The following is a 576,716-nucleotide window of genomic DNA, read 5'->3' on the forward strand; positions in this document are numbered from 1 at the left end:
GGAGGCTGCAGCAGGGGAATCGCTTGAACCCAGGAGGCAGAGGTTGCAGTGAGCTGAGATAGCACCACTACACTCCAGCCTGGCGACAGAGCAAGACTCCGTCTCAAAAAAAGAAAAAAAAAAACAGTCACAGAGCCTTGCTAATGGGGAAAATATCCTTTTCCAGGTATGAATTTGGATCATATAGTCTCTAGGAAATACCTAATGTTTGTCTCGGAGATTTGTTCTTATTTAACAAGTCAGCCAGTAAAGGAATCAGCCGTAACAATTCTAACTGTTGGGAAGATTGGAAAGAAATTGGCTCCCAACATTCCCAATCAGCCATAACACCCAAGCTCATCCTCTCTGCGAAATATGCAATGCAGACAGACTCCCTGCTCATCTGGCAGAAGTCCAGAGTGACACAGAGATTGCAGGACTAAGGAAAGAGCCAAGGAGTGAGACTCCCTTCTCTGGAATGGACTGGGCTTTCCCTAATGGATCTTAGAACAGCGCCATTAAAGTCCCACACACATTAGCTGGTTCTAATCCTGGGCACAATGACAGATCACAGCACCAGAATTCATAAGGGCTCCAAACAAAATATCAATATTTGTTTTCTAAACTCAATAACGGCTGGGTGGGGTGGCTCACCCCTGTAATCCTAGCATTTTGGGAGGCTGAGGCAGGTGGATCATTTGAGGTCAGGAGTTTGAGACCAGCCTGGCCAACATGGTGAACTCGTCTCTACTAAAAATACATAAATTAGCCGGGTGGTGATGGCAGGCACCTGTAATCCCAACTACTGGGGAGACAGAGGCAGGAGAATCGCTTGAACCCAGGAGGCAGATGTTGTGGTGAGTTGAGATCATGCCACTGCACTCCAGCCTGAGCGACAGAGCTAGACCCTGTCTCAAACAATTAAAAAGTAATTAAAATAAAAACACAACAAAGGGCCAAAAAGAAAAATCAGGGCCCAATAAAACACTTCTAACTTTTTCTGCATCACTTAGCACAGTCCTTTGAATATAATAGATAGGCAATAAATAATTGCTATCAATTTCAACTAAATAGCTTCCACTATCACTGAACGTTAGTTTATCTGGTTTCATCCTTACAGCAGACTTCCCCAGTTAAAAGTCATAAAAAGCTATTTAAAAACGTAAGCATCATTAAAATTTCACCCCATGGCTTTCAACTCCCTGAGGTCAACAGTGCCAGTATTTTTCACCTGCTCAAGTACAAATCAGCTCTTAGATCAGATGGTTGCTGCAGGCCCGGACTCTTCTGTTCCAAAATAGTTGTTTCACTGTGGTTGGAATAAGCACAGTGGCTGCTGTTGGAAGGGGAGGGATGCAGGGAAAAGCTGTGAGGAGGCTTTGTGGGTTGGCAGATGCTACGACTTTCCTCTCGGTGCAGCAGTTGTGTTGAGCTATATGTTTTTGCATAGACACATTCCTTTGGCAAACAGACTGTTCTTTTTTATTTCTGCTTCCAACAGACTGGTGGCATCCTGTGCGGTAAGAGGGAGGCATGCTCCTCCTCCAGGAGGGGGAACCCAAGGCTGGCTACTCTCATCGGAGCCAGCCCTAGGGATGGATGCAGGCCCCAGGGAAAGCCACAAGGGGTCGCTTCTGTGCACGAGTGAAATCTGGTTTGAGAGACAAAATACCATTGTCAGTGGATGGGCGAGAAGGAAGCTGGAGATGGCGACTGGAGTTGTGAAAAGGAGGAATTACTTGTAAATCGACTGAGCCAGTTCAGCAACACACAACTCCTGAGTCTTTTTCAACAGGTGAAAATTATCTGCTCTCTTGCAACCTTGTGACCGGATTGAAATGAAAATAAGCCCCAAGTCAGATATGTACAAAAAGTTATTAAACAAGCCCTTCTTTGCAAACTGGTAAAGAACAGTTCATACAACCAGTTCTTTCTTTCTTTGTTTGTTTTTTGTTTTTGATTTTGTTTCGAGACCGAGTCTCACTCTATTGCCCAGGCTGGAGTTCAGTGGCGCAATCTGGGCTCACAGCAACCTCTGCCTCCCAGATTGAAGCAATTCTCCTGCCTCATCCTTCTGAGTAGCTGGGATTACAGGCATATGCCACCATGCCGGGCTAATTTTTGTATTTTTAGTAGAGATGGGGTTTCACCATGTTGGCCAGACTGGTCTCGAACTCCTGGCTTCAGGTGATCCACTCACCTCGGCCTCCTAAAGTGCTGGGATTACAGGCGTGAGCCACCATGTCTGGCCTTTTTTTGTTTTGTTTTTTTTTCTTTTTTCTTTTTTTTTTTTTTGAGATGGAGTCTCGCTCTATCGCCCAGGCTGGAGTGCAGTGGCTGGATCTCAGCTCACTGCAAGCTCCGCCTCTCGGGTTTACGCCATTCTCCTGCCTCAGCCTCCGGAGTAGCTGGGACTACAGGCGCCCGCCACCTCGCCCGGCTAGTTTTTTGTATTTTTTAGTAGAGACGGGGTTTCACGGTGTTAGCCAGGATGGTCTCGATCTCCTGACCTCGTGATCCACCCGTCTCGGTCTCCCAAAGTGCTGGGATTACAGGCGTGAGCCACCATGTCTGGCCTTTTTTTGTTTTTTTTTTTTCTTTTTTCTTTTTTTTTTTTTTTGAGATGGAGTCTCGCTCTATCGCCCAGGCTGGAGTGCAGTGGCTGGATCTCAGCTCACTGCAAGCTCCGCCTCTCGGGTTTACGCCATTCTCCTGCCTCAGCCTCCGGAGTAGCTGGGACTACAGGCGCCCGCCACCTCGCCCGGCTAGTTTTTTGTATTTTTTAGTAGAGACGGGGTTTCACGGTGTTAGCCAGGATGGTCTCGATCTCCTGACCTCGTGATCCACCCGTCTCGGTCTCCCAAAGTGCTGGGATTACAGGCTTGAGCCACCGCGCCCGGCCGTTTTTTTTTTTTTTTTCTTTTTGAGACAGGGCAGGCGGTGATAACAACAGGATCATATCTAAGAACTGTGGGAATCACCACTATTTGGTCACCCAGTTGGTGCTGCTAACACACAGTCTCCCAAGGAGACTGGCAGTGGGAAAGGCGCACTTTCTGGTGTGAGCCAGCCCCCAAGGGAAGGATGTTTTGTATAAATCCTGTTCTCACATAGCCCACTCCCAAAACACACACACGCAGACACACACCACTCCCTCGATGCTACCTGAACACCTTCATCTGCACTGTGATGAAGAGCAGTGACCTCAATCCTCAGTCCCCCACTGAGATGACAGTTTCCACACATGTGGACCCAGGAGCAGACAGAAAGGTTGGAAGGCAATGCCAGGAATCCTAAGCTTTGGACTTTGCTGCATGATGCTGAATCTGTCACCTTTTATTCTTTCGTGTGGTATAAACTTAGAATGAAGGTTGGTTTGTTTTTTCATGAACTGGTCAGACAATTGACAATGTGATGTAGCATTTAGATTTCCCAATACCCAACTGCCCACCAGCAGAAGGTCACTGTGTCTACTCCAGGCTTTTTGAAATAATGTTTGTATTGAGGGCATCAGAAGCACCTGAAACTTGAGATGTTAAAATCATTGTCTGTAGGCAGGTTTTAAGGTATTGTGGTGGTTTGTACTGTGTCTGCTTAGCACAGCTGGAACTATGTTTCCTGGAATCTCCTCTCTATATGGTCCTGGATTAGGGTCAGCCTCTAGGGAGATGTACAGGAAATGTGTAAGGTGAAAGAGGCACAGCAGGAATTACCTAGGAGGGTTCGGTGAGACTTTGGGTGACGCCCCAGTTGGTAGGTCATTGCTCGTGGGGCTGGGAGGGTCATCTCTTTAGCACAGGGCCGTCTCAGGACAGGATCATGTTTTCAGTTCCTCCAAGTCCTGCTGGATCTCCCACTTCAAGTTCTGCGAGTCCTCAGCCAGACATGTCTGCAGTTTTATGGCAAAGAGCACCAGCCTTTTCCCATGTCATTGGGATTAGTGGCAGTGGGAGGTGGATGAGGATTCTATGTTGTCCTTAAGAGCAGCCTCCAAGGCCGGGCGCAGTGGCTTACGCCTATAATCCCAGCATTCTGAGAGGCCGAGGCAGGTGGATCACCTGAGGTCAGGAGTTCGAGATCAGCCTGGCCAACTTACTGAAACCCCTTCTCTACTAAAAATACAAAAATTAGCCAGGCGTCATGGCGCGCACCTGTAGTCCTCCTGCTTGGGAGGCTGAGGCAGGAGAATCGCTTGAAGCCAGGAGGCAGAGGTTGCAGTGAGTCGAGATCGCACCACTGCACTCCAGCCTGGGAGACAGAGCAAGACTCCATCTCAAAAAAGAAACAAAGAATAGGCTCCAATTTCTCCTCAAGGGTTCCAGTTTAATCCTGTGGATTCCTGTGCATCCTCACTTTTCCCTGCTTTCTACTCAGCTTTTCTTCCTGACTCCTTACCAACTGAGCTTCACTACCAAAGGCAGGGCCTTCCACAGACATCTTCACCTACTGCGTAAGGTCCAACCCCTGTAATCAATCTCTTATTCCATATCATTCATAGTGGTTCTTCTTGCCTGATGGGACCTCAACTGTTAAGACTTATGTCAATATTTTTCTGCCTCAAAAATGTGGTTCTGTGGGTGAACAAATAAACAAACGTGGTCTTTCCATACAATGGAATATGATTCAGCCTTTCAAAGAAATAAATTCTGGCACATGCACAACATGGAAGGAACTTGCAGACTTCTCTTAAGTGAAATAAGCCAGACACAAAAGCAAATATTGTATGATTTCACTTACATGAGGTACCCAGAGTAGTCAGGTTCACAGAGATAGAGTTATGGTTAGCCATAGTGAGGAAGTGGGGAGTTATTCTTTAATGTTAATGTGTACAAAGGTTCAGTTTGGGAAGATGAAAAAGTTCGGGAGATGAACGGTGGTGACGGTTGCACAACAATGGGAATGTACTTAATGCTACAGAACTGCACACTTAGAAATGGTTAAAATGGGACCAGGTGTGGTGGCTCATGCCTATAATCCAGCACTTTGGGAAGCTGAGGCGGGCAGATCACCTGAGCTCAAGAGTTTGAGACCAGCCTGGTCAAAAGGGCAAAACCCAGTGTCTATTAAAAACATAAAAGTTGGCCGGCCACCATGGCTCATGCCTGTAATCCCAGCACTTTGGGAGGCCGAGGCAGGAGGATTACCTGAGGTTAGGAGTTTGAGACCAACATGGCAAAACCCCCTGTCTACTAAAAATGCAAAAATTAGCTCGGTGTGGTGGTGTGCACCCGTAGCCCCAGCTACTCAGGAGGCTGAGACAGGATAATTGCTTGAATCCAGGAGGCAGAGGTTGCAGTGAGCCAAGCTCATGCCACTCCACTCCAGCCTGCACAACAGAGTGAGAATCCGTCTCAATAAAAAAAAAGTTATATCATGTAGGCTGGTGCAGTGGCTAAGCCTGTAATCCCAGAACTTTGAGAGGCCGAGGCAAGTAGATCACCTGTGGTCAGGAGTTCGAGACCAGCCTGATCAACAGGGCAAAATCCCATCTCTACTATATACAAAAATTTAGTAGTGGCACATGCCTGTAAGCCCAGCTACTCAAGAGGCTGAGGCAGGAGAATTATTTGAACCTGGGAGGCGGAGGTTGCAGTGAGCCAAGACCATACCTTTGCACTCCAGCCTGGGCAAGAAGAGAGAAACTCTGTCTCAAAAAAAAAAAAAATTATATCATGTAGTGTACTGAAATTTTTATCACAGAAAAATTAGATTCAAAAGTTTTTCTTTTTTTTTTTTTTTTGATATGTAGTCTCACAGTGTTACCCAGCCTGTAGTGTAGTGGCTATTCACAAGCATGATCATAGCTCACTCCAGCCTCAAACCCCTGTGCTCAAGCAATCCCCTTGGTTTAGCCTCCCAAGTAGCTGGGAACATAGGCACATGTCACCATGTCTGGTTCAAGAGCTATCTTGAATCTACAAAGAGCTTGAATATGTGATGGGCTGTCGTGTAGAAAGCAGGTTTAAAAGAGTTTTCAATTCCTCCAATGTATAGGTTTTAGATCTAAAGGGACAAAACCTGTAACCCCATATAAAGATTTCTGGACCAGGCACAGTGGCTCATGCCTGTAATCCCAGCACTTTGGGAGACCAAGGTGGGAGGATCACTTGAGGCCAGGAGTTTGAAACTAGCCTGGGCAACATACTGAGACCCTGTCTCTATTCACAAACACACACACACACACACACACACATACACACACAAATTAAGATTTCTGTCTGAAATAGCTGCCTTGATAAGTGATGCATTCCCAGAACTACAGTTGCTCTGGCAAACGGGGAATGACCTTTGGCAGGGTTGTTGTCCGCGAGTTCAGTCCTGGACTGGATGCTTGCAAATTAATATTCTAGTCGGCTTTGTTGTATTGCTTACTTTGAATATTATCAAAGATTTACCGATCTTCTCAAGAGCATCAAGGTGGGTTAAAAAGAGGAAAAAGGGAGTACAAAGAAGTAGAGACCAAATTTATTTCTTTGAAATATTTCCAGTATCCTCAGGCAAACAAGATACACAATTCAACTTAATACAATAAATATTTACTAAAGCTGACTTTGTGGTCAAGCCTAGGCTTGTTGGTAAAAATTCAAAGAGGAATTGAGATAACCCCAAGAATCCTGGAGAGGTATATATTAGAACAAGTAGTGTAAACAACAAGATGGTATATGCTAAGGGTTCAGTGAATTTTTGCACTGTATGTCCTATATGAATTCAGAGGAAGGAGAAATCCTTTATTCTGAGCAGAAGCATAATTATGTATAGTCAGTAGTGCCTTAGCAAATACTTTGTACACACAACTTGCCCTACTAATTGCAATAAAATATGTTTATATCTTGACCTGAGGACTTGCTACAAGCAGGGTCATAGTGAGAGGTGACAACATGCTAGCAGCCCTCGCTCTTAGAGCCTCCTCTGCCTCAGCGTCCACTCTGGTGGCGCTTGAGGAGCCCTTCAGCCCGACATGGCACTTGGGAACCCCTCTCTGGGCTGGCTGAGGCCGGAGCCGGCTCCCTCTGCTTGCAGGGAGGTGTGGAGGGAGAGGCACAGGCGGGAACCTGGGCTGCGCGCGGCGCTCTAGGGCCAGCGGGAGATTCAGGTGGATGTGGGCTCAGCAGGCCCCGCACTCGGAGCGGCCCGCTGGCGCCACCGGCCCTGGGCAATGAGGGGCTTAGCACCCAGGCCAGCAGCTGCAGAGGGTGCGCTGGGTCCCCCAGCAGTGCCGGGTGTGGGCGCTGTGCTCGAATTCTCACTGGGCCTCAGCTGCCTACCCACGGGGAGGGCTCGGGACCTGCAGCCCCCCATGCCAAGCCTCCCTGCACCGTGAGCTCCTGCGCTGCCGGGCTTGCCCAGCTAGCACCACCTCCTGCGCCGCTGCATCCCGTCCCATCGACCACCCAAGGGCTGAGGAGTGCAGGCGCGGGGCGTGACTGGCGGACAGCTCCACCCACGGCCGCAGCACAGGATCCACTGGGTGAGGCCTGCTGGACTCCTGAGTTGGGTGGGGACTTGGAGAACTTTTATGTCTAGCACTCTGTGTCTAGCTAAAGGATTGTAAATGCACCAATCAGCACTCTGTGTCTAACTCAAGGTTTGTAAATACACCAATCAATATTCTGTATCTAGCTAACCTAGTGGGGACGTGGAGAACTTTTCTGTCTAGCACTCTGTGTCTAGCTCAGGGATTGTAAACGCACCAATCAGCACTCTGTCTAGCTCAGGGTTTGTAAATACACCAATCAGTACTCTGTATCTAGCTAATCTAGTGGGGACTTGGAGAATTCTTCTGTCTAGCACTCTGTGTCTAGCTCAGGGATTGTAAAAGCACCAATCAGCACTCTGTCAAAACGGACCAATTAGCTGTCTGTAAAATGGACCAATCAGCAGGAGGTGGGTGGGGTCAGATAAGGGAATAAAAGCAGGCTGCCCAAACCAGCTAGTGGCAACCCACTCCTGTCCCCTTCCCCACGGTGGAAGCCTTGTTCTTTGGCTCCTTGCAATAAGTTCTGCTGCTGCTCACCCTTTGGGTCCACGCTGCCTTTAAGAGTTGTAACACTCACCACAAGGTCTGCAGCTTCACTCCTGAAGCCAGCTAGACCACGAACCCACCAGGAAGAATGAACAATTCCAGACGGGCAGCCTTTAAGAACTGTAACACTCACTGCCAGGGTCTGTAGCTTCACTCCTGTCAGCGAGACCATGAACCCACTAGAAGGAAGAAGCTGCAGACACATCTGAATGTCTCAAGGAACAAACTCCAGACACACCATCTTTAAGAACTGTAACGCTCCCCGCAAGGGTCCACGGCTTCATTCTTGAAGTCAGCCAGATCAGAAACCCACCAATTCCGGACACAGTAGGACAGAAGCAGCAAGCATGCACTTGCCAGACTTCAACCACAAGAAGAAAAGTCAAGACCTTCAAGGCCTTCCAGAGTGGGGACAGTAAAGGAAGGAATACAGGGAGACAGAATGTAAGCAAAGGGGTCTACTGGGCATAATGATGGGCCAAAATGTTACTATTGACTAATTCGTCATTTTTAAAAATTTTGCTTTGTCATTATGTAGGAAGCTTAACAATTACTAAATCCTTTGATAAGTTTACAGCACATCCAATTTACCTCAATTATATCTTCACTCATACTTTTCAAGAATTTCTGGGCCAGACTCAGTGGCTCACGCCTGTAATCCCAGCACTTTGGGATGCCGAGGCATGCAGATCACCTGAGGTTAGGAGTTCAAGACCAGCCTGGCCAACATGGCAAAACCTCGTGTCCACTAAAAATACAAAAATTAGTCGGGCATGGTGGCAGGCACTGGTAGTCCTAGCTACTCGGGAAGTTGAGGCAGGAGAATGGCTTGAACCTGGGAGGTGGAGGTTGCGATGAGCTGAAATCTTGTCACTACACTCCAGCCTGGGCAATGGAGCAAGACTCCATGTCTAAAATAAAAATAAAGAATTTATGTATTCCTTTGAGAAAAAAGTGAATAGGAAAGGAAGTACATTTTTTGAGACTCTACATCAGACACCTTATATACATTATCCTATTTTCTCTTGAAAATGAGTATTATTATCACCTCTAGTTAATGTAGAAACTAACACACAAAAGTATAATTTGCCCAAGGTAATATCGCTGAGAAGAAACAATTCAAAATCAGATCCATTTGGCTACAAAGCACGTGGTTTTAAACTACCCTACACTGATTTCCCATTGTCTTCTGTATGTGCACCTAGCTATTGATGGTGATGATGATGGTGAGAATATTGATTGCAGCAATATGGTGATGAACTCAATTACAGAATCAGATTCTCATGGTTCTAGAACAGAAGCAAGACAATGTTAACAACCAACACAAGAGGGACCTGTAACACCAGGCTATGGGGAAATAGCGTTTCTTTTTTTTTTTTTTTTTTTTTTGTTCTGAGACGGAGTCGCACTCTGTCGCCCAGGCTGGAGTGCAGTGGCGTGATCACGGCTCATTGCAAGCTCCGCCTCCCAGGTTTACGCCATTCTCCTGCCTCAGCCTCCCGAGTAACTGGGACTACAGGTGCCTGCCACCACACCCAGCTAATTTTTTTGCTTTTTAGTAGAGATGGGGTTTCACCGTATTAGCCAGGATGGTCTCCATCTCCTGACCTCGTGATCCACCCGCCTCAGCCTCCCAAAGTACTGGGATTACAGGCGTGAGCCACCATGCCCAGCAGGAAATAGAGAGTTTCTAAAGCTGGCCTGCCTACGCCTGAATACCAGGAGAGAAGCAGTCCTGGCAACACTGTTGCTGCTTCCAATACAGAGAGTTTGATATTGCATTTTAATCCTTAACTGATTTAAAAGTCAACAATCATCCTTTGATTAATTTTTAAAAATTTTTTAATTTTAATTTTTTTTTTTTTTAGAGACAGGGACTTGCTGTATCACCCGCGCTGGAATACAGTGGCATGATCACAGTTTATTGCAACCTCAAAATCCTGGACTCGAGCAATCCTCCCGCCTCAGCCTCCTGAGTAGCTGGGACTACAGATGTGTCACCAAGCCTGGCTAATTTTTTAAGTTTTCTGTAGAATCGGGATCTTGCTATATTCCCCAAGCTGACCTCAAACTACTAGCCTCAAGTGATTCTCCCACCTCAGCTGCCTAAAGTGCTGGGATTACAGGTGTGAGAAACCACACCCAGCCATCTAATTAAATTTAAATGAGTCTGTTAATAAGACATTAAGAGGCTGGACGAGTTGGCTCATGCCTGTAATCCCAGCACTTTAGGAGGCTGGGGTGGGGGGGCAGATCACTTGAGGCCAGCGGTTCAAGACCAGCCTGGCCAACATGGAGAAACCCCATTTCTACTAAAAAATAATTAGCCTGGCATGGTGGTGGGCACCTGTAATCCCAGCTACTCAGGAGGCTGAGGCAGGAGAATCGCTTAAACCTGGGAGGTGGAGGTTGCAGTGAGCCGAGATTGTGCCACTGAACTCTAGCCTGGGTGACAGAGTGAGACTTTGTTTCAAAAAAAAAAAAGACATTAAGAAGGAATTTTGCATGGATTTCAACAAAACTACATGTGGCTTCCTCATATGTTACTTTATTTATTTTTATTTCATTTAGATTTATTTATTATCTAGATTAAATACAGAAACAATTTTCATGAAAAAACATTTTTAAGTAAACAATCCAAGGCATCTATTTTGAATGGAAAGAGGAATTTTCTAATTTAATCCCAATAACAAATCTAGCATTCTCAAAGAAAAGATAGTCAAATAAGGCCACTATGCCCCTGGTTGAACTGTGTGTTTTCAGGAGTGGGAGAGAGTGAGAGAGGGAGAGGATCAAATATAAGAAATTCAGAGAAGAGAGGGGAAATAGAATGAGAAACAGATGGTCTCAGATTTCCAAACCGGAACTTTTTTTTTTCTTTTTGGGGTTGGTTATTTACCATTTGTAATCTGAACCAAAAAGAGGAGACAGTTATAATTGCCTTCTAGTGACAACTCACACAGCTGGTGGTGGCTGGAAGTCAGGCCAACAATTTCTTGGAAGCAGGGTAAGGCGAGCTCCGGGCCTTTTGCCCCACCCCACAAGCGGTGCAGGCTACTGTTCCTTCTGCTCATGGTGCCTTCCAGTTTAGGGCTTTGTTCAGGCTGACTGAGAGAATCTCTGGTCCCACAGAGCCAGCCTTGGTTTGGGCCCTGTGTGTTTTGTTGTTGTTGCTGTTGTTTTGGTTTTTGGTTTTTTTTTTGAGACAGAGTCTCCGTCTCTTGCCCAGGTTGGAGTGCAGTGGCACGATCTCAGCTCACTGCAACCTCCACCTACCAGGCTCAAGCGATTCTCCTGCCTCAGCTTCCCGAGTAGCTGGGATTACAGGCACATGCCACCACACCCAGCTAATTTTTGTATTTTTAGTAGAGACAGGGTTTCACCATGTTGGCCAGGCTGGCCTCGAACTCCCAACCTCAAGTGATCCACTCACCTCGGCTTCCCAAAGTACTGGGATTATTACAGGTGTGAGCCACCGCGCCCGGCCCTGTGTGTGGTTTTTATACTCAGCCCTATCCATGGTGTGCTGAGCGCAGAGGCCCCCAGTCCAGAGTGTAGCAGGGTGATCCCTACTGATTCAAAAGAGAAGCATTTATGTCTGTCAAGTCCCACTTTCATATTTCCAGTTTGCTGCCATGACACTTTTTTCAACATATCCGAAATAAATTTAGCAAACCCCTCTCTTCCTGTCCTAAATAAGCTTCTCTTCTTGAATAACCAGTTTCTGAGAATGGCATTACCATTTTCTTTTCTTTTTTTTTTTTTTTATACTTTAAGTTCTAGGGTACATGTGCATAACGTGCAAGTTTGTTACATATGTATACTTGTGCCATGTTGGTGTGCTGCACCCATCAACTCGTCAGCACCCATCAATTCATCATTTATATCAGGTATAACTCCCAGTGCAATCCCTCCCCCCTGCCCCCTCCCCATGATAGGCCTCGATGTGTGATGTTCCCCTTCCCGAGTCCAAGTGATCTCATTGTTCAGTTCCCACCTATGAGTGAGAACATGCGGTGTTTGGTTTTCTGTTCTTGTGATAGTTTGCTAAGAATGATGGTTTCCAGCTGCATCCATGTCCCTACAAAGGACACAAACTCATCCTTTTTTATGGCTGCATAGTATTCCATGGTGTATATGTGGCACATTTTCTTAATCCAGTCTGTCACAGATGGACATTTGGGTTGATTCCAAGTCTTTGCTATTGTGAATAGTGCTGCAATAAACATATGTGTGCATGTGTCTTTATAGCAGCATGATTTATAATCCTCTGGGTATATACCCAGTAGTGGGATGGCTGGGTCATATGGTACATCTAGTTCTAGATCCTTGAGGAATTGCCATGGTGTTTTCCATAATGGTTGAACTAGTTTACAATCCCACCAACAGTGTAAAAGTGTTCCTATTTCTCCACATCCTCTCCAACACCTGTTGTTTCCTGACTTTTTAATGATTGCCATTCTAACTGGTGTGAGATGGTATCTCATTGTGGTTTTGATTTGCATTTCTCTAATGGCGAGTGATGATGAGCATTTTTTCATGTGTCGGTTGGCTGTATGAATGTCTTCTTTTGAGAAATGTCTGTTCATATCCTTTGCCCACTTTTTGATGGGGTTGTTTGTTTTTTTCTTGTATATTTGTTTGAGTTCTTTGTAGATTCTGGATATTAGCCTCGGCCTCCTAAAGTGCTGGGATTACAGGCGTGAGCCACCGCGCCCAGCGGCGTTTTTTTTTTCCCCCCCACTTTAAAATGGTATCCATTTCTTAAGGAAAACAGCATGTTTTGGGGGATAGAGAAGGACTGACTTTTGATGTTGAGAAATTGTTTGAATAGGATGTTGGCAGTGCAGTTAAAAATGAAAAAGTAGGTAAAAGAGATCTTTTCCAAGTAAATCCACCCTTTCTAGAGGATTGAGACCACTTAGATATGGGATATGAAGGAGAAATATTTGAGTCTACAGGACTAAGAAAATGGTAATGCCAAGGAGCGGGTTCTCTCCCTCCTCCCGTACTCTGCCATTTCCCTCCAGAGTATCCGTCGGCCCACGCCATCCCCCACCAGCTGCTGCTCTTCTTATGACCACGAAACACTTCCCACTTCACATCCTTCCACAGATGTACAAGTGCAAAAGCATCAGCACAACAGGAAGCAGTTAAAGGAGCCGATCTCTCTCTCATCTCCATCCTCTTTGTCTTCTCTCCTCTCTCTCACCCTTCCCTTCCTCTGTCCATCCTCCACTCCTGCCTTGGGAATACAGCATGCCTTTTATTTATTATTAATATTGAGACCAAGTCTTATTCTGTTGCGCAGGGTGGACTGCAGTGGCTTGATGTTGGCTCATTGCAACCTCCACCTCCCAGGCTCAAGCAATCCTCCAGCCTCAGCCTCCCAAGTAGTGTGTGCCACCACAACTGGCAAATTTTTTTTTTTTTAGATGGAGTTTTGCTCCTGTTGCCCAGGCTGGAGTGCAATGGCTTGATCTTAGCTTATTGCAACCTCCGCCTCCCAGGTTCAAGTGATTCTCCTGCCTCAGCCTCCCAAGTAGCTGGGATTACAGGCATGCACCATCACACCTGGCTAATTTTGTATTTTTAGTAGAGATGGGGTTTCACCATGTTGGTCAGGCTGGTCTCGAACTCCTGACCTCAAGTGATCTACCAGCCTTGGCCTCCCAAAGTGCTAGGATTACAGGCATGAGCCACTGCATCCGGCCAGCATGCCTCTTAAACTCCTTCAGACTAACAGCAAAGGACAACTATTGGGGATTTCTTGAAGTAGCTTCTGTCCCCTATGATGGGCCCAGGAGATTTGAAGTTGTCAAGAATTTCAAGATATTCACTTATTTTCATTCCTTACAGATCATTTCTATGAAACTAGCTCCAGCTCTCATTGTATAGTTGTTACCCCTGGGATATTAGCAATAGGCAAAGAGCTGTCCTCCCCAGGTTTTAATGAGTAGAAATAAGAAAACTCAGGGATTTGGAGGTAGATGAGCCTGGACTGTATTTTCACCTGTACCTATTTTGTTTTCCCTTTTTCTTTTCCCCCTCCCATTCTAATTCCAGTATTACTGGTAGTTAGCAAGTTAGTTAGACCCAAGCCCATTGTAAGAATGACTTCTCCTTTTAGCAAGCAAGTCCCTGCTAGGGACAGTCCAACTTTAAATATTGCATCTTATTGTCAGGTGACACGAGCTGAGGTTTGCCTCAGAAAATATGGCAGCTTCATTTATAAGTGGCCGCACACTTTCCCCAGGGACCTAGCAAGGCCTGTTTCACACCCGTTGTTTCTTAAGGAAGAACGCCAGCCAGACTGCAGCCATCTTGTCTTCATTTTTTTGTTTTGTTTTTTTGAGACGGAGTCTCGCTCTGCCACCCAGGCTGGAGTGCAGTGGCGTCATCTCAGCTCACTGCAAGCTCTGCCTCCCAGGTTCCCGCCATTCTCCTGCCTCAGCCTCCCGAGTAGCTGGGACTACAGGCACCTGCCACCACGCCCAGCTAAGTTTTTGTATTCTTAGTAGAGACAGGGTCTCACCATGTTAGCCAGAATAGTCTTGATCTCCTGACCTCGTGATGCACCCACCTCAGCCTCCCAAAGTGCTGGGATTACAGGCGTGAGCCACCGCGCCCGGCCTTGTCTTCATTTTTATAGTGTGTGCTTAGCACCCCATGAGAGCTTGTAGGGGCTCCAGCAATGTACAGGCTAAGAAGATGAAATACACCTCAACAAACATCCCCAGTCGGAACCCTGACATCCTTTCCCTCAAGGTGTTCTCACCTGGCAGTGGAGACAGGAAATTGGCTTGAAAATAGATGTTGTCACTTTAGCCATTGTCATTAAAAGCGATTCCCAATTTCTTCATCTATGAAATGGCAACAGTACTGCCACCTGCCCAGGATTATTGATGTTACAACTGTAAAGCCCCACACACAAGAGCTGTTCCAAAGCCAATCCAGTTTCAGCTTCATCAGCCCTGCATAATGAATGAGGAAATAAAGGAATGTATGCATGAGTGGATGATTAAATGAATACAGTGGTTTATTTTCAGTATAAATGGAGGGATGCACTAGCTGAAAGTCTGTAGGACTTTGCAGTCTGCAATGTACTTGTTTTTGTGTGTTTTTTTTTAATTTTTGAAGACTGGGTCAGCCGGGTGTGATGGCTCACACCTTTAATCCCAGCACTCCAGCACTTTGGGAGGCAGAGGCGGGAGGATCACTTGAGCTCAGGAGTTTGAGACTAGCCTGGGCAATATAGCGAGACCATCTCTAAAAAATAAAATTATATTTAAAAGCCAGGTCTTCCTTTGTTGCCCAGGCTGGTCTCTGAACTCCTGGCTTCAAGCAATCCTCCCGCCTCGGCCTCCCGAAGTGCTGGGATTTACAGGCATGCGCCATTACACTCAGCATTTTTGTAGCATTTAAAAAAATCTTTTTGTAGACCAGGAATATGAGATTCAGAATTGCTTAAAGTGAACTAGGTCGGAAGTAGAAGAATCAGAACTTGAACTCAGGTCTTTTCCAGCTAAATCACTGCTATTTTCATCTGGTATGTGTACCTCCTGCTGAACGTTCAGACCTCAGCTTAAATATCACCTCCCTGCTGCCAGCCTTCCCTTCCAGCCCAGCTAAGGTGCCCTCTTCCCCTTCACTCTCTTCTCATTCACCTGCTTTATTTTCTTCATTTATCACTACCATGATTTGACGTCATTTCATTTTTTGAGTTAAAGTCTGCCAGGTATTCTATGTGCCGGTTTCTGTGTTGGACTTGACCTCCATTATTTAATAAAATAATCACACAGCCTTAGGAAGATAGTCTTCTATCTCTATTTTACCTATACAGAAACTGAAGTTTGTAGAGTTAATTTCCAAGTTTAAACAGCAGCTAACAGTGTTACTCTAAGTAGAAAGGCTCTGATATTTAATTGCAATGGCCACACACACTTTTAAATACTGTGCTAGCCTCCTGAAAGTGTTATTTGATTACCTTTCAAGGTACTGTTTTATTTTACTTTATTTTATTTTTTCAGATTTGATGTATAGTGTCTACATCTCTTTTTCTGTTTTGTTTTTGAGACAAGGTCTGGTTCTGTCACCCAGGCTGGAGTGCAGTGGTGTGATCTCACTGCAACCTCTGTCTCCCAGGCTCAAGGGATCCTTCCACCTCTTGATCCTCTCACCTCAGCCTCTTGAGTAGCTGACACTGTAGACACATGCCACCATGCCTGTCTGAATTTTGTATATTTTGGGGGGTAGAGTCAGAGTTTCACCATGTTGTCCAGGCTGGTCTTGAACTCCTGGGCTCAAGCAATCCACCTGCCTTGGCCTCCCCAAGTGCTGGAATTACAGGAGTGAGCTATCGCTCCCAGCCCTACAACATCTGTTAAGAAAACTGGTGATATCAGCCAGGTGTGGTGGCTCACGCCTGTAATCTCAGCACTTTGGGAGGCTGAGGTGGGCGGATCACAAGGTCAGGAGATCGAGACCTTCCCGGGCAACATGGTGAAACCCCGTCTCCACTAAAAAATACAAAAAACTTAGCTGGGCATGGTGGCAGACGCCTGTAGTCCCAGCTACTCTGGAGGCTTAGACAGGAGAATGGCGTGAACCTGGGAGGCGGAGCTTGCAGTGTGCCGAGTTGGTGCCACTGCACTCCAGCCTGGGCAACAGAGCGAGACTCTGTCTCAAAAAAAAAAAAAAAAAAAGGTGATATCCTGTTATCTATTGATTTCAGAATAATTGAGAATGATCTAAATCAGTGACTGATCGCTACAATAAAGGAATTATTCAAGTTTATTTTTCAGACTAAGGGAGACAAGCAGCAGTATGGGCTTCATTAATATCTGGCTTGAAAATAATTGTTCTTACTCTTCTCAACAAATTTCACCGAAAACCATTTCACCGAGATCATGGGCTAACTGGTCAGGAAAAGGAGATAGCCCAGATGTGTGTTTGAGGATGAAAGGACTATTGACCATCACGTATCAAGAAAACAGTAGAGTTGACTACAAATTACTGGAGACGGCAGACAACAGTGGAAAGAGTGTGGATTTCAGGTTCTGGTACTTACTAACTGTGAGTAAATCTCCACTGAGTCTTGCTTTTCTCATCTGTAAAATGAGAAAAATAAAACTTTAGTTACAGGGATGTTAAAAGGATTAAATGGGCCAGGCGCGGTGGCTCAAGCCTGTAATCCCAGCACTTTGGGAGGCCGAGACGGGCGGATCACGAGGTCAGGAGATCGAGACCATCCTGGCGAACACGGTGAAACCCCGTCTGTACTAAAAAAACACAAAAAACTAGCCGGGCAAGGTGGCAGGCGCCTGTAGTCCCAGCTACTCGGGAGGCTGAGGCAGGAGAATGGCATAAACCCGGGAGATGGAGTTTGCAGTGAGCCGAGATCGCGCCACTGCACTCCAGCCTGGGCGACAGAGCGAGACTCTGTCTCAAAAAAAAAAAAAAAGGATTAAATGAAATAATTCATATAAACTACCTGATATGCACTTGGTGATAACTTAACTTTATATTTTTTATCTTATTATTATTTTTTAAGACGGAGTCTCGCTCTGTCGCCCAGGCTGGAGTGCACTGGCGCAATCTCAGCTCACTGCAACCTCCACCTCCTGAGTTCAAGCCATTCTCCAGCCTCAGCCCCCCGAGTAGCTGGGACTACAGGCATGTACCATCATGCCCGGCTAATTGTTTTTATTTTTATTAGAGGCGGGGTTTCTCCATGTTGGCCAGGTTGGTCTCGAACTCCTGACCTCAAGTGATCCGCCCGCCTTGGCCTTCCAAAGTGCTGGGATTACAGGCGTAAGCCACTGTGCCTAGCCGGTGACAAGTTAACTTTAGTCTCTTTCCACTGTCTCTTTTTCATAACAATTTACTAGTCCATATATGAGATGTGATTATGAAATAAAGAACAAGATCGATATTTCATGTAACTGTACTGAAATGAAAACATCTAAATCCATGCCATCCCCAGCATAGCAGCACATCTTGGGAAGCTACCCACTTAGCCTAATTCCACTCACTGTGTTTGCTCAAAACATTTTTGGAATGCTTCTCTCTGCCAGTCAGAGCCCGGTGCAGAAGACATTCACAGGAAATGAGATCAATGATTTACTATTCATCCACCATAGACTGTTACTCATCCTGAACAAGTGAATGAGTGATTATTTTCAAAACAGACGAACAGATAAGAGCAAGCCACAACCCTCACACCACTTCACAGAGTGGCCATTCAGCAGTCAGACCAGTATCCCTCAGCTTCCCAGAACTTTTTCCAGATATGCTCAGAGAAGCACTTGTTGGCAACTTCACCAGGAGCCACTTTCTAAATGGGGAAGTGATTGGCTCTGAGGAACAGCATGGATTAGTCACAGGAGGCGAGGGATGGTGACATTCCTGAAAACAGAGGGGACCAGAAATAGAATTACACATGTCTAGGACACTCTTTTCTCTAGAGAAAGGTTTAAAAACACTGGCTCTAATGAGGGGTGGGTGGTATGTAACAAGGGTAATGTGGGAGAGAGGCAAACCCATTTCAAGGAAAAGCACTTCCCTGGAGATGCTCTCAAGAGCCTTTATTGACAGAAAAAGTTGTGTGACCGTGAGCATCCTGAAGAAGAACCACCTTCCTTAGATTTCAAAGACCAACCATATTGATGCTCTTAGCCAGTGATTACCAGCTGGATCTGTGGATTTGTGAGATGCCTGTGTGGTGATGTGAAAACGGAAAAGTCCAAGAACCGGAAGTCAGGCAGCTTAGATGGCTCTGGGGCCCTTAGGGCCAGTGCTAGGCACTCAGAGTGAGACCATCCTCTGCTCAGGTGAGGCATCTTTCCTGCAAGGCTCTGCCACCACTGGAGGGAAACCCAAGGTCCTCCATCATTTGAAAGGCTTAACTGCAGCCAGGCGCAGTGGCTCACGCCTGTAATCCCAGCACTTTGGGAGGCCGAGGCAGGTGGATCACCTGAGGTCGGGAGTTCAAGACCAGCCTGACCAACGTGGAGAAACCCCGTCTCTACTAAAAATACAAAATTAGCCGGGGTGGTGGCACATGCTTGTAATCCCAGCTACTCGGGAGGCTGAGGCAGGAGAATCGCTTGAATCTGGGAGGCGGAGGTTGCGGTGAGCCAAGATCATGCCATTGCACTCCATCCTGGGCAAAAAGAGCGAAACTCTGTCTCAAAAAAAAAAAAAAGAAAAAAGAAAGAAAGACTTAACTGCAATTTCTTTTTTATTTTACTTTTTGTTTAATTTTTAAAATGGAAACAGGGTCTCACAGGCCAGGCGCGGTGGCTCATGCCTGTAATCTCAGCATTTTGGGAGGCCGAGATGGGTGGATCATTTGAGGTCAGGAGTTCGAGACCAGCCTGACCAACATGGTGAAACCATGTGTCTACTGAAAATACAAAATTAGCTAGGAATCGTACCATGTGCCTGTAATTCCAGCTACTTGGGAGGCCGAGGCAGGAGAATTGCTTGAATCCAGGAGGCGGAGGTTGCAGTGAGCCGAGGTCACGCCACTGCATTCCAGCATGGGCAGCAAGAGCGAAATGCAGTCTCAAAAAAAAAAAAGAAAGAAAGAAAAAGAAAAAAGAAACAGGGTCTCACACTGTTGCCCAGGCTGGAGTGCAGTGTCACGACTTTGGCTCACTGTAACCTCCACCTCCTGGGCTCAAGCAATTCTTCCACCTCAGCCTCTCCAGTAGCTGGGATTACAGACAGACACCACCATGCCCGGCTAATTTTTTACATTTTTTTTAGGAGACAGGGTCTTATCATGTTACCCAGGCTGGTCTCGAACTCTTTGACTCAAGCAGTCCTGCCCACCTCAGACTCCCAAAGTGCTGGGCTTACAGGTATGAGCCACCATGCCCAGTCACAATTTCTTAATTTGTTTTAAAAAATTGAACATTTTCATTTCTTAATTTTTTTTAAATTGAACATTTAAAAAACCCCAGAAAATTGGAAAGAATAATAAAAAAAAAAAAAAAAGGAGAGGATAATACAACAAATCCTCATATGTTTTCTCACCTAGATTCACAGTGGCAGGTTTTTACCACGCCCACCTTAGTTCACTCTTCCTACTCACACACACTTCCCTTTAGCCAAATCATCCAGAAGGCTGCCCATATGATAACACTGCACCCCTAAAACTCCAGCCTGCATTTCCCAAGGGCAAGAACATTCATAATCACAACCTAATCACAACACCAGTATCACATCTAGGAAAATTCACATTCATACAAAAACAGCATCCAACACTGCATCCACATTCAGATTTCCCAAACTGTCCCAAAAACGTCCTTCATAGTTGATTTTTTGGGGATCCAAGAACCAATCAAGGATCTAGCACAAGATATTCTAGGCCAACCTTGTGATTGCCCTGCCTCTGACCTGGAATCAGCATCTCTCCATGAAGCTCTGGCTCCTTTTTAGTAGAAAATGATACTTAGAACTCAAAAGCTAGGTGCCAGGTATGCTGTCTCTGCAAGTTTTCTTTTCTTTTTTATGGAGATGGGGTCTCACTATGTTGGCCGGGCTGGTCTCAAACTCCTGGGCTCAAGCAATCCTCCTGCCTTGGTTTCCCAAAGTGCTGGGATTACAGGCTAAACCACCGCGCCTGACCTTAACACTGCTTTTTTTTTTTTTTCTTTTTTGAGACCGGGTCTCACTCTGTCACCCAGGCTGGAGGGCAGTGGCACCATCACAGTTCACTGAAGCCTTGACCTCCCAGGCTCAAGGGATTCTCCTGCCTCAGGATCCTGAGTAGCTGGGATTACAGGCATGCGCCACCATGTCCAACTAATTTTTTTGTGTATTTTTTGTAGAGACAGGGTTTCACCATGTTGCCCAGGCTGGTCTTGAACTCCTGGGTTCAAGCAATCCAGTCACCTCAGCTGGATTGTGCTGGGACTACAGGCATGAGCCACCACACCTGGCCCACTACAATTTTTATTTTTATTTTATTTTATTTATTTTGTTTGTCTGTCTGTTTGAAACAGCGTCTTGCCCTATCACCCAGTCTGGAGTGCAGTGACTTGAACTCAGCTCGCTGCAACCTCCACCTCCTGGGTTCAAGTGATTCTCCTGCCTCAGTCTCCCAAGTAGCTGGAATTACAGGTACATGCCACCACGTCTGGCTAATTTTTCATACTTTTAGTAGAGATGGAGTTTCACTATGTTGGCCAGGTTGGTCTCAAATTCCTGACCTCAAGTGATCCACCAGCCTTGGCCTCCCAAAGTGCTGGGGTTACAGGTGTGAGCCACCGCACCCGGCCTGTATACATATATATGTGTGTGTGTGTGTGTGTGTATTTTTTTTTTGAGACATGGTTTCACTCTGAGGCCCTGGGTGGAGTGCAGTGGTACGATCTTGGCTCACTGTAACCTCTGTCACCTGGGTTCAAGCGATTCTCCTGCCTCAGCCTCCCAAGTAGCTGGGATTACAGGACCTTGCCACCATGCCCAGCTACGTTTTGTATTTTTGATAGAGACGGGGTTTCACTGTGTTGGCTAGGCTGGTCTCAAATTTCTGACCTCAAGCGATCTGGCTACCTCTGTCTCCCAAAGTGCTGGGATTACAGGCATGAGTGACCATGCCTGGCCCACTGCAATTTTTAACTGCAATTTGCAATCAATAAATTTCCAGGTCACTGTTCCTCATCCCAGGCATTCCTGAGACATGATGAGGGTTACTAGCAATACAGTATGACTCCAGAGGACAGTTCAACCTTCATCCTTAGAGAATTTCTATTTTAGATGCCTTTCAGAGGCTGAGGGAGTGAGTGAAAACTTCACTTGGCCTCACCTGAAACATTCGTCTTCACTGCTTTAAGGAACTTGCCCTTCCCTCCTAAGAGTGCCAAGTCATAAGACATTTCTAGACCCTGTTCAAGAAAGAAAGAAGAACATTAAACGTATAGCTTTGATTTCAGAAAACCTGCATTTCATCACTGATTTACCATCTTTCATCCCTCTATTATCATGGGTTACTCACATAATTTTTCTGAGCCTCAATTTTTTGTTGTTCTTCCAAAGAAAAATGTATTGAAGCAAATTTCCCATGTTTTGTTTTCTTAGGTGAATAACAATTAAACAAGGTATTATGCCTGAAAGTGCTAGGAAATTGTAAAGAGCTATATAAACACTATTACCAAAGAGGAACAAGAGTGTGACATTTTAGGAGGGCTGAAGTGGCACAGACAGTTGAAGGCCAGGAGCAGTCTCAGTCCCCAGCTCTTCAATTAGAGCCTTGAGCTAAGAGGTGGATTGGGGCTTGCTTTCCTTCCCCTCTCTTAGTTACCCTTAACAGGAGCTGCTAATAGAGGAGCAGGCCCTGAGGAAGCTCTTAGGAGGCTCACCTTGGACACTCAGTCCCAGCAGCACTCATACACAGTCTGGTGGGAGGGCAATGACTAATGCAGACATCAGAGCCAAGAAACTGAAAGAAATGTGCCTCTTGTCATCTAGAGACGTGTTTTCCAAACCACACTTTCCACGGAACATTGGAGATTGGCTAAAATATCATTTCTCTTGCTGGTTCAGGCCAGCCCATTCTAAGAGGGTCATTTTCCCTCAACGCCCCCCTCCTCAAACTTCCAGTTGTCCTTGCTCTACTTCCTGTGTGTGCCCCTTCGACGGACCCTTCAGGGACTGCCTTTAAGGAGAATCCCCTTGAGGTTACTCACAGCGCTCTGTGCACCAGAGACATGAGCAAGGGATGAAGGTCTGTCTAATCAACAACAAAACGAAATCAAGGGAGGGAGAAGAAAGATTATGACCAGGGCTCTGAGCCAGTCCGGCCAAGGTGGGTCTGTGGGTTGGAAGAAAATTTGTTGACTTCAGTCTCAAAACCAGGGAAAAGAGAAAATGCAACCGTACTTGTGCTATCAAGATGCCTCTCATCTTAGCTGAAATACAATTCAAGTCAATTCAACAGACTTATTAAGCTCCCACTGAGGGCACAGCTAAAGTAAGATGCATGGAGCCTTATGGAGCTCCCATTCTACCCTGGAGATAAGCGCTTTAGCAAATGAAATGTGCTTCATTGTGCTTGGTGCTATGATAAAGGAGGCACAGAGGACAGGATATCCACTCCCTCATGAAATCAGCCCATTCCCTTTTGAATACGTCTTATAATTAGCAAGTGTCTTTTCTCTGTTCCTTCTCCCTCTACCCTCCTAGCCCTTCCTTCCTCTCCTCCTCCTGTTTTTCTATTTCCCTTTTCTCTTCTTCTTTCTGCCCTTCCCTCTTTTCCTCTTCCCTCCCAGGTCCCACCAGTTCTGAGAACCTGAGGTCCTGCTCCCCACCCTCTCTGCCCCATCTGTGCAATGTGGGCAAAGAAGGGGAGTGAGGCCACGCAAGCCCTCTTAAAGGAGGCCAGAAGAAGGAATAACTCCAGGTAGAGGGAAAAGCACAAATTGAGAAGTGTGGCCTTTCCCAAAAGGCTTGGGGAAGTATGATTTACTTACTCATTTCTTGTCCCTCCCATAATCTATCTCTTCCCCTTAACCTAAGTCATGAGGCTGAAAAATCTTGTCCTGAACCTCGAAGCCCATTCAGCCTCAAAAAATTAGCTGCTCTAAGGAATACTAGTGTGGTAGGTAAAATAATGGCCACCTGGAGATGGCAAGTCCTAACCAGGGTGTTTGGAGATGTAATGAAATTAAGGATCTTAGGCCAGGTGTGGTGGCTCACACTTGTAATCCCAGAACTTTGGGAGGCCGAGGTGGGTAGATCACCTGAGGTCAGAAATTCGAGACCAGCCTAGTCAACGTGACAAACCTGGTCTCTGCTAAAATTAAAAAAAAAAAAAAAAAATTAGCTGGGCGTGGCAGTGGATGCCTGTAATCCCAGCTACCTAGGAGGCTGAGACAGGAGACGTGCTTAAATCCAGGAAGCGAAGGTTGTAGTGAGCCAAGATTGCGCCATTGCATTCCAACCTGGGTGACAAGAGCAAAACACCATCTGAAAAAAAAAAAAAGAAAGAAATTGAGGATCTTGAGATGGCGAGAGTATTCTAGATTATCTAAGTGGCCTTAAATGCAACCACAAGTGTCCTTATAAAGAAAAGGTAAAAAGAGATGTCAGAGAGATGCACACAGAGGAGAAGGTGATGTGAAGACAGAACAGGAAGACTTGAAGATGTTGCCTTAAAGACTGGGAGAGGCCAGGCACGGTGGTTCATGTCTGTAATCCCAGCACTTTGTGAGGCTGAGGCGGGCGGATCACGAGGTCAGGATTTCAAGACCAGCCTGGCCAACGTGGTGAAACCCCATCTCTACTAAAAATACAAAAATTAGCCGGGCATGGTGGTGTGTGCCTGTAATCCCAGCTACTCGGGAGGCTGAGGCGGGAGAATCACCTGAACCTGGGAGGTGGAGGTTACAACGAGCCGAGATCGCACCACTGCACTCCAGCCTGGGCAACACAGCAAGACTCTGTCTCAAAAAAAATATATTAAATTATATTTAAAAAGATTAGGAGGATGTACTGCCAAGCCACAGAACTCTAGCAGGCACCAGAAACTGGAAGAGGAAAGAAATAGATTCCCTTGCAGAGCCTCCAGAGGGAGCACAGCCCTGCTGACACCTGAGGTTAGCCCAGGGATTCTGATTTAGAACTTCTGGCCTCCAGAATTGCGAAATTAACAGTTCTAATGGTTGTAAGCCACCCAGTTTGTGGTCATTGGTTACAGTCACCACAGGAAACGTGTACAATCAGATTCCTCCAGAGATGAAGCATCTCTTTTGCCTAGGAGTCTTTTGGAAGGAAGGAGAGAGGAGAGAAAGAGGGTGACTTGTCCCTTCCTTGCTTAGATGCTGGCCAACACTGGTTGGTGGTCTCTAATCCAGAGAGCCACACTTGTACAAAGACTTGTCCTGGATATTTTTTGTTTGTTTGGGGTTTTTTGTTTGTTTTTCAGACAGAATCTTGCTCTGTTGCCCAGGCTGGAGTGCAGTGGCGTGATCTCGGCTCACTGCAACCTTCACCTCCCAGGTTCAAGCAATTCTCCTGCCTCAGCCTCCTGAGTAGCTGGGACTACAGGCACGTGCCACCAAACCCAGATAGTTTGTGTATTTTTAGTAGACACGGGGTTTTAGCATGTTGGCCAGGCTGGTTTATCTCCTGACGTCATGATCCTCCTGCCTTGGCCTCCCAAAATACTGGGATTACAGGTGTGAGACACCACACCTGGCCTGTTTTTTTAAAAAATTATTTATTTATTAAATTTTTTTGAGACAGAGTCTCCTTCTGTCGCCCGGGCTGGAAAGCAATGGTACGATCTCAGCTCACTGCAACTTCCACCTCCTGGGTCCAAGCACTTCTCCTGCCTCAGTTTCCCAAATAGCTAGGACTACAGGCATGTGCCACCATGACCAGCTAATTTTTGTATTTTAGTAGAGATGAGGTTTCACCAAGTTGGCCAGGCTGGTCTCAAACTCCTGACCTCATGTGATCCGCCCGCCCCAGCCTCCCAAAATGTTGGGATTACAGGCATGAGCCACTGTGTCCGATCTAGTGTGTGTGTGTGTGTGTGTGTGTGTGTGTGTGTGTGACGGAGTTTTGCTCTCATTGCCTAGGCTGGAGTGCAGTGGCGTGATCTCACTTCACAGCAATCTCTGCCTCCTGGGTTCAAGTGATTTCTCCTGCCTCAGCCTCCTGAGTAGCTGAGATTATAGGCATGCCCCACCTTGCCCAGCTAATTTTGTATTTTTTGTAGAGATGAGGTTTCTCCATGTTGGTCAGGCTAGTCTCTAACTTGCGACCTCAGGTGATCTGACCACCTCAGCCTCCCAAAGTGCTGGGATTACAGGTGGGAGCCACCGTGCCTGGCCAGTGCCAGGTCTATTATTATTATTTTTTTAAATAGAGATAGGGTCTCATTATGTTGCCCAGGCTGGTCTCAAACTCCTAGGCTCCAGGGATCCTCCTGCCTTGGTTTCCCAAAGTGATGGGATTAGAGGCCTGAGTCACCACATCTGGCCTAAATTTACATTTTAAAAAGTCTATTCATCTGGGAGTGGTGGCTCACGTGCCTTTAATTCCAGCACCGTGTAAGGTTGAGAGGAAGGCAGAAGGATCACTTAAGGCCAGGAGGTGGAGACCAGCCTGGACAATATAGCAAGATGTTGTCTCTACCAAAAACAAAACAAGTCTATTCAAAATTAGATCTTGAGGCCGAGTGTGGTGGCTCATAGCTATAACTCCAGCACTTTGAAGGCTGAGGCAGGAGAATCAGTTGAGTCCAGGAGTCCAAGACCAGCCTGGCCAATATAGCAAGACCTCATCTCTACAAAAAAAAAAAAAAAAAAAAAGCTGAGCATGGTGGGACACACCTGTAGTCCTAGTTACTCGAGAGGTTGAGATGGGAGGATGGTTTGAGCCCAAGTTGAGATCCCTGCACTCCAGCTTGGGTGACAGAGCGAGACCCTGAAAAAAACACAGGAAAACAAAACAAAACAAAAGGAAAGACACACACACATAAAAAACACTTAAAAAAATTAGATCTCGGCCGGGCGCGGTGGCTCAAGCCTGTAATCCCAGCACTTTGGGAGGCCGAGACGGGCGGATCACGAGGTCAGGAGATCGAGACCATCCTGGCTAACATGGTGAAACCCCGTCTCTACTAAAAAATACAAAAAACTAGCCGGGCGACATGGCGGGCGCCTGTAGTCCCAGCTGCTTGGGAGGCTGAGGCAGGAGAATGGCGTAAACCCAGGAGGCGGAGCTTGCTGTGAGCTGAGACCCGGCCACTGCACTCCAGCCTGGGCGGCAGAGCGAGACTCCGTCTCAAAAAAAAAAAAAAAAAAAAATTAGATCTCAGCCAGGCCCTATGGCTCATGCCTATAATCCCAGCACTTTGGGAGGCTTAGGTGGGCAGATCACTTGAGGTTGGGAGTTCAAGACCAGCCTGGCCAACATGATGAAACCCTGTCTCTACTAAAAATGCAATAATTAGCTGGGCGTGATGGCACATGCCCGTAATCCTAGCTACTCCGGAGGCTGAAGCAGGAGAATCGCTTGAACCCAGGAGGCAGAGATTGCAATGAGCTGAGATTGCGACACTGCACTCGAGACTGGGCAACAGGGAGAGACTCCATTTCAAAACAAAATAAAAAACACACAGAACAACAACAAAAACAAAAAATCTCAACATATAAAGCTGATAGACTTACAATGAAAGAAAAGAGGATACCACACTACCCTCTTAATCCTCAGTTGGGTGACCCCAAACCCCTGTCCCTCAAAGTTCCTGAGGGTCCCTTGACAAAATCCTGGCCATCCCTAGGCTAATCTAACCCCCTCATTTGGCAAGCAAGGAAGTTGAGGCCCAGAGAGGGGCAGCACGTGGTTTCAAAATCTTGTTTCAAAATCTGACCACGAAGGATCCCCTTAAAGTCTAGGGGTGAAAGTCATTCCCAGCAGTTCCAAAGGTACCTTCGTTTGGCAAGGGCAACACCCCAGCCCTCAGGATTGGAAACACTGGGCAGACTTTACTGCCTGTTTTTGTTGTTGTTGTTTGTTTGTTTGTTGTTTTGTTTTGTTTTTGAGACGGAGTCTAGCTCTGTTGCCCAGGATGGAGTGCAGTGGCGGGCGCCATCTAGCTCAGTGCAACCTCCACCACTTCTCAGGTTCAAGCAATTCTCCATCTCAGTCTCCTGAGTAGCTGGGATTACAGGCGCCCGCCACCACGCCTGGCTAATTTGTTTGTATATTTAGTAGAGACAGGGTTTCACCATCTTGGCCAGGTTGGTCTTGAACTCCTGACCTCGTGATGCACCCACCTCAGCCTCCCAAAGTGCTGGGATTACAGGCATGAGTCACCACGCCAGGCCTTGTCTGTTTTTTTAACAGGGTCTCACTTTGTCACTCAGGCTGGAGTGCAATGGTGCCATCTTGGCTCACTGAAACCTCGACCTCCCGAGTTCAAGCAATCCTCCTGCCTCAGCCCCCCAAGCAGCTGGGACTACAGGCATGCACCACCATGCTGGGCTAATTTTTATATTTTTAGTTAAGATGGGGTTCACCATTTTGCCCAGGTTGGTCTCAAACTCCTGAACTCAAGCAATCCACCCACCTACCTTGGCCTCCCGAAGTGCTAGGATTACAGACCTACTGCATGTTCTTATTGTTATTACTTGACCGTTCCTTAAGGACAGAGTGAAGGAGAAGGAGAAGACATACGCCATGCTTCAGAAATTATGAGTGCAGCCAACTGGGCCCATCCTGGGTCTCCCTCTGGCCATCTGAGAGGATGTACCATAGCGAAAATGTGGCAGGGGCCAGTGAGGGAGGGTTAAACATGCTCACATGAACAAAGAGAGCTTTGTGGTCCAGTGTGGATTCTGACCTGACCGCACATGGGGACATGTCAACTTGCTCTCCCTTCTGAGGGAGGAACTTCATGCTGATGTGTCAGCTCTGTCCCTGCGCAAGACCCCTACTCCCATCTCACCTCTCTTGGCCACTGTAAGATATACTGCCAGATGAATAGTCATTTCTCTTCTTTCAATTTATTTATTTATTTATTTATTTTGAGATGCAGTCTTGCTCTGTCGCCAGGCTGGAGTGCAATGGCGTGATCTCAGTTCACTGCAACCTCCACCTTCTGGGTTCAACGATTCTCCTACCTCAGCTTCCCGAGTAGCTGGGACTACAGGTGCGTGCCACCATGCCCAGCTAATTTTTGTATTTTTAGTAGAGATGGGGTTCACCACATTGGCCAGGATGGTCTCGATCTCTTGACCTCGTGATCTGCCCACCTCAGCCTCCCAAAGTGTTGTGATTAAAGGGGTGAGCCACCGTACCCAGCCCCACTCTTTTCTCTTTGTAATAGAACAATGTAGACATTTATGAAGCTTTTCCTAGCTTTTCAATGTCAACACAATTAAAGCACAATGCATCTTAACTGCCAGTCCCACAACCCAGTGCAGAACAAATGGCAGGGGTCCTAAAACGGGTTGGCACTGAGCTGAAGACAAGTGAGGAAGCAAAGCTGGGATTTCTGTAAAAGTGCCCCAGACAAAAACAGTTTGCGTCTAAGGTGGCTAGTTTTCCATAGTGCTCTTTCCAATCTACTTAAAACTATTTTTATATCCATCATTTCCTTTATCTTAGAGTTTGCCTAAAGGCAGGGAGAAAGACAATTCAGTTTTTCTGGAGAGACAGAGATCCAGCATTTCTATGTCAAGGGGCATAGGTGGAGTCAAAAAACTATCTTAAAGGCTGGTGTCCTCTTATCATCATAACAATGGTCGTAAGTAGTTGTTTGGCCAAATGTTAAGAGTTCAAATCTTGGCTTTGCCATTCACTAGCCATGTGACCTTGGACAAGATACTTTACCTCTGTCTCAGCACCTTCATTTGTAAAGTAGTTCCTAGTTCATAGTCTTGTCAAGGAATTGTTTCAGTCACATGTGTAAGAAGCAAAGAACAACACCAGCGTATAGTAAGTACTCAATAAATTTGAGTTATCATTTATGTAGCGGTTTATGGTTTACAAAGTGCTTTCAAGTACATTATTATCTCTTGACTAAGATCCAGATCACTTGACTTTCAAACCAGGCATTTGGAAAAAAAAATTCAGAATACTGGGTAAAATCCAGCATGTTTTACTGAACACATCCAAGGAGGCTAATACTAGGTATGGTGTTTCCAGCCTAGTCTTGTCTTTTTGCTCCATGCCCTGGAAGAGCATTCTGCAAGGTCTCCAGGATATCCCCTTTGCTCTGGAGGAAGCTCCTATCCAGGAAGCATTAATTTTCCCTCATTCTTTAATGCACATTGTTGCTTAAGCTCCAGCTGTCTTATCTCCCTGCTTCCAAACACCACTGGCTATTCTTTAGGAAGCCAACTCCTGGCTCAGGGAGTTACACTGTATCATTTCCCCTGGTAAAACCTTTAGAGGCCTTATAAAGCAACCTCAAAATGCCACTCCGTGGGTGCTGGTCACCATCCCTCCCCCATACTCCAACCAGGGACAGGCCCGGACTGACATTTCTGGAAAACCCAGTGTGTGCAAGATTAGGTTACCACGGTCCATACAAATGAGGAAATTAGGCTGTAGAGAGAAGTAACTTGTCTAAGGCACTGTAGTGGATACAAGTGCTCTAGCTATGCACTTACCAGCTCTATAATCTTCCCCAACCTCTCTGAGCTGAGTTTTCTCATCTATAAAACTGGAATAATGATTAAATACACTCCTAGGGTCAGTGTAAAAATTCAGTGAGTTAATTCATTTATTACGATCAGCACAATAACAGGCACATACAAGAACCCAATAAATGTTAGGTTTTATTATTATTATTATTACCCAAAAAAGACTATCAGTTATGGTTTACCCATTGCCTCTTTCATTATAGCAAGTGGGACCCTTGTCCCTGACTGAAAGCAATGACTTTGTTTCCAAATGAAAGAGCTTTAACATCCCCCAGCCAAATTTACCAGGTGGGGCATAGGGCATCAATATAGTTATGACTTCCATCATCTTTGCAGTGGGAGTAGTTTTGTCCAGCCTACGATACAATTCACTTATTATTGTGCAGTGGTGATTCAGTCCTTCTTTGAATCCTTTTATTGACAGGATATCCACTCCCTCATGAAATAAGCCCATTCCCTCTTATAATTAGGAAGTGTCTTTTCTCTGTTCCTTCTTCCTCTACCCTCCTAGCCCTTCCTTCTACTCCTCCTCCTTCCTCCTTTCTTTTTCCCTTCCCTCTTCTTCTTTCTGCCCTGCCCCTCTTTTCTTGTCCCCTCCCGGGTCCTGCCAGCTCTGAGAACCTGAGGTCCTGCTCCCCACTCCCTCTGCCCCATCCAGAAGGCACTATCCAGTCACTGACCATAACCTTGTAGAGCACAGTAGGTCTTGAGTGCAGCCACTTGGCCGGCTGATTGGGAACTCAGCCTCCGATGGTCCTAACAACCCTTTGGGTTTTGCAGGATCTTTGGGAAGCAAAACCTTTTACCTAGGACTTATGACTTGGCCTTCTGATCCATTAGTGTCATCCATCAGTTCACCCGATTTCCATTAATAACCGCATCTAGAACCACATGAAACTTGAAATGGGTTGATCTGCTGTCTTGAGGCCCAGCTGGGAGGGTATGCCAGCCAAAGAGAGGGCTGGGGCGCCCGGGGTGACGGTCGGGAGGTGAAGCACACAAGCAGCCCATAAGGTTGGGATCCTCCGCCTCCAAGTAGCGCGACTACAGCTCTTGCACGCACCGAGCAGCCTCGGACAGCGCGGCCGCTTTAAGAGAGGGGCGGGGCCCGGGTACAGGCAAGTCAGGGCCAGCCCACAAGGCTCCTTTTCCTTTTTGATCCATTCAAAAATTACTCATTGCAAATTCCCGGACTGCTAGGAGAGGAGAGGGAAGGGGGCGGAGGAGACAGGGCTACTGCAGGCGCAGCGCTGGGGGCAGCCGGGGGCCCGAGTGGCTAAGGCTGGTCCCGCAGCGGCCGCTTGCCGGCGTTCTGGCTCCTGTGGCCTCACCAGGAAGCGTCAGAGTCTCGACACTGGGGAAGCTCGGAGCGCCGCCTCCGCCGCCGCCGCCTCCTGCCTGGCTCTGGGTCCCCGAGCCCCCTCCTCTGGCCCAGCCCGACTCCCTCCTCCTTCCCGGACCATCCGGCTCGGGCTCCTTCCCTGGCAATGGCTGGCCGCTGAGCCGTGGCTCAGTACGGCCATCCCAGTCCGCTCGGCATGGCTGCGAGAGAGGAGCTGTATAGCAAAGTCACCCCCCGGAGGAACCGCCAACAGCGCCCCGGCACCATCAAGCATGGATCGGCGCTGGACGTGCTCCTCTCCATGGGGTTCCCCAGAGCCCGCGCGTAAGTGGCCGGGCTCGCAGCCCTCGGCGACCCCTCCCGCGCGCGCGGCCGGCCCTCGGCTTCGCTCCGGCTCGCCTCCCAGCGCCTGCGGGACAGGCGGCGCGCTCCCCGCTGCCCGAGACCTGTTGGGGGCAGGATGGGCGCGCTGGCAGCCCGGGACTCGGCTCCGGGCGGGGGTGCCGGGGAAGACGCGGCGCGGGGGCATTGGGCCGGGGCCTGCCGTGGGATGCCTAAAGCTGTGGGACGAGGGCGCGGGGTTCGAGTCCCGGGTACTATGCCCAGCCTCCGGGCCCCGCGGGTGGAGCTCAGCGTTTCTCTCGCGCGCTCCCCTAGGTCTCCAGCGCCGAGCGCCTAAGGAGGCGGGGCCCTGCGGAAGACTCGGGCACCCTTTCCGCCTGGAATACTGGGCTGGCCTGGGATCCTCCGGTGTCTGGGAAAGGGCGAGAGACTGCGGGGCAGGGAGGCCGGCGCCCCCGTTGCAGCGACTTCCAGCTCCGGATGTCGCTCTCGGGTTCGGTCTCCCCCTGGAGTAGGAGGAGCGGGAGCGTGGGTGTTGCTGCGTGTTCATTGATGGGGAGGATGGAATGAGAAGGAGAAGCGATCCCTCCAGAGAACCTGGGTTCTCGTCAGTGGTGACGGCAGCTCAGAAATCTGTGGGTGCCTGAGAGTAAGGAGGGGGAGCTGTTCTCCTTCATCCTTGCTCTAGGAGTGTGGGGTAGGGAAGGGCAGGGAGAGAGCAGGTGGCTGCCCCTGGAGCCTGCTGGGGAGAGGCCTCTTTGCCAGCATAGGGCGGCGGCGGCCGGAGTCGTCTTAAGCCGGTCGGCTCAAGTCTCAGGGGCTGGAACTCTGCCTAAGAGGAAGCCAAGGCCCAGCGGCCAGGCCCTTCTCCCCTGGTTAATCCCTGGCGTGCAGATTTCTTAGGTGAGGACACAAGGCCTGGGGTCTGGACTGGGCGCAGCTTCTTTTCATCTTTGAATTACATCACCTGAACAGGAGAGTTAGGCAAACTTTATCAGCAAGGGCCAAGTAAATGAAAGTCCTTTCTATTTTTTCCCTTCTCACATTTTTTTTTTCAGGTGATAACTTTATTTATTTATTTGAGATGGAGTCTCGCTGTGTCGCCAGCCTGGAGTGCAGTGGCGCGACCTCTGTAACCTCCGCCTCCCAGGTTCAAGCGATTCTCCCACCTTAGCCTCCTGAGTGGCTGGGACCACAGGCAGGTGCCACCACGCCTGGCTAATTTTTGTATTTTTAGAAGAGATGGAGATCCGCCATGTTGGCCAGGCTGGTCAGGCTCAAGTGATCCACCCACCTCAGCCTCCCAAAGTGCTGGGATTACAGGCGATAACTTTAGGTCTCCCCTCCCGTGTCCCTGGGCAAACCTTGTTTATTCTTTACTAACTTGGCTGTAATCTCTTAATCAAAGTAGACCCTTGAATTTGTTATTCTCCAGGCTGCTGGGACACGTTGGAGTGGCCTTAGAAGGCCGCAAAATGGACTGATGTTTTCTGCTTTCCGCTGACTTCCTAATACAACTTCCTAATACTAGGGCTCCAGTTCCTGATACCAGAATTACAGGGAGAAAATGTGGGTTCTGCAGGGGTGTGTCAGGTGTGGACGCTTCAGGTGAAGTCATCAGTATGGATGATCAATGTGCATAGCTCTCCTTAAAAACTGGAGGTGGGGCTGGATGTAACCCCAGCACTTTGGGAGGCTGAGGCAGCCAGATCACTTGAGGACAGGAGTTCGAGACCAGCCTGGCAACATGGTGAAACCCTGTCTTTACTAAAAATACAAAAATTCACTTTGGGAGGCCGAGATGGGCGGATCACGAGGTCAGGAGATCGAGACCATCCTGGCTAACACGGTGAAACCCCATCTCTACTAAAAATACAAAAACGAGCCGGGCGAGGTGGCGGGCGCCTGTAGTCCCAGCTACTCGGGAGGCTGAGGCAGGAGAATGGCGTAAACCCGGGAGGCGGAGCTTGCAGTGAGCTGAGATCGGCCACTGCACTCCAGTCCGGGCGACAGAGCGAGACTCTGCCTCAAAAAAAAAAAAAAAAAAAAAACAAAAAAAAAAAAAACAAAAATTAGCTGGGTGGGGTGGTGCATGCATGTAATCCCAGCTTCTTGGGAGGCTGAGATAAGAGAATCACTTGAGCCCGGTAGGTGGAGGTTGTACTGAGCCAAGATCGCGCCACAGCACTCTAGCCTGGGTAACAGAGCGAGACTTCATCTCAAAAAAAAAAAAAAAAACTGGAGGTGGGAGTGGGGAAGTCAGCTGGGGAATGCTGCAGAATTAGCAGAGTCTCAGGCTACTGCCTTTTTAAAAATGAGGCCAGCATTAAAAACCTAAATTGCTTAATTAAGGGAAGAAATACTTAACTGAACTCCTCAGACAGTCATATTTGAGATTCAAATCAGCTTTAAAGGGACATCTTTTCTCCTGCACTGAGTCCAGGAGGTCTTGCCATGTCTTGACAGATTAGCCTAAGGGTCTAATTTTGGCTTGCTCAACCCCTGAGATCTCCTAATAGCTAGCATGTATTCAATACTTATTTTATACTGTTCTAAGTACTTATATCTTTATTACCCATTTTATCCTCCTAGCAACTCAATGAGGAAGGTACCACATGCCCATTTTATGAATTGGGCAACTGAGGTGTAGAAGGGTTGCATAACTTACTCAAGGTCACAACAGTAGGCAGTGAAGCTGGGATTCAAACCCAGGTATTCTATCTGCACAGCCCAGGCCTCACACCATCTAGGGCCAGTAGGGCCAGGATAGAAATGATTTAATGTGGTAAAATGCTTAGAACAGTTCCTGGCACATAGTGAGCAATCATGAAGTATTACTGTGTTAGCTTCCTGGGACTGCTGTAACAAATTGTCACAAACTGAGTGGCTTAGAACAGCAGAAATTTATTCTCTCACAATTGTAGAGACCAGGAGTTGAAAATCAGTATCGCTGGGCTGAAATCAAGGCATCAGCAGGGCTGTTATCCCTCTGGAGGCTCTAGGGGAATCCACTCATTGCCTCTCCTACCTTCTGGTGGGGTGGCTGACATTCTTTGGCTTGTGGCTGCATCAATCTAATCACTGTGTTTGTGGTCAAATTGTCTTTGTTTTCTGTCTGTGTCCAATCTTCCTTGGCATGTCTCTTATAAGGATACATGTGGTTGTACTTAGGGCCCACTTGGATAATCCAGAGTAATCTCCCCATCTCAAGATCATTATCTGCAAAGTCCTTTAAAAAAAAAAAAAAAATAAATAAATATATATATATATATATATATATATATATATATATATATATAAGGTGGCATTCACAGCTTCTAGGGATTAAGATATGGGTGTCTTTTGGGGGATCATTGTTTAGCCTATCACAGCTACTATTATATTACTACTAGCACTGCCCCTCTTTACCAAAGAGGTAACAAGAGTAGGCCTGGAAAGCGGGCGGTTGGGTTTGCTGCTCTTTTTCTTCAATTCTCTGCCCAGAAGGGAGTGAAGCTCTGGGAGGTCACCCGATCTAGTCGGACTCCTTGCTCAGGCTTCCTTCCCTCCTCTGCTTCAACCCAGAAAGGCTGATGCGGTCGGCCTTCCCCCTAATAACTTAGACCAGTATGAAAAGGGGCCATCGGAAGCTTCAGAGAGCAGGCATTTAACTTCATTTTGGAGAGTTGAGAAGAAAGAGCAAGGGCATCAGGCTTAGCTCATGAGAAGCTTCTCTCTTGAGCTTTATGCCTGGAGGGCTGAGCATAATGAAAATCCAAAGCCCCAAAGAGCAGTGATGGTCTCCTGGGTCCAGAAGACTTGGATATGATGCTTTAAGAAGGGGTAAGATGGTTGTCTCAAACCTGGCACTTTTGACAGACTGACACTAGCCAGGACTAACAGCTCTAGGCCCTTTTGACAGAGTGACAGCAGCCAGGGCTGGCAGCTCTAGTTTCCCCTATGGGTGTAACCGAGTCTGGCGGTGTGTGGCAGCAAGAAGGGACACTCGGGCCAGGCTCTTGGTGGGCTGGCAGAGAGGGTTGAGGCCAGCAAGGCTGGATCCCACCCAGCCCATGCTGGGCTGCACTGTGCTGTGATCTTGCAAAAGTCACTTAGTCCCCTCAGGGCCATGCTGGTGCCCTCTGAGGGGAACGCAATTAATGACTGCATGCTTGTTAAGTGCTTGACAGAGCTAAGAGGACCAGAGGGCTGCAGGGCTGGCTCAAGCAGGGTGACCTCAGGGTGTGCTCTCTGCAGCTCATTACTCCCTGGAGCTGGGCTAGGTTTTTTCCATTCCACTGTATGAACTTCAGTCCAGCTTAGAGACTGCTGTAGGAGAACCTGCCACATGGAGAAGGACTGAGAAGTGGCGATTTCACGGTGTGTGTGTGTGTGCTCGTGTGCAAGTCCAAGTTAAGGAGGTGTTACGGAGGCATCAGGAAGGAAACCTTTCAAGGGTCAGAATGGCCAATCACTTCCTTTTTTCTACGCCCACTAGCACTTCCCTGTTTTAAGGGTTCTAAAAATAAGGGTCCAGCTTCCTTGAGGCTAGTGAAGTTGGTTGGAGGGAAAAGAATGTATTGGGGACAAAGACTTGAGGAAAAGGAGGCCTCAGAGGCCAGGAGAGGGTCTGAGCCTAGAGAAGATGGAGCAGAACTCAGATCAGGGCCATCACTTTGCATAGCTGGGCCTGATGTCAGAGCACTAACATCCCCCTGCTGACCTCTGGTTTCTGGGGAGACAGGCTCTCATCTCTTCTGTAGCTTGGGGCTGATGCTGGGCCTTGTAGCAAGTCACTGAATAATGGAATTGGAGGAATCCTTGCTGATACAACCCTGAGCAGTTTTTAAAAATTTTTTTTATTTTTTTTTATTTTTTGAGGCTGCCGGTGGCTGGAACTTTGTCTACAGCAAATGGCTTTCTAATGTTTTCTTTTTTTTTTTTTTTTTTTTTTTGAGACGGAGTCTCGCTCTGCCGCCCAGGCTGGAGTGCTGTGGCCAGATCTCAGCTCACTGCAAGCTCCGCCTCCCGGGTTCACGCCCTTCTCCTGTCTCAGCCTCCCGAGTAGCTGGGATTATAGGCGCCCGCCACCTCGCCCGGCTAATTTTTTTGTATTTTTTAGTAGAGACGGGGTTTCACCGTGTTAGCCAGGATGGTCTCGATCTCCTGACCTCGTGATCCGCCCATCTCGGCCTCCCAAAGTGCTGGGATTACAGGCTTGAGCCACCGTGCCCGGCCTCTAATGTTTTCAATGATGGAGAGAGAATAGTCTTGGGAGGGACACTGTGGCGGGGGTCAAAGGTCCTAAGGTCTGGTCTAGCTCCTGAATGACATCTGCATATTTAGGTCTTCTATTTAACATCTTTTCCTTAATATCTTCACCAACTTCTGTGCAGTGCAAGACCTGTCATGTGTCATGGGCCTTTGCAAAGACAAAATGAGATAACGGACAGAAAAGAACTTGGGAAAGTTAAAAATAGGATCAGGATGCAGGATGTGATTGTGGCATTATTGTGTTGGATTGGAAGAAGGGAGAGGAGGTGAGATGGTGGTTGAGGTGTCTGGCGAGGATTTACATGTATTACTGGACTGTCCTTTTTTTTTCTACTGAGAATATTTGAACAATGTCAGATTCAAGAGCAAGGCAGTGGCAGAAGGAAAGAGCTGGAATGAGCGCCTTTGACTTGGCTTTGGACAGTAAGCTGTGTTAGCTATGCCTCACTGCCCAACGATAAAAGCAGCTCCAAGTTGGCTGCATGAGGAGTCGAGAAGCGGCATGTGGAGCCCATGAATTAAAGTATCTGGTTTCCCTGGCTTTCTCTATCTTACCTGTTGGTTGACATTGGATCCTCTGAGAACACTTGGCCAAAACCCAACATCTCCGAAATGTGGCTGACTCTGGCATGGGGGCTGCAGCTGCTTTCCCATCCTTAGATAGATAGAGGAAAAACTGGAACCCACCGGGAGCTGAAGGGCTCTTAGAGGTGGGCAGGGCAAGGAAGTCTCTAATCTGCCTGCTGTGACTGTGCCCCCACACAACACACCCTTCTATTTGTGCTATTGTACACTGTAAAAATTGCTCTTATGTGCATTAGACACCCCACAGCGGTCTTGTGAGGTAAAGCACACAATATATGCTTTGTTTTAAGACAAGACTAGAGGCTTAGAGCTCAGGATGTGTCTAGAGTCACACAGTTGGTACACAGGGACTGGGTTGCCATAACAGCCCTAGGGTAAACTGCAAGTCTCCTGAACTTTCCAGGCTACACAGAGGTCCTGGTTCAAAAAAAAAAAAAAAAAAAAACTTGATATGCTTTTTAATTGTTTTTGTTTGTGTGGTTTTTTTGTTGTTGTTGAGATGGAGTTTCGCTCTTATTGCCCAAGCTGGAGTGCAATGGCGTGATCTCGGCTCACTGCAACCTCTGCCTCCTAGGTTTCAAGTGATTCTCCTGCCTTAGCCTCCCAAGTAGCTGGGGTTACAGGTGTGTGCCACCATACCCAGCTAATTTTGTATTTTTAGTAGAGACAGAGTTTTATCATGTTGGTCAGGCTGGTCTCGAACTCCTGGCCTCAAGTGATCCACCCACCTCGGCCTCCCAAAGTGCTGGGATTACAGGTGTGAGCCACTGCGCCCGGCCAGCTGATGTGCTTTTTTTAAAAAAAAAAAAACTTTCTTGAGTTATAACTTATGTATAATCAGCTAACCTATGTGATCACCTACTACAGGACACAGCACATTCATTGCCCCTAAAAGTTTCGTTTGTACCCCATTGCCATCAGTCCTCTCTCAACCCCCAACCCTGAGCAGCCACCAGTTGTTTTCTTTTTTTTCTTCTTTTTTGCGATGGAATTTCACTCTTGTTGCCCAGGCAGGAGTGCAATGGCGTGATCTCGGCTTACTGCACGCAATCTCCGCCTCCTGGGTTCAAGTGATTCTCCTGTCTCAGCCTCCTGAGTAGCTGGGATTACAGGCATGCACCACCGTGCCTGGCTAATTTTGTATTTTTAGTAGAGATGGGGTTTCTCCATGTTGGTCAGGCTGGTCTTGAACTCCCGACCTCAGGTGATCTGCCCGCCTCAGCCTCCCAAAGTGCTGGGGTTACAGGCGTGAGCCACCGTACCCGGCCCAGTTGCTTTCTTTCACTGTACATTAGTTTGCATTTTCTAGATTTGCATGTAGGTCATACAGTGCATACCCCTGTACTTACCTTCTTTCCTCCAGCATATTTTTGAGACTCACCCCGCATGTATCAGTAGTTTATCTCTTTTAATTGCTGAGTAGACCTTCAGGTATTTGGATATACTAGTAGGGCATTTGTAACCCCTTGCACACAGCTTCTGTGAAAATTCCCTGTTACGCCCTCATTTCTTTTCTTTTTTTTTTTTTTTTTGAGACGGAGTCTCGCTCTGTCGCCAGCCTGGAGTGCAGCGGCGTGATCTCGGCTCACTGCAACCTCCGCCTCCCGGGTCCAAGCAATTCTCCTGCCTCAGCCTCCTGAGCAACTGGGACTACAGGCACACGCCGCCATGCCCAGCTAATTTTTTGTATTTTAGTAGAAATGGGGTTTCACCGTGTTGCCTAGGCTAGTCTTGAACTGCTGTGCTCAGGCAATCTGCCCGTTTTGGCCTCCCAAAATGCTGGAATTACAGGCGTGAGCCACCGCGTCTGGCCTTACGCCCTAATTTCTAATAATGCCTTAAGTTTTTAGACCACATTCGAGCTTACAAAGCAGAGTCACATATATAATCACTATCACGTCTCAGACATTGATAATTTAATGAGGAAACTGAGGTTTGGAAGATTAAGTGCTACAGAGATTGAAGAGTATCCTGCCTCACTGTTCTATCCTGTGGCTTTGATCACCACCTGCTCGCCACCCTCGACTGCCTCAAACTCCAGCTGCCTTTCAGGAAGTGGACAGTCATTCGCAGAGCTAAAGGCTCTGCTTTCCAGGGAAGCAGTCAGCCTAGGGAATTCTGTGTCTCCCACCAGCTTTGCTCCAGCTGGTGATGATGTGGCGGTACGATCAGTGCCTCCCTGATCCTAGCAGGCATCAGCCTGTGTAAGGGTATCTCCCTTCTTAGCCATTTACAAGTTGAAGAGACCCCGTCATGATTTGCCCCGTCCATCCTGCCCTGATAGACAGAAGTCTGAACTTGTGGCAGCCTGGCCTTGAATTCCAGCTCTGCCCCCTTACCAGCTGAGTGACTGACCTTGGGCAAGTTGCTGAACATGCTAAGCCTCAATTTTCCTGTCTGTACAAGGCAGGCAGTAACAGCACTTACCTCGAAGGACCTTTGTGAGAGAAGGGTGCCAAACCACGCAAACAGCTCAAGAGCACCTGGCACGGGGCACACCCTCAGTAATGAGGTAGATATTAGTGCCACTCAAGTGGCGATGTGATTCCACATGGCTCCCTCTGTGATTTGGTTCCTTGGTCGCCTTCCACTTTTATGGTTCTCTGCTCCTCACTGAGCTCTGGGCATAAGGTGGTAAGGTGGGGCAGAGGCCAGTGGATGCTTTCTCCCTGGTAACTGCATTCTGCTATCCGTGCCTCTCTCTCGAGTGCCCAGAGGGGTGCGGGGCCTGAGAAAAAGCTGACCCAGGGCAGAGCGAGCACCATGCAAGCTGCTGACTATAATAAATGGCAGGGGTTGGGGAGGGGAAGGGGTACCATATGGTTGTCTTCTGATTACTTTCAAATGGAATCAGACTCAAGCCTCAAAGAGAGAGTGGGGAGAAAAAAACCACCATCAAGAATGGATCCTCTCTGCACGGTGACAGACACAGCCAAGCAGGATGCAGAGCCATTGCCAGGAGAATGAGATGCCTATGATTCTCATTGAACTGAACACGTTCGTCATTTTCATGGATGGATTTTCCCAGGGACCGCTTTGTATTTGCCCAAAGGCTTATGGAGAATCTCTGGTTTTTCTCTTTTCCCTGGAGGATGGGTGGGTAGATGTGGCAGTGACCTCAGTCCTGTGGATCCTCTGCCCGGGGCCCTCGGTGTGTAATAGATGGTCCCTTTTCCTGTTTCATCTTGCTCACATCCCTGTTTTCCTGGTGACTTTGCAGTCGTGCTCTGTGCCACCTACTATCTATGACGATGAAGCCTATGGTGAAGTGTCCTAGATGAACATCCAGAAACTGAGCTCTTACTGTGCATACAGCACCCTACTAAATTCTGTGCAGTTCTCCGGAGGAAAACGTAAATGTCAGGTTTTCCCATCTGGCACTCTGAAGTGAGCTGCTCTTTTGAGCTGGCTGCACGTTCTCCACAGTGACCCTCAGAGGGGCAGGCCTGCCTTTTTGAGGCTTGTGTGAACACAGCTCTACAGAGAGTCCAACGGCTGTGGATTCTGTGCACCGCCCACGTGGAGCCTGGTGGTAGCACACTGTGAGGCAAGCTAGGTTTTCCTTTTGTTCAGACCCTGTCTTTGGGATGTCACTCTACTCTCAACTATTGGCTGCTTGGACCCATACACATCCTTTTCCTTCCCAGGCCTCAGTGGTCCCAACTGTAAAAGGAGTTGATGTCAGCCACCTCTGCAATCCCTTGCAATTCTGATGGCTGGATAAGTGTGTGTGTGTGGTTTTTTGTTGTTGTTGTTTTTGAGACAGGGTCTTGTGTGTCACCCAGGCCAGAGTGCAGTTGTGTAATCATGGATCACTATAGCCGCCACCTCACAGGCTCATGTGATCTTGCCACCTCCGCCTCTCGAGTAGCTGAGATTACAGGTGGCATGCCACCATGCCTGGCTAATTTTTGTATTTTTTTGCAGAGATAGGTTTTCGCCTTGTTGCCCAGGCTGGTCTTGAGCTCCTGAGCTCCAGCAATCTGCCAGCCGTGGCCTCCAACAGTGCTGGAATTACGGGTGTGAGCCACTGCACCCAGCTCAAGCGTGTATTTCACTATCTCCCAGGCTACAGTGCAGTAGCATGATCCTAGCTCGTTGCAGCCTTGAACACTTGGGCTCCAGTAATCCTCCTGCCTCAGCCTTCTGAACAGTGAGAACTACAGGTGTGCCCCACCACATCTGGATAATTTTAAAATTTATTTTATTTTTATTTTTGTAGAGATGGGGGTCTCACTGCATTGCCCAGGCTTGTCTCAAACTCCTGGGCTCAAGTGATCCACTCGCCTCAGCCTTGCACAAGTGCTGGGATTACAGGCATGAGCCCCTGCGCCCAGCCTGGACCAGTGTTTTTGCACAGCACGAGGATGCTTTCACTGCTTCATGGGTCATGGGTGTGCTTCTCTGTGCCAGAGCATTTGGCTTTTCTGTTCTTGTTTTTGTTTTGTTTTTCGCAGTGCTTTATGGTCAAATTCTTCTCCTCTCCCTTTAAAGAAAACTCTTCAGGACTGTTGATACTCTAGAGAGTAAATAAATGGAAAGGAAGAAAGATATGAGGCAATTACAGCGGTGGGGAGCCGTTTACTAGTATACAATAGCATAATTCTCAAATTGGTACAAAACAAAAACAAACAATTTGTTTTCTTGCGAAATACAACCAAAGTGCTAGTTAAATAAGAGGAGGGTAGTGCCTAGAGCCCAGCCCCTGAGGTAAATAGATTGCTTAGGGGTGCCTTTTTAATTAAAGGGACATCTTCCCTTCTGTGGAGTCACCAGCTGTTTGTGTGACACTTCCCGTTATGCTCCCAGCCTCTGTGGAAGCGTAAACATTCTTGTACGTAAAGCAACTGTGGCAATGAACTCCACCAGGACCAAGGCTGTTCTTGTGCAGAGTGGGAAGCTGAAAGAACCAGCACTGTAGCCTCTCACGGCTGTCCGGAAAATGCCAGGGGGAAGCCGACAGCACAGATGGCCAGAGGCAGCTGAATGCTTCCTATTTCTTTCAGGTTTTGTTGGATGAACCTTCTCGGTGATTCAGGGAGCAGGATTGTTTAGAATCCTACTTCCACGTTGATGGTGCTCCTTTCAAAAACATTTACCGAGAGCATTCGCTCCCTAAGTGTTTATTCCTTTACCTTGGGAAGAAATCTGCCTCACTGGCCGCTTTTGTGTGCAGTCTATTTAGACACAGGCACATGTGGAACGATGCAGGGTTGCTGGAGTTCTCAACCAGTGGCATCTGCAGTTTCGTTTTGAATCAACTTTTCCTTGAATTGCCTGGTTGCTCATTTTTTTCTCCTCTTTTTCCCTAATCAGATTTTACCCATCCTGGAGAACTAGTTCCACCAAAATGCATCTGGCTCCTCTTCCCTTCTTTTCACTTTCTCTTCCTCTCCTCTCTCACTCTCCTCATCTCTTCTGCCACAAGACTTATTAAGCTTCACACCCTGTGAAGCAAGCCAGGCTAAGGGGATTACCCCAAATCACCTACGAAGATACACAGTGATCTGCCCAGGATCCTCAGCCACTTTCTCCATGACATGTCCCCTGGTAATGCCATTCTTTTTTTTTTTTTTTTTTGAGAGTCTCACTGTGTTGCTCAGGCTGGAGTGCAATGTCACGGTCTCAGCTCACTACAACCTCCACCTCCTGGGTTCAAACGATTCTCCTGCCTCAGCTCCCTGAGTAGCTGGGATTACAGGTGTGCACCACCATACCTGGGTAATTTTTGTATTTGTGGTAGAGATGGGGTTTCGCCATGTTGGCCAGGCTGGTCTCGAACTCCTGACCTCAGGCGATCGCCCGCCTCAGCCTCCCAAAGTGCTGGGATTACAGATGTGAGCCACCGCGCCCGGCCCATTCTTTCTCTCTCTCTCCGTATACGTATGTGTCTACAGACACTTCACACATTTTTGTGCAACTATAATATCCTATTATAACAGGAGTTGAGAATATAAAGACAATTAGCTATAATCTCCACCCTCAGGAAACTGGCAATCTAGGGTGTAAGATAGAGGATTATGATAAAGCGTGGTAAATGCGATGCAAGAGACAGAAGACGGAAGACACATCAGTGTGGGAGGGTGAGGGTCATAAACCAGATGGGGAGCACATGATTACATCTGAAGCACCAGTAAGACAGGAGCAATCCTCTTCAGTTTGAGAGGACAGGAAAAAGTCTGGGAAGGCCAGCAGACAGTTCAAATGATTTAATATTATGCCCCAGGTGTAAGATTCTGCTTGGAAGAAACCTCCAGAGGTAGACGCTCAGAAATCTCTAGCTGGAATTGCTAGTAGAGTTCATCTAGTCTAGTACCCTTTGAAACACTTAAGTAAAATGAGACCAGAAAATGAAGTGATATTTTCAAGATCCCACACGGCTAGTCTGTGATAGAAACCAGAACTTAGGCCTGCTGATCTCAGTCGAGACCATGGTTTCCTTTTTCCACATCAGGCTACCTCTCTGAGTCCAGGCACCTAGAGACAGCTTTCCTTTTTTCTTTCTTTTTGAGATGAGTTTCATTCTTGTTGCCCAGGCTAGAGTGCAGTGGCGCGGTCTCAGCTCACTGCAACCTCTGCCTCCCAGGTTCAAGTGATTCTCCTGCCTCAGCCTCGCAAGTAGCTGGGATTACAGGCACCTGCCAGCACACTGGGCTAATTTTTTTTTTGTATTTTTAGTAGAGACAGGGTTTCATCATGTTGGCCAGGCTGGTCTTGAACTCGTGACCTCAGGTGATCCTCCCACCTCGGCCTCCCAAAGTGCTGGGATTACAGGTGTGAGCCACCACGTGTGGCTGAGACAGCTTTCTAACAAGGTTTTGGCTCTGTTTTCTGGAGGAATGGGAGGATCTGTTATCTGAATTAGCCTTTTCATATGTTTTTCTCTGTCTTTTCCTTTTGCTCCTCTCTTGCTCCTGACCTTTTGTTTGCATGTTAGCCTGTAGAAGACAAAGCTAACCTGTCCGTAGGCCATGGGAGTAGGCCACCTCTCTAGGTGGGTGGGATGCTTGGGTGAGAAAGGGCCACTTGCACCAGTGATAGGATATTGAAGGGATAGACGGTGGTCTCAGTCACCCATCCATGAGGGTAAGAACAAGTGATATTCTGCTACAGCAGAAAGAAAATTGGCTTTAGAGACAAAAGACTTGGCTCAAGTCCTGGATCTGTCACTTTCTGAGGATGTGGTTTTGAACGTTATTTCTATAGGTGGCTGCCTCAAAATGAGGCAATGGATCTAAAAGTAATAAAAAACCACAAAAAGTCATGCATATGCAAAGTGATACTATTATTTGTTACCAACAATTGGGTCCTGGTACTTTGAGGCTCTCAAAGTACTGTGAACTGTTGGTTTTGTGTGGTATTTAGTGGGCTATTCTAGTCTTCTTCCTTGCCAAGCACCACTGTTTCAGAAAGGCTAATTCTGTCAGGGTGAGGAACAGAAGTAGTCACTCGAGAAGCCATCTCCACGAAAGTAAACACATCCTTCTGGAAGCTTAAATTTTCACTTTATCTCTTTTGGGAACTAGAGACATGAGTCATAATGAGTTAGCAAGTGGCTTTTGTGAAATACAAGAGGCTTTGTGAAATGCAGCAAATATAGCCAAAAGCATGTGTAGTAGCTTCCTATGGCTGCTCTCACAAATTACTACAAATTCAGTGGCTTACAACAACACACATGCATTCACATTTATTCAGTTGGGAAGTCAAAAGTCTGAAATGGTATCATGGGCTAATGTCAACGGGTCAGTAGAACTATGTTCTTCCTGGAAAGAATGTGTTTCCTTGACTTTCTTCCAGAGTCCACCTGCATCCCTTGGCTAGTGGCCCCTTCCTCTTCCATCTTCAAGTACATCACTCCAAGCCTTCCTCATCATCATCACCTCCGCCTTCTGTCTCTGACTCTCCTGCCTCACTCTTTTCCTTATAAGGGCCCTAATGATTGTATCTTCCCAGCTCAAGCTCCTCAGCTGAATCACATCGGCAAAGTCTCTTTTGCCATGTAAGGTCACATATTCATAGGGTCTGCAAATTAGGACATGGACAGCTTTGGTGACTATTATTCTGTCAGCCACAGCATGTGTATGTGTAAGCGCTTGGTCTGCCTTTCCCCTGAGTTCATGACATTTCTGTTCCTAACTCATGACCCTCACCATTCCCAACCCAAGCAGCAGGTAGTCATAGCTAACCTTCACTGGGTACCTACTTTGTGCCAGACAATATCTTAAACACCTAACATATGTATTATTTTGTTTTATTCTTCATAACAACCCTATGAGATAGGAACTGTTATTATACCCATTTTACAGACAAGAAAACTGAAGCACAGAGATTTTAACTTGCCCAATATCACACAGCTAGAAAGTGGTAGAAACCAGGTTGCAAACCCCAGGCAGTTGACTCCACACTCAAGAGTTCTTAGCCAGCATCCATGGTATTGGCATGTAGCTAGTGCTCAGTAAGGTTTGATGAATAGCAGAAGGAAGGAAACTTGAGATCCAAATAAATGATGTGAAGTCTCTAGATTACATGGAACTGGGGTCAAGAGGGCAACCCGACTTGCCCATTGGTTTGGTCTTTGACTTGGCCCCAGCTAAATGCAGTGTGATTGGCTGTCTAGTGATGTGGTCTGGAGTTGGAATGATGTTATCACACTTTCTGGAATAGTGTGTGTATATGTTTCTGAGTGTGAATGTTTGTGTGTATATATACACTGCCCATCTCAGCTCCCAACTGTGAGGAGATGGGCACAGGATTGTACTTACGGGTCACAGAGCACCACGTCTCTGCCAACCACCTATCCCAGCCTCCACCTGCTGCTGCCAGATGAACCTCTGTGGTAGAAATAGTAAGCATGTTCCTAATATTGCGGCCTCGAGAAGGGGCTCCTGGGGCAGAATGCATAGTGGTGTGTCTGGTACTTGAGTGTATGATCAAACTGATGTACATTCAACTTCCTACTCCACTTAGGTTACCAAATCCCTCTAAGCTCAGTTTTGTCTTCTGTTAAATGAAGGTAATAGTCTGTGCCTCAAGGAATTGTTACAATAATTAGATGAGATAATACATATAAGAATGGTGAGTGCAGAGCCTGACCTTAAGTGCATGACAAATGGTAGGTACGGTGGTTGGGCTCACAGCGTTGAGTACAGAAGGGGACTCTAGGTATGTTAATAAGCTATTCTAAGTCTTTCGGTAAGAGTGCGTTTCTGTTTCCTCCCCACCCTCTTCAAGACCTGGGTGGAGCCTAGGAATAATTTATTATTTATTTATTCATTTATTTATTTGTCGAGGCCGAGCTCTGTTGCCCAGGCTGGAGTACAGTGGTGCGATGTGGCTCTCTGCAATCTCCGCCTCCCAGGTTCAAGCGATTCTCCTGCCCCAGCCTCCCGAGTAGCTGAGATTACAGACGTGCTCCACCACACCCGGCTAATTTTTGTACTTTTAGTAGAGATGGGGTTTTGCCATGTTGCCAAGGCTGGTTTGGAACTCCTAACCACAGGTGATCCGCCCGCCTCGGCCTCCCAAAGTGCTGGGATTACAAGCGTGAGCCACCGCACCCTGCTAGAAGGAATAATTTCAATAGCATTCAGTTTATGTGATGAGTGTTCTGAGGAGGGGAACAGAGATGCGGGGAGCTGGCTTAGGAGTGTGGAGCAGTGCTCCTCCTCAGCGCGCAGTGGGAGCCACACCACTCCTGCCTTCTGCTTGGCCTTGCAAGTTCAGAGGTGGATTTTTCTTGACAAGACAAATCAAGAAAAATCCATGGGCCAGGCGCAGTGGCTCGCGTCTGTAATCCCAGCATTTTGGGAGGCTGAGGCAGGTGGATTGCTTAAGGCCAGGAGTTCGAGACTAGCCTAAGCAACATGGCGAAACCCCAGCGTGGTGGTGTGCACCTGGTCTTGAAAATCCACTGATCAATCAAGATGTGTCTCCTGGGATCTACAGCAGCTTTTCTACATCAGGATGGAGGAGAACATTTGAAGTTCTTATCTTCCTCCAAACGTAAGACCACAGGCCCACAAATAGAAGGCTGAACAGACAGCTGTGTCCGCTTGCTGTCTGGCTGCCTCAGGCGCCACAGATCTCCCGGTATCACTTTATCCATCAGGCCTTGGCAGGGAGGCCGCAAGTGGGCTGTCCTGTTCCGGCCTGTGGCTGCCAGCCCTGCAGACCAGTGGAGCAGGAGATGGGCCTCGGAGGAAGAGCGGTGGGACACCAGGAAAACCGCCTTCGCGAGATGGCCTGCGTCGTGCGTGACTGGTGAAGACTTACGAATGGGATGACTCCCAGGGGGCGTTGAGTAAACAGACCGTTGCTGTTTGCTGTGCAGCTGGCTCCAAAGGATGTGGAGGATGGAATCTCAGTATTTGAAGTTTTTTTTTGTTTGCTTTTTGTTGTTTGGTTTTTTTAATGTTCGCTTTCCATCTTCTGCATTCTGGGGCACCAGCCGCTGCCCCGGAATGGGTTGTCCTGGGAAACAGGTCGTGCATGGCTACCGATGTTTAGTCTGGAAAAGACATGCAGAGATAAGGAAGATGTTGAGGCAGGACAGAACTGGGCTCCTGTTAGTCCAACAAAAATTTACTGAGCAGTGACTTTGTGCCGGGCACCTGGGAATTGTGCTGCATTCTGAAGGTACAATCATGAATAAGACCCTGACCACAAGGAGCCCCCAACCTCTTGGAGAAGACAGACTCAAGCAAATGACTTCAACATAATGTGATATGATAGAGAGGGAGGGAGGGTATCTCTCCTCCAGTAGTGAAAGGGCTGTCATCTGAAAAACAGATGCCTATTTTGTGAACTTTTTTTTTTTTTTTTTGAGACGAGTCTCCCTGTCACCCAGGCTGGAGTACAGTGGTACGATCTTGGCTTACTGCAACCTTTGCCTCCCAGGTTCAAGCGATTCTCCTGCCTCAACCTCAACCTCCCGTGTAGCTGGGATTACAGATGCGCACCACCACGCCCAGCTAATTTTTGTGTTTTTAGTAGAGATGGGGTTTCACCATGTTGGCCAGACTGATCTCAAATTCCTGACCTCAGGTGATCTGCCTGTTTCGGCCTCCTAAAGTGCTGGGATTACAGGTGTGGGCCACCATGCCCGGCCTATTTTGTGAACTTTAATGAGTGGTTATAATTGCTGGGGACAGGGTCAGATTTTAGTTCACAAGAAAAAACAACTTTTGGAAACCATTGGCCCACGTACAGATGCTCGACCTCCTCAGGGAGAGTGTCCTCTGGTTCTGGGTGAGCACAGCAGAGCTTCCTGGTTAACCTCATCAGAAGGACCCAAGCATTCTGTGTTGGAGTCAGGAGCATACCTAAAGTCCCTGGGGGACCAGGCTGGGCCAGCCTGCAGTGGGGACATGGCCTCTAGGGGTGTCCTTTATGGATTAGCTTCTGGATAGCTGCTTTCATGGGCATGATTCCCCGGTTGGTCAGGGATGGATTATCCGTACCCCAGGGCTGAGGGGATGTGCAGTGATGGACTGATGGAATTGAGCAATGGCCTTAGGAAAGATGAGCCCTCAGCATTCTCTGGCTGGGCAAGCATTCACTGGCCAGCCACTGTCTGGCCTCTGGGCACGTGACAGTGAGTTGCGCTTAGCATTTTGGGAAGGGATTAGTGCTGAGAGAGGCCTCAGCAAAGGAGATGGGAAGCAAGTCCAGTGTAACCAAGCCAGGGCAGAACAGTGGCCACCTTAGGAGGAAGAAAAGGAACTGTTGAGCTGGGAGTGCAGGTGCTTGAGACTCAGGAGGATTTGGATTTGTAACAGTTAGGAGGCTGAAGTTTTCAGCAGTAGGAGGAATAGCTTTAGCCAACCTTTAACTCCTTACCATAGAAAGTTCCAAGGCTGGGCGCAGTGGCTCACGCCTGTAATCCCAGCACTTTGGGAGGCCAAGGCGGGCAGATCACGAGGTCAGGAGATTGAGACCATCCTGGCTAACACAGTGAAACCCCATCTCTACTAAAAATAAAAAAATAAAAAATTAGCCAGGCATGGTGGCGGGCACCTATAGTCTCAGCTACTTGGGAGGCTGAGGCAGGAAAATGGCGTGAACCCGGGAGGCGGAGCTTGCAGTGAGCCGAGATCGTGCCACTGAACTCCAGCCTGGGCGACAGAGCGAGACTCCATCACTTAAAAAGGTTCCAGAAGGCCTGCTGCTTTTTCTATTGTCACTGCAATTTCTGATGATGGAGAGAATGTATATTGCAACCCCTTTTTTTCGCTGAAGAGTCCAAGACTATTTCCTTGTTTGGTCCTCTTTGCTCTGAAATTGCTCTTTCTGCAGAGGTGGTTTTCTACTTTAAAAGAAAAAGAAGATCATGATGAAGAAGGAAGTACTCTCAAATTTCTTCAGCCGTTCTCAGCTTACTGCTGGACTCCTGCCAGAATATTAAAGTATCTTTTTAGAGCTGCACATCTAGGGTTCAGGATGCCTCTTTTTCTTCCTTCCACTAATTTCCTGTTAATAGAGCTGCGTTGTTGTTTTTCCCACACACGTTTATTAAGTGTGTGCTCTGCTAGGATCAAAAGAAACAGATGTGAATAAAGAATGAGCTGCCACCTTGGTGCTCCCAGTCTAGTAGGGAAAACAAAAATTAAAATTAAATTATATTAAAATAAGATAAAAAGAAAACCAAATAAGTATACAGCAGTCTGCTAAGTGCCCACAAACACAGAGATGTAAATGGTGCTATGGAATCATGGAAGAACTAGTGAAAATAACTCCAGTTGGGGCCCCTCATTCCTCTGAAGAGCTGGATTTTGTCAAGTGAATTGATATTAGATGCCCAAAGGTGTTGGAGGTAAATACCATTCAGTCATCTCTTATGTGCCAGTCATAAGCCATGGCACCTTACAAACGTTGTCTTTATTTTGAGACAGAGTCTAGCTCTGTCCCTGAGGCTGGAGTGCAGTGGCACGATCTTGGCTCACTGCAAGCTCCGCCTCCCGGGTTCAAGCCATTCTTCTGCCTCAGACTCCCAGGTAGCTGGGACTACAGGTTCCTGCCACCACATCCTGCTAATTTTTTTGTATTTTTAATAGAGACGGGGTTTCACCGTGTTAGCCAGGATGGTCTTGATCTCCTGACCTCGTGATCTGCCCGCCTCAGCCTGCCAAAGTACTGGGATTACAGGCGCGAGCCACTGCACCCAGCCCAAACACTTTCTTACTCAGGACAGCAAACCTCTGCAGTTAGTTGTTTTTTTTTGTTTTTTTTGTTTTTTCTGGAGACAGAGTCTCACTCTGTGGCCCAGGCTGGAGTGCAGTGGCACAGTCGCAGCTCACTGCAACCTCCGCCTTCTGGATTAAAGTGACTCTCCTGTCTCAGCCTCCTGAGGAACTGGGATTACAGGCATGCACCATCACACTCGGCTAATTTTTGTAGTTTTAGTAGAAACAGGATTTCACCATGTTGGCCAGGCTGGTCTCGAACTCCTCACCCTCGCCTCCCAAAGTGCTGGGATTACAGGCGTAAGCCACTGTGCCTGGCCTGCCGTTAGTATGAATAAACCCATTTTACAGATAAGGAAACTGAGTTTATTAAACATGCACCATGATTAAGTGGCAGAGCTGGGTCCCTAACCCAAGTTTTCCTGGCTCCAAAAACCTTTTATTAGACCCATGTTTACAGTGCCTCAGTTTCTGCTTTGCTGGTTTATTTTTGTTCCTGGATAACAGCTTTAAACTTGCACACAGAGCTCTAGCATCCTGACTGGCAAATAAGCATTACTGGCAATGCAGCCAGCTGCTGTTTCCTGTGTTTAGAGACCACATTGCAGGAAAGTGTTTTAAGAGTTGTTTTGATTGTTGGTTCTGTTCCTCTGTGTGAAAGTGTGGATGCTGTTCTGAGAAAGAGAAAGGTGACACGATGCTCAGTGTTCTGTGGCAGTTCCCATTTGGTGGGGATTTGGAGAGGAATTTATATGTCCTGACAGATCAGAGTCTTTGTTCTGTTTGGTCTGAGACCTTGTGGCGTCATGAAATCAATGGACTGTGAGGTCAAAGTTCTAGAACTAGCTCAGCCGTTGTTCTGTCCTGTGACTTTGGGTAAGATAGTTTATGTCTACTTTGCCCATCTGTGCAATTTAGTTCTTCAAAGCTGCAGGGAGCACCTCTGTTGAGCCAAGCATTTTCGGTCCATAACCCCCAGAGATCAAACAGGATGTAATCCTAGGCCCAGTGAATTTCTGAGATTCGGAGGGAGATAGACGCATAAACAGTAGATAATCACAAAACAAGGAGGCACCTGCTGAAGGCGGAGCCCGTTTTCCTCCACTTTGCAGCGGACCATCTTGGAACTGCAGGGTATTCGGAACTCTATAATTAAATAGAGAGTGAGAGCTTACATTTGTTCTGAACCTGCTAATGTGTAATTTTACTCTTTTCTCAATCCTGAGGAAAGTAGTAAGCAGTACTTCTGGTTTACAAATGAGAGAAGCAAGACAGATACATTAAAGGATTTATCCCACTCAGAAATGACTGTGCCAATGCACTTATATTCATCTGGCTTTAGACCCCTCAGCTCTCCCACCTCATGCTAACAACTCTTGTAAGATTTCATTTTAAAAATTTTTGGCTGGGCGCGGTGGTTCATGCCTGTTATCCCAACACTTTGAGAGGCTGAGTCAAGAGGACTGCTTTGAGCCCAGGAGTTCGAGATGAGCCTGGGCAACAAGGAGAAACCCCGTCTTTACTAAAAAAATACAAAAACTGCCTGGGCGGGATGACTCATGCTTATAATCCCAGCACTTTGGGAGGCCGAGGCAGGTGGTTTATCTGATGTCAGGAGTTCGAGAGCAGCCTGGCCAACATGGTGAAACCTGTCTCTACTAAAAATACAAAAATGAGCTGGGTGTGGTTGCAGGCACCTATATAATCTCAGCTACTCAGGAGGCTGAGGCAGGAGAATCGCTTGAAAACCCAGGAGACAGAAGTTGCAGTGAGCCGAGGTTGCGCCAGTGCACTCCAGCCTGGGCAACAAGAGCAAAACTCCATCTCAAAAAAACAGTATATACAAAAACTAGTTGGTGTGATGGTGCAGGCTTGTAGTCTCAGTTACTCTGGCTGAGGTGGGAGGATCGCTTGAGCCCAGGAGATGGAGGTTGCAGTGAGCAAAGAATGTGCCACTGCACTCTGTACTCCAGCCTGAGTGACAGAGCCAGACCCTGTCTCAAAAATAAATAAATAAAAAAAAATAAAAACCTAAATAGCGACATTCCAGCATTCCTGTATTATTGAATTGTTGTCTCCCTATCTTTCCCTTAGGCTCCCTTCTGTATTTTCTGGCATCACTGTCACCTTCTGGCCCTTCCTGCTCACCTTTGCCTCCCGCCCCCAGGCCCTCCTGTGTGACTCAGCCACCTTTTATGAAAGCTGCCGTTATCACTGTAGCCCTTGCATTTTCAACACCCCTGGGTCTTGCTTATGTTTGTTGGTGAATCCATGGATAACTTCTTCCTGGGTGCATTTTTCTCTTAGATGAAATGTTATACAGTCGGCCCTCCATGTCCATGGGTTTTGAATTTGTGGTTTCAACAAATTGCAAATCAAAAATATTGGGGGAAAAAATTACACATATACTGAACATGAACAGATTTTTTTCCAGCCGTTATTTCGTAAACAATACAGTATAACAACGATTTACATAACTTCTATGTTGTGTTAGGTATTATAAGTAACCTAGAGATGATTTAAAGTACACAGGAGGATGTGCATGGGTTATATGCAAATACTGCACCATTTTATATCAAGGACTTGAGGATTTCGATATCTGAGGGAGGTCCTGGAATCCCCTATGGATACCAAGGCAGTACTGTACATTCTTTTCAAATATTCTCTCCTTTGAGAAAATTTCTCAGGTTATATTATCCATTCCTAACACCTCTACATACTACATTCCCATCTCGAGGCAGAATGTGTTTATGTGCATCTGTGCTGCCCTGGAACATTGTACATACCCGATATCATGCCTCTGGTGGAACACTTACCATTATCACATCATCAAGGTCAGCTTATGGCAGTTTCCCAGACTAGACTGTGACTCCTTGGAGAGATGGTATCTTAGTCTTTTCTCTTTCCCTACCCCTTTGCATGGTACCTGGTACATAATAAGCACTCATTTCATTCATTCATCTCTTTAATAACCTTTTATTAACATTTATTATTTCATATACCCTGTGCTAGCTGAGATTGTGCCATTGTACTCCAGCCTGGGCAATAAGAGCAAAACTCAGTCTCAAAAAAAAAAAAAAAAAGAAGTCTCTTATAATCTTATAAGGGCACTATTCTGTTTTTTTGAGACAGAGTCTTACTCTGTCACCCAGGCTGGAGTGCAGTGGCAGGATCTCAGCTCACCACAACCTCTGCCTCCCAGATTCAAGCAATTCTTCTGCCTCAGCCTCCCAAGTAGCTAGGATTACAGGTGCCCACCACCACATCCAGTTCCCACCACTGTGCCCAGCTAGTTTTTGTATTTTTAGTAGAGACAGGGTTTTGCCATGTTGGCAAGGCTGGTCTCAAACTCCTGACTTCAGGTGATCTGCCTGCCTCGGCTTCCCAAAGTGCTGGGATTATAGGCATGGGCCAAGGGCACTAATCTCATCATTAGAATTCCTCCCACGAACTGGTCTAACCCTAATTACCTCCCAAAGGCCCCATCTTCAGATACCATCATATTAAAGGTTAGGGCTTCAGTATATGAATTTTAAGAGGAAACAGTTCAGTTCAGTTCACATCAGCCATCAGTGACCTGGAGAGAATACCTGTGTGAACTGAATGGTGGGAGTTTGAGGCCAGGTGGGACCCTACTCCATCCTGCCACAACTCTGTCAGCTGGCAGGAGCCACAATGGGGACCATGCTCTCTGCCCTTCTTTCCACTGTGACTGCACTCAGCCTCGATCTGTCTAGCTGACCCATGTTCCTTTGGTTCCAGGTGTCCAATAAGAAAATAGAAACCACAAGAAGTGAAAAGGGAAATGCCTGCAGCCTCTAGGAGTGAAGGTGGTGAAGACTGAATCACTTTCCTAGGCCTCTCACTAACCACTTGGAGTCACTTCCACATGACTCGTTAGTATACATGATGATCCGGCAGCCACTGCCACCATCACCCCAGGACCCACTGCCCAGAGGCTAAAAGGTGTGTTTTCAGGAGCTGATTGACCCCTGTGCTCTACAGAGTAGTGAGTCGCGGGGAGGGGCTGCCATTCCCAAACTCTCTTAAGAGTTTCAGAGCATTCAGAGTTTGGAATGCTATGGAACAAATTCCTCCATCAGTTAGGAGAATGAGTATCCACTTATGAGGCATGGCTTAGGGAAAAGGAACCACACGCCAAGATTTAGAAAGTGTGGACTCTAGTCCCAGCTTTTCGCTTGGTTTGCTGCATAATTCTGGGCAATTCATTTGTTCCATTCCAAATAACACTCATTATACCCCATGATGTACCAAGAACTATGCTTGGCTACTGGATATGCAGGAATAAACAAGGACGCCTCTGCGTTTAAGGGCCGTAGTATCACAACCATGTAATTCAGGCTGTGAAGAGGTCCACTAGGTACTAAGAGACCTCACTAAAAGCCACGTAGCCCAGACAGCATAAGACTCACAGGATCCAGGAAGGTTCCACTCTAAGGAGGTGCCACTGGAGCTGAGGATGCGAAGACAGGAAGTTGGGCAACTGGACATGTTGAGGGTGAAGGGGTGGGGCGAGGAGGGGATAGTGTAGTTGAAGAGGTCAGTGCGTGCATAGACACGATGGATGAGAAATCCTGGTGCACCAAAGGAGTGTGTTTGGGGGCAGTGGAGCTGGAGAAGCTGGCGACAATCACATTGTACCAGGCAGTCTCAGTTTACTTTGAAAGCCCCGGAAAGGCACCAAAGGATGGTGAGTGAGTTCATAATGTAACCAGATTTGTCTGAGAGAGCCTAGCCTTGCCACTCAAAATGTGGTCCTCAGACCAGCCCTTTTGGTACCAACCAGGAGCTTGTTAGAAACATAGAATCTCAGCTCTACCTCAAACCCACTGCATTAGAATCTCCACTTTAATAAGATCCTTAGGTGATTGGTATGTACGCTGAAGTTTGTGACACCTTGATCACAAACTTCAGTGTACATACTGAGTTTGCTGGTAAGGACCAGCAAACTCTGTAAAGGGCCAGAGAGTAAACATTTCAGGCTTTGCTGACCATATGGTCTCCATGGTGGCTACTCAACTCTGCTGTTTTGCAGTGCAAAAGCAGACGCGGATGATACTTAAACAAATAGGCATGGCTGTGTTCCAGTGAAAGTTTATTTGTGGGCACTGAAATTTCAATTTTATATAATTTCTATCGGTCACACCATTGTCATTCTTCTTTTGACTTTTTTCATCTTTTTCTTTTTTTTTTTTTTTGCTTGAGATGGAGTCTCTTGCTGTCACTCAGGCTGGAGTGCAGTGACCCAGTCTCGGCTCACTGCAACCTCCACCTCCCAAGTTCAAGTGATTCTCCCTCCTCAGCCCCCTGAGTAGCTGGGATTACAGGCAGCCACCACCTTGGCTGGCTAATTTTTGTATTTTTTGTAGAGATGGGGTTTCACCATGTTGGCCAGGCTGGTCTCAAACTCCTGACCTCAAGTGATCTACCCTCCTTGGCCTCCCAAAGTGCTGGGATTACAGGCATGAGCCACCACGCCCAACCAATTGTTTTAACCATTTAAAAATGTGAAAACCATTCTTAGCTCACAGGCTGTACAAAAGCAGGAGGTGGGCTGGATTGGCCCCTGGGCTGTAGTTTGCTGGCTTTTGATCTGTAGGATTCTGGATCTTCAGCTTCAGATAAAACCTACTGAACTATAAGCTTCAGAGAGTGATTGTGAAAATCAAAGGCACGGGGAAGGACACCTAAACTAAATCCTTATTTTCAGATCAGGAAATAGAGACTGAGAGTGGGACAGTGACTTGCTGAAAGTAGCACAGCTTGTTACTGGTTAGGACTTCAATGCAGGTCTGCTGCCTTCCTATCAAGTGCTCTTTCTTTATCTTTATTTTTATTTATTTATTGATTTATTTATTTTTCAAGACAAGAGTTTCGCTCTTGTTACCCAGGCTGGAGTGCAATGGTGTGATCTGGGCTCACTACAACCTCTGCCTCCCAGGTTCAAGTGGTTCTCCCACCTCAGTCTCCCCAGTAGCTGGGATTACAGGTGTGTGCCACCACGCCCGGCTAATTTTGTATTTTTAGTAGAGATGAAGTTTTCTCCATATTGGTCAGGCTGGTCTTGAACTCCTGACCTCAGGTGATCCACCCACCTCGGCCTCCCAAAGTGCTGGGATTATAGGCGTGAGCTCTTCCTTTATTCTATGCATAGCTGATTTGAAAGGAGAACCAGAGTCCTATCTTTTCTCCTCCACAACCAAAGCAGAGTAAAGGATGCGTAAAAGGCAAAGTAACCTTTCTGATGTGTTACAAATGGTGGGTAAGGGCGTTTTAATGTCAGAGCTGCTGTGTCAAAGCCAAAATGCTGTGAGCAGCCTGTCCCAGGGCAGTGTGTTGTCCAGAGCTAGACCCCAGGCATTTCAACACCTGAAATAAGATACCAAAACTTTTTTATTTAGCAAAATAAAAGTTAGATTAGGTGCTGTTCCATAAAAAATGAAGTTTAGCTAGAAATTATTTAATATATTCCTATTTGTTTTTGTTGAAACCTTGCTCTTGCATAGTAATTAATGAATCTTTCATTGTAACAGTTACTTAAAAGCATAATAGAATGAATCAAGCATTCCCTTTGTTTTCTTATCCAAAACCGTAGGATGTCAAGTGATTTTTCTTGTGACAAAATCCAAGACACTGTTGATTTTTTTTAAAAATCCAACCAAAATTTCTACATACATAGCCCCAGCTCTGGCCCTATTTCTTCTTGTTCTAGCCAGATTCCTCAGTCAGACAGGAGCAGTGCTGACAGAGGAAACGGAGTTTTGCCTTCTTGTACCTCTGCTGCTTTGGATTTGGGCACAGAAAGGCAATGATGAGATTGAGAATTTAAGTCCTAGACAAGCCACACTGAACAGTCCACTCTGAAGTCACATATGTAGGGAGGTCCTCGGGGAACATGGATAAGCTTCCCTCCAAAGAAAGCTGAGTGCTGGGAAGTAGGGACCTGGTCATCCACTGTTTGAGCGTCTTATTCCTTGTTCTTCCACCATGACACTGGGATAGCACGCTGTCTGCAGGGGTAATAGACACAGGTTCATATGCATCTTCCTGTACACACACACACATACACACACACACACACACACACACACACACACACAGGCACAGGCACATGCATGCAAACCTACATGCTTACCCCTCTGGCTTGCTTGATCCCTTCAGGGTTTGAAAAAAAGATGCTTCTATTTGGAGGCTGATAGAAGCCTGTTAGGTTACTGAGTGCTTTTGGGGAAGGGACACAAAGAGACAAGTCATCTGTTGCCATCACACAACTGCATGGTCAGCGCGTCTGCGATCCACAATGCTCTGCCTGGGCTTGGGAAGCCTTGTGTGCTGAGTGTGGCAGCAGCAAGGCTGACTCATCACTGCCACCCAGGGTGGCCCAGCTGTCAGGACAAGATGGGCCCATTTCCTGTCTATTCTCCCTGCCTTGTCAAAAAAGCACTGGTCATGAATCATCTGCCCATGTACAGCTCGGAGGGATGGCTGCGAGAACAGGAGTGCAAATTCCCCTCCTGCGTAGTACCCTGCCAACACGCTGTGAGGCCTTGGACAGATTGCTTTTTCTTAAATAATTAACTATAATAGTTTTTATTTAGTAGTTGACTGTGTGGATGGTACAGCGGAGCCACCATCAGACGCAAGTCTGACCCACGGCCCCAAGCTGCCTCTCACTGTCCAGTATGAGATCTCATCTCATCCTCATGGCAGTTCTTTGATGTGGACGGTGGTTATATTCCCATTTTATAGATAGGGACACTAAGGCACAAAGAAGTTCACTTGTCCCAGTTGTGGGGCAGGGAGTAACTCTAAATTCAATATTCTTTCCAGTCTGCCTTTCCCGAGATTTTATCTTTCTGTGTAAAAAGTTGAGAAACACTTCTTTCCCCTTCATTTGGTTCCTGGAGCCTGAGATGCACATCTCCTTCTAACCAAGAGCTTCTTTGAGGACGATGGTAATTAGGACACTAGGGGCCAACTCTCCATAACCCAGCTCTGGGCTGCCTCCCCTCCCCTCCAAGAGGGACCTGCACCAAGCCCAGCACCGTCATGGGTAAGCATGCTCTGTAGAATTCACTGGCCACCCTACCGTGATTAGAAATAAAATAAACTACTGATTAAAAAAATTTAATGGAAATTTTCTAACTTATCGTAAGGTAGTAAAGTGAAACAGATGCATCAGGCAGTTCATCCCTGATCCTGTTTTATCAATACCACCCACTTCCCCACCGTCCCCCATATAATTTTGAATGAAATTTTAGGGTGAGGCATGGTGGCTACGCCTGTAATCCCAAAACGCTGGGAGGCCAAGGCAGGAAGATTGCTTGAGCCCAGGAGCTGGTCTTGAGACCAGCCTTGAGACCAGGGCAATATAGTAAGACCGCATCTCTACAAAAAATAAGTTACCCAGGCGTGGTGTTGCGTGCCTGCTGTCACAGCTACTTGGGAGGTTTAGGTGGGAAGATCCCTTGAGCCTTGGAAGTTGAGGCTGCAGTAAGTCGCCACTGCACTCCAGCCTGGAGATAGAGTGAGACTTTGTTTAAAAAAAAAAAAATCTTAGATGTATCATGTAGTCTGTATTTCAGTTTGCATCTTTAAAAGACTATGATTCTGTAAAAAAAGGCCACAGGGCCTGGCACGGTGGCTCACACCTATAATCCCAGCACTGTGGGAGGCTGAGGCGGGCAGATCACTTGAGGTCAGGAGTTGGAGACCAGCCTGGCCCATATGATGAAACCCTGTTTCTACTGAAAATACAAAAATTAGCCGGGCATGGTGGTGCACGCCTGTAATCCCAGCTGCTTGGGAGGCTGAGGCAGGAGAATCGCTTGAACACTGGAGACGCAGGTTGCAGTGAGCTGAGATTGTGCCACTGCACTCCAGCCTGGGGGACAGAGCGAGACTCCGTCTCAAAGAAATAATAATAAAAAATAAATAAATAAAATATGACCAGAGGATCATTATCACACCCGAAAAATAATTACTTAATATCATCAAATATTTAGTCAGTAATCACATATCCTCAATTACCTTATAATTTAAAAGAAATATGTGTGTGTGTGTGTGTGTGTGTGTGAGCCAGATTTCAAATAAGGTCTGTACTTGAGATGGAGGGTTGCATCTCTTAGTGTAATTAGCTTCCTGCCCAGTCTTTTCTTTTTTATTTGTAATTTTCTTGTTGACGACCAGGTCAAATGTCTAAAGTCTCCATAATCTGGATGAGGCTGATCGCAGCCCTGGATGGCAGGGAACATCTATTTATTGTAGTTCCTTTAAGTTGATAGTTAAGTCAAGAGGAAACTATCAGTTTTTAATATAGATCTCATTTGGATCAAAAGCTCACTTGACCAACTCTTGGTAAAACATCAGATACAGCACACATTCTTATAGAAAAAATGAGAAAAAGTCAGCTGAAGAATAGACTGAGATGAGACATTTTGTCCCATTATATGCATTTACAAGGTGTATCCTCAAGTCTGTGTTCACATTCAACCCATCTAACAAATTGGCTGTAGAGACAAGATTGATCAATGAGGAGTGATCTAGTGAGTAAGCATTTATTGAGTTCCTACTCTGTGCCTGCCTGATACTAGGTGCTAAGAAATCAAAATCAAATAAGGAAGGCCTAGCCCTGGCTTGGGGATGCTTATCTTCTAGTGAGGGACAAGCAAAAGTTAGGAATGGTGGTATATTGTGAAAATGCTGTGTGTACTTATTCACAGATAGCAAGAGCTGTGGAAAAGAGTGTGTGTTCACCTCACTAAAGCAGGTGAGGCTTCCTGGAGGGGATGACATATGATGAAGGATGAGGTATGAACAATTTTAGAACAGAAAATATTTGGTTCAGTTTCCTGAATTTGGAAAAGTAAAGAGGAACTCAAAGTGATGCAGGTTTGTGTTTGTTGTTGATGGTTGTGTTTTGAGATAGAGTTTCGCTCTTGTTGCCCAGGCTGGAGTGCAGTGGCGTGATCTTGGCTCACTGCAACCTCTACCTCCTGGGTTCAAATGATTCTCCTGCCTCAGCCTCCTGAGTAGCTGGGATTACAGGCATGCGCCACCATGCCCAGCTAATTGTTATATTTTTAGGAGAGACGGGGTTTCTCCATGTTGGTCAGGCTGGTCTTGAACTCCTGACCTCAGTGATGCACCTGCCTCGGCCTCCCAAAGTGCTGAGATTACAGGCGTGAGCCACCGTGGCCAGCCTGTGTTTATTTTTTAAGAGATTTTCAACAAGGCTTCCAAGCAGAGGCTAGAAATCCTCACATAACTGATAAATCCTTTGTCCAGATGTTTCATTCTTTCATTCTTCTGGCTCATCAACATATCTTCATGGGCCCTGGGTCTGAAACTGCAGTATGTTGCCCCGGCAAGAGGAAAGTACTATCTTTTTTCCATCAATTCTGGGTCTTTTCCTTGGATTATCACTGAGTTTGCAACTAATGTTTCTGCAGCCTCAGAATAGGAAAATAGGGTGAAAGTCCATTGTACCCTCAGTGGAAGGACGACTTGCCTTGTTTTTCTTCTTCTTATTTGCTTATTCTCTGTCCCATATCCCCACCCCCAGGATGTAGCTTTCTGAGAGCAAAGACCTTGACTACCTCATTCACTACTCTGATTCTCTCGCCTGGAAGAGTGCTTGCCACAGAGCAGGTGCTCAAGAAATACTGTAGAGTTAATTAATTTGTTTATCTTTGTCCTTCTTACCTAGGGTAGGGTTTCCCTCTGAAAGTGCCTGCCTGTGAGTTCTCCAATTTACAGGCAGACGTAGAGTTTTCAAAATATAAAATGTTTTCATCCGACACCTCCTCGTGATAATGACAACACTTCTTTATTATTATTATTATTATTATTATTATTATTATTTTGTGTCGCTCTGTCACCTAGGCTGAAGTGCAATGGTGTGATATCTCGGCTCACTGCAACCTCCGCCTCCTGGGTTCCAGCGCTTATCCTGCCTCAGCCTCCTGAGTAGCTAGGATTACAGGCACGCGCCACCATGCCCAGCTAATTTTTTTGTATTTTTAGTAGAGACGGGGTTTCAGCATGTTGGCCAGGCTGGTCTCAAACTCCTGACCTCAGGCGATCCACCCACCTTTGCCTCCCAAAGTTCCAGGCATGAGCTACCACACCCGGCCAGCGCCTCTCATTTTTATAGCTCATTACATTCTACAGAGCATTTTCACCTCGTGGGGTCTTCTTTGAGCTTCATGGCAGCCCTATTTGGATACAGGCTGAACAGATGATGTTATCACCATTTATTGAGGAGAAAACTGAGGCTCTGAGAAGTTGAGTTGCACAAGCCCACACAGCCAGGGAGGAGCAAAGCAGGTACTGAACCCAGGCTTGCCTGGCACTCTTTCTGCCACAACACTCTGCAAGACCACCCGGCCCTTCTCTCTCTGCTCACGGAAAATAAAGACTGAAAAGAGCAGGTTTCTCTCCGGGTCACTTCCTCCCTGAGGAAGTCCAATCCCAACTATGGCCTTAAGTGGTTTGGAGTCCTTTGGGGAACATGATATTTGGGGCTGCTTAAGTGCTTAGCAAAAAGTCTGCCAGACAAAGTCTAAGTGGAGCTGAGAGAAGCAGATTTTTTCTACTATGAGCTGAGTCATGTCGAGGAAGAGACAAATGGCTACCAAGGAGAAATATGTAAGTAGACTGGTCAACACGCGTGGTCGAGCATGAGACAGCGGACTCAGGTACAGTTATTCTGGGAGGAAGCAGAGGGCTTGACTCCAGGGTGTGGATCTGGAAGCAAGCATTCCTCCTAACTGGGACCCAGGAATGCTGTTGACAGTGGACTGGTAGATTTATAGGAAAGGTGGAGATGGTACTGAGATGGCCTTAAATGTTAAGAAAACAACCATAGAACTTGTTTGGGGGCTGGATCTGTGCAGGATGAGTAAGGCTCTTGGCCGTGGTATGCAGGGAAAGAACGTGGCCCTGGAGGAAAAGCCATCCAGGCTTTTAATGGAGCTGTGTGTGCAGGGACTTGGGAAGAGAATGGAGGCTAGAAGGCACTGTCTCTTATTCCTACTGTACCACAAATGCCTTAGTGAAATAACTAGTCCAGGCATTGACTTTCTCCCTTTCCTAATTCCCTTCTTCCCCCGCTGCTATTCCTATGTGCCAACTAATCTCCAACAGATCAACCCATCTCTCTAAGCCCTGTTTTTCGGTAAGTAAAATGACGATATTTCTTTTCTTTTCTTTTCTTTTTCGAGATGGAGTCTAGTTCTGTCGCCCAGGCTGGAGTGCAGTGGCACAGTCTCGACTCACTGCAACCTCCACCTCCCAGATTCAAGCAATTCTCCTGCCTCAGCCTCCGGAGTAGCTGGGATTACAGACGTGCACCACCACGCCCAGCTAATTTTTGTATTTTTAGTGGAGATGGGGTTTCACCATGTTGGCCAGGCTGGTCTTGAACTCCTGACCTCAAGCGATCCACTCGCCTCAGCCTCCCAAAGTGCTGGGATTACAGGTGTGAACCACCGCACCTGGGCAAATGAGGCTACTTCTATTCTGTACCTCCAGTGAGGTGCAACAAATACGAAAGTAGAAAGTCTATCATAAGCCACACAAATGGTAGATGATTTTGATGGCATCATGGTAGACACTTTAGGAGTGTGTAATACATATAAGGTCATGGTATTTCCAAGTATGAAATAAGTTGGCAACTTGCCTTCTGCTTGGGCGCCTGCCTGATTCTTACTTAGCAGTGATGACTGATGAAATGACTTGTCCTTTGATTTAAACCTTCCACTTAATGTGGTCCCTCACAGCACTGGGCCTCCAGTGGGAGGTTTTATGTTACTCTTCTGCAAAAGGGAAAACTTTAGAGTTGGAGGAAGATGGAGAGTAGGTATGTTGTATCGGGGGGTGGCAGATGAGTGAGGAGGGACCGTGAGAAAGATATTAAGCACCTACTGCATGTCCTTTGCTATGCTTCTACTATGTGTTTTGTATGCTGTATTTATTTCTTTCAGCAGCCTCTTTAAACCCATTTTACAGATGAGAAAGTTAAGAATTCACACAGCGTCACTCAGTTAATGGGATCAGCATTTTGACCCATGTGTGCCTGAAGGTCAGCCTCTGTTTTTCCCCCACCACACCTCTAAGTCTTGCTATTTCTCCATGATCATCTTCTTCCTGGTGCTCCCATGTCTCCAAGATGAGAGAATTTGCCAAGTCATGAAGCCAGTTCTGTCCTGTCTTATCTCCCTATCCTGCCTTCAGTGCCTCATTTAAATACCTAATAATAATAACAATCATAATAGTTGAGCAGAGAGATTATACATAAATTTCTTTTATTAAGTGGTTTTTGTTTCTCTGCCCAACTTCTTTAGAACATAGGGGTCTGGGCCAATTGGCATGGTAGGTGCCCCAGCCTTGGAGAAAGAACTGTTCAACTGCCTTGGTTTCCCACTTATTTACTGCATACTTCAGGAACAAAAGGAGAAGCTGAGGGGACTTCTTGGTTTTGATTTGGGAGATGTCAATTGTATAGAATCTGAACCTGTTAAAAGCAGTTCCTCAGGATCCAGACACTGAGAGGGATGGGAGTTTGCTATTGGTTCTTTCTTTCTTTTCTTTTTTTTTTTTTTTTTTTCTGAGAGGGAGTCTTGCTCTGTTGCCCAGGCTGGAGTGCAGTGGCACGATCTCGGCTCACTGCAACCTCCCTGATTCAAGCAGTTCTCCTGTCTCAGCCTCCTGAGTAGCTGGGACTACAGGCACCTGCCACCACACTGGCTAATTTTTATATTTTTAGTAGAGATGGGGTTTCACCATATTGGTCAGGCTGGTCTTGAACTCCTGACCTCAAGTGATCCACTTGTCTCGGCCTCTCAAAGTGCTGGGATTACAGGTGTGAGCCGCTGCACCCGGCCAGCTGTTGGTTATTTCTGATGGGCTTTTAAATAGCCCCACAGTGTAAAAAGTAATGTATGTTTATTGTGTAAATTTTGAAAAATATGGAAAAACCCAAAGAACAAGCAAATACCATATTATTTATAATTATATTTAAATTAAACAAAGTTGAGGTTATTACTTAGCAGTTTGCTGTCAATTATTTCTCTAAACATTTTCCCGTCAATTATTTGTCTAAAATGATTTCTCCTGCATTTCTAGTACATGATTACACTATTTAATCAGTACCCTATTTTTGGAAAACTAGGTCATTTTATTTAGATGAATATTCTTACACATAAATTTTTGTGTCCTGAATAGCAGAGTGGGATTAAAAGCCTTTAGTTTTCTCTTTTGTAAAATGGAGGTTGTTTCCAGAAAACTCTCAAACTGTGTTTTTGCTCTGCCCTTACACCACAACAGCAATCATCAACACCGAGGAAGGCTTCTACGACCACATATGTCTCACGCGTCCGTGTGAAGAGACCACCAAACAGGCTTTGTGTGAGCAACAAGGCTGTTTATTTCTCCTGGGGCAGGCGAGCTGACTCTGAAAAGAGAGTCAGCAAAGGGTGGTGGGATTATCATTAGTTCTTACAGGTTTTGGGATAGGTACATTTAAGTACATTCTCAAGGGTGGGGAGAATTACAAAGAACTATTTTTTTTTTTTGAGACCGAGTCTCGCTCTGTCGCCCAGGCTGGAGTGCAGTGGCCGGATCTCAGCTCACTGCAAGCTCCGCCTCCCGGATTCCCGCCATTCTCCTGTCTCAGCCTCCCCAGTAGCTGGGACTACAGGCGCCCGCCACCTCGCCCGGCTAGTTTTTTGTATTTTTTAGTAGAGACGGGGTTTCACCGTGTTAGCCAGGATGGTCTTGATCTCTGACCTCGTGATCCGCCCGTCTCAGCCTCCCAAAGTGCTGGGATTATAGGCTTGAGCCACCGCGCCCGGCCTTTTTTTTTTTTTTGAGATGGAGTTTTGCTTTGTGGCCCAGGCTGGAGTGCAGTGGCGCCATACCTGCTCACTACAAGCTCCACCTCCTGGGTTCACGCCATTCTCCTGCCTCAGCCTCCGGAGTAGCTGGGACTACAGGTGCCCGCCACCACGCCCCGGCTAATTTTTGTATTTTTAGTAGAGATGGGGTTTCACCATGTTAGCCAGGATGGTCTTGATCTCTTGACCTTGTGATCCGCCCGCCTCGGCCTCCCAAAGTGCTGGGATTACAGGCGTGAGCCACCGTGCCTGGCCTACAAAGATCCTTCTTAAGGGTGGGGGAGATTACAAAGTACTTTGATCAGTTAGGGTGGGGCAGGAACAAATCACAGTGGTGAAAAGTCATCAGTTAAGGCTATTTTCACTTCTTTTGTGGATCTTCAGTTGCTTCAGGCCTTCTGGATGTGCACATGCAGGTCACCGGGGATATGATGGCTTAGCTTGGGCTCAGAGGCCTGACAACATGTGGAGGTTTTCCCCACACAGCAAGCAGCGGACACCAGTTAGTATCCTCCAGGTCAGTTCCAACACTGTCTCCCTGGAGATAGCCTCAGATCCCACAGTGGGAGGGCGCAGGCCCCAGACTGACCCCATCCCCACCAGTTGCAAGTCCAGGCTTCTGGAACTTCTGACTGACTACCTTCAAGTTGGAGTTACCACAACCCCCTCTTTGGGCTCAAGTAATTTGCTGGAGCGGCTCACAGAGCTCAGGGAAACACTGATGTTTACTGATGTACTATAAAGGATATTGCAAAGGATACAGTTGAGGAGATGTGTAAGGTTAGGTATGGGGAAGGGGGCATGGAGCTTCCATGGCCTCCCCTGGCACCACCTTCCAGGACCCTCCATGTGGGCAGCCCACCAAACCCCGCCTTCTTGGGTTTTCATAGAAGCCTCATTCCCTCAGCATTTCTTCCCCCAGGGTGGGACGTTCTCTGGGGAGGGTCTTATGACCCATAGTCGGGGGCCTGCTTTGAAAGATTAAAGTCCTGCCTTAGGGCAGGTGAAAGGAGAGCAGATAAGGTCAGAGAGATTCTGTTTCCTCAGGCCTGCTCCTGAGTCCTACCACACTCAACATGATAACAAAAGGCTAAAGGGCGATGGGAGTCATGAGCCAGGAACCATGGAGGAAAACCTATATATATAAAACCAAACTCAAAGGACACTGTATATATGTATATAGGATTGTATATTGTAATACATGTAGAGTTCTTAGCACATTGCCTTACATAGAGTTAGCTCTTTACCTCTGACTTTTGGTTTTAAGTGAAATGCTAAGTAGAATTATGTTCTCATGGTTTTGAAGGGTGTGTGGTTGCACTGTGTTACCCTCTCTGAGATTCAGGTAGCCTCTGTGACGTCTCAGCTGCCTCAAAAATGGGGTCCTGGCAGTCAAACTGCTGCTGTCCCAAGCATCCCTTGCCAAGATCTTCTGGCCTCCGAATCCACTGCCTGTCACGAGCCCAGCTGCTGCTAAAGTTTAGATACGTATGCACTGAGAGCCAGTGAGAGACACATAGCACTGTGCTCCCTCCAAAACTCACCCTTGTCGCCTTATTTTCCATCTTTGTGCCTTGGTTGTGGGAATGATGGCTGAGGGTGGTGCGCACTGCTCTTGGAAGAGGATGCTCCTTAGGGTACAGCACCTGCGAGAGTTGAGTCAGACTTGTCATCTTGCGCTCTGTAATATGCTACTATACTATCAGTATCTCCGAGCTGAGGAACTTGATCCTTGGGCCCGATCCTCTCACTTCTTCTGTGAAAGGCTGAAGCCCAGAGTGCTTAAATGATTTACCTAAGGCCATGAAGCAAATGAGCGGTAAAGGTAGAACCAAACCCGGGGTCTTCCGGACTCCTCCCCTCGGCAGGATTCTCCCTCTGGGTTGTGCTCATATCCAGCAAATGAAAGGTCATGGTTAACTTGTTGTCCAGATATATCTGCCTGTCTCCAAAACAGAGTGTTTCTCCTGAGAGGTTCATCACTGGAAAAACGAAACCACATGGCTGTGTGTTCTGCTGTGTGCCTCTGCCGGGCCTTTCCTGCAGAGAATTCTGGTAACATCATCAAGAAGCAGGAAGGAGCTTTTACAAGGTGGCTCTGATTCCTTTTCTTTCCTCTCAAATTTTATACAATTATTTGAAGCTGGCTTTTGTAGGTTAAAGTCACTCTTTTCTGGACAAAAACGTCTGCAGCCAAGCAGCATTTCTCTGACTTCCTTGGGTGCAAACCAGAGGAAACTGGCCTTTGTTAGCTCAGATGCTTTCAACACAGGGCTGTGAGTGAAGAAAGAGCAGCTGTAACCCCTTTCCTCTCATGCAGGGAATGCAGTTATAAAAACCGGGTCAATATTTTCTCCCACTGGGGTGCTGCTGGACTCTCACTTAGCTCCTCAGTCAATTTAAGGCTTAAAATCTTTATTGTAAAGTGTTTTTATTCAGCTTTCAAAGATACCAGTTCATCTGTTATTGCTGTAGCCACCCACCACTTGCGGGAAAATCCCAAAATGTGGGTATTTTACAAATGAAAAAGAGACATTTCTGGAATCAATGAAAAGGCTGCCTTGCCTGGCCTTCTGCTGGGTAGGTGTGGAGCTGGTGATTTTGCTGAGTCCCATGGTTTGAGCAAAAGGCTGTGATGGCCATTTGTGACAGGGTTCTGTGTTTTGGGCAGGGTTTGCTTGGTGGCTTAGCTGGGCTCTCACAGGACAGGCCCAGATCCATCTGCCCAGGATGTAGCTTCTGATCGTGAAGGAGGGAGGGAGGTCAGACAGTATAAGCTCAGAGTCCAAGCCAGAGTGATAGTTAAGAACACTGGAGCTTTTCAGGCCTCGTTCCATGTGCTGGCTCTGCCACTTACAGAACCTTGGACAAGTGATTTAATCTCCCTAAGCCCAGATTCCCTCACTTGGAAACTGGCATCAGTAGAAGTACCTACCTCACAAGATGGGGATAATTAAATGAGATAATGTTGACAGAGTGCCTGGCAGATAGTAGGTACTCCATTTAAGTCAGCAATAAATTTAATATTTTTATGGTTATACTGACCTCAACTCCAGGGACTTTTGGGATTGCTGAGAGGAGAAAGATGAATATTTTCTTACTAAACATTAGTAAAATATTTTCTTACTAAACATTCATTCTTTTCTTCAGACAGTATTTAATATCTATTGATTATCCACTATAAGATGCCAGCCACTCTCTAAACCTTAGGGACACAAAAACAAGAAGCTCATAATTTACTGAATTATAGCAGCCTAGAAACAAAGAATCGCACAGATGTGGGATACACCCTACAGTAAAGGTGATATTCAGGGGCTATGGTGGGAACAGAGAGGAAGGAATGCACCCTTGGCTTGGAGAATGGGCCCCGCGAGGCTTCTCAGCAGGAATGTGGAAGAGTTTGCATACTGCGGAGGGCACTCTGGTCAAAGACACAGTATGTGGGCCGGGTGTGGGGGCTCACGCCTGTAATCCCAGCACTTTGGGAGGCCGAGGTGGGCAGATCATGAGGTCAGGAGATTGGGACCATCCTGGCTAAGACGGTGAAACACCATCTCTACTAAAAAAAAAAATACAAAAAATTAGCCGGGCGTGGTGGCAGGCGCCGGTAGAGGCAGGAGAATGGCGTGAACCCAGGAAGGGGAGCTTGCAGTGAGCCGAGATCACGCCACTGCACTCCAGCCTGGGCGACAGAGTGAGATCCTGTCTCAAAACAAACAAACAAACAAAACACAAAGACACACAGTATATGCTAAAACTCAGAGAAGAGAAAGACAGGGTTTGTCTCATACGATCAGAGAATATGGGGAAATAGCCAGAGATGCTTTCATTCCACACGTATCTATGGAGTGTCAACTAATGCCGGGTACTGACAACGGAAATGGAAGACACATCAGTCCTCCCCTCAAGGAGTTTAGAGAGTGGGAGGAAGAGAAAGGACAAGTGCATTTGTGATTATAGTGTGATACGTGTGTGATGGGCACACGGAGAAGAATGTCTCTTCTCCACCCTTGATGGTAAGGAGAAACCATCAAGGGAAGATCACATACCCTAAGGCTTGGAGATTTTAGAGTTGACCAGTTGGAGGAAAAGTAAAGCATGCCCTGAAACGCACAGGATGGACAAAGTCACGGAGGGATGAGTGGGCATGGGTCATGGGAAGAAAAATAAGCCTATAGATGAGGCTGAAATAGAGAAATAGAGAATGATGGCCGAGCATGATGGCTCATGCCTATAATCGCAGCACTTTGGGAGGCTGAGGCGGGCAGATCACTTGAGGTCAGGAGTTCTAGACCAGCCTGCCCAACATGGTGAAACCCGTCTCTACTAAAAATACAGAAATTAGCCAGGCGTGGTGGTGCATGCCTGTAATCCTGACTGCTAAGGAGGCTGAGGCAGGAGAATCACTTGAATCTGGGAGGTGGAGGTTGCAGTGAGCCAAGATCACGCCACTGCACTCCAGCCTGGGCAACAGAGTGAGACTCTGTCTCAGAATAAAATAAAATAAAATAAAAATAAAAAAGAAGGCTGGGTGCAGTGGCTCATGCCTGTAATCCCAACACTTTGGGAGGCCGAGACAGGTGGATCATGAGGTCAGGAGATCGAGACCATCCTGGCTAACCCGGTGAAACCCCATCTCTACTAAAAATACAAAAAACTAGCCGGGCGTGGTGGCGGGCGCCTGTAGTCCCAGCTACTCAGGAGCCTGAGGCAGGAGAATGGCGTGAACCCGGGAGGCGGAGCTTGCAGTGAGCCAAGATCATGCCACTGCACTCCAGCCTGGGTGACAGAGCGAGATTCCATCTCAAAATAATAATAATAATAATAATAAATAAATAAATAAAAAAGAAAGAAAGAATGATGAGGCTAAGCGATGCATCCATTCATTCAGTCATTCACGCAGTTGTGTTGTGTGCCTATAATTTTCCTATGTGACATTCGAAGCTCTGGGGATGCAATGATGGAGGCCCAATCATAAGGTTGGCTAGGGAGCGCAGATGGTATCAGCTGGCCCATGCGGCCTGATTTGGGTGATATGTAGATGTGATATTAAGAAATGATGAATCACATAGTGAACAAATTTTCTTTTTACAATTCTAATTACAAACAGTGAGGGGCTCAGTTCAGAGCCTATTATCTTTAAAACCTCTCTAGTACTTGTTAATCTCTTTTTTATGAGAGCTGTAGGTCTTAGATTCAGAACACTAGCAGGGAGGGGATGTAACGAGAATTTAGTAAGGTTCCTTTGTTTCCTTTTTTGTTTTGTTTTTTAATGGCAAATGGTACTAGTTTTCTGTTTATGGTAGAAATAACATTTTCTTCAAAAGGTATTTGAATAAAAGTAGATGAATTATTTTAATGAAACTTACTTAGGCCAGCATGGTGGCACATGTCTGTAGTCCCAGCTACTCAGGAAGCTGGGGTGGGAGGTTTGCTTGAGCCTGAGAGTTGTAGGCTGCAGTGTGCCATGATTGTACGTGTGAATAGGCACTGCAGTCCAGTCTGGGCAATATAGCAAGACCCTGTCTCTAAAAAAACTTGGAAGGAAAGAAGGAAGGAAGGAAGGGCGGTGGGGGAGGAAGGGGGGGAAGGAGAGAAGGAAGGAAGGAAGGAAGGAAGGAAGCTACTTAAATATAGTACAGTATAGATACTGATATAGAAAAATTAATGAATTGATGATGGAAATGGCTGAAGTCTTGGAAATGCTGTTGCTGATGATGGGAAGCCAGTGGAGGGAGTTTTAAATTTTAAGAGTTCTAAGCACAGGGAAGAGCTCCTAAAACAAGACTTGTTTGGACTGTGGGTTCCTTGAGTGTCAAGATTTAGTATGCCACATTGGATTTGAAAACCCTAGCTCGTCGCATAGAACGTTTAGTCTGTGCTTAATTTGAGGTATGCCAGGGTATGCCATTCACCACTGATCTTTGTTTTTATTTTATTTTATTTCTTCTTTCTTTCTTTCACTCCCTCCCTCCTTCTTTTCTTTTCTTTTCTTTCTTCTTTCTTTCTTTTTATTGAGGTGGAGTCTCCCTCTTTCCCCTAGGCTGGAGTGCAGTGGCACGATATCAGCTCACCACAACCTCTGCCTCCCTGGTTCAAGCGATTCCCCTGTCTCAGCCTCCCTAGTAGCTGGGATTACAGACACCTGCTACCATGCCTAGCTAATTTTTGCATTTTTATTAGACACAGGGTTTTACCATGTTGGTCAGGCTGGTCTTGAACTCCCTACCTCAAGTGATCCACCCGTCTTGGCCTCCCAAAGTGCTGGGGGATTACAGGCATGAGCCACCGCGCCCGGCCCACTGATCTGCTTTAAAATTCAAAACCTTGCATTTATTTCTTCTATCCACTCCTGTCATCACTCAGTCGCATGGGTGCTTGGAAGGAGCTCGAAGCTCTGGCATGATCTGATCAGAGCCTGCGGATGGGTAGGAGTTTCCAGTACTCATGCCAGCAGGCTGGTGAGCATATGCATCCGGCTCCTCCGCTGCAAACATGCTGAGTCCTCCCAACCTTGATAACGCTTCAACCCCTTCTGGGAAGGTCTCCTGGGGTGGTGAATGCTAATAAGTGTCTGATGCTGTTGCCATTTCAGTAGCTCTTAGGAGACTCTGGTTTTCTTTCCTTTTCTTTCTTTTTTTTACTTTTTTCCCATTATCCATTAGCATTTATGCACATCGTGTTTTATGCATTGTGATCCTCTTAGTGCCTTGGCTATGTTGTTTGGACCTTCAGTTACACTGTGCCTCACCCCTGGAGGTTTAATGATACTCAGGAAAGACAGAGAAAAGAACTGCCTTGCAGCATTTTTGCATCAACACATTGATTCCTGCATCCCAGCCATGCCCAGAGTGGTTTTAAAAATGAAGTTTTTATTTCAGGCTCCGAATGGCAGTTTAGAACTGTTGGGAAGTTACTAAATAGACACATTGAGCTTATGTTTCCACTCGGCCTGATAACCAAAGAGTTTTTTTGTTTATTTTTTCTTTATTTTTATTTTTTGAGACAGAGTCTCACTCTCTTGCCCAGGCTGGAGTGTAGTGGTGTGATCTCAGCTCACTGCAGCTTCTGTCTCCCAGGTTCAAGCGAATCTCCTGCCTCAGCCACCTGAGTAGCTGGGATTATGGGTGCCCACCACCATGCCTGGATAATTTTTGTATTTTTAGTACAGATGGGGTTTCATAATGTTGGCCAGGCTGGTCTTGAACTCCTGACCTCAGGTGATTTGCCCACCTTGGCCTCCCAAAGCGCTGGGATTACAGGCATGAGCTACTGCACCCGGCCTCAAATAGTTTTTAGTTTCTCAGTAATAAGCTGGCAGAATTTTAACCTTAATGAGGATTTCTTCAGGGCCCTACGTTTCTTTTTCTTTTTCTTTTTGTTTGTAAGATGAAGACTCGTTCTGTCACCCAGGCTGGAGCGCAATGGCGCGGTCTCAGCTCACTGCAACCTCTGCCTCCCGGGTTCAAGCGATTCTCTTGCCTCAGCCTCCCGAGTAGCTGAGATTATAGGCACACGCCACCATGCCCAGCTAATTTTTGTATTTTTAGTCGAGACAGGGTTTTACCATGTTGGCCCGGATAGTCTCAAATGCCTGACCTCTGGTGATCCATCTGCGTCGGCCTCCCAAAGTGCCAGGATTACAGGAGTGAGCCACCGCACCCAACCAGTAGTACATTTCTAAATCTATATTTTCAAAGACTTTAGCTAAAGACTAGAATGTGTTAGTTGCATGTGTGTCCGAGCTGTGCCCACCCTTTCCTGGGCCGTGTTTAGTACACAGCCACATCAGAGCAGAGTTGCAGGTGGCTAATGGCCCCTGCCTTCCCATCTGTACAGAATACACAGAGAGCAGCCCAGTTCTAGGGTAGGCCAGAGTCTGTTGACAGACATTTCTCCTTATCTTGTTTTCACATCAGCTGCAGCCACGATTTCTGTTCAGAGCAAGCGTGGGTGGGGGTTCCTCCCGCCCTGCCCTGTGCTAGCTGTTAAAATAGGAGGGTGGTTTACCGTGTTGTTTTTCAAGTAAAGATCAGGCCACCAGGATTTGGTGACTCCAGTGGGTCACTAGCATTATTTTTTCATAGCAAAGAAAAGTCAGCCCAGCTCTTTTGGGGATACATGGGTAATCTACATAGCAGCCATTTGATTTTGAAGATTAGGGTTTGGGGGAAGTTTGAAGTTTGTTTGACTGCTAAGAGGAATTAGATAGCTCTTAAAACATTTTTCTTTTTTTTTTTTGAGACGGAGTCTCGCTCTGTGGCCCAGGCTGGAGTGCAGTGACCAGATCTCAGCTCACTGCAAGCTCCGCCTCCCGGGTTCACGCCATTCTCCTGCCTCAGGCTCCTGAGTAGCTGGGACTACAGGTGCCCGCCACCTCGCCTGGCTAGTTTTTTGTATTTTTTAGTAGAGACGGGGTTTCACCGTGTTAGCCAGGATGGTCTCGATCTCCTGACCTCGTGATCCGCCCTTCTCGGCCTCCCAAAGTGCTGGGATTACAGGCGTGAGCCACCGCGCCCGGCCTCAAAACATTTTTCAAGCCCAAGTAATTGAACTCTCCAAACAACAGGAATGGTGGCATAACAGACCCTAACATTTCAATTGCGCTTTCCAGTCAACAAAGTACTTTTACATATGTGATTATTCCCTTTATTACAGAAGAAAAAACTGAAGCTCAGAAATCCAAAGTCATATGTCTTATATCTAGTGACTGAAGATGCTAGAATTCGAATCCAGATCCACTGCCTCCCACTTCTGGATCCTTTTTCCTCCACCATCCTCCCTCATACTTGTTTCCATCTTCTTGTCCAACTTGAATTGTTTATTTGCTGCTTCAGCATACAGCACCTCAGTGCCTTGATAGTCAAGACTTAGGGAGGGCAGGATAGCCACATTAAATAACCGCGGATTGAGTCAGTGCGTTGCACCAGAGACATAGGCTTACAGCAACTTAGAATAAAGAGGAAGCAGCTGCTGTGCTGGGAGCTTCATAGACCTGACACTGTCCAAGGGGGAATATATTTATATACCTCCTCATTTAACTCTCAAACAGCCTCCGGAAACACATTTTCTCATTTTCGCCTGACAGTTAAGAGCACTGGGGCGTGGCAATGTAAGGAAACTTGCCGAAAGTTGCATAACAAGTCATTGGTGGAGCCTGCATTTGAACCTAGATTTGTCTCATTCCAAAGCCAGCCCAGTCCAACCCGCACATTCTCTCAGTGAGGAAACCAGGGTGGTGGAATGACTGCTCTGGCAAATTAAGGGCGGAGCTGGCCTCAGCCATGTAGTCTCGGTGTTCTTGCCAGTATACCTGGCATATCTCTTCTCTTAGAGTTGGAATTGTCCTCTGTCCTATTAGATGAAAAATTGTCAGCATTGCAGATGACTTCCTCTCCCCCTACCCATACCCCCATAGTCATGCCAAATTTTTGTTGCAATTCACACCAGGCATGGATTTCTACCTTCTGTTGCTCCCTACCTTCCAAAATCTTCCATGCCCCTCATCTAGGCTCTGGCAAAAATTGTTCCCAAGTAACACTATGTGACCATGTGAATTTTACATTTTCTCCCTACCTTGCAACAAGGCAGGAGAGAATGGCTTTGGGGCTACAGAAAATAAGGATGGCATAAGGCTGAGGAAGAGCAAGAAGATGGATGCATTATGTAATGAAAACTGCACTCGCAGTATGGGAGAGCCTGGGGCATATGTTTGGTAAGGCAGGTGCCAGCTGTGAGGATACTAGAAACCAGGTGTGGGAGCACCCTTTAATCTGAAGTTGTGCGTATAAATGTGTAGTGTGTGCAGAACATACACTGGGATTTTATTTATTTATTTATTTATTTATTTATTTGTTTGTTATTTGAGACGGAGTTTCGCTCTTGTAGCCCATGCTGGAGTGCAATGGTGAGATCTCAGCTCATCGCAACCTCTGCCTACAAGTTCAAGTGATTATCGTGCCTCAGCCCCCTGAGTAGCTGGGACTGCAGGTGCCCAGCACCACGCCCAGCTAATTTTTGTATTTTTAGTAGAGATGGGGTTTCTCCATGTTGGTCAGCTGGTTTCGAACTCCTGACCTCAGGTGATCCACCTGCCACAGCCTCCCGAAGTGCTGGCTGGGATTCCAGGCATGAGCCACCACACCCGGCCTGGGATTATTTTTTAAATCTCTTGGCCCCTGATGGAGGAGGGGCATGGGAAGGAACTGGTATCTATGAGGTGCCTGCTGTATCTAGGTTATTTTATTTAATCCTCATGGCAACACTCAATGTCTTACAGATGGAAAAATGTGACTTTTCATCTTAGAGAACTCACAACTCAGAGGAGTGTGGCACATGGAGTCACAGAACTGAGTTTGAATCTTAGGAAGCTGCTGTGTGTTCTTGGTATTTCCTGCAACCTCTATGCTATCTCTTGTTCTGTGAAATACCTGTGGATAATATTATCCACCTTCCAAAATTATTGTGAGAAACACATCAGATGACTGATTTTTCTTTTTTTAATCCTTCCTTCCTCCCTTCCTTCCTTCCTTCCTTCCTTCCTTCCTTCCTTCCTTCCTCCCTCCCTTCCTTCCTTCCTTTTTTGAAACGGGGTCTCCCTCTGTCACCCAGGCTGTAGTGCAGTGGTGCAATCTCTGGTCACTGCAACCTCCATCTCCAGGGCTCAAGCAATCCTCCCACCTCAGCCTCCTGAGTAGTTAGGACTACAGGCAAACGCCATGACAGCCAGATAATTTTTGTATTTTTTTGTAGAGACATGATTTCGCCATGTTGCCCCGGCTGCTCTTGAACTCCTGAGCTCAAGTAATCCACCTGCCTTGGCCTCCCAAAGTGCTGGGACTACAGGCATGAGTCACCATGCCCACCCCAGATGACTGATTATTCGATGTCTTGTAGTCTATTAAGCTTTATGTAAATATTATTGTTTAGCTTTGACAATGGTACCCAGAGCTCAGCAGTGAAACCAGAGGCAGTGTTGTTATTGGTGCTTGGCCCAATAACAACATTCACAACAATATTATTCACTTGGCCCCATTCAGTGGGTAGGTGTGCAGCATGAGGCATCATGTGTGGGTACTAGGGGAGACCCGGCGTGCTGCACATCTGAGAGGCCAAGAGAAACTGAGGTAACCATCATTCCCCCGGGAACAGCCTTGCTGCTGGAGTGAGGAAGAGGTCAGTCTCTTATGATTAGGTAGAGATCCAATTCCTCAACACTTTAAACTAGCACAAAGTCACAAAGTCCCCGGTGCTGAATGAGATGAGCTGACATCGTACGCTTTGTCTCCTCCTTTGTTTAGGCCCTGACCAGAGTTACATATGGTGAGTGCAGTTTTTAAATTCGTTTCCCAAGTTTGGGATTTGTTTAGTGGATAAAGTTAACATTTCTTTTCCAAACACCATTACATCTTTTTTCCATATTTTTCAATGTAAATGTTCATATGTTCATCTTACTCACTCTCATAGTTTACTTCTGATCTTTTTTTTTTTTTTTGAGATGGAGTCTTGCACTGTTACCTGGTCTAGAATGCAGTGGTATGATCTTGGCTCACTGCACCCTCCACCTCCCAGGTTCAAACAATTCTCCTGCCTCAGCCTCCCGAGTAGCTGGGATTACAGGTGCCCACCACCACACCCAGCTAACTTTTGTATTTTTACTAGAGACGGGGTTTCACCATGTTGGTCAGGCTGGTCTTGAACTCCTGGCCTCAGGTGATCTACCCTCCTCGGCCTCCCAAAGCACTGGAATTAATAGGCGTGAGCCACTGCACCTGGCCTGCTTCTGCTCTTGATGTTAACAGTAGGGGATGCAATTTGTAGAGGAAGTGTGTTTCTGACAGCTGAGAGACCACTTCACATAGGGTGAACAGTAAACTGTCCCAGACAGGGATGTGCTATGTGGAGGAGCACTGGGAAGCCTGTGTTTTCTCAGAGCTCCTGAAGACACCCTGCTCCACATTAAACCAGAATCATCATGTTTCATCACAAAAAGAACATTAGTGTGGGCCGGGCGCGGTGGCTCAAGCCTGTAATCCCAGCACTTTGGGAGGCCGAGACGGGCGGATCACGAGGTCAGGAGATCGAGACCATGCTGGCTAACATGGTGAAACCCCGTCTCTACTAAAAAATACAAAAAACTAGCCGGGCGACGTGGCGGGCGCCTGTAGTCCCAGCTGCTTGGGAGGCTGAGGCAGGAGAATGGCGTAAACCCAGGAGGCGGAGCTTGCAGTGAGCTGAGACCCGGCCACTGCACTCCAGCCTGGGCGGGGCAGAGCGAGACTCCGTCTCAAAAAAAAAAAAAAAAAAAAAAAAAAGAACATTAGTGTTATGGGATATATTTTCTGTTTCATATTAAAAATTCCCAACCCCTGGCATTCTGACCCTGTCAAGCCCATGGGCTGGTACTAATTTGCATGGTTGTGTGATTTGTGTGATTCTGCTCCATCTGCTTTGAATTTCTTGGCTTCTTTGTCCGAGACGTTAATAAACCTAGTCATTTCTTGTGAGGATTTAAAGACGCTATGGATTGATTTTGGATTACAAAGAAACAAAAAGACAGTGGGAGATGTTCTAATTGGGTCTTCTTATTGTGCACTGTAGCCTGAATCCCCCAGGCTAATTAATATGTAGTGCAAAAAGTTGAATGTTCCAGTCTAAAAGGCAGTGGGAGAAATTACATAGCATGGAAATAATAAAATTATTAATGAGAACGAGGCTCTTGCAGTGGCAGGTTCTGCTGGTCGCCCAGTGGGGATGGGAGCCTTTCAAGCCTTTTTTTTGGGCAATACTCACAGTTTCCAACATCTGTGTACTTTTCAGAATGAGCTTGTTCTTCCTTCTAACACTCATCTCAAAGCTCCACGGTGACGCAGAGGTCTGCTGAAGGTCACAGGATCCTCGCTTGCAATGGCATACGGTCCTGTGGCATCACTTGCTAGTCCACTGCTGCTTGGAAGAACTAAGCGTATTCAGGGATAGAGAGCTGAAAATAGGATTAATTCTTTCCTTTGGACTCTCCCCTCAAGATGTCCTTGCTTTGGTCTGAAAACCTCTCCTGACAGCTTCTTCCCAAAGCAAACCATCTGCCTTTTCTGAACTCTGAGTGAATATATTAGCGTCTTCCCTTCTGAGTCCTTGTACTGCCATGTTTGTTTATTTCTTTCCAATAAACTGTGTCTTGCTCTGTCACCCAGACTGGCATGTGTAGTGGCACAATCATGCTCACCGCAGCCTCAAACTCCTGGGCTTACATGATCCTCCTGCCTCGGCCTCCCAAAATGCTGGGATTACAAGCAGGAACCATCATGCCCAGCTGTAATGCCATGTTTCAACCTTCATTCCCAGTGAACATGACAGTTTCTTTGACAACAGATGCTGTGTTCTTTACTTCTCTGTCTCCCTTAGTTCTAACGTGTGGCTTCCAAGTAATGTAGCATATGCTCAACCAAGAGGGATGGTCAGCAAACAAACAGCCCCTGAGGAAAAGTAGCATTTGTTCCCTAGGAAAACCGAATTATTTGCTTTAGTAATGAATCCAAGTCCAACATAGTTACGTGCAAGGAAACATTTCATCCAGAATACTAATGACATCAGCATGGAGAGAGGAGTCTAAAATAAAGATCTTTTCCAAGTACTTAAAGGAGGGCAGAGAGGACCCTACCCCTACAAAGCATGGAGATCCCTTGCCTTCATCATTCAAGGTCAGATTAGAGATTTCAGAGAACCCTAGGTTGCAAGAAATGTGTTTGGGATTTCGGGGAACAGACAAAATAGTAGGCAGTAGGAAAAAAAAAATCACCAGATTTTCTTTTTTTGTTTTTTGTTTTTTTTTTGAGATGGAGTTTCACTCTTGTCTCCCAGGCTGGAGTGCAATGGCCCGATCTCAGCTCACTGCAACCTTTGCCTCCCAAGTTCAAGCGATTCTCCTGCTTCAGCCTCCCGAGGAGCTGGGATTACAGGAGCATGCTACCACACCTGGCAAATTTTTGTATTTTTAGTAGAGACAGGGTTTCACCATGTTAGCCAGGCTGGTCTCTAACTCCTGACGTCAGGTGATCCACCCGCCTGGGCCTCCCAAAGTGCTGGGATTACAGGCGTGAGCCACCGTGCCTGGCCAGATATTTAACTCAGGAAAAATGTATATTCTCCTCAATCATCTTTGAATTATACTAATACCATTAAATGAAGGAGCGGAATTGCTATAAAACTTACTACTAATCCTGATTCTGCATTCACTCATCATTTGTTTTCTCATATATTCACTCATTCTATAAACAAATCGGACACTCCCTGAAATCAGTGCTGTATCTGGTTCCTTTTGGAGTGTCCTCTTTCCTCTTTCCCCCAAGCCTCGCCCACAGCAGGTACTTAGTAGATGTTTTTTGAACTGGGTTGGTTGCAGACATGCCACATACTTCCTTGAAAAATTTTTTTTTGACCAGGCACAGTGGCTCATGCCTGTAAATCCCAGCACTTTGGGAGGCCGAGGCGGGCGGATCACAAGGTCAAGAGATTGAGACCATCCTGGCTAATACCGTGAAACCCCGTCTCTACTAAAAATACAAAAAATTAGCTGGGCGTGGTGGTAGGCACCTGTAGTCCCAGCTACTCCGGAGGCTGAGGCAGGAGAATGGCGTGAACCCGGGAGGCGGAGTTTGCAGTGAGCCGAGATAGCGCCACTGCACTCCAGCCTGGGCGACAGAGCAAAACTCTGTCTCAAAAAAAAAAGAAAATATTGTTTCTTGTTTCTTCCCCCCGGCCCTTTTCAAAATAAATAGTGTCAAATGATGCTTATTCCCTTGGAAATATGGGGAAACATGCCTGCAAGTCATAGATTAGGTTTAGAAACTTAGGCAGTTTATTGATTTGAAAAAGAAGTTTAGATCACATCTGAAATAGAAACTTTTAGACATGGTGAATAAGTGGGATTGTCTGAGACTCAAGGGTTAAACACAAAGTTCTTGGCATAAATATAATGTATTGTTTTATTGTACTTAAAGCTCCTTGTTTTTTGAAGACAAGCATCTCACGTCCCATGACACAAGAAATGACTGGATTCTAAAAGCAAGAGAACATGGCACCCTGGTGTTAGTTCAGTGGTTAGTGGAAAGAGGCATTTCTCTAGGGTAGAAGAGAGACGAGCATTTTTCTAGGGTAGAAGAGAGACTAGTGATGGCATAAGCCCGGGGATATACACTCAAGGGACCTGGAATTCTTGGAATGGGACCTGCAGGCATTGGACAGGCTGTCCTTCCCTATCTTGGTGGACAAGATCTCTTAACTTGGAGGACACTGTCTCCAATGTGCTAATAGCCAAGGCCTCAAAGATGACTCACTTGGACTCGGAAACCAACCTAACTTACTCAGGGTGCCTGCGGCCGTGGGGCTTTTGTAGACCAAAGCCAAGTGTTGTCACAGGCAGCAAGTGCTTTGTAAGCTGAGTGGGGAACTTACAGGAACGAAAGCTGAGTGACCTTTTATTTATGGGCTGAGTCCTTGGCTTGAAACCTGCCAGTTGAACAGTCTAACTTGGTGTCATATGGAGTGTCTGAATCACAACCTCTTCGGTCTTCCTCTGAGAAGGTGGCTGGAAGAAGTTCACTTTTCTCAGCATTGAAAACACACTCTGCTCTTTCTGTTGAAGATGGCCTTACGAAAGGCTACACGGGTCAGCCGTGAGTAGGAGAATAGTTTCCAGGGGCACCTGAGCGTGGGGGAACCAAAGGGCTTCAATTGCAGATAATTCCCTGAGTGTTGGGTTGGTGGTGTGTTAGAGAGGCCGCTTTCCTCAGAGAGGTTACAGATGGGTGTCTCTGGAAACATTTTTTTTTCTTTTTGTTTTTGAGACTCAGCCTCACTCTGTCGTCTAGGCTGGAGTGTAGTGGCGCGATCTCAGCTCACTGCAACCTCCTCCTCCCAGGTTCAAGCGATTCTCCTGCCTCAGCCTCCCGAGTAGCTGGGACTATAGGCATGCACCACCATGCCTGGCTAATTTTTGTATTTTTAGTAGAGACAGGGTTTCACCACGTTGGCCAGGCCGCTCTCGAACTCCTGACTTCAAGTGATCTGCCTGCCTCGGCCTCCCAAACTGCTGGGATTACAGGCATGACCACCACGCCCCATCAACCATTTTTTTAAATAGGAAACTTTATTGTGGGGTTTCTTTAAGGGTTGCACTTTCTCAAAGTGGCATTGGGTGAAAATAGGCAACTGTCTTATATTTTCTTTATTTGGGGGGTTAGAAGAAAAGAAGGTCACTCTGATAAAAAGACCTGTGGTTAAAGAAGGATTTGTTTTAAGGCTCTAAGCCTAGTTACTGTAACTGTGGGAGGGAGCAGGCAATAACCTGGCCAAAATACTGTGTTTGGGCCTTGGCTCTGCACGGAGAGAAACTATCCCCGTGGACAGTTTGCCCTCCTAGCTGCCAGCAAGACTCATGAGTCCTGGAGGGAAGTGGCTTCGAGGTTGCAGCTAAATCTAAAATCCCTGCTAGGCATGGTGACTCACGCCTGTAATCCCAGCACTTTGGGAGGCTGAGGCAGACGGATCATTTGAGGTGAGGAGTTCAAGACCAGTTTGGCCAACATGGTGAAAACCAACCATCTCTACTAAAAACGCAAAAATTAGCCAGGCGTGGTGGCACATGCCTGTAATCCCAGCTACTCAGGAGGCTGAGGCAGGAGAATCGCTTGAACCTGGGAGGCAGAGGTTGCAGTGAGTCGAGATCGCACCACTGCCCTCCAGCCTGGGCAACAGAGCCAGACTCTGTCTCAAAAAATAAAAATAAAAATGAGGCCGGGCGCGGTGGCTCACTCCTGTAATCCCAGCACTTTGGGAGGCCGAGGCGGGTGGATCACGAGGTCAGGAGATCGAGACCATCCTGGCTAACACAGTGAAACCCCATCTCTATTAAAAATGCAAAAAATTAGCCGGGCGTGGCGGTGGGCACCTGTAGTCCCAGCTACTTGGGAAGCTGAGGCAGGAGAATGGCGTGAACCCAGGAGGCGGAGCTTGCAGTGAGCCGAGATCGCGCCACTGCACTCCAGCCTGGGCGACTCAGCGAGACTCGGTCTCAAAATAAATAAATAAATAAATGAAAAAAATAAAAAGAATCTAAAATCCCTCCATTACTGACAGTCAATCCAAGAGCCCACCACCCATTGCTTGAGGGCCAGCCTTCCCTTTACACACCATGACGGTGTCTCACAGAAATTGTTGAAGCAAGGCCTGGCCCCTAGCCCTAATGAAGGGGAGGACTCTTTCCCCAGGAGCTACCGTCACAAATGTGCTTGTGGCTCCTGGGCTTCCTCACCAGGGACCTTAAAGCTCACCAACTCATGGGGGCATCCATTGCCATCTACCACCTCATGTAGTTAACAGGGAGGCTGGGGGGCTTTGAGAGTAGAAAGAAAATGATTGCCAATGGATTCTTTCTGACCTCCCATCTTCATTCAACTTTATCACAGGACTTCGTTCCACCCTTGCTCTGACTAACTCAATCTGCAGGGCCTGATGCCCTTCTTTTGTGAGGAAAGCCGTTGACCAGGCTCGACTCCTGTGATCACAGGTGTGGCGTCCACTCCACAAGTCACATGGAGGCACTGGGACACACGTGGGGGCTGCCTGGGTCCAGCTGTCAGGCCACCTCATGCCCATTCTGAAGGGGTCAAAATGTTCATGAAGAGAGAAGCCAAAAACATTCCTTCTTTATTTGCCAAAGCTCTAATTGTTTTTTTCTTTTCTTTTTTTGAGACGGAATTTCATTCTTAAGTGCAGTGGCATGATCTCAGCTCACTGCAACCTCCGCCTCCTGGGTTCAAACAATTCTACTGCCTCAACCTCCCAAGTAGCTGGGATTACAGGCATGTGCCACAGAACTCTAATTCTTAATGCCACCCCTGGATTCAGATCTAGGGCTTGGGACTTTAGAAAGTGTGTCTTATATGGAAGAATCCCTCTCCATTGCTATATACTTTTGCTGGCTTCTATAATCCGAGCTCTGAAAGGCCCTCAAAGGTCTTATTTGCACATCTGGCCATCTGTGGGGAAGTTCCTCCCATAAAGGTCTGGAGAAATGGCTTTGTTACTAACAACTTGTGTTATTAAGCTAGAGAGTGTACATTCTGCATTTTACTCCAGTACCCTAGATACGAGATTCTTTTTGGGAGTTGCTGATTTTCTGAGTGTGTCTGTGGAAGGGCTCAAGGATAGCGTTTAGAATGATGAGTTTGAGGCTTGCTGATCTCCTGATGCTGGAATCTAACAAGGAGTGGACTTGTAGGCTTTTAGAGGAACTATGTAGATGGATAGTTATAGAAATCCTTGGCTGGGAGTACCAAGAAGTAACATATATGTATGCAATCACATATGGAAAAGGGAATATAACAGGGAGAATTTCAGCTGCACATTTCTGTAGATTATCATGTTTATATGGCAGAAGATTGCACCATTATAGGTAAAAGAAAATTGTTTGTCTCTAAATCTATCTGGGTTAATGGGCTACATTCTTCTTAGTCCTGACTTTGGACCTAATTTCTGTCAATATTGTCATTAGTCCACAATGAAATGAGTCAAGTCAAAAAGAATGCCAGTGGAAATTGCTGGATGATCTTCCTTAGAAGGAAGTGTCTTTTATTCTGAGAGGGTACCCTTTCTACTTTTTTCGTATTAAAACGTCCTTACTTTTATGAACTGTTGGTGGTAATTGATGATGGGAATTTCAGATGCAGATTTTTTTTTTTTTTTTTTTTTTGAGACGGAGTCTGGCTCTGTCACCCAGGCTGGAGTGCAGTGGCCGGATCTCCACTCACTGCAAGCTCCGCCTCCCGGGTTCACGCCATTCTCCTGCCTCAGCCTCCCCAGTAGCTGGGACTACAGGCGCCCGCCACCTTGCCCGGCTAGTTTTTTGTATTTTTTAGTAGAGACGGGGTTTCACCGTGTTAGCCAGGATGGTCTCCATCTCCTGACCTCGTGATCCACCCGTCTCGGCCTCCCAAAGTGCTGGGATTACAGGCTTGAGCCACCGCGCCCGGCCCAGATGCAGATTTTTGTTGGAGAAAATTGAACATTAAATCCACACGATCCACCCCCACCTACCCCATAGACCCCTGTTTTTCAAAGAACATTGGTCCATAAAATCCAAATATCTGGGACCAGCTGACCTACTTACTTTCTTGGAAGTCATTAGGCAAATGTCACTCTCCTGTCCCAGAAAAACAGGCTACAACCCTACTCTGCAGGCTTTTCCAGTATTTTCCTCTTGCTTCTGACGGGGAGTGGTAACCTTTTCCTAGTGTGTGCCTTCTCCACGTGGTGCCTCTTCTACTCCTTACAAGAAAACGAATTTGCCTCTCCCTCCTCTGGGCTGCCCAGGCACCTTGTTTGTACTTTGCTTAGCACTTGCCATGATAAAAGACAATTATTTGAATGAGGCTTTTTTTCTCACTAAGCTGTGAGGTTTCTGACAACTTATCTTTTTTTATTTTTTGTCATTACTAAGCACAGTGCCTGGTAAATATGTATTTGCTGAATGAATAAGCATCCTAAATGTCAGGTTAAAGGCTACTGTCTCATTTGTCTCTTCCAGTAGCAATAAACAGCCAATCTTATGGTTTTTTTTTTTTTTTTTTTTTGAGACGGAGTCTTGCTCTGTTACCCAGGCTGGAGTGCAGTTGCGCAATCTCGGCTCCCTGCAACCTCTGCCTCCTGGGTTCAAGCGATTCTTCTGCCACAGCCCCCTGAGTAGCCGGGATTACAGGTGCGCGCCACCACACCCGACTAATTTTTGTATTTTTGGTAGAGATGGGGTTTCACCAGATTGGCCAGGCTGGTCTCGAACTCTTGACCTCAGATGACCCATCTGCCTTGGACTCCCAAAGTGCTGGGATTGCAGGCATGAACGCACTGCACCTGGCCTCTAATACATAATTTATGATGCCTGAATACTACGATAGAGTTCTTCTTTGGCCATCTCTTCTCCTGACATCATAATACTAGTAGAAACACACTGAGCCAGAAATCTGAAAACTGGGCTTTAGTTCCAAGCCACTTACTCTTTGAAGACTCAGTGTCCAAAGGAAAGGTTAAGAGCAAGTTCTCACCATCTTGAACATCCTAGAGCAGAGAGGCTAGGAGGAATTGGTCCTCAGAGGTGAGATGCTGACTATTCTCCAAGAAGTTTTGCTAAGTCATTTTGGACTTTGTGGCCCTTTTTTTTTTTTTTTTTTTTTTGAGACAGTTTCACTCTTGTCACCCAGGCTGGAGTGCAATGGTGCAGTCTCGACTCACTGCAACCTCTGCCTCCCGAGTTCAAGCGATTCTCCTGTCTCAGCCTCCCGGGTAGCTAGGATTACAGGTGTGTACCACCACAGTCAGCTAATTTTTTTTTGTATTATTAGTAGAGATGGGGTTTCACCACGTTGGCCAGGCTGGTCTTGAACTCCTGACCTCAAGTGATCCGCCCACCTTGGCCTCCCAAAGTGCTGGGATTACAGGTGTGAGTCACTGTGCCCAGCCTTCTTGTTTGGCTTTTGGTGACTTATTTATTCATTCATTCTTCCAAAAAGTTTTATTGCCAAATAGCACCATTCACTTGTATCCCTCAGAAGGATTCACGCAGGTTTTGGAGTCAGGCATCTCTAAGTTTGATGTTGGCATGAGTCTTGGCTCTGACTTCCAGGAGCCAGGTAATATGGGGCAGGTTTCGATTTTAGGTTTCAATTTTTCTCACCAGCCGAAAGGGTATAGTAATAATCCTCTGTCATAGTTATTGAGAAATGAGAACATGTATATAATGTATCTAGCCAGTGTTCAGTACATGGTCATTTCCCATCACCTCCCCTTAATGTAGAACCCAGTCAACCATGATAAACTCATTCATGGCCAGGTACGGTAGTGCATGCCTGTAGCCCTAGCACTTTGGGAGGCTGAGGCTGGCAGATGGCAGATGGCTTGAGCCCAGGAGTTTGAGACCAGCCTGGGCAACATGGTGAAACACTGTCTCTACAAAAAATACAAAAATTAGCAGGGTGTGGTGGCACATGCCTGTGGTCCCAGCTATGCGGGAGACTGAGATGGGTGAATCACTTGAGCCTGGCAAGGCTGCAGTGAGCCATGATCACACCACTGCACTCCATCCCAGGTGACAGAGCGAGGCGAGACCCTGTCTCAAAACAAACTATGTTATTAGAGACTTAGAAGTCTTCATTTTCCCATCCCCAGCCCCACCTTCATGTCTACGTTGTAAAAGAGGCTGCAGCAAGAGGGCAATACCAATATCTATTCTAGAGGAAGAATTTGGTGATGATGGGCTTTCAGGAATAAAGGTTTGGGGGAAAAGCTGAGATTTCATCACTTACAAGTGAGCCACTGTTGAAACCAGTCAAGTGTATTGCGTGGTAAGCGAGCTTTGACTTTACTAAATCAGAAGGGGATGGGGAACATGTGTAGGTGTTGGAGTGATTAGAGATTCAGCGTGTTTGTGTCCTGCTGCTTTGATTCCCTTATTAAAGAGAATGAAAATAAACCCAGCAGCTGCTGGTTAACTCTTTCTGGGTGTAGGCCTACAATCAGCAGAAATGTTCCAAGTCATCAAGCACTGCTGACATCCTGGGTGGAATTATCTAATCTAAGGCTTTTGCAAGGGAGGAATTTGAGTCCCCACCTAGCCTTTCCTCCTAGAGATCTGGAAGAGATTATCACACAGTCTCAGAAACTAGAGCTCTAACCTGTTTTTAGTTTATGTGTTTGTTCATTTGTTAGTTCATTCATTTGCCTAGATCAAAAGAGCATTCTCGAGGCCAGGGGCTCTGGGTCACGCCTCTAATCCCAGCACTTTGGGAGGCTGAGGCAGGCAGACCACTTGAGGCCAGGGGTTCAAGACTGCCTGGCCAACATGGTGAAACCCGTCTCTACTAAAATTACAAAAATTAACCAGGCATGGTGGCTGGCACCATAATCCTAGCTACTTGGAAGGCTGAGGCAGGAGAATTGCTTGAACCCAGGAGGCAGAGGCTGCAGTGAGCCGAGGTCACACCACTGCACTCCAACCTGGGTGACAGAGTGAGACTTTGTCTCCAAAAAAAAAAAGCATTCTCAGTCATGGATTTAAGATAATCATAATAAACAACATGGTCTGGCTTCCAGGTTCTCACAGCAGAAGAAAGATAAGGCCAACAGAAGTAAAGTTAGAAGACAGAGGTAAATGCAGTTTAGGAAAAGCATTTAGGAGGAGGAGGAAGAGCAAGTCCCAGAGTGGGCTAGTGGTTGGAGAGATGGTGGGGCCACCAGTGTTGTGCACACTTATTACATGCCAGGCATTGTGCTGCCCTTTGCGCACATCATCTCTGTATCATCACAACCACTCTGCAAGGCAGGTCCAGTCTCATCCCATTTTTTGAAAAGAAGGCTCAGGGACATTAAACACCAGACATGATCTCCCCCACCTGAAAAGTGGCAGAGCCAGAAGTCAAACATTCATCCATCTGGTCATGGTATCCTCAGCCTCTGCCTCCAGAAGCATGTGATCTTGTTAAATCATAGCTAATCCCGATATAGCCAAAAATGGGCACATAAAGGCATCAAAGTAGAAGGGTTTAGGGGGTGGAAGCTGCCCCAAAAGAGCCTGCTGGGGAGAATCGGGGAGGGGGACGGGGCATGTAGAATTGGTAGGCAATGGGAACACAGAAAGCCTATGCTGCATTCCACTTCCCTAGAACTTTTGCACTCTCGTTCCATAAGGTGAGGAATTCCAGGTGGGTAGGCTTTGGCCTAGAGACAGGGTGGTGGGGGTGGAGATGGTGGAGCAGTCATGGGAACATCGAGGCATATACCCTGGATTTTCAGGGATAATCATAATTTTCAAATCACCCCTTTCCATTGACAGGCCATAGATGAAACATTGGTCTTGACTCTTATTTCAGAAAATAAGGTCCCAGCAAAGTCAATGGGTGCCCTGTTCTCTGAGGACTGTTGGAAACGAGATTCATGGAAGGAAGCCTGGGCTCTCCTGAGTTTGTGCTTCAGTGTCCAGGCAGATCTCCTCAGTTAATTCCCCAGAAGGGAGCCCCCACCCTTCCTCTTTCTACACTCTGGCAAAGGGAGCTCCCAATCTTGCAGTCCCAGGCTCCCAAAATCTCTGTAACAGATATTTTTGGGGGTCCCCCATCTCTTGTCCAACCCTTGGAATTCGTAGTCATTTTAGTGCTTAGGGAAAGAGAGGAGAGGTAATTAGATCACATCTCTTGCTTTCCACTTTTCTGGCCTCACTCTCCAGCCAGGTGGGTCCCATCACAAGTCATCAAGAACAAGATGGTCACCCCTGAGGCCCAGGGAGGCTCACAAGACTCAGGCAGAGTGAAGCCGAGCACAGGGCAGGATATGATAAGCAGGCCTGAATGGAGCCTAGGAAGGCCGGGCACTGGCAGCCTTTAAGTGCCTTGCAAGGACATGTGCCAGGAGTGCGTGTATGCCTCTATGTCTCCTGAGCATGCCCCCGGGCACTTCAGCCTGGCCTTGGCCTCATTACTGCCTCATGCTGTGTAATGGGCACAGGTGCATGTGGAAGAAGAATCCAGGTTTTCTGATAGAACCAATTTCCTTTGCTGGAGTTTGCAAATAACCTGCTGTCCTTGGGCCTTCGTTTTTCCATCTCTAAAATGGGAATACTAATTCTGCCTTCGATGTCCCACTGACCACATATACCCCTCACAAGGATACTGTGAGGACAAGTGAGTAATAGCAAAGAACCTTAAAGCTAAAAGAACCCCAGGGTTCATTTTTTCTATCCCTTTACCTCCAGCCAAGTTCTCTACACAACAATACCCACACCAAACAAAGGAATGTGCCGGGCATAAAGACCATCTAGAAAGGACAGCCCGCAGCTTCCCCTTGGTTTGAAGCCAAGTTGGAAGTTGTCATGCCAGCTGCATTTTTTTTTTTTTTTAACTGCATTGCTGTTCATCATCAAGTAATTCAGGACACTGGGGGGAAAAAACTTCTCTGAAAATGAGGGAGTGATTTGCAGCATCTGTTATTTCCTTTTTAATTGAATCTGTTCTTCTCAGATACCAGGAGCAAGTGCCAAAGTCAGCAGTAGAATTCAGCTGTGTACATTTTGAACGAGCTGGAAGATAAGTTTATGAGCACTATACGGATGCAGATTATACAGATACCAGATGGCCAGATTGTCCTCAAAGTCCTCTGGAGGGCGGTAGCTGACATGAAGCTCCAGCATGAGGAGGTGGGAGGTCTGCTGACTTTCCTAAGGAGCTGCTTGGGTAGATACATGCCCAGGGTGGACTTGGATGCTTCCTTGGTGGGGGACCCATGTCACATGAGAGGGGCTTTCTCAGCAGCCCAAATGGACCCAGGGGCTCTCATGCTTCCTTCCATCCAGGCCCTGAGTAATAGGCACAAGCCAGGGTCCCACTGGTACTCGCTCTTCTCCCCTCACATTCTGCATCCTTGTTGAGCACCAGGAGGGTCACCAAGGGAAGCTAGGGAATTTCTACCCCAGAAAGTACCTAACAGCCCTGACTAGCTGGGAGGCAAGAGAAGAACTCTATGGGTGTCACAGGTGCCTTCCTACCCATGGTGTTACAAAAACAAAAGGAAACACCCTGAACTATAAAGAAATTCACTACCAAGTGCACTTTCTTAACAGCAGTTACGTTTGCTGGAGAAGTAGGGATTTTGCTCCTGGATGAGTGAGCAATAGTGGTACAGGGATGTACATCTCTGAGCTGAGCCCCAGCAAGCTGACTGGACATTCATCTTTCTTCTCTGGTGTTTTTTCGTCTGTTTGTTTATTTTTGAGATGGATCTCGCTCTGTCGCCCAGACTTCAGTGTAGTGACACAGTCTCGGCTCACTGCAACCTCAGCCCCCTGGGTTCAAGTGATTGTCCTGTCTCAGCCTCCCGAGTAGCTGGGATTATGGGCATGTGCCACCAAGCCTGGCTAGAGATAAGGTTGCACCATGTTGGCCAGGATGGTCTCGAACTCCTGACCTCAGGTCATCCGTCTGCCTCGGCCTCCCAAAGTGCTGGGATTACAGGTATGAGCCACCGCACCCAGCCTCATCTTTCTTCTCTGAAAGGCCTACTTTCTGAGCCTTCAGGACCACAACTTGGAGATTGACACGCCAATCTCTCAGCTTGTGTTTGTCTTTCTTATGTCCCGAGACTAGACAAAGTAACTTGGTGTTAGTGTCCTCATTTTCACATAGAGGAGTTGAGGCTCATCTGGGGTGAAGCTCTCTTTAGGGATCATAGGAGGTGCACTGTAGATCCCAGGAGCAGCTACACAATGAAGAGAGGCCTTGGTTTGGGAGGTAAAAAGCTGTGTGATCAACTGACTCTGCGGCATCAGACAAATGCACGTGAAATCATGGATCTCACCCACCAGAGGAAGGTGGGAAGTTACATCAGTTGTGATAATAGATCTGTAGATACAAAAGCCCTTGGAAGGAATATCCTATGGAAATGGAAGATGTATCATAGCTTTAGCCTCTTAGGAGTGTACGTGATTTGTCCATAAAGATAAGCTTTATGTTAGCAATTATAAAGAAACTATAGGCATCTTGCATTTTTCTGAGAGCTGTGGCCAAATTCTTGGTAAGAGTTTTCTTGAAAATCATAGTATTTTATTTTGGGGGCCCTAAAGTTTATTTATCTCAGCCAGTCCCAAATCTGGCCACATGTTAGTCATCTGAGGAGCTTTAAAAAATATGAATACTCAGGGTCACCCCTGAAAATTCTGATCCAGTAGGTCTTGGGGAACATGAGAATCTGTATTTTTACTGTACTGCCCCAGTAATTCAGATATGCAGCTGGCTTTGTGACCTAATCCAGTCCAGCCTTCCATCAGATGTTTATATCCAGGTTAGAAACCACCTCTGGATAACTTAAGCAGGAAAGGAGTTTAGGTAGCTCACAGAACTGATCAGGCTCCTAGATAGTCAGACTCTGGAAACAGGCAGGAGCCAAGGACACTGCTGCGGACACTTGCCATGACCCCTCCACTCTTGGTCACTTGAGGTTCCAAAGTCTTTCATGGGAGCAGTTGATTGCCTTCGTCTAAGTCATATGCCTGGGCGTCATCTGTCAGGAAGGTGAGAGAACGTCTGCCCCATCACCCTTTTCAGCGGGGCTCCCCCTGAACTCATATTGGGATTTCCCTAAATAAGAAGAGTGCTTAGATACCGGATAACCAAAACAACAATTGCTGTCTACAGTGTTGCCACAGTCATCAAGACTGTGCTTGAATTCCTCCATTCTTAGGGAGCCCACCACCTTATGAGGCCATCCAATTCTCTCTAAATCTGCCTTCCTGAAATTGCTACCTATTGGCCTTTAAGGTCTAAGCTTTCCCAAAATCTCATATTTAGGGGACATTGAATAAGAACACCTTCTGAATTTCCTCTTCTGCCTTCACTTTAAAACCTGAAGCAAGTGAGAGGGAGACCTCTTCTTCCAGGTATTTGGCCCCAAGGCAGCGGGGTAAAATGGAGAGAGTGAAGGATTGAACTCAGTCCTGGCTCTGACTCCTGGTTCTGCTGCTTAACAGTCGTGTGACTTTGGACAGATTGCTTCACAACTTGTGACCCTCAGTTTCCTCATCAGTAAAACTAAAGATACTGATGATGGTGACAATTAAGCCTGAACACTTTACCAATGTGCTTCCTCCTTCTGTCTTCGCACCGAGTGAAGCAATGTCAGCTGACGATGGGAAGGCAGGGTAGGATGGTGCTGAAGAACGGAGGTGTCTGGCAAGCCTGTGTCTGAGCCTGGGACACACTCATTATCTGCATAACCTTGTACAAAGTATTTACTTTCTCCTTTGCTCATCTGTAAAGCGAGTGTAATTATAGTACCTACATCATAGAGTTGTTCTGAAGACTAAATGAAATAAATTTGTTGTTGTTGTTGTTGTTGTTTGAGACGGAGTCTCACTCTGTGGCCCAGGCTAGAGTGCGGTGGCGCAATCTCGGCTCACTGCAAGCTCCGCCTCACAGGTTCACGCCATTCTCCTGGGGAGTAGTTGGGACTATAGGTGCCCACCACTACACCTGGCTAATTTTTTTGTATTTTTAGTAGAGATGGGGTTTCACCGTGTTAGCCAGGATGGTCTCAATTTCCTGACCCTCGTGATCCACCCGTCTGGGCCTCCCAAAGTGCTGGGATTACAGGTGTGAGCCACCACACCCGGCCGAGATAAATGTTAAGTGCTGACACAGTGCTTAGCATTTAAATAACACTTAAGAACTGTCATGTCTTATCATTGATTGGTGGCTGAGGTGGGATTTCATGGTCTGGACAGACCTTGCATTGCTGCCGTCAAAGGAAAATTGCCTTTTTCAAAACAGTTCTAGCGCTGTGTCAGTGTCTGTTAAGAATGAAGTGGTGCATATGCTGCGGCAGAGACCATCCAGAAAGCTTCTGAATCAATAGAACCTCCATGGCTGCTGTAGCTTCACCATAGCTATCATCTTTTAAGGCCATTTACCCGATCTGTCACCAAAGAGACACAGCAGAAACTGCTGGGGAAACACGGACCCGAAAGTCCAGTAATGACGGCTCCTCTCCTCCTCTTTCCATTCTCTCCACCCATCTGTTCCCCTACTTCCTTCAAAGCACACATCGACACACACCCCTCTTTTCTCTCTCAAAACAGGGGATAATTAAACCAAAATCCAAACATCCAGCAGAAGTTTATGCTTGAGTTTCAGAACACAACATATGGCTTCCCAGCCATTGCCAGGTTCTGTAAACCACAAAGAGAGAGGTCTCCAGCCTCCACTGTGGCCCCCTCGCTTTACCCCTATTTGCTAAAGGAGGCAGCACCCCTCCCCCTAGGACTAGAGGGTCATGGTGTTCAACCCCTTGAATTGTAGTCAAAATTATATTTTCCTGTCATTTGAAAATGCTCCAGAAACAGAGGAGATTCAAATGCTTCCTTTCCTTCTTGTCCCCGTTTCAGCCCTCTCTTTCCAGTATTGGAGTAGAGTCTGTGGGGACTGTGGAGAGAGGACGAGGAGGTGGAATTTCCTGATCGTGATGTAGTGTCCCTCTGTGGGGGCAGAAAAACTGCATGGTAGTAGCAGCAAGCTGGGGCTGGTGAGAACCCCGAGAGGAAGGGGGATCTCAGCTGCAGAGGAGAGCTCTGAGACTGGGTCTCACTCTGTTGCCCAGACTGGAGTGCAGTGGCTCATTCATGGCTCACTGCAGCCCCAGCCTCCTGAGCTCACATGGTCTTTCTGCCTCAGCCTCCCAGGTTGCTGGGACTACAGAGATGTAGCACAATGCCCAGCTAATTTTTTGTGTTTTTAGTAGAGACGGTGTTTCACCATGCTGCCCAGGCTGGATTATTTTTTATTTCTATTTCCCAAGTCACATGGAGGAATTGTGTCAGATTGGAGTCGAAAGAGGATGATTCTACCTTATCCCTCCCTCCACAAAACACACACATGGGCCGTGAGTTAGCTTTTCATCTCTGCCCCTCTAATATCCTTTGTGGGGCCTCTTGCGTGGGGAATCGCTGTCCACCCAGAGGCGTGGAACATCAGGATGTCCTTTCACCTCCTGAGGAAAGGTTGCCTGTGGGAGACCTTGCTCAGAGCTTTCAGTCTGCACCGCTCTGTAAGGAGGTTTGGATTGCAGACATGTCCTCTCTCCACCTGAGGGCAGGTAATGCAACCACAATATCACCCACTTCTGTAAAACTCCTGTCTAAGGAGTCCAATTCAGTTTTCTGAATCTTGAACACCAGACCAGGCTAAAGAGTGGAGCCCCAGAAAGCTTTGTTGGAAGGAAGAGAGAGACAAAGTGCCTTCCTTGCCTTTCCTCCCGGTGGAAGCTGTTGGCCATGGCTCTTCTAGCCTCATAATTTGGAGATGGTAGATGGAATCATGGCGATTATAGCCTCATCTCCCCTTCTCCCATCCTGTCCAAGTAGTCACACAGATTGATGCCTTAATTTCCCATAGCACAGCTGAGGCCAAGGTGCAACAAACTGAACAAGACTTTACCAGCAGCTCAGGATCAGGACGAGGTTTAGGATCAGCCCATTCTCAGGGGGTTCCCTCAAAGCTACCACTGTATGACAGAGATCCCTGTCCTCTAGCTTCCAGAAAAGTCCTCAAGTTTTGCCAGACTCCCGGGAGTACTAGCATAAGAAAGCAAGGCCCAGAGACATGGAGATTGTCTCTTCTTATCCCACCTAAGGCCTCCCTTCCGAATCCTCATTGCCTGTCCTATGAACTACCACTTCCTGGACTAATTGATAGCGGAAGGGCCAGGTTCCCTCTCTGTCCCTGGGGAAGTGATCCTACCCCACAGTCCCAGGAGATAATCACATCAGAATATAGCAGACCTGCAGTAGTGTGAGAGATTTCCTGGCAGTAAGAAGGGGTAGGGAGGAAGGAGGGCGTCCTTGCCACACCCAGGCTGCCTGGATCCTGTGGCCTCCACCATATACATTAGGTGTGGCTGTGGCCACAGATCAGCAGAGGAAGAAACACTGCACGCAGCGTGGATACTTGTAAATGTCAGTTGCCCTCAGTGGCTATAATTAGTTTCTCTGGTACCCTGTGTTCAGCAAAAGGGGGAAACAGCCCTTAGAGAGTGTGTGTTTTCCACCGCTGTACCTCGTGTGATACCACCACAGGTACCTTCTGGCGGACGCCAAGTTTCTCATTGTTCTCCAGGAACTGCTGTGACTGTTGGTGGCAGTTCTGCAACTCTGAGAAGTCACAGGGGGCCTGGTCAACCACGAGCAAATGACTTCCTGTTCCCTTCCCCTACTGTCCCCCAGCCCCCACAACACTAGGCCAGCCCTTGCCTGGTGAGAATGAATTCAACTGTATGTGGATTTCTCACCCAAGTTTTCTTTCTTTCTTTCTTTCTTTTTTCTTCCTTCCTTCCTTTCTTTCTCTTTCTTTTTTTCTTTCTTTTCTCTTTCTTTCCATTCTTTCCCCTTCCTTCCTTCCTTCCTTCCTTCCTTCCTTCCTTCCTTCCTTCCTTCCTTCCTTCCCTCCCTCCCTCCCTCCCTCCCCCCCTTCCCCTGCCTCCCTCCCTCTCTCTCTCTCTCTCTTTTGCTCTCTTTCTCTCTTTCTTTCTTTCTTAAGTCTCACTCTGTTACCAGCCTCACTCTGTCACCCAGACTGGAGTGCAGTGGTGCCATCTTGGCTCACTGTAACCTTCGCCTCCTGGGTTCATGCAATTTTCCTGCCTTAGCCTCCCAAGTAGCTGGGATTACAGGCACCCGCTACCACCTCTGGCTAATTTTTGTATTTTTAGTAGTCAGTTTCCTTCTCTAAGCTTCAGTTTCCTCATCAGATGATTGGTTTAGATACCCATGTCCACCAGTGCTCAAAATTTTACATCTGTGCTAAATTTAACCAGGAAATTTGGGGGTTATGTTAGTGATGTTTGCAATGGAAAAGAAATCGTTTAGGAAACTTAACATGGCCTGAAACTCTTTAAAAGTCTTCCTTACAATTTTTCTTGTCCCTTTCTTTTACTATTCTCTCCTTGTCTTTCCCCTTCATCCTCCTTAAAATAAGTCTCTGAGAGGGAAAAACCTGTGGTTCACACCATGAGTTCATCAGAACCAGGCATCCATGTATCCCATCACATAGGTCAATTAACCTCCCAGCAAAGGTAGTAATAATCAGCCTTGGTAGCTGGAAAGATCATTTCATCTATTTCTCTTCTTGCAAAACCTAATGTGTTAAATCAGATTCTTGAACAGTAACACTTCTCAAGTTGTCTATACTGGCTGTTTCCACTTCCTGCCCTCCTTTTTTCTTTTAAACTTATTTCAATCAGACTTTTGTCATGCTGCCCACCAAAGCTGCTGTCATCAAGGTCACTAATGGCCACAGTATTGCCATATATTGTGAGCAACTCCATCCCCCATCAGCAGCATTGGATGCAGGCGATCAGTCCTCTCTCCATGCTTCCTTAAAGACTCCTGGCTTCTAGGAGTTTCTTCTCTCTTGGTCCTCCTACTGCAGTGCCTGCTTCTGCTCCATCTCCTTTGCTGGCTTCCTCATCTCCTCACCTCAGCTGTTGGAGAGCCCTCAGCTGAAAACCACGGACACCTTCTCTTCTTTGTCTAAACTCACTCCCACAGTAGTCTCCAAACTCCTGACTTTATGTACTATCCATGTGCTGACAACTGCACTTACATCCCCCGCCCAGTCTTCTTTCCCATTTTCCAGACTCCGTACTCAACATCTCCTACGGTTGTCAAATAGGCATCTCAAACATGGGTCCTCCCACAGTATTGTCATCTGCAAGCAGGGTAACTCCTGCTTCCAGATGTTCATTCTAACCCCTTGGAGTCACCCTTAGCACCTCACTTTTTCCTTCATCCAGTCCATCAGTGAATCTGTCAGCCTCGCTGCTTCCACAGATCCAAATCCCTGGCATTCTCTCTTGCTTGTATTATTGCAACTGCTTCCAACCTGGTCTCCCTGTTTTGGCTTTTGCTTTCCTATAGTCTCTTCTCATCAGAATAGCTGGAGATCCTTTCAAAGTGTAAGGCAGATGGAATCACTCCACTGCTCAAAATGCCCCCAACGTTCTCTGTATCACAAAGTTAAATCTAAAGCCTTCATGTCTGTAGGTTGTTCCCTTGCTACCTCTCTGAATCTGTTTCCCAGCAGGCTCCTCCTTGCCCATTCAGCTGAAGCCACACGGTCTGTTCTTTGTTCCTTGAATACACTACACACTACACACACCACTGCCTCCGGCCTTTGTGCTTGCTCTTCCAGGAAGGCTCTTAGACAGCGATCCACAGCGCTCTCCCTCCCTGACTCTTTCATTACCTTTATCTCATCTTTCCATGCAAAATAGGAATCCCTTCCCACCCTTCCCTGCCTTATTTTTTCCAAAACACTTACTATAAGGCCCATGTATTTACTTACTGTCTGCCCTCTACCGTAGAATATAAACTGCAGGAGGTCAAAAATCTTTGTATGTTTTTTTCTCTGCTGTCTCCCCAAGGCTAGACAAATGTCTGACACATAGTAGATATTCACTTTATATTTGTTGAAAGAATGAATGACTCAGCCAGGCGCAGTGACTCACACCTGTAATCCCAGCACTTTGGGAGGCTGAGGCGGGCAGATCACGAGGTCAGGAGATCGAGACCATTCTGGCTAACAGAGTGAAACCTCGTCTCTACTAAAAATACAAAAAATTAGTTGGGCGTGGTGGCAGGTGCCTGTAGTCCCAGCTACTCAGAAGGCTGAGCTGGGTGAATCGCTTGAACCTGAGTGGCGGAACTTGCAGTGAGCCGAGATCGCGCCCAGACTCCAGTCTGGGCGACAGAGCAAGACTCTGTCTCAAAAAAAAAAAAGAATGAGTGACTCTAGGTCAGTTTCTACAACAGATTCTGAATGACCAACCAAGCTCCTTATGGAATTCTCTTCACTTAGAGTAAGCAGATCTTCCACAACACTACGGGGGGTGGGAGTGGGAATGTGGTGGCTGGGAGGACCACTAAATCTTTTCTGTTCTATATTGCTTTTCCATATGATGATATTTACCATACCAAGATTTCAGCTCTAGCTCAAAGCTTGCTTAAGGATATTTGTCAGAGTGAGCTTGCCTGAGAGTTCAGTAATTCTCAAGATGGTTTCCCTGAAAGAACCCTTGTTCAAACATCATCCCTTTGAAAGTCCTTAATCCAGACTGCCTGTTCTGCAGACATTCTCAGATGCATTATTTAAAGTTATTTCCAGTGGTGCGTGGGTGGGAGGTGGGAGCTACATTTGTTACTTAGTGGTTTCCAAAAGCCTTCCAGGATCTTTCCTTTTTACCCTAGTGAGGTTGCTCACTTTTAACCCTTCTTTTCCAAGTCTCCTAACATAACCTCTTAGGCTTAGTAGCTCATCGGAAAATCCGTTAATGCATTTCACTGCTATTGGGTGAAATTTAGAAACATGCTACTCTGTTCTTTGGGGATGCCTCTTAGGAGAGTGAGGCTTCTTTTTCTTGAGGAGTCAAAGAAGGACATTCATAGAAGATACTGTTTATTGGATGAACCAGTTGTACGGACTTTTTAATTCTTGGGAGAATGTTCATATCTGTGGTATAATGCATTAGTCATCATACTTTTGTAGAATAAAGACATCACATGGTATTTGCCCTCTCCCAGGGCCCTGCAACCTTTTGCATCTGTTATTTTGTTTGAAGCTCACAAAGCTTCCTGCAGTAGACAAGCTGTATCACATTTTACAGATGAAGACAGAGGCACGGGGAGGGTAGTGACCAACTGAAGGCTGCCCTTGATGGATGGCCCAGTGGGACCTAGAGCTCTGCCCTCACACTCTCTTGCTTCCTTGCTTTGCAAGACTTTCACTTATACATTTTGCCTCTCCTAATTCCCGATAGGTGTCCTGGTTCTCTTCTGTACTCCAGGAGCCCAGGTACTGGTCTCAAACACTTGATGATTGTCTTTTGCTGCAGGGGTCCATTTCTAACTAGCAACATCTTATTTCTGGTTCTCCTGCTTCTTCCAGCTACTGAGAGAGATGGGAAATGTCTGTGTGTCCCTGGATATTTTGAGACTGTTCTTTGTCTAGGAGAATGCTCAGTGGCAGAGGAAACCATCTAGATAATCCAAGGAGAAAACTGCCTTTCTTGAGTTCTTTGGTCTCTAAGCTCCAACTTGGTAGAGAATTGGGCTTCTTTTCTGAATATCCATAGCGAAGTCACATTCCTTAGAAATTCTTCACATACAAGTCTGACAGCTCTAGGGTTACCCTTAGGCATAATATTCAGACCTGGTATTTCTTTTACCACAGGGCTATAATATGGCCAGCCTTTGCACAGAGCTTTAGAGTTGTGATTATGCTTCAGAAACTCCCAGAAAGTTTCAGAAAATACAGATTCCTGGGCTCCTCCTGGCGATTTTAATTCAGTAGGCTTAAGAGGATCAGAAATCTGTAATTAAAAAAAAAAATCCTTTGGTAATTCTGACAATTAACCAGGCTTGGAAACCACTGTTTAGATTACAAAGTCCTTTTGTGTATAATCTTTCATTTGTACATCACAACACATGAGGAAGCCGTTAACCTATTTTTTTGCAGATGTGACTCAAATATGGTAAATAACCTATTCTAAGCCTCTAAGTTAGTGAATGGTAGAGCCAAGTCTCCAGCCTAAAGCCTTTGTCTCCAAACCTGATTTCATTTCCACTGTGATCTCCGTTGGAGACGCATTCTCCCATCTGTCCGTTGCCCCTGGGGTGTTGGTTCCTTCTCATACCCTGTTTTGCTAACCAGCAAAAGTCCAAATTCATCTGTTCTTCCCTGCCAGCAGCTCTAAGCAGATTTGGAGAAGGTGGTGGAAAGGCAGGCCCCAGGCAAGTGTCTCAAAGCATCCATCCTTGTCAGTTATCTGGGCTCATCAGACAACAGTGGCAGGCAGGCCCAAGAGACCTTTCAGCCCAGTTCCAAGAAAGAGTCCCGAAGAGCACAGGGTAGAAACCACAGGCCGCTGGCCTAGAGAGTTAGTGGTAAACCTTTCCTCTTTCCATGTGCATTGTGTTTTGGAGCTAGATCATCATGAAGACACCTCAAAAATCTCAAGTTTCGTTGTAATAGGAAAGAGGCAGGGTGGCCCTGGGGGTGACTATGGGAAACTTTTGAGTGGATTTTCTAGTGCTTCTGGGTGAGACTATGTCAGCGTGTAAAAATAACTTGAGAGCAGGGCTCTTTTGTCCTAGCTGGTTCTGTGTCATTGGGAGCTCCCAGGGTTGAAATGCTCATGTGGACTTTGGTGGGTGGTGCCCTCATCCCAGATTCCCAGTGTGGCAGCTATTCTCAGGATTTTAGAAATTGGAACCTGGAGGACCCTTTGCCTTAGGAATGGGAGTTTGATTTCTGGTTATTTCGTTCATTCATCTATTGATAGACACTATTACATAGGAGTTAAGAGCCTAAGCTCTGGAGGCAGACTTCCTGGATTCCGTATCTGGCTTTGCCACTTACTAGCTTTGTAATTGGTGTCACTGTGCCTCAGTGTACTCGTCGGTAAGATCATGATGACACTGGTACCTCCTTCTGCAGGTTTTGGCGAGGAGCAGATGAATTATTAGGTGTGGAGTGCTTAGAATCAGGGCAGGCACATAGAAGTTGTGGCATAAGTGCTAGCTTCACTGTTGTTTAGCAAACATCACGTTCTGGGTCCACCACTGTGGCACAGAGGCAACCACCAGGGTCCCACTTTGCAGGAGTTCACAGTTTACTGGGAGACAGGCATGGAAACAGACTACTGCCATGTACAGTTGCTGTTGACATGGGAAATGCTGTCATAGAGGAACAATCAGAGGACTGTGGGGACACAGAGGAGAGGCCAGCTGTGTGCCATGGATGGGCTGGGCCAGGCCTGAACTGGCTTCTTAGAGGAGGTAGCATTTGATCTTAAAATGTCATTAGCAATTCACCAGATGGGGGAAAGGGGAATGGCATTCCAGAGAAAGGCAGCAGCACACACAGGGCGGCAGAGGCATGACAACCCCAGCATGTGCAGGAAATGACAGAAAGTAGGGAATGTGCTGCATGAAAAGGAAGTGGGAGGTGAAGTGGAGAGTCCAGTGAGCGCCATCCTGAGACCCTAAGAATCATAAGCACCATGCCAAGGGATGTGGACTTTGCCCGGAGGAAAGGCACTTGAGACTCACTAGGAGTGTTTGAAGAACAGACTCCAATTTCTATTTTATTTTATTTATTTGTTTATTGATGAGACAGAGTCTCGTTCTTTCCCCCAGGCTGGAGTGCGATCTCGGCTCACTGTGACCTCCCACCACCCTCCCACCCCCACCCCCACCCCCACCCCCACCCCCTCGTCCAATTGATTCTCCTGCCTCAGCCGCCCAAGTAGCTAGGATTACAGGCACCTGTCACCACACCCAGCTAATTTTTGTATTTTTAGTAGAGGCAGGGTTTCACCATGTTGGCCAGACTGGTCTCTCTGACCTCAGGTGATCCATCTACCTCAGCCTCCCAAAGTGCTGGGATTACAGGCGTGAGCCACCACACCCAGCCTCAAATTTGGATTTTAATAAAATCACTCTGGTTGCTGTGATGAGCATAGCACCATAAACAAAAAAAAAAAAAAGAAGAAAAGAAACAAACTCAGTGCCTTGAGTACCTCACCCTTGTTAAATGTGAGTGTGAGGTATCTCAGAGAGGGCCCAGCATCAGCCGTGGTCAGGAGGCAAGGGTTTGGAAACTGTGGTGCTGATTCTGCCTACGACGTTCAGGGTACCCTGGAGAAGAGCCCTTCCAGTGTCTGGTCTCCCCATTGTTCTGTAGGTACAGTAGCGATATCATGCTCCCTTGCTATAGCTCATCTTTAGACAGTGTTGGAGGAGCATGGTATACTGGATTCCCTGCAAACATAGCCTGCTCAGGAGGAAAAGTGGGGCTCCATTGCTTGTTTCATTTTTCTTTTTTTTTCTTTTTCTTTTTCTTTTTTCTTTTGAGACAGTGTCTCGCCCTGTCACCCAGGCTGGAGTGCAGTGACTCAGTCTTGGCTCACTGCAACCTCCGCCTCCTGGGTTCAAGCGATTTTCCTGCCTCGGCCTCCTGAGTAGCTGGGATTATAGACGTGTGCCACCACGCCTGGCCAGTTTTTTGTATCTTTAGTAGAGGCAGGGTTTCACTACGTTGGCCAGGCTGGTCGCGAACTCCTGACCTCATGATCCGACCACCTCAGCCTCCCAAAGTGCTGAGGTTACAGGCGTGAGCCACTGCACCCGGCCCCTTGTTTCATTTTTCTATAGAATATATTTGTACTTAATTTTATTATTTAATAGGAAACATGCTCATGGTTCAAATAACAACATGATAGGAAGGTTTACACACAAGTTTACCCTTCCCTCTGCGCTCATCCACCCTGTTGTCCCCACACCTGCCACAAGAAACCACTCTTATTTGTTTCTTGGGTATCCTTCCAGCATTTCTGTTTTTTCTTTTCATGTCAGATGGGTAATATAACGACATCGTAACAAGGTTCGAGGGTGGCACATCTCAACCACGCACGAGAACACCCAGTCATTACGCTTATGAACTATGAAAAGATCACCGTTCAGCATTTCTTTCTTTCCTTTTTTTTTTTTTTTTTTTTTTTTATATTGAGTTATTGCTTTATCGCTCAGGCTAGAGTGCAGTGGCACGATCTTGGCTCACTGCAGCCTCCACCTCCCGGATTCAAGTGATTCTCCTGCTTCAGCCTCCCGAGTAGCTGGGATTACAGGTGTCCGCTACCACGCCCGGCTAATTTTTGTAGAGATGGGGTTTCACATGTTGGCCAGGCTGGTCTCGAACTCCTGACCTCAAGTGATCTGCTCACCTCGTCCTCCGAAACTGCTGGGATTACAGGCGTGAGCCACTGTGCCCGGCACCAGCATTTCTTTATGCATCTGTGAGCAAATGAGATCATAGATTCTTACTGTTTTCCCCTTCACTTTTAGGTTGTATCAACAAGGTCTTTGAAAAATAAAAGTCATACTCGTTGAGGGATTTCTAGCTAGTCCAGTTATTCCTTCCACAGTGAAATAAAGGAAAGCAGAAGCTTTGTTGTGACTTTGTCTCCCTGCTCTGTAAGTGAGGGACAATATTGTCCACCCTGACTCCCATGTGGGAAAGTAATACGTAATTTCACATTTATCAACCGTTTTGAGCTTTCTGGCAGAAGGGATGCTCAGAGTAGTGCTGTTTTGATGATTTCTCAGCAAAATACTTCCCTCTTGTCCAGGGGTCCCAGGACTTATTTTTAAAAAAGGATTCCGATTGCTAATTGTTAACAAGTTGTTGGGTTTTTTCCTCCCCTCCAGCTCTTCCTCTCAAAACTTCTGAGCCTCAGTTGGCAGCCCCAGTCTCCGGCGGGGCCATGTGTGTCTGATTTTAAGCCGCGTCCTGCCGGGGACTCCTGCTGCACACATGTGCCTGCAAGTGCTCCCCCAGTTTCTGTTGCAGTGTTCTTTCATTTTTTTTTTTTTTTTCCACCACATGTGCTGAGCCACACAGAAGCTTTAAGACTCCAAATCACAGCGCAGCAGTGAGCCAGTGTTGGCTGTAATTAGCTAGAATTGCAAACTCCTGGTCATAAAGACATCATGTCTTCGCTTACTGTGGTGAATTTCCTGCGTTCTCTAAGGGTCGCTGGAGAGGCTCAGAGGAAGGAAGTTGTCTATGAATTGAGGGAGGGGTGAGACTAGATGATCCCCAAGATGCCTTCATTTCTAAAATTACACTTTAATGACATCTTCTCCACGGCCCGCCTGTCCCCACGTGGGGAGTGAACCACCAGGCCCAGCAAGGAGGAGACCTCTGAGATGGGCACCAGGAGAGAAGGACAGCGAGGCTATCATCTCGACACCGCGGAACCTGGTTACTGTTTTGAAAGGGATTTGGTTTTGTTTTGCTGGGACGCTTCCTGGAAGTCTTTTCTTGAGGCAGTGTATTTATCTGGTTTCTTAGGTAGAGCATAAGGCTGTTTTCTCTCAGATGTGGACTTGGCAATGCGGAACTCAGTTCTGGGCCGTGATTCAGAGCCTTGCCAGCTTTGTGAATTCAAGAAATCCTTGTTCCCACCCACAGACCCAAAGAGACTTTGAACAGTCATTTCACCCTCCCCGCACAGCTGGACCGGACAGCAACAGGAGCCCAGTCCCTGTCCTGAAGGCTCCTTACCTAGAGGAAACTCACCTCACTGGGGACCTTCTCCTGCCCTGTAGTTTTAGTCCGTCTTATTTTTTTTATTTTTTTATTTTTTTTATTTTTAGAGATGAGGTCTCCTGTGTCGCCCAGGCTGGTCTCAAACTACGGGGCTCAAGCAGTCTTCCTGCCTCAACTTCCCAAGGTGCTGGTATTGCAGACATGAGCTACCACACCCGGCCTTAGCCCATCTTGAGGTGAAACTATTTAGTTGTTCGGGGCGGATCTACATGCCTGTCTTCCATGAGGATGCAGAGTCATTGAGTTTACATGGGGAACATTTAGCCGTCCGCGTCGTTTCTGTGGGCTTCCCTAGGCTGACCCTGGAAAGGGCTCTGGATGCTACTTGGGAGATACTCCTCTTTGCAAATTGGTACAGACATCTTTCTGCCTTTTCTTTGTCCTAGGACCACTCTTTATGGTGTTGCTGTTGAAGCAGGTGGGGGGATTGGGAATTAAGTATAGCTGACAGGGTAAAATTTGAGGAGCAGGAAGCTCATAGATGGGGGCCATCAGCCCAATTTCTTTATCTTAGGTCTGAGCTGTTAAGACCCATAGCTACTTCTCTTATAATTATCAAACTTTTCTTCTCCATTGAACATCTCCCTATTTAAATATTAGGCTCTCCAGGGAGATCTTTGGGATCTCCAATCTAACATGGTGTTTGGCTCACTATAGATGCTCAAGGATTGGTTGTTGGATTGGATGCCCCATTCAGGAACATTTATTGAGTGGCCAGAGTGCGCTTTGTGCCATGCTAGAATCTGGTGATGACAAAATCTGATAGAGCCCCTCCCTTAAGCAGTTTATCATCTAAGAAGAGAGATATCTGTGTACTTCCAACATCTAGCACACGGGCAGAAACAAAGTCATTTGGTGGCTTTTGAGCTTAGAGTCATAAAATGTCAGAGCTAGAGGGTCGTAGGGATTGTTAAGTCCCTCCCTCTCACTTTGGAAGTAAAGAAGCTGATTGGTCAGAGTCTTGCTCAAGGCCACCCGGTCAGACAGGGACAGACAGTGCTCAGCCTGCCGTCCCTGCTTTCGGCTCTTTCTATCACCCCATGCAGCTTGTCTTTGGCCTTTAACTAGAAAGATCAAATCATGAAAAGTAGAGGCAGTACCAGAGAGAGCAGGAACCCACTTTCATTGCAGGTCTACTGTGGCTCAGTGACCTAAATCCTGGGAGGACTGGGAGGCTCTGGACAGTGGCTCTCGGAGTAGGACTGCGGAGTGAGTACTCCAACGCCACAGGGACCAGCTCCCTGCAGTTCCCACTGAGACTTATTTCTCCAGAGGTCAGAAAGCCCAGAAGATGAAGGCTCGCCACTTTTGGTCTTGTGGCCCAGTTCAGCTGAGATGCCATGTGGTTCTTGTTGAGGGGAAGGCGTGTGAGAGGCCCTGGCGCCTGAGCCACACACTGGGGCTTTCCATCCTGCTGAAGTCAGACCTTCATTGGCCCCAATTCAAACAAACTGATTGGAAAAAGACATTTTTGAGACCATCAGGGGAAAATGAATGTGAATTTGATATTAGTGATATTAAAGAATTATTATAAATGTTAGATATGATAAAGGCAACTGATTATGTTAAAGATAAAACAGTCCTTATCAGTTAGAGATGCATGTTAATGTCTAGGTTGTTTTAAAATACTCTAGGGAAAATAAATCTTTGTGAGTATTTTGTAGTAAAATGATATGATATCTGGAATTTGCTTTAAAATGTTCTAGGCTGGGCATGGTGAGTCATGCCTGTAAACCTAACACTTTGGGAGGGCCAGGTGGGAGGATCGCTTGAGCCCAGGAGTTTGAAACCAGCCTGGCAACATAGTAAGACCCTATCTCTACCAAAAAAAAACTTAAGAAGTTACCCAGTCACTTAGCTTCGTACCTGAGGACCCAGCTTCTGGGGAGACTGAACTGGGAGGATTGTTGGGCGTGGGAGTTCGAGGCTGCAGTGAGCCGTGATCATGCCTGCACTCCAGCCTGGGTGACAGAGTGAGACCCTATCTTAAAAAAAAAAAAAAAAAAGGCCAGGTGCGGTGGCTCACACCTATAATCCTAGCGCTTTGGAAGGCCAAGGCAGGTGGATCACTTGAAGTCAGGAGTTCAAGACCAGCCTGGCCAACATGGCAAAACCCCATCTCTACTGAAAATACAAAAATTAGCTGGGCGTGGTGGTGGGCACCTGTAATCCCAGCTACTCGGGAGGCTGAGGTGGAAAAATCGCCTGAACCCAGGAGGCAGAGGTTGCAGTGAGCCGAGATGGCTTGGTGGCTGTGGAAGAAGTGGCTTCCACAGACATGACAGGGTGTGGGTGACATCACACAGGTCCTTGAACAATTGCACTCACATGGGTGGAGGGGTGGTTCCTGCCTTTCCATGCGTCCCCTAAGAGACCCAAGGACTTGACCGGGCACAGTGGCCAAGGTGAACTCCATGCCATCCTTGGTATTTTCCATTCATGTTGCCAGACCATCTCTGTTTCAGGTCAGCCTCCTCAGGCACCCAGAGAGGCCCATCCTAAGCCAAACCCCCTCATAGGGCCCCTCATAGGGCCAACACTGCACATCGCTGCACAACTGAGCTTGCCTTCTCAGCCCACTGTGATGCAAATATTTGGATTCTTATTCACCTTCTGTCCTTGTTTTGCCCTCCTTCCTTTCCCTTCCTGACAGTGGAACCTTCACCACTTCTACCCGCTAAAGGTTCTGCCATGTCTGCAATCCCCATAGTCTCTACAATGCAATTTTCCTATTACAGTGGCCCCTCCTTATACTCGGGTATACTCAAGACCCCCAGTGGATGCCTGAAAGCATGGATAGCACCAGACCCAACTGTGTCAGTCGGATTCTGTTTCAGGTCATGCCTTCCATCCACAAACTTCACACTTTTTCCATCCTAACTAAGCAATTTTATCATGCACCGTGGCTATAACTTTTGCAGTTTGAGGTGTGGCGGGAAAACCAGCACAAATTTCTTCTTCCTTCTTCACAATTTCACAGATGGAAGATGAGTTCTTACTGTAGACCTCAGCGACTTTTTGGGCATGCAATTTTTTTTCCTTTCATTATTAAGTTAAGAACTTTCACCTTTTCACTTAAACAAAGCACTTTACGGCTTCTCTTTTGGGATATCCAAATTGCCAGCATCACTACTCTTGCATTTTTTGGCCACTATAAATTAAAATAATGGTGATGTGAACATAAGCACTGTAATACTGAGACAGTTAGTCTGATAACCTAGACGGCTACTAAGTGACTAACAGGCAGAGAGCAAACAGCGTGGACTCACTGCTGCATCCACAGTCTGTATCCAGACTAGACGAAGGGATGATTCATGTCCCTAGTGGAATGGAGTGGGATGGCTTGAGATTTTATCATGCTACTCAGAACATCGCACAATTTGAAATTTGTGAGTTGTTTATTTCTGCAATTTTTCATAGACCACAGTTGACCACTGGTAACTGAACCCTTGGAAAGTGAAACCATGGATAAGGCAGGACTGCTCTACTAGTTTGATTAAATGTTTACTCTCTTGTCATACTCACTACTGAGGTTTTTGTGCGCAGACCTGTCCTAGCCTAGAACACTCCATTCTGGTCTTCCCATGGCCATGTTCTTTAGTACAGAGTGAAGAGTTCTTAGTTCCAAGGAGATGCGCATACACTGGAGCTTATGTGTCTCCCACCCTGACGACACACACACACACCATGCTCTGGATAGTCAGAACACAAATGACTAGGAACCTGCTTCTGGGGTCTCTCCCCCATCTCCAGTCTCCCAAAGGCAGACACCTCTAGCCCTAAGGATGACAAAGCAGCTTCTGTTTGTGGGGGTGTGGACACAACTTTGACATCTTCTCGGGGTACCCATATGCATACATATGAGGGCCCTCCTGGTACCCACAGAAGCCAGGGTCTGAGCTAAAAGCAGGTGGAAGCAGACCACAGGAGAAGAGATCAGGGCCAGCTGGCTGCTGGCTCTTCCCGAGCTGCCATAGCCTGGCACACAATGACAAGAAATCTGAGCCTCTAACCAGGTTGTTATGAAGGTGTATTGGCCAAGGTAGGAGGCTAAGGCATATTTAGGAGTTGGTGGTCGCTTGATTTATTATTTGTAAACATTTAGACATTGGCGTATGTGGGCCTCTCTTAACACTCTTGCCCAGGCCCTGCACGTTGTAAGTATCTATTTCCTAATGGAGACACAGGAATTTTGCTCTGGGCTGGACTTCATCTTGCCTTAAGGAAGGCTTGTGTTCTTCCATGGTATTTCCTGCAACTTGTAAAATACAACTTGTAAAGTCCTATTGTAGCACTACGTATTTCCTGCATTTATAATGGAGATGAAATCATGGTTTGTCTTTCCACCACCCATCTTTCCACCCCCAACAACCCTCAATTACATAAACTAACAAGCTAATTAAAAATAGCCTTAAAGTAAGGACACTTGTGTAAACCAACAACTTTATCAGAAAAGGTTTTCCCTGGAATTTCCCGTCCTCATTCAAAGGGACAGGCAGTGTTCTGAATTCCAAACAATAGATTCTAATCAATAGCTCCTCCTATTCAAACAGTGGCAGAATCCTACCTGCCTTCCTTCCCTCCGGTGAAATGTTGTTATCTCTCTTAATGAATCATTGAAATTCCTGGCTTGTTAGGATGTACCCATCACTATACCTACATAATATCAAGCAGAAAGGTTTTGAAGGAGTTTTGGGATGGCAGAGCAAAGGTCTCCCCACCCAACTGGTCATATAATTGGCTTTTCTCTCTTTAAAGACTCAAAGACTTTGTGCTAAACAGAAAATGCCAAAGGTCTTTGCATATGGGGAGTCGAGTGTAGAGGTGGGGTGTTGGCTTCATACACAGCAGAAAAGGTTTCCCTCCTTTGCTGTAGAAGACTAACCTTAGCAGCTTCCCATTCACTCCACCTCAAACCCAATTAAATTTTAATTCAGGTCATGACAAATACAAAGTGCTTTCTTCAATCCCCATTATTTCTGGAGTTCCCTGGTGTCCAGTTTAATAAATTCTTCAGGGAAAGATGTCTGGCAGTGATTGGATGAAGGTATTGACTTTGGAAAGAGGAGTCTTAACATCAACAAGTATGTCAACGATAAGTCACTAGAAACAAATCCCAGCCATCTAGTTTGCTTGTTTATGTGGTTCAAGCGCCTCGCGCCAAAATGTGGCCCAGATCCAAGTTTCACATCGGTAATTCCTGCCATTCAACATATTTGGCTTTTGTTTCTTAATGGGTGTTGACAGACAAAATCTACTTCCCATAATCCTCCATTCGCAGCCGCCTTCATTGACGTATTCATTCCACAAATGTGTTGAGTAGCCCTGGAGTCTTTGCCTTACAGACACCCGTGGATATGTCAACAGATTATTTTTGTCATGATAAGAGTATATGATAATAGAGGTATATATAGCACTGCATGAACTCAGAAGAAATAGTGTCTTGTCTTATCAAAGAACTAGAATATCTTAGAGGGTGACAGTTGACTTGTATCTTGAATGATGTACAAGATAATTCACAGGAGATTTGAGCAGTCAAAATTTAATGTCTCCTCTCTTTTTTTGTTTTGTTTTTGAGACAGAGTCTCACTCTGTCGCCCAGGCTAGAGTGCAATTGCATGATCTCAGTTCACCGTAACCTCTGCCTTCTGCGTCCAAATAATTCTCATGCCTCAGCCTTTTTAGTAGCTGAGACTACAGGTGTGCGCCACCACACCTGGATAATTTTTTGTGTTTGAAGTGGAGACGGGGTTTCGCCATGTTGGCCAGGCTGATCTTGAACTCCTGACCTCAGGTGATCTGCCCGCTTCAGCCTCCAAAGTGCTGGGATTACAGGCTTGAGCCACCATGCTCAGCCGAAATCGAATGTCTCCTCTCTTAAGATTTATACTTCAAAAGCTTTTGGTTTTCTTGAGCACAGAAAAGGGGCTGGTAGCCTGGTGATCAGCTGTGGGCCTTATCAACAGCTGCAGTGAAGAGAGAGACATTGAAAAGAGCTTGGCATGGCTGAGCCTGAGGACAGGACTTGGCCTGAGCAGACGGGGATTCCCAAGGAGAAAGGAAGAGGCTCAAGGTCTGAAGCCACTGTGCTCTGACCCCATGTCTTTGCTTGAATGGTGTTCATAGATTTACTAGTTGTTGGTGGCTTCCAGTATGTCACTGGGGTGGGAACTAGCTATCCAGAAAAGCCATCTGGGAGGGACACTTGTGAGCACATTGGCTTAGCTCAACATCCTGAAGATGTGGTGTGCTTCACAAGCAAGCCTCACTCCAACGACCGCCTTGGTTTACATCTTGAAATAAGTCCTCATCACTGGATGAGTATTTTAAGATGCAGCTTTCATCAAGAAGGTTTCATTGAGGCAATTCCAGTAGAGTGAATAATCATTTTCCCCCTCATCAGATGTGCTTATCTTATAGAATTATGATGAGTTTAATCCTCACTTTTTAAGCTGTATCTTAAAAAAAAAAGAAAAAGAAAAAACCCTTAGAGAAATGATCCTGCATCTGTGTCAAACCGTTTCCCTCTGCATTTTCAGATCCGTCTTTTCTAGGTCACCATTGCTCTTTACGGCTTTCCTTATCACAGTTTTTTCTAACTTCCTGTTTCCTAGCAAACTTTATATAAACTCATTTTATTTTTACTTAAGCCATTCAGCAGTGAACTTTTCCCCTTTTTGGAGGCCAGTACTTTTTCTGCACCTTATTATTATTGTACACATGAGGGTCAGAGTTATTTCAAATGTTTTGACAACCTTCAATTATTTGCACTTAAGAGGTTGAGTAGAGAAGAAGAACTGCATAAATTCCGAGCAAAATGACATTAGAACAATCACATGGATAATACCCAATAGCATATATTTCTCGTTGGTTTATTTGCCCTTGGAATGTACTTAAAAGAGTATTTTTAGCACACTAAACTGCTTCATTTGCAATTCTTACACTAGATGGGCAAAGAAATTTACAGTCTCCAACATGTGGGTAACAGAAAGCTAGTGTAACAGAACTCCCTCCTAACAAGAAGAGCTTGTCACAAAGACAGGCTAAATACACACTTTTCTAGTTAAGGAAAGAAATGCAGTGCTAGATGAACAGGAAGGCCTGTTTCACCAACCCGATTCACAAAGACCTAGACCTCATTCTTTTAGTTATTAAACATTTGTTGAGCGCCTAATATGTGATAGAGGCGAGAGATTCAAAGAAGCAAAAGACATTACCCTGTCTTCTTTGGGTTCAGTAAAGGAATACACAGTGTGGGAAATGCGCAGAGAGATCTGAGAGTCCCTAGTAGCAACAGCTAATTCCACCATATTTCACAGAGAAATATTTGGTCTGGACATAGAAAAGTATGTAGAAGACATCTATCTACTTGTCGAAGTGGGGAAACCAAGTTCCAGGCAGAGGGCCCAGCACGTGCAAAGGCAAAGAAGAAAGTGAGGTAGTGAGGGAGGGAGAGTTCAGAGTTGTGGGATATAGGGGGCATGAGAGCAAAGTGACGGCTTGAGCCTAGAGAGATAGATTTGGGAACCATCATGGAGCACTTTGGACACCATCTGAAAAAGATTTTACCTGTAGGTAACAGAGAATCCCTGAAGGTTTAAGCAGAGGTAATATGGTTACATCTGAGCTCCAGAGTAACTAATAGCAATGTGGATGGTGTATAAAATGGGAGAAAAGACAGGAAACCAGAGTAGACTTGCCAGGTAAGAGACAAAGATACTCGCCCAAGACAGTGGAGGTTCAGAAAGGGGAAAGGAAGTGCAGTTCAGCCTCATGTAGGATGCTTTGGTACCTGACAGAGAAAGATGGAGAAGTCAAGAATGCTTCCTAGCTTCTTGTTATTTCAGCTTTATGCCAGTTCTCCAAGTGCACAGATAAAAACATCTACTTCTGGGCCAGGCGCGGTGGCTCAGGCCTCTAATCCCAGCACTTTGGGAGGCTAAGGTGGGTGGATCACAAGGTCAGGAGATGGAGACCATCCTGGCTAACACAGTGAAACCCTGTCTCTACTAAAAATACAAAAAATTAGCTGGGCGAGGTGGCAGGCGCCTGTAGTCCCAGCTGCTCAGGAGGCTGAGGCAGGAGAATGGCGTGAACCGGGGAGGCAGAGCTTGCAGTGAGCCAAGATCGCGCCACTGCACTCCAGCCTGGGCGACAGAGCAAGACTCCGTCTCAAAAAAAAAAAAAAAAAAAAACCCAGAAAACAAACAAACATCCACTGCTAAAGTCCAACTCCCTCTGCTTCTCAGTGTTCTTTCATTTCTTTTCAGATCTGTGTAACTCATCCCTAGAGTTTTTTCAGACACAACCTCATTCTATACTCTGATGCTTTTAGGTCTGAGAACTACAAGTTCTCAGCATGGGCATCATGCTAGAAGTTAAGGCATGCAGAAGGGAGACCTGGTCTTTTTCTCCAAGAAGGTCATAAGCTTATGGAGGAGAGAGATAGATAAAACTCTAAATACTAATCATGCAGAATGAAAACAAAAGGGTTAGGGGACCACAGAGAGAGGGCTGGGAGAATTCAGGAGTTCATGTAGAAGGTGGGGCTTGAGCAAGACTCTTCATTCTTACAGAGCATCTACCTCATGGCCTGTACTACACTTACCACTGAGAACAACAGGCTAACATGCACATATGGTGAGAAGGAAGATACACCTCAAATAAGTAATTAACTACAGGCAGAATGCATGCTGGGAAAGAAATGCAGGGTGTCATGAGAATGTGTAACTGGGAGACTTAAGGATCAGAAAGCCAGGCGTGGTGGTTCACACCTGTAATCCCAGCTACTGGGGAGGCTGAGGAGAGAGGATCGCTTGAGCCCAGGAGTTTCAGTCCAGCCCAGGCAACATAGTGAGACCCTGCCTCAAAATGAAAGGAAATGGAATGAAATGAAATGAAGAAATGAAATAAGTATCAAGGAAAGCAACATAGAAGATTTAAGCTAAGACATGAGAGGTGGGCAGAGATATTAGTGTAGGGAAGGAGAAGACTGTTCCTGAAGAAAGAATGCATGCCCACTGCTCAGCTGTGACAAAATGTGGCACGTTCAAGGAACTGAAAGAAATCTAGTGTTGCTAGAAGAGGGTAGCCTACAGTAAACCAGGGAAGGGCCAGAAAATAGAGCATGCAGGTAGGTGGCTTAGCCATGTTAAGGTTCTGGAAGTTTACCCTAGAGGAAATAGGGAGCTACTGAGATATTTTTGTCACACATCCGTGTGAAGAGACCACCAAACAGGCTTTGTGGGAGCAACAAGGCAGTTTATTTCACCTGGGTGCAGGCAGGCTGAGTCCGAAAAGAGAGTCAGCAAAGGGTGGTGGGATTATCATTGGTTCTTACAGGTTTGGGGATAGGCGGTGGAGTTAGGAGCAATGTTACGGGCAGGGGGTGGATCTCACAAAGTACATTCTCAAGGGTGGGGAGAATTACAAAGAACCTTCTTAAGGGTGGGGGAGATTATAAAGTACATTGATCAGTTAGGGTGGTACAGAAACAAATGGTGGAATGTCATCAGTTAAGGCTATTTTCACTTCTTTTGTGGATCTTCAGTTGCTTCAGACCATCTGGATGTGCACATGCAGGTCACAGGGGCTTAGCTTGGGCTCAGAGGCCTGACAGTTTTAAGCAGAAGAGTGTATGATTATTGTTGTATATTTGGAGAATAAATTGGAAAGGGCAAAACTGGAAGCAGGAGATTTGTTAAAGCTGCTGGAGTACTCAAAGCAAGGGGTGATAAGGGCTTAGCACAGAGAGAAAACAAGGGATCAAAGAGAACCAATGTCTAAGAAATTTAGGAGGCACACATGGACAGGACTTAATGATGAATTAGATAGGAGAGGTGAGAGAAAGAGAGACGTCAAGGACAGATCTTAGGTTTCTAACTCGGGAAATTGCATGGATGCTGTGCCCTGAGCCAGGAGACTCTGGAGAGAAGCAAGACTGGAGGGGAAAAAGGCGAGTTCATTTTTTGAACACATGAGGTTTAGTGCAAGTAAGATATTCAAGTGGAGGTTTCTAGTAAGGAATAGGTCAGGAAGCCAGAGGGCAGAGCAGGAGAAACTGCAGACTGGAGACTAAGGGCATCCTTAGCATGTAAAAGTCGGAGGTATAGCCCAGGGAATAGCTGAGATTACCTGGAGAGAATGAGTAGAATGTATGGAGAAAGACTGGACAGATTCTTGAGGAATACTAGCAATTAAAGTGCCTGTAGAGAAGTCAGAGTTTACAAAGGAAACCGAGAATAAGCCACTAGAGAAAAGGGTAAAAGACAAATCAAAGGGGCATAATCAGGAAAGTAAAAGTAGAGAACAAAGGGAGGGTTCGTAGTGGGAAACACCCCCACTACCGTTGAGAGGCCAAGAGACAAAAATCCCATTGAGTAGAGTGTGGTGACTCAGATTCTCACTGCTACTTACTCAGTGACCTTAGACCTGTTATTAATTTTACACTGAGCCTCATCCATAAGTTGGAACGATTGCATTGTATTTAGATTGGCATCTTAATACATGTTCAGTAAATCTCAGCCATTATTATTCAATGGCATGAATAACTATTAGGGACTTTGTTAGTGGGGAAGTGCCAAATTAGAGTGACTTTTAGCTGAAGGGGACAGTGCAATTGAGCACTTCAGAGAGGTTGTTTAAATGCAAAGAAGCAGTTCCAGGGAGGAAGAGATAGAAGATAGAGGAGAAGACAGGCTTTCAATGGGAATAAAGTAAAGCAACACAGAAGGACAGGCATGGCAAGAAGCCTGAGGCATGGGGCTACACAGCATGACAACAGATGTGGTCAAGTGCAATGGTCAAGAAGAGGCAGGAAGAGCTACTGTGGGAGTTGAGCCTGTAAAGAATGTTACATTCGTCCAGGCACAGTGGCTTACGCCTGTAATCCTAGCACTTTGGGAGGCCGAGGTGGGCGGATCACTTGAGGTCAGGAGTTTGAGACCAGCCTGACCAACATGGAGAAACCCCATCTCTACTAAAAATGCAAAATTAGCCGGGCGTGGTGGTGCATGCCCGTAATCCCAGCTACTTGGGAGGCTGAGGGAGAAGAATCGCTTGAACCCGGGAGGAGGAGGTTGCGGTGAGCCGAGATCGCACTATCGCACTGCAGCCTGGGCAACAAGAGTGAAACTCTGTCAATAAATAAATAAATAAAGCTTACATTTATGAATTTGAATGTTTGAATTTTGCTTTGCGGATATAAGGGAGCCGTGGACAATTTTACAGGAGTGCAAGGGTTTTGCTTTGTTTTTGTTTCATTTTTGAGACAAGGTCCCACTCTGTTGCTCAGGCCGGAGTGCGGTGGCTCACTGCAGCCTCAAATCACAGGGCTCAACGGATCCTCCTGCCTCAGCCTCCTGAGTAGCTGAGACTACAGCACATGTCACCACACCCAGTTAATTTGTACATTTTTTGTAGAGACAGGGTCTCACTACGATGCCCAGACTGAGGAGTGGAAGGTTTAACTCAACCTGTTTTAGAAAAATTATTCCGGCCGGGCACGGTGGCTCAAGCCTGTAATCCCAGCACTTTGGGAGGCCGAGACGGGCGGATCACGAGGTCAGGAGATCGAGACCATCCTGGCTAACACGATGAAACCCCGTCTCTACTAAAAAATACAAAAAACTAGCCGGGCGAGGTGGCGGGCACCTGTAGTCCCAGCTACTCAGGAGGCTGAGGCAGGAGAATGGCGTAAACCCAGGAGGCAGAGCTTGCAATGAGCTGAGATCCGGCCACTGCACTCCAGCCCGGGCGAGAGCGAGACTCCATCTCAAAAAAAAAAAAAAAAGAAAAAAAGAAAAATTATTCCAACAGTAGAGAGAAGTATGGATTATAGAGGAGGAAAACTTAGATAAGAGCTGTCCACAGTGTGTGGCACGTGGAGGAATTTCAACAGAGAGCAAAAAAATCACTTGTAAGCATTTAACCTCGGCTAGGTCACTTAACCGCATCAAGACTCAGTTTCTCCACTAATAAAATGGGAATAATAAGATTTATCTCTGAGGTTCTTTTGGACATTGCATTTTCTGTCAAGTACCTACTATAGAGCTTGGCATACAGTATTATTCTCACGCTCTCTCCTCCTCCTGACGGCTCCATGCTCTCGGTGGGTGTTCATGGTCGGGTATCCGAATGTCTTGCTCTCCTCTGATTTTCAGGAGACATAAATTGGCTTCCTAACTTTGCAATATTGAAGGAAAACAACAGTCTTGTCTTCTGAAAAGTTTCCTTCCAAGTGTAGGTCTACATTTCTATCTCTGCTCACTCTCTGATTTGGCAAATTGACCTAGCTCATTTGCTATGTACCAAATTGTCTTGATGCAAGAGTTTTTGTGTTTGGGGCTGGGCAGTGGTTCAAAAGTATCACTTTCCCATTAAGCTTTACGGGATTTACCTACAAGATGGATAACACATCCTTCGGACAGATGGCACAACCCTGAAGCCATTGCCCTAATTTCTTCTTCAGTGTTCTCCTTTTATCCTGTCTTCTATGATAGCTGATTTCCTCACATTCATGTCCACCCAGAAATAACTAGTTTCTGGAAAAGCTGTAATATGGATTGTATTTCTGTAAAGCCATATGTTCCATACATCCTGACATCCTCACAGATGCCATTTGATTCCATTTTTTCATATTCATTTAATAAATATTGAGTGTCTGCTTGGTGCCTGGCGTCTGCAGTGCAAAGAGGAATAATACTCAGTTCTGCATGCTGAAGGATACCATATTTTGTGGCAAAGCAAGATCTAAAGACATAATTTCAGCAGACTGTGGATAGGTTAATTTGGAGCTACTAACTGGCTATCATGTGGGTGGGGATTGGGAGGTCACAAGAAAGTTTCAGCAAATCTGGCATTTGAACTGCACCTTGAATTGTGAACTGGATCTTTCCAGGTGAAGAAAAGGGGATGGGTTTTCCTGACATGTTTCCTGATGAAAGAGCATGTACTTGAAAGAGAATGGCTGGCTCTGAAAAGGGTGAACTGTGTATTGTCCCAGGATTAGGATGCCAGCAGCTGTTTACTGAAAGCACAATATGTGTTGTGTGCATGGTGCTAAGTACATAATATGTGTTGTGTGCATGGTGCTAAGTACATAATATGTGTTGTGTGCATGGTGCTAAGTACATAATATGTGTTGTGTGCATGGTGCTAAGTACATAATATGTGTTGTGTGCATGGTGCTAAGTACATAATATGTGTTGTGTGCATGGTGCTAAGTACATAATATGTGTTGTGTGCATGGTGCTAAGTACATAATATGTGTTGTGTGCATGGTGCTAAGTACATAATATGTGTTGTGTGCATGGTGCTAAGTACATAATATGTGTTGTGTGCATGGTGCTAAGTACATAATATGTGTTGTGTGCATGGTGCTAAGTACATAATATGTGTTGTGTGCATGGTGCTAAGCACTTGTTTTATTTCACTTGATGCACATAGCAACCACATGAGGCAGGTCCTATTATTATTCCCATTATACATGGGATATCACTGATGCTTAGAGAGGTTGGATAACTTGCCCATAAAAGAATGACAAGGTATAATTTGAATATAAACCATCCTGTACAGTCCTGGGTCTGTACTTGCAAGCCACCCTGACTTACCAGATGTGTGCAGACCATTTGTGTGCATGTGTGTGGGGCGAGGGGCCAGGCTGAAGGCAGAAAGGTCAATGGAAGCCAGTTTTGAGATACTGAACACCAAGACAGAGGTTGTTGTGGACAAACATCTCCGCATGTTCATTTTTTATAAAAATTCACTATATTACTTTTTTTTTTTTTTTTTTTTGAGACGGAGTCTCACTCTGTCCACCAGGCTGGAGTACAGTGGCACGATCTCGGCTCACTGCAAGCTCCGCCTCCTGGGTTCACGCCATTCTCCTGCCTCAGCCTCCCTAGTAGCTGGGACTACAGGTGCCCGCCACCGTGCCCGGCTAATTTTTTTTTTGTATTTTTAGTAGAGACGGGGTTTCACCATGGTCTAGATCTCCTGACCTTGTGATCCGCCTGCCTCGGCCTCCCAAAGTGCTGGGATTACAGGCGTGAGCCACCGCACCCAGCCACACTATATTACTTTTAAAGTGAAACAGAACCCACAATTTAGACCATTTTTTAGCAAAGTCCTGCTTTAGTGGGACATAATGCTGTACATGAAATGGGGATTGAAGTTAGTAATCTAACTAAAAACAAATCGTTCTCAGGGATTTTGATTCCTTCTTACTTCAAAGTGCATATTGACATATAGATGAATTCTGTCCTCAAGGTAAGCCCCAGTTATGTGAAAGTATTTCCAGGTTATTAGCTCTTTTCACCTTAAAAATGACAAAGTTTATTTTTTTATTTAAAAATCGAGGAATTCAGAACTTAACCTCTCAGCTAGCTTGAGGACTAAAGCTGTGATGTGATTCAGATTTTATAAGGTCTTCACAGAATAAAATACTCAGTTTACTCTCAGTTCATAGAATATTTTCATGTTCGGCTCTTTTCCTTCACAATGAATTTTAAAAATTTTCAATTTGATCTTAAATGAGATGTATCCACGTAGTGTTCAGCAGAAACAAACCCAAACCCACGAAGATGTAAATCAACAACAATAGCACTCTTTGTATTGGCTGTTTACCAATAAATGAACATTCAAGTTCATGTTACAATTCAGTGAATGAGCAAAACCAGAGGTTGTGTTTGCTTCATTTCAAGCCCCTCCCTTTAAGATCTAAGTCAGTTCACATAGTGGTCAATGAACATCCCACTCCACAGGAACTGCATGAGTGATCGAATACTCCAAGGCTGAAATCCTCAGGGTCTCCTGGTGGGAAGGCCAAGACATTTGCATTAGGAGGCCCCGTGATGCTTTGCTTGGGAGAGCACAGACTCTTGAGCAGCAAAGCGTCCAGCTGCTCCTCTTCCCTCCCATAAGGCCCTCACGACAGCCAGGCCCCAGAAACGTGAACTTTCTGAACTTGGGTGGCCAGGCTGCTTCAGAGCCTCTTCTGGAGTCAGCAACCCTCCTTTGCTGTTCCCCCCTCCCTCCCACGGGTTCTGTTTCCCGGACCCTTCTGCTGACCAAGGAAACCAGCCTTGAGCAATTCCTTAGTATTTCACTCAACCGAAGCAGTCCAACCCCCCCAAGACGACTCCCCTCCCCTTTTGCCAGATCTCTTCTGGAACCTGGCTCACTCTCACTACTCATGAGATGAGATTTAGCCTCTCTGGTCTGATGGTGGAGCAGAATCCTGAGAACCCCTCCCTACCTCCCCTAGCTCAGCAGCAACGAAATCTGGAGTTGGACACTGTCCAGGATCATCTCAGGGATCCGCTTTCTCCAGGAAGATTCTTCCTCACTTGTCAGTCAGCGAGACTGCGTTGGTCGCAGTCTCTGACCTCAGGGATTATTCAAGCCTGGAAGGGAGAAGCTTTTTAGAAAAGGGTGGGACTTGGAGAAAAAGAGATTTGGACAGTACTGCAGACAGGAGAAGCAAACCGAGCCAAGAAGTGCAAGAAACCCTCCCAAGCACAGGAGTCTCTCGTTTCAGTGTTGAAGATCTCCAGGAAAGGAAATTCCAGGGCTTCCCCTGAGTCTAACCCATCCTTTTTCCTATGACCTCTGATGCTCCATTTTGTGGATCCCGGCTGTTAAATATGTAAAACCTAAAAGGAAGAGGGCCAGGAAAAGGAGGCCATGGTCTGCCACAGAAATGCTAGCCTGGCGGAAAAAGCCGGTCTGGACTTGTTTTGCGGTCCACTCTTGTCTCCTTTCAGCCACACGTGTGAGGTCACTAGGCCTTCTCTTAGGCCAGTTTGGGAGGGCGGCCTGCCGACATCCCCACTCTCCCCGCAAGAACCCCCTTTGTCAGGAATGCAGCACAGGAATCAGCTGCCTGGCATTGAGGCCATTTTCCTCTGCGAGGTCACTACTGTGGGAAAATGTTTTAAATCACTTTTCTCAGAGAAAGGGAAAAAACTGAAGTTCTGGAGATGTCATTCACCCCTAGAAATGTCATACTATGACTTCCCCTTAATCTTTGTCTCTGTATGTTGTGGAAATCAGTTCCAAGCCACTCCAGCAATTCAAGTACGTAAATGGAGTGACCCCACCCCCTGAACACCGCCTGAGCTTGAGCCTGGCCAGCTAGAGTTTATTCGTGAGAGTGTGTGTGTGTGTGTGTGTGTATGTGGTGTGTGCGAGATGGGATAGAGTGAGTGCCTCCATGGCCCACCTGGCCCTGGGTGCCCCCTTCCTGTGGCAGCTCTCTCTTCCTTCTCTCTCTAGTCTTCTCTCCTTTCAGCACCCTTGTTGCCATCAGTTTTTGCTCTGGCTGTTCTGAGGTACCTTAAGAGCCAGAGTGGGAGATAGGAGTTATGACAGTCTTGAAAATGGAAAGTTGGGATCAGAAAGTCTACTTCTGGGACCCTGGAACAAATGACTTCATCTCTCTCTCTCTGTCTCTCTTTGAAGCAGGGTCTTGCTATGTTGCCCAGGCTGGAGTGCAGTGGCATGATCACAGCTCACTTCAACCTCCAACTCCTGGGCTCATGTGATCCTCCCACTCAGCCTCCCGAGTAGCTGGGACTACAGGCATGCACTACCATGCCTAGCTAATTTTTTTATTTCTTGTACAGATGGGGGTCTCGCTATGTTGCTCAAGCTAGTCTCAAACTCCTGGGCTCAAGTGATACTCCTGTTTTGGCTTCCCAAATTTCGGGATTACAAGAATGAACCCATGCCTGGCTGACTTAATCTCTTTGCCTTCAGCTTCCGCGTCTGTAAAATGGGTATACTATTGGCCTCATGAAGCTGCCTTGAGGATTGAAGGAGATGCTAATTATGAAAAAACTGTAAAACATAAAATGCTGCAAGGATGCAAATATTCGAAAGCAGATCCCTGGTCTCTTTTACTTTGGAGTGGGGTTGGGGTAAGGCACAAAGCAGAATGTTTCCATTGCAAAGGAGCATGATGGAGTAAGCAGCAGAAGGCCTGAGGGGCAAGGCAGCATGGCAGGCATGAGTAAGTCTGGAAGGGCTCTTGGAAGAAGCAGTTTCCAAAGGAGAGGGCCCCATATTGGCAGACAGGAAGGTGCAGGGTGCTCCCTTCTTCCTCACAGAAAACCCCTGGTGAGGAAGAGGTGTGATTTGATCAGCGTGGCTGCATCAGACGGGCGTTCAGTGCGTTCCCCGCCAGAGCTGGTGCTGCTCAGGAGCTGAGCCAAGTCAGGGCCTCGGGCAGCCCAGCTCTCCTGCCTGTGAGGGGGACCCAGGCGCCAGTGAGATGTCCCTTTTAAATCCAGCCCATGCACCTGGGCCCCTTTACAGTGGTTCTCACTTCACCAGCACCTCCCCTTCCCACGCAGGCTTCCTGTTTTGAAACCACCAATAGATGGAAAATGTGAGTACTGCCGCTTGAATGGCTCAGGCTGTGTGTGTGTCTGGGTGTGTGAGGTTCTGTGTGAGTTTGTGCTGTGTGAGCCTGTGTGCGCACATAAATGTGTATGTGCAAATGTGAATTTGAGTGTGATAGTGTGAGTGTGTGAGCATGTGTTTGTGCATGTGGGTGAGCATGTGACTGAGTGGTTGAGTACATGGGCATGTGTTGTGTGCATTTGAGCATGTGTGTCTGTGTGTGGCTGTGTGAGTGCCTGTATAAGTATATGATCATGTGTGTGTTACTGTGTGTTGCCTGAGCATGTGTGTCTATCTGTGAGCTCGTGTTGTGACTGTGATCATGTCTGTGTAAGAGTGAGTGCCTGTGTGGGTGTGTGACCATGTGTGACTGTGTGTGAGGGTGTTTGTGTGCATGTGTTGTATAAGTGTGACCATGTGTGTGACAGTGTGAGTGTATGATCAAATGTGTGTCACTGTTAGTGTGTGTTGTGGGTGTGATCACATGTGTAACTGTGTGACCTGATGTGAGTGTTTTGTATGTGGTCGTGTGTGTGATTGTGTCAGTGTGTATTGTGAGTGATCACTTGTGTGCTGCATGAGTGATCATGTGTGTGACTGTGTGATTGTGTGTGATTATATATGTGTGTAACCAGGGGAGAATGTGTGTTGACTGTGATCACATGTGTGACTGTGTGTGTGTGTGCACTCGTGCATGTGAGTGTGCCGCACAGCCCAGGGAAGGGCGACTGAGGCAGGGGACTTTTCCTTGCAGGGGACCAGTCTGGTCTGGGGAGAGGGGAGGGTGTTGAGGAGCAGTGGTCCGCCCAGGGAACCTGTCTGCCTGAGTGGCAAGAGCAAGGAGCAGGGTAACACTGGCATCTGCAAGCACGTCCTGGAAGCTGCCTGAGGCCTTCCATCCACGCTGAAAGACTCACCTCTCAGCTTGTATCTTTTTTTTCCCTCAAGCTTTAAAACAAATAATTTCTTACCACTCCAAAAATGCCTTCCTGAGAAACTGGATCACGTAACAAACAGATCAGACTGTCAGCCTTCCTAGCTGGATGGGCAGGCAACACGTCTAGTCCATTTTCCTATTCCCAGTACCTAGCACAGTTCCTGGTAGCTGGCAGGGCCCGTACATTCATTCAGCAAGGACTTATGGGGTGCTTGTCACCATGTGGGAACACAGATCATAACAAAGTCTCTGATCTCAGGGAGTGTATAGCACTGGGGGGCATGATCACAGTCCCATTCATACATAGGTACATGTGACTTGTGCTGGAAATCTTGGATGAAAGAATGGATTCCGTTTCCAGCTCTTTCCATAGCTTTGTAGAAGAGACTCTTGGCTTTTTCTGGCTATTGGAAGAGGCAAGGCCATAATCAATATGCTTTTCTTCCTTTACAAAGATATTATTGACCCACAGGCTTTGAAAACAAAAATTGTCCCCTAGTGAGAAAATATACATGGATAAGCTTTGTCCCCCCTGCCATGCCCTCTCTCACTCCTGTGACCACCCTGTGGCTTCTTGGATCCCTTCCCCCGTTGCACCCGCTGTTCCGTCGCTCTTGTCTGGATAGCAGAATTCCACTTATGTATCAAGGCCCAGCTCAAATCCTGTCCCTTCTGGGGCAGAGTTTCTTTATCTCCCACTACGTGAGCCACCTGCACGCTTTAAATGACTGGGGGAGCACGTATATCACAGCATTACGATGATTTGCTCCGTGTTTGTTTTTTGTCTCAACTGAGCTCCTTGAGGCCAGAGACTTTGTTTTGTCTATCACTGAAGTTCCCAGAGCCTGGCACGGGACCTCGTCCTTCTTAGATGTTCAACATGTGTGGGATGGATGAATGGATGGGTGCGTGGGCGGACGGATGGTTAGATGAAGGCTCAGTTGCCCGCCCTACAAAGATGGCAGCCCAGCACTGAGCTAAGGCCCAGGAACCATGTAAGGGATAGTGTTTCAACAGTGGCTGGCATTGAGTCAGGGCAGCTTTTACATTTTTATAAATAATCTGAAAAAGGAAGTTCAGACTGAAACTCACATGTCTATGGGTGACACAGAGCTCTTTCGGTAGGGAGGTTCCATGCCAAAAGGGTAGAGGAGGGGAGGATCCCCTAAGATATGAGTGGGCGGACAAGTGGAAGGTTGCTTCAGTGTGAACAAACTCAAACCACTGCATTGACGCGGAAGTTATCTGAGGTATAAGATGGTGCTTCTGGGTGATTAAGTTTGACAAGAAAGAGTCACTTCATTCAATCAATAAATTAAATACCTGCTATGTGCTGGGCTTTGTGCTCAGGCCTGTACCTCCTACCCCTGAAGATCTCCGAGTCTAATGGAGAAGAATCCTTCCAATGTAGTGGGAAAAATAGACATAGAAATAAATAATTAGAGATAAGACTGGAAGGGCTAATAGAAGAGTGATAGAGAGTGCTATGAGACTTCTGAAGAGAGCTGCTTGGCTCTCCGTGGTGGGGAATTCGGGACGGTTTATTGATTCTGTACTTATTTCATGAATATTTCAGGGCGTTTACTATGTCCTGAATTTTGAAGGCACAAAGTTAAGCAGATATGGAGTCTTATCTCCAAAGAGCTTACAGTCCATTGGGAGTGATGGACAGGTAAAGTGTGGGAGGGGCCGTGAGGGGGGGATTTGTGATTCAGAAAGGATTTAGCTGAATGGTGAAATCTTGGCCTAAAGTCATCCTTTAAGAAAAGGGGGAATGTGGACAATCCCAGCAGATAAAGCAAAGTGGGCAAAGGTTCCACAGAGAGAACACCAGGTTGTGTTTTGGAAACTGCCGAGGCTCCCAGCTGAAGCAGAGGCTGTGGGGTGGGGGTGGCCACAGGAGAGGCAGCCGGGCTGACAGGGGCCAGCACAGGCATGGCGGAGGATATGGGGAGCCTCTGCAGGATATTAAGCAGCAGAGGGATCTAGATTAGTATTTAAGAAAGATTATTCTAGTCTTGGTGGAGGTGGACTATAAATTGGAGAATGAAAGGGAGAGTGAAACCAGCAGCCAACAGGACCCCTAAAATCATCCTAGCAAGAGCTTATGCACTGAGAAGAGAATGAATGAATAGACCCAGAACCGGTGGAGTGGAATTGTCCTGATGACACCAGCCAATGAGTTTGGGGAAATGTCATTCTCTCACTGTGCATGTAAGGCACCCGGGGCGGCGGGGGGACAGTGGGGCGGTGGGGGCAGTGGTGAGCTTAGGACCTAGAGGCAGCATCAGATAGGAGGGAAGAAAAATACACCAGAGTCCTGGGAAGTCTGGGCTGGGCCACGGCTCTGTGTCCTTAAGAGAGTTGTCAGACTTGTCTGAGCCCCCGTTGGGACTGCTGCGAGAATGAAGCGGGATAACATATTGTAAACAATAGCACCTGCAGCTGGAGTGATGTTGGGTGGTTTGGGTTCCTGCACATTTGGAGACAGTCAAGGCTGGGGAAGGTCTTTAAGCTTCTGAAAGCTTTCTTTATAGAGCCGCAATGAAAATTTTAGAGCTGTTCAATCTGGAAAGTACAAAGGGAGGATGCCAAAGTTTAGGTAAGCTATGAAGCACAGGCATGGAGAGGAACTCTAGTCAAACTGCCTGGGTTCAAATCCTGCCTCTACGACCTAAGATCCATATATTCCCTTGAGTAAGATATTTAACCTTTCGAAGCCTCTGTTTCCTCATTTGTGTAACAGGGATAATAATGAGCTGACTGTTGTAAGGGTTAAATGATACAATGCAGGTAAAGAGCAGAGTACATACACATGACACGTAATAAGCTCGTAAGTAGCAGCAGCTATGAAATCATTAACTGGGACACTCAGTCCCCCAATCCTGCAAAAGGAGAGCAAGAACACCTCCCTTGTGCTGGAAGAAACACATTGTGGCAAACAAGAAGAGGTGGAGCGACTTCACGTAGTGGTTTAAAACTGATGAAATCCACCATTCCAAAAAAATCAGTGTGGACAACTCCAAACCTTCATTCTGCCCTTCAGCTGTGGGTGGGAGTTGAGTAGCAGCTGCCACCTTTCTTTCATTGTTTTAACTTTGTGGAAATTATCAAACATTCACAAAAGCAGAGAGGATGGTGGAATGAACCCCCATGTATCTTCATCCAGATTCAGTAACGATCAACATACCTCCAGTCTGGTTTCATCCCAGCTGCCCTATAGATGGGTACGCACCATCCCAGCTCCCTGTGCAGTCAGAGAATTCTCTTCCTCACTTACTTTTCCCTCCGTGCAAATGGAAAACAGCCAGTTGTTAAATATCATTTATCTCAATTTAACTTCCTTTACTTTGGGCTAAATAATTTACGTTTATGCAATTTATTATCACAAAACATTTCTTGACATTTTTATCTTCTCCTTGATTCTTTGAATACTTCCATTTCCTCCCTGCCCGCAGTAGACTGTGAAGCCAGAACAAGACACCAGAGCTCTGTGAGGGTCCATCCAAGGGTTGCAGTGACGTGAGGCTAAATGCAAGGCCTGCTTCCCACCCAACTCTAAGTGCCTACCAGCCCCAAACTGTGGCACAGTCCCCGGGTCTTTTGCACACTTTGTGCTTAATACTGATTTGCCACTTAACAAGTTCCTTGGATGTCAGCAAAAGAGTGAATACACAGAAGGAAAGAGAGCCGTTGTTTTTTCTTTCTTTTTTTTTTTTTAATTTTTGTTTTTTAAAGAACACATCACCTCTGCGAGAACCCTCAACTTTGGCTATGCCTACGTGGAGAATGTTTTCATGGCCAAGACAGTCCCCGACGGCTGTATGTTCTCCTGGACCTGGAGAGGTCCCAGTACACTGTGCGCCTCATACTACACATGGCAGTGTGTGCATCATCACTGCGAGAGGAAGAGCCTTCTGCTGACACATCGAAAGTACTCAGATCGGATCCCTTGTGGCTTTAGCTGTCATCAGAAGCCCTCCCCTGAGTTACAGCTGAATCATGTACTGCATGTCTTTAGTTGGTGTCTAATTTGTGGGGCTGGCAGCCTGGAATGTAGTTATTGCAAATGATACTAATCTGTGAGCTGCATTCCAGAGCGAAAGAAACTGCTTCTATGGATGCTATAATTAGCACAGACTTATTATGCATTTACTATATGCAAAGCACTTCATGTATTAGCAACACTTGCCTAAAGCTTAGAAAATAATCACAATTGTTTGCATTTGCATTGTGCTTTGCATCTTACATCTGTAATATGAACAAAGAAGGTTTATTGGGTGCCAACTGTGCACCAGGCATTGAGTCGGTAAAAACCTCCAAACAACCCTCTCTGTATTGTTACCATTCTCTATTGTCAGATGAGAAGCTGAGGATTAGCTCTATTTAGTGAATTGCCCAAGGGCCTCACAACTAGTGAGCAATTCAAATCCAGGACTGTGCATCTCTTAAGTGCATGGGTCTGACCACTGCACCACACTGTCTTCTAACTCTAACAAAGTAATCGCTATTTGAGAGGTAATCATTCTTTAGTTTAGTTTAGTTTAGTTTAGTTTAAAGACGGAGTCTCGCTGTGTCTCCCAGGCTGGAATGCAGTGGTGCTTTCTCGGCTCACTGCAACCTCCGCCTTCTGGGCTCAAGCTATTCTCGTGCCTCAGCTTCCCGAGCAGCTGGGACTACAGGCCCGTGTCACCACGCCTGGCTAATTTTTGTATTTTTAGTAGAGATGGGCTTTTGCCATGTTGACCAGGCTGGTCTCGAACTCCTGGCCTCAAGTGATATGCCGGCTTCGGCCCCCCACAGTGCTGGGATTACAGGTGTGAACCACAGCTCCTGGCCAAGGTAATCATTCTTAAACCACTTTTATAGATGAGATACCAATGCCCAAAGAGATTTTCTTCAAATCCCACTAATAAATAGCAGAACCAAGGCTCAAAGTCAGATCCTGTGACCCCATATTCAGTGTTTCTGAGGGCAACGCCTGTTCCTCAGGCCTATGCTGCTTGGGCCAGGGGAACAGCTCATCACCACTGGCCTCCCACTGTTGAGATGGGGCTCAGTTGCAGGGCCCCCACCTTTCTTCTTTACTTCTGGCATATTGCTCAGGCTGGTTGGGAGAGACAAGTTTAAAGAACACATTGGCGGGGCAGGACCGGGAGGGGCACACTCACAGTTACAATGTACCCTCAGTTACCGCCACAGAATGTTGTGATTTTGACCTAAACCCCCAAAACTACAACAACTTCAGCTTAACTTACTGGCACACTAGTATTATGTGTGTTGAGGGCAAGTGACTAATTACTGTTTTCTCCATGAGGTAAGGAACCAAATCCCATCCATCCTGAAGAGAAAGGGAGAAAAAACTCTTTCCAAAGGATCCTCGTGAAATGAATCTGGAGAAACGAAGAATCCAGATGCTGCCTGCCTTGCATCTGATAGTGATTAATAGCCATTTTGCATCTCCAGAGTCCATTTTTCACAATGCATTGAAGGCTAACCTAGTAAGCTCAGAGTGACAATCCTGATTGCTTGCGTTTTAAGATCCTAGTCCAAGCTCTACTTCTGTCATGATACGGAAGCTGGGGACAAGTCACTTGAACATAGAGCCCCCTCCTTCTCCACCAGGGAGACTCAAATGCTTGTGCCTCTTGTCAACCTCTTAGGAAGGCTGGAGAAACAGGCAACCATGTGAACATGCCTTGAGCTCCTTGACGGAAGGATACAGAAACTCCTTTTACTATCATTATCCCGAGAAAGGTGCATTGAACACTGATAGTGTGATCATGGAGATAGAGTTGAGCGAACATCAGCATTTCAGTGCCTGACAAGAGGGATTTGCACCTGCAGGTAGGCAGAAAGAACCGTACCACGCGCCTGGGTTTTGGGCCATGTTGTTTACAATGCTTCCCGACCTCTCATGGTTTGGGAAAGTGCATAATATATTGCAGTGCTTTGGCCAACAACAAGGAGCTTTTAAGTTACACCTGGCAGCATTTGTCTTATCATAATGGAAAAATTAGATATTGTTTCACTATGTGGATGAGACAGTCGGGTCCCTAAAATGTGAAATTCCAATTCTCTTGCACTGAGGAGTGTCTTCCCAGAAGCCTCCGGAATACTCCTTGGGAGAATACGGTCCACGCCCTAGGAGCTAAAGAAGCAGTGAGGTGTGTCACACTCCTCTGCCCTCCCAACTCTGTTGTCATCTATCCACTGGAGGCTCATTCCAGTCTGAAATTGGATGTGGCTTGTCAGGGAGATGCTGGCAGCCTGGCCAGCAGCTGGCTTCAGGGCCACCAACAGAGCCCACCTCCTGGCTCCAGCCTACCCTATAATTATGTGTTTTAATTGTGTGCTCTGTTTATACTCGGTCAGAACTGTTGTGCTGGCCGAGGCCTCACACAGGCAATGCTGCCTGGCTGCAACCTGTTCTCCCCTGGGAAGATGGTGTTTATTATGAAGGGAATGGAGTCTAGAGCCACACACCCAGGCCTTCTGCAGTGGACTGGGAGCCTGGCTTATTTTCCTGGAGAATCCTGGCTGATCATAGTGCTCCACTATTCATTAGAATGCTGATTTTAGGAAACTGTGCTCCACATCACATCCATCATCGTATCTCATGTTAGCTCCATCAGCCTTCTCCAGTGAGAGAAACCTCTAGATGAGTCATGGAGGTTTGATCTAGGGTGAGACCAATTGCTACAACCAAAAGGAGTCAGATCTCCAAAGAACAGCCACAAATAACTAAAACTCTTTGTCCTTTTGACTGGGCTGGAATTATATAAACCTAAAGTGTAAAAAAAGGGAAAATTAATTATTATAACTTAATAAACACAAGGTATTTGAAACTTTTACACTAAAACAGGGTTTCTATTGAAGGAATAGTATAGTCCACCTGTATAAAACTAAACTATCTTTTCAAACCAAATTTTCTTCCTGTCTTGCCTTGCTGTCCCTATCAATCTGGCCCCATCTAACCCCAGGCCTTCAGGGTCAACCATCTGTCCCCATCCTTCCCCATCCCTTGGTACTCCTGAGATGCCAAGCTCTGCCTAAGCACACTCTCTTTGAGGGTTGTCTAGTGCTACTGAGGAGATAAGACACACAAAACAATCAGAGAAAAAGACCACATGGGAGAACATGTTATAATGTGCAAGGCCCGGTGGGCATTAAGAATGACAGGGTTATAGGGGGTAAGAGTTAGAGATGGTGAACTCAAGGGACCAGGTACAATTTGCAGAGATAGAAGAAATAAAGGCATGGGTGGGGCCTGGGTCACACTTGCAAGAGGAATAAGGCTTCTTGCCTCAGGAAGCTCCTGCAAAATGAAACAGCAGCTTCCTAAGCAAACAGGGCACAATGCAGCAGCAAATACGAGAAGGAGTTTGGTCTTGATCTTACAGGCAGTAGGGAGCCATTTTAGTCTTTGCAGCATTGGCACATGATCCTAGTGGTATTTTAGCAGAATTATTTTCTTGGAGGTATGCATGATGGATTGAAGTATGATCCCAAGGCAGGGAGAGCCGTTGAAAGAGGCCACAAAAATATTCTCAAGGATTATGACAGTGGGACTCGAAAGCGACTTGAGGGCAAGGTCAATAACACAAACATTTGACTCTTGACAGTCTCCAGAGTGTGTTCCGTTATATTTTCATGTGATTCATACAAACAGCCAACCCCTGAGGGTAGTATTATTACTCTCATTTCACTGACCGAAGAGACTGAGACTCAAAGGGGCTGATGGACCTCACCTGCCCTCCTGTTTGGAACCCGTGCTAGAACCTGGGTCTTTTCTTTCCCAATCCTCTGTTCCTCCCAATACATTCAGCTGCCTCTTCTCTTATTGTTGTTGTTTTTCATATTCCTGGTAGCACTCAGCTTAGGAAAATACAAATGAATGCTGAAAAAACATCTTCAAGTATGAACACTAGGGAAAAAAAACGAGTTTCTTGCCAGGCGCTGTGGCTCACGCCTGTAACCCTAGCACTTTGGGAGGCCGAAGCGGGTGGATCATGAGGTCAGGAGATCGAGACCATCCTGGCCAATATGGTGAAACCCCATCTCTACTAAAAATACAAATATTAGATGGGTCTGGTTTCATGTGCTTGTACTCTCAGCTACTCGGGAGGCTGAGGCAGGAGAATGGCTTGAACCCAGGAGGCAGAGGTTGCATTGAGCAGAGACTGCGCCAGTGCACTCCAGCCTGGGCAATGGAGCAAGACTCTGTCTCAACAAGAGAAAAGAAAAAAACCCTGAGTTTCTTTATTCTTTTTTTTTTTTTTTTTTTGAGACGGAGTTTCGCTCTTGTCGCCCAGGCTGGAGTGCAATGGTACGATCTTGGCTCACCGCAACCTCCTCCTCCTGGGTTCAAGTGATTCTCCTGCCTCAGCCTCCCGAGCAGCTGGGATTACAGGCATGCACCACTACACCCGGCTAATTTTGTATTTTTAGTAGAGACGAGATTCCTCCATGTTGGTCAGGCTGGTCTCAAACTCCTGATCTTAGATGATCCGCCTGCCTCGGCCTCCCAAAGTGTCGGGATTACAGGCGTGAGCCGCCGCACCCGGCCAACCCTGGGTTTCTTAAAAGAAACCTGCTGAAAAATTTTGAATGATTAACATGCCTTCACCAGGGAATACTACAGTATTCCCTGCCCTATCTAAACAGACTATCCATGAATTCGATAAATGCATTCAACAAATCAAGTGCCTTCCCTGTGAAACTCCTAGTGCAGCAAAGTCCAGCCAAATGTTCTGTGATGATGGGAAGGTTTCATATCTGCACTGTCCGACATGGCAGCCACTAGCACCTGAAACATGGCCAGTGTGATGCGTGGCTAGTGGTTAGCATTTTGGCCAGTGCACGTCTAATGGAATGGTTTTACAGTCAATAGTGAGAACTCCAGAGGTTACCCTCAATTGCTAACAAAGACAAATTACAGGGGAAACGAGTCTTTTCCTAGGAAAAAGGGAGCCTGCCTTTCTGGCTTATCAATGCCACTCCAGAAGTGAAGACGGATGTTTTGGGCTTCTCTGTCTTCTCCTCAAGGAAACTGTCTTCCTGATAGCTAAAATTGGTACCTCATTTCCTGAAGAATCATTCTTTTGGGGTCTTTACTGGTGAACACAGAATAGTAATTGGAGGATCCCAACCTGTGTTGCATCTGGGAGAACATCTGGATGGTCAGTCCGTGCATGAGTGGCTTGGAGAGTGAGTGTCTGGTATCTTCTAGCTGGGATGAACAGCATTAGGCTTGAAGCTGCCACCTGGAAGGAAGTGCTAGAGTTTAGAATGGCTGCTCTATGTTGCATTGGGTATTGTGAGTGTGATTCCTGCTTTGGTATCTGGCCTTGGTTCCCACTGAGGATTCTCCATGAACCCCTCACTCCCTGAAGCCTGCTCTTCATCATCAGCCCACACCTCAGCCACGCATTATGATCTAAGGTTAAGGAAACAGCCCAACTTCCTCCCTCTGGTGGAGAGAAAAAGAAGAGAACCCGTAGCACACAGAAACTCAAAGGCTATCAGAGCTGGAAGGGGCCCTTGAGATCCATGTAAGCCCCTTTTCATTTTTTATGACTGCTGGAAGATTGGAGGACTTCCCCAAGGTCATACTGCTAGTGACAGAGCAGGACTAGACCCCTGACTGTACCACCAGCTCAGTCCTCCCCCTAGAGCTGCACCATAGTCAGTCAAAAGGGGTGGAAAGAAGGCTCACGTTGGAGTGGTGGAATGGGCACTTGATAAGGACTTACAAATGTAAGCTCTGCACGAAGTCACTATGACCTTAAAGAAGCCGTTGTTCTCTCTCAGCCTTGGTTCCCTCCACCATGCAATGGAGAAGTCAGACTACATGGTTCTCCCTTTTCATGGTTCAATGCTGAATAATCTCTGCGTGGGTTTCAATGACGCCCCAGACCTCTTAAGCATATTTAGTGAAAGCTAATACCCACTGTCATTCTCACATTGCACGTCACCAGGAGTTCAGTTTAATACATGAGCACAAGCACATGCAGCTCCACTCCCATCTCTGAGTCTTGGTTTCCCACCTCGTCCATGCAGAAGGCTCCGGTAACCCACAGAGCAGTTGGCCTTTTGGCTTATAGCCTTCTGGGGAAAGGACTTGAATATTTTCTTTTATTTTTTGGAAAGTGAGGATCAGGTAATTGCTTTGGCAAGCAGAGGGAACAACTGGGGCCGGAGGGTATGGCCACATGGAGTGCTGGTCTGGCACCGAGGAGCTTTGCCTGGCCAGGTTCAAAAAATCCTCCACCATGAATGGAAATGGCTCTGCAGAGAAAAGGCATGCTCTCTGATCCTGTGTTGTACCAAAGTGGCTCTTAGCCCTGAGCTGCTTATCTCCCCCTCCCACTCCGTGAGGGAGGCCATATCAGTAAGGAGGAAGCAAGGCAGGAAGAAGTGACTCATTTAGGATCCTCCTCTGAACTGGGGACAGAAGTCAAATTAGGCTTTGTCAACTCAGGCCTGAGGTCCTATAATTTTAAGATTGGGTATCTATTTAGATAAAAAAGAAGACTTATGGCTAAAGATAACCCTGGTATAAACATAGGTAATTAATTATAATCTGCTTTTTTCCCATACTCACTGATTAATTTGATTGTCTGTTTCCTGGGCTTAGAGCTAATTATAGGAGTCTTTTGTACCTAAACATTGCAGTGTTCCTCTCCCCATTACCACGGAGGGCACTGAACTCAGGAGTTCCTGGGCAATTCATGAGCTGGTTATGGAAGAGCGTCGATTAATTAGGACGGAAGGAATCCATCCCAATTTAGGCATAAGCACTAACACGTGTTGGCCTAACAGGACTCAAAGCTGACTGTATTCAGGGGCAGCATTTGAGTGTGGCAATAAGAATGAACTATGAGGAAAATTCTCAAGAGCTTTTGGCCTTGAACACCGTGGAGACTTACCTAGAGCTGATTCGAGTCCTCTTTGTACTCCAGAAATGTGAAACTGACTAAGTCTCGATAATTAGAGCCAGTAACTAGATTGGATTCTTATGCTTGCACATTTGTAAGCTGAAGCCTAATACTGCCTCTTTCTTTAAGCCTCAGCTTCCTGGTCTTTAAAATTTGCCTTCAAGGCCTGCCTTGAGGATTAAATAAAATATTGCTACATGAGCAAATGTGCCTAGCACAGTGGAAGATACCGTCCTTCTTACACTGCCTTCTTTTCCTGCCTCAGCCCCTCTACACACCATTTATTTCCAGTGTCTGGTTCCTAAATGTCAGGGAAGGGACCATTTCGGCCTCTTTCACATTACTGATGATTCTAGCTTCTATCAAAGGCTGTGGTGCCCCATTGTGGAGGGCTGTGGTAGGGCCTGGGGACAGCCATTGTGGAGGAAGTCAAAGGAGGAAGTTAGACCCCAGGCAAGGAGGGCTAAGCTGTGAACAGGAACAACCCATCTCCCCTGCCGTGACCATACTGCAGAGCCAAAGGCAAGCTGAGGGGTCATCTCTTAGGCTGCTCCCTATGAAGGGGATCCTCAAGCCTCTCAGCAAATTAACACTGGACTAGAGAGGTTGCACTCGATCCAACAGAAATTAAGAAGCACAGTCTAAGCGAAAAAGACAGAGACTCAGCATGGTAACGTGCAAAGAGCACAATTTGGGGAGTTATGAGACCTGGCTTCCTGTCCTCATCAAATCACTTGCCTCTGCGGGTCTTAGTTCCTCATCTGTAACATGAGAGGATTGAGGTGAGTGATCTTAGTCTCCAAGGCCTGAAATTCTGTGAGCAGCTTTTCCTAAATGTCGTATCTTAATATCTTAATATACATACTGTTATTCAATCCTAAAATCATAACCTAAGTATCTTTGCCTACAGGCACATACACTTACTGTCACACCCAGGGGTGCCCCAATGCAGTACTGCGCACGTTACTGTAGATGTTATGGACTTAACATTTGTGTTCCCCCCACAATTGGGTATTTTAAGATAGATACCCAATCTTAAAAGTACAGGACCTCAGGCCTGAGTCGATCTGGGGATTGTAGTTGGGCCAGCAGACACACGGCTGGCTAGAGAGTTTTGGACCCGTCTCACTTCCTGGCATGTTTGATCAAGTCCCATTTATAATATGTAAAGTACTCCCATAAAAGGGGATGCAGTAAATCATTTGAGGAAATTGAGCGTAACCTTTCTTAGAAGCTTAGCAGTGGTGGAGCTCGGGGGGTAGAATTTCCTGGGATTTCAGCTGCAGAGTAAGTCTCCAGAGCATCCACCAAGAACTCCTGCCTCAGATTCCCTCCAGGAGCTTCCCAAACAGGCTTAGCCTGCTTAGAGTCAGGATAGCTGAAAAGGGCAGTCAGTGGTGGGGGCGGAGGGGGCACCCAGTGGCTGTAGAACACCGACCCTGTGCCAAACTCAGAGCTAAGCATGTCACATAGCCCTAACAAGCTGGTGTGAATCTCCTTTTGTTTACATATGTGGGGACTGAGATTAGATGGGTTAGGTCTGTGTGGTGGTTTTTTTTTTTTTTTTTTTTGAGACGGAGTCTCGCTCTGTTGCCCAGGCTGGAGCAGTGGCATGATCTCTGCTCACTGCAAGCTCCGCCTCCCGGGTTCACGCCATTCTCCTGCCTCAGCCTCCCGAGTTGCTGGGACTACAGGCACCCACCACCACGCCTGGCTAATTTTTTGTATTTTTAGTAGAGATGGGGTTTCACCGTGTTAGCCAGGATGGTCTCAATCTCCTGACCTTGTGATCCACCCGCCTCGGCCTCCCAAAGTGCTGGGATTACAGGCGTGAGCTACAGCGCCTGGCCAGGTCTGTGTGTTTCTAAAGTAGATGCACCTGCCACTCCACTCCACTCCACTCCACTCCCTCCCTTAAGTTGCCAAGCTTTAACTCTCAGCCTAGAAGAACTTAAATCAAGTTTTAACTGAGGGCAGGAGTGAAATACAATGAATTCAGATCAGCAGTTTCCACCGGTTATGGGATTGGGATCTTCCATCTCCTGCAGTAAATGCCTAGGTTACCCTTTAGTGCTGTTTAGTGCCGAGTTTGGTCATACCAGCTCATTTCAGCCAATGCTCTCTCTTCCTTTCCTATTTCCCTCTTCCTGAAAAGCTAGGTGTTTTCACTTTTTATGATGCAGCACTCTAACTTTAGTGGCTGAAAACACACATTTTCCCAATTTCTGTAGGTCAGGAGTCCAGGCATGGCTTGACTGGGTTCTCTGCTTAGTCTTACAAGGTTGCCATCAAGGTATTGGCCAGGCCATGTTCTCACCAGAAAGCTTGACTAAGATCCACTTATAAGCTCACCCATATTGTTGACAGAAGTCATTTCCTTTTGGTTGTATGACTGAGGGCCCCAGCTTTTCATTGGATGTTGGCTACAAGCCATTCTCAGGTCCTAATGAGGCTGCGTGCAGTTCTTTGCCACGTGGCTGTCTTTTCATAGGCAGTCCACAACGTGCTGCTTCTCTTTGGCCAGCAGGAAAGCAAATCATTGAAAGCAGCAGTCCCCAATCTTTTTGGCACCAGGAACACGTTTTGTGGAAGACAGTTTTTCCACTGACCAGGGTGGTGGTGTGATGGTCTGGGGATGATTCAAGTACATTACATTTATTGTGCACTTTATTTCTATTATTATTACATTGTAATATATCATGAAATAGTGATACGACCAACTCACCGTAATGTAGAATGAGTGGGAGCCCTGAGCTTGTTTTCCTGCAACTAGATGTCACCGTCTAGTTGGAGACCCCTGACTTAGTTGGGACCATCTGTGGGTGATGGGAAACAATGACAGGTCATCAGGCATTAGATTCTCATAAGGAGCCAGCAACCTAGATCCCTTGCATGTGCAGTTCACAGTAGGGTTCGTGCTCCTGGGAGAATCTGATGCTGCCACTGATCTGACAGGAGGCAGAGCTCAGGCAGTAATGCTCACTCGCCTGCCCACCACTCACCGCCTGCGTGCAGCCTGGTTCCTAACAGGCCACAGACCAGTACCCATCTGTGGCCCAGGGGTTGGAGACCCCTGACTTAGATGTGTCTTATGTGTGTCATAATGGAATTGCAGAAGTGATTCCATCACCTTTGCCATGTAGAGGTAAGTGATAGGTCTCACCTACACTTGAGGGGAGGGAATTATACAGAGGAGTGAACACCAGAATTTAGGATTACTAAGGTGTCACCGAGGGTCTGTCTGCCACACTGATAATATATACCTTTAACATCTTGATGAAGTTCATATTTTAAAAATTCTAACACCTACTATGTGCCAGCTACTAGAGATGCAAAGAAAACAAGAAATGGTCTCTGCTTCAAGTAGCTCATGGTCCGTCGCAAAGACAGATCATTTAAATGTAATTTGGAAGGTGCTATGATACAACCGCCTGGCTGGTAAGGGTGCCCAGGTAGGGGCCACTTCCTGGAGGAAACGAAATGCAAGTGAGTGTTAAAGGATAGGCAGGAGCTAGCCAGGTAACTGAGGGTGGAGTTAGCCTTGTAGGAAAAGGAACCAACAGAGAAAGGTTTTGTTTTTGTTTGTTTTTTTTTTGAGACAGAGTTTTGCTCTGTCGCCCAGGCTGGAGTGCAGTGGCACTATCTCGGCTCACTGCAAGCTCCGCCTCCCGGGTTCACGCCATTCTCCTGCCTCAGCCTCCCGAGTAGCTGGGACTACAGGCGCCCGCCACCTCGCCCGGCTAATTTTTTGTATTTTTAGTAGAGACGGGGTTTCACCGTGTTAGCCAGGATGGCCTCATCTCTATCTCCTGACTTCATGATCCACCCGCCTTGGCCTCCCAAAGTTCTGGGATTACAGACGTGAGCCACTGTGCCTGGCCGAAAGTTTTTTTTGTTATTGTTTTTTGAGAGGAAGTCTTGCTCTGTCGCCCAGGCTGGAGTGCAGTGACTCAGTCTCAGCTCACTGCAGCTCCACCTCCCAGGTTCAAGCAATTCTTCTGCCTCAGCCTCCCAAGTAGCTGGGATTACAGGCATGCACCACCACGCCTGGCTAATTTTTTGTATTTTTAGTAGAGATGGGGTTTCACCAGGTTGGCCAGGCTGGTCATGAACTCTGGACCTTGTGATCCACCTGCCTCAGCCTCCCAAAATGCTGGGATTGCAGGTGTGAGCCACTGCGCCTAGCCCCAGAGAAAGGTTTTAAGTGTGAGAGAAGAACCAGGGAGCAGAATGTTTGAGGATGTTTGAGGGTGAAGCTGAAGAAGGAGACAGGTGTGAGGCCATGGAGGGCTCAGCATGGTAAGGAGTCTACACATGTTTTTGGAGATGAAGAGTTTAAAAAGTAGGATGGGATGCCTTATGTTGAATCCTGGATGGCAGCAGTGTCTAAACTGGAAATCTCTTTTTGTCACACCATGTTCCATACCTAACTATAGTGGTCATCTCTTCATACCATGAACCCCAAGATCATCCAGTTGTTTCTCTACCCTGGATTTCGGTCTCCCTGGATAACTCTTGAAATAATGACCAGCAGGGTGGGTTTGACTATGCAGGAGTTTTTGCCATGACAGTATTTCCTTTGGCAGAATCTGACCTATAGTCTGGTTTGGAGGAGTTTCAAATCTTTCTGACAGTGTCAGTCGACAGGGCTGAGGGGGCAGAGGAGGGTTTCTCTTTAGTGGTATCTCCCCACTCTCCTTGGAGGGTCTTCTCAAGAACCTCATGATACTAACCCACCCTCCTGGTAGAAAGACCTCAGCTTAGTTCTCCAAGTCTGTGATTTCTTTGTGTTTACTCACATATTCTTTACCCTCACCTCTACCAACAACCAAAAAAGAAAAAAAAAAAAAAAAGCCTGGCATGATGGCACACACCTGTAGTCCTAGCTACTCAGGAGGCTGACACAGGGGGATCACTTGAGGCCAGGAGGTCGAGGCTTCAGTGAGCTATGATTATACTGTTGCACTTCAGCCTGGGTGAGAGTGAGACACCAACTCCAAAAAATGAAACATAAATAAATGTTGCTAACAAATTACTCACCAAGAAGAGTTACAGAGAAGTGACAGTGGCTCTGTCTGGTCTGTGTACATTTTCTCTGACCCACCAAACCCGTTAGCCAGAGTCTCCTATGTAGCTTTGGGCTGAAACCATTTCAGAAGGACTAAAAATCACCCAAGGTTAAGTATTTTTAGCTGATTCTAGTGGTTTAGAGAGAAAAGGGTGGAAATAGGAGAAAAAACAGTCTCTGTTGTCATCTGCAACTTGAAATGACTCTTCATTTTCATCTGTTTCTCCCAGATGTTTTTTTTGTTTTGTTTTGAGAGAGAGTCTCACTCTGTCACCCAGGCTGGAGTGCAGTGGCATGATCTCAGCTCACTGCAACCTCCACCTCCCAGGTTCAAGCGATTCTCCTGCCTCAGCTTCCCAAGTAGCTGGGACTACAGGCGCGCGCCACCGCGCCCGGCTAATTTTTTTTTGTATTTTTAATAGAGACAGGGTTTCACTGTGTTGGCCAAGCTGGTCTCGAACTCCTAACCTCAGCTGATTCGCCTGCCTCGGCCTCTCAAAGTGCTGGGATTATAGGCATGAGCCACCACACCCAGCCCAGATCCTTTTTTTTTTTTGGTGGGATGTGGTGGCGGCTGTTTCCTCTGCTTTAAATCCCACCAGCCAATTGCTGCAGCAGAGGTTCACTTCATCCCACCCTCGCCGCCCCTTTGCTCCCTGAGATCCAGTAGTACCTCAGAGTTCTGGACGAGAGAGCAGGAGTCACCCCTCTCCTACATTAATGACTGGGGATGAACAAATCTTTTAACCTGTCTGTTACCTCCTTTTCCTAATCTGTGAAATAAAAGTCATAATGATGTCCTACCCACTTTGTGGGCTATTATGAGGATTCATGAGAGTGATTATATGAGAGTCTTAAGAACAGCTTCAGCACTGCCGTGGCACTGGTGGTACACATCATTTTCATAAATAAGCTCCATTCTTTTCCTCCCTAGTAGCAGTCACTGCCTTTCCAGTTTTCTGTGTCTTTCCCCAGAACCTTTCATACCTTTTACACACCTGGGAGCACTTCCCCATCGTCTGCCAGCCTTGGTAGGAGTTTGGGGGTTCACTGTGGCTCAGTGTTAGCCTCCCAATTCCACAGCACCCCAGAGAGAAATAGCCCCTTTCACTCAATGGACACCATTAGCCCCAAACCAGCTGGGCTTTCCTCTGCAGGGACGCAAAGACTCCTGACACTAACCGGACACTGTCCCTCCCACATGCCTGATTTCCATGGTGCTCTGCAGAACCTGTAACCTAGAAACAGAATCTCCTAGACTGACAGCCAGAGACTGATGCCTTAAACATGAAATGGAACTGAGCGGCTAGAGAACTAACTCACATTCCACTCCACCCTCAGGTATCTCTCAGGGAAAGAATGTGTGGAAGCCTGCAGAAATGGTAAAGTCCTGGAGAGAAGTTAGTCATAAAAATATAACTCCTGGCCATATTTATTGAGCACCTATTATGGGCAGGTGACTGCTAAGTGTTATTAGGTTGGTGCAGAATTAATTGCAGTTTTCACCATTACTTGTTTGTTTGTTTGTTTGTTTTTGAGACAGAGGCTTACTCTGTCGCCCACGCTGGAGTGCAGTAGCACAGTCTTGGCTCACTGCAACCTCCGCCTCCTGGGTTCAAGTGATTCTCCTGCTTCAACCTCCCAAGTACCTGGGATTACAGAGATGCACCACAACGCCCAGCTAATTTTTGTATTTTTATTAGAAACGGAGTTTCACCATGTTGGCCAGGCGGGTCTCAAACTCCGGACCTCAAGTGATCCGCCCACCTCCGCCTCCCAAAGTGTTGGGATTACAGGCGTGAGCCACTGTGCCCGGCCGGGTTTTGCCATTACCTTCAATGGCAAAAACCACAGTTACTTTTGCACCGATCTGGTAACATCTGTGATCTCATTCTGGAATCACCATGCCCCTGGCTTGCTGTTGTCCTTGGGTAAGACAGGCTTCTGATCCTGTTTCTCAGGAAATAATAATAGTTCACCGCATAAGACTGAGCTTTTGAAACTTACTCCCTCCAGAGATATTCAGGTGGGCAGAGTTACTACTCTGCCAACTGGAGAGTAAAGGCTTCAGGGATAGCGCTAATGACTTGATCTGAGGATCTGCAAGGAAGAAGGCAGCCCTGGCTAGCCTCTCCCCAGAGCCTGACTTTGGACACCAGCTCAGGGCTATCACTCTTCTGTTAGGATACCTCTGCTGAGCAGAGACACACACCCTCCACTGACAGCCTAGATGATGACAGACAGTGGGAAATGTTACTTTCTTTTTCTCCACGCCTGCTGAGAGTTCTCAGTGACTCCCCACTTTCTTCCTGATCAAACCTAAACTCCCCTGCCTGGCTTCTAACAATCTGTGTCATGTGTCCTCTTCAGCAGACTCCTGCCACCGTCACCTGTTCCCGGATGGTTTCTACCTCTGCACCTCCCCTTATGTTATCGCCTTACCTGAGGAGCTTTTCTCTCTCCCTGAATCCCATACATGCCTTAAGACCTTCCCAGATGGTTGTGGATTATTTTAGCAGAGAAAGAATCTGGGTCTTCTGGTCCCCGGTCTCGAAATATTTCTATTAGCCTGGAATTTACAGACATTTATTCCAGGAAAACTGCAAAGATTGATTAGATAATATGCACAGGCGTATATGCAAAGGTTATATCTGTTAAATACCTAATATATGCCAAACATTGTGCTGAGCTCTTCAAATACATTATGTGATATTAATCATTATTCTACCCTGTAAGGCAGTTACTATCGCCATTTAAGAGATCGGGAAAGTGAGTTTTAGGATAATTAACTTGTCCACAGTCCCATCGCTAACGAGAGTTTTGTTCCTAAGAATGTGCTCCCACCTATGCCTCTGTGCAAAAACTCATTGATCATGGGGAGCAGAAAGGCATTGTCTAGATGCTAGAGGGACACATAACAGAGGCAAAGAGAAAAATGTGTTTTATTATGTCACCACCCATGGTCTAATGGCTGGTTTCCCAATTACAAACCGCTGCCTCCCTACAGCAGAGGCCAGAGTTCCAGCCCCTTTTTAGCAAGAACAAAACAAGGCCTCCTATATGGGCTGCTGGGCCCTGCCACATAAAAACATTGGGAAACCTAAACAGCATTTTCCCTGCTAACCACCCCCTAAGGAGAGCTGCCTAACAGGCTCTTTATGGGTTGGAAAACAGAGTCTTGTTGATAGGAGAGAAAGGCCTCCCCCACAGGTTGGAGGCCTTCAGCTGGAGGACTTACTTAAGCCCCCAAATAGCTCAGGAAATTTTTTTCCCTTTCTCTGATTAGCTTTACAAAAAAAAAAAAACCCAGAGCCTTTTCCCATTGGCTGGCCTTGGTGGTAATGTCCCCAGCAGGCTTGCTATCCCATTGATTGTGGGATGTACAGCTCTCACACTGGACAACAGCTGAAAGCAGAAGCCATTAACCCCAGCTAACTGAAAGGCTTCACCACCAGGAGACTGATTCTGAAATTGAGTCTTTGTGATCAATATATCTTTCTCCATTAGTTTCATTTCCTCTGAAGGAAATGGGTAGAGACATTATGGTTGATATTTACTGACAGGCTTCTCTACTGCCCTCCCTCAGCCTCATGGGGAGGAGGCTAGGGGAGAGGGGGCAAGACTTCGGAGATGAGATTGTTCAACTGAACTGCCCAGGCTCTCTGCAAGCCTATTGTACTGGCCTTGGTGATAAAAAGTAGCTGGATTTCCTTGTATGAAAGTGATAGAATAAATAATCTTATTATATAGGAGAGTGACCAGCTCTACCGGGTACAGAAAAGGGTGGCATAAGTTTGAGTGTCATTGGAAGGAGTTTGGACACATGGAAAAACTTTCTGAGTGCAAGGGCCATTAAGCAACCAAGAGACATTGCTGGATCTCCTACTCTTAACATCTGTGAGAAGAGGAAAAAGTCCTTCAAAAGTCATGGATGGTCTAAAGTACAGTCTTATCTAGCCATAAGGAGAAAGGGGTAGGATTGTCCTAAGATCCTTTGCAGCCAAGGAATCACTATCACTTACGGTTGCTTCTGAGGACCTCAAAACACTTTATAGACATCACATCTTTCTCAGTCTCCCTGTGGGCTTGTAATCACCTCCTCTTTGAAAACGAAAAAACGAAAGCACAAAGAAATGACTTCCTTTGGGAAAAAGACACCTACCCATGTTCCAGCTCCTGCGAGAACTTGCTAGAGCAGCTGTATGTGGCCAGTCCCTGATTTTGCTTTAGCCTGGAAAGCTTAGCTGAAATACCACTGCTTCCACTCCTTGGCTTGCACAACTCTTGAGCTATTCCCCCAAGGCTTCCCAACACTTACTTGACCTCTGTTGATTGAAGGTGGGACTGAATTGCATGAATCTTATTGGCCACTGGTAGCTGAGTGACCATATCAGAAACTGAAGTCTCAACTAACAGACAGTGGTAGATGAGAGGTGCTGTAGTATGTGAATTCAGGGAATTTGGTTGGTTGCTCTGCCAGCATCTTCCATCCCTGGTCACTGGAGTGCCTGGAATCAGGCTGGCTCTGATTCTGCCCACCCTCATACCCAACTGCTCTGCACATGGAGTAGACTCCATTCCGGAACCAGTGTAAGCCAACAGAAGAGAAAAAGGAAGCACGCTGATTTTTAGTGTGAGGTGGAACTGAACCTTTGCCAAAGCAAAAAGGTAGAATCCAAGAGGAATGGGTATTTAACAAAAGCCTAGAAGCAAGTCAATTCTGCTGCATAGAAAAAAAAAAAATGTAGGGGGAAGCTATCCTTTTTAGATTAACAGGATTTTTTGTTTTGTAGTCATAAAAGCCCTTTTTTTTTTTCATGTCTAGACTTGCACCCACAGAGACTAGGTTCAGTTTTATTCATTTTTGTCTCTGGAAGATAAGAAGGAAAGCCTTTGATGATTTAGCTAAGGTAAATGTCAGGGGCACAGGCCCTAAGACTGATAGGCAGATACGGAAATTCTCAATATCCCCAACTTCCTCTGACGCCAAGAAGCCCCATTCCAGCCTGGAAGGCACCAAGGGTCTGGAGTAGAGCTCCATGATTATGCCTAAGGAGAGGTTTATTGGTCACTTCTCCCTGGGTTTCCAGGGAAGAGCGGGCATGTGTGACCCTTCCCAAGGCCCTGGGCTCAGTGTTTCGACACTGGTAGTGGGACTCTTGCTTTGACCTGAGACTCAAGGATTCCAGCTCATCCAAGTGACTTAGAGGGTGAAGGGGAAGAAAGAATTGCTCTGGCTGCTTGCTCAGACCCCTCCATGACAGGACATAGCAGGTACATCAGAAGAGGGTGACAACTTTTTCATAGGGTTGAGTTCCACCTCAGTGGAGGAAGAAGTTTAGCAGACTAGAAGTGGTTGATCATTAATTAACCACTCTGGCAACCACTGCCTGATGGATCTCTGGCTCTCAGCCTGTTGGGTTACTGGATGCTTTGTGCCTAGCCCCTATCTCCAACATATGAGTCTTTTGGAAGCCTGATGCCTGGGAGCTCACATATGTTTAAGTCCTGGACCTGGTGCCCAGGCTGCTTCTGGGCTACGATTGTGGCTTCAGTGTCTTCACCCTCCCTTTACACAGCTTCATGTAACATAGTCTCACTCCCATGCCATTGCCTGTGGCCACTCTACACATCATTTCCTGCTCAGCCTAAAATTGAAACAGGTTAGGCCTTACCTGAGGTAGGCAGTCTCCTGTATTAGTCACCCAGTGTGGCTGGTGCACGGCAGAAAAGTGATGGCCTTTCACTAGGCTGTGAAAGCTGCCTGTCTTAAGGGAAGAAGCAAAAGGAGAGGAGCAGGACAGCAGCTGTGGATACCCAGGGTCCTTCTCAGTGGAATGAGTTGAGGGAGAAGCATCTCCAAGTGAAATGGAGGCCTCCATGAGTCAAGAGCTATCATGAACTGCCTATCTTATTCTGCCAGGAATATAGACGTAGTTGCCAATTAGGAGAAGCGACATGGTGATATAAAATAGGATATAGTGGCCGGGCGCGGTGACTCACACCTGTAATCCCAGCACTTTGGGAGGCCGAGGCGGGCAGATCATGAGGTCAGGAGATGGAGACCATCCTGGCTAACACGGTGAAACTTTGTCTCTACTAAAAATACACACACACGCAAATCAGCTGGGCATGGTGGCGGGCGCCTGTAGTCCCAGCTACTTGGGAGGCTGGGGCAGGAGAATGGCGTGAACCCGGGAGGCGGAGCTGGCAGTGAGCCAAGATCGTGCCACTGCACTCTAGCCTGGGTGACAGAGCGAGACTCCTTCTCAAAAAAATAAAATTAAAATAAAATAAAATAGGATTTAGTAACAAACATCTTTGTTTGGCTCTGGCATGCGTTTGCATGGGCATATTTTGCCTACCTCTGGACTCAGTTGTGCTTCTAGTCTCCCTCCACCCACCCATGTCTCTAGCCCCTTCCCCGCAGTAGTCCTGCTGACAGAAGTCTGGGGGAGACTCAGCTGTGGGTATAGAAGAGCCCAGACTTCTATTAATAGCAATCTCTGAGCCGGGCATGGTAGCTGACGCCTGTAATCCCAGTACTTTGGGAGGCCGAGGCGAGCAGATCACGAGGTCACGAGATCGAGACCAGCCTGACCAACATGCTGAAACCCTGTCTCTACTAAAAATACAAAAATTGGCTGGGTGTGTGGTGCACACCTGTAATCCCAGCTACTCGGGAGACTGAAACAGGAGAATTGCTTGAACCCGGGAAGCGGAGGTTGCAGTGACCCGAGATTATGCCACTGCACTCCAGCCTGGTGACAGAGCGAGACTCTGTCTCAAAAAAAAAAAAAAAAAGTAATCTCTGATAGTAAAGGTTTCTTTTTGCTTTGTTTTGTTTTGTTTTTTGAGATGGAGTCTTGCTCTGTCGCCCAGGCTGGATGCAGTGGCGTGGTTTCGACTCACTCCAACTTCTGCCTCTCGGGTTCAAGCAATTCCCCTGCCTCAGCCTCCCACGTAGCTGGGACTACAGGCATGTGCCACCATGCCCAGCTAATTTCTGCGTTTTTTAGTAGAGATGAGGTTTCACCATGTTGGCAGGCTAGTCTCCATCTCTTGACCTCCTGATCCACCCGCCTCAGCCTCCCAAAGTGCTGGGATTACAGGCGTGAGCCACTGCACCTGATGTCTTATGCTCTTTTTGTATTTCAAGGGAATGCTATTGGTTAACTAAGGGACAAAACTTTACTACAGAGAGGCAAGCTGACTTTTCCCAAGCCACACAGCACAGAGGACTAAGAATGAGATTTTCAAAGCTCTGACTGCAGTCAGGTCTCATTGGGCAGCCTTCACAGAGGAGGAGAAGCAGCCAGGTGGGACAGGTACTGTGGAGATGGGCAGGGTGGGCAGGAACGTTGCTCTGGAGTCAGAAGCAACTGAGTTGACCTGGAGGCCTTCACATAGTGCACTCCTCAAGAGCAAGGCTAATGTCTTAATGATGTCTCTGTGTTTATTTGGACCTTCAACACGGACATCAGGTGCTGAATAAATGGCTCTTGACTTGTAACGGTTGACTTGCATGACTGTTGTGTGGCCTGAAACCTCAGTTTCCTCATCTATAATAGGATAAAAATGACTGCTAGCCTGGGAGCCCTCCTGAGTAGTTGGCTATATGGGATGATTTTCATGCATCCTTCTTGGGAGAGATTTTTCCCTCCACAAATCTCAAGCCTCCTTCAGTCCTGCTGCCACATTGCTTAACTGAGAAAGTACAGGGAACAGAGAAGTAGATATCCCAGAACTGATTGGCTCCATTTGGTGACTAGATACAGGCACAGTGTACTTCCCAACATCACGGCCAATGACTCTCCTGTCAAGAGGGCACTCTGTGGAGAAGTAGAAATGCTGTGTCCGTGAGGGCTGTCTGGATGGCACAAGGATTCAAATACCGTATTGCGGTCAGGAGTTTTGGGTACTGAATCATGTATTTACTCATATATATATATGAAGTCTGAGTCTCACTTTATTGCCCAGACTGGAGTGCAGTGGCGCAATCACGGCTCGCTGCAACTTCTGCCACCCTGGTTCAAGTGATTCTCATGCCTCAGCCTCCTGAGTAGCTGGAATTACAGGTGCCTGCCACCAGGCCTGGCTAATTTTTGTATTTTTGGTAGATACAGGGTTTCACCATGTTGACCAGACTGGTCTCATCAAACTCCTGACCTCCAATGATCCACCCACCCTGGCTTCCCAAAGTGCTGGGATTACAGGCGTTAGCCACTGCGCCCAGCCTATTTTCTCATATATTTACAAAACAAAGTTAAACATCTGACCTTCTCAAGATTGGCAACTACTCAGTACACTGATTTATGGACTTTTAATCACAACCTCTAGAACCAACCCCTGTTACAGGACAACCAGAGATGACTTGACTGTTGGCCAATCAGGGTAGAGCCACCAGGTGCATGGAGGTTCCTAACAATACCGACTTCCTAAGTTTGTCATGAAGTAGCTTAGTCCATTTTTATTACTATAAAGGAATACCTGAGGCTGGGTATAAAGAAAAGAGGTTTATTTGCCTCACAGTTCTGCAGACTATACGAAAAGCATGACTCCAGCATCTGCTTCTGTCAAGAACCTCAAGAAACTTCCACTCATGACAGAAGGCAAGGGAAGGAGACATTATACGGAGAGAAGAAGGGAGAGAGAGAGGGGAGAAGCTGCCGGGCTCTTTTCAACAACCAGTTCCCGTGGAAACGAAGAGTGAGAACTCACTCCCAGGAGACTGACTCCAAGCCATTCAAGAGGAATCCACCTCCATGATCCAAACGCCCCTCACCAGGCCCCAACTCCAACACTGGGGATCAAATTTCAACATGAAACTTGGCAGGGTCAAGCAAACCATATCCAAACCATGCCCTAAAGGTTTAAAGTCTGAAGTGCCTGGTACATAAAGGCCCACGATCATGATTGACTCCCTTATCCTCATTTTTCTTCTACTAGAGAAACAAGTAGATGGAGAATCACCTGTGTGCCCTCTGCTCTCAAGATGGCCGCCAGCCCCAGGCACTCTGTTGAGCAGCCTCAGAGCATCCTGTGAGGATATTCAGCACTGATTCAGCAATTCATAGAGCACAGCAAAAGGCTCTGGTATTTCTACCTAAAACTACTTTATGAAAAAATGTTGTTTTCCAAATATACCCAAAAAGAATACCTCCATCTTCCTTTGTGGCAACAATGACCACGGTATGGCTGGACTCTTCAACCAGGGAAAAGAGGAGTTGGGTTCTACCTCAGTTTACCCATCCCCCAGTTCATTGCTGACTTTTAAGCTGATTTTGAGGGAGGAGAATGAGGCATCTGATTAATTAGGTCATCTTTTAATTGAATTCAAACTATTAGGTGTGGAAAATTTAACAACTTGTATCCTGGAGGTTGAGAACATTTTTAAAAATATTACAGTTAGTATTAAATGTTTCCAAATTTAAGATCATCTTAGCTACATGAAGGAAAGATATAATTTAATTTTGGTTGCATAGGGAGTTTCCTCCACTTGAAGGATTACATACTTGACCCTGTGCCTTCTCATTTCTTACGTGAACAAGTCCTTGGTGACAGAGAACCAATGCATGGAGCAGGTGTGGTGCCTGCCGCCACGCGTATGAGTCCACCAGCAATGCAAAGCCAAGGACAATACAGCTCCAAGTAACTGGAAAGCCCAACAAATTAGTTTGCTACTTACTTGGATCAAAGTCTTACTATTTTGAGGGAATATATTTCTCATTCCATTAGCGTATATCTTGTCTCTTGCTTTTTACGGCAGGTGTCAGATATTTGAGTTTTATCAAGTGACAGTAAAATAGGGGAACTGTCCTCTGAAGGCATATGCTGAGCATCCCTAGAGAACCTGCTGGTCTGGGCTAATCTATCCCTCTGAGTTGGGGATGTCTTAAGTGTTTTTTTGATCACAGCATTGAGTGATTTGGGAGCCGAAGGTATTCCTTAGACAGGAAATAGGACCTCAATGGGTGGCCCAAAAGAAATGTCTGGATTACAAACAGAAAGAGGCAAGAAAGTGCAGTCAAGCCAACAAAGAAAACGACACCTAACAACAAGGCTGGGTGTGTCTCTTCAATGATACCTGGTTTCACTATTCTCCTGGAACAATACTAACCTCACTGTCACCATCACCCCCAGCCCCAACTTGTTTCTACTCCTGCATTTTCATTCAGGGGGTGTCTCCACCATCCACATAAATATTCAAGCTGCAGTACCAGATCAGTCTCAGCTCTAATAAGTCAACCATCTAAACATCATTGCCAGTATCCTGACTGTCACTACTTCAGTTCAACCTCTCAATGTGTTCTTCCCATCTATTGTCAAGGCCTTCTAGTCTCCCAGCATCCAGCTGTATGTATCCTTCAACGCAAGCAAATCTGATCATGCCTCTCTCTAGCTTAATTTGAGTCAGGTCCAAGCTTTAAAGTGGCGCATAAGGCCTTTGCAAGCGATCTCCTGCCTACGTTTTCAGGTATCTGCAGAGGCCTTTATCTTTACCCTCTTCTAGCTTTACAGTTTTGGCCCTAGCATTACCAAACTCGAATTTTCCTGCACATGCAGTGCTGTCTCTTGCTTTCATCTGTTTGCTGGTGCCGTTCTCTCTACTTCACATGTCCTTCTGCTTTCCTTTCTTTCGCTAGTCAGCTCTCACTTTGCCTTTTTTTTTTTTTTTCCTTCTGAGATGGAATTTTGCTCTTGTTGCCCAGGCTGGAGTGCAGTGGTGCAACCTCGGCTCACTGCAACCTCCGCCTCCCGGGTTCAAGTGATTCTCCTGCCTCAGCCTCCCAAGTAGCTGGGAGGCACCCACCACCACGCCACCACGCCCGGCTAATTTTTGTATTTTTAGTAGAGATGGGTTTTCACCATGTTGGTCAGGGTGGTCTCGATCTCCTCTCCTCAGATGATCCACCCGACTTGGCCTCCCAAAGTACTGGGATTCCAGGCATGAGCCACTGTGTCCAGCCTCTTTTAGCTTTTAAGGTCTAGATCAAGCATCATTTCTTGCAGGAAAGAATCCTAAACTTTCTCAGCCCACAACCCCCTAGTGTCCAATACTTTTTACATAGAGCCTGTGGGCCAACATAAATACCAACAGTTCTGTTTATTTAGTAGTTAGATCTAAACACCTTAATAAGTATTTTTGTCCTGCCAACTTAAGAGCTGTGTCAACACACACAGACACACACACACACACACAAATTGAAAGAAAAATCATATTTGTATTCTTAAGTAACCACAGCTACTTACTAACGGGATGTGTGTGTCTGTGGGGCACTGCACAACTGCCCAAGCCTTAGGATCAGAGGGGGCACTGCCACTCTCATTACCTGTTCCACATTGATTTTCACTGGCTACTTGGTTTTTATTACGACAGTTGCTAAAACTGCAGCTTCACCAAGATGGGACCTCAAGAATGCAGCCCAGTCTGATACTGTGAACTCTAACTACCTCAAGCTAGAAGCTTATGTGGTGTTCAACAGATGAGTGTGCTATGTTTCCCTTATAACATTGAAAACCTCCAGTGGCACCTCTTTGAGTCTGCTGTGGTGTTCTGACCCAGAGTAGCTTGGTGTACAATTTGAGAACCTCAGGCTTGGGAACTCCCCACTGCGGAGCTGGGCCCACTGTGAGCTCTCTTAGCACCATGCTCGTCTCTGTCATGGCGCTTGGCCTATTGCATTGTATGAAGCTGCTTTTGTATCTGACTCTCGAAGGCTGTGAGCTCTGTACCGGTAGGGACCATACTTTCCTTCTCTTTGTACATCCTGTGATAATTCAGGGGTTTTGTTTTTGCTTTTCATTTGGTTTCCTGGTAAGAGTTCCTTAGGAGGAGAAGAAAAAAGAGAGTAGAAGGAAAAGAAATCAGGGAGAGGAGGGAAGGAAAGAAGGAAGGAAGAAAGAGAGAGGAAAGGAAGAAGAGGAGGGAGGGAAGGCAGAAAGAAGGAAAGCTGCTTTGTCTCAGGCAAACTAATAGGAAAGCGATTTTTGCTTGCAAACCTCCTTCAAGGGAATGAGAGGTATTCTCTGTGACCCTGGGGCCAGACCAACCTTGAATTCAAAAATCCTCGGAGCTGACGGCAGAAAGTAGGAAGAATCCTGCCCGAGCGTTGCAAGGCCATTGGCGGGCGCTGCTGGTCCCTCCCCTGCGGGAAGGATCACTACTCACCGGGTTTTTTTTTGTTTGTTTGTTTGTTTGTTTTTTCATTTGCCATTGTGTCTCTTTTCTTTGTGCTCTTCTTCTCCATCCTCAGTAAGCATGAGAGTTTTTACACCATTTCTTTTTCATATTCTGCTACAAATGGGATAATCAGAAAGATTAGGGCAAGGATCAGAAGTCAAATTTAGGTTCACACATGACAAAACTTCAACAATTCACATTTCACCAGTTCTAACCAAGAAGGTTCCATTTAAATCACTGATTGCTGTCATTTGTTGCTGTCATCCAATGGGTGCATTTTAGTTTAAAGGGATATGCCTCCTTTATCTGCTCGAGGTCTCAGACAGTGTCTGAGTAAACTCTCTGCCAAGTCCTCAGTCACCCCGAGGATAGCAGATGCACAGGCTCAGGCTGGGGGTTAGGATCCACCCCGCATACTCCCACTTGGCCGTGGCATTGGCCCCATGGGTGGACCATGGAGGTGGGTGCTCTATGGCAACAGTCTTTCTTCAGCAGAGTGGAGAGGGAGACACATGTTCTGCCGCACCCATGTTCAGTCTGTTCTGTGGGCAGAGTTTTGGGAACACACTTAGCCCAAATCGGTGCCAGCCTGGCAGTGGGTGAAGGGCCAGCAAGGTTTGTCTGTGGCTCATGACCTTAGGGAAAATGAGATTTTACTCCTACAACCTCCTGCCTGGAGAATTACACTGTTTCAGATAGGTAACAGCTTTCTCGAAGCTTTCAAAAATAAAAATAAAAACTTTCACCTACATAGCTGCCAGAAAGTCCTTCCTGGAAGCTAACTTGGGCCCTTTGTGCTTATTTTATTTTGGCCAACCCTCCCCGGAGTGTGTGCACCAGATACGAAAACCTTCCACCAAACCGGGACCTCTCAGATCTCGGCTTTTCAGAACAAAGAATTTGGATTTCCTTAGCCTTTCATCATCATCTTATCACCCAAACCTTTCATTATCTTTTTCAATTTTTTCTTTGAACTCTTTCCAAAACTTGTCTTTTGAGTTACGGAGACCGTAACTTAATTAGATCTTTCCTTTCCAGAGGATACTCCTAGTGCCTTGGAAGAAATAAATTAAATTTCAGTCAGATGTATTTCATTGGGGGAAGGGTGCAGAAAAAAAAAGAAATTGAATTCCTTATATAAATAGCACATTGTCTGGTGCCACAAATGCGTTTTCCTTTTCCCAGTTGTTTTTGGAACAATGGGTCCTTTTTTGGTGACTTTAATTCCTCAGAGATTCTAACCTCTAAAAGGTCATGATTTGTGTTCTTTTGTGCATACACGGCTTCTGTACTGAAAAAAAAGGCGAGATGTGTGGCCTCTGATTGTCTGGTAAGTCGTGAGGAAACAGACAAGGCTGCAGCCCAGCAGCAGTTAAGCACCTTGTCAAAGTGTGGGAATGAGCATGTGTGGGTCTCTGTGCTTCTAGCCTTTTCTGCACCAGATGTTCCAAGGGGAGCAGAGGGGTCTGTCTTGCTTCTCCGTAACTTCATCTCTCTGTAAGTAGGCTTGCGTTTTACAATGCTGTTCTCATGAGCTGTGCAAACTTTCTTATCCTGATCATTTGGTATCTGTGCACAGGCTTTCATGAGGGAAGGGGACAGTCTTTAACTTGTCTTTCTGCTGTGGAGCAGAACAACAGAGGCTGGCCTTTGCTCAGCCGTGACCCCAGCCAGGCTGCTTTAAGCGCATTTCATCACTTGTTTCCACTTGAGTTTTTCCTTGCGTCAAATGAAGAAGTTGTGTTCACAGATGACCTCTGAGGTCCCTTCCAGTCCAACCCTGTGACTCTCACAGCGTTCGTCATTCTTTTTTTTTTTTTTTTTTTTTGAGACGGAGTCTCGCTCTGCCGCCCAGGCTGGAGTGCAGTGGCCGGGTCTCAGCTCACGGCAAGCTCCGCCTCCTGGGTTTACGCCATTCTCCTGCCTCAGCCTCCCAAGCAGCTGGGACTACAGGCGCCCGCCATGTCGCCCGGCTAGTTTTTTTTTGTATTTTTTAGTAGAGACGGGGTTTCACCATGTTAGCCAGGATGGTCTCGATCTCCTGACCTCGTGATCCGCCCGTCTCGGCCTCCCAAAGTGCTGGGATTACAGGCTTGAGCCACCGCGCCCGGCCGGCGCGTTCGTCATTCTAATTGCTCCATAGAAGGGTAGGACAAGGAAGGAGGGGGTGAGTTTAGCAGCCAGCTGGGGAAAGGATGCTTGCAGAGAGTGTCAGTGTAACTCGGATTCCCACTTATATCTTCTCCCTCCCAAGGATCCTGAATCAACGTAGTGTGAAGGGACAGGAAAGAGCACCTATTGATCACCTGTGATGGGTTGGATACTGTCCAACGCTCCTTCTGTACACTGGCTCATTTAATCGCTACCTCTCACTATGGAATAGATGTACCAGGTGTTTTCCACCGCAAAAACCACCACGCGCCCCATCCACCCCACCCAGATGTGTTTACACCCTCAGATTTCACTTGAAATGTTCTCTCCTTAGTGTAGCCTTCCCCAGCCCCTCAGATCAGGTTAGATCTCCCTGTCCTATGTTCTTATGTCCCCTATGCTTTCCCTCCATTGCACTTAATGCCAGTGTAATTAAATCATTATCTGTATAATAATATTTACATGCCTACTCAACAGAAAACTACGTTAGGGCAGGGATCACATAAGTCTTGTTCATTACTGTATTCCTAGAGCCTAGCACAGTGCTGACAAAATAGTTGAAATTCAGTAGATGTTTGCTGAATAAATGTAAGCATGAATGCATGAATGAAAGGATGAATGAATAGCAAGGCTAGATACGAATCCAGAACTATCTGGCTCTTGGAGACCTGTGTATAATTTCAGAAGAGCTCCACTTCTAAGTTTGTACACAGGGCTTCACTGCTATAACTGGCCTATGGATACTTAGCCACAGTTAGTTATGCTCTGAGTCATTTCTCCAGAAGTGGGACTGATAGCTGCACTTCTGTGGCCATTCCTTTTAACCCAGTGATACTCGTCCGCAAAGATGTCTGTAAAATACTTGGAGATGATGGATCCAGCCTGGTGGTGGTTGGAAGTGGGTGGAGGGAGGCAATGAATTAATCCAAACCAATTGTCCTTGTAAGCATTTAGCCCTATGTCTTAATAATAATCAGCACCAGCCTGGGCAACATAATGAGATCCTGTCTCTGCAAAAATAAAACATTAGCCAAATAAGGTGGCATGCACCTGTAGTCCCAGCTACTTGGGAGGCTCAGGCGGGAGGACTGCTTGAGTGCGGGAGGTCGAGGCTGCAGTGAGCCATGATCATCACATCATTGCACTCCAGCCTGGTTGACAGAGTGAGACTCTGTCTCAAAAGATAAAGAAAAAGAAAAAGAAAACCATCAGCACCACTTCTAATACTTTCTACCAAACGGGCTGAAAACAAGAATCTGCTCTTTCGGGGATCTGGGTCAGTAAGAATGAGCTGGTGAAGAGGAAGGAGGAAAAAGCAAGACATGACAACCTTTAGAGAAGCAAAAATAAAACTCTAATGTGGAAACTGCTGAAAATAGACTGCCTGGGCTGTCAGACTGTATGCAAATCTGATGCTAATTACATGGGAATTAATTACAAGTCCTAACTTCCATATGTCTCGATATGACCCTTGGGGAAAAACCTGCTGCAGGTGTCTACTCCCCACCACAGAGTAGTGAGCAGACCACGGGCTATGATGTTGCCTCCTTCACACTCGCTCTTGCCACTGCAGTGAGAAAAGCTGAGAGGAGGCTAAAAATACTAACAATAGAAATTTGATTTCTTCTTTCAGACAAAAAGCCTTGGCATCCACGGGAGGAAGAAGTGTTCAGGCAGCATGTGACTGGTTGGTATGAGATAAATAAATTGAGAAAATAGCATATAATTAACTCTAAGTGCATGTGGATGAGTGGGGAGGTGCAGACTTTCTCTAGTGGACCCTTGCAGAAGAGACAGGAGCCAGAACACTGTGGCAAGGGTATTTATCAAGTCAATTGCCTCCTCTGCCCTGGCCCCAGGGTATATTTCTCCTTGGAGCTGTTTAAAGAAAATTCTAAGTAATTCCCAGATAGAACCCCTCTCATAAGATCTGTCCCTGCTCCAGTCACTTAAAGATTCATTTTAGGGGTATGGATATTGGGCAAATCAATTTAGAGAAGTACCCTACTTACCTTCCAAGGTATCCCTCCCCAGGGTGGATCCCACACGGTTACCTTTCTGGGAGCTTCCCTTGTCTTTGGAGGGACATGGGTTTAATTATAGGCTGACCTGAGGGACAGGCTGGGTTGGTCCTAGTGGATTGGGAAAGGATTTGGAGTTGATCCAAGAATGCTTCCTGGAGAGTGGTTTCAGGACTTTTTTAGGGAGTTGTTGGATGAGGAGGCAATATGACAAGAAGGAAGACAGAAGTTGCTGCATCTGAGAGTTGATTGTGAAGTGTGAGTTTCCAGAAGTAGGTTTTTAAATCATGAATGAAAACCCTTCCCTGCGCGCTATGCCGGGGATTTGGGGCACATAGAGGGTGGATCTGTCTCTCAGTTCTTTTTTTCCTTCCGTTATTCTCAAGCAATACCTCATTGGCTTACTTCTGTCTTACAGGTTATTCTCCCACGTCGGTGACCCCTTCCTGGATGACCCCCTGCCCCGGGAGTACGTCCTCTACCTCCGTCCCACTGGCCCCTTAGCACAGAAGCTTTCCGACTTTTGGCAGCAGTCGAAGCAGATCTGCGGGAAGAACAAGGCACACAACATCTTTCCCCACATCACACTCTGCCAGTTCTTTATGGTGAGCGGCAGCCCCCCCACCCCTGGGAAGCCTGACTCCCAGGATCCCAGCCAACCCTTTGGGACCTGGAACAAAGGGGGAGCCTCGCAGGAAGATGGCAGGAATAGTCACGGGCTCTTAGAGCTGGAGGGACCTTCAAGGGATCAGTGAGGTCCACAATGAGCCCCTCACCGCAACGCTTCCTAGTTTTATCTGCTGAGGCCCAGGAGCACCCCCGGATGGGGTCAGCACCAGATTGTAACCCTCTGTGAGAGACACACTGGTCTGGCTGCTGGAATAGAATCACTGATCTAGCTTCACACTCGTTTGCTCTCTACCCTCTCCACTCTTACAACAAGCAAAGAGGAGAAACTAAGAACAGGGAACAAAAAAGGTAGTCTATAGACAGGGAAAGGCATTTCCTGTCCATGGGTTTTTTTTTCCCACTATATATTTCTAGAGAATGCAAAGATATTTACTTGCCATTGTTACCTAGTCTATAATCCTAGCTGTCAGGAAGCTTATCTACTGACGAATTTTTTTTTTTTTAAGAGACAGAGTCTTGCTCTGTCATACAGGCTGGAGTGCAGTAGCATGATCTCGGCTCACTGCAACCTCCATCCCTCGAGTTCAAGCGATTCTCCTGCCTCAGCCTCCCAAGTAGCTGTGATTACAGGCATGCGCCACCATGCCCGGCTAATTTTTTTTTTTTTTTTTTTTTTTTTGAGACGGAGTCTCGCTCTGTCGCCCAGGCTAGAGTGCAGTGGCCGGATCTCAGCTCACTGCAAGCTCCACCTCCCGGGTTCACGCCATTCTCCTGCCTCAGCCTCCCGAGTAGCTGGGACTACAGGCGCCCACCACCTCGCCCGGCTAGTTTTTTGTATTTTTTAGTAGAGACGGGGTTTCACCATGTTGGCCAGGCTGGTCTTGAACTCTTCACCTCAAGTGATCCGCCCACCTTGGCCTCCCAAAGTACTGGGATTATAGGCGTGAGCCACCGCGCCTGGCCTCTACTGACCCAGTATCATCCCCCTCACTATCACACATGTAAATACATTTTGTGTACTTTAGCTCTCTGTGGTAATACAGAAGAGTTAATTTATCTCCATACATTCAAGACCAAACAAAGTGGTTGCATTTTAAAACATTTTTATAAAAAATATTTTGCTTTTTTCCCCAGATATATTCTCTCTGTTTTTCTCTCTTTCTGGTAATAATATGTTTCTAACACCTCTTTTACCATTCACCGTGAAAATTAAAGTGACTATCATTTCCTCTTAGTCATCCCAGGATCTTTCTGAAAACCCTTCAGAGTTTGAGAGACATTCATTCTTTTTTCCAATGCTCTCAGGAAGGTAGGAGGATGACGTCACAGCTCTCTGGGACTCATTCTTCCCAACTCTCATGAGGGTGGATGTAGAGTCAACTTCTGATCATCTAAGAGGAAAAGAAAAGGTACAGATGATACAAAGTAGTAGAAAACGCGCAGCTTCTCCTGGGATGCTGCACTCTCTCCTGTCACATTCCTTCATTTTTTTTTTTTTTTCACAAGCAAAGAGAACTTTGATTTTTTTTTTTTCTTTTTCTTTTTCTTTTTTTTTTTTTTTTTTAATATATCGTCTCTCTCTGTCACTCAGGCTGGAGTGCAGTGGCGTGATCTTGGCTCACTGCAACCTCCACTTCCCAGATTCAAGTGATTCTCCTGCCTCATCCTCCCACGTAGCTGGGATTATAGGCATCCGCCACCGCGTCTGGCTAATTTTTGTATTTTTAGTAGAGATGGGGTTTCACTATGTTGGTCAGGCTGGTCTCAAACTCCAGTCCTCAAGTGATCCGCCCACCTCGGCCTCCCAAAGTGTTGGGATTACAGGCATGAGCCACTGCGCCCAGCCTGATTTTTTTCTAATTGATAAAAATTGTATACATTTATGGTGTATAACATGATGGTTGAATAAATGTGTGCATTGTGGAGTGCCTAAATCATGCTAATTGTATATGCATTACCTCGCATGCTTATCATGTATTTGTGGTGAGAGCAAAATCTACTCTTCGTAATTTTCAAGCATACAATACGTTATGATTAACTATAGACACTAATAGCATAATAGGAGGTCCCTTGAACTTATTTCTCCTGTCTAAGTGAAGTTTTGTGTCCTTTGACCAACATCTCCCCAGTCTCGCTCCCCTTTCTTGCTTTCTGCTCAACCAGTCCTACAGCATTTTGGCTGGGTTCACAGGGGCCACTTCAGAGCAAGGAAAGGAGGGAAGAGGTTGCGTGTTCCCCAGATTAATCCACCAGTTGGGTAATCTGTGTCTGAATAATTGGAGGTCTGCAGTTCCTCTCTCTCCCCACAGACGGGGGTGGTGGTTAAGTAATTGCATTATCAGCCTCCTCCAGTCTCTGGGGAGAGGATGCCAATGTTAAGTAGCAGCAGACTTCCATCTCCCCTCGTCTCTAAGTGAAGACTGCCTGTTTTCCCTGCCAGTGCGAGGACAGCAAGGTGGATGCCCTGGGGGAAGCTCTGCAGACCACGGTCAGTCGCTGGAAATGTAAGTTCTCGGCCCCGCTGCCCCTGGAGCTCTATACGTCCTCCAACTTCATTGGCCTCTTCGTAAAGGAAGACAGTGCGGAGGTCCTCAAGAAGTTTGCTGCTGACTTTGCTGCAGAGGCTGCATCCAAAACCGGTAAGCAAACAGCTGCCAGGCCAGCCCTGGGCCCTGTCAATCAAAGAGTTGGAAAGGAAAAAGGATAGGAAATGGTGGTAGAGGAGCAGGATGGGGTCAGGAGGTGGAGGGCCCTGCAGGAATGGGCACGTGTGACCAAAAAGCAGCCTTTTCCTGCAGCACCCCATGCCTTTTTGCTCCCTTGTAAAAATGTTCAACTCCTTTTCTGCTAACCTGGAGAGACCATCTAAGGCTTATTCCCTAACCCCCAAGTTGAAGCTTCACAAAATGACTTCCATACGGAACTAGAAATGTATTTCTTTGTAGCACCACCATCTCCTCCTAATTCAGAATTAAGGAAACATCCTTTCTCCCTCCCAAGCTACTGCCCATGTAGGTGTTTATCTGGGTCTCATTGTTTACTCCATGACAATCCAGATCTTTTCTCAGTGGGTAGCAGAGGACAGAGAGAAGAGTGGAAGCACTTCGTATTATATCACAAGAAAATCCACGGAGCCAATACCCTTCCACTTGCTGAAAACCATTAGACAGGACCCCAAGCCCCAAGAGTCTGTCTAAAAATGTAACCCCTTCCAGATGTCTCCTGCTCTTCTCATGGGAGCTTTTAGCTCAGGACACCTGAGATTTCCTGTCAAAGGAATTAGTTTAAAGCTCGAGGCCGGGCGCGGTGGCTCAAGCCTGTAATCCCAGCACTTTGGGAGGCCGAGACAGGCGGATCACGAGGTCAGGAGTTTGAGACCATCCTGGCTAACACGGTGAAACCCCGTCTCTACTAAAAAATACAAAAAGCTAGCCGGGCGAGGTGGCGGGCGCCTGTAGTCCCAGCTACTTGGGAGGCTGAGGCAGGAGAATGGCGTAAACCCGGGAGGCGGAGCTTGAAGTGAGCTGAGATCCGGCCACTGCACTCCAGCCCGGGCGACAGAGCAAGACTCCGTCTCAAAAAAAAAAAAAAGCTCGAGGCAGAAGACACGATGGAGGTGACAAGAGGGAGAAGTTTGCAAAGCTCTTGTGTCTGGCTACAGGTGTGGACAAGCTCCCTTAGCTCAGTGACAGCAGGGAAACAGACAGACAACCTGGTGCGGGGAGAGCCTCTTGGCTCCCTCCAGCATGAAATCACAATTGGCAGTACTTACTGGTCACCTACTATGAGGATTCCTCCTACATGAGGAGTGCAACAGGGAAGAGAACAAGAAGTGGTTTCTCCTGGCCAGGCCCTGTGTGACATCAGCTCTGAAAAGAGAAAAGGGTGCTTCCACCTTCACAGAAGGAAGGAAACTTGCCCTGAGACTATGTTGACCAGGACAATGGAGGAAAGACCGACAGGCAGGCGGGTGGCAGGAGCACAGGCAGGCAGGCATGAGGAGGGTGTGAGCAGAGGACAGTGGGGAGGCTGCCCTGGCCAGAGTGGACGGTGCAGGATGCACAGTGGAAGCCAAGTGCTGAGTGCAAAGCTGGAGGAGACCTGGAACTCCCCTACCCATAATTTTATGGAGTGCCAGAGAGGGGGAAGACCTGAGCAAAGCCCCACAGTTTGCTCCTTAGCCTTTTGGCCTATCCCGCACCTGCCATTGTTCCCTGCTGCTATTTTCATCACCGTCTCAGGCCCTTTGGGGGCCTGAGATTCCTCTTTACCAGAAAAGCCCCACACAGGGCTTGGGACTTATGAGTGTGATCAGGGCTCAGCATCACTGCAGGATCACAGCGCTCTCGGAAGGAACACAAGGACCTTAAGACCCCTCTGTACCTGGGGAGGGGCCTCTTTAGACTCCGCAACCCCCACCCCCACCTCTTGCTCTCCCTCAGCGACGGGACTAGTCTCTGGGTCCTGACTTCAGTGAAGCCTGACATTTCATAGGAGCTTAATATTTCAGAGAAAGAGCATAACAGAGAGGCAAATTATTTCCTGTTCTTATCCCTCAATCTCAAGGAAATGGCTTTCTCTCATCACACAGTAGTTATCATCAGAACCACTAAATCCCCGCAAGGACCAAAACTAATGTCAAAGCCGCAAAACCCAAATCCTTCACAAATGAGAAAAGCAAGCCTCAGCCAGGGCCGCAGCAGATTCTTGGAGTGCATACTGAGCGAGAAGCAGTCGAAGCCCCAGCTTTCCCTGTGGGAGGTGGGAAGAGCCAGTCCCTCTCCAAGATCCTGCCGTCATGAAGAACTTGGCCAGCTTTGTTTCTCTGCTGTTGTGTGGCCCCCTGGTGGGGATGTGGAGAACTGGATGACCCTGCACAGCTTAGCTGGTGCAGCTCCTTATTACCTAGCATGGAAAGCCGGCCACCATGTCTTTGCCCTGGAACTTGGTATTCTCCGGTTGTTGGCAGGCCCAGATATAATCAAGAAGATTTAGTGTCGTCCTCCATTCAAAGTGGTCAAAGGAGATTTCATTCGTGTGCATTTATTCATTCAACAAGTACTGAAAACCTGCATGATATGCTGAGTAAGGACACGGTGTAAGCAAGAGACAAAAACCTTGTCACATGGGACTTACACCAAAGAAAGGCAATGCAGTATAAAAGTACTTAAAACCGAAATGCTCAATTTCTGGTTCTATCTTGGGCCACTAACTTTCTGTGTGACTTGACCAAGCCCCTTAAATTCTCAAATTCCCTAATTTCTTCTAGTTGCAACTTCTTCATTATTCTAGCTTGTACAATAGATGATTCTCCCTCATTGAAAATACAAAAGAAGCCAGGCATGGTGGTTCACACCTGTAATCCCAGCTACTCAGGAAGCTGAGGTGGGAGCATCACCTGAGCCCAGGAGGTTGAGGCTGCAGTGAGCTGTGATCATGCCACTTCACTCTAGCCTGGGCAACAGAGCAAGACCTTGTCTCAAAAAAAAAAAAGTACAAGAGAAAGGAAAAAAAAAAAGCCATTCCCTCATGTAGGTAGGGTTGTTTTGTTTTGTCTCTTGGGGTATCTTAGAATAAGTCTGTATACTTTAAATGAGTACGTCTCAACTAAGGGCGATTTTGCCTCCCAGGGTACATTTGGCAATGTCTGAGGTCATTTTCAGCTGTTACAGCTTGGAGAGTGCTGCTGACTTCTTGTGGGGAGAGGTCAGGGATGCTGTGAAACCCCCTGTCATGCACAGGACAGCCCCCCACAAAAAGTAATCATTCAACCCAAAATGCTGTTGAGAGAAGCCCGCCATTAAACTTTGAAAATATCCATCTTTTTCCCCTCATTTCTCCATCAATCTCACCCAGAAGCTAAGAGACCTGGTTCCAAAATGAAGGGAATATAGCCTTGGGAGTCACGCAGTTACAAAATATGCTTTGTATTTCTACACAAATTATTTCATCACTGTAGGTCATAGTGCCCTCGTCTGAGTGGTGGGGCTGGTGACCAGCCACTGGAATGGTTGTGAGAGGACTTAACTAAAAGGACTGCCCTCAGCCAACCCGTAGCTCCTGGAGGAAAGCCATACGGTGGCTCTTTATCTCTTGAACAGTGGCTCGATTCGGAATCTCTTGCCATCTCCTTACCCCCCCCTTATTCTACTGCTGTGAAGGAGGAAACGTCTTTTGTCTTCTTTATTATGTGGGAAGCAGAACATTTCTCAGGGTACCTTTCTAAGCCTTTCCTTAAGTCTTCACCATTGCTATGATCGCCACCTTTTAATTTCTGACTTTTTTCTTCCTTTTTCCAGAAGTGCATGTGGAACCTCATAAGAAGCAGCTACATGTGACCCTGGCTTACCACTTCCAAGCCAGCCACCTACCCACCCTAGAGAAACTGGCCCAGAACATTGACGTCAAGCTAGGGTGTGACTGGGTGGCTACCATATTTTCTCGGGATATCCGATTTGCTAACCATGAGGTAATGTCTCACTGTGGTTCCAAAAGCTACCAGGTGCAGGGATGCAATCAGAGTCAGCAGCTCGCTGCTGCAGAGAGATGGGTACCTACAGGGGAAAAATGGAGCAAGCACCTAACGGAGAGTCCGTTGGCCCAGGATTGTGTCCAGCCTCTGCCTGGCTCCCTGGGAGGCTTCCAGCATGCCTCCCTCCTTTCTGGGTCACAAGTGGCTCATCTGGGTAACATAGTTCTGTCTCCCCTGCCAATCTTACCCCAGCGAAAAAGAAATGAAATGAGAGAGAATAAATAAAAAATATACTGGAAATTGTTTAATATTATATAAATTTATGGTGTTAATGGAAGACATCATTTTTACCTTAGGTGAGTTGAAGAACACATAAATACAAACAAAAACAAAAACCTTGCAAAGACATAATCAACAGATATTTGCTGTGTATCTGTGTCATGCAAAGTAGCAGGTGGCATACTGGAATTTTTAAATGTGGTCCTGTCCTCCAGGAGCTTTGAGGACAGACACGCATGAAAAGAAAATTCAAGCCACCTGTTATGAGGATTTTTGCACATCCCAGTGGGAGGCCTGGGTGAGAAAACTGAAGAAAGATTGGTACAGCCCTACCATCCTTCCTTTGAGGGAATCAACATTGCCTTCTAGACAAGTATGTGACATCTTGGAAGCATAAATTGCCCTTTTTTTTTGGAAATGGAGTTTCACTCCTTGCTGCCCAGGCTGGAGTGCAATGGTGCGATCTTGGCTCACTGCAATCTCCGCCTCCCGGGTTCAAGCAATTCCCCTGCCTTAGCCTCCCAAGTAGCTGGGATTACAGGTGCCCGCCACCCCACTGGGCTAATTTTTTGTATTTTTAGTAGCACCGGGGTTTCACTGTGTTGGCCAGGCTGGTCTCGAACTCAGGTGATCTGCCCGCCTCGGTCTTCCAAAGTGCTGGGATTACAGGCATGAGCCACCGCACCTGGCCAATATTATCTTTTTCTATCCTGAAGGAGAAGCTGAGACACAAAAACATTAGTGTCTTAGTAACTTAAGGCCAGAGATGAAGCGAGAGCCCAAGTATTTTGACCAATAAAGAAGGGCAACCTGTCTGAAGCAAAACTACCTCATAGCCAGGCATGGTGGCTGTCACCTATAATCCCAGCACTTTGGGAGGCTGAGGCAGAGGTATTGCTTGAGACCAGGAGCTCCATACCAGCCTGGGCAGCATAGTGAGACTGTATCTCTGCCCACCCACAAGAGACCTCATCGTGTGTTAAAAATGTGCCTTCCAACTTAACTACATGTATTAAGCAATACTTAACATTTATTTCCCAATTTTTCAAACAGCCAAAGAAGTGGTATTTCTGTTAGTTTGCATAGCCTTTTAACATCTCTTTTAGGCTTCTTTAAAAAAAAAAAAAAACCATGAGAAAACAGTTAGAACCCCAGGGCTGAGAGCAGCAAGCTCATTGTTTTGGAAGTGGCAGAAGAGCCAACCCACGAATCAGAGGTTCAGGGCTCAGCGTGCGCCTGTGAGTGTCGGGGCGTGCAGCTTTGTCCGACTCTGCTCATGGGAACGTGATGTCCTCCTTTTGAGTCATTTGATGCAGGTTTCTGTAAGATGCCTTGAGCAGACTGGGCCTGATCTTACTTAAGGATTCTGACATCTCAGGCCGGCCTCGGTGGCTCACGCCTGTAATCCCAGCACTTTGGGAGGCCGAGGCAGGCGGATCATGAGGTCAGGAGATTGAGATCATCTTGGCTAACATGGTGAAACCCCGTCTCTACTAAAAATATAAAAGAACTAGCCGGGCGAGGTGGCGGGCGCCTGTAGTCCCAGCTACTTGGGAGGCTGAGGCAGGAGAAAGGCATGAACCCAGGAGGCAGAGCTTGAAATGAGCCGAGATCGCACCACTGCACTCCTGCCTGGGCGACAGAGCGAGACTCTGTCTCAATAAAAAAAAAACAAAAAACAAAAAGAATTCGGACATCTCCTAGAGTCACTTAGAACTAGCCCTGAAGATAACAAAGGAGGTGTGGCTGGTTGGACTCCTTCTGAGGGCAAAGAAAAAAAAAGTCAAGGGTTGCATGCAGATGACCTCTGAGAAGTCACCTTTCTAAGAGAAGGAAGGTGGCAGTGGAATTTTACAAGGAATATCCTCTAATCAACACTGCCCTCCAGTTAACTCAAAGGGTAATTGCTTTTCTGCCTGACCCACATTCTGCTCAACTGGCATGGAAGGAAAAAGGCAGCAAGCGCCCACGTGAATTATTTTCTAAAAATAACTTGGCCTCTTTTATCTCTTATTTGTAAAAGCTCATTTATTACCGTTCGTTCTGATAAAGCTCTCCTCGGCGCCTTTGGACTGGACCTCTCCCGTGAGGTCTTTCGGTCCTACCTGAGCCGTCTGCACATGTAACCCTCTTCTTACCTGCCTTCTGCAACCTGCCCCCAGGAGGCAGTTTTGATTGACTGTTCCAGTGAGGGAACAGATGTCCAGAGAAGGAGAGTGGTTTTAGGCAAGGACACTCTGGCAAGGCACCATGATGCTGAGGAAAACTCCAAGGCCTCATCCCTCTGCTGTTTAGATTCTCACTCGATTTGGACATGCAGATCCTCATTTGTATTTCACATAGGCTCTTTCATGTTAGTGATTACATTGGGCCATGCCAGTTTAATATACCAACCAATAGAAATCCAGAGGAAGTACAGGGTGATCCAAAAAGCATCAGTTTTGGAGTCCAGCACACTTGGCTTCAAATCCTGGCTCCATCACTTTAGCAAGGGTTAAATTCACTTTGACAGCTTGTATAGATCTCCAGTCCTTAGTTTTCTCATCTGTAAAATGGTGACAATGTTTTGCTAGATGGTTATGAAGACTAAATAAAGAAGATGTATGGAAAGGCTCTAATGTAATACCCAGCACAAGGTGGGTGCAACAGCAACAACAAATTGCTGCAGCTATTACTGTGAGTGAGAATAAAAAGCGCTCCAAAGACATTTCAGCTCCTGTATTCACACAGGGCTGTGGCTGCCTTTCATTCAGCAAACTGAGTTTCCTCCCTCTGTAGTAAGGGAGGAAAAATATACCTGAGGTGGATTCAAGAGTTCGTTTTGGTTTTTTTTCAATGGAGTCTTGCTCTATCACCCAGGCCAGAGTGCAGTGGTGCAGTCTCGGCTCACTGCAACCTCCGCCTCCTGGGTTCACACCATTCTCCTGCCTCAGCATCCTGAGTAGCTGAGACTACGCCACCACGCCTGGCTAATTTTTTGTATTTTTAGTAGAGATGGGATTTCACCATGTTAGCCAGGATGGTCTTGATCTCCTGACCTCGTGATCCGCCCGCCTCAGCATTCCAAATGCTGGAATTACAAGCATGAGCCACGGCGCTGGTCCTGGATTCAAGGGTTCTTAGAGTACAGGCCAGGCACAGTGGCTTACACCTGTAATCCCAGCACTTTGGGAGGCCGAGGCGGGCGCATCACCTGAGGTCAGGAGTTGGAAACCAGCCTAGCCAACACAGTAAAACCTTGTCTCTACTAAAAACACAAAAATTAACCAGGTTTGGTTGTACACACCTGTAGTCCCAGCTACTCCGGAGGCTGAGACAGGAGAATCGCTTGAATCCGGGAGGCAGAGGTTGCAGTGAGCCAAGATCATGCCACTGCACTCCAGCTTGGGCAACAGAGCAAGACTCCATCTCACCAAAAAAGAAAAAAAAAAAAAAAAAGAAGAGTTCTTACAAGTAGATGGCAAACATAAAACAAAATAAGTAGAATGTAATATAAATTAGGCTTGTGTTCTCGTATCTCTCAAACTTAGGCTAAGGTTTTGCATCTGCTTTTAGTGAGTGAGAAAGGGCAGTGGGGACATGGGTCCCAGTTATAATTTTAGATTTGCTACAATGCCTTAATTCTTTTATTGTTCATGCAATAAATCAAAGCTACTTATTTTTTTTTTTTTTTTTTTTTTTTTTTGAGACGGAGTCTCACTCTGTCACCCAAGCTGGAGTGCACTGGCCAGATCTCAGCTCACTGCAAGCTCCGCCTCCTGGGTTCACGCCATTCTCCTGCCTCAGCCTCCCGAGTAGCTGGGACTACAGGCGCCCGCCACCTCGCCCGGCTAGTTTTTTGTATTTTTTAGTAGAGACGGGGTTTCACCGTGTTAGCCAGGATGGTCTCGATCTCCTGACTTTGTGATCCACCCGCCTCGGCCTCCCAAAGTGCTGGGATTACAGGCTTGAGCCACCGCGCCCGGCCCAAAGCTACTTATTGTCCAGCTTCCCTATGCCTAGGACATACTGTCTCTACCTTTTGCTGTGCCTCAGTTTTCCTGGGGATAACCTAGAAATAGAATGAATACCCACCTCCCCTGTGTGATGGAACAAGTGAGGACTTCTCTGAAATCGCATTGACTTTCTCAAGGGGAAAGGCACTACTGGGCCAAAGGCATTATTAGCCAAGACCATGCTGTGCTTGAACATTTAAGGAACACGAGTTTAGGCTTGTTTCCCTGTGACTCGGTGCCTTTCTCCACCTTGTCCCAGAAAAAAGAGAATGTTCCTTTTCAAGGGACGTCACGCATTTAGCTTTGCAGTTTATGAGATTTTGTGTGAATTTTTTTTTTCCCTTTAAGCTGATTTAACAATCCCACAGAAAACCTTCCTGGCTTGTTTGGAGAGGTGGTTTAAGTGTGTATGAGGCAGAGGGACAGGAAGAATAAGGAAGGAATCAGAGCAGGAAGATCTAGAACTGAAAGATGCTGGAGTAAGAATTAGAGAAACAAACAGGCGCCCTACATAAAAGGAGAATCAGAAATACAGCAGTACGAACAAGCTCTCTGCACACTCACTCTCATCCTCTGAAAAGAATCACACCTTAAAGACTCCTTTCTTTAGAGATTTCCAGAAGGAAATTCTCCCTTCATAACATGTTCTGGTGTATCACCTTGGCATCAACGAGCCAATTAGTTCACAGGCCTACCCAGCGCAGGGTCCAGGGATCAGGGTCGGCTGGAAGGAAGGATGTGACCTGGGAGATCAGGTGCTCTGGTTCTGTAGAAATAATTATGCCCCGGCTCACGCCTGTAATCCCAGCACTTTGGGAGGCTGAGGCGGGAGGATCACCTGAGGTCAGGAGTTCGAGACCAGCCTGACCAACATAAAGAAACCCTGTCTCTACTGAAAATACAAAATTAGCTGGGCGTAGTGGCTCATGCCTATAATCCCAGCTACTCAGGAGGCTGAGGCAGGAGACTCACTTGAACCTGGGAGGCAGAGGTTGCGGTGAGCTGAGATCACGCCATCGCATTCAAGCCTGGGCAACAAGAGCGAAACTCCATCTCAAAAAATAAATAAATAAATAAATAAAGCCTCTTCGGTGCACAAGGCTCTGTCCTAAGTGTTCTCTTAGATTGTCTCATTTAACTTTTATAGTCTTAAGGATTATTTTATAGATGAGAAAACTGAAGCCAAAGTTAGAAATATGCAAGTGGAGACCAGAATACTTAGCATCCAACTAATGGCTCTGAGACCCTAGGAAACAGTGAAAGCTATTATAGCTGTCTCTGTCTTTGTAACCCGTGTGAAACAAATAAGATAGGAAATATTTTCCTTACTATTGAGGTCTCCCACTATTAGTAACAAAAAATACTAAAATAAATGTTTTCTACAGCACCTTCATGCCTATATCTGTGATGTTAATACATCCCAGGGAAGGAAGGCAAAAAGAAGAATAAATAGCCAACTGGCATGGCCTGTTTTTGGCCTAGGAGCTGTTTTGGAGCCCAAAGTAAGAATGTTTTCTCCATCTGATGAAAGCTGGCTACATGCTGACACAGACACTGATGTCTAGACATTTTTCTTTCAGGATCTTTGTTAAAACTCTAGGTTTAAAGAAATCTCCTTTAAGGCAAGAACCATGTCTGGTTTAAAGAGCTAAGTTGGCCAGGCATGGTGACTCACACCTGTAATCTCAGCAGTTTGGGAGGCCGAGAGAGGGGGATCACCTGAGGTCAGGAGTTCGAGACCAGCCTGTCCAACGTGGTGAAACGCTGTCTCTGCTAAAAATACAAAAATCAGCCAGGTGTGGTGGTGGCTGCCTGAAATCCTTGCTACCAGGAAGGCTGAGGCTTCAAGAGAATCACTTGAACCCAGGAGGCGGAGGCTGCAGTGTGCTGAGATCGTACCATTGCACTCCAGCCTGGGTGACAAGAGTGAAACTCCATGTCAAAATAATAATTCATAAACAAAGAGCTAAGTTACATAGAAAGGGATACTTCCTTCCCTGAGCCTTCCTGTAGGAGAGACACTCCACCTGGCCCATCTGTAACCCCCATGTGGAAGACTGGCTTTCCGTGAGCTGGGTTTCAAGTGTCTATCATGGTGACTATCAGATGAAGCGAGGGAAACTAGGTCCAAGTCCATTTAGATAGCAGTTGGCCAGCGAGCCTTCAGGATTTCAGGTCAGTTTCCAAAAACGATACTTGAATCCTGATGGGAAATCTAGACATGCCTGAAGAAAAGTATGGAACCATTTCTAGCACCAGGCATACACCTGCAGTACTCTGAAGAGAGACGTGCTCTCTGATAGGAATTCACATCTACTCAGGGCACATCGCCCTCTGGAGGTGTGCAGTATTAATGCAGAACACACAGTCCTGCCCTAAAGGCACTCAGGAGAATGGTGAGGCCTGGGGCTGACTCAGCCTCTCTTCCTTTTTCAGACATTACAGGTCATCTACCCCTATACCCCACAAAATGACGACGAGCTGGAGCTGGTCCCCGGGGACTTCATCTTCATGTCTCCAATGGAGCAGACCAGCACCAGCGAGGGTTGGATCTATGGCACGTCCTTAACGACCGGCTGCTCTGGGCTCCTGCCTGAGAATTACATTACCAAGGCTGATGAATGCAGCACCTGGATATTTCATGGGTAAGCAGACACAAAGACCTTTATGCCATTTGAAGAACGTTGCTAAGGCAGACTGGATCCTGGATACACAGGGCAGCAGTAAATGGAGCCCATGGGAAGAAGGCCCTGTGAGTTCCAAACTTCCAGGAAAGGAGCTGACTTGAGGCATGGGAAAAATGCGAAATGAATTGCTCTGCTTCCCTCTGCCTGCCCCATTTGCCATCGTTGTCTGCTTGAGTTCCTGATCGGAGACTAAACTGAGCCTGCATGGGGTCCATCTCTTCTGGCTGAAGGGTGGCATCATCCCAGTGCTGCATCTTCACTGCTTTAGGGTTTCTGTCCACCTTGTCCTGGGTCATGACTCATGGTGGTCTGACTCCCTGAAGCAGCTGGGCAGATTACTACCCTGCCAGCCAGACCAATAGAGAAGGAGGTTTCAAGAGGCAGGAGCCCTAACTGTATCCTTCATTTGCTAAGTGACCCTGAGCAAGTCCCTAGACACAGCCCGTGCATGCCTAGACAACAAAGACCGCGTCTAAGGAAACAGGCAACTGCCAGACTGAAAAGGGATCCATTTCCCCCCTCCCCTCTGCCAGTCTTCTTCAGGGTAATAACTTTCCTCCCATCCCTCATTACTATTTTGCCCCTATTCCATACTGGTCCCGTGTTCAGTGGCCAACTTTGTCCCAATAGAGAAAACAGAAACAAAAGGCATCTTCTCTTTCTTAGTTGGAGCAGCTCAAAGCCAGCGCTTCCCTGGCACACTGGGGCATCTAGCCAGGGCCTGCGTGCTGGTTTGTTTTCCTCCCTCTTGTGTTTGTCATGTGGCAAAATGGCTGAGAGGCAGAAGCCCTGAGCACCAGCTGCTTGGTGGCTAACATTGTTATTGTCACCATAAAGGAGAAGCAGAGAGAAATGATTTCATCAAGTCTTTTGCCTGGAAGGAGAAAATAAAGGTCCCCTACCCTAGTGAGCCACAAACAGACAAACCACAAACCCAAAGATGGGAAATAATATTTTCTTCCTCAATAACCCCACCCAGCAATCCCTTCCCCTCTCTTTCACTCCGCTCCCACCTCAGCCCAGCCTGTGAGCCTGCAGAACTGGATGGCACAAAATTAGAGGTCAAAGTTGTCTCGTGTTCCCCAAACATTTGCTTTTTCAGAAGTGCTTTAGAAGATCGAAATATATAAGCTGGGTTTCCAAAGTCTCCATTTTAACCCCTATAACAACAAGTAAAGCAAAACTGCATGAAGAAACTGAGAACTAAAAGATTATTTGCCTGACAAAGCATAGTTCTCAGATCTATTATTTTTTATTTTACAGTACTTGGAGTTGCTGTTTTATCAGATCTCTTTCTTAAAAGTGGGTGTATGGCCAGGTGCGGTGGTTCACATCTGTAATCCCAGCACTTTAGGAGGCCAAGGTGGGTGGATCACTTGAGGTCAGGAGTTCAAGACCTGCCTGACCAACATGGTGAAACCCCGTCTCTACTAAAAATAAAAATAAAAAAAATCAGCTGGGCGTGGTGGCACATGCCTGTAGTCCCAGCTACTCAGGAGGCTGAGGCAGGAGAATCACTTGAACCTGGGAGGTGGAGGTTGCAGTGAGCCGAGATCACACCACTGTACTCCAGCCTGGGCAACAGAGCAAGACTTCTCAAAAAAAAAAAAGAAAAAGAAAAAGTGGATGTATGTGAGAAGCAGTACTGATCTCTTAGAGTTCACTCCATCCAAGCCCACTCTTCCCTAAATTACAGCTCAGGCCGACATATAGGTGAACCTGAGTGACTTCGGTCAATGCGTCCCAGGGAGGTCTTTGTGTCATCTTTTATTTCAGAGATTACTAATGACGTCATGTCTGTGAGAACAATGTCTGAAATTAAACTAACAGCTTCCACAGCCAACTCTGTTCAAAGCAGGGAAATAAGTTAGGCATTAGTTTATTGTAATTAAGAATTTGAGACTGGATTCCAGTTGTCTTGGATTTAAACGATAACTCTACCACTTACCAGCTGTGTGCCTTGGCCAAGTTGCATTACCTCTCTGAGCCTCTGTTTGCTCATCTAGAAAACGGAACTAATCATTGCACTTACCTCGTAAGGTTGTTGTGAAGACTGCAATGCCGAGCTTAGCTTTACATGGTTCAGAGTCTGGTGTATAGCGGTGACTATAAAATCACCATTTGCATAATGATGACTTTTTTCTATCTTGTGTTTGCCAGTCCTCACTGAGTGCTCATCAAAGGAAATGTGTCTTCCATAAAAGCAATCCTGTAGATGAACTGCACTTTCCTATTTAACCCCAGAGGTTAAATGACTCAAGGAGGCAGAGCCCAGCTTCCCTGTAAGACAGATCTTCTCTCACTCCTAACCCAGGATAGACATCAGGAGGTAGAGCCCCAGGAGAGTGGCAAGCATGGCCTGGCTGGCATGGTGGGAGTTGCCCAGGGGATCCAGGCAACAAGTCATGATTGGGGGTCAATGAGTTTAACAACACTCCCTGCCAAGTGCTTCTCAGTTCTCTGAGTCCCTCCTAAGGAAATATTTTCTCTCCACACTAACTTGAGTGTCTTACTTGGTTCTAAGTAAGGCAAGTTGAAGCCTCCTTGTGTTCTCTGCAGCTGGGTGAGCTGCCTGGCCGCTCGGGCTTAGCACAGGCCTGGCGTGTTGCAGGGAGAAGCCAGCTCTCCTGATGCTTGAGATGTTTTGGATATTAGACCCGGCTTCCTCCCTCCACTGTGCTGAGCAAGAAGCATCTGACTATTGTGTTACTGGAACTGGCAGCTCCACACTGTCTCAGAGTGAGTCAGGTCCTTTGATTATAATGACAGTTAAGAAGGGAAAGAGGCTGGCATTCGTCTTGCCATGGGAGCCGAAGGAGGGAGAGAAGGCATCCTATCAGTATTTTCATAGCTGCAATAGAGTAAAGAAACAGACATGTACACGCAAGATGTCAGCACGATTCTAGGTAGCCAGACGTTTTGCACCCTGAAGCTTTGATGAGTCAGACAATAAAACTGGATTTTCTTTTTTTTTTTCTTTTTTTTTTTTTTTCTGAGATGGAGTCTCACTCTGTCACCCAGGCTGGAGTGCAGTGGTGTGATGTCAGCTCACCGTAACCTCTGCCTCCTAGGTTCCAGTGATTCTCCTGCCTCAGCCTCCTGAGTAGCTGGGACTTCAGGTGTGTGCCACCATGCCCAGATAATTTTTGTATTTTTAATAGAGACGGGGTTTCACCATGTTGACCAGGCTGGTCTTGAACTCCTGACCCCAGGTGATCCAACTGCCTCGGCCTCCCAAAGTGCTGGAATTACAGACGTGAGCCACCGTGCCCAGCCAAACTGGATTTTCTTGAACTGTGTGATGTTTGGAAGGGTCTCAGTTTAAAATAACGTAGAATAGCTGGTCTCTTATACCGTGTGAATGGCACAAGATTTCCTTGGGCTACAGTTACTTAAATTTTACCATAACAGGTTTCACTTGGCAACATATTCAGACGGACTGATGCAGGTTTCCTGGGTCCCACCCTTGACCTACCGAATCACAGCCTATGAGGAGCAGAACCCCAGCATGAGTGTTTTTTTTTAAAGTCCCCTGGTGATTCTGATATGCACAAGTATTCAAAATCAGTTTTTCAGGGCATGAGACTTCTGAGACCTTCGTTTGTAAGTAGATAGAACGAGTCTATCACCTCTAGTGAAAAAGCAGCCACTTCTGAAAGTGAACAGCGTGCTAAGATAGTTAAAATCACATAATTTTTGGAACAAAAATTTACCAAGAACCAGTTAGCTGTATTATATTTGTGAATATAAAAAGTTATTTTCAAAAATAAAATTCTGGGCCAGGTGCGGTGGCTCACGCCTGTAATCTCAGGATGACTTTGGGAGGCCAAGTGGTCAGATCACCTGAGTTCAGGAGTTCGAGACCAGCCTGGCCAACATGGTGAAACCCCATCTCTACTAAAAATACAAAAATTGCTGGGCATGGTGACGCATGCCTGTAATCCCAGCTATTCCAAGGGCTGAGGCAGGAAAATCGCTTGAACCTGCGGGGTGGAGGTTGCAGTGAGCTGACATCGTGTCATTGCACTTCAGCCTGGGTGACAAAAGTGACACTCCATCTCTAAAATAAAATTCTGATAATACAATGTTAAAAGTGAATAATCCAAAACAGGTGGTAGCCCAGACAGGTTGTTAGGTCATCAGATGCAAGCCAGGAGTATTTGGAGCAAACTGGGATAGATAGCTACCCAAATTGTAAAGAAGCAAGAAATCTATAAAATGTAAATGTTTCCCCTGGACTCTGCTCAGTGATTTCCAAAGATGTTCACTGGATTTGCCTAACAACCACATTTAAATTGCAATGTTTACTAGATGAAGCTTTGTGGAAGTCTTATTATTGACAATAATTTAAGCTTGGCAGGTTTTGACTGTCTTCCTTTCAGCAAGACTTCTTTTTAGGCTTCTGTAGCTATAGTGTTACACTCAGAAATGAGAGTTCTTGGCTCACAGCTCTAAACATCTGGTGAGAATGGTCTTCTCTGAAATAATTCTATTTGTAATCATCTTGTTGGAGGTGTGATTGAGGGGAGATAGGGTTTGGAGACTGAAGAGGGTAGAATAGGGGACTTTGGCACAAAGTTTCCTTGACTGTTAGGAGCCACTGGCTAAGTGGTAGAGATGGTGAAAATACCCCCCTATCACTCTTCACTTCAGATGGAAATTACCACGGGAAATATTAAAGGCAACAGGGATCATAGATTGCTTTTGAACCAGAAAAATAGCTGCAAACAAATAATTGATACGTTGTTATTCTTGAACTTGTCTTTGGCATGAACCATGCATGGCACAAAATCACTAGGACCCATCCCTGCCCAAAGGAATGAATATATCTGTCCTCAGTGCAGAAATCCATCTACCTCTAATTTATGTATTTACTTATTTTTATTTTTATTTCTTTTTGAGGTGGAGTTTCACCCTATCGCCCAGGCTGGAGTGCAGTGGTGCGATCTTGGCTCACTGCAACCTCCACCTCCCAGGTTCAAGCAATTCTCATACCTCAGCCTCCCGAGTAGCTGGGACTACAGGCACACATGACCACGCCCAGCTGATTTTTTGTATTTTTAGTAGAGATGGGGTTATGCCATGTTGGCCAGGCTGGTCTCGAACTCCTGACCTCAAGTGATCCACTTGCCTCAGCGTCCCAAAGTGCAGGTGTGAGTCACCACGCCCGGCCTACCTCTAATTTATTAACTGCAAGTCTTCAGTATAAAAGAAGGTATTCTTCCTTTAGGAATGGGACCACTCCTGCTCAGCTTCCCTCATCATTGCGCTACCCACAGAGGGCGCTGAGTTAATTCCCACACTCCTGTTGAGCCCAGGAGGAAGTGCTGATGACTGCTGGCCAGAACGTTAACACCTTCCTTATCTTCCTCTGCAGTTCTTATTCAATCTTAAATACATCATCGTCCAACTCGCTCACATTTGGGGATGGAGTATTGGAGAGGCGGCCGTATGAGGACCAGGGGCTCGGGGAGACGACTCCTCTTACTATCATCTGCCAGCCCATGCAGGTAAGGCCGATTGTTAGGGTCACACCCCCAACTCTAACCAGGATTCACTAAGAACCTATTTATTAAGAATTAGGCATTGCCCTTGCTATCTCCAAAGGTTCCATGATCTCTTGGGAAGAAAATACACCAAATTATAAAAGATATACAAAAATTCAAGGCTAGGAAGAGTCAGATAAACAGTACTGACAGTTACTTCCAACATTTGAACCTAGGCTCATAAGGAAGGTTGTTCCACAGACATAGGAGGAAATTTTCTCTCTAAAGTAGGAATAATGCCCATAATTGTATCTGTTTTGTAGTTTGTTACAAAGATTAAAGAAAATAATAAAATAAGGCTGGCACAATAACTGGCATATAATGAGTGCTCAGTATGTGTTAACTTTTTCAAGAAAGGTTGGAGATGGAAGGAGGCAGGGAGTCGTTGCTGAACAGTACAAATAGAGGCAAGCTGAAAGTTCAAGCATGTTGAGGATCAAGAGAGTAGACCATTGTGGCTGGAGCCCAGGATCTGAATTAAGGAACAACAGGAAAAGAGATGAGAAGGATCATGCCACCATTCCACATATTAGCCTTGTCAGGGCAACTAGAAGCAAATGTGAAGTGCTGGCCAGCACTCAGGAAACGGGAAAAGCTGACTATATCAGAAAGAAGGAATGTAGAAACATCTGTAAGCTTCCATGCAGCAGTTATAGAAGCCAAAGTCATTTGGACAGGCCTTTGACTCAATTTGCCTGTGTCATCACCCAGAGGTAGCAGTTGTCTCATTTTGGGGATCACCAACATATATATAGTCAGACAGCAGAGCCTACATTGTGATTAGAATAGGAAAACAGGGTCTCATTGCTGTAGTGGACCATGGGGACCACGTGGTCTGGCCACACACTTTAGAGAAAAGGTAGACACATTTGTGATCACAGAAGCCCTCACTCCCTGAAGAAGTTGATGAATTGCCCCTTCTTGCGGGGGAAGGTGTCCCACTAGATGGCTGTCTCTACATGAATGGCTAGTTTTACCTCTGAGCTGTAACTGAAAGTGTACGGCATGTTTTAGTAATGGCCAAATGCTACTCCTACAAAGGGCAGCTGTAGCAACAATAATGCCCTTTTCACAACCCTTCTCATTTTATAAAGACATGCAGTTTATCTTATTTGAGCCTCAAAATAACTTATGAGGTCTGTAGGATGAGTCTTACTGTCCTCACCTAGTCATACCTTGGCAGAACTTTGGTAGTAGAGCTCAGCTCACCTGGCACCTGGCTCCAAGACATGTCCACTTTGCCATGTGAGTCTTCACTAATATCCTTTCTTTCTCTGTAGCCGCTGAGGGTCAACAGCCAGCCCGGCCCCCAGAAGCGATGCCTCTTTGTATGTCGGCATGGTGAGAGGATGGATGTTGTGTTTGGGAAGTACTGGCTGTCTCAGTGCTTCGATGCCAAAGGTGAGTTGTTGGTGGGCCTGCTCAGCACTGCCATACCCATAGTGGCCTCTAGGGGGCACAGTCAAGCTACAGTTATCCAGATGGAGTCATTTATAATTTTGTGTACTATAGAAAATGTCTGTTATCTTTAAGCCCCTCCTGATTGTCTTGAGCTTTAGGGAAGAAGTAAGTGTTCTTGTCCCCGTTCTATAAACTTGGATACCAGGACCAAAGAAGACAGATGTCTTGCCCAAGGCCATATGGCAAAGTCAGCAGCAGCAACGTGCCCTAATCCCATGGCCAGAGCTCCTGCCATTAAACCTCCCTAGCTCGCTCGGTTCCATTTTCACTTGAGTGGCGCTTGAAGATACGGAGGCTTGCCTAACCAGGGAATCTCACCTGCCTTAGGGTGCATGGTTATTACCTTCACTGAGAAACTACCTCATGTCACTTTTGTCAGTAGAATGGAAGAGTGAATTCCAAGTCACTTTATGAAACAAGGTATCAGCCTTGATATTTTCTATCAGCTCCAGAGAGCTCAATGTGATCTCTTTGGCCAAGAAGGAATGGGGGTGGAGAGTGTCAGGATCAGTAAGGGAGTCCCAAGTAAACAAGAAATGTATGTATCCTCTGTCTAACCTTTTTATTTTTCAGGCCGCTACATCCGGAGCAACCTGAACATGCCTCATAGTTTACCTCAGCGGAGTGGTGGTTTCAGAGATTATGAGAAAGATGCTCCCATCACTGTGTTTGGATGCATGCAAGCGAGACTAGTGGGTAAGTATCCTGGAGTGACTGTACTCCAGGCATTTCTTGCCTCCTCCTTCAAAACGCTGGTACCATGGATATGCGGGACCCTTCCTGGGGGCTTCTATAACTTTCCTACAAGTAATAAATTTCCTCAATTCAAAAGGAACTTACTACACAACCACTAAGTTTAGGACACTGTGCTCAGCCCTGGGTTGGTTGACCAAAGTGAATGAGGTGTGGTCCTTATTGAGGACCTTGTGATCCAGTAATGGCTTGGGTTACTGTGCTAACTGTTGGATGTAGCAGACAGGTCAGCCTCTAGTTCAAGACAGCAGCATCTGCCAGCATGGCTGTGGAAGAGGACAAGAGTGAAGAAGACGGACCCTGGACTTGCTGAATTTATAAAGGCCAACTGATCCTTTGAAGATGCCCAGCGCTTTGCAAGCCCATTCCATTACTGCCACGGGGAGATAGTACTTTCCTGTTCAGTCACTTAGCAGATATGTAGTGCTCACTTACTTTGTGCAAGGTATTGGACTAGGGGAACCCAAGTGTGAGTCAGGGAAACAAACTTATGTGTGGATAAATATCATACAATATGATATACATAGAGCTATGCGTGGTCACAGAATATTACGGGAACACGAAAAGACATCTAAGAGGTGAAGAGGTGAGCTGGGAGCTGAAGTGGAAGTTAGCTGGGCAAAGAAGGAGCAGGAGTGAGGAAATGGCATTCTCAGTGGGAGGGACCACATAAACTGTCTGAGGCTTGAGAAACAGCCTCAGGAATACAGGGGAAACCAAGTGCCTTGTGTCTAGAGTATAAATTGCAAGGCAAGGCAGAGATGAGGCTGGCAAGATGGATAAAGGCAAGTTCATGGAAGACCTTGATCACCGTATTAAGGTGCTCGGATTTAATCCAGTAGACAAAATAACTGGTTTCCAGGCCCGGCGTGGTGACTCTCACCTACAATCTAGCACTTTGAGAGGCTGAGGCGGGAGGATTGCTTGAGACCTGGAGTTTGAGGCTGCAGAGAGGTATGATCGCACCCCTGCACTCCAGCCTGAGTGACAGAGCAAAACCGTATCTCTGAAAATTAAATTAAGAATGATAATAAATTTTTTTAAAGAAGTGGATTTTATGAGGATAGCATTAAAGTATGAGGTGTTGGGATTTATCTCTGGTGTCTAAGAATATGACATGTTGAGATTTTGGTTAGCACAGAATAAAATTAAAACAAGACCTAATATTCATAAAATAAATCCTCTTTCACAAACTCAAAGCCAAAGTATTGTCCTGTTTCTTAGTATCTCCTAGCTAAAGGCTTTACCACTTGTTAGCACCAGAGGGAAGGGAAAGAAAAGACAAGAAGGGCTCTGTCACTTCCTCTCACAGGACACCGATGAGGGGTTTTGTTAGAAACTAACGAAGGCTGACACTACTGGCTCTATGTGAGCCCCAGTTAGGAAAGAAGGGTTTACAGGGGCTTACTGCTTGGCCCCCTCTCACGCTGCGAATCGAGGTGAGACTGAGTAAATCCATCAGACTGATTCTTCTGTGGTTTTCTTGGCAGGCGAAGCCTTATTAGAGAGCAGTACCATTATCGATCACGTCTACTGCTCCCCGTCCCTTCGCTGCGTTCAGACTGCTCACAATATCTTGAAAGGTAAGACTTGCAGGTTGACCAAAACAAGTAGTCCATCCCTCTGTTTCTAGGCAGCCCCACACATAAATTATCTTAGAGTCATGGGACATTTGCCAGTTGAAAACTTCGAATTTGGAATGAAGCAAGGATTCTTTCAGAAGGCGATCTTTGCCCAAGTCACAAAAACATACTCTGGCAGCCTAAGTGAAATAAAAGGAAATATACTAATCATGTTTTCTTTGAGAATTTAAAGCGCTCTTGGATGAATTATAGGCTTGCAAAATGTTCAGAGCTTATAGAGTGTGATCCTTTCTTTACACTTAATAGTCAAATAACTTTCCTGTTTTGATCTGTTGTTTGCCTCCTGTGGTGCTCCTAGGAGCCTCAAATCTTAATCATCATTTTTTCTTTACTTAATTGGAAAGACTTTAAAAGCACCATTGCTACCAAGATACTCAACTTTTACCCTAAAATCTGTGGAAGCATGAGTTACAGGTATCTCCATTCTCATTTCATGGGAAGGAAAACTAAAAGGAACAGGATTAGACTGTTTACTTCTACCAAAGAAATGAATAAGCCAGAAATAAGCCAACAAAGAACTTGACACTACATCTGAGTCTTCTGTCCTTTAACCCTAAGTAAACCTTTTCACTACCAGAAGGCATTTATGTATTAAATTTGCACAGAACAACTGGACTACATGCAATATGACGATAACTAAGCAGGGACCATTTCTAGGAAGCCAGCTACACTACAGTAAAACAGAGGGCTTCTGCACTGCTGCTAGTAAATGTTCAGCATTCGATTTTCTGATAGAGAAAATGAATAATTTATATGATATTCAAACACGATGTTGGATACTCAGAAACTATCAGAAGTTTCTTGGTAACACCATCATGGAATTTGCTTTAGAAAGAGAAATTATGGGGGCCAGGCGCCTCAGCCACCAAGGTGGGCAGTTCACGAGGTGAGGAGATCGAGACCATCCTAGCTCACACAGTGAAACCCTGTCTCTACTAAAAATACAAAAAAAAAAAAAGAAAGAAAGAGCTGGGCATGGTGACAGGTGCCTGTAATCCCAGCTACTCGGGAGGCTGAGGCCAGAGAATCACTTGAACCCAGGAGGCAGAGATTGCAGTGAGCCAAGATTGGGCCACCGCACTCCAGCCTGGGTGACAGGGCGAGACTCCCTATCAAAAACAAAAAAAAAAACCAAAAAAAAAAAACAGAAAAAAGAAAGAGGAATTATGGTAGTCACAGAATTGAATAAATTTTCTTTTTTTGAGATAGAATCTCACTGTGTCACCAAGCCTGGAGTGCAGTGGCACAATCTTGGCTCACTACAACTTTCGCCTCCAGGGTTCAAGTGATTCTCCTGCCTCAGCCTCCTGAGTGCTGGGACCACAAGTACATGCCACCACACCCTGCTAATTTTTGTGTTTTGGGTAGAGATGGGGTTTCACCATGTTGGCCAGCCTGGTCTCAACTCCTGACCTCAAGTGATCCGCCCTTCTCAGCCTCCCAAAGTGTTGGGATTACAGGTGTGAGCTACCGAACCCAGCCTTGAATAAATTATATGGACAATGACTTGTGGCTTGTTTCCTTAAGTCAGATATGACTTAAAGCCAGCATACATCCTGGGAGTATGGCAGGAGTATTAAACTCATGTGTTAGTAATGCACAAAAATTAAAAACCTTGTCCAAATCCACATGCTTCCACTTCTGTTTACCGATGTATAGCAGCCAGTAGGAAAGAGAATAACTGATTTATCAGAATTTTTATAACAATTTGGCCTGAGAATATAGAGGCACTTCCTTCATCTTCACTGTATTTTACCCCTAAGGTTTACAACAAGAAAATCACTTGAAGATCCGTGTAGAGCCCGGCTTATTTGAGTGGACAAAATGGGTTGCTGGGAGCACGTTACCTGCATGGATACCTCCATCGGAGTTAGCTGCAGCCAACCTGAGTGTTGATACAACCTACAGGTAAGCCTGGGAAACTGCTGCTTACTGAGGCCAGTGTGGAAGTGCTTTCTGCACTAGCACTAGGCCAGGTTCATGAAGGAGACGGGGCTGGACATCACCTACAGGCAGTTGTCCATAGTGGTGGAAATCGAGCTGTGATTTTAGAAATCAAAACTGGAGAAAAGCCAGCATTTTTTTCATATTTGACATTAGTGTGGATTAGATTCTCCAGCCTCACCCCCGTGTTGGATATTTCTGACTTTATTATACCTGCTTCAGTGTAATAAAACCATTTTGCATTCCAGCAATAAGCACCAGCTAATGATGATGCAGTTGAGAAGATTAGAGCAATAAGGGAGATGACGATGTCTTACAGTTTCTACATTTAATTTTTCAAAGCATTTTTAAATCTCTGTATTATCTTTGTTTATTATTGCTATATCCCCAGAATGTAGGTAAACCATTTTTATATATGAGAGAGTTCAAATAACTTGTCTAAAAGTATTTATACATTTAGTGACCACATATAACAATAATAACCTGTATTCATCATTTTCCACATGTCCAGCCCCATGCAATCTTCTGGGCAGTCATCCCATTCCTGTTCCTTTCCTTTTTCCATTAGACCCAACTGTGCTGGGATTTTTAAAAAGTGTTTGTAGATTGCTTACAGCTGAATAATCCGCATGTACACAATTAAGAATTAATAATAGGGCCAGGCGTGGTGACTCACGCCTATAATCCCAGCACTTTGGGAGGCCGGGCTGGGTGGATCACAAGGTCAAGAGATCGAGACCACCCTGGCCAACATGGTGAAACCCCATGTCTACTGAAAATATAAAAATTAGCTGGGTGTGGTGGTGCGCGCCTGTAGTCCCAGCTACTTGGGAGGACTGAGGCAGGAGAATCGCTTGAACCCAGGAGGCGGAGGTTTTGCAGTGAGCCGAGATCGTGCCACTGCACTCCAGCCTGGTGACAGAGTGAGACTCCGTCAAAAAAAAAAGAATGAATAATAACAAGTGGTCAAGATAAGCAGAACTTTCTTATGTGATATCTATTGACCTTTCATTTCAAACACCTCCCCAAACCACAAATAAAGCAATGTGCATTTCTAGCTAAGGTAATAAAGAATATCTTCTTTTTCCATACTCATTTTTTCTGCTCAGCAAATAAGACCTCAGATGACCCCATTAACTAGTTATGTGCTGCTGCTTCTTGTCTGAAAGGAATTGGCATTGCTCAAAAATAAGATTAGATCGATCAACAGGATCCCCTACGAATACACTTCACATTTTGTCCTGTCCCCTTTCTGGCCACCGTTTTTCTGCTCTTTGCAGGCAATTAGCAATACATTGTTGTCCCCGTGCAACAGCCAGCGTCCCTCTGGCCTGGAAAGAGGGGGAGTTGCCACCAACATTGGTTAAGTGACTTTCATCATTCACCACCAGTCCCACCCAGACCAATTTGGGTCAACTGTGTCTTTGATATTTCCTTTAGGTGTGTTCTGCCATTGCCTCCCAAGCTGCCTTACAAAGGTCTGCAGAACCATCCTACCTGAGCCTGTCAATGTACACCCAGATCCCCACCCCACCAGCAGTGTGAGCAGAAGGATGAAGGCCAGGAACTTGGGGATCAGGACACAGTCCTTATCCCAGATTGCCTTTTCCTCTCCGGCAAATCAGAATTCAATTCAACCATTTGCTGTTTGGTGAGGGAATTGGGGGAGGAGATGCAGCCTCTAATTTGAAAAATCAGTTGAGAAAGCCAAAGTGTAAGCATGTGAAAGGGACAGCCCTGGAGTTTAATTCCCTGTGAAATTAATGATGCCAAATGAACAAGCCTTTGGAAGCAAGGAAGTGGTGCCCAAATGATTGAAGACACATGGTGACAGGCAGAAGGGCTAGCCCTGAGAGCCAGGGTAGTGTGAGTCAGGCAGGCTCTGCTGAAAGAGCCCTCTCACCTTGCAACAGGGGTAGGAAGAGAACAGGAGGGAGGTGGGACTGAAAGCCAAGTTAGGGAAGCTAACCAGGCTGGTGACTAATATTGAAGCATCATCCACAGGCAGGAAGACCAGCCTAGGGCCTGGGGCATTGAAAAGCAACCCTAGCCTTGAGGAGCTGGGCCAGAGGAGCAAGGCAGAAAAAACAAACTCCACACCAGCTGGGTGGGGCTTCAGAATGGGGCATGGGACTGGGGCAGGGGACTGGGGGAGGGCATGGATCTGGAGTGTTAGAGGGGAAACAAATCAAACTTTGGTGTGAGGCTCAAAGCACAGGCCTGTGCTTACAACCTGGACCACAGCAAGGTGGGGAGCAGAGAGTATATGGGGGAGGATACTGTTTCGGGGATGCCACCTGACTTCCAGAGCACCGTATTCCAGGTTGAGTGGGTGGTGGGAAGGCCACCTGACTCTGAGGACAGTACAGGGTCTGCAGGTGTGGCTAGCAGCATGACATGACCTGCTGACGGGGTGAGGAAGCTCTGACTCAGGCCAAGCCCATCAGGGCTCCAGACACTGGAGTCATTCACAGGCTCCACTTTAAGGTGCTGGGAGAAGCCATAGGCAAGAACTGATCAGGAGGAACCAGATCCCAGTACGTCTCCCGCTCTTCACCTACATAAATCTCACACATTACATGGTCCCACCCTTGAAATGACTCCCTGGGCCATACAAAGTGGCCTTTTGTCACTGTGGGGAGGGGACAGGCCTGGGAGATCAGGTGACATAAATGGAGATGGAACTGGGTGAGAGGTGGGGATGGGGAGAGAAAAAGAGGAGGAAGAGCTTGCTCCAGAACAATGAGGTGCAGTCCCAACAAGTGGGGATTCAGATCTCTACCTATCCCCCAGGGTGTTGTGAGACTCAGAAGGCTGTTTCCTAGGAGAAACATGCATGCTGAGAGAATGCAAGCTTCCTTCAAGTGGAACGGCATCCTTCCTCTCTGGACAGTAAGCCTATGTGCACAGAAGGGCAGGCTTAACAAGGGCACTGTCAGAAGCTGTGTGTGGAGGATAGGCTCACAGGCCAGACCCCAGACTCAGGTTCAAATCCAGGTTCTAAGAGTCACTAACGGTGTTAGCATAGGCAAGTCAGCTGCAGCCTTTCTGAGCTTCTGTTTTGTCATCCATAAACAGTATTTACAAAAGCATTGCTGGGAGGATTAGATGGAAAGAATGCAAGTAGGATGCTTGCACAGAGCCTGACACATACGGGAACCTCAGTAAATATTTTCAGTGCTAATAGTAGCAGTAATAGTATATTCTGATCCAGAGGCCATGTGAATTCATTTTGAGAACTTACCACACCTCCACCAGGCACTAAACACCCAGCAGTGAAAGACAAAATATGAAAACTGACAAAGTAAGAAAATTGAAATGACATAGTTGTACCCAGAAAACAAGATAAACATCTTGTGGACCAGAAACTCTACATAGTTAAGCAGGGCGGAGGCAAGCAGAGGTGGGCCCCAAGGGCATTGGCGACTGAGTTTGAAGACGCGCGAGGCAGCAGGACAGGAAGCCTAGCTTTGATCATCCTCTTCCATGCTGTGTTAGTTCCTTTCACGCTGCTGACAAAGATATACCTGGGACTGGGCAATTTACAAAAGAAAGAGGTTTAATTGGACTTACACTTACACGTGGCTGGGGAAGCCTCACAATCATGCCGGAAGGCAAGGAGGAGCAAGTCACGTCTTACATGGATTGCAGCAGGCAAAGAGAGAGCTTGTGCAGGGACCTCCCCTTTTTAAAACCATCAGATCAGCAGGGTGCAGTGGCTCACGTCTGTAATCCCAGCACTTTGGGAGGCTGAGGTGAGTGGATCATCTGAGGTCAGGAGTTCAAGACCAGCCTGGCCAACATGGTGAAACCCTGTCTCTACTAAAAAAAATACAAAATGAACTGGGCGTGGTGGTGCATGCCTGTATTCACAACTACTCGGGAGGCTGAGGCAGGGGAATCGCTTGAACCCAGTGGGTGGAAGATGCAATGAGTCGAGATCAAGCACTCCAGCCATTGCACTCCAGCCTGGGCAACAAGAGTGAAACTCCATCTCAAAAATAAAAAACAAACAAAAACAAATAACAAAAAATAAAAAATAAAACCATCAGGTCTCGTGAGACTCATTCACTATCACGAGAACAGCACAGGAAAGACCTGCCCCCATGATTCAGTTATCTCCCACCAAGTCCCTCCCACAACATGTGGAAATTCAAGATGAGATTTGGGTGGGGGACAGCCAGGCCCCCAGGCCGGTAGGGGACACACAGTATCACATGCCTTTGTAGATTGTATAGTAATTATCATTTACATCACTAGCCTCTTCACCCCCAACCACAGACAGAGAACTTCTCCGGCACAGAAATTGGGTTGTCTTCATCTTTATGCTCTGCACTTCTCCTTGTGCCAAGTGTGTGGTCTGTGTTCAAAATAAGAGAGAAATAAAAGGAAAAGGCTGGTGAAGTTTTATAAACTCACCAAGAATCAGATGGACCTAATAACTGCTTTTAAAACCTATCCTTGCAGCTCTTGAAGAGAGGCCTGGGAAATCCCCGCTGATGTAAATAGGTTGAGGGTTCCCATCTCTGCTTTGCTTTGTATTAGCTATGTGACTGGGACCATCAATCAAGGGCTTATATGTTATCCTGTGAGTGAGACTTGCATTGAATGTCTCATTTTTCACCTGGTCACTGTGACGCCATACACGTAGCTGTTATTTCTGTACATTTCCACTCCATGTTCATACAGTGGAAATACCCTTCCCTATACCTTTCTCCTTTCTAGGGAAATGGATAAGCAAACAGATCTATGGGATCTTTAGAAAGCCCTTGAAATAAAAGTTTAGAGCGATATCATCCTTTGTCTCAAGATCAAAATGTTTTCATTTCCTTTGTTCATTTTTCTATTACAGACCTCACATTCCAGTCAGCAAATTAGTTGTTTCAGAATCCTATGATACTTATATCAGTAGAAGTTTCCAAGTAACAAAAGAAATAATAAGTGAATGTAAAAGTAAAGGTAAGTGGTTATTATTCTGAACTCCATCTTTACGTATGTGATTATTTCTCTATAATGGTTAATAGGCTATTCAAGATGTTTCAACTTGCTTTGGCTAACCAAAGAAATATATTTCCAGATTTTCTTCCAGATACTTTTACATTAAATGTGTAATATTCTCTGAGTACCTAAAATGGTAGATATTCCAGGGGTTTATACCAGACTTAATTAGTATTCTTAATAACTTAAATTCTGCATTATAGCTATTCTTCTTGCACCCTGTGAGATTCCCTCTGATAATTTCCAAAAGCTCTAGCATGCCACTGTTTTGCCTATAATTGATCCAGCAGCATGCACACCTACACACAACACACCTACACAGACACACACACCTTCCCTGCTATCACCAAGAGCAGTGTTCTGTAAGGCTCAAGTGTGTTTGCTATTGAATTTTCTAAACATTGAGCTCAAATATTTAATATGTAAGATTGTTCACTATAAATTTTTTAGTGAAAAAGACAGATTGCAAAAAAAGTCTGGACATTCCCTTCATCTCTCTTTTTTTTTTTAAGTTAAAATACTTATATTCAAACAGTAGACAGCCATGAGCAACAGTATTATGGATGATGCCTACCTTCTAGTTTTCATTGATTAGCCACTCACTGGCATAAAGGTACACAACATGTTCTATCAACCAGAAAGTCTCAAGTGCTCACAGTTCTACAGTGGGAACGTTTAAAACTATATTAGAAGGAGTAACCCCTATGGACCTACAGCAGTTCTGTATCTTGATTGTCATGGTGTTACACAAAGCTACACATATGATAGAATTGCATCATCACATACACACAAACTACTGCTTACACGCCTGCTAAAATCTGAATACGCTGTGTGTATTGCACCAGCATCCATTTCCTCGGTCTGATACTGTACCAGAATTATGTAAGATGTTACCATTGGAGGGGGCTGGAAGGAAGGGTTCATGGGACCTTGCTGGTATATATGTATATGTATTGTATGTAACCCTCCCATAAGTCAATAATAATAATTATTATTATTACTGAGACAGGGTCTTGCTCCTGTCACTCAGGCTGGAGTGCAGTGATGCAATCATGACTCACTATAGCCTCAATCTCCTGGGCTCAAGTGATCCCCCCACATCAGCCTCCCAAGTAGCTGGAACTACAGTCATAGGTCACCACACCCAGCTAATTTTCTTTTAATTTTCTGTAGGGACAGGGTCTCACTATGTTTCTCAGGCTGCTCTCAAACTCCTGAGCTCGAGTGATCCTCCCTCCTCGTTCTCTCAAAGTACTGGAATTACAGGGATGAGCCACCACACCTGACCTCATACATCTGTAACTATTTTAAGATAAAATGTTTTCTTTAAAAAAATTAGGCTGCCTTATCAATAACAAAGCACTTACAAAATATTGCTCAGGCAAATTGTCTTCTTCTTGAGTGTGTTTGCTCCCCTCCAGAGCATTTAGTTAGCTTCCAGTATTTGCAGTTTCCATGTCTTTATAGAAACAGTCTTCCCATTCCTTGCCATTTTCCCCCAGGAAATAACATCCTGATTGTGGCCCACGCATCCTCCCTTGAAGCTTGTACCTGCCAACTTCAGGGCCTGTCACCTCAGAACTCCAAGGACTTCGTACAAATGGTCCGAAAGGTAATTCATTCTTGCTCTTTGGGGTCCGTGATGGCTAGTAGTTTGAGGTCAGCACAGTGACTGGCTGATTACTAAGTTCTTTGAAGCATGTGTTTATACTGAACTGGGAATATTCATTTATTGATTCACTCAACCAAGACGTATTGAGTGATACTCTGTGCAGGGCACTTTATGAAGCCTTGTGTTAGAAAAACAATGTATTAGAGCTAGTTCTAGCTTCTAAGAGCTAAAATGTAGGAAGCAGCTAGGAATTATAAGCAAATTGTCTGGATTTCCCTGAGGGACCTTCTTTGAATTTCCCGGAGGGAATTTGGGTTGGATCAATAGAGGTCAGTCCAAAAGACAGCATCTGAAAGCTTAACTCAAACACAGGTCCTTGAAGGTAGGCTGAGGCATGCAGCAATTTAAAATGAGGAGGCTAAGAGGCAAAGCCAGGAACAAGACAGCAAGACAGAAAACCCATGAGGCTGACCCACACATCTGGAGTCTTCCTTTCTGTGGGAGAGGTTTTCTGGTCAGCTGCCTCCCACACACTTCCCTTCAGGCGAATTACATATTTCCTTTCTCTGCCACCAGAGAAACTGGTTCAAACTCATTCGCAATTTTTTTTCGCATTTTTGAAAAGTTTATTTATGCATCTGTCCTCATTTGTAAGTGCTGGAAGACAGAGAATTTGTCTTGTTTGTAAATGCAGCTCTCTGGACACAGACAAAAATAAGTTTTAAAATTGCTGTGACAACTGAAGTGGGGGAGAGCACAGCTTCAGCTTTGAATGTTACAGAGACTGATAAGGAGGAAAAAAAAACGGGTGAAACAAATGTTTTAAAATTGGAGCATCTTTTCCATCGGGTCCAAATATAATTTCAGAAATGTTTGAGCTGCCTTTTTCTTTTCCTTTTTTTTTTTTTTTTTTAAGACAGAGTCTTGCTCTGTCGGCTGCAGCGCAGTGACACAATCTCGGCTCACTGTAACCTCTGCCTCCTGGGTTCAAGCGATTCTCCTGATTCAGCCTCTCAAGTAGCTGGGATTACAGGCACACGCCACCACACCCAGCTGATTTTTTGTATTTTTAGTATACACGAGGTTTGCCATGTTGGCCGGGCTGGTCTTGAACTCTTGACTTCAAGTGATCCGCCTGTCTCAGCCTCCCAAAGTACTGGGACTACAGGCGTGAGCCACTGTGCCTGGCCTTAAGCTGCCTTTTTAACTTGACTTGCAATTAGGAATTAACTCCTGACATTGTAGTCTTATGTATTTTGGTCCTCTCTTTCTGCATTAAACCTATCTTCTAATATCCCCTTCCTTTACGACTCTTCAGATCCCATATCTGGGATTTTGTTCCTGTGAAGAATTAGGAGAAACTGGAATATGGCAGCTGACAGATCCACCAATCCTTCCTCTTACCCATGGACCCACTGGGGGCTTCAACTGGAGAGAGACCTTGCTTCAAGAATAAACCACACCAGTGAACAAGATGGAAAGGCCTTTTGGAAACGTGTCTTTTTGTGTGTTTAAAAATCCACACCACATTCTAAGTGGACAGCTCAGAATAATTTAGCATTTCCTTTCACACTTAAAGTTCTTAAGATGAGACTGTGTAAATGAGAGAAAGACTTGATTCAGAGGGAAAAAAAAAGGTGTTCTCTCTGGACTCTTGCCTAGCTCACAAGGCTTTGGAGAATTGTCTCCCTAACTTGGGGCACCTGCTACAGAAGAGAATGTTTTGTTCCTTCCAGGTATGCACAGCTAAGGGGCCTCATTCCTCCCAGAGGGAGCTGCTGGCCCGCTCTAAGGGGTACAAGAGGAAGGAGTGTGCCCAGACCAGCTGGGGGAGCATTGAAAGGGCAGTTTGGGGATGGAATTTTTTTTTGATCTCCATTTTCCAGTTAGGCAGAGCCAAGCTGAGGAATCCTTTTAAGATTATTAGAAAACATGCCTGAAGAGAGTTGTTCTTAGGTTACACGTGAACTCCTACCCTCATAGCCCCCATACAGCAGTGTTGCTGGCTGAAGACACCTGCTTAAGGATGCTAACATTTACCCTGGTACTGCCACATTCTCTCTACAGCAGCTGGCCCTTCTTGCTACAGCCCTTCCCGCCCCCTTGCTTCTGTGAAATGGGGAGACAAAGCACTTTTGCTCTCCAAAGCACTTTTGGATACTCAGGAGGAAAGATAAGATACGTGTTTGAAGTATTCAATCCTAGGAGCAAAGAACTTGCAAAATATGAAGTGACTTGGAATTACCCGTGTTGTAGCCTCATGTGCTACTGCATTTCTAAATCACCAATATTTGCTTGTCTTTGCCTAGGGGCAAAGCCTAGACTCTAGACTCATAGTCTAGCCTCTAGACTATGTTAACTAGTTAAGGATGTTACATTTTGAAAGGATGTATGTTAGATATATTACTTGCAGCAAGAAGTTCACTCTGTGCAATATGGACGTGTTTGCAAACCATACCAAGGGTCAGGTTGCTGTACACTTACAGTACATGTCAACCATAACAGAACATCCACAAATGCATCAGTTATACCAGGGATGTATAGTAAGTCAGGGAACTAATATAAATGATGACAGTCATGGCTGCACTGCTACTTGTGCTGTCGTTCTGTTTGTTTTTCTATGATAATTTAAAATATATAGGTAGGGCTCCTTGAGGAAATTTGGAGAGCCACATTCTGTGGTTTCTCATTATACTTACTTCCTGCATTTAGAGGGAGTTTATTTAAAAGAAAAATAAATGACAATCAAACCAAATCATCAGTTATCAATATCTGTTTAATTGTGTGACTATCTGACTGTTGATGGCCACAGACGATGGTCTCCTATGGTATAGTTCACTCTGTAGAAGATGTATGCAAAGTGAAAGGCCAGCCCTTTAAAGAAACAGTAGTTAGTGTAAAATGAATGTTTGTATGTTGCAGTAACATTGCCTGTGTTTCAAAACTCAGACACATAAAACGTGAGGTGTATAAAAATAGATCTATGCCTGTATTTGAAACTACAACTTGATAACCCCTAGAAAGAAGAGGACATGAAAGGATACTGGCTATATATGTTAATCAGCAAAAGGATTATAGTTGTTTTGTTCTGTTTTTAGAGACAGGGTCTCACTATACTGCTTAGGCTGGTCTTGAACTCCTGGGCTCAAGCGATCCTCCTGCCTCTGTCTCCCAAAGTGCTAGGATTACAGGTGTGAGACACCACACCTGGCCCATAGTTGTATTTTTTTAGGTCACTTAGAAAAATATGCCATGCATTTTACATTTTGAGAAACAAATCATGGTTTCTTCTAGCATTGCACAAACATTGACCCAGCTTCTGGGTATGGAAATAACCCTGTGGTGACATGTTAATATAAAATGTTGGAGGGGAATATTCCCAGTAAAGGTCTTAAAAGAAAAGTCACATTACAGCTAATGTAATGGCCCTACCATTCATTCTTCTGGTATTTGTGATGAAGTGAATCCACTGTTTAATCAGATCCATAATCTTTAACAGATTCACCACAATTTTTTTGTGGGCGTTGAGTGCTCAGAATAATGCTTGAACGCCTCACCTTGAAACTGTAGCATTGTGTTCTGGGCAGTATCTGTAATGTATGAAATAGAGTCTGGAATAGGTTATCCACTCTATCTCTCTAGGTTATCTTAGTCATATGATGACCTGATAAATCTGTCTGACTGGGCTACAATCCATTGTTCTTAGTCCAATATGGACACTGCCTTAGGCAATGGTCTATATAAACAAAAGGAGATAGAGATCTGAAATAATTTTCTGAATAATTTAGGTGGAAAACAAGAAAGAGTGTATTTCTCTGCTTTCAATTTCATTATTTCAAATTGCTTATCAAAATGGCCCAAAAGATCTGGATTCACATTAAGTTCTCCTTGCACACTTACCTACTTAAAAAACTAAACTTGCACTGCAACTGAGAAATTATTTGGAAATCATGTGGAATCTATGTATAATCAAAGAAACAGACAACTATATTACTCAATTTCATATACATCCAAAAAGTGTAGGCTAATATTGTATATAACCTGAGTTGCAGCTGGTTCTTTTTGAAGCATCTGAAGCTGATGCTTATTAGGACAAATGATGTCTGGGGAGAGGAGAAGGAAGGAAGGGCAAGGAAGGAATTGACAGATAAGAAGCAAATGGTTTCTTGTACAGAAGAAATTTGTTTTAATGTAGAAAGTTATTTGAAATGAACTAGGTGAAATGAAATTAACTGAAGGTTTTAATCTGGGATTGAAAGCCTGAAACCGTTTCCTGCTTCTACAAGTGTGCCACATCAATCCGGTAATGCCCCAGTGGTAGTCACAGATAGAACTTTGTTTCCTGTGATTTTAAAATACCGCATCTGTTCCTCCATGGACTAGAGTAATTGGCACATTTTAATGCATAAGCTGGGGGTTTCATTTTCCCAGGCTCTCTTCACCATCACTGCATTGGTAGCTAGGAGCTTATTGCTTCACCCCAGTATGGAGTTCAGATTACAGTGTTTTCCATGACATTTAGATTCATAGAATCTGAATGGCTGATTAAATGGCCATCTGATGGCTGAAAGAGGTGGGTATTTTTCACTCTGTAGTGAAAGGCTTGGAGGAGTTTCTACTTTTTATTTTAATTATACTTTAACCAAAGAATTATTTTAAAGTAACCTTATATTTGAAAGATGATTTTGCAAAAAATAAAAAATAAAAAATAATGTCTCCTGGAGTGATGTCTGTTTGGTAAATCATTGTTGATAATTTCCTTGTTAGTGGTATTTGGAATGCATATAGATTGTCCTGTCATTGTGTTTAGCATTACCATAAATGTATCTTTTCCACTCAACTAGCTGTATTCGTATTAAAATGAAGTGTGTTATTTCAGTTACCTAGTGTCCTTGGGAACTAATTGAACAGCTACAGTAAGAGAGGTTCCTATCTCATTGCCTTTGTGGAAAGGCTTCCCTATGTGGCAAAAGGAAGGCATTCCTCCGTAACCTAGGCACTCTGCAAGTCCAGTGTTTAATTTCAAAGCAGTGATGAATTGCTCTTTTGAAATTACTCTAAGTAATCCATGTGTTAGAATACAGATGAACCTCCATTTGATTTCACAGGCTTCAGCACAGACAACTGTTACTGAGTCTGCACGAACTTAGATAATGAGGTGCAGGGTTATTTGCATTTAAATTGTAATCCAGCACACGTGTGAGAAAGAAGAGGCGCTAGTCTAAAAGGCTGCCTTGCGGGGAGAGATGAGACAGGCGGAGGAGGGTGGGGTAAGGAGCGTTTTAACATCTATTTAGGTTAATGTTCACTTTACAAAGGTGATGGGGATATTTTGTTAGGTGATAGCAAATGAAAAATGCTTTTCATTTTTAAACATAGGATTAAAATTGGATTTGCTTCTCTTTAATACTTCAACAAATTGAATTTTCCTAGGAAAGTGACTAGCTATAATGAAAATTCAAGGGAAAGGGGAAAAAATTGTCTGTAAATGCAGATGAAATAACTTCATTTTAAAATACAAATAATAGTAGGTTTGGTGTATGTAGGTTTAAAATTATAGTGATGAGTAGTCAAACTTAATATACAATCAGTTCTTACAAATATTTCACACTTAGCTGCCATTACACAACAAATTGGAATTTTGCAGCTGTTCAACTATCATGGACTCTGTACAGGATAGATGTGTATAATGGGAAATATGTACTGCTTCTTTCTTTGATTGCCACTCAAGATGGAAACACCATGCCAAGGCATTTTGGTTATACACAGATCATTCTAAACCTGTTATTTTGGAGAGGTATATTGGTTTCTTTCTCATTTATAAGGCTATTGTATTTTTTTTCTATGTGATTCAGGTGTATTTATTTGAAGAATATTTGTAATTATTGGAAAACCACACCTACCTGTATTGCCAAATTCTTTGTAAACTCTCCGTGGCATTTGTGCTTTCCTGGCTGAGAGCTCTCCCCTGTTGATACAGCTATGGCACCATTGTAATTACAGGTGCACCTTTCAGGTGCATCTCCATTAAATGGTTCATAGATGATTTAATAAAAAGAAACTTCTTAGTCGATCCAGAGCAATGTCATTTTAAATCTGAGTGGTCTCTTCCTATCATGTTTTCAGATGTTACTTTGTTCATTGTTATTCATTAAACGTGCATTCAGAGTGTGACTCTGTTTTCAAAAGATCAGAGGACACTTGCTGCTGATGGAAGGGGAGGATGCTCCAGCAGCACTGTGTGTCTCTGGACCCTTCTGACCAGGCATCAAGCCTCCATGCCATTCAGACTGGGGAGCTGGACACCCACTGTGTGTGAAAAAAGCAAGATTCAAAATGCTTCCCCTGCCCTATGTGCAAACTAGGGAACAAAAAATATCTTTCCTTCTACCTATCCTAGGTTCATGGCTGAGGCCCCTATAACAAAAGATAGATTGACAAAAGAAAAAGCATATAAGTTTTTCATGTCTTGGGGCCAAGGGAAAGCTTCGCCTCTACCCTCTGAAGGTTCACTGAAAATAATTGACAGGAGGCAGATTAATGGAAAAAGCATATAAATGTATTAACTATGTGAGCATGTAGAGTATCACAGAGTGAGTGCCCAATCTCCCTACGGGGTACAGAGGCTTATATACCCCACATCGTAGGGGAAAGAGAATGGGGAAGTGTGGATGATTTTAGGCGGATAGTAAATGATTTTTAAAGAAATTCAGTGGACTTGAAGAACATACGATGGTCTGGGACAAAGTCGGTTGGACCCACAGAGTGGACAGTCATTTGGGACAAAAGTCTGTCCAGGTTTGTTGTCAGACTTTAGTCTTCCTTCCCGTGATGTGAGTTCAGTCAATGAAAACTCCGAGAAGGGACCAGAAGTAATTGTTTCCTTCTTTGGTAGATATGAGAATAACCTCATCCTGTGCTTTGGGACAGGTAGAGGACTGAAAGGGGACAGAGGAAGGAAAAGCAATTCTCCTTGGTGGGTCTGTTCAGTCTTTATGTAGATAGGGGAAAGGTTTCTTCTAGCATCTGTTGATCTCTAAGGGCCTTTAATTCAAAATACTCAGCTAGGTGTTGTGGCTCACACCTGTGATCCCAGTACTCTTGGAGACCAGAGCCGGAGAACTGCTTGAGCCCAGGAGTTCGAGACCACCCTAAGCAACATAGCAAGACCCTGTCACTACAAAAAAAATACAAAAATTAGCCAGGTGTGGTGGTGTGCACTTGTGGTCCCAGCTAATCAGGAGGCTGAGGTGGGAGGATCGCTTGAGCCCAGAATGTGTAGGTGACAGCCATGATCATGTCACTGTACTCCAGCCTGGGCAACAAAGCGAGACTCAAACAGACAAAAACCCGAAATACTCATTATACCAGGGAGCCATATTTGGGGGGGAGGTTCCCTGTGTTCCTTTACATAACACAAAAGCCTTCATAAGGAAATGAAGATTTGAAGAAAACCAGTTAAACCTGAATATTTCAATGCAAAATTTGGTGAAGAGTAGACAGTCATGGAGAAACATGATAGAGCTAAGAGTATGATCTAATGGTAATAAACTGGGAGGACTTGAGGCCTGTGTGTTCAGATTCCCCTGGGTGTCCCTCTGTCTTCAGAGATGAAGGTGCTCGTTTTCTTTGGGTCTAGGGAAGACACCTTTCCTAGCATAACAGCTAGGAAACATAACCTCCTTAGGAAAGGTTAGAGTCCTTCCTAGGTTTTATCACCTGATTCAGGGGAGAAGAGTGGGAAGGGAGGCATGGTCAAAGTGACCTTCCTGCTCCTGTTGTTTTCTCACATTCCTTCATCTTAAACTATTCAAAATGCTGAGATGCAATATTTTCGGGTATTGTTCCCTGAACTCCATGTCACCTTCGTGGCTTACTACTACCCACCATCCACCTCAAGGAGCTGCACCAAGAATGATCCATAGAGTGAGAATTTGGGTAAGAGAGAGGGCACATTCAGCTCAAACTAGGATCTGCACTTCTAAAAGTTATACACCATTTTTGTTTTGTTTTGTTTTGTTTTGTTTTTGTTTGTTTATGTGTTTGTTTGAGATGGAATTTCACTCTTGTTGCCCAGGCTGGAGTACAATGGCGCGATCTCGGCTCACTGCAACCTCTGCCTCCTGGGTTCAAGCGATTCTCCTGCCTCAGCCTCCCAAGTAGTTGGGATTACAGGTGCCCGCCACCATTCCCAGCTACTTTTTTTTGTATTTTTAGTAGAGACGGAGTTTCACTATGTTGGCCAGGCTGGTCTTGAACTCCTGATCTCAGACAATCCACCCACTTTGGCCTCCCAAAGTGCTGGGATTACAGGCATGAGCCACCATACCCGGGTGACCCTATTTTTTGAAGTAATTATGTGTTAGGCTAATAAGATCTTAAAATAAGCCTTGAATGCAAATTTGTACCAAGGACATGAATACAGATTTTCATTACCACAACTATCTACTACCTTGGCAGGGTTTACTTCCTGAGGAAACATAACAGCTAATGTTCATATCTGACAAAAGACCAGGCTATATTTAGCCTTCTGGCTGGCTCTCAGCCGTTCTCTGCTTGACAGATTCCCAAACTCATTCTGCTCTTTTGTGATGTATGTAAAGGCTGCTTGCACATCCAGAGAAAACGAATAATGTACTTGGGATTTGTTTAAGTTAAATCAGCAAAGTGTCTGTTTTTGGTTTTTTGTTTTGGGGGGGCTTATTGGAAAGTTGTTTGAGGACCAAAAACAATCTTCTTCCTGAAGAAAGAAAATACTTCACTGTGCCAGAAATAAGCATGTAAAGCTCAGATGGCTTGGTTCTGGCTATGTAAAGAGGTAGAGGCATGAAGGGGAATGTACCAAGGGAACTGGGTGGAAGATCAAAGGTGGTAAAAGGAAGGAAAGACAGAAATGGTAACTGGTAAAATAAATTTTAGATGAGCCAGTTTGGAAGTTTTCCAAAAAGGCCAATGAAGTTCTAGTTAGCAAAAAGGAAAAAGAAAAAAGAAAATGCCAGACACAGTGGTTCATGACTGCAATCCCAACACTTTGGGAGGCCAAGACAGGTGGATCAGTTGAGGTCAAGAGTTCAAGACCAGTCCGGCCAATATGGCAAACCCTATCTCTACTAAAAATACAAAAATTAGCCAGGTGTGGTGGTGCATGCCTGTAATCCCAGCTACTTGGGAGGCTTAGACAGGAGAATCATTTGAACTGAGGAGGCAGAGGTTGCAGTGAGCTGAGATGGAACCACTGTGCTCCAGCCTGGGTGACAGACCAAGACTCTGCCAAAAAAAAAAAAAAAAAAGTGGGGGTGTGGGATAATTCAGCTGACTAAGAAGTTCTCATGGGAAAAACATCCCACAAGAAGAGAAAAGCCTTAAATATATATATAGTCTGAATATCACCTTTTAATTAAGCTGACTTCTGAGAATAATACTCTTTTAAAATGTCTTTTAAGTATATTATTACCAGTTTTGGGCAAACAGCAAACATTCTCATTTCCTGGCTTTTCTTTCCCTGAAGTTTGCATTTTAAGAGGGATGGTTTCTTAGATAAGACAGGGGAACGAATTGACAGGTACAGAGAAATACTGGAAGTTTTTAGAGGTTCAGGGTAATTAATAATCAAATTTTTTCTTCTGAGTATAAAGTACCTTTTTAGCTCAAATGAGAAGGCAGAAAACAAACCAACAAAACAAAACAAAAATGTTTTTAACATGCTCTGAATATAAACCAAAATTTTAATCCAAAGGTATATTCAACAAGTGACTGAAGACTCAACTAATAAGCCCCTTTATGGCTCTAACCAAGGTGGCCCTTCCAAGATCCAGACCATTCTCACAGGACAGCCAAAGAAAGGAAAGCTTAGCAAGCCACAAATGGATGTAAACCCACATTTTAGTTTGGCCATGTTCTTGAGGCCCTCAACTTTTTGTTTGGCTGCCTGCAGCAAAGAAAGGTGAGATAACCTACATGCCCCTGATAAATGGAGAATCAAAAAGAGAGAACAGTCAGTAAGACAAAACAGGAAAACAAAAGTTGTCTGTGGCAGTGAAACCACTTTTGCAAATATTATGACTGAGAAAATTATTACAGTGAAAGAGATCTGACCTAACCAATTTTGTCTGGCTTCTAACCTCTAAGCTGTCCTTGTTCATTTCTAGGTATAGGCCAAACTAACTTGGGGGAACTTAGTTTAGAGTTTAACTTTGAAACAAAGACAACAACAGCCCTCTCCAAAAAACAAACCCCCTTCTTGTCAGGGGACTATACTGCCTTTGTAGGACTAACAAATTAGCCACAGGATTAGAAATTATGGTTTAGGAGTCATTGCTATAAAATCTGAGATCAGTGTTTGAGATATTTTGAAGACCCTACATTGATTGATACACCAGTTGATGCCACCCAAACTGATAAACTGGCTCATCTGATTTTGTGTCATCCACCCAGGAACTGACAGCACAAGAGGACAGCTTTAAACCCCTGTGATTTCATCTTCGACCTGACCAGTCAACACTCCCTACTTTCTGACTCTCTACACACCAAATTATCCTTTAAAACTCCCATACCAAAATTTTGGGGGAGATTGATTTTAGTAATAACTTTGTCTACTATGTGGCATGGCTGGCCTCACATCAATTAAACTTTTTCTTTACTGCAATGCCATGGTCTTTATTTGTGCAGTGGGCAGGAAGAACACATTGGGAAGTTCCAAATTTGAGGGCTCGTCCAGGATCACCCTTGTGACTCCTACTTGTGGATTGGTAGCCTCCTCTCTGGCGATGGATCTAGAGGCCAGCCCAAGAGGCTGCCTAATTCTCTTGAACTGCAGGCTGTCTCTGGCATAGTTCCTACTGGCAGGGCATTGCCAATCCATGGTGCATGGATTTCATTGCAATGGAGAAAAAGTCCTATAACTGTAACACCATCATTAGGTGTCTGTCTGTGGTCCTATCATGGAGTGTCTGATTTGGTGCATATTGTAGGTGCTTCCAGCACCTCCTTTCTCCTCCTGATTGATTTGGCTTCTTCTGGGGTCTTGGTTCAGCTCCTTTAAGGGGTTTGGCTGGCTCTCCCTAAATAGTAGGAAGAGTCTTGGTTCAGGAGATTTTTCCTTAATCAGGAAGATTTTGGGGAGATTTCTCAGGAAAAGGGTAGGTGGTTAGTTTGGGAAGAATACTTAGGAGTTTTGGTTAGGGATCTTGGTTTAGAAGGTCTTCTGTCTTGTCTTTGTTGTGTGTTTGTTTATATATGTGGAGGTGATCTCTGAAGGAATTGTTTTTTTTTTTTTTTGAGACGGAGTCTGGCTCTGTCGCCCAGGCTGGAGTGCGGTGGCCGGATCTCAGCTCACTGCAAGCTCCGCCTCCCAGGTTTACACCATTCCTGCCTCCGCCTCCCAAGTGGCTGGGACTACAGGAGCCCGCCTCATCGCCCGGCTAGTTTTTTGTATTCTTTAGTAGAGACGGGGTTTCACCGTATTAGCCAGGATGGTCTCGATCTCCTGACCTTGTGATCTGCCCGTCTCGGCCTCCCAAAGTGCTGGGATTACAGGCTTGAGCCACCGTGCTCGGCCTAGGAATTGTTAATGGAAGTCAAGCAGGTCTAAGTTGGAGAACCCTCCTTATTTTTCTGGTCATATTAGGTAACCCCTGAAGCAATTGTTAGCAGAAGCTCCACAGGTCTGACACAGGGTGACCATCTGCTCTTCATCTTGCCCATAGTTCACCCACTGAATTCTGAGTTGAAGGTCATCTCTCCCCACTTTGAGTGGATCAAAGATGACAGGGATGAACAGGGGCAAATTTGAGAATTGCCAGGTCAATATCAGGTGCTGAGTAAGGTGACTAGTGTCTATTTTGTTATATGTAGTTTGCTTTGGCTGGGATGGAAAATGTTCATTTGTTCCACATGCAATCTGTTGGGCAGCATCTTGCAAAATTGAAAGGCTTTTGCCTATGGTTTTATGAAACAAAAAGAGGTGATTTTCCCTTGTGATGCCTCTTGGCTCCCATGGTCATTGGAATAGAGGGGGAAAAAACAAATATTCAGTATTCTCATAGAGAGCTAATATATTCATGAGGTTTGCTAATTCAGTATGAAGCAGAACAGGAGTTAATGCATGGACTGAACTAAGAGAAGACTGAAATTATATCTTATGACTTTTTGTTTAAAACATTTACTGATTCTTTATGTTTTCTTTTAGAGTCAAGAAAACTTTTTTTTTTCTTTTGAGCTATTTACAGCTTTTATCTATTGAGTAAAGTATACTCTGCGAGAAAACCTTGGAACATATTTCTTTCTATCTACCTAATTTCTCCAGAATTTGGAAACTATTTGTGAGTATTCTTAACTTATGGCAGTATAGTTATTTGACTACATGTAATAACAGTGTTTGGTTTTGTAACAGGACATCGCTGGAGACACTGATTATTTTACCAAGGCTTTGACTGCAATGGCATACTTTCATATACAAACAGACTGCTTTAAGGAATCAAAGTTGACTTATAGAGCCAATAAAAGCCCCTGGTAAAAACTGGCCTCAAACCTTTTCTATGCAGTCCCTGTCCAGGGTTCTCAATCTGTGGTAAGTAAAGAATGTCACTTTCTGACAAGCCCAGGAGCCCCCGGTTATCTTGGAACCTCAAGGAGAGGAATTCACCCAATTCATACTGATATTTGCAGGCACAGATAAATCCATGGCTGGGCTCAAGGCTTTGAAAAATCTAAGCTGAGATTCCTTATGGAATAAAGTTCCATTAAAGCCAATTTTCAAAAAGGCCTATATGGCAAATAATTATTCTTGCTGACTTTATGCAAATATTCATGCCAAGTATGATAAGACTAACACTTATTTTGCAAGCAAATTTGTTTTTAGTAAAAACAGGTACTGGAGAGAGACAAACCGTATTTCAGAGAAAGCTATAGTACCTCTGTTGTTAGATTCTAGTCTTGTCCACTGTTTTTGAGTTTTTATTATTTTCTGCAGTTTAGACTGATTCCTGAATTCTTTCTGGGTTACAAGTCTCAAAATGAATGCTTTCAAATCTTTCTTTCATTATTCTGACTTGAACTCAATGAAATTGCTACTACATCTTCTCTGAGGCCCTGAAAGCTGAAGCTTATTCCTTATGGTACAAGCAAGAAAAATATGTCAGATTATCACTGCCTTCCTCCTCTATAACTAAAGATGCTTTGAGTCTAAAGTTTCAATAAATTATGCCCAACATTAACCTTTGTTTTTCTTCTGTTTCCACAGAAATGCCTCTTATTAAAAACTTGTTTGCTGTCATCATATATAAAGGCCTAGCCCATCTGCACTGCCACTTCTTGATATGGTAAACAGCTATTCAACTGAACTGATCTAGTCTCAGGACTAGGAACCCAGCTAAAAATATATGGGTTGGTATATTTAAATTTGTTCTTTCCTGTCTATCCTAATCAGTCTTTCTAATAACCTCTGACCCAAATATCTCTCTACTAGAGACCCCATGTCTGATTGGTTCTCCAAGCTATTCACTTGGATCCCTCAGAGATTCAGATCAGTTCTACAAAGGCTCCTAAAGCTGGGTCTCTCACTCCTTACCCTAGAACTCATTATTTACTTTATAGCTTATTTAAATGCTATGCTAAAACGATAGAGGAGAATACTAATGCTTTTGTCATGCAAGCCTTGAAACCCCAGTTAGGCACCCTGAGTGTGTGCAGACAGCTACAAGGCAGTTCCACTCCTCTTACCTTGGAGTCAACTCCTACTCCCACCATGCCACCTGTCAGCAAGAAAAAGCTAGAGTGATCAGTGCCCTTTTTCCATCTTCATAGCCCACATGTTAAGAATAAGGTGTTATAAAACCCAAAGAGAGAGATTGAAACTGCCTTTGCAAAAATTATTACTGAGAAAAGTATTACAGTGAAAGAGACCTGACCTAACTGAATCCATCTGGCTTCTAATCTCCAGACTTCCGTTGTTCATCCCTGGATGTAGGCTGAACTAACTTTGGGAGGAACTTAGTTTACGGTTTGACTTTGAAGCTAAGATGATGACAGCCTTTCCCAAAACAAACTCCCTTTTTGTCTGGAAACTAGATTGCCTTTGCATGACTAACAAATTAGCCACAGGATTAGAAATTATGGTTTAGGAGTCACTGTTGTAAAACTTGAAATCAGTAGTTGAGGTTTTTTTCTGTTTTTTTGTTTGTTTGTTTGTTTGTTTGTTTGCACTCCCTGTATTCCAGTGCACCAGCTGATGCCACCAAGATTGATAAACTGGCTCATCTGATCTTGTGGCCTCCACCCAGGAGCTGACTCAGCACAAGAAAACAGTTTCAACTCCCTATGATTTCATCTCCAACCCAACCAATCAGCACTGCCTACCTTCTGACTCCCTACTCACCAAATCATTCTTTAAAACCCCAATCTCCAAATTTTGGAGGAGATTGATTTGAGTAGTAACTCCATCTCCCATGCCGGCATGGCTGGCCAGCCTGACATCAATTCAACTATTTCTTTTTTGCAATGCCGTGGTCTTTGTTTGTGGAGCAGGAAGAAGAACCCATCAGGCAGTTACAGCAGGGGGAGGATCATTAAGGAACGTCCAGAGTCATACAAATAGCTTCCAAACCTCTAAACATATTCCTTCTTCAATTGTGACTCAAAATCAGTAAGAATTTTTATGACTTAAAACCAGTAAATGTAAGAACTGAGTTTTATAGAGGATATATGCAATCCCGCTCAAGATCTAAAGTCTCTTTCAAAGATAGCCTAAGACAGCAAAGATTCTCATTATTAATAAAACAACAAAGTTTGAGACAATTAAGACAAATTTTCTTGAGAGCTGGTACATTCAGATAAACAGACATTTTGGACTCTCAGCCAACTGGCTGCTGCCTGGCATAAAGCTGATAATTTATTCCCTTCGAGGTAGCACCTGAAAACAAATTCACTGATTACATAGCCAAGTTTCTCAAGACATAAAAACAGGACAAAAAGATAATCTTATTATGGTTTTCCTCCTTATAACAAACCACACCAAATACAAAAACAAGAATAACAAAGACCATTTATAGGAGTTTGCAGATCAATAATCAATAAGCCTAAAATAAGTCTACAAGAGTCACAGATTCAAAGCACTAGTTTTTTAAAAATCTCCTATTATTTTAAATTTGGAAAAGAAAAAGAGACAAGAGATGACTCTTACTGTCTGCTCAACCGGATCCCATCAGTAAAGATCCACAGGACTGCCTGATAAGAATTTCTTAACCTTTTCCCAGCTTCATCAAGTCCTAGGTTCTCTCATTTGTAGCTTCCAGAGGAGCAGAGCAGTTTTAGTATCCTGCCAGTTATGCCAAATCTGTAAAGCAAAGAGAAATTCCCACCTCCTCTGAAAGTGCAAGTCTGCTAAACAAATGGACAATACACAGATTAACAGGAGGAAAGGCATACAAATTAACTAACCTCAGACACAGGAGTTCCACAAATACACGACTCTAAGAAGGGCCAGATTATTGAGGCTTAAATACTCTCTTTATAGGAAACAGAGAAATCAGTTTAGGCAATTTTGAGGGGTGGTAAGTGATTTTCAGGAGAATTAAATGAGCACAAAGGGCCAACAATAGTTTGTAAGTGATTCTCGTTTGAAACCAAATGGGAACAATAAGTTATGGAAAGGTGAAGGGCAGAATTGCACTGCAAACAAAGGCTGTCTTATTATGCAGATAAAGTCTCCTAGGTGATCTCTCAGAGCTGTCCTTAGAATAATAGATGAAAAGTCTGTCTGGGTGTGATAACAATTTTTAGCCTCTTCTCTGGTGGTTAATCTTGTCTTGTTATTTGATGAGATACTTACAGAGGAGGTCTTTTATTATTATTATTATTTTGAAATGGAGTCTCACTGCAATGCCCAGGCTGGAGTGCAGTGGCACGATCTCAGCTCACTACAACCTCTGCCTTCCAGGTTCAAGCAATTCTCCTGCCTCAGCCTCCTGAGTAGCTAGGATTACAGGCACCTGCCACCACGCCCAGCTAACTTTTGTATTTTTAGTAGAGATGGGGTTTCACCATATTGGCCAGGCTGGTCTCAAAGACATGAGCCACTGTGCCCAGCCCAAAGGAGTCTTAAGACAAATTGCATTTCTTTTGAAGGCAACTTTCAGAGAGAGCCCCTCTCTGGACTTGGGGAAGAAAAGCAAAAGAAGGTTAGAAAACCCTTGGTGCTGAGGCACCTTCTCAGACTTTCCCAGTTTCTTCAATTCAAAAGTGTTCAGCACCATATTTTGGAGTATTATTCTCTGAATAACAATAAGAATAGTAAAAATTGATGTGTTGGCTGAATTCTGTAGCTTGTCTAAGATGTTGCCTTAATGATTTACCACTTTCCTTTGTATAACTCTTTATAATTAAAAAAAAAAAAACACTTTCTCATTTGATCCTCATGACAATTTTACAAAGTAAGGACATCAGGTATTATCAACTCATTGAATGAAACTAAGATACTGAGCTTGTGGCTTCATTCATCATTCTGTAATACTTATTGAACACTATGTTTCCAGCACAGCAGCAGGCTGGAGCTATAGTGGCAAATAAGAGTGCAAGGCCCCTGCTCCCACGAAGTGGGAGAGAGAGAAGAATACATAGATAAACAAGATAATTACAGATTTTGATAAATGCTCTTTAGGAAATAAATTGGGTAATATGATAGAAAGTAACTTTGAAGGGATGTGAGGCAGGGGTTACACTCTTAGATAGGGTATGGTGTCCCTGAACAGGTGATGATGAAACCAACAGTTAAAACTGAGCAGGAGCTGGTTGTGCTGAAGACCTAAATGAGGAGGGTATCAGGAAGCTATACATACAGAAGCCCTCACATGGGAAGAAACTAGCTGGGTTAGAACAGAAGAGGCTGGGGAGCTAAAGTGTAGTAAGCATGATAGAAAGTAGGGGGCACATCCAAAGACATGGGGTCTTATAGACCAGGGGTCAGCAAAGTATTGCTTATTGTGCAGAATCTCACTCATGAGCAGAATCTGGCCCACAACCTGTCTGTACAGCTGCAGGCTAAGAATGATTTTTAGCTTTTCAAATCTTTGGGGGAAAACAAAACAAAACAAAACAAAAAAAAGAATGATATATGAAATTAGAGTTCCAGTATATATAAATAAAGTTTTATTGGAACACAGCCTCATTCATTTATTTATATATTGCCTATGGCTATTCCAGGATACAAGGGCAGAGTTGAGAAGTAAAACTATTTTAAATGTTTATACTTGGCCCCTTGCAGAAAAAGTGTGTTGATCTCATCATAGACCATGGTGAAACATTTGGATTTTATTCTAAATCTGCAGAATCCAGCACAAAAACTATTTTACCTGACATAACAATTCATAGATTGGTGGCATCCAGTGGCTGGCAAAGTAACAGCCAGCATTTGAGTACTTGTATTTTTTAGGCACTTTTCTAAGTACTTCACATGTGTAAGCTTTTTAAATCTTCTCACCAACTCTGTTCGGAAGAAACTATGATTCCCAATTTATGAAAGAGGAGGTTGAGTCTTAGAAAGATTCAATAATTCACACACAATCACACGTCTCATGAGTGTTAGAGCTGAGACCAGGACCATGTCAGCCTGGTTCCAGAGCCTGGACTAATGATGGAAAGTGTTTTTTGAAAGAAATTTCAATGAAAATATTGCAGAAGCCTGAGGCATCTTGGGGATGCTCAGGTTCTTCAGAATACAGTTTGGAAACCACAACTTTCATCTAATCTCATTTACAGATGAAGACACCAGGGCTGGTCACTCATCTGGGCAGAGCTCCATGAGCTGGGGCCTGAAGCTGGCTCTTGCTATCCTGTGGTATATTCTCCAAAACCACAATTGCCTTCTGAAATCACCTCATGTTTGGGTTGTTTTCAGAATGATCTATTTCACTATACTAAATAAAGTTTCTACCCTCAAGAAAGCCCAGGTTCACAATGGCAGATTTTTCAGGCAGAAGCCTTCAGAACAAAAGCTGAATGATCCCTTTCCTCCTCCCAGCACACCTAACCTACCACGGTTCCTGTGGGGGTGAGATGCTGCTCCAGCCAGCTGAGGTCTGCAGATTTATGGAGGATGTTTTTTGTGCCAAGGTGCTAGGTACTCTGGGCATTATTATATATTTAATGTAACCCTCCATGAGTGCCACACAAAGAACGTGTGACCCCAGGTGAGCTGGTTCTCTTCCACTGAGAGCAAGTATAAAAATTTGAAGTCCCTCAAAGGAATCTCATAGACAAAGAAAAAGATATGTGTGTGTGTGTGTCTGTGTGTATCACTGATTCACTGTGTCACTTCAGGCAAACTTCTTAATTCTTCTTTTTGTTTTTTTTTTGAGACAGAATCTCACTCTGTTGCTCAGGCTGGAGTGCAGTGGCGCAATCTCCGCTCACTGCGCCATCCCCCCTCCAAGTTCAAGCAATTCTCCTGCCTCGGCCTCCCAAGTAGCTGGAACTACAGCTACTGTAGTCTGGCTAATTTTTCGTGTTTTAGTAGAGATGGGGTTTCACCGTGTTGCCCAGGATGATCGCGAACTCCTGAGCTCAGGCAATCCACCCATCTCGGCCTCCCAAAGTGCTGAGATTACAGGCATGAGCCACCATGCCTGGGCAATTCTTCATTTTTAAAAATGATACAATCCAACTTTCTCAGCTCCTGCCTTATGATTTCCGGACAGTCATCTCAAGCTATAATTATTCTTCCCATTTTACAGGTGAGGAAACTGATTCCAACAGGCAGGTAATGTGCTTAAGGCTACACAGCTGCTAGTGACAGGGCCTAGGGGCCAAGTCCGGGCCTGTCTGCTACTCACTCCCATGCCCATTCCACTAAGCTCCTACTACTCCTAGGAAACTTTTCTCTGAATCAATAATTAATTTCAAAGGCTGCTGCTCTGGCTTAGAAACCCCACAGTCACTTTGTGCAAGTTTTACAACAGTGCTCAGAAAACCTCAACACTGGGTGTGAATTATCTGAGGCATCTTCTGGGAGATGCAGGCAAGTCCACCTCTTACTCTGACTTGGGAAAGGCCACGACTCTTCACAGGAGCTGTGAAATGTCAAGAAGCAAGTGTAGGCCTCTTTTGTAAATGCAACAAAAAAACCCAGTGGCTTCTAGACATAGAGAAATCCCCTGTTTTCTGACCCCTTAAAACAGTTCATCTTTAGCCTATTTAATAAATGTCTTCTTTTTCATGTTTGCACCCTCCTCACCCCCAAAACTCATGTTGACAAGGATGATGATGAAAAAGAGAGAGGATGTTTGTTTATTTCTCCAAAATATGTCCCCCTCTGCCATCCCACCAAATGTTACTTCCTATTAGTATTGAAACCAAATATGGAGATTTCATAAAACAGAGATCAAAATGACAAACTAGCTATCAGTTGTGAGGTCTCCCACATACAAGGTGGTCAGTAGACTCTTTTCCATTAGAAAAGAGATAGACCACTTATTACCCTCCAACCTCATCTTTTTCTCCCAATTCACTGAGCGGCTATAATCTGCTGCCCTCTCCTGTTGAATACTCCGTGAGCTACAGGCTGAAGTGGGTATAATGAGAACAGGGACCCTGGAAAGCACACATGTATGTCGTCCAACAGTTCACCACGTAGCATTTCCCCCACCAACCATTCTTAATGTCCGAGTCCAGTGGACTACTGTGACATTTGTCAAGGTTTTCAAGCAGTTGAATAAGGCACCCGTGGATGAAAAGGATACACCTACCATTGTCCAAAGTGCAATTTAAAGTAAGCTCTTCTTTAATGCTCTGGGGAAATTGTAAGTCAAACATCTTTTTAGACTTCAGAGCAAAAAGAGTAGCATTTACATCTCACATAAAGAGTCCATTTAGTCTTTCATTCACTCACTCGTTGACAACCTATGTCAAGTGTTGTTTTGGGTCAGGTTTTGGGGAAACAAATGCTGAGACAGAGATCTGTGTGCCGAAGTTTATAGACGAGTACTCTCGGTGACAGGAAGGAAGCAAGTTGGGGAATCAATAGAGGTTGGACTGAGGTGCAGTTACAACAAAGATCTCAGCAGATCCAGATCCCTTGGGGAGCTTCAGAGTTGCTCCACCTCAAGGCAAGGGAAAAGGACCTTGAGACCCCCTCATGGATGCCCTATGGAGGAAGTGTGACCCTGGGTAAACCGTTCTCTTCTACTGAGGACAAGTATAAAAATGAGAAGTTCCTGGGTGGAATGTTATGACAAAGGGGGAAAAATTTTAAAATGAAAAATTTGAAAGACAAAATATTTTGTTTGGAGGTTTTTTCCTTTTTTTTTTTTTTAAGACAGGGTCTCACTTTGTCACCCAGATTGCGGTATGGTGGTATGATCATGTCTCACTGCAGCCTCAACCTCCTGGGTTCAAGCAGCCCTTCCACCTCAGCCTCCCAAGTATCTGGGACTACAGGCATGCACCACCACGCTCAGCTAATTTTTGTATTTTTTGTAGAGATGGGGGTCTCACTATGTGGCCCAGGTTGGTCTTAAACTCCTGGCCTCAGATGATCCTCACACCTCAGCCTTCCAAAATGCTAGGATTACAGGCATGAGCCACTGTGCCCAGCCAACAAAATATTTGAAAGACATTTTTGATGAGTAAGACTTTTCCTACCCAAACTATCATCAAATTTATCAGAATATTAACACTAATTTCAATTAGAACCAGTAAGTAGTGTTTCCTTTAAATTTTCCAAGCATTTCAGACTGATCTCTGTTTTCTAAACATAAACCTACTAATATTTTGCTGTGTGCCCCTGGAAAAACTAAATTACATCTATCTCAATTTGTCCAATTAATGAAAATTAACTACCAAAATTGTTCGTATGTACATTGTCTCCTCCACTAGATTATATTCTCCTAAAAAACAAGGAATTTATGTTTTTTATTTGAGTATGTCTCAAAGTAGTGCATACTAGATGTTGTATAGGTGACAAGATGAATGGGTGGATAGAAAGAAGTTTGGATGGATGGACGGATGGATGGATGGATGGATGGACATATGTACAGATAGATGGGTGGGTGAATGGATGAATGGGTGGGTGGAGAGATGGATGGGTGGTTGGGTGGATGGATGAGTATATGCATGTATAGATAGATGGTTGTCTGAAAGAATAGGTGATGGACGGATGGATGGACGGATGGATAGATGGATGGATGGATGGATGGATGGATGGATGGATAGATGGATGGATAGATGGATGGGTGAATGGATGGATGGGTGGATAAATGGATGGATGGATGGATGGATGGATGGATGGATAAATGGATGGATGGCTGGCTGGCTGGATGGATGGAGAGCTGGATGGATGTATGGGGAATGAGTGGTCAGGTCATACATGAGTGAGTGGGTGGATGGATGGATAAATGGATTGGTGGATGGATGGGAGAATGAATAGATTTGTATTTGTGAGTGGGTGGATGAAAAGATGGGTGGATGGGTGGGTGGACAGATATATATATTTCAAAAATGAGTATATATATGAATGAATGAATTCACTTCCTGACAACAATTATAAATTGATGTCAGCATTAGAAATAAAATATTCCCAAAGGTTGAGCAAAAATTATCTAATTGTATTTATCTAATAAACTAGAAAAGTAAAAATAAGGATGACATCACTACACAGGGACATTTTACAGTATTTCTCTCACCCATCCTCCCTCTAAAAACCTTTGCAACTAGTTGATTTACCAGTACTACCCACTTGTGGTAAAACCATTTTTGTCACCAACACATCACTCACACTTCTCTACCATCAAGATAATACATGTGGTCCCCAAAATGTTCCACCAGGAGGTGTTTTGGGGGCAGTTAACTAAGAGGGGGCTTCCAGACAGATGGAGGAGTTGATATACATGAGGTCACAGATCTACTCCCTCTCCCCCTTCAAAAGAAACTACTCGGCTCCGTTTGTCTCAGAATCTAGAGGAAGTTGACAAAGGTGCCACAGCAGCACAGCACAGTGCAATATGTGGTGGGGAGTTTTCAGCTTGCTGGCTTGGTTCCCCTTACAAGGTAAGGACTTAGAGTCATTATTTTTGTTGTTGCTCAGCTGACCTAATGTTTTGCCAATCTACCTATCAGCCAGTCAACTGCATTTACAGAGGAGCTGCTGTAGAAGACAACCCAGGTAACTGCTCATACTTTCCAAGCCATGCTCAAATCATGCATCTGAGGGATGTTACTGCATTTATTTGATCTCTTGTTCAATGGCTAAAGAGTATAGAAAGGATCACTATAGTGTGTGTCTCTGTGGGTCCTATGTTATGGTAAGATGTAACAAGCTTATTAGGCTCTGTCTTTTAAGGGTATACCAGTTGAGGGAGCATCCACATTGAATTTTAAAATTTCCTTGCTGTATAAATCTTAATCAAATGATTTAATCTCTTTGAAACTCAGTTTCTACATATTAAAATAAAAATGATAAAAACGTTCGATCCACCAAACTCCCTGGATTGTTAGAAGGATCAAATTTCAAACGTGAAAGCACTTTGAAAATGATAAAGCGCTGTACAACACTTATTTAGCTCAGAGGTAATAATGAGAGCAATGAAAACTTCGTGTTTATTTTTAAAGAGTAAGTTATACTTTACATTTTACTATAATTTTCAAATTTGGGTTTTAGTGCTTAATCCTAATGTAGCATTATGAAAATTAAGGATAGAAACAGTTACCTTTTGGAGCAGGTCAAATTATTTTCTACCCCAAAGAGTGGGGGCAGGGGTGTAGGAAGGGACTCCTGTTGTCCTTCAGTCTCTGACTGCAGTTGTATCAGATTCATGCAGAGGACATCACTCACAAATCCACTCAAAAATTTTGCTTTTTGTGTGTTTGTTTCCAAATACTGAATCTGTAGTTCTGTTTCATGAGATGCACCTACCTTCCAAATCAACATTTAATCTGGAAATGCCATCTGAAGGACGCTACTTTAAAAAACTCGATTTCCTATTTTACATGGTACTTCAACTCCCTATTTCATATACTTCAATTAATGCCTTCTTTTTTTGGTCCCTGTACCCTGAGGCACTTAATAAGGATTCAATTTTGGTAATGAATAATATTAGTTTCTTCAATAAGTGGCTTAAAGAATAGCTAATACATTCAGAAAGAGTATATTTAGGCAGCTAAAATTAGGATGATTTCAATTTTTCCAGAGTTTAAAGCCTTTAACTGACCTTAACTTTTTTAGGCTTTGAGTTATTGCCTCATTAAAAAAAAAACTCATAAAAATACATTTTTAAAAAAGTAGCAAAAATTCTGTTTCGAGGTAAACCTTAAATACTTAAATATTATTTATATAGAGAGGAAAAATATTTATTGTTTCACACACAGTGTTGAGTACTCTATGTTAATTACACTTAATCATAGCAGAAGTACTGAAGTAGGTACTAATATCCCTAATTTGAAGATGAGAAGAGAAGTTAAAGTAACCTGCCCAAGTTTTCAAGCTAGAATATGACAGCATAAATATCAGCCTATAAAGCACACAGTAAAAGTATTTATTTCATGAAACTTTTAATTAGTGTGTGTGTGTGTGTGTACTAGGTTGTGACACACCTAGTAATAAATATGTTTATTAATAAATATTAATAATTTTTGGAAGTTTTGACAAAAGTTGTGTAATTTGAGTTGAGTAACTTTAAGTTGAGTCTTGAGTTGGGTCTTAATGTTGAGTCTTGAAGGAGATGAGAAAGGCATTACAGGCCAAGAGAATTTATTTATTAATAAAATGTGTTTATTAATGTGGATCAAAAGTTGGAAAACCACTGACTTTCACAATTTGGAGGATTCAATATTAAAAAGTCCTCATTTGAAAACTCGTTCAACGGGCCACCCGAGGGTATCTAACTCAGTGGCATTTGAGCAGTGGCTGCCACTCTCATTCAACCTTGCTCAAGCCCATCCCAGATGTAATTAGGAGAGGAGTTGACCATATTGCTTTCTTGTCAGCAAAAAAGGCAGCAAATCATCAGTTTTGGCAAATCTATAAACTGTCAGCTGATTTTAGCAAATTAAATTATGGGAAGATCACTGTGACTGCTTCTACAGTGTAACTTCTATGGCTGCCAAAAATTTATGGGAAAAAAAGTCACATAGTTTCAGAGCCTGCCCTCTTTTCAAGGCTACTCCCAGAATACACAGTCTTAGGATTGGTAAAAACACCATAAAAAATGAAGCATTTTTCAAAATTCATCCCATTAACTTACATTGTAGACAATGAAAATGTCAAATCCAAAGAATTTTGAACCCTCTATTTTCATTGTTTTGTGGAGGGTAGGATGCAGAAAACAAAGGAAAATTGCAAATTGAGTAGTTCTTTTCATGTTTTCTTTGCCCAGGAAAAAGTCACATGTTACATGACATGTTGAGACAGCTTCTTTAAAATGTACTAAAAATAATTTGATTGTGACAAGTCTGATTTATTTTTATACCTGCAATTTTCTCTATTGATTCAATCTAAACATAATAAAAATCTTTTTTTGTGATGATCTGAATTAAAACACATTTTTGCTTAACACCTCATGGCAGTCATGTAACTAGGACTCTGATGTGAGAATTAATGCATTGCATGTCTCTAGCTTTAACTTAGCCCTAGTCTTTATTATTTGATATAACAGTTAAAGAGCAAAGTTAGCATCCTATTAAAATATTTATTCCTAATACATACATTTACTCTTTTTTTTTTTTTTTTTTTTGAGACGGAGTCTGAGTCTTGCTCTATCACCCAGGCTGGAGTGCAGTGGTGCGATCTGGGCTCACCGCAAGCTCCGCCTCCTGGGTTCACACCATTCTCCTGCCTCAGTCTCCCGAGTAGCTGGGACTACAGTCACCCGCCACCACTCCCGGCTAATTTTTTGTATTTTTAGTAAAGACAGGGTTTCACCATGTTAGCCAGGATAGTCTCGATCTCCTGATCTCATGATCTGCCTGCCTCAGCTTCCCAAAGTGCTGGGATTACAGGTGTGAGCCACCGAGCCCGGCCTATTTACTCATTTTTATCCACTAATTCAACCAATATCTAAAATTTTACGTTATGCTAAAATGAATGAATGGTAAACATCTTTTCCATGGGGAGTTTGTAATCTATCTACAGAGAAATACCTGTAACCAAATAATTATAAAGTAATGTGCTAAGTGCTATAATAGAAGTATATCTCAAGCCTTTGGGAAACTAGGGGAAAGACATTATGGGGAAAAGGGAGGCTAAGGCCTGTTTTGGAAGTTTTGACAAAAGTTGTGTAATTTGAGTTGAGTAACTTTAAGTTGAGTCTTGAGTTGGGTCTTAATGTTGAGTCTTGAAGGAGATGAGAAAGGCATTACAGGCCAAGAGAATATCATAGACAAAGACAAACTATCTTCTGGAACCTGGAACTTTCTGGAAACAGCAAGTGGCCATATACAAGGACTATCTGAAAAGGAGTATCAGGACATGACAAAGGAGGAGAACACAGGAGTCAAGTCAGCTGGAATTTGGGCCTGATTCCTATAGGCAATGGAAGCCATAGCAAATATGTGAATGAAGGAAGAGACATAATCAAATTCACGGGTTATATGTTTGTTTGTTTGTTGAGTTGGAGTTTCATTCTTGTTGCCCTGGCTGGAGTGCAATGTCGCAATCTCGGCTCCCACAACTTCCACCTCCCAGGTTCAAGCAATTCACCTGCGTCAGCCTCCCAAGTAACTGGGATTACAGGTGCCTGCCACCCTGCCCGGCTAATTTTTTTTTATTTTTAGTAGAGACGGGGTTTCATTATGTTGGCCAGGCTGGTCTCAAACTCCTGACCTCAGGTGATCCACCAGCCTCAACCTCCCAAAGTTCTGGGATTACAGGCGTGAGCCACTGTGCCTGACCTCAAATTCATGTTTTTAAAATGTAATCCTAGAACCAGAAGATGATGATGAATTACAGAGAAGAGAGACTAGAACTAAGTTATTACAATGGTCCAGGAAAGAAATGATGGAGTCCTTAAGTAAGACAACAATAATAGTGACAAAAGAGGAATAAAATGATTTAAGAGATGTTTTGGAGAAAGAAGAGTTTGGAGTATCTCTCAAATATCTGGTGTGCAGTGGTTGGTGATGACATTAATTTGTATAAGCGAACTCTAGAATGGGGCAGGTGGTATATCTGTGTTAGACATGGGTGGAGCATGGGGACAGTAGAGATAATATATCTGTGTTAGACATGGGTGGAGCATAGGGACATGTAGAGTTTGGGGTCTTTGCAGGACAAACTTGCTCTGCTCTGGTTTTAAATTTATGGCGGCCGGGCGCGGTGGCTCAAGCCTGTAATCCCAGCACTTTGGGAGGCCGAGACGGGCGGATCACGAGGTCAGGAGATCGAGACCATCCTGGCTAACACAGTGAAACCCCGTCTCTACTAAAATAATACAAAAATCTAGCCGGGCGAGGTGGCGGGCGCCTGTAGTCCCAGCTACTCGGGAGGCTGAGGCAGGAGAATGGCGTAAACCCGGGAGGCGCAGCTTGCAGTGAGCTGAGATCCGGCCACTGCACTCCAGCCCGGGAGAGCGAGACTCCGTCTCAAAAAAAAAAAAAAAATTTATGGCATGTAAAAACTAGGTTATTAAGGCAAGAAAAGGAAAGAATATTTTATTCTTTTCTCAGTCTACATGATAACCTATAGTAGAGGTAAAGATTACACATGTGAACTTCCAAAATCTTGGGAAAGACCGAAGAATCCTAAGAACTGCACTGGTTTTATCTATGTGTCCTTTGGTAGTTGGCTGTCACTGCTGCTTGTCCTTTTGTTTGAGAGTAGATCACATGTGCTTGGGTGTAAAGTCATCCACTGATGGGACAATTAGTTCATGGGATTTGGGGTGGTGATGATGGTGAAGGTCACAGGTTCCATTTCCATGTATAAACCAGTCACAATCTATAGCCCCAGGATTGGCTAGCAATCTCATAACACATGGCCGTGCATGGATGGATGAATTCAGTCACGGAGATAATGACAAAGCCCAGAAGTCAATAATCCATTCCGTAAACATGACCTACCAGTAGGAAGTGGTGATCTCGCAGGAGAAACACCACAGTTATTCATTGTCAAGCTCTGTATGCTCAGCCTGTGGGGAGCCATGCAGGGCTAATTTGCAGATAACTCTGAAGCTCAGATAGGACTAGGAAGTAGGTGTACAACACTCGGGGTCTAATAAGAAAGTTTAAAGGTGAATGGGGATGTACATGTCTCTAGAGCCTACAGAGGAGGAAGTGGTAAGCAAGGAAGATATCTCACACCCTATCCCTCTGACAACAAAGGTGAAAGTCTGACTCCAAACTTAGGTGAAAGAAAAGTCAAAAAAAGTTCCAATTTAGTTTCCAATGGCAATGGGGAGACCATGGGGAACTTGTCCTTGGAAAATGTGCCACCAAAACTTAGGCACAGCATCCTGCTCATCCTCCTTTAACAAAACTACAAACATTGAAACATATTTTTAAGCAATACAGTCTAAGCAAAGCTGGGTGGGTCTGTGGCTTCTCACTGGGGCTATTCTTCCCTTCTACAGTGATTTCCTGTTTCTAAATCAAACATGGGGTCTACATGATAATACTGCAAGATAAGCAGACCTGTAAAGCCAAAAGTGAGGCTTGATGCAAAGAGTAAAGGAAACAAGTAATATTCTATGCCTCAGACACAGCCCTTTCCATATGAAACTCAGGCATCCATGGTGTGGTCAATCTGGTTAGCAGGCTGATACTGAATTCTCAAGAAGTGCAAACATTAATCTTAAGACATACAGTACTTTAGCATATAATAAAAAGCCAAACTATATTTCATCACAATTTTTAAAATGTTGTAAGAATTAAAGTATACTATTTAATTCATAAGCATGCATCCTATGAAAGAGAAAAATGATACATACAACCTTAAAATGGGAGACATTTATTCCTAAACAGGCTGCAGATAAATCTCACCATTCCCATCTTACCCAACACAGGCTTTCTGTTTAGACCATCATTTTACCAAAGGTAAGAACATTGGCAAAACTTCTGTCAATGTCTAGTCCCCAAGGATGAAATTAGGGCATGTTTCTTAACACTAGTCTTTATTCCATCATTGATTCAATGTGTAACTTTCTTCCAGTAACTTCCTTCCTGTTTCTCAGAATTTTTATTAACAACAGGAGAACAAAGATATCTGTCAATCACCTACGTTATAGTGCCATCATGAAAAGTAGCATTAAGCCAGAACTTTTCAAGCTCACATTGTAATAGTTTCTGTAAAGAATGAATTCTAGAGAAATATAAAACATAGTCATTGTCCTCTAGAAACTTCAGTCTATTTATAGGAATCAAGACAGTGCACAAGAACTAGTGAGTGAATCAGGAAGCATCACAATGCTATGGAAGTTAGACAGTTCTAGATTCAAATCTTGGCTCAAAAGCTGCTTAACCTCTGAGCTTTGATGTCCTCATCTGTGAAATGGGAATAACAACACCTTCTTTACAGAGTTATTGGTTTTGGGCCTGAGTAACTGGGCTATTTGCTGGTGGTGAAGTCTAAAATAACACATTTAGGGGGAAGAGAATCAAGAGTTTGTGTTGTACTTGTTAGGCTTTCAGACTTGTAACTGATCATCAGAAAAATGATGAGGCCAGATGAGATGACCTACAGAGTAAGTATAGAGAGAGTCTATCCAGGATCTGACCTCCGTTGTGTGGAGGGCAGATTGATGAGAAGAACCCAGAAATGGAGCTGAGGAGCAGCAGCAGCCAGTGAGTTAGGAGGGGAGTCAAAGAGACTGACATCTAGGGAACCAAGTAAAGACACTGATTTAAGGAGCAGAGAGTGATCATTTATGGCGAAGGCACACCATAGATTGAATAAGATACGGTCTGAGAATGGAGCATTGGTTTGAGCAATATGAAGGTCTTTGGCAACCTTGACAAAGAGCTATTTCAATGAAGTAGTGGAGTTGAAAACCTGGTCAGAAAACAAAGAGTGAGATAAACAAGTATAGATCGTTCTTTAGAAAAATGTTTCAATAAAAGAGAGGGAAGGCAGGGCATGTGGCTCATGCCTGTAGTGCCAACACTTTGGGAGGCAGAGGCGGGTGGATCACTTTAGGACAGGAGTTCAAGACCAGGACAACATGGTAAAATTCCGTCTCTATACTAAAAATACAAAAATTAGCCAGACGTGCTGGCAGATGCCTATAGTCCCAGGTACTCAGGAGGCTGAGGTAGGGGAATTGCTTGAACCCAGGAGGTGGAGGTTGCAGTGAGCTGAGATCATGTTACTGCACTGCAGCCTGGGTGACAGAACGAGAATCTGTCTCAAAAAAAACCAAACAAACAAACAAAAGAGGGGCATAGGAGAGTATAGGGTAGTAGCTGGAAGGAACTGTGCCATCATTTTATTTATGCATTTTAACATGGGAGAAATAGTACATATTTGATTTGTGTGCTGATGAGAATGACAGGTTTTTTGTTTTCTTTCTTTTTTTCTTTTTCTTTTTTTTTTTTCTTTTGAGACGGAGTCTCGCTCGTCACCCAGGCTGGAGTGCGGTGGCACGATCTCGGCTCACTGCAAGCTCCGCCTCCCGGGTTCCCGCCATTCTCCTGCCTCAGCCTCCCGAGTAGCTGGGACTACAGGAGCCCGCCACCTCGCCTGGCTAGTTTTTTGTATTTTTTAGTAGAGACGAGGTTTCACCGTGTTAGCCAGGATGGTCTCGATCTCCTGACCTCGTGATCTGCCCGTCTCGGCCTCCCAAAGTGCTGGGATTACAGGCGTGAGCCACCGCGCCCGGCCTTTTTTTTTTTTCTTAATGTTTTGTAGAGACAAAGTCTTGTTATGTTTCCCAGGCTGGTCTCAAACTCCTGGCCTCAAGTGATCCTCCCACCTTGGCCTCCCAAAGTGCTGGGATTATAGGCATAAGCCACCACATCCAGCCAGAGAAAAAAAACAATTAGAGAAAAAAAACAATGATGGTAGAATTATTTTTGTACCAAATCATCTTTTGAAAGATGGAACAACACTGAAGGGAATTCCTAGAGTAAATAAATGGATGGAACCTGGTGCCCAAATGGAGATACCAGGTACCCACTCCATTCACAGTGATGGAGGGCAGGCCAAGTATGCAGGATCTAAAAGCAAGTAGATGTGACTTGGGGATGACATTGACAAACACATATGCAAATAAGTTAGTGTTTCAATAGCAAACAATTTATGTGATGAAGAGAGGAGAGAAGTGAGAAAACATGTTATTATTTAATTTAGTTTAATTTAATTTTGAGATGGAGTGCAACGGGCTGGAGTGCAATGGCACGAACTCGGCTCACTGCAACCTCCACCTCCCGGGTTCAAGTGATTCTCTTTCCCCAGCCTCCCGAGTAGCTGGGATTACAGGTGCCCGCCACCACGCCAGGCTAATTTTGCATTTTTAGTAGAGACAGTTTTCACCATGTTGGTCAGACTGGTCTCTAACTCCTGACCTCAGGTGATCTGCTCACTTCAGCCTCCCAAAGTACTGGGATTACAGGCCTGAGCCACCGCACCTAGCCATAATTTTATTATTTCACAGAGTTCTAACGCCTCTGCCTGTCTGTCTGTCTGTCTCTCTCTGTCTTTTCATCAAATAATGATTGTGTACCACGAACTGAGTGGTATGATTAACTACACCCTTGGTTGGAATCTAAGGTCCAAAATAAAAAGACCTCATTATCACCATTTGCTCCTCAAAATCTTTAATCCTCCTGAACTGTTCCCATTTAGGTTTACTGTGACTGGAACTGCTTCTTCCTTAATGTCTATTAGGACCTTAGAATGTTTAATAATAAATAGTCCCATAACACTGGGGAAGGAGATCCCTAGTGAAGAGCTGCAGAGCTACAAGGCTTTGTCTTTTGACACTGACTCTTTCCACTTTTCTTTATAAAGCAAGAGTCAGCTCAGCTCTTCAAATAATTATTAGGCACTCCATACCGAGTAAAAGCAGCATGTCATGCTTACCTTGGACTAAGTACTATACTAGATTCTTTACTTTTTTTTTTTTTTAATTTTCTCAATGACTCTATGAGATGAATACTATTGTTTTTCCTATTTTTATGGTAAGAAAACTCACACACAAAAATTGCCCAAGTTTGTGCTGTTAGTAGTGGAAGAGCCAGGATTCCAACCCAGTCAATTTGGCTCGTGTGTGTGTATTACCATTGCATCCCATGCCACCCAGGTTAGGGACGCAGAGATGATTATAAACAGCTCCTGTCTGCAACAGGTTCAGATGGTACAAAGCCTAAGGGTCTATTGACAGATAAGACAATCAAGAGCAAGAATGTTCTCAGAATACTTGAACCCGCACTCCAAACTTACCAAATAAGACTGATGAGGGAGAATATGAAATCTGAACTTTGGTTCCAAAATGAAATGCATTGGCCGGGCGCGGTGGCTCAAGCCTGTTATCCCAGCACTTTGGGAGGCCGAGACGGGCGGATCACGAGGTCAGGAGTTCGAGACCATCCTGGCTAACACGGTGAAACCCCGTCTCTACTAAAAATATAAAAAAACTAGCCGGGCGAGGTGGCGGGCGCCTGTAGTCCCAGCTACTCGGGAGGCTGAGGCAGGAGAATGGCGTAAACCCGGGAGGCGGAGCTTGCAGTGAGCTGAGATCCGGTCACTGCACTCCAGTCTGGGCGACAGAGCGAGACTCCGTCTCAAAAAAAAAAAAAAAAAAAAATGAAATGCATCATCAACACGGGATAGGGAGACGTGATGTGACACAAATTCTCTGAAGAAGTTCTGGGTGTTTTGGGTGACTGCCTCAACAGGAGCCTAGTGAGATGTTACAGCTCAAGGGTGAAACTCTGGGCTTAATAGAACAAGGAAGTCCAGAGGGTGGGTGACGATGCAAGTGAATGTCCCCCTATGCTCTCACCAGCTCTGATGACACGTGAGTCCCCTGTCCCATGCAAAGAGATATATTTTTGGAGGGACATTGACAAACTACAGTATATTCACATGTGGCTGTTGGGAAGTGGTGAAGAAATGCTAATGAAACTAAAGGCATGGTTTCTTTCATTATTTGACCATGCTATGGAAAAGACATTTATCTTCAGAAGACCCAGTCCGACTAAGGGCATAAGGGCTTGGACACAGTGGTACGGTAGAATGTCTTCTGGAAATCTTTAAAAGTGAGATTGATACTCATCTTCCTGTTCCATGTGGTTTTTCAGCAGCAGAGAGTTGGTCCTAAGTATCTGAGGAGCAGCCACAGAGCTCTGGAATTTTATTCATTACACTGCAAATGTGGGCTCTGGGAACAGGATGCTCTGAACACTTAGGACTGGGGTCAGGAGAACTGATGTGTGGGCCCCACCAAGAATTCCGAGTTAATTAGTAGTGAATGAGGCCAGGACACAAACTCCCTCAGTGAGTCTAATGTACTGCCAAGGTGGAGGACCACTGGCTTTCCTACCTTCTTAATATGGATGTCATGAGGACACAAAATAGGGACTTAATGGCTTCTTAAACCTTTATTATCAGCAAAAATCCCTTAGAAGAAATTCTATTGTCATTCTCTATTAATATCCTTATTACTCAATTATGGATTGATGTCACAGAGGAGAGTATTTCCAAATGGCCAAACCTAAGCAGAATTCTGGCCTTATGCCCCAATGCTTTTTTTGGAAAGCACAGATCTCTTTTTATTGCCTCCTTGTTGTTCATTTTGGTATTGGTGGATGATATGGGTGTTTTTCCATTAGAACTTCAGCAAACAGTTTCCCATGAAAGCTTACAGGAATACAATACAATAATTCTGGGTTATTTCTGCTAGAGGCTAGATTCAAATTAATGACCTAGGAATGGAACAAACAAAAAAGTAGATACCAATTAATTCCCAGAGCTCTCCAAAGTACTTTTCCTAACACTTGAAATTTATCACAAGAAAATAAACTCTCCTGGTTTCTTTTTTGTTGTTGTTGTTAAGGTTTAAGATGATGCAGTAAAACTTGTTGCATTTGCTATTCATAATTTATAGCCCCATGGTATTCTTCTGTTTATACAAGTGTTTTATACCTTCATTGATAAGAATTGCCTTTTCCTCAGGAAAAATAATTTCATTTATAATATGAAGGAATAATGAATGGCAACAAGCATGCCAAATCAGCAGGAAGGCCAGTTTATTTTTCTATCAATTTCTTTTTTGGGGAGATAAATGTGAGCTACTTAGAACCATTTGTTCATCATTCTCTGGGGGTTGTGATTCGGAGAAATTAGACTCATGTTTGTCTGCAGAAAGCTCGGCTGTGGAATACTGAAACGAATGAAATATTAGAACATCCTCCCTCTGGTGTAGAAGCTCTGGGACAGGTGGGGCTTAGCTACTTGCCCTGAACTCTGCAGTTCACAAGAGCACCATGATTACAACATTCTTTCTTAGAATCCTAGACACACAACTTGAAGGTACTAGATGCTCTTTTATAAGCTGAGGCCAGAAAGGTTGCATTTTCTGGGATCTTGTGGCTTAGATAGGCTGACGTAGTTACATAAGCATGGCCTTTGCCATCCACAGCCCTGGGTACAGATCCCAGCTCCATGACCTCTGTGACCTTGAGCCTCTATTCCCTGGTCTGTAAAAGTGAGCACAATTCTTCCTTTCTGGGGTTAGTTTGAAAATTAAATTCCAGCCGGGCGCAGTGGCTCACACCTGTAATCCCAGCATTTTGGGAGGCCGAGGTGGGCAGATCACTTGAGGTCAGGGGTTTGAGACCAGCCTGGCCAACATGGTAAAACCGTGTCTCTACTAAAAACACAAAAACTAGCCAGGTGTGGTGGTACATGTCTGTAATCCCAGCTACTCAGGAGGCTGAGGCACGAGAATCGCTTGAACCCAGGAGGCGGAAGAGGTAGTGAGCCAAGATCACACCACTGTACTCTAGCCTGGGCAACAGAGCAAGACTCTGTCTCAAAAAAAATTAAATTCAATACAGGTAAATGGCGTGGCACAGTTCCTGGCATATGGCAGAGCAAGTGCCCAACACCGGTTGAACTGGAGTTCGACCTTCCCTTTCTTTCGTCAAAATCCTACCCCTTCCTTCAGACCTGGTTCCAGGGTCCCTTTCTTCAAGAAATATCATTACTGCTCCTGCTCTCAGTTCTTCCCTCTCCCCTCCCATCTTGTTTGTATTTGCTTATTTTTTTGGTTTCTAGAAGAAATAGATAATACATGATTGAAAGAATGAACGAGACAAAATCCCTGAGACAGTGTGGCCACCCCGGGCCTGACCATCCCCATTTTTCTTCCTCCACAGAGGCCTCTCTGACTAACCACACAGAAACCATCACCGTGGAGGAAGGCCAGACGCTTACTCTAAAGTGTGTCACTTCTCTGAGGAAGACCTCCTCCCTCCAGTGGCTGACCCCCTCAGGGTTCACCATTTTTTTAAATGAGTATCCTGGTAAGTGAAAGAAAGAAAGAAAAATGCCACCAGACCTCAACCTGAGGGATTTTCCAGCCGGACAGGTTGGTGGGACAGAAAGCCTGCATGAGTCACCCAAGGGGTGAGCTCAGCCCACCTACTGTTACACGTGAATCACGCCTCCAAAGCCTGTTATTATAGACGCGGTGACTTGCTGGGGGCAGGAACTGTGAAATGGAAACCCCACCAGAATGGTTGTTAAAGGGGGTTCAAATTACAAAGCACATTTCCATGTCCTCACTCCACACTCACATCACTTTTTCACTCTCAGTAACCATCCCACAACCACAGTACAATGACAGACAGGCAGCCAACTGACTGGGAGCTTGGTCCTCATGTAGCCACCACCACCACCCCACATAGGAAGCCAGCTGCTTCGTTTTCCATCTGAGCAATCCAAAGGCACATTACAAAGCTCCCTTCCAGATAGCTCTTCTTCTCCTATTGATCTTAACACAAAATCAAGATTTTTAAGCAATAGAAACAGACAGGATGTATTAATGTGGAAATGAGGACAGTCATTTCTCTCTTCACAAACACACATGAAGAAAGTACAAGATGTCTTGAGATGGAAAAAGACTCTTAAAAGTCTCTTGGGTTCATCTCTTTGACATTAGGCAGGGTTTTACTAAAGCCTAGATCATTTTATATCTCCATTTAATATTGCTAACTCCCAAATACTTGGAAAAGTCTAAAACACATTTCAATCTTATTTACAAAGCAGAGCCACTTAAAACATATCATGCTGGCTGGGCGTGGTGGCTCATGCCTGTAATCCCAGCACTTTGGGAGACCGAGGCGGGCAGATCATTTTGAGGTCAGGAGTTCAAGACCAGCCTGGCCAACAAGGTGAAACCCTGTCTCTACCAAAAATACAAAAAAATTAGCTGGACGTGGTGGAGCACTCCTGTAATCCCAGCTACTGGGGGAGGCTGAGGCAGGAGAATCACTTGAACCCAGGAGATGACAGTTGCAGTGAGCCGAGATAGTGCCACTGCACTCCAGCCTGGGCAACAGAGCAGGACTCTGTCTCTACAAAAAAAAAAAATTGTTATGCTTTAAAAGCATTATTAGATACTGATATGTTAACATAAAGAAATATGTTATTTCAAGCTAAATCAACTAGTAATACTAGATTCCAGTAGAAGTAAATACTAATTGTTAAAAGTTCTGAGAGAAAAACATTTTAAATAGAGATAATTCTGTTACATAATGCTTTTTGCTGTTTTGTTTCTGGTTTCGGTAAACTAGGAGAGGAGGGACACTCTCGGATTTCTGCAGCAGAATGGTTTGATCTAGCTCAGTGGTTCCCCACCTGGAATGATCTTGCCTTCCAGTGGACATTGGACAATGTCTGGAGATAGTTTTGATTGTGCCAAATGTAGAAAGTGGGTGGTGCTTCTGGTATCTAGTGGGTAGAGACCAAGGATCTATCAGATACCTTTCCTCATAACAGCTCTATTTCCCTCTTGTACAGCTTTTAAAAATTCCAGATACCAGCTTCTCCATCACTCGGCCAATCAGCTCTCCATCAGCGTGTCTAACGTAACCCTGCGAGATGAAGGCGTGTACAAGTGCTTACATTACAGCGACTCTGTGAGCACAAAGGAAGTGAAAGTGATTGTGCTGGGTAGGTACCTGCAAGTAAACCCAGTAGGGGAGCAATATGGATAGGAACACGATACATCATTTTTAAACTGAACCTTTTAGTTTCAAAATGTTGCCTAGAGCAAGGCATTGCCTGGGACACCTCTGCCATCTTGTATTGAAAGGAAACAGAAGAGAGCATTTTGAGAAGCAAGCCCTAGATTGAACTGTGAACTTGTGAAATTTGTCTTTGACAGCAACTAAATTTTCTCTCCGGGGAACTAAAAGAAAAGAAAATTAATATCTGGTGAGCTGCAACTATGTGCCAGGCACCATGTGAGGCTCTAGGGAACCAAAGATGAATTAGGCATGATCTCTGCCCATAAGGAGTTTGCGCGCCAGCTCGGGAAGCAAAACATGTGTGCAAATGAAGTGGAACCTCGTGACAGCAAATCCTAAGATAGAATGAATTCAGATGTAGCTGCACTGCTTGATCTGCTCAAATCCTCTCTGCCAAACAATTCCTCTTTTCTGTAGGAGGGTCGGATTAGGAGGTGCAGATAAGAAGTGACAGCCTCCTAATTGCCTAGGACTTAGTTCTACAGATGATCAACTGTGTCCAGTATGTGTCTTACTATCCTTACTCGTTTTGTCTTTTGTGGCAGAACAGATTGATTAAAAACATTGCTTTTTATTGATCGCTGAGTAACATCATCCCACGTATCACACAAATGAATGTCTTAGACTTCTCTTGTGGAATGACTGCAGTGTGGTGCCTGCCATTCGGTAAAAGCATGATGGGAGAGTAGCTGGGAAGGAGTGGCTGTCAAGGGGGTTTTGAGAACCACTGTGACTCAGCTCAATGTTGTCTTTTTGTAAGGGAGCACACATCCTGGCTCCGCTGCCTGTGTGCCCTTCTGGGCTCTCATAACACCACATGCATACTCTGTCATTGCCCTCAACACATAATCTTTTCATTAACAATTTAGGGGCTGAAGCTACCACCAGGCTATTAGCTCCTTGAATCATATCTTTTTCATCTTCGTATTGCCAACAAGTAACACATCTAATGTATATTTGGAGCTAAGAAGGGCCTTTACAAGGCCTTGATGGCAGATGGGTGGGTGAGTTAAGTAAACGGGGAAGAGTTCTGTTCTGTACCGAAGTGGAAGTAGAATGGGAAAGAGGAAGAAGCAAGCCTAACTAAAAAGTATTTCCAAGACAGAGGTATAAAGAAAAATGACGAACGTGCCCTTTATAAGATAAACGCATCTTTTTTTTTTTTTTTTTTTTTTTTTGAGATGGAGTCTCTCTCTGTTGCCCGGGCTAGAGTACAGTGGCGCGATCTCAGCTCACTGCAACCTCCCCTTCCCAGGTTCAAGCAATTCTCCTGCCTCAGCCTCCTGAGTAGCTGGGACTATAGGTGTGTGCCACTATGCCCAGCTAATTTTTGTATTTTTAGTAGAGATGGGGTTTCACCATGTTGATTGGCCAGGATGGTCTCGATCTCCTGACCTCGTGATCCGCCTGCCTCGGCCTCCCAAAGTGCTGGGATTACAGGCGTGAGTCAACTCGCCGGGCCTCATATATCACATTTTAAGAATTGTTGCTACATTGCTCGTTTGGGAATTTTCAGAGACTAACAACACACTGAGTAATACACATTCTGGCTTCAGCCAAAGTTGCTTTGCAAGCACATAAAAGCCCTTTAACATGACTGTACTCTGGAACAGATTAAGTTAAAAACATGGGCCGGACACAGTGGCTTACGCTTGTAATCCCAGCACTTTGGGAGGTGGAGGTGGGCAGATCACTTGAGGTCCGGAGCTCGAGACCAGCTCCGCCAACATGGAGAAATCCCGTCTCTACCAAAAATACAAAAATTAGCTGGGTGTGGTGGTAGGCGCCTGTAATCTCAGCTACTCAGGAGGCTGAGGCAGGAGAATTGCGTGAACCTGGAAGGTGGGGGCAGTTGCAGTGAGCTGAGATTGTGCGTGGGGACGTGCGTGGGGACGCACTCCAGCGTGGGCAACAGAGGGAGACTCTGTCTAAAAAAAAAAAAAAAAAAGGCCCATTAATTAGAGTGTACCCTACAACAATCACCTACAGATTATTAGGCTCTGTGCTATGTTGAGATATGCAGACTCATATCTAATTAAACACAGAAAAATCCATTTTCTTCTAGCAACTCCTTTCAAGCCAATCCTGGAAGCTTCAGTTATAAGAAAGCAAAACGGAGAAGAACATGTTGTACTCATGTGCTCCGCCATGAGAAGCAAGCCCCCTCCACAGATAACCTGGCTACTTGGGAATGGCGTGGAGGTCTCCGGTAAGTGGAGAAATGGTTCTCTTCTTTGTCTTCCTTCCTGCTCAAATTTCCAGGGGATTTTTAAATGTTTTGGCACCCTCTAGTGGCAGAAGATGCCAGAAGACCCCCATTTAATATTCTATTAGTTCTTTTCCAGACAAATTATTCTTACAACCAATCAATGTTGTGCCTTAATCTTGAAAGGCTAATCACAGATAATGCAAATGTTTTTGTTTAAGACAGGTAAAAATCTAAAGTGAACTATAATGACTTCTTCAAATTTCACAAAAATTTCTAAAATAAGTAAATACAGAAGTATAGTATCTCAGGCTGGGTGCAGTGGCTCACACCTGTAATCCCAGCACTTTGGGAGGCCGAGGTGGGCGGATCACCTGAGGTCAGGAGTTCGAGACCAGCCTGACCAACATGGAGGAACCTCGTCTCTACTAAAAATACATAATTAGCTGGGTGTGGTGGCGCATGCCTGTACTCAGGAGGCTGAGGCAAGAGAATTGCTTGAACCAAGGAGGCGGAGGTTGTGGGGTGAGCAAAAAATCACACCATTGCACTCCAGCCTGGGCAACAAGAGCAAAATTCCGTCAAAAAAAAGAAAAGAAGAAGAAGAAGTATAATAGCTCTGAGCATGAACTTTTTCCCAGATATAAAATTGAAAATACATTTAACATAATACGTACAATTGAAACAGATATGATCTTCCCTATATTGTATAGTACTATATTGTGTCATACCCACAAGGACAGATTAAAAATATTCTTGTAATAAAGCATCTAAAGGTTGAGCCTTTGAAACAGAATAACTAATTAATCATGATGCCTGGGTACTGTTTATAGTTTGCTTACATTTCAACGGACATTACCTTTGATATCTATGTAATGAACAATTTTTTTTTTTTTTTCTTGAGATGGAGTCTCACTCTGTCTCCCAGGCTGGAGTGCCGTGGCGCGATCTCGGCGCACTGTAACCTCTGCCTCCTGGGTTGAGACGATTCTCCTACCTCAGCTTCTGGAGTAGCTGGGATTACAGGTGCCTGCCACAAAACCCAGCTAATTTTTGTAGTTTTAGTAGAGGCGGGGTTTCACCATGTTGGCCAGGCTGGTCTTGAATCCCTGATCTCAGGTGTTCCACGGCCTCCAAGAGTGCTGGGATTACAGGTGTGAGCCACTACACCCGGCCTATAATCAACATTCTTAGAGTTGCAATGGGCCCTTTACAATTGAGAATACTGAGGGTCAAATGGAGTTCTAGAGAGAAAAGACCTAAACCTAGATCTGATTCCCAGTGCAGTGCCAGTTCTGCTTCGTTCTAAGACTTCCCCTTTAATTCGCTTTATTCGTATAACTGGGATAAGGTCTTGGATCTTTGTGTTTCATAACAACATCAAGCTATCCTTCTTAAGCTTTGAATTTTTTTTATTTCCAGTAGTGACAACTTTGTAGAAAACCGTCATCTACTCTCATTCATCTGTTTGCCTTTGTGACCAGAGCCAAACCTATACAAGGGAACTGGCTGAGGTTAGAATGAGGTTAGAAATCTAATGTTTGCCATGAAGTCAAGGCCATTGGCCTCTAGTAGAACCAACCTCATCCAATAGCATTAAATAGCCATAACCTCTTTAAATTGCTACGCAGGTGGAACCCACCATGAATTTGAAACTGATGGGAAGAAATGTAATACTACCAGCACTCTCATAATCCACACTTATGGCAAAAATTCAACAGTGGACTGCATTATCCGGCACAGAGGCCTGCAAGGGAGAAAACTAGTAGCACCCTTCCGGTTTGAAGATTTGGGTAAGAAGAACCAATGATTCTCTTTAATAATTTTTGATTTACTTTAATATTACACTATCAAACAAAATTAAATGCAGTGGGCAAAGTCCTTCAGAGTGAGATTACTGCCAACAAAGCTCGTCCTAATAGCAAATTCCTGTACTGATTGAAATTTCTCCAGGTGAGTGACGGAATTTCAACTATTTCAATGTTCAAAAGAACCCCAGTTAAGCAGAAAGCCTAGCAGAGCACCATATGCAAATAGTGTTATGCTTGCTTTTTGATAATGACTTTAAATAGTTCTATTGCCGTTGTGTTTTTGGAGCAACCATATGAATCATACTACATCTTTGTACTTGACCCAGAAGGAGATATTAGGTGAAATAAACCGAAATTGTCAATATCATTTTATGTCAATACGAAACACACAGTTACATGAAGACATAATTCCTGTTTAGATTTATTTTATTCTTATAATTGCTTTGAAGATTTTAGTTTAACCATGTTAATATTCTGAGTTGAACACCATTTTAAATATCCAATATTAAATGTGAAGAGGAGTTGCCCCCATTCTCAGAACCTCTATTCTATGATTCTTTCCCCAAAAGTCCAAGAAATAATTTTAAAACTGTCCACAACTCTTTGAGCCAAGAGGTATCCTTTAAGATGCATGAGTCCTGGCCGGGCGCAGTGGCTCAAGCCTGTAATCCCAGCACTTTGGGTAGGCCGAGATGGGCGGATCACGAGGTCAGGAGATCGAGACCATCCTGGCGAACACGGTGAAACCCCATCTCTACTAAAAAATACAAAAAAAACTAGCCGGACGAGGTGGCGGGCGCCTGTAGTCCCAGCTACTTGGGAAACTGAGGCAGGAGAATGGCGTAAACCCTGGAGGCGGAGCTTACAGTGAGCTGAGATCCGGCCACTGCACTCCAGTCTGGGCGACAGAGCGAGACTCCGTCTCAAAAAAAAAAAAAAGAAAAAAACCCAAAAAAGATGCATAAGTCCTGTAAGAAGTTTGCAATTAGTAGGACTCTGAGTTTCATTGTTTTACAAGGTACTTCGTGTAATCAATTCCTGAAGTATAAGGATTTACTCACATTAGTGAAAGAGGAAACTGTTGCATGACAATGCATTTATTGAAAAACTCTTTTATCAAGCTGATGCTGAAAGTCAAGCTTGCTTAGGAGAACCTCGCTGTGGGAAAGCTGCTATACTGCCCTATGGGGGCTGTGGCTGTGGTTAACAGGCCCCCTCTGACTACCACATACTTTCCACGGGTCACTTTCTCACCAAACCAAAAGTCGTCATTGCAGAAGCTGCACTGTAAGAGCCATGGACTCACAGACTGAGCTGCACAGTAACCTTACAAACCACCCCCGCCCCGCTGAGTCATCCCCACCCCACGCCCCCACCTCCAGCAGCAGAACTGAAGCACGGGGCCTGTGGGGGATGAGGCTATATCTAAAAGCTTCCTAAAGACATTCAGATTCTTCAATAGGAGAACCAACAATGTTGGAAAAAAAGGCATTCTTAATTTTCAGCAACTGTTCAAGCCATCTACAAAAATTACTATGAAGGGGGAAATGGCAGTTCTCCTCCCTTATGGCTATAGCTCTACATGACTCAAAATTATAGCTAAAGATGTTTTTAATAATAGGCGAAGGCCAGGCGTGGTGGCTCACGCCTGTAATCCCAGCACTTTGGGAGGCTGAGTCGGGTGGATCACCTGAGGTCAGGAGTTCGAGACCAGCCTGGCCAACATGGCAAAACCCCATCTCTACTAAAAATAAAAAAATTAGCCAGGCATAGTTGTGGGCGCCTGTAATCCCAGCTACTTGGGAGGCTGAGGCACAAGAATCACTTGAACCTGGAAGGCGGAGTTTACAGTGAGCTAAGATCACACCACTGCACTCCAGCCTGGGCAATAGAGCGAGACTCTGTCTCATAATAATAATAATAATAGGCTAAGACTTAATTTTTATTTGTGATCTATCTATTTGCTGTACTCACTGCCAGATCTCCAAATAGTACTTGAAGAGAAACGCCAGCATCAGCTATTGATGGCTTCCATTAGTTCACTGTTTTTTCCATTTGGCTAGCTGCTACTACATTGACATACAGATGCTACAAACATTTTGTTCACCCAATTAGGAAAAAAATATTACTAGCTGAGGATGCTTTAAAACACATTTACACATAAGAGTTCTGACCCCTTTCATTCCTATGCTCTGCACGGAAGGACCTGGGGAAAGTGAGGGTCATGCCAGCACCAGGACTAGAGTGGTCCTGAGGAAAGAAGTGCCTTCCTCTGAAAAAGCCACAGTATGAAGCTTGGAGAAAGAGAGCAGAGCAACAGGAATAGATTTTTGAATAGGCTATCTTTGGTTTTTTGTTTTGTTTTGTTTTTTGAGACAGGGTCTCACTCTATCACTTAAGCTGGAGTGCAGTGGTGTGATGACGGCTCACTGCAGCCTCAACCTTCCTGGTTCACAATCAGCCCTCCCACCTCAGCCCCCCAAGTTGCTAGGACTACAGGCATGCACCACTACATCTGGCTAATTTTTAATTTTTTGTTGAGACAGGGTCTCCCTATGTTGCTCAGGTTGGTCTCAAAACTCCTGGTCTCAAGCATTTCTCCCTCCTTGGCCTCCCAAAGTGCTGGAACTACAGGCATGAGCCACCTCACCCAGATTTCAGAATTATCATTTATTTATTTCTTTTTTGAGACGGTCTCACTCTGTTACCCAGGCTGGAAGGCAGTGACACAATCTTGGCTTGTTGTAAACTCTGCCTCCCAGGCTCAAGTTGATCCTCCTGCCTCAGCCTTCAGAGTGGCTGGGAGCACAGGCATGAGCCAACCACGCCCATGCCCTGCTAATTTGCATATTTTTTGTATATGGGGTTTCGCCATGTTACTCAGGCTGGTCTTGAATTCCTGAGCTCAAGCGATCCCCCAACCTCTGCCTCCTTCCCAAAGTGTTGGGATTACAAGCATGAACCACCACACCTGGCTCTTTTTTCTTTTCTTTTCTTTTTCTATCTTTCTTTCTTTCTTTCTTTCTTTTTTTTTTTTTTGAGACAAGGTCTCCTTCTGTAGCCCAGGCTGTAGTGCAGTGGTGCAATCACAGCTCACTGCAGCCTCTACCTCCCGAGCTTAAGTGATCCTCCCACCTCAGTCTCCTGAGTAGCTGGGACTACAGGTGCACACACCACACCTGGTTAATTTTAAAGTTTTTTATAGAGACAGAATCTCATTATGGTGTCCAGGCTGGTCTGAGCTCCTGGGCTTAAGCTATCCTCCCTCCTCGGCCACCCAAAGCACTGGGATTAGAGGCATGAGCTACTGCATCTGATTTATTTCATCTTGTTAGTATTTAAAATGAGGAATCTTGGTTTTCTATTACTTAACTGGGGATAGGATTTTTTAAATATTTGAAAAACAGTTCTCAAACTTTTGGATTTCAGGACATCTCTACACTCTTAAAAATAATTGAGAACCCCAAAGAACTTTTACTTATGTAGGTGATGTCTGTCAATATTTACCTATTAGAAATTCAAGCTGAGAAATTTAAAAAATATGTATCTGTAAATTTATTTTAAATTAATAAATCCACTACATGTTAACAGAAATGGCATATTTGTTTTATTTTATTTTTTGAGATGGAGTGAACTTATTTTTTGAGATAAGTGCAGTGGCCGGATCTCAGCTCACTGCAACTTTCGCCTCCTGGGTTCCAGTGATTCTCCTGCCTCAGCCTCCTGAGTAGCTGGCATTGCAGTCACCTGCTACCACACCTGGCTAATTTTTCTGTATTTTTAGTAGAGATGGGGTTTGCCATATTGACCAGGCTGATCTTGTACTCCTGACCTCAGGTGATCCACCTGCCTTGGCCTCCCAAAGTGCTGGGATTACAGGCGTGAGCCACTGCACCTGGCCTAGAAATGACATATTTTAATGAAAAAAAAAGGTATATTTTGTAAACTGAAAAGATTAGTGTGAAAAATGTCATTTTTTTTACATTTTGAAAATCTCTTTAATGTCTGGCTTAACGGAAAACAATTAGGTTCTTGTAACTTTTGCATTCAATCTCTTCCAAAATGTTATTTTGCTTTAAATAAAGACATAAAAATTTAATCTCATGTAAATTTATAATTGGAAAAGGGTAGAGTATTTTAATAGCTGGTTCAGATAATTGTGGATGTTCCTCTTTGATGTTACACCAAAACTCAACAAGTAGTAGTTTCTTAAAGATTAGTCGCTGGGCCCATGTCAATGAACTTTTCATACTGTTGTATTAAAATCCACTGAACTGTCTTGCACTTTGAATAGAACTTTTACCCAGGCATGATTTTTCTAACATTATGTGTTAGTCGTTTGGAAAATACTGATTCACTAAGATCTACAGAACTTTCAAATGTTGACATATTTCAGCATCAGAATCACATTCATTAATATCATCATTGATCTCATCAGAAGTCTTTAAGCATTTGGAGGTTGTCAGGCTCACACTGGTGGATACAAGTTGCCCCAAATTCGAACTTTGTGACTATTGCAACTGAGGAAGTAATTTTTTTTTTTTTTTGAGATGGAGTCTTGCTCTTGTCACTCAGACTGGAGTGCAAAGGTGCTATCTCAGCTCACTGCAATCTTCGCTTCCCATCTCAGCTCACTGCATCCTCCACCTCCCAGGTTCAAGCAATATTCCCACCTCAGTCTCCCGAGTAGCTGGGATTATAGGCGCCCACCACCATGCCCAGCTAATTTTTGTGTTTTAGTAGAGTCAGGTTTCACTATATTGGCCACGCTGGTCTCGAACTCCTGGCCTCAGGTGATCTGCCTGCCTTTGCCTCCCAAAGTGCTAGGATTACAGGTGTGAGCCACTGTGCCTGGCCTAAATTTTGAATGTATTTTCATTTTAATTAATTTTAATTTAAATAGTCATTGGAGCTAGTGCATACCATATTGGATAGCAGAGTTCTACAATATTCTGACCAACTAGGAAGGTAGATCATTATGTGCCACTATCCACCTAATCAAAACAACGTTCAGTCTAAACGCAATAGTTTGCTAGCTCGTTAATTAACAGGATAAATCAAAGTAAGTGTAGAACCTAGTTTTAAATACGTGTAGATAAAACTTGTTTTGTACATAAACATAATTTTCTGAATTCACATAGTATATACTATGTTAGAAGATTTAATCACTATTGATAAATTTTATTCTATATGCCCCCAGTGATGTTCTTCTTTTTTAAAATTTTGAGACACGGTCTCACTCTGTCACCCAGGCTGGAGTGCAATGGTGTGATCACGTCTCATTGCAGCCTTGACCTCTCTGGGCTCAGATGATCCTCCTGAGTAGCTGGAACTACAGGGGTGCACCACCATGCCCAGCTAATTTTTTGTAGAGATGGAGTCTTGCCATGTTGCCCAGGTTGGTCTCAAACTCCCGGGCTTAAGCAATCTGCCTGTCTCGGCCTCCCACAGTACTGGGATTGCAGGCATGAGCCACTGTGCCCGGCCCCATATTCTTCTTGTTCCCAGTCCTTCTATTTGACTAGTATTCCAGCTTTTCCCTCTTTTCATTGCCAGCAGCTCTCCTCTTTCTTCAATTTTCTCTGGCACCTGTGTGGTCAGAGTTCATTTTAGCCTTATAGTCTATACTACTAACTCTATAACGTTTCCTTAGTAATTCTTTCTTTCTTTCCTCAGAGCCGTTACACACAATTCAGATATTTTTATATTTTTCATACATTTTAAATGTTTGATCAACCAGATATATTTTCAAAACCATGGAAAATTATTTGATTAAATAAACACCAGGAAGCACTCACAAATTTTATAAAAAAATGAACCACCTGTGACATGAGTGTATATATATATATACACACACACACATACGTATACATGTGTGTGTATGTGTGTGTGTGTATATATATATATTATATATTATTATTATTTTTTTTTTTTTGAGAGGGAGTCTCCTTGCTCTGTCACCCAGGCTGGAGTGCAGTGGTGCGATCTCGGCTCACTGCAACCTCTGCCTCCCAGGTTCAAGCAATTCTCTTGCCTCAGCCTCCCAAGTAGCTGGGATTACAAACACACACACACACACCACCATGCCTGGCTAGTTTTTTGTATTTTTAGTAGAGATGGGGTTTCACCATGTTGACCAGGCTGGTCTTGAACTCCTGATTTCAGGCGATCTACCCGCCTCAGCCTACCAAAGTGCTGAGATTACAGGTGTGAGCCACTGCGCCTGGCCCGACATGTCAGTATTAGTATTTGTAAAATGACAGGCATAGTTGTTACATGCTTCCCGGATGTGGGTCTGTTCAATGACTGGTAAAACCTATACTAAGCTGACCCTCTGGAAACATTCTTAAGCATTGATTAATATTATACAATAACATGTAGCATTGTGCTTAATAAATAGCTAGGCATTGTACTAAACACGTTATATAAATGAACTTACTAATTCTCACGAAACACTCAAAGAGGTAAATGCTATCAGTATCTCCATTTTACAGATAAGAAAAAAAAAAGTGTTAGAGAGATCTGGTATCTTGTCCAGCTCGTTCAGGAGCAAGTAAATAGCAGCACTGGAATTCAGCCCAGTCTGAGGCTGATTCCAAAGCCATCTAACTAATAGATAGATAGATAGGTGGATGGGTAGATAAACAGAGGGATTGATCGATGGATAGAAGGACACAGATAAAAATAGTGAATACCCTTTGCCTAGCACTGCCACCACACAGAGGTCCAGCACGCTGTGCTTTAAACCAGGCAGGTGAGCAGATGGACACTCAGTGGGATACAGATTCAAAAACCAGAGCAGGAGCTGCAGAACACACAGTTCTGGGGTTTCTGCACAACCTCTACAAGCAGGTAGCCGCCAAATATATTCTCCAATCTCTTTTACTGAGCACAATGTGGGTAAAACTGCTCTCCATAGTAGCAGAATTTTGTTTTTCCCCTTTCCTAGTTACTGATGAAGAGACAGCTTCAGATGCTCTGGAGAGAAACTCTGTATCCTCTCAAGACCCACAGCAGCCCACCAGTACTGGTAAGTGTCAAAATCATAAAAACTTGTTTTAAAAAATCATGCCTCCTTGGGAAGGTCATTTTTCTCATTCTAAGTTTTAAGAATACTTTTTATTTTAATTTTTACTAAGACCATACAGGCCCCCTCCAGCTGGCTTCAGCTTTGTAGCATCCTAGAGTAGAACCACATCAGGCATTAGAATACTTAGTGGGATGGGCTTCAGGGTGACATAAAGCCTTGCAAGTTCAGTTCTAGTTTGCTTGAGATAGAGATGTACACATATACACACACACATTCACGACTGTGACATTTGAATTTCCTCTGCAGTAAAGGACAAGGTTGAATTCATTTATATGGAGACTCATTTCTTTGTTTTCCCATCTAAAGCACACCAAACACAAAACACAGACTTGGTATCAACAAAGAGAAAAGAAACAGAAGCTAGAGATTTGGTGTTGTCATTGAATAACAAAATCACCTTTGAAGGCACATCAATTACTTGATTGTCAATAACTCAGGTCATTTTTGATTATGGGATTGAACTACAAATGCAGAATACTTTAGAATGCCTGGATTATAATTCCAGTTTTTTAGACAGTGAACTCACTAGAAGTTAACTCAGAGCAACGATCATATATCTGATTTAACTTTGTAGTTTACCTAGCATAGTATCCAGCAATAGCAGCTGCTCAGAAAATGAATTACAAATGAAAAGGAAGGAAGGAAGGAAGGAAGGAAGGAAGGAAGGAAGGAAGGAAGGAAGGAAGGAAGGAGGGAAGAAAATGGTTATGGTGCTTTGAGCAAGACTATTAGCCTCATCCAGAAAGGCATAAATTCCTACATATTCTCTTTCCATTTCATGTAGTGTGTCAATAAGAATTTCATTTGGTGGAATAAGGGCTTTCAGATCATTATCATGTTCATAGTTCTGAGTATCAGATCACATTTTTTTAAATGTGTATCCTAAATAATATTTAAAAGTAAATGTTTGGGACTTCTAAACACTGATAAATACAACATGTACCATACAATCTTTTGAAGGACAATGGAAATTGAAAATATTATGAAGTGGAACAGCCACATCACTTTCTTTAATAATCCAATATTTGTAAACGTGTTTAGAATCTAGTTACTTTTAATGGCTTGCATCATTACTGAACAATTCAATTTTCTGCTCTCTTTTTCATATATAAGACTTTAAAAATATGGTTTCTAAAATTCCTTTCAGCTTTCCTTTTCTACAATTTTATTACCTTTAATACCCATTTTCAATAGAGTGGGAGGCTTCATTTCCCTCAGGGTCCACATAGTGGCGCTGTGCAATGGACTAAAATGCAAGAAACTGCAGAGGGAAAAAAGGAAATTGGAAACATAAGCAGTAAGATATGAAAAAAACAAAAACAAAAACAAAAACCCCACAGTGTCTTATTTTTTATAATTTATCTTACCTAAAAAAAAGCATAGTACATCTCACTTCTAATGGGGAGGCAAGCAGAGGTTTGAATGATAACTGAAGCTATATTTCAACATAAAAATCATTGCTTTCTGCATTTCAGGCAGTAGGTTTTTTATAATTAAAGCTTGGAATGCCATTCCTCAGTGTTGAGTTGTTATCTTGAAGCATCCTAAAGACCTTCTCCCTGATAGGCCTGATTCAGGATGGAAGTATGAAATAATGGTTTAAATGCTGGGTTCTAGAGTTAGGTAAAACAGAGTTTATGTATTGGCTTTGCCACTTACTTGTTACAGGACTTTAGGTACTTTACATAACTGCTCTAAATCTCTGTTTTCTCAGACCTGTGGTGAGAAATAATATATACCAAGTGCTCAGTTCAAGGCCGGGCACAGAGTAAGTGTTCAAAACATTTACCTTAAAAAAACAAGGCAAAGTGAGCCCAGTCATTTGCAGATATGTTTACAAGAAATCCATAGTTCAAAAATGATCTCAGTGCTGTTTTTTAATTTGACTTTCCAAGCTGCTCTGGGAAGACTTATGTAACTACAGTTGTATATAGTCACATGCATATAATGTATGCATAGCTCATGTTTATTTTCTTTCACTTTAGTGTCGGTAATGGAAGATTCTAGTACATTGGAAATTGATAAAGAAGAGAAAGAACAAACCACTCAAGATCCTGACTTGACCACCGGTAAGTATCACCCACTGCATTTAGAATAAACACTTGACATTTTAACCTCTTAATCAGTAAATTCAATGGCCTTTGTCAGTCCTCCTTTTTCTTGACCTTTCTGCCCTTTAGGACATGACTGGTTAATCACTCCCTTGTCCCTCCTTGATTTAGTTACCTCTCGACTTCTTGAAATACTTTTCCTGGTTTTGTTATCTGTTGCTAACCACTGCTTCCCTGTATCCATCAATTAACTTATCTTCCTCTTCTGACTTCTTAAATGTATATATACTTCTGATTTTACTTCTCCATCTTTTGTTCTTCCTGGTTTTTTTCTTTTTTCTTTCTTTTTTTTTTGAGACTGAGTTTCACTCTTGTTGCCCAAGCTGGAGTGCGGTGGCATGATCTCGGCTCCGGCAACCTCCACCTCCCAGGTTCAAGTGATTCTCCTGCCTTAGCCTCCTGAGTAGCTGGGATTACAGGTGTGCGCCACCACTCCAGCTAATTTTGTATTTTTAGTAGAGATGGGATTTCTCCATGTTGGCCAGGCTGGTCTTGAACTCCCGACCTCAGGTGATCCCCCCGCCTCGGCCTCCCAAAGTGCTGGGATTACAGGTGTGAGCCACCGCTCCTGGTTGTTCTTTACTTATTTCTTAAAAGAGTTTACTCATTCCCAAGATGGTTCCTGTTGCCACTAGGCAAAAGATTTCTCTCTTTTTCTTTTCTGGTTTTGTTTTGTTTTTAGAGACAGGGTCTCTCTCTGTCACCCAGGCCAGGATGCAGGGGCACGATCATGCTCTCTGCAGCCTTGAACTCCTGGGCTCAAGAGATCTCCTACCTTCACCTCCCAAGTAGCTGGGATTACAGGTATGAGCCACTGTGCCCGGCCAGCAAAATATTTCTATACCTACATTTTCAGAACATCCTCCTCAGCGTTAGTCCCAATTTCTTTCCATTTTCTATATATCTGTAGCTGAATTTTCTGCGATTTCCTCAAACTCAACATTGCTAAATACCAAACACCACCTTCTCCCACAAAATCAGCTTGTCCAAAGCATCACACAGGCCCCAAACCTTAGTGTCATCTATCACTCCTGTGCATGTGTACAAATATATATATGTGTATATATTTATGCATATGCATATGCACACACGTGTATAAAATCGGTCAATTTCCAAGAACTTTTGAGTCTTCTCTTTCAGGTATTCTGTCCATTGTCACTGTTAACGTCCCAATCCAGGCTCTCATCATCTCCTGCGTGGAGTATTATAACTTCAGTTTCTCCTCCTCTGGTTCACTTTTAGCACCCTACCATCAAAATATCTCTTTACACTCTGCATACCTGTGTTCTAAAACCCTTTATGGCTTCCTGACGTCTACAACACAGAGCATGAGTCCCAAACAACCTCATTAGGTGTCATCTAGTACCTACTTCTGCAGTCTCATATCTACAGAGTCCCTACGAGATACATATTTTTCTCTGAAAACATCATCCCTTTCCAATCGCCCTGCTCTTGTTTATCCTCCCTGCCCCTGGTGGAAGAGGAGACCTCCTGTCACCTCTCCTTACTCCCCCTTCAAGGTCAATATCTTCACTGAAAACTTTTTTGACCAACTCACTCCTCAGAGACCATTCTTGCCTCTGAACCCCTGAACACACTATGATATAAATACATGTGGATCCAGAATTTGACATATCTTACTTTTGTTTGTTTTTACTAATTTGTTTATGTAGAGAGAAGTAATCCCCAAAGCATATGAACTGTGCCTTCTGCAGGTCCAAGCACAATGTTCTACAGGTAGCTGGCACTCCTTAATTATTTGTTGGTTGAGATAAGGTGACCAGGACATTTAGCAAAGCTATATCCTATAGAATCAGAATTCTAGGTTTAGAAAGCTTTTTTTTTTTTTTAAGAGACAAGTCTCACTCTGTCTCCCAGGTTGGAGTGCAGTTTCACAGTCATAGTTCACTATAACCTTAAACTTCTGGACTCAAGTGATCCTCTGCCTCAGTCTCCCAAGTGGCTAGGACTACAGGTGTGCACCACGGCTCCTGGCAAATTTTTATTATTATTATTATTTTTGTAGAGACTAAGTCTCGCTATGTTGCCCAGGCTGGTCTCAAACTCCTGGCCTCAAGCAACCCTCCCATCTCAGCCTCCCAAAGTGCTGGGATTACAGGCATAAGCCACTGCACCTGGCTAGAAATATTTTTAAGAGCTCATCTGATTTAGCCCAAATGCCTTCCTGTAGGGCCACATTTAACCTAAGGAAGATAAATAAATTTTCATTTTATTTGGATAGTTTTTTAAACTCCTTAACAATCCCTCTTGCTACTTAACTATATTTTGCTAAAAATCATTCCTACAACTAACTTGAATCCTCTGAATATAATTTAAGTTGATTTTCTCATATGCTTTCTCTAGAAATAAAAAATAACTAGCCCAATAGCTATGTAACTTAAAAAATCTTTTCAAATCATCACACATAATTGCCTTGCTTATTGTATGCCTGTTTGCTTGTTCTCAGAGAATGAACAGTGTAAGTCTCTTTACCTTCAGGGGTAAGCTCTTTCTCATCTCTTCATCTGAGCTGTTTATTAGCTTATATCACATTGTAGAAGTATTGTTACGTATTCTCCAGTGACAAAAAAAAAAAAAAAACCAAAGTATATAAACTCCTTTTTCATTTTCCTTATAGACGCAAATCCTCAGTATTTAGGATTGGCAAGGAAGAAGAGTGGCATCCTACTGCTCACGCTGGTGTCCTTCCTCATCTTCATACTCTTCATCATAGTCCAGCTCTTCATCATGAAGCTGCGGAAAGCACATGTCATATGGAAGAAAGGTCAGTGGGCAGGGAACCTGACGGAGGCTGTAAGACACCAGAACAAATGGCTAAAAAAAAGGAAAATTCTGTCTATTAAAGCTTTCTGTCAGACACTACGTAATCTATTTGATAAGTGCTGTCACTCACATAAGCAATTGTTTGTTTTCTAGTAAACGCTGGTGCAAATCTCCAGGGACTGTAGTCTAAGAGTGCATAACCAATAGAAACTAGCATAGCTCCAGAAATTGGCATTCAATGATAGACACTTCTATTCACAGAAGGATACAAATCCCAAGACTGCCTAGCACAGTGCCTACAGGAATCAAAAAAACTATGTGTTGAATTAATGAGGGTATGAGTTATGGGAGGGGCATGGTAAGTTACTATTACCATTACAGTTACTATTACTATTACAATAGTTACTATTACTATTGCAGTTACTATTACTGTGCAAAAGTTACTACTATTGCACAGTAACAGAGGTATTATCTTATTCAAACATACATTTCTACATGTCCGTGGCATCAGAAATTAGTCACTTGATTTTCTTTTCTTGTAGAAAACGAAGTTTCAGAGCACGCACTAGAAAGTTACAGATCAAGGTCAAATAATGAAGAAACATCATCTCAAGAGAAAAATGGCCGATGTAAGTCAACTGTATGACCTGAGATCTGAACAATGAGGTTCATTAATGTATTAGTCAGAGTTCTCCATATATATACATATGTGTGTATATATATATGGGGGGGGATTTATTAGGGGAATTGGCTCATGAGATTATGGAGTCTGACAAGTCCCTGGACAGGAGGTCTGCAAACTGGAGATCCTGAGATGCTGGTAGCCTGGCTCAGTCCAAGTTCAAAGACCCGAGAACTCAGGGGACCGCTGGCGTAAGTCCTAAAATCCAAAGGCCAGGGAGTCTAGAGTTCTGCTGCCAGGAGAGGAGGGAGTGTATTCCAGCTCCAGCAGACAGAGCAACACATTTGCCTTTTTTCTGATTTTGTTCTTTCCGGGCCCCCAGTGGATTGGATGGTGCCCACCCAAATCAATGGCAAATCTCGATGCCCACCTACTCCACTCAGACTCACACACTAATCTCCTCTAGAAACAACCTCATAGACAAACCCAAAAATAATGCTTTACCAGATTTGAGGTATTTCTTAATCCACCCAACTTAACACTTAAAATTAACCATCACCATTAATTAGTCGCCATTAAAAGGGAGAAGAACAAAATTTGACTTTTTTAGCCCCAGAAAGTCTCCTAAATCATCTTATAGAACTTAAGGAAACTCATCTGCAAAAAATAAATAGTAGCAGTCAAGTTCATGTAGCAGAAGGTGACTTCCTTTTGGGAAGCCATCCTTGACTCTGACATCACACACAGGGATACCCCAAGACCGCCAGAGGATCCTATGACACCTTTGTCATAGAAGCACTTCTTCCTCCATATTGTAATTTTTGGTGTTTTTATATAGCTACAATACTCCTTTAGGTGGTAAGTAATCAGATTTACTCTGTATCCTCAGATTCTAGCATAGGGTAGTTGATACATTTGTATTAAATGAGTGACTATAGGCTTAATTAATTCAAGAAGGCATATTTCAGGTCCTTTGGATGACTTCATTGCAATTCCCCAGACAAAATATGTAAAGAAAATGAAGAGAATCGGGATGGGAAGGAGATTGTGTATGGGAAGTGGAGGTTGGGGGTTGTATTCTTGATAAAGATCTGGAAGGCAGAAGCTAGGACAATAGAAAAGCAAGAATATTCCACCTTCCAACCATTTTATTTCCCCCATGCAAACTAACTTATTCTATCTGCCAGGAGCTGCAAGAAAATACAGCGAGCTTTGCCGCTCTATTCTACTGGTTTTACTGAGGTTTTTGTAGGAGGCTTGTCTTTTATAACACCTCTGCCTCTTCAGGTGTTGACCTACTAGAGTGTGAACTGCAAAGACCGAATAATAGACGTACTAGCTGGGGGAGGAACACAAGCGAATTGACTGTGTGAACACTGGGGGTGGGAGGGGAAAATGTGTGTAAACAACATCCAAGTCAATTGTGTTGCGACACCTGTTTCTAAATACCAGTCATCACATACTCACCTGGCGGACAGGAAAATGATGTTAATATCACGTGTGAATTGGCTTGCTCCCTGTGCTGTTTTTCCTAGGCAAGAGGAACCAAAACAGTGGGAGTAGAATTATGTCTATTAGCTGGAAAAATGGAAGCCCTTCCAGTTCAACTTTTAAAATAATTTTTTTGTTTGTTTTTGTTTTTTTGTTTTTTTTTTGAGACGGAGTCTCACTCTGTCGCCCAGGCTGGAGTGCAGTGGCCGGATCTCAGCTCACTGCAAGCTCCGCCTCCCGGGTTCACGCCATTCTCCTGCCTCAGCGTCCCGAGTAGCTGGGACAACAGGCGCCCGCCACTTCGCCCGGCTAGTTTTTTTTTGTATTTTTTAGTAGAGACGGGGTTTCACCGTGTTAGCCAGGATGGTCTCAATCTCCTGACCTCGTGATCCGCCCATCTCGGCCTCCCAAAGTGCTCACTCTGTTGCCCAGGCTGGAGCGCTGTGGTGCCATCATAGGTCACTGCAGCCTTGACCTTTCGGGCTCAATCAGTCCTCCTACCTCAGCCTCCCTAGTAGCTGGACTACAGGCACGCACCACCACGCCCTGTTAATTTTTGCAATTTTAGTAGAGACGGGGTTTCACCATGTTGCCCAGGCTGGTCTTGAACTCCTGGACTCAAGTGATCCACCCACTTTGGCCTCCCAAAGTGCTAGGATTACAGGCATGAGCCACCATGCCCAGCCAACTTTAAGAAAATTGAAAATGAGTACCTGCACTACTCAGGGGCTTCCTCCCCAGAAAAGTACATCTCGGGGGTTTCACTTTCTCCTGAGCGCAAGCCTTCACTTTCATCCTCCTTGCCTTAGCACCCTCAAATCCAGCATTTTAGTTGTGTTGTTTTGCACATGTTAAAAATATTATCTGGGGCTGTCTCTAGTCTGTTTGTACAGAGTTGCATAGGCTTTGAGTGATCTGCCCCGATCCCGTTTTTGCAGTAAACCCTGTTATTTTTAGTGTACAGTTTTGCTAAGGCAATGTGTTGTGTTCAGCAACAGATTATTTTACAGCAGAAATATCTGTATATTTTCTTTCAGTTTTACCAGTATATTGTGTATATAGTAAGACTTCTTAAAAAATTATAGTATAGGCAGGTGCCATGGCTCATGCCTATACTTCCAGGATTTTGGGAGGCTGAGGCGGGTGGATCACTTGAGCCCAGGTGTTTGAGACCAGCCTAGGCAATATAGTGAAACCCTGTCTCTACAAACAATTTAAAAATTAACTGGGCATGGTGACGTGTGCCTGTAGTTCCAACTACTCAAGAGGCTGAGGTTAGAGGATGACTTAAGCCCTGGAGGCTGAGGCTGCAGTGTGCCATGATCACACCACTGCACCAGCCTGGGCAACAAAGTGAGATCCTATCTCCAAAAAAAAGCCAAAAAACAAAAAAGAGTATAATAATGCCTTCAGACCATTTATATGCATCAGTAAGTTTTAGGTTTTTATAAAGCACTTCATGAACCTAAAAATATGATATCCAATCAAAGTGTTTCAAGTAAATGGGTGCAATGTTATTCAAAATAAATATTCACCTTCAACATGTTTTTCTTTCAGCTTCCCACCCTGTGCGTTGCATGAACTACATCACAAAGTTGTACTCAGAAGCAAAAACAAAGAGGAAGGAAAATGTACAGCATTCAAAATTAAACGAAAAGCACACCCAAGTGCCAGAGAGTATCGTGTAGTGCTCTCTGCAACAGAACATGTGATTTCAGGGTTGCCGCAGTGTCACCTCAGTGGACCAGCCTGGGGGAAGGAGCTTAATTGCTGAGACGTTAACAATGACCTCGCAGTGCAATGCAAGTCGGTGTCCTTGGATAATGATCCGCCCCAGAGCTAGGGCAGCAACGTGAGGACCAAACCATGCACATAAAGCTTGTAGTTTAAAAAAGAAAAGAAAAAAAAAATTATGTCTGACACTACTTCAGAGCAGGAGGATTCTACGAAGCCTTGGGGATCAGGGTCAATGTGACCAGCTAACATCTTACCTCAAATGGAACAGGATTTTTCAGATGCTTTGCTCTAATGGAACTGCTTTAAAAAAATTTTTTTTTGTTTAATATTTTCTTCTGGTCACAAAATAAAGAAATTTGGGATGCAAAGTACCTAAAGATCTCTGATCCTAAGAAGTTACTTCTGGCCGAGTGTGGTGGCTCACGCCTGTAATCCCAGCAGTTTGGGAGGCTGAGGTAGGCTGATCACTTGAGGTCAGGAGTTCGAGACCAGACTGGCCAACATGGTGAAACCCCGTCTCTACTAAAAATGCAAAAATTAGCCAGGCGTAGTGGTGTGCACCTGTAGTTTCAGATACTCGGGAGGCTGAGGCTGGGAAATCACTTGAACCTGGGAGGTGGAGATTGCAGTAAGTCGAGATTGCACCACCACACTCCAGCCTGGGCGGCTGAGGGAGATTCTGTCTCAAAAAAAAAAAAAAAAGAAGTTACTTCTAAGACAGACTTTTAAGATGTAACCAGCACAAACCAATGTCAGGGAGGAGCGATGCATGACGATAAATTAGTCAGATGGGCATGAAGGTCCCAGAACCCATGCCCCAAGGCACAAAGAAGAGCTCAAGGTAGGCCCAAAGATTCGAATTTCTTAGATTACTAAACCACCTGAGCTGACCTTGTCTGTCAGACAAGATTTTTACCTGGAGATTCCATGACAAATACATGTGCAAAAGAAAATGATGGGTTTAATTTACTGATTATTGACCTAATGGATGGCTTTTTAAAATTTTTTAATAAAAAGCAGACTATATGTTTTTCTAGTGGCTATACCAAGTTATACTTCCTGTTTTCATATGTGAAAGTAACTGGGACATGCCTTTCTTTTTCAATCAGTTTATTTAAGCTATACAGCAAACTCTGGCATTTATGTGGAGCATTTCTCATTGTTGGAATCTGAATAAACCGATTACAAAATAATACATGTGCACATTCTAAGTCTGTAATTTGTGACAGGAGCCAGATCCAACCATGCTGATTTTTTGTTCTCTTGACAAAAATGTTTTGGACAATCACAACGTTACAGAAAAGTGTAAAGATAGAACAAAGTACTTTTCCCCCTGGAATCATTTGAGAGTAAGTTGGCACAATACCCATCACCCCCCAAATCCTTATGTGTGTGCTTCCTACAAATAAGAACACTCTCCTTTAAAAACACAATGCAACCATCAAAAGTGGGAAATTAGCACTGTTCTGCTTCCACGAACAGTCCTCAGACTCCATTCAGGTTTCTCCAATTGTCCCAAAGGATCCAGTTCATTTTAGTCTCATTCAGTTTGGAACAGTTCTTCAGTCTTGGCTTGACTTTCATGACCAGGAATATTAATAGCAATTTTATTTATAATAGTCAAAGGTGAAAACAACCCAAATTGCCATCAAATGATGAGTAAGTTGTGGTATATTCATAAAGTGAGACGACATGCGGTGGCTCAAGCCTGTAATCCCAGCACTTTGGGAGGCCAAGGCGGGCGGATCACCTGAGGTCAGAGTTCAAGACTAGCCAGACCAACGTGGAGAAACCCTGTCTCTACTAAAAATATGAAATACAAAATTAGCCGGGCGTGGTGGCATATGCCTGTAATCCCATTTACTTGGGAGGCTGAGGCAGGAGAATCGGTTGAACCCAGGAGGCGGAGGTTGTGGTGAGCCTAGATCACGCCATTGCACTCCAGCCTGGGCAACAAGAGCAAAACTCCATCTCAAAAAAAAAAAAAAAAAAAAAAAGTGAAATATTATTTGGCAATAAAAAGAAATAGAGTACTGATACATGCTGTAACATGAACTTTGAAAACATTATGCTAAGTGAGAAAAGCCAGACACACACTCACAAAACAGATATTGTATGATGCTGTTTATATGAAATGTTCAGAATACGCCAATCCAAAGAGACAAAAAAGAGATAAGTGGCTGCCAAGGACTGAGGGAAGTGGGGAATGAGGGGTGACTGCTAATGGATACGGGGGTTCCTTTGGGGAGACAGTCTGGAATTAGCTGGTCGTGATGATTGAGAAAACTCTGAATATTCTAAAAATTATTCAGTTGTGCATTTTAAGAGGATGAATTGTGTGGTATGTGAATTATACCTCAATAAAGCTGTTATTTTCTTTTGAGACTGAGTTTTACTCACTATGTCACCCAGGCTGGAGTGCAGTGGCACAATCTCGGCTCACTGCAACCTCCTCCTCCCAGGGTTCAGGAGATTCTCCTGTCTCAGCCTCCCGAATAGCAGGATTACAGGCACGCGCTACCATGCTCAGCTAATTTTTGTATTTTTAGTAGAGACGGGGTTTTACCATGTTGGCCAGGCTGGTCCTGAACTCTTGGACTCAAATGATCCACCCACCTTGGCCTCCCAAAGTTCTGGGGTTACAGGTGTGAGCCACTGCGCCCAGTCGAGCTGTTAGCTTTTAAAAATCACTTTGTAGAACTTGTTTGGATCCTGATTTAAACCAACCAATTATAAAGACACGTAGGAGACAGTCTGGGAAGTCTGAACGCTGAGGATTAGATGACATTAAGAAGTTATTACTAATTTTGTTTTAGATATGATCATGGTGTCATGGTTATTTAAAAATGATCTCTTAGGACACATCATAAGTACTTACAGATTAAACCATGTGATAGATGAGATTTGCTTCTAAATGAATTAGTCAGGGAGGAGCCCAGTATGTGTAGAAACAAGGTTGGCCACATACTGATCTTTGTTAAAGATGGGTGAGAACAATGTGCCCATTCATTATATTTTTCTCTCTACTGTTGAATATGGTTTCAAATTTTCATAATGAAATGTTTTAAAATTATTTTTAAGAAAGAAAACCAAGGACACAAACAAGGAGAAAAAAGGCTGTTATTAATAATCTGTTCAGGCCGGGCGCAGTGGCTCATGCCTGTAATCCCAGCACTTTGGGAGGCCGAGGCGGATGGATCATGAGGACAGGAGATTGAGACCATCCTGGCTAACATGGTGAAACCCTATCTCTACTAAAAAAAAAAAAAAAAAAATTAGCCGGGTGTGGTGGCGGGCGCCTGTAGTCCCAGCTACTCAGGAGGCTGATGCAGGAGAATGGCATGAACCTGGGAGGCGGAGCTTGCAGTGAGCCTAGATTGCGCCACTGCACTCCAGCCTGGGCAACAGAGCAAGACTCTGTCTCAAAATAATCATCATCATCATCATCATCTGTTCATTTGCATTCCTAAGAGCCATCCTTCCAGATCATCTATTTCCCAAAGCTGATCCCAACCAGGCTGAATTCTCTTCCTCTGGGCTTCGCCAGCACGTGGCTCGTTCTTCTAGAAGGGTGTCAAAGTTACTCATATTTCTGTCTGTTGAGTTTCATTTTCTGTTTAAACATATATTTATTACCATTTCGGTCCTAAAATTCTCAGGGCTGACTCATTCTAAGTAAATTCTTTTCTTTTGGATAACTGAGGTTTATCTCTTGAGATGTTAAATGTTTCAATATTTTGGATGAAAGTCTTTGTAAAATAGGCTACATGACTTTTATCTTTCTAGTCAATATTTATTAAAGTTTCCAAAAGTTAATCATTATGAAAATTAATCTTGCCATAATACTGTGATTCTCACACCGGATATTCAAGGATAAGGCTGTTCCTTACACCAAATGAACCCAGGTTGCTTTGTTTGTTTGTACGTCTCTTGTTTTTGTGACATATCTGTTACTTCTCTTGCTGATACTGTCCCTTCTTTCTGCCATGAGAGTGCCTTCCTCAACCCATTTGCTGCTCCTGATTCATTCTACATGCGAAGAAACCAGACAATTAAACTTATTACAGTTATATGTAGAATGACCCCATTCCCTGGCTACCCAGAACAATTTCAGTGTGTACCTATTGTCTCAGTGTAATTAATGAATAGCATCCTTTTAAAAAATATTGAATGTATCCTAGTTGGCTTTTTTTTTCTTTTTTTCTTTTCTTTTCTTCTTCTTTTTTTTTTTAGTGGCGGAGTCTCACTCTGTTGCCCACACCGCAGTGCAGTGGTACAATTATAGCTCACTACAGCCTTGAACTCGGGTTCAAATGATCCTCCTGTCTCAGCCTTCTGAGTAGCTGGGCCTACAGACATGTGCCACCACACCTGGCTATCCAGTATTTTAATAAAGTATCTGATCATCCTTGTTATATGCCAAATATGAGTATATCCTTGTTACAAAGTTTGACTGGCCACTCTTACCAGTTCTATTAAAGGGACTGACTACTTATCTACTCCCCAATCAGGTGCTAAAGTCTAAGGATATTGTGGGTTTTTTTTCAACATTTACTGAGCATTTATTAGGTGCCATTCACTACGTTTGTCCTTGTTCTCTGATTCTCTGGGAGCTTATAGTTTAATAAAGAGATGACATAAATATGAACATGTAATTCCAATGCAATGTTGTACAAGCATATGTATAAAGCTAGAAGCATGCAGTTGGGTGCTTTGAGACCACAGACCAAGGGCCACTAGCCTAGCACAGAGTTTGTCAACCTCAGCATTATTGACATTTTGGATCACATAATTTTGGCAGGGGGGTGGGGGGACCATCCTGTGCATTTTAGGATGTTTAGTAGCATCCCTGGCCTCTGTTCATTAGACGCCAGTAGTACTCCCTTAAGTCATAACAATAAAAAATGTCTCCAGATATTGTCAACTGTCCCTGAAGGATAAAACTGCTCCAGGTTGAGGAGCACCCTAGTCCAAGAAGCATCAGACAATGTGGGGAACTGTCCCAAAATTCCTGCTGGAGGAGATGCTGCTGAGCTAGGCGTAGGTCTGGTGAACTCAGGAGGTGTAAGACCAAAAAGGGAAATGGAGTAGAGGAAGGATTTCACGAACAGAGCATGAGTGATGTGTAGGAGAGGGAAACAGAAAGAAGGGAGTTGCATGAATGGGTGGCATGGGGTGGAAAAGGAGTAAACTCAGTTCAGTATTACTAACCTATGTATTTAAGTGTTTTTTGACTTGCTTTTCCTATTCTGTGTATTTTGGTTAGTTTGGGGTCACGTTGACAGCTGAATTCTAAAAGATAATATATGCAAAAGCACTTTGCAGACCCTGTGAAGTGCTATTCATATGTAAATTATCGACGTTATTACCGTAACAGCAGATGAAAACAATGCACTTTATGGTTTTATTTTGTTTGTATGCACCCTATAATCCTTAAGAATTCTGAAAAGCAGAGCATTACTGTGCCGCTTGTTAAAACATTGTCTCTCAGCTTCACTCTCATATACTGTGATCATAATGCTGGGGCAACACCTACAAGCCTCATTTTTCTTTGCCAGCCAGCTCCCTGTGGGACTCTGCCAGGAGGGGACAGTAGAGGGAGACCCCAAGCCTGGAGACTGGAAAAGGGACTGCTCCTTCCTTTTCCTCTCAAGCTTGTCACCTTGACGTTGTCACCTTGACAACGTCTCTTCACTCCAGCAGCTCAGTTGGTTTCAGTAGCAGTAGTTGATTCCAGTTTTCCCAGCACTCTCAGAACCAGCTTCATGATTCCTTTTCAAAGACGCCAGCACCTACTAGCTTGGGATTGCACCCTCCTGAGAGGCCTGGGTCCCAGCTCTGAGTGTTAATAATTTCAGTGTTAATCCTTCTAAGTGTAAATAATTCTTTCCTGTGATTCCCCAGCCACAGAGGTGGAAGCTGCTTCCCACACTTCCTACCCCTATGACACTTGTGTTCCCTTTTCAACTTTTCAGTTAATAAATCTTCATATTAAATTATTTCCATTATAGTAACTGGCATGGTTTCTGTCTCCTTACTGACCCTGACTATTACTCGTGTTGATTATTCCATCCTTTAGTCACTCCAAATGCTCAGGACAGCCATTACAAGGGGAGAAGGAGGAAGATCAAGCCCAGAGTGTCCCACGCTCTATGTGTGACTCTGCAAGTAGCTGCTGGATTGACAGACTCCTCAATCACGTAGGGACCACTGATTTTCAGAAAAGCCAGTTAAAATCTCTTCTGGATAGTGCAGAAAACATTGGAAGAGTCTAAAGAACCACAGCATCAAAAGAGGACAAGTGTGAATGACTCAGCATTGATTCTATAACATATTCTGGAAGCCACTATTAGGACTAAATCCCTTTGCTTGAAATTTGCTTTCATGTTTGCAGTTGCTATAATAATACCTTGTATAATATACTGGGCAGAATAACACTAACGGTTTCAGCTACATTGCTTTTATTTCTTCTGCAGACATTGAGGTCCTACTGTGCACTCATAAGACAAGGTTCCTGTTGCCAAAAAAGTTAAAAAAACAAAAAACAAAAAACAAAAAAAAAAACGAACTCAAATAAAAAAACAGAATAAAAAGTGCGAAAGCTGGGTAGTAAGGACATTTTCCAATTTCCTATGTTTCCTATCATTAATGAGGCAACTGGTATTGAAGCATTCTTTTTTTATTTTTATTTTTATTTTTGAAACGGAGTCTCACTCTGTCACCCAGGCTGGAGTGCAGTGGCACATCCTGGCTCACTGCAACCTCTGCCTCCCCGGTTCAAGCAATTCTTCTGTATCAGCCTCCCATATAGCTGGGACTACAGGCGCATGCCACCATGCCCAGCTAATTTTTGTATTTTTAGTAGAGACAGGGTTTCGCCATATTGACCCAGGCCAGTCTCGAACTCCCAACCTCAGGTGATCCACCCGCCTCGGCCTCCCAAAGTGCTGGGATTACAGGCATGAGCCACTGTGCCTGGTCGAAGCATTCTCTTTTTTTTTTTTTTTTTTTTTTTTTTTGAGACAAGGTCTCACTCTCACCCAGGCTGGAGTGCAATGGCACGATATTGGCTGACTTCACCCTCAACCTCCTGGGCCCAGGTGATCCTCCCACCTCAGCCTTCCAAGTAGCTGCGACTACAGGCACGTACCACCACGCTCAACTAACTTTTAACATTTTTTGTAGAGACAGGGTTTTGCCATGTTCCCAGGCTGGTCTTGAACTCTTGGGCTCAAGGAATCCTCCGACTCGGTTTCCCAAAATGCTGGGATTACAGGGTGAGCCACCGCACCTGGCCCCAAACCAATCTTTGAAGATAGTTATTCAAATCTACTTGTTGTTTTAATGTGAGGATAATTCCTAATGCTTCCTTTCTTTATGTTTTTTTGAAACCTTTTTTGATAGTGAAATATTCTACCCATACATAAATGTACAGCTTAAGGAATTTTTACAAGATGAACATCTATATAGCCACCATTAAGGTCAGGAAATACAATCTCAAAAACATTCTTCTCCCTACCTGCCAGAACCGACCACAATCCTCCAAACTTTATGGAAATCACTAAGTGGGTAGTGATTCCCAAACAATTGCTTTTTTGCTTTTTTTCATAGTTTCCTCCACTAAGTATGGAGCCATAATCATTGTAGAGTGTAATTTAGACTGTCTTTATATACAAAAATCATACAGTATGTATTTTTTCTGGGTTTTTGTTGTTCAAAATTGTGTTTTTAGTATGCCACCATATTGTTACATGTAGTTGTATTTCATTCATTTACACTGCTGCGTAGTAGGCCAGTATAGGGAATACCATAATCTAATTAACCATTCTATTGTTGATGGATAGTTCAGTTATTTCCAGTTTGCATGCACAGGAGCACTCACTTCTTAGGGTAAATACCTAAAAGTGAAATTGCTGGATCCCAAGGTATACATATCCTGGCTAATGTCAAACCATTTTCCAAAATGGCTGGTTGCATCGGTGCTCACGTTCGCCCGCAGGTGAGGCTTCTTTGCACTACATCCTCCCTAGCACCTGACGCTGCCAGACGTTTCAGCTTTGGACTTTTCGACTCAACGTACGGTGAGTGTGGTATTATCTGCTGTGGTTTTAATTGGCCATCTTCTGATTATTAATGAATTAAAGCGCCATTTCAATAAACAGATATGTATCGGCCATTTAGATTTCTCGTGTGTTTGTGAAATACCTTTCCACTTAACCATTCTTTAATTGGGTTCCTTTTCTTCTTGATTTGTAGTAGTTCCTCGCGTATCCTAGTAGTTTTACTTGTGGCAAAGATCTCCTCCCCGGGCGGCCTCTGCCCCCCGCCGCTGGAAGTCCGGGCGGCGAGGCAGCCTCTCCCGGGGCGCTAGGGCTCCTCCAGCTCTGCCCCGATGTCGTTATTACGGCCGTTTGCAGCCTCCGTGCCAGGGCCAGGGGTGCGGTTCGGGACGCGGGATCCTAGGTCGGGTCCTGCTCCGCCCAAGTAGAGGCCGGCGTCTGTGTTGTCTGCGGTCTCCAGGGCAGCGCCGGGGCGGGCGGGAGCCCGGGCGGCGGCGGCGGGGGCGCGGGAGGACGCGGGGCCGCCCGGGTCTTGGCCGCGGACGAGCGCCGGGCAGGTGACGGGCGGTGGCCCCCCGGATCCGGGGTGGGCGGCGCGCCCGGGGAGGGAAACGGGAAGGGCTGACTGGGGATAGGGACTGCAGGAAACCACCCGAGCAAGCTGGGGAGGAGCCGGCGCCGGAGCCTTCGGGACGGAGTGGGGAGCGACAAGGGGGCGAGGCCGCACCAAGGGGCTGGGGGGCCGTGATCCGAGGCTTCGGCGCCCGGGCACCCAGAGCAGCCCTGTTCCGGGTCAATTAGGACCGGTCCCGGGCACCAGGCCCGCCGACTCGTCACTTCCTGGACCTCCAAACGCCCGTTATGACGGGTCTTGTTCCTCAGGAACAAGCAAAGGTAAAAAACAAACCGAACGCCTCTACTGGGCAGCTTCCGGCCTGTTTCAAAGCAGAGCTCGTTCCTTTTTCTTTACGATTCATCTTGGTGAGCCCAAGCAGGGTTCCTTTTCCCCTCCAGGAGAAAGTTGGTTTGTCCCATGCTAGTGGACTAGACCCACTGCAGGGATCCCTGGGGAGCTGGCCGCTTCTTAGTCCCTAGGTGCCATGGGATCTATCCCTGTCTTGTTTATTCAGGAGACTGGTCACCTCTCTTGGTAAGAAATTTCAGCGGCACAACCTTTTTTTTTTTCACTGGACGGGAGGAGGGAGCCACATTCATTAAATTGAAACGCCCACTTTCTAACTTATTCAAGCTGTCAGCTGTTCCTTCTTCAACCCCATGTTTCCGTAAGATAAGGCCTCCACAGAAAACCCAGCTTTTGTGGCATTTGGCTTTGCTCTTTGCATACTTTAGCAAACTTCAGGAATCTGCTAACATCAACAAAATTATCTTCTGTGGTTACTGTTTTATTATTTATTCATTCCAAGAAAGCTTAGCGTGTTTCACTTAAGAAGCGAAGTTCAAGGGACTGAATTATTTTAAGAGTAATTCTAAGTTGCACTATAACGCTTAAGCTTGCCTGTCAGGATCTCGAATTCAGTGACCTTAGCTCTTCCAGTAAAACTGATGTGAAACTCTTTTAGTTAAAATGTGTTAGTATTTGATAGATTTGCTGCTTTCGTGGCACATCCTAAAAAAGCAACAATTAAAATAATAAGGCAGAATGCAGTATGTGTTTTAAAAATAAGAGACAAAATAATACAACAAACCAGTCTGTAAAAGGAGAGAATAATATGTTGTTAGTCTACCAACAAGACGGACTCAAGTTCAATAGAAAACTCACTGCATATGTATTTACATATGAATGTTCCCTTTTGCCTGTTGTTTGTTAAGGTGCCTTCCTCCAAGGATTTGATGATGTTCCTTGGAAACATTAGCAACAAGGTCAACATTAGAAGCAATCCTAGGAATAGTAATAAGGTTGTGTCATTTAATTAAAGTTAGGATTTGCCAAAAGAACAAGAGCAAGCCATTAAGACGAATTTTACAGTAATTTCTATTGGTAAAGGTTTCTGTTACCTGACTCAAAAAAAAAAAAAAAAAAAAAAAGAGTATAAAGGCAGTGCGATAGAAAATAGACCAAAATAGAAATGCTAGGTAGAGATGAAAGGAAGCACAATCCAAAAACATCATGTCCGTTCGGTCCTATATGAACTCAAAGCACTCTTTCCATGGGTCTTTATAATGTCCCTTAGAGACAGTGAAGATTCACTTGAAATACTCATAAGTGAGTTGGAAGGGACTCCAGCTAACTCCTAGCTGTAATTCAGGCCAATCTCCCACCCACTCAACTTTCCCCAGGATAGCATCCCATTCCGTAATGTAGACCTCCAGGCTCTACTTTGAATCGCTCAGTGGCAGAATTCACAAGGCCACTAAATCTTTTGTTGAACAGTTTTATTTATTTTTTTCTGATAGGGTCTCCCTCTGTTACCCAGGCTGGAGTGCAGTGGTACAGTCTTGGCTCGCTGCAGCCTCTGCCTGCCTGGCTCAAGTGACCCTCCCACCACAGTCTCCTGAGTAGTTGTGACTACAGGCCCATCCCACCATGCCCATTAATTTTTTGTATTTTTTTTTTTTTTTTGTAGAGACGGGGCTTTACCATGTTGCCTGAGCTGATCTGGAACTCCTGGACTTAAGCGATCTGCCCACCTCAGCCTCCCAAAGTGCTGGTATTACAGGCATGATTGTTGAACAATTTTAATCGTTATTATGGGTTTTAAAAAATACTGGATGAGGTTGATCTCCATTTATGTCCACCTAAATTATATGTTCCTATCTAGTCACAACCTGGCTGTCAGAAAGTCTTTTCCAAATGATGTTGCCAGCCCAGATAAGTCTAGGAACAAAACAACTTCCCTATTTACAGTTCCAACTATGGAAAACCACACTCTTCTTCTTACTTTACTTTCCAAAAGATAGCCCCTGAACCTGGTTTACTCTATCCATGAATAACTATGGACCATATTTATATTGTTGCCCTGGGCATTTGAAATAAGGCTATCCAAGTACTGTCCATAATTAACCATTTGTCTTAGTCAAGGTTTGTCTGTAACAAGCCTTTTCTAACTTTATTGGAAGTTAGAAATAGAATCCACTTCCAAGCAGCCATTTATTTCATCAATAAAACTGCATTCGATTACCCAGGCTGCTTATGAGTGCTACATCAGATGTGTTTCTGTAGAGAGAAAAACAATTGTTTTCTAATAGACCTTTCTTATACACACAAAAGGGTGCATGCAAAAGCCTGCAGATAATAGAACAAGGTTTTCTTACTCATTTAAATATTTGATTAACATTGACATTACTGAGATTTCAGTAGTTGCAGAGTAACATAAATATAATTTTTTTCAGGTAACGCCTTTGTGAACCCAACTTTAAATATCAGCCAGCTGCTCCTATCAACAAGAGTATCCCCTGTTAATTTTTTGCATTTTTCAAGATGAGTAAAAGTAAACTAATTCCCAAGCTCTCTATTCAGTCTCCGGTCCGTCATACCAACTTAAATGTCCAGTCCACACACCCACCTTTGAAGAAAGAAGACTTACATCGGATTTCAAAAGACTCCTTGGAATCTGATTCAGAAAGCCTCACTCAAGAGATTATGTCCCATTCTGAGTTTGATGATCGAATCCAGGACATCGATATGGAGCGCGACAGCTTAGACGAGGAAAGCCCTCGACGGGGAAGCCTGCATGAGACAGAAGAGGAAGCAAGTGGAAAAGCAGCTCAGATGGCTCACGAGCAAAACCACCATACCTGGGACCAGGGTGCCAATAACAGGTAAGGAATTGGCTTGTGTAAGATAATAATGGGCTCTAAAAATGTACTATTAAATAATTACTGGTGTCATTCCAAATGAGAGTAAGGGCACACTGCCCTAATGAGCGCCATGTGTGTGAGACGGGTCACCAAGCAACCAAGGATAGCTGGGCACCATCTTTTTTCCATATTCAGATATTTTTAAATTAAAAAGTGCAATGGGTATTAATCAGGGCATTTGCGTTTCTCATACCATTTATTTCCTGTCCATATTCCAAGTGTCTCCACACTAGGACCTCACCCGGGAGAAATTCCAGAAAGCCTGGTATAGAAAAGGATGTGGAGTCAGGTGGACTCAATTCGGTCCAGGCATTACTGTTTAGTGTATAATCTGGAATAAATCACTTAACTGTTTTTTTGTTTTTTAAAAAATTTTATATAGTATTAAATATTTATAATAGAGATGGGATCTCACTATGTTGGCCAGATTGGTCTTGAACTCCTAGCCTCAAGCAGTCCTTCCACTTCAGCCTCCCAAAGTGCTAGGATTACAGGCATGAGCCACCATGCCTGACCCAATTAATTCTTTTTTTGGCTCACTTTTTCTCATCTGTCAAACAACCTGACTTGCCTATCTCACAGGATTGCTATGAATGTCAGTAAAGTACAGATAATTGGGGATAGAATCTTACTTGGCCCATTCAGAGCTAGTAGAGGTCTACCTCCCAGGGCTTGTATGATCATATAAAGGTTTAATCTAATAACCAGAATTTAAGGGATTTAACCTTGTGCTATGAGCTACCAAAAAAAGTAAGGGGATATAAAATAATGTGGTGATACCACTCTGTTACAACTGAGGCATTGAGGATATGACAGAGTAGAGAAGAAGGTAAAAGCTATTGATTAGGAGGTTTTAGTGTGGTGGTGAAGTGCATGGTGTCTGAGGCAGACCATTTGGGTTCAAATAGTGGCTCTGCCACTTACTAGCTGTATAACCTTGGCCAAGTCCAATTAATGTTTCTGTGTCTCAGTTTCTTCATCAGTAAAAATGGGATAATAATAATAGTTAACCAGTTATCATAAGGCTAAAATAAATATATCTAAATTGTTTAGAATAGTGACTGACTCCTTATAAATTATATTGTGTTAGTTTTTTTTTTTTTTGTGGTAGGGGAGGAGTCTCGCTCTGTCATCAGGCTGGAGTGCAGTGGCGCGATCTCAGCTCACTGCAACCTCTGCCTCCCGGGTTCAAGCGATTCTCCTGCCTCAGCCTCCTGAGTAGCTGGGACTACAGGCTTGTGCCACCACACCCAGCTAATTTTTATATTTTTAGTAGAGACAGGGTTTCATCATGTTGGCCAGGATGGTTTCTATCTCTTGACCTTGTGATCCATCTGCCTCGGCCTCCCAAAGTGCTGGGATTACAGGCGTGAGCCACTGTGCCTGGCCGATTTTTTTTTTTAATTCAGGCTGAAATATATTAAGGAAAATTTATTGGAAGGCCTGGAACTTGGGCAAGGTCTTGAAAACAAGCTAAGATCTGGATAATAGAACAGAATGGGAGTGACACGTTTGTGGCACGTTAGGAGCCCAGCTGGATTGCGGAGGATTTGAGTGTAGGGAAAATGGACTGAGTAGGAGTCTGATTATAAGGGGGTCTTAAAAATGTGCTTATAGTATTGGAAGATAAATTTTCAGGTCATGAAGTGTAACCATCCTACCACAGATGAGGATATTGAGTCTTACAGAACTCACATGACTTTTCCTCAGGATACAGTCACTGCAAGGGCTCGTGTGGGAGCCAGAAGTAGAGCCCAGTCCTGAGTCTTTTCTTTCTTTCTTATCTTTCTTTTTCTTCTTTCCTTTCATCTTCCCCTCCCTTTTTTTCACTGGGGATATCTAGTTGAATCAATCTCTTAAGTGTCTTAGTGATATGTCATAGTAAAAGTGATAAGAGCTGTCACCCAGGTGCTAGAGGCGGAAGAGGCGTCCAGACAGCTTCAGAGAGACAGACACCCTTGATTGGACTGGGCTGGGAAAGCCAGGCAGAGAGAATACAGGTTCTTGGGGAGGGCAGTGAGATGCAGCAGCGTTTAAGGAAGATTATTATGCAAGCTGGTGCATTTTAAATTAGAGACTAAACACACAATGGACAGAGAGACTGTTGGATGGATATGACAACAGTAACAACAACATCACTTTTTAAAAGCCTGTCTTAGTTTCACTCAATTCTCCATCACAATCCTGTAGGGAAGGCCTTGCTTTTCCTATTTTACAGATAACAAAAATGAGGCTAACAGAGATGAAGAAACTTGTCTAAGGTTATCGTGCTTGGAGGATGTCCTTGTTTTGTTACTGGTGCTGTTTTTTTTTTTTAAATCATGCAAAAATTCTAACCTATAAAAAAATACAGAGAAAAATACAGTAGAACCCTTACTGCCATATTTGTTTCAGACATATTTTTAAAATTCATACTATATTACAGATAAAGTTTCCATGTACCCCTTCTCAAACTCATTCCCCTTTCTTCCCCCTCAGAGGTAATCAATATATACTCTTACATGAGTGTGCATCCTTCTCACCAATCTTCCATTCGTTTATTTCATGGGTAATCTATAATTAGTAGATAAATATGTATCTATATACAGATGTATGATGCCCATTTTGCTTAGTCAATATTATGTTTTTGGGATTTTACAATCATGCTTTTGAACTAAGACATGGTCTTGGTTGAATATTGACGCATATTTAGGTTTTTTCCAGTTTTCATTATTTCAGACAATGCCCTGTGCCCGTCCTCGTATGCCTCCTTGGGTATGCATGCAAGAGTTTCCTTAGGGTATAAGTCCCCAGGAGTGGAACTCTGGTTCATGGGCAGATGGACATCTTCAACTTTACCCACAAGTGCCTACAAGTTACCAGTCCTTAGAATTACTGTCTTTTTAACTTCTGCCATTCTGATGGGTTATAAAATCCTGTCCTATTATAGATTTAAATTACTTTTCTCTGATAACTTGTGAGCCTGAGAATCTTTTTACATGGTTTTAACCAAATGAGATCGATTTAGACATCCTCTTTGGCAACTGGTTATTTTCATTTAACAAAATACCTATGTGTATCTTGGGTCTCTTTATGGCCTTCCGTATCCATGGCTTTCACATCTGTGGATCCAACCAACCACAGATCAAAAATATTTGGGGAATAAATGGATGGTTGAATCTGTACCAAACATGTACACAGACCTTTTTTCTTGGCTTTATTCCAGAACAATATAGTATAACAACTATTTACATAGTATTTACATTGTATTAGGTATTATAAATAATCTGGAGATAATTTAAAATATATAGGAGGACATGCATAGGCTATATACAAATACTACTCCAATTTATAAAAGGGACTTGCCCATCTCTGGATTTTAATATCGGCAGGGAGTCCTGGAACCACTTCCTCCCAGATAGCTGAGCAATGATTATATTTATATGTTCATAGTACATATGGACATGGTACATAGTATTCTAGTATCTGGAGGTGCCATGATATATTTATTCAGTCACCCAAGGGTGGACTTTGGGATGTTCCCAGTTTGTTTGTTTGTTTGTTTGTTTTGGAGACAGTCTTACTCTGTCGCCCAGGCTAGGATGAAGTGGCACGATTTTGGCTCACTGCAACCTGCACCTTCCGTGTTCAAACGATTCTCATGCCTCAGCCTCCCGAGTAGTGTGCGCCACAATGCCCAGCTAATTTTTTCCACTTTTAGTGGAGAATGGGTCTTATCATGTTGCCCAGGCTGGCCTTGAACTCCTGAGCTCAGGCAATCCGTGCACTTCAGCCTCCCAAAGTGCTAGCATTACAGGCGTGAGCCACCCCTCCCGGCCCCAGTTTGTTTTTTTGTTTGTTTTTTTTCCAAACAAAACGAACACATTTTATAAATGAAATAATTGATAGGGTTGGGTGACAGATTAGATATGAGGACTGAAGGAATAAGAGAAGCCAAAGATTAAGGGTTCCTATAACAACAGCTAGCATTTATAGAACGCATATCATGAGCCCATTTGTGCTAAACACTTTACATGTATTATCTCATTTAATCTTTATTGCAGCTGTGGTAGATGCTATCATGATCCCATTTTGAAGATTGCAAATGAGGCTTTAAAAGTTTATATTATGCCCATTTGTTGCATCTAGTGAGTAGTGGAGGAGAAAACTCAGGCAGTCTGACTCCACGGCTCCAAACCTTGTTTTTATGCTGGCTCTAAGAGATTTATAGTCTCCTAGGTAATAAATGGGAGTAGTTTTAGTTATAGAAATGGGGCCACTGGAAAGGAAAAATCTTTTGCAATGGATAGGTATTTTTGTCTGTGTTTTTAAGATGAAGAAACCAAGGAAGGATCCATTAAGTGACCTCATTTCCCCAGTTGTTGGGTTTTTCTTCCTTTTGTCCAGTGCTCGGGGACCTGAGTTTAACCCTTGTTCTTACGAAAGTACAGTTTAAATACCATCTAATATAGTTCAAAGTAAGAATAATGCTTATAAAAATCAAAATTATGGTTAGATTCTTGGTTCTGATTCGGAGATCCTCAGATAACGCTGTTTTCCCCAGATTGATCTGCCTTGGACTTTTTTAATGATGAACTATAAACCCTCGGGTTAGAATAGGTTATCGCCCTAGTCATTGTTTGGCTATATAGTGCTTCATACACTGAACATTATAGGATAACCAGTTTTCCAGTAAAAAGGAAAACAGAACGGAAGCATTTAGACAAATAATGCCTCGAAAATATTATTCAGGTGAGCGTTTCATTATTGGTCCCTTTCCCTGCCTCATGTTAGTCTTCGAAGCCCTCCTAGGCATACTCTTGCTTGGATCTGAGTAGTTTATGAGCCATGAAAGAGACAAGGAAATTGATCTCAGACTCTCAATATGAAATTCAAGTAGGCTTTTATTTCTATAAAGTAGATGGCATTCTGGGAATTGTAGTTCAAAAAAAAAACCACACATACACACACAAAGCTTGCCTTAAAACCAAGGAAAATTTCTTTCTTCTTGCTTTTATAATCAATAATTTTAAAAGCTGCCTGACAAATCACTTGAGTCCTGCACTTGTGTTTTGATGTTACTAGAACCTCCTCAAAGCAATTATTCCCTTGTATCTGACCAAAGTCAAGCCATAGTTCAATGTATATGGATGAGAGAAAACCTTTTACTTAATGGAATTTGGAGCCGCATTGACTGTAGCGAATAAATGAAGAGTGGAGAGGGGATCTTCACATGATAATCCTTAAACCCCACTCCAGAACTGGCCTTATGACACTCAGCACTCACGAAGAAAGAGATCTGTGTAATTCCTAGAGCATTAGAAACAACCTCTTCAGTCGTGGGGACTTCTGAAACCTTGTATATTAAAAAAAAATCAGAGAGCAGCCATACAGTATTTTATATGTGTGTTTAATAAGGTCTTATTAACAGGAATATTTATATAATTAGCTACCATTTGTAAAACTCTTTGCTTTATATATACAATCTCATTTATCCTTACAAGAGCCTCTTGGATAGGCATTATTATCCCCATTTTGCAGATAAGGAACTGAGGATCGGAGAGCTGTAGAGGTATATGTAGTTACTAGATAGTAGAAACGGAAATTAAATTGACCTCTCTCCAAACGCCAAAGTCTGAGCCACTAATTACACGTATCTAGATAGGTAATCAAGGATTGAGCTGATAAAGGATTCTATTTCACTATCTTAAAACTATGACAATTTCAATACAGATTAAACTGAGGCCAGAGTAAATATGCATGTAAAATGATAAACTTTAGGAAAGTAATAAACATTTTTAGAGGATATTGTGTCCTTAGAGTAGATAGACATTAATTATATTTTCCTTTGGGCTGGGAGTTCATGGTAGCCATATTCTTCGGCACTTGTCCTGGGAAACATGTTTTCATGCAGTGAGGTCTGCAGTGCTTTCCTCTCTGATCACCTCAGACCATAACCTCCACAAAAGGGCCCATATTCTGTCTAAGAAACCACCTTGTGTTAGAAATTAATAGGAGGGAGATAGGCACATGAGGAATTACTAAACTGAGTATTCAGAATTGTCTGAAAGTGAAAAAAAGGGACTCCTAATAATCTGCATTTTTTTTTTTTTTTTGAGATGGAGTCTTGCACTGTTGCCCAGGCTGAAGCGCAGTGGGGTGATCTTGGCTCACTGCAACCTCCACCTCCCAGGTTCAAGCAATTCTCCTGCCTCAGCCTCCCAAGTAACTGGGGCTACAGGCGCATGCCACCATGCCTGGCTAATTTTTTGTATTTTTAGTAGAGACAGGATTTCACCGTGTTAGCCGGAATGGTCTTGATCTCCTGACCTTGTGATCTGCCCACCTTGGCCACCCAAAGTGCTGGGGTTACAGGCATGAGCCACCGTGCCCAGACAATAATCTGCATTTTTATTGTTGTATATAATTGTTAATCTCAGATGCTTTCATGTGTGTTGTTTCTGATTAATAATACGAAAGTCAGGTGAAATATTGAATGATGACTTCTAGGGCTTGAAGAGTGGCACTGGATAACCAAAAGAGACCACAGGTAGAGAAAGACTTAGGGAAGACCAAAACTCAGGATTTTCATTTCCTCCAAATTTCCCAGGCTGTTTTGTAGAATGCATCGGGAATATTTAGGCTGAGACTAGACTACTGTCTCTCCATAGGTGGTGTAGAGATGTTTTTCATACTGGGTAGGAGATTAAAGAAGCATCTGAAGTTAGGTCTAATATGCTAGGACTATTGAGAACATTCTAGGAGCTTTCAGCAGTCAACTTTCATTCCCATTGATTTCTAGCAACATTCATCCACGTTTTTTTCTGTTGCTTTTTATTAGATTTTCAATTTAAGGCCATTGTTTTGCCAGCCTCTTCCAATACATTACACTACCTGCCATGTTCTAGAAGTTTCCATGCAGTCCTCTGGGAGTAGCTACAACACTTATTTGTTACTGATCACATGGGAATAGTTATATCAGAGGAGTGACTTTTTGTTAGGTATTAGTCATTTCTGTTTTCTGTTCATTCATTTACTCACAAACTATGCTTTAGTTAAACCCCGACACGCTCCTCAGAGCAGGCATGGTGCCATCGTAACAGATGAGCAGATAGAGGGAAGTAAAGGGTGTGCACGGGCATGAATTGTGGCTATTAAAGGCTGAGTCCCCGCCAGAAATGCTAACGCCATAGTGACTCCTGAGGCTTGTTGCCCCAGAGAGAACCACTAGTTCCTTTCTAGGTTATTTCAAAACTAGGATGCATTATTGTGTTAAAATAAGCACATACATAGTGAGTTCAAAACCTCACAGAGTGTGATTTATTCAAATTTAAATGATGTACAATGCTGTGAGTTTATCAAGAGGATCAAGAAGATTGTAACAAAATTACTAAAGGGATGCTTTAATTCATAACCTTTGCCTTTTTGTTTATTTCTACTCCCTGACAAGTTTGAAAATATAGAAAACTTTAATGTAATTTTTTAATATATGGAATTAAAAATAAATGATTTTCCCAACACTTCCATATATTGCTAGGTTTTGCCTGATAGGCCCAATCCAACTAATAAAGTAATGGATTATTAGAATTGTTAGGGCTCATAAAGATCAGCCAATTCCCTTTATTTATTGTACGGAGAAGGAACCCAAGAACTAGAGTGGTGGAAAGACTTGACCACGCTCACATGACGGGTTAGTGGCAAAACTTGGACTAGAACCCAGGTGTCAAGACCACTCCATTGCCTTATGATATCACAGCTGCCTTGCAATTTTAATGCTGCTAAATCTGGCATTTAAAATATAAGAAACTTGGCTGGGCATGGTGGCTTACGTTTATAATCCCAGCACTTTGGGAGGCTGAGGCAGGCAGATCATTTGAGGTCAGGAGTTCGAGACCAGCCTGGCCAATATAGTGAAACCCCGTCTCTACTAAAAATACAAAAATTAGCCGGGCCTGTAATCCCAGCTATTCAGGAGGCTTAGGCACAGGAATCGCTTGAACCCAGGAGGCAGAAGTTGCAGTAAGCCAAGATGGCACCATTGCACTCCAGCCTGGGGACAGAGCAAGACTTCATCTCAAAAAGCCAACAAAAAACAAAACAAAACAAAACAAAACAAAACAAAAACATAAAAAGAAGAAGAAGAAGAAACTCTACCTAAAGAAAGTGTAAGAACCTGCACATTTTATAAATCTAGGTCTCTGTCTCTTAGCTATTATTTTGGAGAATGAAAAAAAACACTCGAGCCTTCCTTAGAAAATGTCTGGCATGAGCACTGTAAACTCTCATTGAATGAGAGGAATTATGTTTCTAAATACTGTGTCATATAGCATTTCCCTTGTGAAGATGCAGCCTTGGTTTCACATGACATAATCTTAATAGAAGTGAGGTACTAGAATTTTACATTGCAATTACAAACATGTCTTCTTTAGATAATTTTCATTTAACTCACAGATTGTTCTTGAATCAAGACTGGTACTATTAAGAACCCAGGAGAAATATCTGGTGTTTTGCAGTCACAAATCTGTTATCAAAGAGAAAAAAAAGGACTTCGGTTGGAATTATCCAAATTGTGTATTTTTATAAATAAAATTCACTAAATAACAATCCAGCCCCTTTAGTGTGTTTCTATAGACAGTATTTGACCTTCATTTCATTAAATCATCCTTTTTTCTATTCAAACGCTTAAATTCTTAGCAAAATAAATGCCTGCATTGAATAAAATTTTCTGGATTGCAAATAACCTTCACAAAGCATTTCAGTATATTTGTGGAACCGTTTTATTTCATATTTACAAAAGTGAATTTTTAATCTTTCGGATTTATTTCATTTTGTTTACTTAAAAGCTGTTGATAAGAAGATTAAGGCGAACATAGAATTCAGAAATCCTTGGAAGCAATGATCAGTTTTATAGTTCCTTAAAGAAGCATTAAAAACTTTACACTTAAACAAAAATTGAATTTGCTGTTTGTATGCATAAAAGATTTAATGGCATATAAATTGGGAATAATTATTCTGTTTAAAAGGATTAAATTAAACCTAAATCAATAATAACGTGCAGTTTCAATTTAACTGCCTACTTAAAATGAAGTGACAAATAAATAACAGCTAAATGATTAATAGCAATGCTTTTATTCACCTCCTCAACAGGCAAAATGGCCAGTTATTGAATATTTTATTGTGAGTGCAAAGGATGTTAATTGTACTAGAAACATGCTCTAATTTTAGTAATTTTTTGATTGAATACAATGTTGAATATGAAGCTCTTCATTAAATGGAGATTTTATTTTATTTTGTTTGAAGTTATCACAGTAAGTACTCAAACATGGTCCATTAAAGCCAGCAAATATCATGGCATATGCATGTGAAACCGTCCCCCACTCCCTTCCTCGCTGCCTCCATTTCTAACCTAGGAATCTGAAGAGCAGACCCTGCATCTGCTGTCTGAACAGTAACAAAAGAGTTGTGTACTCGTTTTCTGTGTAACCTTTCCATCAAATGGGGAGGAAAAGAGGTGCATGTTTTGTGTGCAGATGATTACTGATGAAAGGGCACTTCACACTCATTTTGTCCCAGTGTGTTGACCTGGACCACAAACACAATGGAACTTCCAAGCACACAAGCTCAGTACAATGGGGTTCTTCAGTATCATGTTCTATTTTGACCATTAGATTTGTTTCTGTGAAGTATTACAGCTTTCCAGGTTCATGATTTTGCAAAACATAACCACCTATTTGTCTCCACATATGGTTTCCATCCAGAAAGGGGAGAAAGGGGATGTTGTAAGATAGTCTTTTCAGGTGTAAATGGTGCAACATAATTAAAACTCTTATAAGAGCCACATCTTCAGGCTTTACCCTTATATATACACATTCTTAGAGTTTCTCTGATTCAAAAACACTTTTCTCAGCCAGGCAACTCATTTCCTCTAGTGTGTTTCTAAATCCTTTGTACTTTTCTAGGTTCCACTTAAAACATCCGTCTTTTCTTTAGTGGGTGATATTGCTTCTACAGCCATTTAAGAATGGAAATTTGGCTTGAACCCAAGTGGCTGAGGTTGCAGTGAGCCAAGATCGTACCACTGCACTCCAACCTGGGCAACAGAGTGAGACTCTGTCTCAGAAAAAAGGAAATTTGCTGAGGCTAGAAATTACAGCTTTTTCAGAAGGTCTAAAATAATTTAATTCTCTGAGTTTTACCTTATTCATCATCTTTCAGCAATTGTTCAAATGTTTCATCATGTGAAAGTACTGACGTTTCTTTTTTTTTTTTTTTTTTTTTTTTTTTTTTTTTTTTTTTTTTGAGACGGAGTTTCGCTCTGTCACCCAGGCTGGAGTGCAGTGGCCGGATCTCAGCTCACTGCAAGCTCCGCCTCCCGGGTTCATGCCATTCTCCTGCCTCAGCCTCCCGAGTAGCTGGGACTACAGGCGCCCGCCACGTCGCCCGGCTAGTTTTTTGTATTTTTAGTAGAGACAGGGTTTCACCATGTTAGCCAGGATGGTCTCGATCTCCTGACCTCATGATCCGCCCGTCTCGGCCTCCCAAAGTGCTGGGATTACAGGCTTGAGCCACCGCGCCCGGCCTGACGTTTCTTAATCCCATTCCCTAAACTGTGGTTTGGCCATTCTCCACTGTGCCTAAGTCGTGATTAAACATTTTTAAAAGTGGAGTTTTAAAGAGAAAAATCCCTTGAGATCCATCACCAGAAGCATAATACACAACAACGGTGTTATGTCACAGGGACTGAATGTGATGCACAGCAAGCAAGGCTAGTGCTGGAGCTGTCTGACACGTGCTTCTACAGCCAGTCCTCATGGAGTCCTTACTGTGTGCCAGGGACACAGTTCCATGCATTTAGATTTCTATTTTTTTATTTTTTATTTATTTTTTAGACAGTCTCATTCTGTCGCCCAGGCTGGAGTGCAATGGCACAATCTTGGCACACTGCACCCTCCGCCTCCCGGGTTCAAGCGATTCTTCTGCCTCAGCCTCCTGAGTAGCTGGGATTACAGAAACGCGCCACCATGCCCGGCTAATTTTTGTGTTTTTAGTGGAGACGGGGTTTCACCATGTTAATCAGGCTGATCTCAAACTCCTGACCTTGTGATCCACCCACCTCGGCCTCTCAAAGTGCTGGCATTACAGACATGAGCCACCATGCCTGGCTGCATTTAGATATATTAATTTGCATAATCCTCTCAATAACACTGTGAGGTAGGTACTGTTATTTTTTTTTAATTTATTTATTTTTATTGAGACAGCGTGTCGCTGTGTTGCCTAAGCTGGAGTGCAGTGGCACAGTCATGGCTCACTGAAGGTTCGACCTCCTGGGCTAAACCATCCTCCTGCCCCAGCCCCCCGAGTAGCTGGGACTACAGGCGCATACCACAGTACCTGGCTAATTGGTTTTATTTTATTTTTTTACAGAGACGGGGGTCTCTGTTGCTCAGGCTGGTCTCAAACTCTTGGCCTCAAGTGATCCCTTTGCCTGGACCTCTCAAATTTCTGGGACTACAGACATGAGCCACCACACCTGGCCAGTACTATTATCCCCATTTTATTGATGAGGAAACTGAGGCACAGAAGTTAAATAACTTGCCCACATTCACATAATCTTGTGGCACCAGGAAATGAATGCAGGTAGTCTAGGACCCTTGTTCTTAGCTGCTCTGCTGTACCATTTCTCAGAACCAAAATAATCCATATTATCATACAGAGAAACAAAGCACCACAATATTACATATGATGGAAGGAGGCCTATAGTCATGACTGTGGAAACTATGTCCTTATCAGCTGACACTGGTTAAATACCATGACCAGTAGGAGTGCATAACTGCAGAGATGGAAACCAGGAAATCTATTTCTTTGAACTGAAGACTACCTAATTTTTAAAAACAGTGGGCATTACTCAGTTATTTATTTTTTCATGAGTCTATCACAGGATCATAGAACAATGGAGTTGGAATGGACTTTGCAATATCATCTAGCAACTGAATGTGGAAATAAGAGGCTAAAATACTTTTGTGATAAGTCACATTCTCCTGTTTTAAATACCCATAACGTCCTGTATTTCTTTACGCATCTAATTCATTAGTTGATTTCTGTATTACAGTTGGTGCATAAAGCCTGTCCTCCTCATTGAAGAGTAAGATCCAGCAGCCTGCTTCTGTTTTCCTTGCTGCTGTACCTTCTGTACCTAAGATTCTGCCTGTATGTAGGGAGGTGCTCCGTGCATATCTGTTGACTGGCTGATCCATTCGTTGATTCACATAAGGCAGACACCGCAACCCACTTTCTTCACTGTCACCTATGGGAATAGCAGCAGGATACAATGCAACATGATGTGCAGGAGCCCGATCCAGAGCAGACTGCCAGGCTCTGTGACCTTGGGAGAGGTACATAAGCCCTCTAAGCCTCAGTTTCCTCATCTGTTAAATGGGGGTAATAATAGTACTTCCCTCAACATTGTTCCAAGGAAATAAACCTGAAGACTCACGACAAACATTCCCTAGATCATCAAACAGTAACATGTGCTCTCTTTCCACATCTCACTCCTGGGTGAGTAACAGAACAGTGATCCCCAGTGTTGTCACCTGTGAAAGGTGGTCAGCCCTGCTCTAAACAGTACAAAGTAGAGGATTACCTGTTCTAAGCTTTCCAAAAAGGACTTCATAGCCTCTGTAGATAATCCCTTCCGGAAACTCCTCACTTTGGCTGTCCAAATGTATTTACATCTTACTAAAATCTTTGCTTTCTAATTAACTCTCTGGTTAATTTTGTTAAGCCCGAGGTGCTTCAGGAGTTTGCAACGTCCCTCGAGATCTGACCTTTGCTTACCCTTGAGCTGTGCTCCTCAACCTGCCCTCGTCTCACCCTCCATTTTGTCCACACAGACTTTGTTCTATGAAAGCACCACATTGTCTCTGCCTTCACTCCTTTTTACATGCTGTTCCCTCAGGCTAGCATAGGCTTCCTGCCCTTCTTAGCCTTAGCTCTGAGCTACGCTGGCACTTCCTCCAGAAGGCTTTCCCTGACCTCCCAAGATAGGACTGGATGTCCCTCTGAGTCCTGGTGGCCCGGTGCTCCTCATCAGAGCACACATCACTCCAAAGTGTCAATTACTGTTTCCTGGTCTGTATCCCCTACTAGGCTGTGCGCCCGCCGCTTCACCATCTACCACTATTCCTATAGCTTCATAAGGGCTCAATAAATAAGTACCTGCTGAATCAATGAATGAGCAAATGAATTAAGAAAGTTAAATTCAGTTTTTTTCTTTCAGCACAGCATAAATATGGGAAAATAGCACCTTTCTTTACAAAAAAATCTGTATTTACTTGAAGATAATAATTGAGCTTTCTTCCCCACCTAAACAACCACAGTTGAAACTTATGTTTAATTCAGTACAATTCATATCCCTGCCCTATGATGCTTAAGGGTCAAGTGAAAGGCAGGGACAGGAAACACCGTGAGTTCCTAGGACAGTACATCACTTGGGAGAAACCTGCCCGTCAAAGCCCCAGAGGCAGGTGACCCTGCAGGGCAGGGAGGGGTTGGGCGTCCCATTTTCTAACAAATGTGGACCATTCCCATTTTGCTGAAGGAGAAGAGCATGTCTCTTCTCTTGTTGGAAAAGGAGGAGCCACTTATTTCAAGAAGTTCCTCATCACAATATGTGACCTAAAAAATTCAAAGTGACAATTCAGCAAGGCGTGACAGTTTTGGCTTTTTGCTCCAGTTTTTGCTTTACATCAAATCAAAGAAACCCGGGTCCACATTAAGAAAAGTAAATTAACATTAGGGGGGACCATTAGTTTGTTTACCCAGCATACAATTATGTCCTCTGTAAACGGGAATATCAAATAGCATAAAAAGCCTAGGTGATTTACATTTTCTTTTTGATTAGAGGGTTGCATCTACTGTACTCAAGGATGGAAAATCTCTCCCATTTAGCTTTTTGAAGATCAAAGAGGCCATTAAATATGCCATATTACCAGCTTATTATTTTTTGTTGTTGTTGTTAAGACTGGGGGTGCTGTACAAATTGAGATTGTCATGGGGAAAAGGAAGACTTTATTTTGGGTCACATGAACTGATTATAGGCTCTTTCGTTTTTCTCAGGCAGGACCGTCTGCTTAACCTTTTCTTCAGATAGGCCCCTCCTGCAGTGTCCAGTGCATTCTGACTGTCGACTGAGCTACGTGTGCATAGCTGACAGCCAAGAGGCTATGAACCTTTCAGTGAGCCGTGATCTGGTCTGATTTGAAGCCTCGGGGATCTTTCTGTAGTACATTAGATACACTCTACAAAGGCAAAATGAAGTGAAAAGCAAAATCACTGAAAAGAAGAATGAACCTATATAGGTATTCAGTCAAGATAAAGCCTTGCTTTCCCCCAAAAAGGAGCAGTCCAAAGCAAATGTTGTCTAGGCAACAATTCACAGTTCTCTTTCTAAATAGCCAGATGTCTATACAGTGATGCATTGCCTGATGACAGGGGTACGGTCTGAGAAATTTGTGGTTAGGTGGTTTCAGCATTGTGGGAACATCATAGTGTACTTATACAAACCTAGATAGTACAGCCTACTACACATAATTTGTACAATGTGTTACTGTACTAAACACTGTATGGAATTGTAATACAGTGGTATTTGTGCATCTAAACATAGAAAAGGTACAGTAAATATACAGCATAAAAGTTTTTTAAATGGTACACCTATATAGGCACTCACCATGAATGGAGGTTGTAGGACTGTACGTTTCTCTAGGTGAGGCAGTACGTGAGCGGGCAGCAAATTTCAAGGCCTAGGACATTACTGTAAGCTACTGTGGACTTCAGAAATACTGAACACTTAAACTCCTCTAAATTTATTTAAAAAAATATTTCTTCATTAATAAATTGACCTTAGCTACTGTAACTTTTTTACTTTAGGCACTTTTAATTTTTTTTGACTTTTTCACTCTTTTGTAATAACACAGCTTAAAACACAAATACATTGTACAGCTGTATAAAACTTCTTTATATCCTTATCTGTAAGCTTTTTTTTTTCTTTTTTTTTTTTTTTACTTTTTAAACTTTTTTGTTAAAAACGGAGACACCAACACACGTATTAGTCTAGGCCCACACAGGGTTAGGATCATCAATGTCACTGTCTTGCCTGTCCATACCCTGTCTCACTGGAAAGTCTTCAGGGACAGTAACACACATGGAGCTATCATCTCCTAGGATAACAAGGCCTTCTTCTGCAATCCCTCCTGAAGGACCTGCCTGAGGCTGTTTCACAGTTAACTGTTTAAAAAATAAGTAAGACTGCACTCTAAAATAATGATAAAAAATATAGTGTAGTGACTGGGTACAGTGACTCACGCCTGTAATCCCAAAACTTTGGGAATCTGAGGCGGGTGGATCACAGGAGGCTAGGAGGTCAAGACCAGCCTGGCCAGCATGGCAAAACCCTGTCTCTACTAAAAATTTAAAAAATACAAAAATTAGCCAGGCATGTTAACATACACTTGTAATCCCAGGTACTCTGGAGGCTGAGGCACGAGCATCACTTGAACCCGGGAGGCAGAGGTTGCAGCCAGCCAAGATCACACCACTGCACTCCAGCCTGAGCGACAGAGCAAGACTTGTCTCAAAAAAAAAAGGATACTATAGTGTATTAGCCTGTTCTTGCATTGCTACAAAGAAATACCTGAGTGAGACTGGGTAATTTATTTTAAAAACGAAGTTTAACTGACTCACAGTTCCGCAGGCTCTACAGGAAGTATGATTCTGGCATCCGCTTGGCTTCTAAGGAAACCTCAGGAAACTTACAATCATGGCAAAGGCAAAGGGGGAGCAGGCCTCTTATAGCAGAGCAGGACCGAGAGAGGGTGGGAAGCTGTTATACACTCTTAACCAACCAGATCTCACCATAACTCCCTCACTACTCAGTACCAAGGGTGGATGGTGCTAAGCCATTCATGAGAACTCTGTCCCCATGATCTAATCACCTCCTACCAGGCTCTACCTCCAACATTGGGGATTACAGTTTGACATGAGATTTGAGTGGAGACACAGATCCAAACCATATCATATAGTAAATACAAAAGACAGTAACATAGTTGTTGATTATCATTATCAAGGATTATGTGCTGTATATAATTGTATGTGCTATACTTTTACAGGACTAGCAGTGCAGTAGATTTGTTTGTATCAGCAGCACCACAAACATAATGAGCAACACGTTGTACTATGATATTCCGCGGACTACAGCGTCACTAGATGACAGGAATTTTTCAGCTTTATTACAGTATCATAGGACCTCAGTCATACATGTGGCTTGTCCTTGACCAGAACATTGTTAGTCAGTGTATGAAATGTATTACCAGCCAAAGTGTGAAACACAGTTTTATCTTCACCAGCTAAAATACTGAGTCATTGTTCTTGTACATAAGTAATTGCATTCATTGAACCACAGTGATTATTGGTTTAACATTATAGACATTTGTTTTTCAGTTGTTTTCTGACACTTAAATTATCCCCCATTTTTATTCCGTATTTCAATGAACTTGGACAATTAAGGCCTTGCGCCCTTATGTGTAGTGTGTGGGTCTAATTGGGGCCTGGGATCTGTCTTTATGTTTATTAATTAATTAATTTATTTTAAGAGACAGGGTCTCACGCTGTCTCCCAGGCTGGAGTGCAGTGTCATGATTATAGCTCACTGTAGCCGCTAACTCCTTAGCTCAAGCAATCCTCCCTCCTCAGCCTCCTGAGTAGCTGGGACTACAGGTACTATACCATACCCAGCTAATTTTTTTAAAAAGTTTGTTGCAAAGATGGAGTCTCAGTGTGTTGCCCAGGCTGGCTTTGAACTCCTTGCTTCAAGCGATCCTCCTGCCTCGGCTTCCCAAAGTGTTGGGATTACAGGTATGAGCCACTGCACCCTGCTGTGATTTGTGTTTAACATACAGATAATAAAAGGAAAACTATAGGAGAAAGACTGAGGTTGATTTCAAATAAAATGATCAACTGACTATAAGGAGTGAATTTATTTTAATTAAGGACTTGACATTTCTCTTCTGCCTTGGGCAGGCAACAACCAATAGAAGACAAATATTCAGACCTCCGCTATGACCCGAACTGGAAGAGTAAGAAGGAGGAAGGTCAGCTGCTGTCTGTGGAAGCGTTGCCAGAGTCCCCGGACAGCTCTTTAGAAAATCTGCCTTTGGCTCCCCTCTACCCTTCCCAAGAGACGTCGGTGGAACTCTCCGGGGGAAAAGGCGAGCAGAAAGAGAGTCCACAGAGTGCAGCTTCTTTGCTTGGTAGTGAATTTTTAAGCCCAAACTATGAGCATGGTGGCCTTCGCAGCAAGCCGTTTTCAGAGCTGAGCGACAATGACCTGGAGGAGAAGTCGAGCAGCCTTTCTCAGTACGGGAAGAGCTCAGGTTCACATAACGAGGTTTTCCTGCCGGGATCACATGGCCCTCGGCGAAGGAAGTCCAAACAACATTTTGTGGAAAAAAACAAGCTCACTTTGGGATTACCCACCCCTAAAATGGACTCTTATCTTCAACTTCACAATAAAAAAAGAGGGGAATCTTATCCAGAACAGGTACGTAGTGGCTACTTTAAGATATCTTCTGGAACATTAAACTAGCAGTTGCGTTTGTTTGAAATGTCTACATACCACTTCCTTTAGGATGACGATAGCAGCCACCTAGCTGGGTAAAACAAATGCTTCCACAGCATACCCTGTATGTTTATGTTTATATTTATTCCACAAATTCTTATGACCAAAACAAAAGCCACCAATGGTTTACAGTGTAATTGCTACAAGTCAATTATTGCTATGTCAATTATTATATCCAAAATTGCTATAATTACTATAAGTAATTATAAGTCCATTACTATGTCAGTTATTATATCCAAAATTCTCCATTCAAAGAAATCTAGAACTTCTTAAAACTGCATTTTCCAAATGACAAAATATAGAACTTAAGCATTTGATTCCCTGTGTTGATTACCTTTGTTACCACCGCAGCAGAGGTTTTCAACCCTGTTAAATGCCCCAGCACATTCTGGTTAACGTGGAACGTGCCCCGGCTCACATACAGAAGCGATTCTCAACTCAAATTGTGTATACATATTGGGTGGTCGGGGAGAGGGTAGGGTACAACATAAGGTGGGGTTTTTTTTTTTTTTTTCAATCTTCAGATGTTTCTATAAACCCCATTGAAAATCACATCATTTGTTATTGTCCTGTGTAAATGATATGATATAATTAAACATTAGTCGCTTTATTTATAAAATTGGGACAGTAATAAATGCCTTCTCTTCCTCATCAGGTCATTTTAAGAGTAAATTCTCTCCCACATGATGGATTCAAAACCTTTTGGAGCCAGTAAACTTAGTTCTATTTCACAGGTGTACGTAAAGATCTTATCCGCCCACCCCCTATGGGTATGTCCAGGGATACAGGACAAGAATGGGGTTAGAAAGGTAGAGTCCACCACTCTTACTGGAAAAAGAGCTTGATATTTATCACCTGCTAACGTGAGGTCATTTTTCAAATACAAAGGAGAGGTTATTATGTTAAATGTGGTTGCCCTTAGACCTATTCCAAATCCCAATTGGTTTTTTTTTTTAACATACTCTAACCTGTTCTAACCTCTAAGCATTTTCTAACAGAACAAAGTAGATGAAGTAGATGAACATTTGTGGTTTTTATTCAGAGACTCCCTTTTTTTGTTTTAAAGAATTATGTCTGGTGGCGTGTTGGCTCATGCCTGTAATCCCAGTACTTTGGGAGGTCGAGGTGGGAGGATCACTTGAGGCCAGGAGTTCAAGACCAGCCTGGCCGACATGGTGAAACCCATTTATACCAAAAATACAAAAATTAGCCAGGTGTGGTGATGCATACCTGTAATCCCAGCTACTCGGGAGGCTGAGGCACAAGAATCACTTGAACCGGGGAGGCGGAGCTTGCAGTGAGCTGAGATGGCACCACTGCACTCCAGCCTGGGTCATAGAGTGAGACTCTATCTCAAAATAAATAAATAAATAAAAATAAAGAATGACGTCTGGTGAGATGTGGGCTTAAAAATACTTTAATTAAAAAATAAAAATAAAATTCAAAAAAAGAATTATGTCACATCTTTGCCATTGTACTAATAATTAAATGAAATAGGTGTAGTATATCTAGCTGAAATAGTTTAAAAACTAGGTGAATTCAAGCAATTTTTAGTATTTTTACCCAATTTTAGATGTTAATATACTCTTGTTCCATAACACTTACATGAAATTTTGAATTTTGCTTGATTGCTCATTTAAAAATGTAAATAAATTCAACAGTCCAATATCTTTGAAAAAAAATTTCTATTGAGACAGGGTCTGGCCTTTCACCCAAGCTGGAGTGCAATGGCACGATCATAGCTCACTATAACCTCAACCTCCTGGGCTCAAGCAGTCCTCCTGCCTCAGCCTCGGCAAGTAGCTGGGAACACAGGCATGCACCACCACATCTAGCTAAGTTTGTTTTTAAATGTCTTTATAGAGATGGGGATTTCATCATGTTGCCCAGGCTGACCTCAAACTCCTGGGCTCAAATGATCCTCTTACCTTGGCTCCCAGAGTGTTGGGATTACAGGCATGAGCCACCATGCCTGGCCTGAAAAATGTTTATAGCCAGTAATTTATCTCAAACTAGGACAATATTTTTCATTACTAAAAAGTGTTCTCAAAAGAAGCTGATCTGGAAGGAGAACATTTGGGGTTTTTCTTCATTTAGAAACTCTCTTTTTCGTCTGAGGTCAAAAGAAATAGTTCTATTTCCAATAATAAAAGGGAGAAATATTTATTGTGAACTCTTTAATTGTTGATTTATTAATCGCTAGTTTTGTTAGTAGTTATAAGTTAATTTACTAAACAATATTAGGGAGTATTAATTGTCAGTGATTCCGCAGCTTAATTTTCTTTTCTTTGTGCCGTGGAGGAAAGTTTCTTTAAGTTCTTATATTACTCTCTGAAGGGGCCATTGACTTTTCCCAACACTTTCTCCAAGTTCAAATATCTAAAGGCTAATTGTATTTAAAATTTTCCCTTTACCATTTTCCAACATATATGTACTTCTTGCTCCTATTATTATATATATATATATTTTTTTGAGATGGAGTCTCGCTTTGTCACCCAGGCTGGAGTGCAGTGGCGCAATCTGGCTCACTGCAAGCTCCGCCTCCTGGGTTCATGCCATTCTCCTGCCTCAGCCTCCCCAGTAGCTGGGACTACAGGCACCCGCCACCACACCCAGCTAATTTTTTGTATTTTTGGTAGAGACGGGGTTTCACCGTGTTACCCAGGATGGTCTCAATCTCCTGACCTTGAGATCTGCCTGCCTCGGCCTCCCAATGTGCTGGGATTACAGGTATGAGCCACTGTGTCTGGCCGCTCCTATTTTTTTTTAAGAGATTACTCCTATTATTTTTTTGAGACGGGGTCTTGCTATATTGCTGGAGTGTAGTTGCTATGCAAGATTCGATCCTCACACCCTGCAGCCTTGAACTCCTGGGCTAAAGTGGTCCTCCTGCCTCAGACACCTGAGTGGCTGGGACTATAGGTGTGCATCACTGACCTGGCTTCCTATTATTTTAAAAGAATAGAAATGAATTTGACCTAACAGTGACATAATGATATATGTGATTTAGTGAATTCTAGTCAGTAGCATTAAATGATGGGGTTTTTTTTGTTGTTTTTGAACCATTATTCATATGTAGACGTGTGTGTGTCTCTTCTCCTGATACAGATTATATGTTCCCTATGGGCAGGAGCCAGGGTTTGTGCTCATTTTTAATCTTCATAGTCACCAGCCTAATACACTGAAAAGGCTGAGTAAACATAAGGGAAATTAAAAATGTATCTCTTCCATCACCTCCAAACTGTCTACTCTTTATTATAACTTGAAGTTTATATGGGGGGAATGTCATTTCTAGAGCAGTAGTTTGCAAACCTGGCTGGATATCAGAATCACCTGAGAATTTTTTAAAGTGATTTGTTTTGGCCAGGTGCCGTGGCTCATGCCTGTAATCCCAGCACTTTGGGAGGCCGAGGTGGACAGATCACCTGAAGTCAGGAGTACGAGACCAGCCTGACCAACATGGAGAAATCCCATCTCTACTAAAAATACAAAATTAGCCTGGCTTAGTGGAGCATGCCTGTAATCCCAGCTACTTGGGAGGCTGAGGCAGGAGAATCACTTGAACCCGGGGAGGCGGAGGTTGCAGTGAGCCGAGATCACGCCATTGCACTCTAGACTGGGCAACAAGAGGACCTCCGTCTCAAAAAAAAAAAAAAAAAGTCATTTTTTTTGGCCTCACTCAGACCAATTTAAATCTCTGAGAACCTGAGCATCAGTTTTTCTTTTTTGTTTTTCATAAAGCTCCTTGAGTATTTCTAATGTGAAGCCAGGTTTGAGAAGCATTGTTCCAGACTAGAGCAGTAGTTCTCAGCCTTGGTTTCACACTGGAATCACCTGGAGAATTTAAAAAATATTGATTCCCTGGATGAACCACTGAAATTGCAATTCAGCTCATCTGGGCTGCACTCTATGGGGAGTCCGCCACACTCCCCAGGTGATTCCAATATTTAGCCAAGATTGAGAATCACCGATCTAGAGCAGTGGTTCCCAAACATTAGCGTGCACCACCAGAATCATCTGGAGGGCTTATTTTAAAATCTTGCTGGACCTCATCCCCCACATTTCTGATTCAGCAGGTGTAGGGTGGGACCCAGGGATCTGAAGTTTCTGCATGGTCCCAGGTGATACTGCTGCTGCTATCAGGCCTACACTTTGAGAACCAGTGATCTTTTGCTTCTCACAATTTAAAATGCTTATGAACCACTTTAGCCTCTTGTTAAAATACAGATTGTGATCCAGTAGGTCTGGGGTGAGATGCAGAGTGTGCTTTTCTAACAAGTTCCCTGGAGATGCAAGGCTGCTGGTCCATGGACCACCCTCTGATGAGCAAGGGGCTAGAACAGAGAACACAAAGGTTTTATCAAAATCTAAAAGTCAAAGTTGTGTAAGTCATTATCTACAGAGCATTGATGTTTTCCATGGCTAAGAGGATTATTCAGTTGATTTGTGGGTAGGAGGCGGGAAACTCGGGTACCAAGTGTGGAGGCTCTTGGTTTGTTTTGTTTTGTTTTTTGTTTGAGACAGGGTCTCACTCTGTTGCCCAGGCTGAAGTGCAGTGGCACGATCTCAGCTCACTGCAGGCTCCGCCTCCCAGGTCCAAGCGATTCTCCTGCCTCAGCCTCCAGAGCAGCTGGGATTACAGGCATCTGCCACCACGCCTGGCTAATTTTTGTGTTTTTTGGTAGAGATTTCAGGAAATCCTAGATATCAGTAAGAAAAAGACCAAATTCCAAGGAAAAATACACAAAAAGTATAAATGAACAATCTGTCAATAAGCAAGGATAATAAAGAAAGCTCTGGAAATTAAGAGCAATGAGAGGAACAATCTGTGAATTGTTCATTTATACTTTTTGTGTATTTTTCTTCGTTAATGAAGGTTAACAAAGAAAAGTTAATATATATGGTTATTACACATATAAGAGGTTACCCAGTCTCAGCCTATTAGAGAAATGCAAATTAATACTATAATGGGATTCCATTTTTCAACTGTAATTAAACTATCAAAATTCTGTAAGTTTAATGACCCTGTGGGCAAAAAAGTACAGTCAAGCTGGTGAGAGAATAAATTAGTATAACCAGTATGGAGGACAATTTGTTAATGTCTACTTAAAACACAAATATACTCCTTGAGAAAGTAAAATATAATGACTAAGAGTATGGACTCTGGAGCCAGGTTGGTTGGCACTGCCACCTGCTAGCTGTCTGACCCTCTGCAAGTTACTAAACCTCTCTGTGCCTCAGTTTCCTCACCTTTAAAGTGAGGACAATAATAGGACTTTCCTCATAGGCTTATTAAGAAGATTAAATAAATGAGTTAGGCTGCACACAGTCACTCATGCCTGTAAACCCAGCACTTTGGGAGGCCAAAGCGGGCAGATCATTTGAGGTCGGGAGTTTGTGACCAGCCTGACCAACATCGTGAAACCCGTCTACACTAAAAATACAAAAATTAGCCGAGCATGGTGATGTGTGCCTGTAATCCCAGCTACTTGGGAGGCCGAGGCAGGAGAATCGCTTGAACCCGGAAGGCAGAGGTTGCAGTGAGCCGAGATTGCGCCACTGCACTCCAGACTGGGTGACAGAGCAAGACTCCGTCTCAAATAAATAAATAAATAAATAAAATAAAACAAACAAATAAATAAATGTATAGAGAGTGCTAAGATCAGTGACAGGCCCATAGCAAATATATAGGTATACATGTAAGTATAAAAGTGTTCGAAATTATTATTTTTATTTGACCCAACACATTTTGCTCCAGGAATTTATCCTAGATATTTGTGTGCAATTTTGAAATCACATCTGTACAAAATTGTTCATTTCAGCCTTATTTGTAATAGCAAAAGATTGGAAACCACCCCAATATCTGTCATTTGGGGAGTAAATAAGTTATGGTACATCCATACAGTAGAGTACACAGCAGCTGTTAAAAAAAAAATAAGGACACTCTCCATGAACTATAAGGGATAACTTACCAGGATTTCTTATTAAGAAAGAAATTCAAGGTGCAGTATGTGAAAAGTGGAGAGGGGCCAGGCGTGGTGGCTCATGCCTGTAATCCCAGCACTTTGGGAGGCCGAGGTAGGAGGATCACTTGAGGTCAGCAGTTTGAGACCAGCCTGACCAACATGGTGAAACACTGTCTCTACTAAAACATACAACAATTAGCCAGGTGTCATGGTGGGTGCCTGTAATCCCAGCTACTCAGGAGGCCCATGAGAATTGCCTGAGCTCAGGAAGCAGGGTTGCCCGTGAGCCGAGATGGCAGCACTGCACTGCAGCCTGGGCAACAGAGTGAGACTCTTGTCTCCAAAAAAAACAAAAACAAAAAAATACAGAGGAATAAAAATATATATTACATTTGCATGGCATGCATAAGAAATTGTGGAAGGCTACAAAAGTAGTTAATTGTAAGGGGTGGAGGGGAAATGGGCGGGAGCACAATTTTTTACTGTGTACCTTTTCAAATCTATTCATTTTGAACCATGCTTATGTATTACCTTTTAAAAATTAAAATGGAAAATCGCAACAAAAATAGGAGGAGACATTTATAATATAAATTTTGCAGTAACCCATATAATTTCACACCCCCGATTGCTCACCCTCCTAAATTGCATTTTATGCTTGTAATTAATGCTTAGGGTAGAACTGTTGATTTTTAAAGTCAATTGTTCTGCAATCTTTTGCCATTTTGCATAGATCTGCTGATTGTACATTAAAATACATTGGAAAAATCACCTTTGAATACATGACAAAATCTTCATCACATGATGTGTGAAGCGAGGAACCGATATAAAAACCAACACACACTAGAGGGCACCTAAGTATCACGGTCAGGCAGGAACTTCGCTGGGGAATAATCAGTTCTTACTTTTATTCATGATTTGTTCACTAGCCTAAAGTATTTGTCCGAAACTCATTCCACTTTGAGTCCATTTGTAATCCACGGTGAAAGAAAACTGTGTTTTGAAAAATGAACTACCTTTCTATCTTGATTCTAATGTTACTTTAAAGACTGATGAAGATGAAATTTAGTATGGGTTTAGAAAAGAGTTAGAAATGCTTTATACGTGTTATTCAACTCTTTTCTTGTAATTTCTTGGAAAGAAATTAGACATCATTTACAAATGTGATATGGTTATTGAATGGCCTATAGTCAAGATAATATAAAGTCACAAACAATTCACAGTCCTACCTTCGATGAACACATCTTTGTGGCTATTGCTGAGACAGCAGGTCAGTCAGCCAACAGATATTTATTGAGCACCAAATATGTATTAAATATTAGGTACTCTTCTCAATGCTGGGATATTAACAGAAAACAAGACAGGCAGAGCTCCTATCTTGAAGGACTTTATATTCCAGTCATACGGCAAAGATTAGAACCATGTAACAAAATAATTTCAGATACTGATAATACCTCAAAAGAGATTGAATAAACTGTATTTAAGAAAGTAATGTGGCTCACACCTGTAATCCTAGCACTTTGGGAGGCCGAGGCAGGCAGATCACCTGAGGTCAGGAGTTCAAGACCAGCCTGACCAACATGGAGAAACCCCATCTCTACTAAAAATACAAAATTAGCCAAGCGTGGTGATGCATGGCTGTAATCCCGGTTACTCAGGAGGCTGAGGCAGGAGATTCACTTGAACCCGGGAGGCAGAGGTTGTGGTGAGCCGAGATTTCACCATTGCACTCCAGCCTGGGCAAGAAGAGCAAAACTCCATCTCAAAAAAAAAAAAAAAAGTAACGAAAGGGAATAAAGTCCTTTATTTAATAAAGTGATGACTTTAATAAATAAACTGAGGATCAGGTGCAGTGGCTCACGCCTGTAATCCCAGCACTTTGGGAGGCTGGGGTGGGCAGATCACCTGAGGTCAGGAGTTGGAGACCAGCCTGGCCAACATGGTGAAACCCCGTCTGTACTAAAAATACAAAACTTACCTGGGCCTCATGGTGTGCACCTGTAATCCCACCTACTCAGGAGGCTGAGGCAGGAGAATTGCTTGAACCTGGGAGGTGGAGGTTGCAGTGAGCCGAGGTCTTGCGACTGCACTCCAGCCTGGGTGACAGAGTGAGACTCCATATAAAAAAAAAAAAAAAAGTAAACTGGGATGTCTAGCCAGGTGCTTGGGGAAGGTCTCTCTGAGGACATATCATTCAAGTGGAGGTGTGAATGGATGAGAAGGAGAAAAGTATGCAAGATCTAGAGGAAGAGCTTTGATTGGCCCCATCCTTGGTAGCAGCGTTTTTGCTAGGGAACAACGAAATATTGTGGGAGAAAAACTAAAACCAAAACAAAATACTGATTTAAGAGTCAATCTTGGATTCAATCCTGGCTCTTCAGCATAGCCCATATCAGCTCAACCTCATCTCCACCAAAAAAATGCAAAAGTTAGCTGGCCACAATGGGGTATGCCTGTATTCCCAGCTACTCCAGAGGCTGAGACAGAAGGATCGCTTGAGCTGGGAGGGCAAGGCTGCAGTGAGTGGATCTCACCACTGCACTCCATCCTGGATAACAGAGTAAGACCCTGTCTCAAAAAAAGGAGAAAAGAATTAAAATTAAGAATAAATAAAAATAAATCTCCCCTCACCTTCCTCATCTATATATGGAGGAAGCAAACAAGGAATATATGATATGCTTTGGAGGGCTATTTGAAGAATGTATACCAAGCTACCGACTCGGGGCAGACACTCATTACCACTAGGCACTCCTTACACCACAGGAGAAGATGCCACTCAGGGAAGAGGCCCTTCCGACCAGCTTTCTCCTTTTTTAAGGCTACATTGCCTCAAAATGAAAGAGATATAACTTCAGACAGAGTAAGAACAAAGTGCAGGCAAAACAATAATGTCCACATGCCCTAGGAGGCCATTCGATGGTAAGACTCTCAAAAGACTGCCTACCTAGGCGGCCTATCCAGGCACACCGCACACTCACCATGCTATCTCTTGAGGGTCCCCCGTCAGTCAAACACTGTCCTAGGGATTACAGAACCCTACAATCTTGTATGCAACTAGTTGACAGTATTTAACAGTTGCATGTGGTCTCAGATACTGTTTCAAATATTTACACTTTACAATAAGGAATTTATTAATAACCCTGGATCATATATTTGGTACTTTAGTTTTGAAGGACAATTTCATAGGGCAATTCTTTCAACATTGCTTAATGTGACACCGTGTTACCTTCAAGATAAAATTCAAACTCTCAGAGTGGTACGAAAGGCCCCTCCTGACCTGGCTCCTTTCTGCTCCTGTAGCCTCATCTTGCATCACTCCCTACTTGTGTCTCACGCCTGGCCATACTCCAGGAACTTACGGAGCCCAGACCCAGCATTTCCTTTAGCCCCTTCTTTGTTCATGCTGATGGGCTACTCTTGCCTTGGCTTGTTTGCTTAGGAAAACCTTATTCTCCTTTTGAGATTCAGCTCATATGTCTCTGCCTTTGTAAAGGCTCTTTGAAGATCCTCCTTCCATCACATCCCTCATTCCTGAACATCTCCTGCAGAACCCATAACTCCGCAGTGCTCTGTCTTCATCATGTACAGATGACTGCTTCTTAAGATCATGGGCTTGTTCATCTTTGAATTCCCAGATCCTGGCGTACAGCAAGCACTAGCTAAATATTTGATGAAGAAATGTAAGTTTTAAATAGTTTTTCTTTGGTACAAAATTTCATTGTTTTCCAAATGAAAAAAGAAAAAAAAAAGCAGAGGTGGGGATTAACAAGAACTTGTGCAGTTAAACACCAGAATTTGAAGTCAAAAGACCTGATTTGAGTCCCATTTGGAGCCATGGCAAATCACAAACTCTTATTGAGTCTTATTCTTCCTCATTAAAATTACAAACGTTTGCCTTATACCACAGACTCAGGAGTGTTGAGATAATCAAATGAGATATGCTATGTGAAAGCTTTTTATAATCTTACAGCCCTATATAAATATAAGTTATATTTATTATTGAATGTTTGGTTTAAATTTACAGTCAGTCTCCTAATGTGGAAGGTTACCACCTAAAGGATATATTGCTCTTTCTCATAGTTTTAAATTTAGTGAAACTTTTGGTTGTTTATAAGATTAAGCTTTACCTTTATTTAAGTTATGGTCATCTTTTTGTAATTATATTTGGTTAGAAACATAGAATTCTTTTCTTATAGGATTCTTCCAGGTTGGTGGTATTTTGAGTCCCACCTATCCTATTATACTTATAAAAATTATTCTTCTACAGAATAGGAACTCTACAGATGTTCATCGATTGATAAATTTTCTTATTTTGCCTTCTGCTATTACTACAAGAGCACTTACTTATGACAGCATAATTTCAATTGAACTTTATGATTTTTTTCAATACAAGCCATTTTTAAGGCCTCTTTCTTGTGTGCACTGTTCAGCACTTGGCTGCTTAAACTACCAATTTGTATGATCTATAGAGTGACACTTCATTAATTTGGCATTATTGAAGAGGGATCCATAAGAAAGAAAATTTCCGGCCAGGCGCGGTGGCTCACGCCTGTAATCCCAGCACTTCAGGAGGCCGAGGCGGGTGGATCATGAGGTCAGGAGATCGAGACCATACTGGCTAACGCAGTGAAACCCCGTCTCTACTAAATATACAAAAAATTAGCCGGGCGAGGTGGCGGGCGCTTGTAGTCCCAGCTACTCGGGAGGCTGAGGCAGGAGAATGGCGTGAACCTGGGAGGCGGAGCTTGCAGTGAGCCGAGATCGCGCCAGTGCACTCCAGCCTGGGCGACAGAGTGAGACTCCGTCTCAAAAGGAAAAAATAAAATAAAATTTAAAAATCCACAAAACTAAACCATGCCCCTTTGAAAACCAGAAATTTAACATAAATTTCTATCATTTTCATCATTTTTAAGGATAGTTTTCAAAATGTACCTAGCGTACCTAATAATTCTATGCTTCCTTACACGGGTCATATTGCACCATTCTGTAGCAAAGTAAGAAGCTATGGCAATGTGATCGCTTCTTTGCCTCTTTGTTGAATGACCCAGACTGCTATGAGTCTGCGGTAATTTTCTGCTGCTGTCTGTATCTGCTCTTAAGGAGCTTATGGCCGAATTGGAAGCAGACATGTAAACAGTCAATGCCAAGTGAAAATTGCTGTGTTAGTATCAGATAAGGTCCCAAAGAACCTGGAAGAAAAGGTGCCTGACTGTCCAGGGAAGTCAGAGAGGGCTTCACACAAAAGGCAATCATGGAACTGATTCTTTAAAACGAAGAAGGGTATTGTTTTATTTGTATTTTTGTTTGTGTTTCTTGAGACAGGGTCTCGCTGTGTCACCCAGGCTGGAGTGCAGTGGCACGATCTCGGCTCACTGTTGGCAACCTCTGCCTCCCGGGTTCAAGGGATTCTCCGGCCTCAGCCTCCCAAGTAGCTGGGATTACAGGTTCCTGCCACCACGCCTGGCTCATTTTTGTAGTTTTAGTAGAGCCCGGGGTTTCACCATGTTGGCCTGGCTGGTCTTGAACTCTTGACCTCAAGTGATCCACCCACCTCAGCCTCCCAAGTGCTGGGATTACAGGCATGAGCCAGCCCTAAAAAGTAGAAGTTAACAGGTGGAAGTGGGTAGTAAGGGCACTGCAGGCAAAGGGGGCAGGGTCAATGGCATGAAGTTGTGAAAGAACACTGTTTCAGTAGAAAGCTGTCAGTACAGAAGAAACCTCCATACTGCTGGTCAGGAACTGATAGTTTGTCAATTAAATCAAAGTTTTCACAGAGGTAAAAGGTAGAATGATAGTTACCAGAGGCTGGGAAGGGTCTCAGGGGTAGGGAAGATGAAGAGAGGTTGATGAATTGGTGCAAACATACAATTAGATAGAACAAATAAATTCCAATGTTCCATAACAAAGTTAGGGTGACTGGAGTTAGTAAAAATGTGTTGTATATTTCAAAGTAGCTAGCAGAGAGCATTTGAGATGTTCCCGACACCAAGAAATGGTAAATACTGGAGGTGATGAATACCCCAAATATCTTGTTCATTACACATTCTGTATATGTAACAAAATATCACATATACCCCATAAATATGTACAAACATTATATATTAATAAAATTGTTTTTAAATTGGTTAAAGCAGATATGAAAAATGATAACTATATACCATAAGTACTTGAGTTTCACTTAAACTATATAAATATACACTGATTCACCAGTTTGTTTTTTTTTTTTACCGAGGGGCCAAGGTCTTTTCTACCAGTGCAGATTCTACTAACTGGAGTGTCATTGTTTCTCTTGCATCAGTTTGAGAGCATCTATGATTTGCAGTTTTGATTTCTTGAGAGCAGAGTACAAACTTAAAAAACCTTAAGAAACAATTTAAGAACATAATTTCTAGGGGTGTGTGTGTTTTTTTTTTTTTGCTTTTTGTTTTTTGTTTTTTTTTTTTTGGTTTTTGAGATGTAGTCTCCCTCTGTCAACCAGGCTGGAGTGCAGTAGCACGATCTTGGCTCACTACAGCCTCCGCCTCCCGGGTTCAAGTAATTCTCATGCCTCAGCCACTGAATAGCTGGGATTACAGGCACCTGCCACGATGCCCAGCTAATTTTTGTATTTTTAGTAGTGACAGGGTTTCGCCCAGCTGCTCTCAAACTCCTGGCCTCAAGGGATGCTCCCACCTCAGCCTCCCAAAGAGCTGAGATTACAGGCGTGAGCTACTGCACCTGGCCATAATCGCTAGGTTTTTGTGGTGAATGTTTCCCCTAATTTTTTACAGTTCCCCCCGCCCGCCCCCAACATGTTATTTTGCCATTTGCTTTTATTGGGTCATTCTAAATCATTTAACTAAGTTTTCATGAATATAACGCCTCTCTATTCATGCTCAGATTTCTTCAGATTATCTAATCTTTACATAAATTTCATAATTTTAACAACAGGTACAGTAGGAATAAACAGGTTTGGGAACAAATGGAAAAGACTCTTGGTAAACATACAACTCAACAAGTGGAAGTAGAAGTACCAAGGTGTACTAGAGAGAGCCTAGCAGCCGTAAGCATTTAGCTATGGCCTCAGGATATCTTCAAGACTAGAAAATGTCACTTCATCCAGTGAGTTAGTTAAGGAGAAGGTGGATAGTGCTGTAGTTGTATGTGGCTAGATTGTGAGGATGAGAATATGGATATTTAGATTAGAGAAATTGTCAGACGTCTTTCATGCAGGCCCTATATGTCATTTTAAAGCAGAAGCTCTCATATTGTGTTCCTCGGACCAGGAGCATCAGCATCACTTGGGAACTTAATACAAGTGGAGATTTTTGGGCCCCATCCCAAATCCTGAGTCAGAAACTCTGGGGTGAGGTCCAGCAATCTGTGTTTTAACAAGCCTTCCAAGTGATTTTGATACATGCTGAAATTTTAAAACCACTGTGCTAAAATGTTAGGCCTTTCCTCTCAGTCGTATGAATTCACTGAAGAATTTTAGTAATGGAGCAATGTCAGTGCAATGTGTGAGCTTTGTAAATTTTTTTTTTTTAATCTCTAATGTGTCCATTCAGAGGTCACCCTTACATATTCTCAGTTTGTTAGGGAGAGTTCAGATTGCTGGATAATCAACCTTTCTCTAAGTTATATGAGCTATTCCTAAAAATCTCTTTCACATTCTTGAAAAAGGCCATTATTCATTTAGTATATATTTATTTATTTTATTTTACATATTTACTTATTTTGGAGGCACAGTCTCACTCTGTCACCCAGGTTGGAATACAGTGGCGCCATCTCAGCTCACTGCAACCTCTGCCTCCTGGGTCCAAATGACTCTCATGCCTCTGTCTCCCAAGTAGCTGGGATTACAGGCATGAGACACCTACACCCAGCTAATTTTTGTATTTTTAGTAGAGACAAGGTTTTGCCATATTGGCCAGGCTGATCTCAAACTCCTGGTTTCAAGTGAGCCGCCTGCCTCAGCCTCCCAAAGTGCTGGGATTACAGGTGTGAGCCACTGCGTCCAGCCTAGCATATATTTATTAAGAGATGATTATGTGTCAGACATTGTCATAGGTGCTTGGGATACATCCCTGAACAAAAACAGACAAAAATCCCAGGCCTCCTGAGGTAGGAGATGGACAACAGACAAAACAGATAAATTAGTGCATTGGTGCATGATAAGTTCTATATTTTAAGGAGGTAAAGACAGATATAAAGCTGGGCAGAACTGCTAAGGATGGCTGAGGTGGTGGGAAATCACAACTTTAAATGGACTATGAGGCAGAGTCTCCCTGAGAAAGATATGGAGGAGGTGAGAGGGCCCGCCATACGAATATTTGAAGAAGGTTTCTGGAAGAGGGAGTAGCAAATGCAAATTTCAGGGACTGAAGCTGGGAACAAGGGAGAGTGGAATGGAAGATAAAGTTCTAGTTTCCACCTTATTTTGTCAACAGCTGGCTACCTGACTTTAAAATAAACCACACATCCTACCAGATAAACAAGTAGATTATGTGTATTCTGATATAAATGCAAGTTCAGTGAGCAACCCAGATTGATCTTTTCATGTCGTTGTATTTATTGACCATCTAGATGCCAGGCACATTCAGAGCATAGCACAGATGAGTAGTATCCCTAGAGCCATACAGCAAGACAGCCCTGCACATGGTCCCTCCTTTTTCCTGCCTGACTGGAATTTACAGTGCAGAGGGAGAAAAAAAAAAACAATTACCAGGGTGATACTTGTTACAAAAGAAAAGTACAGAGTACTAAGGCCATCAGCTCAGATGCAACTATTGTAGCTGCCTCTGGGGTGGCAGGGAAGGCTTTCTGGGAAAAGTTACATTTCAGCCAAGGCTGAACAGTGGATGGGATGGGTCAGAATAAGTGAAGTGGGCCGGGCGCAGTGGGTCACGCCTGTAATCCCAGTACTTTGGGAGGCTCAGGTGGTGGATCACTTGAGGTGAGGAGTTCAGGACCAGCGTGGCTAACGTGGTGAAACCCCATCTCTACTAAAATTACAAAAATTAGCCGGCATGGTGGTGCACGCCTGTAATCCCAGCTACTTGGGAGACTGAGGCAGGAGAATCACTTGAACCTGAGAGGCAGAGGTTGTAGTGAGTCAAGATTATGCCACTGCATTCCAGCCTGGGCAACAAAGAAAGACTCTGTCTCAAAAAAAAAAAAAAAAAAGAGTAAGTGAAGTGAAGGGGCAAAGAAATTCCCTAAATAACTGAATTTCCAGGCAAAGAATGGCCTATGCAAAGACCCAGAGACAATAGTGCCCCGGCGCATCAGCAAAGCTGAAAGGTACAGCAGGAAGAGAGCAAGGGGTCACGGCTGAAGAAGTAGACAGGAACCCGAGGCCACAGGGCCTTGTAAGTCTTTGAAGACTGAGGGTAATGGAAAGCTATTGAAGGGTTTTTAAGTAGGCGACTGACCATTAGCTTGGGGCTTTTTAAAGTTCAAGTATCTGATGCTGAAAATGAATGTAGAAAAAAATATATTCAGAGGTTTCATGGCCAGGCATGGTGGCTCACGCCTATAATCCCAGCACTTTGGGAGGCTGAGGTGGGCGGATCACCTGAGGTCAGGAGTTCAAGACCAGTCTGGCTAACATGGTGAAACCCCGTCTATACTAAAAATATGAAAAAAAAAAAAAAAAAAAAAAGGGTTTCAGAGTCATCCAGTTCTCACTGAACATGTGCATGCTAAATACATTATGAGGCAATCTATAGGAATGGAGACTATGGCCAACAGCAGAGCCAAAATATTTCATGTCCTTTGCCTCTAAACAGCTGAATAATACGAACCTTTGGATCATTGAAATGGCTGTGCTAGATATCAGGGTTGCAGCCTCACAATGGCAGACTGGCAGACAATTTCTATCATTGTGTCTCCGCCTCTTTTGCTTGCTGTGTATAAACACAGGTGGCAGCAGTGCTGCCGTGAGCAGGTGTGAATTGACACACAGAAAGGTATATTAGAAATAGGGTAGAGAAATAAATACTTCAGCTCACTCCTTAGCCAAGCTAATCGAGAAATGCTCACTGAATCCAGTATTATGCCTGGAAGCAGGGAATTGAATAATAGGTGTTGGAATGATGGTAAGCTAACACTACTTAAAAAATCAACTCTATTTAATTTGGATATGTGCTAGTTGTCAATACTGTCAAAGAATGAGAGTAACAAAGAACCCAATAAATTAATGTGGGCCCCCCCACAACATCTGAACATAAGGTCAGTGGTAAAAACAATATAAAGGAAAAAAGGCAAAACCTCCAGTGATTGCAGAACTTAATGGTAACGTCCTTATTTAAACATGTTTCAGTGTGTCTTTACGCAGATTCGACTCACATACAGCTCTTGGTAAAGCATCAACTTTTTTTGTAGTGCTGTCTGATTCTCTAAGAACCTGATGAGTTTCTTTGAGCAAGAAGTAGCAGCCCAATCTAGCTCAGCTGTACTCAATCTGAGTTGCTTTCCTACCTACAAACCCTCACTTCAAAGCAAGGAACATAATGTACAATTTTTTAATGGCTCTAGACCCAGGCACTCAGCCGCTCTGCTCTGCGCCTTACCTCAGTGTAAACACCTCATCAAGATTGCCTGCGCTTCAACAATAGCAGCCAAATGCAATTCGAGAACCACAAGCCTTTGAAGTCCTCCCTGCAAAGGCCGGTTTTCTAGTCTGGGATAATGACAAGCCATGATTGCTGTCTTTGTTGTATCTTTTCAGTAGAGAAGCAATTATAGGCCCCAATTTAACAGAATAGACATTACACAGCTTATGATGCTCAAAATGCAATTTCATTTGATCATTTTCTCGATTTGATTGGTATTAATAGAATGGTTCACAAAAAAAAAAAAAAAAATAGCTGGCAGAGGTTGTGTCCCATTCCACTTTGAAAGAGATAATGTAAAAGTATGCTTTACTTGCCCAGGGATCTCACTGGGGTGATTCAGCCGCTGTGTTCTACCAAAACAGCCTGTGGAGGGAAATATTGTTTATCCTACATTTTCTGGAAGAGGAAGCGTGGGACACTGTATTTTTCATTTGTAAACTTTTCACCAGTGCTATATAAGAGATTCCATCATTGTCAATCAAACAGTATCAACAGTAATAACCTGAATTAACTAAACTAAGTCCCCTTATTTCTTAGACACTTAGCTTGGTCAGGGAATCAGCATCCTCATGGCAGATCTATGAAAGAGTTCAACTTCCTTTTTTCCCAGGCTCCAGACGACAGTTTCTCTGAGTCATCCCCACTTTGAGTTTTGAAAAGGATGATTTCCTTGCCTGTTAAGTCAGCTTAGTTAGGTTTTTTACTCTTGACCTTCATTTCTCCTCCAAGATAGAGTCGATTTTTCTTTTAAATGAGTCATGTTTCTGTTGAACATCATGGTCACATGGGATTGAAACCTTTGCCATAACGTTGAGAAAAGTTGTGAAATCTAATACTTTTATAATGATCTAGTGTTTCATCTTGAACTAGCACTGTGAGAGGGACTGAGATAGAAATATGATAAATAGCCGGCTTTGGTGGCTCACACCTATAATCCCAGCACTTTAGGAGGCAGGCCGATCATTTGAGTCCATTAGTCTGAGATCAACTTGGGCAACATGGTGAAACCCTGTCTCTACTAAAAATACAAAAATTAGGTGGGCGTGGTGGCACATGCCTGTAGTCCAAGCAGCTTGGAAGGCTGAGGCAGAGGAATCGCTTGAGCCCAGGAGGCGGAGGTTGTAAGCCAAGATTGTGCCACTGCACTCCAGCCTGGACCACAGAGCAAGATCTGGGGGAAAAAGAAAGAAAGAAAGAGAGAGAGAGAGAAAGAAGAGAAATAGCTCATTTATAGTTCTAAGCTTTTCATTTCAGCACCAGTTTAACTTTTTCATGATGTGAAGTTTTCCATTTGCCATGTAGGTTAATCATTCAAAACCTGGTGATTAGTTCCATTTGTAATCAGAATTCCATGATCAAATAGTCTGTTTTTGTTTCGTGTTTTAGGAATGAAAATTCAAGCACAAAAATGTTAAAAAGTTTTTACATTTTCCCCACTTTCAATTAACCTTAAGTATTCAAACGTTCACACTGTCTATCTGGCCTATCTCTCTCTATATATAAGTACAGTAATTGTGATAGTTACTTTAGCAAAGTTAATAGAGACAGCTCCGGGAGAAGTAAGGTTACACCTGAAATAAAAGAAACAACATGTTGTGTTTTGTACAGGGAAGCCACACTGAGTGGTCAGGAATGAGGGTGTCTTCGTTGTCAAATATTTACTTATCACTTAATATTTAACAAATATTTTACCTCTTTCTGTATTGAATACAAGTCTGAAGTCAAAGTAAACAGCAGACAGAAGATCTGAACACAAACAGGACAGATCCCAAAACCCAAGTTCTTTCTAGTCATACACCTTGCTGCTTCTCCACTACACAGCCCGCCAGAGGAAATGTAACAAAATGCATGTAAAGTCCTAAATCTAAATTTTAAAACTAATTACATCAGTTCTGAGGGGAGAGACTTAACAGCATTTCTAGGCAGTGGAACAGAGAGTGGGCAGAGGAGGCTGACCTGAGTACTGCCACACAGGGGAATGAGACAGTCGGTCCTCTAAATAAGAGCAGGCTCACAGGAGACCAGGGTCAGCTTCTACCCGCGCAGAACTGTTGTCTGAAGAAGGGGTTAGTCTGGTCTGTGTTATTCCAGAGGGCCAGAGGCATAGAAAATACAGAGACATATATCTGCGCATATAAGGAAGAGCTTTGTGGCATTCAGGTTGCGCTCAATTAGGGAGCAATATGTTCATCACGCATGAAACAGATTTCTTTTCTCCTCCTCAACCCATAGAAGATCTTTAAACATACTAATACTGACAAACAGGTAAGTCTTGCCAGGACATGGGGCATGAATTTAGGCAGACAGTGAGTAAACATCTACCAGGGATGGTGTGGATGTACTGGAGAACTGGATTATCTCCGGAATCTTTTCCAGCATTAAGATTGCATAGCTTTGGCCCGGCGCGGTGGCTCAAGCCTGTAATCCCAGCACTTTGGGAGGCCGAGACGGGCGGATCACGAGGTCAGGAGATCGAGACCATCCTGGCCAAAATGATGAAACCCCGTCTCTACTAAAGAAATACAAAACCTAGCCGGGCGAGGTGGCGGGCGCCTATAGTCCCAGCTACTCGGGAGGCTGAGGCAGGAGAATGGCGTGAACCCGGGAGGCGGAGCTTGCAGTGAGCTGAGATCCGGCCACTGCACTCCAGCCTGGGCGACAGAGCGAGACTCCGTCTCAAAAAAAAAAAAAAGATTGCACAGCTTTAAGTTTGCTTCCTGCAGCACATCCTGAGGGCTAGAATGTCACATAGCACAGACACTATTTTCTTGATTTAAAACAGGTAACTAATGGAGGCAATGAAGGGCCCTTAAATAACTTAGGGACCTAATCCTGTGTAGCTGCCTTCATTCATGTTTCCCAAACCTGGATGCAGATTAGACCCACCTGGGGAGCTTTTTAATATTTATTTATTTATTTGTTTGTTTGTTTATTTATTTAGAGACAGAGGCTCACTCTGTCGCCCAGGCTGGAGTGCAGTGGCATGAGCTCAGCTCATAGCAACCTCCACCTCCCAGGTTTAAGCAATTCTCTGCCTCAGCCTCCCGAGTAGCTGGGATTACAGGCACTGGCCCCCACGCCTGGCTAATTTTTGTGTTTTTAGTAGAGATGGAGATTTCACCATCTTGGTCAGGCTGGTCTTGAACTCCTGCCCTCGTGATCCACCTGCCTCAGCCTCCCAAAGTGCTTTGATTATAGACATGAGCCACCGCGTCTGGACTTTAAAATTTTTTTTAAATAGTAGATAGGGAACTCTTAAAATATATTGATATCTGGGGCCACTCCCAGAGCTTATGATTTAATGGGTTTGAGGTGGGATCAGGGCATTAGTATTTTTTTTTAATTTCCTCGGTTTTTCTAATATCTAACTAAAGGTGAGAACCACCAACTTTACATTATTCAAATTCTCTGAGTACCAAAACTACTAATCATGCAGGTCTAGGATATTTCTAATAAGCGAGTTAGCAACACTGTTGCATGTGCAGGCTCCAGAGAAAGACCACCCAGCTCTTCTACTTACTAGCTGTTGATCCTGGGCAAATTACTTAACCTCTCCGTACCTTTGTTTCCTCATTTGCAAAAAGGGAGTAATAACATATGCATACCTAATAAGGTGGTTGTGAGGATTACCTGAGAACGTTGTGTGCTAAGGGCCTAGGACAGATGCTGGCACACCACGAGCATTCCACGTGTAAAAACATTGTTATTTCTGTTGTCGTCATCATCTCAGCGTGTAGTGTTATTTCATGGTGTTTCTATTGGCATGATCAAACGTTACTTGCTGCATCCAGTTCAGATAACTGTTCTAAAATTGGGTCTCCTGAGTATGTATTGAGCATGTAAAGTAAGTAATAGTTTGACCTTAAGGCACCAGTTTTCTCTTCGTGTCTGCAAGATAAAACATTGTTTATTCCCATTTTCCTTGGGAACAGTCAGGTCCCTGATGAATCCTTGAAATTAACTGAAAATAAAACCTAGCCCAGCAGGACCATTTTCTAGAGTGCACTGACTTGAGTCCCATGGCTCTAAGACTAAAATGAATCCAGTTAACATGCTGTATGTGTTTTACCTACCTAGATCTCCTACCCCGTCAGAGTAACAGACAAGACGTCTATTCAGAATGCCAAGGAAATTGAAAATGCTGCCATCGATCCTGAAGACAAATGGCATCAAAGAGCACAACAGCTAAAGGTTACCTGCTAGATTGCATTTTAAGTGTGTTTGAAGCAATACTGCTGAATATAAGTAATGATCGTGACTGAGTTCTTATCACTTAAGGGTTTATTTTTATGCTTGAGAATAATTACCCACTTTCCTACGGGTAAGACCGGCTTCTGCTCAGAGGAGCCATTGCCTGCTCAGCCAGCCAACCCTACCTGTTTTTCCAAGGGTTCTGTTTGCTGGAAGAAAACAATCATTTCACACTTTCAACATACTGAGTTAGAATCCCACACAGAAGGAAGGCATGGAAAGACATGCAGGAAAAATCACAGTTCCAAAGAATTGTCCAATTCTGTGCTGCTCCCAAGTCTGATTCCTTTTGTAGTTGGCAGTTACTTATTATTCCTAGACAATGGGGACACTATGCCTGAAAACTGGATGGGAACTCCCAGAGCCTCACCAAACCCTCATTTTCAGAGTATAAAAACTTACCAACTGATCATTTAGCATGATGACATCCTTTTTGGCCATGGGTGTACTACTTTGAAATCATAAATGTGATTTCAGGAAGATTTTTCTGAAATTCCCCACACTGTTTTTCTAGAAGAAACAGAAAAAGGCCGGGCACAGTGGCTCACACCTGTAATCCCAGCACTTTGGGAGGCCAAGACGGGTGGATCACCTGAGGTCAGTCAGGAGTTCGAGACCAGCTTGGCCAACATGGTGAAACCCTATCTCTACTAAAAATACAAAGATTAGGCCAGGCCCGGTGGCTTATGCCTATAATCCTAGCACTTTAGGAGTCCAAGGTGGGTGAATCACAAGATCAGGAGTTCGAGACCAGCCTGGCCAATGTGGTGAAACCCCGACTCTACTAAAAATACAAAAATTAGCTGGGCGTGGTGGCACACACCTGTAGTTCCAGCTACTCAGGAGGCTGAGGCAGGAGAATTGCATGAACCTGGGAGGCGAAGGTTGCAGTGAGCCGAGGTCATGCCACTGCACTCCAGCCTGGGCAACAGAGCAAGACTCCATCTCAAAAAAAAAAAAAAAAAAGGAAAAGACAGAAAAAGCACTAGAAGCTCAGGTTTTTCTTGACCCGTGTATGTGGAGCCACCCTTGGACCAGGTTTTATCCCTGCCTAAGAAGAGATGAGTCCTTTGAAATTACTGAACCTGTAGAGCCTGTTGACATCAGTTAAAACTATGTACGGTGATAAACATAGTAAAAACATAATAATAAGTTTTATCCCAGTTTCAGAGAGGTTAGAAAGAAGGGACAGCCCGAATCATCTCTTTTCCTCCCCAGTGGCCTCCAGGCCGCTCTTAAGAGTTGCAAAAAAAGAAATAAAAATTCATTCACCCAGAGCTTCCTGAAAGTTGATGCCAGTGAGGCCACACCTAGAAGTTAAGATGATGGGGACTGAAGTGTCTCATGACTGTGGGATGTAGAGGACAGGATCCACTACCAGACCTGATAGAGAGCCAGGGGAGCTTGGTCAACAGGAACTGGGGACAAAGGAAATACCTTAAGGTTTGCCATGCATTATGGATAATGGGCTGGGTCACAAGAGATGAATTTCTGGGCCTCAACCTGCTATTTACTTGATGCATGACTGGGCAAATCTCAATTTTTTCAAAGCCTTAAGTTTTTTCTTTATTAAATGAAGGATTCAAGGTCTATCACAGCTGCAAAATGCTAGAATTCTGTGACCATGTATGTCTAGTTATTTAAATTATTATAGAAAATACATTTGAAGCATGTAAGATTATTGCAACCTGTAGCTTTCATAATTGTCACTAAGGAAACCCATAGGATTCTCAGCTAATGATAAAAAGATCAAGGTAAAAAGCTTTGCCCAGTGGTAATATCATAACCAGTGAGATTTATACAAGGTGCGATTATTGCTAACTTAAAACTTTTCCTAGTATCCGCCGTGACGACTTGAAATATAGCCAGCATTGGCAATTTTGGATAGTCTCTATGAAGACCGAAAAAAAAATGATAATAACCAAGGTAAAATCACAGTGCTTGATTGATGGCATGATCTTTGGCAGAGGCAGTAAAACTTTTGTACAGAAGAAAATCAGAAGAAAGCCAAAAGAATGCTTTTTATTCTTTGCGTATACTGTAATTAATGTGCTTATAACCCATTCCTGAATGAAGACATGGAGCAAAACATCTAAAAAGTGTTAGACCTAAAATGACAATAACAACGAATGGCCTAAGGGATGTTTCCCATTCTTTAGGTGGAAAGGATTTGTGGACTGCCCACTGCATGCTACACACCGGCCCAGCACTCTGGGACACAGACACTTCAGGCTGCCTTTCTTTTTCCTCTTCAACTACCCAAGCCCAGTGCCTTCTTTTCAGTGCCTCCTCAAGGGCCACCTCTGCATGGAGATTTCCAGCCTCTCTCACCCTGCTCCTCTGCCTTCAGCTCCTGCTGTGTCTATAGTCTGGACCACTGGCTCAGGGCCTGCCATATTTGACCATGTCTCATTAGCTGCTGCCTTTGTTTCTTTTTTTTTGAGATGGAGTTTTGCTCTTGTTGCCCAGGCTGGAGTGCAGTGGTAGGATCTAGGCTCACTGCAACCTCCACCTCCCAGGTTCAAGCAATTCTCCTGTCTCAGCCTCCTGAGTAGCTGGGATTACAGGTGCCCACCACCACTCCCAGCTACTTTTTGAATTTTTAATAGAGATGGGGGTTTCTCCATGTTGGCCAGGCTGGTCTTGAACTCCTGACCTCAGATGATCCACCCACCTGGGCCTCCCAAAGTACTGGGATTACAGGCCTGAGCCACTGCGCCTGTGTTTCTTTTGTACCCACTATACTACGAGATCTTTAAAGGTACTGATTGTATTTTTCTCTACATCCCCTACCACAATGCTTTGCCCAATACTGATGCTCAATAAATATTTACTGACTGATTAAAGATACATTTAAAGATCATGGGCCAGGCACAGTGGCTCATGCCTATAATCCTATTGCTTTTTAGGAGGCCAAGGAGGAGGATTGCTAGAAGCCAGGAATTCGATGTTACAGATGCCACTGTACTCCAGCCTGGGCAATAGAGCAAGACTCTGTCTCTAAAAAATACAAAATACAAAATACAGATAAAAAGATTGTTTAGTGTATCTCCAAGGGAAAATGGGCCTCATTTGAAATTTTTTTCTTGAAAAATGATTTTCAAAGTTTCATAAGCCTACCCTAACAACAATAACCCTCACTAATGCGAAATATCTTTATGCAAAATCAAAATATTTAACACAACAAAATATTTATTGACTATCTACTGTATTCCAGGCACTGTGGATTAGGTGCCTGGCCCAAAAGATATGAAAACAACAACAACAACAACAAAAATTCTTTAAAACAATAAATAAAACTTGAAGAAAGTTTGTTTTTTTGTTTGTTTGTTTTTGAGATAGAGTTTCACTCTTCTTGCCCAGGCTGGAGTGTAATGGCACGATCTCAGCTCACCACAACTTCCGCCTCCCAGGTTCAAGCAATTCTCCTGACTCAGCCTCCTGAGTAGCTGGGATTACAGGCATGCGCCACCACGCCCAGCTAATTTTGTATTTTCAGTAGAGACGGGGTTTCTTCATGTTGGTCAGGCTGGTCTCAAACTCCCGACCTCAGGTGATCTGCCCACCTCGGCCTCCCAAAGTGCTGGAATTACGGGCATGAGCCACACTGCCCAGCCAAGGTTATCTTTTTTTAAAGCAGTACCTCCCCTCTAGGAGTTCAATACTTTAGTGGGAACACGGTTATGTAATCATTATAATGCAGCAATATGGACGTGGGTACAAAATGCAGTGGAACTAAAAGAGCACCTAATTCTGCCCTAAGAAGACAGAGAAATACCCCTGATAGGAGTCAGTATCTCCGCTCCCTGTGGAAGGACAAATGCAGGCAAAGGTATGAAAGTGGGAGGAGGAACAAGGAACCATGACAGCCCTGGCTGCTGTTTCTGTGGTCTAGGGAGGGAAAAGTTGACATAGTTGGTAAGGGCTGCTGTCTGCCTCATGCATCCCAGGACTCAGACTGAAGAAGACATTGTTCACAATCTAAGCAGGTATGCAGCAGTGAGGTGCCGTGCAAGGGGCATTACACATGAAACTCATATGTAAGGAAGGCTCCATGGCTTGGAAAAGCTAAATACCAAAAATGCAAACAATAATAATTACATATCTGTATATAGGTGTATATTTGTGTGTTTATGTGTGGAGTGACAAAGAAAACAATGAAATGTGACCAAATGTTTAAAATTGTTCAATCTGGATAAGAATCTTTTAGAGTTGTCTGTACTAGCAATTTTTCTGTAAGTTTGAAATAACTTGAAAATGAAAAGTTCAAGAAAAAAGTGCCCACAGGATTTGGTGACTAAAAGTTTATTGATGTCCTGAACAGAGCAGTTTCAGCGGGATGGGGAGAAGGAACGCTCTATGGCAGGGGACAGAGGTCAGCATGAGAGATGGGGAGCAGAGAGCAGTACAGTCTACACCATCAAGATGCCCAGCTGTGAATTGAGAAAGAGATAGATTTTTCTTTGCTTTTGTTTTTTGAGACAGGATCTTGCTCTGTCACCCAGGCTGCAGTACAGTGTCATGACTTTGGCTCACTGCAACCTCTGCCTCCCAAGTTCAAGTGAGGCTCCTGCCCCAGTCTCCTGAGTAGCTGGGATTACAGGTGCACGCCACCATGCCCGGCTAATTTTTGTATTTTTAGTAGAGATGGGGTTTCACCATGTTTGTCAAGCTGGTCTCAAACTCCTGACCTCAAGTGATCCACCCGCCTTGACCTCCCAAAGTGCTGGGATTACAGGTGTGAGCCACTGTGCCTGGCCAAGAAAGAGATAGGATTTAACCAGAGAATGGCATCAAGTGAATGTTTCTTTCCTTCTTTTCATGGGAGAGACTTAAATACATTTACATGCTAGAAAGAACGAGAAACCAGAGAGAGGGCGAGGAAAGAGAGAAGGTATGCCTGAGACCATTTCAGCCTATGTATTTTTACTTTTAAAATACTGAAAATGATGGTCATGATCATATTCTATGTAAGAGTCTTATCCACACCTAGAGTCTTCACTTGAAGCCAAGTCATCATCATATTCTATTTAAGAGTCTTGGCCGGGCGTGGTGGCTCACACCTGTAATCCCAGCACTTTGGGAGGCTGAGGCGGACGGATCATGAGGTCAGGAGATCGAGACCCATCCTGGCTAACACGGTGAAACCCCGTCTCCACTAAAATTACAAAAAAGAAAAAAAAAGAAAAAGAAAAAAAAAAAGAGTCTTATCCATGCCTAGAGCCTTCACTTGAAGCCAAGTAATCTCTCTTCATTTAACCTTGACACATAGGCCTTAGTGTCCTGAATCGCTTTGTGCTTGCCTGTGAATCTTCACGAGTTTTCCGAATCCCGCTCAGGTTGTGGGCCCAGACTGAATGCAGTATGTATAAGGCTCAGGACTCTTGCTGGGCAATGTGACGGGCACATTCCCACTGGTTAAGATCTTAACCAGGTATCTTAGTCTGTTTGTGCTGCTATAACAAAATACCATAGATCAGGTGGCTTGGAAACAACAGAGATTAATTTTTTTCACAGTTTTGGAAGCTGGAAGTCCAAGGGCAGGACACTGGCAGTTTCCATGTCTGGTGAGGATCTGCTTCCTGGTTCATTGGTGCCGCCTTCTCACTGTGTCCTCACACTATGGAAGGGGTGAATGAGCTTCCTCGAGCCTATTTTATAAGGACATCAATCCCATGCAGGAGGGCTCTGCCCTCCGGACCTAGTCACCTTGAAAAGGCCCCACCTTTACATAGCATTACCTTGGGGGTTAGGATTTAACGTCCGAGTTTAGGGAGGACACAGACGTTCAAACCATGGCACCAGGCAAGAAACATGTCAGTAGAAAAATATAAGAGGTTCCCCAAGTAAGTAATGTTTCAAAAGGATAAATAGGATGTTTTCTTTCTTACCCCTCTAAAATAACTCTTAGCTTTCCAGGCAAAGAAAAGATAATGATAGTATTAGAGATATGTAGGATCTCTTACTAATTAATATGAAAGCCCTTGCAATCAAATCCTGATTAACCTTTCCAAAAAGCTGTTAATTTGGTTTTGCCTCCAACACTGTCAATAGATCTGTGCTGCTTCTATTCATCTGAACACAGAGTTCTTCCTTACCCACAGAGAAAATTAGAGCCAATTAATATTTTTGCTTGAGATTCTCTTAATATTGTCAGATGGAATTTGTATCTCAGGCTTAAAGTACTCATGTCTTATTGTTCATAAACACAGCAGAAAAGCGGAACACAATAGAGATTTCTCCACTTTAGAGCTGATCTCGGAGCCCAGGCACAACTCTCGGGACTCCGTGGTTGAGTCAGGTTAACTAAGAGCAGGGGTGGCTTTTGTGTTGAAGCAGATGAACTTTTTGATTGCGATCAGAGTGGGCATTGTCCCGTCTGCTTATGACATGTGAAAGGAAAAGTCATAAAAGAGAAACAAGCAGGTGCTGCCTTTCACAGGGTTGGGGACAAAGTTCTCTTGGGTGGCACAGTATGAATGAGCATTACTTAATAACTGAGGATGAGTCCTACTAAGAAATGATCATCCCAGCATTAGGCATCAGGATCCCCCCATGCTAACACTCCATGTGTGACACAAAAACCTACTGCCATTAAGCAGTTATTCTAAGTGCATGGGGTATGTACTGATTGCGAGTGTTAGTAACAAAAGAACCCCAGTGACAGCAGGATGGAATAGAGGATTTCAGTGCTGATGGAGATTAAATCGTCTGAGAATGGCTTTGTATATTAACTTCAGGGAACTCAGGTCTTGCCACCTAAAGAGTGACACCTGATGCCCCAATTGTAGGGTAATAAATCTTTAGTAAACCACAGATCTCAAGTAGGCTGCTTGGAAGGTGAGAAAAATCGTCTTGAGCCCATAAATGGCTTCCTTTCTGAGGACTGAAATGCCATCTCTAGGCACTTATATTTATGTGAATAGAAGATTTAACACTTGAGACAATTGAAGTTTCATAAAATGATGAGTCCTTGGCCTTGTTGTCAAAGCGCCCTGTGAAGTGTGCTATTGTGATCTGGATTGTCAGCAGCAAAGGTAATAACATGATTAGGATCAAGTGGTAACCCAGGATTTCAGATCTAGTACCCAAGAAATTTCTGAGAAGTTAGTATTTTCTTTTTTGGTGAAAATTAAGAGAGAAAACTAGGGAAAGTACATTTAGATGGCAGCATCCTGGTTACTTCTCTAGTGAGTTAAAGGCTGAACAAATATTCAAAAGAATGACATTATCAGCATCAATTAATATTTTTAGGTCACAGTCAAGGGGGGCATTTTTGATCTTCATGAACAGCGCTGCCAGTCATAAAAAGAGCTGCTATGTTCCATGACCACACCTATAACATTGTAAAATAGCAATTATTATCCCAGCACTTTGGGAGGCCGAGACGGGTGGATCACGAGGTCAGGAGATCGAGACCATCCTGGCTAACACGGTGAAACCCCGTCTCTACTAAAAAATACAAAAAAATTAGCCGGGCGAGGTGGCGAGCGCCTGTAGTCCCAGCTACTCGGGAGGCTGAGGCAGGAGAATGGCGTGAACCCGGGAGGCGGAGCTTGCAGTGAGCTGAGATCTGGCCACAGTACTCCAGCCTGGGCGGCAGAGCGAGACTCCGTCTCAAAAAAAAAAAAAAAAAAAAATAGCAATTATTTTCTGGATCCATTACAAGAAAGGATTTTCTTGGCGCTATGTATTTGCAGAACCTTCCTGCCCACATTTCCCCAAGTAACTCAATTTACTGCATGAGAGGAATACCTGGAATTTACCTGGAATACAGAAAATAAGTTTTCCCTTTTTTTTGGAGCACCACAAGTAAAAATTTAAAGTATGTAGGAGCTAATCAGAGCCTGGCCAATCCCCTAGAAAGCTCAAATTCTCAAAAGAACAGCTTCTAAATTTCAAATTAGAAGTCATTATGTCTTAAAAATATGATATAATAAGTAACATTGTATATTGCTATTTTAAATTTAACAATCAACATTATCATTATAACGTGATTTCACTAGAAATAGAACACTGCTTAATATTATACAGGAATAGGATGAGTCTTAGTGGTTGTATCAGAATGTATCAGAAACGAGAAATCAAAGCTGAAGTCTTTTTTTTTTTTTTTTTTTTTTTTTTGAGACGGAGTCTCGCTCTGTCGCCCAGGCTGGAGCACAGTGGCCGGATCTCAGCTCACTGCAAGCTCCGCCTCCCGGGTTTACTCCATTCTCCTGCCTCAGTCTCCTGAGTAGCTGGGACTACAGGCGCCCGCCACCTCGCCCAGCTAGTTTTTTTGTATTTTTTTTTAGTTGAGACGGGGTTTCACCGTGTTAGCCAGGATGGTCTCGATCTCCTGACCTCGTGATCCGCCCGTCTCGGCCTCCCAAAGTGCTGGGATTACAGGCTTGAGCCACCGCGCCCGGCCCAAAGCTGAACTCTTATCACAGTAATTTGATCATTCTTTCTAGCAAACTAAAATAATCATTCATCCAACTGCTGCATTTTTCAGTTAATGTTTTATAGATAAAAGCTAAAGAGATTTTTAAAATATATGTGTTCAGAAAGGAAGAAATATATTGCAGTTATATAACACACTGATGGATATGGTCATCCTACTGTTTTCAGTAAGCATTTAATCATTCTTTGCAAAGGCCTCTTAACTCAGCCAGTTTTTCGCAAAGTAATGAGTGCTTTATTCCTTGGAAAATATTTCTAAATGGCAATAGCACAATATAGTTACATAGTGTATCTATTATACCAGGAGTACATTTTGTTGTTAGGAGACTTTGAAAAGCATAAAGACTGTTCTGAAATTGAAATATTTCCCCCAGATGTTTGATTGCCTAAGCGCAGGCTATATTGAGGAACAGAAGCAAAACAACCCTTGTGGTTTCACAGATGTCCTATCACAGCACAGACTCTTTTATAATCCTCTGAATAAAATCTAATTTGTTTCATCTGGTGAAGAGGTCATTTCTAGCTTCTGACCAGCATGGGTAAAAAGATCTGATCATCTGAATTGTATTTAATATTAGATTTGTACTTGGTTTATAAAGCAAATTATTAGTGTTTTCTGGTTAAGATTTAAAAAAATATTCATGTTACTTAAAATAAGCTTATATATTGTGACGTAGATTCACGTTTGTACTTTCTCCGTATCTCTCAAAGTAAAGCTTCCCCACCCCATCCCCCAAGTTGGCGACACTTTTAAGTCAAAGACTTAACTTTTAAAACTTAAACTTTTAAGCCAAAGACTTGTCCTTAATATAAAGCCCATTCTAAGCTTTCTGTTTCTTTCTGGGCTTATAATCCTAAATTTCCAGGAGGAATCACTCAGTTATTAACTCTCCAATGCCCTGAAATTAGGAAAACAAAAAACAAAAAAACCCTCTACTTTTTCTGTATCTGCTTTCGGTTCTGTAGTCAGCTTCCCAGTCCCCAATTTGAAAAACACTAATTTAAAATTTGTGAAGAGTGCCAGTCTTCTGATTTTACATTAACCAAAAATATCTCTCTAGAATTACCAGGAACACTGGTCTCAATATGAAAGCACAAAATCAAGCAGTGTACCAAGAGGGCAGCCTTCTGAAACCGTGAATGACCATCAGCCTTCCAGAAGACCAGCCAAGCCCAAGATTCGAAAACAGCATAAACACCAAAATGGCCTGAAGTCTATCACAACGGAAGAGGTGACTGCCAGTCCGGAGAACCAGAATAACCCTCCCAGGCAGCAACAGAACCAAAATAAGCCTCTTGATATTTCACCAAAGCCTGAATCGATTGTGATTATGCATGCCTCTAACAATGATGTACAAGCTTCAAGGGCACTTAGGAGCCAGAATCTCAAAGAAACCTCCAATACATTTGCTCCACCAAAACAGGCTTTTGACAAGGTCTTATATAAAAACTCTACTGGATATGACTCTGGGCTGAATGTTAATAAAGAAAGAGGACACAAAGACCAAGAAGAGAAAAGGTTTTCATACCAGCAGCTACACACCCTTTCTGACATGGATTTGAACAACCTTAATGAACTTTCCTTTAAGAGACACGTGCTCCTGAGCCAGAAAGGCTCTCAGCTGCTTTATCACAGAGATGTTCATGGATCAACTGAAAATAAGAAACAACCCAAACAGCCTTACACAGAGACAAAATACAAGAACTTAGAAATGTTATGGTAAGAATTCCCTTTTCTCAAGTGGTTTTCTAGAGGAGAAAGCAGAGACTGCTGCAGAAAAACTGGAGAGGGAGAAGGGCAAGGGGAATTCATAAGGATGGCTAGGTGAGAAGAAGAGTTCACCTAACAACTTCCTTAGCTCTGATTCCTGCCTCAAAGAGTCCACTTTTTTTTTTTTTTTTTTTTTAGACAGAATCTTGCTCTGTTGCCCAGGCTGGAGTACAGTGGTGCAATCTTGGCTCATCACAACCTCCGCCTCCCGGGTTCAAGCAACTCTCCTGCCTCAACCTCCCAAGTAGCTGGGATTACAGGCGTTCACCACCATACTGGGCTAATTTTTGTATTTTTAGTAGAGATGGGGTTTCAACACGTTGGCCAGGCTGGTCTCGAACACCTGACCTCAAGTGATCCACCCGCCTTGGCCTCCCAAAGTGCTGAGATTACAGGTGTGAGCCACAGTGCCCAGCCAAGAGTCTACTTTTGATGGATTTCTTTTCCTCTTCCCTGTCTCCTCTATTTTTCCCCTGTAGTTAAACTAGATGTTGGAGGGAGACAAGGACAGAGGGACCCAGTCAAAAAACATCAGTGTTTTTTTGAGGGCTGCAAGTAATGTTTGGAGGAAACAAATGATCTCCAACATTATCTTGGCCTATCCTGAGAAAATAATGTAAAATACAGAAAAATATGCACATACAAAAAAAAAAATCATTTATAGAAGTGACCTAAAAATCCAACAATAGGGAATGTTTAGGTAAATTATGATATTTAGTATCATGGAACCACTAAAAATTATGGTTATGAGGAAATGCTTCTATAGGAAGAAAATAGTAAGGTACAAAATGACACCTTGGGTTGAATGACACTGGTGGAAAAAAAATTACATCTAGGGAGTATGAGCTCTACTGTGTTAAAATATGCACAGAAGAAGAAAAATTCACCAGAACATCAATACTAGTTATCTGTAGCAAGAGAGATTGGGATTTTAAAAATTTATTCTCTATATTTTCAGAACAGTTCAAGTTCCCTACAATGTAGATGTATAACTTCTATAAACAGGAGAATAAAAGTTATTTTAAAAATTACTTCAGGCACCATTTCTTGGTGTACTTCAATTAACCATCCTTTCTACATCCCTAACATGCTGAATGTAATGCTACAGTGCTAAATGCTATACAAGGTACAAAAGAAGTATGGTGTGTGAGGTCCCTTCAAGGAACTTACTTTCAAAGTAGGAAGACAATTACTCCCTTGTGAGGTGATCAAAGAACATTTAAGTGCTACACTTGGTGGTATGGAATGTAGATTCAATGAGGCTTAAAGTTAGCTTCCTAGAAGAGATCGTGATAAATAGGAGACATCTTTGTCTTTTTTTCTTGATTTTAGAAAGATTGTTTCTAACACTTTTACCATTAAAAGTAATATTTAGTTTTTGGTAGATAGATAGATGATAGACAGGAAATTTCCTCCTATTCCTGTTTGCAAATAACTTTCAACATAAATGGGTATTTGATTTTATCAAATACTTTTTCTGCACTTATTGAAACATTTCTCCATTAATCCTTTAATGTACTGAAATATGTTACCAGATTTTCTGATGACGCACTATCCTTTTATTCCTAGGGTTAACCCAATTTGTCATACTGCATTTTTAATAAGTTGCTTGATTTGATGTGTTAACACTTTGTTTAAGATTTAACATTTTCATATACATGAAGTGAGATTGGCTTATAATTTTCCTATCTGCCAGTGGCCTTGACTGGGTGGATTATCAAGAAAATACTAGCCTTATAAAATGAGTTGAGGACTGTTTCCTCTTTTTGCATCCTCTGGACACTTTATATACAATTGGCCTTACCTGTTACTTGAAGGTTTGATAGGATTTTCCTCTAAAACTATTGGGCCATAAGTGGGTTTCATTTGGCTTTTTGTTGTTGTTTGTCAGCAGATTTTAAACTCCTGATGCATTTACTATAATCATTATAAGACTTTGCAGTCTTTTCGTTTTCACTTTAGTCAGTTTAATAAATTATATTTTTCTAGGAAATATTTTTCTTTTATGCTAAGCTTTAAAATGTACTGTCATAAAACTTTTTGTAGTATTTAAATAACTTTAATATTATTCCACCTTTATTATATCTATAATCATGTCCCTCTTTTCGTTTCCTTTTTTTTTTTTTTAATCTTTTTGGCAACCTCAACCTCCTGGGCTTCTTTTGCTTGATTTTCTCTGTACATATAGTTAATTGATCCTACACTTTTGAGTAGCCTCTTAGTGTAAGTTTCCGTAAGGACAACCACATCTGGCAGTTTCTCAATTCTTGTCTCTTTCTCGGAGCTCGACTTTCTAGACTACTTTCTTTCTCTTTCTAGACTTGCTACTCAGCTGTCCTGCTGAGGATTCCCTTTGCCTTTCTTCTGATAGGATTCTCTTTTCAGTATCTCACATTTTCCTTAGTTTGTTTGAGCACCCCTTCCGGTGATTTTTTTCAGATTGAAAATGTAGTCTAAGGACAGGGGACAGGGTGATGGTCAGTTCTCAGCGTGCCAGTGTCTTGTGCCACACTTGTTTTCTGACTGCATTCCGCTGTTGTTGTGCTCATATTATCCTTGAGAATCTCCATGTCCTCGTGGAGACTCTCTTCACTCTTCTCCTTCCTGTTTTTTTACATCCCCGTTCTCTTTCTTAGTTTCCTGTTTGATTTTGGTAGAGAAAATCCTCCACTGCTTGAGAAGTAAGTGTTTTGAGATCTTGCTGAAATTATCTTTCTTCTGCCCTCGCCCCTGATTGGTAGCTTGGCAGAGGATTGTAGAATTCTTGATTGAAAATTGGCTGGGCACGGTGGCTCACGCCTGTAATCACAGCACTTTGGGAGGCTGAGGCGGGTGGATCACAAGGTCAGGAGTTTGAGACCAGCCTGGCCAAAATAGTGAAACCCCGTCTCTACTAAAAATACAAAAAATTAACCGGCCATGGTGGCAAGCACCTGTAATCCCAGTTACTCGGGAGGCTGAGGCAGGAGAATGGCATGAACCCGGGAGGTGGAGGTTGTGATGAGCCAAGATTGTGATGTCGCCCACTCCAGCCTGGGTGACAGGACAAGACTCCGTCTCAAAAAAAAAAAAAAAAAGAAAAGAAAGAAAGAAAATCATTGTCCCTCAGAATTGCCTTCTTGCATCCAGTGTTGCTGTTGAGAAATCTGAAGCCACCTTATTCTTGATCCTTTATATATAACTTGTTTTGTTTTGTGGAAGCTTTAGGATCTTTTCTTTTTCTCTACTGAAGTGAAATTTCATAATAATGTGCCTTCGTATAGGTCTATTTTCATAGATTGAGCTGGGGCTTTTAAACCTGAAAACACATGACCTTCAGTTCTGGGAAAATTTCTTGAGTCATTTTATGGGTAGTTCCATTCAACCATTTTCTGTTTGCTCTTTCTAGAAACTCCTATGATTCAGATGTGTTTTTCCAGGACTGTTATTATGATTTTGTTTTCTCTTTCCTTCTCCATTTCTTTGTAATTTTGTTCTACTGTCTGGGAGGGTTTCTCAGTCCTAGCTTCCAGTCTTTCTACTGCTATCATGTTTGCTAATTTCCGACAGGATTTTTTTGTTGTTGTTTCTGTTATTGGTTTCTGAATGTTCCTCTTTTTATAGCCTCATGTTTTTGTTCGTGGATGCAACATCCTTTTTTCTCAGCATCTTCTTAGATTTTCAACAAGGCAAAATAAGCTGTAAGGGCCCTTGTGACTGAATTTTTAAGTGTTTTTAATTCCCTCCTTTGTTTATCTTTCCTCTAGGTCTTTGTCAGTGATGTTTGTTTCTCTTCTCCTATTTTGCTGCCTTCCACCTTATGGCTTGTGTCAGATGTCTGGCAATGCTTGATTGTCTTCCCATGATCAAGTATGAGGGACTAGAAAGCTTATTGGAAGCTGTGAGTGACAGTGCTTGTTGACTTTGAGTACCTATAGAATGATCTGTGGGGGTCATCTGATAGGAAGCCCTCCTGTAAGTTTTAGGTCTTTTATCTTGGTGGTCAGATTTATTATCTGTGCTTGGTGCTTCACAGGCAGGAGACTCGTTGGCTTCTTCAGAATGAAAACCTCCAGTGAGCTGTGGAGAGAGGGAAGGGACAGTTGCCTAGGTGCACAAAATGGAGATGGTGATCTGGAGATCTGACTGGTTCTTCTTTTTTTTTTTCCAAGACAAGAGTCTCACTCTGTCGCCAGGCTGGAGTGCAGTGGCGTGACCTCAGCTCACTGCAACCTCCACCTACTGGGTTCAAACGATTCTCCTGCCTCAGCCTCCCGAGTAGCTGGGACTACAGGCACGCACCACCACGCCAAGCTAGTTTTTGTGTTTTTAGTAGAGACTGGGTTTCATCATGTTGGCCAGGATGGTCTCGATCTCTTGACCTCATGATCCGCCCGCCTCGGCCTCCCAAAGTGCTGGAATTACAGGCGTGAGCCACCACGCCTGGCTCCCTTTGAATATTATGTGTCTCAAATTTACTCTATTTTCTCCTGTAGGAACCCCAAATAGCTGTATATTAGATTGTCTATTCTAGACTTCATGCCTTTTAAACTGTTTTTATTTTACATCTTTTATCTCTCAGTGTTTCTTTCTGAAAAATTTATTCAAATAAGTTTTCCAGCGTAATAAATCTCTGTTTACCTGTGTCCAAGATATGCTCTTTAATGTATCCATTGAGTTTTAAATTTCAATGATGATATTTTCCATGTCTAGAATTTCTATTTGGTTCTGATTAAACCTCTCTGTTCTTTTTCCAAAATACAGGATTTTAAAATATGTTTCTTGGGTTCTTAACTTCTTTTCTCGTGTCTTTACTCATCTTAAACGACCTTATGAGTGTTATCTAGGATCTCTCTATCTGAAGCTCTTGGAAGTCTGCTATTGCTATTTGGATGTGTGTGCATGTGTGTCTGCTGACTCTCATACTTGATAGATTATTTCCTCTTATGGGCAAGGACCTTAGATTGTGAACTCACACTTAGCCACCTTTCCTGTGGAAACCTAGGCAGGCTTGGGTGGGAGTGCATTTCTCCAGAGAAGCTTTATACTTGCTTCTGCCAGATGCTACAGAAGTATCCCTCATCCAAGATCATTTTTATGTTAGTTTCTTCGTGTTGGATTTCCATGATTATTTGGGTAAGGTAAATGTGAAATCCAAATATTGTCCTATAGATATTCACAAGAGCTTGTTGTTGCTGTTGGCTTTTTGTGGGGAGTGGGGGTTGTTCTGTTTTTCTATTCAGAGCCCAGAGACCAAGACAGACAGACTTGCTTATTGTTTCTCACGGCTGGTGAATGGGTTTTTAATGAATGTAGCTTTTAACTGAGGATGAGGATGTAGCACCTCAAGTTATAGTCTTCTTACAACGATCTTAGTTCTCATTAGTTAGTTAGTTAGTTAGTTCTCATTAGTTAGTCTCCCTGCCTCACACAGCACAAGATCTTGCATGTCCTATACCGGCGTTAACTATTAAAACTGACACCTGTAGACCCAAAACTCTTGTAAAGAAAGCTATAACTTCAGCTAATCTAAAATCTGCTTTGGTTTTTATTCCTTTTGTTCCTTTTGGTCTTTGGAGATTTCTATTTATGTTACCAATTCAACTATGTATTTAAAGGATGTTTAATGTAATGCAACATTTCTAGGTATTTTGCAGTGGGAAGGTCTTTGACTTTTCAAAATGGTGTTTTTCTATTCTGAATGCACTAAACAAAAGTTCTAAATGAAATGTAGACCATCCTAAAGGAAAAAGAGGAGCAGTTTAAGATAAATAAGAAATTAATGTATTCATGAAAAGATTAAGCTAAATGCCATTAATGTGATTTGGGAGTGATAAATACGTCAAGTTACTGGTTCATAAAGACTTTTATGCTAGAGGTCTTATGTATCCAGATTTTATTAATAGATTTGTGCTTTTTTTTTTCATTAAGGAAATTCCATTCTTCTGACAGCCAGCCCGTTAGAGCTTCTCCAGATTCATGGCTCACCCAGATAATGGAGCAGCATCAGCAAGCCTTGGTGCAGCTGACCGACGTGCAGCCCAGTGAAGGGGCCTTACCCAGCGTCACGCTTCCACCTATACTGTCAAGGGTAAAAAGTGAATCCCAACTCCGTTCAGAGAGAAGCCAAAGAAACCAAGTGAAAATTAGCCGTAGCAATTCTGAAGGCTATCTGTTTCAACTGGAAAAGGGAAAAAAGCATAAGAAAAGAAGCAGCAGTAAGGTAATAAAAGCACCATTTTACCAAGTAACCCTTCAATTTTGAGAATACAGGTGGACCTTTATTTAATTATAGCCCTGGAACAGGGATGGTCATTACTGAGTTGCTGCCACACTGGGTGGCCCAGAGTCCTAAGGAGTTTCTTGCTCCTGCCCCTGCTACTCCCTGGGGTTTCCCTCCCCTTCTTTCTAGAAGTTGTTGCTGCCAGGGATGCCCATTTCTCCCTCCTATTCAAGTCATCTTGGCGAGAGGTCTCCATTTGCAGAGTGGCAAAACTCCTTTCATCCCCAGCTGAAACATCCCTTCCTCCGAAAAGCTTCCATACTCCACCCCAAACCCCGTGCTAACCTGAGTCTTCACGGTTATTAAATCATTTCTTCCCAGCTCATTCTCATATCTTAAAAAGCAGGGAAAGTGGGGTTGAGTGAGTGAAAGCGCTTGTTGCCACTGCATTTTTCCCACCATCCGCCACCGTGAGAACTCATCTTGGCCCTAATCTCACCCCAACTTCTGCAGTAAAATGCCTGGGCTGGCCAGTGATTGAACTTTCCTCTCAAACGTTAGCTGACCTTTACTGAGTTCTTTGTCTCAAATTCACCATTACTAGCATCTTGGTGCACTTAAATCTTTTCTCTTAGGGCCTACATGATTTAACAAGTAAAATTGGAGGCCCAAAGTAGAATGTTTTCAGTAAGAAATGAAGGAGCGTAGGAAGGAGACTTTTCTTTTTTTTTTTTTTTTTTTTTTTTGAGACGGAGTCTTGCTCTGTCACCCAGGCTGGAGTGCAGTGGCTGGATCTCAGCTCACTGCAAGCTCCGCCTCCCAAGTTTATGCCATTCTCCTGCCTCAGCCTCCCGAGTAGCTGGGACTACAGGCGCCCGCCACCTCGCCCGGCTAGTTTTTTGTATTTTTTTTAAGTAGAGACGGGGTTTCACCATGTTAGCCAGGATGGTCTCGATCTCCTGACCTCGTGATCCGCCCGTCTCGGCCTCCCAAAGTGCTGGGATTACAGGCTTGAGCCACCGCGCCCGGCCGGAAGGAGACTTTTCATGTCCTGTGTATTTCTCTTCTGTCACTGGCAATAAAAAGCCCTCAGGAAAGGTCACTTGCTTCCAGTGTCAAATAATAAGGAAAAAGCTAGAAAATGCATTCTGTTTTACAGGCAACAGGGAAAGCCCTGGTTGAAAGCAATAAGCCTGTGGTGAGTTGCGTTTTCAGGGAACAGACTGAAATGGAGATGTGCATGCAGGAGGTCTATAGTGGAGCACCCTTGGGAACCTCCCCTTTAAGGGGGTGAGGGAAGCAGGGCTGGGCAGAAATGGGCTGTGATGCAGACACAGCAGTAGCCTTGGCCACGGTTCTGAGGGTTCTAAAGTTGGGATGGCCCTTCAAAGGCAAGGGGCCCAGGCTTTTGTTCTCCCATGCCGGCCTGCCATTGGATAGTGACTGCCCCTGGGGAAGGGTGGTGACTTTGGGCACAGCAGCTCCGCGTGACTGAGGCAGTGTTTAGGGAGGAACTCAGCTGTGAGCCCTCAGCAGACAACACTCCCGGCGTCTGGGGAAATGGGTGCCTCAGTCCAGAAGGGTCTCTACTCTGAGACAACCTGAGAGGAATTAAGCAAATGATTTCTAAGTTGAATTCAGTTTGTTATTAAATAATTTCTAGGCTGGGTGCGGTGGCTCATGCCTGTAATCCCAGCACTTTGGGAGGCCGAGGTGGGTGGATCACCTGAGGTCAGGAGTTCGAGACCAGCTTGGACAACATGGTGAAACTCCGTCTCTACTAAAATACAAAAATTAGCCGGGCATGGTAGTGGGCGCCTGTATTCTCAGCTACTGGGGAGGCTGAGGCAGGAGAATCACTTGAACCCGGGAGAGGGAGGTTGCAGTGAGCCGAGATTGCAGCATTTCACTCCAGTCTGGGTAACAAGAGTGAAACTCTGTCTCGATAATAATAATAATGATGATTTCTACATGCCTATGTTGGGAAGGCAGATATGTAAATGCTTATTATGTTGCAGTATAATGTTGTAAACAAAAAACAAATAATGATATTAATTAATAATAAAAATGGTAATAATAATGTAGGCATGCATGGGGAGCACAGAGGAACATAAAGGAAAACTGATATCCTGACCTGGGGTTCAGGCAAAGCTTCAGAAGATAATTCAGAACTAAGTCTTAGAGAGTGGTGAAGAATTGGCAAAGAAGACTGCAAGAGCAGACCGGGCACGGTGGCTTATGCCTGTAATCCCAGCACTTTGGGAGGCTGAGGCAGGTGGATCACAAGGTCAGGAGTTCGAGACCAGCCTCACCAATATGGTGAAACCCCATCCCTACTAAAAATACAAAAATTAACCGGGTGTGGTGGCAGGTGCCTGTAGTCCCAGCTACTTGGGAGGCTGAGGCAGGAGAATTGCTTGAACCCGGGAGGCAGAGGTTGCAGTGAGCCAAGATCGCACCACTGCACTCCAGCCTGGGCGACAGAGCAAGACTCCATCTCAAAAAAAAAAAAAAAAAAGACTTCAAGAGCAATTCAGGCGGGAGTACCAGCACGAACAGAGGTGCTGAAGCTGTAACATGGTGCATGCTGGGGATGAGAGCATTTCAGGTCCTTGTGACTAAACCTGGGAGGCAAGGAGTGTTGAAAGATGGGAGCAGAGTGGTGAATAGGGGCCAGGTCTTACAGGATCTCGTTTTCCATTCAAAGAAGTACTTTTTCTGTAGGCCAGGGGGGATCATGGAGGACTTTTAAACATGGTTGGATTTGTATTTTAGAAAGGCAGCTCTGGCTATGGTGTGCAGGGCAGATGTAAGACATCCCAGAAGGTGATGAGATTAGGAAGTCTGTGGATCCTCAAGTGGAGCCTTTAGAGAAAAAGATAAGGGGTGGCCTCAAAGAGAAGGGGAAGCTGGCTTGGAACAGGCAGCGAGAGGTACTAACGAGAAGAAAAGGAGGATGTCTTGGGGCTGAGATATGACCCCAGCCCAATCCTGCAGCTCCCATCTTGAGCCCATCTGTGTACCGCAGGTCTTCAGCTCACAATCCTAGAGTTCTTACCCCAGCTCCTTCACATACCCACTCCTGGAGGCTCTTTGAACTCCTCATTCCAACTTCACCCTCTCATGTCTTCCCGTCTACTGGGGACAGGACCCCATCCGTGCCCACACTGTGGAATCCACAACTAGTGACTTGGAGCTGGGAGAATCCCCGGTTCTGCTGTAAATAAGGAGAAAGGTGTTTCTTTTTTCTTTTCTTTTTTTGATATAGAATCTCGTTTCGTCGCCCAGGCTGGAATGCAGTGAAGCAATCTCGGCTCACTGCAACCTCCACCTCCTGAGTTCAAGTGATTCTCCTGCTTCAGCCTCCTGAGTAGCTGGGATTACAGGCACGCGCCACCACGCCCGGCTGATTTTTGTATTTTTAGTAGAGATGGGGTTTCACTATGTTGGCCAGGCTGGTCTCGAACTCCTGACCTCAGATCATCCACCTGCCTTGGCCTCCCAAATTGCTGGAATTATAGGTGTGAGCCACTGCGCCCAGTCACAAATGTGTTTTTTTAATCACAGGTAACTTCTTTTTCCACCGAAACATCATTATATGGTAGTTAGGCTGTAAGGTATTATTAGTACTGTTTTCAAGAGTTTTGTGACTAAAGTAGGTTTTGAAGACTTGACTAGGAAGCTGCACATCATCCGTATTATTTCTACAGGGATATGTATTCAGAACACATTTTCGAGGTGAGGACAGCCTGTTCACTGCAGTACATATAGGTTACCAGGGCCTAAATGTAGCTCAAACACACTAGCTCACAAGGGAATCTTCTAGGTTAGGGTTCTTGCCAATGATGTGTTGTTGCTGAAAATGCAAGCTTTTGAGCTCAATTCTCACTCGGCAAGATTTAGAGGAAGCCATGGACCCATTCATTCCTAGGTTCTCATCTCTGTTCCTAGTATCTCTTATGACTTGGACAAGTTATTAATGCACCTGAGCCCTCTTTTCTTCATCTGCAGAATTATTCTTTCTTTTTGTAGATTTGGTGTGATATTAAGTGAAATAATGTATTAAAACCATAGCTTAGTCCCTAGCAAAGAAGAGATATCAACTAAATGTTAGTTTCCTTTCCCTTTCCCCTTCTTTTAGTTGATTGAATTTATGTTTCACGGAGAAAAATAGAGGAAAGTACTCCGACGACAGTGTGTGTCACCAGAAATCTAAGCGCTTGGGAGGTCAGGGGAGAGGAAGGAAAATTTGCAGTTGCTGCCTTCCCAGCCATCTTTCCAACTGGGAACATCCCCCTTCCTGCTTTCTATCAGGAATGTTACAATCTATATATCCATTTTCTCAATCCAGCACCTTCAGCTTACATCTGACAAATTCACAGAAGTGCTCTTTGTCCTTTAAGATATTCCAGAAGCTAAAATGACTTAGAAATGAGCTATTTGTATAGGACAGCAGGTAGTCAAGGCACCAGACAGAGGGGATCATTATCCAGGTCATGGCCATTTGCTGGTCACATCAAATCTTTTGGTTTCCAAGGGAATTGCCCCGAATCACATTAAAACTTTGAGGATTTGTAAAGATAATAGGCCCAAGCACCCTTCCTCTTCTCCTGACAGTTCTGTTGTAACTGAGTTCTGAATGCCAGGCATTGTCCATGCCATGAAATCTAGACATCAGGCAGTCAGGGATCAACGGATGACAAACGGCATAAAAATATCTGTCGCAACCCACCACGAAATGACTGCTTCAGGAGTTTGCTGACAGCTAACTCTGCTGAGCTGAAGTAATTAACTCATGTGTTGGTGTCACAGACAATCTGGGCATTGCTGCTTGACTGCTTCTAAGAAGGGGTTTATTTGGATTAAGTTTAGCAACTGCAGAGCAAATTTCCTTCACTTGCTGTTCCACAGTATTTGAGGCATTGTTTTTTCTCGTGTTTTTCAGTAACTTTCTCACACTTACACATCTGAGGAATTTTCTGGAGAATAGCTCTGCAGTGGCCCCCCAGCAGGGTACCACCTTTCAGAGTTGAAACAGAACAGTCAATGTCATTTCCAATCAGGGCACACTGTGTCCCAAGTTTGCAATTAAAAACTCTGCTGTCTTGAGAAGAACTGTGGTTAATTCCTGGTACAAACCTTGCATCAGGAAAGTCCTATGCCATCGTCTACTAAAGCGATCAAGTGTGAACACCAGTGCAGAGGGGCTGGTCTGGCCTTAACAATCCTCAGATGGTGCCAGACTCGGTCGATGCCAGCTCGTGTGTGTCTTATGCAAAGACCAGCAGCAAATCTCATCAGGGATTGGTTGAGAGCATGCCTGCATTTTCCGATTTGTTCCCCTTGTGTTTGGAGACTTAACAAGACTATCATTGTTGATTTACTTTTTTTTTTTTTTTAATATTGTGCTACTATGACCTTTTAGTCTTGTAACAGCCATGGAGAGATAAATCAAAGTGAATTCTGGGGGATTATTTTTACTATAAAAGACTTTTGAGGAGCCAGAAAGTAGATTAGTGGTTGCCTAGGGCTGGAGGTGGAGGGGGCAAAGGGAGTGACTGCTAATGGGGACAGGATTTCTTTTCAGGGTGATGAAAATGTTCTAACATTGGAATGTGGTGATGTTTACACAACTTGGTGAATATACTGAAAACCATTGTATTGTACAACTTCGAGTGGGTAAATTTTGTGGTATGTGAGTTATATCTCTATAAGCTGCTAAAAAGACTTTTGATGGAGAGAGATCAAACAAAACTGCACCTCTGAGAACAAATCAAGATTACTTGCGCCAACCTTAAGTAAATCCAAGATTTTTCATTGCCAGTCACCCAGAACAAACTCCGTTAGGAGCCATCACCATCCCTTGAGAAAAGTCCCTTTGCTATAAGGACTTCATCCATCCTGTAGAGGGATCAGCAGCACTTGGAGATCACCCTTTGGGCCACACTCTGTCCCTTCATATGGAGGTGTAGTACTAGACCCTGGCTCTGTTTTTCTGTGATAGCCAACATGTTTATTGTAGGTGATAGTAAGAACTGTGGCTGGAGAGCACTGGGCAATTATTCATGCTTCACAATGTGTCTTTTGTAAGCCAGTGGAATGATTAGAAGTTAAGCTGCTTCAGACTTAGGATGTGATTTGTGAGCACTGATCATTTCTTTCTCATCACCTTTGGACAAATTGGATTTACAACTTGGACATGAGCAGGCGTTTTTTTCCTTCCTTTTAATTATTGGTTTACTTTGGCAAATAGATAGTAATTTAGTGACTGCAAAACAGCCATACAGATGGCATATGTGAGAGAAAGAACAAATTTTCAATTGTGAAATATAAGTTGTCTGAGTTCATTTACCCACTGAACATTGGTAAAGGTTTTAAAATGTGATAATACCCAGTATAATCAAGGTTTGGACGAAAAGAGCGATCTTATGGCTCCATTGCTAATTAATTGATGGCCTTAAACATATTCATTTTATTTCAATAATTCTACTGCTATTAACTTATCTCAAAGAAATAATCAAGTAGCCCAGAAAAACAGTGCTTAACCTAGGACAGCTTAAATGTTCAACATTTAGAGGAATAAACAGTCCCACAAAACTAGATGATAGAATGTTATGCATAAAACTCACATTAAAAAATATATATACTGACAGAAAAAGGTACTGTAGTACTAAAATGCTTAGAAAAAATAAGAATTTAGGCTGGGCGCCGGGCGCGGTGGCTCAAGCCTGTAATCCCAGCACTTTGGGAGGCCGAGACGGGCGGATCATGAGGTCAGGAGATCGAGACCCTCCTGGCTAACACGGTGAAACCCCGTCTCTACTAAAAATACAAAAACTAGCCGGGCGAGGTGGCGGGCGCCTGTAGTCCCAGCTACTCGGGAGGCTGAGGCAGGAGAATGGCGTAAACCCGGGAGGCGGAGCTTGCAGTGAGCTGAGATCCGGCCACTGCACTCCAGCCGGGGCGACAGAGCGAGACTCCGCCTCAAAAAAAAAAAAAAAAAAAAAAAAAAAAAAAAAAAGAATTTAGGCTGGGCGTGGTGGCTCACCCCTGTAATCCCAGTACTTTGGGAGGCCCAGGCTGGCGGATCACCTGAGGTCAGGAGTTCGAGACCAGCCTGGCCAACATGGTGAAACCCTGCCTCTACTAAAAATACAAAAATTAGCCAGACGTGGTGGTGGGCGCCTGTAATCCCAACTACTTGGGAGGCTGAGGCAGGAGAATCGCTTGAAACTGGGAGGTGGAAGTTGCAGTGAGCCGAGATCGCACCATTGTACTCTAGCCTGGATGACAGAGTGACACTCCATCTCAAAAAAAAAAAAAAAAGAAAGAAAGAAAAAAAAGAAATGAAATGAAAAAACTAAGAATTCATAGTGAATGGACAATTGTATAAAAGTATGAACAGACAGATATAATGGAGAGGCAGCAGCTCTCGTGGTTGTGCTGAGTGGTGACTTCTGTTTTCTTAAAGGAGATGGATGACTTTGAAATACCCTTCAATGAACAATGCGTCTTCTGCATACTTTAATGTTACTAATTTTTTAATGATTTTAGTCCAAAGCCTTCCTTAAGAATCTTGTTTCACTTTTTAGAATTAGAATTAGAGTACTGACCATAAATGTTTAACATTCTAATGGGGCAAATTCTATTTACAAAACTTGGAATCCTTGCAGTGTAGAAGTGTTGCCCATATAGCCCGTCATCTTGGCCCTTTTAAATTATTAATGCAACATGAAAGTGCTGAGATGTTAGGAATATTGCCTTCAGTGTGCAAGTAACACAATTACCATTTACAGTGATTTCTGAAATATGAGTTCATTCTTCTTACATACAATTAATCCACAAGTAAGTGATTGCTAGCACTGGTGGTTCCACAGCTCAGAATATCAGAACCAGTATTGTTGTGATTCTTTTTTTTCCCTGGCTACAAAATTGCTGCTGCAGCTCCAGCTCCAGGAATCACATCCTTATTTGAGCCAAGAAAAAAAGAAGAGGAAGGGGCTACCACAGCCTTAAAGCTTTCCAGAATATACACTGTACCCAACAAACTTTTGCTTAGACTTCATGGGCAAGAGCTCAGTGCTGAGGAGTCAGTGCTGGAGAATGTTTGTCTTTTGAACATCGACAGTGGGAAGTGGCAGTGGAGAAGTGAATTGGGATGACTCTGGGTACTCAGTAGACCACCGTGAGCAGGACATGTTCTTGTAGTGGTTGATACAGTGTGTTTATACAAGTTCATTTTTAAGATTGGAGAGTTATATGCAATAATTATATCTAATATGAGAAAATGTCCTATATTAAGTCTCTGGACTATCTCTGCTAAGTTTTGTCTTAGAAAAGGGCGACTTAGATGTATATCTTAGGACTTAATAATTAACAGGAGCGCAGCTGGTCGCGGTGGCTCAGACCTGTAATCCCAGCATTTTGGGAGGCCGAGGTGGCTGGATCACTTGAGGCCAGGAGTTTGAAACCAGCTTGGCCAACGTGGTGAAACCCCATCTCTACCAAAAGTGCAAAAATTAGACAGTCTCATAACCTGGCCTCAAACTAAATAAATAGATAAAATTTTAAAAATGGAATAATTAACAGGAGATTTCAAAATTGATAAAAATCCTGTGCTTTGTCATTAACATATAGACAGGGACTAACATCCACAGTTAGGTACACGACAGCTGCTTCTTCAATGTGGCGAATTTGTCTCCATTTTAAGCAGTAACTTACATGTGCCTTAAGAAACTACTGTCATCCAACCACCTCTTTTATATTGTCTTTCCCATCCTTCCCAAAAAGGAAGCCAAATTAATTAACAAACTGAAATTTCAAAAGGATGTGAGTTCCCTGTAAGGGGAAGTAGCGAGTCTAAACTTCAGGGGATTTTTTGTGTTTTTTTTTTGTTTTTTTTTTCGTTTTTTTTTTCTTGAAACAGAGTCTTGCTCTGTCAACCTAGGCTGGAGTGCAGTGGTGCGATCTTGGCTCACTGCAACCTCCGCCTCCCGGGTTCAAGCGATTCTCCTGCCTCAGCCCCCCGAGTAGCTGGGATTACAGGTGCCTGCCACCACGCCTGCCTAATTTTTGTATTTTTAGTAGGGACAGGGTTTCACCCTCACCAGGCTGGTCTCGAACTTCTAACCTCAGGTGATCTGCTCACTTCAGCCTCCCAAAGTGCTGGGATTACAGGCGTGAGTCACCATGCCCAGCCTAAACTTCAGTTTTAATTTTGAAAGCAGTGGTTTGGGGAATATCTTAATCTATCGGGGACAGACAGGCAGTAGAATATTAGGGTTTTTCCTGGCTATTATTGTGCTCAGGTGCCATGATCTAATCAGTCAGTTGCTTCACTTTCTTGCTGTCCATCCTTTTAAATAGGCAATACTAACAAGAGTTGTCATATTAAATTCTGTGTACCCTTCAACATATCTGAAATCACACTGACTGAACAAAATGAGTTTCTTAGTGAGTCTTGCCAAGACTCTCAAACGCTTACTTTTCTTTTGAATATTATAAATGGATTATAATTGTTTTTCCCTTAAAATTATCTTTTTCCCCCAATAATCAATAGCAAAACTTGAAAGGTTGGTCCTTCTTGTCTTCTGTAGTGTCTCTAACAGATAATGCTGTGACGTCATTGGACAGGGTATTCTCTTTTTGAAGCACTGTGTTTATCTGATGCGTTTAGATGCTTTCTTCCAGGGAAGTTATTTGGCTCAGCAAACTGTCTAAGACTGGACAAAATGGTAATAGGAGCAGTGGCAAAGTAATAACATATATGTTGTGTTAAAAACGTTAATAGCAAGGGCCAGGTGAAGTGGCTCACATCTGTAATCCTAGCGACTCAAGAGGCTGAGGTGGGAGGATCACTTAAGCTCAGGAGTTCAAGACCAGCCTGGGCAACATAGCAAAATCAGGTATCTCCAAAAAAATTAAAATAAAAAACATTCATAAGAAAACAGGACATCACTAGCTTGAAAACTTTTATTTGTAATTTCAGAATTTCAAGTTTCTTTATTGCAGAAGTGGAAAAGTGAAAACACGTTAGCTAACCAGCTACAAATTACCAAAGAGACTATTACCAATAACTACCACTAAAATGGAAGAATTGTCAGGAAATGCAGCCATTCTCTGACAGTGCACACAGGCTTTCATTATTTTCCTTCTTACTTTATGTGGCTATGACACCTTTCGGAGTGGTAGGAGTAGGGGGACACATAAGTCCTTAAAAGAAACTGTTTCTGTGGTTGTATTTTTAGAACACCAAGCTGAAAGGTTATCAGAAAAGAGACGTGAAGCTTGGAGGCCTCGGACCTGACTTTGAGTCCATCAGAGACAAAGTGAGTGAGATGCACATACAGTGTTTCCAGACCTGACTCAGCCCATCTGTCTGTTAGGAAACTGTATGAAGACACCCTCCAGAATTAAGCCCTAATTCAAATGTCTCACTCGGAATAGAGACCCTTCTGAAATAACATTGATATAGAGACCCGGACACGCCTCTTGCCTTAAAATAAAAATATTTAGCCCATGTTGTTATATGTATCTCTCTTTCGGTTAGTTGTGAAGGTCTGCACGGCAAAGTGGGACCCGTGCACATGAAAATAAATGTGTATGTTACGTGGTCGTTGGTCTTTCCCACTAGAGTTATCTTGATAATCGTGAAGAGTGGCTACAGAGAAGACACTTAAAGGAAGAGTTTCCCAGCCCCTGAAAAGTGCATCCACTTTATTCTCTTTCCTCTAGTGAAAGGAGATCTTCATTTAATGTGTTTTAACTGCAGTTGCACTCAAGGCATAAAAAGAGAGTATAGTTCAAAGTTGGAAGCAAAAATGAAAATAAATTGGGTAAATGCAACAAAGAAGGTTCTGAATGTGATTTAGCCCCTGTTAAGGGCATACTGGGCGTGCTATTGCAGTGATGTGCCTCCTCACAGAGAGACTATTTCAAGGAGAAACAATTAACTTAACCATTTCACTGCTGCCACCTTACTCTAGGTGATCCCATTTCTCCTGTACAGCTGATAAGATATGCCCAGTATACCGAAACCAGGGCATCACTTTAAATAGAGAGCAGAGAGAAATAGCAGCACCTGGATTCATCATAACTTTGTTTCTCCGAACAGACGCAAAAATTAATACACCGAAAGGAATATGCAAAACAAGTCAAGGAGTACAACATGAAGACACTATCCGTTCTATCAAAACCACAAACAGAAAAAGCACAGAATAAATCTGCTATCCCTCGGCAGAAGGTAAGAAATTCTCAACAAGGCATTTATTTTTTCAATCAGAATTAAAAGGAAACTTTTATTACCGCTCTTTTTTTTTTTTTTTTTTTTTTTTATTAGAAACAGGGTCTTGCTGTCTTGCCCAGGATGGTCATAAACTCCTGGGCTCAAGCTATCCTCCCAACTAAGCCCAAAGTGCTGGGATTACAGGCAGAGCCAACACACCCAACCTGTTTTCTTGTAACTTAAGAAAAACCTGCCCATGTTTTTTGGAACACAGGAGATATTTTAACTACTTCCGTTCCTGTAGCTACCCATCATTCACAAATAGCAATGGAATAGTGACACACCGACATACACACACACACACACACATACACACACACACGATGCTGTAAAGTTAACCTTTATTTTTATGGAAGTGATTGTCTCCACGTCTTTTCTTCCAAGAACAGTATTTTAAATTTGTCACACATAAAAATTAAATAATCATGTGATTTCTTAAATGAGCAAGCTTCATCATCAATTTTATTTTGTATCATTAAATAAACTTTAAGGAAGTTGTTGTCTTCTTGCTGCTTATAGGTCAAAGAAAAGACATATAATCATTGTTTCTCTCAACTTCATTCCCCTACACTTTCCGTAAGGATTGTAATATATAGGTTCCTCTATTGAAGAAAAATTATTTCATGGAATACAGAATGTTCTGCCTCTCAGATGGCATCAACCATCAGTTGTGATGTGAATGAAATATGTACACAGAGCTTTGCAGTACAAGTCTCTGCCTCAATTGATCTATCCAGTCCCTGTAAGGACACGGGACCCTTTGCACAAGGAACAAGAGATCCTTTGGTGCCTGCAGGAATTTGTACTTCATGTTCTCTTTCACAGACCATCATATTTTCTATTTATTGCCTTTCTTCCTCAGACCTTGAAGACCTCAGTCCACTTGATTGAGTTTCTACGGTGCTACTTTTTCTTTTTTCTCCAATCCCTTATTTTTTCATGAAGTGTTTCAAGGCAACAAACCTATAATTAGAAATATGTGTAACTTTCACCTACATGCACTGAGAAGTCTAGACTTTTCCTTTCTACGTTTTAGAGGTTTTTTTCCCTCTTGCAGGACTGAAAGCGTACAATCCATTTGTATTTCAGCTATCAACAATCTCTTACTAAAATGCAAAACTGTTATAAAAGCAGGTTTAGAAATCATATTTAGTGATCTCGTTTTTATTGTAATGCCTTTCAGAACTGACATCACTGAGAAAAAGACTGCGTTTTTCAGCATCTAGATTGCTATAGAAAGAAAAAAACTTCAACCTCAAATACTTTCTAGATCCTAGGAACAAGAATAGCTGGTATAATGATGGGCGCTCAAGTGTATGTAAACTACAGTGATGTCTTTGGTCTCAAGCTGTAACAAGTCTTCTTTGGATAGAAAGGTCTATTAATATCTCCTTAATAGAAGTTTGGTTTTACTAAGACTTCCAGAAACCAAGTAGACCAAACACATAAGAAGGAACACTTGAAGGGAACTCAGTTTTATGACAAAAGCATCCAAAGGACACAACTGTATGTATTATTCTTCAACTCCTTTTTTTCCACAATATATTGTTTTGGGGCCAATATATTTTGTTTAAACTGTGTGATATATTGCATTATTTGATCTCCATTTCCACCAATGTCTTAGTAAGTTATAGTGATAGTCTCCATTTATATTATAAACAAACATTTCCTAGATTTAATTTAAGGAATCCAGGCTCACTTCGCATTTCAAATAAAATTTCATCTTTATGCATTTAGGCTTTGGAATACGCTAAGACCATCCCCAAACCCAAACCATCAAATCTGACTCATCAAGCATCAAAGGAACAAAAAAACCCAACCTATGCTGGGAAAGAAGAAAGTTTACCTGAAATCTCACGGCTGGAAATACTGCAGAACAGACACGAAAGGGAAAAACAGGCTGTGGCTGCTTTCAAAGTCCTTCACATCGTATAGACAACATTTGATAGGAAGGAGACCAAAAATGGTCCAGGAATGGACGCGGAGAAAAGAAACGCCAACCACCTTCTCTGCGTTGAGAGTGATGGCTTATTATTATCATCTATCTGCAGTCCGTGCTTGCTTTCTGCAGGATTTAAAATATGAGGCCCAATTGGATTATGGTGCCATATTTTACTTTCTAGAAAGAAAATTTTTTTAATTATTTATTTTCAAATCAGTTAGAATTGAAACTGAATAATAACTAGAGAATAAAGCTTTTGGTTTTATATTGATCTTTTGACTTCTTAATCTCTACCCCGTTCCTTAGCATAATGGAAACCTTAAAGTTACCCAGAAATAAATGTAGCTGTGTTTCTCTCTTACCTTCCTAGTAAGAAAAACAAGTATAAACATTTCAATTTCTCCTAAAATGAACTCAGTCATCCGTAAATTTTGTGATAACATTTCAAAATGTTACTAAAATCTCCAAGTTTGGCAAAGGGCTTATATATATATAAAGTTGAGGCCGGGCACGGTGGCTCACGCCTGTAATCCCAGCACTTTGAGAAGCTGAGGCAGGTGAATTGCTTGAGGCCAGGAGTTTGAGACCAGCCTGGGCAACATGGTGAAACCCCATCTCTACTAAACATACAAAAATTAGCTAGGCGTAGTGGTGCATGTCTATAGTCCCAGGTACTCAGTAGGCTGAGGCACGAGAATCGCTTGAACCCAGGAGGCAGGGGTCACAGTGAGCCAAGATTGTGCCACTCCACTCCAGCCTGGGCAACAGAGCAAGACTCTGTCTCAACAACAGCAACAAAAGGTTACTGCCCTGACACATTGTCTGGTCGGGGTCTCAGGGGTGTTAAGACAGCTGGCTGCCTGTGTCTTCGCTGACCATGCTGTCCTGGGTGGCACTTTCTGCCACTGCCACAGTGGCCTCCTCTCTGTAGAAGGCAGTTTTCCTAGGTCCAGGAGTATTGCAGGCAACAAGGACCTTTCACACAGGGCAGCGACTCCTTGCCCCTCTACCCCCTCTTCCTTCCTTTTCCTATAGAGGAAAAGTTCATTTTGGGCTGATCCCTGAGGAATTCTTCCAATTTCTTTATCCTAAAAGCAGTATAACAGGACACTATGTGCTCCAAAATGGGCTTATCTTGTATGCTTTATCCAAAGAAATACACGATTACCACAGAGACCGTCTCTACTATATCAATAGTAGGATGACTTTTTTTTTTTTTTTTTTTTTGAGACGGAGTCTCGCTGTGTCGCCCAGGCTGGAGTGCAGTGGCGCGATCTCGGCTCACTGCAAGCTCCGCCTCCCGAGTTCCCGCCATTCTCCCGCCTCAGCCTCCGAGTAGCTGGGACTACAGGCGCCCGCCACCACGCCCGGTTAATTTTTTGTATTTTTAGTAGAGACGGGATTTCACCGTGTTAGCCAGGAGGGTCTCGATCTCCTGACCTCGTGATCCACCCGCCTCGGCCTCCCAAAGTGCTGGGAGTACAGGCTTGAGCCACCGCGCCCGGCCAGGATTACTTTATGTAATTTAAATATATGGTGCCTCTATTGGAGAATCTGCTTATAAACTCAATGAGCCAGACACTGCCCAAACTAGAAGAGGTGAAGCAGGCTTCCATCAAACAAATCCAGGATGCAATTGATTTGGAGAAGTCACAGCGCTCACTGGTTCAGAAGCCCATTACCTTTTTGATGTGCAGAGGAATAACATTGCTATGGCTTTGGAGGTTACTTACTGGGAATGACTGCATAGAGTGTATAAGGAAGTAAAGAATCGCCTGGACTTTCATATATCTGTGCAGAACATGATACGTTGAAAGGAACAAGAGCACATGATAAATTGGGTAGAGAACCAGTGGTGCAGAGCATCTCTGCACAGCAGGAAAAGGAGACAATTGCCAAGTGCATTTGGGACCTACCTGTTGGCAAAGAAGGTTCATGCACAGCCAGTTATGTAAATGTATCTATACCAATTGAGACAGCCAGAAACGGTTGACTGACTAAATGGAAACTAGTCTATGTGGCAAAATCTTTCTGTATTGACCTCTACTGAAGTAGATAGTTTCTATCTCCTAAAAATGAAACATTTATTCACTATACTGAGAGAACTCAATCTGTTGGCCAGTCAGATGTTTCCCATCTTTCTTACTCGGCATTTGAGTTGTTCCATGATCACTTTTTTTATTGTTTTGTTGTTGTTGTTGTTGTTGTTTTTAGATGGACTCCCGCTCTGTCGCCCAGGCTGGAGTGCAGTGGCACAATCTCAGCTCACTGCAAACTCCACCCCCTGGATTCAAGCGATTCTCCTGTCTCAGCCTCCCGAATAGCTGGGATTGCAGGCGTGCACTACCACGCCTGGCTAATTTTTATACTTTTGGCAGAGACAGTGTTTCGCCATGTTGATCAGGCTGGTCTCGAGCTCCTGATCTCAGGTGATCCACCCACCTTGGCCTTCAAAGTGCTGGGATTACAGGCATTAGCTACTACACCTGGCCCTAAGATAGCTTTTGAATAAGTGGTTTGCCTTTATTAAATCTTGGTGCCTGACTCAAGATTACCAGGTTATAGTTTAAATTTGTAATTAATTCTACCATCTTGCAATAAAGTGACAATTGAATGAAACACAAATAAATAAAGAAATAAAGTTGAAAAAAATGAAGGTACATCTGGCTGTGCCTGCTCAGATAGAACAAATCCTAATGTTCTAAGAGAGCATCAAGACATTAGTTAGAAACCCTCCAACAAGTCCAGAAACACCTGATGCAGGCAGCTCTGAGAGACACACTTTATCAAAGCTCCTTACTCCAAGTATATAAATTTGCTGGCCATCTTACCATCACAAATATCTTAAAATATTGTCAGATGTGTGTTTTCACACACACACACAAATAGATAAGACAAAAGCATTCCATAGTTTACTACTCAATACAAATGTTAATACATATTTTTTAGTTTTTTAATCTTTTTTAATATTGCAAGAATTCCCAGACTTAAAATAATTACTGGAGGGTTTAATTTTTTTACTTTCTTCCTTATATTAGATGGACATTACATTTTCAGATAGGCATATCCAGAAGTGGATATTTTGAACATCAATTTGGGGCAAATCTGTTTATCAATACATGTAAGGACTAGCTTTGGAAATTTACTCCTATATTGTATATATTTTACATGCACTGGAATGTAGCATAAAAGGTGCCCATACGAAACCTTCTCTTAAAACTGAAAGCAGTTAGAATTGAGAGTCTGCAAAGTAACAAGTATCTGAAGATAAACAGAAAACTGGTGAATCATGTTTCAGTGAGATTTGGAAAATGTAATATATGAGGCATTAGACTCAGGAAAATCACAGGCCAAAATGCTCCTAAAATGTATTTGTAAGAGAAGAGGCCCCTTCTGGGTGCAGGAAGACATTTCTAGAAATATGAAGTAGAATGAGTAACCTTCATTAATTGTTTCCGAAATGGCCTTAAATTCTAACTTAATCTGGAAGAGGAAAAGAATGCATATAGAGATATTCATATTTAAAGGGACAGGGTAAAAATTTTTAAATATTCCATTTGTATTAGAATATCTTAAAAGAATTTAGAGCTTGGAAAGAGTTTATCACATTCAACTGCCAGTTTTTCAGAAGAGGAAATGGAGGTGAAGAGAAAGGCTACATGACTCAGGAGTCCATCAGTCCTACTGAGAGTAATGGGAGGGTAGCCAGGTCTGAATCTCCCATCCTTCAACACCAGGAATATACTGTTTATTTGTCTATGGAAGGAGGTTGTCCTTGTTTCTCTGTGTGGAGAAGCAACATATAGTTGCTATGAATTTCTATTTTGGACCTGAATTTCCACCAAGTTCAGTTTTTAGAAATATGCATTACTATGTACCTAATACTTTTTTAGCATGTACAATCTGCCAACTCTTTACTACATTGATAAAATTAGAATACACATATAAAGCAACTCAAACTTAGAAAATGACCCATAAAAGAGACACTATTTATTTTCTTTTTTTTTCCAGAACATTTCAAAAACTTCCCATACTGTTTTTCTCTTAGCTTAATCATTGTTAAATCCTTCACTTTCACACCTACTGTCAAGAACCCAAACTTAGCTGAAGCAGCTTAAGTGATTCAGTTCCCGTCAAACAACATTTCACAGGATTCTTACCTCCCAGGCAACTCTTTACTATCCAGTACATAAGACTTGAGGACAAGAAAATTCTTTATATAGTGCCATGTGGCATCTAAAATAACTTTGGCTATGAAATAAAACATATTTGCTGAAAGTTTGGGGTTGAAATCAAAGAATGAATCAAAGTGGCCCTTCATTTGGCTCCACGTCATCTCACAATAGTGAAATATAGCAGAATGTCACTGAACTATCATAATACTAAGGGGAGACATTTCGCAAAAACAGGGAATGACAAACACGTTTTTTGCTCCTGTTTTAAAGTAAATTGTACTAATGACAACAATAGTGATCTTTTATAGGCCCAAATTGGATCAGTGATCAATTTTGTAGCATTTCTGTTTCAAATATTCAAAAATAAAAAATAATCGAATTAGAAAACAAAAAACTTCAAACTTAAGTGATGTAATGATGGCGCCCCTGTGTTTGACTAGATGTTATATACATGCCATTGAAAGACACAGTACCCAATCTGCCTAATGTCTATCAACTGGTGCAAGTAAAGGACATTTAAACCATGTATTCTCTCTTATTAAAGCCTCCTTTTAATTGTGTTTTTCCATCTTGAGTTTCCAACAAGAGCATCCTCTTAAAGGGAGCTTTTTTTTTTTTACAAGTAGCTGAATTTAATGACAGCTGTCTTCCTGATATTGTTTTGTATAGTAAGGAGTCTCTTGGGAGTTATCCAGAAACCAAGTCAAGAAAAGACAATGTTGAGGAACAAAATAAAAGGTAAGCCTAGCAGAGGCACTGATGCCTAATGGTTCCAATTGGGGCCTTATTATTGGCTAATGAATCATTGTCAAAACATCACAGCAAGCATGAACGTGCACAGTCTAGTCTATAGTGAGAAAATGACTCTTCATCCCAACAGTTATTAACTGGGAGTTGTTTGAAAACACGTCCGGTAATTATAACAACACTGGAGCTAATTGAGAACTTTGAGTTGATAGCAAATGGCCCACAATAGCAGACTAGATAACTCAGGGGGGATTCTTCTTTAATTACTTATTGAAAAATAGCAGAAAATGAATTGGATGTGGACGATAGTCTGCAGATATCTGAGTTTTGCTAATTCTATCCCAAGATGTGCTTCAAAATGTATCTGTTGCCATTATATTAGAAGTAGCATTTGAAAATGTGAAGTTCCTAAGTAAAAATCAGGGTTGCTTTCCTAAATATGCTTTTTTTAAGATTACCTTTTCCTAGTCGGGCACAGTGGCTCACTCCTGTAATCCCAGCACTTTGGGAAACTGAGGCGAGTGGATCACGAGGTCAGGAGATCGAGACCATTCTGGCTAACACAGTGGAACCTCGTCTCTACTAAAAGTACAAAAAAACTAGCCAGGTGTGGTGGCAGCGCCTGTAGTACCAGCTACTTGGGAGGCTGAGGCAGGAGAATGGTGTGAACCCGGGAGGTGGAGCTTGCAGTGAGCCGAGATGGTGCCACTGCACTCCAGCCTGGGCGACAAAGCGAGACTCTGTCTCAAAAAAAAAAAAAAAAAAAAAAAGATTACCTTTTCCTATTAGAGTAAGAATCAGACTTGAATAATATGCATTTCATTCTAACAGTCAAGTATTCGTAGGATGACTGTAGGAATTCTCCTCCCTAATGCTAACTGTGTTTCCACAATTTCTATTCCTAATAGGTAAAAACAAGGAGACACAAAGATACAGAATGCTCCATTTGCCTCTTTAGTTGTTTTCCCAGTCAGGAAAGGATTTAAAACTGTAGCAGGAAGTGAAATTTTTGAATGACTGTGGATTTTGTTTATCCATTGTGCTTGTTCTCCCTACGTCAGTGATGATAAGATATTGTCAAAATATTATTCCCATACTATAAAGGCAAAATACGTATGTTCTAACAAAAAGTTATATTTAGATGTTTATTCCACTTTTTGAAATATATTGAAGCAGGGTCCCCGGAGCTGAAAATCTGATGCTCAGCACTGTCCCCCGACCCTACTGCCTCCGGACTAAGTGCAGTGTTTTTTCTACACACCCTGTAACTTCATTAAGCAAAACCACACATCTGTCTCACAAAGAGACAGAGGAAAGAAACATAAAATAACTCAATTTCCTAAGCAAACATCTGGCTAATGGAAAGCAAAAGGCTTCAGATGGAAGACTTCATTCATTCATTCATTCATTCATTCATCAAACTCTCTAAATTACTCTCTAGTGTGAAACACTCCCACTTTTCATGTTTGGTTATTTCCTTTTGGCTCAGTAAAATAACTGGAAATTAGACAACACATTGCAAGATACAATAAGATACAAAATGACTAATATTTTCAGCTCTTTCCACCTCTCAGTATAGGGGCTCTGGAAAATATGAAGAAAGGAAAAAAGAATTTGGGGAACTGGATTTATCTCCCTTGCTGCCTCTCCATTGCCTTTTCATTTCCCCCTTGCAAACCGGGGTAATGTAAGTAATTAATTTTCAATAAGCTGAATAAATGGTCTTCCGCTATTAAATAGCTCGAACAGGTTGAGAGGTTTACAATGATGTGAGCATTCCAGGCAAATGTATTTAGTGGAGACTTGGAAATATCTGATAAGATTTCATAAATACCCTTTGCTGAACTGGCAGCTTGTAGAGACCAGCACTGATACTGGGGCTGCTAAACAGGCTACTCAGGGCACCCTCTGTCACTAGGGTCTCCAGCTTTTGCAAGAGAGGTTTTAGTGCTAAGTATGCCTATGGTTCAAATTTCATAGTAGGGGAAATAACTGCCCAAAATTTAAAACCCAGAAAATATGATCGGCCATTCTTTGGGAAGCTGTCTAAACAGAGCAAGGAAGCCAAGAACACACTGAATAAAACCAGTTCAGATCTCTATGCTTTACTCTTTCCTCTGTGGCAAAATCATCTCCCCAATTAATCTTACGCTTTATTTTTTGACCATCCAGACAACTATCAAAATCATGATCATGAAGCCTGGTTGGCCCTGCCTCATACCATATCTCCACCCTGTCACCTGGCAGTGATGCCTTTTCCCATTTCCCCTGCTTCCACACAATGGTGACACTTTGAAGCAGTGCCGATGAGGTTCCTAAATCTGTTGTTTCTGCTTAAAATTGATAATCTCCTATGATACAAACCTCAAGCATCTATTTTTAATGAAACCTTTAGATGAATATCAAAGAACTATTTAGCCATGCCTAATATTTTAATTAGATTATATTCTCAATTTAACCCATTAAACCTCCTTTGATGATCCCAATATTTAGTGTTTAGCCTCAGATGCATGAGGTAATGAATACTGGACCTTTTGATTTAATGAGAATTTCAGCTCTTCCAGCCTGTGCCTCTTTGTATACCTTTTATTTTGCTGGCTATAGAATTCAGTTAATTGAAGGAGTCTCTTACCATCACACATTAAGGAGTATAAATTAGCATCCCTATTCTGATTGGAAAATGCAAGCAGACAGTTTTGCTTTGATCTGAGGAGTGAGCTGCAGAAGCCAGCAGCCCTCTGAAAATGAGCTGATGGCCCTTGTTCCCAGGGCAAAATGCAGATGCATCCATGTGTCACAAAACACTTAATGTCTTAATTGATCACCTCCCAATTCTTCCTGTCCTGTGTGCGTCATTCTCTTTAGAGACTTGTATATGCGTGTGTCTGTATGTGTCTATTTGTGTATCTGTATCTTTGTCTTGCTTTCTCGGTTCATCCTTTCTGTTTCTCCCCTCTCCTCAGGCAGCTAGGGACCTAGGTTTTAAATTAATCTGAGACAAAGGAAAATGAAATAATATAAATTTCCTCACCTTGAAATTTATAAGACTATCTGGTAGAGCTATTCAGAACCTTCCACAGACAAAGATTCTTAAGAACTAACTCTAACTTTCAATTTTCTCAACCAGGCAGATCCAAGCCGTTGGTACTGCATCACTTAATGTGAAGTAGGCGGGCTATTCTGTGTTTTGGCAAGGAAATCAGCCTTCTAATCTGTTCCAGTGATAATGCAATTCTCCTGTACCTCAACAATTCAGTTACATAAAAGAAATGTTAAGATAAAAGATCAACACCTCCATTACTCACTGTAAATGCCAAAATAAAATAACAGAAAATTCAAAATATGGTATACTAAGCACACACACACACTCTCATACACACACACACATCTATTTCAGTCCCTTGACAAGTCCTACTAAAATAATAGTAAAGGTTTTTAAATTGCATAAATATATAAAAACAAGGAGAACAGGAGGAGGGACAATAGTAACAACATTTTGAAAACTGAAAAGCGGCCGGGCGCGGTGGCTCAAGCCTGTAATCCCAGCACTTTGGGAGGCCGAGACAGGCAGATCACGAGGTCAGGAGATCGAGACCATCCTGGCTAACACGGTGAAACCCCGTCTCTACTAAAAAATACAAAAAAAACTAGCCGGGCGAGGTGGCGGGCGCCTATGGTCCCAGCTACTCGGGAGGCTGAGGCAGGAGAATGGCGTAAACCCGGAAGCGGAGCTTGCAGTGAGCTGAGATCCGGCCACTGCACTCCAGCCTGGGCGACAGAGCGAGACTCCGTCTCAAAAAAAAAAAAAAAAAAGAAAAGAAAACTGAAAAGCATATGAATGAGTTGTTTTAAAAACTTAGCAGACCCAGAAAACACTAAATTCTTTTTACCTTTTCATAGAATATCAGATTTCTCAAAAATACTAAATTCTAAGCTAGCAATAGGAAAGCCAAGAATCAACCTGACTTATACTCTAGAATACCCAAAATGCTCAGGAATTAATGGTGTCAGTTACCTCTCAAAGTAGGAATGAATGGAGATGTGGGGCCGGGGGAGCTAAGGAAGGGTGACTGCATGAAAGTCAGTTTAAGAGCAGTTACACCTGTGAATCCTTTCCTCAGTTCCCACGCATCCAAGCACAGCTCCTCCACTGACGCAGTAAAACACACTGCCCTAGTATCTTTGGAGTCAGGGACAACTGGTTCTATTGAGGATACACAGTAAGTACTGAAAAAAGAGTCAATAGTGACCATGTGTACTGTAAACACAGAAACCTCTGGTCTTCTTCCATTTGGCTCCCAGAACGTTGGGACTTTATCCTACAAGCAGGAATTTGGAAAGTTCTTCTCTGGAGAATCTGACCAGCCTAAAAGAAAAGACTTAAAAATCCTGATTTCAGAGGTTCGCCAACTAAAGACCCCAACTTTGTTATCCTACAGTTTAACCTCACAATCCACAAGTCCCACTCATGTACTCATAGTTTCCTATCAGCCGTCTAGCCTCTCACTTAAATATGAGCAGACAACCAAGAATTTCCAAACATCTGAGGATATGACACAGGACTATTTTTAAAAGGAGGTGGACAAGAAAATTAAAAGAGATCTTGGGAATTACAATTAGAGTCAAAAAATTACAAACACAAAAATAAGGTTAGAAGACAATATTGAGGAATTTTTCCAAAAATCAGAGAAAAAAGGCAAAGAGATACAAAATAGGAGATAAGAGATTAGGAATTTAGAGAATAAACCCAGCGGGTAAAAATCCAAATAACAGAAGATATATAGAAATCATTAAAGAATTCAAGAGTACTTCCATAACTGAAAAAAAAAAAAAAGACATTTTCAGACTTAAAGAATTTATTGAATATCTGAAACAATGGATGAAAATAAACCTGAAGCAAGGCATATAATTGTAAAATTTCAGGATACTGGCTACAAAGAAAGTATCCTACAAGCTTCCAAAAAGGAAAATAAATGAATAAATAAAACAGGACACACATAAAAAATCAAGAATTGAAGTCATTTTAGACTTCACGATAGCAATTGGAAGCTAAAAGTCAGTGGAGTGATGAATTCAAAAGTATTCAAAAATGATTTCCAACTTAGAATGCTATACTTAGCCACATTACTAATAAAGCATGAAATTAGGATAAAGAGATTTTTAGATAAGGATGATCTCCAAACATTTACCTCTCACATACCAATTGTCAAGAAACTACAGTAGACTGTGCTCCACCAAAATGAGAGAGTAAACCAAGAAACAAAAAGATATGGGAAACAAGAGTAAAATACAGTGGGCCCGGCGCGGTGGCGCACGCCTGTAATCCCAGCACTTTGGGAGGCCGAGGTGGGCGGATCACGAGGTCAGGAGATGGAGACCATCCTGGCTAACACGGTGAAACCCCGTCTCTACTAAAAATACAAAAAAAATCAGCCGGGCGTGGTGGCGGGCGCCTGTAGTCCCAGCTACTCGGGAGGCTGAGGCAGGAGAATGGCGTGAACCGGGGAGGCAGAGCTTGCAGTGAGCCGAGACCGCGCCACTGCACTCCAGCCTGGGCGACAGAGCAAGACTCCATCTCAAAAAAAACAAAAACAAAAACAAAAACAAAAAACAGTGAAATTAAAGGAACCCCCAAGATGATTGGGAAGGGAGAGCCATTTACATAGAATCCAGAATGGAGCAGATCAGAAAGCTCTGGGAGAGGTTTGTTCAGGAAAATAAAATGTTAGGAATTTGTGAATATCTTGAGAGTGTGATATAGACAAATGGCAAAGAATTTGGGAATAAATTAGTCATAAGTACATTAAAATTAAGAATAATAAAATAAGTATTAATTGCAAGGAAAACAAAATTCTCACAGAAAAGTCATTGATTTCCTGGCTTAGCTGAGAATTGCATGTACACATGGTAACAATGGTCTAGGCTGGGCGCGGTGCTTCACTCCTGTAATCCCAGCAATTTGGGAGGCGAAGGCGGGCGGATCACTTGAGGTTGGAAGTTCGAGATCAGCCTGGCAAACATGGTGAAACCCCATCTCTACTAAAAATACAAAAATTACCCGGGTGTGGTGGTGCATGCCTGTAATCCCAGCTTCTCTGGAGGCTGAGGCAAGAGAATCACCTGAACTTGGAAGGCAGAGGTTGCAGTGAGTGAAGATCGTGCCACTGCACCGCAGCCTGCGTGACAGAGCAAGACTCTGTCTCAAAATAAACAAATAAATAAATAATAATTTTAAAAATGGTCTAACCAAAATTATGCTAGAAGGACAGAAAGGGTGCACACATATGTTTTGGGAATAGGGGAGAAATAGAAATAGGGAATAGCAACAAAATGAAAGTTTCACTTTTTATAGTGTGAAGTACTAGATAATTTCCAAAATATAAATTTCAAACAAACAAACAAACAAACAAAAACTAGCAATTCAGTGACAATTTAGAAACGTGGAGATAAATACCAAAATTATCAGCTAAAAATTGAAAGTGGTTGCCTCTGTAGTGAAGAAAACAAGAAAGGGGCACGGGACTGCTCTCTTTAAAAATAATCCTCGGGCCGGGCGCGGTAGCTCACGCCTGTAATCCCAGCACTTTGGGAGGCCGAGGCAGGCGGATCACAAGGTCAGGAGATCGAGACCATCCTGGCTAACATGGTGAAACCCCGTCTTACTAAAAATACAAAAAAATTAACCGGGCGCGGTGGTGGGCGCCTGTAGTCCCAGCTACTCGGGAGGCTGAGGCAGGAGAATGGCGTGAACCTGGGAGGCGGAGCTTGCAGTGAGCCTAGATGGCGCCTGGACGACTGAGCGAGATTCCGTCTCAAAAACAACAACAACAAAAACAACAACAAAAAACCTAATAAAACTCATAGAACTATTTGACTCTTTAAACAATGTGCATGGTGATAAAAGCCTAATATTTAAAATTAAAAATGAAGAACTTAGGATGGGAAGGAGAAAAAAATAGATGGAAAAAGAGCAGAGCAAGCATACAGTATTCATTTTTTGCTCATAGCATGTAAATTATTCTCATTTGAAACTCAGGATAAAGAGCCACCCTTTTATCCTATACCCATTGTTTTCCATAGCCTATTTCCAATCCCAAGTTAAGCACTGTGGAAAAATAAAAACTATTTAGCCATTCTTTAATTTCCAGCTAGAATTTGGCAACTACACTTAATAACTCCATCATCTATAGCCATGGAGACTAGGGTGACAAAAGGTGTTAGAAATGTTCAGCTAAGGGCGGGTGTGGTGGTTCACGCCTGTAATCCCAGCACTTTGGGAGGCCAAGGCAGGTGGATCACGAGATCAGGGGATTGAGACCATCCTGGGTAACACAGTGAAATCCCGTCTCTGCTAAAAATACAAAAAATTAGCCAGGCATGGTGGCACGCACCTGTAGTCCCAGCTACTTGGGAGGCTGAGGCAGGAGAATCACTTGAACCCGGGGGTGGAGGTTACAGTGAGCCAAGATGGTGCCACTGCACTCCAGCCTGGGCGACAGAGCAAGACTCTGTTCTGGAAAAAAAAAAAAAAGAAGAAGAAGAAGAAGAAGAAATGTTCAGCTAATTTCCAAAGTTTCTATTTGTCAATATTTTTAAACAACTTGTTCTTGTCATAAAAAGATATCTATCATGGGGTTTTTTGTCTTTTCTTTTCTTTTTTTTTTTTTTTTTTGAGACAGTCTTGCTCTGTTGCTCAGGCTGGAGTGCAGTGGTGAGATCTTAGCTCACTGCAACCTCCACTTCCCAGGTTCAAGCGATTCTCCCTCCTCAGCCTTCCAAGTAGTTGGAATTACAGGCGTGCGCCACCACTCCCGGCTAATTTTTGTGTTTTTAGTAGAGACAGGGTTTCACCATGTTGGCCAGACTGGTCTTGAACTCCTGACCTCAAGTGATCCACCCACCTCAGCCTCCCAAAGTGCTAGAATTACAGGCGTGTGCCACCGCGCCCAGCTCATCATGTCTTTTTTTTTTTTTTTTGAGATGGAGTCTCGCTCTGTCTCCCATGCTGGAGTGCAGTGGCATTATCTCAGCTCACTGCAAGCTCCCCCTCCTGGGTTCACGCCATTCTCCTGCCTCAGCCTCCCAAGTAGCTGGGACCACAAGCACCCGCGACCACTCCTGGCTATTTTTTTTTTGTATTTTTAGTAGAGATGGCATTTCACCGTGTTAGCCAGGATGGTCTTGATCTCCTGACCTCATGATCTGCCCACCTTGGCCTCCCAAAGAGCTGGGATTACAGGTGTGAGCCACTGTGCCAGGCCCATCATGTCTTTTTTTAAGCTAAAAAGTTCTACAAAAACTTCAGAAGAAATCATGTCTTTTCCTGAGAGATTCCGTACTGGAATCATAGGCAAGTCTTTATCACTTAAGAGGGTTCCCACGAATTTGAATTCTAACTTCCCTCCCCACATAGCCTTATGTCTGTCACCAAATAGGATAACAGAAACCCTGGGGCTGGGTGAGTATTGGATAAGTAATGGTGCGGAAAAGGACACTTCTAACAGAAACACCCTTAATAAAGGCTCTGAATCCTATTTCATTCAGGGCTTACACATCCTCTCTCAGCCCAAGAGGTAGAACAATGACAGACAAAGAGAAAATAAGATGAAGTTACTTTAAAAGATAAAATTTCTTTGAAAGAGACATAACTCCTTTGTAATGATGTGATTAGGTCCAAGACTAATACCTTTTAGTTAACCAGGTTGTAACAGTTGTAGTCCTATGGCGTTTGCAACATATCACATTTATCACTGATAAGTTCAGATCTATATTGTAAGTCATTATCTTCCTCTAGCTCTTTTCATCCAAGATCTCACAGCAGGTACTTTCATAGTTCTTATCCCCTCAACAATTGTAAACTGATTCATAGGGCACTTACCTCATTTTTCAGATAACAAGTTAGAGAAATAATGTTATCATTGATAAAAGTAAAATTAGAATTTAAGCATCGGCCTGGCACAGTGGCTCATGCCTATAATCCTAGCACTTTGGGAGGAAGAGGCAGACAGAACACATGAGGCTAAGGGTTAGAGACCAGCCTGGCCAACATGTTGAAACCCCGTCTCTATCAAAAATACAAAAATTAGGGCCAGGCAGGGTGGCTCACACCTCTAATCCCAACGCTTTGGGAGGCTGAGATGGGTAGATCACCTGAGGTCAGGAGTTTGAGACCAACCTGGCCAACATGGTGAAACCCAGTCTCTACCATATATATATATATACAAAAATTAGCCAGGCATAGTGTTGTGTGCCTGTAATGCCAGCTATCCTGGAGGCTGAGGCATGAGAATCACTTGACCCTGGGAAGCAGAGGTTGCAGCGAGCCTGGCTTACAGAGTAAGACTTTGTCTCTAAAAAAATAACATAGGCTGGGCATGGTGGCACACACCTGTAATCCCAGCTACTTGGGAGGCTGAGGCAGGAGAATTGCCAGAACCCAGGAAGCAGAGGTTGCAGTGAGTTGAGATTGTGCCACTGCACTCCAGTCTGGGTGGCAGAGTAAGACTCTGTCAGGGAAAAAAAAAAATAGAATTTAAGCCTCTAGGTCAAGCCATTCACCATGCTAAATCTGATGTGGTTACTCAATATTATAAAGAGAGTCAAGGCCGGGCGCGGTGGCTCTAGCCTGTAATCCAGCACTTTGGGAGGCCGAGGCGGGCAGATCACGAGGTCAGGAGATGGAGACCATTCTGGCTAACACAGTGAAACCCCATCTCTACTAAAAGTACAAAAAAAAAAAAAAAAAAAAATAGCTGGGTGTGGTGGTGAACGCCTGTAGTCCCAGCTACTCTGGAGGCTGAGGCAGGAGAATGGTGTGAACCCGGAAGGCAGAGCTTGCAGTGAGCCGAGATCATGCCACTGCACTCCTCCAGCCTGGGCGACAGAGCAAGACTTCGTCTAAAAAAAAAAAAAAAAGGTAATAGGAGAAGGCTCATGGAATTCTTATCAATGAAATCATGGAGGAAAGGTTATCAGTGTACACACTGGGAATTCTCAGAGAACAATCATAAATAAAATGGAAAAGAAATGTGTCATTGTGAGGGGGTTACAACCAGAAAATACAATAGGAGAGAAAATAGGAGAACCATTCTGAATTTTCATCTCATCCTAAATATTATTGGAATTATCTCTGACTGTTAGATGTATTAATTTCATAACTTCCCTGATAACAGGCTGTCTGACTTCAGACAAGTCAGTATCTCTGACTGTCAGTTGCTTCATCTGTAATTAAAAGAGATCAGGTCAAAATTTTTATAGTAGAGAAATGTAGAAATTTAAGATGGCTAAGAAATCATCTAGCTCATCCTATTGGATATAGGACTACTTTCTAAATAGGCTTCAAGGAAAACGGGGCTCAGGAATTTAGTACCTTCAGGAAAGCTCATTCAACTTTCAGATGGCTCTTAATCAGAAGTTTTTCCAAAAGTTGACCTAAGATTTTACTGGATAATTTCTACCTGCATTGTTAAAAACTTATATCCAAAATTGCTATGAAAATCTTCTCCTCCACATGCTACGATGACAATAGCTCCACAATCACTTTTATCACATGAGTTACTTGTTAGGTATGACAATTAACATTGGCTTCTAGTCTTAATTCCGCCACTGTGTTTGTGACGTTGGCAAAGCACTCACCACTATATCTGGGCCTTAATTTCTCCAATTTATAAAATGAAGGGCTTAGATTTTGTCAAATGTCTCTTCTAACACTGACAATTTCTTCCTGACTATATCTTTGTCCTTGACTTAGTTCTCGCTGTGTTCTTGCTGACCTTCTAGAATGAGGTGTTGGAACTTCTTTAATAAATAAAGAAATATCCTTTTCCTGTCTTTGTTGTTTCCCTTGAAACTTCTAATTGTTGTGGATATATGTGTTTAAATTAAAGTCTAGAAACTGAAATCTTTGTGAGATAAAAAAATTTAATAACTTGGGACTTGCGGTCCCTTTCCTACAAAAAAAGAGATAGATTAGGATCTTAACAGTTAGAAAGAACCGTACAGGATATCTAGCCCAATCTCCCACTAATGGAGAAATCTGTAATAGAGAAGCCCTTATGTTTTGTCTTGCAGCCTCTGGGATTTCTAGTGAAAAGGTACTCAATGTTTTGTGGACTTACCCTGTTCTGTTGATGTACGGCACAGTGCCTATCCTCGAATGTTGTTCCAGAATCTGCTTCCCTGGAATCAGCCATTGATTCTTGTTCTATCATCTGTTAGCATGGCAGAATAGATATACCTCTTCATGCTTAGTAGCCCCATAACCATTCAGATTCAACTACCATAGCTGAACCTCCTTCCCCACTTATCCCCCAAAGCTTTGCTCCTCCAAGCTAAAGCTCACTCTTCTTTATTTGTGGTTTTCCACACCCTTTACTATCCAGTTTCCTGCATACTGGATGAGTTTTAGCTTGTCTATATTCTCTTTAAAATGTGATGCCAAAAATATAAATATATAAAATACATCAATTAACTTGTTATTTTTCACATATATTGAACCCAATTCAGGAAGACCAGGGAGTCACTGCTTAAACTAAGTATGTTTATTGCACAATTCTCTTAGCACCAGAAAGCATTCTGCTTGCTCTGTGCCTTCACATCTCTCTCTAATTATCAAATACATCGATGAAAGCCAACCCTCTATCTTTTGAAGTGGTGTCATAGACTCCAGCTCAGCATTTCTTAGTGCTACCATCAGCTAAAACTGAGCTGTATGGTATGTTGTCCATTTCTTACGTTCTCACATCATGTGAGCAGAAATATTATCAGGAATCCCTCTCTGAGAATCTATGAAATGAAGTCCATCAGAAACAGAGCATTCGAACAAGTACAGAACAAATTATTTACGACATATGGGATTAGATCTAACATGACTTCCCTACATTGGCTATTTTGTGATATTTTTGATTCTTCAAAATTAGACCTCTGAATGTCTTTCTTTAATATATCATAATAAACATAGTTTTGTCAGATCTTTACCACAAGTGAAACTGAGTTGAGGCAAAAGCCTGGATTATTCAGACAAAATACTTTTTCAGCCTATGGAAGCTTCGATCAGTATTGAAAGCCAAAACCAAAAAGTGCTGTCATATTACATTAAATCGATACTAAATTGTGCCTATCCTCTACCACTATCACTAACTCATTATATAAAAATAAAAATAAATAAAACTAGGAGAACTTTGCTATTGGATTGTTTGCCATCAATTTCAGGGAATTTTTTGATGAGAAAACTGTGCCATAGTTGGTATGGCTGGTGCCACAGTTCTCACCTCTTCCCTTGCTACCTAATCCGCCAAGAAACCACCACAGGGGAGGACAAGGGTAAGGAGGAATGAGTATCTTCCCAAGTTTAATGTTCATGAATTATAGACCTAAATAGTCCCTGGGCTTCAGGACTCATCCTGCCTCCAATCAGGCAGAGCTGTGCATATACTAACAGCTTTCCTATTTATCTGCTTTTCCAAGCAGATTCCTATTGTCTGCTTTTCCAAGACAAAAAGGTCATGAAATACACCCAATCCACTCTTGTTAGACTCAGAACAAGCCCTTGACAAGTTGTTGTGAAAGCAGAAGACAGAAATGCCTGGTGCTTTTGAGTTTGGGTTCACCATCTAATTTACACACACATACACACACACACACACACATACACACTTTTGCCCAAATACAGTTTTTCTACTCACTTTAAAGATTCTTTCAAAATCCTATTTAGTAGTTGTTCTTCCTGGGATTAGAAGAATTCGATTTTTCCCTTGGCTCCATAATCTTGTGTAATAGTATCACCATACACAAGGGACACACACTTTCCCTTCCAGGTTACCAAGAACATTCTCAGTCACAAATCACTTTTTCTTCCACCAAGTCTTTTGTCTTACTGTAAAACATTTGCCAAAAACTTCTGCCTTAACAAAACAGTACTGGGAGGGAGGGAGGGAGGAGAGAAATCTGAGCATAGATTTGCTTTTAATAGCCACAATCTTTAGGCTGTGTAATCTAAAGAAATGAGAGAGGTGTTCTTATAAAGTGATAGAGACAAAATGCCAATCAATGCATTGTTACCAAGAAAAATGAATAAATAAACTGCATGAGAAAAGAAGTTAACAAGGAGTCAGAGACATTTTTTAATCCTTCCTTGGCTGTCAGCTAGTCCTGATTTCATGAGTAAATCCTTCAATCTTGCTAAGCCTCAATTTCCTCATCTATGAAAGGGGAAAATACCCATGTCATCTGAGACCCACAAGATCATTGATTGATTACAGAGCACTTTGGAAAATCCAAAAGGCTATACAATGCTTATGTTTTAAAACCAATAATTTTGCCTCCTACATGATGCACCTGGATAAGCTGTCACTCTGACACTTATCTTTACCTGGGATAATGTTTCTCCAACAAGCCTATTGCAGAAAAATGAAAAGGCCTCCTGCTACATTCACATAAGTATAGAACTTAGACCTAAAATGATCTTTAGGATTCATCCCCATATTGGAGAAATACGAAAACAAAAAGATTAACCCACGCTCACATCCACTATTGTTTATATAATTATTATTAATCATTAGAACCCGAGGGTCAGGATTCCACTCAGTCCTACTCATTCTTTTCCACCCTTCCCGGACTCACCTAAAGACACAACCAGAAGCCAAAGAATCAGAAGGTGAGAGTGCCTCTGGCGCAGCTGCTACGTTTCATACGCGTACTGAGTGTGTAGGGTCATCACACAATTCGGTAGTATAATTTCAAACTCCAAATATCAGTACATCTCTGTCTCTTCAGCATTTCAGAGCCACAAAATACCAGAGCCACTTTTCCACGTAAGTGGAACTCAAGACCATTAATCAAACGATTAGAAACAGAAAAATTGGAGTGAGAGGGAGGGGATCTGTTAATGAAAGGTTATTCGCAAGTTCGTTTCTACAGGGACTAGGAAACTGCCTAGGGCCGAGGGGAGGGGGCGTACGCGTGGGAGAACGCGGTAGCAAACCATTCCTGGAAACGCGTGATCATTCCCAGTTTTGCCTGGCGAGCCTTTCATGATCTAAGAGACTACAGACCCGGTAAAAGAATAAGAGACCTCCCAGGGAAAAGAAGAGGGGTAAAGCGCAAAGTCAATGAGACCCCCGCCCCATCTAAGTCCCCACAGGTGCACGCCCGGAACGCCTTTAGCCTTAACCCTTTGGCCTGCATCTTGATTTCCTAAAATGCACTGAGAATGAGTATTTCCACACACAACCCGAGGAACTCTCCGTTTTAAAATATCAGAAGCCCGTGGAACGTGGAAGCGTTGCGGGACAGGAGCGCAACAAGTTCGGGAAGCAGAAATTGCTCTAAGGGTTTTCTGTGCCCAAGTTTCCCGCCGCGCGCTGGCGCCGCGCAGTACGCGGGACACAGGGCGTAAGGGGCGTCTGCGCCTGGGGGCCACAAGCTGAGGAAGGGTGCCAGGATGCAGAACCGCGAGCTCTAGCGGAGAACAGGGACGAGAGAGGATGGAAGCGCCGCCCAGAGAAGAAGGGAGTCGCCTTCGTATTTGAGTCAGAGATGAGACTCGGGGCATGGGGGATGGGAGCGAGCAGGAGGTTAGTGACGAGCAGTGCATGAGTCTGTCCTGACACTAGACGTTTTAAAGATCAGATTGCGGTTCTATCTGGATCCCCGTGGAGCGGAGGCCCCAGAGACCTGGTCCCTTTGCAGCCAAACGGACTGCCCAAGAAAGGGCAAGGAGTTGGCGTGGTGAGGAAAGAACAGAGCTAGGGGCAAGTTGCTGAGAGGCGAGGGAGAAAGGGGTCTCTAATCGGAGAAAACAGAGAGCCGAAAGTCGAATTTCCAGTCTAGGACGCGGTACTGGGCTGGTCCCCGACCCCAAGGACGACGGACGCAGGAAAATGCGCGCCCGGGCGCACACTCTCCAGTGGCTGGGACCCGGAGGGCGAGAGGGAAACGGGAGGCCAGGCCGCGGGCCGCACTGGCTCCGCACTGGCCTGGAGGACAGGTGGGTTTTGTTTGTCTTCCAGGAGCGAATCTCCAAGGCCCGCCACGAGACTGGAGTCTGAGTCTTCCCGTCCGGGAGGGAATGGCGCTCGGTCCCGCAGTCTCTTCCCCTGCCTACTACCCTCCTCAGCCTGGCGACTCAGAGCACGTGTGGCCCTGAGCCCAGCTCCCCCTCGTCTCCAATGTCCACCTCGTCCTCTGGTTCGGTCAGCACGAAGGGGCCGGCGGGCAGGCTCAGCCGAGCCTCGGCGGCTGCGGCCTCTGAACCGCGGGGGCTGCCCTCGGGGCTTTCTGGCCCGTCTGGTGCTTTGGGTTCGTCTTGGCTTTTCCGCAGTTGCTTTTTATGCTTCATCCGCCGGTTCTGGAACCATGTTTTCACCTGATTTCAGAGAGATAAAAATAAAATCATGTCATTCCTCCAAATCTGAGCGATTGCTGCTGGGGTTTAGGAAAATGGGCGGCAGTCCGTTGATGAAGTATCCAAGAGCGGTGATAGCCTCAACTGCTCATAAGTTATCGCCTTAAGCCGAATGAGAATCGAACTGTCTGAGGCTTTCAGGGGTAACTGTCCCAAAATAATGATAAGAATTAACATGGGTGGTTAGCAGTTATGCATATTGTTATTAATTAGAACTACTAATAAATAGTAAGTGCTGGGTGGGCAAATCTTTTTTAGGCTCAGCTGATGTTCCTCTGATTGAGACATCTAACCACCTGATCCACAAGACTCCTGGACAGGAAGATGAGAATTGAACCTCCTGGTTTTCATCCGAGAGAAAATCAGACCCAGGCCTAGCAGAGCTAATGATTTCACAGCAAGAGGCGTTCTGGGTAGAGACTATGAGAAATGGGGAAGAGAGGACGGGTTGCAGGTTTGAGGTTGCAGGTGAATAGTGCTTGGAGGAAGATAAAAACCGTTCTTCCACTCAGGACAGGGGAACAGGGAGGGGACTTAAACCACAGTGTGTGTGTTGGGGTTGGAGCGGAGGTGCATGTGAACATTGGCCGCTGTGAGAGAGACTAAAGAAAGAAGGGGGAAGAAATCTCCGTGTGTGGACTTCTCTCAGGACAAGAACTCGCCTAAACGCTTACCATTTACCTCTGACCCGGGTTCCTAGCCTGGTCGGAGAGACTCCTCTCTCTGACCAGTATTCATGCGAATAATAGTTCTTAACCCGGAGGTGGTCGTCAGAATTACCTGAGGAGTGTTTCCTTCCTGTCCAGAGCCCCGCTCGAGAAATGTGAGGTTGGGGTCTCGGTACTTTTTTTTCTTTTTCTTTCTTTCTTTCTTTCTTTTTTTTTTTTTAGATGGAGTCTGGCTCTGTCACCCAGGCTGGAGTACAGCGGCGCGATCTCGGCTCACTGCAACCTCCCCCTCCCGGGTTCAAGCGATTCTTCTGCCTCAGCCTCCCCAGTAGCTGGGATTACAGGCGCGCGCCACCACACCCGACTAATTTTTGTATTTTTAGTAGAGATGGGGCGTCACCATGTTGGCCAGGCTGGTCTCGAACTCCTGACCTCGTGATCCGCCCGTCTCGGCCTTCCAAAGTGCTGGGATTACAGGCGTGAGCCACCACGCCCGGCCTGGTATGGGTAATTTTACGAAAGCTCTTAGGAAGGCCTAGAATAAGCGTCAGCGGGGGGTCCATTCCTACTCCACAAGGTCCCGAAGGTATTAAGAGCTGAAGGGAGAGAAGAACGAAGAAGAGATCAGGGCCTCCCTCTCCTCCCGCCCACCTGCGTCTCGGACAGGCTGAGGGCCGTGGCCAGTTCCACTCGCTCTGGCGTGGACAGGTAGCGCTGGATCTCGAACCTCTTCTCCAAGCCCGAGAGCTGCGAGTCAGAGAAAACAGTGCGGGCTTTGCGGCGGCGGCAGTGCTTTCCCGGCAGCTCCGCGTGCTGGGGGTGCTGGAACAGCGCTGGGACGGGCATCCCTGCAGAAAGAAGAGCAACCAAGTGGGCAGAGCCTGGGTCCCCGCAGAGCAACTTCCGCACCGCTCCCCTCCCTTCCCCTAGCCCCCAGTGCCTCCCTCCGCCCCTCGCCTCCACCAGTCTGCTAGCCCCAAAGCCCCTCAAGCCTTTCTCTCAGGAATCCAGGGCAGAGAAACAGGAAGAAAAAAAAAAAAAAAGCCTCAGAAATAGCGCTTGGAGATCTTTATCTGGAGAGTCATCTAGAAATACAAACAACAAACAGTAAATAAAACAGAAAAGAAAATCGGAAAATAGATCCGGAGGCCGTTTAAAAATGTCTTCTTGGAGAGACTTCCGTAGGGTAGGCCAGAGCCGTCTTCAGCAGCGCCTGGCGAAGTTTTTTTGCAAATGTCAAATGGCCCAGGAGCAGTGCTGTCCCCAGCCCCCACCGTATCCTCCTACACCCCTGATGACGCTCAGTACTGTTCTGGGGCTAGCAGATGCATGGACATAATCTTGCCTCTAAACCTCACTGAAAAACACCTTTCTGTTTCCCAAGCCACTCCTATCCCACCGCAGCCAAAGGGAGCCAAGCAAAACTGCCTTATCCGGAGAAGACCCGGAGCGGGAACAGAGGAGCATTTCCCGCCTCTCACGTCTCCTCGTCCGTTTCTGGGTCGCGCTGGGGACCCGGCTATCTAATCTGGTCCTCATTCTTTTTCTCATTCTTTCCCTCTCCAAGGCCAGCGAAGCAGAAGGGTTTGAGGCGCTTTTCCATGGCCGGGTCCGGGAAAACTTGTCTTTCCTGACCCTCGCAAGATTGACTCTGTCTGAGACGCACCAAGCGGACAGAAGCTACCACAAGCAACGTCGGCCAATCCCAGGGAAAATAAACAAACATAACAACAAGTAGTGCGGGTACCGCGGGCTTTGGCCACTGCTGTATGGGTGAACCACTGGCGCCACTGAGAATAGACTGTCACCAGCGGGTGGTGAAGCCAGTGCAGAGATGTGGACCTGGATGCAGCCTTTATTTTATCACTGCCCCTCCAACCGACTGCCCCGGAGTCTGGATTTTTTTTTACCACCTTACAAACACTTTTAGCTTTGTTCTGGATTCCAGCGCCCACAAACTACCTCCTGTCTTGCTCCCAGCCCCTGCACCGACCATGGTTGTTGCCACCTCCAAGCTATGAGTCTGGACTCAACGAATTATTCTATTCTGGCTGGATTGAAAACGCCAGAGAAAAAACCATGGATGTGGCCTTTCAGAGGGAGACAGAAAAAAAAAATCTGGGTATTTCCCCACATCCTCCTGTCCTAAACAGACTTTGCTAGTCCCTGCTTTTTGTCAGACCAGAGAAATCAAAATACTTTAGCACCCGCCTCCAGCAATGATGGCAGCTGGGGCAGAGGAGGGTAGCCCAGACTAAGATTGTGAGTTAAATGTTAGATATTGAAGGTGAGGAGGGTTAAAGAGCTGCATCTCCCCCAACCCCCCCCTTTTTTCTCACGCTTTCTCTCTTATTCAGGCTAGCCCAAACCTTTCGTTCTCAGAGAAGCCCAAACCTTCATTCACTTCTATGCCCCCAGCAGTATCTGCAAATGCTCAGTGCCTGGAAAAAAGAGAACTGCCCTGGACAGAGTGTTGTGAGTTTCTGTGCAGGAAAAGTTCTGTCCACGGGGTGGGATGGTCAAAGGTCTCCCTCCGAGTGGGCAGAGGCGGAGAATCAGGATTGAGAGATGGACCAAAGTGGCCAGGAAGATCACAAGCAGGGAGACTGAGCACTGCCCACCAAGAGTATTGTCAAACCCTATATGCTGCCTCTTGACCAGGCATCTATCCTCTGCTATGAAGAGTGCGGGGGGGATCACGAATTATCCCCGTGAGTTGGTATGCCTCCAGGGAGCTCCGCATGGCGTCAGCCATATCCCCAGACTCCCACTGTCACTTAGGGAAGGAGGCCACCAAGCCAGGCAGAGCCAGTCTGGCCTTTCCTTGGCTCCATCACAGGTTTAGGGTCTGTGCTAGAAGACCTGCTCTCTCACTGCCCATACCTTGAAGCTCCTGTTACTTACCCGAGGTGGTGAGGAAATAAGGATGGTGGTGGTCTCCCTTATGCAGAGGGTGATGGGCGTGAGGAGCCAAGAGGGTGGGTGTGGGCATGAGGGGGTAGCCATAGTCTAGCAGAGGCACCCGAGAGGCCAGAGAGCTGGCGAAGTGGTCTGGGGCCACCTCCCTCAGCGGCTTGGGCTTGTGCAGCAGGATGTCCTCGATGAAGAAGGATGTGGGCCTCTGAGAAGACGCCGGGTGTAGAGGAGAGGTGAAGTTGAGATTCATCTTGAGCGGAGCACCTGCCACAGGACAAGGGCCGGGACGAAGTGGAGGACGCAGGCAGAGTCTTCAAGCCTGCTCGAAAGCCGGCAACTACCCTCCGAGGCTCGAATCTCCTCTGCTCTCTCCCGGGCCTGGGCTACCCCGGGCGCTGGAGAGGCAAGAAGACAAGCTCCTGGGTAGGTTGGGTCTCTGTGTTGGAGAATTGGCAGCTTGGAGAGGGGAGCGGGGAGAGCCAATGACGAGGCTGCCAGAGGCAGAGGGGAGGGTGCGGGAGGCTCGGGGCGGGGCGGGGAGCTGTCCGCGGTGCTGAACACCACCGGCCAAGCCTGGGAACAACAGAGCCCGCAGGGTTCTTGTTCCTACCAGGTTTCTTGACCTCAATTTCTGCCCCGTCACTGCAGGGGCTGCTTTGTTTCCAGTCGTTTTTAAAAGAAAGCTAAAAGGAAAAAGTCTCTGTTGTCCGGCAAACTCCTCTTTACAGAGGAGAAGGCACTAAAAGGGCACCAAAGCAATAGGGATAAAGCACTTATTCAGGCATTTAGGCCTGGGTTTTAAGAGTTTCCATAATTTTGGTGGCAAAAAAAGAAGGGAGGAAGTGAGGAGAAAGGGCACCTGATACTTCAAATTGCTAGATTCTACTTAAGCTTATGGCTGAGGGATGACTGGATTATTAAGGTAAAGAAAGAAAATGATGATGGTCATCATAACAGTCTTTATCTCAGTTATAGGCAGTGGGCAGGAGGAGGGTTATGTCTACATTAGTCAAGTTATTTGGTCTGTGTAAATATGTCCAGAGTCATCTCTTAGTGCCATCCTCCATGTCCCCTAAAATATTTACTTTCTCCTCATTTCACTCACGCAGTTTGCTATTTCTGCTGTTACTTTTTCAACCCTAGCCCCCTGAAATAATTGTACTACGTTTTTGTTTCCCACTCCTCTTTCCCAGCCTCTTTCATTTCTGTCCCTACCAATCTTTCGGGTTTTTTTTCTGTTTGTTTTTTTCTAATCTGTCACATTTATTTCCCTGGAGTCAATTTGCTAAAATTAGGGTGATCATCTACAACACAGTAGGGGTAATTTCAGCTCACATCTCCAAAAATTGCTCTAATTATTGATGTTAAACTCAGGGAAATTAAAAGAAGCCACTTCTCTCCCATCTCCCCATTTTTAAGCTCTAATTTGTTGAAATCTAGTCATCATCACAATTCCAATCACTACTGCTAATAGTAAAAGTGTTTTAATAGAGACTGAGTCCTCACAACCCATGCTATTAGATAATTAGAGGAGGTGTTAGAAAGCCAAGTGCTAATCCTGGGGCGCATGGGTAGGATTTCCATCTGATCTAGCAGGTAGAACAAATTAATTACCAGAATCAATTAGGCCCCAAACTACAGTGCACTAGGAAGTGGCAGCATTCTATTCCATAAGGATGAACTGGTAAATGGTAAGTAGATGAAGAGCTTGAGAGGAAGGAGGAAGGGATGTGAGGGAGACTTTAAAATAAGATCTTGGCAAGTAGGCATCTAAATGAAATCAGAATGCTTTGATCTGAAGTCTAAAATGTGATTTAAAAAAAAAACTCTAATAGTAGTAAGAAGAGAAGAGGCCCAGTGTGGTGGCTCACGTCTGTAATCCTAGCACTTTTGGAGGCTGAGGGGGGAGGATTGCTTGAGCCCAGAAGTTCAAAACCACCCTGGGAAATATAGTGAGGTCCCAGCTCAGAAAAAAGAAAGAAGGAAAGAAAGAAAAAGAAGGAAGGAAGGAAGGAAGGAAAGAAAGAAAGAAAGAAAGAAAGAAAGAAAGAAAGAAAGAGAAAGAGAGAGAAAGAAGAGGAAGGAAGGAAGGGAAGCAAGGAAGGAAGGAAGGAAGGAAAGAAGGAAAAAAAGAAAGAAAGAAAGAAGAAAGAAAGAAAGAAAGAAGAAGAAAGAAAGAAAGAAAGAAAGAAAGAAAGAAAGAAAGAGAAAGAAAGAAAGAAACTGAAGACCTGAAAGCAGGTGGCCATGGAGAGGAAGACAATAGACTTTCCAGAAGTCCTTTCCTAGCGCTAAGCCCTGGCCCATCGTCTCAGCAGGGCTGGAGGCAGAAGGAGGAGACAGGAGAGGAGGGGCCGCGGGTGACCGTCTACATTTTACAGACGTTCACATTCACCCCCGCTTCCATTGTGAGCTTGCAGCATCGGCAGAGTAGAAATCAAGCCATTCTGTCTCCCCACCCTATAGGCCGAGTAGCTCTCGAGGGTTGGACGGGTGTACAACCAGAGTGTGGCCCGTGCCTGAGGGCTCCCCTCACTCCAGCCCCACACAGAGCACAGATTTGCACCCAGCTTTTGGGGGCGGGATTTCGGCTTCATTCTGGGGAGGGGACCAACTTCTGTCGCAGAAGCAGAAGTGATTATTGAATGTCCCTTTGAGAGCTGGGGCAGTAAAAACGTCTTCAAGTGACAGTTACCTTTGAGCCAAGGCACTGCAACCCCCCCGTCAGAACTTACACACCTCTCACAGTGTTTGCGGGATCGGAAAGGGAGTGGGGGGCGATGTAGACCGCCTCCTCCGTCCTTATCTTTCCCTTGTTTCGTAAGCCCTGGACTCAGCGTCCTGCTTTCCCCCAAAGCTAAGGCAATCTCCCCAGGCCCTGCAATCAGGCGGAGAAGCCGGGGGCGATGAGGGGCGGGACGGCTCCTGGCGCCCTCTTTTCCAGCCCCGCTCCCGCGCTGCCCGCCCGAAGCCCGCGCTGCAGCTAGAGAGAGACTCGGGGCCCAGCCACCCCGCCTCTGCCGGGGCCCCAGGAGGAACCTAAGAAAGGAGAGATGGAGGGAGGACATGGCATCTCTTCAGGAAGGGGCAGGACCTCCAGGACCGAAGGCGTTTTCTTTCTCTTTCCCTTTCAGCGACACTGGGAAACAAAGCTCCGCGGCTGAGAGAACACCACGGGCTGCCAGGACCCGTGCAGGGCCCCGGGGCGCTGAGGGCGGGGAAAATAGGGCATCCGGAGTGCCGGGGATTCCTCAGGGCCGCCTCCTTCTCCCGGGGTGCCCAGAGGAACGGCGGCGGGGACTCGCTGCCGGCAGACTGCGGGTCCTGGTGCCAGCAGCGCGCATGGGCGGGCTGTGCGGACGCGTCTGGTGCTCCAAAGGTTTCAGATCCCGTCCTGGCCCCGCAGTCCCTTAAAGCTGTGTCCCAAAGCCTAGGGGAGATAGCGAGGCTGGAGAAGCCGGGAAGTTTCTCTGTCGTGTGGGGCTCCTGAGCAGAAACGTGCGGGGGGATTGCCAGGGTTGCAGAAACTTTGGCTCGAGGCGGTGGCTGGCCCGCCTTACTTCCGTGGTGGGGTTAGGGAGGCCCCTTTGAGATTCAATCTTGGTATTGAATCCGGTATCTTCCCGTGGCAGGCAACGCGTACCAAAGGCAGCGGCATCACCTTCCTGCCTGCTAGAGCCCTAAACCTCACCCCACCCACCGGCCGCAGACGCCCAGGGAAGGAGAACATTTTTAGACAGCTTGTAAAGGTTGGCTGTAGCAGGGAACGGGGGACAGGGAAACTATTTTCTCTTTAAAAGCAGAGATGTTACATCGCCTGGTTTCTCTCTAAAGTGTATACCAGTGCTGTCCAATAAAAATACAATGCAAGCCACTCAGGTAATTTTAAATTTTCTATTAGTTACATTTTTTAAAAAGCAGAAAGTCACATGTAAAAAGTAGGAGAAAACAGGTGAAATATTAATGTGTTTCACTGAACCCCAACATATCAAAAATATTATTTAACATGTGATCAATATAAATATTATTAATGAGATTTTTGCATTCCTTTTTCATACTAAACCTTCTAAATCCAGTGTGTATTTTACACTTTCCACAAATCTCAGATTCGTCCTATTTCAGGTGCTCAATAGCCACGTAGGGCTAGTGGCTACTGTGTTGCACAGCACCTTTAGTCAATTGCCATAGTCCCTATTACCCTCTCAAATATCCATAGATACACACAGAAAATGGAAATCAGTTGCTGAAACCAGCCTGGCACATTCTCCAGGCTTGCCCTTCATCCATTCATTATATTCGATTATTCTAAGTATTCATTGAGCACCTACTATATGCCAGGCTCCTTGCCACACACCTTCCCAAGTCTTAGATTAAGTAAATGCACCTAAATTACACTTACTTTTGATTCTTACTTGACTAGAATCTGTCACCCAGGGCCAGCAGGCTGTGTCTCTCTGCAAAGCTGACACATAGAGCCCAGATCCTACACAGTGCCCAGAGTAAAGAAATAAAGATCAAATGAAGCCACCTCCCCAAAAGTACTCTGTTTGTGGTTTCAGCTGAAGAATTATTAAAGAAAGAAAAAAACATGTCTTTCAGAGAGCTAATAATTAAACAGTCCCTCTCTCTTTCATGTCAGCCTCAGCTAAAATGGTCATCTGAGCTGGGACTTGGTTTCCCGAAAAGATAACTCTATTGATGATCAAAGGAAGAGACTGGTTCCATTAGCCAAGTTGCCTATACCGTGGCCTTCAAAATAAAGGAAGAAATGTATTTCAGAAGTATCTGAGTAACACACTTTACTCATAATATTGCTTGTTGTCTGTTGCAACTTACCTTCTATCTGAGTACTTTATTTTAAGCACTACCAAAGTGGATGACATGTCTACAAAAATAAAGGGAGTTGCTGGCTGCTTCTGACAAATGCATCTTCAAAAATAATGTGTTTGCAGTGGAAATTAGGGTGTGAACCCACATGAGAACAACACGCTTAAGGATGTGGCATTCAAATCACAGTGTATTTGTAATACAAGGAGGACTAAATCCATCCAGTTTGCTCCTTCAGGTTGGGTCAGTCTATAGGGTCAAAAACTCATTTCATTTCTCTTGAAGTTCTCTACTCTGCCTTTGATATCTCAATTCAAAGCATATTTCATGAAGTGATAAAGAGAAAAGAAGACCTTTGAAGCATGAGAAAACTTATACCTTTTTTTAATCCTGCAAAAGATGTATGGTGGAATAAGAATGCTCTTTCATCAGTCTTTTGCTAGTATTCCACCAGTTTCTCCATTGTATCCCAAGGAGTAGCCAAATATGTTACTAGGGGGAAAAAACCCAATAAGCTAACAAACATACCTTTGGAATATTCTTTTCTTCCATTCAAAGCCATTCAAATAATATGATCAGATTTAAAATAAAGTTTGACACAACAAACTTCAAACAGTTACACCAAATTAATATGCTTACTTTTGAAAATAAAAGGACATGAGCGTTATTACCATTATATGTTGAGAGTATTTGGTGTTAGAGATCATAAGACCTTATCAAATTGTATCATGAGGTATGGAGATGAGCCTGTAAACATTTCTCAAAAGGACTTCGTGTGTAGAGTTAAATATTAGGTATATGTTTGTTAAAGTGCTGTTTTGTTTGAAGATACTTTTCATGAAGCCAATTGATTTTTATCTTCTAACTCCTGTTGATAATGCAATCAAATTATGAACAAAAAAATGGAAGGTGCAAATGTTGTCACTCTAAAGGGATTTGTCTTGCAATGATAAATAATCTTAAAAGGAAACAGAAGGAAAAATATTGAAAAAATACTTTTAAACAAATTAAAACAGGAAAGACCATTCTGTGTATAAAATAAAAGTTTAGAAGTCATAAAAGAAAACATTGATAAAATTAACTATGTTAATTTTTTAAAATTCTGTAAGGCAAAAATTATCTTAAGCAAAATAGATAAAAGAAACAACAAACTGGGAGAAAGTATTTGCAGTTCATAACAAACAGGGGTAATTTGTTATATATAAAAAGTTTCTACAAATCAACAAGATAAAAAAGGAAGGGCATTATTTTAAAATAGGCAAAGGATAAAAAGAAACAGCTCACATAAAAGAAATTATTAAGTGACTCTTAAAAATTTGAAAAGGTGCAAATATAAGACTAACACAAATTTAACTTCACTGAGACAACATCTTTCATTTATAGAATGAAAAGACCAAAAAATCTAATTACCCACTCTGTTGGTAAAACTGTCGGGGAAGAATAACTTTCATCTATTGATGCGAAGAATATAAATTTATACAACCTCTATGGAGAACAATTTGATAATGTCTATCAAAATTACAAATGTACACTGAAATGTATCCAACATATACACTTTGCACATCACAGCTAAATTATACACACTCAAAAAAGGAGCTCTAAGATATATTGTTAAGCAAAAAAAAGCAAAGTACAGAGAGGTAATACTTCTGACGAGGGAGAAAACGATACATATTTGATTGTCTATGCATACCTCTGGAAAGATACATAAGAAACTCACAACATTAGTTGCTTCTAGAGACTGAAGTACTGGGCACTTGACAAGAAGGAGATTTTTGGCCGGGCGCGGTGGCTCAAGCCTGTAATCCCAGCACTTTGGGAGGCCGAGACGGGCGGATCACGAGGTCAGGAGATCGAGACCATCCTGGCTAACATGGTGAAACCCCGTCTCTACTAAAAATACAAAAAAAAACTAGCCGGGCGAGGTGGCAGGCGCCTGTAGTCCCAGCTACTAGGGAGGCTGAGGCAGGAGAATGGCGTAAACCCAGGAGGCGGAGCTTGCAGTGAGCTGAGATCCGGCCACTGCACTCCAGTCCGGGCGACAGAGCGAGACTCCTCCTCCTCAAAAAAAAAAAAAAAAAAAAAAAAAAAAAAAGAAGGAGATTTTTTTTTCTCTGTTTAGCCTTTTGTACCTTTTGAGTACAAATCATGTAAATGTAATATTTATTTATAATAAATATAATAAATAAATATTTATAAATAAATTTTCAAACTTTGAAACACAAAGGGGAAAAGAATGATTTTGCTTCAACACAAAAAATGTCCAAATCGGCCGGGCGCGGTGGCTCAAGCCTGTAATCCCAGCACTTTGGGAGGCCGAGACGGGCGGATCACGAGGTCAGGAGATTGAGACCATCCTGGCTAACACGGTGAAACCCCGTCTCTACTAAAACATACAAAAAACTAGCCGGGCGAGGTGGCGGGCGCCTATAGTCCCAGCTACTCGGGAGGCTGAGGCAGGAGAATGGCGTGAACCCGGGAGGCGGAGCTTGCAGTGAGCAGAGATCCAGCCACTGCACTCCAGCCTGGGCGACAGAGCGAGACTCTGTCTCAAAAAAAAAAAAAATGTCCAAATCAAATTCACTAAATTTTAAAATTATAACTTTTAGCTTTTCTGCATAAGTTACTGAGCCCAAATTGCACATAGTTCTGTTTGACATTTGCCTATAAGGGATATCAAACCTTTACTTCTCAGTAAAGATTATGCAACTGTTTACTTTTTTTTTCTTTTTCTTTTTCTTTTTTTGTCTGAGTCTCTCTCTGTCGCCCAGGCTGGAATGTAGTGGCACGATGTCAGCTCACTGCAACCTCTGCCTCCCGGGTTCAAGCGATTCTTGTGTCTCAACCTCCTGTGTAGCTGGGATTACAGGCAAGCGCCACCACACACAACTAATTTTTGTATTTTTAGTAGAGACGGGAGTTCTCCATGTTGGCCAGGCTGGTCTTGAACTCCTGACTTTAGGTGATCCGCCCACCTCGGCCTCCCAAAGTGCTGGGATTACAGGAGTAATCCCAGGCCACCACACCTGTCCTCACAAACTGTTTACTTTCATACAAATTATATGTGGTTTCAAAAAGTTAACACCTAACCCCCATCAAGAAATTATGGATAATATCTATTAATTACCTAAACAAAAGTCTTTAAAGAATGCTTTTCACTATTATGATGAAGCTTTTTAAATGAGGTAGATTTCTTGCATTTATATTATATATCAAATATTTTGCTTTACCTTCTTATTTGAGTATCATCACTTTTCTATTTTTAAAGATAAAGGAAGCAGGGGAGTCACTTGGGTAGAGTTGTGAGCTTCAGATTACACAGTTTGTATGCCAGGATTTGAACTCAGGTTCATCTGACCTCAGAGTCCATACTTTGTTCGCACCTGTAGTCTCAGTTACTCGGGAGGCTGAGTCAGGAGAATCACTTGAACCCGGGAGGCAGAGGTTGCAATGAGCCAAGATCACACCACTGCACTCCAGCCTGGGGACACAGCGAGACTCTGTCGCAAGGGAAAAAAAAAAAGAAAAGAAAATACTTGAAGATCAACGCTAAGTCTGGTTTCTTTTAGGTATGTGGGAGACAGGAAACTAATCAGGCAAAGACCACTTATTGATTGTCGACCATGTACTAAGCTCTGTGTGAAGTAGCTTGGAGAGATAAGGTGGAAAAGTATAGGGAACAAGGAAACATAGGAAAAGTAGAAGCCTTCCATTACCTCTGAATACATACCCACACAAGCCTAAATACATGCAGCCAGAAAGGCAAAACAAAGAAATAAAAAACAAGGGCTTCTCTGTGCGTTTAACTCAATCAGTAAAATAATTTATCATTAATGTGATACAGACTCAGTTGTCTTTGTAATTCAGATAAGAAATAATAGTGGGAAATGAGGAATCCAAGAGCTCTATGGTTTATGCACTCATATCTGTAAACACTTATTAAACATGTACCTTTTGTAAAAAAAAAAAAAAGTAAGTATGCATTTGGAGGGTTTTTTCTCACAAGTGTATATATTTTGCTCCCACATTTAGGTCAAGGGTTTAATTTTATCTACTGTTTTAATTTTTTCCAATACACAATATTGAACTCTCTCAAAATTGACACACAAATACATCTATGATTGACTGCAGTGGTATTTGACAGTTCCAGGTACAAGAATAATTTAGTGTGGGTTGCCAGATCTTTCTCTGTTGGCTGGAAAGTGAGCAGCTCCTGGGGATGGTGTGGCAATACCCTATGTTGCTATTGTTTTTTAATATCATGTGGTTTTATGGAGTAAAGAAGAAACAATGGGCTGGCAAATTTGGGAAAAGCTCTTCAAAACTGAACTAAAACACTTCAATTTTGTATTCTGGAGTCTTAACCTTTCAAACCCCAATTTTTACAAGTTGCTTTCAAATGTCTTCTTCCTAGAAATATCTTCGCTATCACCTCTCCTTCTACATAGATAACTTCCATCCAAATCTAGGTCCACTGTATTCCCTTCCTCCTCAGAAAATGACTCCTGCCCACAGTACTTAATCATCATATTATTAGCAAATGTACAACTCACTGGGTTTTGGCATAGGCTAATTACGACATTGATATGTTTTCTCTTTTTATAACCATGTTCTGTTTTCCCAACTAGAGCATACATTATTGTCTCTTTGGGTAATATATTCAAATAATTCAAAAGTCAAAAGTTATAAAAAGTTATGAAGTGGGCCAGGCACAGTGGCTCATGCCTGTAACCCCAGCACTTTGGGAGGCTGAGACAGGCAGATCACGAGGTCAGGAGTTCGAGACCAGCCTGGCCAATATGGTGAAACCCCCTCTCTACTAAAAATACAAAAATGAGCTGGGTGTGGTGGCGGGCGCCTGTAGTTCCAGCTACTCTGGAGACTGAGGCAGGAGAATCACTTGATCTCGGGAGGCAGAGGTTGCAGTGAGCCAAGATGGTGCCACTGCACTCCAGCCTGGGCGACAAAGCAAGACTCCGTCTCAAAAAAAAAAAAAGTTATGAAGTGATATATCTTCCCCTTTCCCTCTCTTCCAGCCACCCAATTCACCTTTTGGAGGTAACCATTGTTATCATTTTCTTGGTATCTTTCTGGAGATATTATAAGTATATTTTAAGCAGATAATGAGGGACAGCTGTATGTGTTTAAGTATATATTCCTCACACATATGCACATTCTTTCTACCTCTTTTTACACAAAGGATAATATACTGCATAGTCTTTTGCACATTTTTTTCCTTAACAACTTTTAAAAAATGGATGAATCATGATCTATTAACTAGTCCCCATTTGATGATAATAAGATATTTAGAATGTTTCTAATCTTTTGCTATTACAAGCAATGCTGTAATAAATCACCATACACATAATTCATTTTGGAAATGGGCAGCTATATCTGTAGGAATTCTTAGAAGATTAATTGCTGAATCAAATTTGTAATTTTGATAGGTGTTGCCAAACTGTTCTCTATAGAGGTAATATCAACGTATGCTCCTATCTGTGGCATATTAGAGAGTCCCAGATAATTCTCATGCAGACGATCTAAGAACAACACTCTTGTTTTCCTAGGTCACTTAATGCTTGTGAGCCTTAGTTATTATCTGCAAAATGGGAATGTCATCTACCTCAGAGGCCTATTGTGGGGACTATTTTGTGATGAAAATACACACACACAAAAAGCTGTGAAAACTGTTCAGCAAGATGAAAATGTTAATTATTATTAAGAATAATAGCTTTGGCTGGGCTAGGTGGCTCATGCCTGTAATCCTCACACTTTGGGAGGCTGAGGCAGGCGGATCACTTGAGGTCAAGAGTTCGAGACCAGCATGGCTGATGTGGTGAAACCCCGTCTCTACTAAAAATACAAAAATTAACTGGGCATGGTGGCACACACTTGTAATCTCAGCTACTTAGGAGGCGAGCCACCGCGCCTGGCCAAGACATTTAAATTTCATGATAATGGCATGATCTTAAGTGCCATCAGTCTCTCTCTTTCTCTTTTGCCACTCCCTTCAATTCTCCCTTCACTAGCCAGAGGGATCATTCAAAAATGCAAATCTGATTACATCAGTCCATGCCTAAGATCCTTTGGTAGTATGTTATGTACATTTTACTACAATAATTTCTAAAAGCCTTTAGTGGTTTTCCAGTGCTCTAAAATCTTTCACATATCATATTATCTCTCATCTTTGAGTCTTACTTAGTATATGTTTCCTCCTCTTGCAGGAATATTTACTGTTCTAGCTACCTCTCACTCTGACACCGGCTTACTTCTACACAGTTTTCAGCTAAAACATCACTTCTAAAAGGAAAAATAATCACTCCTTCCTAGAAGCCTTCCATGATGCCACCAGGTCGGCTAGGTGCCACTGCCCTGCGTTACCACACACTTCTGATATCATCATGTTTTTTTCACTGTACTATAACTACCTCTTTAATTGTCTTCCTGTTCAGACTGCAAACTCTCCGTAAGGAGGACCAAGTATATCCCAAGCATCTAGTGCAGTGTCTGGCACATGGTAAAGTCTCAATAAATACTGACTAACTGAGCGAATGAGAGAATAAATAAATAAATGCATAGGTGAAATAGTCACTCAAATGATCCAGCCTAGAAGATTTTACTTTGCTTGGGAAAGAAGCAAGTGTTTTCCATCATTTATAAAATGACATGAAGGTTAATCAATCTCTGGTCACCTTTCCAATTCAGCATCAAATGGGGCAGAAATCCTAGGCGGCGATGGAGTTGGAATGGCTGGTTATCAGATAATAAGCTGTGGGGAGGGTGGTTGCTATGACAACCTTTAAGCTTATTAAACACCAAAAGGCTATAGTGCACAGGAAAAACCCACGTTCAAGTTAAGATCTGCAGCCTCCAACTATCTGGTTTATACATTTATTTGGGGTGTTTTTTGGAATCCTAGAATGCCAAAGCTGGTAGCATCTTGGAGATTTTTCCTTTTTGTATTCCTTATAGTACAAGTAGGTTCCAGAAAAGGCAAGGGATTTGTCCAAAGTCACACAGGAAATGAGGAGCAAAGTTGAAGTTAGGAAACCTGAATCTCCCCACAACCATTGAAATGTTAGCATTTCTTGATTTCCAAAGATGCTGGGCCTTTCACAAATGTATCAATCAAAAATAGGTTTGCAGTTTGCGCGTGGTGGCTCACACCTGTAATTCTAACACTTTGGGAGGCCGAAGAAGGCAGATCTATTGAGGTCAGGAGTTCGAGACCAGCCTGTCCAACATGGTGAAACCCCATCTCTATTGAAATATAAAAATGAGCTGGGCATGGTGGCAGGTGCCTGTAATCCCAGCTACTTGGGAGGCTGAAGCAGGAGAATCACTTGAACCCAGGAGGCCGAGGTTGCAGTGAGCCAAGATAACACCACTACACTCCAGCCTAGGTGACAGAGTGAGACTCTGCCTCAAAAAAAGAAAGAAGAAGGAAAGAAAGAAAGGAAGGAAGGAAGGAAGGAAGGAAGGAAGGAAAGAAGGAAGGAAGGAAAGATTTGCAACAGTTTCTCATTATATTAAATTTTTAAGTTTAGTCACTCAAAACATTTTGCATTCATTCATTCACCCTTCAACCAGTATTTACCAAATGCTACTGTATATCTTGCACTACTATGTGCTGCAGAAAATAGAAAGCTCTCTAATGCAGGATCCCTGGCCTTCATTTGATTTGGGCTGTGAAATGGGGGAAACTGAATTTTTTCTCAAGGTCAAATTATCACCCTACACATTACTTGCTGTTTATAAAAAAGAAAATATAACTTTGATATGGGGCGACCAGGCTGTACCCACTTTAACCCTGTGTTGGATGTTGGTATCACGAATGGTGAGACAACTAAACATTATGCGTGCCCCCCGTTGTCGTGCTAACTGAAGTACTGGTAAAGTATTGGTACCAAACTGTCAGACAAATCCAAAAGGTTCAACAGTCTGTGGGGGCAACGTTAATAAGAAATTTTTTTTTTTTTTTTGAGACTGAGTCTCACTCTGTCACCCCGGTCGGAGTGCAGTGGCGTGATCTCAGCTTACTGCAACCTCTGCCTCCCGGGTTCAAGTGATTCTCCTGTCTCAGCACCCCCAAGTAGCTGGGATTACAGGCTTGCGCCACCATGCCACCTGATTTTGTATTTTTAGTGGAGACTGGGTTTCACCATGTTGGTTAGGCTGGTCTTGAACTCCTGACCTCATATGATCTGCCCGCCTCAGCCTCCCAAAGTGCTGGGATTACAGGTGTGAGCCACCACACCCGGCCTAGGAAAATTTTAAAAAATTAAATGATGACTAAAGACTTAGACAAAATTAAACATTGTTTGTGGTCCTTGATCAGATCCTGCTTTGAACAGACCAACCACAAAAGATACTTTTGAGAAATGGATAAATTTGAATATGGACTGGGTATTAAACAGTGTTAAGGAATCATTGTTAATTCTGTTAGACACGATAACGACATTGTGGTTATATAGTGGAAATGTCCAAAAACAGAGGCGTGGTGGGGTGCAGTGGCTCATGTCTGTAACCCTAGCACTTTGGGGGTCCAGAGAATCACTTGAGCTCAGGAGTTCAAGAACAGCCTGGGTAACATAGTGAGACTATGTCTCTACAAAACATTAAACAAATTAGCCAGGTGTGGTAGCAGACACCTGTAGCGCTGGCTACTCTGGAGGCTGAGGTGGGAGGATTGCTTTAGTCCAGGAGGTTGAGGCTGTAGTGAGCTAATCGTACTCACTGCACTCCAGCCTTGGAGACAGGGTGAGACGCTGTCTCAAAAATAAATAAATAAACAAAAAGAGGTGCATTCTTTTTTTTTTTTTTTTTTGAGACGGAGTCTCGCTGTGTCGCCCAGGCTGGATGGAGTGCAGTCGCGCGATCTCGGCTCACTGCAAGCTCCGCCTCCCGGGTTCATGCCATTCTCCCGCCTCAGCCTCCCAGTAGCTGGGACTACAGGCGCCCGCCACCACGCCCAGCTAATTTTTTTGTATTTTTAGTAGAGACGGGGTTTCACCGTGTTAGCCAGGATGGTCTCGATCTCCTGCCCTCGTGATCCGCCCGCCTCGGCCTCCCAAAGTGCTGGGATTACAGGCTTGAGCCACCGCGCCCGGCAAGAGGTGCATTCTTAAGTAATTAAAGTGAAAGTTCTTGAAATCAGAATTTACTGTAAGTAAACCTCAGGGAGGTAAAAATAAATATGACAAAAGGTTAATAATAACTGTTAATTTTTGGTGATAGACACGTGGGGTTCCTTATACTATTTTCTTTGTTTTTCTATTTGTTGGAAACCTTGCAAATTAAAACAGAAAGAAGGGAGTGAAAATACCACTCAAGCTAGAAAGAAAGTTGAACAATGGCAAAAGTGAGTGCATGATCAGCACTCTGTGTCCGGAAAGTAACACAGACCAAAAAGTTTCTAGAAGTCTAGAGAAAAAAAAAGATCTCTTGGCCTGAGGTGGGCAAAGAATAGTTCATGGAAAAGGTGACACTCAGATGAATAGAACTGCAATGTGCATTGACAGAGCCAAGCGCTGGTACCTACAGAAGGATCAAATCAGTTGCCAATTTACAAATACACTCCCCAGCCGGGCAGGGTGACTTTTGCCTGTAATCCTAGCACTTTGGGAGACCGAAGTGGGCAGATCACCCGAGGTCAGGAGTTTGAGACCAGCCTGGCCAACATGGTGAAACCCCGTCTCTACAAAAAATACAAAAGATTAGCCAGGCATGGTGGCACGTGACTGTAGTCCCAGCTACTTGGGAGGGTTAGGCAGAAGGCTCGCCTGAATCTGGGAGGCAGAGGTGTTGCAATGAGCCGAGATCACACCACTGCACTCCAGCCTGGGAGACAGAGACTCCATTTCAAAAAAAATAATACTCCCCTCCCACTGTGGGCTGCAGAAGGGAACCTGGCGAATCTAACCCTCAGAGATACCAGACCTCATTGCTTAAATTGATATTAAGTCCACTCGCTATTGGTCGATGGGAGAACCCTGAGCCTGACCTCCTGCTGTGCACCGCCTTAAGCTCCCAGCCAAATAAATCAAAGCTAATTACAAACACAAAGGGATGCTCATTTGCAAAGAAATGACCTCCAGATACTTGTTGCACTAGTCAGAGGCCACCTCAGTCCAACCCAATTAGCACTTTCCCAAGAGATTCCTTTGACCCTGCTCCCACCACAACAGCAGGCTGTAGTTCCAGCCCCAGCAAAACTACCCAGAAGCCTTTGAAAGGCAGAGTCTCAAGCGCAATGTTGAGCATTTTACCTAACCCTTATCCCTTAAGAACAAATTCAGTGAGTCCACATCAAACAAAACAACAGCCAAATGGATGATGTTGCCATTTATAAGCTCTGACTAATGCAGCTCCTGATTTCCTTTCCAAATTAAATGCCTTTCGCTTAGTACATTTTCAACAGACGTTACTCATCTGCTCGATTAATGAGTTTGCTGTGAAAGCGTACTTTGGTAGCAATTTGAAACAAAAGCACCTTAACATGACTGAGGCTTCGCTTCCCGTTCTCTTTCCATCTCAGCCTCTCTTCCTCCCTCTCCCTCCCCAGAGCAAATGCATCGCTGATGTAAGGGTGGGGAAGCTGGAGTCGCCAAGGGTTCTCTTCTGTGTCACTACACTACATTAGGAATAAAACCTTCCACTTAAACACTTAAATGAAAACATCGAGAAACTAATTTACTATTTGCAATCACATGACTTAAACCGAAGCTGCCTTAATTTCCTTCCTATTTTGCTTCAAATTCAATGTGAGCGCACCCTAGATTGGTCTATGAAAAGGCTGTCTTCGAATCACAACACTTAAGGCCTCTTTCATTTTCTTTTTGATTAAATAATTGAAATTCCTGTCAGGGCCTGCACTTTACTGATGCACAGATTTGGTGTGTGAGGATAAAGACCACTTTTTGTTTGCTGCCTGGTCTTCAAAGCCAGTGGGCTTTACTTCATTGAGGGGCAGATCAAAATGGACCCATGCTATTCACCCATTTCGCAGAAATTTCCTGCATCCATTAAGTGATTGTTTGAAGACAAATTACAAAAAGCATGTCCTCTCATTTAGCCATTCTTGTTCACCTGGAGGCTCCTGCCTGCTGAAAGGAGCCCAGTGACTCCAATGCCATCGTCATCCATTAGGAAAACAAAACCAAAGACTCGCATGCACGTATATGTACATACACAAAATGCACAAATAGTGGAAAGAATTATTATAAGTCTGAAGTCACAGAAAATTTGATTTGCTTCAACTGAAAAACCTGAGGATAGGCCGGGCACTGTGGCTCACCCCTGTAATCCCAGCACTCTGGGAGGCGGAGGCAGGTGTATCACCTGAGGTCAGGGGTTCGAGACCAGTCTGGCCAACATGGTGAAACACCATCTCCACTAAAAATACAAAAAATTAGCCAGACGTGGTGGCAGACCCCTTAAAAAAAAAAAACTTGCGGTTAACCTGAGGTCATCCCATGACGGACCGTGGTAAGAGAAGCCCGGGTGGATGTCGTGATCCTGTATCACCACGGGCCCCTAAGCTCCTGGTTATCAAGGGGGCAAGTGGATCTTAAAGGAGACAGGGAGAGGCCTTCCCTTAAAGGAGAAGCTGTACTCCCCGTTCTCCAGTCCCATCATGGGATGAGGAGTGGTTGAATTGGGTGGCTGCAGGTATTTATGTGGCTCTGCCCTTTGACACTGTCTCTAACACCTGTACAGCCTTAGAATGTGTGTCTGTGTTTGAATACAAATCATGCGTTCTCCTTAATGAAGCTGATCATCAGACACTCCAGGATATACCTCCCAACTCTACCGAGCTGTGTGCCCTTGCGCATGTTCCCTATGACCTCTCAGAGCCTCTGTCTTATCTGTAAAACGAGGACATTAACAAATGGCCCCTACCTCCTCACAGGATGGCTGGGAGTTTTAAATGAGACAAGCCTGGAAAGTGCTTAGGGCAGCATCTGGCACGTGGTAAGTGCTTAATAAAAATTAGGCAATACTGCCGCTACGTGCTCATGTATCTTTACGTGTGCATCTCCATGTGGACCACGTTCACATTCCCTCAAGTACTGCACTTGCAGAGGATGATCTTGGCCACATTCTCCCCATTAAAAAACAAAAACCTTCCTCAATACAGGAGAGCCTATATTGTATATGACACATGCGTGCATACACACACACACACACACACACACACACAATAGCAAAAAGAGGCCTTAAATATATCTGACCCAGCCTCTACCCAAAGTGGGCCTCACATTGAAAACATCTAAGACAGTTTAATGTCTTCCTCATCCAATGATGAGGAATTTACTTCCATGAAACTTCTACTGCTGATTCCTATTCAGATCTCTGAACTCACGGAAGAAAGCTTACTGCCACAGAAAAGCCTTTCCAATATTAAGAAAACAAAACAGCTGGACACAGTGGCTCACGCCTGTAATCCCAGCACTTTGGGAGGCTGAAGTGGGCAGATCACGAGGTCAGGAGTTTGAGACCAGCCTGGTCAACATGGTGAAACCCTGCCTCTACTAAAAATACAAAAATTAGGCAGGCGTGGTGGCTCACACCTGTAATCCCAGCTACTCAGGAGGGGTGAGGCAGGAGAATCACTTGAACCTGGGAGGTGGAGGTTGCAGCGAGCTGAGATCATGCCATTGCACTTCAACCTGGGCAACAGAGCCAGACTCCATCTCAAAAAAAAAAAAAAAAAAAAAGAGAATGATATGGTTTGGATTCATGTCCCCGCCCAAATCTCATGTCAAACTATAATCCCTCATGTTGGAGGTGGGTCCCAGTGGGAGGTGATTGGAACGTGGAGGTAGATTTCTCATGGATGGTTTAGCACCATCCCCCTGGTACTGTCACTGCAATAATGAGTTCTCCTGAGATCTGGTCACTTAAAAGTGTGTGGCACCTCTTCCCCCCACAACCTTGCTCCTGCTCCTGCCATGTGAAATACCTGCTCCCTCTTTGCCTTCTGACATGATTGGAAGCTTCCTGAGGCCTCCTCAGAAGCGGAAGCTGCTATGCCTCCTGTACAACCTGCAGAACCATGAGCCATTAAACCTCATTTCTTTATAAATGATCCAGTCTCAGATATTTCTTTATAGCAATGTGAGAACAGACTAACACAGAGTGCATCCCTTCAAGTGCCAAACAGAAAGATGTTGGCATTAGCCACTGGTTTTATTATCACTTAGTCGCCCTTCTTCTTTGTAGTAGAGTAGTGATTGGGGTAGAATTCCCTCATAAATGAAGAAGAAAATTGAATGTGTTGTCAAAGTCAGATCTGCGAATGTACCACAGCCAGCCACAGGAGGTGAGTCGGGAAGGTCATGTTTAAAAGCAGGCGTTTAGGTGGAAGAGTCAGTCTGTACAGCTTTGGACAAAGGAAGTGGAGCACTCCATAATGGCAGCCACCGGCTATGATGCAAACACACCCCTGCCTGGAGGCCAAGGGAGAGACATGGTGTCTTGTAAGGGTTCCAGCCAGCCAGAATTCCCTTTCTGTAAAACAAAACTAATTAACCATGTTCAGACAGAGTAGAGAGGGCTGTTAAAGTAGGACAAGGATCCTGTCTTCTCATCTCCACATTCAGGATCTTGGTGACCGGGAGAGCTAACAGAACAGTCTTCTAGCCTTGACTTTCAGCTCCTACCAGAGCTCCTGCTGCTCCCGCCTTGCTCTTACCTCTTTCTTTCTTTCTTTTTTTTTTTTGAGACAGAGTCTCACTCTGTCACCCAGTCTGGAGTACAGGGGCATGGTCTCAGCTTGCTGCAAACTCCGACTCCCGGGTTCAAGCGATTCTCCTGCCTCAGCCTCCCAAGTAGCTGGAATTACAGGTGCCCGCCACCACACCCAGCCTATTTTTGTATTTTTAGTAAAGTCGGGGTTTCATGTTGGCCAGGCTGGTCTCAAACTCCTGACCTCAGGTGATCCACCTGCCTCGGCCTCCCAAAGTGCTGGGATTACAGGGGTAAGCCACCATACCTGACCGCTCTTACCTCTTTCTTGAGCTCATAATCTGTCAGTGTTTGAACATTTTATTTTCATTTCTAAGCCTGCTGGGCAGCTCAGGAAGGAGGAGATATTAGCCATGCAAACTTGTTGCCCTGAACTCCCAGGGGCACATACTTTGGGCAAAATGGGAAGGGTGATTTTGAAGAGTTGGAACTCAAATACTCTAGGGGGAAATCCAAACAAGGTTGCTCTTGTGAGGCCATGGAGAATATACTTCTGGCCTTTAATACTCTGAACAGACATGACTCTGAGTTGTTCAATGAGCAGATCCGTGGATAGAAGCAGAAGAGCTGGGTTTTGATCCTCAAGCCATTGCTGCCTTCCCAGGTGACCTCCTGCAGCTCAGTTTCCCTTGTGTGGAATGAACTCAGCCTCCTAGACCTGCTAATGAGCTACAATGATTGCCAGATCAAAGGGTGTTTGGGAACATTTCCGGCCTTACCAGTGAGGTGGAGAAAAAGCAGGCAAAGCAAGGTAATTTAGAAAATGCCACTTTACCTGTTGAACCAAAGAGCCAGAATTTGAACTCATAGAAATCCGACTGAGATTACCCCATGGTGCACAGTAAATAGTACCATTCATTTCTCACCTAGGCCACCAAGTCTTGTCCCTAGGAGAATCCAGATTATATCCAAATTTCCTTCAGATTTCCTTCCATCTGTGATAACTTCGTTGTTCTGTCCCTGGAAATGAGCTAGATCCAGAGTTCCCAAATGCTGGTCTATGGACCAATGCTGACACATGACAAGGTTTTTATTCATTAAATGAGAACAATAAGGACACTGTAAAGAATCTTTCAAAGTTCAACGTATCTCATTTAAAGGGCTTTTCTTCTCAGATGATATCATTGAAATGTAAGCTCCAAGAGGGTAAGGACTTTGATGATATTCTTTTTCTCTGTTTTCCAGTACTCAGAAGAATACCTGCATGTAAGAGGCACTCAATCAATATTTGTTGAATGAATGAAGGAAAAATTATTTCCTTTTTATTTTCCTGGGATTAAAATATCCTTTCTTTAATGAAATGTTATCGAAAGTAAGTGGTGGGAGGTTTTGAAAACTTTTTTTCTCGGCCGAGCGCGGTGGCTCAAGCCTGTAATCCCAGCACTTTGGGAGGCCGAGACGGGCGGATCACGAGGTCAGGAGATCGAGACCATCCTGGCTAACACGGTGAAACCCTGTCTCTACTAAAAATACAAAAACTAGCCGGGCGAGGTGGCGGGCGCCTGTAGTCCCAGCTACTCAGGAGGCTGAGGCAGGAGAATGGTGGGAACCCGAGAGGCGGAGCTTGCAGTGAGCTGAGATCTGGCCACTGTACTCCAGTCCAGGCGACAGAGCGAGACTCCGCCTCAAAAAAAAAAAAAAAAAAGAAAACTTTTTTTCTATGGAAAAATAAAAGTATATAATTATTTTTAAAAGGTTATTGATCTTTAAGTTTGAGAATTTCTAGACTAGATGATCCATTAAGGACAATTTCATCTTATGATCCATCAGACAGAGTGGGAACACGTTCAAAGCCCTTTAGTTAAATCATAGCAGGCCACACGCAGTCCCAGCACTTTGGGAAGCTGAGGCAGACAGATCACTTGAGGTCAGGATTTCGAGATCAGCCTAGCCAACATGGTGAAACCCTGTCTCTACTGAAAATACAAAAATTAGCCAAGCGTGGTGGTGCACGCCTGTAGTTCCAGCTATTCAGGAGACTGAGGCACGAGAATCGCTTGAACCCAGGAGGCGGAGGTGGCAGAGAGCTGAGATCTGGCCACTGTACTCAGCTCGGGTGACACAGCAAGACTGTCTCAAAAAAAAAAAAAAAGAAAAGAAAAGAAAAAAAAATCATGGCCGAAATGTTTCCCCTCCGAAGTCTTAGAAGCAGAGAGCCGAGTTAAGATACTGGAAAACACGTATTAGCCACGTAACCTTGGGCAAGTCATGAAAGCCTATTTTTCTTCTGTAAGATGGGAATAACGCTACCTCAAAGGATTACGGTGGCTTCAAATGAGAGCAATGTATGAAAGCACGTGGGTCCTGGTTGTTTATTTTTAAAGTCTGAAATTAATAAAATTTAAGGTTTCCACAAGGAAACCCTGAAACCTACACTACTGTTTGAAATTGACCCAAGACAACTTGCTTATGTAGAAATATTGTATTCTTTTTTCTTTCTCAACTTTCTTTTTAATTTTTGGATTCTTTTTGATAGCTATTAGTAACCTCCAAGAGTGGGGATAGAAAAGGAATGCAATTCTCCACAACTTCATTGTCCAGTTGTCTATTTACAGAGAAAGAGGCACAGCCTAAGGTCAGCCCCACACACAAACATCAGCAATTAGTTTTGTGAACTCAGTGAAGTTGAAGCGCTGCCCTTTCCCAGGGTTTCTAAACCTTGGCACTCTTGACATTTTGGAATAGGCCATTTTTTTTTTTTATTATTATACTTTAAATTCTAGGGTACATGTGCATAACGTGCAGGTTTGTTACATATGTATACTTGTGCCGTGTTGGTGTGCTGCACCCATCAACTCGTCAGCACCCATCAACTCGTCCTTTACATCAGGTATAACTCCTAATGCCATCCCTCCCCCCTCCCCCCTCCCCATGATAGGCCCCGGTGTGTGATGTTCCCCTTCCCGAGTCCAAGTGATCTCATTGTTCAGTTCCCACCTATGAGTGAGAACATGCGGTGTTTGGTTTTCTGTTCTTGCGATAGTTTGCTGAGAATGATGGTTTCCAGCTGCATCCATGTTCTTACAAAGGACACAAACTCATCCTTTTTTATGGCTGCATAGTATTCCATGGTGTATATGTGTCACATTTTCTTAATCCAGTCTGTCACTGATGGACATTTGGGTTGATTCCAAGTCTTTGCTATTGTGAATAGTGCCGCAATGAACATACGTGTGCATATGTCTTTATAGCAGCATGATTTATAATCCTTTGGGTATATGCCCAGTAATGGGATGGCTGGGTCATATGGTACATCTAGTTCTAGATCCTTGAGGAATCGCCATACTGTTTTCCATAATGATTGAACTATTTACAATCCCACCAACAGTGTAAAAGTGTTCCTATTTCTCCACATCCTTTCCAGCACCTGTTGTTTCCTGACTTTTTAATGATTGCCATTGTAACTGGTGTGAGATGGTATCTCATTGTGGTTTTGATTTGCATTTCTCTGATGGCCAGTGATGACAAGCATTTTTTCATGTGTCTGTTGGCTGTATGCATGTCTTCTTTTGAGAAATGTCTGTTCATATCCCTTGGAATGGGACATTTTTTGTTGTTGCTGTTGTGGGGGCTAGCTTGTGCATTGTGGGATGTTTAGCAGTATTTCTGGCTTCTACCCACTACATACTCACACACGTACATGCTTATAATTGTGACAACCAAAAATGTCTCCAGACCATTGCAAATGCCCCCCAGGAAGGGTTGGTGGGGAAAGCAAAGTTGTCCCCAGTTTAGAACTACTAACTTGCAAGTATCTTGCAAGCAAGGTTCACTTGCAGTGACTTCAGATACTTTCTTATTTAGAGCCAGGCAATCAAATCCTGTATAAGCTTCCTAAAACACGACCAGGCAAAATTCTAGGCCTAGGGCACTATTCCGAAGGGTAGGCCACTAAGCAAGCTTACAGCAAATTCCCTGTTCATTCATGAGTACCTTGTCAATATTTCTAACCAATCCATATATCTTGAACACCATTCATTTCACCAGTAAAAAATCTTTCTAACACCAATTGTGCACATTAACAAGACTCTGATGTTAATAGGAAATAAAGATTATTAAAGTGCCTGATAGTAGCCACTTCAAGGGTATGGACTTTTGATTAGAGACACTCAAATGCTAACTAACCCACCCTGAAGTGTGAGAGATACACCACACTGTTCATACAGAAGTAATTTTAAACAAAGGCAATATAGTAGCTTAAAATAACTGCTATTTAGATATCCCAAATCTTTATGTCATTATTATTAGTAGTATAGAGATGTTATTGATCCATGAAATCTAAACAGCTGAAAACCATTGTCCTGGCCAAACGTGGTAGCTCACACCTATAGTCCCAGCATGTTAGGAGGCCAAGGTGGGCCGATCACTTGAGGTCAGGAGTTTGAGGCCAGCCTGGCCAACATGGTGAAACCTTGTCTCTGCTGAAAATACAAAAATTAGCCGGGCCTGGTGGCACATGGCTGTAATCCCAGCTACTCAGGAGGCTGAGTCAGGAGAATCGCTTGAACCCAGGAGGTGGATGTTGCAGTGAGCCAAGATCGTGCTACTGTACTCCAGCCTGGGCGACAGAGCAACTCTGTCTCAAAACAAACAAACAGCAACAAGAAAAAAACATTGCTCTGCATTGAACTGGTCCTTTGTGAAAGGCTGTTCAGGTGGGAATGAGTCTCTCCAAAGGAACCCTTGTGCTCAGACTGATCCTGCATGTGATTTGTAGCCAAATTTTAATGAAAACCAAGGTCCCCAGCCACTTTTCCCAACCGACAGTGAGGCCAGTTTAGAACAGAAGTCAACCTGGAGTCCATCTTGGGGGTGAATTGCATGATTGCCAACCAGAGTTTGTTTCTCAGTGAGTTTGTGTGTATAAGAATGCACACGTTGCAATTAATTCCCAGCGAAGTCACTTCTCAAGTTAATTAGAAATGCAAAGTGTGAGTCTAAATGTTATGAGATTATAAAATGGCTTAATAATGGGAACAATGAGATTGAAGCATATGCATTCTGGCCATGTAAATATTTCATAACAGTGCCAATCTGATTTCATTTGCCTAATCATGCCATTGATATGCAGCCGCCAGTCTGCAAATAGAAAGCCTGAATTGCAGCAGATCACCCTTCTAATGTCATAATTATTAATATTGGAGGGAAATGGAGCTGCTACACTCCGACGGAAGCTGCTAGGCCTTTTGAATTGAGATGGGGACAGCACTACTGGGGAAAGAGGAGGAAGGTGATACACCAGCCCCAGCATCCCCATTCTGCTTCTTGGCCAGAAGTATTTAGGTAATTAGGCAGCTCAACAAATTAAAGCGATGAGAATGCTGAAGAGACGAGTTGCAGGGCATCGATTCCCCAGTCCTCAATCAAAATCATAATGAAACACACAGACACACACACACACACACACACACACACACAAACACCCTGGAAGAAAAAGAAAAAGAAGAGGTGTTTTGTGGCAATGAAGGATTCTGTGCATGAGGGTTCAGCTCGTTGCTGGATGCTGTTGTGGGGCCGAGCAGGGCAGCAGCCTCTCGCTTCTGGCTTCCTCTGTTTGGTCAGCATGTTTCATAGAGTACTTCATGCACAAATCCCTTTTAGTGGCATAGAATGTGACTTTCCCATTGACACTTGAGAACTGTTTTCCCTTCCTTTCCAATTCTACCGCTTTGAAACTTTTCTTCTCTCCTTAACTCATGTCCCCATGTGTGTCACGTCTCCACACTTTGAGCATAGGGAATGTCCAGAATACTCTCTATATCCTCCCAACATTTAGTATGATGTCATAAATTTGGTGGCTTGACTGATTCCATTGGTGGTGACACCAACCCCTCCAGGTGGCACAGTGAGGGAAAGGCTGGCCCTGCACTTGGCTGTGTCAGCTTGGGCAAGTCACCTAATGCCTCATGGTCTCACTTTCTCCATTTGTAAATGGAGATTAGAATGCCTGTCTCACAGTACTGTTGTGCAGGGTGTTTGTTTGTTTGAGACGGAATCTTGCCCTGTCGCCCAGGCTGGAAATATAAAAAAAGAAAATATATTGCATAGTAAACAATGTTATTATGTTATTACTAATTATTTATTTGTTATTATTAATTACAAAATGAGAAATGAAGATATAAAGGTAAACTCCAGAAAACCCAGAAAGTTAGAGATATTGCCACAGATAGAACTCTTGATTAGCTCCTTGCTGTCACACTATACACAGACTGTTATTATATGTCCTTAGCATCCAGAACTGTGAAATGTGTACTATAGATACAATAATTGCTAACACTTTTACCTGTCACCAAATATGCACAAGGTACTGTTCTAAGCACTTTAGAGATAACTCATTTAATTCCTACAACAGCTTTAATGAAGTTTGTTCTATAATCATCCCCATCTTGCAGATGAAGAAACTGCGGCAGAGGAAGGCATATAACCTGTCCAAAGCTATAGCGTCAATAAATAGCAGAACTGGGATCAAAATCACATAATCTGTCTCTGGAGTCTATCCATTCCCTCACAGTGTGGTGAAACCACACTCTGCTACTTCCTACTGTCAAGAAATGCACAAGAGGCCAGGTGTTGTGGTTCACACCTGTAATCCCAGCACTTTGGGAGGCCAAGGCGGGTGGATCACTTGAGGCCAGGAGTTCAAGACCAGCCTGGCCAACATAGCGAAGCCCCATCTCTACTAAAAATACAAAAATTAGCCAGGTGTAGTGATGTGTGTCTGTAGCCCCAGCTACATGAAGGCTGAAGTGAGAGGATCGCTTGAGCCCAGGAGGCAGAGGCTGCAATGAGCCAAGATATCACACCACTGCACTCCAGCCTGGGTGACAGAGTGAGACCCTGTCTCAAAAAAAAAAAAAAAAGAAAAGAAAAGGAAAAGAAAAGAATTCACAGGAAAAGAAGAAACTCTGGGCCCACTGCCATTGCTCCTCCCTGTTGAAGGTAAGAGCCTTGTAGTGATGGAGCCACAGGGGTCTTGCCTGGTCAGCACAGTATTATCAAACACTTTGTATTCTGAAAGCCTTTAGGGAAAACACAGGTGCCATAGGTTAAGGCAGGCTAAACCGCTCACTGCTGGATTACACTTCCGTTGCTTGTGTGTTTTACCTGACTGGCCCCCCGAGGACATTTGAATGTGCAGCCCTAAGCTCTAAGAAATGGAATCTGACATTGGATTTGAACGCAAGCAGTTTCACTCCAACGATGGAGGGTGTTGGGCATTGCCAGTGGAGTTAGAATGAGAAGAAGCTGTTACTTGAGAGAAAAATTTCATCTTTGTCTTCACGCAAGGTGAGAACTCCAAGCCTGCAGAGGCTGGCAGACGCCACGGCGGGGAGAGGCGGGGAGAGGCCTTGAGTGCTTTGAGTTTGGGCTTTGGGTTTCAAACAGTTTGCCCCTGATGGCAGACATCAACTTGCCTTAGCTTATCTCGATATTTGCAAGTACTTCCCCATTAGGCCACGGCTTCCTGAAGGCTGCTTTTCTTTCCTCTGCATCTCCCCTACTGCAGCCAGGTCGGAGTCTGTAGTAGGGGAACACTCCCTCCCTGGTGCACATCGTGACTTTCTCCAGATAACAAAGATCACAAAGAAAGAGGCTTGTTAGTTTCTCAGCAGGAGTTTTTGGTTTTTTTCTCTGCAGCACAAGCTGAGCTTGAGTCTTTGCTCCAATGTTGCAGTTGATAACTTAGTTCCTTAAATACAGCCAATCGGCTGGCTGAGGAAATAAGTGAGCACGGCACAAGCATCTTGAGGCCCAAATCTTGGTTTCCCTTTTTTTTTTTTTTTTTTTTGAGACAGAGTTTCGCTCTTGTTGCCCAGGCTGGAGTGCAATGGCACAATCTCGGCTCACTGCAACCTCCACCTCCCAGGTTCAAGCTATTCTCCTGCCTCAGCTTCCAAAGCAGCTGGGATTAGAGGCACGTGCCACCAAGCCCAGCTAATTTTTTATATTTAGTATAGACGGGGTTTCATCATGTTGGTCAGGCTGATCACAAACTCCTGACCTCAGGTGATCCACCCGCCTCAGCCTCCCAAAGTGCTGGGATTACAGGCGTGAGTCACCACACCCAGCCTCGGTTTCCCTTTCTGTCTAGTTATGTCACCTTGGGCAAGTCCTTACCCTCTTAGCGACTCTATTTTTCTCATTTTAAAATTTTTTAGTTTAATTTTTAATTTTTTTTCTCATTTTTAAATGGGAACTAACAGAGAGAGTTGTGATAATTCTGTTAATCCATATAAAGCATTTAGTATAGTGTCTGGTACATATTACAATAAATATTCAAGCAATTCATTTGTATTGCTTTTCATTGCATGTAAATCAGCCACTCAGTGTCTAGGCAGTTCCTCCATCATTGACCTCTGATCCCTTTGGCCAGTCACCCTGTCTCTCTTCCTTTGGGCTGGAGACAAAGGAAGACAGAGCCCCCTGCTTCCCTCCCTCCTTTACTCTTCTCTCTTGGGGCTACAGTGAACAAATGATAACAGCACAGGTTTGACTCAATTAGGACAAAACCCCAAAGCAGATGATGCTTGTGTGCAAAAGATGGAGTAAAAGAATTGGCTCCAGAAGGCTTGGGACCTGCTTGTAGAGCATGCTAATTGGTTTCTTGCTGGTAATTTTTCACCCCTAAGTGTACAAGAAAGAGGGTATCTCAGAGGCTCATCTGCCTTGCAGGTTCATTGCAGGCAAATGAATATCTGTGTCCAGGGAGAGATGGAGATTGTCCTCTCCAAAGAGAACATAATCTCATTTGTCCCAAGCAAAGATTTCATTCCTGGCAGGTCTGCAGAGGTGGAAGGGGATAAAGTCACTTCAAAATTGCATGGGAGCTCTGCCTCTTACACACTGTCAGTAAGTCTAACAGTTGTGGAGCTTGGGTATATTTAATCCTCATTTTCTCACTGAGTAGTCTGGGGAGAGGAATGGGGATGAAACATTAATAGGAATAACAGAACAAGAATAGGAAAAATAATAGGAACAATAATAGGAAACTGTGAAAAGAGCTCTGCTCTACCGGGCACAGTGGCTCATGCCTGTAATCCCAGCGCTTGGGGAGGCCGAGGAGGGCAGATCACTAGGTCAGGAGTTCGAGACCAGCCTGACCAACATGGTGAAACTCCATCTCTACTAAAAATACAAAAATTAGCCAGGTGTGGTGGCACTTGCCTGTAATCCCAGCTACTCAGGAGGCTGAGGCAGGAGAATAGCTTGAACCCAGGAGGTAGAGGTTGCAGTGAGCCAAGATCTTACCACTGCACTCAAGCCTGGGCAACAGAAGGAGATTCCATCTCAATAAAAATAAAAATAAATTTAAAGAAAAGAGCTCTGCTCTCAGTGGAAGGCATAAGGGTGAACAATAGAAAAGGTAACTGTAAGAATCGCTCCCCTTTAGAGCTCTTTCTGTCCCTTGAGTATGCGTCTATTATTACAGTGTCCTATATGCATCCTATTATCCAACTGCGTCCTTGAGGAGAGAGGCTTTATATAACATTAGCAAACACTTACAAATCGCTTACTATATGCCAGGCATTGTTCTATTTGCTTTCCCTATATTAACTCATTTAATCCTTACAGCAACCTTGTAAGACAGGTGTGTTATTATTCCCATTTTATGGTTGATGGAATCAAAAAACAGAGGTCACATATAGATTGAAGTAAGAAGCCAGACAGAGCCCCACACCTCTGCTTGTATATCTCAAACCCTAACACAGTACAGGCTTAATGCATTTTTTTTTTTTTTTTTTTTTGAGACGGAGTCTCGCTCTGTCGCCCAGGCTGGAGTGCAGTGGCCGGATCTCAGCTCACTACAAGCTCCGCCTCCCGGGTTCACGCCATTCTCCTGCCTCAGCCTCCCGAGTAGCTGGGACTACAGGCGCCCGCCACCTCGCCCGGCTAGTTTTTTTGTATTTTTTAGTAGAGACGGGGTTTCACCGTGTTAGCCAGGATGGTCTCGATCTCCTGACCTCGTGATCCGCCCGTCTCGGCCTCCCAAAGTGCTGGGATTACAGGCTTGAGCCACCGCGCCCGGCCCACAGTACAGGCTTAATGCATTTTATTGAACTAAGTGCAAAAAAAGTGACGATGCTGATGCTATGAGCCTATAAAATACTAAGTGCACCAAAAATACTTGCTAAAAAAATGACTTACCAGAGGCTCTGCCAAGAAGATGACTGGTTTAAAGCAATCCTATCACAGAAGCAGCCACCCACCTGGAGGTAACTCTAGGAAGGGGGAGGTCACCATAAGAGAGGTGCTGCTTCATCTACTTGTCACTGCAAATCTATCTCTGAATTTTGATTTGGCTCCATTACTTGAGGTATTTGTGTTTCTTCTGACATCATGGCCTCCTTTCCATTCTTACTGTTATCACCTCTCTTCAATGACTGGTTACTTCCTCCTCAAATGATGAATTAATGACACTGGTCTCATCTCTCTGAACTCTACGCCACCCTATACATTGCTGCTAATCTTTCTGGCCAGGCGCGGTGGCTCACACCTGTAATCCCAGAACTTTGGGAGGCCGAGGCGGGCAGATCACCTGAGAGCGGGAGTTTGAAACCAGCCTGGCCAACATAGAGAAACCCCATCTCTACTAAAAATACAAAATTAGCTGGACATGGTGGCGCATGCCTGTAGTCCCAGCTATTCAGGAGGCTGAGGCAGAAGAATCGCTTGAACCTGTGAGGCGGAGGTTGCAGTGAGCCAAGGTCGCACTGTTACACTCCAGCCTGTGCAACAAGAGTGAAACTCCATCTCAAAAAAAAAAAAAAAAAAACTTTCTAAAACACAATTCTAATATAGTAAAAATTTTGCATTAACCAGTGCCTTTCAAATTCAAAGTTCTCAGCTCAGCATTCCTGGCCTCCCACTCTCTCCGTGTGATCCATGCACGCTGACCACTCCCTCCTTGCAAACACACTTTTTTTCTTTTCTTTTTTTTTTGAGACGGAGTCTCACTCTGTCACCCAGACTGGAGTGCAGTGGCCGGATCTCGGCTCACTGCAAGCTCTGCCTCCTGGGTTCATGCCATTCTCCTGCCTCAGCCTCTCGAGTAGCTGGGACTACAGGCGCCCACCACTATGCCCGGCTAATTTTTTTTGTATTTTTAGTAGAGACGGGGTTTCACCGTGTTAGCCAGGATGGTCTTGATCACCTGACCTCGTGATCCACCTGTCTCGGCCTCCCAAAGTGCTGGGATTACAGGAGTGAGCCGCCGCGCCCAGCCAACAAACACAGTTTTGCATATTCACATCTTATCTCAGAGTTGTTCAACCTAGTGTCCCTGGCTCTAGACAACTCTGGTGGAAGAGACTTATAGAAGAAAGAGGACAGACCTAGCATTCACACTTCTGCCTGCCACTCAGAGTAGCAAGATCTTGGGCAAGTGATTCAATCTCTTTGAGTGTTAGTTTCTTCATCAGTAGAGGAAGAATAATCCTATCTATCATGCAGAATTGTTAAGAGATAATTTATTTGGCCAACAAGTATTTGTTGAACACCTATTATGTGGCAGGTATTGTCAGCCCTAGAGATGTTAAACAAAACATGGAGCTGGCCTTCTAGTGAAGGTGGAAGAGAGACATGAAACAAACGAGCAAGTATTTATAAAGTGCTCAGTGCATGTCTGGCACATAGTTCTCTCTCAATGAATGATTGTTTTTCCAGATATTGCAAAAGGCCTAATAATAGATGTATATTTATCTACCCAACAGAGTGCTGAACAGAAATGTTTAGTGTTTTTGGATTCAACTGGAATACTCAGAAAGTTTCATGAAAGAAGAGGCAGTTATCTATCAATGTACTATCAATGTATTTCAATTACTGGGCACAGCACCATACAGACAGCAAGTACTAAATACTTGTTTATTGAATAAATGTTGGCTAATGCATAATAATCAGGATCTTTAATCAACAGTTTTATTGCCTTTAATCATAAATAGATGAGGAGCTTACTTAAAAAGTCTTGGCTGGGCACGGTGGCTCATGCCTGTAATCCCAGCACTTTGGGAGGCTGGGGTGGGTGGATCACCTGAGGTCAGGAGTTCGAGACCAGCCTGACCAACATGGTGAAACCCCTTCTCTATTAAAATACAAAAATTAGCCAGGCGTGGTGGCGGGCGCCTGTAATCCCAGCTACTCGGGAGGCTGAGGCAGGAGAATCGCTTGAACCCAGGAGGCAGAGGTTGCAGTGAGCCGAGATCATACCACTACACTCCAGCCTGGGTGACAGAGCGAGACTCTGTCACACACACACAGAAAGGCTCCCAAACCCAAATGTCATTCACCACCTGCTGGCTGGCGCCTAAAGTCTACACAATTAGAGTGCAGGTTTTGGTTCAAGTCCTGCTCCCCTACTCACTAGCAGTGCAGTTTGAAGTTAGTCTCTTGAGATTCTATTTCCTACCTTTAAAATAGAGATGGTGGAGACAATATGCTCCTCTTAAGGACATTGAGAGGATCAAATATGAGAATACATAGAAACTGCTTAGGATAGTGCCTGCTACACAGTAAATGTCAATAAATATTGGGATTAATGCTACAGCCACCACAGCTTCATCCCATTGCCAAAGGTTTTGTCCATTTGTTCACACCAAGGGAAAGACAGCCTAGGTGTTAAGGTCTGCCATTTACCCCACAGTGAGAGTGATTCTTAGATTCTACCCTATTAGAGGTAGGAACCTGAAAGCAGAGATGACTAAGACATGATTCCTGTCTTCCAAGAACATTCGATCTGGTCCGGTGAATCCGGTCCCTAATGGCTAATAACAGTGCAAGAATTTTCCATTTACAAAGCACTTTCTCATATACCATTCTGTGCATCTTCACAACTCTGTAAGAGAGATGTTACCAGCCCCGTTTGGAATTGAGGAAACAGGTTTGTTTAGGGTATGTGCCTCACAAACGTCACATAGCTAGTGAGTAGTTAGGTCAGGATCAGAATGTGTGTCCTGTTCACAAGGCCATTCCTGTGGGACCTGAGAGAATGGATTTTGATAGGTGCAAAGGGACGAAGGACCTGGGTTTCCTGAGGGAGCTCAGAGAGTAGAAGAAGGAGTAAGCTGGATGCAAGTAACAACTTCCTCCTCCTTTGTCCCACCAGCAGTAGAAGGCAAGTGACAGTTATGAGAGAAGTGGTGGGGTGGCGGAGAGAGCTCCCTGGGGAGAGGTCTTGTCTACTATAGGAGTCTCCTTTGATTACTGGCCCCTCCCCACCCCTCCCGTTGTTTTTCCACTGCCCCAGTTTTATCAAAGGACAATTAAGCCCCTTTTACTCAACAGTCTAAGGAGGCTACATTTGTCACTCAGGTCTTTTATTTTCAGGTCTGCCTTCTTCTCCTTTTTTTTTTTTTCCAACTAATGTGCCCTCTTATAATTACAGTTTTACAGTCACTTGTAATTAGGCCCATTTAGTGCTTTAGAGTAGGATACTTTTAACCTATTTCACCTTGTAATTAGGGACCTCCACCCAGGTATACATACCCAGGAAACAGATACAGATAAAGGGAGAAGGTAGGGGCTGGGTCAAAGGCACACATGGATATATGTACACACAAGCACACATATATACACACAGGACTGTGTGCTCACCGGGTCCGTGCGTGGGGATGTCTGTGAGTGCAGCAGATGCACTGTTGCCTTTGTACAAATGCTGGAGCCATGTGGTTGTAAGGAGAGCATTTGGTTGTATGTTCAAGTATACTTGGGAACAGAAGGCAGGTATGGAGGGAGTTCCAGTTGCGTGTGAATGTGTTAGGGAAAGGGAATAGGCAAGCTGAAAAGTGGTCAGCTCCTATAATCTCTATCCAAGGAAGGAATTTATTTGTAATAGATAATACATGACACATGGTTCCAAATTCAAAAGGTACAAGAAGCTGTACAGTAAAAAGAGCTCTCCCTCCTCTCCATCCCCAACCATTCAATTCTCTTCTCAAAAGGCAATTTTGGGTCAGGCACAGTGGCTCACGCCTGTAACCCCAGCACTTTGAGAGGCTGAGGCAGGTGGATCACTTGAGGTCAGGAGTTCGAGACCAGCCTGGCCAACATGGCAAAACCCTGTCTCTATTAAAAATACAAAAATTAGTCAGATGAGGTGGCTCGCACCTGTGGTTCCAGCTACTCTGGAGGCTGAGGCAAGAGGATCGCTCGGACCCAAGAGGCAGAGGTTGTAGTGAGCCGAGATCTCACCACTGCACTCCAGCCTGGGCAACAGAGCAAGATTACATTAAAAAAAAAAAAAAAAAAAGACTGAGCATGATGGCTCATGCCTGTAGTCCAGCACTTAGGGAGGCTGATGCAGGCAGATCACGAGGTCAGGAGTTCAAGACTAGTCTGGTCAATACGGTGAAACCCTGTCTCTACTAAAAATACAAAAATTAGTCTGGCGTGGTGGCACGTGCCTGTAATCCCAGCTACTTGGGAGGCTGAGGCAGGAGAATTGCTTGAACCCAGGAGGCAGAGGTTGCAGTGAAGCCTGGGCAACGGAGCGAGACTCCGTCTCAAAAAAAAAAAAAAAAAAAAAGGATTGGCGGTGCACGGGGCCGGCGGGCAGTTGGCGTGAGCAGGACCGGAGCTGAGCTGAGGCAGGAAGAGCCAACGCCACGGTGGAGAAGGAGGAAGCTGGCGGCGGCATCAGCAGGGAGGAGGCTAGCACAGTATGACCGGTAGATCCGCCTGTGGGGACTGGAGGCCCAGAAAGCGCTGCGGGCCTCCCGGCTGCTTCCTGTCGGCATGAAAGGACTCGGGGCTGAAATTGCCAAGAATCTCATCCTGGCGGGAGTGAAAGGACTGCCCATGCTGGATCACGAACAGGTATCTCCAGAAGATCCCGGAGCTCAGTTCTGGATTTGTACTGAGCTCTGGATTTGTACGGGGTCTGTTGGCCGAAACAGGGCTGAAGCCTCTTTGGAGCAAGCTCAGAATCTTAACCCCATGGTGGATGTGAAGGTGGACACTGAGGATATAGAGAAGAAACCAGAGTCATTTTTCACTCCGTTTGATGCTGTGTGTCTGACTTGCTGCTCCAGGGATGTCATAGTTAAAGTTGACCAGATCTGTCACAAAAATAGCATCAAGTTCTTTACAGGAGATGTTTTTGGATACCATGAATACACATTTGCCAATCTAGGAGAACATGAGTTTGTAGAAGAGAAAACTAAAGTTGCCAAAGTTAGCCAAGGAGTAGAAGATGGGCCTGATACCAAGAGAGTAAAACTTGATTCTTCTGAGACAACGATGGTCAAAAAGAAGGTGGTCTTCTGCCCCGTTAAAGAAGCCCTGGAGGTGGACTGGAGCAGTGAGAAAGCAAAGGCTACTCTGAAGCGCACAACCTCTGGCCACTTTCTCCTCCAAGTGCTCCTAAAGTTCCACACAGAAAAAGGAAGAGATCCCAGTTCTGATACCTACGGGGAAGATTCCGAGTTGTTGCTCCAGATACGAAAACGATGTGCTTGACTCACTGGGTTTTAGTCCTGACCTGCTTCCTGAGGACTTTGTCAGGTACTGCTTCTCCGAGATGGCCTCAGTGTGTGCAGTGGTTGGAGGGATTTTGGCACAGGAAATTGTGAAGGCCCTGTCTCAGTGGGGACCCTCCTCACAACAACTTCTTCTTCGAAGGCATGAAGGGGAATGGGCTTGTGGAGTGCCCTGGCCCCAAGTGAACCCAAGACTTGGCAGCCCCGGAGATGCCAATTGCAACATGTCTGCCTATATTTCCTGTCTCCCTGCTTCATGAAGGCATCTCCAGGCAAGGAAAACTGACGTCATTGGCCCAACACAAAACATTTCCTGCGGCGAAGGAGGTGGTGCCGTCATGCTGCTTCCCACCACCAGCAGCTGCTCCACAAGGGGCGCAGGGCAGCTGTCTTTGTTCCGGCACCATTCAGACAGCCTGGCACCCTGGGCCTGCCAGCTCCCCTCAGTGAAGAGCACTTCCAAGCACCCCTCTGCCCCTTCTCTGTCCTGACGCTGTCACGGCCTCGCCAGCCCTCTGGGGCATTGTGGGTGATGCCTGCCCGGAACAAGCATGCTCTGTTGCTTAGGAGCCTCTTGCCACCTTCTTGGACTTACTCCCCACCTGACGTCTTGCAGAGAGGAGCGTGACTTCAGGTGGAGAGTAGGCCCAGGCCCTGTGAGGCACCAGTGGAAGCACAGTTCCAAGTTCAGACAGGTGCCCTTAGAGAGGAAACCCACGACAGGCAAATGCATTGGAGTTTGAGACCCTGACAACAACAGTTGGCATCTGGTGTGCTGTTCTTGAGTTTTCACTTAGGATTAGTTGAGTTCCAGTTGGGTGTTGGGAGAAAGGAGATGTTACCAAGTCTTGGATTTAGGGCTAGACCCTGCAAGTTGCGTATTAGTAGGAGAGCTTGTCTTTCAAGGCAGGTTCCTGGGGCTTCAGGGCTAGGAGGGAGGAGCCTGCCCTTTTAACAGAACCCCAGTCACCCATGCGGCCCAGGCCATTCAGAGGCTGTTGCATTTCAGGGCTGTGTTGGTCCTTTGTTTACCTCCTAAACCACAGCTGTTTGTGTTTCACATATGTTCTGAATTTTCCTTGGTAATTTTTAAAGGAATGATAATGAAGTTACTTGCTTTAGGGGGAAAAAAAAAGTCAATCTTAGGTAATAAGAAAAACACAGGCAATCTTTATTACCAGAGATATTCTAAATATAGTTTTCCTAACAGAGTGATAGCCAAGCGTACACCTTGTTCTAAACCTTGCTTTTTTCATTTAAAAATATATCTGTTGTCTGTTGTTAACAGTCTTGGTCAGTATTCCACATTTGTCTATACAGAACTTTATCTTTTTAATGCCTGTATCGTGTTTTGTGTTCCTATCACTATTGCTTAATTTACAACTCTCTTGTGAAGTACAAATGTTTTTTCTCATTTTAGGAAAGACATTTTTCTCTTTTTCTTCTTTCTCTCCTTCCTTCCTTCCTTCCTCCCTCCCTCCCTCCTTCCTTCCTTCCCTCCCTCCCTCCTTCCTTCCTTCCCTCCCTCCCTCCTTCCTTCCTTCCCTCCTTCCTTCCTTCCTTCCTTTTTGAGATGGAGTCTCTGTTGCCCAGGCTGGAGTGCAGTGGTATGATCTCTGCTCATTGAAATCTCTGCCTCCCAGGTTCAAGTGATTCTCCTGCCTCAGCCTCTGGAGTAGCGGGGATGACAGGCGTGTGCCACCACACCTGACTAATTTTTGTATTTTTTCCTTTTTTTTTTTTTTTATTTTAGCAGAGATGGGGTTTCACCATGTTGGCCAGGCTGATCTTGAACTCCTGACCTCAGGTGATCCACCTGCTTCAGTCTCCCAAAATTCTGGGTTTACGATCGTGAGCCACTGCACCACCCTCCTTCTCTCATTTTTATGCTAAGGAAACTTAAGCATGTTCAGAGCAACTCAGGCAAGTCTAGACCCTGAAAACCTCAGGCAGGAATTCCAGCAAGGATTTAGGGCAGGAGGGAAAGGTAGTTAGGTAAAGGACCTGCCTTAGTGAGGAGGTGGCTGCAGGTGTGGTTGGAATTCTGAGACACCAGACATCAGAGGTGCCTGAAATTTCCCTGCTTGGCTATAATGCCCTAGGGTGGCCAATCAGCCTGTAAACACTCACTGAACACTTATTAGTGATCTATGGCTTCATAACAATTTACTCCAAAACTTAGTGGCTCACAACAACGATAATCAATTTTTATCTCTAATGATGTATGTAAGTCAGGAATTCCAAAGCAGCTTGGTTGGGTGTTTCTAGCTCAGACCTTCTCATGAAGTGGTGGTCAACATGTCAGCCAGGGCTGCAGTCATCTGAAGGCTAGACTGGGGACAGAGATCCATGTTTTCAAGGTGGTTCACTCACACAGCCAGCAAGTTGGTACTGGCTTTCAGCGGGAGCCTCAGTTCCTCTCTCTGTGCGTCCCTCCACAGAGCTGCTTGAGTATCTGTATTTGTTTTGAAATTGTTGCATAGAAAATTACCACAAACTTAGTAGGTTAAAACAGTACCGATTTATTATCTCACAGTTCTGGAGGTCAAAAGTACAGGCAGGCTCAACTGGTCTCTCTGCTTCCAAGACCAAAATCAAGGTGTCAGCTGGTCTGGGTTCTCACTGGGAGGTTCTAGGGAAGATTCTGCTTCCAAACCCATTGAGGTTGTTGCCAGAATTGTTCCATGCAGTTTACAAGATTGAGGTCTCCATTTTCTGGCAGGCTGGTAGCTGAGGGTTGCTCTCAGCTTCCAGAGGCCACTCTCAGGCCCAGGGGCTCCCTCTATTGTTAAATCAGCAACAATGCATCAGGTCCTTCTCGAGCTTTGAATCTCTCTGACTTCCTCTTCTGCCCCCAGCTGAAGAAAACTCTCAGCTTTTTTTTTTTTTTTTTTTTTTTGAGATGGAGTCTCGCTCTGTCGCCCGGGCTGGAGTGCAGTGGCCGGATCTCAGCTCACTGCAAGCTCCGCCTCCTGGGTTTACACCATTCTCCTGCCTCAGCCTCCCGAGTAGCTGGGACTACAGGAGCCCGCCACCTCGGCCGGCTAGTTTTTTGTATTTTTTAGTAGAGACGGGGTTTCACCGTGTTAGCCAGGATGGTCTCGATCTCCTGACCTCGTGATCCGCCTGTCTCGGCCTCCCAAAGTGCTGGGATTACAGGCTTGAGCCACTGCGCCCGGCCCTCTCAGCTTTTAAAGGGCTCATAAGATTAGACTGGGCCCACTCACTCTTCCTATTGTAACATCAACTGATTAGTAAACTTAATTACACCTGCAAAATCCCTCTTGCCATGCAACACAAGATAGTGATGGGAGGCTGGGCATGGTGGCTCACACCTGTAATCCTAGCACTTTGGGAGGCTGAGGTGGGCAGATCACTTGACGTCAGGAGTTCAAGATGAGCCTGGCCAATATGGCAAAAACCCTTCTCTACTAAAAATACAAACAACAACAACAACAACAACAAAACAATAGCTGGGCATGGTGGGATGCACCTGTAGTATCAACTATTTGGGAGGCAGAGGCAGGAGAATCACTTGAACCTGGGAGGCTGAGGTTGCAGTGAGCTGAGATCATGCTACTGCACTCCAGCCTGGGTGACAGAGAGAGACTCTGTCTCCGAAAAAAAAAAAAAAAAAATAGTGATTGGAACACACTAAAGTGCAAAGATGATAGGGGCCAGCAGAGTATGAGATTTCCAGTTCTCCCATGTCTTCACTAACATTTGTAGTATCTTCTTTTCTCACTGTTACTATCCCAGCTGGCCATTTAACACCATTAATTCAGCAAGCACTTACTGAGTCTCCACAACTTTGTGCTGAGTGCCTAAAATCATGTAAACATGAACCAAGTAGGTACTCAATAAATATTTGTTGGCTGATTTTCCGGATGTTGGAGACATAAAATTAATTAGACATGAACTCTGCTCTCAAGGAGCTTAAAAGTAAATATGTAGAGAAAGACTGATGACCAGCACATAAATAACACTAACACAATTAAAAAAGCAATAAGGGCCAAAAGGAGGGGAATTCAGAAGAGAAAATGTCTTTTAATTTAGAAAGACTCAAATCAAGGGAAACATCCTTGAGTAAGTGGCATTTGAATGGGTTTTGTAAGAACAAATTAGGATTTAGATATGCAGAGGTGATGGAGAACAGTGGTAGTGGCTAATATTTCAAACAGATAGAAAGAGCATGAGTGAGGCTGGGCACGGTGGCTCATACCTGTAATCCTAGCACTTTGGGAGGCTGAGGCGAATGGATTGCTTGAGCTCAGGAGTTTGATACCAGCCTGGACAACGTGGTGAAACCCCAACACTACAAAAAAAATTCAAAAATTAGCTAGGCATGGTGGCACGTGCCTATAGTTCCAGCTACTTGGTAGGCTGAGGCAGGAGGATCCCTTGAGCCTGGAAGATCAAGGCTGCAAAGAGCTGAGATTGCACCACTGCACTCCAGCCTGGGTGCAGAGTGAGACCCTGTCTCAAAAAAAAAAAAAAAAGAAAGAAAGAAAGAAAAAAGAAAGGAAGAAAGAAAAGAAGCCTCAGTGATAAAGATTCTCCAGTCTAAGAGCTGCACACTCGGAGCTTTCTGAACACTTTCAATGCCCAGAGGTATTTTGTTTGGTCTTCTCAATCTCTTATAAAAATTTAAATTTGAATGCATTTCGTAGAGCATGCAATTTGTAATTCTAGTTTAGTCAGTACAAGATCCTGTTGTCCTAAACCCCTCTTCAGCCTCTTCATAGATTTATGGTATCCACCTGGCATCTGAGGAATTTGTGTTTGAGAGCATGGAGTTCAATCCGTTTGTTTTACACATAAGAAAATTGAAGTTCCAAAAAAGTTAAATGACTCAAGGAAGTACTGAGAGTCAGTGGTGGAGTTTCTACCTGAATTCCAGCCTCTTGATGTCCCGTCTGAGCTTCTTTGGCAGAGGCTGATAGACCAAGGAGCTCCGACACTCTTAGATAAACCCGCTTTGGCTGTCAACCAATATGTATGTTTGTTTTTTCCTGAGAGAAGTTTTATAAAGGAAGAGGGAGGAGTTCAAGATTGCTAGGCAAAGAAGAGGAGAGAGGCTGAAATGTGCTTCCTTTTTTTCATTTTGCTTGGACCTAAATGGCAGGAAATTTCTTAACTCAAATTAGAAGGCAACTAGAATATCTCTTCCCATCTCATGAAATACATTGCTTTCTGAAGTCAACCGAATCCAAGCAGCTGACTTTCAAAATGGGGCCGAAGGAGACTCTAAAGTGCCACCTGGTGGCCATCTTCAGCACACGCGAAAAGGAAAAGGGATTGCAGTGAGATATTTGATTCAGGTAGGGCTGATAGCGTAGAAAACTCCCCAGCGAAAAAAGTGGTATTAAAAGTAACAAAAAAGGCCGGGCGCGGTGGCTCACGCCTGTAATTCTAGCATTTTGGAAGGCCGAGGAGGGCGGATTGCCTGAGTTCAGGAGTTGGAGAACAGCCTGCGCAACACGGTGAAACCCCGTCTCTACTAAAATACAAAAAATTGGCTGGGCGTGGCGGCGTGTGCCTGTAGTTCCAGCTACTCGGGAGGCTGTGGCAGGAGAATTGCTTGAACCCGGGAGGTGGAGGTTGCAGTGAGGCGAGATCACGCCACTGCACTCCACCCTGGGCGACAGAGTCTCACTCTGTCTCAAAAAAAAAAAAAAAAGAAGGAACAAAAAGGTTTTATTTGACCTGCGGCCAAACCAATGAGAAGTTCGGTGGAGGTGGGTTAGAGTGAAGTTCAGGACTTTTAAAGCACTTGTGAGAATGTCTTCCCATAGACTAAGGAAACAGGTGATACAGAAACAGATAAGGACATCCGGTGAGAGGAGTAAGGTAGGAAGGGATGAGGGTTCTAACCTTCCTACAGGCTTGGGAGTACTCAGCCTGGGGATGTTTCTCCAAGCCTTCAAGTTGTCTGCAAGAGAGACAGTTCCATATATATGGTGTTTTTCAATGTATTTTTACAAATACTATCTATGTTTTAAAATATGCATTGAACATGGAGAAACACCGTCTCTACTAAAAATACAAAATTAGCTAGGCGTGGTGGTGCATGCCTGTAATCCTAGCTACTCAGGAGGCTGAGACAGGAGAATCGCTTGAACCCATGAGGCGGAGGTTGCGGTGAGCCAAGATCGCGCCATTGCACTCCAGCCTGGGCAACAAGAGTGAAACTCCGTCTCAGAAAAAAAAAAAAAAAAAAAGCACTGAATTTATTACAGGTTTATAACATAACCACAATAAAAGAGGTGAGAAAAAAGATTTAAGTAACTTTGGACTGTTATTTAACTGTGTACTCTAAAGGTAAAGAGCACACAATATTTTACTGTATTTAGTAAATTTGTTTTTCACAAGGCTGTAGGTTAGAAATTCTAAAACTGTTTTTTGTGTAATCTAGTGTTGAACAAATAAGTAAATATATTGTAAATAATAACCATCGAATTTTTTACTGTCAGAGAAAGGAATTAAAAACAAGAAAGGGAAATAATAGAATGAACCCTGAAAACTGGAATGGAACTGGAGTTATCAATATAAAATCATAGGTTTTTTTTGTTGTTTGTTTTTTGTTTAATCAGACGAAGTCTCTCTCTGTTGCCCAGGCTGGAGCATAGTAGTGAGATCTCAGCTCACCACAACCTCCATCTCCCGAGTTCAAGCAATTCTCCTGCCTCAGCCTCCCGAGTAGCTGAGACTACAGGCCTGCGCCACCACGCTCGGCTAATTTTTGTATTTTTAGTAGAGACAGGGTTTCACTATGTTGGCCAGGCTGGTCTCCAACTCCTGATCTTGTGATCCGCCCGCCTTAGCCTCCCAAAGTGCTGGGATTAAAGGCATGAGCCACTGCGCCTGGCAAAGTCATAGTTTTTAATAGAGACAGAAATAAGTAAAGACATGTTTAAGTGTTCACATACGTATATTTCCTAGCCCTGCTCACTAAGTGAGGAAGCAGTGACACCCCGGTAGCAGTAAGCATCTAGTGCCCAGATATATTTTTGTTTGTTTATTTGTTTGAGACGGAGTCTCGCTCTGTTGCCCAGACTGGAGTGCAGTGGCGCGATCTCGGCCCACTGCAAGCTCTGCCTCCTGGGTTCACGCCATTCTCCTGCCTCAGCCTCCCGAGTAGCTGGGACTACAGATGCCTGCCACCATGCCCGGCTAATTTTTTTTTTTTTTGTATTTTTAGTAGTAGAGACGGGGTTTCACCACAGATCTTTCTTTCTAAATATTATTCTCCAGTAAAAAGGAACCCCGTCTGCTTAAAGGGATAGCTGATTATATGGCTGGGGCAGGGAAAAATGGAATGAACTTAGGACATCTTGTGGAGCACTATAGTAACTAAGGAAGTGCTCAAAAAATGATGGACACATGTTGAAATGACACAAGCCAACTTGGTAGGACTCCTAGATCTGGGACAATCTGAACAACAAAAATGTTTAAAAGATAATAATAAATGTCCACTCACAGATTAAAAACAGTATTCATGAACTCATACTTATTTAAATAAAAAATTGAATAAACAAATAAATGAGAAAGAAAGGAGAGTTCTTTCTTACTGCAACCCTCCAATTAATAAATGCAGAAGGAGTGATGCAAATAGAAAGTCACCAGTTGCAAAGATCACAGTAAAAGTTGTTTTTCAAGAACGTATCAGTGGATGCTAAAATTCATGGATGAAATTATTGCCAGAAACATGATATTTATATAGTCTCTAAGTATTTTTCCATGAGATGCTTATTAATTACAGTGAGAAATGTCATAACTTCACAATGTAGAAATGTGGCATGTATAGCCTTAACCAAGACTAAAGCTTATTGTGTGCTTCCTGATATGATGAACTGAGAAGAACATGGCATCCCTTATGTGGTATCCTTACCAAAAATGCATAACCTGAATTTAATGTCTGCAAGGAATGCAGACATACCCAAATGGAGGGATATTCTACAAAATAACTGACAGTCGCTCTTCAAAGAAGTCAAGGTTGGAAAAGATAAAGAAAAACTGAGACATCATCCCAGCTTAAAACAGGCTAATAAATAAAGGCAATGTGTAATCCTGGTTTGGATCATGGATCATAAAAAGGACAGTATTGAAACAGATAACAAGAATTAAATGAGAGAGTAATGAATTAAGTAGTAATGTTAACTCCCAGTTTTATCTTTGTACTGTTATTATATCATATGCTAACATTTTGAGAAGTTAGGTAAAGAGGATATAGAAATTCTTTGTACTATTTTTATAAGTCTTACGTAATTTACAATAAAAAGTTTTTAAAAACTAAGCAAGAATTATGAATCATCCACTGTGTATATGGCACTTTAACCAGAATATAATTTCTCAAGAAATATGTATCCTGTACATTAGAGAACTTTTAACACAATATCAAGTAATTAATCAGAACATTGTCCTTCTATGAGCTAGAAATCCAATAACTTTCTTCTTGTACATCTCACATATCTCTCTTAATTAATTAATTAATTTGTTCTTTTTTTTAATTAAAAAACTATGGGCTAGGCCTCATGCTGGGAGCACAATAATGAATGAGCCAGACATAATTCCTACCTTCCATAAACTAAAAGTCACATGGAGATATAATTAAAGAGTCAATTACAGTGCATAATAAGTACCACGAGGTGTTAAGCAATTTCAGGCAGCAGAATGTGGCAGTTAGCACAAATTCTAGAGCCATATTGTCTGGGTTCAAATCCGTGCTCCATCACCAGCTGCATGACTTTGGGAAAGTTACTTAACCTCTCTATGCCTCAATTTTCTCATCTGTACAATAAAAAGAATAATAGTATCTACATCATATGGTTGTTGTGAAAATTAAAGGAGTTAATTTTATAAAGTTGCACTTAGAATGGTGCCTGGTGAATCGCTTGAGCTCAGGAGTTTTGAGACCAGCCTGGGCAACATGGTGAACCCATGTCTCTACAATAAAAGAAAAAAAATTAGCTGGGTATGGTGGCATGCACTATACTCCCAGCTACCTGGGAGGCTAAGGCTGGGGGACCAATCGAGCCTGAGAGGTCAAGGCTGCATTGAGCCGTGATAACATCACTGCACTCCAGCCTGGGTGGCAGAGCAAGACCCTGTCTCAAACAGAAAAAGGTGCTTGGCACGCAGTAAGTCTAGAAAATGAATAGGCTCACGTCAGTGGGGCCGGAGGGGCTCTACTGTGTGAAGAAGGGGAGTCTTTAAGAAAAAAGTGCAGAGCAAGTGGCAAGTAGCCTAAGACCCAAAAGGCAGAACGATCAGGCTTTGCGAAGGCCTGGAATTGAGACAGGGCAAAGAGATTTGCAAAACTGAAAGAATAAGTGGCCCAAGTGATGAGTGGTGAGAAATGAAGTTAGAGATAAGTAGGGACCAGATCATACGGGGCCTTTTCAGTGGAGTGAAAGAGCCTGGACTTCACCTTTAAGGCTGTGGGAAGCCGTGGTGAGATGGAGGCAGGAGGAGCATCTCAACCGGCCCTTTCGAAAGATTTCTAAGGCAACAAAGTGGAGATTTATAGAGGAGATTCACAGCAGGCCACACTGGAGCCACGAGAGGCGGGAGGCTTTTGTGGTGATCCAAAGAGGAGATGGTAACGTGCTGGACAAAGAGAAGTGGACAGATTGGAAAGATCCTTAGAAAGCTGAATCCTTTTGCTTTCCACTAAGATATGAGCACTATGAGAAGAGAATTTTTCAACAGATTTATTGAGACGTTAGGCACGTACCATACAATTCACCCCTTTAAAATGTACAATTGAATAGCGTTTAGTATATCCACAGCTGGGCATCCATTGCCACAATAGATTTTAGAACATTTTTGTCAACCAGGCAAAATCCCATATCCCTTAGTAGTCACTCCATATTTCTCCCCAAACTCCCTCCCCCAAGTCCTAGGCAACCACCTACTTTCTATTTCTATACATTTGCCTATAGACATTTCATATAAATAGAATCATACAATGTGGTCTTTTGTGACTGGCTTCTTTCACTTGGCATAATGTTTTCAAGGTTCTTGTACGTCACAACATGTATCAGTACTTCATTACTTTATGGCTGACTAATATGCCATTGTATGGATATACCACATTTTATTTATCTATTCAATAGCTGGACATTTGGAGCATTGATACTTTTTGGCTATTATGAAGAATACTGCTATGAACATTCATGTACGCATTTTTGTGTGGATGGGTGTTTTCATTTCTCTTGGTATATACCTAGGAGTGGAATTTCTAGGTCATATGGTAACGCTATATTTAACGTTTTGAGGAATCACAAAGTGACTGCACTATTTTACATTCCTACCAGCAGTGTATGAGGAGTTCAAATGTTTAATATCTTTGCTAACACTTATTATTAGTCTTTTTTATTGTAGCCGTCTTCATTGGTGTGTAATGGTATTTCATTGTCGTTTTGGGTTGCAATTCCCTTATGGCCAATGATAGTAAACATCTTTTCATATGCTTGTTTTGAAGCCCGCCTCCCAGGTTCAAGTGATTCCCCTGCCTCAGCGTCCTGAGTAGCTGGGACTACAGGTGCCTACCACCACATCCAGCTTTTTTTTGTATTTTTAGTAGAGACAGGGTTTCACCATGTTGGCCAGGCTGGTCTCAAACTCCTGACCTCAGGTGATCCACCTGCCTCAGCCTCCCGAAGTGCTGGGATTACAGGTATGAGCCACCGCGCCCATCCTATGATGACTATTATGAATGCCTGAAGTAGAGCAACTGGTAATTACTGTGCATCTACTGTGTGTCAAGAGCTTTCATAAATGACCTACCATGTATTCTCTTCAATCACCTTGTGTCGACAACACTTCCCTGATGAGCCAATTTGATCACAGACAAAATGGAAATTATACTTCATTCTAAATAAATGACAAACCTCTTTCAAAGACTTACAAAACATTGTTTTTGTAATGTATTCTGGAGTTTTGCTATGATCAGTTTCAAGAATACTGGTCTACACTTTCCAGAATTTACTTATCCCCTCCCATATGTACCTGTCTTTTGTTTTCTGGCACTAATTTTTTTTTTTTTTTTTTTTTTGAGACAGAGTCTCCCTATGTTGCCCAGGCTGGAGTGCAATGGTGAGATCTCAGCTCACTGCAACCTCCGCCTCCCAGGTTCAAGTGATTCTCCTGCCTCAGCCTCTCAAGTAGCTGGAATTACAGGCGCCTGCTACCATGCCCAGCTAATTTTCGTATTTTTAGTAGAGATGGGGTTTTGCCATGTTGGCCAGGCTGGTCTTGAACTCATGACCTCAGGTGATCCACCTGCCTCAGCCTCCCAAAGTGCTGGGATTACAGGCATGAGCCACCGCACCCAGCCGTCTGGCATTAAGTTTGCCCACAATTTTTTTTTAGCTAGAACTAACGCCATTTCCATAATCAAGTGAATTTGAGTTCACAGTTTCAGAAATACACACGACCTAGAATAAATGTCTCTGTCTTTCTTTCTGTGTTTCCAGCTGCCTGTTACTTTCTGTAATATCAGTTCAAAGGACACAAATGTCACTTCATAGACAACTCTTACAGAGGCTCCTCAACTTCTTCCTAACATTAAGCACAGCTTGACACAAAACCGAGGGAAACTAGGCAAATTTTATTACTGGGCAAATTATATCCACTGCCCATTTTTCCATTTCCTGAGGCCCACTAGTATTTAAATGGGGTCAACTCAGATTACCTTCAGGCATATGGGTGTAGGGCTAATTTTCAGAACTTATTTTCAGCACAATAGGGCATTCTCATTTCAAACAAAAAACCCCATCATGCTTTCTTCACCTGCTCAAAGATGCAGCCCCACCATTCCCATCTCCCTAAAAGCTTTCTGCAGCCCACTAAAAATATCCAATGTTGACAGATGCAAGCTATCAATACAGAGACTCAAGATCCCAGGGTGAGAAGTGGCCAGAGGCGAAGTCTTGATAAACAGCTCAAATTGGCTCTTACTCCACAGGTGACGCCTAGTTTATCTGGGTAATTGTAAAGGGCATTTTACAGCAAATCAATTAAATGAAAATCTTTTAAACCCTTTTTAAACGGGGGGAGGAAGGGGAGGGTGGAGAGGGTCAACCTTTGTAAGCTAACAGGTGATTTTAATTGGAACCAGCAGCGTTATACCATGTTTTTGACCCATTCGGTAAAGGCAGAAAAAGAAATCAATAAATTTCCATCAGCATTTGCCCTCCTGGAGTCTATAAGTAGAATGGAGACACGAACCCCAGTTAATGGCTTCATCAAGCACCTCACTGATTCTCTAACAGAATTAAATAGGTTGCAGGTCTCTCCCCGTTGTCCTCTGCATTGAGATTCAAAATACCCCAGTCTGCTGGGTGCTCCTAGGTGACACATGAGGTACCATCCTCCTCATTACAAGCACAACTAACCACCCCCAGGCCCAACCATGACAGACCTCCTGAAGCAGTCCTGTCTCAGAGATGGGAATGCACGCACTGACCCTTTATTAAAAGCAAAACACAGGAGCTCCATGTTTTACTCCTGGAAACAGATCTATGGAGAATCCACAGGGCCTAACAGTTGGGCAGCTTGACTTCAGTCACATGTTAGTTGTGTAACTTTGGGTAAATTACTTAAACTTTCTAATCTGCCGTTCCCTCATCTTTATACAGGGGAATAATGATGCCAACTCTCATTGGCTTGTTTTGAGATTAAATGTTGTTGTGTGTCAATATACTTAAAGGTACATCCAAAGACTTGAATAGGCAGTTTACAGCAGACAAAAATTAAAATGGCATCCAACACACGAGAAGATACACTATCTCACTCATAATAACAGCAATGCAAAATAAAACCATACTGAGATGCTACTTTTCATCTGTCACTGGCAAAAATCCCATGATTTGAGAGTATATTCTATTGATGAAGTGATGGGGAAACAGGCACTCATTCATTGTTGAGGACTCAAAACAGGATCACCTATTAGAATGGAATTTGTAAATATCTGAAAAAATTATATATGCATTTACCCATTGAGCCAGAAATCTAGGATCTATCCCAAGATACAGGAGAAAAATTCAAAATGACTTATATGCATGTTAAATATCTGTACCATTATTTATAACTGCAAATGTATGGAAATAATTCAAATGTCTATCAACAACTAGTTGAATAAAATAGGGTTACATGGATGCAGTGGAATACTCTGAAGCTATAAAAGGTAATGAGATAGAGCTATATATGCTGATGGTGAGTGGCATCCAGGATATATTAAGTGAAAAAAGGATGTGGAATGTATAAAGAGAGAGACAGAAAGAATCATACATTTTGTGTAAAAAAAGAGAAAACAAGTGTAAATACACATATGTGTTTGCTTATATTCACAAAAAGAAACATTGGAAAAAATTTTAAAAACTAATAAAAGTTGAGAAGGATCATCAGGAATATAGTTAGAAGCAAGATTTCTTTCTCTTTTCTTTTTTTTTTTTTTGAGATGGGGTCTCACGCTGTCACCCAGGCTGGAGCGCAGTGGCGCAATCTTGGCTCACTGCAACCTCCGCCTCCTGGGCTCAAGCGATTCTCCTGCCTCAGGAGTAGCTGAGATTATAGGCATGTGCCACCACATCCAGCTAAATTTTGTGTTTTAGTAGAGACAGGGTTTCACCACATTGGCCAGGCTGGTCTTGAACTCTTGACTTCAAGAGATCTGCCCACTTCAGCCTCCCAAAGTGCTGGGATCATAGGTGTGAGCCACTGCGCCCGGCCACAAGATTTCTTTAAATGTACTTTATATAAATTTGATTTTGGAAACATAGAAACATTTTCTATGTTCAAAAATTTTATTACATTTAAAAAGTAATCCCTGAACATTAAAAATGAAAAAAAAATTTACTATGAATTAATTGGATATGTAAACCCTCAGGGAAAAGAGTTATTTCAAGTGACTTTAGATCACAGTAATAGAGGAATATATTCTAAACACAAATGAGGCAAGGTGTGGTGACTTGTACCTGTGATCCCAACCCTCTCTCCACTGAGGCAAGAGGATCGCTTGCTCGAGGCCAGGAGTTCAAGATCAGCCTGGGCAACATAGCAAGACCACAGTCTCCACAAAATAATAATAATAATAATAATAAATTAGCCAGTCAGGGTGGCTGAGGTGGGAGGATCATTTGAGCCCAACAGTTTGAGGGTGCAGTAAGCTGTGACTGCACCCCAGCACTCCAGCGTGGCCGACAGAATGAGACCCTGACTCTTAAAAAATTATTTTAGGCCAGGTGCCATGGCTCACAGCTGTAATGTCAGCATTTTGGGAGGCCGAGGCAGGCGGATCACCTGAGGTCGGGAGTTCGAGATCAGCCTGACCAACATGGAGAAACCGCATCTCTACTAAAAATACAAAATTAGCCGAGCATGGTGGCACATGCCTGTAATCCCAGCTACTCAGGAGGCTGAGGCAGGGGAATCGCTTGAACCCGGGAGACGGAGGTTATGGTGAGCCGAGATTGCGCCATTGCACTCCTGCCTGGGCAATAAGACCAAAACTCCGTCTCAAAAAAAAAAAAAAAAAAAAAAAATTTAGACTTTATTTGGTAGCTTAATTGTAGTCATAATATTTGTTTTATTGCTTTAAAACTATTTTATGGCCAGGTGTGCTGGCTCACACCTGTAATCCCAGCACTTTGGGAGGCTGAGGTGGGCAGATCATGAGCTCAGGAGATCGAGACCATCCTGGCTGACGTGGTGAAGCCCCAGCTCTACTAAAATACAAAAAATTAGCTGGGTGTTGTGGTGCATGCCTGTAATCCCAGCTACTTGGGAGCCTGAGGCAGGGGAATCACTTGAACCCAGGAGACGGATGTTGCGGTGAGCCAAGATCGCGCCACTGCACTCAAGCCTGGAAACAGAGCAAGACTCCATCTCAAAAAAAAAAAAAACCAAAAAAACAAAACAAAAAAAAACCCTATTTTATGTATTGTTGACTAATGCAGTAAGTAGTAGTAACGTCAAGAACCAAGATTTTCAATGTAAGAAAAAAGACATAAAGGATAAATTTTAAAATGTTAAATAAAGATCTTGGCACATAAAAAGAGATGATGTAGTAAATCTTAACTTTTTGTTTTTGTTTTTTGGAAAGAGACTCTCCACATGGGGAAGGTGCCTGACCAAGGGGTCCAGAACACCCTGAGTTTCTTCCTTTGGCTTGGGGTTCTCTTAGATGGTCTTAGCTAAAAGCAACAGAAATAGGTACTCATTGACTTGAGTGGAAAAAAATGACTTATTAGGAAAAACCACCTGTTAGGAGCGTAGCCAGAGAATCAAAGGAAGTGTCAAACCATCACCCCCCGTGGGAGGGCCCTGCGAACCGTTTTAGTCATCTATTGCAGCATCACAAAACACAGCCGATTAATACAACAGCAGTGTCCTGTTTCTCAGAACTGTGTGGAGGGATTGGCCAGAAGTTCTTCTGTTGGTTTCTTCTGAACTCACTCAGGTGACAACATCCAGCTGGTGGAGAGACTGGGGCAGGACTCAGCTGGGAAAGCTGTGAGGATGAGGTCATTCTCTCCACGTGGTCTTTTATCCTCCAGGAGGTTAAACTGGGCTTTTTCCCATCATATGGTGGGCAGTGGTCCAAGAGAGTAGGAACTGCAAGGCCCATCCTGGCAGCCGTGCAGCATCGCTCCCACCACGCTCTGGCCAAAGAACATCATCAGGACATCCCAGATTCAAGTGTTCATACTTCACCTTTTAATAGGAAAGGCCACAAATAATTTGTATCTGCTTTTAATCAGCCAAAGTCCATCTATAAACAGTGGTTGTCATTGATAACAATGATTGGCAGCTCCTTCCATCAAGAAGTAGACCCCTTGAATCTGGACCAGCCTTGTGACATGTTTTAAATGATAGAATGCTGGAAATGACATGGGCCACAGCATCCCAGAAAGGCCGTATCTTCTCCCTCCTGGAACACTGCCTTTGCCGTGTGAAAAAGTCTGATCTAGACTCCAGTAGGATGCAAGACCACATGGAAAGAAAGCTATGCCAGGCTCCCGGCAAATCTCAGCTCACAGTCAACACCACATGAATGTATCTACATGAGTTTGCCCATAACAGGCCAGAGGAAGAACTGCCCAACCAACTCACAGAATCATGAGCAATAAGTTGTGGTTTCAAGCCATTACATTTTGGGGTAGTTTGTCACACAGCAATAGATAACCACCTCCGGGGCTCTCAGCATCAGGAATTGTGCAAAGTCTCTCTGAATTTGTCATTAACATAACTGCTCCTAAGTCTGGTGCCCTGGCCTCTTGGCTGCAAGATTGCCAACTTTAAGTTAAGAGTCTACTTCTGAACCAATTAGCTACGGCAGAAAAGTGAGGGGCTGAGTCACTTAGCACAGACAGAGGTCCTGAGGGTCACCCAAGCTGGTATCTCCTGTTACCTCCACACTGCATCCCAAGGAGTCTGCTATTTCTGATTTCAATCTTCAAAACCCCAGCCCATTTCTCCACATCCTTGCCAACGTGTGTATTATCTTTCATCTTTTTGATACTGCCATTCTGACATGTGTGAGGTAAGAACTCATTGTGCTTTTAATTTTTATTCTCCTAATGATTAGTGATGTTGAACATTTTCTCATCTATTAGTTGGCATTTGCATTTGTTTGTTTGTTTGAGATGGAGTCTCACTCCGTCACCCAGGCTGGAGTGCAGTGGCACCATCTGGGCTCACTGCAACCTCTGCCTCCTGGGTTCAAGTGATTCTCCTGCCTCAGTCTCCCCAGTAGCTGGGATTACAGGCGTGCGCCACTGTGTCCAGCTAAGTTTTTGGATTTTTAATAGAGACGGGGTTTCACTATGTTGGCCAGGCTGGTCACAAACTGCTGACCTCAGGTGATCCACCTGCCTCGCCCTCCCAAAATGCTGGGATTACAGGCGTGAGCCACTGCGCCCGTCCTGTTTTCTTCTGAGAAATGTCTATTAAGCTCCTTGCCCATTTTTGAATGGGAACCCTTCTCCACTCTTGGTGGGAATGTAAGCTAGTACAGCCATTGTGGAAAATTGTATGAAAGTTCCTCAAAAAAACTAAAAATAAAATTGCCATATGATCCAGAAATCCCACATCTGGGTATATACCCTAAGGACTTGAAATGAGTATGTTTACTCTTCCCGGGATGTTGTCTAGAGGCATTCGGAATGGTCCACCATTTGACATACTGCCGTAGGCTTTCCTACAATTCAGCCTCTAACAAAACTAGGCTGTCCCGAACACCTGGTAATAGAATTGTTTACCTTTATACCAGGAAGGTTGGGAAAGCACCAAAATCTGCATGTGGGCATGTGTCCAGGCAGACTTCATTTTGAAGTTTGTGCTGTGAGATCTAAAGTTCTTATGAGATTGCCCCAAACAAAAAAACATGTCAGCAGGGCCTGTGGTGGTTTTGTGTGTGCTAGATGTGTTCATGACAGGATCAAGAGTGCTTTCCTTATCAAGAAGTGGAAAACCATTGTGAAAGTGTTGATGGCACAAGCATAGTCAGAAAGCTAAGTAAAAAATGAAGCTTACAGCCGGGTATGGTGGCTCACGCCTGTAATCTCAGCACTTTGGGAGGCCAAGCTGGGCAGATCACCTGAGGTCAGGAGTTTAAGACAAGCCTGGCCAACATGGTGAAACCCCATTGCCACTAAAAATACAAAAATTAGCCTGGCATGGTGGCACACACCTGTAATCCCAGCTACTTGGAAGGCTGAGGCAGGAGAATCATTTGAACCCAGGAGGTAGAGGTTGCAGTGAGATCATGCCACTGCACTCCAGCCTGGGTGACAGAGTGAGACTCTGTCTCAAAAAAGAAAAAAAGCGGGGTGTGGTGGCTCACGCCTATAATTCCAGCATTTTGGGAGGCTAAGGCAGGTGGATCACCTGAGGTCAGGAGTTTGAGACCAGCCTGGCCAACATGGGCCAACACCATCTCTACTAAAAATGCAAAAAATTAGCGGGGCATGGTGGGAGCACCTGTAATCCCAGCTACTCAGGAGGCTGAGGCAGGAGAATCTATTGAACCTGGGAGGCAGGAGTTGCAGTCAGCCAAGATCGCACCATGGCACTCAAGCCTGTGCAGCAAGAGTGAAACTCTGTCTCAAAAAACAAAACAAAACAAAACAAAACAAAACAGAAAAGAAGCCTTTTGGAGTCATAATTTTTTTAAAAAATCACAATGTCAAAGAATATCTGCACTCCATGTTCATTACAGCATTATTCACAATAGCCAAGCCATGAAATCAACCTAAGGCTTCATCAAGGGATGAATGAATAAAGAAAATGTGGTACATATAAACAATGGAGTACTAAACAGTCATTATAAAGAAGAAAATTCTGTCACCTGCAACAATGTGAATGAACCTGGAGGACAATAAGCTAAGTGAGGCTGGGCGCAGTTGCTTATGCCTATAATCCTAGCACTTTGGGAGGCCAAGGTGGGTGGATTGTCTGAGCTCGGGAGTTCGAGACCAGCCCGGGCAACATGATGAAACCCTGTCTCTACTAAAATACAAAAAATTAGCCGGGTGTGGTGGCGGGCGCCTGTAGTTCCAGCTACTCAGGAGACTGAGACAAGAGAATGGCATGAACCCAGGAGGCAGAGGTTGCAGTGAGCTGAGATCACACCATTGCATTCCAGTCGGGGTGACAGACCAAGACTCTGTCTCAAAATAAATAAATAAAACTAAGCTAAGTGAAATCAGTGCAGAAAGATAAAACCCTCATATTTTCATTTCTCTGTGGAATCTAAAACAATCAAACTCAGAGCAGAGAGTAGAATGGTGGTTGGGAGGTGGGAGGAATGTGGAGATGTTTGTCAAAGGGTACCAAGTAGCAGTTAAATAGGAGGGACAAATAATTATTTAAGGTAATAAGTATGTTAATTATCTTGATTCATCATTCCACACTGTATACGTAGATGATAACATCACTGTGTATCCCATAATTATGTAAGATTATAATTTGCCAAAATTAATAATAACTATAGAAATAACAAGTTCAGGTAGGATGCTTCTCCTTCCTTATTTCTTTTTTTTTTTTTTTTTTTGAGACGGAGTCTTGCTCTATGGCCCAGGCTGGACTGCAGTGGCCGGATCTCAGCTCACTGCAAGCTCCACCTCCCGGGTTCACGCCATTCTCCTGCCTCAGCCTCCCGAGTAGCTGGGACTACAGGTGCCCGCCACCTCGCCCGGCTAGTTTTTTGTATTTTTTAGTAGAGACAGGGTTTCACCGTGTTAGCCAGGGTGGTCTCGATCTCCTGACCTCGTGATCCGCCCGTCTCGGCCTCCCAAAGTGCTGGGATTACAGGCTTGAGCCACCGCGCCCGGCCATTTCTCTTTAATACAGCTGAAAAAAGCTTTGGAGGTTTGGGGAAGCTGATAGTTAGCCAAGATCTCAAAGGGAACAAGAGTCCTAAATAAAGGAAAAGAAAAATGTATAAAATAATTTAAATAACAAGATTTCAGATGTGTGCTAGCTAGGCTGTGACGACAGGCATGATGAACCTTTTTTTTTTTTTTTGAGACCAGGTCTCTGTCTGTTGCCCAGGCTGGAGTGCAGTGGCATGATCTGCACTGCAACCTCCACCTCCCGGGTTCAAGCAATTCTCCTGCCTCAGCCTCCCAAGAAGCTAAGATTACAGGCACCTGCCACCATGCCGGGCTCATTTTTGTATTTTTAGTAGAGAAGGGGTTTTACCATGTTGGCCAGGCTGGTCTCAAACTCCTGACCTTGGGCAATTCACCCACCTCGGCCTCCCAAAGTGCTGGGATTACAGGTGTGAGCCGATGCTCCCAAACAGTCCTCACCTCTTATATGCTGAGCGTAATTTCTTTCTTTCTTATTTTTTTTTTTGAGATAGAGTCTCACTCTGTCACCAGGCTGGAGTGCAGTGGTGCAATCTCGGCTCACTGCTACCTCTGCCTCCCAGGTTCAAGAGATTCTCCTGCGTCAGCCTCCCAAGTAACTGGGACTACAGGCGTGTGCCACCACACCCAGCTAATTTTTGTATTTTGAGTAGAGACAGGGTTTCACCATGTTGGGCAGGATGGTCTCTATCTCTTGACCTCGTGATCCTCCCGCCTGGGCCTCCCAAAGTGCTGAGATTACAGGTGTGAGCCACCACGCCCGGGTATGCTGAGGGTAATTTGGTTGCTCTTGCCGATCCAAAACAGTATCAATACCTTGACACACAATATACAAGTCTGTAGCACCTGGTCTGTTCTGGGAACTTCCCCTTTACAAATTCCAGGAGGGTAAATTCTGTCCAGGTATAGTGGCTCACACCTATAATCCCAGCACTTTGGGAGGCCGAGGATGGTGGATCACCTGAGGTCAGGAGTTTGAGACCAGCCTGGGCAACATGACAAAGCCCCATCTCTACTAAAAATACAAAAAAAAAATGGCCAGGTGTAGTGGCGCATGCCTGTAATCCCAGCTGCTCAGGAGGCTGAGGCAGGGGAATCGCTTGAACCCGGGAGACAGAGGTTGCAGTGAACCAATATTGCCCCTCTGCATTCCAGCCTGGCAACAGAGTGAGATTCTGTCTCAAAAAAGCAAGCAAACATACAAACTCCCCATAGAGTAAGTTCTATACAGGGAGACTGTACTGCATGGTGCTTAATATTATGATGGATCGAAGAGTCAGAGAGAATAGTCTCCTCATTTGTTAATGGGAATAAATGTAGCTTACCTCATGGGATTATGGCAAGGATTAAATGAAAGAAGGCATGTGGAGTATTTCACATAGTTGGCAAATAGTGTTTTATAAATGCTGGTTATTAATAAGAAACTAAGAACAATTTTTTTCAAGAAGTTCACCTTTGTACCCTCAGAATCTATCATGTTGCCTAGCACCTATTAGGGGTTCAATAAATGTTCACCAGGCTAGGCACGGTGGGTTACGCCTGTAATCCCAGCACTTTGGGAGGCCAAGGCGGGTGGATCACTTGAGGTCAGGAGTTCGAGACCAGCCTGGCCAACATGGTGAAACCCTGTCTCTACTAAAAATACAAAAAAAAAATGGCCAGGTGTAGTGGCGCATGCCTGTAATCCCAGCTGCTCAGGAGGCTGAGGCAGGGGAATCGCTTGAACCCGGGAGACAGAGGTTGCAGTGAACCAATATTGCCCCTCTGCATTCCAGCCTGGGCAACAGAGTGAGATTCTGTCTCAAAAAAGCAAGCAAACATACAAACTCCCCATAGAGTAAGTTCTATACAGGGAGACTGTACTGCATGGTGCTTAATATTATGATGGATCGAAGAGTCAGAGAGAATAGTCTCCTCATTTGTTAATGGGAATAAAATGTAGCTTACCTCATGGGATTATGGCAAGGATTAAATGAAAGAAGGCATGTGGAGTATTTCACATAGTTGGCAAATAGTGTTTTATAAATGCTGGTTATTAATAAGAAACTAAGAACAATTTTTTTCAAGAAGTTCACCTTTGTACCCTCAGAATCTATCATGTTGCCTAGCACCTATTAGGGGTTCAATAAATGTTCACCAGGCTAGGCACGGTGGGTTACGCCTGTAATCCCAGCACTTTGGGAGGCCAAGGCGGGTGGATCACTTGAGGTCAGGAGTTCGAGACCAGCCTGGCCAACATGGTGAAACCCTGTCTCTACTAAAAATACAAAGAAAAAAAAATTAGCCGGGCATAGTGGCATGTGCCTGTAATCCCAGTTACACAGGAAGCTGGGGCAGGAGAATCGCTTGAACCTGGGAGGCAGAGGTTGCAGTAAGGGGAGATCATGCCACTGCACTCCAGCCTGGGTGACAGAGCGAGACTCTGTCATAAAAAAAAAAAAAAAAGGAAAGAAAAAGAAAAAAAAGAAATTCACCAAATGAGTCACCGTATCCGGGGGTCAGGAAGCATGAGGACACCCAGCAATGAAGTCATTTGCCCAAGGTCACCATGCCACATGGCCACTTCGAAGCAGACCTTATAAATCTCTACAGTATGGGTGCCCTGTAAGTCTCTTGTGCCCTAAGTGTTTAGATCGTACCTGACTGAGCATAAGTCTTGGGGAGAAAGATTCAATCAAAGTTCCAAATCTGATTCTATTCCAGCCAGAGCTGAGTGAGTGTCTGTCTCTCCTTTTCCCTGGGCCTGTCACAATCTCAACAAATAGGCTTTTAAATTAAGTAGTGATTTGGAATGTAAGTGAGTGCATTTAAGATGATAAGAGACGGAGAGATCCTAATGGCTGAAATATTTGTCATATCACAAGTAAACGGAGTGTTTCGGGGAGTCACTAATATAACTAATTTTTTCCAAATCCTCCTCTGCTCTGTGTGGGAAGATGAGGTCAGTGCAGGTTGAGCCAGCCTGGAGTGAGCAGCTGCCGGGGGACTGAAGAGAATACTGATGGATGGCTGAGACGCCCGGACAGTTCGCCTCAGGAAACCAGAGCCCACTTGTTCAAATTAAGCTATGGATGCCCAACAACCGGTGGCAGGCTGCTGCGAATGAAATGGTGGGGAAATGAATGCACAGCCCAGCCCGCCTCCCCCAGAGAGTGGAGCTGTGCTGCCGGTTTGGGCTTGGCCCCTGTGCTGGGGGGTGTCTCAAAGGAAGCTGGAAGTAATCTAATGCAACTCCCTCCTTCTCACATCCTGACACCCCATTCTTGAATCTCTTCTGCAGCAAGCCCAAATCATTTTAGTCAGACTTCTTCTTGGTGGCTCCTGGAGCGTGGGATCTCACTACCTCCATGGCAGCCCACTTTCCTTGGCAGAGCCCAGAGGTCTCCTCTACTGCAGCCAGGAGCACATTCTGCCTGTGTTAGCAGTGAACTGACAGCTGTAGAATATGCGAATATTTGGCACTCACTGTCCAAAATGAATAGCCTCCTCAGTTAGGCTTGGTGTCTCAAGTGTTTAGGCTTACAGCCAAAACCCAAGTTCCAGTCTTTTATTTATTTATTTATAAATTTTAAGTTGTCTATTTATTATTTATTTTTTATCTTTATATTTATTTATTTTTGAGAAGGAGTCTCGCTCTGTCGCCCAGCCTGCGGTGCAGTGGTGCGATGTGGCTCACTGCAACCTCTGCCTCCTGACCAAGTCCCATCCCCAAATTTTCTGGGCAGCCTTCAGGTGGAAAAAATACCTTGCTGAGATGCTTTCTTGGTTTGTGAAAATGGGAATGACATTTGCACTATGGCTTTTCACAATGGCAAGTGTTGGTGGAAAGAGAGAAGTGGTCATTTCACCTGAACCTCACATTAATTTGGGGCCTCAAGTTTAGATTTTGACATTATCTTAAAATAAATATACATTCAGGCCAAGCGCGATGGCTCACACCTGTAATCCCAGCACTTTGGGAGGCCAAAGTTCCCCAAACCCTCCCATGTTTGGGAGGTTGGTCAGAAGTTCAAGACCAGCCTGGCCAAACATGGCAAAACCCCATCTCTACTAAAAATACAAAAAAATGAGCCAGGTGTGGTGGCACGCGTTTGTAATCCCAGCTATTCAGGAGGCCGAGGCACACGAATCACTGAACCCAGGAGGTGGAGTTGCAGTGAGTCAAGATTGCGTCATTGTACTCCACCCTGGGCAACAGGGTGAGACTCTGTCTCAAACACACACACACACACACACACACACACACACACACACACTCGGCCAAAGAGAAATACTGATAAGACTAAAAGGAGATGATCAGCCGGGAGCAGTGGCTCATGCCTATAATCCCAGCACTTTGGGAGGCAGAGACCAGTGACTTGCTTGAGCCCAAGAGTTCCAGACCAACCTAAGCCACATGTCAAAATCCCACCTCAATTTAAAAAAAAAAAAAAAGGAGATGTTCATCATTGGAAATGTATGAGTCATTTTTGGGCCACCCCTTCTGCAGTGCACACTAATGGGATTTTTAAAATACATTTTTGTCTAGGACAAGTATTTAGCATTGCATTTTTTAGGTAGTTTGTTTGTTTGTTTTAAGACAGGGTCTCATTCTGTCATCCAGGCTGGAGTGCAGTGGTACATTCACAGCTGACTGTGGCCTTGACTTCCTGGGCTCAAGCCATCCTTTCACTTCAGCCTCCCAAGTAGCTGGTGCTGCAGGCACATGCCACCACATTTGGCTAATTTTTTAAACTTTTTGTAGAGATAGGCTCTCACTACGCTGAACTCCTGGGCTCAAGTGATCCTCCTGCCTGGGCCTCTCAAAATGCTGGGATTACAGGCAGGAGACAACACACTTGACCAGCATTGCATTTTTGTTTACTTTTAAAAAAAATTTTTGTAGAGATGGGATCTGGTTTTCTGCCCAGGCTGGTCTCAAACTCCTGACTTCAAGTGATCCTCCTGCCTCTTTCTCCTAAATTGCTGAGATTACAGGAGTGAACCACCATACCCGGCCAGCATAGCAATTTTAAAAAGCATTCACTCTTCAGAGAAATGTGAGAAAAAAAGCAAGAAAAATAAATAAGTAAATATTAAGCATTCACTCATTAAATATAAAGTTTTAAATATATCACAATTTTTATAATCTTGATTTGACATTTCTTAATATCTTAAGAGACTTTAAAAAATGTAAATATTCCAGGTTTCTGTCTAAGAGGTTCTGTCCTTGCCTCCTTGTGACATTATTGTTGCAATTAAATAAGATTAGAAATGTAAAATAAAGCCAGGCATGGTGGCTCATGCCTGTAATCCCAACACTTTGGGAGGCTGAGGCAGGTGGATCACCTGATATCAGGAGTTCGAGATCAGCCTGGCCAACATGGTGAAACCCCGTCTCTACTAAAAATACAAAAATTGGCTGGGCATGATGGTGCACGCCTATAGTCCCAGCTACTTGGGAGGCTAAGGTAGGAGAATCACTTGAACCCAGGAGGAAGAGGTTGCAGTGAGCTGAGATCCCGCCATTGCACTCTAGCCTGGATGACAGAGTAAGACTCTGTCTCAAAAAAAAAAAAAAAAAGAAAGAAATATAAAACCAGTTTGTCACAAAAAGGTTCTGTATATTATATAAGGTATTTAGAAGAGTCAAACTCATAGAAACAAAAAGTAGCGTGGTAATTGCCAGGGCCTTGAGGGTGGGGAAACTGATAATTTGTTTAATGGGTATAGAGTTTCCATTCTGCAAGATGAAAAATTTCTGGAGATGGCTTGCACAATGATGTATGTACTTAACACTACTAAACTGTACACTTACAAATGATTAAGATGGTAAATTGTATGTTATGTGTGTTCTACCACAGTTAAATTTTGTTAATCTTAAAAATTGTTTTAAGTTGTCTATAAATAGTTGCTGCTGCTATTTTTTATTAATACTACTAACAGTAATTATATATTGTCTTTCCTTAAATATGTATTGAGTATTCACTACGTGTCAGGTGCTGTGTAGACCCTAGAGAGCTTTTTAACTTAGATGGTGAATAAATATAATATGATGGCCAGGCACAGTGGCTCACGTCTATAACCCCAACACTTTGGGAGGCCAAGGTGGGAGGATTACTTAAGGCCAGAATTTTGAGGAGACCAGCCTAGACAACATAGTGAGACCATGTCTCTGCAAAAAAGAATTAATGAAAAACTTAGCCAAGTGTAGTGGCACACACCTGTAGTCCCAACTACTTGGGAGGCTAAGGCAAGAAGATTGCTTGAGCCTAGGAATTTGAGGCAACAGTGAGCCATGATCAATGGCGCCACCGTACTTCTGCCTGGATGACAGAGCGAGCCCTTGTCTCTAAAAAAAAGAAAAGAGGGTCGGGCACAGTGGCTCACGCCTGTAATCCCAGCACTTTGGGAGGCCGAGGCAGGTGGATTGCTTGAGCTCAGGAGTTCAAGACCAGCCTGGGCAACATAGCAAAAACCTGTCTCTACAAAAAATACAAAGAAACAACAAAAAAAGAAAAAGTAGCCAGGTGTGGTGGTACACACCTATAGTCCCAGCTACTCAGGAGGCTGAGGTAGGAAGATCGCTTGAGCCTGGGAGGTAGAGGTTGCAGTGAGCTGAGATCATACAACCGCGCTCCAGCCTGGGTGACAGAGTCAGACCCTGTCTCAAAGAAATAAAATAAAATAAAGATAGGCAAGATTTCTTTATTTTAAACTACAAAACACTGCTGACAGAAATTTTAAAAGACCTAAATAAAAGGAGAGATATGCCATATTTGTGGATTCAGACTTAATTTTGTTAAGAGGTAAACTCAATTTGATCTAATAGAGTCATTAAAATCCTAAGAATAAGTCAAATCGGTTATTTTTGTGGAAATTGAGTTGATTTTTAAGAATGATGTGAAAAAGCAAAGATCTAGAAGAACTGAAGCAATCTTGGAAAAGCAAAACAGCTGGGCGCAGTAGCGCACGCCTGTAATCCCAGCACTTTGGGAGGCCTAGGCAGGCAGATTGTTTGATGTCAGCAGTTCAAGACTGGCCTGGCCAACATGGTGAAACCCCGTCTATACTAAAAATACAAAAATTAAGCTGGGCACGGTGGGAGGCGCCTGTAATCCCAGCTACTGGGGAGGCTGAGGCAGGAGAATCACTTGAACCCAGGAAGCAGAGGTTGCAGTGAGCCAACATTTGTGCCACTGCACTCTAGCCCGGGGGACAGAGCAAGACTCCATCTCAAACAACAACAACAACAACAACAACAACAACAACAACAAAGCACACCAAAGTTGGAGAACTCATTACCTTAAGACTTACTATAAAGCTTAATAATCAAACTTAAACACAAATATTACCAAATGTAACTGTTCTAGTTATTTATTATTGTGTAACGAACTACCCTAAAATAGTGGCTTAAAAACAATAACATGGCCAGGCACAGTGGCTCATGACTGTAATCTTAGCACTTAGGAGGTAAAGGTGGGAGGATTGCTTGAGGTCAGGAGTTTAAGATCAGCCTGGGCAATATAGCAACACCCAATCTCTGCCAAATACGAAATAGCAAAAAAAAAAAAAAAAATAGCCAGGAGTGGTGGTGCATGCCCATAGCCCTAGCTACTTGGGAGGCTGAGGCCAGAGGATTGCTTGAATCCAGGAGTTTGAGGCTGCAGCAAACTATGATCACCACCGTACTCCAGCCCAGGTGACAGAGGGAGACTGTCTCAAACAAACAAAACCCAATAACATTTATTTTGCTCATGAACCTGGGGGCTGACTAGGCTCAGCTGAACAGTTCTCATTTGGTTTCTGCCATGAACATGCAGTCAGCTGGTGGCTGGGACTGGAGTCATCTCTAAGGCGTCCTCACTCACATGTCTAGCACCCAAGCCAGGACCCACTCAAACAGCTGTGGGCTGGAACAGCTGAGGCCCCTCAGGCCCCTCCTCTCTATGTACCCTTTCCAAATATGGGCCTCAAGGAGACCAGAAGTCCTACAAGGCAGCTGTAGGAACAGTGAACATCCAGAGAGCCAGGTGGAAATGACATGGCTTTAATAATCTACACTTGGAAGTTACTCAGAGTCACTTTCTCCTCATTCTATTCATTAGGAGTCAGTGCCTGAGGACAGTCCACATTCAAAGGGAGAGGAATTAGACTCTGCATATTAAAAAAAAAAAAAAAAAAAAGGGCACGGTGGCTCATGTCTGTAATCCCAGCACTTTGGGAGGCCGAGGTGGGTGGATCACAAGGTCAGGAGATTGAGACCATCTTGGCTAACACGGTGAAACCCCATCTCTACTGAAAAAAAAAAAAAGTAGCTGGGCGTGGTGGCGGGTGCCTGTAGTTCCAGCTACTCGGGAGGCTGAGGCAGGACAATTGCTTGAACCTGGGAGGTGGAGGTTGCAGTGAGTCAACATGCCACTGCACTCCAGCCTGGGTGACAGAGTGAGATTATGTCTCAAAAAAAAAAAAAAAAAAAAAAGCCAGGTGCAGTGGCTCACTCCTATAACCCCAGCACTTTGGGAGGCCGATGCTGGTGGATCACCTGAAGTTAGGGGTTCAAGACCAGCCTGGCGAAACCTGTCTCTACTGAAAATACAAAAATTAGCTGGGGGTGGTGGTGCATGCCTATAATCCCAGCTAGTCAGGAGGCTGAGGCAGGAGAATCGCTTGAACCCAGGAGGCAGAGGTTGTAGTGAGCTGAGATTGCACCACTGCACTCCAGCCTGGGCGACAGAATGAGACTCCATCACACACACACACACACACACACACAGGGCAGACATGTTTCTAAAACACTCTGGGAACCAAAGAAATGAAGAGCCTGAAATAAAAATCACTCTTGGTCTAAATGAAATTTTGGTCCAAACAAGAAGGCACCTGGTAAAATGGTGGGAAATGCACCTGAGACTCTTTTTGAGCTTTCTTAAGGCTCCAGGTGAGATTTATCCACAGTGGGAGGTGGGTGAGAAGGCAAGAAACCTGAGTGAGGGCTGGAACTTTTCTCCACCCCATATAAAGTCTGAGCCTTACTTGACCGGATGAGGTTGTGCCGTCTGGCCTTTGCTTCTGTGCTTTTGGAACATGCTTTCCCACTGACTGGGCTGCTCTTCCTCTCTCTCATCGGGCCATCTCCTGTTCATTCTACGGGCTCAGCTTAAGCATTTGCTCCTCCAGGAAGCCTCCCTCCATCCTCAACCCTGGGTAAAGTGCTTCTTCCACTGGATTTTGTAACTCCCTGTCCTCTGCCCTTTCTCAATGCTCATTGATGTCTGTCTCATTGCTGCATATTTACATGTTCATCCCTTTTCCTCTTACTAAAGTTTAAGCTCTTTGGGGGCACAAGGCAGTGTTTTGTACTCCTATGTTCCATAGCACCCTAGTAAAGGTGATGGGTGATTTAAGCGAGAGGATGGAATATTCCTGAGCTATGTCAGGACTCAAAGCCGCACAAGGAAGCAGCTGTAAGATCTCTCACTTTGTCCCGAGGTCTCCTGCGTCACCTCCCTGCACAGGCAAACCAGAGCTGCGCATAGCACATCTGACGGCGTGATTACTGGTTCCTTAGTGGGAGTAGCCAACACTGCAGTCTGCTCAATCGCGGCCTCCCCTCCAATCTCCCCAAATCGGCCAACTCCTCTTCCCAGTTCCTCTCTGGGAGTAGACCGACCTGCTTCGCACTAAAACCACAGACGCGATAATAGGAGGAAAAAAAATAAGAGTTGAGAGTAGGACAATTGGTGGCAATGAGATGAACACAGATTAATGATGCAGACCTCGCCCTGGCCCCCCCAGCCTAAGCTGGGGAAAGTTCATAGTTGATACCCATTAAAGGGCTTAATGAAATAATTATAATTCACACCCCAGAGCATCAGAGAATCAATACTGGGGAACTTTGAGCCACTCTGGGGGTGGCACCCCATTGGCTGCACAGTTCAGCACAGCAGGCAGAGCTGGTGGAAGTAAATGCAGTTGACACGGAAGTTGCATTAAAAGAGGGCAATAATAGATTAAAAGCTGCCGGGATCCTGGCGACTGGCCGTCGATATCCTTTATTCCCTATCTCGCCCCAATTCTGCCCCCTCTGTGCACTATTAGCCCAAATCGATAGGCTGTCAATTGACATCACTGGCTACAGCATTAATGCAAGCTCACAAAGGAAGCCCGAGCCTAGATGATCACTTCTCTCGCTTCCAAATTACCACATAATGCAGGCCACGGGCAGCTTGTGACATGTTAACACTATACACGATTTGTTGGGATTGGACTAAACATTTCATAGCTAAAGATTTCATCAGAGACTTGATGACAGGAATAAACTGCTGCCCACAGGGAAATCACTGGAAATAATAGAATTAGGCATTGTTAGGGGATCCGGAGGGATGTTGGAGGGGCGAGGAAGGATGTCGGGGAGCAGGACCTACAGCTGGCGTCCTGCTGTGGAAGCGGCTTCCAGGAAAGAGATGGCAATTAAAAGGCCTTTTTGTTCATCCCACTAAAGAACAGGTATTTGGATCTTGTCTAGGGCTTACTTACTTTGTATTTTTGTGCAAAATTTGGGAAGGGAATTTCTCCTCAGTGATAACAGGGAATGTAACTGCTGTGTGTCAAATTGTGGCCTTTCTCCCTGCAGCCCACCCAAATATGTTGAAGTCCCAATCCCCAGAACCTCAGAATGTGACCTTCCTTATTTGGAAATGGGGGTCTCTTACAGAAGTAATCAAGTTATAATGAGGTGCAGTAGGACATGTGTTCCTATAGAAAGGGGAAATTTGGGCCAGGCATGGTGGCTCATGCCTGTAATCTCAGCACTTTGGGAGGCCGAGGCAGGCAGATCGCTTTGAGCTCAGGAGTTTGAGACCAGCCTGGGCAACATGAAGAAACCCAGTCTCTACAGAAAAAAAAATGTTTTAAATTAGCCACGTGTGGTATCTCATGTCTATAGTCCCAGCTACTTAGGGGGCTGAGGCTAGAGAATTGCTTGAGCCTGGGAAGCAGAGGTTGCAGTCAGTCGAGACTGTGCCACTGCACTCCACCCTGGGCAATAGAGTGAGATCCTGTCTCAAAAAAAGGAGGTGGGGAGCAGGAATCTGGACACAGAGACAGACAGGTACAGAGAGATGATGTGAAGACACACAGAAAGAAGACGGCCATGTGACTGGAGTGATGCAAGAAACACCCGAAGCTACCAGAAGCTCGTAGAGAGGCATTCGACAGTTCCCTCCCTCATGCCTTTAAAGGAAGCATGGCCCTACTGACACTTGATGTCAGGCCTCTAGTCGCCAGTAGATTTCTGTTGTTTTAAGCTACACAGTTGTTGGGACTTTGCTACAGCAACCTTAGGAAACAATACTAATTATTATAATCTAATTAATAGTGATAATAGCCCCCATTTATTGAGCACTCTGAGAGTCTGACACAGAGACTGGCTAATTTCATCCTCGTAACAAACTGATGGTTGAGTATTATAACCCCCATTTCTTTTTTACTTTTTTTTTTTTTTTTTTTTTTGAGACGGAGTCTCACTCTGTCACCCGGGCTGAAGTGCAGTGGCCGGATCCTGGCTCACTGCAAGCTCCGTCTCCCGGGTTCATGCCATTCTCCTGCCTCAGCCTCCCGGGTAGCTGGGACTACAGGCGCCCGCCACCTGGCCCGGCTAGTTTTTTGTATTTTTTAGTAGAGACGGAGTTTCACCGTGTTAGCCAGGATGGTCTCGATCTCCTGACCTTGTGATCCGCCCATCTCGGCCTCCCAAAGTGCTGGGATTACAGGCTTGAGCCACCGCACCCGGCCAGGAATGTCCCATACTACGTCCATATCCATGTGCACAAAAAACATGAGGATGAAAATTCACCAAAAAAAGCTCTGTACCTATGGACCTGTTGCCACTTTCAAAAACGTATAGACCGTCAATGTGGATAAGCGCTAACTGCTGATTATAAGATAAAATTATAAAACTACCAAAAATAAAAAATAAAAAAACCCACTAAACCCAGCACAGCCATGATTATTCCATTCTTTGAGAGTAAAAATCTTATTTTTTTTCTTTTTCCTTCTTTTTTGTGGAGTTGGGGGGCGGACATTGTCTCACTTCGTTGCCCAGGATGCAGTGCAGTGGCGCCATCTTAGCTCACTGCAACCTCTGCCTCCCAGGTTCAAGCCATCCTCCTATCTCAGCCTCCCAAGCAGTTAGGACCACGGGCATGTGCCACCATGCCCAGCTAATTTTTGTATTTTAGTAGAGATGGGATTTTGCCATGTTGCCCAGACTGCTCTTGAATTCCTGGCCTTAAGCAATCCACCCACCTCAGCCTTGAGCTGAGCAATCTTGTTCTTCCTCATCCATGTTCCTAATTACAATGGTAGGCCTTTTTCTCTGTCTCTGTCTTGCGTTCTCTTTTCTCCTTGCAGGGGAAACCAGTCCTACACCTCTTTCTTTTTCAGTTAATATATATAAAGCTTTATTGAGATCACACAATTCACCCATCTAAAGGGTATAATTCAATATTTTTAGTTTACAGAATTGTGCAATCATCACATCACAATCAATTTAGAACAATTTGATCACCCCAAAACAAATATCCCATACCCTTTATCACTCTGCATTTCTCCCCAACTGTTTTTCCCCTCAGCCTATGCAACCATCAATCTTTTTTGTCTTAAAAGATTTCCTATTCTGCACATTTCATATAAATAGAATCATATGTGTTTTTTTGGTGACTGGGTTCTTTCACTTACCGTAATGTTTTTAAGGCTAATCTATGTTGAACCACATATCAGTACTGAATTCCTTTTTTTTTTTTTTGAGACAGAGTCTCACTCTGTTGCCCAGGCTGGAGTGCAGTGGCTTGATCTCAGCTCACTGCAACCTCTGCTTCCCAGGTTCAAGTGATTCTATAGACATCCTAATGTAGGAGAAATTCTATCTCTGGGCCGGGGGTGGTGGCTCAAGTGTAATCCCAGCACTTTGGGAGGCCAAGACGGGTGGATCACGAGGTCAGGAGATCGAGACCATCCTGGCGAACATGGTGAAACCCCGTCTCTACTAAAAAATACAAAAAACTAGCTGGGTGAGGTGGTGGGTGCCTGTAATCCCAGCTACTCAGGAGGCTGAGGCAGGAGAATGGTGTAAACCCAGGAGGCGGAGCTTGCAGTGAGCTGAGATCCAGCCACTGCACTCTGGCCTGGGTGACAGAGCGAGACTCCGTCTCAAAAAAAAAAAAAAAAAATTCTATCTCTGTGATAAGTTGCATTTCACTGGTGGCTAATGTTGAGCATCTTTTCATGTGCTTATTACTTGTTTATATTTGTTGAAGAAGTGTCTATTCAGACATTTTGCCCATTTAAAAACATGGGTTGTCTTTTTATTATTGAGTTATGAGTGTTTTCAATATATTCAGGATAACAGTCCCTCATCAGATATGTGATTTATAAATATTTTGTTTTTGTGTATCTAGTTTCATAGGTTTCCCTTTCACTTTCTTGATGGTGTCTTTGACTTTATCTTGGCAACATGACAAAACCCCGTCTCTACACAAAAAGGTACAAAATTAGCTGGGTGTGGTGGCATGCGCTTGTGGTTCCAGCTACTCAGGAAGAGGATCACTTGAGCCCAGGAGGCAAAGTCTGCAGTCAACTGTGATCATGTCATTGCATCCCAGCTTGAGTGACAGAGCAAGACGCTGTCTCAAAAACAAATAAATAAAATAAAAATTGGGCTGGCTGCATGCTCTGAATGTTCTGTGCTGTGGCCCAGTGTTCTAGCACAGGTCCCATTGCTCCAGGCAGGCCCTGACAGTCTTCTCATACTGCAGACTAGCTACACTGTCTCTGCTCATCCTACCGACTCCACAGTGCCCAGATCTCAGAGGCAATGTGAAGACACCAGGTGGACCTTTATTCCAGTCAAGATCTTGGCAATTCTGTTATTGCCAACTTTCCTTCACCCAAAGTTGCTCCAGGTTTGATCACTTTCTCCTTATTGCATGCAACTCTAATGTTGGCTCCCTACCCTGCAAGGAACAGAGTCTGAGCTCATCCAGCAACCACCCTCCCACTCTTCCAAGAGAGATGATCATGAGCAGACTATTACAAAGCACAAAGGGAGCACATTCTACTCTCTTGGGTACCTGCTCCACCCACCCCTTTTTATTCATTCACTTGACAAATATATGCTGCTTATGCGGCAGACACTGGGAACACAGGTGTGCACACAGGTGTTTCTCCTTTCTTGGGTGAACTTGGTGAGGAATTTAAGCATTTCACTAAAGTGTGTTGAGAAACCCAGAAGCAGTTCAGGGGGATGAGGGAAATAACATGGGGACTTCAACTAGCCAGCGTGGATCAGGAAAGGCTATATTCTGAGCTTTTTCTTCACCTCACTCTCCGTATTCTAAACCTGTCTGTATGCCCCATCCCTCCACAACCAGCCCCCAGGTATCCTGAGATCCCAGCTCAAGCCATTACTCCCACCCGAGCAGGGCACTTGCTCAGTGGAGAATGCTGGGCTGGGCACAGTGGCTCACACCTGTAATCCCAGCACTTTGGGAGGCCAAGGCAGGTGGATCACCTGAGGTCGGGAGCTTGAGAGCAGCCTGACCAACATGGAGAAACCCTGTCTTTACCAAAAACACAAAATCAGCTGGGCATTGTGGCGCATGGCTGTAATCCCAGCTACTCCGGAGGCTGAGGAAGGAGAGTTGCTTGAGCTGGGGAGGCGGAGGTTGCAGTGAGCCAAGATCTTGCCATTGCACTCCAGCCTGGGCAATAAGAGCGAAATTCCATCTCAGAAAAAAAAAAGAAGAGAAAAGAATGCTTTGCCTGGAAGGCAATTGTGGATATTTCGGGCTGACTTCCTTCATTATTTACTGTGCTTCCAGCTGTAAAGCACAACAGCACAATGTTACAGCAGCTTCCCCCCTCCACTGTGTACTCTGAGTTTTATAAATAGCTACTGCCATCTAGTGGACAAAGATGACTTTACATCAGTACGTTGACCCACAGAAACGGAAATTCTCAGCGTTTCCTACTTGTCTTACAACCACTTCATCCGATCTTAACGAAATTCAAAAGACCACTCACTTTTCCTTTGAAAGCCTAAGGCCTGGAACATTTTAAATACTCAATATTGTTTGGACAAAGGACTTTTCACGGGCATTGTCATTTTTAAATTTTATATATAACATAAATATTGTAGTAATATTGTTGAATTTTAGTGCTATGGCTTTAGACAATTATTCCCTTAGAAGTTATTGCTATTTATTTATTGCTATGGCTTTAGACAATTATTCCCTTAGAAGGCTATTAAGGGCTGGGCGTGGTGGCTTATGCTTATAATCCCAGCACTTTGGGAGGTGGGCAGATTGCCTGAACTCAGGATACTGAGCCTGGGTACACGGTGAAACCCTATCTCTACTTAAATACAAAACATTAGCTGGGAGCAGCAGCGTGCGCCTGTAGTCCCAGCTACTCGGGAGACTGAGGCAGAACTGCTTGAGCCCGGGAGGTGGAGGCTGCAGCAAGCTGAGATCACACCACTGCACTTCAGCATGGGCGACAGAGCAAGACTCCATCTCCAAAAAAAAGAAAAGCATCTAATAAGGTCAAGTAGAAACTTGAAAAGCTATAGTAATAAAAACACATTTTAAAATATAATCATATTGCCAAGTTCAGCAGAAACTGCTAAACTGGACCTGGAGATTACATGTTTTGGCCTGTCTTCCCAATCCAGTAGTGCCCTGTGCAGCAGGGACGGAACCAACTATCTAGGTCATGGAGTTTCCTCCTATCAACTAAAACCTCTTTACAGTAACTTGCAAAAGCAATTTTTGCCACCGTGATTTGTGCATGCACAGTCAGAGCATCCAACCATCCCTCCATTGTAAGGTTATTTGGAGAATCAAATAAGGGGAGAAGAAAATGCCATTAACTCGAAATTGAATGGGAAGTGGTAGACATTGCTGTCCCTATGGTTACCTTCTCTTCCTCTAAAGCTTACCTAATAAACAGCTAATTAGACATTTATATGGTTTAAACATCTTTACAGGCTTTTTAAACTACTAGCCCACAGCAGAACCCTAATTACAAATAGGCCAGGCGCAGTGGCTCACACTTGTGATCCCAGCAGTTTGGGAGGTCAAGGCGGTAAGATCGTTTGAGGTCAAAAATTCAAGACCGGCCTGGACAACATGACAAATGCCCGCTCTACAGAAAATATAAAAATTAGCTGGGCATAGTGTCCCAGCTACTGGGAAGGTGGGAGAATGCAAAGGTGGGAGGCAAAGATTACAGTGAGATCGCACCACTGAACTCCCGCCTGGGTAAGGGAGGCTATCTAAATCCAATTCCCCAGATTAGACTACGTGATGACATTAAGGGTACACTACCTGTGCCTCAGTGTCATCTATAAACACATTCGGGTTTAAACACATGAAAATATAATACAAATAACTGAGAAAACCTAGTATAATATTCCCACCTTCCCAAGCCCCAGTTTCTTACTATACATTATACATGTCCAACAAGGTGTTATCTGTAAAGGGGAAACACTGCCATATTTACTCCTCTAATTTCATGTTTCACCAATGAAACATTAAGCTAACATTAACCTCAAGTTCAAAAATGTGCAGGAACAGCTACCACTGAACACCTCCCACATTAAGATGCCATGCCAAATGAGATAAAACTGTATTTACCCTTTAGTCTCATTTTGAGTCAAGGCATCAAAACATTGGTAACCATCTCAAATACATGGTATGGCCATGTGCAGTAACTTACGCCTGCAGAACCCGCTACTTGGAACTAAGGCCGGGGTGACCACTTGGGCCCAGGAGTTGCGGTCCAGCCTGCACAAGTGAGAACACACCCCTAACAAAAACTAAATAAAGCCCAGGTAAAATTCTCACCCAAAGAAACATGCAAAAAATGTGTACTACTGCCAGGTGCAGTGACCCACGCCTGTAATCCCAGCATTTTGGAAGGCAGAGGCAGGCGGATGACCTGAGGTAGGGAAGATCAGCCTGAACACCATGGAGAAAGCCCATCTCCACTAAAAAATTCAAATTAGCCAGGTGTGGTGGGACATGGGTATAAGCCTGGCTACTTGGGAGACTGTGGCAGGAGAATCCCTTCAACCGGGAGACAGGGGTTGCACCATTACGCTCTTAACAAGATACAATGAGATCATGCCATTTGCACTCCAGCCTGTGCAAGAGTAAAACCCTTCAACGAAAGTAAAAATAAAAATGTGTGCTACTTGTCATTTTTTCTAACGGAGAAAATTTGGAATGAGAAGTGTATGAAATCGTGCTATAAATTCCCATTGAAATACCCAGACATTAGTAGACCGCCAGTACCAAAGGCAAAAACTGCAGCTCCTTCACGAATTATATTTTTGGCAAAGATTAGCTAGACCACTGAAATCTGTCACCTACATAGTGACAGTTAACAGCCTGCTCCCCTAGGTTATCACAATTCACCATTGGGACCCAAATGAACCAGGTGGCACATTAGCTCCATCCACCTGGCCTTCTCAATCATTTTAGGAAGAGGAAATAGAAACCTACAGGGCAGTGGCTTATACAAGAGATGGAGATTCCAAGTTATCTCTGCCTACAATGTAGCTTAACACTCACTGCCCAGTATTTGGTTCTGATCTCTTAAATTCTTACTCATCATCTAGCACAAAGCTCCAGGCAAGTAAGCCTCTGCTCCTACACAGGATTACACAGGTTTAGAAAACAACATTAAGTCAGCTTTCTGCCTCTCCATGTAAGGACTAAGATCAGTTTGATCTAGATCTGATTTCTCACGCTTCCCCTCTTCTCAAAGCTCTGAATTCTAAAACATACCATCCACAATGCTCTGAAGGGCAACTTGCCACCCAGCCCTTGTAACTCAAGCTTAGTTTAAGAGAAAGGGGGGAAATTAGTAAGACTCACACAATCACCTAGGCCTACTTCTCCCAACAGCTGACCTGGGGAACTAAAGACTCAAAAACAATTTTATGGTGCCAATTTTAAATAGTTTTATTTAAGACATTGCATTTTCCACTTACAATACAGTGTTTATAAAGTGCAATGTTATTTCCTTCCCCTGTGCATGTTCCATATTCAAGTATTGAGAATGCCCAGTAACTTACTATAGCAGCTTAACTTTTTAAAACTGCCACACAATTTGCTACAAATTTAGGTCCTTCAAATGTTTTAAATGTGTGGAACAATGCTACACCTATACTTGGGTTGGCTTAATCAACCTCTTCAATAGTGGGCCCTGAGGAAGCACCACCAGAGGGAGGAGCTCCACCACCAGGGAATCCCCCAGGCATTCCTCCTGGCATGCCTCCTGCACTCTGGTACAGCTTGGTGATGATGGGGTTGCAAACTTTCTCCAGCTCTTTCTGCTGATGTTCGAACTCTTCCTTCTCGGCAGTCTGAGGAAGAGAAAAAAGGAATTACTACAAGTTCTTGTAATGTTAATAACCTTTCTTTAATCCTGATGCAACCTGATACTAAGTCGTTGACACAAACTCCTACAAGAGGGCTGTCAACATTAAAATAGGGCCTTATTCTTAACATCTTGGGGTCACTCAGACATCCAAGGAAGGTAGTTGCCAACACCTTGAATTCTGGTGGAAACCGCGAATGTTTTGGACCATTCATCATTGTGACCCTATACTGAAATCCAGCTCAAGCTTGGTTTACCATCCCCTTCCCCTCCACTGAGTGGGGGGGGAAATCACAAACCTGATTCTTATCAAGCCAGTTGATAATTTCATTACACTTGTCCAGAATCTTCTGTTTGTCCTCATCGTTAATCTTGCCTTGAAGTTTCTCGTCTTCGACAGTTGCTTTCATGTTGAATGCATAGGACTCAAGTGAATTCTTGGATGATACCTTGTCCCTCTGCTTCTCATCTTCAGCTTTGTACTTCTCAGCTTCCTGGACCATACGTTCAATGTCTTCCTTACTCAAACGGCCTAGGAAAGAAATTAAGTCTTTTAAGTAAAAAAGCCTTAAATTTCCTATATAACTCTATTTTTCTTAGCTACATATGCCCTTGAGGCACCAGAACTCAATTGAAATACCACTAAGATGCGATGACAGTGGCATGTGTGCTTACTTACCCTTGTCGTTGGTGATGGTAATCTTATTCTCTTTTCCTGTACTCTTGTCCACAGCAGACACATTGAGGATACCATTGGCATCAATGTCAAAAGTGACTTCAATCTGAGGAACACCTCGGGGTGCAGGAGGTATGCCCGTGAGTTCAAACTTGCCAAGCAGGTTGTTATCCTTTGTCATGGCACGCTCACCTTCATAAACCTTGGTAGGGAATAAAACAAATTACTACAATGGACTTCATATCTCTTTGCTAGTGCTAGAGTCCTGCTAAGGAAGAATGGTCGCTCAGACATCCAAGGAAGGAACTGGCCAACATAAAGACTTTCTGGTGGAAACTACGAATGGTTTTGGAATCCATCATCATAGCGAGTCAGTCCAGACTTCTCCTTATCTGGTATCAGTAAGCCAAGCAAGAAAAGTACAGAAAACATACCTGAATAAGCACACCAGGCTGGTTGTCAGAATAGGTAGTGAAGGTCTGTGTCTGCTTGGTAGGAATGGTGGTATTACGCTTAATAAGGACGGTCATTACTCCACCAGCAGTTTCAATACCAAGGGAAAGAGGAGTGACATCCAAGAGCAACAAATCTTGAACATTTTCAGACTTGTCTCCAGACAGGATGGCTGCCTGGACAGCTAGCAAAGAAAAAAAGTTAACATTAAAAAGTTCAAAGAAAAAAACCCAGCACATCGCTCCTGTTTTAACTACTATCACTCCCTCAGACATCCAAGGAAGGTGTTGCCATCATTAGCCAAGCTTTTGGTGGAAACTACGAATGTTTAACAATCACTCATCACAGCGAGTCACCTCATCTCCTGCCTGTCTGCCTTTAGGGTTAATTGAGATACTTTTGTTACCTGCACCATAAGCAACAGCTTCATCAGGGTTGATGCTCTTATTCAGTTCTTTTCCGTTGAAGAAATCCTGGAGAAGCTTCTGAATCTTGGGGATACGAGTAGAACCACCAACCAGGACAATATCATGAATCTGTGACTTGTCTAGTTTGGCATCTCGAAGGGCTTTCTCTACTGGGTCCAGGGTGCCACGAAACAGATCAGCATTCAGCTCCTCAAAACGGGCTCTGGTGATGGAGGTGTAGAAGTCAATGCCCTCATACAGGGAATCGATTTCAATGCTGGCTTGGGTACTGGAAGAAAGCGTGCGCTTAGCACGTTCACAGGCTGTGCGCAAGCGTCGAACTGCTCGCTTGTTATCGATAATGTCTTTCTTATGCTTGCGCTTGAACTCGGCCACAAAGTGGTTAACCATTCGGTTGTCAAAGTCTTCCCCTCCCAAGTGAGTGTCACCTGCCGTGGACTTCACCTCAAAGATGCCGTCTTCAATGGTCAGGATTGAGACATCAAAAGTGCCACCTCCCAGGTCAAAGATAAGCACATTTCTTTCTGCTCCAACCTGCCATTGAAAATAATCTCATTTAAATTTCTGACAAATTAATCTTAAAATAATCTGGACTTACATCACAAATGGTACATACCTTTTTGTCTAAGCCGTAAGCAATAGCAGCAGCAGTTGGCTCATTAATAATTCTAAGTACATTGAGACCAGCAATAGTTCCAGCATCTTTGGTAGCCTGACGCTGAGAGTCATTAAAGTAAGCTGGCACTGTGACCACAGCATTGGTAACAGTCTACAAATAAGGAAAAGACCACAGATCAAACTATTATACTTAAAACTCCAGCAAATGGATTAATGTTCGTGAAACAAAAACTGCTGGAGCACCCCCCAAAAATGTAAATTACAAATTGTCAAGATTCACTGGTTTCTAGTGTTGACCCAGCTTCCCCAAGAGCCTGGGGCAGTGCACGTGGTCTTAACCTCGAGCTGCGCCCCATTTGTTCCCCTCCCTCACCAGGCGCCAGTGACCCACTGGAGCTTTTAACTACTCCAGAATGCACCCCAATACTGAAAAACAAACCTCACCTTCCCAAGATAGGCTTCTGCAATTTCCTTCATCTTTGTCAGAACCATAGAGGACACCTCCTCTGGATAGAAGCTTTTGGTCTCTCCCTTATACTCTACTTGGACCTTGGGCCTGCCAGCATCATTCACCACCATGAAGGGCCAATGCTTCATATCAGACTGGACAACAGCATCATCAAATCTGCGTCCAATCAGACGTTTGGCATCTGTAAAAGGTATCAAATGAAAACACTTTCAATTTCATACCTCTTCTGATAACACCCAAGTCCATGATTACTCAAATGCCGAAGTTCACAGGTACGTGAATTCAACTACCATATAGTAGCAAAGGTTCACATTTTGACATCCTACATTATCTACATTTTCAGCCTGAAAGGTTTCTATAACCTGTTTTACAAGTCTCAGCTCATTTTTAGAACAAGTCTCAGCTCATTTTTCTAAAAACAAAAAGCCCCCCCCCCATTTCATAAACTCTCTGCTTCCTAGCCCTGTTAAATTTGTACTGTCATTTAAAATTAGCTCACCAAAAACTGTGTTGGTGGGGTTCATTGCAACTTGATTCTTTGCAGCGTCACCGATCAACCGTTCAGTGTCCGTAAAGGCAACATAGCTTGGAGTGGTTCGGTTTCCCTGATCATTGGCAATTATCTCTACTTTTCCGTGCTGGAAAACACCCACACAAGAGTAGGTGGTGCCAAGATCAATACCAACTGCAGGTCCCTTTGACATGGTTGCTGAAAAAAATAAAAATCCGGTTTAAAAATCTAGTTAATCAAAGTATTTCCCTCATCCCCTAAAAGAACGCACAATCAGGAAAAAGATAGGGCCACTACCAAGAGGTAAACAGTGACCATCACCTCTTAAGCACACCCAGGGCTCAGAACTAGTGCTGCAGTCCGGGTTGCCGTGCCAACCGCTGCCAAGCACACCCTGAATGAACCACCCACCAGAGGGCCTGGGGCGTTGCTGAGCACGTGGTATTAACCTGGAACTGAGCCCTATCTATCCCATCTCCCTCGCCAGGTGCCAGTATCCCCGAGAGTCAACTGGGGTTTTGACTGATCCGGAATGCACCCCCATATTGGAAGCACGCCAAGAACGGCTTTGAAGAACCATGGTGGGACGGGACTATACAAGGAAGCGAGATAAAGAAAACCCTCGCTCCACTTCCCTGCGCGCCAGGCTAGGCGATGCGGCAACCCTCCCCCGCCACGCGGTCGCCGAGCGTCTCCCAGGCTCCCCCGGGGCTGCGGCCCAACCCCTATATTAATGTCCTGCCGACTGCAACCAAGCGCCGCTGCCATCCCACCGAAAACTGAGGCCCCTTAGGCCGGTGAAGCGGCCGCACACTCGCCTCGACAAGATTCTCAGAACTCTCCAAGCGGCAACAAGCTCAACCGATCCGTGTGCAAAGTGCACGCTCGCAGACCCATAACCCAACTCTTGAGCAAGAGACCTTACCTGGTGTGTAGGCCTGGCTCCGAAACAGACAAAAATCACAAGAGCCCACGGAGCTGCAGGCGAGTTCAATGAGACCGGTTTCCGCCCGCCACCCTGCCTCTTATACCCTATCTCAGAACCTTCCAGAAGGGGCCCGCCCCTGCTGCCTGCCATTACGGCTTCCCCGGCCAATAGACGCCAGGCTGCCCTTACAAGACCCAATCACAAGCCCGGCTCCACTCCTCGGGCCTCGCCCCCTTCCGCACCCACCCCACCGCGCTCCGCCTCGCGATAACGCACTCACCGCAGCGTTCTGGAACTTTCAAGCTCGCCCCCGCTCTCCGGACGGCTCCGGGGAAAGGGAGGGTGGGGCGCAGACAGCCCGCGCGCGGGAGTCCTCAGTTACCCCGGGCGGGGGAGGGGAGCGTCCGCCTCTACGCATGCGCCCCCAGCTTGCGCGGGCAGGAGGGGGCGGAAAAAGGTGGAAGAAGAGGGGCGGGCAAAACTTGGAACCAACCAATGATAGCGGCGCTAGCCGCGATCTTGGCCCGCGCAGAACTGGGGGGAGGACTCGCGCAGGGCCAGAAGGGAGGGGTTCGGGCGCGGGAGCCGGGGAGGAGAAGACGGAAGTGGAGCGAGGACAAAATGGCTGCGAAGGTTGTTGCTCCCTTCCCCCACACACGTCCTCATTCCTCTTTTCCCATCCCCGATCTCTACGTTCTAGACGATCCTTTTGAGTGCCCCAGGTTTCGCGAACCTGTATTTCATAGCGTGGCTTTGGGCAAGGGCTGACCCCGAGGGGCTTGGGCGAAGGTTCCGGCTTCAGGGTACTACTAGGGCTGCTCGCTCAGGGGCACCCAGGGTTGGGATTGGAGGGAGCCGCCAGGCCGCCGAGGGGTAGGGCGGGTTCAGCACCCGCATTTCCCTACGGGAACTGTTGGGAGGCAGCCCCCGACGCAGAAGTGTAGGGGCCCGGCTTCTCAGAACCGCTTCAGGACGCGGTCGTGTCCGGACCCCTCCGGGGGAAAAAAAGGCGAACTCGCTTCTCTGAACCCCTGACCCCTAGGCCCTTCCCACCTCCGTCTAGAACAGATTCGGCTTCTTGGCTCAGTTCTTCCCTCACTAGCCCAAGCCCCACATTTCCCCATTGTTTATAAAATAAACATTGAAAAGGTGGCGAGTGTGTTCTCCGTTAGGTGAACCAGGTATTAGAAATCATAGGTCCCAGTAGCCGCGCGTCCTTGATTTAGAGTTTCTGAACGTTTGTATTTTCAGTAACATGAGGTGATATCTTTCCTGGTTTGACTTTCATCAAAAATTAAACGACAGACCATGCAGACGCTTTGAAAACGTGACTAAGCTGGTGCGCAAAACAGTGATGCCTGGAATTTTACATTGTGCAGTGTTGTGCATGGCCGCGGACATGTGGGGCCTTGTTCCAAGAGCCTGTCTCAGGTACCTTGAACACTCCCTCTGTCCTTTCAGGCAGGCAGGATAGCTATTATTCCTGTTTAGTAGGTAAGTAGGAACCGATGGGGGAAAAGATTTTTTTTTAAGGCTACACCAAAAGCACTTAACAGTAGCAGGGCTGGAATTAGAAGGTCTGTAGACTGCGAAAAAGGCTTCAGAAGAGCGAGGACATCTTGTCCTTGTCAAAGCCACTAAAGGGTAGAGACAGACTCAAAACATATGAAGAGTTTCCTTTTCATATTTTCCTTTTGGGGAGGAATGTTGGCTTAGAGTTCATGGAGATATATTCTTAGCCTCTCCCCACGTCCTAAGAATTTAATTTTATACAGTGCTTTCACTACATACAAAATGCTTTCATTTGTCATCTAATCATTAACACAGTTCTCTAAGGTGTGTATTATTCATCCCTATATCAGGAGAAAAATGTGGCTCAAAGATACCATTTGTGGGAAGGTAAGCAGCTGGGTTAGCTAGAATCAAATCTAGCTTTTTTTTGGTTCAATATTTATTTTATATCTTTTGTTAGTTACGCTACAGTGTAATTTCCTTCCTGGAAATATATTCAACTCAATTCCAGAAAGAGGTAGAATGTGTACTGTGAGCCACTGCTTTCAGTTTCCTTTGGTATTTGGAACCTCCCGTCCCCCACGCTAACTGCTAGTAATGTTATCTGGAATTTTTCTTTTCACACCCCAGAGCCTAAAGTTTAACAAGCACACATTTCAAACCACACCCTGTGCTGTATTTTGCATTTTTGTAATTATTTTAATCATTGACCCAGTGGAAAACAGAATTGGGGCACACATCCACTTGTTTGAGATATCCCATCCAATAGCAGTGATTAAAGAAAGCAGAACAAATAACCTCTGTTTCTGGTTACTCTCAAACGTGTTCTGGGACTTGGGCTGTGTCTTATTAAATGAAATGATTTAGCGTTCATATATTTAAAGCTCAGAATATGTTGAAGGTCCTGTCTCCACCACTTTAAACGCACAGGGTTTCAAATGACACAGTTAAGATCTAAAATTAAAGTTTGGTTGCATGGGACTGCAGTGGAGTCTTGAGCCTAGGACTTCTGACTGGATAATAGGATAATGATTTAACATTTTTGTGTGCCTACTGCATGCCAACCTTACCTCCTGTAATTCTGACCGTAAATCTAAGCGGTAGCAACTATTATGATCGTCATTTTGTAGACAGAGTCTAAGGCAGGACTCCGTCTCCCAAAAAAATGGAATCTCCCAATGGAGTCTCCCGGAAAAGACGGAGTCTCGCCCAATCCCCAGGCTGGAGTGCAGTGACCGAACTTGGTTCACTGCAACCTCCGCTTCCCGGGTTCAAGGGATTTTCCTGCCTCAGCCTCGTGAGTAGCTGAGACTACATGTGCACGCCACCAAACCTGGCTAGTTTTTGTATTTTAGTAGAGACAGGGTTTCACCATATTGGCCAGGTTGGTCTCAAACTCCTGACCTCAGGTAATCTGCCTGCCTCGGCCTCCCAAAGTGCTGGAATTACAAGCGTGAGCTACCGCACCTGGCCTGTTTTTGTTTGTTTGTTTTATGTGAAGTCTAACTTTATCCAGGCTGGAGTGCAGTGGTGTGATCTCTGCTCACTGCAACCTCCACCTCCTGGGTTCAAGCAATTCTCCTGTCTCAGCCTCCCAAGTAGCTGGGATTAGAAGCCCGTACCACCACGCCCCGCTAATTTTTGTGTTTTTAGTAGGGATGGGGTTTCACCATATTGGTCAGGTTGGTCTCAGGCCTCAAGTGATCTGCCCGCCTTGGCCTCCCAAAGTGCTGGGATTAAGGAGTGAGCCACTGTGCCGTCCTCAGTTTATGAATAAATGATTTAATAGTTATCTGGTTTCGGTTGCTTCTGTTGAAAAGTCTCAACCAACCTAGGCAACACAGTGAGACCCCCATCCCCAAAAAAATGAGATGGGAGGATCACTTGAGCTCAGGAGGTTGATGCTGCAGTGAGCCATGATTGTGCCCCTGCACTCCAGCCTGAGTGACAGAGCAAAACCCTGTCTCAAAAAACAAAAAAATGGAAAAAATTTAAGGTTTAGAATTTCACTGGATAATTTGTATTAGGATTATGTGGTGTACTGTTACTAAATATGCATTTTTAAAAGATTAGTATTAAAGAATAGTAAACTTACAGTTCCTTGCTTCAAAAACTCAGATATTGAAAACAACCCTTCCGTGACCCAGTGACGTGACTAAAAGATGCAATATATGTATGCCCTGATTGCCCAAATACTTGAGTGTGTGTACTGCATTGCATCAGGGAAATTTGAAACCAGAATGATGCAAGCTGTTATTAATATTTTGATTTCTAACTGCAGCCATGTATAAATTATTGCAACTGGAGAACAGCATACATAAAAATAGCCCCAATATCTTTTCCTTGCATTATGCTTTGCCTTCCTAAACCAGATTATATGCTTTAGAACATTCTCATGCCTATTGTAATGTATTTCTGGTAGTAGAGCCCTTGCCATTGATGTTTTATTCAATGCTTTACGCAGGGCACCATGCTAAGCATTTGACATGTATTCTCTTACATGACCCTCACAACTATTTTTGGCAGATAATATTGTCCCCATTTTCAGATAAAGAAATTGAGGTTCAAATAGGTCAAATAATTTGCTTAAGATCCCTAGCTGACCCTGAATTTTTCAAAATCAGATTTTATTCCACAGCTTATGCTTCTAACTCAGGCTAGATTGGTTTCTACTTTCAAACTCTTAGTCATCTTGTTTAGCCCCTGCACTATGGAGAGGAGGTGCTGTATAAAATGCGCTCTTGGCCAGGCACTGTAATCTCAGCATTTTGGGAGGCCGAAGCTGGTGGATGGCTTGAGCTCAGGAGTTCAAGACCAGCCTGGGCAACATAAGGAGACCCCATCTCTACAAAAAATACAAAAATTAGCTGGGCGTGTTGGTGTGTGCCTGTAGTCCCAGGTACTCAGGAGACTGAGGTGGGAAGATGGTTTGAGCCTGGGAGGTTGAGGCTGTAGTGAGCTGTGATTGTGCCACTGAGCTCCAGCCGGGGTGACAAAGTGAGAACCTGTCTCTTAAAGAAAAAAAAGTGCTCCTTATTATTTTATTTTATTAATCTAAGACAGAGTCTCGCTCTGTTGCCCAGTCTGGAGTGCAATGGTGTGATCTCAGTTCATTGCAGCCTCCGCCTCCCAGGTTCAAGCGATTCTCCTGCCTCAGCCTCATGAGTAGCTGGGATTACAGGCGCACACCACCACGCCTGGCTAATTTTGCATTTTTAGTCGAGATGGGTTTTCACCATGTTGGTCAGTCTGATCTGTAAATCCTGACGTTGTGATCCACCCGCTTCAGCCTTCCAAAGTGCTGAGATTACAGGCCTCAGCCACCATACCCAGCCTATTTTAATTTTTTAAAGTTGAAATTTTTATCAGAGCACCTTAATTAAAAAATTTTTTTTTGGCTGGGTGTGGTGACTCACACCTGTAATCCCAGCACTTTGGGAGGCCAAGGTGGGAGGATCACGAGGTCAAGAGATGGAGACTATCCTGGCCAACATGCTGAAACCCTGTCTCTACTAAAAATACAAAAATTAGCTGGGTGTGGTGGCACACACCTCTAGTCCCAGCTACTCAGGAGGCCGAGGCAGGAGAATTGCTTGAACCTAGGAGGCGGAGGCTGCAGTGAGCTGATATCACGCCACTGCACTCCAGCCTGGCGACAGAGTGAGACTGTGTCTCAAAAAAAATAAATAAATAAACTATACAGTTCAAAGACCCCATGTTTAGTAATTATGTTTACAATTATTTGCTTCCATATGCCACCACACCCGGCTAATTTTTGTATTTTTAGTAGAGATGGGGTTTCACCATCTTGGCCAGGCTGGTCTTGAACTCTTGATCTCAAGTGATCCACTTACCTCAGCCTCCCAAAGTGCTGGAATTACAGGCATGAGCCAAGACCCCCAGCCTACATAAATTGATATGACTGTATCATCTTTGAAGAATCAACTGTACCTATTATTTTATAGTTTCAATGCACCTTATCTTTTTGCCTCTCATGATTTCGACAGATTTAATCGTGATGTGCTCAAAATACTCTGTGCTTAACAGTCAACAAAAAAATTGCATGATCTAAGCCCATCATTACCATATAAAGACAAATCAGGCAATTATAAAGTTGGGAATTGTACCCTGTTTTGCAGAACAAGGGAAAACTAAAGGATTTGGACTTGTGTGAGTGAGCTAAGTGTGTCCCAAGTATGGTGAAAAGGTTTAGGGCAAGGAAGAAAGCAAAGAGAAGAGAAAGCCTATAGTTGAGTGTAAAGGTTTGAGGATTTCAGGTGGGAAGATGGTGATTAATCAGGATCTGTCAGTTCTGATGGAATATAGTAACAGTGGCTGGGTTTAAATCCTGGCTCTAGGGCTGGGTGTGGTGGCTCACGCCTGTAATCCCAAATCAGATCATGAGGTCAGGAAATCAAGACCATCCTGGCTAACAGGGTGAAACCCCGTCTCTACTAAAAATACAAAAAAATAGCTGAGTGTGGTGGCGGGCACCTGGAGTCTCAGCTACTTGGGAGGCTGAGGCAGGAGAATGGCGTGAACTCGGGAGGCGGAGCTTGCAGTGAACTGAGATCACGCCACTGCACTCCAGCCTGAGCGACTGAGTGAGACTCTCTCAAAATAAAAATAGAAGTAAAAATAAATCCTGGCTCTACTACTGACTTAACCTCTTTGAGCCTTGCATTTCTCACTTGTATCATGTGAACACAGATATTTCCTTATAGGGTTGATGTGAGTATGAAATTGAGACAAAATGTATAATGTACTTAGCGTGACCGGCACCCGGTGGCTCAGTACGTGATGATTACTGTTATCACTGTTATTTTACAGGGACCTCTGTAAAGTGTTTTCCAGATGTGTTTGAATTTCTTAGTGTGTACTTTTCAGATGTATTTGAACCCCTTAGTGTGTGCTTCTCTGTTGGCACCTCACCTAGGCACAAAATACTTGCTTAGTAATTATTATTTCGTTAATTTTGATAAAGTCCTTAAGGACAGCAACTCTCTTGGTGTCCCCTGTGCAACTTATACCTAGCATCTTGCCTTTTGAGAGAAAAAAGTACTTGGTAAATTCGTGACTGAAATTGATAAATAATAGATCATATTCAGTCTGAGTTCTTCTGTTCTGTTGGCGGCAAGCTGATAAACAAATTTCCAGTCCAGGTTATATGAGCTTCAGCTTCTCCTACAGTATCACTTTTACTTGTTTATTTTTTAATTGCTAATACAGATGCATCCATAATAAATATTTGGTTTTTGTGATGCTCAAACACAGTCCCAACTACAAGGCAACTTAGAAGTTAAAACTGAAACTGAAATATAAACAGCTTAACACCAGAAGGAAGCAAAACTATATATGTCTTTTTGCAACAGCAGTTCTGAAATTGTTTTTATACACTGTAACAACAAAGGTACCAACTTCCTTATTTCACAAATTTAAGTTTGGTTTATATATTTTATTGACATGGTTACTCAACGTCCACATCATTCCGTATGCATCTTCTTCCTACAGTTTTTCTTCTACTGTTTAGTTATTTCTCCTTTTTTGTTTGTTTCCTATTTCAGAATCAAATTTATTTTACTTGCAAAATCAGTGGAATATGGTTTGGAACCAGTAGGGCCTCTAACTTAAGCCCAGAACCTGTCAAAGAGAAGTGCAGTATCATTGCTAAGACTTGAACAGTTTATCTCTCAGAATCTTCAATTCCTTTGAATTTCTCAGCTCTTAGTGTAATCTGTTTTATTCATTTGTTGTAGACTTCCATTATGGATAGATTTCCAAAATAATTTGGGTAGTCAACTGGTATTTTAGCTTTCTGGTAATTAACGTGTAAAAATCTAAGGCTCTTTTTCATGCAAAGGAGACTGATTTTTGCTTTCAAAAGCATAGGCAGGAAATCTTAGGTTCAAAGGTAGTAAATAATGATAAGAGCAAATTGCTAGTGATGATACAGCTGCAGCCTCCATAGTGTATTTGTTTGGCTCAGGTACTCTAGAAATGAGAATTCTCAGAATTACATAGCAGAAGTGATATGTTGCCTGGATACCACACTACCAGAGGAATAAAAATGTAGTCAGAGTAAGGGGTTTTATATTTTACAATGAGACAGTGTTAGTATAAGAAGCATTCCAAATACGCCAGTCCTCTTAAACCCATAGCAGACATTTATATGTTAATTCCTCAATGTCTCATTTCCCACCTTTTTTAGAGGAAGACACTCAGGTTAAAACTTTCACCCCGGCCGGGCGCGGTGGCTCAAGCCTGTAATCCCAGCACTTTGGGAGGCCGAGACGGGTGGATCACGAGGTCAGGAGATCGAGACCATCCTGGCTAACATGGTGAAACCCCGTCTCTACTAAAAAAGTACAAAAAACTAGCCGGGCGCGGTGGCGGGCGCCTGTAGTCCCAGCTACCTGGAGGCTGAGGCAGGAGAATGGTGTAAACCTGGGAGGCGGAGCTTGCAGTGAGCTGAGATCCGGCCACTGCACTCCAGCCTGGGCAACAGAGCGAGACTCCGTCTCAAAAAAAAAAAAAAAAAAAAAAAAAACTTTCACCCAAAGATAGACTCCTGGCGACTTTACAAAAATTTTGTTTTTTGCACTATGTGATGACACGATTGTGAAGATTAAATATAGGAGTGAAAAACCAGAGAAATGGGGCAAAATCCCAGATTGTCCTTTCCTCTTTAAGCATCAGCTTCCCATTTTAGAAACATGCTTTCGTCACCACATTCAGCATTAATTTTTTTCTTTCTTCTAACCTGCTGTTCTTTTAAAAAGTATTCTGGGCTGGGCGCGGTGGCTCACACCTGTAATCCTAGCACTTTTTGAGGCCAAGGCGGGTGGGTCACTTAGGTCAGGAGTTTGAGACCAGCCTGGTCAGCATGGCGAAACCCCATCTCTACTAAAAATACAAAAATTAGCCATACGTGGTGGCGCACGCCTATAATCCCAGCTACTCGGGGGGGCTGAGGAAGGAGAATCGCTTGAACCCGGAAGGTGGAGGTCACAGTGAGCCGAGATGCGCCACTGCACTTCAGCCTGCATGATGAGAGCAAGACTCCATCTCAAAAAAAAAAAAAAAAAAGTATTCTGGGCCAGATGCAGTGGCTCACACCTGTAATCCCAGCTCTTTGGGAGCCAAGGATGGGCAGGTCACTTGAGGTCAGGAGCTTAAGACCAGCCTGGCCAACATGGAGAAACCCTGTCTCTACCAGAACTACAAAAATTAGCTGGGTGTGATAGCGGGCACCTGTAATCCCAGCTGCTCGGGAGGACGAGCCAGGAGAATCGCTTGAACCCGAGAGGCGGAGGCTGTAGTAAGCGGAGATGGTGTCACTGCACTTCAGCCTGGGCGACAGAGCGACACTTTGTCTCAAAAAAAAAAAGTTTTCTACTCTCCCAGTGGTGATCAGTTGACATTTGTGCTAGGGTCCTTGAAGGGCTGTGCTGTAGGTATCAAGGGTAGTCAAAACTATTAAAAAGGCAAGTTCTGTATTGGAGGCTGCTGTTTTCTTTATTTCTCAAACATCTTTCTTCTCCCATTCATCATCTCTTCAGCAGCTATCCTGGTGAATTATTTTTGCTAATTCTTTCCAAGATACTGATAACTAAAATGTTAGCAGACACTAGCTCAGCCCTCTCCTGCCACCCACTAATTATTCTTATCTCTTCCCTAAATATTAGTTCCCTTTTCTTCCAGTCCAGAGCTAGACTTCTGGAGGCTGAGCCTGGGAAAATACTGAATTTCTCTCATTTTTCACTTTTAGGAGGGAATGATTATGGCATATACTTGCAGTGCCATTAGAAGCATTGGCAATCCCTGATCTTTTTGGTAATTTAAGGCTTAGAATCATCAGAAGTTCCAGGTTCACATCCTTCTAAAATGGAAGAAATGGAGGAAGTTCCAAGTGTGGTACAATACTGAACTTCCTTTTATCCTTCCTTGACTTTTTTTTTTTTTTTTTTTTGGAGATGGAGTCTCGCTCTGTCACCCAGGCTGGAGTGCAATGGCACAGTCTTGTCTCACTGCAACCTCCACCTGCTGGATTTTCCTACAGGTGCCTGGCACTATGCCCAGCTACCTTCCTTGACATATTAAGAGAAGTTTGATCTAATCTCCCTTTCTAGTCCACCCAGTCTTGCAATTCTGGTTTCACATGTTCTCAGAAAGAATAGACTATAATGGCATGTTGGTTACTCTTTCAGCATTCGTAGATCCCTTTTTCTCTGGAAGAATCCTTTCTAAGGACGTTGATAAATGACATGTTGTATTTTTTCCTTCCAGAAATATCTAGCAGGAAAGTCCTTAGAGGCATTTGATTTGAGGGAAAATCCACAGTTGCTCCATTATATATTTCTAATGTTTGTCACCAATCCTCATAACATATTGAAGATGGAAAGCTCTTCACAATCCTTTGTCATAAATTTTCGTCTCCTTTCGGTTATTTTGGGCTCAATACAAGTGGTGAGATAAGTATAGAGTGGGAGAAACTCATTCACTCTTCTCCATCTCCCACTATTACAACTCCCCTTGAAATTAATATCCAAACTTTAGGACAAATGAAGTTAAGTCAGAATGGAAGACACGTTTCCTTTTTTGGAGTTTCTTAGAAGTGGTTAGCTCAGTACATGGTGCAGATAGGTGTAATAAGGCTGTGGGTTCTGCTTGACTGTCTGAATAATTGCAGTAATCCAATAAGTTTGCAGAAATGCATAGAAAATTTACAAACAGCCTCCCATTTCCTCTTGAAAGTTGTGAATCAAAGCACTGATACAAAATATCCCACGTGAAAAGTTTTAGGTATATTCACCTCACCTTTCCCCAACCTTCTAACCACAGGTCCTGGTCAACAAATAGATTTGGACTCCTGCTTTCCCTTACTCTGGTCTAAAGGCACAGTGAGATGCCTTTTTGGAGATGAATCAGCTTACATCCTTTTGCTTGTTTGGTATCATTTAAGAAAAGTGCTTATCTGAATCTCTTCTGTGCAATGCTCACTGCTACTTAAATGACCTCTCATCTGGTTCGAGGGGGTTGTGTGGCTGGTGACTTGAGCTCCAAAGACGAGAAGAGTCCAGAGACCCTGACTCCTAGGAAAGTGTGGGAGTCAAGTCCATTCTAATTCAGACCGTTTGGAAGGCTCTGCTCTGGCTGGGGGTCATGCTGGGTGTGGTTTCTGCTTTGGTCATGGTAGTATGGTGGACTTTCTTTGGTTGAGAACCTTTCACCTCTGGCCCCACTAGGCTGTATGCCTGGGTGGCCAGCCCTGGCTGGGGTGCTGCATCAGTTGACAGTGTCCGCTGGCTGCGTGAGGCACTATTTGCTGTGGAGCGAGTGGAGGAAGAACCAGAGCGTGAGCTCCGAGAGCCTGAGGAAGAGGAGCTGGGTTTCACAAGACGGGCTTTTGGAGCTTCAGCATCTTCTCTGAAGAGAAAAAACAGCAAAGATAAACTTTAAACACTGGCAGATCTGTGGTTGCTTCCACTATGATTGCTTCCTTCTGAGGTTTCCCAAGCTGTAAACCTCAGATAATACCATCAGAAGGCAACCATTTAGACATAGATACTTCCTCGTATCTTAAGACTTAATGCTTGGCTCACGCAAATGTATATTTTGTTAGCCTACAGGTCAACTCTATTACACTGGGAGGACAGGATCTTACCATTGAGATGGTCTAGACAGCACTCCTTCTGATTCACGGTTTGTCTGCATAAACCCTTTCATGGCCTATAGGCTATGCCCATTCTTCATTGCCCATTATGAGTAGAAGTGAATCAGAAGTAATGTAAATTGAACTGTTTTATGTATGTATGTATGTGTGTGTATATATATATATACACACATACACACATACTTTTTTTTTTCTCTGAGACATGCTCTTGCTTTGTCACCCAGGCTGGAGTACAGAGGTGCAATCATGGCTCACTGTGCCCTCAAACTCCTGGGCCAAAGTCCTCCTCCTATCTCAGCCTCTCGAGTAGCTGGGACCACAAGCATGGGCCACCATGCCTGGTTATTTTATTATTATTTTTTTTTATGTTTTTGAGATGGAGTCTTGCTTTTTTTAGCCCAGGCTGGAGTGCAGTGGTGTGATCTCAGCTCACTGCAAGCTCTGCCTCCCGAGTTCATGCCTTTCTCCTGCCTCAGCCTCCCGAGTAGCTGGGACTACAGGAGCCCACCACCACGCCCGGCTAATTTTTTGTATTTTTAGTAGAGATGGGGTTTCATCCTGTTAGCCAGGATGGTCTCGATCTCGTGACCTCGTGATCCACCCGCCTCGGCTTCCCAGAGTGCTGAGATTACAGCCGTGAGCCACTACGCGCAGCCCTTTCCTTTTTTTTTTTTTTCTTTTGTAAAGATGGAGTCTAACTATGTTGACCAGGCTGGTTTCAAACTCCTGGCCTCAAATAATCCTCCCGCCTCGGCCTCCCAAAGTGCTGGGATTACAGGCGTGAGCTACCATGCACGCCCAGCCTAATTTAACTTTTAAGTGTTTGTTGAGGGTAAGACAGTTTCACAATAAAGTCCAGGTAAACCATACATTCTGTCCCTAGGCTGGAACTTCTTACCTACCAGGATAATCCTTTTAACAAATTTATGGTTAAGAGAAAACGGGGAACATTTATGTTGACTGGTCACTATAGTGCTGGCCCTAAAACAGAAGCCCCATAAAAGTGGGGATTTGAGAGGTTTACCGAATTTCATTAGGTCTCTCTTCTTCCTCATATCTTTCTTTGTCTTTCCTTCGGATTAGCAGCCACACCAAGAGGAAAATCAGCAGAGCTCCAGCCACTATGCCTGTCACTGCTCCTGCAACCATGCCGATGCTTTGTACATCTATTTTCTCAGAAGCAAAAGCACAAGTAAAACCAAACATAAGCTAGGAAATACATGAACTCAAAAAAAAAAAAAAAAAAACATAAGCTCTGGACAGAATGAGTATTTCTAGGTTTTGGTTTTTTTTTTTTTTTTTTCTGAGACGGAGTTTTGTTCTTGTTGCCCAGGCTGGGATGCAATGGCGCGATCTCGGCTCACCGCAACCTCCACCTCCTAGATTCAAGTGATTCTCCTGCCTCAACCTCTTGAGTAGCTGGGATTACAGGCATGCACCACCCGGCTAGTTTTGTGTTTTTAGTAGAGACGATGTTTCTCTATGTTGGTCAGGCTGGTCGCAAACTCCCGACCTCAGGTGATCTGCCCGTCTCAGCCTCCCAAAGTGCTGGGATGACAGGCGTGAGCCACCGCGCCGGCCTCCAGGTCTTTCTCTTCATGGGTAGTACTGCGTTATCCTCTCTTATTGTATGACCAGCCCTCTTGATATATTTGCAGTTGTAGTTGCTGAATCACACAGACTTTGCCAGCAAGTGACCAGGTTTTATTTTTTTGGTTTTGTTCGTTTGTTTTTTGAGATGGAGTCTCACTCTCCCCCAGGCTGGAGTGAGTGACTCGATCTCGGCGCACTGCAAGCTCCGCCTCCCGGCTTCACTCCATTCTCCTGCCTCAGCCTCCCAAGTAGCTGGGACTACAGGCGCCCGCCACCACGCCCCGCTAATTTTTTTCTATTTTTGGTAGAGATGGGGTTTCACCGTGTTAGCCAAGTTGGTCTCAGTCTCCTGACCTCGTGATCCGCCCGCCTCGGCCTCCCAAAGTGTTGGGATTACAGGAGTGAGCCACCGTGCCCGACCAAGTGGCCATGTTTTAGTGAGTAAGTCTGGGTGGGTTCAGATGATAAAACTGGGCTAGGAGAGTAATCATACCATGTCTGAAGATTTGTCAGCCTTAATAGGATAACATTTGGGCATTCCTCTGGCTCTACCCACTTACCCTGTTTTCTCTAACATCTCCCTTCTCCCACCTGTCATATAAAAGGGAATGTAAGAAAAATTTTTTGGCCAGGCACAGTGCCTCACGCCTGTAATCCCAGCACTTCAGGAGGCTGATGTGGGCGGATCACTTGAGGTCAGGAGTTCGAGACTGGCCTGGCCAACATGGCAAAACTGCATCTCTACTAAAAATACAAAAATTATTTGGGCATGGTGGCGGAAGCCTATAATCCCAGCTATTCAGGAGGCTGAGGCAGAAGAATCGCTTGAACCTGGAAGGCAGAGGTTGTAGTGAGCTGAAATCATGCTACTGCACTCCAGCAAGACTGTCTCAAAAAAAAAAATTGAGTAGAATAAAAGTTGATTTTTAAAAAAGGAATATAACTTATAATGTTAGACTCTGTGGAGTTTGACATTGGATCCTAGAATTTCAGAAGTTAAGGTAAATATGATTTGCAGTTTAGTAATACACACTCTTTCATATACCAAATATTTATTTCAGTGCCTACCCTGAGCCAGGCACAGTTGTAGGCATTGTTGAAGACCGGCGAGTTTTCTGCTTTTGTAGAGTTTTCATTCCAGAAGGGGAAAACAGATAATAAACAAGTAAATAAAGATAATTTCAGATAATGGATAAATTCCATGAGGGCGAAATTGGATGAGTGAACTTTAGAGGGGTCATGGAGGGATACCACTTAAGTTTGGGTAATCAAGACTTTGAGGAGGTGACATTTGAGTTGAGGCGTACATGATATAATGGGTGATCTTGTGATTATCTAGGGACAGAGCATTCCAGGCAGAAAATAGCAAGTACAATTAATGTGAGTGGGTCTGGAGCATAGTGAGCAAGGAAGAGTAGAGGGAGATGAGGTCACAGAGACAGGAAAGGACCAGCCCACACAGGCCATGGCAAAGATTTTAATGTGAGAGGAATAAAAGAGTAACACAATCCGAATTGTATCTGAGACAGTACACTATAGCTGCTCTAGGGAAAATAAATAGTGGAGAAGTAGGAAAGAAAGCAGGGACATTGGCTAGGAGGCTTATAATAGTGCAGGCTAAAGATGATGATGGCTTAGGCTAGGATGAAAGTAACGTATATAGAAACAAGTACATGGGTGTTGCCTATATTTTGGAAGTATAACCAACAGAATTTGCTATTTATTCTTTTTTTTTTTTTTTTGAGACGGAGTTTCGCTGTTGTTGCCCAGGTTAAAGTGCAATGGCGTGATCTCGGCTCACTGCAAGCTCCGCATCCCCGGTTCAAGTGATTCTCCTGCCTCAGTTTCCTGAGTAGCTGGGATTACAGGCGCGCACCACCATGGCCAGCTAATTATTATACTTTTAGTAGAGACGGGGTTTCACCATGTCAGCCAGGCTGGTTTCGAACTCCTGACCTCAGGTGATCCACCCGCCTTGGCCTCCCAAAGTGCTGGGATTTCACGTGTGAGCCACTGCACCCAGCCTGTTTATTCTTATTAAAACAAAATGATATAATTATTTATTTAATTTTAAGGCAGAGTTTCGCTCTTGTTGCCCAGGCTGGAGTGCAATGGCGCGATCTCGGCTCACCGCAACCTCTGCCTCCTGGGTTCAAGCGATTCTTCTGCCTCAACCTTCCGAGTAGCTGGGGTTACAGGCATGCGCCACCACGCCTGGCTAATTTTGTGTTTTTAGTAGAGACGGGATTTCTCCATGTTGGTCAGGCTGGTTTCAAACTCCTGACCTCAGGTGATGCGCCCGTCTCCATCAAAGTGTTGGAGTTACAGTCGTGAGTCACGTGCCCAGCCAAAATTTTATTTTTTAAAGAAATTGGACTTTGGATATTTTTATTTAAGGTCTCAAAGGAATGGAGTTATTTTACCTGAGTAATTTCAAATAGAGAATGCTGTTTTCCCCACTGCCCCAGCTCCAGGACACATAATCTAGATGGATTATCTGTTAATGGAAATTTAGGTCGCTTTCAATTTTTCACAATTGAAAATAATATATCTCTGGGTGCTGTGGCTCATGCCTGTACTCCCAGCACTTTGGGAAGCTGAGGCGGATGGATCACTTGATGCCAGGAGTTCGAGACCAGCCTGGCGAACATGGCAAGACCCTGTCTCTACTGAAAATACAAAAATCAGCTGGGCGTGGTGTGTGGGCCTGTAATCCCAGCTGCTCAGGAGGCTGAGGCAGGAGAAGCTCTTGAACCTGGGAGGCGGAGGTTGCAGTGAGCCAAGATCACGCCATTGCACTCCAGCCTGTGCAACAAGAGTGAAACTCCGGCTCAAAAAAAAAAAAAAAGAAAAAAAATATATCATTATTTTCCATATGTATTCGGACACCTGGAGCATGTATGTAAAAGATAAGTTCACAGAATATTACTGGATAAAATGGAATGCACTTTCGCATCTGAAATAAAATGAATGACTAATTGTATAGTTATACAATGAAATACCCTAAAACAATGAAAAATAACATACTCTAGCTATAAGCAACAACAATGATGAGTCTCAAAAATATAATGGGGAATGAAAGAAACCAGACGCAATGGAATGATTACATTTATTTAAAGTTTTGAGATAGGAAAAGTAATCCATAAAGTTAGAAACCTGGATTATGGAGAGGTAGCAGGAGTTAGAAACAGGTTCTTTTTTTTTGAGGCAGAGTCTCACTCTGTTGCCCAGGCTGGAGTGCAGTGGCACGATCTCGGCTCACTGCAACTTCTATCTCCCAGATTCAAGTGATTTTCCTACCTCAGCCTCCCGAGTAGCCGGGATTACAGGTGTGCACCACCTTGCCCGGCTAAGTTTTGTATTTTTAGTAGAGCTGGGGTTTTGGCATGTTGGTCAGGCTGGTCTCAAACTCCTGACTCATGTGATGCGCCCAGCTTGGCCTCCCAGAGTGCTAGGATTACAGGCATGAGCCACCGTGCCTGGCCAGAAACAGGTTCTTAATCATGATACTGGTTACACAGTTATCTTCACTTCTGAAAATCTAGCAAGTTGTCGGCCGGGCGCTGTGGGTCACACCTGTAATCCCAGCACTTTGGGAGGCTGAGGTGGGCGGATCACCTGAGGTCAGGAGTTCAAGACCAGCCTGACCAACATGGAAAAACCCCATCTCTACTAAAAATGCAAAATTAGCTGGGCGTAGTGGCGCAAGCACTACTCGGGAGGCTGAGGCAGAAGAATCACTTGAACCTGGAAGGTGAAGGTTGCGGTGAGCCCAGATTGTGCCATTGCACTCCAGCCTGAGCAACAAGAGCGAAACTCCGTCTCAAAAAAAAAAAAAAGAAAAAAAGAAAATCTATCAGGTTGTACACTTATCCTTCTTCTTTGTGTAAGTTTTACTTTAATGTATTTTACCCCTCAGAAATCTATAGATAAAGCTAAATTGTGCTCCTAATGTATATGTTAGTCAAAAATGTAAAAGAACGTGTTTCCTCATAACCTTTCTAATATCGATTCTACAGTTTTTATATTTACTAAACTGATAGCTTAAAATTAAAAGGGTGATTTTTTTCTCAGCTCTGTACTTCTTTTGTCTATTTCCAAGTTTCAGATAACTTTTCTTAGAAACACAACAGTCAGGCCAGGCGCGGTGGCTCATGCCTGTAATCCCAGCACTTTGGGAGGCTGAGGTGGGTGGATCACGAGGTCAGGAGATCAAGACCATCCTGGCTAACATGGTGAAACCCCATCTCTACTAAAAATACAAAAAATTAGCCTGGCGTGGTGGTGGGTGCCTGTAGTCCCAGCTACTCAGGAGGCTGAGGCAGGAGAATGGTGTGAACCCAGGAGGCGGAGCTTGCAGTGAGCTGAGATCACGCCACTGCACTCCAGCCTGGGTGAAAGAGTGAGACTCCGTCTGAAAAAAACAAAACAAAACAACAAAACAAAAAAAGTGGGCCTCTATATAAGGCTCTTAAAGCAGCTGGCTTCCTATAAAGTGAGTGATCTAAGAGAGGATCTGAGTGATCTGAGATCTAAGAGATCTAACATCTAAGAAAGCGAGCTGCAGTTCTTTTGCAGATGCAGCATACCATCACTTCTGCTGCATTATATTCATCAGAAGTGAGTCACTAAGTTCAGATCATACTCAAAAAGAGGAGAATGAAGGTGTACTTCTTTTTTTTTTTTTTTTGGAGATGGAGTTTCGCTCTTGTCGCCCAGGCTGGAGTGCAGCGGTATAGTCTAGGCTCACTGCAACCTCCACCTCCCAGGTTCAAGCAATTCTCCTGCCTCAGCCTCCCAAGTAGCTGGGATTATAGGCATGTGCCACCACGCCCAGCTAATTTTCTATTTTTAGTAGGGATGGGGTTTCACCATGTTGGTCAGGCTGGTCTCGAATTCCTGACTTCAAGTTATCTGCCCACCTTGGCCTCCGAAAGTGTTGGGAATACAGGTGTGAGCCACTGCACCTGGACAAAGGTATACTTCTTGAAGGGAGAAGTAGCAAATAATTACATAGACATATTTTTTAAACCACCGGAGTGCAAAGTCTAATAAGCAGAGTATATAAATACATAATAAAGAGCTCTTTCAAATCAATGAAAAAACAGCTAAACCAAAATGGGCACAGAATGTTGAATTATAACTTTGAAAAAAGTAAAATATTGATTCTGACAAATTAAAGGTTTTATTTATTAATAAGGGGGCGCTGGGTGTAGTATCTCATGGCTGTAATCCCAGCACTTTGGGAGGCCGAGGTAGGTGACTCACGAGGTCAGTAGTTCAAGACCAGCCTGGCCAACATAGTGAAACCCCGTCCCTACTAAAAATACAAGAATTAACCAGGTGTGGGGGCACACGCCTGTAGTCCCAGCTACTCGGGAAGCTGAAGCTGGAGAATCGCTTGAACCTGGGAGGTGGAGGTGGCAGTGAGCCAAGACCACGCCATTGCATTCCAGCCTGGGTGACAGAGTGAGACGCCGTCTCAATAAAAAAAAAAAGGGTGGAGGCTAGGAAAATTTTAAAAGTGGTCCAAAGAGCATTTGAGAAATTAGAGACAATTGAACAAAGATGTTATGAAGACAATTTAACAAAGATTAGGCCGGGCGCGGTGGCTCAAGCCTGTAATCCCAGCACTTTGGGAGGCCGAGACGGGCGGATCACGAGGTCAGGAGATCGAGACCATCCTGGCTAACACGGTGAAACCCCGTCTCTACTAAAAAATACAAAAAAAACTAGCCGGGCGACATGGCAGGCGCCTGTAGTCCCAGCTGCTTGGGAGGCTGAGGCAGGAGAATGGCGTAAACCCGGGAGGCGGAGCTTGCCGTGAGCTGAGATCCAGCCACTGCACTCCAGCCTGGGCGGCAGAGCGAGACTCGGTCTCAAAAAAAAAAAAAAAAAAAAAAAGATTAATACCCACGCCCTGCCTCCTTTTCTCTTTCAACTTGGTTTATCCTGTCTTTTTTCAAGACTCAATCTCTAGATTATAAGCCTGGCATACTATTTATTGCACCAAATAAATGTTAACACTGCAAGCATGGCTTGTGGCTGTAGGATTCTGTTCAGAAGTCTAAAGTTACTACATTGATTAAGGAGAAATAATAATAATAGCTAATGTTATCAAATACCCACTGTATGTCAAGCTCTATTCCTAGGCAGTTGTAAGTAAATGTGTTCATTTACTAGCTTTTCAGAAAAACTCTAAGAGGCCAGGTGCCATTGCGCATGCCTGTAATCCCAGCACTCTGGGAGGTGAAGAAGGGTGGATCGCCTAAGTCCAGGAGTTCGAGACCAGCCTGGCCAACATGGCGAAACCCTGTCTCTACAAAAATACAAAAATTAGCCAGGTGTGGTGGCATGTGCCTGTAATTCCAGCTACTTGGGAGGCGGAGGCAGGAGAGTCACTTGAACCCGGGAGGCAGAGGCTGCAATGAGCCAAGATTGCACCACTGCACTCCAGCGTGGGCAACAGAGCAAGACCCTATCTCCAGAAAAAAAAAGAGAAAAACTCTATGAGATAGTTAATTGTTATTCTCCTTTATAGATTGGAAAATATGCCTAAGGTACTACAGAGTTAGTGGTAGCTGTGACTGAAATCTAGGCAGTTATCTGAATCCACAGCTAAAGGTCTTAGTCACCTGCTACTATCTCTCATCTGTACTTGAGGCAAATCAAATGCTTGATTATAACATGTGTACACACGTGTGTGTGCACGTGCACATGCATATATGGACTCACGAACACTCTGGAGGGGAGAAATCTTATCTACTTGCCTAGAATCATAGGTGGCATATAACTAGCTTGGCGGTTTTTGTTTGTTTTTGTTTTTAGGAATGGTGTTTTTAACTTTCCTAGATATAGTGAATTTCTTTAGGGGGCTGGTTAATTCACATATTTGTAAATACAGAGTCAACTGGTGTTTTCTTTTGTTTTGTTTTGTTTTTGTTGGATGTCCAGGCTGGAGTGCAATGGCACCATCTCGGCTCACTGCAACCTCTGCGTCTCAGGTTAAAGCGATTCTCCTGCCTCAGCCTCCCGAGTAGCTGGGATTACAGGTGTGTGCCACCACACTCGGCTAATTTTTTGTATCTTTTAGTAGAGATGGGGTTTCACCATGTTGGTCAGGCTGGTCTTGAACTCCTGACCTTGTGATCCACCCGCCTTGGCCTCCCAAAGCGCTGGGATTACAGGCGTGAGCTGCCATGCCTGGCTAGTTTTTTTTTTTTTTTTGAGAGGGAGTCTCGGTCTGTCACCCAGACTGGAGTGCAGTGGCATGATCTTGGCTCACTGCAACCTCAACCTCCTGAGTAGCTGAGATTATAGGTGCCCACCACCATACCCAGCTAATTTTTGTATTTTAGTAGAAATGGGGTTTCACCGTGTTGGCCAGGCTGGTCTCGAACTCCTGACCTCAACAGATCTGCCCACTTGGGCCTCCCAAAGTGCTGGGATTACAGGCATGAGCCACTGTGCCTGACCAGTCAATTGTTGAGTGGTCTTTGCAACTACTGAATTTCTTTTGGTGATGGCCATATCCTTCTGGAGATAAAGATTTTGACCTTAACCTTACTCTTACTCATGGTTAGAATGTCTTAACATTGATCTACAATGCAAAACCAAACAAAAAAATGAAACTAAAACCCCTTTGGATGCTTACACTGTACAGTTACTCGCACCACACAGCTTTCCTTCCCAGCTTCGTTGCCTGCTGTGCACTGGTAGAGTCCAGAGGAGGACATGGTAAGATTCTGTAGCAGAACTCGCCCAGGGTGGTTGTAGTCTGCACAAGCAGAAAGAATGACTGTAAATCCCTTTAGTGATGGTATCTGTATTTATTTTTTGCTTTGTCACTGACCTGAGATTCTGTAATACTATTTGATAAGAATGAAATGATGGAAAAGATATGCTTTGGGAACATGAGAATAAAGATAAACCTTTTTTTTAAGTTGTAGCACATCCTCAAAAGTTACAAAAGATTGTGACCATTTAAGGGATACTAAACATAATATTTAGATACAGTGGATGTATGTAGTACATTTCTTCTAATCTCTTTTACTGCTGTTACATGTCATTTGAGGAAAGGAAAGACAGATTTTCTGTTCTAGTTAATGGATTTTAAAAACGGAAGTTCAGGAGGTTCAGCAGAGTATTTCAGGTCACATAGTGAATTGCTGACAAAGCTGATTCAGAGCTCATGGATGGAGGACTGTTTTGTTGGCTCAATAGATTGGTAGGAAGATGACTTACCAATCCTAGATTTGGGAGGCAGACGTTCATCCTCTCCCTCCTTCTCCCGGATTCGCTGCCAGTAATACACAATCGGCTCTGTGCCAGAGGATGACTCACACTGCAAAGTCAGGTCACTTCCTTCTGTCAGCTCTCCTTCCAGCTCACACTTGGGCTTGGATGGTCTCACTGGCAACAACCACCAAGCAAAAGTGTAACGATTCAAAGATCCCCAAACACCAGATTCAATGGAAAAATTATGTTCTATTGAGTTGCTTCTCCAGCCATCCGTTTTGGTCAACTTTTGAGTGGGGATTCAACTAGCCTTGCTTTACACTACCCCCAGAAAAACATCCACCGCCATCCCCTAAGCACACATACCCCCAACTCCAGTGGTGCTGTTGTAATTTTTGGGTCAGAGGCTGCCTCATTACTTCTCAAAGAAGACACATTATTATTGGACACTTTAGGAAAGTTGAGCATGGTTTTGCTGATATAGCAGTGTATTAATTTGGAAGCAATTAAGTAGAACTTAGTAGCTCTTGCTGTCAAAAAACAGAAGTGAATTTGAATCATATCTGAGAGACTTAAATATGAAGATCCCACTTAAATATTAGAGAATATTTATGTTTTGTAATGGACAACTATGGAAATTGCTCTTATATTTTCATTTTTTATTATGGCTATAATACAGAAGATACACATTTCTTTCCAGGGAACTGGATGAGGTGACTTCTGAATGTATAATACAAAGTACTGAACATGAACTTTTGTACCACTGTGATGCATATGACTATCCCTCTTAGATACCTTAGAAATAAGCTGTAGACATTCACTTTGGCATCCTATCTTACCTAAGACTTTTAAGATGACATGGCTCCACACGTAGCGCCCTGAATTCTTAACCTTACAGGTGTACCGGCCCTCATCACTGGGCTTCAGAGGTTCAATCTGCAAGGAGGCGTCTCCTGCCAGGAAATTGGAAGCAAAGGCGACTCGGCCCTTCTGTTCCTCAGTCAAGTTATTGTAGACGTGACGACTGGAGTAAGTGATCACCTGTGGGATAGACCGTGGCAGAGTCAAGCAGTGTAACTCTTGGCCTGCCTTTCCTGATGGTGTGAAGAAGAGGAAAGAGAGTACTCCCAGTGGCACAAAATAGTCAAGCCTGGGACTAAGAGTCCAAGAGACCTCTGTTCTTTTTTTATTTTTATTTTTTTTGAGATGGAGTCTCACTCTGTCGCCCAGGCTGGCGTGCAGTGGCACGATCTCGGTTCACTGCAAGCTCCGCCTCCTGGGTTCATGGCATTCTCCTGCCTCAGCCTCCTGAGTAGCTGAAACTACAGGTTCCCACCGCCACGCCTGGCTGATTTTTTTGTATTTTTAGTAGAGACAGGGTTTCACTGTGTTAGCCAGGATGGTCTCGATCTTCTGACCTCGTGATCCGCTCACCTCGGCCTCCCAAAGTGTTGGGATTACAGGCATGAGCCACCGACAAGACCTCTGTTCTAAATAAAAGTTAGAAGTACAGTACTTTTGCCTAGGCCTTGCCTCTCCTTCCAAAAATAGTAACACTTCATATTTGTGAAGCATTTTTAGTTAAGTTTGAGTTACATACTGAAGTTCACATAGCTAAGTCAAGGAAAGGAGGAAAATGTGCAAGTGTAGAGCTATGTGTATATTAAGCATAGACTTGTGAAAGGAAAATAAACCTCGGGACCCCTCGGGAAGCCAAAGGGAAGGTCAAGCTTGGAACTGTGCCTGGCAAACCTGCCTCCTGTCCTTTTTTTTTTTTTTAAAGTATTTGAGACACTTCTATGAGACAGGACTGTTTACTTGGTTTTATTTATTTATTTTTGAGACAAAGTCTCGCTCTGTCGCCCAGGCTGGAGTGCAGTGGCGCAATCTCGACTCACTGTAACCTCCACTTCCCGGGTTCAAGCAGTTCTCCTGCCTCAGCCTCCTGAGTAGCTGGGATTACAGGTGTACACCACCATGGCCGGCTAACTTTTGTATTCTTGGTAGAGAAAGGGTTTTGCCATGTTGACCAGGCTGGTCTTGAATTCCTGACTTCAAGTGATCCACCCCACCTTGGCCTCCCAAAGTGCTGGGATTACAGGCGTGAGCCACCATGCCTGGCCTGCCTTCCATTCTGTTCCTGAATAACAAATAAGATAGCTACAAAGATTAAAAAAAAAAAAAAAGCTTACAGTACTCCTGCACAATTCGCCCACAAGGAGACTGCTTGTGGACAAAGGACGGACAGAACTCACAGTTACCCTTCTGCACACATGAGATAAATGCATACCTGATTGCTTCCTTTGCCCTATTTCACTAAGCCGGACTAATATATATACATATATACATACACACACACACACACACACACACACACACACACATATATGTATATATTTTTAGACGGAGTCCCACTCTTGTCGCCCAGTCTGGAGTACAATGGTGCGATCCTGGCTCACTGCAACCTCTGCCTCCTGGGTTCAAGCAATTCTGCCTCAGCCTCCTGAGTAGCTGGGATTGCAGATGCATGCCACCACGCCCTGCTCATTTTTGTATTTTTAGTAGAGCTGGGGTTTCACCTTGTTGGCCAGTCTGGTCTTGAACTCCTGACCTCAGATGATCTGCCTGCCTCGGCCTCCCAAAGTGTTGGGATTACAGGCGTGAACCACTGCGCCTGGCCCTATTTTTTTATTTTAGTAGAGACGGGGTTTCACCATTTTGGTCAGGCTGGTCTCAAACTCCTGACCTCAGGTGATCCATCCTCCTCGGCTTCCCAAAGTCCTGGGATTACAGGTGTGAGCCATGGTGCCCGGCCGGCAAATTTCTCCTTTGGTTCAAGTGATTTATAATCAAATGAGATTTACAAGGAAAGACATAAACAGAGAAAAAGAAATGATTTCTTTGAAATAGTATGAAGGAGAGTGTGCCAGAAAAGTTGGTGGCATTTGAGCTAAGCTTTAAGAGGCAAGGAGAAAAAGCCTGGAGGGAGCATTCCAGATACACAGAAGGGCACTAAAAAAGCATGCAAGCATATGGGCGTCTCCCAGGTACATTTCAGCTGCAGCTCTTCCAAATCATTTCACTCAAGTGCTCGACCCTGCCCTTGATCACATGATGCTCCGCAGCTCCTCAGATCCTTTCCTGAGAAGGTTCTCTCAATTAGATAAAACCTATGAACTCTGACCCAGAAAAAATTCACATATTATTTTGCAGATAATTCCACGGGGTTCCCAGCACTCAAGGGAAAGCCCTCTGCTTTAGGCACAGACGGGGAAGAGCTAAGATCACAGCCCTTCTCCTGGATGTGGTACTTGTTCTAAATGTTTGTGAGGGCCAGATGCGGTGGTTCACCCCTGTAATCCAAGCACTTTGGGAGACCAAGGCTGGTGGTTTGCTTGAGCCCAGGAGGCTGAGGTTACAGTGAGCCGCGACTACACCACTGCACTCCAGCCTGGGTGACAGAGTGAGACCCTGTCTCAAAAAATAAAACAAAATTTAAAAAAAAGAAAAAATGTAACTGGGTGTGGTGGCTCACACCTGTAATTTCAGCATTTTGGGAAGCCAAGGCGGGCAGATCACTTGAGGTCAGGAGTTCGAGACCAGCCTGGCCAACATGGTGAAACCCCGTCTCTACTAAAAAATACAAAAATTAGACAGGTGGCCTGGCACGGTGGCTCACGCCTGTAATCCCAGTCCTTTGAGAGGCTGAGGTGGGCAGATCACTTGAAGTCGGAAGTTTGAGACCAGCCCGACCAACATGGTAAAACCCTGTCTCTACTAAAAATACAAAATTAGCCGGGCATGGTTGCACATGCCTGTAATCCCAGCTACTGAGGAGGCTGAGGCAGGAGAATCACTTGAACCTGGGAGATGGAGGTTGCATTGAGCCGAGATCGTGGCATTGCACTCCAGCCTGGGCAACAAGAGCAAAACTCTGTCTCAAAAAAAAAAAAAATAAAGAAAAGAAAAAAAAAAAAAAATTTAGGTGTGGTGGTGTGTGCCTGTAATCCCAGCTACTCAGGAGGCTGAGACAGCAGAATCACTTAAACCTGGGAGGCGGAGATTGCAGTGAGTGGAGATTATGCCACTGCACTCCAGCTTGGGCAACATAACAAGACTCTGTCTCAAAAAAAAAAATGAAATAAATAAATGTTTGTGGCTGGGTGCGGTGGGTCACACCTGTAATCCCCGTACTTTGGGAGGCCGAGGCATGTGGATCACGAGGTCAAGAGATGGAGACCATCCTGGCCAACATGGTGAAACCCTGTCTCTGCTAAAAATACAAAAATTAGCTGGGTGTGGTGGCACACGCCTGTAGTCCCAGCTACTAAAGAGGCTGAGGCAGAAGGATCGCTGGAACCTGGGAGGCAGAGGTTCCAGTGAGCCAAGATTGCACCACTGCACTCCAGCCTAGGGATGGAGTGAGACTGTCTCAAAACAAAACAAAACAAATGTTTGTGGGGTGTTGTTGGCCCAGCATCCTGTTGTACTCCATAGGAATGGTAGGTTTCTTTTCTTCTTTTCTTCTTTTTTTTTTTTTGAGATGGTGTTTCACTCTTTTTACCCAGGCTGGAGTGCAATGGCGTGATCTTGGCTCATCACAACCTCTGCCTCCCGGGTTCAAATTATTCTCCTGCCTCAGCCTCCTGAGTAGCTGGGATTACAGGCATGCGCCACCACGCCCGGCTAACTTTGTATTTTTAGTGGAGACGGGGTTTCTCCATGTTGGTCAGGCTGGTCTCGAACTCCTGACTTTAGGTGATCTGCCCACCTCGGCCTCCCAAAGTGCTGGGATTACAGGCGTGAGCCACCATGCCCAGCTGGAAGGGTAGGTTTCTTAGCAGGTGGTAGAGCTGCCTTAGTAATGCAAAATTGCTGGGATAGTTGGAAAAGAAGGAAATGCATTAACAACAGGAAAAAACTGGAAGCTCTAGCGTTTGTCTCCATTCAAAGACTGAAAGTACGGGGGATTTACACCTGGAGATAAGGCAGGTAAGCTTGGAACACTTAATAGGTGCTCTATTAATGTTTCTTTTTCTTTCTGATTTGTCCGTATTTCCCCCAGATGCATAATCACCTGCAATGAAGTCAGGTTGTACTTTCTAGGAGAATGAAGAGAGACAAAACCTAGAAGACAGTGAAGCACTGGGTAATTTTTAGGAACTTTGGGGTTTTGTGGGCCTTGAGAGGTGGGTGACCATTTTGGCCTAAGGGCTTTGGAATTTCTTTCTTGTTTATTTTATGTTATTTACTTATTTTTGAGATGGGGTTTCGTTCTTGTTGCCCAGGCTGGAGTGCAGTGGCATAATCTCCACTCACTGCAACCTCCGCCTCCTGGGTTCACGTGATTCTCCTGTCTCAGCCTCACAAGTAGCTGGGATTACAGGCATGCACCATCACACCAGCTAATTTTGCATTTTTAGTAGAGATGGGGTTTTACCGTATTGGTCAGGCTGGTCTTGAAATCCTGACCTCAGGTGATCCATCTGCCTCAGCTTCCCAAAGTGCTAGGATTCCAGGCATGAGCCATCGCGCCCAGCTGCTTGTTTATTTTAGTATTTGGGTTAGCATCCAGAGATGCCTTTGTCTCGAAATGTATATTTGAATTTGAAGAATCTTAGTAGCTGTGATCCAAAGTAGAACCAGGCTGCTTTGGACTGCTAGAAGAACAGTACAGCAAGCACTTTAAAACTGTTTTCAACAGACTCACATTAAGAAATACATTTTTCTGTCCCAGGCCTCATGCCTGTAATCCCAGTACTTTGGGAGGCCAAGGCAGGCAGATCACTTGAGGTCAGGAGTTCCAGACTAGCCTGGCCAACATGGTGAAACCCTGTCTCTACTAAAATTACAAAAATTAGCTGGGCATGGTGGCGCATGCCTGTAGTCCCAGCTACTTGGATGACTGAGGCAGGAGAATTGCTTGAGCCCAGGAGACAAAGTTTGCAATGAGCCAAGATCATGCCATTGCTTCAGTCAAAAAAAGAAACATCTTTTTCTTAATGACACAGCATATACATATATAACTGAAACATAAGTTTCATGAGTATATGTGCAGTATGCTCTGATATTGTCTAGTCTGTGTTAAAAGAAAACAAAATGATCGGGCGCGGTGGCTCACACCTGTAATCCCAGCACTTTGGGAGGCTGAGGTGGGCGGATCAAGAGGTCAGGAGATTGAGACCATCTTGGCTAACACAGTGAAACCCTGTCTCTACTAAAAAATAAAAAAAATTAGCTGAGTGTGGTGGCGGGCACCTGTAGTCCCAGTTACTTGGGAGGCTGAGGCAGGAGAATGGCGTGAACCCGGGAAGTGGAGCTTGCAGTGAGCCGATATCACGCCACTGCACTCCAGCCTGGGTGACAGAGCAAGACTCCATCTCAAAAAAAAAAAAAAGAAAAGAAAAAACAAGTCCGGGCACAGTGGCTCACGGCTGTAATCCCAGCACTTTGGGAGACCGAGGCGGGCAGATCACCTGAGGTCGGGAGTTTGAGACCAGCTTGACCAATATGGAGAAACCTGTCTCTATTAAAAATACAAAATTAGCCGGGCATGGTGGTGCATGCCTGTAATCCCAGCTACTCAGGAGGCTTAGGCAGGAGAACCCAGGAGGCAGAGGTTGCAGTGATCCAAGATTGCGCCATTGCACTCCAGCCTGGGCAACAAGAGCGAAACTCTGTCTCAAAAACAAAAACAAAATTTCTTATCATTTAGGATCCACTAATTGGTCGTGATACAGATTTTGAAAAAACGCTAGGCCGGGCGTGGTGGCTTACACCTGTAATCCCAGCACTTTGGGAGGCCAAGGCGGGTGGATCACGAAGTCAGGAGATCGAGACCAGCCTGGCCAACATTGTGAACCCCCGTCTCTACTAAAATACAAAAAAAAAAAAAAAAAAAATTAGCCGGGCATGGTGGCATGCACCTGTACTCCCAGGTACTCAGGAGGTGGAGGTTACCATGAGCCCACATTGTGTCACTGCACTCCAGCCTGGCAGAAGAGCAAGACTCTGTCTCAAAAAAAAAAAAAAAGAAAAAGAAAAACACTCTGCCAGGCTGCAGTGATTGGGATTGCTGTCCGGGAAGTCAAGTGATCTCCAAACGGAAGCCTCTCCACTGACAGCTGTGTTCCTGGCTCTGATCACTTATCCTTTCTAAGCCTTAAAATCCTGAACTGTAAATGGGGGCTGCGTTACTTCATAGGATTTTTGGGGGAATGAGATAGTAAGCACTCAAGTGTAGCATTATCATTTTTATTAACCTGGTTCTGGGTTCAAGAAGGCCCCTAAAGTTTTAAAAATTGTTCGGCCCAATACCCAAAGAATACTAATCATTCTGTTCCCAGAAAGAGCTGGGTCCGGTTGCATTTTCTCACGGCCCAATAACGAGAAGCAGACAAACTAGGAAAGAAGGGAATTTATTACTGTAACCAGATACAGAGAGAAGGTTGGAGATAATTCCACTGGACCAACTCAAAAGTATACCATTTTCTTAGTGCTTATATAGGTTGGGGTTATGTGCCTGTGTGCAGTATAGCATTTGCCTAAGTCAGTAAGTAACTAATTTTGCTTCAACTAGAAGGTCAGAGGCCAAAAAAAATGCTTGCTAAGTTCGATTAAGCTGTGAGGGTCCCAGTATCTTCAAGGCCTATCTACTGTGGTACTGGAATGATTCTTTCTTTTTTTCTTTTTCTTTTTTTTTTTTTTGAGACAGAGTCTCATTCTGTTACCCAGGCTGGAGTGCAGTGGCGCTATCTCGGCTCACTGCAACCTTTGCTTCCCGCGTTTAAGCGATTCTTGTGCCTCAGCCTCCCGTGTAACTGGGACTACAGGCACGTGCCACCACGTCCAGCTAATTTTTGTAGTTTTAGAAGAGACGGGGTTTCGCCAGGTTGGCCAGGCTGGTCTCAAACCCCTGATCTCAAGTGATCTGCCCACCTCAGTCTCCCAAAGTGCTGGGATTACAGGCGTGAGCCACCGTGTCCAGCTGGATTGATTATTTCTATCTTATTTCATTTACTGCTTGGTCTGAAGAGCTGCCTTAGACTTTCCAATAAATCTGTTCAGACAGCTGCCTCTGTTACCTTGACTTGTCTCAGATTTCATCAACCCAAGATGGCTCCTGGCACTAGGAAAGTGAGATTGTCTCCATTATTTTGACTTGCTCCAGGATAGGGAGAAGCCTATGCAAGTCTCCTACTGACCATTATGTTTCATTTCTAGCTTTGATGTCTGGGCACCATTTTCCCTAGGTTTAATTATTTGCTGAGTGTTAAGGCAGTGCTGTGGAAATTTGTCTGTGTAACTGGAGTGCTATGCATGCCTGTCTGTGTGACTGTCATGCAGGCCCGTCTGTTTGATTGTTAGGGAGAAATGGCCTGCCACAATTCCACACATTTGTGTAGCAAAACTCTCCTGGCTGAAAATCTGTTTCCCAATCACCTGTGCACACTGATGACGGCCTGGCCTTCTGAATGTTACACCTGTGCCATTGCCATCTGGACCATACCTCACCTTTGACCCCTGCCCTCACATCTCTGAATCTCGTTGTCCCCGAATCTGATGTTTCTTGTTTCAGTGTCTTCTGATAGATCTCGGCTTTGATTATGCAGTTTTTTCCTTCTGAAATGCCTTTTCCTCTTCTATTTTTGCCTCAACAACACCTATACAAAGCCTCAAGATCAAGCCCCAGGACCACTTTTTGTATATAGCCTTTCTTGACTCCCCAGTTAGAATGGTGACCCCCTGCTTCAACCTTTGGTGTTTGGGGCATACCTCTACCACAGTGCGTAGTACATTCAGGTAGGTCTGACTCCATCTGCTTTTCCTCGCTTTCCCTAAAATCTTGTCTCCACACACACACACACAAAGACACACACATTATTATTATTATTATTATTATTTTGAGACGGAGCCTCGCTCTGTCGCCCAGGCTGGAGTGCAGTGGCACAATCTTGGCTCACTGCAACCTCCACCTCCCAGGTTCAAGCAATGCTTCTGCCTCAGCCTCCTGAGTAGCTGGGACTACAGGCACATACCACCACACCCGGCTAATTTTTGTATTTTTAGTAGAGACTGGGTTTCACCATATTGGCCAGGCTGGTCTTGAACTTCTGACCTTATGATCCGCCTGCCTTGGCATCCCAAAGTGCTGGGATTACAGGCATGAGCCACTGTGCCCGGCCACTTTTTTTTTTTCTTTTTTGAGACGGAGTCTCACTCTTTTGCCCAGGCTGGAGTACAGTGACACGATAGCTCACTGCAACCTTCACCTCCCAGGTTCAAGTGATTCTTCTGCCTCAGCCTCCCAAATAGCTGGAACTGCAGGTGTGTGCCACCAGGCCCAGCTAATTTTTTTTGTATTTTTAGCAGAGACAGGGTTTCACCATATTGGCCAAGCTACTCTCAAGCTCCTGACCTCGTGATCTGCCCACCTTGGCCTCCGAAAGTGCTGAGATTACAGGTGTGAGCCACTGTGCCCGGCCTGACATACACTTTTTTTTTTTTTTTGAGAACGCTGTCTCACTCTGTCACCCAGGCTGGAGTGCAGTGGTATGATCTCTGCTCACTGCAACCTCCTCATCCTGGGTTCAAGCGATTCTCCTGCCTCAGCCTCCTGAGTAGCTGGGACTACAGGCACCCGCCATCACTCCTGGCTAATTTTTATATTTTAGTAGAGACAGGGTTTCACCATGTTGGTCAGGTTGGTCTCAAACTCCTGACCTCCTGATCCGCCGGCCTCAGCCTCCCAAAGTGCTGGAATTACAGGTGTGAACCACCGTGCCTGGCCATCACACACATATTTTTAAGAGACAGGTCTCACTATGTTGCCTAGGCTGAGACTGTCTCAATATTTAATGAAGAAAAAGGGGGTAACATACAGGCAAGCATCTGACATCTTTGGAAAGGTGAAATTATACAATTGCAAGATAGTTTTTTTTTGGGCGAGGGGAATGGAGTCTCACTCTGTCACCCAGGTTGTAGTGCAGTGGTGTGATCTCGGTTCACTGTAACCTCCGCCTCACGGGTTCAAGCAGTTTTCCTACTTCAGTCTCCCAAGTAGCTGGGATTACAGGTGCCTGCCACCACGCCTGGCTGATTTTTTGTGTGTTTTTAGTAGAGACAGGGTTTCACCATGTTGGCCAGGCTGGTTTCAAACTCTTGACCTCACATGATCTGCCCACCTCGGCCTCCCAAAGTGCTAGTATTACAGGTGCGAGCTACTGTGCCTGGCCTATTTTGTTTTTAATTCTAAGAAATATGGTGCTGAGACTAAGCAGTTCATCAGGGTGTGATGGGAGAAAGATGAATATCAATTTAGTTCTTTTGCAAACAAAGAAAAAAATTAAAAATACTAATTTTAGTGGTTTGGGGCTGTTTGTATTATGTCATTCCTGGTGGACCTGGAACAATTTGTTAGGACTTGTATAGAACAGATGGAGCAGCTCAACTTTCTGGCAGTCATTCTGTGCCATCGCCTGCAGAGCAACTGTAAAACTCTGAATGAAGATGGATGCAGATCTCTCTTGATGTTTTAGATCAGGATTTTTCCGCCACTTGGTGTTTTCTTGGAGAAGAAGCCTACATAGCACATATTACACTTTCAGATTATTTTTGAAGGTAATACAGCTAGTGGTTCGCAGAGCAGGCACTGAGGTCAGGCTGCCTAATTTGTGTTTTGTTCATTTGTTTTGTTTTGAGATGGTCTCCTTCTGTCACCCAGGCTGGAGTGCAGTGGCACCATCTCTGCCCACTGCAGCCTCGACTTCCCATGCTCCAGCCATTCTCACACCTTAGCCTCACAAGTGGCTGAGATTATAGGCCTGTGCCACCATGCCCAGCTAATTTTTGTAATTTTAGTAGAAGTGGGGTTTCACCATGTTGTCCAGGCTGGTCTTGAACTCCTGAGCTCAAGTGGACCTCCCGCCTGGGCCTCCCAAAGTGCTGGGATTACAGGCATGAGCCACTGCGCCCGCCCGGCCCAGCCCAGGGTGCCTAATTTGAAAATGCAAATTAGGTGACCTTATGCAATGTGTTCACTATGTTTGTGTGTTTACGAACGTGTGAGTATATCTCAACTCCTTATTTGTAAAATGAGCCCATTAATTCTAGTTAGAAGTATGACATTAACAAAAATTGTTTTAGAAATGGGAGTTCTCATTCTGTTGCTCAGGCCATCTGGAACTCCTGGCCTCAAGTAGTCCTCCCACCTCAGCCTCCCGAGTAGCTGGGACTACAGGCACAAGCTACTGCAACTGGCACATATTAAATTAAATGAGATAATATGTGCTAAACAGATTTGTACCTGGCATATCGCTAATATTTATTGGTTCCTTTGTTCCTGTCTTTCCACCTACCTCTCCACCTCTCCCCTCCTCTCTTTTTTTTTTTTTTTTTTTTTGAGGCGGAGTCTCGCTCTGTCGCCCAGGCTGGAGTGCAGTGGCCGGATCTCAGCTCACTGCAAGCTCCGCCTCCCAGATTGACGCCATTCTCCTGCCTCAGCCTCCCGAGTAGCTGGGACTACAGGCACCCGCCACCTCGCCTGGCTAGTTTTTTGTATTTTTTTTGAGACGGAGTCTCGCTCTGTCGCCCAGGCTGGAGTGCAGTGGCCGGATCTCAGCTCACTGCAAGCTCCGCCTCCCGGGTTTACGCCATTCTCTCGCCTCAGCCTCCCGAGTAGCTGGGACTACAGGCGCCCGCCATCTCGCCTGGCTAATTTTTTGTATTTTTTTAGTAGAGACAGGGTTTCACCGTGTTAGCCAGGATGGTCTCGATCTCCTGACCTCGTGATCCGCCCGTCTCGGCCTCCCAAAGTGCTGGGATTACAGGCTTGAGCCACCGCGCCCGGCCTGTATTTTTTTTTTAGTAGAGATGGGGTTTCACCACGTTAGCCAGGATGGTCTCGATCTCCTGACCTCGTGATCCGCCCGTCTCGGCCTCCCAAAGTGCTGGGATTACAGACTTGAGCCACTGCGCCCGGCCTCCCCTCCTTTCTTAAAAAAAAAAAAAATTATTTAAGAGATAGAGTCTCACTGTGTCACCTAGGCTGGTCTCAAACTTCTGGGTTCAAGCAATCCACCCACCTCAGCCTCCTGAGTAGCTGAGATTACAGACACTAGCCACTGTGCCAGGCTCTTTGTAAAGTTATTGAATGTCTTTTCACTATAACTTCTAAGAAGGCAAGGACTATGATGTCTTCTTCAGTATTGTATCCTGGTACCTAGCATGGCATACAGTAAGTGCTAAATAAATTTGTGTAATCTGAATGATTGAATAAATGGACATCCTTGCTTCACAGTATCAACTGAAGACAAGTAGGGAATTGTGACTTCTTAAAGCCATATCAGGGACTTTTTGAAATCGGTAATCAACATCCTAATCCTTATATTCACTTGGTTATGTAACCAAGCAAGTCCTTTCTTCTTTAAATCAAATGAAAATACTTGGGTGAAAGTTAGATGTGTGAAATTGTTAATGAGAAAATTATCCAGTGAAACTTTTTTTTTTTTTTTTTTTTGAGACAGTCTTGCTCTATTGCCCAGGCTGGAGTGCAATGGCTCGATCTTGGCTCCAAGCTATTCTCCTGCCTCGGTCTCCTGAGTAGCTGGGATTATGGGCAGATGCCACCATGCTTGGCTCATTTTTTTGTATTTTTAGTAGAGACCGAGTTTCACCATGTTATCCAGACTGGTCTTGAACTCCTAACCTCAGGTTATGCACCCACCTCGGCCTCCCAAAGTGCTGGGATTACAGGCGTGAGCCACCGCACCCGGCCGAAACTTGTTAAAGATAGTAAGACAGACTGTATTCCAGAGGGACCACGGTAATACGTATGAAGACCACTGTGAGTCAGAGATTGGGCTTGACTCTGACTCCAGCAAGAACAAGAGGAGTTTACAACCAAGGAGCGGGGGGGGGTCATGAAATTACTGAGAGGGAACATGAGAGGTGATGGGGTTTCTGGCTGAACCTGCTTGATAGGATTATTATTGTAGGCAGGACAGGGTGATAAGATACCAAGAGTGGAGCATTTTCACTAACCTGACTTAGCAGCATTTTTGCTCAAAAGGTATTCTACGAGGGCGGAAAGGGAAGCCCAAGATTACCTCTAGTCAGAAAGACCTCAGGAACCTGCCTCAGGTGTGATCAAAGAAGATAATCTATCAGAGTCATTCTTGGATTTTTATTACAGGAACATGGGCTATAATAAACATGAATATCACTTCATTCAGAACTGAGAGTATCAAATCTAGGCTGACCAAGAAGCTGTTAAAATAAACATACTCAGAGGTCGGGCACAGTGGCTCACACCTGTAATCCCAGCACTTTGGGAGGCCAAGGCAGGCAGATCACCTCAGGTCAGGAGTTCCAGAGCAGCATGGTGACACTCTATCTCTACTAAAAAAACAAAAATTAGCTGGGTATGGTGGTGGACACCTGTAATCCCAGCTACTTGGGAGATTGAGGCACGAAAATCGCTTGAACTCAGGAGGCGGAGGTGGCAGTGAGCCGAGATGGCGCCACAGCACTCCAGCCTGGGCGACACAGTGAGACTTCATCTCTAAAAACAACAAAAATTAGCCGGGCGTGGTGGTGCACGTCTGTTATCCCAGCTACTCAGGAGGCTGAGGCGGGAGAATCGCTTGAACCCTGTGAGTGGAGGTTGCAATGAGCTAAGATCGAGCCATGGCACTCCAGCCTGGACAACAGAGTGAGACTCTATCTCAAAGTAAAAAAATAAATCAATAAACCTATTCAGGTTAAGGTGACTTCACTCTACAGAGAACAGATAGTATCTTAGAATGTTACTGTATGAGAACAAAATGACAAGCAGTATCAATATTATGAGGTGATGTAGATAGCTATTTAAGCAAGTTAAACTACAACAGTGATCCTGAAATCTGTTTTCAGTGAAGACCTTAGCTCCTCCCAACATAAACCATGTTATAAAATTAGTAGTATAGACAGAGAAGAGGAAAGGACAACTTTTTTCTTTCTTTTGCTTCTGTTTTGTTTTTGTTTTTTAAGAGACAGTGTCTGGCTCTGTTGCCTAGGCTGGAGTACAGTGGTGTGATCTCAGCTCACTGCAGCCTTGACCTCCTGGGCTCAAGTGATCCTTCCGCACTCAAGCAATCCTCCTGCTTCAGCCTCCTGAGAAGCTGGGACTATGGGCATGTGTCATCACATCTGGCTAATTAAAAAATTTTTTTTTGTACAGAGGGAGTCTCACGTTGTTGCCCAGGCTGGTCTTGAACTCCTAGACTCAAGCAGTTCACCCCGCTCAGGTTCCCAAAGTGTTGGGATTACAGGTGTGAGTCACTGCACCCGGCCAGACAACTTATTTATTTATTTATTTAGAGACAGGGTCTTGCCATGTTGCCCAGGCTCACGTGCAGTGGCTGTTCACAGGTGTGATCATAGCTCACTGCAGCCTTGCACTTCTGGGCTCAAGTGATCCTCCCACCTCAGCCTCCCGAGTAGCTGAGACTACAGGTTTGTGCCACCACATCTGGCTAATTATTGTTTCTTTCTTTCTTTCTTTTTTTTTTTTTTTGAGATGGAGTCTTGCTGTGTCACCCAGGCTGGAGTGCAGTGGCATGATCTCAGCTCACTGCGACCTCTGCCTCCTGGGTTTAAGTGATTCTCCTGCCTCAGCCTCCCAAGTAGCTGGGATTATAGGCATGGGCCACCACACCCGGCTATTTTTAGTAGAGACAGGGTTTCATCATGTTGGCCAGGTTGGTCTCAACTCCTGACCTCAGGTGATCCACCTGCCTTGGCCTCCCAAAATGCTGAGATTACAGGCGTTAGCCATCATGCCCAGCAATACTCTTTCGTCTCTATAGTTTTGTATCTAAAGTCTTTCAAGTAGAAGCCAGATGAAAAAGGAATTCTAACTCTTTCAGAGCCAACAAGAAAGACTGGAAGACTGCAGAAAGGCAAATGCAGAAGGACAAGAAGGAGGAAGGACTCCAGCCAGGTGTCTACTTACCACTTTTTGGTTGCCTTCATTATCGGTGAGCAGCCATTCAATATCCAGAGTGTCTTTTTCTGGAAGCCCCAGTTGATGGTGGCAGGGCAAAGTGACCTTTTCCTCTGCCACTCTCTTGATCTCAGTGTGAGTCCCCAAGGTTCCAACATAGTAGGAAACTAGAAGAAGAAAATCTTTAATGAGTAATGCAGAGACTGGATGGCAATGTGTGGGGAACAGATATGACAACAAAAAATTATGGGATGTTCCTGTGGGCAAGGGCATGTCAAGGGGTTGCAAGAGTCCTAGACTAGGAGTACTGGAAGTCCTGGTCTCACACTGGCTTCTCTGTTAACTGAATTCATCACATCTTCTTTAACCACCCCAAATTACATCCTACTAGTGCCTGTCTTTCTTACCTTACTTGGTCTTTATGAACAATGAAATTGCTCATGTCAGCTTGTTTTTTTTGGGGGGAGGGGATGGAGTTTCGCTCTTGTCACCCAGGCTGGAGTGCAGTGGCAGGATCTCGGCTCACTGCAACCTCTGCCTCCTGAGTTCAAGTTATTATCCTGCCTTAGCCTCTTAAGTAGCTGGAATTATAGGCGCTTGCCACCACACCCAGCTAATTTTTGTATTTTTAGTAGAGACATAGTTTCACCATGTTGGCCAGGCTGGTCTCGAACTCCTGACCTCAGTGATCCACCTGCCTTGCTGCCTTGGCCTCCCAAAGTGCTGGGATTATAAGCATGAGCCACTGTGCCCAGCCTGTTTGTTTGTTTGCTTGCTTGGTTGCTTGCTTGTTTTTAGAGAGATTGGGTGTCTCTGTTGCCCAGGCTGGAGTGCAGTGGTACAATCATGGCTCATTGCACCCTTGACCTCACCAATTCAAGCAGTCCTCCCACCTCAGCCTCCAGAGAAGCTAAGACTATAGGCACATGCCACCATGCTGGCTAATTTTTTGTAGAGACAGGGTCTTCCTCTGTTATTGTGCCAGGTCCCAGGTTACTTCTGGGCTCGAGCGATTTTCCAACCTTGGCCTCACAAAGTGCTAGAATTGCAGGCATGAGCCACTGTGCCTGGAAACAACTGTGTTTTTTGATCTTTCTGTCTTCTATTAGCAGAGGCTTCCAAGAAGATGATACTCATGGAAACTGCACTAAGTTGCCCAAAAACTCATGTTCTTAAGTTATAGAGTCACAGCCATTTGAAGCTGGAGAAAACCTTAGAGATGAACCTTCTTATTTTCTTTAAATCTAGTAACAGTTGTTGCTGACCAGTAGCATGTATTTAGAAGGATGAAAAGACAATTACACAAATAGTGTAGTATAAAGGGAAATTATTCATGATGAAAGGGCTATGCAAATTTAGAGGAGAGAAATTATAGGCAATTAATTATAGGGTTCAGGAAAAGCTTAAATCCTTCCAAGGTTTTGTAAATATTAGAAACAGAGTATGTAAATCATCTAGTATAGTGTTTAGCACTGAGTGGCTCTGAATCCAAGGCAATTTATTTTACTATGGAGAAGGTGGCATTTGATATGGAGCTTGGAAAATGGAATTCATGTGGATAGAATAGAGGAGGAGGAAAGGTGTTAAGATGTTGGAGATGACAGGATCAAAGGCACAGGATGGGAGAGGCGGCGGGGGCGGATATTCAGTGAATGGTAATAGTTCAGCTTGGCTGGTGTGAAGAAGTGCGGAAAAATAAAACATGCTGGAAAAGTGAAGCAGTTGATGGGATAAAAGCCCTTTCCTGCCGCAGTGAGCACAGTGACATGATCTCTTGCTTAAGGAAGAGATAATTTAGGAGCTGTGTGTTGAATGCACAGGAAAAGGGAAATATTGAGACATACATTTGTGAAAATGCTATTAAATTTTTCCAAGTAAGAGATATTGCCCTAGGATAGTGGTGAAGGTAGTAAAAAACAAATGATGGATTTGCGAGGTAATGTGATAGTCAAAACCACAGAATACAGCAACTGACTGGATCTAAGAGGAGAAAGAAAATTGATTCAAAAGCAAAGATTGGGCTAGGCACGGTGGCTCATGCCTGTAATCCCAGCACTTTGGGAGGCTGAGGAGGGCAGATCACCTGAGGTCAGGAGTTTGAGACCAGCCTGGCCAACCATGGCCAACATGGTGAAACCCCATCTCTACTAAAACTACAAAACTTAGCCCGGCATGTGTGTGGGTGCCTGTAATCCCAGCTACTCAGGAGGCTGAGGCTGGAGAATCACTTGAACCTGGGAGGCAGAGGTTGCAGTGAGCCTAGATCGCACCATTGCACTCCAGCCTGGGTGACAGAGAGAGACTCTCTCTCAGAAAAAAAGAAAAAAAGCAAAGATTGTTTTCAAGCTTGCATGACTGGTAGGATGGTGATCACAGTAGCAGTGATGGGGAAGCCAGGAGTACGATGTGTTTTATTTGGGGGTGAGCTGGGGAGGGTAGGCACTGAGTTTAGATTCAAGTCCATTGGGATGCAGGCATCTGTCCAACAGGCATCCCTGTGTTCTTTCCCCAACCACAGCGCCTCCCTTTCCACTGCTGATGCTCACACAGCTCCCCAAATAGTGTCCACCCTCAGTTGTTGTGTTAGAGGAAGTCACAGCCCTGCTTTGCTTTATTTCTTCGTTTTTTATTTCTCTTGTGCCTCTAAATGAAGCTCTTGGAAATACTTCTGTTCTATCCATTATGGCTGGGCTAAACTGTCTCAGGTCCCTTAATTTCTCTGCTTATTCCACAAAAACACTTTTTTTCCTTCTACTGAGACAGGAAGTCAGGGGTTGGCATCTTCCCCAAAACAGGCTTCAATACCAGGTCACGGGCTGGGTCCAGGTTGCTCCTTAGAGCCTTCCAGAGACAGGTTACTGCCCTCCTCCCCCACTGCCCGCCCCCGGCCCCGACCTCTCTGTAAGTGCAGAAATACTTGGGGAACAAGTGGGCTGTTACAAGGAGTTCCTGCCTCCCTTAGAGACACACATTCTTGTATCACCCCAAGTTCTATCTTCCATTCTCTGTAGTTTTCTGTCAGATGGATTCAAAATATGAAATAGCCTTTTTATTTTCTTTTGAGATGGAGTCTCGCTCTGTCACCCAGGCTGGAGTTCAGTGGCATGATCTCAGCTCACTGCAACCTCTGCCTCCCGGGTTCAAGGGATTCTCCTGTCTCAGTCTCTGGAGTAGCTGGGATTATAGGCGTGTGCCACGCCGGCTGATTTTTTTTTTGTATTTTTAGCAGAGATGGAGCTTCACCGTGTTAGCCAGGCTGGTCTCGAACTTTTGACCTCAGGTGATCCACCCGCCTCGGCCTCCCAAAGTGCTGGGATTACAGGCGTGAGCCACCAAATCTGGCCTCCCTATTTATTTTCTAATTCTCTAAGTCCCTGTTTATTTACCAACATCGATTAGCAGCCAATTTGTGGGAAGGAAAAGGGCTTCTGGTATTCTCGCTTTCAGGGCAATGAGATGAGGAAGAGTGGGGCAGGGGAGATCTTGCTTCATTCTACAGCAAGGCTGCTTGGGCTGAGCCTGCAGGGGAGGAGCCCTCAGAGGCATCTGCAATGGCCTTTGCAAGTGTTATATCAGTGGGAAAATTATAACAGCAAGCTAAACTAACCCACCCTGGATCTTCCCTTTCCCTTAATTATTCCCGGGCTACTGGGCCAAGATAACTTTGGAAGACATTTAGGTTATCGTTCAAATGATAATAGGCCTTGCCCAAAACTCAACCGCTTTTGCAAAGCTAATGGGAGGGCCATCAGGCTGGGAAGGAGAGGAGCCTAAATCCTGGTTAGCCGCAGACATAAGCCATCATCAGCCATTACTCCAGAGGTTATAAGATACGCAAGGCTGAGGTGGGAGGATCACCTGAGCTTGGAAAGTCAAGGCTGTAGTGAGCCATGATTGCATCACTGCACTCCAGCATGGGTAACAGAGTAAGACCCTGTCTCTAAGGAAAAAAAGATATTTAACTTCCCTAGTTATTCCTGCAAATAACACGACTATTGTGGAACCTAAGATTGGCCCTTTGAGCTATCTTTCCAGGTTTTTTTTTTCTTTTCTTTTCTTTTGACAGAGTGTCTCTCTGTCACCAGGCTGGAGTGCAGTGGCACGATTTTGGCTCAGTGCAGCCTCCGATTCCCTGGTTCAAGCGATTCTCCTGCCTCAGCCTCCCGAGTAGCTAGGACTACAGGCACATGCCATCACACGCAGCTAATTTTTGTATTTTTAGTAGAAACAGGGTTTCACCGTGTTGGACAAGATGGTCTCAATCTCTTGACCTTGTGATCTGCCCACCTCGGCCTCCTAAAGTGATGGGATTATAGGTAAGAGCCACCGTGCCTGGCCAGGTTTTTTTTTTTTTTTTTTTGAGACAGTCTTGCTCTGTCACCAGGCTGGAGTGCAGTGGCACAATCTCCTCTCACTGCAACCTCTGCCTCCCAGGTTCCAGTGATTCTCCTGCCTTAGCCTCCCAAGTAGCTAGGATTACTGGCATGTGCCAACATGCCTGGCTATTTTTTTTTTTTTTTTTTTGTATTTTTAGTAGAGACAGGATTTCACCATGTTGGTCAGGCTGGTCTCGAACTCTTGGCCTCAAGTGATCCAACCGCCTCAGCCTCCCAAAGTGCTGGAATTACAGGTGTGAGCTACCACACCCAGCCTCCTCCTGCCCAATTTTATGTGGCTTCCAGGATGTCTGGTTCTCCCATTATCCTGTAAGCTCCTTGAGATCAAGTACCATTCATTACTGCCTTCCCATAGTACCCAGCCCAGGGTCTCACACTGCAGGTGTTCAATTAATATTTGTTGAATTTATTTGAGCATAACCCACATGCTCATTTTTACCAATGAGCAAACTAAGACCCAGGGGTAAAAGAGACAGCGCAAGGTCCTACAACTCGTTTAGTGGCAGAAATAATCCATATAATAACCCATCCTCCCAGAATTACAATAAAGCAGCTTTAGAACAGCTGAGAAATTCACTGGCTTGCACTGTACTAAGCTAAGCTTTGTAAGAAGGAGCTTTGTAAGAACGAGCTCTGGTTAACCCTGATCACTTTCCACTGGACACAAAAACGCTCAAATGAAACCAGTGCCCTACACTCCAGGCAGAGCAGAGAACCCAGCACCAATTTAGTGCATACAATAGATACTTAAACATTCAATAACAAATGCCAAAAGCCAGCTACAAAAGTTGCCAATTTAAGCCACTAGAGGGAATCAAAGGCTCAGATTCAGTTGATGTCCCAAAAAGACCGGAACATTGTGGTGGGTGTGCTTTGACAGTCAGCCAAGTCCTATTTATACCATATCCAGAATTAAATACAGCAGTGCAGGGAGGAGCCCCTCGGTGAATACAAATGGCTTTATCAAGGCAGGGAGCCACAAGATCGGGGCGCATACACTTCTAGTCTTCCTTGAACTTCAGTTCGTTAGACTCCAGGAGGCCACTGAGATTTCTACAGATTTCTAAGGTCCTTCTCCTTCTGTCCTTTTCTTTCTTTCTTTCTTTTTCACATTAAATCTTTTACATTTTTTTACATTGCCCAAAGGATCTTCTGTACTTTTGTTTTTGTGTGTGTGTGTTGTTTTTTTTTTAACCCACCTAAGCAGAGATGGGCCTAGGTTCTGTCTTTTTTTTTTTTTCAAGACAGAGTCTCACTCTGTTGCCCAGGCTAGAGTGCAGTGGCGCAATCTTGGCTCATTGCAACCTCTGCCTCCCAGGTTCAACTGATTCTTGTGCCTCAGCCTCCTGAGTAGTGGGGATTATAGGTGTGCGCCACCATGCCTGGCTAATTTTTGTATTTTTAGTAGAGACGGGGTTTCACCATGTTGACCAGGCTGGTTTCAAACTCCTGACCTCAGGTGATCAGCCCGCCTCAGCTCCTTAAGTGGGAGCTTTTGCATGCACCTCAGGCACTTATCAAAGGACCTCTGGGAGCTTGAGAGAATTACCTTCTGAGCCTTAGTGTTTCCATCTGCAAAATGGGAATTAAAGAAGACACTGAGGAAAGCAGCTAGCACCGTGAAAGCACATAGGAGTCTCCCACTAAAATGTTAGTTCTCTTCCCCTGCTCATCTCTGCTAGAAGGGACTTTTTCTCAAATGACTGCTGCCTACACTCAGTTAAGACTAAAGTTTTATCCTCCAAAAGGTATTTACATTTATTTCCTTCCTTCCTTCCTTCCTTCCTTCCTTCCTTTCCTCCCTCCTTCCTTTCTCTCTCTCCCTGTCTCTTTCTCTCTCTCTCTCTCTTTCTTTTTCTTTTTTATTTTGAGATGGAGTCTTGCTCTGTCGCCCAGGTTGGAGTGCAGTGGCATGATCTTGGGTCACCACAACTGCTGCCTCCCGGATTCAAGCGGTTCTCCTGCCTCAGCCTTGTGAATAGCTGGGACTACAGGCATGCGCCACCACACCTGGTTAATTTTGTATTTTTAGTAGAGACGGGGTTTCGCCATGTTCGTCAGGTTTGTCTCGAACTCCTGACGTCAGGTGATCCGCCTGCCTTGGACTCCCAAAGTGCTGGAATTACAGGCATGAGCCACCGTGCCAGGCCGTATTTACATTTTCTTAAAGATTCTTCTGAACCTTAAGACACACCCTTCAAAGAGATGGGCAGGAGTAACTGTGTGTGTGTATGTGTGTATGTGTGTTTTGAGACAGTCTTGCTCTGTCACCTAGGCTGAAGTACAGTAGCGGAATCTTGGCTCACTGCAACCTCTGCCTCCCGGGTTCCAGCGATTATGGTGCCTCAGCCTCCCAAGTAGCTGGGACTACAGGCCCACGCCACAACGCCTGGCTCATTTTTGTATTTTTAGTAGAGATGGGGTTTCACCATGTTGGCCAGGCTGGTCTCGAACTCCTGACCTCAGTGATCCACCCACCTCAGCCTTCCAAAGTGCCAGAATTACAGCCATGAGCCACCATGCCCTGCCATTACGAGATTTTATTGCAATTTTATTCTTTTTTTTTTTTTTTAAGCTCATCAGCTGTTGTTAGTGTTAGTGTATTTTATGTGTGGCCCAAGATAATTCTTCTTCTTCCAGTGTGGCTCAGGGAAGCAAAAAGATTGGACACTCTTGAACAGTTTAATAAATTTGTATGCCTTTTCTCCTGTTCATCTGCCTCTTGTCAGTGCTTTTCAATTAATCTTCAGCAGGCAGATGGGAAGTTTTCCCTTGACCCTGGCTATATATATAATTCTGTAGGAGGGGTGTGTGTGTGTGTGTGTGTGTGCGCGCGCGCGCGCACGCGCGCGCCTGTCTTCCAGGTTGTTTATGGAACACTGTATGCAGTTCACGACAGAGCATGATGCAATGGAAAGAGCATGAGCTTTGGAGTCTGAGAGGTCTGGACTTGAGTAGTGGCTGTAAGACCAATTAATTTCCTGATTGCTCTGAGTTGTTTACTTTTCCTTAAAAGGAAAATAAAAACATCAACTTTGGAAGTTATTGTAAGCATTATACATGATGTATGAAAGTGTCTAGCACTGGCACATGGTATGTAGCACACACTCAGCAAATGGCAACTACTCTTAATAATTGTAGTTGCTGCATTTTTTTTTTTTTTTTTTTGAGGCAGGGTCTCAGATACTCTGTTGGCCAGGCTGGAGTGCAGTGGCATAATCATAACTCTCTGCAGCCTCAACTTCCTGGGCTCAAGTGATCCTCCTACTTCAGCCTCCCAAGCAGCTGGGACTATAGGCTTTCACCACCATGCCTGGCTAATTAAATTTTTTTTTTTTTTTTAAATTTAGATGGAGTCTCACTCCGTCACCCAGGCTGGAGTGCGGTGGCGTGATCTCACCTCACCGAAACCTCTGCCTCCCCGGTTCAAGCGATTCTCCTGCCTCAACCTCCTGAATAGCTGGGATTACAGGCCCATGCCACCACGCCTGGCAAATTTTTGTATTTTTAGTAGAGATGGGCTTTCACCATGTTGGCCAGGCTGGTCTCAAAGTCCTGACCTCAGGTGATCCTCCCACCTCAGCCTCCCAAAGTGCTGGGATTACAGGCGCGAGCCACCACGCCTGGCCTAAAAATTTTTATTTTATTTTTTTATAGAGACAGGGTTTCACCATGTTGCCCAGGCTGGCCTCAGGCTCCTGAGCTCAAGTGGTCCTCCCCACTCAGCCTCTGAAAGTGCTGGGATCATAGGCATGAGCCACCACCTTGCTGCATTTTGAAAGACAGGGAAAACCAGAAAACATAACGAGGACAAACCAGGACTGTGAAAAGTTTGGAAGTCATTTTGCTTGATCACTGTTAGCATTTGGCTATAATTGCTCGCTTTTGTGTGCTCTCTCCTCTCTATTTTTTTTTTTGTTGTACCATTGAAATCAAGTTGTGGATGGCATGACACTAAGTCTAAATGTTTCAGTGTGCATCTCCTAAAAATAAGCATGTTATTCCTCACAACAACAACAATATTAGCACACCTAAGAAGATTGATAATATTGTAGAGAAGGTCATTCCTGACGAGCGATTGAGGAAGGCTGCAGTGAGTAAGGATGGAGGTAGTTTTGGAGAGACAGGCATGTTTTTACCGCACAGAGGGAGGGAAAAGCATTCTAGGAGGAGGGAGCACCTGGAAGCTAACGGCACCGCTTGTCCTCCGGTCAGTTCCCCCAGCCTCCCTTGTCATGAACCAGTGAAGTTCCTCTGTCGTTTGCTTTCCCAATCCCACACCCAGCCCAACCCCAGAATCTCTCCAGTCCACTCCTTTTATGAGAGTCTTCAGAAAAGGAAGACCATATTTACCATGAGCTGCTAAATCTCTGACGTTTTACCGTCTTTTCAAATGTAAACATATATTTGGTATTTAAACAGTTTAAAGCCTAAAGCCAAAGGAATGAAGCTTGCAAGTTATCAGTGGAATTTCAGACATCTGGGAATCAATACGGTGCCTAATTATTTCCTCCCACCCTTCCAAAGAGGATATTTGTTCCTAGAGTCCTTAAAATTAGTGGTGTGGATACAAGGACCCAGGTGACAGCCTGAGCTTCAGTCAGGGGGGCCGGATATTGAGCTTCTACCTCTTTCCCAGCCTGTGGGTTGATTTTAGGGGAGGAGAAAGATGGGGAAAGGGAGTGAGGGAAAAGAGAGAGGGTGAGGGAAAGGAAGGGAAGAGGAAGGGAAGTGGGGGATGGCAGAAGGAAAAAAGAGGAGAGTGGGAGGGAGGAGAAGGAGGAAAAGGGAGAACCTGACACTGATGGAAGATAGTTGGAGAAGTTTTCAGATTAAACACAAACTGATTAAAAAATGGTCAACTTGGCCAGGTGCGGTGGCTCATGCCTGTAATCCCAGCTACTCGGGAGGCTGAGGCAGGAGAATCGCTTGAACCGGGGAGGCGGAGGTTGCAGTGAGCCAAGATCGTGTCATTGTACTCCAGCCTGGGCAACAAGAGTAAAACTCCGTCTCACTCAAAAAAGAAAAGAAAAAAGAAAAAAATGGTCGACTTGTCTCCCTTCCCCTCTGTGAAAAACTGTCTCAATAGGAACTTTGCAGGTGTTTATCCACATTAAGAAACTGCGTTGAGCTCTTCACCTATCAGGCAAGGATGGTGCTAAGAATACAAAGGTGATGACAGTCTCTCCTACTCCTTCAAGTCCTTTGAAAGATGATTGTTGATACCTTACATTAATTTAACAATGAACAATTAACTGATTCAACTGCACAATCTCATGTGAGCCCATAACTCAAATGTTATCATTTGTTATCAATCTGAGCCCTTGAGAGGCAATATTACCAACTGTCTTTTGAAGAAGAGAAAACCGAGGATGACCACACAGCTGAGGCCACACTGCTGATAGTCCACCTCTAGTTTTTATTATTTTTTCTTCCCCACACCAAAGATGATTGTCTTTTCCTTGAAACTGGTGGGTTGGAAACACAGAGATCATGTTTGTAAATGTAGATGGCACAGAGCTAGGTAGCAGAGCTATTCTGGTTGGACACACTGAGGTACATAGTTATCCTGCTGGTAGCTGAGATTCCAACCCAAAGCAAGAAGAAATTGAATGGAGGCAAATGTTAAAAGTTTCAGTGAGACACAAGTTCAGGGTGGGAAAGACCTGGAGGACCTGGGGAACTAAGAGATGTATATTGACCACCAGTATGATGTGGCCGCATTCATAGAGGTTTGATGTTCCAAACACAGGAATAACAGCTCCATCGTACTTTATACTAGCCAACCTAGCATATCCAGAGCAACTGTGTTCAGTTTTAGATACTGAAAACTGGGAGGGACATTGACAAAAAGGGGCATTCGGGGAGTTATGACCGGCAAATGATAGAGTCAGAAAAATATACGAGGAACAGCTAATGCAGTTATAGGTGAATAAATTATGAAGATGGAAGACCAAGGGGCAACATCGTAGCTACCTTCCAACATTTAAAAGGCCACAAAACAAATAATGGGTTTACTGCATTTTGCTCCTTTGGTCAGAATTAGGGAATCAACGTGGTGCCTAGTTATTTCTTCCCACCCCTCCAAAGGGGATATTTCTTCCTGGAGGCCTTGAAATAAGTGGTGTCGCCCACACAATGGCTCACGCCTATAATCCCAGCACTTTAGGAGGCTGAGGTGGGCAGATCACAAGGTCAGGAGTTCGAGACCAGCGTGCCCAACATGGTGAAACCCCGTCTCTACTAAAAACACAAAAATCAGCTGGCCGTGGTGGTAGGTGCCTGTAATTCCAGCTACTTGGGGGGCTAAGATGGGAGAATCACTTGAACCCAGGAGGTGGAAGTTGCAGTGAGCCCTGATTGTGCCACTGCATTCCAGCCTGGGTGACAGAGCAAGCCTCTGTGGCAAAAAAAAAGAAAAAGAAAAATTAGCCAGGTGTGGTAACCATGCCTGTAATCTCAGCTACTAGGGAGGCTTAGACAGGAGAATCGCTGGAACTCAGAAAATGGAGGCTGTAGCGAGCCAAAATCACGACACAGCACTCCAGCCTGGGCAACGGAGTGAAACTTCTTCTCAAAGAAAAAGAAAAATGGTGGGAGTACAAAGACCAAGGTAACAGCCTGAGCTGTGGGGTGTCAGTCAAGGAGGCCAGATATTGAGCTTCTACCTCCTTCCCAGTCTGTGGATTGGTTTTAGAGGAGAAGAAAAATGGGGAAAAGGAGTGAGGGAAAAGGGAGAAGTTGAGGGAAAGGAAGGAAAGGGCTTATGCCATTTGGGCTTAATATGTTGACTAACTCTGTAACAGCCCTGTCTGATAAGTGAAAAAGCTCTACTGTTTAGTGAATTTTCTATTACTGGAGTCAATCAGATGAGGTGTGTGAGGAGCTGTAAAGGGATCCCTATATGTGGATGTTAAACCCAATATTTAATGTCTTTTCTAACTGTAATGTTCTGTGAACTTTTTTTTTTTTTTTTTTTGAGACGGAGTCTCGCTCTGTCACCCAGGCTGGAGTGCAGTGGTGCAACCTAGGCTCACTGCAAGCACTGCCTCCCGAGTTCAAGCGATTTTCCTGCCTCAGTCTCCCAAGTAGCTGGGACTACAGGTGCCGCCACCACGCCTGGCTAACTTTTTTGTATTTTTAGTAGAGACAGGGTTTCACCGTGTTAGCCAGGTTGGTCTCGATCTCCTGACCTCGTGATCCACCCACGTCGGCCTCCCAAAGAGCTGGGATTACAGGTGTGAGCCACTGCGCCCGGCCCACTAGAACTGTTAATAATTATGAGTGCTTAGCATATTCAGGACCCTGTCTTAGTTGAATGTGATGCAAAATATAAAATACAAGTGTACACTACTGTCAGTGTATTTTGTCACCATCAGTGAGCACTTACACAATTTATACAAAAGGTCTAGTTTTGTCCTATTGTGTATGTGATTTTCTTTGTGTGTGCCTCAGCTGGAGTGCAGTGGCACGATCTGGGCTCAGTGCAGCTTTTACCTCCTGGATTCAAGTGCCTCATCCTTCTGAGTACCTGGGATTACCGATGCACACCACCACACCCAGCTAATTTTTGTGTTTTTAGTGGAGACAGTGTTTAACCATGTTGGCCAGGCTGGTGTGGAACTCCTGACCTCAGGTGATCCACCCACCTCAGTCCCCCAAAGTGCTGGGATTACAGGCATGAGCCACCACACCCGGCCATAGTTTTGTTCCATCATTAACATGACTTTTCAAGATGGTTGAAGGGCTCTTTCAAAGAACTGAAAGGAACTGGCCCATACAACTACAGCATTTCTTTCCTTTCTGTTGCTATTTTAATCCACAAGGGGGCAGAATTTACTTATGGAGGATTAGCCAGGCCTCACCTTTGAGGTATTCTTAGTAACAAGGATTATAATGGACAAAGAATTACAAACTATTTTGGATTTAAGCTGATAAGCACTTTGCTGCCATTTGTAGTTATGTGCTAAATTTCCAACCATGCACATTTAATGTTCAAGGACCTAGGGAAAAAATGAAAATCTTAGAAAATATGGTTAGGCATTTGAGAGGAACTTTTCCCAGGAAATAGAAACATACACTATTTTAATAACTTAATATCACTGTTTTAACTTATTCTAACTGCAGCAGATGTTTACTTTGTCTAAGACCAAAAAAGACTTATTTATTTTATTTATTTATTTTTTTAGAGATGGATTTCACCATGTTGGCCAGGCTGGTCTTGAACTCCGGGCCTCAAGTGATCCCCCTGGCTCGGAAAAAACCTATTTTAACTGCAGAATTTATCATGAAACAAATCAATTCATCAGATGTTGTCAACTATGGCCTCTAGGTAGTTAACAAGAAAAGGCAACAAGGGAAGGAATAAATCTGCCCCAATGGTTTCAGGGAGATTAAGGAATTGGCAAAATAACTCTTAAGGCTCTTTCAATCCTGAAGTTTAGTCTTTGTTCTAAGCCAGTAACTTATGGAATCCTGGAATGCTCTGACTATATGTAATGTAGAATCTCAAGTGTGGGCAGGCCCGCAGAAGGTCATCTAGGTCACTATCTTGCTTTCAGGCCAATTTCTTTCTTTCTTTCTTTTTCTTTCTTTTCTTTTTTTGAAACGGAGTTTCACTCTTGTTGCCCAGGCTGGAGTGCAGTGGTGTGATCTCGGCTCACTACAACCTCCGCCTCCTGGACTGAAGTGATTCTTCTGCCTCAGCCTCCCGAGTAGCTGGGATTGCAGGCACCCGCCACCATGCTTGGCTAATTTTGTGTTTTCAGTAGAGATGGGGTTTTACTATGTTGGTCAGGCTGGTCTCGAACTCCTGGCCTCAGGTGATCCACCTGCCTTGGCCTCCAAAGTGCTGGGATTACAGGCATGAGCCACTGTGCTCGGCCATCTGCAGGCCAATTTCGTATTCAAAACTAGTCAGCTGAGAAGTATCAAGTTATTGACATTCTCTTATTGTCACTGGGCTCTGAAATCACAGCCAAACAGTTCCAAGATCTTGACAGGTCTGTTAGTATCCAATTTTTAATTATTGTATATCGTAACATATTCGGGGATACTGATGCTACAACATTTCCTTAAACACCCCTTATGCTTCCAGTTGTGGGTGCCACAAATTAGCAGGTACACTGACAAAATGGTTGGCACCCAGAGGCGAGTAACCTGGAGCGCATATTTGTTCACTAAAGGTGAGCAGCACCTGTTACCATCCTAGGTGCTGCCAGGGATACAGAGATGAACGACATTGTCTTTTGTGTATCCAGATATCACAGTCAAATAGAGAAACAAAATAGGCACCCAGTTCAAGGCAGTATACGATCATCAGTATTGTGGAAGAGTCAAACTGTTTTAGGAATTTAGCGGAGGAAGGTCACTAAAGCAATCAGGGATGGCTTCATAGTAAAAGAAATGTTTATCCCAGACCTTGAAGAGTAGGTTCGAATTTTAGCAACTATACATGGCAGGCAATGACCTTCCAGACTGAATGGCAGCCTTAGTGATTAGTAAACCAGTTGCCAAGCTGACCTCTGCGCTTGGCAGATTGGAACATCACTGTGGACCCTTTGTCCTGATGGGTTCTCAAAGTCTGGTGGTGGGAAGGAGGATGGTCAGTAATATAACATACTGCGCCTGGAAGCTGTGCCGCTGTTCTACAGACTGGGAGGTGACTATTTGGGAGTAATGTTTTGTGTTGATTTCTCCAGTAATAATTGTCAGGATAAAGATAACAATCTGGTCCACAAAGATCACTCCACCATTCAGAAATACAGCAGGTGCCTCTCTGAATTCTGTCCTTGATAATATGCTTGTATATGTCCCATGCATGTATTCATGTTTACACATGCAGAAACACGCATACACACAACTGTTTGGGAGACCCTGGCAAGAATGCCTGTGCCAGTACACAGATCAGGCGAGAATGTGTGCCTTTGATTCTGAGACTCTCAGAGATCCGGATCCCACACTAACCTATTTCATTGACATGTCTATTTATAGTCGCTGTCTCATTCCAAATGCGAAGTCGCTTTCTAAATCTAAATCTTTTATTACCTTCATCAGAGAGATTCGAACAGAGGCAGAGGGGGTGGGAATTAAAAGACACAGACTTACTATGAAAAAGAAAATAATCGATTGTTAGGGATCTATGGCCATGAAGAATTGAGATTATGTTGATAATGAAAATCCACTGACAAAGCCTCAATTCAGCCTTTAGTTTTATCCTGCCCCTTCCACTTTCCTATCAAAGCTAATAACAAAGAGAGAAGATGACTGGTTTGAACTTCATCGATGCTTCTCTCATTCGCTCTCCCTAGGGAGGGGCAGAAAAGCCATCAAACACAGAATTGAGGGAGCTGCATTTTCCCTCCCTCCCTCCCTCCTTCCTTCCTTCCTTCCTTCCTTCCTTCCTTCCTTTATTTTGAGATGGGGGTCTCACTGTGTTGCCCAGGTTGGTCTTGAACTCCTTGGCTCGAGCAATTCTTCCTCCTTTGCCTTCCAAAGGGCAAGGATTACAGGTGTGAGACACCACTCCCAGCCCTGCATTTTCTCACAGGAAAATCACCTCCTACATGATAAAAATCACAGATAGTACAAATTTGGCAACCTGTAATTTTTAAAACCCCCAAATGAAACACTTGTTAATAATAGTAATTTTTGAGCACTTATATGTGCAAAGCATTGCTACTTGATTTATATTCATTTCCATTTCTTCATCTTCTCAGTAATCTTGTCTATTATCTTCATTCTACAGGCAGATACTGAAATGCAGAAAAATTAACTTGCCCAAGATCACACAGATCATGAGGAATTGAGCCACTATTCTAATCCAGCCATTTAACTCTAAGACCTATATGCTGAACAGTATATTGGACTGCTACCCAGTATAGGTAGCTAACACAACATTTTTGCTCTGGAGGTCCCTCAAAGCTTTCATCATCACGTTTTCTACTCTTGGTCATATACAAAAAAGTATATATTGAGACAGTGTCTCACTCTGTTGCCCAGGCTGAAGTGCAGTGGTGTGATCATAGCTCACTGCAGCCTCAATCTCCTAGGCTCAAGTGATCCTCCTGTCTCAGGCTCCTGAGCATCTGGAACTACAAGTGTGCACCAGTACGCCTGGCTAATTAAAATTTTTTTTTCTCTTTTAGTAGAGACAAGGTCTTGCTGTGTTGCCCAGGATGGTCTCCAACTCCTGGGCTCAAGCGATCCTCCTTCCTAGGCTCTCAAAGTGCTGAGATTACAGGTGTGAGCCACTGCACCTGGCGTAGAAATATTTTTCAATTTTTCTTTACTTAGACTCCGATTTTTTACATATATATAAACTCACAGTCTTCTTTACTGTTATTTGGAATAGATTAAATATTATGATTAAACAATGGCATTTTAGAGTAGAGTTTCAGAAACTACATGTGATGAATGTAATGCTAATCAAAAACAAGTAGACACAAAAGAGTACATTCTGTAGGATTCCATTCTATATGATTCCAAGGTACAGAAACAGAAAGAAAAAAAAATCTGTGCTGTTAGAAGTCTAGACAGTGGTTACTCCTGGAGTAAGCAGTAGTGAATAGAAGGGAACATGGTGGGGCCTTCCAAGGTGCCGATTCTATTTCTTGATTTGGGTGCTTGTTACTTGGGTGTGACCATTTCATGAAACTTGTTGAGCTCTACATTTATGATGGTCACATTCTTCTGTATGTATATTATACTTTATATTATCTATTGCTGCATACCAAATTGTCCCAAAACTTAGCAGCTCGAAACAATAAACGTGTTGTCTCATAGTTTCTGTGGGTCAGGAATCTGAGCATGGCTTAGCTGGGTGGCTCTGACTCAGTGTCTCTCATGAGATACAAACTGTTGGATGGGGTTAATAGTCTCATCTGAAGGCTCGCATGAGGTGGAGGGAGATTTACTTCTAAGCTTGCTCATGAGGTTGTTAGCAGGTTTCAATCCTCAACACACAGACCTCTCCACAGGGCTACCTCACCACATGGCAGCTGGCTTCCCCCAGGGTAAGTGATGCAAAAAAAAGCACAAGATGAGACATCTCAGAGGAGACATCTAATCTCTGCTGCCATATTCTACTTGTTATAAGCAATTCAATAATTCCAGCCCACACTCAAGGAGAGGGGAATATTAAAAGGCAGGAATCATCAGGTGCAATCTTAAAGGCTGCAAACCACATACTTTAATAAAGACTTAAAGGCCTGGTGCAGTGGCTCACGCCTGTAATCCCAACACTTTGGGAGGCCAAGGCAGGCAGATCACCTGAGGTCAGGAGTTCGAGACCAGCCTGGCCAACATGATGAAACCCTGTCTCTACTAAAAATACAAAAAATTAGCCAGGCATGGTGACAGGTGCCTGTAATTCCAGCTACTTGGGAGACTGAGGCAGGAGAATTGCTTGAACCTGGGAGGCGGAGGTTACATTGAGCCGAGATCGCACCACTGCACTCCAGCCTGGGCAACAAGAGTGCAATTCCATCTCAAAATAAATAAATAAATAAAGCTTTAAAAAGTATCCATATGTGTCCTCTACCTCCCCACTCACAATAGCAATCACTGTCTTATAGAATTAAAAATGCTTTCACAATTCACTAGTTTTTTGGCAACCACGACATCTCATAAGAGTAGCTTATGACATGAATTCTTCTTTCTGTTTTACAGAAATGTAATAAGCTTGATATGACCACTTTTATGTTTGCAAAGCACTTTTCAGATTTCACAATTCTTTTTCATACATATTTTGAGTTTTATTATGCAGAATACGTGAGAATTGTAGTTTAGTGTTATTTCCCTATGACAAATTCCAGGAAAATATATTATCAGGGTGGCATGAACAGCATTATAGTTTATATTATTTATAGAGGATAAAATGTCTCAGCCAGGCACGGGGGCTCACACCTGTAATCCCAGCACTTTGGGAGGCCAAGGTGAGTGGATCACCTGAGGTTAGGAGTTCGAGACCAGCCTGGCCAACATGGTGAAACCCCATCTCTACTAAAAATATAAAAATTAGCCAGGCATGGTGGCAGGCACTACCCTGAATACTCTGAAATACTAATTCAGAGTATTATCTGATAATACTCTGAAAATTGTAAAATGCATACAATATACTGGTCACTATGCACTAAGGGATATAAATATATATCTATAATTTCGGCCGGGTGCTGTGGCTCAAGCCTGTAATCCCAGCACTTTGGGAGACTGAGGCGGGTGGATCACAAGGTCAGGAGATCGAGACCATCCTGGCTAACACAGTGAAACCCCGTCTCTACTAAAAATACAAAATTTAGCTGGGTGTGGTGGCATGAGCCTGTAGTCCCAGCTGCTGGGGAGGCTGAGGCAGGAGAATGGCATGGACCAGGCAGGCGGAGCTTGCAGTGAGCTGAGATCATGCCACTGCACTCCAGCCTGGGAGACACAGCAAGACGCCATCTAAAAAAAAAAAATATATATATATATATATATATATAATTTCATTTAATCAGAACAATCCTACAAAGCAAAATTTTGCCTCATTTTGCAGAGCAAAACCTGAGACTCAGAAAGGCTTATTTGCTAAGATCTAAGAGATAATAATTGGTAGAGCCAAAATTTCAACTAAGTTTGACTTGAGACCTTTTATCTTTTATTTTATTTTATTTTATTTTTATTATTTAAAAAATTTTTTTAGTCAGAATCTTGCTGTGTTGCCCAGGCTGGAGTGCAGTGGTACGATCTCAGCTCACTGCAGCCTCTGCCTCCTGAGTTCAAACAATTCTTCTGCTTCAGCCTCCTGAGTAGCTGGGATTACAGGCACTCGCCACTGTGCCTGGCTAATTTTTTTATTTTTAGTACAGACAGGGTTTCACCATGTTGGCCAGGTTGGTCTCGAACTCCTAAAATGAGGTGATCCACTCACCTTGGTCTCCCAAAGTGCTGGGATTACAGGCGTGAGTCACCATGCCTGGCTGAGATCTTTTAACCTCCATAAATAAAATAAAGTATAATGCTGTTCATGCCACCCTGATAATATATTTTCCTGTAATTTGTCATAGGGCAATTTTTACAAAAGCTGTACCATCCTGATCTTAGGGGGAAAAAGGAATTATCTTCAAAGATTATGGCAGGTAGAATATGAAAGGCAGTAATTCACTCTCTGGCATTTGTGTACAACACTAAAGAATGTGGCAATCTTTCTCCAAGACACTAATACTACTCACCTGTGATCATTTGGGAGAAATCTTTGGAATATATTCTTATGAATGTGTTCATGGGAAGCTGACCATATGCATCATACCATTCATTTCATATACACTTTTTAAGTGGCTTTAAAACAACAAGTGTATAAATTCTCAAAGACCGCAATAAACTTTTTTTTTCTTTTTTTTTTTTGAGATGGAGTCTCACTTTGTTGCCCAGGCTGGAGTGCAGTAGCACGATCTTGGCTCACTGCAACCTCTACCTCTGGAGTTCATGCGATTCTCCTGTCTCAGCCTCCCAAGTAGCTGGGATTACAGGCATGCACCACCATGCCTGGCTAATTTTTTTTTTTTTTTTTGTATTTTTCATAGAGACAAGGTTTCAACATGTAGGCCAGGCTGGTCTCGAACTCCTGACCTCAGGTGATCTTCCTGCCTCGGCCTCCCAAAGTGCTAGGAATACAGGCATTAGCCACCACGCCCAGCCAAGACTGCAATAAACTTTAATCTGCTTCTTACATCAAATGTGTGAGCAGAACTATAATCAAACTTAGCTCATGCTTGACAAAGAAAATCTTGGAGCTTCTTTTCTCCCAGAGACAGATCAGTGCAATTAAAAATCTGGACCACGATCTGTATGCAACTTAATGATGGTATGCAGATAAATGGGCTAAATCAGACTTCCGCTTTTCTCATTAAGGTGGCAAGAATAGACCCAGCATTGCAATTTGGCTCCTACACCCAGTTTATATCCTAGCAGAAAATGTCACATCTCAGCAAGGGAAGATCTGTAATGCCAAGTCATTTCCCCTAACTTTACTTTCTTCCTGTCCCTCCCTCACACCCAAATGACTCAAATGGCTGCCTCACACTCATGTATTCATTCCCCCACTCATGTGTTTACTCAAATGACCTAACTATGAGTCTTGAGTTTGTCTTGCCAGGGAATTGTCTTCCGGGTGATCTTGCATTTTCTTTCTTTCTTTCTTTTTTTTTTTTTTTTTTTTTTTTTTTTTTTTTTTGAGGCGGAGTCTCGCTCTGTCGCCCAGGCTGGAGTGCAGTGGCCGGATCTCAGCTCACTGCAAGCTCCGCCTCCCGGTTTACGCCATTCTCCTGCCTCAGCCTCCCTAGTAGCTGGGACTACAGGCGCCCGCCACCTCGCCCGGCTAGTTTTTGTATTTTTAGTAGAGACGGGGTTTCACTGTATTAGCCAGGAGGGTCTCGATCTCCTGACCTCGTGATCCGCCCGTCTCGGCCTCCCAAAGTGCTGGGATTACAGGCTTGAGCCACCGCGCCCGGCCTCTTTTCTTTTTTTTGAGACGGAATTTCCCTCTTGTTGCCCAGGGTGGAGTGCCATGGCAGGATCTTGGCTCACCACAACCTCCATCTCCCGTGTTCAAGCAATTCCCTTGCCTCAGCCTCCTGAGTAGCTGGGATTACGGGCATGCACCACCAGACCCGGATAATTTTGTATTTTTAGTAGAGATGGGGTTTCTCCATGTAGGTCAGGCTGGTCTCAAACTCCCAACCTCAGGTGATCCACCTGCCTCGGCCTCCCAAAGTGCTGGGATTACAGGCATGAGCCACCGAGCCCGGCTGATCTTTGCATTTTCATCAGAGCATCAAACCAGTTCTGGCAGACCACCTTTCCTGTAGACCGGTGTGCTTCATGCTTACAGGGGGTAGCGAAGAACAAGAAATCACCCAGTACTTTAGTATCTAAGATGGGCAGTTCACAAATCTAATTAATTATTAGCATCCCTTAAAAAGCCTTTAAACACTTCTTTGAATAATGTAATGTAAGCATATGGTAAACATTCAAACAGAACAAAATAGTATAGTATACAGTGAAAAGTAAGTCTCTCTCACACATGGCCCTCAGTTTCCCTCCTACTAGTTCATATACATTATGTCTCACATTATTTTGTTTTTTTTGAGACCGAGTCTGGCTTTGTCCCTCAGGCTGGAGTACAGCGGCACAATCTCTGCTCACAGCAATCTCCGCCTCCTGGATTCAAGCGATTCTTCTGTCTCAGCCTCCCAGGTAGCTGGGATTAGAGGCGAGCACCACCAAGCCGGCTAATTTTGTATTTTTATTAGAGACAAGGTTTCACCATGTTGGCTAGGCTGGTCTCGAACTCCTAATCTCAGGTGATCCACCCACCCTGGCCTCCCAAGTGCTGGGATTACAGGCTTGAGCCACCGCGCCCGGCCTCTTTTCTTTTTTTTGAGACGGAATTTCCCTCTTGTTGCCCAGGGTGGAGTGCCATGGCAGGATCTTGGCTCACCACAACCTCCATCTCCCGTGTTCAAGCAATTCCCTTGCCTCAGCCTCCTGAGTAGCTGGGATTACGGGCATGCACCACCAGACCCGGATAATTTTGTATTTTTAGTAGAGATGGGGTTTCTCCATGTAGGTCAGGCTGGTCTCAAACTCCCAACCTCAGGTGATCCACCTGCCTCGGCCTCCCAAAGTGCTGGGATTACAGGCATGAGCCACCGAGCCCGGCTGATCTTTGCATTTTCATCAGAGCATCAAACCAGTTCTGGCAGACCACCTTTCCTGTAGACCCGGTGTGCTTCATGCTTACAGGGGGTAGCGAAGAACAAGAAATCACCCAAGTACTTTAGTATCTAAGATGGGCAGTTCACAAATCTAATTAATTATTAGCATCCCTTAAAAAGCCTTTAAACACTTCTTTGAATAATGTAATGTAAGCATATGGTAAACATTCAAACAGAACAAAATAGTATAGTATACAGTGAAAAGTAAGTCTCTCTCACACATGCCCTCAGTTTCCCTCCTACTAGTTCATATACATTATGTCTCACATTATTTTGTTTTTTTTGAGACCGAGTCTGGCTTTGTCCCTCAGGCTGGAGTACAGCGGCACAATCTCTGCTCACAGCAATCTCCGCCTCCTGGATTCAAGCGATTCTTCTGTCTCAGCCTCCCAGGTAGCTGGGATTAGAGGCGAGCACCACCAAGCCCGGCTAATTTTTGTATTTTTATTAGAGACAAGGTTTCACCATGTTGGCTAGGCTGGTCTCGAACTCCTAATCTCAGGTGATCCACCCACCCTGGCCTCCCAAAGTGCTGGGATTACAGATGTGAGCCACCTCACCTGACCTGGGGTCTTATCTTTATCCCTGGAGTTGTAAAATTTTACTGTGATGTGTTTTGGTATAAGACTTTTTCCCATTAACTTATTTTGATATGTCTTTTAATCTAAAGACTCGTTTAAGTGTCAGGAAATGTTGTACTATTTAAAAATAATTCTGGCCGGGCGCGGTGGCTCAAGCCTGTAATCCCAGCACTTTGGGAGGCCGAGACGGGCGGATCACGAGGTCAGGAGATCGAGACCATCCTGGCTAACACGGTGAAACCCCGTCTCTAATAAAAAATACAAAAAACTAGCCAGGCGAGGTGGCGGGCGGCCTGTAGTCCCAGCTACTCGGGAGGCTGAGACAGGAGAATGGCGGGAACCCGGGAGGCGGAGCTTGCAGTGAGCTGAGATCCGGCCACTGCATTCCAGCCTGGGCAACAGAGCAAGACTCTGTCTCAAAAAAATAAAAAATAAAATAATTCTGCTGGGTTCAGTGACTCACGCCTCTAATCCCAGTGTTTTGGAGGCAAAGACGTAAGGATTGCTTGAGCCCAGGAGATTGAGACCAACCTGGGCAATACAGTGAGACCCCATCTCCACAAAAATAAAAAAGTAATACTAAATAAAAATAAAAATAATTCATGTCATTTTCCCTTCTTTTTCATATACTCATCTTTCAGATGTTGGACCTCCTGGACTGATCCTCTATTTTTTTTAGATCTTTTCTCCCATGTTGTTTGGTTGAATTGTTCCAAGAGTTTGTCAAGGGATCTCTTGGATGGCATTATAAGATAATTGTTAAAATCAGCAATTCAAATACCAGAAAAATTATTTTTTAGTTCTACAAGCTTGGGCAAGTTCTTTATCCTTTCTGTCTTAGTTTTCCTATCTATAAAATGGAGGAAATAATGGTATTCAATTATTTGATGATTAAATGATGATTATTAAAGCATGTTATGAGAACTGAGTTAGTTTAATACATGTCTGAAATATAATAAATGTTCAATAAATATTGCTATTATTGTTGTTATTATTATCGTATTCTTGTTTGATGGATACAATGTCTTCCATTATGTCTCTCAGGATATTAACACAGGGTTCATTGCATAGTCTTTGTTTCTATTTGCTTTTCTCTTACTTTTCTCAAATGTCTCATGTTATATTGAGAGATACTAAAAAGCTGTTTGTGGCTGGGCATGGTGGCTCATGCTTGTAATCCCAGCACTTTGGGAGGCCACGGCTGGCGGATCACGAGGTCAGGAGATCAAGACTATCCTGGCTAACACGGTGAAACCCCGTCTCTACTAAAACTATAAAAAATTAGCTGGGCGCAGTGGCTGGTGCCTGTAGTCCCAGCTACTCAGGAGGCTGAGGCAGGAGAATGGTGTGAACCCAGAGGCAGAGCTTGCAGTGAGCCGAGATCGCACCACTGCACTCCAGCCTGGGCGACAGAGCGAGACTCCGTCTAAAAAAAACAAAAAACAAAAAAAGCTGTTTGGAAATGCTGTGAATGAGCAGGACTTTACAGTGGGCTTCTTTGTAGGCTGTTTGATTGTGGGATTCCCAATGTCAGTGTCTGGTCTTTTTTCTGAAGCTGTTGAATTACTCCAGAGAAAAAAATTTTTTTTTTTTTTGAGATGGAGTCTTGTTCTGTCGCCCAGGCTGGAGTGCAGTGACACAGTCTCAGGTTACTGCAACCTCCACCTCCCAGGTTCAAGCAATTCTCCTGCCTCAGCCTCCTGAGTATCTGGGATTACGAGCATGTGCCACCACGACTGGCTAATTTTTGTATTTTTAGTAGAGATGGGGTTTCACCATGTTGGCCAGACTGTTCTGGAATTCCTGGCCTCAAGTGATCTGCCCACCTTGGCCTCCCAAAGTGCTGAGATTACAGGCGTGAGCCACCTCACCTGGCCAGAGAAAAATTTTAAAATCACATGTCTATCAGTGGGAGGTGGGTAATGACTGCCAATATTCTCTGAGCTGAGTGGGTATAGTGGGTCAGGAGTATACCTATATAGATTCCAGTCCCTGAGCCTTTTAATGGACTGGCTTATAAGCACCGGGGTTTCAGCCACTGTATTTTTGTAAGTCAGTTACCTCTCTTCCACCTGCTTTCCTCAGCCAAACATTTGTTGACATTTCTCTTTCACCTTTATTTCCTCCCCCATTTTCAGCCACCCAAGTAGCTGGTACTGACTACTGGCATGTGCCCTTGTGTCTGGCTAATTTTTGTATTTTTTTATAGAGATAGGGTTTTTGCCATGTTGCCAGGCTAGTCTTGAACTCCTGGACTCAAGCAATCTGCCTACCTAGGGCCTCCCAAAGTGCTGGGATTGGGAACCACTGTGTCTGGCCCTTTACTTTCATTTTAGTGGGTTTTGAGGAGGAAACAGAGAAAAATACCTGCGTTAAATCTACCATATTACCTAAAATATCAGTAAGTGATTTAGGCGGCAGGTACTGTCTTCTAGATTATAGACATTTTCTGTGCTGCATTTTTATTTTTCAGTTTTTTTAGACATAGGGTCTTGCTATGTTGCCCAGGCTGGTCTTGAACTCTTGGGTTCAAGAGACCCTCCCAAGCTTTCCTAGTAGCTGGGATTACAGGCGTGAGCCACCGTGCCAGGTGCTCTGCTCCATTTTTGAGAACAACAAAATATTTAATCTGATCTGTGGCTTTTTATCCTCCCACTTCCCCTGTTCAACAGATAGTCATCGTTGGCAGGGTTGTGTCTGTCAATTGCGATACTGCCTGTGATATTGGCTCTCTAACCCTGGGACAGATAGGACAGTCCTCCGGGAAACAGAACAGCTTGTCCATGTACTCAGGAAGCTCATGTTGGATACACAGAGGCCACACTCCTACTGGAAAGCCTTTCTGTGGCAACACCCTCTGCTTAGAATGACAGAAAAGGAGAAAAAGCTTCTATTTCCCAATAGGCTCTCTCTTATCCAGAGAACCTTATCTGGGAAAAAGGTGGCAGAGAAACGTGAAAGCAAGTTTCATCAGGAATGAGGGAATTGCCCCTCATTTTGCTAATTTTGACTATGAAACCTAAAGAGAAAACGTGTGTGGGATTATGTTTTCATGTCTTGTTTTTTTCTTACTTTCCCCCTCTCTTCCTCCCTGTCTTCCCTCCTTTCCTTCTTCCTTTCTTTCTACTCACCAGACATGTTGTATTTAAGCTATTTTGGTTCAGACTAAGGGAAATGAATCAAGGCTTTCGGAACAAATTAAAGAAGTACAGAAATGCTCAGGATGAAGCCATCATGTCCAACGAAGGCCTGCTTTGCCCAAAAGAACTTGTTCCTGCACCCTCATCCCTTTTGCTGTGTTTGCAGCTTGGAAACCCTACCAGACACTGAGGTCTTCTTAGGAAAAATATTTGTTCAAATCTTTCATTTTCTCTGTGGTCTTTAAAAGCCACTCTGGTTTCTAGTCCAGGAATCAGCTTTTCTGGGCATATCATATTGGCCTCCAGCTGTGACCCTTCCAGGGGCATGAACTCTGCAGAATTCTAGCAGAGATCTGAAGATTTTTTTCTTTTCTTTTCTCTCTCTCTCTCTCTTTTTTTTTTTTTTTTTTGAGACAGATTCTTGCTCTGTCACCCAGGTTGGGGTGCAGTGGTGTGATCTTGGCTCACTGCAGCCTCCACCTCCTGGGTTCAAGCCATTCTCGTGCCTCAGCCTCCCAAGTAGCTGGGATTACAGGCAGGTGCCACCATACTGGCTAATTTTTGTATTTTTAGTACAGACAGTGATTCACCATGTTGGCTAGGCTGGTCCTGAACTGCTGGCCTCAAGCGATCTGTCCAGCTCAGCCTCCCAAAGTGCTGGGATTACAGTGGTAATCCCACTGCGCCTGGCCAAGGTTTTTGTACATGAGAAATTGGTGGCAAGTGCCATGAGGAAGTGCGGCGTACACACAGGCAGATTTCTTTGACTGTTAGTTCCTGTGTCAATCAGGGAACCTGCAATGTGGCCATGTATTATGTATAGCATTGTCCAGGGATTTTGTGACATGTGAGAACAGACACAATCCATACACAATTCCTGACTCCTGTCCTCATGTAGCATCCAGTGTAGTTGTAAGGCATGTGAAAAAATTAGCAAATACCAAAAGATAGCACAAAATTGACACGACCTCTAATGCTGTGGCAGCTCAGAGGAGATGGCGACGCATAAATGATGAAAATCAGTGCAGGAAATGAGACATGAGTGACAAATGGAGGGAAAATGCAAAGGAGAAAGACAGGAATGAGCTCTGGATGTTTGGTTGGGAGTGAACTCATTACTCAGGGTTAGATTGCAGGGGAAAGAGAAAAGGAGCAGTGAGGAGAGAGCAATTCATGTGAGGGGAGACTTAGGAGAAGGCAACTTCTAGATAAATATTATTGGAATCGGCCTACAGAAACAGCCCTATTATATATTTTTGGTGTTATTTTTAGTTTAACAACAAGTGTCTGCTTTTATCTATAATTTTCTTTTTCTTTCTTTTTTTGTAGTGATGGGGGTCTTGCTATGTTGCCTAGACTGGTCTCGAACTCCTGGCCTCAAGTGATCCTCTTGCCTTGACCTCCCAAAGTGTTGGGATCACAGGCATGAACTACCATGCACAGCTCACAGTTTTCCCAGTTGATTGGTTAGCTAATCTTTGAGATTAATCCAGAAGCAAGTAGAGATCTATTTCACCCCTACCCCTCAAAATCCCTCTTAAATATCCAGGATTTTTGGTGGGCTGTGGTGTCACAGGTGAGTGAACTGAAATCATTAGGGAGTTGGATGTATTTCATTCAGCATGCAGGACTATCTGGCAGCAGAGACTAGAAGGGCCAAATTCTACTTCTCTGGATTTTGCCTCTGCAATAATCTAACAGTCATCTGCTCATATCACTTTTTAGAATAACCGGTCATTTAATGTCATTCATTCATTTAATAACTACTTATTGAGCCCTTGCTATATGTCAGGCACCATCTGCAGTGCTGGGCACACAGCAGTGAACAAAATGGATGTTCTCCTTTATTTTGTCCTCTCAGAAATGTGTACATATCCCTGAGGGTCTTGGGCAGTGAGACAGAAACACATAGCATTCTAAGATAATTATGTAATCAATATTTTCTTGGAGCGTCAGTTTACTAAATAAGTAATTGAAAACACTGCCCTGTTTTTAAATATATATATATATATATGTGGAGTGGCATACAAAATTTATATGCATTTCTTTTTTGAGACGGGGTCTGGCTCTGTCACTCAGGCTGGAGTGCAGTGGGGATGTAGCAGGACAAGCTGCAGACAAAACTCCTCAGACACCGGATTAAAGAAGGAAGAGGTTTTTCATTCGGCCGGGAGCGTCGGCAGACTTGCGTGTTAAGAGCCGAGCGCCCCGAAAAGGACATCGTTTTAAAGGCTTACAACTTTAAGGGGTCCACGTGAAAGGGTCGTGATAAATCGAGCAAGCGTGGGAAACGTGACTGGGGCCTGCATACATCAGCTAACAGAACAGAAAGTTTTACAATGCTTTTTTCATGCAGTGTCTGGGATTTACAGATAACACAAGTAGTTTAGGTCAGGGGTTGATGTGATTATTATTACTTTTTTTAACTCCTAGGGCCGGGTGGTGGTGCCAAGGTTGTCTGGCTATTTATCTTACTTTTGTTTCTTTCTCTCTTTCCTCCTGTCTTGTGAACTAAGCAAGGTGAGGGGAGGAGGGCAGCAGGAGTAGTAGTGGTCTCCTTCCTCAGTGAGATCTCGGTTCACTGCAACCTTTGCCTCCCAAACTCAAGTGATCCTCCCACCTCAGCCTCCCGAGTAGCTGGGACTATAGGTGTGCACTACCATGCCTGGCTAATTTTCTGTATTTTTAGCAGAGACAGGGTTTCACCATGTTGTCCAGATGGGTCTTGAATTCCTGAACTCAGGCAATCTGCCTGCCTCGGCGTCCCCAAGTGCTGGGATTATAAGCAAGAGACACCACACCTGGCCTTATATGCATTTTTAAGCTAAAGCAAGGCTTCAAAGCAATGCCAGGCTTTGGCAGGTTGTTCTGGGCTATGTCCCAAATCTCCAGAGGTCCCCGTGCACACTACTCTGCCTTTAGGAGCACTCATGGAAAAGTTTGCAAAGCACTGCCCTACTTAACCTCGAGTGGCCTTACCACTGCCTACAAGATCAAGAGGAGATTCCTGCACGAACAGTCAAGGTTCTTCAGGATGTGGACTGGGGGCCACGTTCCCCAGCATTCACTTTCCCTCCCCTCCCCTCCCCTCACCTCCTCTCCTGTCCCTCCCCTTCCCTTCCCTTCCTTTCCTTTCTTTCTTGAGACAGAGTCTTGCTCTGTTGCCCAGGCTGGAGTGCAGTGGCATGATCTCAGCTCACTGCAATCTCTGCCTCCCGGGTTCATGCAATTCTCCTGCCTCAGCCTCCCAAGTAGCCATGATTACAGGCATGTGCCACCACACCTGGCTAATTTTTTGTATTTTTAGTAGAGACGGGGTTTCACTGTGTTGGCCAGGCTGGTCTCAAACTCCTGACCTCATGTGATCCACCCGCCTCAGCCTCCCAAAGTGCTGGGATTACAGGTGTGAGCCACTGAGCCCAGCCTACTGTCTTTGCTTTCTGCTCTCTTTTCCCACAGCAGGAGCACATAGGAAGCACCCACTGGACAATGTGCTGGGCTAGAGTATAACAAAGACACCTTCCTAGCCACACCCACCACATGCTGCTCACCCTGCTTATTGCCTCACCTTCCCTGCTTAGAAAATCTTTTCCTCTCTTTCAAGGGGCCAGCCTGAATATATTGCTTTGCCTGAATAGCATGAATTTCTTTTTTAATCCATTTTCCTGTAATACTCTGTAGACACTTCTATAATAGATCTTACATTTTGTCATGCCTGTATAGTGTCTCGTCTTTTCTCCTACTGCATGCTGAATTCCCCAGGCAGGGCCATTCTTTTCAATTCTTTGTATTTACAAAATGCTTATCACCAAATAGGCCCTCAATGGATGCAAGCCAAATTAATTAATTTTTCAGAGGAACATGCAAATTCTCCAGGAAGTAAATCTGAAAACATTAAGTAATGTATTAATTAATTTATCCATGTATTAATCAATTATTTACCAGTCCTATTTTTTGTAGAGACAGGCGTCTCAGTGTGTTGCCCAGGCTGGTCTTGAACTCCTGGGCTCAAGCAGTGCTCCAGCCTCAGCGTTTCAGTGTGTGAGGATTAAAGGTGTGAGCCACTGCGCCTGGTCAGCTGTCTTTCTACTCTTGAGCTAAGTTTATGAAGACAGTAATAAGAAAACAGAACTAGTTCATCCCTCATGACACTTATAATTGTATGAAAAAGACTCATGGTAATAAGAGAGAAATAATTATAAGAATTTAATTATATTAAATGTGATAAGTTAAATATAATTAAGTGTATAAATGTGATAAATGCTATAAAGGAAAGTACAGGAAACTATGAACATATAATTCCATCTTTAAATAATTTCATCTTTTTCTTTTCTTTTTTTTTTTTTTTTTTCTGAGACAGTCTCTCTTTGTCACCCAGGCTGGAGTGCAGTGGCGCGATCTCACTGCAACCTCCGCCTCCTGGATTCAAGCAATTCTCCTGCCTCAGCCTCCTGAGTAGCTGGGATTACAAGTATGCACCATCATGCCCAGCTAATTTTTGTATCTTTAGTAGAGATGGGGTTTCACCATGTTGGGCAGACTGGTCTCGAACTCCTGACCTCAAGTGATCCACCCACCTCGGCCTCCCAAAGTACTGGGATTACAGGTGTGAGCCACTGCTCCCAGCCCACCTCTTTTTATAATGGCTTCTTTTCCATATTTGTAATTAAGACTTATTGTGTGGAGGAAGGGAGGACTAAAAGGGGCGGGTTGTTTTACATTTAAAAGCCAGAACTAAACCTTTCAGAGAGGAGAAATGACAGTGATTCTACCCAAACTCTTTGAGAAAATAGAAAAGGAGCACTTCCTTTTCATTTTATCAACATTACTCTGATCCCAACACCCAGATAAAGATATCACATACACACAGAAGAAAATCACAGACCAATATCACTCATGAACTTACATGCAATCATCCCTTAACAAAATCAAATCAAGTAATAGATATAAAGAGTAATGTGGCCGGGCATGGTGGCTCACGCCTGTAATCCCAGCACTTTAAGAGGCCAAGGCAGGCGAAATTACCTGAGGTCAGGAGTTTGAGACCAGCCTGGCCAACACAGCGAAACCCTGTCTCTACTGAAAATACAAAAAAATTAGCTGGGCGTGATGGTGCGAGCCTGTAATCCCAGACTCAGGAGGCTGAGGCAAGAGAATTGCTTGAACCAGGGAGGCCAAGATCGCACCATTGCACTCCAGCCTGGCGACAGAGTGAGACTCTGTCTCAAAAAAAAAAGGTAATGCATCAGACCAAGTAGGTTTTATCCTCAGAATATAAGGTTGGTTTAACAATAAAAAATCAATTAATCATAGTAATTCCCCATATTTATAGGATAAAGGAGAAAAGCAGTATAATTTCAGCAGATGGAGAATGAAGAAAAAGACTACAAATTCAATACCCATTCATGATTTAAAAAAAAACAAAAAACAAAAAACAACTCAACCAACCAGGAAGAAAGGGGACTTCTTTAAAAAAACGAAAACAAAGTAGGACTATAAGGCTGGCATGGTGGCTCAGGCCTATAATCCCGGCATGGTGGCCCAGGCCTGTAATCCTGAGGTGGGAGGATTGCTTGAGCCCAGGAGTTTGAGACCAGCCTGAGCACCATAGCAAGATCTTGCCTCTACCAAAAATTAAAAAGTAGCCAGATATGATGGCACATGCCTGTAGTCTCAGCTACTTGGGAGGCTGATGTGAGATTTTCGCTTGAGCCCAGGAGGTAGAGGCTGCAGTGAGCTATGACCATGTCACTGCATTCTAGCCTGAGCAACATGGTGAGACCATGATCTCAAAAAAAGAGAAAAAGACTGCAAGTTAAAAAGTGAAAAATAATTAAAAGTTTAATCATCAGTATATGTCAAACAACTAATTTGACCTTTTTTTCAAATTGAATATTAAAATATATAGAGGTGGGAAGAATTTTATGAAACTTTTATACAAATAGCTACCTATATTGAACACTTGCTGAGAGTTCTGTGAACACTATCTTATTTAATCCTTACACAACCCCATAGAATAGGTATGATTTTTATTCCCATTGTATAGATGATGAAACTGAGGCTTAGGGAAGTCAAAGACATTCTCTGCAGAAACACAGCCAATAATTAGCATAGCCAGTGTTAGAACTGAAGATCTGTCTGCTTTAAAATTTGTGCTTCTAAATATTGTTCAGGGCCAAGAGCAGTAGCTCACACTTGTAATCCCAGAACTTTGGGAGGTCGAGGCAGGTGGATCACCTGAGGTCAGGTTGGAGACCACCCTAGCCAACATGGTGAAACCCCATCTCCAGCAAAAATACAAAAAATTAGCTTGACGTGGTGGCGGGTGTCTGTAATCCCAGCTACACTGGAGGCTGAGGCAGGAGAAGTGCTTGAATCCGGGAGGCGGAGGTTGCAATGAGCCGAGATCATATCGTTGCACTCCAGCCTGGGCAATAAGAGTGAAACTCCATCTCAATATATATACACACACACATATATATATATAGTTCAGTACCACTTCTCATTTGACCACTTTACCTTATACATTAGGCAACTAAGTGACAAGCCAACTGATGCAAGTTAATGCAAAGTTGGGACTAGAACCCAGGTATTCTGACTTCTGACACCCTGTTGTTTTCAGAAATGGTGTTTCACATCTAATCCACCTACTCCTTCCTTTTTATCAAAACACATTTTTTTTTTTTTCCTGGAGGCTCCAGACCTGAAATACTAGAGAATAAATATAAGTTACAGAGCCAGGGATCAAATTTTGTCTCCTGCTCTGTTTAGCATTCAAAACCACTAAGCCACAGAGAAGACTCTGCCCACACTCAGAAAACAGCATGTTAAAGCAGGATTGAGTGGAAACCTCTCTTCATAAGAATGCAGATGGTGAGAAAGAGTAAAAATATTCAAGGGAAAAGGAGGTAAAGAAAATTAGTGTTGGGGCTGGAGAACACTGTGTGGTATTCATCTTTCAGAAATTTGAAACTCTGGGAACTGTACAGGGGAGTCCATGGGATGTAACTGCCTGGAGAGGCCTCAGACTGGCCCTTTTGTGGACGAAGATCACTTCCCATCATTTTCACTCAGAGTTGCCGTGGTCTGGTAGAGCTCCCTGGGAGGTGCTGGGAAATGGCCCCAGGGCCACCAAGGCTTTGCCCTGCTTTCTTGGGCAGAGGTTGGCAAAATTAAAAAGGGAGAAAAATTATTTATTGTCCACCCAGTGCAAATTAAGAAAAATGGTGTGATCTGGATGGTGTTTAAGCAAGTCAGGAGGGAAAAGAAAAATTTTTATCACCCTTCCTTTGACACAAGCTAATGTTCCCTAAATGATGCCCTCGCCCAGATGGACAGAAGCCCGCCTTCCCTGGAAGGCACCCACTGGGAAATGCATGGTTCCTGCCTCCTGCACATGCCAAGGAATGGACAGCAGGCATTCTGGGAGGGTGAGGGTTGAGATGTGGGAAAGGGTTGGGGAAAAAAGTAGTTCAGGAGTCAGAAAATAGTTCACAAATCTAAAACTCCATTCAGAGTTGCTTCTAAACACCATCATAGCATACATGTATATGATATTCACACACAGCATGAAAAGTGTGGTAAGTTCTTTGTTTTCCTTCCCCAAATGGAATTCTTTTTTTTTCTTTCTTTCTTCTTTTTTTTTTTTTTTGAGACAGAGTCTCACTCTGTCGCCTAGGCTGGAGCACGGTGGCACTATCTCAGTTTACTGCAATCTCCACCTCCCAGGTTCAAATGATTCTCCTGCCTCAGCCTCCCAAACAGCTGGGATTACAGGTGTGCACCACCATGCCTGGCTAATTTTTGTATTTTTAGTAGAGACAGGGTTTCACCATGTTGGCCAGGCTGGTCTTGAACTCCTGACCTCAAGTAATTCACTCGCCCTGGGCTCTCAAAGCGCTGGGATTACAGGCGTGAACCACTGTGTCCAGCTGGATTTCAAAAATAATATCTGTCATTCCAAAATAGTACTTAGGTGATCATTTTTCTTTCCCTCCAAATACTATTACTGTTTAGTTTTAGATCTTTTTCTCATCCCTCAAATATAAAGAGCCTAGAAATTTCTCTTGCTCCATCAGTTCCATTGAGAAATATTTCATGGTAGCCACAAAGATTAGAAAAAAATACAGAAAAAAAGAAAAATATAGAAAGAATATTTTGAAAAAGAAACATTTTGACTCTTGGAGGGAATTTCTAACTGTTCTTACTTTAATTTTATGTATTTAAGATTAGAAGCAAGACAAAACAAACAAATGAACAAAACCAAAAATAAGCCCAAAACTAACCTTTTCCAAACTCTTAAATACTGGGTTTCAAAACGCAGTGTGGAGGATGGTTACTTGAGTGGGTTTGGGTCACATTCGAGTCCTGACTCTGTCCTTAATCTATCTTTCTTTCTTTTTTCTTTTCTTTTTTTTCGAAATAGAGTTTCACTCTTGTTGCCCAGCCTGGAGTGCAATGGTGTGATCCTGGTTCACTGCAACCCCCATCTCCCAGGTTTGAGTGACTCTCCTGCCTCATCCTCCCGAGTAGCTGGGATTACAGGTATGCGCCACCATGCCCGGCTAATTTTTGTATTTTTAGTAGAGACGTGGTGTCACCATGTTGGCCAGACTGGTTTTGAACTCCTAACCTCAGGCAATCCACCCGCCTTAGTCTCCCAAAGTGTTGGGATTATAGGCGTGAGCCACCGCAGCTGGCCAAGATCCTTAATTTTTCTAAACCTACTTTTATCATCTATAAAATGAGCATAATAACAGTACCTTTTCACATGCTGTCATAAGGATTAAATATAATCTTGTTTAAAGCATGTTGTATAAAATCTATCTTAGCTCTTATAGTAAGAAGTACAAAAGTGAAGGAAAGTAAGAATCTTTGCGGGCGTGCGTACGTGTACGAAACCTCTCAGGAAGGAGCAGAACTGGACCAAGTGCTGAGGCAGAACCTCTGCTCCACAAATAGCATTTTTTTTTCTTTTTAGCAAATTGCAGAAAGATATGATTCCTATCTTCCTGTAGGCTGATTCAGTCCCATGCCAGGGCACACGGCCGGTGAGTGGCCAGCTGCCCTGTTAAGGACTCAGCAAAGGAATGATTACTTTGGGGAACTGTCAAATATGGAAAGCTATTCAGAAGGTCCACATGGAGATGTGGCTGTTTCCTAAATCACAGTTTCCCCAGTGTTTTCTATTCCTCTGTGCTCTGAGGTGATAACTTTTTCCTTTTTTTATCTTATTTTTGTCTCTCTCATTTTATTTTATTTTATTTTATTTTATCTTATTTTTGAGACACAGTCTTGCTCTGTTGCCCAGGCTGGAGTGCAGTGGTACAATCTTGGCTCACGGCAACCTCTGCCTCCCGGGTTCAAGTGATTCTTCTGCCTCAGCCTTCTAAGTAACTTGGATTACAGGCGCCTGCCACCATGCCCAGCTAATTTTTGTATTTTTAGTAGAGACGGGGTTTCACTATGTTGGCCAGGCTGGTCTCGAACTCCTGACTCAAGTGATCCACCCGCCTTGGCGTCCCAAAGTACTGGGATTACAGGCGTGAGACACTGCACCTGGCCCTGTTTTTTATTTTTATTTTTATTTTATTTTTGAGACAGGGTCTCACTCTGTGGCCCAGGCTGGAGGGCAGTGGTGTGATCTCCGCTCACTGCAGGCTCCACCTCCTGGGCTCAAGCGATTCTCCTCAGCCTCACAAGTAGGCATGCACCACCATGCCCAGCTATTTTTGTATTTTTTGGTAGAGGCAGGGTTTCGCCATGTTGGCCAGGCTGGTCTCAAACTACTGACCTCAAGCGATCCGCCTGCCTCAGCCTCCCAGAGGCTGGGATTATAGGGATGTGCCACTGTGCCTGGCTTCTGAGACTATAACTGTCCGCCATGGAATTCTAGAGTTGTTGGGAAGTTTGTAATGACATCAGGAGACTCTGGCAGCATGTACTGTTGAGAGACCCCTTATTGCTGCCACTTCTCTTCTCGTAGTTGAATCCGCTATGTGAGAATATTCATGTCCTTAAGATGCAAGTCTGAGCAAAAAGCCTCCCACAAATCCACCGGATATCACAATGTGCTGCTTGATAAATTCGTTGCTTCTTCAATTAAATTGTTGATTTCAGGTGCTGCTTTGTTTGCCCGTTTCTTAATGTGCCTTTTTGCTTTGTTTACAGCTTTTTCAACTCTCTTCCAGTCAATCTGACGGAGAAGAAAACCACCACCTACTGCAGTTGCTGCAAGTTTTCCAACTTTCTGGAACAAAAATCCTGCACATCAGCCAGGAACGCCACCCATTACAATCTGGGTAGCTACTGAGTATTTTTCCACCATAGGTCCCGAACTGTGGCCAAACACTGAATTCCACCACTGAATTCCAACACTGAATTCCACCATAGGTCCCGAACTGTGGCCAAACACTGAATTCGTGCATCCTCAGTTAAATCCAGCACTTCGTAAGAGTCATCATCACTTTCATATTCTTGGGGAGCGGGGTTCAGGTCGCCATGATACCGCCAGGGGGCCAATTCTGGGGTGGTCCCCCCCACCCCGCCCTCCTCTCCCTGGCCAAGATGGAAGTCTATGGTCTCTCCAGTGTAATATTTCATGGCTGGAACCTGGGTTATTACAAGTAATTTTTTTTTTTTTTGAGACTGAGTCTCGCTGTGTCACCCTGGCTGGGGTGCAGTGGCGTGATCTCGGCTCACTGTAACCTCTGCCTCCCAGGTTCAAGCGATTCCCCTGCCTCAACCTCCCAAGTAGCTGGGACTACAGGCACATGCCACCACGCCTGGCTAGTTTTTGTATTTTCAGTAGAGACAGGGGTTTTACCATGTTGGCGAGGTTGGTCTCGAACTCCTGAGCTCACGGAATCCGCCTACCTCGGCCTCTCAAGTGCTGAGATTGCAGGTGTGAGCCAGGACGCCTTGTCACCTTTAACTTTCTGGAAGTATAACTTTAGTAACTTACCATAAATGGAATCTTACTGATGGGGCTGGCTAATGGCATCTGGTTTTAGATGTGACAGGCGGCCAACATAGGCAAACAAGGTTTGTCCTCATTCCAAACTGGGAATGTAAACCTCCCATGTCCAGTTTCCCCAGCACCATATGTTTCCATTCAACCCTTCTCCTCTAGGAAACCAAATTAACCTTCCACAATGGAAGGAATGCTGACTTTTCCTTGCAGATCTTTCTCTTTTTTTTTTTTTTTCTTCTGAGACGGAGTCTCGCTCGGTGGCCCAGGCTGGAGTGCAGTGTGGCGCAATCTCAGCTCACTGCAAGCTCCGCCTCCCGAGTTCACGCCATTCTCCTGCCTCAGCCTCCAGAGTAGCTGGGACTACAGGAGCCCGCCGCCACGGCCGGCTAATTTTTTTTGTATTTTTAGTAGAGACGGGGTAGACCTTTCTTAAAGCTCAAAAGTGGTATCAAATTCAGAGGACTCCCATTTAGAAGGAGAAAGGGGGAGATGCGGAAGGGAAAGAGGAGCAAAGGCTAGTGGAGCCGGCAGGGTCCCAGAGGGGAGATGGCCATCTCCTAAGAATAAACAGTTTCACCAGAGGCCGAACTTGGACCATCTGCTTGCTGTTTGCTTTGGACGGCACTGGCCAAGAGGTCTTAGGGTTAGGCTGTCCCCGGAGATAAGAACTCCCCGGAGCAGGCTGCAGGCTGCCTGCAGCCTGTCGCCTGGGGCTGCCCTGAGATTTCCGGAATTTTATAGAAAGGGGAAGGCTGAGCCTAAAACCTCTCTCGAAGGCGAAGGCGGCCACCCTGGCTGGGCCCAACTCCTCGCAAACAAAGAAGTCAGTTGGGCGCCCCGAAGCTGCTGGGCTTCTGAGTGGCGGAAGGCGCCAGGCTCGGTGATTGAAACCACATGTGCTGGAGGTTTCAAGAGCAGCGACCCAGACACCAGGGGACTGGCTGCGGCTGCTTTTTAGGTCTCCTTTGTCCTTGGGGTTTCCAAAGTCAGATCCTCTAAGAGCCCTAGACCATCAGTATCCCAGCAGAAAGAGTAGTAATTTTATTTTATTTTTTTAATTTGATGAAAGAGCCTTTCTTCCCTCCCTCCCCCAAACCATAAAATGACCAGAAATCCCCAGGGCCTGGGGCTGCCTCCCGGTGGCTTGCTAAGCAGGGGCTGAAGCTCTGTCCTGGGCTTCTCCAGCTCTGTCCCTGATTCCCTCGGATGAGGCAGCAAGGAGGGATGAAGTTTATTTGTGAGGGCTGAGGCAAATTCATTGAACTAGTATAAGGTACACATGGATTCTTTTTAAATTTAAAACTTTAAAAAGTTACAGGACTAAGACATAAATATGTTCTCATTATAAAACACATGGAAACACTGCAAGGCCTTCCTTGACCTATTCCCATCAAGCCTCCTCCCCTCCCCCAAGTAATTCCTGTTATGAACTTTATGAAGATCCTTCTGGATCTTTCTCTAGTGCTTATGTGTATGTGTGTGTACATATAGAAATATGAAACTTTATCTTACATTTAGCAACAACAGTATTTATGGTGTGTATTGTTTGCAATTTATTGCACTTTACTCGAGTTTTTAAAATTTTTTCCTGCTGGTTACGGAGATCTACTTTCTGACAGCAGCATATCAGCAATTTTGACATAGAGTCCAAATCTGGTAACATCCTCCCTGCTCCCACCTGCCCCCCACCCCTCGTCCCCTACCCTACCACCATTTGATGTGGCCTGGAGCTAAGAATAATTATTTATTTATTTATTTATTTGAGATGAAGTCTTGCTCTGTCACCCAAGCTGGAGTGCAATGGCCCGATCTTGGCTCACTGCAACCTCTGCCTCCCGGGTTCAAGTAATTTTCCTGTCTCAGCCTCCTCGGCAGCTGGTATTACAGGTGTGCACCACCACACCTGGCTAATTTTTTGTATTTTTAGTAGAGATGGGGTTTCACTATGTTGGCTAGGTTGGTCTTGAACTCCTGACGTCAGGTGATCCACCCGCCATGGCCTCCCAAAGTTTTGATATTACAGGCGTGAGCCACTGCGCCCAGACTCTTCTAACATTTTTAAATGGGTGGAAAAAAATTAAAAGAAAAGGTACCGTTTTCTGACACATTATATAACATTAAAATTCCGTGTCTATAAATAAATTCTGCTGGAACACAGCTACACCCATTTATTTATGTATGGTGTATGACGGCTTTCACACTACAGCAGCAGCGTTGAGTATTTGTGACTGAAATCGTCTGGCTTATAAAGCCTAAAATATTTACTCTCCGGTCCTTAGCAGAAAAGCTTTACAAACCTCTGAGCTGCAGAATAGTTTTGAAAACTATTCTGCAGCTCAGTTTTGAAAACTATTCTGCAGCTCAGAGGTTTGTAAGAGAGCTGTTCAAAAAGTTATTGAACTGTTGGATGTCAAAAATAAAACAGAAGAAATAGGACTGGCCAGTGAGTTAGGGGCCTGGGTTCTGCAGCTGGTTCTGCTATTTAGAAACCTGTGTGGCCTTGAGCACTCAATTCTGTCTCTTTAGGGCTCAGTTTCCACATCTGCAATGCAAAGGAGTTGGGCTGGATCTGTAAGCTTCGGTGGTAACATTTTAAGATTCTAAAATGGATGGTAGAAGGGCCGGGCGCTGTGGCTCACGCTTGTAATCCCAGCACTTTGGGAGGCTGAAGCAGGTGGATCACAAGGTCAGGAGTTCGAGACCAGCCTGGCCAGCATGGTGAAACCTCGTCTCTACTAAAATTAACCGGGTATGGTGGCGCATGCCTGTAGTTCCAGCTACTTGGGAGGCTGAGACAGAAGAATTGTTTGAACCTGGCAGGTGGAGGTTGCAGTGAGCCGAGATTGCGCTACTGCACTCCAGCCTGGGCGGCAGAGCAAGACACTGTCTCAAAATAAAATAAAATAAAATAGATGGTAGAGAAGTACATAACAGATGCTGTCTGTCCAATGGCGAGGGTATTCGATTGGCTGTCCCCCAATTCATGTGAGTGTAAATAGTTTGGCCATTAAGATTCAGAACAGGCACTGACTCAATGGTCGGCATATTATGGTTTGTTGTTTAGACGTGTGAAGTACAGAAATAACTGCTAGAATGAAAATGGAGAATACAAGGGCCAGTACGCCTCCTAGTTTGTCAGGGATGGATCGTAAGATTGCACAGGCAAACAGAAAGTACCACTCTGGCTTAATGTGGGATGTGGTGTTGAGGGAGTTGGCTAAAGCGTATCTGGGTCGCTCAGGAGGTCAGGTGAAAATAGTACTAGGGTTATTAGGAGGAGGAGGAGAAAAATTAAGCCTAAAATACCTTTGGTTGTATAGTAGGGGTGGAAGGTAATTTTGTCAGAGTTTGAAGAAACTCCTGAAGGGTTATGAGATCCTGTTTCATGTAGGAATAAAAGGTGAGCAGGAATGAAAGGTGAAATATAAAAGGGATTCTTATATTTGTTGCTAATGGAGATCAGTAAGTCAGAAGATAAGTTATCATTGGTTGGTGGAGGGAATCTTCCTCTGGATTACAACGTGGGGTGGTGGCCTGGTATTTCTATTGTTCTTCCACCTGCCTCCATCTTATACCTCCCCTCTACCCCGCAACCCTCACACTCCCACACACAACCTTTGCCCAAAGCTTTCCTCTCTTCCTCTCTGCCAACTCTAGGCCAGGGATCCTCAACCTCAGCACTACTGACTTTTCTGGCCAGGTAATTCCATGCTGTGGGAGCATTCCATGCATTGTGGGATGTATGGCAGCACTCACTGTACAGTGGCCTCTATTCCCTACATGCTAGTTGCACCTCTCCATCCCTCCGATATGATGTAGATGTTTTGTCCTCTCCAAATCTCATGTTGAAATATGACCTTCAATGTTGGAGGTGGGCTAGTGGGAGGTGTTTGGGTTTTGGGGGTAGATCCCTCATGAATAGCTTGGTGCCCCCACCCCCAGCCATGGTAGTGACTTCTGGATCATCCATTAATTAACATGAGAGTGGGTTGTTTAAAGGAGCCTGGCATCCCTCACCTCTTGCTCCCTCTCTTGCCATGTGATATGCGGGCTCCCCCTTTGCCTTCCACCATGATTGCAAGCTTCCCGAGGCCCGCATTAGAAGCAGGTGCCTAGCATTATGCTTCATGTACAGCCTGCAGAGTGGTGAGCCAATAAACCTCTTTTCTTTATACATTATCCAGTCTGAGACATTCCTTTATAGCAATGCAAAATAGACTAACACAACCCTTCCTCCTTCCTTGTGTTGTGACAATCAAAAATGTTTTCAGATATTGCCAAATATTTCCTGGGAAACAAAATTGCCTCCACCTGAGAACCATGGCGCTAAACCTAGGTCTCTTTCTAAAGCCCAAATCGAGTTATCTGATTCTGGTTCTGAATGGGCTCTTCTATCCGTGAAATGCTAAGGTGTTTAGTGTATATAGTAACTTTTTACTTAACCGTATAAACTTAATTATTATTTTTAATGATGTTTATGAAGTGGCTTATATTGTCTTGCATTTGTCCCCCAGGCTGGAGTACAGTGGTGTGAGCACAGCCTACTGGACCTTCGACCTCCCAGGGTCAAGCGATCCTCCTGTCTCAGCCTCCTGAGTAGCTAGGAATACAGGTACATGCCACTACACCTGGCTAATTGTACTTTTTGTAGAAATGGGGTTTCACCATGTTGCCCAGGTTGGTTTCAAACTTCTGAGCTCAAGCAGTTCCTGCTTCGGCCTACCAAAGTGCTGGGATTACAGGTGTAAGTCACTGCGCCTGGCTGATCTAGTCAAAATTCTTCAAGTTTGACCTTAATTCTACCTGTTGAGGATGGAGTAGCAGAGGTATTAGGAGATCCGATTGTCCAGGCACTGCTTTCAGATATACCACTAGGGGCTTGTCATTGAAATGCAAATTGTTGAAATGCAAGTTGTTGAAGCTGTTGAAATGTGAGCCTAAGATCAGGGCGGTATCCACAGTGCCTGGCAGAGAAGGTGGGAAACCTATAGTAAGTAGCTTTGACCTTAGCATCCTACAGTCAAGCCCTAAGTGGGAGAAGGCGGAATTTAGGAGTTACAGTGCAAAATCTCCTAGGAACAGTGATGGATGAGGTTCTTGGCTGGATGTGATTTCTTAAAATAGGCAGTCCTACTCCTAGACATGAGACCATGATTTCTTCTTACCAGGCCAAAGTCCCATGTCTCATCTCTGATATTCCCGCCTATGTCCAGGGAGGGACAGTTCAAGAACCCAGTGGAGGTTCCTTACAACCTATTCCCTGGGCCAAGCCTCTCACATGTGTGGGGACACTGCAGAGTTCTGGGTAAGCTTATTTCTAGCCCCCATCCCTAATTATTTAGCCAGCTGCCTGAGGGCAGGAGCCATGTTTCACTGTCACTCTGTGTTAGAAGGGACATTGGCCATGGAATCAGCACGCATGGACCTTAGTCATGAATTTTTCCCCTATGAGCTGAGTGACTGTTGCCAGTCATTGTCCCTAACCCTCATTGCTTACCTATGTTATTTATTGGGATAATACCACTGTGGTGGACATACCCTAAGATGGCTCTCACGATCTCCAACTCCTGGTGTTCATGCCTTTGTGTAGTCATAGGCCCTTGAGAATGGGGTGGACCTGTGACTTGCTTTGAACCAATAGAATATGGCCAAGGTGATGGACTGTCAATTCCATGATTATGTTAAATTGTATAAAACAACCTTGCAGCAGCAGACTGTAATTAGAAGCACTGCCAGCCTTGAAGTTAGCTGCCATGTGAACTGCCTATGAGGAGGGCCATGACACAGGGAACAGTGGGTGGCCTCTGATCAAAATCCAGCAGAGAGCTGACTCTGTCCTACAGCCACAAAGAATTCAATACTGCTAACAATCATGTGAGTGGTGAGGGTGGAAGTACATCCTCACATCCTCACAGATCAAGCCACCCTGATCTTAGGCTCACATTTCAACAGCTTCAACAACTTGCATTTCAATGACAAGCCCCAGCTGAGCCTCCAGATGAGGACCCAGCCCTTGCCAACACCTTGACTACGGTCTTGTGAGACCTTTTTTTTTTTTTTTTTTTTTAAGACGGAGTCTCACTCTGTTGCTCAGGCTGGTGTACAGTGGTGCAATCTCGGCTCACTGCAACCCCTACCTCCCAGGTCCAAGCGATCCTCCTACCTCAGCCTCCTGAATAGCAGGGACTACAGGTGTGCATCACCACTCCTGGCTAAGTTTTGTATTCTTAGTAGAGATGGGGTTTCACCATGTTGGACAGGCTGGTCTCAAACTCTTGGCCTCAAGTGATCCGTCTGCCTCAGGCTCCCAAAGTGCTAGGATTACAGGCATGAGCCACTGAGCCCGGCAGCCTTGTGAGATTCTAAGCAGAGGACTCTGCGTGCCATAGCTGGACTCCTAACCCACAGAGATGATGAAGTAGTAAGTGTGTGTTGTTTTAAGCTGCTAAATTTGTAGCCATTTGTTACATAGTAATAGATAATTGATACACCCACTTCTTTGGTTTGTGTTGAGGGCTTTGTAATCTGCAATGCATTGTAGATGCAGAGGACATTACTGGATCCAATATCTAGCACAGTGCAGGCATACTGTACTCTCAATGAATATTTGGAGATATGATATATATACTTTTTTGAGACGGACTTTTGCTCTCTCGTTGCTGAGGCTGGAGTGCAATGGTGTAATCTCGGCTCACCGCAACCTCCACCTCCTGGGTTCAAGTGATTCTCCTGTCTCAGCCTCCTGAGTAACTGGCATTACAGGCATGTGCCACCATGCCCAGCTAATTTTGTATTTTTAGTAGAGACAAGGTTTCTCCATGTTCGTCAGGCTGGTATCGAACTCCCGACCTCAGGTGATCCTCCCGCCTCGGCCTCCCAAAGTGCTGGGATTACAGGCATGAACCGCCACACCCACTGGGGATAATGATATTTTTTGGTAAACTGAGGTTAAATGGACATGAAGGTGAGCATTGTGACAGAAAAAAAAGTCATATAAAGCAGTAGACAGAGTTTTTGAAGTGCAGGGATATCTTCCGTCTTGCAGATTTATGAGCTGATTGTATGTGGACCTCAGGTACCAGCTGGTGGATCCCTTTCGACCCCATTCCTCAGATTTCACAGGCTGATTGTGTGTCAGGGGCCTGACTTTCCTGCTGTTCCGGCTTCTCAGACTTACAGAGCCTGGTGCAGCAGGCTCTAGTGCTGCACCAGCCACTACATGCAGCAATGGAGCCATTGAAATGTGGCTAACCGGAATTGAAATGCATGGTGAACGTAAAACACCCAGCAGATTTTAAAGACTTAGTATAATAAAAAGAGTGTAAAAAATCTTGTTAGTAATTTTTTCCATTGATTATATGTTGAAATAATATTTTGTGTATTTAGGGTTAAATGAAAATAGATTAAAATTAATTTCCCCTGTTTCTCTTTGCTCTTTTTGACATGACTACTAGAAAATTTTAAATTCCTTGGGGGCTCACATTCTATTTCTAGTTCTGTATTTCTATTGGACTGCATTGCTCTCGAGTGCTATTAAAGGGTTAACTTTGTGCTCTTGTCTGTTTTCCTGCCGACCTCTGTGACTCACAGGTTGAGAGCTACTGCCCAAGGTCTAGTTCTGGGTCACCAGAAACTGAAGTAAGAGGACACTCCTTTTACTTGCACGTCACAGACTTTGTCAGTGTATGCTCCATGAGTGGGTTCAGCTCTGCGGCTGTTTTTTTGTTTTTTGGTTTTTTTTTTTGAGACGGAGTCTTGCCCTGTTGCCCAAGCCGGAGTGTGGTGGCGCCATCTGGGCTCACTGCAACCTCCGCCTCCCGGATTCAAGCGATTCTCCTGCCTCAGCCTCCTGAGTAGCTGGGACTACAGGCGCCCACCACCATGCCTGGCTAATTTTTGTATTGCCATGTTGGCCAGGCTGGTCTCGAGCTCCTGACCTCAAGTGATCCGCGGGCCTTGGACTCCCAAAGTGCTGGGATTACAGGCGTGAGCCACTGTGCCCAGCCTTGTGGCTGGTTTTAATGTGCTGACTGAGCTGTGCTCCTCACTGTGGAAGGCAGAATAGTCCCACACTTCCCTGCCTTAGTGAGCTTGATAAGTGCACTAGGAAATCAGCACCTACTACCTTAGCGCCGTCTGCCACTTTACATATCTCCTCCTGCTCTTCAGCTCCCACCTGTAGCCCTCGCTGGAGGGGAAGGCCCATAACACCAGCAGGCAGGTCTGGGCCTGTGCAGGTAGCTTCCAGCTGCTCATTAACGCTGCATAGGGGCTCAGGGTAGAGCAGGGCCAGCTGTGTGCGCCATGACTGCTATTAGCATCCCTATTTTATAGATGGGGATGTTCAGGTATGGGAAGATCAAGTAACTTGCATCTAGGTAAGCTGCAGAATCAAGATGTGAATTTACATCTTGAGGCTTTTGGGCACACCTCCCAACATCTTTTCTTCTCAGTTCTAATAGTGATGCTGAAAATTCCGTCAGATTAACCATTCAAAGGATTTTTTTCCCTGTTAAAAATCAGATATCAGGACTGAATGCGGTGGCTCACGTCTGTAATCCCAGTACTTTGGGAGTCTATATACACACACACACACACACACACACATACACATACATATATATACACACACGCACATACACATATATATATACACATATGTGTGTTTGTGTATATATATATATATATATATATATAAATAGCATGTACCTAATAGCATGCTTGTGAGAACTGAATGAGATTATCCATGCAAAATGTCTAGTGCTTGGCGCATGTACACACTCAATAAATACTGGCTCTTATTATTTCCTTATTCCTTACACATTAAGCACCTGCTGTTTTGGGAAAACAGATGCATCAGACACAGCTCTGCTCTTCGATCACAGTCTTGGTGGGGGGTTAGATGTGTAGACCCACCTACAAGTAGAGGTCGGCCCACTCCTCAGCTCTGTGACACATCCTCATTCTTAAAATTCTGGCCTTAGCCTGCCATGACACCCTCTTCTCTAGGATTTCCTCCTTCCTGCTCCCTGCCATTGGTTCTTCTTCCATGGGTGTGTGTTGTGAACACTGGTTCTGACTCCAACTCTCTTTCATCTCTCCTCCCCAGTTCCCCTGGTGTCATTGTCATTCCCAGGCCTGTGCACACCTAGACGCTAATAACTTCCAAATCTACCACCAGACCTCCTCCCCAAAGACCAGTATAACCAGACAAGGTGGCTTCCCTTGGAGGTCTCACAAGCGCCTCAAATTCGGGGCTGTGCCTCCTGCATCACTTATCGGACTGACTAGGGCTACTCCCTACTTAGCAAGAACCAGCGAGTCATGTTTGATTCCTCGCTCTTCCTTTGCTTTACATTCAGCTAGTCCTGGTTCTATATATTCGAGCTCCTGAATGCCTTTGACTCTGACCTTTCTCTATCCCTGTTAGCCTGCTTAATGCAAACTCTCACATCTTTGTGTAAAATGGACTCTTTGCGTTCAGTTTTATATTTTCCAGTGCATTCACTATGTTTTCTAAAAATGCCATTTTTTTTCAAGTTCAACTTCAAATTTAGTATGATAGAAAGACCCTTGGAAATATGACTTTGCTTGGCTCTCCAACCTCATCCCGTGTAGCTGTTCCATTGTCATGCTCTGTTCTAGCTACACTGAACTGCCTCCTATTCTGCACATGAACCGTCACACAATTACCTTTGCATTCACTATTTTCTCCACCTGGAGAAACCTCTCCTCTTTTATCCTGTCTGTGGCCCCATGGTCTACCTTTCACTGGCCCCATAAGACTCAGAGGTCACACCCTCCAATGAGCCTTTCTTTTTAAAAAAATTAAAAATACAGTTTGTTCTTTACAGATGGGGTCTCACTGTGTTGCCCAGACTGGTCTTGAACGCCTGGGCTCAAGTGATCCTCCCGCCTCAGCCTCCCAAAGTGCTAAGATTACAGGTGTGAGCCACCATGCCCAGCAGCGAGCCTTTCTCAACTGCCCCTTCTCTGGATTCCCCTAGCACGCCTGCAGCCCAGCACTGTGTATCGTGATGCCTCTCCCACTAGAATGTCAGTGCCTGGAGGGTTAGGACCATGTCCTTGACTGCATCTTCAGCATCTTATGCAGTGCTGGGTACAGAGTAGGCACTCAGGAAACAGTTGTTGAAGAAATGAATGGAGGAGGTAATAAAACTTGCCTTAGTGGTTAAAGACACTGACTTTTTTTTTTTTTGAGACAGGGTCTTGTTCTGTTGCCCAGGCTGGATCAGTGATGTGATCATGGCTCACTGCAGCCTCAAACTGCTGACCTCAAGAGACCCTCCCACCTTGGCCTCCCAAAGTGCTAGAATAATAGGGGTATGAGCCACCGTGCATGGTTTAGACACTGACTTTGGAGCCAGACTGTGTAAATTCACATCGTGGTTCTGCAGCTTAACTAGATGTGAGTTACTTGATCTTTCCATACCTGAACATCCCCATCTATAAAATAGGGATGCTAATAGTACACAATGTCATGAGTTAGTGGTGAGAATTAAGTGAGTTAACATGTGTAGGGCACATAGCATAGTACCTGGCATGTTTTAAATGCTATGCGCATCAAACACAACTCTGCTCTTCACCAGCAGGCGTATGTTTAGGGCGGCAGGGCTTTTTTTTTTTTTTTTTTTTGAGACGGAGTCTCGCTCTGTCGCCCAGGCTGGAGTGCAGTGGCCGGATCTCAGCTCACTGCAAGCTCCGCCTCCCGGGTTTACGCCATTCTCCTGCCTCAGCCTCCCGAGTAGCTGGGACTACAGGCACCCACCACCTCGCCCGGCTAGTTTTTTGTATTTTTTAGTAGAGACGGGGTTTCACCGTGTTAGCCAGGATGGTCTCGATCTCCTGACCTCGTGATCCGCCCGTCTCGGCCTCCCAAAGTGCTGGGATTACAGGCTTGAGCCACCGCGCCCGGCCAGGACGGCAGGGCTTTTAAGTAGCTTTCAAAGCTGGCATTTAGTCCAGGTCTTTCTGACCTCAAAGCTTATGCTGTTTTCACTATGCCCTGCTGTCACAGATTTGTCTGAACTCTGCACAAGAGCATTTGGATGGAATCTGAAGAAGAAGGGGAGAAGAACATCAGTGGTCCACAGTTCTGGCAGCATAGAGCTTAGCATGCAAGAATGCACCTGCCTATGACAAGAGAATGAGGAGAAAATCCAATCCCATGAATAGGAATAGCCTAAATTTACATGTCCACAAAATAAGTTGGTTCCCGTTCTATTTTTCTTCTGTCTCATACTAGTCACAGATCATCTCTTACTTAGATTAGCAGATGGGAAGGGTAATGGATGCCTAAGATTGTTTCCTTGGACAGTGGGAATCTTTACCTCCAGACTTCAGACCTTCTAAGAGATGAACAGATTCTCCCTTGAAGAACTTCAAGTCTGAATGCCAACCCCCCCTAAACTTCTGCCCTCATCTCCTGGAAGCCTCATCTGTACCTGGCTGATATTTATAGTGGGAAGCTGGTCAACTGCAAGCATGCCCCAGGTTCTAGTCATTACTAAGAAATGTATATTAGCAAGACTTCTTCACCAATTTACTGCCTCTGTTATATCCCATAAAGACTGAGGTCTAGTGTGTGCCTAATGTCTGATCTTCTTCTAGAAACATCAGCCTCTTTTAGAAGAGGACATTGAATGCTACTTCTACCCTGTCATGGCTATATCCTTAAAGAGCCTTCACTGGTTGCTTTTCAAGACAGGAATTAGAATCTGTTTTCTGTTTAGTTAAACAATGGGCTCAAGCAAGGAGAGATGGGCTGGGATGTGGTGAGGGGTGGGTAAAATATCAAAGGCCCTGAATTTTCAGGAAGCGGGTGTCTAAATTACCACCAGAGGAGATGGCTGTAAAGTACGTGCCACGTATTCATCTGCAGAGCCCACAGAGCCATGCTAAGAAAGTGTTTACAGAATCTAGGAAGAGGCAGGAAAGAATTCTTCCCTAGAGCCTTTGGAGGAAACACCACTCTGCTGTACCTTGATTTCAGACTTCTGGCCTCCAGAACTGCGACAGGATATATTTCTGTTGTTTGAGGCCACCCAGGTTGTGGTGATTTCTTGCAGCAGCCCTGGGAAACTAATACATTTTTATATCTGAAAATCCAGGGATTTCTGGCTTTAGGCATGACTAAATGCAGGTGCTTATACATGTCATGTCATCAGAAATATACCAGCCACCATCTCTGGGTTCTATTTATCTTGGAGTTGACTTCGTTTCAGGTGAGCTTTTCCCAAGGGGAGCAAAATGGCCGCAGAATATAAATTCCAGGCTTAACTTTGACCAATTTAATTGTAAAAAGCCTGGGTTTGGTCAATCTTGAGTCCCGCCACTTTTCCAGTGGAGGAACTCATACTCTAGTGGGGGAGACAATATATGAATACGTGATTACAGGGTAATATACTAAATGCCTGTGAAAGACATGTGGGAACAGAGCTGCACCTTCTTCCTGTTCCTACTTAGCAAAGGCGGGGAAGAATCTGATCAATTAATTCCTGCTGAGATATGAAGTATGATAGGAACCAAATGCATTACCCTTCCCAGGGCCTTTTTGCTTATTTCATAGCGTGTTCTTTTTCAGCATGTTTATTATCCAAGCCAACAGCACGTTGTTGGTAGGGCTGGTTTCCTCTATGGCATTTTTCTAGTTCTAGTACCACTCCCCTAATTGCAGCTTTTATCACTTCCCTCCTATTCTCATCTTGGAAAGCTCCTGCCTCCTTCCTCTTCCCTTTCCAGAGCATTCTTCGCAAGCCTGTCAGATGAATTTGCCCACAGCACAGTTGTGATTGCAGCCCTCAAATCTGCTGGTTAAGCAACTTAAACTCTCTCCCCCTCAATTTCCTATAATAATCATTATAGAATGATTCAAATGATGCCCTGATGATTTCACTGAGTATTAGTAGTGATGAAAATGAGATCGTTTATGAAAAATCTTAATAATTATAAGGAGCTATACACATATATTATTACTGCTATGTTCTCTGCCCAGCTAAAAAGTGTTCGTGGTGACCGGGCACAGTGGCTCATGCTTGTAATCCCAGCACTTTGGGAGGCCGAGGCGGGTGGATCATGAGGTCAGGAGACCGAGACCAGCCTGGCCAACATGGTGAAACCCCATCTCTATTAAAAATACAAAAATTAGCTGGGCATGTTGGTGGGCTCCTATAATCCCAGCTACTCAGGAGGTGAGGCAGGAGAATCACTTGAACCTGGGAGCGCGGTGGTTGCAGTGAGTCGAGATTCCAGCCTGAGCAACAGAGCAAGACTCTGTCTCAAAAAAAAAAAAGAAGAAGAAGAAGAAGTGTTCGTGGGAGGAAGTCTATGTGTAGCCCAGCCCTCCACCCTATAGTTTCAGCTCACTCTCTCACTTTCTCAAGCTCTTCTCTTCTCCCTTTACTTTTTTTTTTTTTGGAGACCGAGTCTTGCTCTGTTGCCCAGGCTGAATGCAGTGGCACGATCCTGGCTCACTGCAATCTCTGCCTCTGCCTCTGCCTCTGCCTCTGCCTCAGCCTCCCGTGTAGCTGGGATTACAGGTGTGTGCCACCGTGACTGGCTAATTTTTTTGTATTTTAGTAGAGACAGGATTTCACCATGTTGCTCACGCAGGTCTCAAACTCCTGATTTCACGCAATCCGCCCACCTCCGTCTCTCAAAGTGCTAGGATTACAGGCATGAGCCACTGGACCCGGCCTCTTCTCTGCTTTCATAAAATGAATGCTCCAACCTTTGAAGACTGATCTGTTCAATGTCCTCTGAGCATGTCTTAGAGTCTTGGCCGAACATTTTCCATACTAGTCCTCCCACCTGGAATGCTCTCTCCTCCACCTGCTCTCCCTCTCTCTACCTTCCTCAGATCTACTTCCCTTTCTAGCTAACTCCATTCCCACCTCTTCAGTAAAGGCTTCTTCCACCCACTCTGCCTGTTGCCAGTTTCTCCTGAGTTCCCTCCCCATAGTCCCACACACCTGGCCTATTGCACAACAGCCTTGTTATAGATTTACATGAGTTTCCTCCACATGTGTGGGAATTGCTACCTCCTCTAAACTGAAATCCCCTTTGTTAAGGGCTGGATTGTGGCCCCCAATCCATTTGTATGTTGACATCCTAACTCCTAGTGCCTCAGAAGGTAATGTCTTTGGAGACAGGGTCTTTTAAAAGTCAAAATGAGGTCATTAGGGTGGGCCCTAATTTAATATGACAAGTACAGTCATATGCCTTTATAGGAAGAGGAGATTAGGCCATAAACAGGTGCAGGGAGATCATGTGAAGACACAGGGAGAATAAAGCCATTAAAAGCCAAGGAGAGAGGCCAGGCGTGGTGGCTCACACCTGTAATCCCAGCACTTTGGGAGGCCGAGGCAGGTGGATCACTTGAGGTCAGGAGTTCCAGACCAGCCTGGCCAACATGGTGAAACGCTGTCTCTACTAAAAATACAAAAATTAGCCAGGCGTGATGGCGCGTGCCTATAATCCCAGCTACTTGGGAGGCTGAGGCAGGAGAATCACTTGAACCCAGGAGGTGGAGGTTGCAGTGAGCTGAGATTGTGCCACTGCACTCCCGCCTGGATGACAGAGCGAGACTCCATCTCAAAAATATATATAAATAAATAAAATAAATAAATAAATACAATAAAAGCCAAGGAGAGAGGCCTTAGAGGAAACCAATCCTACCAACAACTTAAATCTCAGACTTCCAGCTTCGAGAAAATACATTTCTGTTGTTTCCGTCACCCAGTCTGTGGTACTTGGTTTTGGCACCCCCGGAGAAAAAAATACATCCCTCAAGGACAGGTTATTTTTGATTTAGGTAATTTTAGCTCAGTTTAGCTAAATACTTGCCAAGAACCTTGCCGCTTTTTCCCTTTGCCTCCACATTGCCCCCTGTATCCTTTCCTGTTTATACCACATATGTCCCGAACACACTCAGAGGGCCTGGTGAGGGATCTGGAGCACCAAAGTTGTGTGAGAAATATCTGGAAGGACAGAAGGATGTTGGATAAAGTGGTTCAGCCACTGGCAGATACAAATTGCCCTCAAAGGAAGCTCATTGAGGATGTTTATTCTTTTTTTCTAAAGGTTTCTTTAGGAAACAACATCTCTTGCCATGGAACACCTCTGGATGAACGAGTACAGAGCAGTGACATTAAATGTAATTGACATTACAGCATCTCTCTGGACCACGCTGATGGAGCTCCCAAGGTTTCAGGGCCTGTGTTGTAGCAAGGCTGACATTCAAGCTTGCCAGTCATCTGGAACACTGAACTCTTCTCTCCCCCAGGCACAGAACAGCTTCCAGCGTTTGAGTAAATACAAGTTTCAGATATTTTCTCTCCAAGAGGGAGGGCTCAATTGAAAACGTTTATCTAATCTTTTTCTCTGAATTTCTTTTTTTCTCTTGCCAGCTTCTCTCCTTTTCATCCCATTGCCATGACCACCTTGTCCCTAAAGATTTACCTCTCCCACGTAAAATTTTGGCCCAAATATGGAAAAGACAAAATCCTCTTTCCTTGTGTCCCTTAATAAAGCTGAGGTGGGCTGCAGCATTCAAAAGGAACTCTATTATGAACTAAAGGGAGGGACTTCCCCAAACACACACACATAAAGACCATACAAATTTTGTGAAATACTGGTTTTTAAACAACTGGTTCATAGGCACTAATTATTTCCATTGCATGGCCGGAGGGATTCCCTTTTAGTGCTTTTTAATTTTAATTTTATTTTTTTCTGAGATAGGGTCTCGCTTTGTCCCCCAGGCTGGAGTGCGGTGGCACGATCTCAGTTCACTCCAGCCTCGACCTCCTGGATTCATGTGACCCTCCCACCTCAGCCTTCTTAGTAGCTGGGACTACTGACTTTTTTTTTTTTTTCCCCAGAGATGGAGTTTCACCATGTTGGCCAGGCTGGTCTTGAACTCTTGAGCTCAAGCGATTCACCCACCTCAACCTCCCAAAGTGCTAGGATTACAGGCGTGAGCCACCTCCCCTGGCCTCCCTTTTAATTCTTAGGCTTTTCTTCCTTTGGTTCTTTTTTGTTCCCTTTTATAGAAGGTGTTGGGATTGGATACCTATCATAATGCTGACCTTCCAGCCAATAAATGAGGTTGATGGCCCACACCAGGATGTATATGGAGCCCTCATACTTCTCAGCTCTTATTCTCCATAGCAAGACGGCGTCAATGCCAAACCGTGCCCTCTCTCACCCCCTCCTCCATTTAGGTAGGCTCAAGGATGACTTCCTTACACCTTACTCTGACTGGACTCTTACTCGTCAATGAGAAGCTGGTATGGACCAGAAAACTTGAACATGCAAAACTTGCCCCCTATCCTATAGCTCTGACTAAGTAGCTTTAGAACCTATAGGCACATTGGCTGGGGAGACAACTCAGCATGGAGGCCACCGATGTAATGGCCTGTTCTGTGGTGTTGATGAGCCACATTTAAGGGTGCCAAAGTCTTGTCCATTTGTGTTAGCCGTGCAAGTAGGGCGTTGAAAAAGTAGATATTTTATTCTGCAGTTTTATACTGTTTGGCTAGAAGGGATTTAAATCTCTGATGTCAGATATCACGACATAAGAGATATCATGATATGGCATGTCATGTCAAATAAATAAGGTGACCACTTAGGATTAGGGAATGATCACTGATTTGGAGTCAGGAGGTCCAGGATTGAGCCCTAGTTTTATCAGCAACTAATCTGAATGACCTTGGATAAATCCTCCTCATTTTTCTGGGTCCCTAAAATAATAACTACTTTACTTTTCACTGAAATGGTTATAATTCACTGTGAAGGTCCAGATTTTCACTCACTGATCAGATGTTCTGATGGGCAGTTATACATGCTTTTGATGAATATAATGGGAAACGAAATATGTAGTTACTGTAATTTGTTTGGTGGTCAAAACTATTTCAAAATATGGGGCTCATTGGGAGGAAGATAACAGAAAGAGCCCTGGTGGTTAAAAAGTTAGGGACTACTAGAATAGATGATACAGAAATCACTTTGTTTTTTGAGACAGGGTCTCACTCTGTTGCCCAGGTTGTAGTGCAATGTCACGATCTCAGCTCACTGCAGCCTCGATCTTCTGGGCTCAAGTAATCCTCCTGCCTTAGCCTCCTGAGTAGCTGGGACTACAGGCATGTGCCACCATATACCCAGCTAACTTAAATTTTTTTTTTTTGTAGAGATATGGTCTTACTATGTTCACCAGGGTGGTCTCAAACTCCTGGCCTGAAGGGATCCTCCTGCCTCAGCCTCCCAAAGTGCTGAGATTATGGGCATGAGCCACCATGCTCGACCTCAGAAGACCTTCTAACTCTGGCATTTTAGAATTCTTGACTTGTATTACCATTGCACAAGGGAAGTGTTGAAGCCTGGGCAAGTGCTGAAGATGGGAATAGCGAGGTGGTGAGAGACTAGGGAAGGCAGGGGAGGGCAAGAGTGTTTACCAGATGATTGCTAGCTATAACACAGCAAATTCGTTCTCTCATTTGGTACTTACACCTATCCTGTGAGGAAGGTATTATTATTTTAATGATGGAGAAACTGGCTCAGAGGGGTTAGTTTTGCATAACTTACAAGTGGTAGAGCTAGAATTTTACTTTAGTTCCAGGTCTACTGGTTTTCAAAACATACATTCTTTTTCTGATACCATAATGTCTTTTCATCCAGAGATGTGATAACCAGCCTCCAAGATGGTCTGAAGGGACTCTTGCCTCCTGGTATTCATGTCCTTGTATAGTCCCTATATTGAATAAGGCTGAGCTTTGTAACCAGTAGGATTTTGCAGAAATGATAGTGTGTGACTTCCGAGACTCAGTCATAAAACATATTATGGCTTCTCCTTTGCTCTCTTGAATTGCTCTCTGTGGGAAGTCAGGTACCATGGCATGAGAATGACAAAGCAGCCCAAGGAGAGGCCCAAGTGGGGAGGAACTGAGGTTTCCTGCCAACAACCAAAACCTATAAATATACCATCTAAGGAACTGTGATAGAATGAGTGTTTATGTCCCCTGGAAAATTCATATGTTGAAGTTCTAACCCTCAACGTGGCTATATTTGGAGATGGGGCCACTAAGGAAGTAATTAAGGTTAAATGGGTGGGGCCCTGATCCAATAACATTAGTGTCCTTATGAGAAGAGACACCAGAGAGATAGCTCTCTCTCTCTCTCCCCTCACACGTAGGCACCAAGGAAAGGCCGTGTGAGGATGTAACAAGAGGGCAACCATCTACAAGCCAGGAAGACAGACCTCACCTGACACTGAATTTGTCGGCACCTTGATCATGAATTTTAGCTTTCAGAAAATAAATGTCTGTTATTTAAGTCACCCAGCCTGTGTCATTTTATGACAGCCTGAGCATACATGCTAAAACAGAAGCAGATCCTTTAGCCCCAACCAAGTCTTCAGAGGACTGTAGCCAACCTTGGCTGCAAACTCGGGTGTGATCTTGAGCCAGGAACACCTAGCTAAGCTGCTTCTGAATTCCCGATTCATAGAAACTGTGAAATAATAAATGTTTGTTGTTTTCACCATTAAGTGGTGGTCGGGGGGATTTTTTCTGTAGTAATAGATAACTGATGGAAGAAGTGAGGGAGAGGGTCTTTTGTCCCAAGGCATTAAAGCCCATTGCCATTTTGTACAGCTGGAAGAAGGAAGCATCATTTGTGAGTCTTTACCTGTGGTATGGAAATGCTTTCTTCTTTCAGCTATACAAAATGGTGGAGAAATGTGAGGGAGAGATGCCCAGCTTTGCTCCATCCCACAGATAAAAATCCCACAAATGTGCTTCCTTCTTCCCAGAAAGCTTGCTAAGCTTCCTCAGCAGCAGTGCACATGGCTGCAGGGAAAACCTCCATGGATATCAATCACTGCTTGGACATTTGGTTTCCAGGACTCTGCCTTTTACTTCCCTAAGCAATTGTTTTGGTTAAGATTTCTATTCAGTGGCTGAGGCTTGTGACCAAAATAACATTTAACAGCATTAGGAACAGAAACACTGAGGGACACATTTACTCCCAGGAAAACAGAGGAATCCCAGAGGTTAAAAGCCTAGGGCCAATTTATCAGCTGGCTCTGAATCCAAAACAAAACTCAGAGGCACTTGGAGAAGTGACCATCACAGAGTAGCCACAGCAGGGTGGAATATTCTGAGTAGTTTTAGGACATCAGATGTAACCTTCAGTCATCCCAGTCCAGAAGAATACTTGAGTGGCAGAGCCAGGATATCTTAGAAGTCACCCAGGACAACCTCTTTATATCACGAATAAAGAAGAAATGAGGGCCAGGTGCGGTGGTTCACGCCAGTAATTCCAGCACTTTGGGAGGCTGAGGTGGGTGGATCACTTGAGGTCAGGAGTTCGAAACCTGCCTGACCAACGTGGAGGAAACCCCATTTCTACCAAAAATACAAAATTACCCAGGCGTGGTGGTACATGCCTGTAATCCAACTACTCGGGAGGCTGAGGCAGGAGAATCACTTGAACCCCAGCTGGGTGGGGGCGGAGGGTGCGGTGAGCTGAGATCGCGCCACTTCACTCTAGCCTGGGCAAAAGAGTGAAACTCTGTCTCAAAAAAAAAAAAAGAGATAGTGAAGGCCCAGAGTGGAGTTACCGGCCTGGGTTCACAGCATGTGGGTAACAGAGCAGAGACCGGGACGCTGGTCTTTGGATGTTAACTGTGAGTGTTTTCACTGCCTTTCAGCACTAGGGAGAGAGTGGGGGGCCATTTTCTTCTTCTAAGTGATATTTTGGAACCAACCCAGTACCGCCCCATTGCCCTCCCCATAGTCATTTCTTTATTACATTATTTTTTTCCTGCTGCTTCCAACCCGTTCTCTTCTGCACAAAACCCCCAGTTTCAGTCTCCCAGGCTTTCACATACATTACTCAATCTACCTGAAAAGTACTCTATACTGCTTCACTCGAACTCTTGACATCTAGCAAGCCTTTGTCAGGGCAGGAAGCTGGTGTAACGCAAAGCACCCCTACTGCACAGTTAGGCTGGGTCTCTAATATTGACCACTGGTCTGCACTGGGATCTTAGGCAAGTCACGTACTGCCTCTCAGCCTCTAAGTGCCCTTCCAATTATAGTCTGCCATCCCATCAGTCAGCGGAAGCAATCCTTTTTAATGAGTTTCCCAGCTAACTCTCAGTGCGTCTAGATAATAGAATGCTGCAATCTTAATAAAATGCTTCCCTCCTGGAGAAGGCTGTTCAACGGCTGGATCAGGGGTGGTGAATTCAGGATCGGTGGAAGATTTGGGTGTCAGTCTCCTTCAATGCTGGAAATCAGTCTTGGGGACTCCAGGGACTGTGCTGCTCTGGCCTGATGCCTTTGCAGCACTGGGTTGACCTGCCCTCCTCTCTGGGCCTCACTGTCTCCCCCTTTAAAAGGGTCCTGCTCATTGTTTTCCCATACGTGTCGTGCCGTTGGATGTGTTATTTTAGTTTTGCAGTAGACCACAAAGCCAGGCGACTATCCGATTATTTACAGTCTCTAAAATCAGGGTTAGTTCAACTGTTGTCCTTATGCTGTGCTGGGTTAAACATAGGGACTTTGGAACTAGACAGACCTGGGTTCGAAATCTGATTTGTCACTTCCTGGCTGTTGAACTTGAGCAAGTTTCTTCACGCCTCTGAGCCCCAGATGTTTCCATTTACAAAGGGTAGTGCGCGTGATGCACAGCACACAGGTAATTGTTACTAAGGTGGAATAAGATAATCACATCCGATGTGTGGCATAGAGAGAATGTTCAGTGAATATTAGCTATGGTCATTGCTATTCTATGTCTAATGCATTGAACCCCTTTCTATGTGCCAGGGGTTGTGCTAGGCACTTGGGAGTCAAATATAAGTCAGACCTCCCTTAAGCAGTTCACGAAGTAGTTGCTCTGCAGGCCTAGTTCTAAGACATTTGGAAAATGTGGGAAAAGCCAAAGATCTGTCAAAGCATTAACAAAATCATTGTGCTCAAAATTGGATGTGTATATGTTATTTAAAAAATACTTAAAGCAGTGTTTGGAAAGCCCAGCAAAAATCCAGTATCTCTCGGAAATGGTTTAACAGTTAGTTTCAGTGAGAAGGTAAATATCAGCCTTCCAGAATGTGCTCATAGTAGATTACGGAATTAACCCATGTGGGAGCCTGCAGGCCACGAAGATGGAGCTGTACTTGGCCCGGTGATGGGGCAAGTCTGCACGTGACAGGAAGGAGGAGGAAGAAACAGGCGCGGTGGGTGAGGAAGCTACAGTGTGTCTTCTCAGGTCTCCTGTGGGCAGGCAGCCCGGGGCACCCTCCAGGCAGCGTCTGAGTGTGGGCAGCATCTGAATGAGAACATGAGAACCTGTCACTTGCTGGTTGGAGTCAAGGAATTAATAAAATTGGTGCGGTGCGTCAGTTTTAATTTATGTTAGTCTTACTGTTTCGATCTTGGCATAATTATCTCACACTTAACAGAATAAGGGAGGGGCAACTGACACGAACAAGGCGGTGAGGTGGCGGGAGGCCCAGGGGGCACACAGGAAGGGTGGCTTTTGGAGGATGGCTGTGGCACCTTGAGTCTGCAGGGATGAGTAGGTGTTTTCCTTAATTCTCTGCCAATCCTTTCAGTCAATTAATAGTTGTTGCTTTAAAAAATTACTTTTGATTTCTGGTCAAAAGGAAGAAAAATGGGGAACATATCAATTTTTTTTTTACGTCTACCACATTGGTTTGTTTTTAAGACCTCCTGCCCGATGATGATGATAATTTTACTTTTGTAACAAGCTGTTAAATGTTCGAAGAACCACAAAACAGACCCTGACGGTAAGAATTTATTTCAATAATCCCAGCTGGGTGCAGTGGCCCACGCCTGTAATCCCAGCAGTTTGGGAAGCTGAGGCGGGAGGATCACTGGAGGTCAGGAGTTTGAGACCAGCCTGGCCAATATGGTGAAACCCTGTCTCTACTAAAAAATACAAAAATTAGCCAGTCATGGTGTCACGTGCCTGTAGTCCCAGCTACTCAGGAGGCTGAGGTAGGAGAATCGCTTGAACCCAGGAGGCACAGGTTGCAGTGAGCCAAGATTGCACCACTGCATTCCAGCCTGGGCAACAGAGTGAGACTGTCTCAAAAAAAAAAAAAAAAAAGAATTTATTTCAATAATCCAGTTATACCCTGAGCTTTTTCCTGAGAAGATAAATAGATACTGACATTTTTAGACGGACAGTGCTTAGAAGCATGTTTTGCTTGGCCGGGCGCGGTGGCTCAAGCCTGTAATCCCAGCACTTTGGGAGGCCGAGGCGGGCGGATCACGAGGTCAGGAGATCGAGACCATCCTGGCTAACCCAGTGAAACTCCGTCTCTACTAAAAAAATACAAAAAACTAGCCGGGCGAGATGGCGGGTGCCTGTAGTCCCAGCTACTCGGGAGGCTGAGGCAGGAGAATGGTGTGAACCCAGGAGGCAGAGCTTGCAGTGAGCTGAGATCCGGCCACTGCACTCCAGCCCGGGTGACAGACTCCGTCTCAAAAAAAAAAAAAAAAAAAAAAAAGAAGCATGTTTTGCTGCATGTCTTTACTGCACTTTTTAATGATTTCCTAAATGCTGGCTCACATGGACACAGTTAATTTCTACGGAAAATCAGAGAGTGAAGCAGATAGGCAACAAGAAATTTGGGAAAGGAGCTGAATTATGCAGAATTATTTGGATTGGCTCAAGTTAGAGACAAATCTCTAATTGACTTATTTTCTAAGATGTGTAATGGCTTGGTCCTACTTCCGTTCTCTTTCTTGTGAAGGCTCTTCCTCTATAAACATCTCAGGCATGAATTCTTCAAAGAAACTGACAAGGGCAAGGGGCGCAGTGGCTCAAGCCTGTAATCCCAGCACCTTGGGAGGCCGAGGCGGGCCGATCCCCTGAGGTCAGGAGTTCAAGACCAGCCTGGCTAACCTGGTGAAACCCCATCTCTACTAAAAATACAAAAATTAGCTGGGTGTGGTGGTGCGCACCTGTAATCCTAGTTACTCAGGAGGCTGAAGCAGGAGAATTGCTTGAACTTGGGAGGCGGAGGTTGCAGTGAGCCAAGATCACGCCACTGCACTCCAGCCTGGGTGACAGAGTAAGAACTTGTCTCAAAAAAAAAAAAAAAAAGTGACAAGAAACTTGCCTTCCTATTTATTGACTGAAACAGGCAGCGTTAGATTTCCTTGGCCTTCTTTTGACAGCAGCACTGGAAAGGGGCAGGAAAGGCAGTTACTTGTCCAAAGGTATGTACTAGGTGTGTACCAGGTGCCTACTAGGTACCCAGCCCTGGGCCTAGCCCTGGGCCCTGCTCAGTGAGATTTGTAAGATCAGTGCTTTAAAACTTGGTTTCTTTTTTTTTTTTTTTTTTTGAGACGGAGTCTGGCTCTGTCGCCCAGGCTGGAGTGCAGTGGCCGGATCTCAGCTCACTGCAAGCTCCGCCTCCCGGGTTCACGCCATTATCTCGCCTCAGCCTCCCGAGTAGCTGGGACTACAGGCGCCCGCCATCTCGCCCGGCTAATTTTTTGTATTTTTTTAGTAGAGACGGGTCACAAGTTACTTATAATCTATTTGAGAGGGTAGAACTAAGATAGATGGAGCAAATAATTTAACCTGTTAAATATTTATCAAGCCCTTACCATGCACTAAACCAGTCATGCTCAGCCTGCATGTGAGAAGCACCGATTTTTTTTTTCTTCTTTAAATGCAGAATGGGGTCAGATGTGTGTGGTGGCTCATGCCTGTAATCCCAGCACTTTGGGAGGCCAAGGTGGGTGGATTACTTGAGCCTAGGAGTTTGAGACCAGCCTAGGCAGCATGGTGAAACCCCATCTCTAAAAAAAGAAAAAAATACAAAGAATTAGCCCAGAATGATGGCATGTGCCTGCAGTCCCAGCTACTTGGGAGGCTGAGCTAGGAGGATTTCTTCAGCCTGGGAGAGAGAGGTTGCAGTGAGCCAAGACTGCACCACAGCATTCCAACCTGACAATGGAGCAAGATTCTGTCTCAAAAAATATAAATAAACAAACAAATACACAAAAATAAATACAGAATGTCTGGGCATCACCCCTCAGAACAGCAGTCCCCCAAGAGTAGATTTTGGACCAGTATCACCATCATCTGGTCACGTATTACACATGCAGACTCTTGGACCTAAACTCCCTGGGGGTGGATTCCAGCAATCTGTGTCTTCATAAGCCCTGCAGGTGCTAATGATGCACTGGCTCTCAAATTGGAGAAGCACTTGATTCAGTAGGCCTCATGTACAATGTGAGGCTTTGAGCTCCTGAATACCTGCAAAGCTGCACAGAGAACCTTGATGTGCAGCCAGGACTGAGAACCCCTGTGCTGGCAACAGGAAAGATGCAGAGATGCCGAGAACGTGGCCCCAGCGTGAAGGAGCTCACAGTTTAGTGGACGATGTTAAACCAAATGCTACTGAGTGCCACAGAACAGCTCAGTCTAAGGGGAAGTTCCTGGAGGACATAGAGCTCATTTTAGAGTTGAGCAGGATTTTAAAGAGCTACAGGAAGATCTCTCAGAGGGACAGATGAGAAGAAGGGCCAGAGGCAGGAAACAGTGGGAAGAATAGACAGCGACTCAGCTTTAAAGAAAGCATCCATTTATTCATTTAACAAACATTTCCTGAGAGTCTACTCTTCAGCTGATTATTTATGATTTATAGCGCACCAGTTTCCAAAAAGGACTTGAGGTGGTTTATAGTGTTAAAACACATCCAAAACAGGAACATGTATAATGTATAATGCATGTATAATGCAAATAGAACAGAGACCCATTAAGAGGAACTGGGAAATAGATCTTTCGGGCACCTGGGATGAATTAATTGAGGGCTTGCTGAGAGCAAGACACCGTCAGAGGTGCTATGGGTTTACTGAGCAAGATGAAGAAGCTTATAGTCTACAAGGGAAGATAAAATGTACATAAATGACCGGGTGTGGTGGCTCACGTCTGTAATCCCATCACTTTGGGATGCCAAGGTGGGCGGATTGCTTGAGCTCAGGAGTTTGAGACCAGCCTAGGCAACATGACAAAACCTTGTCTATAAAACAAATACAAAAAAAAGTAGCCAGGCATGGGTGGCAAGTGCCTGTAGTCCCAGCTACTTGGGGGGCTGAGACAGGAGGATCACTTGAGCTCGGTAGGCTCAAAAGCTGCCTGTGGGTCAAGATCGCACCACTGCACTCCAGCCTGGGTGACAGAGTGAGACCCTGTCTCAAAAAAAAAAAAGAAAAAGAAAAAAAACAAAAACATTAACATAAATAACTATATTTAGGCAAAGAGCCATGGCAGATTCAAGGCAGGAGAGATCATTCCTAGCTGGGAAAGTGGGTACCTGTACCTTGAAGAAGGGAGAGGATCTGGGGGCTGAAAGAAGGAGAGATTAGGGGCTACAGTTGGAAGCAGGAAGAAGAGTCAGAGGAAAGAAGGGTGTTCACAAATTCCCTAAGCAAAGAGACAATGGAGACAAAGAATAGGATAAAGCAGTGGGAATCCTGAGAGTTCCCATTGAAAATGCCATGGCTAGATCTGAGAGGGTCTTCACTCCAGTTGGAGAAATTTGTGTCCTGCTTGCTAGTCAGTGAGGCGTGACTGAGGGTGTTTCAGCAAGGAAGTAACCTGGGGAAGTTCTACTTCAGAAAGATTAATTTAGCAGACACACGTAGCATGGAGCAGAAAGACAGGCTACAGGTAGGGAGACCACTCAGGAGGCTGAAGCCTGGTCTAGACTCCAGAGGAGAAGTCAGTGGCAGGAGAGAAAGGGAGAGAGTTGAAAGAGACACTATGGAGCTGTAATCTATGGCTTGCTTCTCAAAATGTGGCTTGGGGACCAGCAGCAGCAGCAGCACCTGGGAGCTTGCTACAAAAGTAGAACCAAGAGCTCCACCCAGATCCCTACTGAATCAGAATCTGCAGTTCGCCAGGAACCTTCAGTAAAAGGGGAGAACCACTGGCCACTAGGGCCTGGCAACTTACTAAGTGTAGGGGGTAGGAGAGGGAGAAGGTCCTAAGGTAATGTCAGATCTTTCAAGGATTGGATCATAGGGGTTAGAGGTAGAGTCAAAATTAATTTGTGTGGAGGCCGAGAGGACCAGACTAATGACCAGCTTATGGTTCTGAGGCCCACAGCCAGAGGGAGATGTTGGGAGCTAGAGTGTCTCTGCTTAAATTTTGTATCTTTGCTGCAAATCATTGTACAGTGGAGACACTTAATCACATTGTCGACAGGTTCCCTCTGTAAAATGGATCAATGACAATAGTGCCCACATTTTGCTTTATAAAAAAAAATCCAAATTAATTGACCAACTGTTTATTTTCCAGCAATAGTAGTGATAGTGATATTAACAACAACATGGTCTGCCATTTATTTATTAGTGTTTGCTCTGTTCCAGGGGAAGTACTAAATAATTTGCTTCTGTGAAAATCAATAGTAAGTGCCTACCAAAAATTGTCCTTATCTGTTATATTTACCCCCCTTTGTATCATATAATTTATCTATTTCTTTGTCTGTTTACCTTCATAGACTCCCCTTGGATTTCCTGGTACCTAAAATAGGGCCTCACAATTAGTAGGAGCTCATTGATTTAGTTATTTTTATTTTTATTTTATTTTTTGAGAGGAAGTCTTGCTCTGTCACCAAGCTGGAGTGCAGTGGCCCACTCTCAGCTCATTGCAACTTCCGCCTCCCGGGTTCACGCAGTTCTCCCACCGTAGCCTCCCCAGTAGCTGGGGTTACAGGCATGTGCCACCATGCCTAGCTAGTTTTTGTATTTTTAGTAGGAGACAGGGTTTTGTCATGTTGGCCAGGCTGGTCTCGAATTCCTGACCTCAGTTGATCCACCCGTCTCGGCCTCCCAAAGTGCTGGGATTACAGATGTGAGCCACTGTGCCTGGCTTGATTTTTTTTTTTTTTTAAATGAATGAAAAACCAATCAAGTGAGAGTAGCTATCTGCATAGCACTTTAAATGCCATGATGCTTTGGCACACGGCATTGCCCTTGTTTATGCATCCGTTTCATATGGGAAGAGATGAGCTTATCCATTTTCCTGTTTCCAGTCTGAACCTAGTGTCAGCCTCAATAAAGTAAGTGCTCAAAAAATTTGGATGAATAAATGAGTTTGAAGTTTGCACTAATAGGTTTTTAAAACACGATAATACACTCCTAAAGTTAGTAAAAGCACCCTTAGAATCATTGGAATTGAAACTAACCAAAGAATGTTATCACATAATCAAGTATATTCAAATATGTCCAAGAAAGGAAGGATGTCATAACAGAAGGGTTATGATCTCTACAAAGTTCTAGAAAAAGGACTGTACGAATGTGATTTTGACAGCATCATTCTAGATTGTGCATGGGACAGGCTACAACAGACACCTCTTCAGACCACAGACAACTTCTCCAGTTTTTACCAGCCTGATGGAAGGATCCTCATACCCACCATAGCATCTTCTGATCTGTCAGCTGCCCTCTGACGACAAGGCATCCCCAAGCAGGGAGTGCTTCCAAACAAGTAGCTAACCTTGGTACGAACAGGCTGTTAAAAACAGCCTGAACGTAGGGAGAAGTTTGAATCCCAGCTCCAACATATGGTAAGTCTAAATCTTGGAGCAATTTACTTGACCTATTACAACTTCAGTTTCATTCATAAGAATGAAACTAACAGTTATGACATTAAAACAACAAAATAGTGTATATGAAGTCCACGATCCAGTATCTAGGACCTGCTACATGATATTAATACTCTAGCCCTGTTCCTGACCATCCCTTCCCTCCATGTCCAGATGGTCCTCTCATAGTTCACATTAAGACTTTATTATTTTTCTGCATTCTGGCAGGTGCATGAAGGCCCATGGTGTCCATGGTGACCATCTTAAAGTACTGATTCCCTGTGGCCTTAGCAGCTTGCCACTAAAAGCTTTCCTCTTTTTAGCATCATTATTTTCAGTTTCCTGACTTGCTAGAAATTCAGTGAGCCAGTTTCAAAAGCAGTCTTCTTTGTACCCAGCCCAAAGACTGTAGGGACCATCCCCAAACCCTCCCTTAATCTTTCATCAGCTCAAGGACTCAGTGAGCACAGGGTCTACCCAGGACAAGTGAGACCTAGTGTGCCCTCTCCCCAGGAAGGTACCATTGGAAGCAAGGTGATGTAGAGAGGCTGGACTTGCCACAGTCAGCAACCAGATTGGACCGTCAACACTGTCAAGTCATCTTTCATTTTCCCAAGTTCTATGGAGGTTTTGCTACTTCCAGCATGCTTAAAACAGTCTTAAATTTCAAGAGAAAAATTCTGAATTCAACAGGCATAAGATCTGAATTCTCTACTACATAGCCATATGGACTCATCCGACATCAAAATGCCACTAAAAATTCATGATTTGCAGCCACAGTCCTTCCATTCATTCCACCTTCCAACCTCCTTTCCACATCTTAAGGCTTCTTACCTCGCAGGCCTGAAGGGGGAGGAGTTGAGCCCAAATTCTGGGACACTGGTAGTGTTTGGATGTAGGGAGGTTTTCTAGAAGTTACTGTGGGCATCCCTACATCCAGGTGCCTCTTCTCCAACTTTATCTCTTTCGCCAAGCCCCAGGGCTACACCCTCTTCAGAGGGATTGACTATAAATGGTCATGGTGGAAGCAGCCAGAATGCCAAGAACTACAAGCCTGACAGAGCTTGTGTATCAGCCTGACAGCTTCAATAGCCCAGAGTCTGTTGCATGGAATCCCAAACAGCCTTGTAGCTTCCTCCCCAACCACAGACAGCCTGCCTGCCTTCTGGGCCTTGTTTAAACAAGATGAGAACAGGCCGTGTTTGGACTGGAAGTCCAGTGACCCCTCCCCGGTGTGGGAGAGCAGGTCAGCAAGACATGGTGCAGCCTGAACATGAGCTGCTCTCTTGCTTTTAGGTCTTCCTGACTTTCAGAAACTGGGGGCCATAGGCGTTCTGCCATCTCAGAAGTCTGCTGCCAATAGGAGGGAACGGTTCAGGTTCTGTTGCATGGGAGCGTGACTATGGTTGACAATGGTGTGTTGTATATTTCCAAATAGTTAGAAGAGAGGATTTTGAATGTTCTCACCACAAGGAAACGATACATATTTGAGGTGATGAAAATGCTTATCACCCTGATTTGATCGTTACCCATCATATACCCACATCGAAACATCTCATTGCACCCCATAAATACGTACAATTATTATGTGTCGATTAGAAACAAAATAAAACTTAAAAAAAAAAAGGAAATCTACCGCCAAAGATGAGAGATGTCCTCGGCTAATGTGGATCATTGTGTTCTGAGTGTAGTAATCAATCATTACAGTTAACATTACTAAGTGCCAGGCATGGCACTAGGTACCTTGGGGTAATGGGCACATATTGTGTTTAGCACAGTGCTTGGCACATAGTAGGTACTTGATGAGTGATAGCGATTACTATCAATAATCTTACAGATCACCCTATGAAGAGGTATTATTATTATCATCCTTTGTTTTGGGAAGCTGAGGAAACAGGCATTCAGAGAAGTTCAACTTGCTCAAGGTTTTGAAAGCTTGACGCCATCCAGTTAGAAAGACAGACGTCTTTTTAGTGAAGCTGGGCCAGTTTGGCTGCAGACATTGTGCTGAAGCCTTCGTTCAGTGCGACCTCTTACCCTGCTGGCAAAGCAATGACCCTGGATTATAGCCCCAGCTCTTAATATGTCACCTCCTCACTCTGGGCTTGTGATAGAAGTTGAAGTTAAAGACCTCAAAGGACTCTTCCAATCTCACCTGCTGTGACTCCAAGTTGAAGATCTCAAGGAAAGGGGAAGCTCTTCCCTAGTTGGGAACATGCCTCCTTCCCTGTCCAGAAGGAAGCTTGTGAGGATGAGGGAGGATTGTTGAGTTCCTGAGAAGCAAATGGAGACAGTGCAGTCTCTCTTATCAAACCCAGGAAGGAAAGACAAGCAGACAGACAGGCTACTTAGTATGAATGATATTTCCAGAAGCTGAAAGCTTGTTCTTAAACTGACAGAGGCATGCCAGCCTGCCATGGTCAACAAAGGAATTAGGATTGGAGAAATCCCGTCCTAAGAATCCGAGCTGAAAAACATGATTGGGGTTGAATATCGGCCGCCATCATTTCCTCTTTCCACTTTTATTCACTGCCTGCCCCTCCCACCCCCACCTCAGGTCCACTAACTGGTACATATGCTTTTTCCACAAAGCAGGCTGCAGAGGAGAAAGTCCATGTATCTGGCCAGGGCAGGGCTAGGGCTGTAGCATCCACCCTGGAGCTGGGGCCACGGCATTCCAGCTTCGGCCAGACAGCATCTAGGGCAGCTACCCCCACTGGCTCTTCCTATCTACATCTGGATTCCACTGTCTTCTTTTTGTGGCGTTTCTCTGAAAGCCCTTTGTTCCTTCCAGATTTGGAAATAACTGAGATAGTTGGGCAAGTGAGTTGGGAATAAGGCAGGGATATTCTTGGGGAATGAGGAAGCCTTGGGGCTACTTTTCTCTTTGCCACTCAATTGCCTTGCAGTGTCCCCTGGGAGCTGGGTAGGACAGGGTCAGCTAACCCTGACCAATAGTCAGAACCCTCCAAACCCCATCCTTTTCTTGTCAAAAGTCACCTCCTCTAAGAAGTCCTCTGCAGTCGAATCCAGCAGCAACTCTTTCTTGTCCTGCCTCATCTCTGTGGAATTTACAAGGTTCACATGCTGCTGATTATGTGAGGTGGATGCTGCATCTTAAGTGGATACTTTTTGTTCTTCCTTCTCTATTTTGTATATTGCATTAGATTGGGAGTCCTTTAAGAACAAAATATTCTGGGTCTCATTCCCCTCAACCCTCTTGCACCTGCCCTCCTTGGGTTATGGAGCCTCTACTCCGAGCTTCGCACAGAATGTGCTGCATCCAAGCACTCACTCAGGATTGGGGCATATGAGAGGGTAGTGGGGAGACCCTGCTCTTCAGGGGCCCGTGAATATGAAAGACCACCATAATAAAGGGAGGGACAGAACAAAGCTCTGGTCCCCCAAAGGACCAAGTGTCTATTTTGGCACTCTGAAAATGAGCTGTCAGGTCCCTGCTGGGGAATCCCTGGAGGCAGCTGGGCTCCCCAAAGCAGCTGGGATCCAAAGGTCCAGGAGGAGGTGCCAAGAGGAAGAGATTTTGCTTTGGCTCTGAGGGCCTCTGGGATTCCCAGAGGAATCCACAGGCCTCATATATATTTATGTGAACTTAAGATGCTAATGAGCGTTGAGAAGCCAAGAGCCCTGCTGGGTTTGCAAGTAACTGGGTCTACTCTTCACACAGTCTTCTTTGTCTGCAAGGCCTCAGGTTCAAATTGCAGATCTGGGTTTTTTAGTGCAGCTGACATGGAAACCTGCCCACACCTGTGGCAGAATCACAATGGGCTCCGGGAGAAAGCTTCCATCCTGTGTCTTTGGACAAGACACTGAAGCCTAGGTCTGACTGAGGTCATCTTGTCCATCTTCCAGTCTCCAAGAAGGACAGTGTCCAACCCCTCTTAGATAGGGAGCTTTATATTCCACTCCTAAGACATCCCTCTTACCCCAATTTTTCATGCATTGCAATCATAGTGTCAATAAAAAGAGCCAAACTCTGTAAAATATTTGAAGAAACATGTTCTGAACCAAATAAGAGTGACCATGGCCCATAACACAGCTCTCAGGAGACCCTGATAACATGTGCTCAAGGTGGTAGGGGCACAGCTCGGTTTTATCATTTTAGGATACATTTAAGATGTACATTGGTTTGGTCCAGAAAGGTGGGACAACTCGAAGCAGGGGAAGTGGGTGTTGGGGGGTTTGTGGGCGATGCCTCCAAGTTATAGGTAAATTTAAAATTTTTCCGATTGGCAGTTGGTTGAAAGAGTTTATCTAAAGACCTGGACCCAATAGAAGTGTCTGAGTTAAGGGGTTGTAGAGACCTAGGTTCTTATTATGCAGATAAAGTCTCCAGGTACTGCTTCAGAGACAATTGATTGTAAATTTCTCATCAGACTTAAAAAGGTGCCAGACTCTTAGTGGATTCTCTCTTCCATCAGGAAAAGGGTCTGGAAGAGGAAAAGGAGATTCTCTATAGAATGTAGACTTTTAACCCCAAGAGATGGCTTTGTAGGGCAATTTCAAGATATGGCCAGAAAATATATTTGGGGTGAAACTAATTTGATTTCCTTCCTTATTCGTTATGTGACGTGCCAGAGTCAGGTTGGAAAGCAGGCCACATTATATAGGGTTAAATCAAATCCCTCTGGTGAGACTTCATGGTTTGGAGGGTGAACTCCCCAGGCCCCTTAGGTAGTAATTTGGGGAAGAGAAGAAAAAAGGTCAGAGTTTAGTCCTCAATAACAACCTGTGGAAGTTCCTCCTTTGGCCGACTTAAGTGCGGTGTTGCACATGAAGCCTGCTTTTTCTTGCCGCTGTGAGGCATGAAGATCAGCTCGTTGTCCTATAAAGATTCTTTGCTGTCATTAATACTCCCTGCTGCCTCCCTGGTCTCAGCTTAATAACCAGTTTCTTTATCTGTTCATCGCGGGGCGAGGGCTCTGTGCCAGGCACTGGGCATACCAAGACCAATGAGTCTCAGACTTCATCCTTACCGTCATATGGTCTTATGTGGGGAGACATTCGAATACATTTATCACAACACATTATGGTATTTGTTAAAACCAGGGTATGAGCAAAGTCTCTGGGGACCACAGCAAAAAGCAACCAGCTCTGCTTACGGTTGATGGGCAAGGTTTCCCAGAGGGGCTAACCTCTGAGCTTGGCCTTAAATGCCAAGTAAGCATTTTCCAGGTACAAAAATGGGGAAAAGGTGTCATTCTAAGTAGAGGGAAGAACATGCATGAAGACCAGAAGATCTGAAAGGGTCTGGCCTGGATGGGGAACAGCAAGTCATACCAGGGAGTCTAAAGGGTTCTCCTAGTTTAAAGACACCAAGTAGATAAAGTCTGCATTAAGCTAAGGGCTAGCTGGTCCCTTAGAGTCCACAGAAGGTAACCTTGGAGACTGCAGGCTGGAAAGGGGGTGGGACTGGAGAAGGGAGGGTAACTGGGAGACTATTCCCTCAGCTTTTTTTTTTTCTTTTCTTTTCTTTACTTTTTTTTTTTTTTGAGACAGAGTCTAACTCTGTCACCCAGGCTGGAGTGCAGTGGTGTGATCTTAGCTCACTGCAACTTCCACCTCTTGAGTTCAAGCAATTCCCCTGTCTCAGCCTTCCGAGTAGCTGGGATTAACAGGTGCGTGCCACCATGCCCGGCCAATTTTTGTGTTTTAGTAGAGACAGGGTTTCACCCTGTTGGCCAGGCTGGTCTTGAACTCCTAGCCTCAAGTGATCCACCCTCCTCGGTCTCCTAAAGCGCTGGGATTACAGGCATGAGCCAACGTGCCCGGCCTGTTAGAAGACTGTCGTACTATTCAAGCAAGAGAGAAAGCCATTTAAGGACGAGTGGCACTTAGACATTTAGATGTTTAAAGTAATACTTTAAAAATAGAAGTTATACATACTTGTTCTACAAAACTTGGATAATAAGGACAAAAATAATGAAGAAAATAACCATCATCTGTGTCAGCTCTTAACACTTCAGTGCAGATCTCCTTCCAGGCTGTTTTCTAAGCATTTATACATATTCACTGTAGAGATTTTACTATACTGTATATATAATTCTGTATTCTTTTTTTTTTTACTCAACATTATATCATGAGCATTTATCCAAGTCATAAAATTTATTTGTCATCTGTTTTATGAGAAGTACTATATTTGATTATATAGATTCATGAATCATAATTTGCTTAGCCACTTTCTTTCTTTTCTTTTTCTGTTTGACACGGAGTCTCATTCTGCCTCCCAGGTGCCTCCTGGGTTCAAGCGATTCTCCTGCCTCAGCCTCCTGAGTAGCTGGGACTATAGATGCCCACCACCACGCCTGGCTAACTTTTTGTATTTTTAGTAGAGACGGGATATCACCATGTTAGCCATAATGGTCTCGATCTCCTGACCTCGTGATCCACCTGCCTTAGTCTCGCTAAATGCTGGGATTACAGGCTTGAGCCACCACGCCCAGCCTACTTAGCCACTTTCTTATTTTGAGATGTTTAGTTTGTGCCAGTGTTCATGTTGCAATAAACTTTTATTGTTTATTTATTTGTTATTTTTAGACAGGGCCTCTCTCAGTCATCCAGGCTGCAGTGCAATGGCACCATCTTGGCTCACTGCAGCCTCAACCTCTTGAGCTCAGGTGATCCTCCCATCTCAGCCTCCCACGTAGCTGGCACTATAGGCGTGAGCCACTATACCTGGCTAATTTTTTGTTATTTTTTTTGTAGAGACAGGGTTTAGCCATGTTGCCCAGGCTGGTCTCGAACTCTTGGGCTCAAGTGATCCACCTGCCTTGGCCTCCCAAAGTGCTGGGATTACAGGTGTGAGCCACCATGCCCAGCCAATAAACATTTTTGCACATTGTATTTTATTATGTCCTTAGCGTAGATTTCTAACAATGGAATTATTGGGCCAAGACTATGAATGGTTTTAAAATTCCTGAAGCTGACTTTTAAATGTTTGTTAAAGAGGTTTGTGCTGTCTGCACCCACTAACAATGTATGAGCACTTCTGAAGGGATGTTTCTATAAGGGCCATAGTATTTTCCTCGTCACCATTTTGCATGACACCTTTTCAGGATGCAGGAGATGTCACACCTTGCACCCTTAGATACAAACCCAGAGCTTCACTCTCAAAGTTAACATCTTCTTTTCCTAGACTTCTCTGGAACAACTATTAGTAAAAGCAGATATGATTTGCTTTAACCTCTTAGAAAGAGCTCGATTCTGGGACAGGATGGTAGGTAGAATCCCCTGTTGGGAACAAGCCAGTGCCAGCTGCAGTGCTGGTATGAGAGCTTGTGTGACCGCCCATGATACGAGACTGTTTTATGGCTGGAGCCAGCACACAGCCTGGGGTTTCTTGGAGAGTCCCTGTTCTATCCTGTTATTGCAAAAGTATTCTCATGCCAGTCAGACCATAAAGCGACTTCTATTTGTAATGCACAGTCTTACATGAATGCATTCATGGACACATGTAGATGTGGGCTGACATTCCTTTTTATACATGCCAGATGGAAGTCAGTGTGTAATAACCACAAGGGAATGACTGCATAGTGCCTGGCTCATTACTAAACATTTTAATGCATATGATCTCATCTTGAGGGTTGGGGTGATTAAGGAAAAGAGCACAGGCTTGGCAATAAGGTATACACTAGTTTGTCACTTTGGCCACATTTCTTAACCTCTAAGAGCCTCATCCTCTTCCTCTGTAAAATGGAAGTTAATGTCCTTGTTTTGCAGATGAGGAAACTGAAGCTCAGGAATAAGTGACTTGCCTAAGATCACAGAGCTGATAAATAACAGCACTGTCCAGGATGCCCCACTCCTTTACCACATCAAAAAAAATTCCAGGCCTGGGCTGGGTGCTGTGGATCAGACCTGTAATCTCAACAATTTGGGAGGTCAAAGTGGGTGGATCACTTGAGCTCAGGAGTTCGAGACCAGCCTGGACAACATGGTGAAATCTCATCTCTACAAGAAATCCAAAAAATTAGCCGGGCATGGTGGTGCGTGCCTGTAGTCTCAGCTACGTGGGAGGCTGAGGTGGGAGGACCACCTGAGTCTGGGAAGTCAAGGCAGCAGTGAGCTGTGATCTCGCCACTACATTCCAGCCTGGGCAACAGGTGGGACCCTGTTTCAAAAAAAATTTTTTTTAATAAAACAAAAAATAAAAATTCCAGGCCTAGAAATGTAAACTTCTTAAGTTTAACCTAACCTTTCCACCTTACACAGAGGCCAAGACATTGTCCTTCAGAGCAAGTTCTTCCTACAAGTAATTACGTGCTCCTTCTACTATACTGTGCTACCTCATATCTCCTTCCACACCCAGTTTTTTGGGAACAGGAAATAGTTTAAAAGTTTTCTGTTGCATACCGTGTATAATAGGAAATTCTGATTGTTTCCTTCCTTCTTATTCAGGGAAGCAAGATGGTTAATGGGAAGGGATGATATAGGCAAAGATTATCTGGACTAGGCCACATCCTATCCTGAATCCAGCTTCTCTTCCGTCTGGACACTAAAGCACTATCTCCCGAAATATAATATTTCACATGTAGGCCTGACATTGGGTCTCCTTGGGCTGTTTTGTTAAGCATTGAAAAAATAAATAAAAGAGCCTCCCACTTGCTGCCTCCTTCCTCCTTTGGAAGATGTGTCTGGTCTCTGGGGAGACTTTTGCAATGGTTGACCTTGCTGGTCTATCCATCTTCTAAAGGCCCTTCTGTCTAGAGGCGGCAACCTAAGTTCCTTTATATTCTGTCTCTTTTAAGGCCCCATGAATTTTCTTTAATCTAGAAATTAGGAAGCACTTAGGATTTTTTAAATGGTTAGCTAAGGGTTATTTAATTCATCGCCCTGTTACTCAACCCAGCATTCCTTCCCTGGGTTAAAGCCATCTGGTGTGTGCTCATTGTGAAACATACTAGTGGAATGTTAATGCCTGTACTTTGGAAGTAGAGGCAAGTAAAGAGGGGAAAGGGGCTCTCTATTGCAAAAGTGGTAGCTTTTCCTTTGTGTTTTAGAGACAAGATCTCGTTCTGTCACCCCAGCTGCAGTATGGTGATGCAATCATGGTTTGCAGCAGCATCAAACTCCTGAGATCAAGTGATCCTCCTGCCTCTGTCTCTCTAGTAGCTGGGACTGTAGGCCTGCACCACCATGCCTGACTTATTAAAAAAATTTTTTAAGAGATGGGGTGTATTAGTCCATTTTCACACTGCTATAAAGAACTTCCCTGAGACTGGGTAATTTATAAAGAAAGGTTTGACAGTTCTGCATGGCTGGGGAGGCCTCAGGAAACTTATAATCATGGTGGAAGGGGAAACAGACACCTTCACAAGGCAGCAAGAGAGAGAAGAGCAAAGACGGAACTTCTAAACACTTATAAAACCAACAAATCTCACGAGAACTCACTCACTATCATGAGAACAGCATGGGGGAAACCACCCCATGATCCGATCACCTTCCTCCCTCAACATGTGGGGGTTACAGGTCCCTCCCTTGACAGGTGGGGATTACAAATCGAGATGAGATTTGAGTGAGGACACAGAGCCAAACAATATCACGAGGTCTCACTATATCACCCAGGCTGATGGGCTCAACAAGAGATCCTTCCTCCTCAACTTCCCGAGTACTTGGGACTACAGGTGTGAGTCGCCACACCCAGCTTGCTTTTCCTTTATCTTTTATGCAAAAATACAGTTTGAAGTATTTTAGCTTTGGCTCAACTATTATTTATTTGGGACATTGCATTGGTTGACAAAGGCTGCAAGCTTATGAGTCTCATTTGTCAACTGGGAACAGAACTCAGTGGGTTCCATATATTGAAGAAAACTTGAGAGGAAGATGTTTGTCATCTAGATCCTGCACAGAAGAGCTCACTCTGAAAGATCACATCCTGGCCTTTGCATCAGATGGAAACTTGAAGACTCATAGAAATTTTGATTCCTGCAGCTGCAAGTTGCCTCAAGAAATCTTATTTTTGTTAGTTACCAAAATGCTAGTGATTGCCTAGCACTAGAGTATAAACTTATGCCACCGGTCCTTGACATTCTCATTGCCTCACATGGGAGTAAGAAAAAATATAGATGATGTAATCTGCATGGGTATAAAATGAGATATTATTAAAATACTTAGAATAGTGCCTAGTGTACATTTAGCACTCACTAAGTGTTAGCTGTTAGAAACAGAGAGCTGTCCATGAATGGTTGCCAACTGCCTTTTTATTTTTGTTTTTGAAATTCTGCTTCTTTTTAGGAATAATTTTAACAGCAGGATGGTAGTTTGTATTTCTGTTTAAAACTATAGTCAATAATATTTTAAAAGTGAGCCCCTGATTTTGTGCCCAAATTTATTTTTGAAATTACACTAGTTCCTGAAATTAAAAACAAATTGAGAAACACTCATTTAGGCATGTCTATATTTGAAATCACATTTTGTCTGATGTGTAAAGATTCCTCTTTGAGTGACCTAAGGAAGCTTAACCATTTGGGCCTTTTGTTCAAGGAATGAATATCTCTGGAAGCGGAAATGGTAGGCTGGTGGCCCGCAGGCACCACTACTCCATAGGCTTCCTTTGAAGGTTGAGACTGAGCCAATGGGACCCTAGTTGCTGAGATTCCACCCCCAAGCTGGTAACTATTCCCTCCCACTTTGAATGCCTGTTCTCTCCTGGCTCCTTAGCACCTGCTGGTACTGCCGGTACTGTTGGAGGTGGGAGCTATATCTCCCGCAGGAAGCAGCCTTACTAGTGACAATCTGTTAAGCCAAGCCTTACCTATACAGAGAGTTAACAGTGTATGTGAAGGAGACAGTGTATGCATCTCCCTGGTTCTATTTATATTATACACACACAGAGAATCACCATTTTGGGTGTCTACTCATACTTCACATGTAGCATGTGGTGTGAGAGACACAAGGGTAGTGCTATGCTCAACTCTAAGTCCTGCCCTGAGGTTTAGGACAAGGTAGGTCATTCACTTGTCCGTTCAACAAGTACCCACTGAGTACCACGTTAGCCACTACAGAGGATGCAAAGAAGAATCAGATCAGCATTATGGCTGCAGAGAGCTTACGGTCTAGAAAGTGAAAGATGTGTGAATCATCACATTTTGAAGGGTAGCAGGTGATTGTTGCCATAACAGAAAGTTCATGAGAGCTTAGAGTAGATAGAGATTAATTTGATGGAGGGGAATATAGACCGTCTTAGGGTAAAGATGGTACTTAGGCCATTTAGAGGCAGTCCTAGAGCAGACTTCTGTCTGAATTCAGAGCCCTTCCCTCAAAATCCTCACTGCTTTGGGGTGTTTTTCTCATTTGATGCAGTGTATTTGGGAGGTGCGATCTTAGGAAGCAGAAGTGAGGGAATAGGAAGCAGATGGGAGGGTGGGAAGTGGACATTGGCCCTGTGCCTCCCTCCTGTCTCCTGAGCATCTTCTTGGAGGCGCTGGTGAGTTACTTCATCCTTGCTGAGTCAGGAACCCTCAGCTGGAGGACCAACACCCTTGGCTTACATTTACTTTATCTTTTAGCCCCAAGAACTTGACGGAAAATGTATTCTTGAACTCACATGAGGGGTTCATGGGAATCTGAAAAAGTCAAACAGGGCGGTAAACGTGGATTCTGGGCCTCAAGATCAAAACTAATCATCACACCGCAAAGTTGTATGGGAATCTAGAAGCAAAGGGAGGACGACAGGTTCTGTCCAGTCTGGACTATAGCTGAGACTGCAGGCGTGAGCTGCCATGCCCAGCCTTGAGATGCCATCCTTTTTGGATTTATGACACATGTGTAAAACATCTCGATGATGGTGATGTTTCATGGGCACATATGAAACTCAACCAATTATATAGTTCAAATATCTGCAGTTCATTGTATGTTAATTCTATCCCAATAAATCTTGTTTTTATTTATTTTTATTTACTTATTTTATTATTTTTAACACGGAGTCTCACTTTGTTGCCCAGGCTGGAGTCTGCAGTGCAGTGGCACGATCTTGGCTCACTGCGACCTCCGCCTCCCGGGTTCAAGCGATACTTCTACCTCAGCCTCCAGAGGAACTGGGATTACAGGCACGTGCCATCACGCTGGGCTAATTTTTTTTGTATTTTTAGTAGAGACGGAGTGTCACCATGTTGGCCAGGCTGGCCTCGAACTCCTGACCTCAGGTGATCCACCAGCCTCAGCCTCCCAAAGTGCTGGGATTACAGGCATGAGCCATCCTGCCTGGGCCAAATCTTGCTTTTAAAAAATGTACTTAGAATTGGTGTCAAATGACCTCCACAATGGCCTCCATACCTCAGGCCCTACTCCCCTGCCCAGATTAGACTCCCCTGAAGAGCCCCCTTTTGTGCTAAGTCATTCTGTAGGAGAGGTCAAGCGTGCCAGCACCAGAAAGACGGTTCAAATCGGAGAATATCCAAGTGTGCATCACTCCTTACTTGGATTCCCGTTGCCTTCATTGCATTCCTTCACTCTAGCATTTTTCTCATTTTCACAGAGACCCAAGCTGAATCCTAGCTTTCTGACAGTCACTAATTGAGTGCCATTGAACAAATTGCTTCTCTGAGTTTCAGCAGTTTGCTCATCTATAAAATGGAGTTATTTGATGGTTGTTATGGAGATTAACTTAGTCTACATATCGAGTGCCTGGGACATAACATGACCTCCATTCATGATGGTTAGTATTCTTGCGATAACTAGAAAGGAAGGTTAAAGGGATAGGAGTGTTTCATTTGTAAAAGAAGAGCAGGATGGGAGATGCAAATGAAAGGATTCTGAAGGGTTTTTGAGTAGCAGGAGGATGTGCGACTGTGGTGTCTTAGAAAGGACATGGCCTCTGAAGCTTATGGGGCCTCTATCTTTGGGCAAGTCATTTAAACCCTCTGAGCCTCAGTTTATGTATTGGTAGAATGGGGATTGGTGCTTTGTACTTCGGGGTATGGTTGTATTACATGAAGTGTCACATACATGAAAACGCTAGCACAGTGTATGTTACAGATAAATTAAAAAAAAATTTATTTAGAGATGGTGTCTCCCTATGTTGCTCAGGCTGGTCTCCAACTCCTGGCCTCAAGCTATCCTCCTGCCTCAGCCTCCCAAAGTGCTGGGATTAGCAAACATGAGCTACTACACCCAGCCTGATAAATGTTTTTAAAACATCGCTTTATAAATTGGAGGACCCTTTGCTTGTGAGGTAGTTATGGCCATTACTAACATTTATTGCCTCGGTTGGTGGAAGATGCCAGGAAAGGAAACTTCAGTTCAGAGGTGAAAGCCTTTTCTCTTGGAAGGAGCTGCCTGAGAGTGGAAAGGGCTTTGCAAGTACTGAGCTTCCTGTTGTTTGCTCAAATGGAGGATGCATGATCATCTTTCAGAAAGGGATTTCTGTTGGGTGGAAGGCGGGACAGAGAGATTTGTAAAAGTTTCCAACAGGTCTAGCTCTAATCTCCTGTGTCAGAAGGAAAGGAACAAGGAAGCCTGGGGAAGGGTGGAGGCCGCACAAATGAGCTGACACTCATGATAACAAATACTGTAATGGCAAACCCTAGAGCCGCTAGAGGGGTCTTGTTCATGAGGCAGAGAGGGTGGACATTATATACTTCAGTGTTTTTGCTAGAAGGGGGTTTGGGAATTCTGGGGAAACCACTCTTGTCTCTCAAAACATGAACTGTTGTGCCGTGTAATGGGAAGGTCCAGTGGCAACCAAGTACCAGTGATCCGCAGGGGCAGAGGCCAGGGTCCTAGGCCCCCTTTGCAATTATGAATTCAAGATGTAAGTATGCCTTAAAATCCTTGGGCTTGCTGGGGATTCAAAGAGCTTTGGGCTGGGAGCCAGGCCCCTTGGCTGGAGTCCCAACTCTGCCACCAACTAGCTGTATAGTTTAAGGAAAGCCGTCCTAACTTCGCTGAGCCTCTGTTTCTCTCCTTCCCTCCCTCTCTTTCTTCCTGAGAGCCTTTTTCCATGGACCAGCAACACTGGCTAGGAACTTATTGGAAATTCAGAGTCCTAGGCCTCACCCTAGACTTAAACCAGAACTTGCATTTTTAATAAGCTTCCCAAGTAAATTCTAAAACTCTGAGAAGCAGGGGCTTAGATGGCTTAAATAACATTAATTTATGGCACCAGCTCTAGAGTCAGACTGCCTGGGTTCACATTCAGACTTCATTGCTTACCAGCTGGGTAACCTTCAGTGAGTACATGAGCATCTCTGTGTCAGGCACTGTCCTAAGCACTAAGGATGCAGAAGTAAATGAACTCAATGATACAGACGAAGTCTTGGCTATTGCAGAGACAGGCAGTAAACAAGTACATGGCACATTTGGTCTAAAATGTGTGTTTCCCACAAAGCTCATATGTTGAAATCCTAACCCCTCAAGGTGCTGGTATTGGGAGGTGGGGCCTTGGGGACTGATTAGGTCATGAGAGCAGAGCCTTAGAAATGAAGCCCTTACCCCTTCCGCCATGTGGCTGTCTATGAACAAGGAAGCAGGCCCTCACCAGACACCTAATCTGTTGTGCCTTGCTCTTGGACTTCTCAACCTCCAGAACTGTGAGGAATAAATTTCTGTTGTTTGTAAGTCACCCAGTCTATAGGAATTAGTTAAGCAGCCTGAACAGACAAAGACAGAAATGCATAGGAATGAAAAAAAAGACAGAGGCAAGTGTTAGGGAGAAAATATAACAGGGCAAAGTGATAGTGACCAGGCCGAGGCCCTGGTTCGCTGGGACGGGGGTGAGAGAGAGTTTCAGGAAAGCGCTCACTGAGGTGGTGTTTGCACCACCAGTCTGCAAGAGCCAGTCTTGCAGCCATCTGGGGAAAGAGCATTCCTGAGCTAGGGAAAAACAAGCGCAAAGACTCTGAGACATAAACAACTTTGGCATCTTCAAGGGCAGAGGCTTGGGCAGAGTCAGACTGTGTGGGAAGCTGGATGCCTGGAGAGAAGGTCTCTATTCTTAGTGATAGGAAAGCACTGGGGGCAGAGCCAGCAGCAGCAAGGAGACTAGGGAGCCCGGGGAGTGTGCAGGTAAGAGGGTCTCTGCCTCCAACCTTAGGGTCAAGAGCATCAGCTCACGCTGCCTGCAGGGGAAAGAACAATGCGCAATCCAGTCTATGGCTCCCCACAAAGGAATACCACACAGCGTGACCTCTTCGGCAGAGAGGGAACCTACACCTTCTCCCTTCCAGTCTCTCCTCCAGCAGGGTGAAAACTGAGACCCGGAGGTGAGTTGCTCAGCCACTTCCCAACACCGCCACACAGCCGGAGGAGGTCTCTAAATTGGCCTATAAACTATGATGTGTACTGTTTCCAGAGTGAGACTGAACAATTTCACAACCGTCTCCTCCCCGCCCCAACATGTCCTTTCTCCGGCTCTCTTCCTAGGTCCCAGGCTCTCTGCAGCTCCTGCCCTCCCTCACCCCAACGCAATGCCCTCAAGCGACTGCTTTCACCTCACGGTAGGTATTCTAGGTATTCGTGCTCCACTGTGAGGTGAAGTTAGGTTCCTCCATCTTCCTTACTATCTTCTCCCAAAACTTTGGTTTCACTTATTATCTGTACCAAACATTTTGGCAGTGAATTCCATTCTGTCTGACTTTGTTCCCCAGTTTCTCTCCTCTGTCAATCTGCTCCCCGCCCAGGCTCTCAGGTCACGCACGGCACTATGTCCACTCACAGTACCAGGCAAGGGAGTTGCGCCATAAGTGAAATCTGTGTTTTCTTCTAAGATCCACCCCCAACTGAGCCCTTTGAGATCCCAGGGAAAACAACACACACAGAAGAAATTGTTATAAAACCAAACCTAGGTCAGAAACATTTCACCTCATTCTGAGAAAAGTGACAGTTTGATTTCTTGTTGTCCGGGTGGGATTAATATCACAGCAGAAATCAGCTTTGTCTGAAACAGCTCCAACTGAACGGATGAACACATCCATCTCCAGGCCTGCCTGTCATTCCCTCCCCTGGGCTGCCCTTATTTTGGGCTCCCTACTGGGCATGTGACTTGGAAGAGAGAGAAAGTCGACAAATGTGGGTTATGCTTCTTTTAGTTCAAGGCTGCTCTGCAATCCTAGAAATACAAATGTCTTTTCCTACCTTGCTTGGTGCCTGTTATTTTAACATCTGACAGTCTGGTTTTAGAGCAAAAACATTAACAAAAGATGACACTCAGCACCCATTTAAAAGACTTTTACAATGACTTTGACCCAGGATGACACACAGCACCAATTTAAAAGACCGAACAACTGCTTTGACCCAGGTTTGCTTTGAGATAAGCCAAGGCCCTAGAGAAGTTGTTGAAGCATCCTATGAAGAGCTAGCCAACCACTTTCTCACCTGGAGCACAGATTCCATCACTTCTGTTTCCATCCAAGCGAGGTCATCACCACAGGGTAGCACAGGCTGGGGAACCATGAATAACTCATTTCCAAATCTGGGTTAGATTCTTGCAGCAGGGAAGGGACCTACACATTTTCCCTTCTGATCTCTCCTTGGGCAGGGTGAAAATGAGACCTAGATTCAGAGCCAGGCATCAAACAGGAAAACATGTAGTCTTGGAATACCTCTTTGGTGGCCTAATTATTTCTTCAGTTATAACTACTGATGGTCTACTCTTCAGCAAGCGTGGTTCCTATTATATGCTTTTCCCTCCGGGCGTTTATTTCCCTTTTCTGAATCCTCAGGCCCAAGAGCACAGGCTGCTGCTGTCCTCACACACAGTCTGGTTTATTTGCTGTCCACTGTGATACTCCAGCCCGACCTCGGCAAAAGGGTGTAGGCCAGCGAATCCAGAAAACTCCAAGTCCTTCGTAAGAACATCATCGTTTCAAAGACACAAGAAAAGCTTAACTGTGAAATCACTCGATGCCCACACACCCTCACCCAGCACTCACGCACCCTCCAGTCTTTCATTCCACTTGGACTGAATGTGGACTCATGACTCCTTTCTTCCTCGGTTTATAAACCTAAGTCTTTTGTGCCAGTGTGCATCACCTGAGGTATAGGGCAAACCATCACATATAAAATGCAAGCTTGGAAAAGTGAGGATGTCACCTCTCTCAGGGCAGATGATTCAGGTATGAATCTTCGTTTCCGTAACTTCTGTCGAATGTGCCTTAAGTGCTTGCTCTTCCAAAATGTTTTTCCCCTTCCATGGGGATCTTGCGAAAACGTGCATTCTGGGTCAGTGCGTCTGGGGTGAGTGAGTCTGAGATTCTGCATTTCCAACAAGCTCCCTGGTGAAACCACTGCGGCTAGTCTGAGGGTCACTCTTTTTTTTTTTTTTTTTGACAGAGTCTTGCTCTGTTGCCCAGTCTGGAGTACAGTGGTGGGATCTCGGCTCACTGCAACCTCCATCTCCCGGGTTCAAGTGATTCTCCTGCCTCAGCATCCTGAGTAGCTGGGATTACAGGGGCCCACCATCATGTCTGGCTAATTTTTATATTTTTAGTAAAGATGGGGTTTCACCATGTTGGCCAGACTGGTCTCCAACTCCTGATCTCAAGTGATTCACCTACCTTGGCCTCCCAAAGTGCTGGAATTACAGGTGTGAGCCACTGCACCTGGCCTGAGGGTCACTCTCTGAGTAGCGAGATACTCTACTACTAGGGTGACCAATTAAATGTCTTTCTTGGGACTGTCCCAGTTTTAGCACTGAGAATCCTGCATGGGCAAACAGGATGGTTGGTCACCGTATGCATGAAACAAATCTCAAGGCTTCTCAGAGGAGACAGCCTTACCTGGCAACCATCTTTCAGGGAAAGCTCACTGATATACCCACCCGATGCACTGGGGTAGGGACGAGGCACAGAAGCCATAAACCAGCACAGAGTCCTACTGAGTGTGGTGGGGTGCAACTGCCACTCACAATGGGGCTCCTGGTCATATGGGGCAGTAGGATAAGTAATGACTCAGGAGCCAGAAGACCGGGCTTCAAATTTTGATCTGACTAACTAGCTGTGGTAACACCAGAAAAATTTCTTAACCTCTCTGATCCTCATCTGCAAAATGAAAGCTGTCGTCTGTCTTACAATGCTGTTCTGAAGATTAAATGTGCTAACACATGGATGAGCACTTAGCCTAGAAATCATATTTTAATGAATTCATTAATTATTAATTTTTTTGATTAACTTCGCTCCATCGCCCAGGCTGGAGTGCAGTGGTGTGACCTCGACTCACTGCAACCTCTGCCTCCCAGGTTCAAGAGATTCTCCTGCCTCAGCCTCCCGAGTAGCTGGGATTACAGGCATGTGTCACCACGCCCAGCTAATTTTTGTATTTTTAGTAGAGATGGAGTTTCGCCATGTTGGGCGGGCTGGTCTCGAACTCCTGACCTCAGGTGATCCGCCCACCTCCGCCTCCCAGAATGCTGGAATTACAGGCGTGAGCCACCATGCCTGGCCGAAATAATAACTTTAAAATCCCACCAAAATTTTCTGTGCTCATTGGCTGACTTGTGTTTCTTCTGCTCATGCTGCCTCGGTGATACCCAGGCAAGGTTAGAGATGAGCAGGGTGAACCTGGCGAGGCGGAAGCAAAAGAGGAAAGGAGAGGAAGAGGACCTTAAACTCCATGCATCACGGAAGGAGCTCCTGAATTGGCTAAGAGCCCATACACAACTCTTGCCTCTCTGCAGAGGACCTAAAAGGGCCAGAGAAGGAGTCAGTCAACATTGCTGGAAGGGCTTTGACCACTAATAAGGTTAAAGTTCAAACTAAAGCTGAAAGGAGAGGCCACGTGTCCTGAAAATTACTAAGTGAAAAGTGACTCAGCCAACCTTCCCCTGAAAGGGGATTGACATGCATTCACTTGTGTGTTCACGTTTGTTTGTTCCCTCATTCATTCATTTGGCAAGAATCTAACACGTGCCAGCTGCTCACTGGGCTTGGTACTCCTGACAATACCACACTGTTCCCTGCTCACAGTCACCAGGAAAGACAGAGAACCCCAAACTGTACCATAACATGCCACAAGCTATTCTAAAGGTGTGGACAAGGTGCTCTGGGGGCTCAGAGGGGCCAGCACCGCTTTGTGCTTGGAGTGTCAGGAAAGCCTCTGTGGATGAGGCGGTGGATGGGAGGAAGCTGGTCAGGGCAGAAGTGGTGAAGAGGTGGCTGGTCACAGGGGATGGAAGGCAACAGCGTGGAGGTCTTCGAGAACAGGTGGGGGACCAGGGGACAAAGCACCACTATTAGCTTAGGCTGAGGAGAGCAAAGGCTTTCAGGAGTGGGTGCCTCACAGAGAATTCGGGAGAGTGGGGGAGGGAGAGAGAGGAAAAGGGGCAATACATGAAAGATGGGCTTGACGGAGTTCAGGCTGGTCTTTGTTCTTTCTCTGTCTGTCTCGTTAAGTGCCAGATCTGAGAGCAGCCCAATTTGGCACCAGGGGAGACAGACAGAGAGCAGGAGGAAGGTCAGGCTGAGGCAGCAGCATGTGGGGACGGTCACCTGCATTCCTCAGGGCTTAGGAAGCTGCAGGGCTCCAGGAACAGGGTGTGAGAGGCAGTGGAGCAGAGAAGGAGGCTGCGGAGAGGTGGCCTCGTTTCCGGCCTCCCCTCCTCGGGGTTGGAGTGGAGGCAAGGCGGGAGCCGGCTGCCCTTCGCTATTGGTGGGAGTGGAGTGGGGTAGAGCACCCCAGGGGAAGGCAGATGGGGACCAGGCCTCCACTGAAAACCCAGACTCTGCTTGCCTGGCCCAGGACTTCATTCTGAGCGGGAATTCTAGGCTCGCAGGAATCTGGGACACCAGTTTAGCCCTCTTTAATGAGGAGAAAAATCGCACTTTACTGTTCAGGTCAGTGGGAAGAAAAAAACAAACATTTTTCTTCTCACCTTGAGGTTTTCCTTTCCTCCTATTTAAAAAAGAAACATAATTCAACACATCTTGAATCTGGGTGTGGGGCTCGGTGGAGTCTAGTTTTGATCAGAACAAATGACTGCCTGGAAACTGGGGCTAAGGAACTTGCAGCTCCTTGTTAGGCCAAGGTCAGGCCTCCCAGTGGCCTCCCGTCCGTTTGTGTGTCACTGTACCTATGTGACCTGGCTGCCTCGTCGTGCCTACTTCCCGGATCAGTGCTGGAGAGGGCACATTCTGCGTGCGTCTGCTGTTTTGCTTTATTCAAGCTGTACTGCCTAGGATGGAATACCTTACCTCTTACGTCTCACTTTCGTATCCTGTGATATAGGGGACATAATACCAATCTCACAGGTTGTTGTAAGAATATAAGAAATTACTTGTCTGGAAATCCCTAGCACAAGGCCTAGTCCATAGTACTTGCTCAATTAAACATTACTTAACACTGAAAACAGAAATGAACCAACCAGTTATATGCCCAGGCTGAGGCAGCCTAAGTTGGCACAGGTACTCGGGGGCATGAGTCAAGAGGGTAGAACTCAGGAAAAGAAGATTCACAGCTGTGATATGCCAAGCGGCATAGAAGGGCACCTCTTTCCTAGGGCTAAATAACACAAAAAGTTGCTCTCCCAGAGCAGCTGTGGAGAGCTGGGGGCACAATCTGTGAGCCTCATTTTTTTTTTTTTTTTTTTGAGATGGTGTCTCGCCCTGTCACCCAGAGGCTGGAGTGCAGTGGCACGATCTCAACTCACTGCTGCAACCTCCACCTCCCGGGTTCCAATGCTCCTCCTGCCTCAGCCTCCCGAGTAGCTGGGATTACAGGCATGTGTCACCACGCCCAGCCATGTTGGCCACGCTGGTCTCGAACTCCTGACCTCCCGTGATCCACTCGCCTTGGCCTCCTAAAGTGCTGGGATTACAGATGTGAGCCACTGTGCCTGGCCAGAATCTGTGAGCCCATTGTGGACCTGGAGCAGAGCAATATTCCCCAAAGGACATTAGGGACTCGCCTGTGGGGTGAGGAACCACAGTGGCCAAAGCCCCCAGTGCTGGTACTGACTTCAGGCAGACCCTCCAAATACCCATGAACTGACCCTCCCCCAGAAAGGAAACTCATGATAATAACAGCAGACATTCATTTACTATGTATTACGTACTAAGCAGAGCGCTAAAATTCTTATGCATCACCTCATGTAATTTTCATTAAAAAAACCTCTACGACATCGTTACTAGATGCAATGGCTGATGAAAACCTGAGGTTAGGGAGGTGAAGTAACTTGCCCAAGGTCACACAATTTTGAAGTGGACAAGCCTGGCTTCCAGCAGGGTCTAGGGACCCCAGGGGCCGATTCTTACAGCGGTTCCTCTGCGGTTGGTCTACATGGAAGCCATGTGCGCCTTCCCTGCTGTTCCCTTGAAGAGTGATTGGAAATAATTGGAACTGTCATTGGAAGTAATGAGAAGTGACAGAGGTTGGGTTAGAAGGCTTATTGCTCTAAGTCTGAACGATCCCCACAAACCCAAGCCTAAATTTAAACAATGAAGTCACAAAGCAATTTCCCTCTCAGGGATTTCATTTTCCCTCTTTCCTCCCCCACCAAGAAAAGAAGTATGACTATATTGGGGCTGAGTCTCTGCTTAGTACAATGAATTTCTCCTGGAACAGAAAATTCCTCTTTGGCTTGATCCTATTCATTTTCCATGTGGAGTAATAAGATACAAACCTGGAGTGAATACATGGCCATTCTTAATTAAGAGATCCAAATTCACGGTTACACGTTTTTTCCTTTCCTCTTTTCAGAAAACATCCTATGAGGGATGAGCACCTAGAGGTAGCTGTGTTGCTGGCAGGTTGTGATAAAGTACGAGACCATAACCTTCAATAGGCAAGGACACTGGAGTCTCAATCTCTCCAGGAAGCTCCTGGCTGAATGCCAAGGAGGCACTGATTAATTCTACTCCTTTCTGATGCTGATGGGTGATCCATCAACCCACTGACTGCTTATTTAGCGCGATCTCAATAATGAGCAAGTGCTGTGAGGGGCATGGGGATATCAGACACAGCCCCTGAAGACCTGCATGAGAAGAAATACACAGCAGCCAGCACGTAATGAAGCAGCTTCCTCTTTGGGACTCCTAGAATCCTTGGTACTTTCCTCCAAAATCGCCTCCTCATGTATCTGACATTCCTTATTTGTGAATACATCTCTCCCACTGATCTGAATTCTTAGAAGGTAGAAAGGGAGCCTTTTGTGAGATCGGGGTCTCAGAGCCCAGCTAGGGGCCCGAACTGTAGCAGGCGCACCCGCTCTGTAATTGTTTTGTGTGAGAGAGCGTGTGCCTGAAGCAGGAAATGTTACAGCTTGGATGTAAGCCCTAAAGAAGATCTTAAAAGGGACATCAGTGAGCTGCTCCCACCATCCGTGAAACAGAACGTGCTCAGAGGCTGCTCTGTAAACACCAGGAGGTCAGCTTAGCTTAGCTTTTTCATCCTCTACAGTCTCTATGCCTTCCTCCTCCTCTTCCTCCTCTTCTTCCTCCTCCTCCTCCTCTCCTTTCTTCTCCTCTGCCACCGTTGATGACCTGAACTTTCCACATCCCCCTTGCTGCCCCTCTTACAAAAACCCTCAATATTCCACACCCACTGAGGGACTATTCTGAAGATAGTTGCCCATTTTCTCTTCTCAGTATGGGCACAAAGGAAACAGCTTTCTCCCCTGCCTGCTTTTGAAACAAAGCAGCATTCAGTCTTATCACCGCCAGGCTTTGGCTGAGGCTCCACACACAGTGACCCAACTGACTGCTGCTAACAAAATAAAGGTTTCATTTCGGCATTCTTCCCCATTTTGGTCTGCATGGTGCCAAAGGAAATAAACTTTTATTTTTCCAGAATCCAGACATTCAGATAACCAGAACTTGAAGGGGAGGAAGGTATGGTTTGCATTTTTTCTTTAGGAAACAAGTCGGAACTGCTGAAAACAGGGCTTTAAGTAGAAAAAGCAACACATTAGGTGAGTCATACCCAATCCATAAACCTCATCATCCACAGTCTCCGGATAGTACTAACAAGGGAAGCTCATGTATCTGACCCCAAAGCATCTGACCTCTTGAACACTAGAAGGGTCTTCTGATGTATTAGAAGGAACACTAGTAATCCATACACAATGTATGTAGAAGTAGTTCTCAGTTATACACAATAGTCATCCAAATACATTTCTTAACCATTGGAATGGAGTGGGGGAAGGGGATAGGTAATAAATGTTCGGCAGAACTTTCCACTTAGGGGTTTAAAGATGAAGCCTCTGCTTCGGCCTGATCCACTCTTCTTAGTAACACAGAGCCTTGATTTCAGAATTACCATGTGCCTCCTGGTAAGTGGAAAACACATGGTTTTTGGAATCCAAAGTCCTGGGTTGGGATCCTAGCTCAGCTGTTTACTCACAGTGTATTCTAGAGAAAGACGCTCACTTTACTTCTCTGAGCCTCCATTTATGTATCTGTAAAATGGAGTAATAATGATACTCTCAAAGAGTGATTTGAGGTGGATAAGATACGTTAATGTACTTCGTAAACTGCTAAACCTTGTATAAATGTTAGAAATTAATTATATTGTCATAGTATTCCTGCCCATATAATCCCCTCTCAGAGTACTACAAGTGGGCTAGTAATACATTTCATATTTCAAAATCCAACTACAAGTTCAAATCCAGGCAAGGAATCCATTAAGCTATACATTTACTAGGTGTGCTTTACATGCACATTATGCCTTAATTTTAAAAGTAGAAGAAAATGGCCGGGGGCGGTGGCTCATGCCTGTAATCCCAGCACTTTGGGAGGCTGAGGTGGGCAGATCACTTGAGGTCAGGAGTTCAGGACCAGCATGGCCAACATGGTGAAACCCCATCTCTATTAAAAATACAAAAAATTAGCCGGATGTGGTGGTGGATGCCTGTAATCCCAGCTACTCAGGAGGCTGAGGCAGGAAAATCGCTTGAACTTGGGAGGCGGAGGTTGCAGTGAGTGGAGATTGCACCACTGCACTCTAGCCTAGGTGACAGAGAAAGACTCTGTCTCAAAAAAAAAAAGAGCTTATGCTTACAAATAATTTTACACCATAGCCCCTCTGCACTGAAGTCTATCCTGGGTATCCATGCTTGAGGCTGTTCTGTAAGATAACCCTGCTTAAGATGAGGTCATTTTGGTGAGTATTTCAGTTACTGAACTTCCTGGGTGGGGGGATCAGGCCATCACCCTGAACCTGAATGGTGCTCCCTGGCTAACAGTGCCACAGGGCAGTTCCAGGACGGAGGCTACTACTGTTCTCTTCCAATTAGTTTGTTGACCCTTCTTGGTTTATCATCATGTGCTACTAATTGCCCTGAGTGAACAGTGCCTGAAAAAATCAATAAGCAGGCTGGGCGCGGTGGCTCAAGCCTGTAATTCCAGCACTTTGGGAGGCCGAGGCGGGCGGATCACGAGGTCAGGAGATCGAAACCATCCTGGCTAACACGGTGAAACCCCGTCTCTACTAAAAAAAATACAAAAAACTAGCCAGGCGAGGTGGCGGCGCCTTCCCAGCTACTCGGGAGGCTGAGGCAGGAGAATGGCGTGAACCCAGGAGGTGGAGCTTGCAGTGAGCTGAGATCTGGCCACTGCACTCCAGCCTGGGTGACAGAGCGAGACTCCGTCTCAAAAAAAAAAAAAAAAATCAATAAGCATAGTGACACCCATCTGTTCCTGATCACAACCACATCTGGACCAGCCAGAAAATTCTCAGAATTAAAAAAACTCAGAGAATGTTAGTGGTATAAGGAAACTTAGAGATAACCTTAATCTCATATTTTCATTTTACAAATGAGAAAACTAAGGCTCAGAGTGGTATGATTTTCCTAGGCTCACCCAGAAAAATGATTAAGGAGCTAAAGCTATTAATTTCCAGTCCTGTTCCTTGTACACATACACCCACATCTTTGGGACTTTGGGTATTAATTCCTTTCTCCTGAGTACACCAGACATACATGACACTGCAGAGTTCCTAGGACTTCCAATTACGTTGACTAAATTGAAATGTTGTGACGCCTGCCTGATTTTTCAGGCAATTTCTCATGTAATAAAAACCAATGCCAATTATTCAGCATTTAGCTCACTTAACTGAAGCATCACAAGAGCAGCTGTGATCTTGAAGCTTAAGTACATGAGCTGAAAAGGAAGTAGAGACATTTTTCTATTTCAAAAATGTGTAATAGGACAGATCATGGAATTAGGGTTCCAGTCTTGGCCCTTTTACCAAGCTAGGTATAACCTTAACCAAACCTCTCTCTGAATTTTGGTTTCTTCATGCTAAAAGAAGGGGTAGGTTTAGATCAAAGATTAACTTGGGTTCCAGGGAAAGGTATCAGGAGGTCTCAATGAGGTCTTAAATATTATTGGCAAATTTGAAGTATACATGTCTTTTTCTAAGAAGTGGTTTTGTGATTTTCATCAGATTCTAAAAAGGGTCTGGGACTCAAAAATGTAAGAACCATTGATTTAAATAGTCTCTTAGTTTTCCTCCAGTTCTGGCAATCTTTGACTCTACCTTTTAAAAATACCCATCATCATTAGATACATTCATGAAATAATACTCATGTGTACCCTGCCCAGATGAGAAAAAGACAAAAATAGGATGTGACTAGATTTAAGCCTACAGGGAATATATATATCATTATTATGACCATCACCATTAACATGGGAAGATGAGGGTAGGACATGGAATCCTACTGAGACCCGTCATTATCTTACAGACCAATGGACTATGTATTCATGCCTTCTTCAAACTCACTTTCTGCAAAACCAAGCTCCTTCCCCATCCTGGCATAAGTTTCAACAGAGAAGTCTTATTGTTAATCTGGCACTAGCACACACAAGATAACAAAATAAATTTGTATGACAAATATATTATCTGGTCCCTATCCCTGTAATGTTCTTTGTAGAATTTTTAAAAAACAGGACTGGTCCTATTTGCATTAATAGACAAGGAAGCTCAAAGCAAGCTGAATTAGAACTGGGTTCCTCGCTATTGGGTTATCCCCCAGTCAAAGGTTAGTGATCTTCCAAATTTTTCACCTCTCTTGACCTTAAACATTTCAAATATTTAAAAAATCCAATTATCTCTTAACAAATAGTTCCCAAGTGTGTATGCAAGGTACTGAACGTGGTTCACAGGTGAATGAGACACTGTCCCTGTCTTCATGAAGCTTCCAGTCTAATGGGGTGTTAGATAAGCATTTGGAACTACATAATACAAAGTGTCATAAGAGGAAGGCTTTTGGGACTCAAAGGTCCAATAGACTACTCAAAAAAAAAGTATATTCAGCTGGTGATAACATGGACGGGTGTATGGAGGAAGTGGCATTTGAGGTGAAACTTGGGGAATGAACATGATTTTGATCTGCAGGGGCAGGAAATAAAGAGGCAGTCTTGGTGGGGGGATTATCATAAACAAAAGTGTAGAATTAGAAAGGAGCATGGGACGTGTTTTGGGGGCATGAAGTAATTCAGGTTCCCTACCGAGTATCTGGGGCTGAGGAGAGGAAGAGCTGTGAATGACAGGTAAAGTCTTTGATGTCAGAATGAAGTGTTTGTACTCAACACTAAAAGCAATGAGACTACTAAAGGTTTTTGGAAGAAAGGAGAAAAACCATAGAATTACAGAAATTTTGAATTTAACATTCCCCCACCCCTATGCCCATTGTACAGATAAGGGAGTCAGAACAAGAACCTAGAGAGGTTGCCAGACTCTTAAGTCCCAGCTTCGTGCATTCTACCAGTGGCCTCACAGGGTTACTTGGGTAGCAGTGTGCAGAATGGAGGAGAGAGGACAGGCAGGGCAGGAATGTGGCAGCTGCTCTAGTCGTCAAGGAGAGAAGTTAAGGTGGCACAATGAGGACCGGAACGTTAGGGGAGTGGGGCAGGATAGTGGGTCAGAAGAGGGGCTGAGCCGGAGCCCCTTCTCTCTTCTCCTTGGGGCTCAGAGCACTACTTGTTCATTCACATCAGAGAGGCGGGTTATTTGACCTCACTCATTGGAAGGTCCAGGAAGCACGGAGCCAACTGGCCCGTAGTTCAGACGATGAACACTCTCCACCCTCCCAGCCCTTGTTTGATACTCTGCAATCATTAGAAAAAGATACGCCAAAAATCATGCCAGCCATGATCAGAAACAGCCCTGGAACTGCCCCTTTAAAGGACCAGTATGATGATTTCAGGATTCAGACAACTTGGTGTGTTTTCTTTCTGGCTTTGCTGAACAGTGTCCAAGCATTCCATGGCTCCAAACCACTTCTTAAACAAGGACAGGTGCTCAAAAAGTGTGACTTTTGTTTCCCTTTCCCAGACCTCTCTCCTATAGGTCATGCTGACATCTTACATTCCATGAAGAGGATGGTGAGATCAAAGAGCCAGCCAGGTGTGGTAGAGGGTAAGCACTTTGAGGATCTCTGCAGCCACAGGAGGCTGTAAAGCAATGCGCTTTAGCAAGCTCTCTCTAGAGGCAGGTAGCCTGCACCCAAATTCCATCTCTCCTCATTATGAGTGTGTGGCCTTGAGCAAGTTACCTGGCCTTTTTACACCTTGGTTTCTTCATCTATAACATGAGGGTAGCCAACAGGGATGGCTGGACAGTCAACAGGCTTGGTGTGAAGAACAAATGAGTTACCAAGATAGTACATATAAAGTGTTCAGTATAACAATGACTATTAGCTATTTTTAATAACGCAGCTCTGAAGTTTCATTCAACTGACTATCTGGTGATTGGTAACTTAGTGGTAGAGTCCAGTAAAGGGAACAAAGGTGCCATCCAGCTGGGCCAGATGTGCACAGGAACAGTATTGCAATATTTGGCTAATGTCTAAAGGAGTTTAGAAAATAACCCCTCCCCACCTGCCCTATTTGAGCAATAGTTTGGCTTAGCCCACCTCTTTCATTTCTCTAACTTGAGTGATTATCAGCCTGAGGCTGGCCTAGATGGGTATGCATATAGTTTAGTTGGTTTGTAAAGTTTCAAAAAAGACAGAGCACTCTAGCCACGTATTTCAGGGTTTGGTAGTTCTTCTAGACACCAGCCTCCTTCAAACCTCTGGTGTTGTAGGCTAGAAGGGACTTAGGAACCATCTAATATTCTCTTTCCAGAGCTAAAGACATAGAAGCCCTGGATAAGGAGTAAGTTGTCTGAGGCCACCCAGCTAGTCAGTTTAAAACCAGGACTAGTTCTCCCGTGGCCTGGCGTTCAGGGTAGTGCTTACTCTTGACCACACCTGGCTGACTCTTTGATTTTCGGATCTCCAGCTAACTGTTGGGCCTGTCTCCAGTGGATCCCACGCTTCAGGGTGCATAGTATGACCTGCCCTTGGCTCTCCCTGCCTGCCTTTCCTGCCCTGGCTCCTCAGATATTCCCAGTCCCTCCTGTGGGCTCCTACCACCCACATCCCTGATGCCCTCTCCTGCAAACCTGCCTCTGCCTAAGGGCCTCTGAGGCCCCAAGAATCCTGCCTGGGGGACCCCAGGAAGGGACGCTCAGGAGGACTCTTCCCTTTGCTCCGGAGCCTGTTTCAGGAAAAAGTGGCGCTTGCTCATTTCCCTCTGTTCTGGCTCCTCTGCTCCGTTTTTTCCAAGTCTTCTTCACTCTCTGTGCTCCGTCTCCCCCAGCCTTGCCCTTCTGTTTCGCATTCCTGTTCTCCTCTTTTTCTCTCTCCTTCCCAACCCGTACTCTTTCCCCTTTTCCTTCCTTCCCTGGGTCACTTGGAGCATTTGCATCTTCCTGGTGCTCCTTGGGCCCTGCCCTTTTTCCCTCTCCCCTTTCCTCTCCCACCCTGCCTGTCCCCCGCTCTGCTCACCCTTTAACACATCTGTTTCTAATCTGAGCCTCGGAGGCGCCTTTTTGAAACAACAACAAAAAACCCCCACCCTCAGGAACCTGGCACAAAAATTCCTGCATAAACCTTCCCTCCACCAATTCTCCACTTTTCCCAGATACACCAGAAACTAAACACCGCCCTAAAGAGGACCCTGCACATCAAAGGATTCCCCGAGTCCGTTCAAGGGCCCACATGTGCGAGACAATCTCGATGGCCGACTGGGCGGCCCTCGGTTGCCAGATGTGCTCCTCCGTGGCCAGGAGGCAGGGACGGAAAAGCCGGCTCGCTCCAGGGGCTGCGGGGACACTCGGTCCGAAGCAGCGTCTTTCCCGGACGCAGGGCTGCGTTTGCCCACGGCCATCCAAACTCCCGCCCTCCCAGAGGCACTCACCTAGCAAGAGGAGGAGGAGGAGCGACATCCCGATTCCCGGACGCGGGAGCTTCCCGGCTCAGCCGCTGCCTGGCTCCGGGGCGGCCGGGCGCCTCCGACGGACCTCGGGCGAGCTGGGCGCGGCGCCTCGGGGTGCGCACTGGGTGGCTGCAGCCATGTGCCGGGCGGAAGCCGGCCCCGCGCCCCGCGCCCCCGGGAGCAGATGGGCTCCCGGCGCTCGCCCCACCAGCTCGCGCCCGGACAGGAGCCGGGACCAGGGTCAGGGAGGGAAACGCGAGGCGGAAAGGCGCTACCGCTTCGTGGAACACTTTTCCCTGTTTGGAAAGAAAAAGGAGTGAAGAAAGAGAGAGGGGAAAAAAAATTCAGCTGGAACCACATGGTTGCCTCCTACCGCAGCCCCTCCCTCGCTCTCTCGCTGTTCCCTCCTTCCCTCCCTCCCTCCCGCGCAGCGTTTGGGGTTAGCGGTGGGGGCCGGTCGGGGAGAAGCGTGAGCTGACCGGGCAGGGAGGGCCAGGGGAGACTTGGGGCCGTGCAGAGGTGGGTGGGTTAAGAGGCGCCGGGCGTAGGATTGATTCTGTGCAGGGGGCATTGGTGACACCTCGGCTGAGAGCCTGTGGACGAGGCCTTGTCCGTTCCTAGAGCTCTGCTCTCACTTTGTCCTTCTCTCCACTTCTCTCTCGCTTCTTTTTTACTCTCGTTTCTCTCTGCTTCCCTGTCTTTCACAAATCTGACCTTTCTCTCTTCCATGTCTTCGTCTCCAGGTCTCCTTATTTGCATTCTTGCCTCTCCCTCCTCGTCTCCTCATGCCCTCTCCTCTCTGTACTCTGCCCTCTTCTCGCCTCTCCTCTCCCTCCCCGTCTGGTTCTGTTAGTGTGAAGCCACCAGACTGACCAGGCCGACGGCGGGGGGCAGAGGTAGGCAGCGAAGGCAGCCAGCGCCCGGCCGGCCAGGGCTCTTCCCTCCGACCGCCTAATTTGGCACCCGGCGACCCCCCTTGGCCTGGCTTTCCCGGGGCCTTTCGCGTTCGCTCGCTTTCTGCTGTCGGTATTTGCAGCAGCGCTCCTTCAGATCCCGAAAAGAGCCAAGCTAGCCAGCACCCAGGGGAAGGGGACCCACAGCTCCGTGGAAAGAGGTCTATTGAGATGCTTTGCAGCAAAGTGCTCTGCACGTGGCCCTGGCCAAAATGTGCACCACCCCCTTTCAGAAAGAACAGCAGGCAGAGGGAGCAGAATCCCCCTGGCTCCGGGAACCCGGCCCAGGAGGCTCGCGGAGGGCAGGAGGCTGGCGGCCGGACTGGGGCGGACCGTGGGTTCCGCGGAACCGAGCAGCCCAGCCCCAGGGTCGGCCCCTGGGAGTCTGCCCTTCACTACCCTGCTGCTCAGCGGCAGCGGGAGGCGGCGAGACTAGGAAAGGCTGCCTGGACCTCCTGCCCTGACTTTGTGCCCAGGACCTCTCAGAAACTCTGGTCCCAGTCTCTGAATGTCCCTGGAGGGTTTCTCCCTCAGCCGCCCGGAGGCATGAGGACGCAATCGCTCACCTTCGGCCTCGCCTGAGCCCAAGGTGGAAGCTGGGGCCAGCGCTCTTGAGAAGAAAGATGAACCCCGCCAGGGCCGGTGGGCTGCCAGTCACACATTTGCAACACAATGCAAATGTGTAATGAAAACCCGTCCCATTTCGCAGACTAGGAAAGCAAAGGCCTGAAGAGGTTATGGAGTTTCACAAGGTCACTCAGAGGATTTGCAAAAGTAGGGGCTGTTCCTAGGGCTCGCGGATCAGCTGGAGCACTGTTTTAGAAGAATTGCAGCATTTTCCACTCCCTCACCCCTTCAATACCGATGTGTTGGGCATCCACACTGTGCCAGGTGCTTCACCTAAAAATGTTTAGGTGTGGGGGAAAAAAAAAAAGAAGAAGAAGTGTAGGTGTGAGGGCACAAAGTGAGTAGAACTTGGAAGCTGACATTTAAAAAAATCTGGAAGGAGTATGTCATAAACACCAGCTATGGACCCAGAATCATCTTATTGACTTTTTATATCATTTTTATTATACTGCTAAGGGATAGTCATTGAAAAAAATCACCATCCCTTAGCATAAATAGGAAGACAAGGAAGCTATAACTTAGGCCTAAGTATCTTGCCCCAGATCACAAAATATTAAAATAGTTCTATTCCAATATTAATATTGTAATATTTAAAAATATTATTTTTTATATTGAGAGGTGTTTAAAAGGTCTCTGACTCCAAAGTAACTTTATTTGCCATTTTATACTAATTGTCTAACAGGGGAAATAGATACATTCACAACTATAATTTGTAAATGAATATGTTGAAAAAAGCCGCCACTCTTTTTTTTTTTTTTTTTTTGAGACAGAGCCTCACTCTCACCCAGGTTCACTGCAACCTCTGCCTCCTGGGCACAAGTGATCCTCCCACCTCAGCCTTCCAAGTAGCTGAGACTACAGGCACACACCATCATGCCCGGCTAATATTTGTATTTTTTGTGGAGACTGGGTTTACGCTGTGTTACCAGGGCTGGTCTTAAACTCCTGGGCTCAAGCAATTCACCTGACTCCGCCTCCCAGAGTGCTGGGATTACAGGCATGAGCCATCCTCAGCCAAAACCAGTAATTCCTAAAGGCTGGAGAAAGTGGCAGAAAAACTACATATAGAAGGTAACTTTTTTGTTGTTTCTGCTTTATAATTAAATGTTTTTTTGACATTTCGGGCTTACAAAAAAGTTGAAAAATAGTACAAAAATTCTTCACCCAGATTCCCCCTTTTTATTTCTCTCTAGAGGTGGGGTTTTTGCACAAGTTTTAAAGCCCCACCTCCACCCCACCACTGCTCATGGCCTTTCTCGAGAACTTGGTACTGCCCATGCTGTTTATTGATTGAGGGCTGGTGTTCGCATGAAGACAGATGTGTGTGGGTGTAGGCAGATAAGTGTTTAAACCCAGTTGCTCAAGCCGAAGGTAGCAGGAGCCTTCGGCTCTAGGTCATTAGTCACCAGCACAGGAAATGATTAGACTGAGATTGGGTCACAAACACTCAAATTTTCCCAATCCCAAGTCTTGTAGCCTGTATTACACATATTTTTTGAAGGAGGATCTTTGGGTCCCTGAAGATGTCTGTCTCTAAATCTGAAACCTCTTTTCTATTGTCATGGGTCTGTGGGCAGGAAGAGCAGAGACAGAGTGCTTCTGGGGTGCTTTGTAACTCACATCCCATCGCTACCAGTGCTGGGACCCACTCTGGGCTGGGTGTCTTGGAGGATCCAAAGAGTATGAGATAGTCCTTACCCTGAATGGACCTCTCAGTTCGGAGGGAGAAAAAACACCAACATGGGAAATGTTTCAACAACAATACAAGAACGTTAGATAGTTAAATGCCAGGGTACATTATCCTGACGATAAAAAACAGTGGGAACTCCAAGAAAGGAAGGAGCACCTTAGGCTGGGGTGATTGCGGAGGAGAGCAATGATGGAACCAGCCCTTGGGGGATGAACAGAATTTCAATAGAAGAGAGGAGCTGGGGAGGGCCAGGAGCGGGGGCATTCCTGGACAAAGACATGGAGTTAGGAATAGCATATTGAGGGGCCTTGAATGAAATGAAATGCTTGAAATAAAAATTGTTGTTGAAGCAAAATGCCCTGGGGGGCAAAATTGTGACAAGTTCTGAATGTGAGGCAAAGGATTCTAGAACTCGTTATGCAGTGTCTCCTCCAGGCTCTTTGAAACAAATTTAAGAAAAATCACCTTGATGAGAACCATATTTTAGGAAGTGGAAATAGGCTGCTTCTGCCCAGAGATGACTCCAAGGATTGGCCAGGGTGGAGAACTCTCGAGACCCTTTCATATCTATCAAGCTGCCTTTGTCGTGGAGTGATATACATATGCAGCTTCAAGACACTCCCTTGTCCTTCCCAACTTCTGGGGCGCCAAAGAGTACCACCTTAAACCTCTCCTTTACAGGAATTCTACAGCCATCAACAGGAGTGTATGATGCATTGCAAAAGAAACCTGAAGGACAGGAACGGTTTAGGACCTATTGCATTCAATAGGCAGATAAGATGAGGTAGTGAAACAATGTAGAAGACATTGGGAAGAAAGATTAGATAGGGTTAAGTATATAGCAGTCATTGTGGGTGAAAGAAGTGGAAGAGAAAAGAGGCACCAAATCTGAGTATAAATGACATATATTGTTACATATGCCAAGATTGATACTGACCATTTTTCTACCCCCTGGTATATTCCAGAGATTATAAGCATGATTAATAGGAATCACAATATCATATTACAATGAAGAAACTAAGGTTTAACAAGATTAAGTAAATTGCATATCATCCCATGGTTAGTAAATGATTGGAGCAGGGTATAAAGTCAGGAGATTCAAACCTTTTACACCTCACTGTCTTTTGATAGTACTGCTGACAAACTAGGGAAGTTGGGGAAGTTAACTTGTCAGGAATAGAACGATAAATTACCCAATTACTTGGAGACATGGTAACTGAAGAGCTGATAAATGATCATCCCTCCATCCATCCCTCCATCCATCTTTCTATTCTTTCTTTCAATCAATAATTCAGCAAATCGTTGTTAAACACCTACAATACGCCAAACACTGGAAAATCAATGGTGAACAAAGGAAAAGTTGTTCTTGTCCTGCAGAAGATTCTGGTGAATTAAGGGAAATGAAAAACCAATAAGCAATTACAACGTGGAGTGAGAAATGCTGTGCTCAGGAAAGGGCAGACTGCTATGGAGATCACAGCAGGACCCTACACCTAGTGTAGGAGGTGCCAAAAAGACATCCTGGGAGAAAAGTTCTGTGAACTGAAGGGGAGATGGAGACCTGTTCTCTTCTCTCATCTCATACCTGGCAACCAGGGACCATGTCTTTTTTTTTTTTTTTTTTGAGACAGAGTTTTGCTTTGTTGCCCAGGCTGGAGTGCAGTAGCACAATCTCGGCTCGCTGCAACTTCTGCTTGATGGGTTCAAGCAATTCTTGTGCCTCAGCCTCCTGAGTAGCTGGGATTACAGGCGCCTGCCACCATGCCCGGCTGATTTTTTGTATTTTAGTAGAGACAGGGTTTCACCATGTTGCCCAGGCTGGGCTTGAACTCCTGAGCTCAGGCAATCCACCTGTCTCGGTCTCCAAAAGTGCTAGGATTACAGGCATGAGCCACTGCCCCTGGCCATGGTCCATGTCTTTTAATCTTTCTGAGGTCCAGAATCCACCTTTTGAGGTCCAGGCCCAACCTTACAGATGATGATACAAGCTCATGAGGACACTTAGCAGAAGGCAGCTGTGGAATGACGGAAAGAGTTCCGGGTGAAAAGGCAGCAAGTCTGGGCTTCCAGTAGTTCTGAATAGGCCCTTTGACTTCACTGAGCCTTTCTTTCTTCTGAGCCCAGGACCTGGGGACGAAGAAATGGAATTATAATAAGAGGAGGTGACTGCTGCAGTGCCTCGCACATAGGAGGCTCAGAAAATATTTGTTCCAACTAAAACTAAAGTTGAGTTCATAGGATTCCATTCCCTGCAGTAAAAGAGCCAACTTCTGTCTCATTTCCTTTTTTCTATTAAAACAAGGTTATCTTTACATATTCTTTCCTGTCCTGCAAGGATGCTTCTTGGCTTGGCTATTCAGTATGTTATTTCTCTTATGGCTGGCTTTCAGGGCCTTGACTGGGCAACTTTTTTTAAGACTGACTGAGAACCCTGTGTGCTAATAGAGGGTAAGGCACACGTTGTACAGTGACAGTCCCAAGCACTGATCTATGTGGTCAGCTGAGGAAGCAGGGACTTTGTGGGGTTGATGTTTCCTGCAGGACATTTGATGGTGAAGAAAGGATCTCAGCCTCCATCTTCCCACCAGCACTCAGGATGCATAGACGCATCCCTCCAGCCCAGCAGGCCTTCCAGGAGGGCCAGTGGAAGAGTAAAGAGCCAAGACAAAAAGCAGAGAAGGTGTCTATAGCCGCTGCAGAGCCTAAGGCATTACAGTAGGATGTTGCTTTGTGAACCAGCTTCATGCCTGGCCTCAGCTAGGTCTGGGCTTTTCCAGTTTCTCCCACATGTTACTTTTAATTCCTGCTAAAGTGACACCGGCAGAGGTGGTTCTGGAGGAAGACAGGCTGATTTTGAATTCTGGCCACTCTCCTGACTGTGCCTAACTTGGGTGTATTTCTTAACCTCCGCCTACGTTGTTTCATCTGTAAGATTTCTCATGTGATTGTTGAGAAGATAACAGGAGACTCTATAAAGAAAACACCTAGTAATCCCAGCACTTTAGGAGGCCAAGGCGGGTGGATCATGAGGTCAGGAGATCGAGACAATCCTGGCTAAGATGGTACAAACCCCTCTCTACTAAAAATACAAAAAATTAGCCAGGCCTGGTGGCATGTGCCTGTAGTCCCAGCTACTCGGGAGGCTGAGACAAGAGAATCGCTTGAACCCAGGAGGTGGAGGTTGCAGTGAGCTGAGATCGTGCCACTCTCCAGCCTGGGCAACAGGGTGAGAAGAAAGAAAGAAAGAAAGAAGAAAGAAAGAAAGAAAGAAAGAAAGAAAGAAAGAAGAAAGAAAGAAAGAAAGAAGGAAGAAGGAAGAAGGAAGAAGGAAGAAGGAAGAAGGAAGAAGGAAGAAGGAAGGAAGGAAGGAAGGAAGGAAGGAAGGAAGGAAGAAGGAAGGAAGGAAAGAGGAGGAGGAGGAAGGAAGGAAGGAAGGAAGGAAGGAAGGAAGGAAGGAAGGAACCTAGGATAGGGCAGGCACACTGTTGTTGCTCAGCAAGTGATGCCCTTCTCTGTTCCCCCTTAATTAATGCAACAAAATATGCCATGATTCCAGGATACATTGTAACTGGATCTTCAGGAGTCCTTTCACCTCTCAGAGAAAGGGGACGATAACATCTCCTTCCTCTAGGCGGGGAATTGAAGTCTAGTGACTTCCTTAGAAACACACAGCAAAAGGAGTAGTAAAAAGTGTTTTCATGCTCTCTCCTCCCTCACATCGGTCCCCAACTCTGGGTTGAGATCAAAAGCAGGCTTTTCTTTTTTTTTTTTTTTTGAGACGGAGTCTCGCTCTGCCGCCCAGGCTGGAGTGCAGTGGCCGGGTCTCAGCTCACTGCAAGCTCTGCCTCCTGGGTTTACGCCATTCTCCTGCCTCAGCCTCCCAAGCAGCTGGGACTACAGGCGCCTGCCACGTCGCCCGGCTAGTTTTTTGTATTTTTAGTAGAGACAGGGTTTCACCATGTTAGCCAGGATGGTCTCGATCTCCTGACCTCGTGATCCGCCCGTCTCGGCCTCCCAAAGTGCTGGGATTACAGGCTTGAGCCACCGCGCCCGGCTACAAAAGCAGGCTTTTCTTTGGTTAATGATACTCAGAATTACCCACTAGACAAGCTGTCTTCATAAGGGAGCCAAATGAGACAGGAATAAGAACAGGCAATACATTTCAGATTGTTAGATTGAAGGGGATATCAGAGACATTCAATCGAACTTCTATATTTTACAGAAAACGACACAAGTGCAGAGAGCGACAGCAACGTGGCTAGGGCCAACTAGACAGTTGGTAGCACAAAAGTTATAAGAACCCCAGCCTGACTCTTTGTTCAGCGCTCTTGCCACTGTCTTGTGCTGACCTGCTGTGATCATGAGCAACCTCTCCCCAAAGGGAGAAGCCATCAGGTAGGTGACCAGACGCGTGTCTGGCTTCATTCTCCAGTCAGACCCCTCGGTGATTTTTCTGAAAATCCAGCAGCATGTTTCCCTTTGTTGACATGTAAGCACATTGCAGAGAACACAGACCACCAAACCACAGACCAGAATCTTCCTATCGTCCCAGCTGGACAAGGGCAGCTAGCTGTCCTCAGCTAGCATAAGCGCTCAGGCACTTTTCATTCATTCAGCCTAAAAAATGTGTCTCCAGCCTGGAAGTCGGCATTTGTTCCACCTCTATGCAGCTGCTGTGTCCACTATCAAGCTGGGCAGGCCATTAGAGTTCCTTTTGGTGTAACTTCCTCACTTTGTAGACCGAATCCCAGCCAGGAGATGTGCTATCTCTGGGTCAAACTCAAGTTAGAGACAGAGTCAAGCTGGAAAGCAGGTTGCCTAGCGACCAGCCCCATTCTCCTTCTAGAGTGTGGAAGACTACCACACAGAGTGACCCTGCCTCTTCCTCAAAGGTCAGGAATGAGAATAAAAAACTCATGGTGTCTGCTGGCAGAAACAGGTGAGACAGGGCCCAGGGAAGAGCTGGGCTTTTTTTTTTTTTTGTATTGGATAAAGCTCATTAGAAGCCATAAAATAAAACCAGGAAGAATCTATGCGAGGCCTCATTATGCCACTGGTGTCCTGCCTGCGGGGAACTCATTTATTTTGTGGCTGAGATGCTGGGAGCTGTCAGCAGCTGCTTGCAGCTGCTCAGTGACAAGACTGATGGCAGCGATGGCCAGGCTGAGGAGATGGGAGGGGAGGAGAAGCATCCCCCGTCTTCCCACCCACCACACGCACACACACAGATGCGTGACATACACTCAGAACAGTCTTGCAGCCTCTTGCATTGATGTGCACCTTTCCTGATGACACTGTCCCAGGAGGTGGCGTGGGGCATATGCCAGCCATGGCCTGAAACCAGTGTCCAAGACTCAGTGGAGGATGCTGGATAGAGCATGAGGGGTGACGTCAGGAGACCAGGATGCAGCCTCTCCCGTACTGTCACCTACTGAGTCAACTTGAATAAACGATGAACCTCTCTGTATGAGGTTCTGTTATGTATGTACGTTATGTATGTTAGGTCTCAGTTATGTATCTGGAGAAAATAGGGAAGCTAGTGCTTTGTCAACTCAGGTTCTTTATGAATGTGAGGTAAGCATGATAAAGGAGTGTAGCTTGCAGGAACTGGCAGGACCTGACTTGAGTTGGTCATGCTTCTCTGTACCCCGTGTTGTAGAGAATCAATCCATTTCAAACTGGTGTGGAGCTCCATGACAGACAGAGCAGACACAGAGGGAACAGGAGCTGGGCCCAAGACACGTGGTGGGGCCTCTCCCCTGACTTCCCGGAGGATGTGCCCAGCACAAAGACAGGTCCGAAAGACACTGGTCACTGGCTCACGCAGCCCCGTTCCTAATACCCTCTCTTGCCTACCTCCACCATAGAAGCTAAAAGGTCAGACATCTGCTTTCCAGGCCTCCTTGCCCCCAGGGAAGGCCATGTGACAGGATTCTAGCCAAGGAGTCTTATCAATGGATAAGAGAAGTCTGCTGGGGAGCTTAGGGGAAATATTTGCTTTATACTCTGTGCAAACCAGAACTGGATTTAGTCCCTAAAGGGCTAATTTTCTTAGGATGTATAATGCACTCTTAAATAACCATAAATCTAAGACAAAACACAGTCATTGCCCTGATAAAGGCAGAGATGAAGAGCTGTTGAATTTCAAGGGTAACTATTTCTTCCTGTGTAGTGATCAGGGACTGCTTCACGGAGGAGGGGGCATTTGAGGTTGATAGGACTTGAATACCCAAGGCTGAGAGATTCAGACGTGATTGCCAGTCCCAGTCTCAGATTCCCTGAGCTCCTTCACTCTTCCAAACTGCATTATGGGGAATCTGATAATTCTTGCCAGGTGATGTAATAACTCTGGAGATGATCAGATATCATCCCGCCTCTTAATCACAAAGCACTATCTTCTGAAGCCCTTTAAAGATACAGTCTAACTCATGCCTCTAAAGTGAGCAGAGATGGATAAAGATAAAGAAGCCACCTCTCAGACACAAAGGAACTTCCCAAAGTTTGAATTCTTTGAGAACCTGCTGATCCCCTCAGCTATGTAATCCTCCTTGGAACACTCACTCATCTTCACCCACGTACACTCGCACACCTACCCTCCAGATGTGGTGGGAGATGCCTTTATGTAACATGAATCTGTATGATGAATTCTTGCTCATATTGAAGACATGAAATTCCTATGAGTAGGATATGTACTTTGAGTTCATTATCCCTAAAAGCAAGTCATGGATATGCTCAAGTTATCTGAGTACTTTCTCTGGAGACCAGTGGAATGCTTCGGTGAGATTTGTGGCTGGAGTTGGGGCTGGCATGTCAAGTAGAAGCTAACCTGGTGTCACTAGGACTATTTTCTTTCTTTTCTTTCTTTCTTTCTTTCTTTCTTTCTTTCTTTCTTTCTTTCTTTCTTTCTTTCTTTCTTTCTTTCTTTCCTTCCTTCCTTCCTTCCTTCCTTCCTTCCTTCCTTCCTTCCTTCTTTTCTTGCTTGCTTTTCTTTTTTAGACAGAGTCTCACTCTGTCGCTCAGGCTGGAGTGCAGTGGCACCAATATCAGCAACCTCCACCTCCTGGGTTCAAGCAATTCTGTCTCAGCCTCCCGAGTAGCTGGGACTACAAGTGCACACCACCACACCTGGCTAATTTTTTTTGTATTTTTAGTAGAAACTGGGTTTTACCATGTTGGTCAGGCTGGTCTTGAACTCCTGACCTTAGGTGATCCACTGGCTTGGCCTCCCAACCTGCTGGGATTACAGGTGTGAGCCACCATACCTGGCCCACTAGGGCTATTTTCTAACTGAGCCGAATGAACCAACTTGGATAACCTCATGTTTAAAAAACATTCATTTATATACTCACCAGGATTGCATATATAGAGAGAGAAAGAGAAAGAGTAACAAATGTTAGCAAGGCTGTGGAAAATCTAGGACCCTTGTGTACCTTTGGTGGAAATGTAGAAGGTGTAGGCACTATGAAAAACAGTAGTATAGGAATTCCTAGGCCGGGCGCGGTGGCTCAAGCCTGTAATCCCAGCACTTTGGGAGGCCGAGACGGGCGGATCACGAGGTCAGAAGATCGAGACCATCCTGGCTAACACGGTGAAACCCTGTCTCTACTAAAAAATACAAAAAACTAGCCGGGCGAGGTGGCGGGCGCCTGTAGTCCCAGCTACTCGGGAGGCTGAGGCAGGAGAATGGCATAGACCCGGGAGGCGGAGCTTGCAGTGAGCTGAGATCCGGCCACTGCACTCCAGCCTGGGCGACACAGCGAGACTCCGTCTCAAAAAAAAAAAAAAGGAATTCCTTAAAATATTAAAAATAGAATTACTGTATGAGTCAACAATTCTATATCTTGGTATATACCTAAAAGAATTGAAATCAGGGTCCCAAAGAAATATTCATACATCCATGTTTATTGCAGCATTATTCACAATAGCCAAAAGGTGGAGGCAACCCCAAGTGGCCATATACCGATAAATGAATAGCCAACATGTGGTATATCTTTACAATTGTATATTCTCAGCCTCAAAAAGGAAGAAAATTCTGATACACGCTACAACATGGCTGAACTTTGAAGACGTTATACTAAGTGACGTGAGCCAGTCACAAAAGGCCAAATACTGTGTAATTCCACTTATATGAGTTACCTAGAGTGGTCAAATTCATAGAGTAGAATGATGGTTTCCAGGGGCTGAGAGGAGGGGCTTGGGGAGTTATTATTGAAAGAGTACAGAGTTTCAGTTTGAGAAGATGAAGAAGTTCTAGAGAGATGGTGGTGACAGTTGCACGATAATGAATGTACTTGATGCCTGTCAACTGTACATTTAAAAATGATTAAAGTGCGACTGGGTATGGTGGCTCACACCTATAATCCCAGCACTTTGGGAGGTTGAGGCGGGCAGATTACGAGGTCAGGAGTTCGAGACCAGCCTGGCCAACATGGTGAAACCCCATCTTACTAAAAATACAAAAATTAGCAGGGTGTGGTGCGTACCTGTAATTCCAGCTACTGGGGAGGCTGAGGCAGAGAACTGCTTGAACCTGGGAGGCGGATGTAGCAGTGAGCTGAGATTACACCACTGCACTCCAACCTGGGCGACAGAGTGTGACTCCGTCTCAAAAACAAAAATTAAAAAAATGATTAAAGTGGTAAATTTTACATCATATGTATTTTACCACAAAAGAATTATCTACAACATCACTTTATTTTAGAAAAATACCTATTTCTAAGCTGTCCAGCTCAGATATGATCTCTTTTATATTTTGGGGGATTATCATAATAGAATTAAAAGAGCTACATTTACAGTCGGAAAACCCAGATTCGAATCTCAGTTCTGTTGCTTGTTGGCTGTTTGATCTTATTTTTATTGAACTTCATTTTCCTTGTCTTTGGTCAAGTATTATGATATCTAGTTTTACTCCTTCACCAGGCGGATGTGAAGATCCAATTAGATAATTTATGTGAATGTGCTTAGCAAACCAAGAACACTAAACAAATATAAAAATTTTTTCGAGAAGATAATGAGGTTCTCTCTGGGACCTATTGTAATATTTTCCAGTTTTTCTTGCCAAGAAGTTCCTTCTATCACACCTCAATTCCGTTGAACACAGCTTCAGCCAGCTTGGAAATAGCCTTTCTGTTGGGACATTTCCAAATCCCAGGTTTAGAGGTTCTTCCATCTGGCAGGTGTCAAATAAGACAACAGGAACCTTGAGCAGAACCATTTGGAACTGCAGACTTTTTGGGCCAAGGACAGACTTCTTCTCCAGGTCTGGTTTGGTTTGCAAATTCCTGGCTGTCATAGCAACCTGAAAAGCAAAGGAAGACTGTTTAGTGTCGTCTTTGACTGCAGCCTGGGCTCGGAATGCGCTCAGGTTGGCCCAGTAAACAATGTTCACTGGTAACCACTCTGTCTCTCCCTCTGGGCCCAGGGATGGGTGAGGCAGGGAGCTTACCAGGCTCAAGTCGTCTGTCCGCACAGCTTCTCACCTAGTGTCACTCGGGTCCCTCTGCTGCTCTGACTCCCAGTGGCTCTGCCAGATCTAACACGGGGAGGGAATTTCCAGAAGAGGCCTATTGGGAGATGGAGTCAACTCCACCATGGAAGCAAATGCCTGCCTCCCACATGAAGATATGTGAAGATGACTTGGGGAGAGGGAGCCGACAGCATTTCCATGGTAACCTCAAGCATCCCTGTGAAGTCATCATTGTGCCCTTCTGACCTATTCGAACCCTGGCAACCAGGACTGTTTATCTCTAGGGATTGAGTTCAAGATCTAAAAATGTGAAAGAACTAAACTGAAATGAATAAGCACCTCACTTGCTAAGAAGTAGGTCTACAAAGACATGTGATGTCATGTTCATTAATGGTTACATTGATTGTTACAAGATTTTTACACATTTGACAACAATTTACAGATGAGTTTTTTCTCATTGCAAGAATTCCTGATTATGCACAGTGATTGCCGAGAAATCATTGTTGGGCCAAATTTCAAAAGTAAAATTATAAAAAATACTGCAGTATTTTTATAGTTAAAAAAATAATGGGATCGAGTGTATTTTAATATGTTTAATATGATGTGTGGGGGCTCAAAGGCCCATGAAGTCCTCAAAATGTCCATGCTTGTTGCTTATAAGTTTGTTTTTTCCTCCCTCCCCTCTTTTCCCTCCCTCCCTCCCTTCTTTCCTCCCTTCCTTTCTTTCTTCTTTGCTTCTTTCTCTTTCCTTCCCTCCCCTAATTTCTCAATCTCTCTCTCTCTCTCTCTGCTTTCTGCCTTCCTTCTGAGGTGCACAGTGTCACTGCTGTCTGGGACAGAAACAGTATGAAATAGACAAGAAGCTCTGTGAACTCAGATGGCTGTGTTCTTCCTGTGGGAACTTGGGTACAGTATGACCTCTCTGGTCCTCAGGTTCCTTCTTCACTTGTAAAATGAGGTAATAACAGTTGCTTCCAAGAGTTCTTGTGAAAATTGCATTAGCAAATGCTGGTTATTCTTCTTATTATTACTACTAATAATGATAGCAACCCACATTTCAGTAGTAATCACACACAGACATTCATATGTCCTCTAGCTACTGGAATGTTCCTGTTCTGAAATGTGCAGGAACCATATCTATTTTTCTAGTTCTTTTTGTGCATAGGTGAGTAGAGTATCCTGTGTAAAGTCTACTTGGTTAACTCTATTTGATTACGATGTTGCTTTTCCCCAGGGGTCATACTGAAATTACTGTGGAGCCATCAATGACATTCTCAAGAGTTTCTGCTGTGTCAGGTATTATCTCTTGAGGTGTTGGATCAGACAAGGGGTCCAGGGGCTCTCAGAGGAGGATCCAGGGCAGCTGAGGGGCCACTGTGGGCCCAGGGTAGCAGCTAAACTTCCCAACCAGAATGGAACTATTTTGATATTTAAGAATGAGCAAGACTGTGACAGGTGCCAATCAACCTTCCTCTCTTGAGTATAATCTATTATTAATTTCTTCATGCCGTGGGTGGTGGGTCACACCTGTAATCCTTGCATTTTGGGTGACTGAGGTGGGAAGATCTCTTGAGCTCAGGAGTTTGAAACTAGCCTGGGCAACATAGTGAGACCCAGTCTCTACAAAAAAAAAATTAACCATGCATGGTGGCGTGCGCTTGTAGTGCCAGCTACTCGTGAGGCTAAAGTGATAGGAGGATGGTTTGAGCCCGGGAGATCATGGCTGCAGTGAGCTGAGATCACACCACTGCACTCCAGCCTGGATGACAGAGTGAGACAATTAAAAACACAAAAACAAAAAAATAGTGTCTTCATTTACTCAGTTTGTCAACACTTACAGCTTTTGAGCAGCTTCCATAGTGCAAAGCATTAGGCTAGACACAGTAGAGGATGTAAAGAAGAGTAAAGAACCATACTTGGCTGGGCGTGGTGGCTCATGCCTGTAATCCTAGCATTTTGGGAGGCAAGGTGAGTGGATCATTTAAGGCCAGGAGTTTGAGACCAACCTGGCCAACATGGCAAAACTCCTTCTCTACAAAAAATACAAAAATTAGCCAGATGTGGTGGTGCATGCCTGTAATCTCAGCTACTTGGGAGACTGAGGCACAAGAATTGCTTGAACCAGGGAGACAGAGGTTGCGGTGAGTCAAGATCATGCCACTGCACTCCAGCCTGGGTGACAGAGTGAGACTGTGTCTCAAAAAAAAAAAAAAAAAAAGAGTAAAGAAACATACCCTAATGACACTTATGGTCTGGTAAGGGAGTTATGAACATAATCAATAACTTCAGTAAGAACAAGGGGGAGAACTGTCATAAGACAAGAACATTCATCTTGGGGTCCAGGAGCACGAGGTCACATCTGTCAGGAGTGACCGTGGAAGTCTTTATGGGGAAGGTGATGTTGAAATTGGGGCATTGAAGGATAGGTACAATTTCTGTTCAAAAGTAAGAAGGGGATGGAAGCCCAGTAGACAAAGAAGTTATTAAGGGTTTTTGACATGGGGAGCAACACAGTCAAAGGAAGATGGATTGGATTTACCTGTAAACACCTAAAGGAAAGGAATGGGATTGGAAGTGGGGGAAGGAGAGTTGGGGGAGGGTGCAGAGAAAGGCTGGGGAGGAACTGGAAATGGAAAGTTTATCTGTAAGGCTTTCAGTATTCTAGGTGAGAGGTAAAGAGGCCACGTGTCTAGAAGAAAGAGATGACAAAGGTAAATTTTTGAATAGAGAGTAAAGAGATTTTTTTGATTGATTAGAGAGGGGCATAGGAGATGGTGGAGGATAGAGAGAGGTCAATCATGACTTTGATTTTAAGCCAGGATGACAAGAAGAATTATGGTTCTGGCCAGGCACAGTAAACAGAGCTCTGCCTCCTCTCCATCCCCAACTATTCAATTCTCTTCTCAAAGGCAATCTCAGCTGGGTGCAGTGGCCATGCCTGTAATCCCAACACTTTGGGAGGCCGAGGTAGGTGGATCACTTGAGGTCAAGAGTTCGAGACCAACCTGGCCATAGTGGGTGTCTGAGGTGGAACAGCAGTTTGAACCAAACTTTTAGAGTGGAGATGTTCTTCGAGGTCAGACTGGCTGCCTTAGCAACCTGAGACTGAGCACGGGTCTGCCGCAGGGGCTCCCAAATCTGGCAATGCAGCAGTCTCAAGGGGAGTCTCAAAATGACACATGGTTTCTTCCCACCCCAAGTCGGCTTCATCATATCTGGGGTAGAGCCGGGACATCTGTTTTTAAAGTTTCTCTTCTCCTTCTGGTCTTAGCCATTTGTCTAGCAGGGAAGAGTAGCTTTTGTCTGCTCAGAATTGGTCCTGGCTACTGACTGCAAGGCCGATCCCATAGGCGAGAACCTAGTGGTCCTGGTTTTCTTCCTTTACTTTTTTTGGAGTCGGAGAAGAAAGAACTATGTGGGAGGCTGGGCCCCAGTCTGGCAGGAGTTGGGCAGAGAGGTAAAGGCAAGAGTCTCCGGCATGGAGCCTTCTGCAGAGAGGTGATGGTGAAGCTCTGGTCATGGGCCAAGGACAGAGCAGAGCCAAAGAAAGCTGGGCACCAGCCCCATGCATCCTGCTGTGTCGTGATTCTCTCACACTGCCTCTGTTTTCACAGAGAATATAAGCTCCATGAGAGCAGGAATTTAAAAAAAAATCTTTAAAAAAAATTTTAAACCTAAAATGAAATAGAACTGTGAAATCTCTGTGTTTCAGCTCCTAACTTTGACAATTATCTACACCAGGCTGATGAGTTTCATCTACTCCATCTTTATCCGGAACCCCCTCCTCAACCTCCATCATTCTGAAGCAAATCAGGAGAAAATATCAGACTGGCCATTCTGAGCTCCTATTTTCCAGTCCAGCAGCCCCTTTGCTGGCAAGAAAAATAAGCTCTGAAGATGGGAGGAAGGGATCAAGGAAGACTCATCAGTTTACCTTTAATTCCAATTTTATTTATTATTATTATTATTTTAAAATTTAAAGATGGGGATTTCTCTATGTTGCCCAGACTAACCTTAAACTCCTGGACTCAAGTAATCCTCCCTCCTCAGCAACAGAAAATTTTGGGATTTCAGGCATGAGCTACTACGCCCAGCTTAATTCCTCTTTTAAACACAAAGAAGCAATCATTTATTTTGCCCCTTAAAATTGTCACCAAATATCTGTGCAACATATGCAGACTTTAACAAAGGGCAATGCAAAAGAAGCTCATTTCTGGATCAGTGAAAAATAAACGGGCTGCGATCTGTGCTTCCTAGAGTATGTTCTGCATCCAGCAGCCTGATCCTAATGATAAACAAATAATATTCTACTCTGTGGGGGGGTAAAGCTCTAGAGAGCAGAAATATGTGCACGGTTCAAGGGGCTTAGTGCAGTAGGTAGGAGCTATCATCAGAGCTGGGAGGCTTGGAGTCTGGGTGGTCTGCAAGTCACAAATTGTGGAGACTGCTCTGGCTCCCCAACCCCCCTTCTCTTGGAAATCCCTCTGTTCTGAGTCTGCAGCTCCCCTTCCCCTTTCTCTGCCTGGTTTATTCTGCTCCACTTCCATGCCCAATTATGGAGTAGAAAAACTAGAGGGGCAAAAGAAGGAGGGTGAAGGAATTTTGGAAAAACTCAAGTAGTCATAAATATCCTTAAGCCAGTCAAGAAGAGGTGAGGCGGAAGGCACTCGGGTGGGAGTGTATGCAAAGGGAAACAGCTGCTGAGAAATCTGGGCATGACCATGGCTGGGGAGTGGAGTCTCTGCTCAAGGCATGTCTTCTTTTGATCCTCATCCAAGGATTCCCGGTCCCTAAAGTGCCAAGAGGGCCTCAGCCAAGTGTGGACATTTTGGTGCCTTTATCATCGAGGTGTCATGAGCAATGCCATAGAACAGTGCTTTTCAGACTGGGATACTTCAGCCTCTTGGATTAGGGGAACCACAAAAGAATTATGGAACACCTTGATGGGATTCAATTTTACCAGAGACTCTTTTTTCAAGGTGGATTGCTATTTTTAGTATTAAAATAATTGTGAGTATATGATGAAATAGAATACAAAATTTTAATGAACTTATGAAGATAAACACAAGAATTTAAAGAAGTGTCCCAATTCTAGTGACCTGTTGAAAGAGGTATTTTCTTTCTTCTGTCATTAGGAGCATTTGGGGAGAATGTGACGGGAGCTGCCCGATGTTCCCTGGGGTAGATGAGTTCTTAGGGTTCTGCACTCTCTGCCCACCTGACTGGTCTCTCATCTCCTGTCAGACCCTGAGGCTGGCTATTTCGTGGGCTCCTGGGATGGGCTCACCCTTTCTTTCTCCAAGCTTTTGTCCAAACAGTCACTTATGTTTGAGACAAGCTCTCACCTCCTGACAACCACATCATGTTTCTTCTTCTCTTTACAATGAAATTGGAGGTCATTTTTCCCAGGAAGTTTTCTCCAACTAAGCTAGGAGAACTGACTCTCCAAAGAGAATCTATAAGAATACCAGGCTGGGATGCCAAAACTACGTGCTGATACAAAGTGTTAGTAAAGGTTTGTATAAAACTTATTGCACAGAACTGTCAAATGCCTGTCTTATTTAGTAATCATTGAAACCCCGTGAATTATACAGGGCAAGGATTAATAATTCTCATCTACCAGCCAAGTGATGGAGCATTGCAGAGGTTAAGTAACTTGCCCAAAACCACACGACTAGGAAGTGGTTCTTTTGACTCTGTAAAGAAAAATTATCCAAAACTTGGAAATAAAGGGGGAGAGTGACTGCATGTCCTCTCAATGTCACACTGGGGCACTGTTTAAAAACTCTTCTAAAGATTATTTAGTTCTGTAGGCAAAGTCAGCTTCTTGGGCATGCAACCTGTGGCATAATGATCCTAAACTCAGAACCCTGAGTTTATGGGGGCGCCTAATTTGTTTAATGCTCAGCTGTTGCTGTTTTGAAATTCTAATTTTTTTTTTTTTTTTTTTTTGAGACGGAGTTTCGCTCCCATCTTCCAGGCTGGAGTTCAGTAGCATCATTTCAGCTCACTGCAACCTCGGCCTCCCAGGTTCAAGTGATTCTCCTGCCTCAGCCTCCCAAGTATCTGGGGTTACAGGCGTCTGCCACCACGCCCAGTTAATTTTTGTATTTTTAGTAGAGATGGGGTTTCACCAGTGTTTGCCAGGCTAATCTTGAACTCCTGACCTCAAGTGATCTGCCTGCCAAAGCCTCCCAAAGTGCTAGAATTACAGGCATGAGCCACCATGCCCGGCCTAAATTTTTCATAATTTTTAGACAAAGGCCTCTGAATTTTTTTTTGCACTGGGTCCAGCAAATTGTGTAGCTGATTCTGTCTCTAGGATAATAAATATCCCAACTGACTTTGTTATTTGCAATTAAGGGCTCAGCTCTGTGAAGTTGCCTGTTAACTTATAGATATGGATCCGGTAGGGAAGCAAATGATTTCTGTCCATTAGCAAGGGTAATCTATACTTTATTGTCCTGTGGAACATTAGCTAGATTTGTCCCTGACTTTAAAAAACTTCCTGTGGTGCACCTTTCCCTACGGGCTATAAAAACCCTGCTTCCTCAATTGCTCTGGGCCTCAGCTTTCTCATCTTACGATTCCCTTTATGGATTAATAAATTAAATGAAATCTTTGGCAAGTGCTCATTTAATCTGGAAGAGAATCATGTTTTTAAGTCTTTTCTGGAAATTATGCTTTTAAAGCTTTGTATTCCAAGCTCCTTCCATCATATTATGCTACTGAAGTCACACTTTTCTCTTCCATCTGCTGATCGGGAGCCCACGCCGAGTCTGTTCGCCCGCTGATGTTTATGCATTTTAGGCACAACTATTATTTTTGCTTGTCTTGTCACTCTTTGTATCCTGTAAATTCTTTTAAAATTGTATTTACCGATTTTTAAAAAGTAGATAATGCATCCACATGGTTCAAATTCAAAAATTCAAAGGGTATGTAGTGAACATTTCGCTCCCATCACTATCCCAGGCATCACTATCCCAGGCTTCTTCTCTAAGACAACATATATGACTTCTACCATTTAATTTTACATATACCTTCAAATATGTGTGTATATTCTTTTTGTTTGTTTTTTTCTACAAATAGTAGAATGAATAGTCATATCATTGTCCTGCAACTTCCTCCTTTCACTTAACAATATATCCTGGAGGTTACTGAATTTTAGTGCATAAAGAACAAAAAACTAAAAAAACTTCCCTCAATGTTTTATGGCTATATACTATTCCACTGGATAAGTTTACCATAATTTAACCATTATTTTATTTATGTGTGTGTATGATCCAAATGCCTCAAAGTGGATCTTATTAATAGATATTTAGTTGTTCACTATTGTTTGATATAATGAGCAGTGATGCATTGAATAACTGTGTACATATATCATTTTGCATGTGTGTGTGTATATATATATACACACATATATAGATATATACATATATACATGAGATTACTTCCCAGAAATGAATTTGGTTGGTCAAAGAACATACACATTTATAATTTTTGACGTTTTTGAGAAATTACTCTCCAGCAAGGTTGTATCAATTTATTTCCACTTCTGCCAGGAATGTTCCAGAACTCTTGCCAACACCGAAACAGAGTGTATTTTGACATTTTTGAACTTCAAGATGGGAGATAGTATCTCATAGTTTTTACTTGCGTTTCTTTAGTTAATAATGAGATGAAGCTTTTAAAATATATTTGAGAATAATTTCTTTTTCTGGGAAGTGCCTTTTCATATCCACTGCCAATGTTTCTATTCGCTCATTTTGTCTGTGATACAAGTTGTAAATATCATCTTCCTGTAGATTATCTTTTTTAAAAAATAAACAATTTTGTTTATGGTGGTTTTACTATGTGGACTTTTGTTTGATATTGTCGAATTTGTCAATATTTCTTTCTATGGCTTCTAGTTTTCTGTCATAGTTAAAAAGGTTTTCCCCAGCTGGGATGATGAGAAAGAACTCTCCCAGTTTTTTTTTTTTTTTTTTTTTGGTAAGTTTATGGTCCCATGTTTCACATATAAATCTTTGATTCATTTGGAGTTTATTCTGGTGTTAGATACGAAATATGATTTCAACTTTATTTTTTCCCAAATGGTTCCCATATTGTCCCTAAGCTGTCTATAAAATAATCTTTTTCCACAGATTGGAGATCCTAGCTTGATTATTCACTAATTTGCCATATGTACTTGTGTTTGTTTTTTAAGTTTTCTCCCCATGCCATGATCTGTCTGTTTACTCCATGAGTACTGTATGATTTATGTTAACGTAACTTTAGAATATATTCAGTATCTGGTAAGTCAAGTGCTCTCCTTATTATATTTCTTTTCCTTTTTTTTCTTTTTTTTTTTTTTGAGTTGGAGTCTCACTGTGTCACCCAGGCTGGAGTGCAATAGTATTGATCTCAGCTCACCGCAACCTCCGCCTCCCGGGTTCAAGCAGTTTTCCTGCGTTAGCTTCCCAAGTAGCTGGAATGACAGGCACCCACCACCACACCTGGCTAATTTTTGTATTTTTAGTAGAGACAGGGCTTTGCCATGTTGGCCAAGCTGGTCTTGAACTCCTGACCTCAGGTGATCCACCCATCTTAGCCTCCCAGAGTGTTGGGATTACAGGTGTGAGCCACCACATCCAGCCACTATTATATTTCTTTTAAAACATTTCCAGGACGAAACTTAATGTTTGTTTTTCCATGTCAACTCTAGAATCAGCTGGAGTAGTTAAAACAAAGCAAAATAAAACAAAAAACCAGTTGGTATTTCATTGAGAGCGCATTACATTTATGGATATGTTGGGGAAAATTGGTTTCTTAATAATGCTATGCTTGGCTACGAAAAATCATAAGCCTTTCCATTTAGTCAAGTTTCCCATCTAGTTTAGTTGCAGCATTTTAATATTTTGATCATCTTGCATAACTCTTAAGTTTATTCCCAGGTATTGTTTGTTATAAGATAGATGTTTCATTTTATAGTTTTGTTGTTTTCATATATGAAAGTTACTGAATTCTGTGTATAACTGTGTATGAGCCAGCTTATTGGGCTTCCTTGTCCTGTTAACTCTAACACCCCACACCAAGCTCCTAAGATAACTAATTGTTGACGGAGTGACTGTTTGTCTGCTTTCTTGGGAGTTCGGGCTGCTGCTGCTTTTTTTTTTTTTTGAGACGGAATCTTGCTCTGTCGCCCAGGCTGGAGTGCAGTGGCACGATCTCAGCTCACTGCAACCTCCGTCTCCGGGTTCTAGCAATTCTCCTGCCTCACACTCCAGAGCAGCTGGGACTACAGGCGCATACCGCGCCCAGCTAATTTTTTTTTTGTATTTTAGTACAGACAGGTTTCACCATGTTGCCAAGGCTTGTCTTGAACTCCTGAGCTCAGGCAATCCACCCACCTCAGCCTCCCAAAGTGTTAAAATTATAGGTGTGAGCCACCACGCCTGGCTGGGAGTTGGGGCTTAAGGTTTCAAGACAGTTAATGCTGAGGAAGAAAGAGGAAACATTGATTTCATCTATTGTTCCAGGATAAAGAGTAGATCATTAGCAATTTATTGGCTCATTCTTAGGGATTTATTTGAAAGCTGGCTTTTAGTGCCAGTGTTCGGGCTTCTGAACGGCTTGCTGAGGTCTGCTCTGTGGTCTCAGGAATGACTTTTTTTTTTTTTTTTTGAGACGGAGTCTTGCTCTGTCGCCCAGGCTGGAGTGTAGTGACGCGGTCTCGGCTCACTGCAAGCTCCGCCTCCCGGGTTCTCGCCATTCTCCTGCCTCAGCCTCCAGAGTAGCTGGGACTACAAGCGCCAGCCACCACGCCCGGCTAATTTTTTGTATTTTTAGTAGAGACAGGGTTTCACCGTGTTAGCCAGGATGGTCTCTATCTCCTGACCTCGTGATCCACCTGCCTCCGCCTCCTGAAGTGCTGGGATTACAGGCCTGAGCCACCGTGCCCGGCTTTTTTTTTTTTTTTTTTAACTTAAAAACCTAAAAAAATTACTTTGGGAGTGACTAGGTAAGGAAGGTTATCCTCATCTAACCAGAGATCCAGTCGAATTTATGCACACAGTGGGGACAGAAGAATTGGGCATGGGGAAGAGCCACTGTGCAACATTATTGAAGCTCCATGGAAGTTTCACAACTGGGATCCTTTTATGGGGGCAGATAGAAATTGTGCCATCTGTCTGAGATCAGATGGACCCTTAAAGAGCCACAATATTAAGGCCAGGTGTGGTGGCTCATGCCTGTAATCCCAGCGCTTTGGGAGGCCCAGGCAGGTGGACCACTTGAGATCAGGAGCTTGAGACCAGCCTGGCCAATATGGTGAAACCACGTCTCTGCTAAAAAGACAAAAATTAGCTCAGTGTGGTGGCACACGCCTGTAGTCGTAGCTACTCAGGAGGCTGAGGCTGGAGAATAGCTTGAACCAAAAGGTGGAGGTTGCAGTCAGCTGAGATTGCGCCACTGCACTCTAGCCTGGGTCACATAGGGATACTCTGTCTCAAAAACAAAAATAAAACCACACACACATTTTGGGAGGCCGAGGCAGGCAGATCACCTGAGGTTAGGGGTTTGAAACCAGCCTGGCCCACATGGTGAAATTCCATCTCTACTAAAAATACAAAACATTAGCCGGGCGTGGTAGTGGGAGCCTGTAATCCCAGCTACTCAGGAGGCAGAGGCAGGAGAATCACTTGAACCCAGGAGGCAGGAGGTGGAGGTTGCAGTGAGCCAAGATCACACTACTGCACTCCAGCCTGGGCGACAGAGCAAGACTCCGTCTCAAAACAAAAACAAAAACAAAAAACAAAACAAACAACCCCCACCCCCTCCAGTATTAGTGATTACTCTGTAAAGGTTCCAGAAAAACTTCATTACATCCATTTTGGATTTTCAGTTTAGTATCATTGGAATTTGACTGGAATTCTAAAGGGTTAAAAGAAATCCTAGCATTTGACCTAAATACTCATAGAAGGCTCTCTCTCTCTCTCTGGCAATGTTTAACACCTCGAAATGAAAATACATGAGCTCATTGGAATTGCTAGAAAAGGGCACAGCAGTTTTTCACACTTCTTTTGCCAGCAAGATAACACTTTAATTTGAGCCTGATTTTTTTCTTACCCTGGAGGGAAGGTGGGGTTACTCGTTGGGGCTCTGGGGCCTCCATTCTGCCTGCTTCTTTGATGGGTACTAGCATGAGAAAGCACAAGAGTAGTTTGACTTCCTATATTTTTCCAATGTTGCCTGAGAATCTGGGGCTCAAATTGCAGCATAAGGGAGTAAAGTTATATGCTAGGGTCTCAAAGCCTTTATCCATCACTTTCTCTCATCTTTATTCTTTATTAAAAGTCTAGCTAATAAAAAAAAAAAAACTAAGTCAAAAGTTCAGATAAAACTCCCTTAAGTCTGTGACCTGATTTTCTTCAGCTTGACTCATGTTAGCTCCTGGATACGGAGTTTTTAGTATTTTTTTATGATTTTGTCAGAGACATTTGAGCCAGAGCAACTTCATTGTGGATAGCGGTTGGGTAAAATGAGGCTGAGACCTCCTGGGCTGCATTCCCAGGAGGTTAGGCATTCTTAGTCACAGGATGAGATAGGAGGTCAGCACAAGACGCAGGTCGTAAAGACCTTGATGATAAAGTGGGTTGCAGTAATGAAAGCCAGCCAAGACCCAAAACCAAGATGGCCATGAGAGTGACCTCTGGCCATCCTCACTGCTCATTATATGCTAATTATAATACATTAGCATGCTAAAAGACACTCCCACCAATGCCATGACAGTTTATAGATGCCATGGTAATGTCCGGAAGTTACCCTATATGGTCTAAAAAGGGGAGGAACCCTCAGCTTCAGGAATTGCTCACCCCTTTCCCAGAAAACCCCATGAATAATCCACTCCTTGTTTAGCATATAATCAAGAAATAACTATAAGTGTCCTCAAGCCAGCAGTTTAAGCTGCTGCTCTGCTTATGGAGTAGCCGTTGTTTTATTCCTTTATTTTCTTAATAAACTTGCTTTTGCTTTGCACTGTGGACTTGCCCCGAATTCTTTCTTGCACAAGATCCAAGAACCCTCTCTTAGGGTCTGGATCCGGACCCCTTTCCGGTAACAGTTTCTGGAGACACAGCGCTGTGTCAGACGAGAGCATGCCGAGGAGGGTATGTTTTCGTCAGCTGATTCCTGCAGAGAAAAACTTGCCAACTAACCAGGTCTGGGTCACTCTCTACCATAGTAGCAGC

At 44.4% G+C, this 576,716-nt stretch overlaps 6 protein-coding genes, 1 long non-coding RNA gene, 4 other non-coding genes and 3 pseudogenes across 22 annotated transcripts; 7 read left to right on the forward strand and 7 right to left on the reverse strand.

Moving 5' to 3' along the window:
• Positions 1-30,812: 30,812 nt before the first annotated feature.
• UBASH3B (ubiquitin associated and SH3 domain containing B) lies at positions 30,813-193,351 on the forward strand. Of its 2 annotated transcripts, none has more exons than XM_033207707.1 (14): positions 30,813-31,840; positions 154,865-154,922; positions 155,671-155,857; positions 158,323-158,521; positions 162,182-162,351; positions 169,065-169,273; positions 174,693-174,825; positions 176,142-176,262; positions 176,896-177,018; positions 178,566-178,658; positions 180,482-180,626; positions 185,515-185,621; positions 187,163-187,272; positions 188,591-188,728. In XM_033207707.1, exons 1-14 carry the CDS (start codon positions 31,789-31,791, stop codon positions 188,726-188,728), a joined length of 1,845 nt encoding a protein of 614 aa, XP_033063598.1. In that variant the 5' UTR covers positions 30,813-31,788. The 2 variants fall into 2 exon arrangements, with proteins under 2 accessions (XP_033063598.1, XP_033063597.1); XM_033207706.1 differs by having other exon boundaries at positions 31,352-31,840; positions 154,865-154,918; positions 188,591-193,351.
• Positions 102,787-102,890, reverse strand: LOC117081894. Its single transcript, XR_004436365.1, has one exon. It is a non-coding gene; the product is annotated as a small nucleolar RNA U13 (small nucleolar RNA).
• Positions 193,352-209,036: 15,685 nt separating the features above from the next.
• Positions 209,037-244,487, forward strand: CRTAM (cytotoxic and regulatory T cell molecule). 2 transcript variants are annotated; one of them, XM_033205652.1, is made up of 10 exons: positions 209,037-209,307; positions 221,566-221,712; positions 223,211-223,363; positions 225,506-225,649; positions 227,278-227,439; positions 234,407-234,487; positions 236,533-236,616; positions 239,297-239,443; positions 239,985-240,071; positions 243,113-244,487. In XM_033205652.1, the coding sequence occupies exons 1-10, from the start codon at positions 209,262-209,264 to the stop codon at positions 243,241-243,243; spliced, it is 1,182 nt and encodes a 393-aa protein (XP_033061543.1). In that variant the 5' UTR covers positions 209,037-209,261; the 3' UTR covers positions 243,244-244,487. The 2 variants fall into 2 exon arrangements, with proteins under 2 accessions (XP_033061543.1, XP_033061542.1); XM_033205651.1 differs by lacking the exon at positions 209,037-209,307 and adding an exon at positions 209,321-209,422.
• Positions 244,488-251,261: 6,774 nt separating this feature from the next.
• On the forward strand, positions 251,262-323,546 carry JHY (junctional cadherin complex regulator). Of its 9 annotated transcripts, none has more exons than XM_033204342.1 (10): positions 251,777-251,909; positions 253,938-254,030; positions 254,704-255,132; positions 272,224-272,743; positions 293,460-293,573; positions 303,137-303,795; positions 309,757-310,048; positions 320,296-320,376; positions 321,162-321,290; positions 323,070-323,546. In XM_033204342.1, the coding sequence occupies exons 3-10, from the start codon at positions 254,792-254,794 to the stop codon at positions 323,265-323,267; spliced, it is 2,334 nt and encodes a 777-aa protein (XP_033060233.1). In that variant the 5' UTR covers positions 251,777-251,909; positions 253,938-254,030; positions 254,704-254,791; the 3' UTR covers positions 323,268-323,546. The 9 variants fall into 9 exon arrangements, with proteins under 9 accessions (XP_033060236.1, XP_033060237.1, XP_033060240.1 ...); XM_033204341.1 differs by having other exon boundaries at positions 253,938-254,021; XM_033204340.1 differs by lacking the exon at positions 253,938-254,030 and having other exon boundaries at positions 251,702-251,909.
• LOC117081924 lies at positions 295,394-295,533 on the forward strand. The gene has a single exon (XR_004436381.1). It is a non-coding gene; the product is annotated as a U4 spliceosomal RNA (small nuclear RNA).
• LOC117081377 lies at positions 323,296-325,522 on the forward strand (annotated as a pseudogene).
• A 17,678-nt stretch (positions 325,523-343,200) lies between these two features.
• On the reverse strand, positions 343,201-347,596 carry BSX (brain specific homeobox). Its single transcript, XM_033206868.1, has 3 exons — positions 347,172-347,596; positions 344,919-345,115; positions 343,201-343,560 (listed from the first exon to the last, which is right to left on the reverse strand). The coding sequence occupies exons 1-3, from the start codon at positions 347,431-347,433 to the stop codon at positions 343,321-343,323; spliced, it is 699 nt and encodes a 232-aa protein (XP_033062759.1). The 5' UTR covers positions 347,434-347,596; the 3' UTR covers positions 343,201-343,320.
• Positions 347,597-380,357: 32,761 nt separating this feature from the next.
• On the forward strand, positions 380,358-381,415 carry LOC117081564 (annotated as a pseudogene).
• Positions 381,416-418,587: 37,172 nt separating this feature from the next.
• On the reverse strand, positions 418,588-423,719 carry HSPA8 (heat shock protein family A (Hsp70) member 8). Of its 2 annotated transcripts, none has more exons than XM_033207689.1 (9): positions 423,395-423,719; positions 422,175-422,384; positions 421,651-421,856; positions 421,205-421,357; positions 420,567-421,122; positions 420,142-420,344; positions 419,711-419,909; positions 419,331-419,563; positions 418,588-419,017 (listed from the first exon to the last, which is right to left on the reverse strand). In XM_033207689.1, the coding sequence occupies exons 2-9, from the start codon at positions 422,377-422,379 to the stop codon at positions 418,832-418,834; spliced, it is 1,941 nt and encodes a 646-aa protein (XP_033063580.1). In that variant the 5' UTR covers positions 422,380-422,384; positions 423,395-423,719; the 3' UTR covers positions 418,588-418,831. The 2 variants fall into 2 exon arrangements, with proteins under 2 accessions (XP_033063580.1, XP_033063579.1); XM_033207688.1 differs by lacking the exon at positions 423,395-423,719 and adding an exon at positions 423,112-423,378.
• On the reverse strand, positions 419,990-420,077 carry LOC117081932. Its single transcript, XR_004436383.1, has one exon. It is a non-coding gene; the product is annotated as a small nucleolar RNA SNORD14 (small nucleolar RNA).
• Positions 420,424-420,511, reverse strand: LOC117081934. Its single transcript, XR_004436385.1, has one exon. It is a non-coding gene; the product is annotated as a small nucleolar RNA SNORD14 (small nucleolar RNA).
• Positions 423,720-432,596: 8,877 nt separating the features above from the next.
• On the reverse strand, positions 432,597-552,127 carry CLMP (CXADR like membrane protein). The gene is made up of 7 exons (XM_033207690.1): positions 551,736-552,127; positions 459,123-459,280; positions 444,970-445,171; positions 444,137-444,304; positions 443,547-443,669; positions 435,324-435,465; positions 432,597-434,052 (listed from the first exon to the last, which is right to left on the reverse strand). Exons 1-7 carry the CDS (start codon positions 551,761-551,763, stop codon positions 433,752-433,754), a joined length of 1,122 nt encoding a protein of 373 aa, XP_033063581.1. The 5' UTR covers positions 551,764-552,127; the 3' UTR covers positions 432,597-433,751.
• On the reverse strand, positions 493,913-494,644 carry LOC117081568 (annotated as a pseudogene).
• A 12,594-nt stretch (positions 552,128-564,721) lies between the features above and the next one.
• On the forward strand, positions 564,722-569,136 carry LOC117080216. Its single transcript, XR_004435758.1, has 4 exons — positions 564,722-564,843; positions 565,308-565,447; positions 565,724-565,785; positions 568,231-569,136. It is a non-coding gene; the product is annotated as an uncharacterized LOC117080216 (long non-coding RNA).
• Positions 569,137-576,716: the final 7,580 nt, after the last annotated feature.

Source organism: Trachypithecus francoisi, unplaced genomic scaffold (assembly GCF_009764315.1).
Source record: "Trachypithecus francoisi isolate TF-2019V2 unplaced genomic scaffold, Tfra_2.0 Lachesis_group8, whole genome shotgun sequence".
Classification (NCBI taxonomy): Eukaryota; Metazoa; Chordata; class Mammalia; order Primates; family Cercopithecidae; genus Trachypithecus; species Trachypithecus francoisi.

Coding starts and splice junctions, on each gene's coding strand:
- BSX (XM_033206868.1), bottom strand. CDS start 347,433: ATGAATCTCAACTTCACCTCTCCTCTACACCCGGCGTCTTCTCAGAGG. Junction 345,116..347,171: donor TTATTTCCTCACCACCTCGG/GTAAGTAACAGG, acceptor TTCTTTCTGCAG/GGATGCCCGTCCCAGCGCTG. Junction 343,561..344,918: donor TCAGCCTGTCCGAGACGCAG/GTGGGCGGGAGG, acceptor CTCTGAAATCAG/GTGAAAACATGGTTCCAGAA.
- CLMP (XM_033207690.1), bottom strand. CDS start 551,763: ATGTCGCTCCTCCTCCTCCTCTTGCTAG. Junction 435,466..443,546: donor GGTGCGAGTAACTGTACAGT/GTAAGCATCCAA, acceptor CTGAGAAAATAG/ATGTACAAAGCATCGGCATG. Junction 434,053..435,323: donor GAGAGACCTAATGAAATTCG/GTAAACCTCTCA, acceptor TTTTCTCTTCAG/AGAAGATGCTGAAGCTCCAA.
- JHY (XM_033204340.1), top strand. CDS start 254,792: ATGAGTAAAAGTAAACTAATTCCCAAGCTCTCTATTCAGTCTCCGGTC. Junction 272,744..293,459: donor GGGAATCTTATCCAGAACAG/GTACGTAGTGGC, acceptor TTACCTACCTAG/ATCTCCTACCCCGTCAGAGT. Junction 293,574..303,136: donor AAAGAGCACAACAGCTAAAG/GTTACCTGCTAG, acceptor ATATCTCTCTAG/AATTACCAGGAACACTGGTC.
- CRTAM (XM_033205651.1), top strand. CDS start 209,353: ATGTTTTGCCAATCTACCTATCAGCCAGTCAACTGCATTTACAGAGGA. Junction 209,423..221,565: donor TGCTGTAGAAGACAACCCAG/GTAACTGCTCAT, acceptor CTTCCTCCACAG/AGGCCTCTCTGACTAACCAC. Junction 225,650..227,277: donor GAATGGCGTGGAGGTCTCCG/GTAAGTGGAGAA, acceptor ATTGCTACGCAG/GTGGAACCCACCATGAATTT.
- UBASH3B (XM_033207706.1), top strand. CDS start 31,713: ATGGCTGCGAGAGAGGAGCTGTATAGCAAAGTCACCCCCCGGAGGAAC. Junction 158,522..162,181: donor AGAGGCTGCATCCAAAACCG/GTAAGCAAACAG, acceptor TCCTTTTTCCAG/AAGTGCATGTGGAACCTCAT. Junction 162,352..169,064: donor TCCGATTTGCTAACCATGAG/GTAATGTCTCAC, acceptor TTCCTTTTTCAG/ACATTACAGGTCATCTACCC.
- HSPA8 (XM_033207689.1), bottom strand. CDS start 422,379: ATGTCAAAGGGACCTGCAGTTGGTATTGATCTTGGCACCACCTACTCT. Junction 421,358..421,650: donor CAGAAGCCTATCTTGGGAAG/GTGAGGTTTGTT, acceptor CCTTATTTGTAG/ACTGTTACCAATGCTGTGGT. Junction 420,345..420,566: donor AGCTGTTGCTTATGGTGCAG/GTAACAAAAGTA, acceptor TTTCTTTGCTAG/CTGTCCAGGCAGCCATCCTG.